The 540,691-nt window shown below is 44.6% G+C and overlaps 68 protein-coding genes, 2 long non-coding RNA genes and 19 other non-coding genes across 155 annotated transcripts; 46 read left to right on the top strand and 43 right to left on the bottom strand.

Annotated features, from left to right (window-relative positions):
• Window positions 1-3,408: 3,408 nt before the first annotated feature.
• On the top strand, window positions 3,409-10,976 carry LOC6547814 (trehalase). Of its 4 annotated transcripts, none has more exons than XM_026981376.1 (8): window positions 3,409-3,525; window positions 7,129-7,322; window positions 7,810-7,999; window positions 8,064-8,942; window positions 9,024-9,422; window positions 9,503-9,680; window positions 10,485-10,562; window positions 10,637-10,925. In XM_026981376.1, the coding sequence occupies exons 2-7, from the start codon at window positions 7,168-7,170 to the stop codon at window positions 10,559-10,561; spliced, it is 1,878 nt and encodes a 625-aa protein (XP_026837177.1). In that variant the 5' UTR covers window positions 3,409-3,525; window positions 7,129-7,167; the 3' UTR covers window position 10,562; window positions 10,637-10,925. The 4 variants fall into 4 exon arrangements, 3 of the variants coding, with proteins under 3 accessions (XP_026837177.1, XP_001975001.3, XP_026837176.1); XM_001974965.3 differs by having other exon boundaries at window positions 3,409-3,594; XM_026981375.1 differs by having other exon boundaries at window positions 3,409-3,660.
• Window positions 10,977-11,048: 72 nt separating this feature from the next.
• Window positions 11,049-13,758, bottom strand: LOC6547815 (rab GTPase-binding effector protein 1). The gene is made up of 6 exons (XM_001974966.3): window positions 13,583-13,758; window positions 12,987-13,522; window positions 12,148-12,932; window positions 11,949-12,084; window positions 11,774-11,890; window positions 11,049-11,710 (listed from the first exon to the last, which is right to left on the bottom strand). The coding sequence occupies exons 1-6, from the start codon at window positions 13,635-13,637 to the stop codon at window positions 11,405-11,407; spliced, it is 1,935 nt and encodes a 644-aa protein (XP_001975002.1). The 5' UTR covers window positions 13,638-13,758; the 3' UTR covers window positions 11,049-11,404.
• Window positions 13,759-14,821: 1,063 nt separating this feature from the next.
• On the top strand, window positions 14,822-24,576 carry LOC6547818 (TWiK family of potassium channels protein 7). Of its 2 annotated transcripts, XM_015156731.2 has the most exons (4): window positions 14,822-15,643; window positions 16,399-16,490; window positions 16,552-16,708; window positions 23,324-24,570. In XM_015156731.2, exons 1-4 carry the CDS (start codon window positions 15,235-15,237, stop codon window positions 24,358-24,360), a joined length of 1,695 nt encoding a protein of 564 aa, XP_015012217.1. In that variant the 5' UTR covers window positions 14,822-15,234; the 3' UTR covers window positions 24,361-24,570. The 2 variants fall into 2 exon arrangements, with proteins under 2 accessions (XP_015012217.1, XP_001975005.1); XM_001974969.3 differs by lacking the exons at window positions 14,822-15,643; window positions 16,399-16,490; window positions 16,552-16,708 and adding exons at window positions 20,475-22,817; window positions 22,881-23,038 and having other exon boundaries at window positions 23,324-24,576.
• On the bottom strand, window positions 16,117-16,637 carry LOC113564285. The gene is made up of 2 exons (XR_003407874.1): window positions 16,562-16,637; window positions 16,117-16,497 (listed from the first exon to the last, which is right to left on the bottom strand). It is a non-coding gene; the product is annotated as an uncharacterized LOC113564285 (long non-coding RNA).
• Window positions 18,911-20,269, bottom strand: LOC6547817 (probable H/ACA ribonucleoprotein complex subunit 1). The gene is made up of 3 exons (XM_001974968.3): window positions 19,985-20,269; window positions 19,277-19,651; window positions 18,911-19,219 (listed from the first exon to the last, which is right to left on the bottom strand). Exons 1-3 carry the CDS (start codon window positions 20,166-20,168, stop codon window positions 19,077-19,079), a joined length of 702 nt encoding a protein of 233 aa, XP_001975004.1. The 5' UTR covers window positions 20,169-20,269; the 3' UTR covers window positions 18,911-19,076.
• Window positions 24,577-24,969: 393 nt separating the features above from the next.
• Window positions 24,970-47,286, top strand: LOC6547821 (protein king tubby). Of its 2 annotated transcripts, XM_026980840.1 has the most exons (7): window positions 24,970-25,489; window positions 25,549-25,722; window positions 45,164-45,437; window positions 45,598-46,065; window positions 46,123-46,313; window positions 46,371-46,508; window positions 46,566-47,272. In XM_026980840.1, the coding sequence occupies exons 2-7, from the start codon at window positions 25,681-25,683 to the stop codon at window positions 46,833-46,835; spliced, it is 1,383 nt and encodes a 460-aa protein (XP_026836641.1). In that variant the 5' UTR covers window positions 24,970-25,489; window positions 25,549-25,680; the 3' UTR covers window positions 46,836-47,272. The 2 variants fall into 2 exon arrangements, with proteins under 2 accessions (XP_026836641.1, XP_001975008.2); XM_001974972.3 differs by having other exon boundaries at window positions 24,970-25,722; window positions 46,566-47,286.
• LOC6547820 (glycerophosphocholine phosphodiesterase GPCPD1) lies at window positions 42,044-44,344 on the top strand. Its single transcript, XM_001974971.3, has one exon. It carries the CDS (start codon window positions 42,244-42,246, stop codon window positions 44,281-44,283), a length of 2,040 nt encoding a protein of 679 aa, XP_001975007.1. The 5' UTR covers window positions 42,044-42,243; the 3' UTR covers window positions 44,284-44,344.
• Window positions 47,287-47,348: 62 nt separating the features above from the next.
• Window positions 47,349-52,048, bottom strand: LOC6547720 (transmembrane and TPR repeat-containing protein CG4050). 2 transcript variants are annotated; one of them, XM_026980998.1, is made up of 4 exons: window positions 51,918-52,048; window positions 49,491-50,730; window positions 48,649-49,430; window positions 47,349-48,593 (listed from the first exon to the last, which is right to left on the bottom strand). In XM_026980998.1, exons 2-4 carry the CDS (start codon window positions 50,608-50,610, stop codon window positions 47,709-47,711), a joined length of 2,787 nt encoding a protein of 928 aa, XP_026836799.1. In that variant the 5' UTR covers window positions 50,611-50,730; window positions 51,918-52,048; the 3' UTR covers window positions 47,349-47,708. The 2 variants fall into 2 exon arrangements, with proteins under 2 accessions (XP_026836799.1, XP_026836798.1); XM_026980997.1 differs by lacking the exon at window positions 51,918-52,048 and adding an exon at window positions 50,978-51,418.
• A 78-nt stretch (window positions 52,049-52,126) lies between these two features.
• Window positions 52,127-52,921, top strand: LOC6547721 (protein mago nashi). Its single transcript, XM_001974974.3, has 2 exons — window positions 52,127-52,536; window positions 52,595-52,921. The coding sequence occupies exons 1-2, from the start codon at window positions 52,276-52,278 to the stop codon at window positions 52,775-52,777; spliced, it is 444 nt and encodes a 147-aa protein (XP_001975010.1). The 5' UTR covers window positions 52,127-52,275; the 3' UTR covers window positions 52,778-52,921.
• Window positions 52,922-53,060: 139 nt separating this feature from the next.
• On the bottom strand, window positions 53,061-66,233 carry LOC6547722 (membrane-associated guanylate kinase, WW and PDZ domain-containing protein 1). 3 transcript variants are annotated; one of them, XM_015156326.2, is made up of 6 exons: window positions 65,475-66,233; window positions 62,027-63,054; window positions 56,368-56,554; window positions 54,290-56,306; window positions 54,004-54,229; window positions 53,061-53,947 (listed from the first exon to the last, which is right to left on the bottom strand). In XM_015156326.2, the coding sequence occupies exons 2-6, from the start codon at window positions 62,796-62,798 to the stop codon at window positions 53,508-53,510; spliced, it is 3,642 nt and encodes a 1,213-aa protein (XP_015011812.1). In that variant the 5' UTR covers window positions 62,799-63,054; window positions 65,475-66,233; the 3' UTR covers window positions 53,061-53,507. The 3 variants fall into 3 exon arrangements, with proteins under 3 accessions (XP_015011812.1, XP_001975011.1, XP_026836797.1); XM_001974975.3 differs by having other exon boundaries at window positions 65,789-65,929; XM_026980996.1 differs by lacking the exon at window positions 65,475-66,233 and adding an exon at window positions 63,517-63,697.
• Window positions 66,234-66,302: 69 nt separating this feature from the next.
• Window positions 66,303-67,210, top strand: LOC6547723 (dynein regulatory complex protein 8). The gene is made up of 4 exons (XM_001974976.3): window positions 66,303-66,432; window positions 66,491-66,728; window positions 66,787-66,997; window positions 67,050-67,210. The coding sequence occupies exons 1-4, from the start codon at window positions 66,420-66,422 to the stop codon at window positions 67,146-67,148; spliced, it is 561 nt and encodes a 186-aa protein (XP_001975012.1). The 5' UTR covers window positions 66,303-66,419; the 3' UTR covers window positions 67,149-67,210.
• A 285-nt stretch (window positions 67,211-67,495) lies between these two features.
• LOC6547724 lies at window positions 67,496-69,497 on the top strand. The gene is given in 3 exon segments (XM_001974977.3): window positions 67,496-68,117; window positions 68,178-68,499; window positions 68,502-69,497. Coding segments are annotated over 3 exon segments (1,518 nt in total). The 5' UTR covers window positions 67,496-67,857; the 3' UTR covers window positions 69,438-69,497.
• A 680-nt stretch (window positions 69,498-70,177) lies between these two features.
• On the top strand, window positions 70,178-71,635 carry LOC6547726 (high mobility group protein 20A). The gene is made up of 2 exons (XM_001974979.3): window positions 70,178-70,710; window positions 70,777-71,635. Exons 1-2 carry the CDS (start codon window positions 70,307-70,309, stop codon window positions 71,492-71,494), a joined length of 1,122 nt encoding a protein of 373 aa, XP_001975015.1. The 5' UTR covers window positions 70,178-70,306; the 3' UTR covers window positions 71,495-71,635.
• Window positions 71,636-71,717: 82 nt separating this feature from the next.
• On the bottom strand, window positions 71,718-72,282 carry LOC6547727. The gene is made up of 2 exons (XM_001974980.3): window positions 72,049-72,282; window positions 71,718-71,994 (listed from the first exon to the last, which is right to left on the bottom strand). The coding sequence occupies exons 1-2, from the start codon at window positions 72,131-72,133 to the stop codon at window positions 71,741-71,743; spliced, it is 339 nt and encodes a 112-aa protein (XP_001975016.1). The 5' UTR covers window positions 72,134-72,282; the 3' UTR covers window positions 71,718-71,740.
• A 28-nt stretch (window positions 72,283-72,310) lies between these two features.
• Window positions 72,311-82,114, bottom strand: LOC6547728 (macoilin). 2 transcript variants are annotated; one of them, XM_026980041.1, is made up of 11 exons: window positions 81,604-81,928; window positions 78,321-78,760; window positions 77,238-77,382; window positions 77,030-77,156; window positions 76,833-76,959; window positions 76,165-76,772; window positions 75,327-75,614; window positions 74,996-75,097; window positions 74,278-74,936; window positions 74,027-74,219; window positions 72,311-73,962 (listed from the first exon to the last, which is right to left on the bottom strand). In XM_026980041.1, exons 2-11 carry the CDS (start codon window positions 78,398-78,400, stop codon window positions 73,367-73,369), a joined length of 2,925 nt encoding a protein of 974 aa, XP_026835842.1. In that variant the 5' UTR covers window positions 78,401-78,760; window positions 81,604-81,928; the 3' UTR covers window positions 72,311-73,366. The 2 variants fall into 2 exon arrangements, with proteins under 2 accessions (XP_026835842.1, XP_001975017.3); XM_001974981.3 differs by lacking the exon at window positions 81,604-81,928 and adding an exon at window positions 81,935-82,114 and having other exon boundaries at window positions 72,313-73,962.
• Window positions 82,115-82,549: 435 nt separating this feature from the next.
• Trnaw-cca lies at window positions 82,550-82,621 on the bottom strand. The gene has a single exon. It is a non-coding gene; the product is annotated as a tRNA-Trp (tRNA).
• Window positions 82,622-82,763: 142 nt separating this feature from the next.
• Window positions 82,764-82,834, top strand: Trnag-gcc. Its single transcript has one exon. It is a non-coding gene; the product is annotated as a tRNA-Gly (tRNA).
• A 235-nt stretch (window positions 82,835-83,069) lies between these two features.
• Window positions 83,070-83,140, bottom strand: Trnag-gcc. The gene has a single exon. It is a non-coding gene; the product is annotated as a tRNA-Gly (tRNA).
• Window positions 83,141-83,240: 100 nt separating this feature from the next.
• Trnaw-cca lies at window positions 83,241-83,312 on the top strand. Its single transcript has one exon. It is a non-coding gene; the product is annotated as a tRNA-Trp (tRNA).
• Window positions 83,313-83,411: 99 nt separating this feature from the next.
• On the bottom strand, window positions 83,412-90,449 carry LOC6547697 (splicing factor, arginine/serine-rich 15). 3 transcript variants are annotated; one of them, XM_001974982.3, is made up of 10 exons: window positions 90,168-90,449; window positions 89,321-89,908; window positions 88,898-89,170; window positions 88,617-88,769; window positions 88,445-88,561; window positions 87,284-87,599; window positions 85,955-86,698; window positions 85,418-85,900; window positions 85,068-85,358; window positions 83,412-84,839 (listed from the first exon to the last, which is right to left on the bottom strand). In XM_001974982.3, the coding sequence occupies exons 1-10, from the start codon at window positions 90,195-90,197 to the stop codon at window positions 83,947-83,949; spliced, it is 3,888 nt and encodes a 1,295-aa protein (XP_001975018.1). In that variant the 5' UTR covers window positions 90,198-90,449; the 3' UTR covers window positions 83,412-83,946. The 3 variants fall into 3 exon arrangements, with proteins under 3 accessions (XP_001975018.1, XP_015011810.1, XP_015011811.1); XM_015156324.2 differs by lacking the exon at window positions 88,898-89,170 and having other exon boundaries at window positions 83,947-84,839; window positions 90,168-90,448; XM_015156325.2 differs by lacking the exons at window positions 83,412-84,839; window positions 85,068-85,358; window positions 85,418-85,900; window positions 87,284-87,599 and having other exon boundaries at window positions 86,532-86,698; window positions 90,168-90,436.
• A 283-nt stretch (window positions 90,450-90,732) lies between these two features.
• On the top strand, window positions 90,733-91,827 carry LOC6547698. The gene has a single exon (XM_001974983.3). The coding sequence runs from the start codon at window positions 90,819-90,821 to the stop codon at window positions 91,764-91,766; it is 948 nt and encodes a 315-aa protein (XP_001975019.1). The 5' UTR covers window positions 90,733-90,818; the 3' UTR covers window positions 91,767-91,827.
• LOC6547699 (U6 snRNA-associated Sm-like protein LSm1) lies at window positions 91,790-92,530 on the bottom strand. Its single transcript, XM_001974984.3, has 3 exons — window positions 92,360-92,530; window positions 92,120-92,304; window positions 91,790-92,060 (listed from the first exon to the last, which is right to left on the bottom strand). The coding sequence occupies exons 1-3, from the start codon at window positions 92,412-92,414 to the stop codon at window positions 91,887-91,889; spliced, it is 414 nt and encodes a 137-aa protein (XP_001975020.1). The 5' UTR covers window positions 92,415-92,530; the 3' UTR covers window positions 91,790-91,886.
• Window positions 92,531-92,717: 187 nt separating this feature from the next.
• LOC6547700 (general transcription and DNA repair factor IIH helicase subunit XPD) lies at window positions 92,718-96,319 on the top strand. The gene is made up of 8 exons (XM_001974985.3): window positions 92,718-92,835; window positions 92,890-93,347; window positions 93,401-93,531; window positions 93,607-93,827; window positions 93,884-94,265; window positions 94,324-94,605; window positions 94,667-94,945; window positions 95,346-96,319. Exons 1-8 carry the CDS (start codon window positions 92,831-92,833, stop codon window positions 95,895-95,897), a joined length of 2,310 nt encoding a protein of 769 aa, XP_001975021.1. The 5' UTR covers window positions 92,718-92,830; the 3' UTR covers window positions 95,898-96,319.
• An 812-nt stretch (window positions 96,320-97,131) lies between these two features.
• On the top strand, window positions 97,132-104,038 carry LOC6547701 (GTP cyclohydrolase 1). Of its 4 annotated transcripts, none has more exons than XM_001974986.3 (5): window positions 97,132-97,546; window positions 101,988-102,197; window positions 103,423-103,588; window positions 103,648-103,764; window positions 103,840-104,038. In XM_001974986.3, exons 1-5 carry the CDS (start codon window positions 97,354-97,356, stop codon window positions 103,967-103,969), a joined length of 816 nt encoding a protein of 271 aa, XP_001975022.1. In that variant the 5' UTR covers window positions 97,132-97,353; the 3' UTR covers window positions 103,970-104,038. The 4 variants fall into 4 exon arrangements, with proteins under 4 accessions (XP_001975022.1, XP_015012220.1, XP_015012218.1 ...); XM_015156734.2 differs by lacking the exon at window positions 97,132-97,546 and adding an exon at window positions 101,121-101,654; XM_015156732.2 differs by lacking the exon at window positions 97,132-97,546 and adding an exon at window positions 101,121-101,702.
• LOC6547665 lies at window positions 99,717-100,632 on the bottom strand. The gene is made up of 2 exons (XM_001974987.3): window positions 100,158-100,632; window positions 99,717-100,092 (listed from the first exon to the last, which is right to left on the bottom strand). The coding sequence occupies exons 1-2, from the start codon at window positions 100,497-100,499 to the stop codon at window positions 99,775-99,777; spliced, it is 660 nt and encodes a 219-aa protein (XP_001975023.1). The 5' UTR covers window positions 100,500-100,632; the 3' UTR covers window positions 99,717-99,774.
• Trnaw-cca lies at window positions 103,308-103,379 on the top strand. The gene has a single exon. It is a non-coding gene; the product is annotated as a tRNA-Trp (tRNA).
• A 635-nt stretch (window positions 104,039-104,673) lies between the features above and the next one.
• On the bottom strand, window positions 104,674-104,745 carry Trnaw-cca. Its single transcript has one exon. It is a non-coding gene; the product is annotated as a tRNA-Trp (tRNA).
• Window positions 104,746-104,850: 105 nt separating this feature from the next.
• Trnag-gcc lies at window positions 104,851-104,921 on the top strand. Its single transcript has one exon. It is a non-coding gene; the product is annotated as a tRNA-Gly (tRNA).
• Window positions 104,922-105,384: 463 nt separating this feature from the next.
• On the top strand, window positions 105,385-109,827 carry LOC113564316 (maternal protein tudor-like). Its single transcript, XM_026980868.1, has 6 exons — window positions 105,385-105,890; window positions 106,135-106,522; window positions 106,587-107,090; window positions 107,145-107,990; window positions 108,091-109,169; window positions 109,236-109,827. The coding sequence occupies exons 2-6, from the start codon at window positions 106,154-106,156 to the stop codon at window positions 109,636-109,638; spliced, it is 3,201 nt and encodes a 1,066-aa protein (XP_026836669.1). The 5' UTR covers window positions 105,385-105,890; window positions 106,135-106,153; the 3' UTR covers window positions 109,639-109,827.
• LOC113564317 lies at window positions 109,580-110,009 on the bottom strand. The gene is made up of 2 exons (XR_003407917.1): window positions 109,941-110,009; window positions 109,580-109,710 (listed from the first exon to the last, which is right to left on the bottom strand). It is a non-coding gene; the product is annotated as an uncharacterized LOC113564317 (long non-coding RNA).
• Window positions 110,010-110,041: 32 nt separating this feature from the next.
• LOC6547669 (maternal protein tudor) lies at window positions 110,042-119,666 on the top strand. Its single transcript, XM_001974988.3, has 9 exons — window positions 110,042-110,550; window positions 110,795-111,182; window positions 111,247-111,750; window positions 111,805-112,650; window positions 112,751-113,829; window positions 113,896-114,725; window positions 114,830-115,058; window positions 115,128-115,327; window positions 115,381-119,666. The coding sequence occupies exons 2-9, from the start codon at window positions 110,814-110,816 to the stop codon at window positions 118,878-118,880; spliced, it is 7,557 nt and encodes a 2,518-aa protein (XP_001975024.2). The 5' UTR covers window positions 110,042-110,550; window positions 110,795-110,813; the 3' UTR covers window positions 118,881-119,666.
• A 626-nt stretch (window positions 119,667-120,292) lies between these two features.
• On the top strand, window positions 120,293-126,163 carry LOC6547670 (leucine-rich repeat-containing protein 4B). Of its 2 annotated transcripts, XM_026980869.1 has the most exons (8): window positions 120,293-120,640; window positions 123,011-123,148; window positions 124,325-124,510; window positions 124,740-124,883; window positions 124,949-125,153; window positions 125,210-125,395; window positions 125,484-125,639; window positions 125,706-126,163. In XM_026980869.1, exons 2-8 carry the CDS (start codon window positions 123,020-123,022, stop codon window positions 125,861-125,863), a joined length of 1,164 nt encoding a protein of 387 aa, XP_026836670.1. In that variant the 5' UTR covers window positions 120,293-120,640; window positions 123,011-123,019; the 3' UTR covers window positions 125,864-126,163. The 2 variants fall into 2 exon arrangements, with proteins under 2 accessions (XP_026836670.1, XP_001975025.1); XM_001974989.3 differs by lacking the exon at window positions 123,011-123,148 and having other exon boundaries at window positions 120,344-120,640; window positions 125,706-125,908.
• A 952-nt stretch (window positions 126,164-127,115) lies between these two features.
• On the top strand, window positions 127,116-137,172 carry LOC6547671 (glycogenin-1). Of its 6 annotated transcripts, XM_015156739.2 has the most exons (8): window positions 129,244-130,157; window positions 131,177-131,487; window positions 131,606-131,895; window positions 131,955-132,135; window positions 132,334-132,399; window positions 133,447-134,121; window positions 135,062-135,263; window positions 136,738-137,172. In XM_015156739.2, the coding sequence occupies exons 1-8, from the start codon at window positions 130,148-130,150 to the stop codon at window positions 137,157-137,159; spliced, it is 2,157 nt and encodes a 718-aa protein (XP_015012225.1). In that variant the 5' UTR covers window positions 129,244-130,147; the 3' UTR covers window positions 137,160-137,172. The 6 variants fall into 6 exon arrangements, with proteins under 6 accessions (XP_026837171.1, XP_026837173.1, XP_015012222.1 ...); XM_026981370.1 differs by lacking the exons at window positions 129,244-130,157; window positions 132,334-132,399; window positions 136,738-137,172 and adding an exon at window positions 127,116-127,290 and having other exon boundaries at window positions 135,062-136,415; XM_026981372.1 differs by lacking the exons at window positions 129,244-130,157; window positions 133,447-134,121; window positions 136,738-137,172 and adding an exon at window positions 127,116-127,290 and having other exon boundaries at window positions 135,062-136,415.
• Window positions 127,116-139,563, top strand: LOC6547672 (FK506-binding protein 5). Of its 2 annotated transcripts, XM_015156741.2 has the most exons (3): window positions 127,116-127,290; window positions 137,849-139,084; window positions 139,151-139,563. In XM_015156741.2, exons 1-3 carry the CDS (start codon window positions 127,284-127,286, stop codon window positions 139,216-139,218), a joined length of 1,311 nt encoding a protein of 436 aa, XP_015012227.1. In that variant the 5' UTR covers window positions 127,116-127,283; the 3' UTR covers window positions 139,219-139,563. The 2 variants fall into 2 exon arrangements, with proteins under 2 accessions (XP_015012227.1, XP_001975027.2); XM_001974991.3 differs by lacking the exon at window positions 127,116-127,290 and having other exon boundaries at window positions 137,516-139,084.
• LOC6547673 (UDP-glucuronosyltransferase 2C1) lies at window positions 139,468-141,766 on the bottom strand. Its single transcript, XM_026981373.1, has 4 exons — window positions 141,539-141,766; window positions 141,013-141,271; window positions 140,292-140,957; window positions 139,468-140,224 (listed from the first exon to the last, which is right to left on the bottom strand). The coding sequence occupies exons 1-4, from the start codon at window positions 141,539-141,541 to the stop codon at window positions 139,557-139,559; spliced, it is 1,596 nt and encodes a 531-aa protein (XP_026837174.1). The 5' UTR covers window positions 141,542-141,766; the 3' UTR covers window positions 139,468-139,556.
• Window positions 141,767-142,785: 1,019 nt separating this feature from the next.
• LOC6547674 (UDP-glucuronosyltransferase 2B13) lies at window positions 142,786-145,201 on the bottom strand. Of its 2 annotated transcripts, XM_026981055.1 has the most exons (7): window positions 145,123-145,201; window positions 144,817-144,932; window positions 144,648-144,759; window positions 144,417-144,575; window positions 143,891-144,352; window positions 143,357-143,835; window positions 142,786-143,288 (listed from the first exon to the last, which is right to left on the bottom strand). In XM_026981055.1, exons 3-7 carry the CDS (start codon window positions 144,748-144,750, stop codon window positions 142,899-142,901), a joined length of 1,593 nt encoding a protein of 530 aa, XP_026836856.1. In that variant the 5' UTR covers window positions 144,751-144,759; window positions 144,817-144,932; window positions 145,123-145,201; the 3' UTR covers window positions 142,786-142,898. The 2 variants fall into 2 exon arrangements, with proteins under 2 accessions (XP_026836856.1, XP_001975029.2); XM_001974993.3 differs by having other exon boundaries at window positions 144,648-144,911.
• A 54-nt stretch (window positions 145,202-145,255) lies between these two features.
• Window positions 145,256-179,014, bottom strand: LOC6547923 (apoptosis-stimulating of p53 protein 1). 3 transcript variants are annotated; one of them, XM_001974994.3, is made up of 8 exons: window positions 162,385-162,644; window positions 151,207-151,606; window positions 150,606-150,873; window positions 149,176-149,393; window positions 147,030-149,104; window positions 146,740-146,957; window positions 146,429-146,631; window positions 145,256-146,335 (listed from the first exon to the last, which is right to left on the bottom strand). In XM_001974994.3, exons 2-8 carry the CDS (start codon window positions 151,381-151,383, stop codon window positions 146,291-146,293), a joined length of 3,204 nt encoding a protein of 1,067 aa, XP_001975030.2. In that variant the 5' UTR covers window positions 151,384-151,606; window positions 162,385-162,644; the 3' UTR covers window positions 145,256-146,290. The 3 variants fall into 3 exon arrangements, with proteins under 3 accessions (XP_001975030.2, XP_026835700.1, XP_026835701.1); XM_026979899.1 differs by having other exon boundaries at window positions 162,421-162,644; XM_026979900.1 differs by lacking the exons at window positions 151,207-151,606; window positions 162,385-162,644 and adding exons at window positions 166,461-166,519; window positions 178,549-179,014 and having other exon boundaries at window positions 145,257-146,335.
• Window positions 179,015-183,681: 4,667 nt separating this feature from the next.
• Window positions 183,682-208,756, top strand: LOC6547928 (GTP-binding protein RAD). 2 transcript variants are annotated; one of them, XM_015156742.2, is made up of 10 exons: window positions 183,682-184,234; window positions 191,952-192,427; window positions 198,991-199,144; window positions 200,441-200,557; window positions 204,247-204,573; window positions 204,653-204,741; window positions 206,418-206,598; window positions 206,714-206,847; window positions 207,026-207,130; window positions 207,882-208,756. In XM_015156742.2, the coding sequence occupies exons 2-10, from the start codon at window positions 192,215-192,217 to the stop codon at window positions 208,026-208,028; spliced, it is 1,467 nt and encodes a 488-aa protein (XP_015012228.1). In that variant the 5' UTR covers window positions 183,682-184,234; window positions 191,952-192,214; the 3' UTR covers window positions 208,029-208,756. The 2 variants fall into 2 exon arrangements, with proteins under 2 accessions (XP_015012228.1, XP_001975035.2); XM_001974999.3 differs by lacking the exon at window positions 207,026-207,130.
• LOC6547926 lies at window positions 192,835-194,162 on the bottom strand. The gene has a single exon (XM_001974997.3). The coding sequence runs from the start codon at window positions 194,107-194,109 to the stop codon at window positions 193,138-193,140; it is 972 nt and encodes a 323-aa protein (XP_001975033.1). The 5' UTR covers window positions 194,110-194,162; the 3' UTR covers window positions 192,835-193,137.
• Window positions 194,260-195,565, bottom strand: LOC6547927. The gene has a single exon (XM_001974998.3). It carries the CDS (start codon window positions 195,459-195,461, stop codon window positions 194,364-194,366), a length of 1,098 nt encoding a protein of 365 aa, XP_001975034.1. The 5' UTR covers window positions 195,462-195,565; the 3' UTR covers window positions 194,260-194,363.
• On the bottom strand, window positions 208,750-209,817 carry LOC6547929. The gene is made up of 2 exons (XM_001975000.3): window positions 209,608-209,817; window positions 208,750-209,548 (listed from the first exon to the last, which is right to left on the bottom strand). The coding sequence occupies exons 1-2, from the start codon at window positions 209,620-209,622 to the stop codon at window positions 209,222-209,224; spliced, it is 342 nt and encodes a 113-aa protein (XP_001975036.1). The 5' UTR covers window positions 209,623-209,817; the 3' UTR covers window positions 208,750-209,221.
• Window positions 209,818-210,286: 469 nt separating this feature from the next.
• On the top strand, window positions 210,287-213,672 carry LOC6547930 (glucose-6-phosphate exchanger SLC37A2). Of its 4 annotated transcripts, none has more exons than XM_026980044.1 (7): window positions 210,287-210,384; window positions 210,994-211,219; window positions 211,371-211,522; window positions 211,583-212,151; window positions 212,419-212,629; window positions 212,687-212,835; window positions 212,893-213,672. In XM_026980044.1, the coding sequence occupies exons 2-7, from the start codon at window positions 211,086-211,088 to the stop codon at window positions 213,262-213,264; spliced, it is 1,587 nt and encodes a 528-aa protein (XP_026835845.1). In that variant the 5' UTR covers window positions 210,287-210,384; window positions 210,994-211,085; the 3' UTR covers window positions 213,265-213,672. The 4 variants fall into 4 exon arrangements, with proteins under 4 accessions (XP_026835845.1, XP_015012229.1, XP_026835844.1 ...); XM_015156743.2 differs by having other exon boundaries at window positions 210,306-210,396; XM_026980043.1 differs by having other exon boundaries at window positions 210,308-210,384; window positions 210,998-211,219.
• On the bottom strand, window positions 213,286-218,820 carry LOC6547855 (probable multidrug resistance-associated protein lethal(2)03659). The gene is made up of 6 exons (XM_001975002.3): window positions 218,251-218,820; window positions 217,620-217,850; window positions 215,313-217,545; window positions 215,098-215,248; window positions 214,089-215,037; window positions 213,286-214,032 (listed from the first exon to the last, which is right to left on the bottom strand). Exons 1-6 carry the CDS (start codon window positions 218,331-218,333, stop codon window positions 213,741-213,743), a joined length of 3,939 nt encoding a protein of 1,312 aa, XP_001975038.1. The 5' UTR covers window positions 218,334-218,820; the 3' UTR covers window positions 213,286-213,740.
• Window positions 218,821-218,909: 89 nt separating this feature from the next.
• LOC6547856 (ceramide-1-phosphate transfer protein) lies at window positions 218,910-220,177 on the bottom strand. Its single transcript, XM_001975003.3, has 3 exons — window positions 219,890-220,177; window positions 219,610-219,827; window positions 218,910-219,551 (listed from the first exon to the last, which is right to left on the bottom strand). Exons 1-3 carry the CDS (start codon window positions 220,045-220,047, stop codon window positions 219,256-219,258), a joined length of 672 nt encoding a protein of 223 aa, XP_001975039.1. The 5' UTR covers window positions 220,048-220,177; the 3' UTR covers window positions 218,910-219,255.
• A 39-nt stretch (window positions 220,178-220,216) lies between these two features.
• On the bottom strand, window positions 220,217-221,436 carry LOC6547857 (SAGA-associated factor 29). The gene is made up of 4 exons (XM_001975004.3): window positions 221,307-221,436; window positions 221,024-221,252; window positions 220,810-220,967; window positions 220,217-220,747 (listed from the first exon to the last, which is right to left on the bottom strand). Exons 1-4 carry the CDS (start codon window positions 221,343-221,345, stop codon window positions 220,304-220,306), a joined length of 870 nt encoding a protein of 289 aa, XP_001975040.1. The 5' UTR covers window positions 221,346-221,436; the 3' UTR covers window positions 220,217-220,303.
• Window positions 221,437-221,691: 255 nt separating this feature from the next.
• On the top strand, window positions 221,692-222,364 carry LOC6547858 (60S ribosomal protein L29). The gene is made up of 4 exons (XM_026980723.1): window positions 221,692-221,771; window positions 221,833-221,857; window positions 222,009-222,116; window positions 222,184-222,364. The coding sequence occupies exons 3-4, from the start codon at window positions 222,015-222,017 to the stop codon at window positions 222,310-222,312; spliced, it is 231 nt and encodes a 76-aa protein (XP_026836524.1). The 5' UTR covers window positions 221,692-221,771; window positions 221,833-221,857; window positions 222,009-222,014; the 3' UTR covers window positions 222,313-222,364.
• Window positions 222,358-223,630, bottom strand: LOC6547859 (queuosine salvage protein). Its single transcript, XM_001975006.3, has 2 exons — window positions 223,220-223,630; window positions 222,358-223,163 (listed from the first exon to the last, which is right to left on the bottom strand). Exons 1-2 carry the CDS (start codon window positions 223,479-223,481, stop codon window positions 222,388-222,390), a joined length of 1,038 nt encoding a protein of 345 aa, XP_001975042.3. The 5' UTR covers window positions 223,482-223,630; the 3' UTR covers window positions 222,358-222,387.
• On the top strand, window positions 223,580-238,235 carry LOC6547860 (kinase D-interacting substrate of 220 kDa). 7 transcript variants are annotated; one of them, XM_026980722.1, is made up of 13 exons: window positions 223,580-224,171; window positions 227,740-228,274; window positions 231,710-231,844; window positions 231,904-232,101; window positions 232,168-234,932; window positions 235,000-235,178; window positions 235,238-235,473; window positions 235,541-235,711; window positions 235,771-235,995; window positions 236,128-236,157; window positions 236,295-236,391; window positions 237,479-237,739; window positions 237,799-238,233. In XM_026980722.1, the coding sequence occupies exons 2-13, from the start codon at window positions 227,807-227,809 to the stop codon at window positions 237,984-237,986; spliced, it is 4,953 nt and encodes a 1,650-aa protein (XP_026836523.1). In that variant the 5' UTR covers window positions 223,580-224,171; window positions 227,740-227,806; the 3' UTR covers window positions 237,987-238,233. The 7 variants fall into 7 exon arrangements, with proteins under 7 accessions (XP_026836523.1, XP_026836520.1, XP_026836521.1 ...); XM_026980719.1 differs by lacking the exon at window positions 236,128-236,157 and having other exon boundaries at window positions 237,799-238,235; XM_026980720.1 differs by lacking the exon at window positions 236,128-236,157 and having other exon boundaries at window positions 227,787-228,274.
• Window positions 238,207-240,133, bottom strand: LOC6547861 (protein panoramix). Its single transcript, XM_001975008.3, has one exon. The coding sequence runs from the start codon at window positions 239,874-239,876 to the stop codon at window positions 238,284-238,286; it is 1,593 nt and encodes a 530-aa protein (XP_001975044.1). The 5' UTR covers window positions 239,877-240,133; the 3' UTR covers window positions 238,207-238,283.
• Window positions 240,134-240,213: 80 nt separating this feature from the next.
• On the top strand, window positions 240,214-247,325 carry LOC6547862 (glycogen debranching enzyme). 3 transcript variants are annotated; one of them, XM_015156754.2, is made up of 8 exons: window positions 240,214-240,452; window positions 242,155-242,495; window positions 242,560-242,917; window positions 242,973-244,376; window positions 244,434-245,289; window positions 245,347-245,524; window positions 245,583-245,752; window positions 245,842-247,325. In XM_015156754.2, the coding sequence occupies exons 2-8, from the start codon at window positions 242,155-242,157 to the stop codon at window positions 247,161-247,163; spliced, it is 4,629 nt and encodes a 1,542-aa protein (XP_015012240.2). In that variant the 5' UTR covers window positions 240,214-240,452; the 3' UTR covers window positions 247,164-247,325. The 3 variants fall into 3 exon arrangements, with proteins under 3 accessions (XP_015012240.2, XP_015012239.2, XP_001975045.2); XM_015156753.2 differs by having other exon boundaries at window positions 240,214-240,495; XM_001975009.3 differs by lacking the exon at window positions 240,214-240,452 and adding an exon at window positions 240,503-241,458.
• Window positions 247,193-247,755, bottom strand: LOC26526246. The gene is made up of 2 exons (XM_015157278.2): window positions 247,615-247,755; window positions 247,193-247,564 (listed from the first exon to the last, which is right to left on the bottom strand). Exons 1-2 carry the CDS (start codon window positions 247,711-247,713, stop codon window positions 247,340-247,342), a joined length of 324 nt encoding a protein of 107 aa, XP_015012764.1. The 5' UTR covers window positions 247,714-247,755; the 3' UTR covers window positions 247,193-247,339.
• Window positions 247,756-247,795: 40 nt separating this feature from the next.
• On the bottom strand, window positions 247,796-251,153 carry LOC6547843 (putative sodium-coupled neutral amino acid transporter 10). The gene is made up of 5 exons (XM_001975010.3): window positions 250,276-251,153; window positions 249,981-250,219; window positions 249,772-249,920; window positions 249,574-249,710; window positions 247,796-249,518 (listed from the first exon to the last, which is right to left on the bottom strand). The coding sequence occupies exons 1-5, from the start codon at window positions 250,648-250,650 to the stop codon at window positions 247,917-247,919; spliced, it is 2,502 nt and encodes an 833-aa protein (XP_001975046.1). The 5' UTR covers window positions 250,651-251,153; the 3' UTR covers window positions 247,796-247,916.
• A 13-nt stretch (window positions 251,154-251,166) lies between these two features.
• On the top strand, window positions 251,167-269,941 carry LOC6547844 (helicase domino). 5 transcript variants are annotated; one of them, XM_026980718.1, is made up of 15 exons: window positions 251,167-251,426; window positions 251,989-252,616; window positions 252,682-252,991; window positions 253,205-253,460; window positions 255,230-256,006; window positions 256,227-257,460; window positions 257,715-257,901; window positions 258,935-259,071; window positions 259,135-259,321; window positions 259,553-261,646; window positions 262,189-262,407; window positions 265,527-265,562; window positions 265,630-268,716; window positions 268,780-269,169; window positions 269,521-269,941. In XM_026980718.1, exons 2-15 carry the CDS (start codon window positions 252,000-252,002, stop codon window positions 269,524-269,526), a joined length of 9,537 nt encoding a protein of 3,178 aa, XP_026836519.1. In that variant the 5' UTR covers window positions 251,167-251,426; window positions 251,989-251,999; the 3' UTR covers window positions 269,527-269,941. The 5 variants fall into 5 exon arrangements, with proteins under 5 accessions (XP_026836519.1, XP_001975047.1, XP_026836518.1 ...); XM_001975011.3 differs by having other exon boundaries at window positions 268,780-269,941; XM_026980717.1 differs by lacking the exon at window positions 251,167-251,426 and adding an exon at window positions 251,434-251,546 and having other exon boundaries at window positions 268,780-269,941.
• LOC6547845 lies at window positions 253,030-253,138 on the top strand. The gene has a single exon (XR_046694.2). It is a non-coding gene; the product is annotated as a small nucleolar RNA Me28S-Am2589 (small nucleolar RNA).
• On the top strand, window positions 254,557-254,687 carry LOC6547846. The gene has a single exon (XR_046695.2). It is a non-coding gene; the product is annotated as a small nucleolar RNA psi28S-3316 (small nucleolar RNA).
• LOC6547847 lies at window positions 254,700-254,833 on the top strand. Its single transcript, XR_046696.2, has one exon. It is a non-coding gene; the product is annotated as a small nucleolar RNA psi28S-3316 (small nucleolar RNA).
• LOC6547848 lies at window positions 254,871-255,013 on the top strand. The gene has a single exon (XR_046697.2). It is a non-coding gene; the product is annotated as a small nucleolar RNA psi18S-841/snoR66 (small nucleolar RNA).
• LOC6547849 lies at window positions 256,051-256,159 on the top strand. The gene has a single exon (XR_046698.2). It is a non-coding gene; the product is annotated as a small nucleolar RNA Me28S-Am2589 (small nucleolar RNA).
• On the top strand, window positions 257,947-258,078 carry LOC6547851. Its single transcript, XR_046700.2, has one exon. It is a non-coding gene; the product is annotated as a small nucleolar RNA psi28S-3316 (small nucleolar RNA).
• LOC6547852 lies at window positions 258,095-258,233 on the top strand. The gene has a single exon (XR_046701.2). It is a non-coding gene; the product is annotated as a small nucleolar RNA psi18S-841/snoR66 (small nucleolar RNA).
• LOC6547853 lies at window positions 258,254-258,384 on the top strand. The gene has a single exon (XR_046702.2). It is a non-coding gene; the product is annotated as a small nucleolar RNA psi28S-3316 (small nucleolar RNA).
• Window positions 258,398-258,536, top strand: LOC6547854. Its single transcript, XR_046703.2, has one exon. It is a non-coding gene; the product is annotated as a small nucleolar RNA psi18S-841/snoR66 (small nucleolar RNA).
• LOC6547831 lies at window positions 258,557-258,685 on the top strand. The gene has a single exon (XR_046704.2). It is a non-coding gene; the product is annotated as a small nucleolar RNA psi28S-3316 (small nucleolar RNA).
• LOC6547832 lies at window positions 258,722-258,858 on the top strand. Its single transcript, XR_046705.2, has one exon. It is a non-coding gene; the product is annotated as a small nucleolar RNA psi18S-841/snoR66 (small nucleolar RNA).
• On the top strand, window positions 259,372-259,481 carry LOC6547833. The gene has a single exon (XR_046706.2). It is a non-coding gene; the product is annotated as a small nucleolar RNA Me28S-Am2589 (small nucleolar RNA).
• A 140-nt stretch (window positions 269,942-270,081) lies between the features above and the next one.
• LOC6547837 (protein PTHB1) lies at window positions 270,082-273,864 on the top strand. The gene is made up of 8 exons (XM_001975012.3): window positions 270,082-270,346; window positions 270,405-270,878; window positions 270,939-271,072; window positions 271,132-271,805; window positions 271,865-272,365; window positions 272,423-272,589; window positions 273,075-273,204; window positions 273,265-273,864. The coding sequence occupies exons 1-8, from the start codon at window positions 270,093-270,095 to the stop codon at window positions 273,802-273,804; spliced, it is 2,874 nt and encodes a 957-aa protein (XP_001975048.2). The 5' UTR covers window positions 270,082-270,092; the 3' UTR covers window positions 273,805-273,864.
• A 1,295-nt stretch (window positions 273,865-275,159) lies between these two features.
• On the bottom strand, window positions 275,160-276,172 carry LOC6547838 (venom allergen 5). The gene is made up of 3 exons (XM_001975013.3): window positions 276,001-276,172; window positions 275,547-275,941; window positions 275,160-275,475 (listed from the first exon to the last, which is right to left on the bottom strand). Exons 1-3 carry the CDS (start codon window positions 276,133-276,135, stop codon window positions 275,214-275,216), a joined length of 792 nt encoding a protein of 263 aa, XP_001975049.1. The 5' UTR covers window positions 276,136-276,172; the 3' UTR covers window positions 275,160-275,213.
• A 1,056-nt stretch (window positions 276,173-277,228) lies between these two features.
• Window positions 277,229-278,858, bottom strand: LOC6547839 (venom allergen 5). The gene is made up of 4 exons (XM_001975014.3): window positions 278,580-278,858; window positions 277,953-278,102; window positions 277,650-277,894; window positions 277,229-277,591 (listed from the first exon to the last, which is right to left on the bottom strand). Exons 1-4 carry the CDS (start codon window positions 278,715-278,717, stop codon window positions 277,339-277,341), a joined length of 786 nt encoding a protein of 261 aa, XP_001975050.1. The 5' UTR covers window positions 278,718-278,858; the 3' UTR covers window positions 277,229-277,338.
• Window positions 278,859-283,307: 4,449 nt separating this feature from the next.
• On the bottom strand, window positions 283,308-307,932 carry LOC6547840 (BMP-binding endothelial regulator protein). The gene is made up of 7 exons (XM_001975015.3): window positions 306,961-307,932; window positions 295,122-295,424; window positions 292,136-292,224; window positions 287,401-287,494; window positions 287,127-287,309; window positions 286,217-286,429; window positions 283,308-285,840 (listed from the first exon to the last, which is right to left on the bottom strand). The coding sequence occupies exons 2-7, from the start codon at window positions 295,300-295,302 to the stop codon at window positions 284,345-284,347; spliced, it is 2,256 nt and encodes a 751-aa protein (XP_001975051.1). The 5' UTR covers window positions 295,303-295,424; window positions 306,961-307,932; the 3' UTR covers window positions 283,308-284,344.
• Window positions 307,933-311,583: 3,651 nt separating this feature from the next.
• On the bottom strand, window positions 311,584-312,733 carry LOC6547841 (TM2 domain-containing protein CG10795). The gene is made up of 2 exons (XM_001975016.3): window positions 312,243-312,733; window positions 311,584-312,189 (listed from the first exon to the last, which is right to left on the bottom strand). The coding sequence occupies exons 1-2, from the start codon at window positions 312,500-312,502 to the stop codon at window positions 311,913-311,915; spliced, it is 537 nt and encodes a 178-aa protein (XP_001975052.1). The 5' UTR covers window positions 312,503-312,733; the 3' UTR covers window positions 311,584-311,912.
• Window positions 312,734-312,890: 157 nt separating this feature from the next.
• Window positions 312,891-314,574, bottom strand: LOC6547842 (selenocysteine-specific elongation factor). Its single transcript, XM_001975017.3, has 2 exons — window positions 314,242-314,574; window positions 312,891-314,188 (listed from the first exon to the last, which is right to left on the bottom strand). Exons 1-2 carry the CDS (start codon window positions 314,498-314,500, stop codon window positions 312,909-312,911), a joined length of 1,539 nt encoding a protein of 512 aa, XP_001975053.1. The 5' UTR covers window positions 314,501-314,574; the 3' UTR covers window positions 312,891-312,908.
• An 89-nt stretch (window positions 314,575-314,663) lies between these two features.
• Window positions 314,664-317,707, top strand: LOC6547971 (probable peroxisomal acyl-coenzyme A oxidase 1). Its single transcript, XM_001975018.3, has 7 exons — window positions 314,664-315,208; window positions 315,297-315,459; window positions 315,524-315,816; window positions 315,883-316,288; window positions 316,346-316,958; window positions 317,032-317,187; window positions 317,252-317,707. Exons 1-7 carry the CDS (start codon window positions 315,052-315,054, stop codon window positions 317,510-317,512), a joined length of 2,049 nt encoding a protein of 682 aa, XP_001975054.1. The 5' UTR covers window positions 314,664-315,051; the 3' UTR covers window positions 317,513-317,707.
• Window positions 317,708-317,718: 11 nt separating this feature from the next.
• On the top strand, window positions 317,719-320,843 carry LOC6547972 (probable peroxisomal acyl-coenzyme A oxidase 1). Its single transcript, XM_001975019.3, has 8 exons — window positions 317,719-318,047; window positions 318,461-318,623; window positions 318,685-318,977; window positions 319,033-319,438; window positions 319,509-320,015; window positions 320,072-320,177; window positions 320,251-320,406; window positions 320,466-320,843. Exons 1-8 carry the CDS (start codon window positions 317,906-317,908, stop codon window positions 320,724-320,726), a joined length of 2,034 nt encoding a protein of 677 aa, XP_001975055.1. The 5' UTR covers window positions 317,719-317,905; the 3' UTR covers window positions 320,727-320,843.
• Window positions 320,844-321,535: 692 nt separating this feature from the next.
• Window positions 321,536-410,011, bottom strand: LOC6547973 (syndecan). Of its 7 annotated transcripts, none has more exons than XM_015156322.2 (7): window positions 409,794-410,011; window positions 408,867-409,135; window positions 340,851-340,958; window positions 327,691-327,829; window positions 326,569-327,108; window positions 323,362-323,529; window positions 321,536-323,116 (listed from the first exon to the last, which is right to left on the bottom strand). In XM_015156322.2, exons 2-7 carry the CDS (start codon window positions 408,957-408,959, stop codon window positions 322,944-322,946), a joined length of 1,221 nt encoding a protein of 406 aa, XP_015011808.1. In that variant the 5' UTR covers window positions 408,960-409,135; window positions 409,794-410,011; the 3' UTR covers window positions 321,536-322,943. The 7 variants fall into 7 exon arrangements, with proteins under 7 accessions (XP_015011808.1, XP_026836886.1, XP_015011803.1 ...); XM_026981084.1 differs by having other exon boundaries at window positions 322,624-323,116; window positions 323,362-323,520; XM_015156319.2 differs by having other exon boundaries at window positions 322,624-323,116; window positions 326,569-327,105.
• Window positions 410,012-410,681: 670 nt separating this feature from the next.
• LOC6547974 (zinc finger FYVE domain-containing protein 9) lies at window positions 410,682-415,945 on the top strand. Its single transcript, XM_015156757.2, has 8 exons — window positions 410,682-410,866; window positions 410,978-411,826; window positions 412,027-413,503; window positions 413,568-413,843; window positions 413,908-414,931; window positions 414,988-415,114; window positions 415,180-415,344; window positions 415,402-415,945. The coding sequence occupies exons 2-8, from the start codon at window positions 410,999-411,001 to the stop codon at window positions 415,552-415,554; spliced, it is 4,050 nt and encodes a 1,349-aa protein (XP_015012243.1). The 5' UTR covers window positions 410,682-410,866; window positions 410,978-410,998; the 3' UTR covers window positions 415,555-415,945.
• Window positions 415,946-415,992: 47 nt separating this feature from the next.
• Window positions 415,993-426,834, bottom strand: LOC6547975 (FK506-binding protein 2). 3 transcript variants are annotated; one of them, XM_026979887.1, is made up of 5 exons: window positions 426,692-426,834; window positions 424,104-424,299; window positions 417,080-417,168; window positions 416,826-417,013; window positions 415,993-416,641 (listed from the first exon to the last, which is right to left on the bottom strand). In XM_026979887.1, exons 1-5 carry the CDS (start codon window positions 426,732-426,734, stop codon window positions 416,462-416,464), a joined length of 696 nt encoding a protein of 231 aa, XP_026835688.1. In that variant the 5' UTR covers window positions 426,735-426,834; the 3' UTR covers window positions 415,993-416,461. The 3 variants fall into 3 exon arrangements, with proteins under 3 accessions (XP_026835688.1, XP_026835689.1, XP_001975058.2); XM_026979888.1 differs by lacking the exon at window positions 426,692-426,834 and adding an exon at window positions 425,998-426,164 and having other exon boundaries at window positions 416,814-417,013; XM_001975022.3 differs by lacking the exon at window positions 426,692-426,834 and adding an exon at window positions 425,998-426,164.
• Window positions 426,835-427,878: 1,044 nt separating this feature from the next.
• Window positions 427,879-430,774, bottom strand: LOC6547976. Of its 2 annotated transcripts, none has more exons than XM_001975023.3 (2): window positions 430,583-430,774; window positions 427,879-430,521 (listed from the first exon to the last, which is right to left on the bottom strand). In XM_001975023.3, the coding sequence occupies exon 2, from the start codon at window positions 430,517-430,519 to the stop codon at window positions 427,997-427,999; it is 2,523 nt and encodes an 840-aa protein (XP_001975059.1). In that variant the 5' UTR covers window positions 430,520-430,521; window positions 430,583-430,774; the 3' UTR covers window positions 427,879-427,996. The 2 variants fall into 2 exon arrangements, with proteins under 2 accessions (XP_001975059.1, XP_026836647.1); XM_026980846.1 differs by having other exon boundaries at window positions 430,587-430,774.
• A 243-nt stretch (window positions 430,775-431,017) lies between these two features.
• On the top strand, window positions 431,018-446,325 carry LOC6547977 (protein NDRG3). 14 transcript variants are annotated; one of them, XM_001975024.3, is made up of 8 exons: window positions 431,018-431,424; window positions 436,372-436,739; window positions 439,181-439,264; window positions 439,966-440,159; window positions 440,226-440,346; window positions 440,522-441,086; window positions 441,184-441,268; window positions 445,007-446,325. In XM_001975024.3, exons 2-8 carry the CDS (start codon window positions 436,525-436,527, stop codon window positions 445,453-445,455), a joined length of 1,713 nt encoding a protein of 570 aa, XP_001975060.1. In that variant the 5' UTR covers window positions 431,018-431,424; window positions 436,372-436,524; the 3' UTR covers window positions 445,456-446,325. The 14 variants fall into 14 exon arrangements, with proteins under 14 accessions (XP_001975060.1, XP_026837091.1, XP_026837092.1 ...); XM_026981290.1 differs by having other exon boundaries at window positions 439,169-439,264; XM_026981291.1 differs by having other exon boundaries at window positions 436,313-436,739.
• On the bottom strand, window positions 445,879-448,255 carry LOC6548059. Of its 2 annotated transcripts, none has more exons than XM_015156316.2 (4): window positions 448,023-448,255; window positions 447,557-447,970; window positions 447,081-447,497; window positions 445,879-447,004 (listed from the first exon to the last, which is right to left on the bottom strand). In XM_015156316.2, exons 2-4 carry the CDS (start codon window positions 447,807-447,809, stop codon window positions 446,340-446,342), a joined length of 1,335 nt encoding a protein of 444 aa, XP_015011802.1. In that variant the 5' UTR covers window positions 447,810-447,970; window positions 448,023-448,255; the 3' UTR covers window positions 445,879-446,339. The 2 variants fall into 2 exon arrangements, with proteins under 2 accessions (XP_015011802.1, XP_001975061.1); XM_001975025.3 differs by having other exon boundaries at window positions 446,238-447,004; window positions 448,027-448,253.
• A 283-nt stretch (window positions 448,256-448,538) lies between these two features.
• Window positions 448,539-449,743, bottom strand: LOC6548060 (serine protease easter). Its single transcript, XM_026981295.1, has 3 exons — window positions 449,518-449,743; window positions 449,159-449,398; window positions 448,539-449,103 (listed from the first exon to the last, which is right to left on the bottom strand). The coding sequence occupies exons 1-3, from the start codon at window positions 449,732-449,734 to the stop codon at window positions 448,559-448,561; spliced, it is 1,002 nt and encodes a 333-aa protein (XP_026837096.1). The 5' UTR covers window positions 449,735-449,743; the 3' UTR covers window positions 448,539-448,558.
• Window positions 449,744-463,827: 14,084 nt separating this feature from the next.
• Window positions 463,828-464,884, bottom strand: LOC6548062 (melanization protease 1). Its single transcript, XM_001975028.2, has 4 exons — window positions 464,671-464,884; window positions 464,570-464,615; window positions 464,338-464,516; window positions 463,828-464,286 (listed from the first exon to the last, which is right to left on the bottom strand). Exons 1-4 carry the CDS (start codon window positions 464,870-464,872, stop codon window positions 463,886-463,888), a joined length of 828 nt encoding a protein of 275 aa, XP_001975064.1. The 5' UTR covers window positions 464,873-464,884; the 3' UTR covers window positions 463,828-463,885.
• A 215-nt stretch (window positions 464,885-465,099) lies between these two features.
• LOC6548063 (chymotrypsin-like protease CTRL-1) lies at window positions 465,100-466,160 on the bottom strand. Its single transcript, XM_001975029.2, has 4 exons — window positions 465,910-466,160; window positions 465,809-465,857; window positions 465,579-465,754; window positions 465,100-465,526 (listed from the first exon to the last, which is right to left on the bottom strand). The coding sequence occupies exons 1-4, from the start codon at window positions 466,139-466,141 to the stop codon at window positions 465,117-465,119; spliced, it is 867 nt and encodes a 288-aa protein (XP_001975065.2). The 5' UTR covers window positions 466,142-466,160; the 3' UTR covers window positions 465,100-465,116.
• A 46-nt stretch (window positions 466,161-466,206) lies between these two features.
• LOC6548064 (chymotrypsin-like protease CTRL-1) lies at window positions 466,207-467,627 on the bottom strand. Its single transcript, XM_026981296.1, has 4 exons — window positions 467,218-467,627; window positions 467,122-467,164; window positions 466,888-467,066; window positions 466,207-466,815 (listed from the first exon to the last, which is right to left on the bottom strand). Exons 1-4 carry the CDS (start codon window positions 467,450-467,452, stop codon window positions 466,319-466,321), a joined length of 954 nt encoding a protein of 317 aa, XP_026837097.1. The 5' UTR covers window positions 467,453-467,627; the 3' UTR covers window positions 466,207-466,318.
• A 26-nt stretch (window positions 467,628-467,653) lies between these two features.
• LOC6548065 (serine protease easter) lies at window positions 467,654-468,773 on the bottom strand. The gene is made up of 4 exons (XM_001975031.3): window positions 468,465-468,773; window positions 468,370-468,412; window positions 468,177-468,316; window positions 467,654-468,123 (listed from the first exon to the last, which is right to left on the bottom strand). Exons 1-4 carry the CDS (start codon window positions 468,688-468,690, stop codon window positions 467,711-467,713), a joined length of 822 nt encoding a protein of 273 aa, XP_001975067.2. The 5' UTR covers window positions 468,691-468,773; the 3' UTR covers window positions 467,654-467,710.
• A 115-nt stretch (window positions 468,774-468,888) lies between these two features.
• Window positions 468,889-474,740, bottom strand: LOC6548066 (serine protease grass). The gene is made up of 5 exons (XM_001975032.3): window positions 474,681-474,740; window positions 469,725-469,963; window positions 469,609-469,651; window positions 469,374-469,549; window positions 468,889-469,319 (listed from the first exon to the last, which is right to left on the bottom strand). Exons 2-5 carry the CDS (start codon window positions 469,948-469,950, stop codon window positions 468,889-468,891), a joined length of 876 nt encoding a protein of 291 aa, XP_001975068.3. The 5' UTR covers window positions 469,951-469,963; window positions 474,681-474,740.
• Window positions 474,741-475,685: 945 nt separating this feature from the next.
• On the top strand, window positions 475,686-489,083 carry LOC6548211 (epidermal growth factor receptor). The gene is made up of 5 exons (XM_001975033.3): window positions 475,686-476,928; window positions 483,922-484,144; window positions 484,268-485,442; window positions 485,510-485,642; window positions 485,710-489,083. Exons 1-5 carry the CDS (start codon window positions 476,616-476,618, stop codon window positions 488,156-488,158), a joined length of 4,293 nt encoding a protein of 1,430 aa, XP_001975069.1. The 5' UTR covers window positions 475,686-476,615; the 3' UTR covers window positions 488,159-489,083.
• A 269-nt stretch (window positions 489,084-489,352) lies between these two features.
• On the bottom strand, window positions 489,353-505,375 carry LOC6548212 (BTB/POZ domain-containing protein kctd15-like). 3 transcript variants are annotated; one of them, XM_001975034.3, is made up of 6 exons: window positions 505,300-505,375; window positions 500,534-501,227; window positions 500,148-500,210; window positions 491,866-491,973; window positions 490,980-491,467; window positions 489,353-490,721 (listed from the first exon to the last, which is right to left on the bottom strand). In XM_001975034.3, the coding sequence occupies exons 4-6, from the start codon at window positions 491,958-491,960 to the stop codon at window positions 490,288-490,290; spliced, it is 1,017 nt and encodes a 338-aa protein (XP_001975070.1). In that variant the 5' UTR covers window positions 491,961-491,973; window positions 500,148-500,210; window positions 500,534-501,227; window positions 505,300-505,375; the 3' UTR covers window positions 489,353-490,287. The 3 variants fall into 3 exon arrangements, with proteins under 3 accessions (XP_001975070.1, XP_015011801.1, XP_026836608.1); XM_015156315.2 differs by having other exon boundaries at window positions 500,841-501,227; XM_026980807.1 differs by lacking the exon at window positions 505,300-505,375 and adding an exon at window positions 501,477-501,932 and having other exon boundaries at window positions 500,841-501,227.
• A 7,544-nt stretch (window positions 505,376-512,919) lies between these two features.
• On the top strand, window positions 512,920-514,707 carry LOC113564288. Of its 2 annotated transcripts, none has more exons than XM_026980512.1 (6): window positions 512,920-513,036; window positions 513,093-513,152; window positions 513,236-513,614; window positions 513,668-513,736; window positions 513,794-514,115; window positions 514,169-514,707. In XM_026980512.1, the coding sequence occupies exons 1-6, from the start codon at window positions 512,966-512,968 to the stop codon at window positions 514,354-514,356; spliced, it is 1,089 nt and encodes a 362-aa protein (XP_026836313.1). In that variant the 5' UTR covers window positions 512,920-512,965; the 3' UTR covers window positions 514,357-514,707. The 2 variants fall into 2 exon arrangements, with proteins under 2 accessions (XP_026836313.1, XP_026836312.1); XM_026980511.1 differs by having other exon boundaries at window positions 513,215-513,614.
• A 5,076-nt stretch (window positions 514,708-519,783) lies between these two features.
• LOC113564262 (coagulation factor XI) lies at window positions 519,784-520,552 on the top strand. The gene is given in 6 exon segments (XM_026980220.1): window positions 519,784-519,847; window positions 519,850-519,913; window positions 519,915-520,171; window positions 520,228-520,336; window positions 520,338-520,463; window positions 520,465-520,552. Coding segments are annotated over 6 exon segments (708 nt in total).
• Window positions 520,553-540,691: the final 20,139 nt, after the last annotated feature.

Here is a 540,691-nt window from a genome sequence, read left to right as displayed (position 1 = left end):
GCAAACAACGCATATTGACGTGATAAACAAGTGGCAAGAATAAACAAAACATTTTAGTTAAACTGAAATCTCCGCTGTCCGCGCGCAACCTTCCAAGAATCTCAAGATATTTTGCGACATCAGGAAACAACATTCTTTGTCGCAACATGGCCGCTCCAGCGAATCCATCAAGCAATCACAAAATGAACGGAAATGGGTGAGTTTGCCTGAACAAATTGTTCTGATCGATTGTGTGTTGCATAACTGTGCAGATTGTGCACCGTGCACTTGCCAACTTCAGACATCTGTTGTCTAGCTACCCGCTTTCACTTTTCTGCCCGCCGCATATTTGGCAAATGTCTCGCCAAAGTGCCAAACGCTCGTATATATAGCCGCATATAGTGAATAGTTTTATTTTAGACCAACGCTATTTTGCCTTTCGGTGCCAATGCCACTCGGTTTTGTTTGCTGTTTTCTTCTCACGCACGCTTACGTTTGCAAATCTGCCGGCGAGCCAAAATATCATGTGCTTCTGCAATTAGCAATAGCACTTTTATTTTTGAGTTTTTCTCCAACATAGAACAATGTATCGTCATTTATCATATTTCGCTAGGAAACATCAATATTTAGATAAGATTAAATTAATCCAAAATTATCGAAGTCACTACATTGATTGCCAATATTAAAGCCATACTTTTGAAGAGTCGTTTGTGTATTGCATTCATAATATTGTCAGCAATAAAATATCTTTCTTGGGAATTTAGGTTCCGAAAACTACGCCTATCACAGATGAACAATATCACTTACTGTTGATAAAATTTTTGCTTTATTGATATCATTGTATGTTTGAAATTCAAGAATTCTAATTAAAAGTACTTTACCTAATATGTAGGTGGAAATGAAATAGAAGTGTTAAACAATACTCAATGTGAGCTCCTTATCTAATATATACAATTTGTGAAAACTTCACAGGTACATATGTATCACATAAGGGTATACGAACTCCGTCATTAGCACCTTCGATTTTGCTTTTGTTTTGTTTTTCTTGTGTTCACAAGTGTCGCTGTTCGATGAGATCGTAAATATTCTCGGATCGTTACTATTAAAATTCCACAAGCCAAACTATTCATAAACTGAGAACTATGCAGAAATAACCTTAAACAAGGGTAATATTAAATATGTTTCGTGTCACAATTGAAATATCCATAGGCATTTCCAGTGACATTAAAAGCTAAATACATCCACAAGTAGCCCAAGCAGTTAAGCACGTGTCGTCACATAGTCACATACGACCTTGTTCCGGACCACCTTTGGAATTTCAGTGGCAGAGAACTGCAACTGGTGCATACACTTTGAAAAACGCGACTAAAGTACACGTTGTGCGATCTCAAGGACACACACACCTGGCGCTAAAAGAAGTCCGACCGTTATAATGTGTTATCAGTTCTCCACTCAGGCTTATCAATCAGAACAACGAGCCCCTCCTTTTGAGAGTGCTTATCTACTAGCCGCCTCTTTCGTTTCGTAGCATACTTTTGGGGGAGCACAAAAGTGCAGCCTACTTCGTTACTCAATAAATAACTTTTCGTGTAAGTATCGTATGAGTGATTTTCAATGTAGAACGAATGTATACAAATACAAATATTTGTAGCGGCAGGTCAAATATACAGAAATGGAATTCAATGAACGTTTCTAAATGTAATACTTAGTTGACATAGCCTAGCTCTACTTAAAATGGTCATGCTTAGTATCGATTAAGAAAAATAGAAACCAATGTGCCTCAATATCTTAAAAGGCTGTGCAATTTCATGTACAATAACATGGAAATTTATTATCTATAAAATGTGATTCCCCATCGATCTAAGTTATTTTAAATTTAGTTAAATGGGAGAAAACTAAGCCCTGATTTATTTGCACTCATTCGCAATTAGTTCAGCCACAATGTGAAGGCTTATCTATTACAAAGACTTCCATAAATATTAGAATCTAGAAGTAGTTCTAGAAATTCAACGAAACCGCAACGATTCAAATTATTCAAAGAGCAAATTTAGGAGCTATTAATATTAACAGATTGCCTTCCAAAGCAAACGTAACTGGCATTTGTTACCATTTGTTGTCACGAACTCAGTTAGATTCACCTTACTGTGTAGAGCTGATTTGCGATTGGTCGTTGTTTGGCGGTGTGTCCACGTCGTATACGTAATGTGAAACGGATTAACCCGTTAAGTTCCGATTGTAGCCAGCTGTTGAGCAATAACGACAGTCACGTTTATAGCTGCCACAGGGAGCTCTGTAGCCCAGCTAAATCGCAAATTAATCCATAATCAGCCGCTTTTCTTATCAGCCCAGACAACAACAGACAGACTGACAAGCCATCAAATGAGACAGATACCCCTCTGGAACCGTTTGGTTTCTGATCTTAGTACACACTCAGCTTGTCATGCATATCATCAAGTGTCTGTCCCGATTTCCCCACTTCCAGGGACTCCATTGTGCTTCTAAGAAACTAAGTCAGTATGTGACACACAGGCTCAGGTGAGGCAAGATTGTCTGAAAGATAGTCGTTCGTTGTAGCCAGATAGAGCGAAAATGGGGGGCCTCTCATCCTTACTGAAAATATTCAATGCACAAAAGTCAGCCTTGCTCAAAAATTCTCAATTTTACATTTGAACCTTATATAGGCAAGTAAAAAATAGGAAGTTCACACATTCCTGTGCACAGATTTAAAATTAGCAAGCAGTTAATCTGTAGTATTTTGAAATTCTCGAATGCACTCACTCCTATGAGTAAAATGCGTATTAAAAGATAAGTAGCTCAAAATTGCAAATAATAACCAAAAAACGGTGAATAATTAGTAATGACAGTGTTTTGCAATTTACTAAATTATGTGCTTAGTAAAAAAATTCAAAAGTGAAACCACTTTTAGATAACAGTACTTATTTGTTCTAAAGCCAACTTCCGGCCAATCTCAATAATGAGATAATAATCTCTTTTCCAAATCAAAAATGATTTATAATCGTTTTTGGCAACGATCATAAGTTAGTGATAAATAAGAGGGTGTTAAATACCACGTCAATTCATTTCATGGCGATTCTATCTTATCGCCTCATTTTTGAGATTTTAGAAAATCAGGGCAAAGTATTTACGATGTCCGTGTCACGCCAAATTATAACAAATTTTCCACATTAAAACAAATACGTCCTAGTGCTTCGCCAATTGCATAATTTTCTTTCCGCGCCATCAATCAATCAATGAAAATGTGACAGTTTACGCATCAATAAATCTTTTTAACTATCATTCACAAGTAAGAAGACGAACAGAAAACGCAGTTTAAATTGCCTGTTTTTACCAAAGGGAACACTGGGTAACTCTGTTTCGGTCAGATTTTTGCAAAAATCTTATTTAAATCTTAATCTCCATCACTTGGATCGAGGCAGTCGGATCGTTGCCTTCAAACGCTCAACATCGCAGGGGCTTTATAGCGATAAAGCACCGCTTTTGATTAGGAACGAAAGTGTATATAAAGCGCGCATATATAGTAATCAGGTGCAGAACGCAGATAGTGAGCGAGTTATAAAAACTCGTAGGCAGCTCATCAAATTGCCAATAATAAAAGTGTGTGAAATGCGAAAACAAGCTGAAAATTAATCTCAAACTGAAAAAATACCTCTAAAAACAATTGTAATTTGGTGAATTTAAATTGGCCTGAAACTCTCGGCAGCAGAGAGAAGAAAACAAAAAACAAAACCCGCAAACTGAACATACAAAAGCAATTAAATTATAATTTTCAATACAAATTGTTGTGGTCGCTGACATTTTCCCTGATATCTGCTGATATTTTCCCTGAGCTTTATAGCGTTGAAAACGTGGTTTCGCGTATTTTTTACTCACTGACTTGCGGTGTCAGTGATCTGTGGTCACCGGGTACTTAGCATTTAAATGGACTTGCGGACTGAAATCTTACACTGAATAGAATATAAACGGGTGTCTAGTATCACCGCTTCAGGTCTCGTTTTTTCACTGCCAAAACCACTTTTTTCTTTAAAAATGAATTGCACCTAATTTAAGCTGCGAATTTCATTAGGAAAAGATTGAATACCTAAAATAAGCTGATCCTGCCAAACTGGAAGATGTACTTTCTGTTGTTAAACCTGTTTAATCTTATCAATATCAATATTAATTTCTTTATGGTTTTTCTAAGTTGAAAAATACATACAAGTATAAGCACTTGAATCTGGTTACTCCTGGAAAGTAATCAGTTATTTATCAGTACCACTGAACTTGTCCAAGATCAAGTTTACTGTGGCAAAGTATATATGGTGAAAATGATTTAAGTTGAAGAGCTTGAAGGCGATAAAGAGCCCCGAATGTCGCAGTATTTCAAGTGAAATTCCATCAGAAGATTACTTCAAGATCTATTTTCAATATCAATGCAATAAACAATGCCCATGATAACGAATATTTATGTAATCTTTGAGATTAAGTTCAATGCCTTCAAGCTTATGAGCAATCGATAAACCTTTATTGCCCACTTAAGATTGAAGATTAAGGCTCCAGTGGCTTATTAAGTTACTAGGTCAAATTTGGCTTTATTTGATTAAGATTAAAACGCAGTACTTGAGCCACCTAATATCAATCTTTTATTGATAACTTATTTATTTAATTTGCTAGGTAAAATAACTATGTTATTATAACTATTTTTTGCAGCCAACTGCAAACCTTTTCACGATTCAATAACCTTTCGAAGGTCTTTGGATCGGTAGTTGAAAGTTTAGTCAAACCGAATCGCACAAAATCCAAAACAAATTAATTCAACCTGATGCAGGCTTCCTAATGACATTTCCAGTTTTTGTATGTGTTTCTACGTTTTCATCGCGGTTTTAAACATGTCATCTGAACCTATCAGGCATTTGTTAGAATTTCGGCTAAGCCAACAAACGGACCGTGCTTAATAATAGCTAGTTGAGCGATTAAATTAAACGGCAATTATACGAACACGTTGAATGCCCCACATAACGATTAACTTCGTCCTTGAATGAATTTGGCAAAGTTTTGTGTTTGAGCCCAGTTCAAAATTCGGAAGCCCAGTTCAACTGTGGGCATTGTATTTACACAAAGACGTCACTCGAAGCACTTATCGCTTCCATCGATGACGACAATGAAGATTTGTACAAGTCTATATACAAATTATACCATTCATAAAAGTTAGTTATTCAGTTCACGCATCTTTTTTGGGGTCTTGCGTTGCATCTTTATGATTTATATGAAATTGAGTCGGAATTATGTGATATCGAGTAATGCGGAATCGGAAGTCGGGGGAAATCCAAAGCCCGCTTAGATGTTGGTACAATAATGTTTTCGAATGCCTGACACATAGGGCCAACTGTATAGCCTGCTATTTGTCACCCATGGTTATCTAAAATATTATCCAAATAACCATACATCAAATATTTGTTACGTACGCAGAGCGGAACTAGAAAGTTAAAAATAAAACTCAATGGACTGTGTCTTGAAGAAGTGTAATTAGTAAGACAACTCATAAATGCTGAATAACTTCGCTAATGGAATCATAAATGTTAACAACTTGTGACGTATTAGATCCATGATTTAGTCGCACCTGCTAGTTGCTGTCGTCACAGAAAGATCTAAACAATGGAATTCTCGGGGTATCGTTCTCTTTCTGGTTCTCATTCCCGTAAGGCTCAATTTAAATTACACAATTGTTTCGCGTATTTGAGCTCCCTTTGTTTTCCGAGTCATAGAGGGGTTATATCATCGGACTGGGATAATTCATCATACACTTGATGTTCCATAAAATACGTACATACGAGTACATCGTATGTTGTGCACTATGGTGGCCTTAGCCGTTTGAGTTCAACTGACTTCCGATAATAGATCTCTAAGCACCGCTCAAGTTTTCCAATCCCATCACATAACCCTCTTTCTGCGCCTCAAATTTCCACATATGTATATCCATTCGTTAATCTCTCGAAAGCAATCCTTATTCAGCAAATCAGTTCAATTAAGACTCGTTATGTCCACACTACGCAGAGTGAAATTCGTGCAAAACGTCGCAATTCCGGTCCATTATTTGGGGCCAGACACACGTGTCACTAACACACAACCCACTCTAATTATAGTCTTGAAAATGTATCAGCTTGATGGATATAAATAAAACGCAGCCGAATGTCACTATTCTTCAGTGACCTCAAATCAGGTTCAGCACGATTAAACCGCACTGCAATGCAAATCGCAGAGATATCGGGCTCTACTCATTAAATTTCTGGATAACTGGCTAGTTGAGTTCAAAGAAAATGTTCCACCTTCTTATCGTAAGTGGAGCATTACGTATTAGCATTTAAACTAGGCCTAACTTCCCCAAACTTCGTATTATCAGTAACCATTTGGCATTACATTGGGGACTTCCTCAAGCAAATGAAGCCTGAAATGAAATAATGTTCATTTATATGGGATATATAACTACAAATTGTAAAGGGATGCGGGTGCCACTTTATATGGGTGTTATAGTTATGAATATAGATATTCGAAGGCTCAGCGCCATGAATATTCATCCATCAGTTAACGATATGCAAATTATGGGTGTGCCAAAAACCCAGTCGAATGCCCCTTGCCACCGGGAAACTCTATGTGTGTAATTACCAAGGCACTTAGTACCGATACCACTATGCCGACCAATGAATGGCTGACTATACATATGTGCATGTATATGGTATGTTCACGAGACTTGGAGCAGGTGAACCCGACAATTACGTTTGGGCCACTTTGACGCTTTTAAAAATAGACCAAACGCGCCCCCAAAGCGCAACCCGACCGTCGATCGAACGACCCGACCAGCCGCCCCACGCCGTCCCATCGGATCCGATGACTTGGATCCAAGAAATCACCTTGCCCCCGCCCGAAGATCGTTCGGTTGCCGATCGCACTCTCCGTCCCATTCGTATGTAGATTAAATTAGTTGTATAAAAATGGAATCGAGCGGAACAGTTAGAAGTATTCTTGCGCTGACTGGCGTTGGTTGTGCTTGTGTTCAGTTTGCGTTCAGGGATCGCGAGCATATCCTGTGCGCCAAAGGATAACAGCTACGTCCATCAGCAGCCTCAGCAAGAATTCGTATTTTCATTCACGCAGATTGAAAGATCGTTTCATTAGCGTCGGTCCAGTGAAAGGATGTTCAAGTTACCGACTGTCAGCCTGCTCCTCGTGAGCTGGAGTTGCCTGGTGGCCTTGTCCCAGGCCAAGTCCTACAGCCTACTCGATCTGACCACAGACTTTGACAATTCCATTCCCGCCGAGGAGGAGGCACAGGATCCATTCGCCAGCTGGTAAGTTACCCGAATGACTTCCGCACTCTGGTCGCCAATCGTCGCATCGTCGCATCGTCGAGGTTTTCAGCTTGAGTGCTTTCCTTTCACGGCGGCACAAACGTGACGTGTTGGCTATTCGTGCATTAGCTTTAGCCGTATCTGATCAGCAGATACGATTCATCGATGCTTTGGACAGGTGTTCGCCTAACCAGCACCACCTGGATACTCGCGCTGGAGCGGTTTAATATCCATTTAACTCGAGAATTATTTGCACTAATTAGTGCCGTCAGCGTGTGTATTGTATGGGTATGGGAATAAGTCGCTTTTATGCTCTGACTTACGTAAGCCTTATCCGGGATTTTTTCGGCTCAGGCTGGGCAAATAAATTTTACTTTACAAAGAAATTATTTCTCAAATTGTTTCATATTCAATGTGATAAAGATATTTCCTGTTGACTGACTTGTAACTTGCATATATATTTACAAATAATTGTTGTATTTTCCAGTAAAATCTACTGCGAGGGCAATCTGTTGCACACCATCCAAACAGCCGTTCCTAAACTGTTTGCGGACTCGAAAACCTTTGTGGACATGAAGCTGAACAATTCGCCCGACAAGACACTAGCAGACTTTAATGCTATGATGGAGGCCAAGAATCAGACGCCCAGCAGTGAGGATCTCAAGAAGTTTGTCGATGTAAGTCCAAGAGGATGGGAAGCCAATCTGTTGCAGAAACTGAACAGTGCCAATCCATTTACAGGAATACTTCAGTGCACCGGGCACGGAGCTTGAGAAATGGACACCAACCGACTGGAAGGAGAATCCCAGCTTCCTGGATTTGATCTCCGACCCAGATCTTAAGCAATGGGGCGTGGAGCTGAATAGCATTTGGAAGGACTTGGGACGCAAAATGAAGGACGAAGTGTCAAAGAATCCCGAGTACTACTCGATCATTCCCGTGCCCAATCCAGTGATCGTGCCCGGCGGTCGTTTCATTGAGTTCTACTACTGGGACTCCTACTGGATCATCCGTGGACTCCTCTACAGCCAGATGTTTGACACCGCGCGCGGAATGATTGAGAACTTCTTGTCCATTGTGAATCGTTTCGGTTTTATTCCCAACGGCGGTCGGGTCTACTACCATGGTCGCTCCCAGCCTCCACTTCTAACTGGAATGGTCAAGTCGTACGTGGACTTCACCAACAATGACAAGTTCGCCATTGATGCCTTGGACACATTGGAGCACGAGTTCGAGTTCTTTGTGAACAATCACAATGTCACAGTGAAGAATCACATATTGTGTGTGTACCGCGATTCATCTTCCGGCCCGCGACCAGAATCCTATCGAGAGGATGTGGAGACCGGCGAGGAGTTCCCCACTGATGAGGCCAAGGAACTGCATTACAGTGAACTTAAGGCAGGCGCCGAATCGGGAATGGACTTTAGCTCGCGCTGGTTCATCTCGCCGAATGGAACCAATGACGGAAACCTTACCGCCCTGAGTACCACCTCAATTGTGCCCGTCGATCTCAATGCCTATCTCTACTGGAACGCCAAGTTGATTGCCGAGTTCCACTCCAAAGCTGGCAACACCAAGAAGGTCACCGAGTACGAGACCAAGGCCGAGAAACTCCTGCAGGTAAGAGGCATTATACACACCACCACAAGTGGTGGAAATAGTGATAGATGAAGATGCTTATTGGTCCTCATCACACTACAGGGTATCCAAGAAGTTTTGTGGAATGAGGAGGCCGGTGTCTGGTTGGACTACGATATGATAAACCAGAAGCCGCGCGATTACTATACGCCCACCAATCTATCTCCACTGTGGGTGAAGGCCTTCAACATTTCGGAAACCGAAAAAATCTCAGCTTCTGTTTTGGCCTATATTGAGAAGAACGAGCTGGACAAATACCCAGGTGGAGTTCCCAACACGTTAAGCTACACCGGAGAACAGTGGGATGCCCCCAATGCGTGGGCTCCGATGCAGTACATCCTGGTCGAGGGCCTGAACAACCTGAACACCGCCGAGGCCAAGAATATGTCACTGAAGTGGGCCACCAGGTGGGTGAAGACAAACTTCGCGGCGTTTACCAAGGACAGGCACATGTACGAGAAGGTAAGTTTGGAGTTTAGAGTTCTACTTATTTCTTACTCAATTATTATTATAATGATGATTGACTGGATCTGTATTTGTAGTACAACGCCAATGAGTTCGGAGTTGGAGGCGGCGGTGGGGAGTACGAAGTACAGACTGGATTCGGTTGGTCCAACGGTGTGATCATCGAGTGGCTGAGCAAGCACGGGCGCGACATTTCAACCGGTGGATCCGGTGGAGGCGGTGGAAGCGCCGGAGGCAGCGGAGGCGGCGCAGCAGGTGAAGAGCCGCAGTAGAAAGAATCTGTAGCCAGGCCAAAACGCAATCCATCAGACATCATCGTCAGCATCATCACAGGCTCGAAGCCAAAGCTTTTTCGAAACTTGTATTTAGATATTTGTACATTATAAGCCTCCATCCAGAAGCGCTCATCAATTGCTCATCCTTAGTCTAAGAAAATGCTCTCTCTCGCTCAGCGCAAAGTCTATACCTATAAAAGCGCTGTCTATAACCTATATCTGTATCTGTACAACCATCGACATCACGAGCCAAACACCATGAACCACAGCACCACAGTTACAGCACCGCCAGGAATCAAGATCTGACGTCCGCCATTCGTCGAGCATCTGTGTACTGTCTGTTGTCCATGTAAGCCGCGTCCAGTCCACGTTTGCACACTCGTGTGACTTGTCCAAATTTAAGCAAAAATCGCAAAGAACGCTCTCAATTGAGGATTCACGAGTAAGTGTCCAATTGGGTCATTGTATGTGGTTGATTTGTGTTTGTGAATGTCAAGGCAATGTTTAGAGTAACCACCAAGCACCATATCCAGAGCACACTACCTATAACAGACTGACCCATGGTGTTTGTTCCACAAATATTCACCATTAAAAACTAAACCCATATTCAATCCTGGCTTAACTAGCATGCATAAATACGACGCTTACAGGAAACTGCTCAAATGCCCTACTAAACTTCCTGAAAATGCATGATTTCAAATTCCGGCCAGCAGTTTCCTACGCTTTTGATTTACCCACTGCCATCTATACGTACTAATCTGTGCACTCTGCTCTTCCAATTCAGCTACTCGTGTGATGGGCATCATAGGCGTGGCAGCTGTGACTATAGTTGCTGTGATAGCAGGTCGTGTTCTATGGTGAGGTAAGGGTAATCGGATGGAAATCTATCATCGGCGACAGGCTAATTGGCAAATAACTTTTCTATCTCTTCCGCAGACACTCTGTGCCAAAACAACTCGTAATTGCTTCCCAAGTGATGTGATTCCCCCTCCGTGTGTGTGCGTGTGTTGAGTCTGTAGTTGTTAACGTTTTTCGTTGAGTGTGGAGATTGCAGTATTAGTTTATCATTATTTGGTAGTTGAAGTGAGAGTTGTATATACTGAATTTAAATGGGCATGCCCGACATTGTTATTACGTTTTAATATCTAGAAATTACCTATACATAAATTACCTATCCTAGCTCCTCGCAACCAAATGAAGACACAAATACAATTGTTAACAATAATTTACAAACTCTTTTCTTAGCATTTTTAAATAAACAAGAACACAAATTTAATGTTGCATGGCTTGCCTTTCAATTAAACCACTCAATTCATTAGATTGATAACTCTATTGCAGGCAAAGTTGGTTCAAATAGAGGTGCGCGGCGACAAACAACAAACATTATTTGTTTTTTATTTGTATATTTGCTTTGAGTTAAATTCAGTTATGAAAACTTACCTACGAAAAAAGCTAACATAGACAACTCATCGCTTACGTTATATAGAGCCAAAATAAGGTACTGCAAAATCGGAAATAGACATTGGCAAATGGAAAGTGGAAATGACACGCGCGACGCAGAGCGGCATTGGAAAGGTTGGACCTCGGATCGTAATCGCAGTATCGGAGCACAGAAAAAGAGCAATAGAGTTCAAGGAGATACCAACTAATCGTAATCGTACTTCACACAAAATACACAATCACTTGGGCTTGGAGCCCAAACACCTAGTTGGACTGCTGCTGCTGCTGGCCTTGCTGCTGCTGTGGCGGCTGTCCCTGACTAAAGTAGGGTGCGGTGTTTGGCGTGAGCAGCGTGTGACAGATATCACAGACTCGGGCCACTCGCTTCCGTGGTCCAGATGGCACCGTTTTCGTTAGACACTTATCGCAGTAGATGTGGCCGCAGTGCCGGCAATGGATTTTGCGCACCATGACCGTGAAATAGGCATTGCACGTGGGACAGTTGTTCACATCATCGTCGTCCTGCCAGCGCACCTCCGTATCGGCATGCCGCAGCTCCTCCAACGACATCTGCGGCACAACACAATGTAATTAATTAAGTGAATAAACCATACATTTTTATATCGCACTCACCTGAAGAGTTTGAGATAGTTTGACAAAGTCCTTTTGAACTGTCTCCATAGTGGACAGTTCCTCCTGCAGTGTTTTTATCTTCGTCTTGTAGTCCGCATTTGTCTTGGCATACTTTTCCTATAATGTAATCTGGTTAAGAAGGATGCTATTGTGACAACTAAATATGACAACTTACATTGGCCTCCTGCAGCTCAATAATTTCCACGCGACTCTCGGAGAGCTGTTTATTTAGCTCAGCCTCTTTGCGCTCCAGTTGGGTTTTGCTAGTCTCGTGCGCTTGTACCGTGACCAAGTGCTCCGTCACCCGATCCCTGGGAAGTCATTTAAAACGTGAGCCAAAGTGTAAACCACCCTCGACAGAGGCTGTAACTTACTGCAGTGACTTAATATCTAGTTGCATTTTGCGCTTGTAGGCCCGCCTTTCGTTGTTGCTCTCCTCCAGCTGGGCCCGCAAGATCTGAATCTCATCTTCAGTGCTAGTGCACTTCTGTCGCTCGTACTCGCTGCTGACACGTGCTTGGATCAGTTCGCTTTGTTGTCGCAATATTAGCACGTGAAGCTCGTCGACCGTGTTGGGCAGATTGATATATTGGTTGTCGATCTCCTCGGACGTAGCCAAATAGCGCCCGGACAAAAAGTCGTTGTCCGCTTGCAACGTCTCCAGTTGCTTGTTGACCCGCTCTCGGTCGTCGGAGACGCGTTGGATCTGCTTAATGACCTCGTCCTTGGTCTCGAGAAACTTTTGCTGCATGTCCAGCAGTCGCTGCTCGTTAGTTTTGGCCTGGTCACGCAGGCTTTGTACTTCGCTTTTGTGGGCTTCCCGCTTTTCTTGCCACTGGTCCTCCAGATCCTTGCGCAGCGCCGCCTCCTTGACCAAAGTCTCCCGTGATTCCACCAGCTGCTTTTGCAGCAGATCCACCTGTTTCTGTTGTTTGTTTATATGCGCACTCAGCTCTTCGGTCTTCTTTTCTGCCGAGCTGCACGACTCGCATGCGCTCTCGGCGACGTCCATGGACGTGGACTTGTGCAGTGCGGATTCATCGGACGCCGACTTGGCCTGCAGTTGCTCGTCCTGTTCGCGCAGTTTCACTTTCAGGGCCTTCATTTCTTCCTGAAGCTGCTCGACGATTGAGTGCATCATCTCCGCCTCCTCAGGAGCCTGTCAAAAGGCTCAATTAATTTGATAATAGAAAAATCAGTCACAGATACATACGTATTGCTTGCCATTGCCCTTGCTGGATGCGCGGATGTCCTCGTCCTGCTGAAAACTGCTGTTCAGGGAGTCGGTGCCCAGTTTGCGCACAGAACCTAGTGTCTTCTTGACCTGATTCAACACCTGCGGCGCTATTCCGCCAGATGACTCGGCCTGTGGTTGTTGAGCCAGCATCTGCGTCTGCTGGTACTTCGCCAACTCAAGCCTGAGCCTTTCCTGCTCGCCTTTGTAGTGGGCGGACTCCTCAATGGTGTCCTGCACCAGCTGCTGCAACGACGAGATCTCTTCCTGTGCCTTGAGGTCCCTCAGCTGCAGTTCGTTCTGCGACTTCAGGTCCGCCACCATTAGGTGCGTCTTCAGCTCGTCCAGCTCCGCCTGCAGCTGCCGCCGCTCCTGCTGGCTTTGGCTGACCTCCGCCTCCTTCTGGATGTACAGCTCCCGCATCTTCGCTCGCTGCGTATTGAACTCGTTCTGCATTTTGCGCATTTCGTTCTGCAGGTGACTGAGTTTGTGCTGGCTGGTCGCGTCATCCTCACCTGCCGTTGGAGTTTTGGGTTAATTCTCGGCTGTGCGGGCACCCAGTGCTGCTGCCTTACCATTGGCCAGGTCCGTGGGGTCTCTGGCCTCCGATCGGGTCTCGTTTTCTTCCATTTTCTATATTGTGTGATGGCTAATTTAATAGTTTATATATACATATGTGAGGGCACCAATTAGAACATATACATTTTGGCGCTCTCCAACACTACTTGCTGTGTTACCATATTTGAGTTATACCGATAGTTAATACTTCAGTATTATTTGGCAGTGCGGTTAAAAAAGATTTTTCGAAATCGATCTTTTCTAAGCTTAAATTAAATATTTTTGGGCATATGTTATTCTTTATTATATTATTATTTATAGAAAATGATGTTCGATTGCCAATGACATCTAATTTTACTACACTTAATATTATAAGCACTACAAATAACACTTTATAAAAACCGGTTTTTAAGATAGAACTAAGAATCATTAATATGCATATACTTTGAATATATATACGCCCTGAGTCCTTTTAAATCACTTACTGGAGATGTTCCTAGAATGTTTTCTTATCATTCCCTTTATCTTATAAACTAAAAATAGAAACAAAACAAATGAGTAAAGAAAATAAATAGAAAGAAAAACATAATACAAACATTTTTAAAATTTGTATAACTTTATTAAATGCATTTTATTCGTTCAATTTTCTTTATTATTCAATATCTTTAGTATTTCCAAGAAAGTGCTTCACCATTTGCGTGTAAGCAAAGTGACAACGACAGAAAATATTAGACACAATTCTATGAAAAGGTAAATGACTGCCGGACATGAATGACTAATACCATCCGATCTTTAATTTTATGCTAATTATTAAGCGCCAGAAATCGAAAACGCTGATTAATTATGAGAGGAAAATGTCTATTTCATTAATGCCGGCCAAGCTAATGAGAAATCATATTTAAATATAACAATAAAAGAAACTACATATTTGAGATAAGAGAACTACGCGTTAACCAGAACAAAACTCGATTTCAGAATTTCGGCATCGGCAAGCGACCCAAACACACATGTATGTCTGTAATTATAAAATTACCATGGTTGTACACTGATAAAGAATTGTGATATTTAATAGAAAACATTTTATTTAAATGGTATAAAGTGCTTGATACGCTGTAAGTCATGTTAATTTGAAACGATCGTTAACTTTCTTATAGTCAATAACATTATTATAATCATATTCAAGCTTTCCATAAATTATTTTTTTTTTGCCAGTGTACGCTGAGATCGGTTGGCTCTTCTTGGTTCTGTTGGGAGGCTTGTGAGCTCATGACTTTCGATGTCGTCATAGTCGGCAGCCGGAGATACAAATACCACAGCATTATGCCCAGCGACAACAGTAGCGATGTTGGCCAAAATATTTGGCGTCTGTTCAGTTCGCATTGGATTCAGGAACGAGGCGGTCGGAAGCGGGAAAAAAGAACAGCCAGCATCGGGAAAAGTACGCGAAGAAATAAATACGCGGCGCCTTGGAATCGCGACGGCATTTCTACTTATAAACTTAAAAATAATACAAATATATACATAAGTACTACCGCCACGAAATATATGTGAACGGAACTTGAATAATGACTATAAAGTGCCCAATGTTTTGAGTTCTAGTGAATATCAGTTAGAGATAAAATTTGAAAGAGAATCCATACAGATTCCCAGTTAGACCAAGTCCACGACCATGTCGCAAACCCAGAGCATAACACCCATTCCCAGCACTCCGCCGCCCTCCCGAAGGGCCAACCGCCCGCCCAGGATCAATATCCACAACCTGACCAGTGGGTCGGCAATGAGCCAGGCATCGATGCCACCTAGCGCCCAGCCACCCTATACGGCGCAAACGAACTTCACGGGCAATGGAACACAGGGCCCCTACTGGCCACCAATGGCCAATCCCTTCGGATACGGGAACTTCATGACCAAGGGCTACGAGGGCTTCCTCGATATCACAAAGTCGGGCTTGAGCTTCGGCGAGAAGATGACCTTCGGCATGTATAAGTGGTCGCGCCGGTGGTTCACCCACATCTTCCTAATCGTCATCCTGGCCCTATACAACGTCGGTGGTGCCGTTCTATTCCGCACAATCGAAGGTGAGAACATCCAGCTTCTATGGATCAATTCGCTTATCAACTACGTGTAGATAAGGGGCTTCCATTAGCTTTACTCTAGAAACAAATTCATTAAGATGCAGCCAAAAATGTAAAGATTTTCAAGATAGACGCATGATGAAGTGCTCTGAATGGGATTGTTTGCTTATCAAGCTCTTCGGCAATTGTTTGGAAAATAGTAAACAGTTCAGTTTCCAGACATTCAAATAAATACACCTGCGCTGTATTGTAATCGTAAAAACATCCCCATCAATTTGGCAGACGACTGATTTCAGTATCCGAGTCCATGGCACACTTAAAAAAACAATCAATAATTATAGTATTCAATTCAAATTTCATTATGTTGAAGAAATTGAAAATTGAATCTTTGAAAAATTTGCTTGAATTCGATTTGGAGTAAAAATGATTTATATTCTATGGCTTAAATGCTTTCGATATCAATTTAAATATCTAAATTACAATTTTGTTATCAGTGTAGGTACATAGATACACCAATTTTATTATTCTGGATGAATCACATCTGCGAGGGGAGCAATATGTCGGGTAAACAACCAAGACGTCCAGTTGCAGATGATTAACGGGCGGATGGAGGAGTCCCGCATCGGGGGCTTCTCCACGGACTGGTCGCTCCAATGAAAAGCTTCTCAGTTCGATGCAGCAAAGGCCTTTGATTCATTGTGTTCTACGTGAAGTGTTAAATGCATAGCCAAATAAACAAAACTCATTTTCCCTTTCAGTTCGTCACGCAAATCAGGAAAAGCTGGTGGTGCAGGATCAGCAAAAGAATTTCTTTAACGAAATGCATCGGGTTTCCAATGATCTCAGCGCGGTGAGACCTAATAGGGATATATATTGCTGTCAGATAATCAATAATTTTGTGGTTTTTTCAGTTGAGCAAACTTGAATTCGAGGGCCAGGTGCTGCGCATAATGAACTCCTATCCAACGGTGGTACAATCACTGTTGCGAACTGGAATGGTCGATAATACGGATCCCTGGTCCTTCTGGGATGCCATGGTCTACTCCGCAACCATTTACACGACCATAGGTGAGTTAAGCTAGAAGATTCCTCCTCCATCTTGCCGAGTTTCGGTGGCATCCAAGTGTATTGCCAGTGCAAAGACTCCCACGCAGATAAGATATACATATACACATATCACTTCTTAGGACGCAAGACGGTCTATTTATGTTGTGTTTTCTTCATTGTTAAGCCAACGAAATTTGTGACACAAAAGATGGAAATAGTTTCAAATATTTTTGAGATCGTCGGCATTTGTGGGATAACAAATTTTTGTCTCTTCTCGTGCAGACAATTATAATATTTCTCAAGAGTATTCGAAATTCTTTGGAATACTGTCACTTTTCTCAATTGAGACTTGTAAATAGCTCACGAAACGCAATTTCACCTTAAGAAAGAATTTTCCCGAATTATCGCTCTACACATTCTTGATGAAATTGTTTCATTTCACTTTTAATTGCAAAAGACTCTTCACGACCATAAACATGCCATGAAAATGGAAATGAATTCGACCGATTTGTTCGGTGCGCATTTAATCATAATTTAAGCGATTGTTATTTTTTAAGAATTTATGTTTCACATTCATGATGCGGTTAGTTAATGGCTTGATAGCCCCCCTTATGCGATTATATCGCTTTTTGGATTTGTTCTAAATTTAATGTTTCGCCCGCCGACTTGTTAAACTTTCAGTAAGATAAATGGAAATATGGCGAGAGTATTTCTGGTAAATAAATTCTGGCCGTTTGTCGCCACTTTTGACAAGGTTCCAACAGCCAAAAAGTGGAAAATTCTAATAAATCCGCAAGTGTGGAAAACTTTGCACCCACATCAACGCAAAAGCAATTAACACAAATTGCCAAATTACTGCCACAATGCGACGACACAATTTGCTGCCTTGTAAACAGGATGGCAAATTGTGCTGAGTGCATTCAATATAATCAACTTGTCAAAATTGGCACAGATATAAACAAAACAAGCGCCTGAAGAGCACTTCTCTATGGGATTTTATGATCTAGCACTTAATTTGAAATCGAGAGTCTGCTTGGAGGTCTGCGGTGACTCACCTGAATATTTAAGCCACTATATTTAGTGCGCGGCTAATTTTAAGCACAAAATGTCACAAAAATATTACACAATTCACCCATGAGACCATAAAATATTTACCGATTAATCACTTGAGTGAGTAGTTGTAAGATATACAAAAAATGTATCTTTCTAATGACTGGTTTTTATTGATTTATGTGCGAAGCAAACAGTATTTCGATCTGATCGATAAACCGGCAAACACTTCATAATCCCCATGAGTATCATAAAACTGTTGCTGCCGCGATTAAAATAACGCTTACTAAAACCATTCAATGGACGATTGGAGGCAAAGGCCGACAATTTTATAAAATGGTGCATGCCCAAATGGAAAACAAATCTCGAAGGCAATTCGGAAATGTTGAATGAAATTGCCGGGAATAAACAAATACAAAATCGCAGCGAAATTCCATAAAAGCGAATACGATCCGTCATCAACGATTCAGGGGAGAGGATCTAAAGGGGTTCCGGAAAGTATCTGATGAAAATTATACAAAACATTTATTTATTCGTATTTGGGAAGTGGAGAAATGCTCTATGCCAATAATGACGTCACTGGGTATAAAGATAAAATATGAGAAGCCAAAAAGAAATTATTTTCGATTTTTGGCACATGTAATTACACAAAAATTTTCTTGCTCTCGAGAACAGCTGCAAATTTAACAAATTATATGCATGAATCGAACGGAAGGAAACCCCCATACCAAACACTATTGGCATTTTAAACAAACCTCGAAGAATTCATAAAATTTCAAGGGAATTCGGATGAGTGCGGTTCTCCCATAAAGTCGGTACATTATTATTCGCTGAATCCTAGACGATGATAGTGATCCAATTATTTACTCTACTCATATATTATCCATAAATTTTAAAAGTTTCATCTCACTTGAAATTTATGTATGAATGATCTCACCTTTTTGCCATTTGTGATAAACTGTAATTAGTGTGAGAACTACAATCTTATAAAATGAGCAAATGGTTAACATTGTTAATTAACTCTGCCTCCACAATTGATAACATATCTGACAATTTCTCGGCTAAATGTATCCACTTCAGTTACAGTTCAAGAAACTTTTCTTTTCTAAGAATAAATGCTATGGTACAAATTATTACCGGATGTAATACTTAAAGTTTTCAGTTAAACATGATGTAAATTTTTAGGAAATTTATTTTAGTATCATTTATGGTACAATATTCGATTGGTTGGTCAGCGAACAATACCCAAATGATGAGGTTTTGCTTAAAAACTATTTGGACATGTACAACAATGTCATTGTACACTTTAAATGTTTTGATAAGGATCTGATACTGAAAACTACCACCGACCCCGACCACCACCGCCGCCTCCTCTTCCTCTGTTAAAACCGCCTCCGCCGCCGCCACCTCCTCCTCCACCATTGCGACCAGCTCCTCCTCGGAAACCGCCTCCACCTCGTCCGCCGCCACCACCGCGACCACCTGTTGAGATACATAAGTTAGACCTTTGTGTTGCAAACAGTTATTTCATTAGCTTACCTCCTCCGCGGCCGCCACCTCGACCTCCAAATCCACCGCCGCCTCCACCACGGTTATTTGTGAAGGCCTTCTTCGCGCCTTTTGGTTGTGGGGGTTTCGGCAGGAACCTGGCGATCGGTAACAGCTTTCCAGGGTCGATAAAAAGTTTCTGATTTGGCTTGAAGCTGTTGGCGTAGACGTTCTCCGACAGCTTGATGGACACGCTGTAGTCCCGAACTGTACCAAAGATTTCGTCGATTTTGCCTACTTGCTCCTTGTTTTCGAGGAAAATGGGCGCGTTGAAATACGGAACATCCTGAATATCAACTTTGCACACAAGGTCATTTTGGCAGGAGTATACATAGTTGCCCAAGGGGATTACTCTCTCCGGTGGTCCTAGAATGAAAGAAATAAGAAATAACTATTAAAGTAACAACGGAAATTAACATTTGGCAATGTGCCTGAAAGTAGCAAGCAATTAAGACACCATATACCTAATAGACACTTCCAGATGTGTTTTTTTTGGCAGTGTTTGTATATATATGTATAAAGCCCATGATTATAGGCTATAACGGCTTGGCTATTTCAAATATACATAAGTGAACAACGTGGTTTTTGTAGTTCTATTCATACAATCTGTATTAACTGAGTGATTTCTGTTGTGAAGCTATGTTCAGTTCTGTTCAGGTGAGCAGTTATAGAGATAGTTGACGTATTCCATTCACTTACCAGTATCGAAGGCTCCACGGCCGCCACCACGTCCACCTCCTCCTCGGTTGAATCCGCCGCCACCTCCGCGTCCGCCGCCGCCACCGCGTCCACCACCACCTCCTCCAAATCCTCGTCCGCCACCGCCTCCTCCAAATCCTCTACCGCCGCCGCCACCGCCGCCACGAGGTTTACCAAATCCCATTTTCAAATATTATTAATATTGAACGCAAGAACACGTGCGCGTTTCGATTAACCAAAATATTTAGAGACGGACGAAATTCAAATTTCTTTATCGATAGCTGTGGCCATGTGTTTTAGTATATACATTTGCTTACTATATGGTCACACTTGACGAAAGAGGCCCACTTTTTGAAAGTATTTGGCAATAAGGGTATTAAAACTATTTAAATTCAACGACTCAGTAAATTAGAAATAAACCTTCACTCTCAAATTATAAAAACGTTAATTACTTAGGAAATCTCTTTAAAACGTCTTAATGCTTTTAAGCCATATGTTAAAAAATAGTTTAATTAAATATATTTTACTCAGCCAAATGGGTATATCGTACAAAATCCTGGCACTACATATTCACTAAGAGAACACGAAGCACAATGCAAGAGAGAATCCCACACATCATCTGATGCATTTTATATAGGTGACATAGCCACACATATCCGAACAGCTGTTGAGACATCTACCAGAAATATAGACAACCAAACTGAAAATGAAAATTTGAATTTTCTCCAACTACTGAGAGCAGTTGGATGCCAGCTGTGGTCGAGGTAGCGAGAAATACAAGCTAAATCCATTAGACCGTGTCGCGACATCAAAAGAAGCGTATACATACATTTCTATATGCAAATAAATAATATAGCAAAATATTTTAGAAAATTCTCTGAAATTCTAGGGTATACTTTTAAAGTTTGAGAAAGTTCAAAATACTTGCAATACGAAACTGCAATCGAAAGTGATATAATTACCCGAGGCATATTTTCATAAACGGAATATGAACGCCTCGTCGGGTAGTTAAAAATAGATTAATAGATGGCTAGATGACGAGCACGAGCACAAAGATAGATCGCGAAAGTAGCACACGACTTCGGCTGGACAAGATGGAGCAGCCAGTGGACGCCAGGCAGCAGCAGCGCCATCGGAGGCGCCTGGGTCGCAGCCACCGGGAGCAGACGCCCGTCACTGGGGAGCTTCTGCCCCAGGATGATGCCAGTCCAGATGCTCTGCCGGATCCCTCTCCCCAGATGGTGCGCATGCAGATTAGACCACCCGGCTCCCTCTCCGCCCACGAGAGCAAGATCCTACGAAAGCGGGACAAGTCATTTGCCAGCTCCTCGGCGCGCAGTCAATCGCAGCCAAGGGAGGCGGAGAAGCTGAGTAGCCCGGATGCCAATCATCTGATCAAGCATCGCAGCCTTTCCTCGCCGCGGCACAAAGAGGAGTCCAGCGAGAGTGAGCTGACCACCGGCAGCAGCAGTCAGCAGCAGAGGGCCATTCCTAATCTCGGCCAGACACAGGATACGCTTAGCAGACTAGAGCAGAATCTGCAGCGCTTTGAGGACGAACGACGACGTTTCGACGCCGAGAAGCGGCTCTTCGAACGCGAGAAGCGGGAGCACAAGATGCGTCATCGCCAGCAGCTGGACAACGAGGAGCGAAAGCGTCTCCTGCAGAGCTACCGGAAGCTCAGCGATCGCATCCAGCTGCCGCAGGACGAGGAGGAACGTCGCCGCCTTATACACAGCCTACGACTGCAGCGGCACGAGGCGCCCAAGACTCGGGGTCGCAATCGAAGTAGCGGCTACGAGGAGTCCTCCACCCAGTTCAGCTCCTCTGATGCCGATGCGGTGGAGGAAACTCAACCGCGGTCCCGAGCACCTAAGATTCCTCAGGGCTTTGTGGCTGCCCCAATCCGCGGAGCACCTCCACCGCCTCCATCAGTATCGCCAGCTCCAAAACCAAAACCACCGGAAAGGCTCTCTGTTAGTCGCAACAACTCCCTGTCGCCCGTGAGACCCCAGCGTCGATCCAAGACTCCGGAGCAACGGGAGGAGATCATCCGGAAGCACGAGTACTTGGAGGTGGGCGAGTCCAGAGGCGAGGTGATAAAGCCCCGCATCTCGGAGGCAGAACAGCAGTCGGAGTTGATGCAAAAGTACATGGAGGCAGCTGAGCGGGCGGCAAAAGCGGAGGCTGCCCTGGCGGAGCAAATTCTGACGGCCGAGGGAGTGCGACGCAGTCACAGCTTGAGATTAGCTGATAAGGAGGAGAAGCCTCAGAAGCGCAGCTCCAGTTTGGAGCGTCCGCTTAGACCGAAGCGATCGGGCAGCCTGGAAAGGAAAGAACAGGCACCTCAAGACCTTCCTGAAGAAACTACTCTAAATGAGCCGGTTACAGCATCAAAGTCCCTTGGGGAACCATCCTTGTTGCCAAAGGAACTCATCTCAGAAGCGAAACCCAAAGTTACTCTCTGGCAGCGGCTGAAAAATCTGTTTAGGCGAAAGAAGAAGATTCAGGCAAAGGGCGATGACGTCACAGATCTGTCCAAAGAATTGCAGCCGGAGAAGTTGGCTTCTAGGAGTCTTCTGTACAACCTAAGCCTAGAAGCCCGTCATGAATGGAAACGCCTCAAGCTGGACTATCCTCAGAAGGTGGAGGAACTGCGTCAGCTACGCAACAGGTGCATTGCCTATATCATCTGCATGGCCATGCTCTTGGGATTCGGAGGACTCCTGTTCCGGTACACGGAAGGAGCCTCGGAGAATATATACAAGTGCGAGGTGCGCAAAGTGAAGCGGGATTTCATAGACAGGCTGTGGGACGTCAGCCACAACATGAGGTAGTACCAGCGACCCAGAGTGGTGGCCCAGTTCAGTGAGTGATTCATTTGTATCTTTGCCAGAGAGGAGGACTGGAAGTCTCTTGCCCGCCAGAAGCTGCGCAGCTTCGAGGATGAACTGAATAACTTAGCCGAGTTGGGGCTACGCCGTTATCCAGGCCAAAAGTCTTGGAACTTTGTCAATTGCTTCATCTTCTGTTGGACCGTAATTACAACCATAGGTATTGGGATATAATAATCATCCACAAGTGCTTAATCAGACATCTAAAAATCTGCATTCAAATTTAGAAAATTTTTTTTTTTGTATGATGTTGAGAAATTCAAAAATATTAAAACGGGTATCTGATAGCCGGGGAACTCGACTGTAGCATTTTATCTTGTGTTTTTATTTTTAAGATGTACATATATTAGATAATTTCCATTTTAGGTAAATATTTTAAAGAATAGATTTAATCACTCCACCTTCTTTACCTCCTTTACTTATTTAACTTACTTTTCCTTTCCAGGTTACGGCCACATTACTCCAAAGACGGGCATGGGGCGATCCCTGACCATCGTCTACGCCATCATCGGCATCCCCATGTTCCTGATCGTGCTGGCCGATCTGGGCAAGCTATTTACGCGCTGCGTCAAGTTCCTGTGGGTGTATGTGCGACGGATGTACTATACCCGCTCCTGCCGCAGGATACGGAAGCAACAGCAGATCCGGAGCGCCATGACAGGCATCAACACGATGTACGACATGGCCATCCGCAGGCCGAGCATGTTCTTTGGCAACTCCGGCGCAGATAACGACGAGGAGTCGCAGGCGGACGCCGAGGCTGCAAGATCGGTGGGCACCTCGCACCCGGAGACACCCACATCGCCCTATCCAGAGACCTTCGAGGTGGACGACGAGTTCAATTTGCCAGTGTCGGTGGCCTCGCTGCTACTCATTACGTACATCCTCCTGGGATCCTTCGGCTTTCTAATTATGGAGCCCGAATGGACCTCCTTGGATGCCTTCTACTACGTGTTCATCTCGATGTCCACAATTGGCTTCGGCGACCTGGTGCCCGGTAATCCCTTTTACGTGATGGTCAGCATGATCTATCTGATGTTCGGCCTGGCCCTGACCTCCATGTTCATCAACGTGGTGCAGATCAAGCTGAGCGACCACTTCAAAATGGCCAGTGCTAAGGTGGGCGCCACCATTGGCATGAACATGGCCAGCGAGCTTGGGGATGATGGTGGCTCCCAGGTGAAGACTCCCTCCGAGCTGGCCTCGGTGCATGGTTCGCGACTGGACAGGATCGAGGAAGATGGTCAGGAGGCGAATGGCAATGGCCACTCCTCGGTGCCACCGTTGACCTCGATCCTGCGGGCACCACGTCCTCTATCGCCCGCGTCCAATGGAGTGGATGCTATTGGAGTTGGAGGAGATGCAGGTGGAGATGGGAATGTCACTCCGCCACCTCTGCTGCCCAGGCGTCAGGTTTCCGTGGATCCCCAGCCGCCGGCGGAGGGGGAGAACAAGAAGAAGAAAAAGCATAGGTTTTTCTAGAATTCTTGGGATCTTTCACCTACCTAAGATGCCCCAAAAATCCGACATAGTTAACGTGTAAGAAACCCCAAAAATGACAAGGCAATTTCAATCGAATTTACCGGAACGCTGTTCTGCGAAAAACTCTATATTCATTTATTTGTTATTTAATTTTACTCAACATCATCGTAGCATAAGTCTAATGTTAATGAAATAAAGCGCGCGAGTTGACAACGCAAGTGACTGTTTTTAATTTCCCTTTAACAAAAGTGGCTATTAGTATTTTGAATAATACAAATCATAAATTGACATAATATCGCAACATTCCATTATCCTGTTATCCGCGCGGAATTGTGCCCAATCCGGAATGCAATTATCAGAAGCATATGCTTTCTACGGGAATGCGTCCCAAAATCCCAGTGACAAGGAACCCCCACTCCAAACCAAATGCAGTCGGCAGCTGCACATCTGTCGCTCGTAGGATATGGAAGAGGAAGCAGGCACTGGAGGAGAGAGCCATAGAGAGCGAGTGGTGGAGAGAGCGGTGGCTCTCTGCCTCTCTTGCGCTGACACACGACAGGACGGCATGCTTCGTGCTCCAGCTTCGGCTGGCATTCGTGTGTCTGTGCCGTTCCCATGCCGTTCCGCCGCGAGGAGTTCGCCTGAGTTGACGGCTTCTAGTGGTCGCCAGTTGTTGTTTTGGCAGCGTGCGGTTCGGTCGACGGGTTACATCGCCTTCTCTCCTCTACCAAAATAAAGAGGCGCCAAATTCACTCAGTTGGCCAATATCACACGCAACTCAACGAGCACGAAAGTGTTTGCCAAACAATATATGTAGATTGCATATTATACTGTAAATATATGTATGTATAGGCGGAACTCGCTCAGTGGCTAAAGCAAACATTCAGTGCCCCCGATCCGGAGAATTTCAATCGATCGCGTCGGTAGAAAAAGAGAGCGAGAACAGAAAGAGCCGGCTGTTGGCTTCAGTCCTCACATCCTCACCCCCGAACACCCCTTGATTTTTGGTGCCGCGTGTGCTGCAGTACTACACTACCACAAACTACAAAATATACCATACAAACGGACGCCAGGTGTGCTAATACATAGTTTCAGTGCCTTGGACTTGGCCGATTCTTCAGATATTTTGGTAACCCATCGGTTTTTGTTTTGCTGCATTCATTCGCATTTAAGGAGTCCCTTTTCAAGGCAAATCCCAAACAGCTGTCACTCCGAATATTGCCAAATGCCTCCTCATCGGATCATCAGAGCCGCGTAGTTTAGTGTAAATCGGCATACAGTGTACATTACTTTGTGAAATCTACTGCTACAGTTGCGAAAATGTCGGCAATCAACAGTCGTAATCAGAAAATGGAACAACAGGTAAGCCCAACACTCCTTTTTGGGAAAATAATAAGATCGATCCTGATTCGTCGAACTTCTATATTATGTTCAGTCTTGGTTAGGCAGTTGGATATTTACACGGTTTGCCAATATTATTTTATTGAAATAAAGTTATTAGGAATGTGGAAAATGTGGATATACCCTTTTAAAAACATCAAACACTTGGGAGGAATCATTTGAGCAATCGTTTAAACGACGTGTTAAATAAATATGAACTAATGTATCAAGCTTTGTCATCTGCAACATCATCCACTTTTCGCGATTCTCCAAACCGATAGAAAGATCAAGATTATATTCAATAGGAATTGGCCTTATCAATAGGAATAGGCTGTAGTCTTTATTTTCTAGCTGAAATAGAAAGCTAAGGTGTATATTTGTTAGCATAGGGTGACTAACTCAGTAACTCTTACCTTTTGGCATTCCCTATTTTAAAACCTTTAAAAAATGTTCCCTCATATCCATTGTCATTGTTTCCCCGTGATAACATCACAAAATAGCTTTCCTTCTACCCACAAAGTGGCTAAACGAAACCAATAAATCCTATACTATAACAAAACCAATTTGTAGATACGAGTGCTATTAAAGTTTGGCTTTGCCTGAAATCTTTAAGAACAATTTTCATTTGACCATGAATCACGGCAAGTTAGCACTGCCATTTTAACTCTTCCAAGCCGACGACTCGTGAATGTGGTCTAGAATCAGGAAAATCCTCTCCTTTCTTGGCAAGTTTGGGCAGCCCAGAGCAATCAGCACCAGCCCAAAGGCAACCATCAGCCGGCATTGTCCGGAATTGTTCAGTTTTTACCCTCGAAGCTGACCGCTCTAAATGAGCCACATTTTAAGGCAAAAAAAAAAGAGAATGAAACACCCAAGTGGCCCAACGCCTTTTCCAAATGGTTTTGTTGTGCCCGATTTCTCGTGGCCAGGTGTTCGTCTGTTGTCCTGGCAACGGCGTCCAAATAAATCGAAGCGAAGCTCCGGTGGTGCAGTTGCTGCAGTCCGATTCGATTGTCATTGGCCCTAATTATGTTGGGTGGCACGGAACGCCCAAGCAAACCGCCCCACCAAAAAGCACCCTCCCTCACCCACCGCATCATAAATCGAATCCCTTCGATGTGGTTGAGTTTGGCTGCCAAGTGTTCGAGGTTCTGGGTCCTTCGAGTTGGTTCGATTTCGTGCCGCGTTGGCTTATAAAACATTGAGCAGCTATTGACAGCTTCTGTGCATGGAAGGACATTATGAAAACATTATGGCAAGTAATTTCAGCTACAAATGAAATAGCTTGAAACAAATTGTGCTTGCTCAAAAATAAAAAGCATCTAAGGAGCGGATTACATTTTGATTGAATTTCTAAATTTAATCATCTCACAAATTCCTATGAAATAACACATTTGCGATTACCATTTCAAAGGAGTTTCTTTGAAAAGCGTTTGCTTTATCACTGTCATTTTCAAATACGAGAATAAATATGATAAATATTCACTTGCTGCGACAAGCTCATTTTCCTTGCACGATAATCTTTCTGAACAGTTGTGTTGGGTCATTTTCTCGAGCTTAAGCCAACACAAATTTATTTCCGCCATAAAAAAGAGAATGTAGCACAAAAAAGGAGAGCTGTGGAGCCAATTTACACTTGGCATAAATCAACTGCAAGATATATGGCAGTCAACTCATAAAGTGCTCGCTAAATGTACACAAAGGATTAATAAAGTCTTCGGCCTGGACGACCACTAACCCACAATGTAGTAGCCTTTCTTTGGTTGGTGTCCTGCGTCACTATGGGCAACTGCACAGACACACATATACAAGCCCAAGCAGACAGGACACCATAGTATCTAGTATCCCTATAGGGACACAGACAGACAGCCAACTAGAAATATACACAATACCATTGTTTGGCATTGTTTTCGTGTTGCCATCACCCGTGGAACACCATTAACCGAGGGCACAAAATCGATTCCCGGCTGGTGACGAGTACTTCAGCTCTGCGAGGAACTGAGCCACAGGATAATGCCCAGTAATAAGTCACTACTGCCACATATGAATATAATATTTGCTTTCCGCAAGTCGCCTTAGCTTTTCCTCACGCATACCGTAAAAAGAAACATTTCGTCCAAAAAAGGATATGACGCACCGCCTTTTCCTAATAAGTTATATGCGTACATTAGGGTGAACCTCACGCTTTAAACGTGATTATTACATTATAATTCAAACAGAAAAGGGATATTTTCTCTAAATTATCAACTTTCATTTCATCAAATGAACTAGTTTTATTCGATGTAGTTAAAAGATACATTTTAATGGTCATATTTCTAGCATTGAGGATATGGTCCACCCTCGTATATTAGCCTTGCTTCATTTAGCTTTACGGCTTTTGCTTCTTGTTTCGGCCCTGTAATTTGCTTTCTGTTGCTTCAAAACCGAGGTTCTTGACCCAACGAGATTAAAATACCGGCTAAAACCAAATCGAATTTACCAAATTTTCGCCTGGCAGCCAAACACGGTGGTTTAATATTTAATAAGGATACGACAAGGTATTAAATGTGCATTTGGAGCTGCCACTATGAACTGATTGATTGTTTCGGTAAGAGCTGTATTATTTGACTTCTGTCTCAAATGACCTGACAAAATAAAAATAATAACAGAAACTTTTTGATGAACAATTTTCTGGTAATTTTCCATGGTTGACAACAGATAATTTAGAAAAAGGAAACTCACTTCCATTAAGGCCAAAATTATATGGAATCGAAAGACATCCTGCTATGTTTTTGATTTATGAGACGTTAGGCACCTAAAATCCCCAACGATGTTCAATGAAAAGCCCAAGCTGCATTGGACATGCATCCAAATGAGTTTAAGCCAAGGGGAAAGCAGAACCACTCAGGTTACCTAAAGAGCGATTCATTTTCAATTAAAGCCAACAGATTTTGACACATATACTAATAGCTGGCAATAAATTGCAGGACGAAAGCGTTCATAGCTGTGCTGAAATTTCTTTTCAACAGCTCGTTTTTCAGTTTATGTCCCTGCCATTTTCATTTGGCTAAAACTGCAGTTGCCAGTTGCCAGCTTAGTGGACAAGCTGCAAACTCCAATTTCGTTTCCCATTGGGGACTTTAAACTTTTCCCGGCCGAAGGAAGGACATCACTCAAATGCTGAAAAGTATTACGCAGAGAAATTGTGGAACATTTTCGGGTTTACCCACAGGAACATTAAATTTAAACAAAAATGAGGCTACTAATAAAGAACAATCCTTAGGTATACACAACTGTGTATTGCGCCAGTGAAAATATTATGATGCGCCATGAACAAGGCATTAAATTCCATTTTTCTGTAAAAGTGACACCATTTCAAATGCAAAATAAAGCGAGCCAGCTACTGTGACATAAATTAGAAGCTTGGGAATGTTTCGTCGTCCTTGCAGGACCTCATTTCATTTGCAGATTTCATTAACTGCAATTTGCTGGTGCGTCTGCATCCGTAGGCGGCAAACTTGATTCAATTTATCAGACACAAAGTTTCGGCGTCACCATCAGCCACTCTGGCCACAGTTCCCTATACACAGGATTCGAGGAGCAGCAGCATCCTGCATGTGGCAAATTAATTACATCCCCGCGAGAACTGAAAACTTTCGGCACACGGGTTTTGCCACCTAAGTGCAGCGGTTTTTCCGATTTCCCAGGAAAAACCAGTTTATTTCATTCCGTAAATAAATACATCTGCTTTAATTGGCAAACTTGTGGCGGCTCCCTTTTCGACTTGCATGTACATATGTTATAAGGAAATATTTTGCAAATATATAGCCACAATCAGTAAACTGACAATGGCCAATATTGAACAAAGAATTGCAATAAATTAAAATCACACTTCTGAATGTTCACTGATAAACGTTTTAGCACACTGAAGTTAGCCGTGTCAGGTTTTATTTTACAAAATTACTAGCGTTAATAGGTACACACATTCACAACACTTTCATTTAAGCAACTGCATGGCTATTTTTGCAGTGTATGGAAAAATGACCAATTAAATTGAAATGTCTTTAATCGCCTTTTGCCCAGTGGTTGTGTATTGCGGTCCGCTGTCACACGTGTGGTTTGATGTAGTTTGCTGTGGTTTGCTGCGGCTTGCTGCGGCTGCTGCAGCTGAAGCTGCAGCTGACAGTTTGCAGAGCTCACGTCACTGATTAAGTGGTCGGGTGGTCTGTGGCTTATTCTTTCCCAGGTAAAATCCATGTTGTATATAGCCCAAACCTGCAACTCCCATCAAGAAGTCCTTATCCCGGGATTAACTTTCAGTCCAAAAAGGATGTGCTCCTAATTCTGCGCTTAACACTCAACAAATTGATTACTTTGCAGCCTTATTTAATATTAATGCAAATTCTGTTTGCCAACAACAGGGGCGATTATTTGCACTTGTCTTTTTCAATTGCAAACTAATTAGGCCATTTATCTGGTCGGTAATTAAAATGCATAAAGGTGTGGATTGGTAAAATCCAGTAATGGCATTTGGCGAAATGAAAACGGCACTCGAAAGGGCAGTACGAAATTAAAAGCAACTGAAGGATACGTTAATACAAATGGCTTATTTAATAACGTTCACTCGGGCAGAGAGAGGAAATCGTTGACTTTACTTTGCTTTATTACGAAATCTTGTCTTTTCAGCTTGCAATGTCCTTGCTGGAGTGCCCTTCATATTCAGTACATTCAGGTGGGTGAGGGAAGTAAAATGGTGGAACAGCATTTAGTGGCCTTTCGCCATTCACTCAACTGAGATTTTTCCTTGCCGCTTTTCTTCTTGACAAAACGCACAAAACGAAAATGTCGCAATGGACCTTAATAGTCAGATTATTCCTTGTTGCCATCTTGCACAAGTCGCCAGATTTATGACACTTGCTTTTTGCCACTTTTTTCCACTTTTTGCGACTTTTACCCGGAGATCTCAGCATTTTCAACTGCTGCATGAGAAACTGCTGCAAGCCCAATTGAGTCAGCCACTTCAATTTGAATTTAAATCAGACATTTAAAGTCGCAGAACGAGACCAGAAAAGGCAAATCCAATTACCCTGGCACTTTTGCTGTTTGGCCATGTTGCGATGACTTTTGTAATATTTATAGCAATTTCGGATCTCAACATTGGCAGTCAGGGACAGCCCTCTGGGCAAATATTGTTTGCAGCTGTCATCAGCAAATACCAGTGTTTATTCAATTCGATTTGCGTTTATTTTGCAAATTAATTTGCCAGCTTGAGGGGAACTGCTTGAGCAGCCCTCGCTGTGTTGAGTGTCCTTAGCCTTAGCATTTCGCCAAACAAGTGGACAGCCAACGGAGTTGTAAGCTAATTAAATGTTCATCATACGCCCCGTTGGCCGTCGGCAATGTTAAACACCGGCACTCAGAGCTCCACTGCTGTCCCTCATTAGAAATTTAATTAAAAGCAGCGTGGAAAAATCATATAAAAATTCTGTTTTCATTTGGGTAATGAATTTCTACTTTGAGTGTCCACTTCAGTTTCCGGTTTAGGTGGCTAAATGAAATAAATTAATTCCGTTTATAAAACTGTTTATTGATTTAAAAATAAACAGCGTTTATTTAGATTGCTTTCACTCGAGCAAAAAAGTTACCAACAATTTGCATACCACCAATAATTTAATTGTATATATTTCACTGTTATTTAAATGATTTCGCACTTGCATGCAATTAAGCAAAAGTGGTTCGCTAAATTGTTTACAATTCGAAAAGAAATAAATTGATGTGATATTTTTCCAATGACAGCTTGCATATCGATCTGGTTAATACAAGGTAAACAGAGACATAAAAGTACTATTTTCATCGAACTAAACACAATGTAAATTTAAATTAAGTGTTCTTATTCTGCGACAACTGAATCCACAATAATAGTCTACTTCTTAAATGAAGACATTTTCCGCCAGCATCGTGGATGAACCTATAAAGTCAAGGCACCCATGAAACATTTATTGCTGTCGACTTTTCGTCGCTAGTAGCGAGTATTTGAAATAAAATGCCGGACGCCCGGCATTTTCCCTTCAGGCAAATTCAAGCCTTGTAAATGGCAGTAAACCCCACATAAAAGCGAAAAATCATCGAACGACTGCGGAACCGGGCTTTCCCGTCCGTTTTGAATCTCTTGTGGCTTTCCGGCTTTTCCCCCTGGCTGGCCATGATTGCTTATCCGCTGTATTTGGCTTTAAGCTTCTCTTAATTACAATTTCAGCGCATTTTTTAGCGCCGGCTCTCCGGAGATTTGTGCGTTCCGATTCCAAGGCAAAAAAGCTGCCGACATCCGAAATGGCACTCCCCTGAGTTGCTGCCGAAAAGGCTGTAAAACACTGTATTTATTTTATAATTTCAAAGAGAAATAAGCAATCATATAGTTGTGAAATGTTGCCTTTCCGGTCAGTAACTTTTGATGGCCCCGCGAAGTGTGCCACAAAGTGCTTTATCGTTGCCCCGCTGGGCAGATTGTGTGGCATCTCATTTTCCAGGCCTCCCCGCTTGTTTTGCGGCTTGCCTCTTTCATTTTGATTTTGATTGTTTGCCGGGCCCAACCGGGTGGGCCCCACCACATCACCACCACCAACACCCCCTCTGCTGGCGGCTAATTGAGGTTAACCTTAAAACGCCCGAAAGCGAGAACTTAGTGTCGCCTTGACCAACTCTATGCCAAATCACCACAAACCTTCCACAGTTGAGGCACAATTCCCTGGAATAATTAGTGGTAATGCGGTTAAATGAATTGGTGTACTCAATTAGGTTCCATTTGTTCATTGCTAAGCCTAATCATAGCCCAAAGTATCTTGTTAAGTTAGAAGGCACAGCAATCTATTCTCAGAATTTCAGACTCATTTAGGAGACATTGAAAGCCATTGATTATAAGTTCCAGACTTTCATATTCATTTGCATAAAGTAATTCAAATGAGTTTCCGATTCCGATGAGGAATCAATTCCCTACAAGCTATTAAACAAGCCGGTGGTAAGGGGTCTATCCAATGACTCAAGTCTGTCATAAAATAAGAATGAATGGCTGAAGGTTTTCCAGGAAAAGCGGAGAACAGTGGTCAAGGCGAGTCCTCAACTTTCACCTTAATTACACGAGCCGCAAGTGGAAGGCCAAAACTCAAACAAAGGCGCTATCATTGAAATTGGAACGCAGTCGGTCTGTCAGGTCGGAAAAATCGAACCACTGCATGTGTGTGGGCTTGGAAGTTACTTAGTTAGTCCCACGGAAGGAACCCAACGCAATGGGCACTCGTCCTGCCTTTTGCTGCCCTTTCCAGTTGGCCTTTTCCAGCGACAAGGCAACGTCCTCGTCACTCATTCGCCCATTCATTCATCCATACGCTCACTGGGCCATTGAGGCATGTTAGCGTTCAGGTTGGATTAGCTCGATTATCGTTGCGTTCCTCATGGGGCACCACTTCGCCACCCACCTCCATTACTCCCGTTGGCTTAGTTTTTTGACTAGCTTTGGCGCTTTGATTGCATGGGTGTGCCATTTAGCTTTCACTAGGGAAGCCATCGCTTGGGTTTTTGCTTCAAAGATACTTTATTTATCCAACACTGCAAAGTGATTAAATTCGTTTTTCAATTGTTTAAGGCTTCGGGGGCTCGAAGTAGAGGTATTTTTATTTTAAATCAATGTCACGTATTGGTGATTTCTCTTCACTTTTTTGCGAGGCTACAACTCCTGTCACTCTTCCCTGAATTGATTTCCGCGTAATCCACTTCAGCCCCTTTCAACTGCGACTCTGACTGGGTGTGTTTTTATCGATTGAGTGGGGCATTTGCACCCTTTTGCGCCGCTTTTTATTTGTTTGTTTTGACACTGAACCACAAACGCAATGAGAGCCGTTGGCAACAGAACGCCCCTTGTCATGTTGCAACAGAACTCAACGATCCACGTGTCGCATGCGCGATTGCATTTCAATCAATTCCTTTGCACATTGTTTTTGCCTCAGAGAAGAGGTCTAATCTCTTTTTTATGCACCTGCCGCTGACAACAACTTATGTATTTCTGTGTATGGCAGGTGCACAAAACAGAGTACAGATTTCCCATGAACATTAATGATTTGCCAGTGACATATGACAACTCTATTGTTCGATTGACCCAGCTATTAATTCAGCTTCAAGGTGAGCAGATTGGCTCTGATAAGACATAATAAATGGATAAAGCAATTTGTTACACAGAAATGCTGGGGAATTAATTGAGGTGTATAATGAAATATGTATATAGAAAGCTTGACGTCCCAGTCGTCACTGAATCCCTTAATGACATTTGCATATTTTAATCGAATTGCGACATTCCTCAGAAGATGGAATTACACTGAACGTGAAGGTCTGCAGCTCACTAATCCATCAAGGACGATGGAAAACTATTCAAAAATGAGATATTGATTGCACACACAAAAAGCGGATTGTGGCGCATTGTTATCGCCTCCTCGTCACTCATATCATCGTCCTATAAGGTGGAAAAAATGCTCAAATGAAATTGCATATCCAATTCCTCTTTGAATGCAAACGGAAGGCATTCGGTTGCACAGAAAGTCGAGGAAAAGTCGTGCAACGTGGCATTGCAGCTGCCACAGCAGCAATAGTTGCATGTTGCAGCAGCAACTTTTTCGAGGAGTTTTTATTGATAAAACTTTGCCGGAGTGACGTTCAGTGTGCCAAGGCAACGCCATCCTGGTGTGAGTTTGTTATCCTGCGTCCATGTTGACATACCAAGTTAGGGTAAGCTAAACAGTTCGTGCGTGCGGACAACTAATTCTGAGGGACCGCCCATCCTTGAGCCCATCAATCAAATTGAAGTAAAATCGTTGTTTATGTATGGCCTTTGCTGCATGATTTATGTGTCACTGCAGTGGCTTGGAATGTGTGAAAACAGCCTACTATCTCAACTGCAGCATGTCGTGGAGATAACTTAAGTCATTCACTTTAAATGGCAGCCTAATAAGTTGCAATGCACCTAATTAGCAGTAGCATGTTGTCTGTCTGTCCCTTGATGCAATTAAAATAATTACTGTCTGCTTAATAGTGTCGTCACTTGATGAATGCCATAGCCACTTTCAAGGATGCGCAATCAGGACTCCGTCCTGCAGATGAAAGGGAAACTTTTCATACTCAAGGCAGCGGGCGCCGCTAAGTAGGCTACAATTTTGCGCTCGTGTTTCGCACGCCCAAAAGAAAAAGCGGAAATGCTGCAGCTGAATGTGCTCTTTCCTCCATCGCTGGCTTGATTATGGCATGTTTACTTAAACACCGACTGTCGCCCTAATCAAATAACAATTAGGTAAAGCCCGCCAAATCTCTGGCCAGTTGCTGTCAGAAGGCACAATGACTTATCATAATTGCAAGCGAATTAGCAAATCCCTCCTGCGAGGCATGTGGCTGAGCCCATTCTCACTCCCTTCCCATGCATATTCAAACCCACGACAGACCTTATTCATTGGCATTGAATGTATTCAATATGTGCTGAAAGCGGTGCACAATGTTCCGCCTCTTCTCCTTCCGCCGGCAGGATCTTCCACATTGCCTTGTGGCTCGTTGATGGCCCCATCCGTCCGGTGCCGCCGGACTTGGCAAGTTTCCCCGTATTCGCATTCGGATTGCCATTTCCCAGTTACCGCAATCAGGGGCGCACACAGACCATTTATATTGAAAGTTTCCAATTGGCTGGAAAATGCCACAGAAGATTTTCACAATCCCTCCCTCGCTTACGTTTCGGTTTACTGTCGAAAAAAGGCGAATTTCTTCGGCTAAATTACAAAAGGAAGCAATATATATAAACTCAGACCAAAGCCGATTAAGTTGAGAAGGTTGGTCAACATTCATTTCACGTGGATTATTCCCTTATGTTCAGGAATGGACGCTTACGACTGTTATGAAATAAATACGAGTAACAGAAAGGGTTTAAAAATTGGATTAAGTGACTTTATTATTAGTCGAGATATTAGTTGAGATGTATATGTTAATAATATTCCCTCCCTTTTGAGCCACACTTATTAGCACCACATGTGAAGAATGTTTATTCCCCACATCGTATTTATCTTAAGCTCCTCCGCCGCAAAGTCTGCTGCCATTTGTCACATCCTTTTCGCAGCAACTTTGTTTATATTTCGCACAGTTTTGTCACCTTAAGGAACTCAGCTCTTATATCCAAGGGATTTCTGCCAGGACTTCACCGCACACAAAAACTTTAGCCCCAAAAAAAGTGGCAAAAAAGAAATATTTCGTATGCAACAGGAATATCTTAAGTCCAGATTTCGCAGTCATTTTTGGGAAAGCAAATTTATCTAGCCAAGAGGCCACACAGAAGAAAGTTATATCTCATAAGTAGCAAATAAATATGTGCGAGGGATGTCAGGAGCAGAAAAAGGGAGAGATTCATGAGCGGCCAGAGGATTACCATATTGAACCAGGGAAATACAAGCGTAAACCGAAGAACGACTGCCAATATACCACGAACTTAACTGGGGAATCGAACAGGATGTGCTCGTCCTGCGTATGTATGTATATTGCCCAGGACATGTACAGATGCAAGGCACGTCTAGAGTCTATGTGTGCATGTAGGGCATTCATTTAATACGCACACATTACGAGAGTCCTTAAAATAGCTCACTTTTTGGCGTACTTTAAACTTTAAGCGGCTGCAGATGCGCGTTCGCCATTCAACCATTTGAAATACGTGGAAGGCCGTTGGCTGAGTGATGAAACAAAAGACCTGGCAAAAATTTCGGCTGAATGCCTTCGAGATTCTCTGCACTTTTAAAAGGTCTTTCAGCTGCTTCGTGGTCAACAGTTTTTGCCAGACAATGGCTTACGACACACTTTCATTAATTAAAATTTCTTGTTAACGGCTCCTTTTTGCCACTTAAGCTCATTTCAATTTAGCTTCAAACTTGGCGCACTGCGTCGAATAAAGCGGGAAAAACTATTGAATCGCTGAAAAGTTGCGTTGCATTTTTTGCAATAAAAAAACATTTTTGTAACTAGTTGCAGCTGTGTGCAATGGATGAACCAAAACTTTTGCAATTTATGCACTTTTATTCCCATATTTATTCGCATTTTTGTACGCACAAGCATCACTTGAGCACACACACACGCAGTAGAAATATGATTTTAGATATTTTATTTCTATCCCTGCACAGAATTGGAATTTATTATTTATCCCTGCTCGTTACCTGTATGTTCACCGCCGTAACTTTAAATTATTGGAAAAATGAAGGGAGGGGATTGGGAGTTCGTCCGGAGTTAACGACGCGTGTCGTAATTGGAAAATGCGGTTTTTAGTATATTGGTAATTTCCAGGAAAATTTTTCCTCCTTCCTTAGTGTTTCTTACTTGCTTATAAGTACGCTCCTCTCTGTCTTTAAATGGTTATGGAATGTTGTATTATGAAAGATTTGTGGCCTCGTTTAAGTGAATTATTCGCAGTATTCATTACGAACGCCATGTGGGTGAGTAAAGGCAAAGACCAGATTCATTAATATTTGGCTTGCCAGCACCTTTGGCTTTCTACACCCGCCTTATTCCATCTTCAAACGTTGTGGGAACAGCCATCGGCCAGATAAGGGGGAATCTATAAATGCACTGGGAATAATTACGGCATGTTCTTAAAATTTAATAATAATAATGAATCGTGAGTATAGTGCTCACATTACTTTGCACAAGCATATCAATATTGAAAAGTATTTCCTAACATCTTAATTGGATAAATAGGTACTTCTAGTGTACGCCTGAAGTACTTTCATAAGGTATTCGTATTCGTATTCGCATTCGCATTCATACTCCCGTGGCAACAATAGCCATGCAACCAATTCACTCTTCGCCACCTGCCAACTCTTTGTGTGCCCCGTGCAAACAATTCTCGCCGGGGACTCGCCGGGAAATGCGGTACATGTGTGCACATGTAGATCCTGGGAATCGGGAGCCAGTGGGGGTAGGGCTACTGGCGGGCGAGCACATGCCACAGTGGCATCTGATTTGACCCTTCTACGGGGAGCGGGCTCCCGGCTGTTTGCTCAATCTCCCGATGCAGGTGCAGGAGCGTGAACAGGAGCTGCCGGTGGGGACAGGAGAGGACGAAGGCTGAGGCATCTGGCATGGTGCCTTGGCACTAACGAGTGAAGTCATGGACTTTCCGCCTGTCAGCCCGCTCTTCTCCATGGACACATACATATGTATGTACATGCCGACGTTCCGACACCCACAAATATGTAGAACAAAGGATGAGAGGCGCCGCGGGATGTGTTACTTTGACTTCACGGCACAGTAACTTGGACCACGTTTACCCTGGTCGGAAAACGTAACAAATGTTTAGTTAGTTCGTTATTAAATGAATTTACGGACTGACAGGAACAATGACCAAGAATATATGCTTTGCGTTCTTACCGCTTACAAGTACATCAAGTTAAAAGTAGACACTGATCGTCCTTTCTAATGATATCTTTATAGGACTAGCTATCTCATCCCTATATTACTTGCCATTGTGTAATTGTAAATTATAATATTAATATTATTTGTGGCAAATAAACTCTTTATAGAAATGGTATTCAGTACGTTGTGGCAGCGTTGGCTTCGCGATTGTTTTCTAATCCTTTTCTCTTGTTCAGTCACTTGCCCCGCGTCACATTTCATTGCATACTTCCAGGCGCCCACACACACACTCACGCATACAGGACACACACACATGCGGCAGTCAATGTCGTTTGTTGTTTGTTTTTGGCTTTTGTTGATGTTCTTGTTATTGTTCGGAATTCCACAACAAAGGGGCAGGCAAAGGGGGAATTACAGTAGAAATGTAACTAATTTGCGCCCGAGGATCTCATGCGTCTCGAATGGTCCTTGGGAGGATTTGTCGAGAGTTAACAACTTTGTAGCCAAGGAATTTACACTTGCCAGGTCCCCAAAGACGGAAATCAAAGTGCTTGCCAACAACATCGAGCAAAAGAGGAGCTGAAATATGCGCCAGGAGGCCAAAAGGACGAAGGCAAGCCAGGCCGCAGCAATTTTCTTGTTTCCATTTGTTGCTTTTCCTGTGGTTACCCAACATGCAGATGCGGAGGATACAGCTCGTAAGCCTCCGATGCCAATTGGCTACGTGTAAACATGCAAGATAGGAGCCTAAAGACAGATATACATTCCATCTAACCTAAATAGTATGTTATTTACATGAGTTTCTTAAAAAAAAAATGATTCTAGAGCCCTGGTTATTAAAAGTCCTGAACCCTTATTAGCGATAAATATTTTCCATGGATTTTCTCTAGGTGTATAGGAATCCTCAAAAATAAATTGAACCTAGAAAATTTCTCTGCTTTCGTTCCAAATCCCAATGACTCAATGGAATTAATTTGCCTTCTATCCAAGCCGGAAATCGAGTTCACCTGACCTTAAACGCAAAGCTAAATTGCAAAAAAGAGCAGAGGAAAAAGGACCCATTAAATTTGTATTACAACCTTATATTGAGGAGCATGTTCAGTCATGTGTTAATCTATTTGCGAAACCACACACATAGTGAAACATTCATGAGTGTGCCAAATGAATGTCGAATACCAATCTAAAGTTGAACAGTTTGCCGAACTTTTACCGGCGGAAGTTGGCCATCGTATAATTTTAGATGCAATTTTATTTGCAGCCACAACTTTGTTTCAATTTCATCGCATGTTGCCATAGATATGCTAGTCAAATTTATGTTTTATATTTCACACGCTGCATTTATAAGTTTCTTTGGGAAATGAGAAACAACTAACCGCAATGTCCGACACTTAGTTTGACTTTTCTCAACAAACTGCTGTTTAAAAACTTTTCTAGCAAAGCGTTTTGTTGCACATAGCCAAATCCATAAACCAATGTCCGCAAGAGCTCTTTATCCCAGTTTGGTAACACATTTAAGTAAAGACACCCCAAGCCACATCCTCAAGTCCAAGTCCTCCACATTCGGATGGTGTCTCCATTGTGAGGGAACAATGCGAACATGGTGCGCCCGACATGGTCATGGCTTATGGCTTAATGAAGCGAGCACGTAAATGAATGTCAATATGGCCAAAACCAACAAGGGCAGCTGGAGCAACAAATAACCGGATGGAGATGACCGACATTGTGGGCGGTCAAAGGAGCAGGCGAACTGATGTTGATGCCCCTCGTAATAGTTGCCACGCAGCTTTGACACCACGCCTTACACTTCGGGGGTTAATGGCCGGATCGTGGAGATAGCCAGGCTATATCTATTCCCTGTGGGCCAGCCTGAAAATTGATGAACATTTTTCCAGCCCATCGGTAATTCGATTTGGTGTGCGTGCGTGAATTTAGTTGGGCGATACTCCTCTAGTCCTCTAGTGGAGCAACCCATGCGAGAATCTATTAGATTCTATTGAAGGTTTGAAAAATTAGCCTGCGAGAACTCTACACTTGGACAGAAAACTTTCGGAAAAATATTTAAAACGTATAAATAAAGTACATTTTCAAAATGCGGCAATACTAATGGATCGAAGGATAAAGTGTACTGCAGATTAAGTTTCAGTGAACTGAACTGTCAATGAAGTGAACATGCTATTTACAAATCAATACTTATTTAAGGTTTTTATATACATAGGCTGGACTGTACGTCAAGTTACCATGTAATTTGGACATTTTTGCGCATGTGTTTGTTGGCTGTCGGCTTTTTGGCATGCGGAAGCTGACTTAAGCCGCTGTAATACGTGCATATAATCCTTTATGCCAAAACACATCAGCAGCAAGTCCTTGCCAACTTAAGAGCTGGATGATGCCGATGAAGGGGTGGGGAGGGGGATTAAGGGGTTGATTTGCTTGTCCTGGCTGTTGTGGTATTTGCAAGCAACAAACAAACAAACAAGGGGCGGCGACAGCAAAAAAAAAACACCACAATGTTCGTACGGCTTGCTGACGCTCTCAATTTCCTTTCGCTGTGCACGGGGCGTATGAGTAATCATTTTATTACGCGACCCCCAAAATTATGCCACACACCGAATATCAGTTGCCAGCACAGATGTCGACCTTCCGTAATGAAGGTGTGTGTGTGAGTGTGTGTGTGGGTGTGTGTGTGTGGGTGCTCTTTGTGCTCGTGTCTTTTATTGCGACCGAGACCCCTACATAACGTATACGCAAATTTGCCTGGCCCCAAATTAAAATAAATGCGCTAAGCACGCCCAAAAGTTGCTGAGAAACATTTGCACATTTTCTCGTTTACCCAAAGTCGTTAATTTAACTTACCGCCTAAAATGCCATTGTGTGCGAAATTGAAAAATAATAAAACCATGTATTAAGAGAAGGATTACGGCTCAAGTATATGAGCTTTAAGGCAATGCAGTTTCACGCCGAATGCCTTTGAGTTTATAAGCTGCAAAGACTTATGGCGATGAAATAATTATATACAAGTAGTTAATACTGAATTTGGTTAGCTTGGAACGATCTCAAAGTCTATATAGACAAGTTGGGTCTAATGCAGCAGCCAGAAGCGAAACTTTATGCATTCGCTGTTTTATAGTTGTTATTTATGTCAAACCGTTAACGAACCCCTGCAAAGAGCTCGTGTTCTACGCTGCTCCACTTTGCGTTTCCAAGTTTTTTGCCCCACCAGCCCACCGGATCTGCCCAAGGCGACGTCACTCGTTTTTTACCAGCTTCGCATTTCCCCCATCGATTCCCGCGTTCTGTTTAGTACGTGCTCACGGCTTTGGTTGTTTTTCCTGGCAGCCAACTGATTTCAAATTTTCAGACAATCCGGCTGTTTGCCACAAAATGAAAAAGGGGGACACCTAGTAAACGTGTCACGGAGGACGGTCAGCTTTGAGGCTGGAGCTTGCTGCAATCATTGGCCATTCCGATTATTGTTCTTATTTCAGAAGCACCTCTGATTTTCCAGCTCGAAATCCAGCTAGAAATCCAAGCAATGCGATATTCCTAATTGAGCGCAGCGGATGAATTACACGGACGTTGACAAACTTTCACCATGTAAATTGCTCGACTGGGGGTCAGCCACCACATAAGGGGAGATCTGTGGTTTAGTTTCTGGTTTGTGGTCTCCGTATGTAGCCATTCCAATCCATGCCACGCCACCCCATCCAAAAGCCAGTTCCAGTTCCACCCGCCGAAGGTGAAGCTTTTGCGCAACACTCGAAATCAAATTCATTTAAACTGCCACCGTTGATGACGATGACGTGGACGCCACCCCAAAGCTTTCGCATCTAAATCCGTATCTGTATCTGTGAATGAATCCGTATCTGTATCGGTAAGTGCACGAGTTTAGGCACACGTGCATGAACAGAACGGGTTTGACCGCCGGCCCGACGAGACGGACCTTGCTAGCACGCCGTTACTTCGATATCGCGGAACCTTATCATCTCGGGTACTCGAAGATGTGCCCAGTGCCATAAATCTCGCCCAGTGCTAGGAGGTGGTGGTCAGACGCCTAAGCGCCAGAACACCCAGAACACAGTACCACTTCGTTCGCCGTCGAGGGCAGACATGTCGGTGTCCTGGTCGAAGACTTTCGTGGCTTTCACCGTCGCCTGGCTCAGTGCCCTGTGCCTGCTGCCCGTGGAGACGTTCTGCGACACCTCCTACTACGAGAAGTACTACGCGGCGCGGCGCTACGTGCCCCTCAAGCGGAATGCCCCGCTGCTCTTCAACTTTACCCTAACGCTGTCGTATGAGGTCCACCTGGCTTCCTTCGAGCGACTCGCCCTGGTGGGCAACCTGCCAGTTCTGGGCGCCTGGCAAGCGGGACGCGCCGTGCTGCTCAACCGGACAGCAATCCTCAATGTTTGGAGCGCCTCCGTGGAGATACCGCAGAACAGCAGCGTGGAGTATCGCTACTTTGCCGCCGCCGTTGGCCAGAGTGGAGCCGTACAGATTCGCTGGTGGGAGTCGCATGTCCAGGCCAGGGCCTTTAACACCACCAAGTTCAGTGGCAATCGCAGCGATGACTTTGGACTTATAGGCGATAAGTGCCAGTTGTCGCGTGGCTGGCTTCAGGACTCTGGCAACATCCTGCAGCTGAAGTTGTTCCGCGAGGCGCTGCGTTTGGAGGAGCAACCAGAGGTGGGAAAGCAAAAGCTCCGCCTGCGATTGCAGCCCGTGGATCCGAAGAGCCTAGCGCCCATCCTCAGATCGGCTCGCGCCAATGTGGAGTTCGTGCGAATGGCGAACGGGAACAGTAACCTCCGGGGGCAGCCAGAGTACGGTGTGCCCTACGCCGCCGGTGACATCCTTATGTTCCATGTGAACGTGGAACAGCTGGATCGAGTGGCTTACCTGGTGGAGGTGTATGCCGAACAGCCGGAGGAGGAACTGGTCCGACTTCTCGGATACTCGCACCTGCTGCACACCTCGTTCCCCGGTACCGAAGGCAAAGTTTCCATCGACCTCATTTCGCCGCTTTGGCAGCGCGTGGTGGGTCAGCTGCACATGGAGTACCTGAACATCCGGCCCATGGAGAAGGATGGCTTCGATCTGCGCACCAGCTTCGCCAACTACTGGCGCTCCAACTGGACAGCCCTGGAGATTGGCCATCGGGGATTGGGAAAATCTCTCACGGTCACCACGAATGCGGCTCCGCTTATCGAGAACACGGTGGCCACCATGCTGGCCTCCGCCGAAATGGGTGCTGATCTCGTCGAGTTCGATGTTCAGCTGACCAGCGACCTGGTGCCCATCATCCACCATGATTTTTCTATTCGCGTTTGCATTGACTCCAAGACGCCGACGAGCAAGGATGACCTAACAGAGGTGCTGCTAAAGGACATATCCTATGAGCAGCTCAAGGATCTGAAGACGTACCAAATCGTAGGCAACAAGATCGTCGAGTATCCCGCGCACAACAATGTGGAGCCGCCGGAGCAGCGACTTTTCCCCACCTTGCAAGACTTCTTTGAGCGGGTGAACCTGTCCACCGGATTCGACATCGAGATCAAGTGGCCGCAGCAGAAGGCCGATGGGCAGTTTCAGAGTGAACAGACGCTGGACAAGAACCTGTTCGTGGACCGCATCCTGGCGGTGGTTCGGCGACATGGCTGCGGCCGACTCAATGTGATCAAGAGCTTCGACGCGGACTTGTGCTCCCTACTGCGCTTCAAGCAGCACATGTACCCTGTGCTCTTCCTCTCCAGCAGCAAGGAGAACGTCTTTAGCGATCCCCGGACCAGCACCGTGGAGCAGAGCGTCAACTTTGCCCAGGCCTTCGATCTGGGTGGAGTTTCACCCAACGCAGTGTTCGTGAAGGCGGATCCGGGAGTGGTTAAACGGGCGATGGCTCAGGTGCCCATCGTCCTGCTCTGGGGCTCGGACCTGAAGGACCGGGAGTCCATCGACTGGTTCCTGCAGCAGGGACCCACTGGAGTCATCTACGACCGCCTCGACCTCTGGCTGGGCGCCAACAGGACGAGTGCGTTCGAGGCGGAGCAGGATCTGCCCGGCTTCTTCCAGCACCAGTGCGATCCGGCGCCCAAGGAGCGCGAGGTCAACGCCACCATCGAAAGCATCCTGAGTAACGTTAACTTCCTGTAGTCCCGATTTCTGTAGATCCCCAAACGATATATACCCCTTGCAATAAAAGGTCTAAAAAGGATGTCTATCGAACATTTTCTGCAAAGGGAAAGGCGAATTGCTCTATATTATATTATATATGGATTTGCTTAGCAAGGGCACATTTCCTTATTAAATATAAATAATATGATGCAGCGTTTCTTTCGTCCTAAGAAGCAGATGGAAAAGAAAAGCCATTAAGCTCGGTGTATTTCACTTGATTTATATGCGCAATTTCAGCGCAACTTTTGACAGATACGGCTTTTGTTTTCCCTGCTGATAAACATGAACGTGAACTTGAAATTTAAATCTTTAATGAAATCATTGCCATCAACATCAGCATCAACCGCTGTCCCACATGTCGTTCCACATCCACTTCCATTTGCATTCGAATTCCCACACTCCCCACACCCATCCAGAATCCACTGAGTGGGATGGATAGTACACTATGGTGGTGCTGATGGATCAGCTTGGTTCTCTCTGCTTTTGTTACCCCCTCGGGATGCTGGGCCAATTACCTGCTGAGCGATTTGCATTTTTTCCGGAGGGGATTAGGGGTATCCATGCATATGCAAATATTGTGGCATTTATTGCGGTTATTTATCCGCTCCGTGGGTGTAAATTCTGTTCCAGCAATTTGTTGCAACTTGAAACTGGGCCGCCTAATTGGGTTTTCAGAAAATCTAAAATAATTGCCACCGTGCCTGCCAACATTTTACTGCGTCTTATCAGCAAATTCACTTGAAATCGCAATAAATCTTTGATTTACTATCTTGTTACCATAGCTGGTTCGTAATCTTACTACTGTTTGTAATCTGTACGATTGTTGAGTAAACCATATTTTCGGTTTATCTGCTTGCAGCGCCAGCTGATGGAGGCCTACATACGGCAGAAGAGGGCCTCGCCGGGAATGGTCCAGGCTAGCGATCTGCAGATCAACCGGCCGATGTCCGGGATGCGCAGCAACAGCCGGGAACTGCACGCCTACGACGGACCCATGCAGTTCATCAGCTCGCCGCAAAATCCGGACCAGATACTCTCCAATGGCAGTCCCGGGGGCATCACTCCGGTTGCCATGAACACGAGTCGCAACCACTCGAACAACATGCGCAGCCTGAGCACCATCAACCAGGAGGGTAAGTGGCCGTACACTCGAAGAAAAGGTATTTACTTTGCTTACAGTCAGCTTAGGATTCAGAAACCTAGCACTAGCAACCTAAAACTGTTGCTTAGTTTTTCTGTACTCAAACATCTTAATCAGTTTTGATTAATTTAATCTTGCACTTTTCTATTCAGCTGATCTTATAGAGGAGATCTCATCGCACGAGTTGGAGGACGAGGAGAGCAGTCCGGTGACGGTGATTGAGCAGCACCAGCAGTCCGCATCCCACAGCGCCAACTCGACGCAATCCCAGAAACCACGTGCCCGCCAGCATTCCTTCAGTGACAATCTGGACGAGGATGACTACACCAACCGCAATGTGGCGGGCGCCGCTCCAGTGCGTCCCGCGGGCATGGCCTCGTCGCCGTACAAGGACGCGACGCTGGAGGGCAGCAGCAACGGAACGGGGAACGGAACTGGTGGAGAGTCCGAGGGAGATGTCATCGGCAACATCGACCAGTTCGTGATGCAACCAGCGCCACAGGGAGTGCTCTACAAGTGCCGCATCACGCGGGACCGCAAGGGCATGGATCGCGGTCTCTTTCCCATCTACTATTTGCATCTGGAACGCGACTACGGCAAGAAGATATTTCTGCTGGGAGGTGGGCTATTGTTACTGATCCTCTAAAGAGGTGTCTAAAATTTGATGCACTTATCAGGTCGCAAGCGCAAGAAGAGCAAGACATCCAACTACATTGTCAGCTGCGATCCCACGGATTTGTCCCGCAACGCCGATGGCTTCTGCGGCAAACTCCGCTCCAACGTCTTTGGCACATCCTTCACGGTCTTTGACAACGGCAACAAGGAGAGCACAGAGAGTCCTAGACTGGACTTGGCCGTTATTATTTATGTAAGTCCACAAAGGCACCCCAATAGATAGCCAGCTCAATGTAAAACTTATCCACAGGACACCAACATCTTGGGATTCAAGGGGCCACGCAACATGACTGTTATACTGCCGGGCATGACTGAGGATGATCAGCGTGTCAAGATCAGTTCGGCGGATCCCAAACAGCAGGGCATCCTCGACCTGTGGAAAATGAAGGTGAGATGGTTGTGCTAAGATTTCAGAAAACCCCTAATAATTTCTTGCAATTTATAGAACATGGATAATATTGTGGAGCTGCACAATAAGACGCCAGTGTGGAACGACGAAACCCAATCGTATGTGCTCAACTTTCATGGACGCGTCACCCAGGCGTCGGTGAAGAACTTTCAGTTGGTCCATGACTCCGATCCGGAGTATATAGTGATGCAGTTCGGCCGCACCTCGGAGGACGTCTTCACCATGGACTATCGCTATCCCCTGTGCGCCATGCAAGCCTTCGCCATAGCCCTCAGCAGTTTCGATGGCAAAATAGCCTGCGAGTGAGCTGGCTTGGATCCTCGGGTTGGCCCGTTGCCTTATGTACAGCTGATTATCTGGAGTGCGGATCAAGTCACTCCGGGCGGATTATTGTTGAAAATATTATCGCAAATCTAGTCACTCGAAGTCGGGTTTGGTAGAACATCGTTGAAATGAGTAATGTAGTAGCTATCAGTATACAGTAACGTATATTCAGAATGTGCTCACCGATTTTATAAGTAAATATTTAGGACAGGTCCTACAACTTTGTAAATCTTAATGTGCCCCTCTAATGATAAGTTAGTTCACTTGTAAGCGAATCAGAGTAAATGTCATTTAAAGTAATATCAGTTTTATAATCAGCATATAGCAACAAATCAAGGACTAATGTAAACTATTTAAAATGCCACTACTATTAGTCAGTAAGAGAGCACTACTAACTTGTACTAAGCTCTAAATAAATATAAAGCTATTGATCAAAACATGGGTTTAATGCTTTTATCAAACACCACACTTTTAGTAAAATCATCATTTTCAAAATTCGTATTTAGTTTAATACGTATCATTTATTTTAGCACACGTCCTCGCGTTATTTAAATAAATGCCAGACCGCTAGGCCCTCATATATAAATTACGTAATCTATTTACAAAAAGAATATCAGGTTTCACAATCCATACACAAAATTGTATAAATATCTTCAAAATGAGTACATGGTTAAAGAATAACGTTAATAACTAATAAGTACAACGGAATTGCGTGGAATACTCCACATCTTCACTTTGTGTTATTTTTATCAGACTCCGTATGTCTCACAGAATGTGGGAACCTTTAGTTCCACTAACTCAACTTTTGTCTTTTTACATGCTCCATAACTGATATTTGATTTACGCCAGCTTCTGCTACGATCGTTTGCGCGGCTTATGCGTCGGTCGATCCTGGGGCAATTTAAACTCAAGGGGATCATAGTCCTCATACGCGAGCTTTCGCTCTGGCGCCGACTCAGGTAACTTGTTGATTTTCTGCAATCGTGCAAGAACAATCTGCAAATGCCGACCAATATAGTCCTCGGCGGGTGCCAACCGTTGGGCGTACTGCAAGCAAGCAGCTGCCTTTGCCAGCCTCTTACGTTCCACGAACACCACACAGAGGTTGTGCAACCCCTGAGTGTTGTGAGGATCGTAGTGAAGTATGCTGCGGTAGCACTTCTCGGCCTCGTCCAGATCCTTCATGTGATTTATGTAGATGTCGCCCAGAAGGATCAAGCCTTTAACATGCGAGGGGTGATGTCGAATCAGTTGATTTAAAAATGGCACTGCATCCAGAGGCCGTTTCGTATCGGCCAGAAGCAGAGCCAGATTAAAAAGTGCACTACGAAAATCTGCCTTTAGATGTATAGCCCTCTTGAAAAATTGCTCAGCCTCATCAAAACTTGACTCGTCCATGGCCAGCATACCCAGGTTGAAGTACACCTTCTCGTTCTGATCATCATTCTCCAAAACTTTGTACAGCCGAGACCGGGACACCCGGCGGGCCTCCTCGCCGCCCAGTTCCTGCAGCAGAATAGCCGAGTTCAGCAATGCCTGTTCGTGCTCCGGATACAGTTCGATTGCCTTGTTAAAGTACACCTGCGCCTGCTGGCTCTTGCCCTGCTCTAAGAAAACCACTCCCAGATTATAGTAGATGTCTGCATTTTCATTATCATACAGCAAAGCCTGCTCGTACACCTCCTGTGCTTGAGCTGTGCGATTCAGCTTCATTAAAATGTCGCCACGGTTGATGTAAGCCTGTAAAAAATAGTTTTGTAAGGGTATGGTAAAAGATGAAATATTTATGTCTTACTTGAACATAGTCACTCCTCATGCTGATAGCCTGGCGATAGAGATGGTCAGCCTCCTCCAGACGCGTTTGATTTTTGGCTATGAGGTTCGCCAGGTTGATGAACACATTTAAGTGATTAGGAGCTATACGCGCATGATAGCTGACACCCGGCTTAGCTTGTGGAAACAGTGCCTTAGCCTGAATATAGGCTTGTTCTGCCTCCGCATACCGCTTGAGATTATTGAACGTGCGACCCACATTGATGTGGGCTCCGATGTCATCGGTCTGAATACGCACGGCCTGCTGGAAATAGAGTAATGCCTCTTCGAACTTTCCTTCGTTCTCCAAAGCGTGTCCCACGTTGTTGTACAGCTTGGCGTTGCGCTGATTAACATGCACGCCAGACATGAAGAGGGAATACTCTGTCCGCCAATCTGAATTGCGTTGATGCGTTTTCAGTGCGTGCGTGAGGAGCAAGATAGCGAGAGCCGCTTGTGAAAAGCGTTGCAGGCTTAGGCTTCCACGACGCTGGAGCTGCCCAAAGCCATAGGCCACCAATAAGCAGTACCCCATGGATGGCATGTACAAAATGCGTTCTGCCACCACAAATCCCACGGGGAAGAACAGATTAGAGGCGGGGAGAAAGGGCAGCACCATCCAGCCCAGACACATTATAAGAGTCCGCGACAGGGCCAGATTGCGGGTGAAGCAGGCCTTGGCTACCATAGCCCCCAACGCCAGGAAGGTTAGCAAGGTGGTTAGGTTGCGACAATCCGTGAATCCCTGCAGCAACGGAACAGTGCCTGAAAAATAGGTTACCTTATTTTATTGAACTTCTTGTACACTTTAAGGATATTACTCACCCATTGTCCAGTCGCAGCAGAGCAGCGATGGGCAGAGTAGAAGCCAGCAGTTCAGGTAAATGAGGTAGCCGTAAGTAAGTTGTCTCTCAGGAGTATCCGCCGCAGAGGCTGGGTTATCAAACCGCGTAAAGATGGGCAACTGTGAACCCATCACGTATACACGGCCCACCAGGAGGGCCAACGTGATGCCAACCAGGAAGATCAATCGTTTCCACAGCGTCGACGAGGACCAGCGTCGAATACCCGACGGATTCGACAGCTTTGGCGATTGCTGCTCGGTCCGCTCCTCAAACAGGCGCAGCACAAAATGGCATAGGTGCAGTGGCCGTAGCTTATGCACCACGAACAACTCATAGACCACGCAAATGCCGGCAATGGTGATGCCTTGCTCTTTGCACAGCATGGAGGCCAGTAGGCAACTACCAAAGCAGCCAAAAAGCGCCAGCCAATTGGTGCGCCGAGGACAACCCGAGTCGCCGACGGACTTCGCGTAGCTTAAAAAGGCGGCCAGGAAGCAAATGGAAGAGAGCAATTCAGCACGCCCGACGACGCCAGTAACGGCCTCCGTGTGAACCGGATGCACGGCGAAGAGCAGCGAGGCCACGAAAGCGCATGTGTTGAGTTGAGAGACTGACGATGAGGATGAGGGCGAAATGGCATTACTGCCCGAAGCGGCACATTGACGCAGCAACAACCGGCAGACCCGACGCCACAAGAGGCAGACCGATAAGTGTAGCAGCAGGTTGACGAGATGGTATCCAAACGGCTCAAGTGCATGCAGCAAGTAGTTGAAGCGGAACGTCAGTACGGTGAGCGGACGATATGACTTGTGAGACTGCTCCTTGCGCATCGGCGTTCCCCAGAAATCGTTCAGGAACACATTGATCAGCGGTGTGTGCGGCCTCAGGTCCTTGTTGTCCCTAATTGCGCTGATGTCATCGAACACCAGCCCGCACTGAGTACTGTTGTAATAGCAGACGATGCAGGCAACGCATATGCAAAGGAACTCAAGCAGGTTGCGCTGCGGGGAGCTTGAGACCCGTTCCCGTTCCTGCTCGCGTTCCCCCGACAAAATGGAGGGTGCATACTGATGGGTTCCGGGGTTGGGGTTCGTTGACATTTTGTGTTGCGTTTCGCGTTACTTCGTGAAAGGCTACATGTATCCACAATTGTTCGTTCAGGCGGCGAAATGTTGCATTTAGGGCTTTCCCCAGCCACGGTCGGCAGGCCCCTAGATGGCCTGCAAAAAATTAAGAATGGGAAGAATGAGAGCTAGTTAACATAAAAGCAAGTTAAGTTTACAAGCCCACAACTTTAAGTATAGACACTTCCTGTTAATGACAAAGCCCTTAAATATAGGCTACATTTTTTTAAGAGGAATCCCCGGGCAACAAACTTGTGCAGTAATGCATATGTAAACTCGTTGCATCTTTTCTGGATACACACCCAAATCCTCTTACTTTCCGTACTCCCCCTCCGAAACTCACCGATTTTCCTTCAATACAAAGTGCTTTTAATGACAAACTTTCTACCGCTTTTTATGAGAACTTGAAGTTATACAAAGAAGCAAAAAATGTTTGCGGAAAAAATCAATTAATACGCAACAAAGTAACTCCTTCCCGGTTACTGTCCTGGTTACCGACTGCACAGACAAAAGCCCGAAGTTAACAAAGTTGTAACCCGGGCGGACCGACAGAGCTCCGGATCCGGACTTTGGGTACGCAAAAGTATACGGACGGAGAGCGTTTCAGAGAGGCGAAGAGCGCGTGAGAGATTTGTTTGCATAAACTGTTGTAAACGTTGCGGGACCTGGAGCATTACTAGGCGGGGCACATCGGTGGGCAAATGGGCAGATGGGCAGATGGGCGGATGCCACAATGTTGCACTCAATGCCATCGATTTTCCGGGCGGCAGTCAAAACAAACCACCACAAACGAAGTAAGCGCTCGTTAAGAGCGAAAAAGGGGACCAGCAGCTGGAGCTGGAGAGGATTAGATCTCAGCTGAGCGCAACTTTGTTGCACGACCGACTTTTCCCGAAGGACGACCGGGTGGGCACGTGCTCCGTTTACCCTTATTCCATTTTCCCGCCAAGAGCGGCACATGCGCGCTTCCGCATCCTTGCACTTTCACTTGCCAGGACGTGAGCTCTCCGTGCTCATGGCTCTCCCGCTCGACGAGCGCAAAATTAATGGCCGTGTGTGTTTTTGTAAAATTACTTTGACCGAGATACGGGGCACTGGAGAAGGATAAGGAAATGGGGATGGCTATGGGCGCTGGAGCCGGAGAGCCAGCCGCGTGTCCTCTCCCATTTTAGTGACATGGACATGGACGCCATTACAACGGCGATGGCCTCGCACACGCACACAATCACACGGCCGCAAACAAACCCGATTTGCCAACTTTGTTTCAATTTGCCAATAATTACAATGTTGCTGGGCGAGCCTCAGCCACTGTTTGGCAGAAGAGTTCTCACAGCATCCAGGCGTTCACATACTTGTTGAGGTAGTTCCATGGCCTCGAAACTGAATTACATTTTAATAAAAATCAGAGCCAAATGCGCGACTTGTACGTGGATTATTGTTGTGTTATCGATACGCCGATGGGCTGCTTGCTCTTCCACTTCCCTGCCAGCCATTCGCAGCGACACTTATCGATATGCGGCGAAAGTTTCATCGCGTGTCTTCCACCACTAACGCGTTGCCGTAAAAGAAAAAACCTGGGAAAGCTGAAACTGGCATTTTCCAGCAACATTTTTAAAGTTTCGCAATAAACTAGAAGCAATCATGTCCACGGAGGACTTTTACTTACGTTACTACGTCGGACACAAGGGCAAGTTCGGGCACGAGTTCTTGGAGTTCGAGTTCCGGCCGGATGGCAAGCTGCGGTACGCCAACAACTCAAACTACAAGAACGACACCATGATCCGCAAGGAGGCCTTCGTCCACCAGTCCGTGATGGAGGAGCTAAAGCGGATCATCATCGATTCGGAGATCATGCAGGAGGACGATCTTCCTTGGCCGCCACCAGATCGCGTGGGTCGGCAGGTGGGTTGTAGCCACTCAGGAGCTAGGGCTCAGCTAACCATCCATGTGTCTGTTTCAGGAACTGGAGATTGTCATCGGGGACGAGCACATCTCGTTCACCACCTCGAAAACAGGATCATTGGTGGACGTGAACCGTTCAAAAGATCCCGAGGGCCTGCGATGCTTCTACTACCTGGTGCAGGATCTGAAGTGCCTGGTCTTCTCACTCATCGGTCTGCATTTCAAGATCAAGCCCATATAAGCCGTATCCTCCACCTCAAATATAGCTTATTTATCAGACACATCGTATTTTGTAATGGAACCTCTACAATACTTGTAATTGTATTAGCTATAACGTAGTACTTTTTGGTACAGTTTGCAGTGAATAAAGAATAATTGGAGAATACTTTATTTTTAATACATTGTATACAGTCCTAGTATGACGTTGACTGACTATGACAGCGTTATAGAAGCAAATAGCAAATGTACGATGTAGGAGCAGACAACTTCAATAAGCCCACAGCTAGGCAGATTAAATCGGGAGCTCCAATATTGAACCATACAACTTTAGAGAATGAATATGAAGCAGATGTTATCATGTGTAGGTATATTTGAAAAATATAATTTAATATCTATGGTGTTTGAATAATATACATACTAGAGATAAAATTTTAAAGTCCTTTACATTTGTACAATTCGTATATGTCTAAAACAGCGTAATCTAAGTGATTAATATCTCACAAACTGGCAAATTTTCTTAACGTTTAAGTACAGGCAGTAACTAAGCCTAAGATAATAATCGACATCTTAAAAACTGGAATAATATACGCACTCACAAAAGGTTTTGAGACTTGCAAGGAGTTTGACTTACATATGCTACTAAATTCAGTCTTTGGGGTTAGTACTTTGCTAACGAAAGTACAAACTAAGGGCCTGCAAGCGATCAAACACTATAGAAAGCTCTTATAGAGCCGAATGCGTAGGTCTCAGAGTCATAATTGTGGCTGCTGGTGTAGAGCTAAAGTGGCTGATATATTGTTACTGGGTCGCTCCAAATAGCTGCCATGTCCTGGCATGGGCATTGACATTGGCATCTCTAGATGTTGGTGGTGGTGGTTCAACTGCGCCTGCTGTAGATGCTGCAACTGCTGTGGCAGCTGCTGTTGGTGGGGGAGTTGTGCCTTTAGGAGACTGGGAGATGCCTGCAGGGGAGTGTTGCTGGACACCCCGACGCTACTGCCACCAGGACTGGGACCACCCTCCTTTAGGGGAACGCCAATAGTCAGGCGCACATGAAGACCAGACTCCTTGATGAGATTCACTACATCGCCGTGCGACATGCCAGCAATCTCGATGCGGTTTACTGCCACTATGCGATCGCCCACCTTGAGCTCCCCACAACGATCTGCCGGACTGCCGGGTATTAGTTTCCCTAAAAACGTTGATATGTTAGACAAATAGAAACAAAGTCTAAAGTAAGTGGCATACCAATTGTCGAGCCGTAATAGTGGTTCGATGATGATATGATAACAAATCCGAAGCCCTCGTTTTCATGCCGGCTAACAATCACGTCATAAGGATAACGGCGCAGTTGTGTGCTGACTGGAGCCTGCTGCAAAAGCGGAGTGCGACGCCGGCGAAGGATCATGGTAACCTGCCCGCGAAGCGCTGATTCTCCCACCAAAGAGACGACTTTGTGGTGCGAGGAATTAAGCTGATAGAATCAAACACGACAATTAGCCATAATTAAATTGTTGGGCATGGGCTAACATACCACGTTGATGCCATCGATGCTCAGGATTTCGTCACCCGTATTAATACGCTGATCCTGATCTGCGGCGCCACCAGGCACTATGTGGCCTACAGTAACCTGAGAGCCCTCCTCTGTACCGCCGACTATGCGAAAGCCAAAACCCAAAGCCTGGCGCTCCAGCGTTACCTCAGTCAATTCGCACTGGTCCGCGTCTTCAGAGACGTCGAGCAAGGCTCCGTTTCGCCAGCTGGGCGAATGCTGCATCTGCTGCTGCTGGGGAGGATCCAGATTGGCAAAGCCCACACGCCTTCGGTCGCTGAGCAGCTCGTTGACGCGTCGTTGGATCCGCTCGTTTTGGAGATGCGCTGTCTGTAGCGGGGAGTACTGACCAGTCGTTCCCGACATGGCAGCCTGCTGGGCCTGGACAAAGTATCCAGGACGGTAGCGCTGCGCCTGGCAGTCGTAGCAGTAGCAAGACTCGTGATGAGCCAGCGGTAACGGGAGGGGCTGCATACTGGGCGGCATTCCGTAAATGCCGCCATTAGCGTCTCCCTGAAGCGTCACCTCCGCCAGACGCTCGCTGAGACGGCTAATCTTGGGATACGGATTCATATAGGGAATATCGTCTAGCTCCTGCAAACTGTTGTTCGACTTTCCCTGGGTCTGCAGCTGAAGCGGTTTCCTCTCCGCATCTGCAGCTCCGTCACCCTCGTCGTCCACCTCATTGTTCGGCGTTTGAATTTGAACCCGTGACCGTCGCGTGTCTACCAATGGTGTCTTTGGGCGCATGGGTAGCACCTCCTTCACCTGGGTGCTGTAGAGGTCAGCTGTGGGCGTCTTGCTGCGGAACAGACCGCTGCCCACAAAGTTCTTTCGCAGCTTGGCTACATTACCCACCTGGTTAAGTTGGGCGAGCGTGTTGTTGACCGGCGGATCTGGCGGTGTTCGCTGAATCTTCACGGCTGTGGGCGTCGTCTGGCTGCACTCTTTAAGAAGCTCCACCACGTAGAAGTGCGGCTTGTTGCGCACGTTCAAGCCGTTGATTTCCAAAAGAACGTCACCCTCCATCAGCTGGGTGCAGCAGTTGCGATCGAGGATCTTCTTTACGATCTGACCACAGGCGGAATCGGCAATGGTGAATCCGAATCCCATCGAGCCCTTCATGATCGAAAAGGTATAGATCTCGGGTTTCTTCATTAGAATGAAACCACTGCCAGAACCACCGGCTTTCTTTTCTCCCTCACCGGACAAATCCAAGAAGTTGTAATTGCCGTCCATGTTGAGGCGTCGCTGCTTGTCCGACTCCCTTCCATCCACCGCCATGGTGGTCACTACCTCGGTGTTCGGGTCATTCGGGTCAAAGGGCAGCGGATAACCACGACACACTTCAAGGGCTGCCCTCTCGCCAGGCAGAATCGATTGAAATATATTGACCATGTCGTGGTGCGTGTAGCCCAGCACACAGGTGTCATTGACATAGACCAGGACATCTCCCGTTTGCAGCTGGCCATCCAGCCAGGCAGGCCCGTTTGGCACAACTGTCTTGATCTGCAGGAACTCCTCCACGTCCCCACCAGCGCTCCCATCACTTCCCACAATCGTAAACCCCAAGCCTCTTGATGACTTTAGGAGCGTGGTGTTGATACGCTGGCCCTGCAGCTCAGCGGGATTGCGGGTGAACTTGTACGGCAGCTTCATTGGGACATCATCTTCCTCCTGATCGTGCGGTTCTGCCGCCTCTGGGGGCATTGTTTCCGACAGCGCAGTGGGTGTCTTGGAGCGCTGTTCCTGATGCTGTTGCTGCTGTTGCATCTGCTGTTGTTGTTGACTCTGCTCGGCTGCCCGTCGCTTGGCCTCCAGCACTGGGTTCTCGTACTGCGTCCGCCGGTTTACATGGTCAATAAAGTACATTCCATACATGGAGTCCTCGATCTTCTCCCATCCGTAGGGCAGCTCGTCCTCGCAGCAATCTTCCAATGACTTTTTCTGGTACTTGGAGAGCCGCGGATCCAACCAGTGAGAAGTGCCCGTGTTGTGACTGTAGGATAGTATGAGGTCAATATATATGGATCTAGGTTCCGGTGATGTATTATACTCACTCGATAAAGTAGAGTTCGCCGCGTTCAGTGTATGCAGTTTCCCATTTGGGCGGAAGTGGTCCCAGTCCGTCGCCCGGATCATCGCGACTCTCGTGGTTTTGGTGCTGGACATCGCCAACACCGCACTCGCTTCCAAGGCTGCTGTCCCCAGTCTCGCCGTTGTAGTAGGTGTTCTGCAACAGGTTCTCTGTGGAATATATGTAACATATTACTTGATTATTTACTGTACCAACAGTGCAGTTTATGCCAATTAATCAGTACAAAACCAATCACCAAACCCAAATCGTTCAATGAACCCCTTTGCAGGTGGCATTTTGACGAAACGAGTCGCCGAGCTGGTGGAGTTGATGCTCAGCCAGCCGAAAATAGTTGGTGTGGTCTTTTGAAATTGAAGCACATACACAACGAACCCCAATCCCTAGTCCGCATCTCCTGCCATCACCCAATCCCCGCCAGCTCTATTGGGAGTCCGGTGAAGCGTAAAGCGTTTTCGATTGGGGCAAGCCAGAATAATAATTATTATTAGCAGTTGCCAGTTGGCAGACAGGCTCTGGTTAGACTGTGACCTACTTTTCAGACCCACGAGATGGCCACTAAGCACTCACAGTCCCAATCAAGTCGGATGAGTAATGGGGAAATGATAATTATGGCCAAGCGAAAGAAGTAAATGAGTGGCCTATGCTTTTGGCCAATGCCAACTTGAATTCGCTTGGCAAGCCGCTAAGAGGTGATCAGAAGATAAGCCCTAACCATGAGTCAGGATTCCCCGAAATCGCTTTAGAACTACCCATTTGAGAAGTGAATATTTCCAGAGTTTCGCTTTAAGTAATTAACATTTTACCTTACCAAAGCTGGATTAACATATGCTGAAATATGCATCGTTTCTCATTAAAAAATGGATGTAACGTTGACGTTAGACTTTTTTTTAGACCATGCGTCGTTAACCCCTTTGGAGGTGCATGCTCCAGCCCAGATATATATAAACATCCAGAGATAAAGCCGTGCGAATAGGGCTAATCGAATGGCGGGACCGGAGAGCCACAAGCCCGGCCGAGCATCATTCAAAACGTATTGCGAATCATTTGCATAGGAAGATGAATATTTATGCCAGACACTTCCAACTGGAACATGGAAATGGAGAATGGAGTGTGGAGTATGGAGATGGAGCAAGGCAGGTGACACATCTTTAAACGGTAAAAGCGCCATCGCCCCCTGTTTGCATTGAGTCTAAAAGAGTGGGACACGGACAGAGAGAAGCTCGTTTTGATAACCACACTGAACAAAATATATTCGATCTTAAAGTGATATGTACTTTATTAATTCTCAGTCACATTATTAATACAGCAAATCATAAAGCTGTATGAGATCACTAATCATTACATTTTTGCTTAAATTCTTTGAGATTTTCGTGATAAAAGTTTAATTAATTATTCAATGAATCATTTTTCCGTGTGCATTTCATAGATTAGTGTTGGTTTAGTCTGCAGAATTCATAGAGTGTTAAAGAGCAGATTTCTGATGGAGAAAATGCGGGCTGAACGAATGCAAGGCAGTTTTTCCAGCACGGAAGTTGTTGGCGGCACAGTTTGCCTTGGCCTCCCACCACCACCCATTATCCACCACCCACTTCGCTTTCCTTCGCCGCTTCGTTCGCAACTTCACTCGCCTGCATTGTGTAAATATTTGTAGAATGCGAGGCGAGAACGAGAGGGTATTTGATCAGCAGATGTGGGACAAAAATAATGCTCCAGCTGTAGATGGAATGTACCAGGGCTTCTCTAGAATCTGAACTAAATGCTGTTTACCTTTCTCCCATTCCATTTCGGCCAACCAGTCCGGCTCTACTTGTCGTTTATCTCCTGCTCTTGGACAAATATGAAAGCGTATATGTGCCACACGCTGCTCCAAATTTGCTCAACATGTTTTTTATCTGCACCTCGGCGATAAGCTATGCAAATATGTTTTTTCTAACGAATCGGAACAGAGGATCGCCAAATGCTAGGATGGCAAAGTTTTTCAAGAAGTAATAATAATACACAAAATCCGTTGATTTTCCTCTGTGAGTTGCATGTCGAAACAATAAAAGATCTTCCTTTGTAGAAAAGCCGCTACCTAATCTATAAGAATTGCTCGCTCGCCCAAGAAGATCGCATATCTTGCAAGCCAGCACTCCGAGTGACTCATCTGCTGGGAATGTTGGCCCGAATGGGTCTTGAAATTGAAAAGAATGAGTCGAGAAAGAGAAGCAAGGCTTTTCGCTACACAAAGAGTATACATTACTCATAAGAACAGGGATTGCCGTAGTCCGTGTCGATGATGATACTGATTGACATACGATTATTTCCCGAGATTGTGGCTAATTGCACACGAGCTTCAAAGAGAGATTCGAGGAACGTTTAGCCCAGATCATATCGAGACAGCTCAATCTGAACTCCGAACGCGATGCATTAATGCTTCGGTAAATGTCTAAAAATAATTAAAACAAAACATAAGCAAGAGCCGCTGAATAGGGAACTCTTGGCCAACATGTGGCACAACAATTGTAGCAGACACAAACACAAAATCACCGAGTTACGTGGAGTCGTACAGAAATACACGCCGCCAGTTCATTGACTTTGACCCAAATGGAAAACAAAAGTCAAACGGAAAGCTACGCACGCGTCTTGCGAGGGCTACCAGGGTCACGGGGGCGTGGCAGGTCATGGGCGGAGCACAAGGGGGCGTCACGGCAACGGCGCGAGCTGCCTAAGTACCAGCAGTTATTATTTAGCCGGTTTGAAAAGCGTTCGTAGGTGCTTCCATTGCTACCATTACAATTAGCTAACTGCCAATTTTACCCATTTTCTACTACATCTATTTAAAGGTTTTCTGTGTATTAGGAACCATTAGCATTCACTTTTTTCTACTCATTCGTAACTGTTGTAAGTAATCCATCACCGATCTAATAAAATTCAAATGGCGAGTGCGGGCACTAAAAGTTAATTTATGTGCATTTGGAATACCCCATTGTAAGTTGTCTCTTCAGATCGTGTCACTTGGCACGATCTTTTGACAAGTTGGATGAGAAAAACAGTTCTGAATTCAAGGAAATCGTTTTGTTAACTGAAACAACAGAGAAAGTCGGGGCCTTCTACTTTAGCTGTCCGTATTTTTGTACCTACTCAGTTAAGTACTAGTTATACAAGCAATAAAATCAGTTTTAGGTGCTATATTTTCCTTGCACAGTTTACGAACGGGGTTTCCTCAATTTCTGTGCGATACAAAGAACTTTTAATTGGCAAGGTAAGAGCCCCATGTCGTTGCAACTTTAATTTGTATGATTCCGATGTAACGTCAACATAAATTAGCCAGTAATGAGATGCTTGTTCCGCCACTTTCAGACCCGCTAGATGCTGCTGTCCAGTGCAATTTCCCGAGTTACGCAATGAGCCAGCCATGGGATGCCTCCAAGTCGAGCTTCAATTAGCAATTTACTCGTTGTCCGACTTCTCTTGTAGTACATTGAATGCTCCATGGCAATTACTTCGCCCGCATCGGAATGCAATGACTCCTGGCAGAAGCACTGCGGTCAAAGACCAGGCCACTCAATTGATGTCATCGAGTCAACCCGACCCACTTGGGATGGGGAGGCTAAGTCAACGTCTTTGTTCTGGCGGCGAAGAACGGGGTTCCCCCTGTGTCATCAGTGACGACTCCTTCACGGACTCCCTGCTTCGCCTGATGATAGCATCTAATTGGCATTGCTGCTTCGTTAACTTGGCTTACATGGCACGCCATAAACTAGGGTTACCCTTCCGCTGTCGCAATCAAGAAATTAATAATCGCAACACATCATGTGCAGGGGACAGTGGGACAGTGGAGCAACTTTAGCTTCTCCCCACGTCTGCTAATTGCCACTGACGTGAGGCGTAAATGATAAGCAAGATACAATGTGCGGCTGCTCCAGGTGGGTGAGTCTGCAGTCTACGACGAGTTCGTTGCCACCACTTGAGGCCATTGAAACTCCTGGGATACCTGGCTTAAAATAACACCCCTTTGCATTCATCTAATAAAATCACACCCGCCTCACTAATTGAGTTGCTCAACGCAGTAGGCCGCCCCCCCAAAAAAGCGGAGCTTACCTCTTAACAATGGGACAGAATGGCAGCGGCATCAAGCCAAGCGGCAAACGCTTAACAGATGATTCAGTTTGAGATACATACTAACCAGCTAGCTTGCCCAACTTCCGAAAGCGATTTCCCATCTACACCTAGATGGTGTTGTCCAAAATATACGCATACTTGAGTGGGTTGTGTGTTTTGAATGGCTGTGAATGTGATGATGTGAAACTTGCCGAGTGCTTAGAAACACTAACAAGTTAATATTGGATGGGACTTTTGCTCTTATAAGGTTGTGAAATTCTTAAAATTCGTTTATACTCGAGCGTTTTAGGCGGGAGCTAGTCGAATTTAAATATGGATACCCCTTGCTTTAAACGTTCAACTAATGGTTTGGTCGAACATTTAAACTTAATAGACCCAATCACACCTACAAGCTTAATGCCGATAGCATATACTATTAAATTCCCACATCATCTAGACCGGCAATTATGAACCGCCCCCCGCACACACATAAGCCAAGTCAATCGGCGACAAAATCGAGGTCGCCTTAAAAAAAACCAGCTTTCTGCGTTTCATTCATGAATGTCGTCTTACGATAATTCATTCGCGAGACAATGCAGCCAGCAGCTAGCCTGGGTTAGATGGCCTGGCCAAGTGGATCGACCAGGTTCATGGGGCTTCAATGGATTGGCAACTGTGAGAAAGTGATGACAGGTGTGGATTAAATGAAACGAGAGTAGATAGCCGGTCGTCTAGAAGGTGAAACCGAGTGTATTATTGAAAGTGTAGCACTTAGTCCTCTAAGAGAGGCTAAGAACGAAGACCCACAACCATCTGGAGCTGAGGTAGCATGTTAACAAGAAAGTGGGTTTTGGTTTACATGGTATGTGCTACCAATTGTGGCAGTTCTTCCCAGGCACGTGGCTATCCAAACAATGGGCCAAAACTTCCACCCGCTGTTTGGGTACTTTTTGTTTATTTTCCCTCGGCTGCCCGCTGCGAGTAGACCAATTTTGTGGCACTACAAGTGCATTTAAAGTTGAATCCGAAACCGAAACCGAACTGTGTAATTGAAACTGAAACGAAACGAAAGTGGGAGTGTGTGTTGGGACGAATCATAGCCACTGGCCATGTGGGGGCGGAAATGAGTCACTTGAGACGAACGCCCTAAATTAGGTTCAAGAGTTGCTCCGCTGCAAATTAATTTTAATATTTTATTGGGCGAAACGAAAATGGAAATTCGATTTGGAGCACCGGCTCGGCAAGCCACACAAACAGCTATCTACATAATTGATAACATGATATCATGCGACGGCAAATTTGTATTAACATGCTAGAGATTGAGTGAAAAAACACACATTTCGTGGGTTTTACTTATTTAGACAGTGTTAATTAAGTAGAAACACTTTATTCCCCTCATTTTTAATGAGCACAACAATGGTCAATTTACTTTCCATTATTTATTAAAATGGAACTTAATCAGAAATTCTTTTTCAAAATGGAGTGTAGGATTTAAATAGGATTTCTCGAGGAATTACATAGAAATTTTGTTTCCTTACCCTTGCTCCCCTTCAGAATGCTGTTGGGTGGACCGCCTCGTCCAGTGGCTGCTCCTCCGTTGACTCCATTGCTGCCAATGCCATTGCTTGGCAATCCGGAGATGAACTGATTGTGCACCGACATCTGGCTGTTCAGCGAGGAGGTGCCACTCAACGAGGCGACATCCTCGCGTGAGGCTGAATTCCCGACCGCTGATGCGGATACGGCGGATTTCTTGAGTGCCGGCGGCGGTGGCGGTCGAAGATGGTGGCCACCTGGTGGCGCTACAGTGCCAGACTTGTCCCCGTTCCCAGTTCCATTTCCATGGCCATGTCCGTGCCCGCTCCCGCTCCCGTTCCCGTTACCAACCACATCTGAGCCAACCGAGGACAGTGTCTGGGAAACGGCTGCTATTTCATTGGCATCGCCGGCATCGTCCACGTTGTCGCGGCTGCAATTGAATTTTCTGCTGCTTCCGTTGGCAAGGCTAGAATTTAGATTCGAGTTTCCGTTAAATGTTGCAAAACTGGTCGGAGCGGCAACAGGATGTGGATGTGGATGTGGATGGGAGTGCTGGTGTTGGTGGGAAGCATTCAGAGGCGCCAACTGTTGCGGCTGTTGCTGTTGATAGAAGTGATTGCTGCTGAAATGCTGCTGCTGCTGTTGCTGCTGCTGGTGCTGCTGCTGCAGCATTAGGTAATCGGTGGGAGACTTAGCGGTGGCCACGCCTCTGGCCGCCACACCTGCTCCTCCGCCGGCTGTCGACGTTGTCGTGGCCGTGATTATTGGCATTTTAAGCCGGCTGGCTGGTGCTGGTTTTGTCTTTAGCTGCGATCACGCTCTCTCACACAGTTGAATTGTTTTCAAGCACTAGCGTTATTTGCCTCCATTGCATTTGAGTTTCGTTATTTAATACTTTGCTGTTGATTGTCTCGGATTCGCTTTGTTTCGCTTGTCTGCGGGAATGTTTAGATAAACTTTGAACGCTTCTTCATTTTGCCTTTTAGATAATTGGTATGTCATTGAGCTTCCATTCCGGTTCGGGAAGCTGCAAAACAGAACAATCAAAAGAGAAACCATTAATTAGCAGTATGCAAAGTAATATAAACAATTACCATGTGTATGCATGATAGTAAACACCACAGTAATCGTAAAGCAACAAAGAACGCTTCAGTTGTATTTGCAGTGTGCTCATTTTTATATTTAGATACAAATTTTGCGATTTATTTCATGAGTTATATGTTTTCCTTGATTACTTCAGAGCGCCGAAGTATTATAAATACTTACTAAATAAATGCTAAGTAAGAACAATTATTGCATAAATATATTGAAAATGAGAGTTTTGGAGCAATCCATTTAACAAAGCCATAGTAACAGCTCAGTGCCTTAAAGAGTTGAATCTTGAGACTGGGAATTGAAATCGGTAGCAGTTCTATGACACTATTTTTCTTTTGGAATTTGTATATCCTCGCAATTCAAACTGCATCGCATGAAAAGCATCGCCACATACTTTGAATATCTAACATTGTTGGGACGACCACCTCGCTCTCCACCTCCAAACCAAGTCCCAAAGCCAACTATCCAGTTAGACAGCTCCGGGCCAGACAAGCGCATTGTTCGGTGGCTTGGTCCAGACTGCAGTTCCAAGTGGGGCCAATCAGCAGATTGTTCAGTTAGGCTAGTCAGTATCCGTCCATAGCCCCACGAGCTCCACAAGCCCCTCCATTGTTGACATTGCAATTTAACGGGGAGCTACTTCGACTTTCCCATGCCAGACGCGTAGTTATAATTATTTTTGTGTGCATTTCATGGCGAGGTTTTTCTTAAATTGTCGCCACTCAAAACCATTTTTTGCTGTCTTCAAGTGCGTTTAAGAAAACCAGCTCGTTTTATTTGGATCCATATAAAAAAGTAAACTTTCTTTGCTTAATTTGGTGCAGTTAAACTCTTGAGTTTACCACCAACTAGTTTAAATACAATTTACAATTTCAGAGCAGATTGTAGACATTTCACAACTCTCGCTAGATTTGAATATGCATTTGTAAGAGTATTTTAAACAAATGCTGGTTTCCCCGAGCGAAATATGAATACGTTGACTCACGCCACACAATTATGAGCGCGGGGAAAAGAATAAGGAAATTAACTGTGCGAAAAAAGGGGCATCAAACACGGCAGCAACATAAAGTTCCTCAAGCGAAAAATTTACTCCAATGAGAAAAAAAAAAAAAAAACAGAAGACGATCGTTGAGTGGATGAGGACGGAGGTGGAATGGAGGTGGCTACAGGGCAGAGGGTGTACTATGTGAGGCACACAGCGAGCTGCGGGCACCGCCAACCAAGAATTCCAGAAACAACAAACAAAACAACAGCGGAGGGAAACAAGTTTTTCAGAGCATGCCATCAGATCGCCAGAAAACGGAAAACTAAGAACTGAAAACTGAAAACTGAAAACCGAAAGGCAACCCCCACATTTACACAAAGGAAAAAGTATAGTATCGCTTCTATGGGTTACGATTTGATAAGGATTTAGAGAGCATGGAAAAAGAATTGCTCATGTTTTGTGCTATAAGTAATGCGTAATAAGTAATTCTACGAATATTGTCTGTTTTCTGTATCCCATAAAAAATTTTTGTTTCTCTAAAATTGCCAATTCTGTTGCTCGTTTTTTTCTCTGTAGGGACACGTAACAGGAACGATCTGCGGGTAGCGATGGTGGTTGCTCCACTTGCCACAGAGAAACCCTTCGCAGACCGCAAATGTGCCCAACCACCTGTCGTTTGGTGGACAGCAAAAAAAAATCATTTCCCATTAGAGAAAAGCCGCGGAAGGAGCGGAAAGTAAAGTTAAGTGAAGGAAAGGTAGGAAAATGAAAGAAGAGGGAAAAAGATCGGGCCACTTTCGACAAACAGGCGGCGCACGACCAGAAAATACCTAGTACCAAATGGCATTCACAGGGGGAAATCACTATGGAAGAGCAAGTAAAAAGCGTATAGTTAGGACCACAATTTCACTGCATGGGGAAAACTCATCATCGGCATTTATGGGCGCCTGAGGTTTTCTGCAAAAGTGATTTAGTCCGAGTTGTATGCATATCCAAATGTGGTTAGACCAGCACGTTGTAAAAAGAGACATCATAGTTGCCATTTTTCACAGTTAAGTAGGGTCTTGGTTGTTGATAAAAGCCTGTGCAGTGCTCCAGAAACTAGCAAATTATAGTAATGCGCAATGTAAACAGTCATCTTTTTTCGTGCAAATTAATCAGCAATCAGGGAAACTAGCTTTCAACAGTCAAGTGTCAGATACATAAGCAAATATTTATCTTTTCACGCACGCCTCGCTAATTGCCATCGATCACAGATAAACTTTCTATCGGGTAATCAAGTAAAGTGGTCAATGCCATGGGCAGAAATTGGAAAAATGTCAATGAGGGAGATAAATAACATTTTCAGTCACTTTCAAAATTCGCACCTTGTTGGTTTCTGCTGCCGCTTTGGTTTGCTTTGTTTATTTATTTGGCTCGAAAACGAGTCTAAGACGAGGGATCGATGATCAGTTTTGAGCAGACAAGTAGTATCGAGCACTTTCCATTTTTATGGCGATTTTCGTTGTTTTTCTTTTTTAAAAACGCGTATTCCCAAATACACATACACATACACTTGTCAACACAACAGAGAGATGCGGTGGCACTTGTTAACTGTAGTATTATGGCCAAGTTTTTGAACTTGTTGTGGGCCAAAAACCTCCTGGAAAACCCGTTGGAATCGCCGAACGACGTTACACACCTGCGACGATATGAGAAACGAGTTGCTCGTTTTCCATTTAACGCTGCATTCAATTGCAATTCGATTTTCCCGCAACGCGAACCGAACTCCACGGAATATCGAAAACAAATGAAAACTGTGGTGGCGCGATGAGTTGAGTTGGAAAACCTGTTGCTGCCAAACGACGCACACAGATGCAAATTCTCACCGACAACAAACGAATGCAGTCTACTACGTCCTTTAAAGAGCGCTGGTGAGTCTCAAACTTCACTGGTTTGATAGCACGAAATCTTTAGTTAATTAATAGTCTCAACTTTAATTGCAAATTAATGGGAAACAAATTAAAAACACGAAACAAAAAACAAAACAGAAAACAAACGCGACGCTCAACACGGCTGCTTCGCAGGCAGTTATCGACTAATGCTTATCGGTGCTTATTCACCACACCTAGTATGACCACACGAGCGATATCATTTACTTGGCGCCATTATCGGTTTCCGATCGATATTTACAAATTCAAAATAAAAACAGCAATCCCTTAGTAATGTTTCAACCGAAAAATACATAAATCAGGAAAAAATAAATGGTTCTTTAAAATTATCAGTGAACATATTTAAAAAATTATTATTAAATTCTAAAGTATATACTCGCGATGGAAGTTGGTGGTATGCATTATATAAAATGAGCATCCCCGCTCCGTTAAAAAATACTAACCATTTATAGTTACCCTAAACAACGAACTTGAGGAAAAGATTTCGGAAGCATTTTGCATTTTTGATACACATGGCGATAAGTATATTGATTCCCGCAATGTCGGCAACGTTCTCCGATTTTTAGGTTGCGTGCCCACCGAAAAAGAGGTCGAAGATGTCATAAAGGCCACCGATTCCGTGGACTATCCAGGGGAAATCCATTTGGTCAGGTTCATGGAACATGTTTCCAAACTGCTGATGGATCGACAGTTATTCAATCTACTCCCATTAGGTTCGGTTAGCAACTCTAACGATTTTTGTCCACAGAATGGAACCAGCATCGTCAGAAAAGCTTCTCGAGGCCTTTGAGACCCTAGATCCAGAAAACAAGAAGTATCTGACCAAGGAGTATTTTGGCAAATTGATGGCGGAGAATGGAGAGCCCTTCACCGCTGAAGAACTGAATGCTATGTGGCCTGTGGCCATTGATCCCATTACTGGACACATTCCCTACACCTTCTACATAAATCAACTCAAGGTGAGATCGTACTTTCCACCTACTTTGGATTGATTCCATTAAAAAATTTCAGCACAAGCCTAAGATCTATGACATTGCGGAGGTTATTAAAGAGGAATTGGCCCAAGCCGAAAAGGAAAAGGGCAAGAAACCACAACAAACAATGTTATAGATGGCCCCTAAATAATAACACTGAAAATAAATTTATATACATTTATATAATCTTAAAAAGAAGAATAACAAAATTGCGACTTTTTTAAATTAAAGAACTTTTTATCTCAATTACACTGTTTCAGTTTACGTTATAGTTGGTCACTCTGGAGTGCGCAGCTTGAGATGGACTAATCGTTCTTAGTTTAAAGTACAATCGTATAAATAATTTACCCACACAAATATTATTTTTCTGTAACATTTTGTCTGAAATGGAACAAAGCATAAATGAAAGCCATGTTAAAAAAATTGTACAATATATTGACGCATTTGTACGACAAATAGTTGCTAAAAAATTAACTTGGATGTGCAATCGATAGCCCGATATGTGTGTCGCCATCCCTGGCACCCCAACTCTTCTAGAAAAACCACGTCAACTTTTCACAGCCATTCGGAAAAGAACACGTCAGCAGAAGGGAAAACCAGTCGGTCGATATTGCAAAGGTGGATGAGAAAATTGCGTGAGACGGAGTCAGAAAAGCCCGAGTCGGAGGCGATGAAGAGATACAAACCAGCAAAGCGTCCGAGAAGCGCAGTCGATGTTCATGAGACGACCTAAAACAAGCAAAAGTTAAACACGCTTTTAAAATGCAAATTTAAGTGGAAAAACGCTTTCCACAATTGCCCACAGCACACATCAGTTTATCATTTAGCCCCCAAACCAGTTAGACATGGCACCTACAGGAAATACAGTGCTAATTACCGTGCCGCGGACAGCAATCACATCGAATAATCTGCCCAAACTGCGCCCCGCCCCCCTTACGGCGGCCCTGCTTAAGGCGTCGGCCACGCCCTCCGCCTCGCCCACGCCCTCTAGTTCGGGATACGCATCCTCGTCGAACATGGATGACGATAACATGGCTGCATCCCAGCCCAAGGCTAAGAAGCGTCGTCTGGACCATCTAACCTGGGAGGAGAAAGTGCAAAGAAAGTAAGTCCACATACATTTTAACGAAATTTGAGTTTGTTACTCACTGATATTATCAAACAGAAAGCTAAAGAACCGAGTGGCCGCCCAGACATCGCGTGACCGCAAGAAGGCACGCATGGAGGAGATGGACTACGAGATCAAGGAGCTCACAGACAAAACGGAAATACTACAGAACAAGTGCGATAGCCTGCAGGCCATCAACGAGTCACTGCTGGCCAAGAACCACAAGCTGGACTCGGAGCTGGAGCTCCTGCGCCAAGAACTCGTCGAACTTAAGCAGCAACAACAGCACAACACCAGATGCATCAGCCAATCCAACGCCAGCAAAGGCGCTGAGGGCTGTGCGTCCACCAACCTTGGATCCGCAGCATCCAAAGCTGACCCTCTGCCGCAGGGTATACAACAGGTGGACACACAGTCGTCAGCGCGTCTGCTGGCGGAGCAGCTGAAGAGCAGCAAGAGCTTGGCCTCACTCTGGAAAGTTGTGGCCCTCTGCCTACTCTACAAGACATGCTTGGGGACGACGAAGAATTCGACGCCAAGCGCCTCGAAGAACTGGCCGAAAGTCTGCTCGCAGATATCACAGCAGACCTGGAAACATGCGCTGGAGCGAGCAGCCCAGCTGCTTCCCAAGATGCAGGCAACGCAGAGCGATTGCTTGGATCAATGGTGGGGCCCGCAGCAGAGCGCCTGGAATCCGACGGGCATAGAGCTAATAGCCTGAAGGTTGAACAGGAACAGGAACCGGAGCACAAGGTCAGCCTAAATGTGAAGGTGTTGGAGATAAATGGAAACCCACAGCATCCTACAGCAGCGCCAGCCTCCAGAACAGCCACAATCACAGCGACAGCGGCCGCCTCTCTACTACAGGCCACACCGGACACGGTGTACGGCACCTACGATGCGAAGACGAACTCGATCACCATCGTGATGGAAGGGGATGCGGTGCCGGTGAACGAGGCCGTGGAGGAGATCTACTGTGACGGCGTCAGCGCTAGCGACGACTCGACGGACGTGATCATGAAGTGTCCGCCGCCAGCGACGTCTCCGTCACAGGTGTACCTCAACGTGATGAACGCCACCGATGATTCGGACGACGACGAAAGCTTCGATCCCATCGACCGATTCCTTCGTCCGCGCGTCAAGGCGATCTCCCCGTTGGCTAAATCCCCCGCATTGTCCCTCCACTCGGCCACCTCGGACCACGGATACGAGTCCATATTGGGCTCACCCATATCCGCGGCTCTCACTCTGCCCGCAGATGAGGAGGATTTCCCCTGGGAGAGCAATTTCGACGAGCTTTTTCCCAGTTTGATCTGAGTTTTCCAAGCTGAAAACTTCGTTCTGTCTCTCTTGTATTGTTAAGTTTGGCCGGCCGCCGTTTGTTTAAATGTTTTAGTTGATAGGCTGTACATAAATTCTTAATCGAAGGCTTTATATATTATACTGTAGTTAAAGCGCTAAGTTTAGCTGTAGGTTTCCATTTATATTTAACAATCTCTAAACATAGGCTTATGATTACTTATATTGTGCTCAAAAAATTTGCGAAAACATTAAAAAACAAAAATATAATCAAAATACAAACCAAACCAAACAACAACCTCTATGTTTTTGTTTATTCTAGGCGAAACAGAACTTTGAACTCCGTATGATAAAAAGTTAATCACGCCATTCCTCTAGCATCACGCCACTTTTTATGACGCAATTTCTGCGTAGATGATGGACTGTTTTATATGTACATTTATGTATAAGCAAAAGAGTCATTTAATTCTCATTAAATATGTACCGACAATGTATATATGTATTCATGTACATGTCATGTAAAAGTGCGTCGTAAGCGTTGAAGTGACTGCATATAACGCAAATAGATGAAATAAAACCACAATTATTCTCTGAAATTTACTATATACCCTATTGGGTATTTGTTCTTATTCAAATTCATGGATAAATATCCTTAAGTAAGGGCTTAAAGAAGTACAAATCTGTTCCTCTCTAAATAAACTAAAAACTTTTTCTAAGAAAATAAATGGAGCCACCCTAATGCGCCAGCCAAAGCAAAGTCGTTTTGGAACTAGTTCCGAAAAGTTGTTTATACACATGAACCAGTTTTTGCACGGGAACTATATACATGCGATTTGGCAACAAAATAAAGTATTTTTAAATGCAGTAGAGCGTACGGACAAACCGAAATGACGGAGCCAACGAATAAGACACCGGATGCGGTTACGGAATCACCCGTATCACTGCCAATCGCCTCCCAATCCATGGATTCGGCGACCCTAGAAGAGTTCGACGAGGACAAACCAGCCAAGGGAAAGAAGAAAACCAAGAATCCAAAGGGTCGCCACTCGGATTCCGACATGGGCTCCGAACTTAAGAAGCTGGCCCAGCGTCGGATCAACGTGGCCGGTGCTCCGAAGATGCCGCTTAATGGCTACGTCCGCTTCATGAACGATCGACGCGAGGAGCTGCGGCGGGAGCAACCACAACGTACAGCACTGGAGCACACAAGGATCATCGGCGAGGAGTGGCATCAGCTGCCCGAGGAGCGCAAGGCGCCCTACATGGAGGCAGCTGCCAAGGACAAGGCCATGTATGCTTATACCCAATTCACCAAAAACCCAACTCGTAAAATCCAACAATCTTAAATTTTTCATAGATATCAGGAGCAGTTGCAACTGTTTCTCAAGGAACACCCCGAAATTTTAGCCAACGAGTTGGCCAAGGCCAAAAAGGTCACGAAGCTGGATAGTTCGCCCAAGGAAAAGACGCCGAAGGGTGAATCAGCCTTGGGTAAAGCGAAGAAGACCAAGGCAAAGCAGGTAAAACGGCAGAGCGAGGATCCGGATGACGTGCCCTTGGCAAAGGTGAAGCGTGCCCAGACACCACCGCCACCCACACCACCAGCGGCTCCAGTGCAGCCCCCTCCCAGCAGCATGCCACCTGCGCCACGACCGCTCCAGACCGGCGAGATACCCATCTACACCAACGAGTTTATCGAACACAACCGCAGCACGGAGAATGAGCTGAGGACACTGCGCAAGGCCAAGACCGATCTGGAGCAGCAGAATGCTGTGCTGGAACAGCACGTAGACAATACGAAAGCCGGATATGCCAAGGTGATGGGCGAGGTAACTGAACTAATGGAGGAGAACCAACGCCTGGAGACCTATGTGCGCGGCTTGCGCCAGAAACTGGTCGCAGCCCTCGGTGGAATCTCGCTGCCTTCTCTGGAGCCAAGTGGTCCCAGCGTTGGCAACATTGACAAGTACATCCGGCACTTAGCCGGGCTCGTCAGTCAGCCAAACAATGTCACATTGATCAAGGCACGAGAAGCGCTGCGTAAAGTGGACACCAGCAGCTTGCTAAAACCGTGATTCATAATACAGTATTCATAGAGCTATTAGATTCATACTAAACAATAGTCATGTAATTTAAGAAAATATACCTAAGCACAACAGTTATTCCATGCTAAGGATCCACACAACCAAATTCCAATAAAAGATCCGCAGCATTTATATGTAGCCAAGTTTTGGAAGCGCCCACATATGTATTTGCCAACATGTGTAATTGAAGATTATATACCAGTCAAACTCCATGCCTGCCGCGCGGTGTTCTCCTTGCTAGTCGTCTTTGGGAGTGTCAATGCCAACATTGAAGCTGCGATAGGAGGGAATACGTGGCACTTGACGTACTCCTGCCATCAGTGTGACATCACCATCCATGGAACTGTCTAGCCTCGGGTTCTTGGCCCGACGGTACCAACAGTTGCGTAAAATATAGTAGCCTCCAAGCAACATGGGAATCACCATTATCGGGTGACAGGCTATGCCAAGCACAAACAGAAATGTGGACATCATCAGGTTGATTAGGGCCTCTGTGGATCGGATTGTTTGGTTGAAGGATGATGGATCACGAGGGGTCCACTTACGTTCAATGCTCCAAATGGTGATCACTGATGTGTAGATCGCATTCGAAATGGCTTCTAGTACACTATAAATCAAGTAAGGCAGCATTTTGGATTTGTCGAATTTCTGGTGAAGTATAGCTTTTTGATAGTGAACTGCTGAAGCAATTCAGGGAACTGGGAAAAGTCAAAATGTACAACTTAAGCAAAGGTTCCTGAGAATATGAAACAATAAAGCAAATCAAGCCAATCAAAACTCAACTAAACTAAACAAAATATTTATACTTGCTTCTCGCAGCGAAAGGTTACTTTATTATTGAACAAAATAGTCGACGTTTCACTTCTCGTAAATAAACTAAAGCGTTTTCCTTAGTTGTTTTCGATTTTTTGTTTCTTAGGAACAGCAGAACTAAACAAAAATAAATTAAAACTTAAAAGAAAATAGTTTTTCGTTTGATGTTTGTTTTCAAAAATTATAAGTTCTAAATTATAGCATACATTTAAGGTTTTATAACAAAAATAATTTAATGAGATAATAAATCAAGGGCGCAGACTTCAAAAATATTCCATTGAATCAGGGGACATGAGGCAGAGGTCGTGCAGAACACCTGCCGTCTCCCCAAGATCAAGGCCATCACTTCGGTTGGTCCAACTCTGTCACAGCGTTTGGTAAAAAAATAAAACATTTTACAAAGGATTTTAGGGATACTTCCTTGGCATTCATCATGAATTAAAAAATACGAATCGCCATTTTCATTTTGTTATTATTTTTAGAAATTTGTGTTCTGTTCTTATCGTTTTCAAATGTGTTCCGAGTTCTCGAATCATCTTGTTAAAGTAATCATGTACTTTTCGTGTTAGAGGGAGGTTACTGAATGTGTATGTGGTGTGGTGACGGCGGGCAGCCGATTTGAAACAGTTGTTTAAATGATCTGAGAATATTCAAAGGGTCAGTAAAAAGTGGGCCTTCAAGGTAATTTCTGTTTGGAATGCCGAATTCATTGAGGAAACTGATTGGATTGAACAATTTGAATTTGTAAAACGGAAAATGTTCAGCAATTTTAAGCTGAATTCATCAGTGCTGCCTGCGCTTCTGTAGCGGTGATTTAATTTTAAAGGAAACTGCTTATTTATATTACGGACATTCAGATATTGTATGCAAACATCTTCTTGGAACCGGCACCGGGTTACGGGCTGCTCATCGTTTGCTGTGGCGACGGTTGTTGTTTGCGTTTCTTTTCCCTAATTCATATAAAGTATAATAATCTCAAACTTGTCGTCGCAGATGCATGTGCGAGGACGACGACGACGATGTCAAGGACTGCTGCTGCTGCTGTTGGCGTCAGGCATCCGCCCCATTGGGATTCATGCCCACCGGCGACACCACCATCATGTTGCCATTCTTCGGCGTGTACACGCTAGCATTGGGATCTAGCGTTGATCCCCCGTTTCCGTTGGCAGCAGCGGCATTGGCTGCAGCAGCGGCATTGGCTGCAGCAACTTGGAAGGCAGCTGCGACACTGACCGGCACCATTTGCTGCTGGGAGACAGGCCCACCGCCTCCCTGCTGCTGATGCTGCTGATGTTGTTGGTGCTGTTGATGTTGCTGGTGCTGCTGATGCTGCTGATGTTGCTGATGCTGTTGATGCTGCTGTTGCTGATGCTGCTGATGTTGCTGATGTTGTTGATGCTGTTGGTGCTGCTGGTGTTGCTGGTGCTGCTGATGCTGTTGGTACTCCTGCGCAGCGCTCAGGCTGAGCATGGGCGAGGACGGTCCGGGACCCGACTGCAGCGGCGGCGTGTCGTTCATACGCAGAATGCTGCTCGCCGGCCCATGTGGGCCAGTGTTCATGCACAAGTTGTCTGGCATCACGGCCAGAAGTTGGGCAATCTTTGCCTTGAGATCAATGACCTCATCCTCCTTGGAGCGACGATGGTCTGAGGAAGTGAATAATGAATTAGAAATCAACCAGCTTTTACATTAAACAAAACCTATACTCACTGTCAGATATTTCAATCTGGCGCTTGGCAGCGCCCAGAGCCGAGAACAAGTCCAGCTTGACTCTCGTCTCTGCGGATAGATTCTTCTCCAGCGTTGCGTTCTTGTCCTGCATGGCAGCCAGGGCGTTCAATAGCATCTCGGGATCAGGCTGGGACGATTCCCGATTGCGAAGTTTCGCTTCCAGCATGCGGTACTAATGGCACAATGTTTCATTGAAACATCGAAAAAGGAAACAGACTCTAACCGCTTACCTCTTGTTCCACTTTTCGTCCATGTTCGACAGCAAGTTGCTTCGCCTCCTCCGCCTGCTTAAGATCGCCTCGCAGTCGCTTTTGCTCCTCATCCATCTGCTGGCGGCGCTGTTTGCACTGGGAACTGCACTCCGGACGAGCCGCCTTCTCCTCGGCCACCTTTCGAGCCTTCTTCTCGTTGGACAGCTGCGAGTCCAGGGATTGCTTCTGGCGGCGCTCTTCGTTTAGTCTTCGTTCCACTGTCTGCAAATTGAGCATATCAGCATGTCGGGCGTTGTTCAGCTCTTGAATGCGCTTTTCCAGGTCGTCGCACTCCTTCTGCTTGGCCTGCAGAGATGACTTGCTGGTGAGATTGGCGTCCAACTTTTGCCGCAATTCGTTTTCGATTTGCTTCATATGGCTGATTTCAGCTCGATACTTTTTCACATCGGCCTCTAGTTTGAGGCACGTTTCACAGATCTTGGAGACCACCTTGCTGGCCAAGTTCGCGATGGCATTGCTGGAGGTGGAGCTCGCCGAAGATGATACTGAGCTTGCGTCGTTATTATTGTTGTTGGCTGTGTTCTCCTTGTCCTTTTCCTTTTGTTGCTGAGCCAGCTGCTGCTGATGGCTGTGATTGTCCTTTGCTGCATTATCCTTCTTGCCGCGATTACGTCGACCTACAAAATGGCATTAAGATTAAGCGTTTATTACCTTTCTATTGACTCTCTGCTCTTACCCTTAGGCGCCTTTTCAACAGGTGGTGTTGCCTCCACACTAGCCGTTTCATCTTCCAGGTGATTGGCATTGCCGTTGGGAACAGCGTTACCAGCCTTTTTCTCTGCAAATATAAAATGATAAGTGGTTCATCCTCAAGTCTTTTTTAACGCGTACTAAGGAATACGCTATAAACGTTAGTTAACTAGTTCTATATCACTAATTAAGGGCACAGCATGGGCAATGCATTTCTTAAAGGAAATGCATTAAATAAAAACCACTTAATAACGTTAATTAAAAAACTCACTCGATAAGATTAGAAGCTAATCATATCAGAGGATCCAGCCACTCACCGTGCTTCTCCTTTCCCCCCTGCTGCTGTTGTTGTGGATAGTTTGTGGTACTATCCCAGTCTGACTTCTCCTTATCCTTATCCTTACTATTACTTGATGTAGCTGTTACTGTTGCGGTTGCTGTGGCAGCGCTATCGACTTGGTGATAGTTGTTGCTGCTATTTTTACCACCTTGCCGCGTTCCATTGTTTTGCTCATTATCAGCAGCGTCACCCTTGTTGCGATGCTTATCCTTGTCCATGCTGCGCCGATGGTTCCTTGAACCACCAGCGTGTCCATTGGAGGTTGCTAAATGAGTATAATAATAGATGGTTAAATGCATGCTATTTATACACATCGGTCCACAACATAATTGTGTTTTATTGATTCGTGAGGGAATCGGTTCTGAGGGCGTAATTATTCGTTCGGGCCTGCTATTAGCAATCGAAATTAGATTGGCATTGCAACGGGAACGTAATGATATGAAGGTTTCAATTTGTAAGGGCTAACAACTGCCGACTGTGGTTGCTGTGGGTTAGATACCGCGAGGAAGCCTCGGTGGAGGTTACTATATGGATGGGTTCATGGGTTACATGCGCATACACAAACAAACAAATGTGTCTGGTACAAATTAGTGGGTTCTGATCTGCTGTTGTGAGGGACAGCAGGAAGCAGTTGAATTCATTATTACCACCACAACAACCGTCAGCATCGACACCTTCGGAAGTAGAGGAGGCAGAACGGGCAGAAGAAGTAGCCGGGTATGCTGTCGCTTCCGACTGATGTTGCTGCTCTGTCGCCAAACTTGTAGCCAAAGCAGAGAAATCTGAGACGGGAGTGGAAGAAGTGGTTGCTGCACCTGTTGTGGCCGTGGATGCGACAGACGCCGACTGCTTGCCCGTCGACGCCGACGACGACGACGAGGCGGATGTCGCGGACGCTGATGACGCAGCTGCTGCTGCTCCTGTTGCTGAAGACGCTGCAATGGACGACGAGCCGGCGCCTGATGCACTCTCGCTCGTACTGCTGTCCTTGGCGCCGCCACTGCTACTGTTGCTGTTATGGTTGCTGCCGCTGTTGCCACTGCTGTTACTATGATGGTGGTGATGGTGATGATTACTATTGCTCGAGCTGCTGCTGCTGGCGCCGGCGCCGCCGCTGTGATGATGCTCATGATGGTTTTGTGCTTGCGTGGCAGTGGCCAAAATCCCGTTCGCCGCAGTTGCTCCTGATGAAGCGACCAGAGCCGGCGTAGTTGCAGACCCGTTGGCCACGACGACGGTGCTGGATGTGGCTGTCGCCCCCGCAGACGCCTCCTCAGCTGCCTCCTCCGCGGGCAGAGCCTGCTGTAGGAGCTGCATGTAGAACTCGTTGTCCTTGGCCACCTCGCGCTGCTTGCGCTGGCGCATGCGGTAGCCCACGTAGCTTTTGAAGCCAAATCCAAGCGTGACAACCGGATAGCCAATGCTGAAAGCGAATATGGTGGTTACAACAGGGTTCATCTTTAGTCCTGACTTCTATTCTTACCAGTGCGCTGCGAACGGCCGGCAGAGATCCAAGTGCGGCATGTGGCGACTGTCCTTCCATCTTATGCCTACCTCCAGGTAGACAAATAACATCCAGAGTATTATCGTCGGCAAACAGATACCCTTATCTGTAAGAAAACGGGCAATAAAGTTAGGAGAGGATGTCCACTGAATCTCCACTGCCAGTGGATGACGCACCTGTGTGCCAGACGTACTGCACCCACACATAAGTGCTTGCTGCAAAGAGCAGCCAGTGAACGGGTATGAAGAATAAACAGACCAGATCCGACGTTATCGCTATGCACACGAACAGTACGGAGAATGCCTGCAAATGAAATTGGACCGTATAGAGTTTCAATCGCTTTGGCTCGGCACCCATCCTCATGCCAATCGCCTTTCCACTTACCAGTCCCTTGTACTTAAAGGAATCGTGCACGGAGCGAAGGAGCAGCCAGAATGGCCACAAGAACTCAAAGCGGAACATGAACATGAAATCGGCAACCATAACTATGGCCCAAAGGATCAGAAACTTCATGTACAGAACTGTTGTGCTGCAAGAAAGGAAAAACGAAATTATTATAGCAAAAATTCACAGCAATATGATTTTTACTAATATTAATTAAGTATTGCAGTGCATATTATAAGTCTGTTAACTTAATTAGTTGTGTGCGAAAACACCAATCTCCATTAATAATTGACATTCTCAAATTGTCACGCGTACTGGTTTCCCTCTTGTGTTCTGTCCCATTAACAAATGTAAACAATTAAGGGTCAGCTTTAATAACAAGTTTTCACAACTCAAATGGAAGCCAGCATCCATCAATCAGACAGCAAAAATGTTTAATTAGAATGGGAATGGGCATAATGAAGAAATCTGGCGAAACAGAAGCGCAAAGAGGCGGGTAGAATGCCAAAAACAAGTAGCGTCCAAATAATACATGCTTAACATTATAAAACAACATTCGGGCGCAATCAAATCAAAAAGTAAACAAACGTATAAATAATAAAAAGCGAGACAAGAGGAGAACACAGTTCCCACCACATGGGCACTCTCTCGGAATTTCGGTGGTGCTTCTCTTGCGCCTCAAAAATCTGTTTATCATCAAGTTGACTTGGGGGCAGTTCCCATGCCAATAAATCGGAAAGTATCTTTACTGCTTCAATTGAGAAATTTGAACAATTTAATTGTCATAAATGGTATCGTTTTTGGACATTACAATCGAGTACCATTTTTAGGACCTCAATCTCGCATATGAACAATTGTAGATATTTTATGTGTAATTTTAATAGCACAGTCATAATAATATACTAAGTAATTGTTATTCAAGACAAGATAAGCGCATTGTTTTTTGTATTATAAAAATTCTATCGTGCTGCTTTTAGAAATGCATTTTTTAAAATGTAAGCAAGTCTTAGTTTGTTTTGGTATGTAGGTCAGGGCTATATTGGATAACCGTAAATAATTGGTTATATAGCTTAAGGCACTCACCTGCCGTACATTCCCTCTGTGATTTTGTTGCGCTTAATCGGCCGCCGAAGTTTTCCACAATCCGCGTTGCGTCGCTTCATCTTGAGTGCGCGCCGTGTATCCTCTTCCCGAAATGCTCGATGATGTCCCTGCCTGCTGCCCAAGATCAGTTGTCCCGCTGCTCCCTGTGACTATAATGTATGCTATAGGTATCCTATATGCTATGTATCCAACGTATCAATCGTTTCGAACGGAGTGAGTCCTCGCCCCACTGCACTTCACTTGATAATCAGATGCTGCTGCGGCTCCTGGTATTTCCGGAGGCGATGTCGGCGTGGTTTTGCTTGCTGGTGCTGGTGGTGCCTCTGCTGCCGGCGCGACGGCATCTCATTTACATCTGATGCGTTTGGAAAACGTTTTTCGCCTCCTGCTGAGCCGGCTTTTCTTCACTGCTTTTCACACTGCAAACAGATGACACAAGTGGAATAAGGGGAAATTGGGGATGAGTGAGGGCAAACCATCGAGAGCAAAGAGCAGAGAAAACGTGAGAAATCGCGAACGACCAACCCGATCGTCTGTCTTGGCATTGAATTGTGTGCCGAAATTGAAAAAATGTCACTACTCCCATTTAAAATCATCGAGCATCTTATAATAAGTAAAAGCAAAAATGTTATTTTTAGGCCTGCTATTCCGTCGATTGCACTTTCGCTTTGTTACGAAAAACAACAGGCACAGAGTATTTACACTTTAGTATTTAAAAGATATCTGAATTTAAACACCCAAACTATCTATTGGCTAAAGATCGGGGATAATGGCGAAGTAGCTGAAAATTCAGCAAAGTGAACGATAAGCTAATTGACTCATCGGTTTATCAAACTACCCACATTAAAATAAAGCATTTATACTAATTAAAGTAACGTTAAATGAGCTGGCATTTCGCATTGGAATTTGCATTCTGAATTGTGAAAAGACTAAACTATCTTTCGAACTAGCTTCTCAATAAAAAACTGTTTATATGAACATATATGGTGATATGCATGAGCTTCTGACAGATTCGAAAAGCGTTAAAAGCACACCTGTGGGACAGAAGAATGATTATGTAGCACTGTGTGCATCAGATACGTGCCAATAAGGCGTTCTGGCAATTGTCGGAATCCAAGCAGTTTAGAGAACCTTACGCTATAGTAAGATATATCAACCTAACCACTAACTAAACTTAAGCATTGCATTTGAGTTAAAATAGATTGTTTACTTATGAATCATTGCTAAAAGCTTCGCTTCAGGTAATTCAAGTGAAAACAGACTTGGCTGATGAAAACACCAAAATAATTTCGGAAAAGGACTCGAAAATCAGAAATGCAGACGGAAAACACGCACACTCACTGGCCAACACAAACAAATCAATGCAACGTCGAGTTTTCCGAGTGCGGGAGCAGTGTTTTTGGGGTTAACAGGGAGTCCGGGAAGTGATGACGATGTGGCCACTACATCTCAACATGTGGATGTGGATGCTGCCCGGTAAATTCGTTGGAACGTGATACACACTCTCTGTTGCGCCAATAAAGGATGGATTTGATGGATGTGGTTGGCGCTGGGTATGGGGCGATATGGATTTGGAACGGACATGGCAGTGCGACTGCGCCAACTCAATCGGAAGCGGAACTATGCAGATTTCAAGGAAGCAGAGCAGAATCAGTGGCCTGGCATCCTTGTGTGTATGTATACGGGCGAAAAGGTTTATAAATAGCATCCAAAAGTGGAGCGCATCCATCGCGATGGCCACATGGCAGCATTAGCAAAAGCAACAGAAACAGCAGCAGGAGCAGCTCGAGAGGCACAGGATGAGGAAGCTTCCTCTGCCGATGACGTATGTGTGGTGCTGTTGCTCAATTGTCCTGTTCCTGTTTCCGTTCGTGTTTCGGTTTCGGTGTTGGTTTCTATTGCCCGTCCTGTGATGGACCACAAATGACCACCTGAATCCTCAGCCTGCTAACTTTCCTGGCCGGACTATGCTCGTATCCGCCATTTTGTAACGACTGTCTGCAAACTACCAATTGGGCCTAATTTGTATGCCGATTGAGCATGAAGTATGATTACTTCCATGGAAGCAAGTTTTGCTTAAAAACTCGGTTTATTAAAAACCTTTTCTTCGGGCATTTTGTGCGAGTGTTTACCAATAGATTAAGAAATATCGAAAGTATACATAACTTCGCATTTACTCACAAGCAAAGCTAATTTTACATTGAATCAGACCAGACTAAACAGAATTAGCAAGAGAAAGGCTTTAAGAAACCAAAAGGGCAAAAGGGAAGATGAGATGGTAGCACTCTACGGTCACCAGATGATTTTGGCCTTTATCGATGTGATCGTGAATATACATACACACATATGTAACATTTAAATGACCCACAGTTTTCAACGGCTCATAAAGTGCACTGAATTTGCTCTCGCCTGTTTTGTATCCCTCCTCCCGCTCTCACTCTTCTTCTCTCTTTTGTTTAACACTTTCCCAATTGCATTTTGTTGGTCAAAACGAGATCGCACACTGACACACTCCCACGCACGGTGCACACATACACACCAATAAACACATACATATACGCTCGTCGCATTTAGAAAAGCCACAAAAACAAAACGACAAGCGAAAAACGAATAGGGAAGCATGAAAACAACAACGTCAGGGCGACAAGATTCGACGCGCAACAAAAGGCTAAAGAACTTTGATAAAATGCGGTAATTTGGTGTCTGCTTTTTGCATAACTTGAAGAAATTTTGCGATAATGGGCGCTCCAGTTTTATCGTGGTTTGTTTTCATTGTGCCAGATGGTCTTATCAGATGGGAGTAGCGACTGGATGATAAATAAGGCAAATAAATAACGAAACCCATTGATGCCGGTTGGCTTGATCACCTTCGTTTTTTTTTTTCCGAAAATAGCTAGAATAAAACAAAACATCTGTGTGTGTGTGGGTGCGGGGGGGAGGTAAGGTATGCATGTTTGTGCAGGGAGAGAGCAGCAAAAACAAAAACAACTAAATGGGGGAAAAGTGAAAAGTTGCCTCCTTTTGAGCTTTCGAACAGCATCCACATTTTAGCCCAGGAAGCATCCTTTCTGCATCTCTCTCTGTCTCTCTCCCCGAACTTATTTCTTTGCCAGGAAGCATCCTTTTTGGCCTCTCTCTCGCTGCTCTGCCAGCGTCGACTGCGGTTACGTATGCGTATGTGTGTGTGTAGTTTGTTGGCGGCTGGCACACGTACAGGGACACCTATGTATACACCTATGTATTTCTTTTTCACACTCCTCACCTACACGAACACACCGATGTACACAGCCAAAAAGCACTGCAAAATTGCACACGTTTCTTTCAGTACTTTGGGCATGCTTTTGGCATTTTCATTCGCACACAATTTGCCACTGATTATTTCACTCGATTTTTCACTGGCTCTCCTGCTCAACTTATTTACTTTCGAGAGGATTTTTGATACAATTTGCACATTTCCAACAACTGCGCTGTGTCTGTGAGAATGTGTATGTTCCTCGGCCTGCGTGTTGCTCTAGTGTGTGCGTGTGCATGGATGGATTCTTGAGCACCCGAAAATTTTCCCTTTTCACTTAGACAACTTCGGTGATGCTTACATTCAATTACCACTGCATTTTCTTTCCGCGTTACCGTAACCGTTGTGCACACAATTCCCGGTGATCAGTATCGATTAACTTGCGTTTTGTATATTTTAACACGAAATCGAAACTCGAACGCTTCGAACTTAGAGGTGGAACAAAGTCGATGTTCATGAAATACTATCGATGCCAGTCGATATTCGATGATATCGATATTATCCCGCAATCACCAAATGGTTCACATCTTTCGATAAGCTACTGTCATCGATAATGTTATCGAACTACGCGCGAGAGCTTGGATATATGAATAATCACTTATCATTCTAACAACGCTCAACAAGCGTTTTTAATTGTTGCGAGAGTAAATCTTATTGGATACCGACCGAGGCACATCACTTCTTTAAAAAATGTACTAAAATAAACCAGTCACCCCATGGTGTCGAAATTCGCTATAGCAGGTTCAGTTTTAGAATTCTTAATCTCTTCGAACCATATCGAATTCAAATATTATACTGTCTCTCTATATTATATATAACAAAAAGGTAAAGTTTGAACAATAATTTTGCAAGCACTGGAATTTTATCTAAAAATTCATTTATACAAAAATCGAGAGTTCCAAAAATTGATCTTTATTGACCCCGACGTGATTTGAACACGCAACCTTCCGATCTGGAGTCGGACGCGCTACCGTTGCGCCACGGAGTCAGATGAGGGGAGGGATGTGAGATACCGTTAGTGCAAAGACACTAGACTAATTATTATTATTTATTATTTTAATGTTTTTGGTTAGTGCCCGAAAAGTAATAGGGTAAAGAATATTCAAGAGAATGTTCCGGAAGAATCACAAGCATCGGTGGTTCAGTGGTAGAATGCTCGCCTGCCACGCGGGCGGCCCGGGTTCGATTCCCGGCCGATGCAAAACTGATTTTTTTAGTATCTGTACCAATTTGAAATGTTATAAAATTTTTAAAGTGTATTTTTTTTTTGAAGCATAAAAATATTTATTCCATTCGTTAATTTCATTTAAGTGCCCGTAGCTATTACTTATTTTCTTTACCATTGACTGATTTCGTCGTCAAGATTTACATTTTGTTCTGACCATAGTATATGGATCTTGTTCAAAAAATGTAATAAATGCGATAAAAAATGTAATTGCATCGGCCGGGAATCGAACCCGGGCCGCCCGCGTGGCAGGCGAGCATTCTACCACTGAACCACCGATGCTTGTGCACAGTGAAGATCCATTCTAATTGGAATTCTACAAAAGTCGAAATACGGTGATCTTTTTTCTCATTAGAAGGATCTAAAAGACCTCCCCTCATCTGACTCCGTGGCGCAACGGTAGCGCGTCCGACTCCAGATCGGAAGGTTGCGTGTTCAAATCACGTCGGGGTCATTGGATTTATTTTGTCTAAATTTCCGTTATCAACGCTTAAGAGATTGACCTTGGCCTACTCCAAAAACATAAAATGTAGTTAAGATACGCAGGCGACAGATGTTTTTCATTTTTTATTTTATAGTATCCGATAATATAGGTGTATTTGAATTGTACATTAATATGCGTGTACCTAGAATCTGCGCATTAGAAACAATTTGAGTGTTAAATATACTCTTATAACTAAATACATAACAAAATAATAAACATTTCAAGTTTTGCGATTGCTGATTTGTTTATGATTGGGCTTCTACTTCCCCACAAGCTCCCCTGTCAGTTTCCTGTCCATACAATCCGTTTCCTTTGCTAATTATTTGCTATAACTGTGTGTATCTGTTGCTCCACATAATCATTGGTAGTTGTGGTTCCTATTGTACGATAAATTAAATTACGCGAATTAACTGAATCTGGTTTTAAAAGCGTCCGGTCCGACCCCCTTTCGTCAACAAATGCTGCGTAATCTCAGGTTAAAAATGGTAAAATTTTCGCATGTATGGAGTTACACTTAAGTTACTTGATAAGGAAAATCATAAATTACAATTTATCTTGAATTTGCTCAATAATGAGTTTGTTTCTCATTTGATCTGTCTGTCGCCTATGGATCAGCATCGGTTTCGACATCGGCGGAAGCAGCTACAGCTTTTGAGTCCTCCGCCGATGGAGCCACCGTTTGGAGTTCAGCAGCCGGCGCTGGAACCGTTTCCTCATGGAGCACAGCCGCGGCGGTTTCAATGACTTGCGGCTCCGGGTGGTGCAGAGAACCTTCAGGTTCTTTCGAGGGCTGAGTTGGTGTCTGTGGGACTGCTGGCGGTGGCAGCTCGTCATAAAGGGGCGTGCAGGCGGCTGAAGTTTCTGTTTGCGATTTCGTCGCCAAAGGATCGCCGCCGGCCACGTCGGCTGGCTTGGCAAAGTTTTGATTCTCCGCCGGCACCTTTTCCTGTGGCGGACTGCTAGCAGATTGAGATGCTGGCTTCTGGGCCTCCATTCTCGCCTCATAGTCTTGAAGCTCCTGATCCCAATCCTCCTCGGTGTCCACTCTAGAGGACGCAGCTGGCGCACCAGTGTTGGTGCTCCCTAATTCGGTTTCAACGTTTTTGGGCTTGGGTTCCGTCTCTGAAGCCGATTTGTTGCCCTCGTCCGTGGAACTTATAGAATGGCGGTTGCTGTCGTCTCGTGAGCCTCGTCTGTTTCCGAAGCCCGGACGCTCACGATCTTCTCGCGGACCTCCGCGTCCTCCACGTGAATTGTTGCCTCGACGGTCGTCCATCATTTCGCCTCCACGCTCGCCACGGAATCTATTACCGCCTGGCCCCCCTGGACCACCACGCCGCTTGAAGTTGTTTCCGCCCTCGTCCTCATCGTCGCTCCAACGTCCGCGACCTCCAGGACCGCCACCCCCACCTCCGCCCACGCCACGACCTCCGCCTCCACCTTGACCTCCACGTCCTCGTTGGTTGTCGTTAAAGGGATTCCGAGGATTAAAGAAACCTGCAAGTAAGGTAAGCATAAATTGCACGAATTGGCTTAAATCAAGTTTTTTTTATATACTTTCTTGCAATAACAAGTTTAACTTGAAAAAAATATAAATTTAAATTGAATTCATTATATTCGTTTACAATTGATAAACAAAATATTGAAATGGTTACAAATTATAAAGTAAAATTCATTTTTCGTTTTGTCTTGCTTCCAACTTCCAACTCAATTGACGATTCTCACCTGGACCCTGCTGACGTCCACCCGGTCCACCGCCGGGCCCACCACCACCTGGCCCACCTACTTGGTTTCGCATGAACATGGGCCCGACGCCGTTGCCCCCGTTACCAGCTGGACCACCCATGCGCTGGTTAAAGGAGGCCGGGGGCGGAATGCGCATCTGCATCAAGCTGGTGGGCTGATTGAACCGATTGTTCATGTTGGGCTGGAAAAAGTCGCCTCCGGGGCCACCGTTATGGTTTCCACGCGGTCCCATTCCTCGAGGTCCACCCGGTCCACCGCGATTATCAAAATCTGTAAAGCGATTTAAGTTTAATAAGCTGCAAAGCTTCATGCATCATATTTCTACACACCCATGAAGTCCGGCCTTGGCATCCCGTGGTCAATAGGATTAAGGTTCAGTCGCGCTCGTGCCTCGTTAAAGGCAGCGTTCGGTCCAGGTCCAGATCCCGGACCACCACCTCCACCTCCATTTTCGGCGCGCCAGCGTTCTGCCGCTTCAACAACATCATCTCGTCCGCCCCAACGAGAGTTGCCCGGTCCCCTCGAGCGATCCCTATCTCGATCGCGCTCCCTGTCCCGCTGCTGGAACATCTCGTTGGCCATGGCCGCCGGTGATAGCTCCGCATTGTTGGGCGACGGATTAAAGTTGGCTTGCTGTTGCGGGGGCAGAGGTGGTGCGTCCTCCAGGTCCATTTCAATGTCCATTTGATCATCGCTCACATTGCCACTGTTGCTAATCTGCCCTCCGCTAGAAATGGGTGGCGGCACAGCTCCGGGCGGAGGAAACGGAGCTCCTGGTGGCAAGCCCATAGGATGTGGTGGTCCACCAATGCCTGTGGGAAATTTAAAATCAGCTGGAAGTTCAGTTTTACAAGAGTATTAGCTACCTGGAAAGCCAGGAGGCATCATTGCCGGTGGCATCATCATTGGAGGAGGCATGTTGGTCGTTGGCATCATCATCGGTGGCGGCATGTTTGTTGGCGGCATCATTATGGGTGGAGGCATATTAATGGCCATGGGTGGGGCCATCGGGAACTGTCCCCTAACCATACCCATGAGCCCCGGAGGTGGGGCTCCCGGACCAGGTGGAGGGCCCACTGGGCCGACTGGACCAACCGGTGGAGGTTGAGTTGTGTCGATGCCAAATATCAGACTTGGTGGTGGAACCCCAACACTAGGCGCACCAGCTGCCTCAGCAATGGATGGACCTTTATGGTCCTTGCTAGCATTCTTGGCCTGGTTGATCTTCTGCTTCATTTGGATGGGCATGGTGTCCTCGTCAAACATACCACCCTCCTCCAGGGCGTCAAAGTCCGTATCCGAACTGAGTTTGGACCAAGGAATGTAAGTAACACCCAGTTCGAGGTCCCAAAAGTCCTTCCACTCCTTGCTTTTCACACCCTTGCCGGCGGCCCACGAAATGGTAATGGCGCGTCCCTGCAGTTTGTGGTTCTTCAGAGCTTGCATCGCCTTGTGGGCATCCTGCCGCCGGTTCATTACAATAAAGGCGCATCCACGCGGCACAATCTGGTCGATGCTCACTATATCGCCATACTCGCCAAAGGTGTCGGACAGCTCCTCCTGGTAAACAAGCTTAGACAGGTGGCCCACCCACAGCGTAGTGCTGCATACTGAAAGCGTAAGTGATTGAAGTTCCGCATTAAGCTTTAGTATCAAAACGTATTAAATGCCCATTTGCCTTGTTGAGGTGTGAGTGCCAATGGTAAGATATAGTTTGGTATTCAATTTCCTTATACTTTAGCATATTCACCAAGAATTAAACTAAATCCATATTATAGATCTGTGTACTAACTTAATTAAGAAGCCAGTTCTTGGTGAACATGATGATCTGAGCTGATTAGTTGTTATCAATGAGTAGACTATATAACAGGGTAGAAAAACGTTTGTTTGATTAACTGGATATCCTTATGTAAATGTATGTAAATCGGATCTCAAAAACATTGCTCGAAAACGCATATTATATAGGGGGGAGATTTAAAAATAATCCAGATATTCTAAGATCAAGAACCACTAAAGCTAAACACACACACATCAACCGAGCCAAAGGAGCTGCAGAGAAAAGGAAGAAAATCTTTAGGATTATCAAAAACAAAAAAAAAAAAGGAAGAACAGAAAAGCAAGCATTACAAATGGATCTTAAGTAGCCCACTCTTGTAGCCGTTAAGATCCATTTAACAAATTTCCTTCATAGTTACCACTGAGATGCTCCTTTTTGATGTCCGGCAATCCCTTCTTTCGTCGCTCACGCTCGTGCTCGCGATCCCGCTCCTTGTCCCGGTTGCTCCGATCCATGCGATCCCGGTCCCTTGATCCGCGTCGCCGGCTGGACCGTGGAGATCGGCTACGCGATCGGGAACGAGATCCACGCCGCCGTCGGTCATTGCCGGTGCCTCCTCCTGCGCCTCGTCCTCGCGGAGTTCTCGAGCGGCTTCTACTGCTCCGGCGACTGCGCTTGTAGCGATCACGGTCGGGCGTCGGGCTGCGCGAATCGCCACCATCCAGATTGATCACCTATCGGAGATGGGAGTGTTTGCAAGAAATTTGAGAGTGATACGTGATAAAAATGTTAACATTTTGGTAAAAATACAAATTCAGTGGGATAGAGCGGATTTGGGATTGGGAATAGATTAGTGGCTGGCCACAGGGGGAATACGTTATTATCGACTGAACAAACTGCATTCTTTGGCGTGTGTTGACGTGTGGTTCTGTTTCGCTTTCGGCTTTGATTCATATAGTTATTTCGGACTAATTGGCTATTTGCGTTTTCGAGCAACATTTTTATTTACATATTAGGAACTTACCAAACGTTGTTCTAGCATCGGGTAACAGGTTGTTCCGCCGGATTTTACGTGGATTTTAAAACCTTACCTTTGGCTTCATTTTAATACATAGTTTTTAATATTTTACTATTGGATTGACTTATTCAAATATTGGCAATTGTTTTATAGTTCAAATATAAGTATGTCCCATTCAGTTCGACGTATGAAACTTATTTATGGATTGCCTAAAGGCCTCACAAAATAATAAATTTAATTTTTTATGGATTGAATATCAAATTGATTGCATATTTTAGGTATATCGTAGTAAAGTTATTGATTAAATAGTGCAAGACCACCCCGTTACAACTAGTGGAATCTATTCAATCGATTCGAACACGCTTATACCCCATCAGCTATAACAACATTTTGAGCACATTTTCAGGTTCAACTGCACGTCAGCACAAGGCAAATAGCATCACCCGATTTACATCTAATATGTTTATGCTTTATACCAACATTGAGAGCCGAGTCTTGGCAAAAAGCATACACAAGCCGACCCCAGGAACTAAGATAGATTGGAAAAGTTGAAGGGTATACCTCTATGGTCTGTTGCTCCGATATGAACTCGACATCCTTGTTGAGGTCCATGCTATCGTTCATACTCATGCCCATGCCCATGCCCATTCCCATGCCCGGCGGCATACCAGCATTTCCCTGAAAGCAAATCATTATGAAAATATGGATGCCGACGTGAACTTATGGGATGTACCTTCATCACGTTCTGGAAATGCTGTTGAAGTGCCTCGTCCTGATAGCGATGCTTCTGGTTCTCCTCCTGCGGCTTCAAATTTTGGAAGTTCTGCAGCGTATGTAGTTGCCGCAGCACATTGGGATTGTTCAGCAGCTGCTTGATCTTCTTCTCCTGCAAGAATAGGTCAAGGTCATTTAAAATGGGATCGATCTAAAGTGAGCGACAAAAGCAACAAATGAAAACTGACGATAAACGAAACTATATAAATGAAAGGGTTGTGTTAATGGGATTCGCCATACGTCTAACAGGTTTGATGAAGTGGGCGGTGAGTCGTCGCCCATACAGTGGTGATCATCGGCCATCAGCATTTGCAGACCGTCATCTTCGTCCTCGATAATCTCCCGCACCTGGTAGTCGAGGTCGTGCGAACTCTTGCCATATTCCCGTTTGTGATGATGTGACTTGCTGGTCTTGGACGAGCACGAGGCTCCCGACTGGCGTTTGGAGTAGTGTTGCTCCGAGTAGTGACGCTTGGAGCTGCTGCTGCCACCGCCGAACTTCTCATGGCCCAGCTAGCGATTGGGCGAAGGGCATAATGTGCGGTTAGTGGGCAAGACATGAGAGACAGAAAAATGTAAATGCAGCAGAATTGTAGACGATGTTAGTTAGCCATATTCCATTACTAGACACTTGTAGAAGCCTCAACCAAAAGCATCACTTACCGACAGGTCGGGCATAGCACCGCCCATCTTATCGTCGCCTACGGAGCTGTTCATGCTAAGCTCCATTCCGGAGCTGTTTAGTCCGTTCGGACCACTAGATATGTCCGCCAGGCTAAGAGCTCCGCTGCTGCTGGGTCCCGGACCCACGCCGCCGCCCTGTCCTCCGCCGCCACCCACCGGAGGCATCTGGTGGTAGATGGGATGGTTCGGGTCGGCCAGGTCGAAGATCGGCTGGATGACCTCGGACTTGAAGACGTTGTTTTTCTGCCACAGGTTCAACACCCTGATGATGCGGCTCTTGTCCTCCGGAGCGCACCGGAACAGGTTGGCAAAGGTCTCCGTGAGATTACGCTGAAATCGGGGTGCGAACAGATCCTTGTCCATGCCGTACTGGTGACGCGACTGGCGCACTATCGAGTCGATTACATACAGCCCGGGTACTTTGTACTCCGGCTTGCACTTCAAGATGAACTTCTCCACACTCTGGACGACGTGCTTGTACAGCTTGATGGCCCGCATCGCCGACTTGGTGATGGCGGCCATCTTCGCCTTGGAAATGGGCGGTCGGCTGTCATAGAGTCCGGAGAGCTAAGAGAAAAGATGATTTAGTACGGCTATAGTTTACGGATATCTCGGACGAGGAGTTATCGTTATCGGTTGCTGGCCACAACGCAACCCTGGGCGGCGCTGGTCGGTGAAAATTCGGTGCTCTGCCTGCGCCACCAACCAGGCGGATCTGTATACCTTCTGCACATAGGACAATCCGAATCCCGACTTCAACCGGACATTGTGTAACCACGCCGGCTGCTCCACAACGCACCTCGTTGCAAAAGAATCTATAGCTTACCTCATTGTTGAAGGCAACCACGGTTTCCATGTTCAATTGTTTGGTTCACTCACGGCGCGCACACACAATGTTTAGTTTTGCATACTTTGGTTGGTCCACACAATCGTTTAAAACTGACGAAAAGCAATTTTCTCGACCTTTCTGCGCTTTCCACGGCTTTTAAAAATTCTTTTTGCTAAGAGTGAAAAAAATGGCTGCCCTATAGCCTGAAGCGTTGCCACACCTGTAAAGTTGACAATTTCCATGGCATTTTTAGAAATGATGCTGTTAAGCGCATGTTAAGAGCAGTGTGACCGCTTGTCTATCTTTTCAGTATTAAGCTCGATTTTGTAATTTTTAATATGGAATTTAATTTTCTTTTGGAATCCAACAATCCTATACTATATAATTCCAGCTTCACTTTCTAATTATTAAAACTTTAATCTTCAATTTTAAATAAATCACAAATGGTATAACTATTAAACAAACATTCGTTAGTTTGAGCCAATAAAATTATGATTACTTGAAATTAACCAAATACATATTTCAAAACTAACTACCATTAATAAATAATCGATATCGGCTGTGTCGATCTTTTTCACATTGCGTCGATAACCAGCCATCTGGCAACACTGGTGCAATAATAAAAATATATATATTAAACAAAATAAAATGAGCTCAAACCACCGTCCTCTGGACGATTCGGATATCCTCCTAATACAAACCATCCGCGATACGCCGTCGCTGTACGATCCCCAGCTGCCCTCCTTCCGGCTGTCGCAGCGCAAGGAGGAGGACTGGGCTAAAGTAGCGGATTTCCTAAACATCACTATTTCAGACGCTCGGCGACGGTGGACGTGTCTGCGGGATCGCTATTCGCGGGAGCTCAAGCAGAAGCGCCTGCATCCGTCCGGCGAGTTTGGCCACAATGACTTCTTCCGGAAGATGGATTTCTTGCGAGACTTTGTGCGCAAGAGGCGCGAGCGCCGTGGACGCGAACGGGATCGCGATCAAAAGCCAACCGGGTGGATGAAGGTTGAGTTACAGCGTCGGAGTCGCATCCGACTGCCCCTGGACCCAGACACATTGATTGAGGAGCATGGCTCGAACGCTTACGAAGAGGGCGATGAGCAACACGAGTATGACGCCAAGCTGGAGTCTCATACCACGCAGTCCGAGACGTATTCGGTGCTCGTGGAGGCGGATGATGGCCAGGAGCCCGAACAGGAGAGCTTTGCTGAATTCCTGGGCGATACGGAGTGCGAGCAGAAGGTCAAGGTGGTCACAATTCATCCGGAATCCGCTGCTCCAAAGATGACGGACGCACCCGAACCTGTGGAGTCTAACCAGTCGGATCTAAACTACTTGGTCTGTATGCCGCCCAGTGTGAGTCAGGAGCGAGAGCATTCCGCCCCAGAATTAACCAATCCTCCGGCCGTCATCCCTCAAAAGACCTCCGAAACGGAGGACGACTTCTTTTGCAAATCGATCGCCGCCTATTTACGTCAATTGTCGCGCGTGCACAAGATCAAGGCCAAGGTGGAGATGTACCAGATTCTAGAGAAGTACATACTGCTCGAGGAGAGCGGAGCGGGGTCGGGTACGGGCGGATCGAGCTAAGCAGGTTACATACAATATGTACATAGGTTTTAACATAGTTTTTTAATGCAGTACAAATATACAAAGTGACGAAAACCTTTTGAGCTTAATCTAACTATGTGCTTAGGAAGAGATGGAGTCTTAGCAGAAGTCCTCGTTGATTATGTTGGCATCTACGGCCAAGCCTCGTTCCTTCAGTGCCTTGGATACCAGTCGGTGTTTCTCCTGTCGCTGCTCCTGTTCCCTACGCTGGGCGTCCAGGATTTCGTCGACGGATACCTCTTTGAGTGGCAGTTTCTGCTCCTTCTCGCGGTCCTTTTAAGACAATTTAGAAGGTCTTAATCAGTCATGTTAAAGAATCGAGATTAGCATACAATTTCACCCAGTAGCACCACATTCTCGCCGCGAATGATAAAGACTCCGCGGGGAATGTCGCCGTACTCGTTGCCCACATGTATCCGCTCGATGGTGCGTTGCAGCACCAGGTTGGCGAACTGGTCCACAGATCGCAGGTATCCAATCAGAGTCCGCCCGTCTCTCAAAAGGACCATAAGTTTCTCTGTAAGAGCCGAGTTTCAGCGACTGTGCCTTTGCGCTTATACGGATTCACTTACTGTCAACCTCTTCCAGGAGGTGAGCCGTGCCCGCCAGCGGATTCAAGTCGTCCATGGTTGTAAAGGATGTAGTTCTTAGATAAATAAATAAATTGAAGTAACTAAACTTTGGTCCAAACTAAAGTGTGACCCTCCCTTGACCGTTTAAAAATACTATAGGGCTGCAGAGAAAACACTGAAACCACGCTGAACGAAAACTCAAAAATGTTGCTTACTGTAGTTGATTTTTCCGTTTTTAAATGCATTAAATTAAGAATGAATTTATAAATTATAAATAAATGAAATAGAACTGCTAAAAACAGGGCCTGGACTGTTAGCATACAATTAATTATATGGTTTGTGGACCAGTGTATTTTCAGTGGTATATTCCGGTATATATTTGGGAGACCGGTAAATTTTAGCGGTCTGGTCGACCGGTCACGCTTGTTTTGAAACAATAAGGATTGCAGATTATCCCGAAATAGGCGAAAAATGAAGTAAGTGGCAGGACGGGATGAATGAAAGTACCCCACTAACAACCCAATCCACAGGCTCAGCGTGGACGGCCTGCTGGTGTACTTTCCGTACGAGTACATCTACCCGGAACAGTATGCCTACATGCTGGAACTTAAGCGGAGCCTGGACGCCAAGGGCCACTGCCTGTTGGAGATGCCCTCGGGAACGGGTAAGACGGCCACCCTGCTCTCGCTGATCGTGGCGTACATGGTGGAGCATCCGGAGACGGTGCGGAAGTTGATCTACTGCTCGCGTACTGTTCCGGAGATCGAAAAGGTCATCGCCGAGCTGCAGAACCTGATGGTTTACTACGAGCGGCAATGCCCCAATCCACCACCCCTTACCGGTCTGGTGCTCAGTTCAAGGAAGAACATGTGCATCCATCCGGAGGTCAGCAAGGAGCGCGAGGGCAAAGCTGTGGACGGCAAATGCTATGGACTCACGGCCAGCTACATTCGTGAACGGCACGAGATGGACGCCGAGACACCTATTTGTAAGGATACTTGATACCCGCGCTTAACTATCATTTAAACTGCTGACTTGTAGGCCAGTACTTCGAGGGGTTTAGCATGGAGGGTAAGGAGTCCACATTGCCGGTCGGCGTCTACAGCATCGATGATCTCAAGGAATACGGGCGGTCACGCAACTGGTGTCCCTACTTTTTGGCTCGTTATGCTGTGAGTTTTGGGATATTGAAACATCGTAGCTAACTTAAAATCTTACAAAATTCACTAAATCCTATACTCTACCAGATTGCCCATGCTCACATTGTGGTATACAGTTACCACTATCTATTAGATCCGAAGATTGCCCAGGTGGTATCGAAGGAAATGAGCCGCGAGTCCTGTGTAGTTTTTGATGAGGCGCACAACATCGACAATGTTTGCATCGATTCGATGAGTGTGAAGATCAACAGACGCACCGTGGAGCGAAGCACGAATGCCTTGAACCAGCTAACCAAACTGGTACAGGAGTAAGTTGTCCTGGACAATGGACTAGTCTGGTTTTATTAATGTTCTCAATGTATAGCATTCGCGAAGAGGACACAAATCGCCTGAACGAGGAGTATCAGCGCATGGTTCAGGGCCTGAAGGATGCCAGTGTTCAACGCGACACTGACATGATCCTGGCCAATCCGGTCCTGCCAAACGATGTCCTAACCGAGGTGGTGCCCGGAAACATTAGGAACGCCGACCATTTCCTTAGCTTTTTGCGTCGATTCATTGAGTATATAAAGACGAGACTGCGCGTTCATCATGTCGTCCAGGAGTCGCCTGCGGGCTTCCTTAAGGATATTTCCTCAAAGATTTGTATAGAGCGAAAGCCTCTGCGCTTCTGCGCTGAGCGCTTGTCCAGTCTGCTGCGTACGCTTGAGATCAGTGATTTGACCGAGTATGGAGCCCTTACATTGGTGGGTATTCAATTTCGATGAACCTCCATAACGATATTAATGTTTTACTCATTTTTAGATTACACACTTCGCTACCCTGGTGTCCACCTACACAAAGGGCTTCACAATTATTATAGAACCCTTCGACGATAAAACGCCAACCGTTTCAAATCCCATTTTGCACTTCAGTTGCCTAGACTCTTCCATTGCCATGGCTCCGGTATTTTCGAGATTTCAAACTGTGGTAATCACCTCTGGCACATTGTCACCCATGGACATGTACCCGAAGATACTCGATTTCGATCCAGTGGTCATGAGCAGCTTTACCATGACACTGGCACGTCCATGTCTCCTTCCTATGGTAGTTATTATTTATTCCACCAATCAGACAAAGCAATTATTTGAGTCTTCTTCCTAAACAGATTGTATCGAAGGGCAACGACCAGGTGACCATTTCTTCCAAGTTTGAGACGCGTGAAGACACCGCAGTCATCCGAAACTATGGCCAGCTGTTGGTGGAGGTGGCAAAGACAGTACCCGACGGTATTGTATGCTTCTTCACCTCCTACTTGTACTTGGAGTCTGTGGTGGCCTCCTGGTATGATCAGGGAATCGTCGACACTCTGCTTCGGTACAAGCTTCTATTCATTGAGACTCAGGACAATGCCGAGACGAGCTACGCCCTGATGAACTATGTTAAGGTGAGATATATGCTTTCAATTCTTAAAAAACCACGATAGGATTGCTATGGCTTCTTACCAAGTGTGCTTGACACAGCAGCCTCGCTCTAATTATGATCCGCGCCCTTGGTGGTTGGATCATGTTGATTCCACCAGTACGCAGGGCTCTCCACTATTTCTTACAGCACTTGACAAGTCGAATGAGCATTTGAATATAAACTATAGAACTATTTAATGAACTAGAGTATAATTATAAAGCATATGCAAAAGTCTTACCGCAATGATGTTCCCATTTTGTGGTTATTAAATGTTATGTTTGCTCACAATACGATATATATTTCACCCGCTTAAAGAATAGGGTATACACAGATTGCTTGCAAAGTTGACTAACCCCTATCAACCCTCTCATTTCGACTTGTAGGCTTGCGATTGTGGTCGTGGAGCAGTGCTGTTGGCTGTGGCTCGTGGCAAGGTCTCCGAGGGTGTGGATTTCGACCATCATTATGGTCGCGCGGTGCTCATGTTCGGCATCCCCTATGTGTATACGCAGTCGCGGATTCTGAAGGCCCGGTTGGACTACCTGCGGGATCAGTTTCAGATACGTGAGAACGACTTCTTGACCTTCGACGCCATGCGTCATGCGGCACAGTGCGTGGGCCGTGCACTGCGCGGCAAGACGGACTACGGCATCATGATCTTCGCGGACAAGCGCTTCTCGCGCCACGACAAGAGGTCGCGTCTGCCCAAGTGGATCCAAGAGCACTTGGTGGACAGCTTCTGCAACCTGAGCACGGAGGAGGCCGTGCAGCTGGCCCGCCGTTGGCTTAGGCGTATGGCGCAACCGTTCACCCGGGAGGACCAGCTGGGCATCTCGCTGCTGACCCTGGCCCAGCTCGAGAACATGGAACAGGAGAAGCTGGAGCGGCAGGCTCAGGGTAAACAGGGCGTTGGCGGCGAGGTGCAGGAGCTGTGAGATGTGGAAGGTGCTCCGCCAACCGGCTCTTTGTCGACTGCCTTCCGGGAATAACTCAAACGCTGAGACGTCAGCTAATGACATTGAATGCCATTAAATGCGGATCACATCGGCAATGCTGGAAAATTTAAAAGTAAAATTTGTTTTTTGGCTGCCATGCAAATCGGACGTAAATGTTCAATTAATGGCTAATTAATATTATTTATAATTTCGCGGGCATGACTAACTGGCCGCTCAAGGCGGCGAAAGGGCGCAAGCGCGGCGCGAGTTTTGCTCTTGCAGCTGTATTCGTATCTATACCTGTGATTGTATCCGGATTAGTTAAGCTGCAAATTTAGAACTAAGTGGTCTGCACTTGTTGCTGTTGTGATCGTGAAGTACACTAGCGAACACGACCAGCTGACAAAATGTAAAATAAAGTATGAATTGTATAATACTATAAAAATTACCAAGTCTTTTAGTTAACATCCATTATATTGCAGTCGAAAGAATCGATATCTAACGCGTACAAGATTGGGATAAGGATTATAAAAATATATAAAATATGATTTAATGACATTACTGATACAAATAGAGTAACTTTGTTAATTGGTATTTATTATAGTGACCCATGGTTGCATGCAATCGAAAAGCATGTTATTCATAATAGATCATGATGCGTCTTCCTGGCTGAATTCCCGCAGTAATTCAATTTCAGAGGCTCGCAATCGGGCTCCAAATGAACCGCGATGACCGAACAAATTTCTGGCATGCATGATTTAGCCTGAAAATGGAATTGTTGTTGCAAATCGAACGCTATCATCGCCTCATAATTGCCAACGACCCGTTTACGATGCAGTCGCAGCGGGGTTATCAAAGCGAAATTATTGCACCGGGGTCCAATGCCAGGCGCCAACGTTTTCTTTATGACCGTGTTTTCTTGTTATCATTTTTTTTTTGTGTTCCTAATTGTTATATTTTGGAAATGTTTACTCTGCCACAGGTTATACCAAAAGCATATATACCAAATATATATCCAAATGCTTTGACCGCCAAACATGTAACCAAATTCCGTTTCGATTTCCTGGAGTCCTCGGACCACCCAGCAGTTGAGCTTAAACGGGAGCGGAGAGCCAAAAGCTCCAAAGCCCCCACAGCCGCAGCCACCGCAGCCGCCGGAGAGCAATTACAGTTAACGAAAAAATGATAAAACTGCCGAGCGGTATGGGGCTCTCGCGCGCTCTCCCTCTCGCGGCAGAACTTTCGATTTTTCATAATAAAAAGGTTACAACTAAATCTCAGGCGGTTTAGTCGGCAGATAAATTCGGAGCGAGCGCGCCAAATACAAAAATCCGCAACGCGATTCAAGCCCCAAACTAAAGACCATAGTTGCAACAGTTCCGAGCCCGTGTCCTCGCAGAGTCCACCAACTAATTATCCAACTAATCTCCCAACTAATCACCAACACCAATCGAACATGAAGCCCCAGACCAGCGAGCAAAATGGCAGCGGCCAGAATGGCGAGGGTGCCGCGGATGCCGTGGCCGTAGCCACGATTCCCACGGGCGAAGCTTCCGCCGCCACCTCCGGCACCGATCTTACGGTCTCCAAAAACAGCCAGCAGCTGAAACTGGAAATGCTCAACATGGAGCTGGCCAGCAATGGAAGCGGTGAGTTCTCCGGAAGAAGGCAGCAATCGGGTGGATCGGAAACTCTTCCTGATCTCAGAAACATGCGTACTTGTATGTGCATAGTGGGTTTGTGTTGATAAAGTTAAAATAGACCTTAAATAGACCTATGTATGTGTAGAAGTTTGATTCCTGGTTATAGTATTATCATAACGCTATGGTCGTGCCTTTCATATGAGCATATGAGTTCTGTCATTTAAGTGACTTTTTGATATAGCAGTGTGATTTATATTCTAAACATTCTCTCTCTACGAGAAAGTCCCATTATATGATTAATATTCCTCAAGTGCAGTGGCTAGCATCTATCTATTTCGAAGTTCTTGGACTTTGGGTGATTCACTTAATTATTATTAATAGGAAAATAGTTAGTAACCTTTGCTGATGGAGATCAGAAAGGGATTTATACGAAAGCCTACTAGAATAGAAAGTGGTAGAATAGAATTTCTGTTATCCTCCTATTTCTTCGGAATTGCTGCACTTACTGTTGAAGAATTCAAAGCTAACCCTTGGTAGCCAGTAAACTCGATCTAGTTTCCGGGTAATACAACCCCTTGAACTGGCTAACAGCGCCGCAATGCATCAATGCAATCTTGCTGCGATATTGCATCACACATTGGCTAGTTGGGTAGCGATTGAAATGCAATCAGATGCGCATAATGCGAAGATTCCGATTTCCGGCGATGCTGGGCCGCATAAATCCGAGTACATAAACCGCAGAGATCCGAGAGATACGATTTCTGCCCCATATGCAAACCACACGCAGTGCCGGATATCGAGAGTGACTCTTGTTGTGTTCACACCAACAAAATGAGAGCTACTAGCTCTGGCACTGACTGGGCTTATTGACATTGACATTGAAAGATTTGCTCGGTACTTGGCACTTGGCTGAACGGATTGGATTGGATCGGCAGATTCAACGAGAGCTACCTATGTATGTGGAGCTCTGGAACTCTGGGCCATGAGCAAAAGACAAAGGCAGAGCCAGAGGCAGAGGCAAAGACATAAACCCCTTTGGCTTGTGATCCGGTATTTGATTTGGTTTGATTTGATTTGGCCAAAACGTAGGGTGGTTGGATGAGGGGAGGGTACACAGACCTGAACTACTTTTGTGAAGGTTAAAAAAGTGTTTAATTGCGAGTACGGCGCTCCAAACGGTTTCGATTCGTGGGCCTTAGCCGCTTGCCTTTTGCCGTTTCAGTTCAGTTCAGTTCAGTTCAGTTCAGTTCAGTTCAGCTTTAGTTTCAGTTTCAGTTTCAGTTTCTTCGATTGCCCCTCAGTTTTGAGCTGGTGTCTGTCGGCGATGGTGACTAATAGGCCTGGCCGCAGTACTTCACATTTGAGCGATTGCGGTCAATAAAAAGACTGAATCAAGCTGGCTAACTGAGAGCCGAGGCGATCCAAGCTAATTGAGGCACTTAAAAAATTCTCCGTGAAAATTCTGTGAGGCGGTGGCAACCCTGCCAGCTCGGAATCCCCAATCCCCATGCCACTGAATGGGGAATGCATTCCTGATTCAGATCTGTTGCCGTAATGGGTAATTGCGGCCGGAGACAACACCTGCCCTGTGGAAAATGTTAATGATGGTTTAATTGCAATGCATGGGAATACGGGTCGACCACTCCGGAAGAAACCCATTTGCATTACACTTTTCAATATGATTTCAATTCAGCCATCCCTTAGTCACCATTTTTGAAGACTGCAAATTAGCACTAGCTAGGTATCACTGTAACCAAGTCACATAATCTATAACGATCATCTGCAGCTGTCTTTTATTTATGTAAACTAAGCCAGCCTGTGCTATTCCCAACTGATTTATTCGACCCTATCAGCGGTGGGAGGTTTTAATGTGCTTCAATCAGTGAGCTAACTGAAAACTAACTTGTGGTTTTAGAACACACCAAAATCCACTCTTCAGGACATATACATGCGAGTCTATATAAACTGTATAACCTTCAACTCCAAGCCATAAACAAGAAAGATGCTCGGTCTGCTCGCGATAAGTCCCGAAAAATTTGCATGCCATCGGTACAAATGAGATTCCGAATATATGCAGAGAATAACCAAATCTGGCCAGCTGGGGGCCAGATACTTTCAATGGAAGCCCAACAAGTTGGATGTAGGGTTTCTTCCAGAAAATAAGGACACTTCCCCATGGGGTTAATGCTTTATTGACCTGTATGTATGCCAGAAAGCTGCACCCATCCATTCCCTCACATGATGGTCTCCTCCTCCAGCATGTACTCCGTGAGATCGCCTTCGCCCGTCAGCATGGTCACCGGCACCCGGTTCATCTGGGCCACCCGCTGACTGGGCCAGACCATCACGTCGCAGCAGTTGGTCAGCACAACCACATTGGTGCTCGGTGTGCTGGTGCACATCAGGTTGCCGGCCTTCTCCTGGTCGCATTTGTTGAACTTGCGCCGGAAGCGAAACTTCACGGGCAACGAGTTGCCCATCACGGTCTCTGCATCAAAGTACGGCGGCAGGGATTTGTTGAACACCGGATTTGTGATGGCTGGCTTTGTAAGCTGATGGAAAATGGGTGGAGCAATGTATGAATCATAGAAATAGTGAGCCATAATAGGGCTGGTACCTCTTCGAGCACCACGGAGGTCTTGAGTCGTCGACAGGGATCACAGTAGTCGGACGCCAACGTGTTCTCCGGTGTTTTACTAGCACAGGGATCCGGTTTGGGTTCGGGTACATTTGATCCCTGACCGCTACCACGTGACCCAATCTCGCTGCCACTTTTACCCTTCGGCTTCATGGGATCCTGGCCACGCAATACGCACTCCTGCAGGAACTCCTCCTCGATGTCAATCAGTTTCTTGATGGCACAGTCTCGCTTTAGGAAGTTCTTAATCACCGACAGATCGCGGGGCACGGCGCCAACGACGTCGAAGTCATCGCTACGGAGTTGGAGGCGGTGCGCCATGACTTTGGTACTCCAACGTGGATGGCGGGGCGGATGGGTGGGCGGCGGTTAAAATTTGGGAGATTAGCTCGTTTCGAGTCCGACTGTTTTCCTGGAAAGTTGAAATAAACTACAACTTGACGTCTGGCCCCAAGTTGAGTGGTTCCGACGACAAAACTGAAGGATATGCAAACAATAGTTGGGAAATAAGCTGGCGCCAAGGATAAAGTGCACGTTTGGGGATAGAAGAATAATACATCCTTCTTAGTATTGCTCTATATATCAAGTTTAAACGCTGCGCCTCTCCAAAAAAGAAGCATAAGCTTGCTGATTCCTTTTAAAGTCTATTAACATCTTAGCTGTAAAAATAACCACCGTTTTAGTTAGTGAGTTCTTACATTTTGGCGCTATTTTCGTGGCTAGTGCTGTAGCTCGGGAGACTCCTGGCGGAGCAACAAGTTCGTGCGCAGTTTTGGAGTCACTGGATGCCAAACCATGGGCCTGCGCTCAGCTCGGCTTTGTTCCGCTCACCTAATCTCCGGTAAGCGCCACTCGGAGCAGAGCTTGCCCGGCGGTGGGCGGTGTTTGGGTGGTCTGTCGGCTGGAGCTTTCCGCCGCTCAAAGCTCCGCTCGAGAGGTTCTTATTGCCACCGCTGGCCACAGCAGCCACCAGAAGAGCAGAGCCACCCGAAGCGCCAGCACGCGAAGACAAAGTCCAGCTACGAAAGCGCAAAGAGACACCAGGCTAGGAAAATATAGAGGAAAAAAGTGCGACCAAAATCGAATATTGTGTGCAAGCGAGCCAGCCAGCCAGCCAGCAGTCAAATTGAGTTCCGTTCGAGTGGCAAACAAACCTGAGTAGCCGCACCGCAATGAGCTTCACCCGCCAACTGTCCGAGATGAGTGCCAGCGAGCTGAACGATGCCATCGACGACACCAACTTCCCGCAGGCCCACATCCTCTCGCGCGGTCGCAACAACAGCGTCTGCTCAACAAGTAGCACTTCGGGCACCTCTTCGCTGGCGGACAAGCCGCAGCCCCAGACGGAGGAGTCCACTGCCATTGCGGGCACGCCCGTCGAGGAGGTGGATCCTGCTCCTGCACTAGTCCCGGTGGCCGGCAATCAGAGACCCCGCCTCATCCTGAAGACCAACGGCAGCAGTCCGGATAGCGATGGTACACAACCGAAAACACCAATGACACCGCGTACATCGACAACGCCAGGTAGTGGTGGGTAGTGGTCCAGGGCCAGGTCAGGCGATCTGGAGCGATGCTGCGACCGATTCAGTTAATCAATGAACAACTAGGAAGAGCGCTAGACGAACTCTTTGTGAGCATAAACCGTACGCCTATCAGTGGGTTAGTGTTTCGGTTCAGAGGTCAGAGATGAGCCTCGGAATGGGGGATAGTACTTAGACAGCCACACACAATCGCCGAAGGGGGGCAATGCCTCCCTATCTCGAATGATAACGATACTCATCATGTTCCTATTCGTATTTCCATTTACAGGCCACGAGAAGTGCACGTTCCACCACGACCTGGAGCTGGACCATAAGCCACCGACACGAGAGGCCCTCCTCCCGGACATGGCCCGCTCGTACCGCCTGCTATTGGGCGGCCTGGGCGAGAATCCCGATCGCCAGGGACTGATCAAGACCCCGGAGCGGGCGGCCAAGGCCATGCTGTACTTCACCAAGGGCTACGACCAGAGTCTCGAGGGTAAGCACGTCTCATTTGGGGCAATTAGCACCAGGTCAGTGATCTGATTGCTCATCCTGGTTTTACCAGTGAATGGGAACTAGTTTCATGTCGATGAATCACTCGGGTACTCCACCATTTACGGGGGTTCCTCGGTCCGCTATGGTGCATTAGTCTAATTACCACTCGAGAGATAAAGCCCATGAACATAGGAGCACCCATTAGCGATTTCGGGTTTGTACAATCAAGTGGTGCCATCCAAATCCAAATATCCAAAAATGTGAAAATTAACTGGTGGAGTTTTGAGTTTTAAGTTTAACCTGCATTTCCACTTGCAGTCGCTTTTGAACTTGTCATGTAATCAATGCGAGTCGTTTGAAAAACAAAAACAAATACAAAAAAGAATTGCGAATTATATAGCTAGCAGCATACCTAACCGGTTGCCCGAGAAATCAGGTTCTACAGTTTGTCAAATAAAATCGCATGTAAATTTAAGATCAACAGCAACAGCAACGCACCATTTAAAAGCTAAATTCGTTGAACGAAAGTGAATAGCCTTCGGCATCGGCAATAGAATGGGTTGGCTTGTGTTTAACCCGAATTCAAAGAACCCAAGAAGCACGAGTCAACGTGACTTGCCAATCTGACGTTGGGGGAGCTCCCCCCACATGATGCTTGCTGGATTGTTTGTTGGATGGCTCACTGGCTGGTTGCCTCGTTGGTCAGGAAACGCACTGAAGCTTTCCGGTCTGTATATTAAGAGCGGGAAAGTGGGTGTGCGGTGCGCCTTCCATTCAGGGAATGAGGGAATCTCAAGAGCACACCGTTTAAAACGAGTGTGGCGAAAGCTCACACTCCACCAGAACCATAAGCCACCAAGTCAAGTCAAGTCAACCTCTCCCCAACCTCTCCGCCAACCGACATCACCACACACCACCCCACACCACCACACACTCACTAAGCAACCACTTCAGCACTCACAATCACAGGCGCTTGAACTTAACATTCAGTATTCAGTTATGCAGCAAATAAATCTAACACGAATTACGCGCGCCATAAATCACGAGTAGCAAAGAAAAGGCATTTGAGTAGCTTCGTGGTTGTGGGACATTGGGCGGGCATTTCAATAACGACTCCGTGGCGCAACGGTAGCGCGTCCGACTCCAGATCGGAAGGTTGCGTGTTCAAATCACGTCGGGGTCAGACAAAGATAAATCTTTTTTTGTTTACTTCCATTATTTTAAAGATGTTCTCAATGGCGCCGTGTTTGACGAGGATCATGACGAAATGGTCGTGGTCAAGGACATTGAAATGTTCTCCATGTGCGAGCATCATCTGGTGCCCTTCTACGGCAAGGTGTCCATTGGTTACTTGCCGTGCAACAAGATTCTCGGACTCAGCAAATTGGCACGGTAAGATACAATTTGTAAGAATATTTGTAAGATCATTCATATAATTTGCGATCCCATAGCATTGTGGAAATATTTTCGCGTCGCCTGCAAGTACAGGAGCGTTTGACTAAGCAGATCGCAGTGGCCGTGACTCAGGCTGTGCAACCTGCTGGAGTGGCAGTTGTCGTAGAGGGAGTGTAAGTTTTAAAATATATATATATTTTACAGAATATTATAATTGACTGAACGACTTCCCTTTTTATTCCCTTCAGCCACATGTGCATGGTGATGCGGGGCGTGCAGAAAATCAACAGCAAAACTGTTACCTCAACTATGCTGGGCGTATTCCGAGACGATCCCAAGACCCGTGAGGAATTCCTGAACTTAGTCAATAGCAAATAGAGTGGAGACTAGAGGACGATACTGAAATCCGAGACCAACTAAAACCCCTACAATATTTTTGGAGGCGCTTATATACAAACAAACAAAAATGAAACGAAACGCAACACAGGGTCCATTAGTTTATGTTTTTAGGATTGATTTCATTTAGTTAGTGCAAAGATTGCAGCCATTTTCCTTGTTGATTTGTGTAAAAATTGTTGAAAAATTTTGTTAGCAAAATACGTTTTTAGATAGACGAATGTAATGAGAAGCGAGATTCGAAGAGATCGAGATTTGAATTCCGGTGTTGGGTAGTTTTATGTTCAATTTTATATGCAGTTTTATGGCACTTGAACGATAATTTTTACAACGTATACATACGAGTAATGCATTGTGCAATAAGGGAACAACTGATAATAAATCATGGCAAATTGTTTAGGGAATTTACAATTTAAAAACAGTTCACATAAAATTAATCAACTATAGTTACGTACGTTAAACTATATAAAGATGTTCTTCGAAAGGGACCAAAGTATATTGGATGATTTTAAATGTTAAAATTCTATGCTCATTATGTATATGACGTTGCTTGTAGTGAGTCAAAGCTGCTTATTAATTATACAATAAATTATGTATTTAAACACCGTTAAAAAGGAGTTTCTAAATATATATATACATATAAAAAAAAGGTGACAAAAAATTAAGGGACCTGGATTTCCACCACATGACCCCGACGTGATTTGAACACGCAACCTTCCGATCTGGAGTCGGACGCGCTACCGTTGCGCCACGGAGTCAACTTGGAGGGAGGCTTCTATGTGACAGGAATGCCCCAACGCCAACAGGTTGTTGAGTCAAGTCTTCAGTATACATGTTAATGCTTTGTTTGATGCTTGACAAGAGCATCGGTGGTTCAGTGGTAGAATGCTCGCCTGCCACGCGGGCGGCCCGGGTTCGATTCCCGGCCGATGCATAATTTTTTATTTTAATTAGTTTAAGAGGTTTACTGCCAAACTTTAGCTTAAACTATAACCATGGGATAACAATTCCAGAATACTTTACAGCGTGAAGACACCAGAAAATATATCACGGCGATGTGTACCTTCAAAACGGGACATAATAAGAAATACAAATAAATGATTTTTTTTTAGTTTTAAGAAAATATATATCCTATACATAGCCTTGCAATCCCAGGCGTAACTTGCTTGGAGCCAAAGAATATTAGTGGATAATAATGGAATGGATAATAGTTGCAGAATAATTTATAGCAAGAACAAATATATCACGCCGATGATAGTACAAGATAGTACAAGAGTACTCGCAATCACATACCTTGTATTAATTTAATTTGTTACACGAATCGATAACACACAGACTTGACAATTGTTTGGACAGGCCGATGTTTTGATGCATCAATGAACATCGATAACAAAAACATTCAGAAATATCCCCAAAACTCCCACCACTAGTCGTCGTTTCGTTGTCTTGTGGAAAAGTTGGGTTGGCAGTGATACTTTTTGATTTAATTCTTTTCGCGCTGATTAATTGCTTTTCTTGATCTAACCCAACCTCTACGTATCACCGTTAGCACGGGTGGCACTTGCTGAGCAGGCCCCCGAGAAATTTAAAAGACTGAAAGCCCCCAAATAGAAATAAAATTGCTGCACCTGCACAGACGTGTCTGTGTGCATCGCGATTTCTAATCACTCTCAAGACTTTCTTCCACAAAAAGTGACCAGAAAAGAGCCCACAAGAGCCCAGCCATTAAGAAGTGTGCCACTATTTCGCCCCAAAAACACGCCGTCCACTTAAATTCCGTAAGCCAGGCAGCAAAATAGAATTAAATAACAGGGGCAAGCGGGAAAGAGACAGAGCACCTGGCGAGTGGCAGGGCGTTTTTTCAGAGTTTCGCTTTTAGTCTGGACAACGACGACGACAAGACGTGAGTGGTTTCTCATATTGTTTAATTTCTCTAGATAAAAAAAAAAAGAAAACAAGAAAAGCATTCGCATCGCCACACACATACACACAGTGCATTCTAAGCGAGTTCAGTTAGTAATCTGGGTTGCCACCTTTTCGCCGGCCCAAACTAACGGTCCTTACTGCTGCATTTGTGTGTGTGGCATCGTGTGCCTGCGTTTCCAATTGGGATAACACATTCTCAACAGAATTCGTATTGCTTTCAGCGAATAACAATACCCAACAATGAATGGACAGCCGCCCAATGGGGGACCCTCAAAAGTGGACCTGTACATCACTCATGTGGATCATGTGGGTCCGTATCTGAAGGTCTACGGCCAGGTAAACCGAGACGCCGCCTTCCTGGTCAGCAAGCGAATCGAGCAGCTTTTGCCCACATGCTTTGCCATAGAGCCCAGTTGGTCAGTGGAGCGCCAGCAGGCTCTTCTCATGCCCGGCACGTTTTGTGTTTTCAAGAAGACCAATGGCCCGGCTCCTGGTGATGTAGAGTACAGGCGGATACGTGTGGTCAGTGCCGACCTGGAGGGTCAGGTAATGAGGACTGAGATCGAGTTCCTGGACTTTGGCTATAAGCGCACTGTGGATAGTCATGATGTGAGTAAATGGAGCTCCGTAAAGTTTTAGGCAATTTTTTATATTTTAAATTTATCCGTTTTAGCTTATGTTCCCCAAGCAACCCAAGCTGCTGCAGAACATTCCCCTGCTTTGCTCCCAGTACATTGTGCTGGGCATCTGCTCCGAGTGGGATCAGACCGATCTGGCTGTGGTTCAGGATCTGATTGTCAACCAGACCGTTCAAATCACCGTTGATCCCACACATATCTGTGACCAAAAGTTCGCCAGTCTTCGCTGGAAGGACTTTGAGCTTAACGAGTTCTTAGTGCAACAAAAACAAATCGGTGCTCCAGTTGGCAAGCAACTCATGATGGACCACTGTAAGAAGCTGTGGAAGGATACTCCACAGTCGCCGGTTACCGAGTATAACAACAATAGTATACACAACTCAAAGACGCCCACGGAGATTGCCCGTGAGCAACTCGCGGTGCGAAGATCCTTGGCTGCTCGCTTGGATGCACAGCGCTCGGTCCAGGTGACACCACCAAGGCCGCTAAACGCTAATGCCCCTGACTATACGCCTAAACAGCTGCCGCTGGTCAATGTGGTATGAATGGACTAAATTTCTATAAAAGTAATTTATTAATAAATCAATTTACAGACCAATGTACAGGTGCCAATGCAAGGCCTGAACAATACTCCGAAATCGGGATTTGTAGCGGCACCGTTTGTTCCTTATAATCGTGCCAACTATCAGCCCGCTGTGCCGGCTGCTCAACCATATGTGCCCAAGGCGACTCCCCGATCGCAATACACCTACTACAATGTTCGCATGAACAAACCGATTACAGCCATGCCGCCGCCGGCCGGTCCACATGTGCCCATTCAGCACTATAATCAACAGGCTAACTACGTATCCCTGAACTATGTTCCCGCACGGTTCACCCCGCCTCCGACGCCATCAATTGCGCAACGGGCGCAGCAAAGCACAATTCCTGCCTTTAGAACCACAAGCTTAACGGTGGGCCTCACCTACGACGTAGATATAAGCTATGTGGAAAACGGTCCGTACCTATTCTGGGTGCACCTGAAAAGCAGCGGCGATAATCTGAGCGCCATGATGGGTCAGATTGAACGGACGAAGCTCAAGGCGCTCGCTCAGACTCCTGAACTTGGAACTGCCTGCGTAGCCCGCTTCTCAGAAGATGGACATCTGTATCGCGCGATGGTAAGCGCTGTTTACGCCCAACGTTACCGCGTTGTCTACGTGGACTATGGAAACTCGGAGCTGTTGTCAACAAGTGATCTGTTTCAAATACCCCCCGAACTGTTGGAAATCAAGCCATTTGCTTTCCGATTTGCTTTGGCCGGAACGAAGGAAATTGAGCCCATTGACGAAAGCATGAAGCGAATTTTCAAGAAGTCCGCCATTTATAGGAACTTTGAACTGACTGTACAGGCGCCGGAGAGTGTGGGCTCCATGCAAACCTGCCATCTCAACCAGAATGTAAGTGTAAAGATAATTCTGTTTTTTACGCAAATAAGACAACAGCAGCTACCAATGCAAGAAATATAAGTAATCTAATATTAAGATAATTTTATTGTAGGGCACCAATATGCTGGAGCTGCTTAGACAGCTAAAAAATTCACGGCAGTCCTACAAAAAGGCGGAGCAACTTGAAAACGACGACGCCGTGGAGATCCGTTTTATTGATTCGCCCAGCAACTTTTATGTGCAGAAAGTGTCGAACATAGGAAAGTTCGAGCAGCTCATGGACGAGATGTTCTCCTACTACAATACAAACCAAAAAGTTCCCGATCAGTTAATTTTGGGCGCACCCTGCATTGTCAAATGCGATCAGGAATGGTATCGTGCGGAGATTCTGCGTGTTGATGACTCTGTGATTGTACGGCACGTAGATTTTGGTTATGAACAGAATGTGAAGCGGCACCTGATCGGCCATATTGCTGAGAAGCATTTGGAAATGCCCCGCCAGGCAATTAAGTGCTGCCTAAAAGGCTTCGAGAACAGCGAACTTAGCGAAGACAAGATAACCGACCAGTTTGAAATGTTAGCTGAGGAGTCCAATATCCGAAGGCGCACATTCAGTGTGCGTATCTTTCGTATAGAACCCGATGGTCTGAACGTAGTGAACCTTTTGGCAAAGAACCTGAACGTAATGAAGAAGCTTTACAAGCTTTCTATGCCTTTTGAACAGTACCTGTCCCTGGAAAAGGGTCAGTTTAATGCAAACACTACCCGCGCTGAGTCTGTGATTTCTTCTGAGTTGGATAAGAGCTTAATTTTGAACTCTACAAGCATTGTTGAGAGCGAGAATCGTTTGCAAGTACAGGAAAAACAGCAGCAACACAAAAAGGAAGAGGTTAAGCAGCAGCATCTAGCAGTTGAAATTCCGCAACCAGTAAAGACCGTAGGCGGAAACAAGAGCTCCGCAGACTGGGACAAACGAAGCTCCACCTCGGCTGGCTCAAAGGATAGTAAGCGCCACCAGCAGCAACAAAATCAGCGATCCGATCGCCATTTAGACTCCAGCTTTGAGACGCAGAGTATCGGTAGTTACAACAGTGGCATGAGTTCGCCGCGCAAGGGTAACCGACAACAGAACGTTCGTACACCGATTCAATCACCACGGCATAATGGAAAGCAGGAAGCGAAAAAAAATGCGTAAGTATTATAGCTATAAATATTGCGTATAATATTAATATTTTTAATTGATCCTTATTATATCAGGCGCTTTAACAACAACGAGTCACCCCGCAGGACTCAAGATGGCCAGCAGGGGAACCAACGCTCCCAGAACGCACCACAGGGCTATGCTCAAAAACCACAGCGTCAAAAATCCACGTTGGACGGAACTATCAGCTCAAAGCGTTCCAGCGGAGTGGAGAGTGATATTGCCTCTTCCTCCTCCGAACCAGTAACGGCCAGTAAGCCGGAGAAGTATGTCTCCTTAGAGAAACCGTATGTGCTGCAGGAGATGAAAACACCAAGTAAGGAGGCAGCCAGTCTGTCTTGGTGGGTCTCGCCATTCCAGTTCTACGTCGTGCCAAGTCTGTCTCCGCAAAGTATGATAATGTCCTGCGTGATATGCGACAGTTCTACCGCCAGAAGCAACACCAGCCACTTCAATTAAAGGTTGGATCCACCGTAGTTGTGCGTCAGCGAAAGGACAACGCACCAGAAAATATATCACGGCGATGTGTACCTTCAAAACGGGACATAATAAGAAATACAAATAAATGATTTTTTTTTAGTTTTAAGAAAATATATATCCTATACATAGCCTTGCAATCCCAGGCGTAACTTGCTTGGAGCCAAAGAATATTAGTGGATAATAATGGAATGGATAATAGTTGCAGAATAATTTATAGCAAGAACAAATATATCACGCCGATGATAGTACAAGATAGTACAAGAGTACTCGCAATCACATACCTTGTATTAATTTAATTTGTTACACGAATCGATAACACACAGACTTGACAATTGTTTGGACAGGCCGATGTTTTGATGCATCAATGAACATCGATAACAAAAACATTCAGAAATATCCCCAAAACTCCCACCACTAGTCGTCGTTTCGTTGTCTTGTGGAAAAGTTGGGTTGGCAGTGATACTTTTTGATTTAATTCTTTTCGCGCTGATTAATTGCTTTTCTTGATCTAACCCAACCTCTACGTATCACCGTTAGCACGGGTGGCACTTGCTGAGCAGGCCCCCGAGAAATTTAAAAGACTGAAAGCCCCCAAATAGAAATAAAATTGCTGCACCTGCACAGACGTGTCTGTGTGCATCGCGATTTCTAATCACTCTCAAGACTTTCTTCCACAAAAAGTGACCAGAAAAGAGCCCACAAGAGCCCAGCCATTAAGAAGTGTGCCACTATTTCGCCCCAAAAACACGCCGTCCACTTAAATTCCGTAAGCCAGGCAGCAAAATAGAATTAAATAACAGGGGCAAGCGGGAAAGAGACAGAGCACCTGGCGAGGGGCAGGGCGTTTTTTCAGAGTTTCGCTTTTAGTCTGGACAACGACGACGACAAGACGTGAGTGGTTTCTCATATTGTTTAATTTCTCTAGATAAAAAAAAAAAGAAAACAAGAAAAGCATTCGCATCGCCACACACATACACACAGTGCATTCTAAGCGAGTTCAGTTAGTAATCTGGGTTGCCACCTTTTCGCCGGCCCAAACTAACGGTCCTTACTGCTGCATTTGTGTGTGTGGCATCGTGTGCCTGCGTTTCCAATTGGGATAACACATTCTCAACAGAATTCGTATTGCTTTCAGCGAATAACAATACCCAACAATGAATGGACAGCCGCCCAATGGGGGACCCTCAAAAGTGGACCTGTACATCACTCATGTGGATCATGTGGGTCCGTATCTGAAGGTCTACGGCCAGGTAAACCGAGACGCCGCCTTCCTGGTCAGCAAGCGAATCGAGCAGCTTTTGCCCACATGCTTTGCCATAGAGCCCAGTTGGTCAGTGGAGCGCCAGCAGGCTCTTCTCATGCCCGGCACGTTTTGTGTTTTCAAGAAGACCAATGGCCCGGCTCCTGGTGATGTAGAGTACAGGCGGATACGTGTGGTCAGTGCCGACCTGGAGGGTCAGGTAATGAGGACTGAGATCGAGTTCCTGGACTTTGGCTATAAGCGCACTGTGGATAGTCATGATGTGAGTAAATGGAGCTCCGTAAAGTTTTAGGCAATTTTTTATATTTTAAATTTATCCGTTTTAGCTTATGTTCCCCAAGCAACCCAAGCTGCTGCAGAACATTCCCCTGCTTTGCTCCCAGTACATTGTGCTGGGCATCTGCTCCGAGTGGGATCAGACCGATCTGGCTGTGGTTCAGGATCTGATTGTCAACCAGACCGTTCAAATCACCGTTGATCCCACACATATCTGTGACCAAAAGTTCGCCAGTCTTCGCTGGAAGGACTTTGAGCTTAACGAGTTCTTAGTGCAACAAAAACAAATCGGTGCTCCAGTTGGCAAGCAACTCATGATGGACCACTGTAAGAAGCTGTGGAAGGATACTCCACAGTCGCCGGTTACCGAGTATAACAACAATAGTATACACAACTCAAAGACGCCCACGGAGATTGCCCGTGAGCAACTCGCGGTGCGAAGATCCTTGGCTGCTCGCTTGGATGCACAGCGCTCGGTCCAGGTGACACCACCAAGGCCGCTAAACGCTAATGCCCCTGACTATACGCCTAAACAGCTGCCGCTGGTCAATGTGGTATGAATGGACTAAATTTCTATAAAAGTAATTTATTAATAAATCAATTTACAGACCAATGTACAGGTGCCAATGCAAGGCCTGAACAATACTCCGAAATCGGGATTTGTAGCGGCACCGTTTGTTCCTTATAATCGTGCCAACTATCAGCCCGCTGTGCCGGCTGCTCAACCATATGTGCCCAAGGCGACTCCCCGATCGCAATACACCTACTACAATGTTCGCATGAACAAACCGATTACAGCCATGCCGCCGCCGGCCGGTCCACATGTGCCCATTCAGCACTATAATCAACAGGCTAACTACGTATCCCTGAACTATGTTCCCGCACGGTTCACCCCGCCTCCGACGCCATCAATTGCGCAACGGGCGCAGCAAAGCACAATTCCTGCCTTTAGAACCACAAGCTTAACGGTGGGCCTCACCTACGACGTAGATATAAGCTATGTGGAAAACGGTCCGTACCTATTCTGGGTGCACCTGAAAAGCAGCGGCGATAATCTGAGCGCCATGATGGGTCAGATTGAACGGACGAAGCTCAAGGCGCTCGCTCAGACTCCTGAACTTGGAACTGCCTGCGTAGCCCGCTTCTCAGAAGATGGACATCTGTATCGCGCGATGGTAAGCGCTGTTTACGCCCAACGTTACCGCGTTGTCTACGTGGACTATGGAAACTCGGAGCTGTTGTCAACAAGTGATCTGTTTCAAATACCCCCCGAACTGTTGGAAATCAAGCCATTTGCTTTCCGATTTGCTTTGGCCGGAACGAAGGAAATTGAGCCCATTGACGAAAGCATGAAGCGAATTTTCAAGAAGTCCGCCATTTATAGGAACTTTGAACTGACTGTACAGGCGCCGGAGAGTGTGGGCTCCATGCAAACCTGCCATCTCAACCAGAATGTAAGTGTAAAGATAATTCTGTTTTTTACGCAAATAAGACAACAGCAGCTACCAATGCAAGAAATATAAGTAATCTAATATTAAGATAATTTTATTGTAGGGCACCAATATGCTGGAGCTGCTTAGACAGCTAAAAAATTCACGGCAGTCCTACAAAAAGGCGGAGCAACTTGAAAACGACGACGCCGTGGAGATCCGTTTTATTGATTCGCCCAGCAACTTTTATGTGCAGAAAGTGTCGAACATAGGAAAGTTCGAGCAGCTCATGGACGAGATGTTCTCCTACTACAATACAAACCAAAAAGTTCCCGATCAGTTAATTTTGGGCGCACCCTGCATTGTCAAATGCGATCAGGAATGGTATCGTGCGGAGATTCTGCGTGTTGATGACTCTGTGATTGTACGGCACGTAGATTTTGGTTATGAACAGAATGTGAAGCGGCACCTGATCGGCCATATTGCTGAGAAGCATTTGGAAATGCCCCGCCAGGCAATTAAGTGCTGCCTAAAAGGCTTCGAGAACAGCGAACTTAGCGAAGACAAGATAACCGACCAGTTTGAAATGTTAGCTGAGGAGTCCAATATCCGAAGGCGCACATTCAGTGTGCGTATCTTTCGTATAGAACCCGATGGTCTGAACGTAGTGAACCTTTTGGCAAAGAACCTGAACGTAATGAAGAAGCTTTACAAGCTTTCTATGCCTTTTGAACAGTACCTGTCCCTGGAAAAGGGTCAGTTTAATGCAAACACTACCCGCGCTGAGTCTGTGATTTCTTCTGAGTTGGATAAGAGCTTAATTTTGAACTCTACAAGCATTGTTGAGAGCGAGAATCGTTTGCAAGTACAGGAAAAACAGCAGCAACACAAAAAGGAAGAGGTTAAGCAGCAGCATCTAGCAGTTGAAATTCCGCAACCAGTAAAGACCGTAGGCGGAAACAAGAGCTCCGCAGACTGGGACAAACGAAGCTCCACCTCGGCTGGCTCAAAGGATAGTAAGCGCCACCAGCAGCAACAAAATCAGCGATCCGATCGCCATTTAGACTCCAGCTTTGAGACGCAGAGTATCGGTAGTTACAACAGTGGCATGAGTTCGCCGCGCAAGGGTAACCGACAACAGAACGTTCGTACACCGATTCAATCACCACGGCATAATGGAAAGCAGGAAGCGAAAAAAAATGCGTAAGTATTATAGCTATAAATATTGCGTATAATATTAATATTTTTAATTGATCCTTATTATATCAGGCGCTTTAACAACAACGAGTCACCCCGCAGGACTCAAGATGGCCAGCAGGGGAACCAACGCTCCCAGAACGCACCACAGGGCTATGCTCAAAAACCACAGCGTCAAAAATCCACGTTGGACGGAACTATCAGCTCAAAGCGTTCCAGCGGAGTGGAGAGTGATATTGCCTCTTCCTCCTCCGAACCAGTAACGGCCAGTAAGCCGGAGAAGTATGTCTCCTTAGAGAAACCGTATGTGCTGCAGGAGATGAAAACACCAAGTAAGGAGGCAGCCAGTCTGTCTTGGTGGGTCTCGCCATTCCAGTTCTACGTCGTGCCAAAGTCTGTCTCCGCAAAGTATGATAATGTCCTGCGTGATATGCGACAGTTCTACCGCCAGAAGCAACACCAGCCACTTCAATTAAAGGTTGGATCCACCGTAGTTGTGCGTCAGCGAAAGGACAACGCCATTCTGCGGGCAACAGTGACCGCATGCAATCACATGATGCGCAAGTATCGTGTGTTTTGCGTGGATACTGGCAGCTTGATAACAGTCACCTCAGAGGATGTTTGGCAGTTGGAGCAGCGCTTCGCAGATCCGCCGTGCATGGCACATCGCTGCAGCTTTCACAGCGTGGTTACCAACTATGATCCTTTGTACATTGTAGATCGCATGGAAAAGTTCGTGCCAGTTAATGCCAAAGTCGATTGCGAGTTCGTATCCAAAGAGAAGAGCAACCAAGGCTCAAATAACAGCAGCACTTGCTCCTACACAGTTAACATGTTTGTAAACGGAGCCCCGCTACGAGACATGCTGGTTAAAGCGGAGTTCCTCAGTGAAGTGGCGCCTGGTAAGAGAAGCGTCTCCTTTTTTGAAAATTTACTTGTACTGTTTTGTACCCAACCAAATGTTTTTGTTGATTATAATGACACAATTCGTCTTATTTTTCAACAGAGATTCGCGTAAACCTTTTAGCTGGTCAGCAGATTAGAGGAAAATTCAGTTCTATTCGAGACATGACGAGCTTCAAGGTTCAGTTTGATTACTGCAATGTAAACTTTCTGTGCACCTATGACGATGCCAAATTTGTCAAGTCCAATCCGGATTTGGCCAGGCGATTCAAGGAGTTTTACGAGGGTAAATCGTTTGCCTTTAATGTCAAGAATGTCTGCGAAAACAATATGTAAGTTTAGCTGCACCAGTCGCACTCGACTTTTGTAAACCAAATCTGATAAATGTATTTATTTCAAAGCGTTCATCTGAGACCTGTAATGCCGTTGTTCAAAGAGGATCGCAAAACATTCGTCTGTCCTTATCCCGTAGCGCTGAGCTCATTCCAAGCACTTGTTGTGTACACCGCTAAACCGTATCGCCTGTATGTCCAATCGCAGGCAATAGTGCCAGCTATGCAGACCCTATTGGATAATATGTATAAACACTATCAGGCCAAGGGTAAATACTTCAGTTGATATTTAGATCCTCAAAATAATCTATTTGTTTTTAAGGTGAGCCTTTAAAAAAATTCGAAGTGGGACAGATCTGTGCAGTACGGAGTTCCGATGGCAATTGGTACAGAGCCAGAATCACAGGAAAGGATTCAAATGCAGCATGCTCCGAGGTATTTTACATCGATTACGGAAACACGGAGGAAATAAGGCGTGACGATATCAAGGCTTTGGATGCAAAGTTTTATGAGTACGCAAGCGGCTTTGCAGTCGAGATAAATTTGCCGATTGGCCGACCCAGCAACGAAGCAAAGCTAAAGACGCGTATAGCTGAGATTCTTGAGGAGAAGGTTGTCACTATCAAATCGATTGAGGTGCGCCGTAGTCACCTAATTGCCGATGTTATTATGGAAAACAATCAGAGTGTGATAGACCTGCTAAAGGCAGAGAAGCTTGTTCCCGGCAAAGATTTGGACTACATGCGCAAGCAAATGGAGAAAGGAAAGTCTCGCACATACGAGTACATTGAAACTGTAGACTTAACCTTGGACGAAGAGGAGGATAAGGGTCGCAAGGAAACTGGCAGCAAGTCGAGTTCGGCAAATGCCTCGCCAAAGAAGAAGCAAAATAATGACAAGGATAGTGAGTCTAAAAAGAGTAAACCAGTAGAGCCTGCTCCGACTTCTGCTCCAGCACCAGTGACATTGAAAGCTCCATCGCCAGTTCCTGCAGAGCCGGCACCAGTGCCAAAACCAGCCACTCCAGTTCCAGAGGCCGTTGAAGTACCCGAAATAAGGCCAACTGTCGAAGAAGCTGCTCCTGAGCCAAAGCCAGCTCCTGCAAAAGAGGATCCTTACAAAGACTTGGACTGTGTTGTGCTGAGCCATTGCGACAATCCTGCACAATTCTTTGTCCACCCGATTGATCAGCTATCGAAACTTAATCAACTGCATGAGAACCTTCAGATTGTGTCTCCCTCTTTGCCCCAGTTGATGAACGTGGTAAACGGTGCGGACTGCGTTTCGATGTATTCGGTAGACAAGTGCTGGTATCGCGCTAAAATCATCGATGCCGAGCTTATGGTACTTCTTTTCATAGACTATGGTAACACAGATTGCGTATCAGATGCAACTGACATCAAAGAAAGCATGTGGTCGCACATCGAACCATTCTGCTTGCCATGCGCACTCCCGATTTGCCCGAAGGGTACAGCGGATTGGGTGGACGCAGCGAATGGCATCTTTAACGAATCGTATTCGAAGGTCCCGCGTCTTGAATACCTTACCCAAGGAGATCACTACACAACCAGTTATGTTAACATGTATATTGAAGGCGAGGATGTGGCTAAGAAATTAATTGCTGATGGTTTTGCTAAACCGCTAGAGTATTTGGCCAGTGGATGCAGCTGCTACATTTCGCACGTGAATGGAATTTGCGACTTCTTTATTCAGCTTGAACGTGATTCAAAAGCGCTAGAACTAATTGAGATGTATTTGCGCGAGGAGGACAAACTGAAGCCCCTCGAACGATTTGAAAAGGGTTTGATTGTGGCTGCTCTATTTGAGGACGATGAGCTGTGGTACCGAGCCCAGTTGCAAAAGGAGTTGCCCGATTCTCGATACGAAGTTCTCTTTGTCGACTACGGTAACACCTCCACCACATCGAAGTGTCTAATGCTGTCCGAGGAGATTGCTAGTCTGCCCAGCTTATCCAAGAAATGTTCGCTGCAGTTGCCAGAGGCCTACATCTCGTGGACACCAGAGGCGGAGGCTAAATTCGCCGAACTGACAGGAGAGGGTGAGCTGGTGTTTACCACACAGCTTCTCAAGCCTGGGCAGAATCATGTCACCGTTGATCTCCTGTTGGATGGAGAGAACATCATCGACCGCCTGTTGCCGTTGTGCCATCGTAAGGAACCAAAGGAAACTAGCAAGGAGTCTTTAACTGTTACCACTAAAGCCATCATTACACACGTGGAGAATACATCTCGGATGTATCTACAGTTTAGCGAGAAGGATTCCTTAATGGACATTATATGCGAGAAGCTTAACGGAAGCAAGCTGCAGCTGAAGTCGGAAAAGGCTTCAGTAGATGATATGTGCGTAGTTCAATTCACCGACGACATGGAGTTCTATCGCGCACGTATTCTGGAAGTGCTCGCAGATGACCAATACAAGGTCATTTTGATCGATTACGGCAATACAACGGTGGTGGATAAGCTTTACGAGTTACCTCAAGAGTTTACGCTCATTAAACCTGTGGCCGAAGTCTGCAGCTTGGAACCCTGCGCCGTGTTTGAGAAAAATAAGGCTCTTACCCTAACAACACTTGACGCACTGCTGGACAGCTGCAACGGTGTGGTGGCGGTGGAATTTGTAAACAAGTCTGCCAGTCCACCTGTGGTCAGATTGACGACTAAAGATAAGAAGAGCCTGAAGATCTGTGAACACCTTCAAAAGTTGATTGAAGCTGAACTAAAATTAATCCAAAAGCGAAACGAGAACTCTGAATGCGTTATCTCATATGGCAGCTCACCAAAGAGTTTTTATGTGCAAATGAAGCACAATTCCGCGGACTTGGACTTGATTGTAAGGACACTGCAGTCTTTAAAGAAGGAGCAACTGAAGATATTAATCGATCCTACCGTAAATTCAAATGGTGTTTGCTACTCTCAAGAGGATGCCTGTTACTATCGCTGTAGTATCAAGTCTGTATTGGAGGCTAACCAGGGCTTTGAAGTGTTTTTGCTAGATTATGGAAACACCCTGGTCGTTCCAGAGGTCTGGAAGTTACCTCAAGAGATAGAACCGATTCCATCGCTGGCCCTACACTGCCAGCTGAGTGAGTTTCCAAAAGATGTGTCTGATGAAAAACTAGGAGAAGCCTTTGCCGCTTTGCTAGAGCAGCACTTTGGAGAATTATACGAAATAACTACTCAGCCGAACGAGGATGAGACAAAGCCGCTTATTGCTCAACTCCGTATCAACTATAAGGATTTCGTCCAGGAGCTGGCCAGTACGGTGACCGGAGTACAGAAACCACTCGAAGTGGAGCTGCACAACTGCGTTGTGGTGCAGTACGATGACCCTATGTCATTCTACGTGCAGATGGAAAGCGATGTGCCAGCACTAGAGCAAATGACTGATAAGCTCCTCGATGCAGAACAGGAGTTGCCCGCCTTTAGCGACCTCAAAGAGGGAGCTTTGTGTGTTGCTCAGTTCCCGGAGGACGAGGTCTTCTATCGCGCCCAGATTGTCAAGGTTTTGGACGAGGGAAAGTGCGAGGTGCATTTTATTGACTTTGGCAACAATGCCGTGACCCAGCAGTTCCGCCAGCTGCCTGAGGAGTTGGCCAAGCCTGAGCGATACAGCAAGCATTGCGAGCTGGAGGCGTCTACAATATCCAAGTGTGATGCAGCCCTTCTCCAGACGTTCATAGACTCTCGCTTCTCTGAAACATTCCAGGTAGAGATTCTGGCCACCAAGGGAGCTGGCACCCATGTCGTGCGACTCTTCTACCAGAGCAAGAACATCAGCGAGAAGCTGCAGGAAAAGCAGTGATCACCTCGTTATACTGATAGATTGGATTCATATGTGCTCCATGCAGGAGATTGTGATTAGGTTGGCTAAAACATGCGTTGTATTATCTATTTAGTTGAACGAGTTAAACTTATTCAAAGGGAAGAGGACACCTCACGATTAGCCAAGATGCTTCATTGATTTTTCATGGAAAACCAATATGAAAGCAATTTTATATATTAATTAAAGAATCAATACGGAATGCAAAACATTATAACCAAAAACACAACAAAACGAAAAAAAATCGAACAAAAAAAACGAAAAATCATTAAAAAAATCTATAAAAACAAACGAAAAATATTGAAAAAAAGAACATAAAAAAAGTGTAATCTAGATAAAATTGGCACTAACCAATATATGTTAGTAGCTATTAAGGCGGATGACGATTTATTTAATTGCTCAACCTTGTGTAAAACAATTTTACATCATCAACGAATGTTGGCGAATTGAAGAGAAGTGGAGTGAAGCTTGAACCTCCTCCAGAAGAATTATTTATTTTCCCTTTATAACTGTATTTGTACTTTCTTTTCTCGATTAACCAACTGAAGAATCACATATGTTTTCATACTTTTCATATTTTACTTTTCATTACCTAAACAAACAAAAAACATTGCAAATCGAAGACTAAAGAAACGTAAGGAAACTAATGGAAAATGGGTTTATGTATTAAAACCTTTAATCACAATGTCATATTTTTCTACTATTTCTTTTTCATGTTGTGAACAAAATATTAAAACCAACCAATAAATACGATGAAAAGTAATGTCATATAGAGTGTATATTATTACCTGGTGTTCATACCTGGAGTTCCAGACCTGGTGCCAGGTAGCAATTAGCGGTCGTCACCCGGGGATTTATTGGATTACGGTTGCTTTAAAACTTCAACTCGATGTGGAAAGGTGCCGAACGGACAGGGCTCATGTCCGCACATGCGAAGATCTCTGGGTTTCTGGAAGTCGGACCTGCTGATAAGAAGGGAATTAAGACGTCTGCCCACATTTACGATGCGGATCAAGCTCTCATTTCTGAGTATCGCCTTATCATTCATCTATTGGTTAGTCGAGATATCATTCATACGCGTTTACAACTGTATATTCAGCTGGCGTGGATGCTTCATTAGATACCGCCGGATCGATTTCGATTATCAGTTACTTGCTAATTGAATGAGTGGACGGCAAAATCACAAATATCCCCATTCGAGCTGTCAAAATCTCGAAAACAATTTAATTTCCAGTTTCCGCGCAGTGTATCAGTTTCCATTGCTGTTATCATCGCGCCTTGGCGAAGAGAGTGCTACTTTCTCTCTCTCGCTCTCCACTCCGAATTTTCCTTTCGAATTTCCCTAGTGCAGCGGTGTCAACGCTTAACAGCGTTTTTCGGTGTGAGTGCTCGTGCGGGCGGTCGGATCGTCGGAGTCCGAAAGGCCCAAAACTGAACCGATCGTTTCAATTCTGTGTCTGCGGTTGAATTGAACGGTTCCGGCCAACGTGCGCGCCTCGTAACGCTTCCCATATCATTCTACGGCGTAATCATAACTGCTTAATAATTAATAAATATTAATAATTAATAAATATTAAAGTGCTTAGGAATACATATATGTAAAGAGCACACAAATCCAAGAATCGTCTAAGAATATACAGTGATGTGTGTGTAGTGAACCAACAAGAGTCCTGCCAGCTTACAAGGATTATCGTTTTCGACTTTAAATGGGATTATACCTGAACACTTGAATTTCCCCAGCGGTAAGCGGACAGAAACATTTCTTTCGGCACTATTGGGTTTTTTTTTTACTTATTTAGGGTCTGGCGGGTTATCGTGAATGGTAGAACTACGACTAGATTGCACAACAGCTGTGTGAGCTAGATTGAATTTTCTAATCAGGAAACTTAGCATTGAAATGTGTCTCAGTCTCTGGATTTTGTCCAGTGCTGTATACCATGGTGTCCACACTCAAAAGATTCTCCACGACAGCATAATGCGATAGAATCCAAGTTAAATTGATTTCAATTAGGGGAGGCAGCACAACGGCAATTGAAGGCATTCTGTGTGTGCTATACATATCTTGCAGATAAAATAAAAGTTTTACTATATACTCGCAATGTATATACGAAGAGAAACGGTTGGGGATGGAAAAGCATGGGTGTTTATTCAGTAATAAACTCTGGTAAAAACACGTAGGGAACACCTGCTTATCAAGGCAGAGACTAGTCTTTACAGCAAGTGTTCTAGAAAAGTAACTAAAGCCGCAAGAAAGGAAACGTTCTCAACAATGTAAAGCTATACAAAATGTCGTATTCATAAATAATACTTTCACTGCAACTTGGAGTCGTAGTTATTCAAAGTTTACGTGCAAATAAACATTCAGCTTGATCGAAATATGATATTTTCGACTTGCATTCCTCTAAAGAAGAGTAGTTGATTCTTTTGTTTATCGTTTTTTTTCAGTCGCTGGGGAAATGTTTTCTTGATTGTGTTTAATTGAAATAAATGAACAACGTTTTTTTATGCTACCCCAATCTTCACGGGGCCACTTCCATTAGTTTTTTTTGTTCTTCGCATCGCAAGTTATAAAGAAGTTATCAGCAGAACGGGGACTTACCAGATAAGAGCACTTGACGTACTCTGATAAGCTTCGGTTTTTTAGGAAAATATGATTCTTACCCAATGGCATTTCTGAGGGGACGAGAAGGTAGCCAAGATAGGAAGGTTGTCTCAAGCGAAGTTTCATCACTGCATCTGAGAAGAGTCCAAACAAATAAATCTTTATCGTACGTACGAGAAAAGTGAATAAATCTAAGGGGCCCTCCAGCGCACACACCTGTTGGGGGTCGGCAAGGGAGGGGGTGGAACTGAAAGATATATATGCTGATTGGACGGGGTATACCCGATAATATATGCCTACTTCTGCGACGCCCACAATGTGTGACAGGAACTATCACAAGAGCACATAAATCCATTCACAAATGTTTAGAATGTTATTAAAATATTTGATACTAATTTCGTGTTTTTTTTCCCTTTTTTTTGTTTTTGGTACGCCACCCATTTTTTAGGGGGATTTTCGATTTCATGTTGCGTTTTGTTAGCCCAATAATCGCTTGGCCCGGCGAACAGATAAATAATCCCTCCTCGTCATATTTATCATATTGGGCAGGCTGCAATCCGTTGGTCGAACGTCGGATCCGGAGAGCTGGGTGAATCGCTAGCGCCTTGGACCATTCCGATCCGTAACCCATTTCTGCCACCCCATTCGCGTTTCCCATTGTTTGTCTGGTCCGCCGCCTGATTGGGCCTAATATATAAATAAATATTGAAGCTGAACAAATGCGGCGAAAGTGGAAAACATAAATTCTGACCCCAACCAATCCACCTCCAAAATGAACAATGTCTAAGGCTAATTCGGATTCTCCATTTGATTTGCGGGTCGGGATCACTTTTACGGCCATAGCCGAGTGGATATGCCATTTGGTGCCTGGCATTAGCCCTTTTTATGGCCAGTTTCCTTGAATACTCAGCCCCCCAACGAAAATTGTATAATAAATTCAGCCGGGGATGGGATGCAATCTCTTCAGATCCAAAAGTTTGCATTTGGTCGCCACTGTTTATGCTGCCATCTCGTTCTGGCCGCCGTTTTTGGTTTTTATGGTTAATTTCAATTTAAATATATGAAATATATTTATAGCCATTGTTGCGGTTGCTGTCAGTCCGAAAAAGTGTGGAAATAGCTTCAATATTTCTTTTGATATTTTCTGCTTCGTTTTTTCGCTGATTCGACAGGCGGCTCTAATGACAGAGGTAGGCGCACACTGGGTGGCAAAAGTGTGCGCCAGGTTGTGCGCCTCTAGTGGTGCAATCTTATGGGCAGAACTGTTTCCCATCTTTTATGTTTTCTTTTTTGAGAGCACATGCCTCTCAAGTGGAGCGAAACATTTGTTGGTCAAAGGCCAAGACACTTCAGCTAGCTGGAAAATAACAAAAATTAATAAATGGCCGAATCATAATGGCTAAATGGGAACCATGAATCATTTTTATTTTACCAAGCCATCGCTGCTAGTATGACCAACGAATGCTTACTAACTTTATAATTGATTAGCACTCTTTTGTTGTCTTTGTAGGAGGCGTAGATGTTATCGGCCAACTGGGGGCTCCATACGTCTTCATTCCGCCACTTGGACGGGCTCAAAGTGATTTGCCAATATGAATGGATATCTACGCTGTCGTTCATCATTCATTGGCAAGCATTTGAGTTTCGTGTAAATAGAACTACCCATTTTTGCTGACCCACAATTGATTTCTAGAGAATTTCAGCATGGTTGAGCGAAATGATGAAAACTTCAGCTGCGACAGCAATTAGCCCGAATGTCACAAATGCAAAATTACAATACTCAAGACATTACTCATGAGGTTCGGTTTTCATTTTCACATTTTTCACAATGCGAAATCACGCAAAGGCAGCTGATACAAAGTTGGGAAACGTGCAATTTTCTAATTGCCCTTCAATGGGGCGTGACAGAGACATTAACAATGGATTCTGGCCATTTCCAATTCCCAAATGTGCATTTCGAGTGGGCTTACATGCCCAGATCATGTCAAGATATATGTACTTATCCTGGGGTATACATCACGTTGAAGCATTCCTATTTCTGGCCCATAATTGATTATTGGCTTTCAGTTTACCGCATACTTTTTTTTTTGGCAAATTTCGGAAAATGCTTTTGTGAATCTGACATATTGAAAAGAGCCATAAAAGCATTTTAATGGAATATTTGTATGATTTATAGCCACCCCTTTCGCTGTTTGATGTAGAATCAAAAGATATACATGCAGAAAGATAAGATATTGTACAAGGCAAGACTCTCCCAAAATGGATCTATATCTATTAGACAGTGAGTCAGGTATTTTCGGGCTAGTTGCTTTTATTATTATTATAGGGCCGCAACTGTTTCCGCCGCCGCAATGCGGAATCATCTTTTGTTGATGTGCATGAATGCAGCGGGAATGACACTGATTGTGTGTTACGTATACGTAATATGAACATCGCTCATACGCAGACCAACAGCTGACCTAGGCTTCGAATTCGAGCTTTGTTTGATCTGCAGCAGTGTTCAGTGTTTGTATCTGTATCTGTGCTGCCATGGGTAAATTCTATCTGCCAGGTGCGGGAGATTCGCTTGATTGAACGCTTTCAGCTTCGGATGCGGATCCGCATTCACCCCCAAAATACCAACCCAGACCCAGACCCCCAGCGATCGGCAATGATCTTGTAAATTGTTAATTCGAAAATAAACGCTTTGACGCGCCCATGGGCGATTGTTTGCTTAAATTTATTGTTATAGCTTTAATCAAGAAAATAAACAAGTTGGCGCCAAAATGAACTCCCTTAGTTTAGGTCTACATTTTTATCGATATGTGTCCATTGATTTTGGCAGAGCATGGACCTACATTGGCAGCTGCTGACGTTCATCGTGTGCCTCCAGTTGTGGCGTTCCGCCGGATTCATCCTTCAGCCGGAAGTGCGCAAGTGCAGCTACGGCCACATCGATAAGCTGCTGCGCATTCGATGCTACGACTTGGACCTCAAGGAGGTGCCCCAGAACCTGAAGACCTCGGTGGAGGTGAGTAACGATCGCGGGGTCAGGCGATCAGACGTGGTTGTTACTGGACCCCTCGTCACAGTTAGCCTCAATTGAGCTTAATTAAAGAATAAAGAAGTTGCCCACAAACATAAATTTATCCATTACATGCATACATATACGTCGTGTATGGGAACCCCACCCTACCCATCCCATTGATAACTCTCTACTCGAACTAAATGATCTCACAATTTGGTGGCCATGTTTGCAGGTTCTGGATCTATCGCACAATCGCATCAGGAAACTGAAAACTAGCTCGTTTCAGAGGTACACGGACATTAAGTTTCTGATGCTCTATGATAACATGATCTTATCGGTGGAGGTGGGAACCTTCGAGTCACTCACCTCGCTCCAGGTAACAACGACATCCAATTAATCAGCGAGTGTGTCTTTAATTAAGTTCTTAATCGAAATTCCCAGGAAATTGATCTTTCGAATAATGGACTGACTACAATTCCACTGGAGCTGTTTCAGCTGCCTCGCCTGAGAAACCTCTACATGGACAGCAACGAGCTGACATCTCTTAATCTGCAGGCACTGGAGAAGCCCATCCGAGCTCCACTGGAGTACCTGAACGTGGCAGGTTGCGAGCTGCAGGAGTTACCCGACTTGGGAATACTTCCAAGTGAGTAAGCCTCTCTAAAGATATGAATTCATCTCAAGTCGATCAATCCCCTTCAGAGCTCTGGCAACTAAACGCCTCGATGAATCCGCTGCATAACTTCAGCATCGACAGCCTGGCGAATATGTGCCATCTGCAGGTCATCGATCTGACCAAGTCGGAGCTGAGCAAGTGTGGCTGCCAGCAGGTCACCAACCATCTCATGATGCTCGGCGCCAGTCCGAAGTTCGTACCAGTTTGCTTGGGTAAGTGCGATGGATGGGCAATGGAGACGATGCAGTCGGAGCAGCTGCTTATTTTTGGCACATGACCAACTTGCAATTCCATTTTCAGAGGCGCTCGACATTCGCAAATGTCCACTGCCCTACAATCGGACGATCCATTCGCCAACATTCGCCAGTTGCCAGACGACACTGCAGTTTGCCGAAACGCGCAGCTTTTGGCTTTTTGGAGCTGGCTGTTTCGGCGGAGTTTGTTTGGTCCTTTTAAGTGAGTTAGCTATACTAAAAATGAGTTCTATTCGACATAAGTAAATACATGTTCCACCCCCCACAGTTGTCATCTTCTGCGTGATACACTGTAGGAGAAAACGAGCCCAGCGACGAATGAGGAATGCCCAGAAGCGAAAGCCGTTTGTGATCTCGCCCAGAAACGCCATCAACAACCGTCAGCCGGAGGACGAGCCTCTGCACTGTGATACTTCCCGAAAATAGCACTTTAGTTAGTTAATTAGTTGCTTAGTTAGACTTAGGGGCCAGTTATTTATTACCTACCATTTACGCCTTAGTTTAGGCTTAGGACAACCGTCTACCTAGCAAACTGCCTTGAATCCTTTACCAAAAATCACACAAAATCACCAAAAACTAAAAACAGCGCCATCAAAGAAAATTGCCTTGCTCAAAAGCCATCGCTTATTTATTTGGTTTTATACGTAACATAGATTTAGTATCTCTGCAAAGGGTTCGATTTTTTATAACGAATGACAATAAAAAATTGATTTAAACAAGAAAAAACTGTATCGAGTTTGAACTAGAAGATTTTATATCAATAAGAAAATAAATTCCGAGAAATACATTGAATAAATACATTGAATATATTTAAAGCTATTTATTTATTTAAATTTTAAATTTGTTTAATATGGTATTATTTTAAAGTACATCAGCCTGAAAGTAGATAGTCTATTTTGTAACCAACTCGAAGGAAGCCTTTCCATCACAGCCAACAAGTATGCAATGGTTTTACCGGCTTAGTGCCGGTTGTCACTCGACAACTTCGTCTTAATCGAATTAGCAAATTGCTAAAATCCACTTAATTAACTTGATTTTAATATATGATATATAAATGTTACGTTTTTAAATAATTTTTTCTTGACATTTTGTTCGGTTTGCGTTCTCTTAAAATGCTTTCGTTAATTGTCGTCGCTCTTCGGCGCTTTTACCACTACTACTCAATTTTCGCTTTTGATGACTTTCCTTTCGCACCTTTTTTATCGTGCTCTCTCTCTGCGCCTCTCTCTTTTACGTTCATAGCCGGCGAGTAAAGAAGAAGCATAAATAGAAGTGAAATATAAGTAAGCGGAATGCAAAATACTTTTTCTTTGGCGCCTTCCTGCTCACACACACATTCACATTAGTATATGAAACCAGAAAGAATGATATAGTATTTACACTGCACCAGTATGTCGACTATAAAATACCCCGTACCTATATTTTTGTATTATGGTGTTTATGTTGCCTACTTAAAAGGCGAGAGCAAGGAAGTCGCAAATTATTTATTTGTTATTTTTTTCCAATTATAAATTTGTGCAGCTAGAACACGCGCCCTATATACCCTTGATATTTCACGAGTAGGGGGTACAATAAATCTCCCACCGGCTTTTCTTGTGGTGGCCAACGACGTCGACTGCGCTGCCGGTGCCTCTGCATTGGCATTTAGGCATTTATGCCAACGGCAGTCGAACAGCCGCTTCAGATTCTCGTCATCGCTCGTGGAAGGCACATCGCAAACGCCGCTCTCGTTCTCGAATTTAGTGTGAAAGCTGAGCCACCCACCGCCCGCCGGAAAATTCTCGCGAGTGTCCCGAAAAATCGAGTTTACCCCCCCAAAAAATATATCAAATAAAATCCTAACAAAATGAGCAGTAAGTTGGGTCACAACCAAATCCAGAGCAAACAAAATGAAAAGCAAGAAAAGAAAAAAGAGAGTGTGTGTGTGTATGCATGGCTAAAGCTGGAAACTGAGAACTGAAAAGTCGGTAGAACAGACTGCCCTAAGTTAAAGCTCCTTTGGCGTTTCCTGCTAATCAATCAACCAACAAATCGCCATTCCTTCCATTTCGTAACACTCGCTTCAGGTTGGAGTTATGCAAAATTCGAATCGGAATCCGAATCGGATGCAAAATCAGAAGCTGAATCGAAATCATAGCGATAATCGCACTACTATAATATATATAATTATAAATCGAGCATAGAGCGCGCGCGATGGTGTGCGGCTACGACCTTTACTGACCTTCACTAGCGTACTGCTCTGCCCACGGCCCCCCGCCTCATCACCATCACCATCACCATCACCATCACCACCCCCCGTTTCGCCGCTCTCTCCCGCTCAGTTTCTCTCTATTTTGAAACACTAACGTGCAGGAAAACATTTCAAAAATGCGTACATTGCACTGGAAACCAAAACGTTGGTTGCCGTCTGGCATATTTGTTTGTTTATGAAAAGTTTGCGCACAAAATCGCTGATAACGCGAAGCTCACATAACCTTCAAGAAGAGAGTGATAGAGGGACAGAGAGAGAGAGAGAGGGAGAGGGAGAGCTTAAAGTTATGGTGATTCCGTTTTGTTGTGATTCCATTACATTGATTGCTGCGCTTTGTACCTGTCGCAATGCTGGCTGGGTGACCCGGTAATCCCACTTAGCGCCATTAGCCGCCTTATCATCCATCCGCCTTATCAGCGATGCGATTATTTCCGCATCTGCAGCCCATTGAGATTAGCGGCCCATTAAGGGATGCACTTCGCCTTGGCATTTTTCACACGCATTCGCTGACGTCCGGCGATCTTGTTTGACCATATATACCTATACCTACATACTAATAATAATTTTCACAATAATAATTTTCACAATCTATATGGGGATGTGATTCTATTTATAAGTTCGATATGTATGTATGGGTCGGAATTATGGCTGGCGACAGGCACTAACAAGTTTGCTCCGTTTCGAAAATAATATTATATTTGCTTTTCGAAAAGTTTTCCACGCCCGAGAACATTCTTTTGTGTCGCCTCGCCCACTAGTAAAGTGTGTGTGATCTCTCACATTTTTCTCTTTCCTTGGAAACGCCATTAAATCTGCACGGATTTATGCCCGCATTAATCATCAGCCTACGGCCACAGCAGCTGCCTTCAATTTTCTAGCCCGCAGGGATCTCCAGCATCTCGCGTTTCGGTCACCCATCCACACGTACACATCCAAAAACATCCATGAGTCCCATGGTGATTCAATTTTCTAAAATTGCTGCGTCGCCTGTACCGAACAGATCCAATGCATCGCCTACCAACCAGCAGACACAATCCTCATTTCATTTTACTTCGCCTCGCCGGCGCTATTTTTAGTGAACTGCTCTTTCGGATACAGCATCGGCATCCACAAGATACACACGTCGCCTGCTGAGGTTTCCCGCAGAACTCGTTCCGCGCCTTGCACTCGCCAATTTGTGCGTTGGTGTCGCCGGCGGAGGAACCACTCCCTTCCTCACATCCCATTATGCACTTTCAGCGTACAGGCCAGCATGGATAAAACGAACTCCTGCTAGTCAATAGCATATAACATATAGGATGATATTTGCTTTAAGTTACTTAAACTATCGGGGTGACCTACAATTTGTAGAGCTACCTATACATAATTTGCAAAAGAGTTATGATGAGCCAGGTTGGACTGTACTTCACTTCTTGTGCGCCGGCTGCAAATTATTGCGATGCTTTAATGGGGACCCTGACAAACGGGTTTCTGTAAGGGAAGGGATGGCTCCCTCAAGGTCTGGGCTCCCCATTCATCTAATTGGTGACCCCATTCATTGTGGTGTCTGGCGTTAATCTGATCCGGGCCTCATCACGCCTGAACGGGAATTTGTTCAGTCACTTGACCCAGACCCAAAAGCTCAACCCCCGACCTTTTCTCCCAATCACTTTGGCAGGGCGCTTTATCAGCTTTATTGTGCTACGGCCATACGCAATTGATGAAAGCGGGTAGAAGAAACCAGAGCGCAAACTCTGCTCAGCGAAGCGAGAGCTAAAGAGAGAGTGAAAGAGAGAGCATTTCTCAGAAGAGAGTTCTCTCTTCCTACACTGTCAAAAAGTTAAGGAATTTTCGCACAGTTAGCTGTCACATAAATTGCTAATTTACCTATTTTTAAGTTTTCGTGCTAAGCATATGTTTAAGTAAAATGTCGCGACGCATTCATTTTGACAATTTCAACAGTTGTTGAAATGGTATATTTAGACCGAGTGTTGTTTATTTAATTTTGTTTAAATCGCCAAATTTATGACGATTGCTGAAAATTCCTTTTCACCGTTCTGCCACATAAGTTTTATTGTTTTGTGAAATATTTTGTCATTTTTCGCACACACATCCGGTAAGTCAGAAGTTATTAAGATCCATTCTAGTTTTTGCCGAAAGTAAATGATTTCATTTTTATTTTAGGCCCAACGAATCATTTCACAAGCACACACACGCAAATAGAAAAGAACGCATCTGTGTATCTTTCACCCGCACACACACCAATGCAAATACAAGACACAGTCACACTCACACACACACACACATTAAAGAATCCGGCGGAGGATAAAGATAGTCCTGATCTCAGTCCAAATCAAGATCAAGACCGAGATCAAGTTCAGCCTAGCGAATGCATTTGATTGCCGCTGATTAGCTCGCTGTGCAGCAGTTACCATCAGAATGCGCATCCGCATCCGTAATGTGTCCACATCCGTATCTGAATGCGAGAAGGTAGTTGTTGTTATCCACCTACTTGTTGTATCCTACGCTTCACAGTTCCTTTTCAGTTCGCTTCTCTAAAACCAAACAACCAACAAAAACCAAGCCCATGTAAACAGAACTCTAATCTGACACTTAACCCGACTAAAGTTAGCACAACGAAATGTATCAAGAATATAACATATATATACACACTTGTATATATATCCATCTATCTATCTATACCGATTTGTAGCATTAATACCCGAATAATAGTGTTCTAAATTCCATTTACTTGTCAATAATCGAAATTGGAAATAAAAAATAATCGTACGTCTTATCTATCTTAACTCTAATGAATTTTTAATTACCTAAACAGCAAGTCTGCATGGTTTAATACTTTATAAAAGCAAGAATTTCTTTGAAATTCACTTGAAAATTGTGTACCATACGGATTCTGGCCTAATCTAGAAAGAACTAATTCCCCATCGAGTGAGAAATCTGCACCCAAACAAACAAACAAAAAAAATCAAACTCATAATCGCCCCATGAACGTGTATATAGATACATCTATCCTAGCCACCGCCATGAATAATTATCTACAGCTTTTGCCCAACTAAATGCCAACTACGCAAAATTCTAATTGCCCGTTTGGGCGCGCCTGAAATATGCTCTGCTCGATTTTGGCAATTCTTTATGGATTTCTTTTTTGCAATTTTATCCGCGCTAACAAAGCAAATGAATTTCGGTTGCATGTGGGCGATGCTGACGCAGTTGGAGATCTGCACACACCACTTGAACACATGTACATAGATATCTGTTCTATTTTGAATGGGGAACCCAGAGAATCGCTTGTTTATTTATAATCCATAACGTTTTTTTGCTGAATCCGAAACTAATAAATACAGCCAAATGCTGCAGTGAAACGTGCAGTGCAACAGTATCTTTTTGTGTTGTAACCCAATTTGTATGTCTGACTTTAGCCGTATCTCTGAGCCACACATCTATAGCGTTTAATTTGCAATCGTATCTCTGTATCTCGTTCCGAATAGAGTTCGCTTGGGTGACGCTGACGACAAATGACACGTACTCACTGGGTGCCTTGGTCTTGGCCCACTCCCTGAAAAGGGCCAAGACCGCCCACCAGCTGGCCGTTCTGGTCTCGCCCAACGTCTCGCAGGCGATGCGCGACCGACTGAAGGAGGTCTACAACGTGGTGCAGGAGGTCAATGTGCTCGACTCACAGGATGCCGCCAATCTGGCGCTCCTCTCCCGCCCCGAACTGGGCGTGACCTTCACAAAGCTCCACTGCTGGCGCCTCGTCCAGTTCGAGAAGTGCGTCTTCCTGGATGCGGATACTCTGGTAAGATATGCACAACTTGTACTGGAGGCTTACCTAATTACTTCTCCTTACATGCACCTGAAGCAAAACTCATTTATATTGTAACACGTATATTGAATGAATATTTTGAATTCCGTAGGTCCTGCAAAACTGCGACGAGCTGTTCGAGCGCGAGGAACTGTCGGCTGCTCCGGATGTCAGCTGGCCGGACTGCTTCAACTCCGGCGTGTTTGTCTTCAAGCCGAGCGTGGACACCTTTGCCCAGATCACAGAGTTCGCCGTGAAGAATGGGAGCTTCGATGGCGGTGACCAGGGTCTGCTGAATCAGTTCTTTGCCGACTGGTCGACGGCGGACATCAAGAAGCATTTGCCATTTGTGTACAATGTGACGGCCTATGCCTCGTACTGTTATCTGCCCGCCTTCAAACAGTAAGTTCGCCATCTCTGTGGAATTGACCAAGCAGCTTGTAATGGCATTTGGCTTGCAGGTTCAGAGATAAGATTAAGATTTTGCATTTCGCCGGCAAATTGAAGCCATGGCTGATTCAGTTCAACTCGGAGACAAAGGTGGCCAGCGTTTCGTCGGAGTATGCCCATGCCCAGGATCTGATCCAGCTGTGGTGGAACATCTTCTGCGAAAATGTCATTCAGTCCCTGTCCACCGAAATGGTAAGTGCTATCTATAAAATGGATGACGCACATCTTGGAGATTTCCAGCGTTACTTGGCCCCAACAATCTTATGTCTTCCCTTGTTTTTGAACGCCATACTGAAGCTAACCCAAGATTTTTACTGTTTAACCCAATGTATTTGCTCCAATCCTCAAAAACAAAACCCCTGCTTCGTTTTCTAACCCGCTAATCGCAAGCAAACGCCAGGATATGTTGCTAGTGATCGACCCGAGGGAGAAATGGCCCAAGGGTCCACTTCAGAGGTAAGCAGATCTTCAATTGCCGAACCATATCGCACCAGATCTGTAGATACCTTGAGCACACCCCTGTGTAAATATCTTAATTATAACTCAAATATTTATTTATTTATCTATCAATTCATCCATCTTTCTGTGCGCCAAGTAAATAACCCAAGCAAACAAACTCAGTTTCGATCTATTTGCCATTTATTTCTTGCCGATAGCTGGCCTCGATATCGTTTCATTTCCCGCCTCTTTTCTATCTACTCGGTTTGAATACTTTGTTTTCGTTTTTTTTTGTATTGGTTTGCAATTTTCTGTTGATTTTTCCTCGATTAGCAGCCACGCCCCAGAGTAACCCATTTTTCTTTTCTCTTTTTTCTACATTTGCTTTTACTTTTTTGGCCCCAACTTATTTATTCTGTATTTTTTTTGTAATATTTGTCCAACTGTGTGTGTCTCGTGTGTGTGTGTGTGTACTCGTCTTAGTGTTCACTTTCTTTATGTTTTTTTCCCTTTCTAATTTGCATCGATTTGGCCAAGAGCCAGGAAAATGTTTCGGCTTACGCCATCGATAGATGGAAATGATTCAAATCAAGATGGTCGGTTGCGGGTGATGCCAAAAAATTCAACTGAATCATTAGATATATCCCATAACACAAACACACACACACACACACACGCTAGCACGCATTCGTGGGGGATCTCCTTTTGGTACACACAAAGAAATTTGTATATATTATTGATCAATAATGTTGAAGCAAGATTATTGATTATTATCTTGTTCTAAATTCAGCAAAGAAAAACTAAAAAGAAAATAATTTGTTGAATATTATTATTAAATTATTACATTTTTTCTGTGTGTACTTTTCACTTCTGCCCTTGTTATGTTCGTGCCGTTGGGTTTTTTATTTTTGCAAATTTATTTACTTTTCATTTACTCTTTATTTTCCAACTCTTGCTCTCCTATGTTGCGCATTCTGTAAATTATACTTTGCCATAAATAATACGTGGACTGCCGTATCGCATATAACTCGCGCATATAACTCTGTATATCTAACATTGTCTCAGTGCCTTTGCCTAAATATAATACGCACGCAAAGCGAATTCGCGGCGGATGAGCTGCATCAGCGGCAGCAGCATGAGTTCTACCAGCAGCAGCAGCTGCACCACAATCTGTTGCATGTGCGCCAGTTCCGCGATCCTTGGGCAGATTACTATGAGAATCTGGAGAAGGAGCTGCAGGAGCAGGAGCAACAGCGGCATCAGCAGCATCAGCAGCAGCAGCAGCACCACAATCCCAGCCAGAATCACAGCCAGGACAATGGGAATGCGGATGCAGCTGCGATTGCGAATGAGATTGAAAATGAGAATGATAGCACGATTGCAAATGCAAATGCAAGCGCGAATGCCACTAAATGGCATCATGACGATGCATGCCACCCACCTCCGCCGACGAGTCCTTCGCCCCAAACCCAAAATCAAGCCCACAATGCCAATGCCACTGCCAATGCCGAAGACTTTTCATCCGTAGATGTGAATAGCAATGAGCTAAACGTTTCACAGCCACCTGAACACGCCTTCTCCTCCTCCGACACAGCCACGCCCACGCCCACTGCCACTGCCACGCCCTCGCAAACGCCCACGCCCACGCCCTCGCCTCATCATTCCGTGCATAGTCAGACAGTAGAAAAAGCGACAAACCACCAACAAGAACATGAAGTTGCAGCCACAACGCCGCCTGAGGTAAAGGCAATCAATCAAAACCTGGCCTGAGAACTACACAGAAAAAAGTCCTGCTACTGTTAGATGGGTTTTCAATCCAACACAGCCTGAAGCAAAACAAAAAAAAATAGCAATTTGTATTATTATATGGCTTTCATCGCAACTCATGCAAAATGAAATATCTGAATATTTCACGAGCAGAGTGACATTTTTTCTGTGTAGGAATCCCGATTCCCAACCAAACAAACCAACAGCATTGGATAACGGTGTGCAAGTGTAAAAGTGCTAGTGCAAGTGATAGTGATAATGTAATGTCCTGGTTTTCGTCTAGTCACTGTTTTGCATACGAATTGTCATTGTCGTCTTCATTGTCCTGCGGTCATCGTTCATTGTTCATGGTCCCTGGTCCTTGGTACTTGGTTCATGGTTCATGGTTCACGGTTCAGCGTTGTGTTTGTGGCCTGGATAAGGGCATTTGTTGATTTATTATTAGTTGGCCTGGCACCTGGTCAAGCAGTAATGTAGATGGAACATGGGGAGCTCGCTCCCCATTCGGCCCACAGCATAATCATCATCTTGGAAACCAAGCGCAGCAAAAGCAGGCACTCCATCCTCGTGTTGCATGCCCATTGTATAGCCACCTGCATCTCCATTCAGCCCACTTTCACATAGTAATCTGCCAGAGAGTTGCAGGGACACGCATTGCAAACGCAAGCAGCCGGAGCTCAACGCGTCGTATACTTGATTTATGCCTCGAGTTGCACTCTGTTGTCACATTAATCATACGCCCTGTGCACCGTAACTAACATCTCAATGTTGTCAACCGCTCGTCTGCGTTCTAGTACTAGTTTAGTCCGTAGTGCATGAAATGTCCTAAAACACCCAACTACATATGTATATTCTCCCCTTCGCCGCCCCAACGCAACCAAGCACCGAATCAATTTAATTAACATACTTTCAGGCGGGTCTGGCTGGTGCCCTGTCACAGCTCCGCATCGGTCAGCAGCGCACTCCCGAACAGGAGGCCTACGAGAACCAGATGCGCCGCCAGTGCTGGGAGTCCGGACAGATCGACTACTCCGGCGCCGATTCGTTCGAGAACATATGGAAGAAGATATCGCAGACGCTGGAGCGGAAGACCGAGAAGGAGTCGGAAGAAACTGGTAGCTCATAGACACAAGACCGAAACTTAACAGAACAAACAAATGCAAATCGTTCGTTATTCGTCGTTTTGTTGCCATTTTTTCTTGTACACGCACACATGTACACACTCCACCACTGCGGCCCCACTGCTCCCCTTCTCCTAAAACGAAAGCCCCACACACAGACCAGAGCCAAACACGCACACAATCGTATTTCCAACCCAACTCCCCTTGGGAGGCAGGCGCATTGTTGCCAATGTCAAGGCGCACCCGGTCTAATTGAATTTTAAGGTTTGGCCAAAAAAATGTTGTCGAAACGAATTCTTCAGAGTGTCATAAATGCAATTTTTATTTGCCTCCCCTTACACCCACGCACACACACACACACGCATCTTGCTGAAAAGAATGAGCGGGAAAGCAGAGAATTTTAATTAAGTTTTCAAATTAAACTTTTTGCACTTCTGCTACTGCTGCTGCTCTCGACATACGTGCTGTGATGCGATGTGTATGTGGGCGACACACTTGGCACAGTTGCCCCAATCGCCTGCCCCAAAGCCCCCTGCCCTCCCCTCCGCGTCCCTAGAACAAAATCGAGAAAAAATGAGCACACTTGGCCCGGCCACAAAGTTTTACACTTCATTGTATTTTAATTGAAATTTTTGTACTTTCACCCTCCCGTGTGCTTACCGATTTATGCGATGACTTTCCAGCTCATCTGCATCAAAACTCATTGTGGCATAAAGGCCGTTTCCTGTCCTTGCCTCCCCTTTCCCTGCCTTTTCCCCCCCTCTCCCAACACATATGTACATATGTTTTTCCAATGAATAAAATGCTAACAATGAGTGTATACAATAACTCTAGAAAAGATAAACGAAAACCATTTAAAATAAAGTAAAAATCAAAACTGAAATTGTAGCCCACATTTTGTGGCTATTGTGTATCTGTATGTGTGTGTGTGTGTGTGAGAGTGTGTGCGAAGTGCCCAGCCCCCCTTTTGCCCACATTTCGGATCGAATTCGAGCTGAGCGTCAAATGTTTGTTTCAAGTGTTTTGGCAGCCTAACTTTTCTATCTAAATACGTATATATACCATTTATGTTATAATTTACATTTTGCAAATATTGTCGTAATATTTATTCGAGAACAACAACAAAGAAACCCCAAACAACACAAACAACAATTTTCAATTTACGAAACTCTGTTTTCCAATATGCATTTTTATTTTAGCAGTTAAGTTACGTTACGTTCTTTTATCACTTTTTGTCGCCCTTTCAGTTGTGTACTTTTAAGCCATCCTAGCCATGGAAAGCATGGGTCTAAGTTCGAGGTCTTAGAACCATCACATAGCCATAAGAGCCAGCACCATTCACCCATTGCATCTTAGCCATCAGTCAGTCATCACCAGCATCAATAGCATCACAGCATCACAGCATCGTAGACGATGTAGCTGAATCGAATTAAAACTGCTGTCTCGTTACCCCTAACCACATTTGCAGATAATGATAACGATAGTGACCCCGCTAACCCACTAAGCTCAGCTCAGTTGCTAAACGAAGCCGCCAGCATGCTGCTGAATCCGCCCAAGAAATCCCCATCTTCAAAGGCGATGAAAGCGAATGGGGCGGATGGGGCGAATGGGAGTGGATCCAATCTCGACCAGTCTCATCTCACCTCCCCAGCAACTAACAAACAGCCTGCGAATGCATCACCTTCCTCCACCGCCTCCTTGAAACAGAATCCACAGAAGAGACAGGAGCGACCGCATCTCCAACCGGAACCGGAAACGGAACTGGAAGCGAGACCACAACCACAGCCGCAGCCGCAGCCAACACAGCAGCACATCAGGATGCAGCCAGGCGGAGGAAATGACGGCGTATCCAAGGGCGGCAAACAGCGGTCCGCCCGCAAGTTCAAATAGCAATTACTGAAGCTGCTGATGCACTACAGCTGCCTGCCACACCTGGCGTGCCGCTGCAAGTCGCAGTACCGGCGGCTGGAACCCAATCTGGATACCGAACCCCAACCCGTCCACGTCTAACCCGACGATTGATAGACAGATCCGAGAAAGTACAAAGCGTAGGCCACGATAAATGCTGTACAAATTGCTTGCTAAGTGGCTCTTAGACGAAGTCTCCCAAGTAAACAAAATCGCACTAAATGTAAAGTCAAATTTAACTTTTCAGGACACCAAAGATTAATATAGGCGTTTTTTTTATTAAGTTTTGTATTTAAAGCAGAATGCTTCAAATTAGGCTGGCATTTGAATTGCCATTGAATTTTAAATCGCTTTGAATGCTTGAAATTTGGTGCTTAAAAAGAAACCTAATGTAAAGTGCATAGTAAGTGAAATTTCTGGAAGCGATACTGATGACGACTTTATGGAGAACGTCTAAGGGTCCCTTGGTTTACCCAAATACCACGCTGCCTTACAAAGGAAACCATGCAATATCCTAGACTTAGTGTATAGTGTAAGACAAGAGCTAATACTAGATGTAAGTCGCAAGTGCTTTGGATAACCCTAGATGCAAACACACACTCAGGAGCTTGGGATGATACCGCCCTTATACCATACCATATACTATACACACATGCGTCCACACACCACAGAGCTACTGACCTCCGCGGACATCGAAGATGGTAAGGTGGAGTTCGACAAGGCCACGGGAGCCAGCACCACGTACAAGTTGATCGAGGGTGGCTACGAGGTGATCACCACCTCCCCCCAGCCCAATGGAACCGTCAAGACCCAGGTGCGAACCTTCTGGGACCCCAAGCCCGTTAGCGAGGAGGATCTGAAGAAGGAGCAGCAGAACAAGAAGTTGGTCCAGAAGCGCCTGGGCAAGGAGATCCGCATCGATGAGCGCACCACCATGCTGACCCGCGCCATCGAGGGTGGCTACGAGGAGGTGTACACCACCATCAACGAGGATGGAACTCGCAGCACTCGCACCAAGACCTTCTACGACTCCGTTCCTACGGAGGTGGATGAGAACACGGCCGCCAAGCTGAACAAGAACAAGCAAAAAGTGACCAGGAAGTCGTCGGTGGACTCCACCGATTCCACGGAATCCTCCCGTCGCATCGTCCAGAAGCAGCAGAAGAACGTCGTGCAGAACTATGGTGAGCAGACCAACTCCACCACCACATCGGAGCGCAGGGTGTCGGTGACACAGAACATCGAGATCACCGAGAACAATCGCACCGTGCGCAAGAACTCGCTGCAGGAGCAGAACGTCAAGGCCATCACTTCCACCTCGAACACCTCGACCAGCGACAAGAAGCAGAAGAAGAAGCCGAAGTCTTCGGCCCCACCACCACCCGCCGACTTCTTCCAGAACGATACCACCTCTGTGGCCTCCAAGCGTGTGCCCGGCGGAGTGGAGTACACCTATTCCACGCAGCTGGATTCCGGCAAGACCATCACCACCTCGAAGACTGTCTACGAGGAGGAGGAGGTGGAGCTGACCGAGGAGGAGATCCGCCAGTACAAGAAGACCCTGAAGGATGCCGAGAAGCACAAGAACGTGTCCACCACCAAGAAGCTGAAGTCCGAGTCGGGCACCAAGAAGATTGTTCCGTCCGAAAATCCCGGAGATGTGACCACCGTGGAGACCATCAAGATCGAAGGTGGCACCGAGTACCACTACACCACCGTGACATCCGAGGGCATCGTGAAGAAGGCCGTGAAAACTGTCTACGATCCAGTGCCCAGCCAGAAGTCCAATCCCGATGACACCGACGAGGAGGAGATCATCGAGGAGTACGAGGAGGAGATCATCGAGCCCGGCGAGAAGAATGTGAAGACTATCGAGACCATCAAGCAGTTGCCCAGCAAGTTCGAGGGTGAGGATAAGGCAACCAACCTCATCCGTAACTAAGTTATATTAACCATTGTTATTTCCTTCGCAGAGGAAGTGACCATCACCCATGAGAGGAAGGAGAAGAAGGTAAAGAAGTCCATGGTCATAAGCCAGTAGAGATCGCCGCTTGCCCACACCGAAACACACTCAAACACACACGACACTCACACAACACAAGGCACAACAAATCACACACAAAAACAAGCTTATGAAATGGCCAGAAGACAGAAGAAAGGCCCTGCGAAGATCCCAAGCTAATTCTCCTGACCTATTTCAGCATCCAGTTCAGTTAGTTGCGGGCGGTCTTTGCACGCTACTCGTTAGCTTTGTTATCAATTACCAGCTGTCTAGTGCCCTAGAAATGTATTACGAAATTATCCAAAATTTATTACAAGAAACTATCTAACATAATTGTAGCCTCTTTTGTTAACAAAAATAAAACTCAAGTTTTGGTTCTAATTCTTCTTGGCCTTCTTCGTCGGTGTGCTCTTTGGCTTGGAGCTCCTGCGGCAGATCAGGATTAGAGCCACGATTGGCAGGAGAACCACAGCGATAGCTAGACCCACAATGTCCAGAAGGTAGAACTGGTACCAGGGCAGCTGCACGCCAGCGGCCACCAGATGTGGAGCACCTCGGTGCTCGATCACATAGTTGATCCAGTACATGGCCGTATCCATAGCTCCAAGTGGGCGATCGCGGAATATCCGGGAGGCCTTCCTAATGTTATTCCTGTACTTTGGGTTCTCAATCAGTTGCAGCAGCAGACCTCGCAACTCTTCCACCGTGACTTTCCGGTAATCCAGTCCCAGCGCATATTCTGCCTTCTTACCGTGGTTAATGTTCTGGTGCTGATCGCAGTAGACGGGCATTCCCAATATGGGTACACTATTGTACACTGCCTCCTGGGTGCCGAAGAGGCCTCCATGGGCAATGAAAACCTTGACATTGGGATGCGCCAGGATGTCGCCCTGAGGCAACCAACTTTGCACCTTCACGTTTTCAGGTAGATTGGGCAGGGTCTCATCCTCGAACTTCCAGAGAACGCGCTGCTTCAGACTGCCAAAGACTTCCAGGAATATCTTTAGCTTTTCAGGCGGCAAATCGGCACTTCTCACCTGCGAGCCTATGCGGCAATAGATAGAGTCATTAGTTTTTAGATTCAACTTTCAATTTAGGGATGAGGCACTAACCCAAGCTGAAGTAAATGGCTCCATGTGTGGCTCCGTCCAGGAATTTTTGCAGATGCTCCGGCAGCGCCTTCGGGGGTTGAATGTGCAAGCCGCCCACTGGGATCATATTATATGCCATTGGTCTCGAAGAAGCCAGTGGCACGTAGGTGTTCAACAGAATGGCAGAGATATTGCGCTCAAGTTCCTTGACTGTGGGCACTCTGTCGAGGAGTTTGGAGAAGTGCTTCTTCAAGACGGCATCTTGCCCGGGGTAGTAGGAGAACTCTCTGATGAGATCCTCGGCTGCACTGATGGCCACATTTCCGATGCGTTCCCACAACGACATGCGGTCCGTGTAGGGCATAAAGGCATGTGGTACATATGACCAAGGGGACACTATTCCAAACATCTGACTGAAGTAGTTAGCATTGCCAAAAGTCGAAACAGTTATGATGGGGATCTGGTACAAGTGTCCCAGGATGAGGGCACCCTCGTTGAAGAACTGCTCCGCCAGCAGCAGATCGTATTTGCCAACCTTGTTCTGTTCATTGATTACGGCCTGAACCTCCGGTTGCTCGAATGCAAACTCCGTGCTGTGGATACCCATCACATTGACCAATCGGAGGAATGCAAAACTTGGCAGATCAGTCATTTCCAAAACGGTGTTTTTATTGGACAACTCCTTAACTATAAGACAGTGATGATGATGATATATAGGAATTTATATGGTAACAATACTTACGTTCGGGCCAAAAATCGTATTGAGGAATCAGTATTTCCCTATAGTTTGGTCCGAGGTTTTCCTTGGACAAGGAAAACGGAGTGATGAAGGTAACTTCATGTTCTTGCTTCACCAGTTCGCGTATGATGGCATTGGTCATCATGAAGTGACTCTTCCCAGGAAAAAAGAAGGCTGCCAGGATGCGGGAGCCAGTACCCAACTCCAGTTGCTGAAGAGCAACCAGACTCAGGAGAAAAATACGCAGAGCACTTCTTGAACACTGTAAAATACAAGAGTTTTCATATAAGTTTTTCACATAAATTGAAGCTAGAAGGTTATATGAAATCATACAGTCCTTCATTTGACTCTGAAATCTGAAATAGTATAAGCTGATAACAAGTTAATTTAGTTCCATACTCGGAATTCTTGTCTTTTAACCTTTCAAAGCATTTTGGCCGACTTAACTATTTAATTTAATTTATACAGAAACGAGAGCTTCACAAGCTTTCTGTTGTTCGCCTAATTTATTCACAAAATATCAACAAACCATTTTGATTTCGCCTGCTTTCCTACGGCGGAAGCAATCAGCAACCGACTCAGTGGACCGCTTTCAAACGACTGCGAATGGGTTCAAATAGATAGTTTCGTTCGAGTCTCTCAATAGTCTCGGCCTTATATGTAACATAGGTGTGTTTATATAGAACCTAGAGTACGGCAAAAGTATTATTCTGCGTGAGATTCGTGCGGAAGAACGGGAAAGCTATATATGTGAAGAAGAGGCATTTCGTCAGCGTGTTCTACAAAATATGCTTCATCATCGTGAAATCGTTAGATTGCCTACTGATAATAGAATGCTATTCTTTTAAAAGATGATAAACGTTATAAGCTTTAGATAATCAGTATCCTGTTTATCTAGTTATGGTTTGCAATCTTTATCCATATCATACGCTTTAGTGAGTGTCTCGACTATCAGTTACCCATTACTCAGCTGGCTGCATCTTTTATATACGGGTATAATTATGCCCGTTAGTCAACTTATCTTTATCGGATTTTGAAGTGGCATACCTATAAATTCTTCTGGCGCAATTCTCTAAAAATCTGCATTCAAATTTAGAAATTTATTTTTTTTTAATTTTTTTGGAATTTTTCTGATCTTTTATGTTGTTGAAATTCAAACAATGTCCCAAGGCTGAAGTTATATACTCCATAACTCAACTTATCTATATCGGATTTTGAAGTGGCATACCTCTAAATGTTTCTCGCGCAATTCTCTAAAAATTTGCATTCAAATTTAGAACATTTTCTGAATTAAATTTTTTTTGTAATTATACCCGTTGCTCGAGAAAAAAAAATTTTCACATCCACACTTTTGAAAAATTTAATATTTTTTAATTTTTATTTTTTAATTGAATATATCATGTAAATTTCTATAAATTTGCCAACAACTTTTTGTCACGCCCATTCCAACGCCCAGAAACCGGCCAAAACTGTTACGCCAACAGGTTGACAAAACTGTTACGCCCCAAATGTTGTGGTATTTTTTACTTGCTTATATAAATTGTAATTTTCTATAGACTTACAAAAACCTTTTGCCATGCCCACACTTTTAAAAAATTGTTCAGTTTTGTTCATTTTATTATTTATTCCCCCATTTCTACCGATATTCGAAAAAATGTTGAAATTTCTCGTTTGCACTTCCAATGGCTGAGTAACGGGTATCTGATAGTCGGGGAACTCGACTATAGCATTATATGTTGTTATAATTGCGAAATGTAAAACGGAGACACATACATATAATAATTGATTAATACTTTAATGAAGATAAAATGTTAGATCACTGACATATTTTAAGTCACTTTTTCCACCCTGTTTGACACTTTACATTTTAATTAAACCCTTGAAATATTTTAATTTTGTTTAGCTTTCTTGTGCTTCTTGTTACTGCCCATCAGTAATCTAATGGCCAATGAGAGGGCCATGAATCCAGCTAAAGAAATGATAGCCACAAATGCTATGACATCCAGCAAGTAGAATTGGAACCAGTTGAGATCCAGGCCCGCGGATCTCATATGGGGTGCACCTCGATGCCGGATGACATATTCGATCCAATAGACGGCACTTTTCCGTGGCTCCTGCGGCCGGTCCCGAAAAATATCCGATACCCTCTGAACGTTCTCTTTGTAGGTCGTATTATGTATTAGTTGCTCCAAGGAGTGCCGGAGGATTTGCTCGGTAATCGACTGGAAGTGTAGACTAATGGCATATCCACCCAAAACAGCTTTGTTCATATTGAGGTGCTGCAACATAATATACATGTATATACCTTGAAACAGAGATTTATATAATAATTGAAATATACGAGTACCTGATCACAGTAGAAGGGTATACCCAGCATGGGCACAGCGTAGTGCACTCCCTCCTGGGTGCCAAACAAACCACCGTGGGTAATGAATACCTTCACATTGCGATGGGCCAGAATGTCCGCCTGTGGCAGCCACTTCCTGACCATCACGTTTTCTGGCAATTGGCTAATGCTCTCGTCCTCGAATTTCCACAATACCCTCTGCTTGAGGGAACCAAATACCTGCAGGAACAGTCGCAGCATTTCCGCGGGCATGTCCTTGCTCTGGACATTGCTGCCCAGGCTGAAGAAGATGGCGCCCTCGGTGGCGCCATCCAAAAAGGCTTGCATGTCAGTCGGGAGCGGTTTGGGTGGATAGATATGCATGCCACCCACTGCCACCATGGCATCCACTGTGGGACGTGCCGTGGTGAGTGGTGCGTGACTGTTCAGTAGCATCACTGAGATTTCCCGCTCCATGTGCTTTACCTTGGGCACCTCGGCTGGAAAACACTGCACTCAGGTGGGCTTTCAGAGAAAACGATCCCTCCAACTCACCCAACACGGGTCCAAAGAACTCCCTGGTCACCGCATCCATTTTGGGAAAATAGTTCAGCAGCCTGTCCATGTCTTCGTAGAAGGAAGCGTAGGAGTTCCTCACCCTTTCCAGGAAACTCATGCGATCGGTGAAGGGCATAAAGCCGTGTGGGACAAAAGACCATGGTGTAATCAAGCCCATCATCTGACTCATGTGGTTCTCATAGCCCAAGGTGCTCGTGGTCACCACGGGTATTTTATATAGGTGTGCCAGAGCCAAGAAGGCCTCCTGATAGAACTGTTCGGCCAGGAGGAGATCAAAAACCCCATCCTTCTGCTCGGCATTGATGAGTGCCTGAACCTTGGGCTGCCGTAGGGCATGTTCGGTGGTTTTGAGGCCGATAATCTCCAGCATCTTTAGGAAATCATGGTTGGTCATGCGGGTCAGCTCGAATAAGTGCTGGGCTCCAAAGTTCAGCTTAACTGGTTCCAACCGAAAATATTATGCGATGATTTGGCAGATTTACCATTTACGAGCTCCACTCACCATCGTGCCAGAAATCGTAGACCGGTTCTATCAAGATCTCCGTGTAGTTGCTGCCAAGCTGCTCTTTCGCCAGAGTAAAGGCTGTTACCATGGTGACCTGATGACCACTTTCCACAAGTTCCCTTATTAAAGCAGTGTGCATCATAAAATGTGATTTTCCTAAAACATTTTCCAAAACATGAGCCATGAGTCGGCTTAAAAGATAGTTTCTGTGGTCTTCAAATACTTTACCCGGAAAGGCATAAACAGCCAGAATTTTGGATCCCTCAGTTGATTCTAACTGGGAATACAGGATTCCAACCAGGAGGAGGCCAAATACTGATGGAAACTGCATTCTGAGAACCTATACAATAATTCGTATGTTTGGCCAGTATTGGTTTTGTCTTTGTTTAATACTGACTCGACTTATTTTGTTGTTCGTAATAGCCTACAAATGTTGTATGCTCGAGGTTACAAGATTCTGAAGACTTCCGCTGTGTAGCTTAATTTCGAAAGCTAGATTGAAGGTGAAATCGACTATATTAGGGAAACAAAATGTTCAAATAATAAATATGAATAAAAAGGCTGGTCATGATCAGCTAATCGCTCGACGTTCCACTAATAATTACAAATTGTTTACTTCTAATGGGGTTGCGTAATCAGTTGCTGATATCAAGAGCCAAATTAATTGATGATCGCGTGCTTGAAAAGCTTTTCACTCGCTTACCGGTGAAAAGCCGAAGTAGAAGGCAACTATTGAACCTCCGAATGAATACTGAACTTGAGCTGCTGTTCGATCAGAGAATAGAGCAATGAATTTCCGAGTAATAATAAAAGCCCACAGCAATAAGCTTTCTTATTCGTTTTATTTCTTTCTTTCATTCAAACGTATTTGCATTTCAATGTGTTTTGGTCATTAAACACTAAGTATTAAGCAATCGGTATATTAGGTGTAATTAGATTAAGTTAAATTATAACGTTTAGCCTATAATGCGATTACTTGTCAACGAATCTGCGCCTAATGTAATTTACATTTCCATATTCGATACAAATTGTTTAAATTATTCTCGTCTTTATACAAAAATCACATTCGATTCGTTATGTATTCTGCTTGTGTGTGTGCGAGTTTTGTTATGCATACGTGTTAAAATGTTTCCTTTCGATTAGCGTGAACTTTGTTCGAGTTCAATTAAAGTTTAAGTACTAACTTGATATATGCAATTAACAAACTCCTGCTCCTTCGGCTATCCGTAGATAAAACATCCTGTGTGCGTGTGCAGCCTTTGAGGAATTTTAAATTTCTAATTTTCCGTATTCCACTTTCAATCAGAACTTTTTCTGCAGAGACTTGAAGGTGAAGTTTTTGTGGCGAGCAGGCGGCTGATATGAGTTATTAGTCTAGGCCTTAAAGCTAAGGAGCTTAAGTGAAATTCAATTTGCGGTTGTACGTATGCAGGGGGTGGTGGGCGGTATGCTCGTGGGTGGTATGTGGTGTTGTGTGGCTGATATGTGGCTGATATGTGTGTTGGTGTGCTGAACTTTGTGCGAAAGCCTGGCTAATTGAGGGCAGTCGTCGGGATAAATGACTCAGGCGGAAGCTGCTGCTGCTGCTGCTGTTCCTGCTGCTGCAGTCGGTTCCATTCCATATGGATGAGCATATGGTGAGCCTCGTTCTGCTCCGCCCTCCTCGTCCTTTTGTGTTGCTTTTCCCAAACAAAAAGTAAACATAAAGAAACATGGGGCCGTGATAAATAATTCCCCGATGACTCCTGCGGTGGTGGTGGCACGTGCCCAGAATCGGCTAGATGGCTGGGTCCCTAGATGTACTTGGATATATAGCGCTTCTGGATGAGTCGGCCGGCCTTGCGCTTCAGTATGGTGAAGCGTATTAACTGCTAATCGCTGAAGTGCGGCGAATGCGGCGGCACACGGGGGTACAGCTGTGAAAGAAAGGAGTTGTCGCTTATTTCGCATCCGGCGTACGTGGAGATATTTCATTAGCTCCATCATCAGCAGCAGCAGCATCTACTCACCCCCAGGAGATTGCGGGGCACGTAGCCCTCCTCGCCGGCGGCATTCCGGGCCCACCACCACTCGTTCTCGGCATCGTCGCCCTTGCGCAGCACGATCAGTGGCTCATTGACGTGGAAGGAGAGCTCGTCTCCATTCTGGGCCTCGTAGGAGAACACCGCGTAGACGTCGCCATTGTGCAGGATGCCCAGCTTCTCCTGGATGCCTGCAAGAGTATTGAAGTGTTAAGCGTTTACTTAGGCAATGTCCCGTTTGTAGCCCATCTATCATCTGACCTTTCCCAATATGCCCCGAAAACCTTGGCCCTACTTACTGTATAAATACTCGGAGCAGCCATCGAATCCTTCCTCATCCTCCTCGCACTTTTCCGCCGGCGTCTCGTGATCCGACAATGTGGAGGCAAACAGGCAGGCGCCGCTCTCCACCAGGAACTTGACCATGGATAGATTATTGCAACTGGCGGCGCAATGCAATGGCGTCCAGCCATCCGAGTCCTGGGCATTCACATCGCAGCCAAACTCGACGAGGAATCTAAGGAAAAAGAAAAAAAATCAAGAGCTTAATTAGATTGAATACGGAGAGCAGAAGGCCCACATCACTTACTTGACAATGTCAAAGTGGCCGGCACAGATGGCATTGTGGAGCGCTGTAATCCCCTCATCGTTGGCAGCACTGGGATTGGCCACTTGCATGGCCGTCTTCTTGACCAGTTCCAGTTCTCCCTCCAGACTGGCGTCCAGCAGAAGGGCCAGGGGATCAAAGCTCACCCTTCTCCCCAGCTTGGGCTTTCCGTTGCCCGTTCGCTCCTTGATGTTGCTGGTCGTCGCGGTTGTCGTGGTGGCTGATGCGGATGTTGATGTCTCCTGTTGACTGCTCAGGATACTGGGGGCCACCATTCGGTCCGTTTCGTCCGCGCTGGACTCGCTGCTTGGGGAATGCTGGGGCGATGTGTCCGCCAAGTTTTCCGTTGGCTGTCTAAGTGAAGGCTCGGATTTCCGCTGGTTTTGCAACTGCAGCAGAGGTGGCTTTTGTTGGCCATTGGAACTGGCTTGGCTGGACTTGAGGCGAGGTTGCTCGAACAGCGGTTGCTTGCGGATGGTCAGTGGCTTCGCCTTGATGGGCAAATTGTCGTTGATGTTCAGGGATTGCAGCCCGAAGGTGGCCGTTTGTGTCTTGTTTGCAGTCGATGCCGACGCTCCACCACTTCCCGCTCCGCCCGTGGATCCTGTCGTATTGGCCTCCACTGGCGATGGCTGCTCTGTGGGCGACATCTTGCTGGGCTTGGGCGGCAGAGCTGGTCGGGGATCCGCCGTCATCACCACATTGGGCGCCACGCGATTCACCTTGGGACTGTAGGTGATCATTTTGGGTATGGAGCTGCCGCTGGACACCGAAGTGGGCGCCACACTGCTGATGGGCTTGCGTGGCGGCACGGCCAGGTTGCTCACCTGCACCTGGAGCGGCTTGGAGGCATTGGAAACGGCGAGGGCTACTGATTTGCTTATGGCCCCCAAGGGCATGCTGTGCACGGTAAGTTGCTGCTGGGTGTTGCGCTCGGAAAGGGTTTCGCTGGTCACCGAAATCTCGTTCTTCTTGGCTTGGGATTGCTGCTGATCCTGGCTCTCCTTCGCCGTCGCTTGCTGGTTGAGTTTGCTTATCAGTGCCGAGGCCGAACTGCTGCTGTTGCTCGAGGAGGTGCTTTTGGGTATTTTGCTGGTATTTGCAGAGGCGGGTGGAGATGTTGTGGATGCTGCTGCAGTTGCGGCCTGATTTGCTGCCTCTGCTGCTGCCTGGGCTGCTGCTGCTGCAGCTGCTGCTGCTGCTGCCGCCGCCGCTTCTCGATCTCGTTTCTTGGGTCCCACCTCCGCGTAGATATGTGTGGTGCTATCCATGGCCTCCGTTTGCGCCTGCTTGCGCATTTCAGCCTCCGTTTTGGCAGGAGCCGCCAGCAGCTTCTTGGCCAACTTGGATTCATCGCTTTCGCAGCTGGAACTGGCCACGGGCACGGGCACGGAGCCGGCAAAGAAACCACTGTTTTGTCCCAGCTTCACGTGCGTCAAGTCCTGAATGAGCTGATTCTGCTGGTTGGTATTGGCCGTGGCCGCTGCATGCTTCATCCCGCCACTCAGGTAGCTGGCCGTGCTCGTGATGGTGGACTTTTGGGGCGTGTGGATGAAGGGCTCCACGGCCGCCACGTTGCCCCGGGCTCGTCCTGCGGCGGCGGCGGCAGCAGCAGCTGCCAGTTGATTGACCTGCTTCTGCAGCAGTTGCTGCTTCAGGGCGGCTACCCCACCATGTTTACCCAGATTGCTGGCACTTTGCTGCTGCTGCTGTTGCTGCTGCTGCTGCTGATGCTGATGTTGGTGTTGGTGCTGCTGTTGCTGCTGGGCAGTTGCTGCTGCTGCTGCCGCCAGCAATTGTGCAGACTGCACATGGAGTTGCTGCTGCTGCTGCTGTTGTTGCACTGTTGACTGTTGTTGCTGCTGCTGATGTTGTTGGTGCTGCTGCTGCTGCTGTTGCTGCTGGTGATGGGTGTTGGCCTGCTTTTTGCGCTGCAGGCGCGTCTGCAGCTCGTAGATGCGCTGGTCCACCGACCGCAGCTCCGCCTGCCTTTGCTGCAGTGCCTCACGTTGCATATGCAAGCGTGCATCCTGCTGAAGCGACAACTGATTGCGGTACTGCAATAATAAACAACAAATACTTAAGCAAACAATGTTCGCAATTAGTTGCTGATGTGCTGTCCACTCACCATCAGTTCACGACGCAGCTTCTCCAGTTCGCGGGATGCCTGAGGAGGCAGCGGCTGACCCACTCCGTTGCCAGCTGCTGCCAGGATATTCACAGGACATCGTCGGTCACGTCGCAGCTCCTCCAGTTGCCGAGTCAATGCCTCCACCTTGGCCACGGCCAGGCTGAGCTCCTTCTCCTTCTCGCTAAACAGTGCTCGAATCGAGTCCAAGTCATTGCCTGCAAATGGGCGATGGTACTTTGTGCTAGAAATGGCTTTGTATAATAATGTCCGGAGTACGGACCCTATCCTAAATATCTTATATTATCTACCCTTAGAGCAAACAAACGAACGGGCTTGCGGTTATTATCCTGGTGATAATGTTTAATCTCATACGATTATTACGGCACACCAGCAGATCTTAATTATACTTCACAACGAAACAGGCTGAAGCAATCTGTAGCTGGGCACTTGATTTTTGATTAAGGGAGGTGCTTCTTTCTTGAGTGCTCAGCTTAATCAGGAACGCCATCCCGATCCATTCCCAAGCCCACTAACTATTTTATAATCGCTGGCCGCCTGCTGGTCGCCGGTGTTTCCCTTTCGAGGATTTCGGATTTGGGTTGCCTGTTCAAACTAATTACGGCCACAACGCAGGGCGCCAGCTCATTAACATAATACCCCTGTATGGAAATGTGTGCGCCAGTGTGCGGTGTGGGCCAACATCATCTTAGCCATGTTCAGAGGGCGTTGTTCCCGCCCACAGGCAATCATAAAGGACAACAAAGTGGCACACATACATAAATTAAATTCACACACGCGAGGGTCTTGGGCGTGTGGTTGAGGATGCGGATGCGAATGGGATAGGGTCCTCCGGAATGAAGGCAGGCCAGCACTCAACACGGTTTTAACACATGTTAATTCACCCAAAGAACCCCTCTTCTCCACTTAACTCGATTGGAGAGGGGAGCTTAGGACCGGATGGGATATCCCAAGCAGATGCACTTGGTGGCACTTCGCCACCGGCCTCCAACCGCCATTTTCCAACATTTTTTGCACTGCACAAACGTTGCATAAAACATCTTGGGATTTTCTTGTGAAACTATACATTTAATAAGGAAGAGCCAGCTAGTATTTAATCAATAATGGATGAGCTGGTATTGCTTGAACTAAGTAAGGGATTGGCAATGTACTAATTGCATGTAGCAGTTTAATTAAGGTTCGTTTTGAATTACCAACAGCAGTGGAATAAATGTAATACTATATAGAGACCAAGCAAAAAATATGCAGACTTATTTTGCATATGTATTAAATGTACCATTGAAACTTAATTATTAATGTCGAAAATATTTATACTAATAATAAAATGGTTGGCGCAGCACAAGGCTCAGAGTAAGCGCTTTGTGTCACGCTTCAGCCAAGAGAATGCAGTTTTCTGCCAGTGTACTCACTCAGTGTGACATTGTAGGTCTTCTGCAGATCCACTTGACCCCGCAGCGCTCGCAGGCGGCGCAGCTTGGACTCCTGTGCCTCCACCCGCTCCCGCAGCCGCCGGAGCCGCTCGCCCTCCGCGCTGGCCACTGCGCTGCGCACCTCCTGCGACTTGAGGAAGCGCAGGCGCTGCTCCTTGGTGGCCAGCAGCTGGTGCTGGCTGTCGATTTGCTGCTGCTGTCTCAATGCCATCGCCCTCAGTTCGGCTGACGTCAGCCTGCTGGGCACCTGCAACGCAACATGGCAAACAGATTGGGATTGAGATTGGGATGTCGGATCGTTAGCGAGATAAGCGGCTGAGTTGGATGTGAGCCAAGCAAAGCCCACCCACAAAACCCACCCACAAGTGAGAAATGAAATTTCACAATTTATAATCCGAGGCGTTACCGTAATACCAACCCACCAGGGGCAGCAGAAAAGTCAAACTCAAAAGTCAAACTGAAAGTTGTCAACGTTCGTGGTCAGCCATAAATCAAGTTATGCTTAAGCTAATTTCGGCCTTTTGTTGTTTCGCAGATTGGATTTGCTCCATGGATGCGGCTGAGATACCGGGATACTTACGTTCAGCTTGGGCTCGGAGGTCACGACCACTCCTCGCGTGGGGCTGACAAAGGCCAGGGAGGCTGTCGATGATGAGGACGATGTGGAGGATGAGGATGCCCGGTGGGCGGGCATCAGCGAGGCGGGCGGCATCTTGGGCAGATTGCCGGAGACGGGTCGACACACGCAGGTCAACATTTTCGACGCGCTCTTTTGATTTTTCGCTTCGATTTATCTTTGATTTATTTGAATTTATGATTCGTTTCGGTTCTTATTTAATGCACTTGGAGAAACCAACAAGTAATGGCTTTCAGTTCGTAGCGTTGCAGTCGCTGTGCTAAATAAATACTCTATTCTTTAAGTCCCAGTGGTTCCCAGTGCCTTTTTACATGGGTTTATTATGAGGCGTTAGAGCAAATACCTATTATAAAAAATAGTAACAAAATTGCACTAAGATATAGTTTGAGTTTGGGGTTTGCTTTATGATATGCATTATTTCCACCGAATGCCTTGCTTTAAGCCAAAGTTTTTGCCAAGTGCAGCCTTTTGTGAGTTGCAATTCCATTCACTGGCCTGCGATGGCATCCTTGACTGCAGCACCAAAGCAGGAACAGAGGCACCAAATTTGTGTGTTATTTTTTTATTGTTCAAGAAAATATATAGTGCACGAGAGTTTGGCGGACCATGGCCATGCCCCATCCCCATCCCGCCAACCAGCCAACCATTTCCCCCTACCGACTTCCCGGTGCCCATCGCGGAAACAGTGGGTGCCAGTGGCAGTGCCAGCTGGCGCCAGTGCCTCCGCCTTGTACTCGTTAATGGATTTTCAATTCAGTGCCTGATTGAAAGCACACTTTGTGTGGATGTGGAGGCGGAGGTGGCGGTGGAGGTGGGCGCCTCTGTTCGCTGGTGTTGGGGGAGTGCACAAGTATATGCAGCCATGTGGTTCTTGGGGCGGAGTGGGGTGCGTGGGCGGATTTGCTTATGGGGTGTTTACCGAACGCCTACGGGGTTGTCAATGGCAACGGGCAGCGCCCCAAACAGCCGTGACAATAACTGCGCTCGCCGGACTCCAAGTACCAACTGCTGAAACAACAAGCGGCAGTTAAAGTCAAAGTTGCGTGTACATAATCGCCGGCACTTACAATTACATAAAGGATATGGCATAGCCGAGGACAGGAAAAAATATGGAAAACCGGATAGCAGCAGATCTAGTCCAAACGCATATACAAGTTTAACCCCTACTATATATCCACTCGACGGTCTAAAGACCGACAGCAAACAATAAAATGCCGTCATGAGGATTGGCCAGGGACACGTCCCAGTCTGTTATCGAGTATCGTGTCTACTTCACGCCCACACTGAGGTTAAATACGCCGGACACAATCAAGGATCTAGTTGCTGGCTCAAATGTATCGCAACAGCTCTGAGGGGACCTTTAAAACTGGTTTATATATCACTTCAATTTAACCCACATCGAGTCTCTTTAACTGATTCCTTATTTTATTGAAAGTGCATGCAGAAAAGTATCTTTATTTGATTCCTTAATTTATTAAAAGTGCCTGCTGAAAAGTTGTTCTACAACTTGAACAAATTGCTGCAAGAGACCAGCGTTGATATAAAATACCCGGCAAATAATTAGATTAATTGTAAGCGTTGTTGATTGATTTTCAAATATAGTTAGCTAAATGGAAATATTGAAAACCATGAGTAAAAGTTTGAATTTTCTACTGGTGCACATTTTTCCTCACTGCAGGCAACTCAACCAACTCATCGACTAGCACTCGTTCCCATGGAGCTTTTTGCTTTTGGCCTCGCCGAGTACAATTGGCTTCGGTCGCCATCATCAAGTCCAGGGACGAATTGATGACGGCGATGAGGATGATGATGGTGCTGGATGTGCAATGGATTGCGCTGGCGAGTGCTGCTTCAATTTGGAGCCCCACAAGATGATCGGGCAGAGCAGAAGACTGCAATGGATACTTCAACCGCTGCCCCAACCCCCCCACCCCACTCAATTTATTGCCCCTTTTCTGGGTCACATTATACTCGAGAATGTTGCAAATAAAAAGGAGACACATTACGGCGAAATTGTACAAAAAAAAAAAAGAAGAGATGCGTACATATGTCCCCATAGACAGCGCGTTTCGCAGCTATAAATCACATGTAAAACACCAGCCATAAAGAGAGAGTCATCAAACATGTCCGGCAGTCAACTTTCCCCGTCCCTGGCTGACTTCAGTGAACCGATCCTTAAGGAAAACCATTTGCAGCTGTCATAAAGTTAGCCATAAGCATTTTGTCAAAACTCCCCCAACTTTGCAACTATTTAAAGCCGAAGTTGCTTTATCTTTGGGCCATAGTTTTAACGAACTTGCTGGCAGCGTAATGAATTAATCTACTTTCCACCGATGCCATCTGCGCAAATATTTGCCCAAAAAAGCAAACTTTGAGGCAGCAACGGGAGAGTAAAAGCGACGCTTCAAAACTTGTCGAATGCATTGAGACCGCAGAAACCAAAACCAAACCCAAAAGCACGGGACAAGCGATGAATGTATCCTGTAAATTCAATGTGGCAGCTTCCAACCAGCCAGCCAGCCAGCCAGTCAGCCAGCATTTTCGAGGAATATTTTCCAATTAACAAAGTTTGTCATAATAACTCGCTCCCAGCCAGGAATCTCCAGCATGTAACGAGCAATGTGCTCGGCGTTATACCCCCGAAAACCCCTATTCTTCTCCTCTCTATTTACATTTTTGCAGCCATTTATGGAGCTGACGAGGCTAAGCACGAGGGGCAGGAAAAGCAGGAAAAGCAGCAAAAGCTGGAGTAGTTGTGGCAGAACCGGGAACTGTCGAGGAATCGGCTGCCAAGGACTCTCTACACGGACCCAGTCCCAGGAATTTCCGGCATTTTCGCTGACGCGGCGCAAAACGCGTACCACTGAGCGTAATATTAAGCCATATCAGTTTCAAACTACCTGCCATACCATCGTTAATCCACGAAATATATTAGTTAACACCTTGTTCTGGTTTGCAAGGGAAGCGACGCTTTTAAGGGCAGAAATATTAAGTTTAAATCAAATGGGTTTCTTGTACATACTATAACACAGACGTATTTCTTTCAGTGCACCTGGAGGGGAGGCGAAAACGCAACTATTTATGTTGCACAGCGACGAAGTAACCCTTTCCATTTCAGATGGGGTTTGGGGGGGCGGAGGACGTCTCGGGTGGGCGTGGCAAAAGCCAACCAATATAATTGTACATTGAAAGATGTCGGGGAAAAAGTCGCGACGTCGTTTGCCATTGTACAAATGTTGTTGCCTCTGGGTGTTGCTGCTTCTTGTGTTGCTGCCACTGCTGCTTTTGGTGTCGGAGCAACAAGCATTTTATTGATTTTAGCCCCTTTTTTCGAAAGGAGTGTGAGCTTGCGTTTGGTTTCCTGGGGGCAGGACATCGCGTGCGCTAACGTTTATTGCTAATTTTTTCCTCTTTGTTCTACTTTACTTTCGCCGTAGCTCGCTTTCCTTCCTCCGCTGCCTCCGGTGCCTTTCGCCGGACACTTGGCCGGCCAGTGTCCTTGCTGCACATTTCCAAATCGATTACAAACAGGATATGCACTGCGGAAGCGTGTTTGATGGAAGTGCCAGGCGCCGCAAAGCGATTAGAGGGGCGGCGACTGCCCTTAGAGACGCATGGACACACAGAACCTCCACTCTGCCACAGAGCACACACATCCGGCTGTGATCCCGTCACGGATTCGAATTGGATTGGCCGCCGTCGCCTTTGTGGCCATTTTGTATTTTAATTAATTCCAGCAACTGGCGAAGGGCGAAAGTTTTGCCTATGCGGCCAAATGTCCGCAACTTTGGCAATTTGTGTGCACCGATGGAAGAGGAATGAGCTGCGCTGACAAGGACACCTGCAATCCACTTTCTTTTATAGGTAAATGTGTTCGCTTACAAGCGTACATGTAAAGCGCCAGGGCTACAAGCTAGCAAAAGAAGCCCTCAGATCATATAAATATTAATTCCCGAAATTTCAATACATTTAAAAACTATACGCTATACACTTCATTTTGTAAACCACGGAAACCGAGTCAATTGCAATTTGGCCGGATACCAAACCCCATAAATGCATATTTCACAAAAATAATCATTTCAACCGCCGAACCAAAGCAAACCCGCAATTTGATTGTCAAGCAAATTGTCGGCGGCAATTGTGACATTTGTGCAGCCCTGATAAAAACATATTCCTCGTAGTTGAACCACATACATATGGTGAATGCGGCAAGGCTCCTTTGCCTTTGGTTGCCCAAAATCAAGCTTCACTTTCGTGTTAGTTACTGGAGCAGACATTAGTGGCACTCTCGAGCTCCTCCAGTTCCTTCAGCTCCTCCTGCTCCGCCGCATCCTTCGGCCATGGCAAACGGTTTGTTCCAAGTGGTTTCAGTTGCGAGTGGCTTTTGCCTCGGCAAAAAGTTTTCCACACTCATGTCAAGGAATGGTGACGGAGCAGGGTAAGCAGGGTAAGTGGTCAGGAGGAGGAACCGGTGGGCACAAGGGTCTTCTCCGGACCAACAAAAACTCTGCTAAGGGGCTTAAGTCGTCGCTCACGCGAATCTCTCTTCGCACTTTCCCACTCCGGAGGAAGTATTTTGACGTACTGCTGATGTCCGGCGGACTGCTGCGGTTGCGGTACAGTACGGTAGGGTTGGGTTCGGTTGCGTTTGGTTTCGGCCTTTTTTCCTTGGACGGCCCTTCACTTGGTAAACGACCATCATACACCGTTTGCAGAAATCGCCCGTCCACTGACCACACGCGTTGTAATTCCACTGACCCTCGTTGGGCGAATAGGGGAATAGGGGAGTTCGAGTTCGAGTCCAAGTCCGTGTCGGCTTTTTCACGTTGTATTTTTTTGGTTTCGTGCCAAATGCTTAACACTCAACAAAGTTGAGAGTTGAAGCAATTTTCCGCAAGAGTAATTAAAGCAACGGACTGCCGGCCGGGGGGTTGTTTTTCCGGGGGGCACAAAGTGGGGTAGGTGGCGGTGGCGGGAGCCATTGGGTCAAATTTCACGTGAGCAGCCTCTGACCTGAACGGAAAATTCTCAAAATGAAATGTGAATGAGTTCAAGGTCACAGAAATGTGCACGAAATGTGAGTGAATCGAATGTAAATTATCTGAACAGATCTGAAAAATTACATGCTGAAAGAACTGCAGCAGCATATGCAATTAATGTTTTGGAAGTGATTTCACTTGCATGAATTCGGAATTCAAGTCATTAAACAAAAGTAAAACATTTTAAAATTAATGTTTTGTTCAGTTGAAGGTATGGCAATTTAAAGTATAAGAAGACGAGTTCTCTAAATGCCTTTAAGCTGTAGTTTATTTAGCAAACAGTGGAGCTAAATTGTTTGGCCAACAATCACATAACTTACAAGTTCAAAATATGCAAAAATGTCAGCTGTGATCAAATGGTAGCTGCACAACATATATTGTCAAAAGTAGTTAAGTCATTGGTAAATTGAATAATTGCAGCCTTGCTGCTCTTCTCTAAAACCACTAAAGTAACTTCTCCCAAGGGAATCTTTTTTCGAGAGCTCCTGCCCGGAAATCCAATAAAGTGTTTTGCAATGAACCAATTCCTGCACGATTCCCTTCGCTTGCCTGCGCTCATCGAAAAGTGTTGCATACTTTTGAGGGCCCACAAATTGAGAACTTCCATATTGGGTGCGATGCGAAGAGGAAGGAATTACTTTTCACTCTTTGCTGTCAATCGATAGAGTTTGGCCCATTGAACGCAATAAAATATGCAATCCCATTCAATCGGCATCAGCACTTAAACTAGCTGGAAAAAGGGGCTGGCAATGAAACCTCAAAACCTAATATATACTGACGGCTTATTGGCATTGCAAATAATTTGCGTTAATTAAGTGACTGTCAGGATGGCGCAGGGAAATAAAAATGAAAGGAATTAAGGACGAGGGCGGCTCAATGTCGATGCACTCGTTATCGACTGTTTGGCAACTTAATTGCGTTTGCTTTTGTAAATTTAATTTTAATTTAATGCTTTATTGAATTGCGCGGCTTCTGCCATTCACTCACTCGCCGCTCAGCCCATTCACCATTATTGATGACAGCGAAAAAATCATAAAAACAATAATAAAGCAAAATAAATAAAAGGAAAATTGAAGCATAAAATTTACACGCCTCTGCCGCGCAGCAATTGATTTAACACAATCATAAAATATAAACAAACAGTGTTAAATAAAGGAATAAATAAATAATAACTGAGATGGTGCGAGTGCCACTTGGGCGAAAGGGCATAAAACATTTACGCCCATTTGCAGGCGCAGATTATGCAAGCCAACTGGTCAGCTGAGTTGGCATGGGAATGGGCCCATGCTAAATTGTGGCCATAATTCAGGGAATTAAATTTAAATTTGCCAGGCAACAAAGTGTGGCATCGCTCCTCTCCGACTCTCGGCCCTTATTGCCCAGGCGAATAATAGTTCAATTTCTCACGGAATTCATTATTCAGGACTGGACATAGTTGGACCTCCTTCTTCGTCCTTATTTACCATTCTGCAGACCTATTAGGCCGCATACTTGAGCCGGAGACCCTGGCACCGGCTGCCATTGAAATGACTTTTAAAACTTTTTACAGTTGTAATTATTATAAATAAATGAAGCGCAATTTGGTGGGTTCCCAGGAACCCCTGCCACTTCTTGCCTCTGCTTTGTTTATTTCTGTTCAGTTCAGTTCCGTTCCGTTCCGTTCTCTTCAAATGTCCTTGACGTGCACGTGTGTGTTTCTGTGTGTGTGGTTCTGCTTGTGTCTGTTTATTATTAACTCGAATGACGACCCAAAAATTTGCTCATTTCCAGAGCTGTCAGACGGAGACCAGCAACAGAGGGACCGAGAGACAGACAGGCAAGGAGAAAGGAGTGGCCAAATCCTGGCCGACACTCAACTACAAATTGGCCAGCAGGGCAGACATGTGCAGATGTCCTGCGACAGATTCACAGGCAATTATTCAGATGGGCCTCGAAACCAATTTGCTTGCGGCTCGATGATGGCATTAATTTCCAGCCCGTAATTGTATGTTATAATATTTTTTATGCTCCATATTTATGGGCAAACGGGCGCCCGTGAAGCGTTATGAGCAAAACAGATTTTCCACTTTGCATAAATTAAGCAGAATTTAATGGCTGACTTATTTAAATGGCTTCCTGCGACCCGACGCACTGTTTGTTTAATGAAATCGAAAAGTTTGAAATCGCAATCTCTCTGGTGCATTGCTTTGATGACTTTTCATTAAATTATGCTTTCCGCATTCCATTTCCCAGGCTTAGAGAGTGAGTGGCCCACTGCGCGCTAACAGAGTTATAAAAGCAGAATTTTCCATTTTCCATTTCCCGTTTCCTCTGTTTCACTGCTCCTCTATCTTTCGGGTTCACTGCAGTTTCAGTGACAACAAGACTGTGAAGCAGCCCATCGAGGGAATCCGCCAGCCAGAACGAACCCAATACCGAAAATGGCCCAAATTGCATTCCCTGACCTTGACTTGTCTTTGATTTGGCTTTCACTTAGCGCCATGGGAATGTTAATTACTTGACCATAAAACAAGGTGGCAATCTCGATCCCTGTCGCAATCAAACTATTTATGCAATGTGCGTGCCGCATGAGGAATCCATAGCAAAAATGTTGTTCTAACAGATTCCATTCGAACAACAATCGAGCCACATTCTATCGGAAGAGCAAGCAGCTGGCGGGCAAAATCGTGGGGCTGTGGATTGCAGATTGAGGATTGTTGGTTTGGAAGAGTAATGAATAGCTATCTATCCTGTTTTGGGTTAGCTAAGATAAAAGTTCGATTGCTTAGATGGATCCCAATGCACTTGCATAAGTAACAGCATCCACTCCAAGGCGAAATTGCAACTTTTTTGCTCCTCAGTAATGGTAATGGTAATAAGTAACCAAGGTACTATACACACTGAATAACACGCTTTGAACTCGTTTATGCCCGGAGCATAACAACTGGTAGCAGTGGGAGCAAAACATTTATTGTAATTCGAAATCAATCAATAGAGCCCATAAAAAAGTGAGTGGGAAGTCGTGGAGATGAGCCCAAATACCCGCATACCCGCATCTGGGAGCAAACAGCTTGCTCCTCCCTTGACTGTTTAATACTTATTTAATCTAGTTAATGTAGTTAAATCAGCTTAAGCAAATATTCCCAGCAGTATCGGCTGTCGAACACAATGGTCCCGGCCAAGATAAACCGTTCATTTTGGCCTTGGCCAAACGAGAGGAAGGCGGATTCCCATTCTGCCACACAGAAACTAATACAGATAAAAGGGCATTCATTACAAAAGACCAAAGCGGCAAAGTTTTTCATCGGCGACGATGTCAGATTTGCGACATCAGCGCAAGGATCTCAGTACTCAAGATTCTACACCGTGAGAAGGAATCGGGTCCTTCGTGATAATTTGAAAAGTTGTATCGGGAAAGAATATTATGATACCTAGTTTTTTAAATCATAAATGGTAATAGCAAATCGTTTGGCTTTGACACTCCTCTTACTTTTTGATATTCAGCAATTGATTTGAAATGCAATACCCTATTACAGGCAATACTTGATATTATTTGCTGTGCAAAAGCCAGCGACAAAGTGAAGGTTGTGTAGACCTGGGACCACGACCAATGGCCACCGAGTGACCACACAGCCTGGCGTCATTAATATTAAGTAATCGTGAAGGATGCTCTCTGGTGTATAATACGTCCTTGCCCTTACTCTCCGCCCCCGGACCTCAACCTGTCCCTTGGCTTTTCGCCGCCCTCTCAAACAACCTGTGCTCGGAAGTTCGTGAACCCGCTCATTGACCATGAGTTAACCATGAGTGTTGACTGTGGTCGTAAATTCACCGCCTTCCTGCCCTGCTGCCTCCCACGCAGACTTCCACCATCCAAGCAGTTATGAAGAACCGTGGGGACAAAGGGGTGTGGCTAGGCCTCCCAGGCCGCCCACTTTCAATGTCTCACAATGGACAGATTAGTGAAGTGCCAAGAGCAAATGGTCTAGGCCATCGGGAGCAGGAGCTGGAATCGCCCTACAACTGCACAAGGGGGAAATGGTCTGAACGGAAGCCAAATGGGAGCTAAATCGAAATCTGGTGGTCAGCAAAGTGATTTTGTGAGTGGTTAGGCAAGAAATACATTCAACAATTGACAAAGTGATTTAATTATAGCACTGAAATTATTAACATGAGAGGAATATTAATCTCGACATATATATTTATTAAGCGCAAAGCCAAAATTAGAAAGGAAAACAGTATTAGGTTCGTCTGTGTCATTAAATTTATATCATCCAGATGCTTAATTGCTGCAGAAAGGAAGCAACCAAATGACTCCAGCTTTGCACCTTTGATTAGGTCCATTTAAGCTTCAGCTTTCCTCTTTTCTTTTGGTGCGCCAGACAGGTAATCTAAAAGTTTTCCATCTTTTAGCCTTACGACCCTTCTGGGAAATTTAGCCCAACCTGATGGGCTTTTCTTATAAGTGTATGTACGTACGGGGGCCAAACAAAAAATGGGTTAAATTTATGAGCTTAAGATAATGCGGTGCCCGAAAAGAGCATTCACAGTGAATGCTCCGTCGCATGTGGAGGACATTCAACGCAATTTGTGCCGCCTAACCCCGAATCCTGACTTAACCGAAATTCAAATTAAATCAGCTTGGACCTGACCCAAGTTGGGTTCGCATTCCTTGAAGCTTTAATTGCACATTAAGCTTAATTAACAAATTCATGGAGGAGACGTGGCCTCCAGTGGCCCAGGCCATCCAATGGCCCTCATGATGATGTGATGTCTGCCATTTGCAGATGGAAACGCAAGTGGAATGCTAGTGCTGGAAATAGTTTTTACACATTTGATTAAAATGTTGCAAGCCCAAGTTGTGCTACTCGTTTCTCACTTCCAACGCCCGGCAATTGCGGCTATGCAAATTGAGTTTGTGGCAGCTTTGTGTAAATTTAACCGGACACTTGGACACTCTTGGTAAATTAAAGTAACACAAAATCATCCAGAGAGCAGGGAACTGGGGAGGTTTTGGGTTGCAGCGGCATTATCATCTTCATTAAAATTTGGCCCAGAGCGTCTTTTCAATGCCCCCATTAAATAAGATTAAGCAAAAAACAGCATAAGTCCCGGGCTGCAGCGTGCGATCCTTGCCAACAAAAGCCGCCTGCCCTTGGCCCCTTGGCGAGTCAAAGCCGAAAAAGAGGGTGGCCAACGGGGCGTATGAGCGTTAAATAAGTGTGTGCAAAGTATCTGCGGCCAAGCTGCGCTCATTAAGCGAATTCAGGCCAGTTGGTGTGGGTGTAAATGGGGGTAATTCGTTGGCTCATATTTCCGAGTCACCTTTTTCTAATACCGTGCCACGTAGGCGGGTGCACTTCAGCAAGACGGAGGCAACAAATCCGCACAAATTGCACTCGCAGCGGGAGTGGAAAATGGGAAAGCGGCAGAAAGGAGTGAGGAGTGTGGAGTGAGCCGCTGTCATGCGACATTATTGATTTAAATGCCATAAACACCCAAAAGTAGAACACAGACACACACAGCCACACACACGCACACACATCGAAGCACAGCAAGTGGCACATCCGAAAGATACTTTGAATGTTTTTCAAGATAGCCGCCAGCGGAAGCTAAAAAGCCAAGCAAAAACAAACACGCCGTAAAGGTGTATGTTCGCTCGTATGTGTTGCATGGCCGGGTGTGCTAACATATTAATGTCTGTGTGTGGGTAATATGCCGCACACGTAGACAACTATTAACTAAAAGAGACACAGGCAGACGGACGCACTAAAGCATACATTTAGGCGCTGATGGCCGGATGTGTCGTGTGATGTGGCACGGTGACATTTGTTTGCAGTTGGAGCTGGGGGCCATCCCGACCCAAATGACTACCCGGCCTGCTAAGAAATTTGTAACAGATGCGGGCCAGCTCACAATTGACTTCACAGGGACCGCAAGTAATTGGAAAAAAAAATAACAACTGCCGGCTGCTGCTGATATTTTCTTTCGAATTTTTGCTTTTGTCGCCAGCACTGAAAGCGAAAAAGCGCGCGATCCGCCCGCCCTTTTTTTTTTGGGGGGGAGGGCTCGTAATTGCGGGCCCAGATAAGCGCTTTATTACCGATTCACTGGCTTTTATCGCATTTTAATAACTCACGGAAAATGCGCCAAACGAGCCGCCCCCACCAAAACAAAGTGTTTACGTTACGTTACGTTATTTGGCGAATCAAACCGAACCGAACCGAACCGACGTTACTCGATGTTTTAAAGCGGCCAAAAGGCAATATCGCGTTAGCTTCCAACTTTCGCGACCGCCAGCCAAAGCACAACTGACTGTAATGCCGCTGGAAAAGCAGAACTGAACGCTACGACGACTGCCGCTGCTTTGAATTCGAAAACGAAGTTCGTCGGGCGGCGGCAAAAGAAAAGCCGACAGCTGGAAAAGCCCGAGGAAAAGCCGAACAAAGCGTCAGACGAGCCACTGCAACTACTGTGGGTGGTGGGCGGTGGGTGGATGAGTGGGTCGAATGGGGTGGGTTGGGGTGGTTTTTGGCCCAAAATGTGGGTGGCCTTGCTCACTTGCATTGCCAAATTGCCGAAGACGCCGCACGGAAGTGCGTGCGTTGCTGCAGTTCAGCTCGGGTATTTTCCCAATGAAAGACTGAGGACTAAATTCGCATATGAGCATTAGGCATGCATGGATGCGAGTGGAGGGGCACTGCATGTCCCTGGCTCATTATTATGCTAATAGAATGGATTAATAATGCCGAAACGCTATGCGAATATGTTATAATTCAAAGGAAGAGGCATTCATTAAATTGCAGTATTTTGAATCAAAAAATTCAATTAGAATGCGTTACTTGGCAAGCTTAAGGGATATTCTGCACATTATTAAAGCGTAGATAAAAGGCAAAAGGCTATAAGTATGTTTTTCACCTCTAGCAGCGGATACTTTAAACTGGAGAAACTTAGAAACCATTTGGAAAACACATTTAATGCAACAAAATTATGGGTCACGAATAAATTATTTCTTATAGCGACAGAAATATATTAACACATGATGTGTCATTTTACAGGAAATCCAACCATCTGGTAATCCATGATTTGTGGTATTTCTTCCGTGCCTTTTGGCTCCTTGATATCTCCTTGATATGCTGTAGGCGTTCTAAGTCCCACTGTGTCCGACCCAGCCTGTCATTCTGTCGCGCAAATTAGCCGCCACCCACTCCTCCCACTCCACCCACCGGCGGGTTAAGCTGTCTGTTTTTTTGTTTGTGTTTTTTTGCGAAATGAAACTGTGTGGGCTGCTTAGCTAGTTTCAGCTTAGCCGGCTGCCTGTGTGCGTGTGCATCAAATCATTGCCGACTTTTGTGCGCAAATATTTACGACAAACTGGCATCTGCTCATCCCCCAGCGCCTGCTTATGCACAGAGAAAATTAAGCTAAAGGTAATGTTCATTATACATCTTCCATGCCTACTCCTACATCATATTGTGTACTGCTAAAACACGCATTATGTTTAAACAGCTGTCAAAACGTGAATCATGCACTGCAGTTACGATCAACTAGAGTTAAAAACGCCATTCGAAAGTTTTGAATATGCCTGGAGTATTACGTCATATTAAGTACAAACATATTCATTTGTTCATATTTATTTAAGTTGACAATAGTAAGTCTGTACATAGTATTTGGCGTACGTGTCGTATGAGTGATTTGGCAGATAAGTAACTGAGTTACGTGTGGAATGATGTAGTTGAAGTATTTCCATACATCGTTGGAGATTAAATGCATTTATCAATGATAGTACAATTTCTTTCAGTATGGTGACCCATTCCCGGGGTAAAATGACACCGAAAAGAAACAAAAGCATGCGTCTAACATCTAACGACGACAACAACCTGTCACGCCAGCTGAGGTACGACTGGGGGATTCGTTGGGTTCACGGTTCGGTTTGGCAATGGGTACGGAAACGGGCATGGGCACCGAAGGCATAGCAATGGATCCCCTAACAAGGCATCCTGCAGAGAATGAAGGATGGAGGGTGGGGAAGTGCGACAACAATGCGTCGGGGGGTCAGCAACAGAAGCCAGTAACCTGTGGAGATTCAAAAGCCGGAGCAGGAGCAGCAGTAGCAGCAGCAGCAGCAGAAGCAGCTGCGGATATGGGAGCCGGAGCAGGAGCTGCTCCACATGAGCTGACACTGGCAGTCAAACAGAGGCCCAGGGAACCCCGCTCGTAATGGCCTCTAAACAATGGGCGTGCTTGTTTGGCAACAGCCAAACAGCCCGTTCGCCATTGCCTGTGCTCCAATGCCATGTGTACATTTGTCTTTTTGCAAATTAATTTATAAACACAATTGACATTGAGCCGGAATGTAAATATGCCGCTGAGAATGGTTGTTGCCTTGCATTAAAAATTCAAGTCCCACTCTGTCACATCTGCATGCTCACCACATGTGTGCGTGAGCCTTTGCCTGTGTGGGTGTGTGCGGGTGTGTGTGTGTGCGTGACTCTGCCCCGTATGCGAGTGTCTAGCTAGAGGGTGTGTGTGTGTGTCTGCCTCGTTGTTTGTCTTTTGCCATGGCCTGGCATTTATATTTCCCTTCAGGAAGCAGCAACAAAAGTTGCGAAATGCCAAGCTGACGTTGCACTTAAGGAAATGGGCTAACACAAATATTGCTGAAATAGAGGACATGCGGTGGGTGGCGTCGCCTAGGGAAATTCCAATATTAGTTATGACCTTCAAGTGGGGCGCTCTTCAAATAAATAATTTAATCAATTACTAATTGAGCCCTGGCACCCATCATGATGCATATTTTCTAGATAAAATTCCTCGTCAAAGTTGGGACTACTCCTCTGAGTAGGGACCGTTTGATGCTGAAGTACACAACGCCAAAAGCTCCCAACTCTTTTGCAAGGGCACTATGGAGGAATGTGAATAAGTGATTTTTCTCTGTGCACTTGGGAAAGAAAAAGGACAAAATTGAAATTCCATTCTCCATAACTTTGCTAAACGGCTATTAACTTTCCAACGTATCTGCTGGACCATAATTCCTCTATAAATCGAGTCCTAGTCATTCGTATGTTTGCAGCACCCAAAACAAAAAAATGGTTGAAAACGGTTGAGGTGGAGACAAGCCAAGCCCTTTCAGCTGAAGACCAACAACAACAAGTTGTCGTTGACTTAAAAACTGATTTGCAATTTTATAAAGAGCTTGGCTTTCACACAAAGGTGGGGTATTTCGTTGCTACCGAGGTACAATGTATATATGCAACGAGAGGCGAAAGCAGCAGCAGAAACAAAAGCTAAACAAAACTTTTGTTCGTCCTCATCGGCCGGCAGAAAACTGCTGACTGACTTGGCTGAAATTTGTCGACCAGGCCTAAGCCACAGTGTCTCCCTTCATCTGGTGACCTTTTTTGGCTGGCAAAAATTGTAAAACTCATTTACATAACAATTACCGCTTGACACGGCGATGTTCCCCCACTTTTTCTGCCCCTTCCCACCATTTGGGCCAAACCAAACTTCACATTGGGTAATACTTTGAAGTCTGGCCCGAACTATACATACACATATCTATTGTTTGTTGTTGCTCTAATGTTGTGGCTCACATGTTGTCCCTTTCCGTTTGTCTTTCCATCGCACTCCCCCGCTGGTGGCGCCACCTGCCGGCACTTGCGGGACTGACATTTTATTTAGATTGCTTTGCATTTTCAACTTTTCTCTGTTTTCCAACCGCCAACTGCGTGCAATTGTCGTTACAGAGAAAGAAAATATGACATTTCCCAATTTTCCCATTTAAATACCCCACATATTTTATTTACGATTTTTTTTAGCTGAACCATGCTGAAACCTAAGCCTACATACCAAATTAAGATACAAGTATTAATGACATTTTATTGAATGTCGTAAATGTTCGTATTTCTTGAGGTTATTACGTAAATTAATCGTTTTACTTTCATTTTTTTCCTGTACTGCACTGTGAACTTCCACCAACTGGAAAACTCGCTGGCTTTAAGTCACCCCTCACTTCACTTTCATTATGTGTCAGTTGCATTGTCTTGACTTTTCGCATATATTTCCCCGAGTTTTGCAGCCCCAGTGGATTTTTATGTTCGTGTTGCGGTTCCGCCCCGGTTATGTGACACAGGGAGCTGAACTGTTTGGCTTTAGACACTGATTAGCCGAAGCACTTACAATTTCATCCAAAGTGTTCGTCGGCTCCTTCATACCATGACGTTAGAGATTCATCCAATCTGCCGGCGAGAGAAAGCAAACAAAGGAAAAGTCAGAATCGGCAAACAGACAAACAAATAATCATTAAATATCAGATGTACAAAGGGGGCGGCAAACGTTTTCAGGTGCGTCAATATACAAATGTCTGCCCCCAAGAGGGAGGCACAACTTCTGTGCGAGTGTGTGACTTTGGCAAATATATTTAAGCAAAGCCAGATAAGCACAAAATGTGAACTCGTGTTATTTAAAATTAAGCCAAACGTTATGAAGCACCACAGTACGCATCTGCACCTATGGAAATACTTTGGTCATTTTTGGTCCAATACGAAATTGTTCGATTTGGTCTTGACTTCAAATTACTTAAAAAACTTAATGCTAGTTTCATTTTCGAATACTTCTTATTTCACACCACCCAAATTCTAGGTAAACAATCATATGCCATTGTTGGAAAGGGTACTAAATGATTCGACACTATAAATATTTGTCTTTGAGAGGAGGCAAAATCGGGAGGTTTGCAGGTTTGTGTTTGCCAACAATGGAAACTCACAGTGACTGCCTCACACACTTCTAAAAGTACGTATGTGTATACAAAAGGCAGCCTTATCAAGTTCGAGCATTTTGCCGTAGAAATATTAAAAAAAAACAAGAGGAAACACTATAGTTGAATTTCTCGACTATCAGATACCGGTTACTCAGCTTTAGAAGTGCTTAGAAGATATTTTAAAATTCAGATAGAAAAAGGCAAGAAAACAGTAAAATCTGGTATTCCGGACACACGATCGCTCCTACCTGTTACATACTTTTCAACGAATCTAGAATACCCTTCAACTGTACAATTAACGGGAGTACAAATTTGCCTGTTCTTCACGCAACATATATGGATGGAGTGATTCAGATAGGGCAGGACAAGATGAATCTTGGCATTGGGTTCGTCCTTTCAACGCACCCATCTCTCAGCCAAGGCAAATTCACTCTTTTTATGCGACTTATTTAGTTCAACAATGGAGTAAAAGGCGAAGGGCACGAGCTCAGAAAAGAAAAAGTTCATTCTTATTAAAATCATGATATACACAGCGGGAACTCGCAGTCATTTGCATTTTCCAACCACTCTCATGGTTCGGAATAGACTTTTTCGGTGCTTCTGTTTTGTAAGTTGATTGCCACATAAATTTCATGTAATCTAATAAAATTTGAATTGTCGTCGACTCCTGTTCTCGGCACAATGTGAAAAGTGAACTGCCAGCCGCAAAATATTTAGTACCCACGGTCTATAGTGAAATAGAAGTGGGTCAAATTTAAAACCTAAAAGCAGACCTTGTAAAAACAAAAAACAATTTTAACCCATTGAAATATCTTTAACAGTGACTCAATGGTGACTCAATTCAGCATTGTAATTTATGCAATTTAAGGCAAAAGATACAACTAAATCTTTACACGCACTCATCTCTAGCTAGAAATTCCAATCCTGTTTGAAATGCTGATGGAGTTTCAACTTTGAACGGGCGATAAGCTAATCAAATTAATTCAACTTAAAAAACTTGGCAAGCGAATTTGCAACAAATTAATGTTATTTCATGGCTTCTTAAACTTGACACTGCGGTAACTACCCCCACCAGCCTCCCCTTTGTCAGCTCACTTCAAAGTAATTCATTTCTGATTGGAAGTTTCCTGTCAGCAATTTTACTTTTTCCTCAGCCACTCGCTCGCTTTTCACTTTTCACTTTTTGTGTGAGCGAAAACTTTTCTGCATGGCTTAAAGTGGGAGCGTTTATGGACGGATGTGTACGTTGAATTCAGCAAGTTCGAGTTTCCACACATCTTACCCCTCGAACAATAAACTTGGAAAACATACTCCATTGCCGTCGGAGAGAACATTTTCCAGTTTGTTGATCGAAATCTCTGGGGGGTCCCCAGATCGAAGGTTTCTGAAATCGCATATCCTGGGTATTTGTAGGCAAATTGCCCGCATTTTGTTGGCCCCTTGAGTGCGAGTATCTGCTGGGTTATTTGTAAACTTTTTCGGTTGATACTTTGCAACTGCTGGGAAGGGGGCGCCAAAGTTAATCTCGCTTAGACAAAGTTCTCCGTTTCCGTTAAAGGCATTTGATTGATTTTCCCTCCCGCAGCTTCGATTGAGTGCGAGGGGCAAATACTTCAGTCACTTGCCAATTCGCTCGAATGCAGTTTGCATGTTTGATGACAGCCCCAAACGCTTCTGGATTCCCCCTTCGCAGTGCGATAGCTCAAAGTTTTTTGCATACGCTTGCACACCTTTTCCAGAACCACAAACAAAACGTGTCAAATGCACAAAAATCTAAATTCTCACATAGCCAGCCAAATGAAATTGTGAGGGCGATGCATGCAGCTGCTATATGGAAATCTATACAACAGCATTCATATATTTTTGCATATAAGCCAGCAAAAAATAAATAGGAAAAGCCAGGCGAAACCAACCACAGCAAATTGGCTTTAAACAACAAATTTCTTAAAGAATTCGAGACCATTTGTGAGGAAGTCAATCAAATAAATTGGCTTGAGAACACATCAAAAAAATCATTCATTGGAAAACTAGCATAGAGAATATTAATTCTTGCATTGGAATGTCTATAGAGTTGGTTATTAAATTCTGTACCAATTTATTTATTTGAGCAAACGTATGAATCAAATCCCAAGGTATTTAAACAATCCCTGCCATCGAAAAAAATTATTATTAGTAGCTTGGCAAATGACTTTCCCAAATTAAGTCGGTCATCAGCCGTATGATTTGGAAACGCAAAATGCTTTTAATTGGATCAATCCCCCACAGCATTTAATGCAATTATCAATTTGACAGTGAATACATTTGGACCAAAAGTAAACACACATTTGAATGCAAATCCCTGGAGAATATTTACCCTGAAACAACAGGACCGATCGCAACCGCAGTCAAAAGGCTGGCTGAAATATCAACGGCAAAATAATTTTAATAAATGTGTAAATTATAAATGTTTTAATTATTCGCCAATGCTGTGGGAATTGGCGGCACTAAACAATAAACAATTGCTTATCCTGACTGAAAAAGCGTGAACCCATTCACAATTTGGACAAGGCCATGTTGTGTTGTTTGCGGGTTTAGAGTTTCATTTGGATTCCGTTCGGGTTTCGAATTCATTTGCGACCTTTTCATTTAGTTGGTTTCTGGTCTCTGTGGTATCATATCAAGTTCTACTTCCGCTCATCAGGGTTTTACATAAATTAGGCCAAAACTGGACAATGCAATTTTAATGAGAATTAATTTTTCAGCCATAAGTGGGGCAAATTGAATTTGCAAATGTGCGCAGGGGTGCTGGGGAAATTCGAAATTTGAAATTTGTTATGTGGAAAGTGGAAAGCGGTAGATTGCGTCCCGCCAATAAACATGTCCTAGTTGTTGTTCTCCTGTGGCCGTTGCACATTTGCCAAGCGCCACAGGGGCAAATGCTCTATCCACACACAATATGGCAAACAAATGCACATGTGTGGGAATTTGGCAAATGTACGGCAAAAGCGCGAAAATAACACCTGCAGGCTGCAAACTAATTAAAATCATTGCGCCCATTTCGATGGGCTCGTCCATTAAATCATTCAGTGCGAATAAAATAAACACATTGCCTTTTACATTACATTTTAACTCAGTAAGCAACTCTTCTTACACTTGCCACTTTATATTAAAGTTGGAAAAATTAATCACAGTATACGAAAGACATTCTAGTCGGGCACGTTTTAATTAAAATGCAAAATATCTGTGATAAATGGTGTTTTACAGTTGGAGCGAAGAGTCGATTGTACTTAGCGAATTTTAATTGAATGCAGCAGCAAATTAGTCAAATTGCCAAGAATGCAACTTGCAACTTGCAACTTCGGCTTTGCCCGAAATAATTACTTAACCAGCTAAACAGTATAATTGCGACATAAGAGACTTTGCCAACTAATTATCTATAGTGCAGGCAATATAATCAGTTTATTTGTGAGCACGACAGCACGTTTTGTTTGATAAGGCCTGATGTCGTGTATCTGCTCCTATATCTGTATCCGTATCTTCTCTATATCTGTATCTGTATCTTCTCTATATCTGTTTCTGCTCCTATATCTGTATCTGCTCCCATATCTGAATCAGTATCTGCTCCTATATCTTAATCTTTATCTGCTCCCATATCTGTATCTGTATCTTCGTTTGCTACTGCATCTGTATCTGTAGCGGCATTTGTATCTGGCCATGATATCTGCATTTTAAGCGGCTTTATATTGGCCACAAAGAGACTTACGCTTGGCCAAACAAGAATTGGATTCATTCAGTGTGGTATAAATACGAGGAATATCTCAATTATTTGCGTGTTAAGCGTGCGGTTAAAGCAACAAAATGGCACAAACGGCATAGGCAAAGGTAATTAGCAGGCACCTCAATGTGGCAACCATTTGTGCTAAGCACTACGTTGCGATGTCATTAAGACAGCACTCAAGCCTGGTCAAAAGGACCACAAATTATGGCAGTCTGTGGCGTTCTGAAAGAGTCGCTTCAGCGAGGGGGGGAGGAGCGGTAGGAGCTTGAACGGGAATCATAAATCAATAGCCAATGACAGCTTTGTCAATGAATCGGCGGATGATTGAATGAGCATACGCCACGTCCATCACGGCGTATACGCAACGCTTCGCTTACCTCGAAGGTCATCAGCAGTAAGTGGCTGACGACCGGAAAGAACTGGGTTCACAACGCTTTTCTGTTTCAACGCGCCGCGCATTCAAAAGCATTTTCCTTTTATAAAATCATTTTCGCTGCCGAAATTTAAGCCCCTCCCACATTTTGTGGCAATTTGTTCAATTACTCGAGCTCAAACATCGATTTGGTTTATTAAAAGGAAGCCCAGAGTCCAGCCGAAAACTACAGACTTTCAGTGCTAGGCATTTTCGCTTGGCCAGCAAATTCAGCGGAAAACATTTTCAATTTAATTAAACAAAAACAAAGCAGAAAAATTTTGTGTCGAGCTAACTTTTTGTGTTCTTTTTGTGTGGACTCGAGGCATTGAAAAGGGATGATGGCACGATGATGACAGCCCAAAATTGTACGCTGGCCATCTTTAAATAATTATGCAGAAGTTGTTGGCAAACAAAAATGAAATTTGTTTTACTCGAAACTTTTGTGAAATAAAGAGCAGAAAATAGTTGAATATGGAAAAAGCTACTTTTTAAGGATAAACAATAGTCAGCATGCACACAATTTTGTGTTATTTAATTGCCCAGCTTATTCGGATTGGTAAGGGCAAACAGATAAAATTCAAATTTAATTTCAGGAAAGTTTCGTGAAGCGATGAAAACTATTACAATGGCAATTTAATTGCAATATAATGGCATAATGGTGGCTTAATTGTTTAGGTTCATTATTAATGAGCGTTTTGTATAGCCAAATGGTGCACGGTAAACAATACACGTTGTGAACATTGTAAAGCACATTTTTTGCTGATAACTTTTGAAGCAACATTTCACATGTTCTTCCCAAATCATTAGGCAGTAAATTGCTCTCAAATTACGAGACTTCCACTTCTAATCCGATAGTAAATTATCCTGAAATGTGCTTGTGTAAATGGCACACTAGAAATAGACAGCGCACCGCACATTTGTCCCTCGCACCTACGCTCCCATACTCACACCGACATTAGCTGACAATAAAATATGTAAATGGCTGCCGAATAAATCGCAGCCAACTTCTGGCACGCCAGAAAGGTGGAAAGTGGAAAAGGGGCATTTTCCGGGGAGTGGCGAGTGGAGATCAGGGCGGCAGACAAGAGTCAAACAAGCAGAAAGCGAGCGACATTTTCGTAATGCGAAAAGGTAACAGACGAAATCCATCAGTCCATAACGAAAGCCCCGTTGTGTGTGTGTAGAATCCCGCCTTCCCGCCCCCAACAACTACCGCCCCAAATGATGAGTTGCGATTACACACATAAATACGCAATTCGCTTAAGTACGTCGGCGAGGGAAGTGAGGGGGTGGGAAGTGGCCTGGGGATTGGGTGTGGATCTGGTGGGGATCAGGAGGTGGAGCGGAAGAGTTGCGGTACCTTTCCGCCATGTGCGTCATGCCTCTGCCGGCTTCTGTTACCACTTACCCACATGGAGACTCGCACAGTTGCGGTTAAATCGAAAGTCATATTGTAATTTTACAAGCCTTGTCAGAGAGCTATAGCCCGAAACGAAATTGAAAACATACACGTACAATAGTTTCTAAAAAATCTGTAGAACTGAATATATTATGTTACCCAGGATTAGGCTTTTAAAAGTTTATTAAATTTCAATTGAATATGTATGAATATGAGGTTAAGCAAGTAGAGTTTCAACCAGAAACGGTGTAATTGAAAATTCAATGCTGGCAAAACGATTTTCCATGTTCATGAGCTTCTCGGGCCTTGCAACACTATTCTTTCGCCGGCAGCTGTATTTATTAGCAATTCAATGTGGAAAAGCACACGCACACACACTGGGACAGCCAGACAAACACGCCACACCCACACAGACACACACAGGAACACACAATCACACACTCAAACAAGAATGGCAACAATAATGCGAATTGATGAAGCGTGAAGGATTTCGGAGGCAATTTTCAGGAGAGGATTGCGCCTGCATATCATCACTGTGCACACGCACAGATTAGGTTGGGTCCATGGAAAAGCTGCGGTCCAAAAAGTATGGATTGCAGACATATCACATGTGAACATCACTGAACGCAGCCAGAGGGGATTAAGTACCCGCCCCGTTGCCACCTCGTTTGTCCTTTGTCTTTTGCCCTTCACTGGACGCCATTCGTCCTGCAGGGCTATTTTAATTTTAAATTACAATTACGTTGTAATTATATTTAAATGGGCTTCGAAGTAAATCACGCCCCAATGGGCAAGAAAATTAATAATGCGATAATAAACGAAGCGAAGTGAACAATCTATCAGCAGGAAGCGGAGAATTTTATTGCGGCATTACGTGCCAATTAATTTGCGGAATGTTTTCCTTTGCGAAAGATATTTTAATGGAATTAATCGCGAATAGTGTGCCATAGATTTGCATGCGTCAAAACAACCACTAAATTGCATTTAAATGAGGCTTTGCAACCAACATGCTATCTAGTATTTATTTATTTTGTTGTCAGGCCAGCAAACGCATGTAACAAATGAAAATGTTAAACCGAAGTACCTAAAATAATAAAAAGAGTAAAGGGACCGCATCGAGCAAAACTCGATTGCGGCAAAATAACTAAAATTGCTTTGTCAGGTTAAAAGAGAAATTCCCATCATGAGGGGTGGTAAACATTTAGCCTCCGCCTCCAAATACAAAAGGGGGCGTGACATAAAGCCAAATCGCACATGCATGTGTGTGTGTGTGTAAGTGTGTCGCTGGATAATTCAGACACAAAAAACTTGGATTCTATATGCAAACAATAGGGGAAGCCGGCAAAGGGAAAGATTTGCATGCGGAGCGAAGCTGGCTGAATGGGATGTGTGTCAAATAAACATATTTAGCCCCACCTCCGCCCACTGAAAGGGGCTGAATTTCCACCTCCTCCGAAGGCAGTTGGCAGGCATAAAATATCTGCAAAGCGCATTTAAGCCGTGCCACACAATAAAAATAAATAAAGAAAGCCGGCGAACAAAAAAGCGCACCGCCACCCAGCAATTTCTGCGGAATGAGGGCCACCCCACTGGAAGGGTGGACCGTAAGCTGTGTGCGGGTGGGCCAGGTAGCACATGCAAGCCAAAAACATAATAATAATAAATATTCAGTTCCGTTCAGTGTTCAGTTTCCGTTTTATTCAACCTCAAAGATAGGGCAAGTGAGGGTATGAGCTGGAGTTGCAAAACATTTTAACAATTCTACATATGTTTGCGCAATAAAGTGCAAATTTTTAAACTCAATTCCTAACATATCAAAAATGAAAATTTCCATTAAATTTTTAGTTGATAGTAATCGGCGTATTTAAAAGCCCAGCTAATCTTTTATAGAAAAATGTGGGTAAATTTATTTACGCTTGAGGTAAGGAATATCAAATAAAACATATAATAATGTGCTGGGTATTTCTGTAGGAGTCCTCTCGCTTCATTTCGTAAATTTTGTGCACCGAATTCGCATGAATGAAAATGCGATATGAATGAATAAAAAACCAAACTACGGCGAATGAAAAAAGTGATGCGCCCACATGTGTACATGAAAATGCAGCATGAACGTATATGCATGTGTGTGTGTGTGGGGGATATATGGGGGCGGAGGCAAAAGTGAAAGAGAAAGTAAAGATGGAGGGAGAAACGGTGAAGGGGAAAGGGGGAAAGGGAAGCGGAAACCGCCCGCAAGTAAGTAAACCAAATCCGAATGAACAGGGATTTGCATTCATAAAATATATCGCATGTGAGCAGAGCGGAGACATCCTTGCTTATCCTCCCGTTTTGGTGTCTTCTCTCCGTCTCTTTCTTGCCCCCTATACCCGTCCCTTTCGGCATCAGACCCTGCAGGTATTGCTAGTCACAAATGGAGGTCATGACTGTGTGTGTGTGCGACTTTGTGTGTGTTTTTGCACAAATTATGCAAATCGCAAGCATGAAAAACAAATATTAAACTTTGCACGAGAAAAAAGATTCAAAAATTAAATAAAATTTTACAAAAGACATAAAAACCAAACGGTATCCCCAACACGCACACAGTGACACATAAGTGGGTTGCCAGCATGAGAAACGTGGCAAGGGGAAGTGCCCCTTTACCCCCTCCGCCTTCCACAAAGGAAGGGCCAGGAAAGACATGCCAGCCATATAGTCAAGCTACCCTAAGGTGGTTTCTGCTGGAAATGGAATCAAATTGACTGGAAATGGCCTTTAAAAACTAAAGATGGCACCGTATCTGATAATGTCTCAGGACTTGAACTTTCTAACTTTTTGATGGCACAATAAATTAAAAGGTTCGGAAAAGCTTAGGGTTCTATTGAAATTACCAAGCATATATTTTACTTTTCAATTTGTCAGTCAGATTAGATTACCATTAGAAGAAGTCCTTTTTTGAGGACACTTATCATTGCGCAAAGCGTTCATAATTTGGCTAGCAGTTGGAAGTTGGACTGTAGATTTGAAAGGGACCCGCGTAATGATTGTACTTACACATGTATATATGCATGACCTACCATGCCATCTGTGAATCCCCTTTTAGCCCGCTTGACGAAAGTTGGTAGCTCACTCGAACAAAAAACTAAGGCAAACAAACAAACGCAAATTTTGTTCTCTCTCATTTTTGTTTGTTTTTTTTTTTTTTAAAGCGCGCGTGGACAATGGCAAACATATATGGGTGGGGGATGTGGTGAAAGGGGGGTGGAGGTTTTGGGCCCGGGTGGAAGGGGTGCGGCTTTGGGCATTTGGGCGCGGCTGTCTACACGTGTGTGTTCGAGCTGCGGAGCAACTAGTTGTGGGCCAGGCCCATTTCATTTCGGGCCGGCCAAAAGCGTCGCAAAAATATCTGTAAACATGCAGCTGGCTTTGAGCACAGCACCCCCAACGAACAACGTGAAAAACCCCCACTCGACAGCCAGAAACGTTAAATAAAATCTCGCACGCTTCGTTTGGACGTGAAAAAAAACACGTTTGCTGGCCCCCCGACGACACCACCACCCACTCTCTCTTTGCTGCCTCAGTGAAATGCAAAACAAATTAGAAAATAGGTTTGTCAACATCAGGCAGCAGCCGGTTTCAAAACTCAACATGTGGGCGTACTTGCCACGCCTGGTTAAAAATTGGATTTCACTCGTAGTTGCCAGGAGCCAAGTGCTTCATATGCAGGAATGTACCTAAGTGGCCAGCGTAAAAATGGTTGAGAGAATTGCTTTGAATTTTCGGTTTCAAAACCATGTTACTGAACTTAAAAGGTCACACAAAAAAGATGTAGAACATTGGCTGTTTAACATAATAAAGTGCCTGTAGAGCGTTGTCATCGACTCTTAAAATCCATTGACTAAAACGTTGACCTCAAAATTAGGCACTAAAAAAATACCAGACTAAATAATCAGTTTATTTTCCCAAAAAAAATCTTAAATGGCTTGTCAATCAAGCCGAGTTCATTAAACGGTTGGCAACGTTTTTGACGTCACAAGCGTTACACGCACTCGGCCAAAACGGAGCGTGATAAATGTTTGAAACAAAAGTGTTACTGACCTCACATTACACGTAAAAAACGTGCAGGTTCAAAAACGCAAACTCTTTTTTTTCGGGGGTGCTAAGCGCGAGAGAGAGCGCCATATGTCAAAGGCGGGGAGAGAGAAAGGAATAGCGAATCGCGTTGGAGAAAGAGACGGGCAGCAAAGGGAAAGGAGACAGAGATAGCAAGTTTGGAGCCTCGAAGTTCGACGTTTGCCTGCCTCGCTTCACTTTTCACACTTTTCGTTTTCGTTGCGTTGGAATTTCTAAAAACCCAAACTACCAGATAGAACGAGCGACAGAGAGGGCTGCACCCAGAGCAAGAGAGACGGGGATAGAGGCTGGCATTCCTGGTTTCCAAGGCAACAAAAAAAAAAAACCAACCCGACAGCGATCGCTGGAATGCAGCAGCTACAACAACCACAAAAACAGGGCTTGAAACTAAAAAAAAACTGGCTTTGTTGCTTTTTACAACGTTTTGTTGTTGCTCCACAGAGAAAAATGTGAGAAATACAAATGTAACCATCAAATATGTAGCTCAAAAATGTTCTTAAGTTGATACCAAAACCTAACTTAACTTGAAATAATATCGAAAATATTTCACTAAAATAAATTAAATCTATATCAGAGTATCAAGCCTAAATTGTTATAAGCCAAAATAGTACTACGTTAAGATTGATCGAATGAAGTTCTTCAAATACAACTGTGCTGATTCCTTCTTGTTACTTTAATCCCTGAACAACAGACATGTATTATATAAAACTCTATAACCTTACTCAGAGGTAAATGATAATGAGTACTTCATCTATAAGAAAGCTAACGACAGATAGTAGATAGACAGATAGGCCTTATAAGTACGGAAGACTTTGCTTTTTCGCTGTGTGTTTTTAGCCGTGGGGAACACGTTTAAAAGCGATCGAAAGAGGTGAATGGCGAGGGGGTGCGATGGTTGGAGTAGAAGGGGAACCCTGTTGACTTGGCTTTTCAATTGGAAATGGACTTGGGGCCTGAGAATGTGAGAATGGGCCTGGCTTCGAATCGGTGGTGTGCACATTTGTGTGGGTTTTCGGGGATGCTTTTGTGGACTGTGGATTGTGCGGATTGGCTTCGCTGTGTTTGGCTGGGCTGAAAAATGCTAAACTAAACCGGAATGTGGCTCATTCAGTGAAAAGAGCATAATAATAGCCGCAACATGATCATGATCGTGATGACGATGGCGATGACGACGACGACGACGCTGGCGATCGAAAGCCAAGCGCTGTTGGGCTGGAATATCGTCGTAACTTGAGGCCGGCAATCTAAGCGCTCGACTTGCTTGTTTTACTGGTTTTGCCAATTGCGCCAGATTTGCGTTTTTTTTTTTTTCTTTTTTTTACTTTTCTTGGAGTTTGTTATTCGTTCTTCTCGGTTTTATTTTTGTAGTTTCAGAAGAGGAAAAAATGTCGCCAATGGATCAGAGGAAAACAGAGCGTGTACAGTTGCAGCATCATTGGATCGACCGAAATTGGAGGCCAACTGGCAGGCAGGCAGGCAGGCAGCAAGAAAGGCGGCCTGCCCCTCCCCCTTTCGGGAAATTTCCCACTAGCCAATGTTGGCTGGAAAAAAGAATCACGTTTATACCGTTTTGTACTGATTTTTCAGTTCCCTCTTCTCATTGTCATTATCTGGTCTTTCTCTTTCCACCTCGCCGTTTTCAAGTGCAATTTTGAAATGCCACACACACACTTGTGCGCCCGTCCATACATACACACATACAAACGCGCGTACACACAGACACCACGCTCATTAAACATTTTTGCTGTTGAATAATTTTTCTTTTTTCCCAGAGAGAGCGAGGGGGTCGAAGTGAAAAGAAAAGAAGAAACTTCAAGTTCACCTCACCTTGTCTGCACCTTGCGCTGCTTTTGCTGCTGTTGTTGCTGCTTCGTCCGATGTTGTTGCTGCTGTATTGTTGTTGCTTATTTTGCTGCCGTTTAATTGCACCTTAAAGTGAATTAATCACCATTTACACTGCCGCTGATGCTTCTACTTCTTTCACCCTGCCTTTTGTATCAGGCAACTTTTTTGCATACTTTTTAACTGGCTTTCTTTCATTCAATTCACATAGCTGCTTCTTCCCTGACTTTGTAATTAATTGAATATACACTCACACTCACTTACATGCTCGTAAACAGCAGACATTCACAGTAACACACACACACGCGCAGAATGAGCGAGCGAGACGAGGCACGCGGCTTTTCCTTTTTCGGGAAAAACACGTCTATCGACAGGTAAGCGCGTTGAGCAACTGATCGCTTTGCGTTTGGGCCGCGCTCAGCGCAATAAACCAAAAGTCGCCAACAAAACCTTTTCTCACTCTCTCGGATCTACGATACCCGCTAGCCGTCTCTTTCTGGCCGCTCCAACTGACGTCCCGCTTGCACCTGCGCACTTGTTGCGGTGGTGGCGATCCAAGCGAAATACGTTACGAAGCACCGTTTGAATTTTACCTGTGACGCGCAGAAAAAGAGGGAGAGAGCGCCCTCTCGGCGAGCAACAAACTCTACAAAATAGGAGAGCATCAAAGAGAGCGGTTTACCTGTGTTCGCCTGCACCTAAACAAAATGTGTGCATCATCGCTGAAGTAACATTCAATAGTCTTAATCCTAATTTTAGTTTTTTTTTCCCAGTGTGTCGTTATCTCCCCAGCCGTCTCGACGTTTTGGTGAGTTTACCTAATTTTCCAACTAATAGTGGTGCAAATAATATGGCGAAAACAATTGGTCTAGACATAAATTTTGTATAAGTAACTTCTATTTTACAACAATTGATGACTTTCAGCAATTTTTTTTATATCTATATATGTGTGAGGTTCGTTTATCTTGCAAATTATCCTTCCATTTGTTTTATAACAATAGGCGGCCTAATTTGTATTAAAATTTGATGGTGTGAGTCCTCGCTTTAGTTCCAATTTGTGTCTTCGCTATGATGGGCTTCCCTGTTTAGACATCGGTAAATAACAGAGTTAGGCATCGCTGTTGTTAACATAACAAATTTGAATTTAACAACTAGAGGGCGCTACTCTACATTCACGTGTAAATATTTACATTAAACTGACAGCATTTTAATTTATTAAAATATAATAATTAAAGGAAAAAAATTTAAGTTTTAAGTAAATGGTAACCTAGTTTTGTTAGCAATATTCTAAGTCATATTTTACACATTAAACTGCGCCTTCTAAAAACTATCACTAAAGAGAAAATAACAACAACAAGCTGAATCCAGCTCTGCATTTTGGAATACGAGAATTACTACATAAATATTTCGGCAGATAATTGGCATCCATACCCATCCACCTTGCTTCCCTTTCCACGATTTTCTCGAATTTGAATAAATCTGCGAAATTACCTAAACACTCGAAAGCTATATACAGAAGATTCACACGGAGTGAGGCGAACAGGAAAATGGTAAATGAGGGCGGGAAATGCCAAGGGGAAAGTTAACCGCAGAGCGTAAATTTTCGGCAGCGGAGAATACGTCATAAAAGCGATTTAACAACCGAATAAGCAACCGCAAAAGCGGAATGACAACGACTCCTTGACATTTTCGAACGCCCCCCACGTTCCATAACTCCCACTTTTCCCAAACGGAAATGAAGCCGGCGAGGCGCCTAAAACAAAAGCAGCGAAAGGGAAAACCCATCTGTAGCTGAGAAATACCTGTTTTGTTACATGCATACAATAATTCATGAGGTTTCTGGGCATCAAACCTCCAAGACAGTATCTATTGGCGTGCAAATAATTCTCCAGAGTCGAATCTTTCATTTTGTCTTTGACTGCCAACCGTCGAGCCAACTGCCTTTTTATGGCCCATCAACGAGCGCCTAATGCCGGCAATTAAAATAAACGACAGACAAGCCAGGCTGCGACAACTCATCTGTAGTCCTCGCAAAGGATTTTCAGATGGATTGCAGGGTAAACGCCTTCCGGCTGCTAGAAAATGTGCGTTTAATGAAATTTTTATTCAATCAGCGCAACAACTTTTATGACAAGGCGACACACACACCCTTACACGCACATGGCGGCGGAGGGCGGAGGGAGTGGAACCTGTTGAGTTTATGATAAAGTGGCTGCCCTTCCTTTTACCCCGTTCCCGTTCCCGATCCCGATCCGGATCCCAATCCCGCCGAGCTGCCGAGCGAGGCGCTCTGCTTTTACAGCCTCCATTTATCTTACACTTTGCGGCACGCAACGCGTCGAGTGGCAGATGGAAGGGATTTCCCCGACAGCGATGATGTTTGCTTAGTGCGTGGTATGGAAATGGGTAGATGGAAACCGCAGGGTCTGGCAGCTATTGGCTTAGCTCTGCTGACCAAATAACATACTATAAAATGAAATACATTTATGCATCCTCAATCAAACTACATTTCTTCCATGGAAGTGAACTGAAAGCCCTCCGAATTCCCCGTCTATGTTCTATTTGCAATGGAAATGGCCTCACCAAAGACAAACTCATGAATATCATTAGCAACAGCTTCATTTTGTGACACCAGACCACGTGATTTTTCCCCTCTTCCGGCTGAGCTCCTTATTATACATTTACCCGCAGCCCTCGAGCTGCAATTAAGCGTTTGCGGCGTGGCAAGTTTGGGCAAATTGTAGCCAAAAAACAGGCTCAAAGCGACCGACAAAGCCACAGCAGACAGCTGGGAAAGGTTACTTGCCATTGGTTTGGGCCCACCTTTTTGGCCGACAGGTGTGCGCATTTCATTTGCATAGATTAGCCAGCTTTAAGCGGAAGGCGAGAGATACAGATCCGGAGTGCTGTGTTTGGTGGCAAGTCGCCACTTGGCAACGGGACCAAAAGTTGGGATGCGCGGTCTCAATTCACCGTTTGTGGGTTAATTAAAAAGTTTTTCGAAATAAATTAACATAAATTCCCGTTTGCCGGCAAATCCGCGAAATGAATTTCCTTCTAATTGACCAGCACCTGAGGTCTGCCGGCTTTTACCCTCCATCAGCAGCAACAATTGGCCTTTAAGCGCGAGCTTTAAACCTCCATTTATCCTGCGGCCTGAAGGGGGCCAACTTAGCTTGCCCGCTTTTTATCTGCCAAATATTGATCGCATTAGTGAAAAGGCGGTGGGCTGGTGGACTGGTGGGTGTGGTTCGAGTCGAGCTTTTGCCCATGTGGGTCAAGTAAATCAATTGACAGCTCTTTCCGAACTTGAGCGAGGACAAAGGCAATCCATACGAGTACGAATTCGTGTATGGGTGTGCGTTTCGCAGTATGGGTGTGTGCCACCTGGTGGCCTCTATAAATAAATCATGGCTTATGATAATATGCCACAGAGGCACACACCCTGAGTTGATAAGATATAGGCCATCGTATTCAACCACGTGGCAGGAGCAGCCACAACACCACAAACAACAATACAGTAAACACTCCATAAGATTGTTTATAAATATTTCAGGGATACTTGTTTTCAGTTTTATATCACTTAGAGATTATAAGTACCTGAATCACTAACGGAATCATTAACTAAGTTCGGGTACTCGTATACAGTTTCTTATATTCACAGGTAATAATTAAGGTAATGGTATTTTCCCCTTTTCACCTGTACTCATAACACACACCTTCCACAAAATAACAAAAACAAACACCATTTGACTTCAGTCAAGCGTTCCATTTGGGTGAGTTTTCCTTAAGCCTCGAGGACTTTTCCTATCCACCCGTATCACTCTGTTTGCGATTCCTTAGTTCACTCAATCATCACGAAACTTGACATATTGTGACGTTCCGAAAAAAGCTACCAAATTTGGCCCATATGCGATTTGTGACGCTGATGGGATTTGTTTGCGGTCTGTGCGACAGGTTTTCGCTGAAGATTAATTGCATTTCGCGTTGCAGCAGGTGCGTTTATTGTTGGTATTTTTGGCACTTGCATTTTGGCATTTGCTGCATTTGGCAAATGTGTTTGGTCATTTGGGTAATTGCAAATCGCGGGGAGCAGCACTAAAGTGTTCCATGTCACAAGTATTCCCAATAAAACTAATCGAATGAGGAATGGATTTATCGGCAGGAGTATAGAATGCACAACAAGAAAAGCTTGCATATCTTATTTACCTAGGCAAAAAAATTTATTACAATTTTTAAATTTTTTGCGAGAATATAACATGAGTCATATAATTTGTTCACTGGTTTAATTAGTTTTTATTTAGTATTTAACGAATGGAATTGTTTTTTATCTTCTTTCCTTTTTATTTCACAGTCCATATAATTATATACATCTACATATACCGTTTATAGCATCGCGCTAATTACTTTTTTAATTTTTTCTGAGCCAAAATGTGAATATATTGGCAAATAAGCCATGAGCATGAGCAGTGGGTAAAACCCCACGTACTCAACCAAAATCGAAACATTAATAAAACGCCGAATAATGCTCGTCACAAATTCGAAATATTGCTTGGCTGTCAGCGATTCGGATCATAAAAGAACCTAGGAAAAACACGAGCTATAAACAAGGCTAAAACAAAACCGATACACAAGCAGAAGCAGAAGCAGAATCGGAATCAGAATCAGAACCACAACCAAAACAAAGGAAGCAGCAGAGAGGGGGTCAGAAAAAATAGATTTAAACGTTGCAATCCCCAAAGCGTCTTTGCTGCCCCATATTGCCACCCAATTTCCACCAGCGAGCCACCCACTTTTCACTACCTTTTGCCACCCATTTTCCACCATCCTTGCGCTCCATTGATGGAACATTCAAAACAAAGTCAGCAGAGACAGCCGAAGATAAACAAAGGAAAGTCGTAAAGAAAAAATACAAACAATCGAAATGGTGGGGAAATCGGAAGGGTCGCAACGGAGTGAGTGAGTGGACGGACAAGCAGAGCAATGCGCTCGGAAAAGCCAACGGTGACGTGGCAGAGCTTTTCCGTGACGTCACTGTTGAAAGCACCGAACCCAACTGCCACAGCGAACCGAAACGGACCGAACCGAACCGAACCGAACTGAACCGAACCAAAATCGCTTCAAACACTCGACGGCGCTCGCACGGATCGGATGTGAAAAGCGGTTGGAAAATCGCCTTGCGCCTCACGTATCGTTTCGTTTTGAGTTGGAAAACCCGCGTTTGGAAATACCACAGCCACAACAACAAAAATAATCAAAACAATATAATAAACTCAATATATATTTATGCAATGTGTGCCGGCGATTGGTACACAAGTTGTGTGGTGGAAAATATATCTGAAATCTGAAATATCTGAAAATGAAAAATTGTATGTGCTTGTTTTCGGTTTCGGATTCACTTCACATTATCTAAAAATAACGGAAAACAAGGAAAAGGAGAAGTGAACAAGTGCAAAAATTATCTCGCTATATATACATATGTACATAAAGTGAGCCGCCATCACAATATTCTTTTCATAGCAATTATCGATCAAATACATAAGTAGCGCCGCCAACCTGGATGGCATACTTTTCCTGGATGGATTCTCGAGTTTGGTGACCGCCCACAGCCGAGGACGCTGGAACTCGATTCCGGCAGGGATAGTCAGAGGTGCCAACCGTCGAAATACAGGTTTGTTTTGATTAATTAAATTGCCTAATTGCAATGTCGTGACCCACATAGATATTTTACCACAAGAAAGTAGAGAAGCCATCAGCGAAAGTGTCGTGTGGCCTGGCACTTTTTGCGTTTCCGGCAGCGGTTCGATTTGTTTACTTAATTCCCACCCATTCCCAGTTCCCTTTCTTTTCGCCACAGGATAATCGGAAAAGCCTTAAAGAAGTAAAAAAAGAAAAAAAACAGCAGAAAAGCGAATCACTCATACGCCGCGTTGCCCTTTGCATTAAGTATTCAACGGCAAAAAGTCAGCAGCCTCCTCAGTTTATGGTCTTCCCTTTCGAAATGGTTTATTTGAGAGCGAATTCTTTGGGGTGCCATAAAGCACTTGCTCGGTGGCGAGGGGGCCTGCGGGAAATTGCTAAATAACAATCAATTCGGGCAGTGTAACACCAGATAAATGGATTTCCTATAAAATAAAATAAAATACAATTTAATCAGAAGTCATGGAGTACAGGATCTGCAGAGGCTGGCGGAATATTTCCGATAAGCGAGCAGTAAAAACTGCGTCGGGACAGGAAAAGCCTGAAAATGGTGAAATAAATTTACAGAAAAGCCCTGCGAACGTGGAGAAAATACAAACAATTTGCGGCTAAGTCAGCGTAACTATGAATGCAAAGGGAAACTTGATGGAAATGTCGTTTTCCTAATGTTTTCGCAACTAAAGTCCCATGTAATTAATTTTCATGCTTTTCGCCCGCTTTTCAGAACTTTGCTCATAGCAATTACATTTTCCAGGAATTATGTTGCATGTTTCTTTTCATACATACCCGTATAGTATGCAGTTTCATGTTTGGGAAACTCATCATTCCGTTTTTGTACTTCAAGCGCAATGTCAATGCACTGCTTAAACATTTGTCCTAATGGGCAAAAAATGGACCACATTTTAGTTATAGCCATATGACCGACTGGTTCAGATAGTATCAAATTGCTGGTCACTCGCAGTCAGCGAAAACAAGCGAAACTGAATGGAGCAAACAAAGAGCAGTTATTGCGGGCAATCATTAGTGATACAAATCGCCGCAGCAATTCCCCGGAGATCTGGAACCTAATCAGGACAGTCCATGACCACAATCCCCATCGGAGGAGGGCGGGTCATCGGCGGAGCCAGGGCGAAAAACAAATGTAACTGCAGTGCGGCATTTTGATTTCAATTCACTGTTTTTCCAATGTGTGCGGGTCGATGCGATTGCTGCTGCTCCTGCAGCTGCTCCTCCTGCACCGGATCCACTGGATCCACTGGATCCACTGGCCCCAGGCCAATTAAAACAAAGTGTCTGGCTCCGTTGGCACGCGACTTCCTGGCCACGCCCTGCTGCAAGGAGCCGCATGGAACGGTGCCTTGTGGCACCCACCCAGCTGAGGCACGGACTGCTTTTATGGCAAATCAAATTAACAACTAATTCCATTAGAGTTTGAGCAAGAGAACAGCCACCACTAATTGCAGAGGTAGGTGGCAGAGGACGCCTATGACTATCTGGTCATAGCCAAATTCGTGGCTCTTGGCCGAAGTGGATTGGCCAGATTGCCCGGCCACTGGGCCAAAAATATTCCAAATTCAATTAAAACCTGCACTGACTACAACGTGGAGCAACGTTCAGCCCATGGAGAGTCTGGGAACAAAGGTGAGTTCCTGAAAGCGTTTTGGCCTGCACCTGACATCGGGCACATCAGAGGCAAAGGACCGAGCTGCTGCGGCTGGAGGCTGGAGGCTGGAGGCTGAACCCGGCTTTCGACCAGGTCGCGGCATTGTCCACCTCCTCCTGGCCATCCCATTATCCAGCCAGCACTTGGCCCCAAAAATGTCGTCGCCCCTGTCATTGCTCTTTGGACTTTTTACGCCCGGAAAAGCTATGAACATGACAGCTTCGTGTTCCTATTGCTGCACTGGGGGAAAAGGGTTGTCGTAAGTGGGAAATATAATCATTTATGCAACTGCCTACATGGCCCAAATTATCCAGCAATAAGTGAGATAGCCTTGCCCAATTGAATGAAATGGCATTGGTGACTGGCACTCTTACCTCAAACACAAACTGGCATCTATAAACGATGGCTTTCCAGGGAAGAATGTCTGAAGAGCAACTCTTTAAAGCTCACCCCTTTTTTCTACCGTGCACAACTCCCGTTTTACTGCGGCAGAAAAACCTGACTGGGCTCAGTGCCAGTGACAATTGGGCAGCAAATTGGAGTAGGAGCCAAGCGGCTGGGCTGTCAGTGAAGTGGGGCACACTTCCGCTGAATAACCCCTCCTCAGCCAGACACAACTAACAAAAATATTTATGCACACACTTAAAATGCTTCCAGCTACCAAAAGCAACCAACAGTTAGCCAACCCAACCAAGCCAAACCAAACCGAACGGAGCAAACAAACAGCAGTTCAAATGTGAATAAATTCCTGGCTGGCTTATCTTTTTATCCATTTTTCCATGTATTTCCCTGGCGGCAGCCACTTCCACCATTCCAGCCAGCTGACTTTGATGGACATTGAGAACACTTCCTCCAGGATATGCCCCTTCCCCTCCCCGGGCAACATAATTGCAAGTGTCTGGGTCAGCAGTGTCCATGCAAACAGAATGGCATAAAGAGTTTGAAAATCAGATAGATGCTCGAGGAAGAAGGAGCCGCCAGTGATTCCAGTCAAACAGCTTTGAAGGGAACCACTGGAGTAGAAGGAAAATGGTGTCAGTCCAGAGATTGGTCGATTCTGACACGATCTGCGAAATTAGGAGAGATTATCTGAATTCCATTCGGCTAAATGTTTTTATAACCTTTTTGTTACAGTTGGATTTATTGAACTTAGTGAGCGTGGCATAAAATATACCCTGCTCCCAAATACTTTTGGCTTTCCTTCTCAATTATTCACTTTCAAAGGCATTTTTCAGTTGGCTTGGCAGATTCAACAAAAGAAATTCCTCAAATGTTCGAGCTGGAAAAATCCAATTCCCGTAATAAAATCGAACAAAGACCATGTGAAATCAAATGCTAACCAATTAGGGCCTCGGGTAAGGGGACGCACACATACTCGTAAAAAATAAGGAAGAAAAAAGGAAAATCGTATGCTTCCTCGATTTATTTCCGGGCCAAATTGCCGCCGAACAAATGCCTAAGGACATTTCCCGATAGTTAATTATGACACACACTTCAAAGTGCCGTATTTATCCTGTCGCAAACTAAATGAAGTGAGTTCTTGTGTAAACATCTGTGCCGGCGGCCAGACTCTTGGCTTGATTTGAATCTAAATTGGGAACAACAAGCCGTGGTAAGACCCCAATGAATGCCACTTGAAGTAAACAGCGGGCGGCGGCCAAAGGTGGAATAAACACGTTCTGGCACAGTCAAGTATTTACACACACTCACACACACCCACTCACACACACAACATGTGTCATAATCACCGTGAAAGACGTCGAGTTTAAACTAAACAGACAGGGATTCGAGGGAGCCGCGGAAAACGGCGGTGGAAATCTGGCGAAGAAGACGGCACATTAGGCGGCATAATCTGCCCTTGAGCTCCATTTTGCCCAACGATTTGGAAAATCTTTGTAGCAAAGTAAATTCCCGAGCAGATTTCGCTCATTCCAGCCGCCGTTGCCTTTCTCCTGCCAGCAATCCCTGTTTATATTCGGGGTCCTCATCGATTTATCGAGCATTAAACACGAAATCAAAGGGAATAGAATGAGTGACTGTGGGGCCACTTGCGTAGAGAAAACTAAATAAACATAAACTAATGTCAGGCTGTTGGAAAATCTTTGATTGGCGGGCAATGATTTCCTCGGCGGTCAACTGAAAAGAAATAAAATTGGACGGGCTGAAGGAATTTCATCATGACTTCTGAATGCTTCGCTGCCTTTGCTCTTTTTTAAATCATAAAAATTCTTAGCACGCTTAGTCCCGCTGTCACATCCAAATGCTGGATAATTTATTTAATCATTCAAATTTGTTTTCATCCGAGCAGAGAGAGAAATTGAAATAGCTCGCTGCTAATAACATGCTGTCCCATTAGAGTAAAACCAACGACAACGTGGCGTATGCGCAATAAAAACTTTTTGTTTTTATTTAGCTCATTTGCGTTGACAAGCTGCCAGCGAATATGATAATAATGAGCTCTATACCAAAGCTGGTCCCAAGATCTCAGCCAGAAAGTGCTCCCACTAGCTTTGGATTAATGTCACCAATCAGCGGCAAGAAATTAATAAGGGGACGTCAAGGAGTCGAGTTCTACCACTCCTGACCCACCCGACCTTTGGGATAAGCAACCGGCACCCAGTGACCCATTGAAATTAATTTTGCAGCAACAGGTGTTGGCCATGAGCATAAGCAAATACCCCTGCTGCGAGATGGGGCTCAAAGGGAAACATTAAACAAACGCTGCGAACATCCACTGACAACGACACGAGCTGCCCTGCCACACGGATAACAACATGGACACCGACTCGGACAAGGACGTGGATGTGGACGTGGACGTGGACATGTTGAAGGAAGCCGCTGGCACGCCAAACCAACTCGCACACAAAGGAGGCGTGGCCCAAGGTCATCGCTGGACAAGATGGAAACAAGCGTTTCCTGGGGGAGAAAAATGTACGCATTAGTTGGCTAATATAGAGCTGCATTTGATGGCAAAGTTAAATGTGCTTTAATAGGGAATATTTGCAGTACAGCACAGATTTTCTCATGGCTCAGCACAAATAGTTCTATGCATTCTATGATTTGGACATTTTAAATCAATCCATTCCCGACCGCAATCAGCTTCCATTTAAACCAATTTAGTTTGCAGTTCCAGCTAACTGCGCTTGATGATTTCACCATTGTTTTATTTTATTTTAGGAGGCAAACCAAGCAACTAAAAATGAACCACCGAAACAGTCAAATTTCATTCAGGACCCACCGCACCATATACGCGTTATCTGTTGACACTTTATCGGGGATTTTCTTTTTTATTCATTTTTTTTTTAGCGTTTATATGGGTAGGCCGAAGCAACCATTTTTGGGCTTATTTCTGTGATAGCTTAGGTGGCCTGGAATCAGGCGCAGCTGTCATCGTTCGGGCCACACCGTTGGGTGGCCTGATTAGCCGGGCCAGAAAAGAGTGAAGCAAAATATTCATGTTAATAACTAGCAACAGGCCACCCGATAAGAGTGGGAGCGAGAATTTGGCCTCCTCATATCGGGCCATAAAGGCAAATGACCACCAACCGCAGCACTAATATGGCCGGAAAATGCTCGCCAAAGTCTATGGGCATAAAAATGAAAATGAATAGCAAAAACCCGGCGATGCTTTAAAGACGAGTCCACCTACTCCTCCTGCGGCCAATTAGAAGGACTCACACGCACACACGCGCAAAGCTGTTGTTGGCCAGAAATGCCAGCGGCATCAATTGAATGCAAACAAGGCGAGGAGCCAGTTCCATTTGCTGACAAAGGATTCCTCGAAGACGACGAGGAGGACGAGGACGACAAGGACGACGACTTCATCGCCATGTGGCCTGGAGTTTCATGCACGACTGAATGGGTCAGCAGCTGAAATCATCATCAGCGTACCCATTTCGCTTTCCCTTTTCGTGTGTCCTGGTAATGCATCGCTGGATTCTCGGTTTATGTGGCAAATCAAGCGTAAAGTCGCACAGAAACTGTTCGCAACCCTTTAAAGCTGCTTTTGTCAAAAGCTGGGGTGGTTTTAGCCGCTCTTTAGCTGCTTTTGGCCAAGGTATACATAAAAAACGCTTTAATATGATGTAAAATACACTTGCACTCACACGGTCTCCTTGATCCTTCAGCAAACATGGAAGCTTGGTTTTCTTTTCGGAATTCCCACGAAACTACATTCACATCGAGGCATTTTAAGGCACCCATTTCGACCACCTTTTTCTCTCAGTGCCGCGTTGTGCTTATCTCAAGCTGTTCTCGCATATGCTGTCGCGTTAAAGTCGTCTTCAAGTTTTTGTATTTATCCGCTCCCTTTTCCCCTCGAGTCCTTTGCATTATTTACTTGCAAGGGACTTGGCCCGAATCTTTTCTTTTCTTCCAAGCGCGAAAAAAGGGTGGCTCGTATTTTAATTATTTACGTTTTAATCACTCGCACAAGTTGATTAGCGAGCAGCAGGACCTTAAAGCCCACAGATGAACGTGGCCAAAACTGCAAGTTCATCAAGTTTGCTCGTCGGCGGCGACAGAGTGCGGAAAGTGTCCTGGATGCACTTAAGTGCAAGTGCGGATGAAAAGATAGCGAAAGCGTAACTCGATTACTGGAACGGAGGAGAATGGAGGCGGACAGCGGGCCAAATGGAATAGGATGCCCCGGGTCGAGTGGCTAATGATGCATGTCTAAGGAGCGAACAGGATGCCTAAATGGATTACAAATATGTTTTGATTGGCCCGCCGGCTGCCTCCGCATCCGGCACCTCAGCCCATCTCCTCGGTCGGGGAAAACTCAATTTCAGTTTGCTTGCCTTTGGGCTAGCTGAGAAATGGAATGGATTTAATTTCGCCTCGGGAAATCTCCACTGGCAAATGGAAATTAGTGTCTATTAGAACTCGCAGTCTGCAGTTTACGCTTCTCATTTAACTTATGCGAACTCTTTAAAGCGCATTTTCCATGCCGTGCCACTCGAAACTTTCCACACTTTCCACACTTTGCAGCTTTTATTTACATTTCAATTGAGAAATGCCTTTCTCATGGGAAACCATACGAAAGAGTTCGACATGTGGATGATGTGATGCAAGGGTTAGCAACTGTGGCCAATATGAAGAGTTTATTTTTGGACCATGAGGATTACGTGGTAAACGGACAAGATCAAGTGAAACCCATTAGCGATGTGTTATGAAACGAATGAAAAGAAGTCTCTGCGATATTCCGGGAACCATTCATCAAGAGCTTTGGCAATAAATGTGTTTTGTACAAAATGGGAAGTGAACTATGGCTGAGACACAAGAATAATGAGGGAAAGTGGTTACAAAAAGTAAAATTTAAACTATATGATAAAATATAATTGTTTCCTAATGAATGGAGACTGCCGGCAAAGATTAAACTAAGTAAAATGAAACTTTGCTATATAAGAACGAACAACAATCCAACTCAACCGGTATGAATCAACCAATCAGAATGAAAAACCCCAATCGCCTGCGTAACCAGTCATCTAAGCCTTATATAACTCCGATAGAAACCACAATTCCGAAAGGCTTTGCCCTCCGTATAAATTTCAAATTTGTTTGTAGCAATTTGTCGTTTTTGGGTTGTCCACTGAAAATGCGAATGGGCTTTGGCCAACTACCGAAACTGACCCACTTTTCAAGAGACGCGTGAGGCACGTTTAAAAATAAATCGAATGGGGAACGGGGGATTGGGGAGATTGGGGGGATTGGGGGGATTGGGGCGGTTGGAAAAACAACCAGAGGAATTTTATGTTTAATGGCTGCGGGCGAAGTGAAAAATCACACAGCAAATTATGTTGCATGTTGTTACACACAGCATCTTGTAGAACGCAGATGAAATTCGCTTTTCGTAGCTCACTTTTGCTTTTCAAAAAATATATACTATTTCTTTGGGTTATTTCTGTAGAACTTGGTCACGTCACGACCAAAGCAAAAATTCGAGAAAAAGTGTAATTTTATTTTGAGAAATTCATTTAAATGTTTTCTGCATTCGTTTCATTTGCTTGTCACGGTTTATTTGCAGAGTGCACCACAAAACAAACAAAAGTCACACACCATCCCAAACTCAGATTATGAATTATGCAACAAAGCATCCACAGCAGCAAAATAGAGCAACTAGAGCCACAGCACGAACTGCTTAATGCACACAAGTAGCAACCCCTAGACTTGACCAAACTCGTTACGGAAAACTGCCGGAAGACACCAAAGACCCGGAGCTCAAATTTCCCAGGAGGTGGCCAAACGGAGACACTACCGACACCACCGACACAACCGACACAACTCGACATGGTGGACGACATATCGCCGATGCATCATCGGATGCAAAAGAAGACGCGCAGCGCCTCCATTTGTGCCACCGGCGCCAGCATCGAGACGGTCATCCATGGAATGCCCGGCGCCTCCGGCAGCGCCACGCCCGAGGGCGGTACTCCCGGCTACCGGCGACGCCGGCCGGCCACGCGCTCCCAGAGCGCCCGCATCACCTCCGGCGCCAGATCGGTGAGTACGCGGCGTATACGTAACGCGCTTGAACGCACCCAAGCGGTACAAATTTAGCATTAGCATTTTTTAGCTCTTACTTATTTTTAGCTCTTTAGCTTTCAATAAATGCACGCTTATACTATAAATACGCGGCCAACGTCGCCTTTCCGGCCATTTGGTAGTCACGCACATGCAGATTACCATTTCCACCATACAATGTCTTTTTTAATTTTTAGGGGAATAGAAAAGTGGAGCACATCATCTATAAAACTGCACCTGTACATTAAAAAGCAACTCTGTTGAATTAATTATAATATTATATTTGTGGGCAATGCAAACCAATAGCTTTGCAGCTTAGAGATATAATGTTCAACAAACCTAATTAATACACTTTTTAATTTCAAAGGCAACTTGAAATTCTCGGTTTTCCAGACAACAAATTTGGAAATGCCCCACCTAATTTAAGTGCAAACTGTAGCTTACTGCCAATTAATGTGTTCTCAGCTGAAAGCACCTCCGAATTGAGCTGCATAACCATCGCCAAATCACTTTGAAGTTTACTTGGTAAACAACTCCTACTTGCGTGCCACAAATATACAAGGGGCATGCGGATAACTACATTTCCGCAGACATTTCCGAGAAACGGAGAACGCAATCACGTGCACTTGGCCCGTTTAATTGACTGATTTCAATTCGAGTTGGCCAACTTGGAGCTGGGCGGGTCCATATCAGGGTGCAACGCAGAGGACGCTTATCAGCTGATCCGTGAGGTTCCGCTCACGCTGCTGGCTGCTTACGGGCTCTTCCACGACAGAAGTCTGCCGACTAGGACTCGTGTTCACCTTGGCGCTGCCAATGGACAACTTCCGCTCCGCCGAACGGCTGCCCCGCTTGGAAGTCTGTGCCATTTTCTCAAACCGCCTGGCACACCGCTTCTGCTTGGCATGGTTGAGATATGCGTCGGACTGATCCTTGACCTTCTTGTGGTGCTCGTTCGGAGGACACAGGAGCTGCTGCCGCATGCACTTGCAGAAGCTTATGTTGTGCAGAAAGTACTCGTCGAAGTCCTCGTTGGGCTCCAATAGCTTCATGTAGTCCTCCATCCTGGTCAGATCCAAGGGATCCAACAGACGGGCGGCGCAATCCAGCTGAAGGTGTCCGCTGTAGAAGTGCGCGAACAGCTCCTCCACCAGATCGATGAAGAACTGGATGGGCTTGTGGAAAGCGTCGCCCATGGAGAAGGGGCTCTCCTCGCTCATATGCAGCTTGGCACATTCTCGTCGAAAGAGCAGCACATACGGACGCAGGGCCTGGATGGCCCAGCATTGGTTCTTGTTGGAACTGGCTATCACCTGGTAGTGGATGTAGAACTTGTTGATGATCGCATCGTCCGACTCGATGTCATAGATCTGCGGACACGTGCAGTTCACGTCCAGCTGCATGGCGATCTTGTAGCGCTGAATCAGTTGGTGCAGGGTTTCTGCCGCGATCCTCTGGAGCTCCACCTCCTTCTTGTAGCTGTCGAAGTAACTCCGGTACTTCTCCTCGATCACCAGCAGCAGCTTGATCACCGCCTTTTCTGTGGCATCCGAGATGCTCAGATTCCCCATCGCATAATTGGACATGCTCGCGGTCTCCGTGGCCCTGGACATGTAGCTCTGGTTCACCATCAGTTGGTACAGCCGATCGCGCATTTCCATTTTCGGCTTGGTGTTTTAGTGTGTTTTCTAGCAAAACAAGGAAATCGTCTGAATGACGTTTAGTTCGACGAGGAATGGGAAATCATATAAGCCACTTTCAAAATGGGGAAAATACCTAGTAGGATCGTTGCCGAAGGAAACAAGTTGATGTGTGGGAACTCAGTAGACAATTTACTAAAATAGATACTCCTCATGCTGTATTAGATAAATGTAACAACTGATTGCAAAATTTGAAAAGTTATGATACACCGGAATCAGTTCACTTGCATATTGAGAATTTGAGGGTTCACCGACCATCTGATTACTGAATCCTTAAGAGTGAGCTCATGGGGGCTGGTAGAAAAGGGATCGTGGTAAACTTCCTTGGTAATACTTATGATAGACCGCTGACTGCGACGTTGGTGAGTAGAGATGGACCTCTTCAGTTCCCTCACGTTGCTCTCCCGCCTATCCACTAATGAGTCCTGACCGGGGCCAATGCCCGACATCTCGCTTGGACGTTGCAGTCTAACCATGGACTTCTTGCGGTCCAATAAATTCGTTTCGGTGGCCTCGGCCATCTTCTCGCACCGCCTGGCACAACGCCTCTTCTTGGCCTGGATAACAAAGGGCATGTTGTGATCCTCTGTGACCTGCGGATACTCGTAGGCAGGACACCTGTGCGGCGTACGCAGGCACTTGCAGAAGCTCATGTTGTACTTAAAGTAATGCAGAAAGTCCTCGTTGGGTGCCAATAGCTTCTGGTAGTACTCGATGCCGTTCAGGTCCAAGGGATCCAACATTTGGGCAGCGCAGTCAAACTGCACGTGACCACTGTAGAAGTAGGAGAACAGCTCCTCCACCAGCTCCATAAAGAATTTAATTGGCTTGTGGAAGGCGTCACCCATGATGAAGGGAGTATCCGCGCTCAGATTCAACTTGGCGCACTCGCGGCGGAAGAGCAGCACGTACGGACGCAGGCCTTGGATGGCCCAAAACTGGTTCTTGTTGGAACTGGCTATCACCTGGTAGTGGATGTAGAACTTGTTGATGATCGCATCGTCCGATTCGATCTCATAGATCTGCGGGCACGTGCAGCTCAAGTCCACCTGCGTGTTGATCCTGTAACGCTGGCTCAGCTGGTTCAAAGTCTTGGCCGCCATCCTCTGCAGTTCCAGCTCCTTCTGGAGCTCCTCGAAGTAATTGCAGAACATCTCCTCGATCGCCACTAGGATCCTGGTCACAGTGCTCTCTAAGCCTTCGTTTCTATTCAGATTCAGGATCGCAATCTCGGTTGCACTCTCGCTTACAGTGGCGTGCGACATGACGCTCGAGTTGGGTATTAACTTCTGGAGTCGATCGCGCATTTCCATGATTATACAGTGTGTTTCCTTGAATTCCTTCTGAAAATATAAAGCCCGTCCGACTTAAGCGACGACCTATGTTGACTGAAATTTGAAAGCCTATTTTAGGCCGCTGGATTTATTTGTATTTTTCATGCCCGAAAGTAAAATCAAGATAGAATCCTATAGTCGAGTTGCCCGACTATCAGATACCCAGAAACATTTAGAGGTATGCCACTTCAAAATCCGATTAAGATGAGTTGAGTTTTGGAGTTTAGAACTTCAGATTTGGCCTATTTTTTAATTTTTTTGAATTAATCATCAGGAAAAGTTTAAAAAAATTAAAAAAAAATGATAGAAGAAAATATATTTGCACTGCGTCTATGTCTCTGGAAGCTGAACAGAATCTCAACATTCTAGCTTTTGTAGTTCCTGAGATCAAGGCGTTCATACGGACATGGCCAGTTCGACTCGGATCCTGATCAAGAATATATATGCTTTATATGGTCGGAAGCGCTTCATTCTGCCTGTTACATACTTTTAAACGAATATAGTATACCCTTTTACTCTACAAGAAACTGGTGTATAAATCTGAATTCAATTGATTCGTCACCAAGCCGTCCGAGGAGCCTTGAATTCGAAACACTTGCAGGGCGGCGTGTGAATTGAGTTATATCGCGGCGAAATTCAATTTCATCGGACTGATGGTTGTCTCGTACAAAAGACTTTCGCCACGTGGCGGCATACGTTGCGTATGAGTTTCCCTGGCTGAGGGGGACGCTTCCAGCTTCCAGCTCGCAGCTCGCAGCTTCTGGTGCTGAAAATCCCTCGCTGGTGAATCCCCCTTTTTCGCTTCTGCTGGCGACATTATTAGTAAGCAAACGAGGCAACAAAAAGCAGCCATACTCCCATGCATCGTGCTAAAAATGTCGTTCTCATCGCCTGAGATGCGCCCCGAGCTGGTAATTTATATAGAAAAAGTTTCCAAGACACACACACGTGGTTTCCGCCTTTCGGGGGCGTGGTCGTAATGAGTTCGCAGCTAAGCAAGTGAGAAGTTAATGCTTGGCGCTCCCGACTATTGAATACCTGGTTTCTAAAAAAACGTTGCCTACATTTCAGCGTATGATTGCACATACTTGTGCGAGATCTTCATAAGAGATAGATAGGAGACTTGGTTAAAAATCTATATACTTGGAAGTGTGAGTATCTAACAAAAAAAAGGGTATTAAAAGCGAGGTAGAAGCGCTGAAACGACTCTTGCAATAAGAAAGAGATGAGTACGGATATATTCGGCAGAAGCGAGGAAGAAAACTTTGAGTTTCAGTGCCATGATGTCCCAATGTCGATAAGTCGCTGGCACTTTTCATCTGCAGACGCAAAAGTTTAATGAGCAGATGCCACAACAACAGCGAACCCGATGAAGTCGCATCTGAAGCTATTTTCGTATTGCACGGCATTCTGGGAGCCAAAGTCAGACATATGCCATGCAAATAGTAGACAAAAACCAACAAATAGCCACAGCAGACATAGGGCTGCCACGAATAGGAAAATATTTTGAGACTTTCGGCACAAAAGTTCAACGGAGGGAGGGAAATTGCAGTCTTGTGTGCAATCAAAACTTTAAGCAGTAGCAAAATAAATTTGTGAGAAAAATAGAAGATGCATTGTGCCAAACTAAATATATGGTATAACTAAAGCAAGCTTTGTGGTATAGAATTGAAGATGGTATAAATCTGTCGTATCAATTTAAAAGTCAAATAGTATCTGCCTGGGAAATGTGAAATTAATTCAAATTTTAATTTAATCCCCTTCCACGACTATGGCGAGCCCCGTAAAACGGAGCGCATTAAGAAAATAAATTATCTGCGCTGCCACAGAGGACTAATTGGGGATTAAGCGGGTACAAATTGAAGACTCCGCCGGAGGACATGCCGCGGAGCACCGCATGGTCAATGAACTAGCGCCAGGAAGCAATTAATTTCTGAAGCGAGAAGCCGAAGTTCCATCGACCACTGCATCCGGACGGATCAGATGTGTGGGTCCGTCCGTATGGTCGTAATATTTGATTAAGCCGGCAAGTAGACCAGGCAAACATTTGGCCAAGAAAGAAGAGCAATTACTGGTCACGAGAGCCCATGAAATGCCAGGATAAATGCACACATACGTACGTACAGTCCGGTTCGTGGTTATACGAGTATATCAATGTGTGTGCGCCGTAAAAAGCGCAAAAGAGCGGCCACTAAATAAACAAGGAACGTTTACACTGACAGCTCGCCTAATGGCCGCCCGCCCCCTGAGCCACACTTCCTGCCTTCCTGCGGATTTGGCGGCTTTGCCGAGCCCTCCGACTGACCAGAAACTCAACGTGGCCCAAATCCCTGGCCACTTGACAGCCGACGCCACGTAGCAAGCGCTTCCGGCGTGCCGTCCTCCAGCGATGAGGAAACCTTGTGCAGGAACAGAGGCGGAATCAGCTGGGCTTTCAGGGGATTAAGATTCCTGATCAGCAGCGAATTCAGGCCACAAAACCTTTTCGGTCATAACTCAATCAGACAAAAAATGGTTTTTATTGGACACGGAATCATTTTGAAGCTCAAAGAAACATCTGAACAAACGCTAGTTTCCATTTGATATTCCAACACTGCACTTAAAGCAGAAGCAAATCAGTGAAAGTTTCGTAATTTAAATGAATTTAAAAGTCCACGAAACATTTCTATAGTCTTAAGCAATTAATCCAGCACCTACGAGTATAACTTCTCATTAATTAGAATCAAGGCATAAGCGGCACAGCTTAATAATTTCGAACTGCCAACTAATTGGTCCCTAACACCCAAATCATATTGTTCGCCCTCGCCCCTGTTTTTGGGCCAAGGCAAACGGAAGTGGCTAACAAAGTTGGCCGCTTTGCATGGGCTATGGCAACAGCTATAAATATATCGCCCCTACACTTGCACACTGGACCAAAGAAACTGAACAAGAAGCTTACATGGCCGGAACAGGTGGTGAAATTAGTTTTCGCCCCGTCGCCGGCAGGCTTCCAATGGAGCGCCGCAGAGCTGAGGCCGCTTGACAGGCACTTGGATGTGGCATGAAGGACTTGGAACAGGGACGCCACCACGCCACCACGCCACCATGATTCACCCCATCGCCAATGCCAGAGCAGGAAACTTTTGCGGCGGGCGAAACAAGCGCTGGCGCTGATTGCATTTGGAGTGGCCAAGGCGTTTAACCTTGACATTTAGGGGGACTTCCCCTAGCTCTCCACAGATCGCGGAGGAGCCCTTCCAGCGAGGACGAGACAAGCCGATAAATTATGCCATTGGCGGGGGCCAAGTGCTGGTGGGCGTATGTTTCTCAAAGGACAAACAAATGCAATTTGATTTGTGTGTCCGTCTGCGACCGAGAAATGCAATTTAATTTCGCAGTCAATCGGCAAGGGCAGTACATAAATCACAGCGATTGCCTTGGGCCGCGTTTGATAGATGGCTGTATGCACGCGCACAGTTCCGTATAGCCTGCCTTAAAGACACTCCCCCTCCCCCCTCCCCTCTTGCAGGTCCGCCAGAAGACCAAGGCGCAGCAGCAGCAGCAGCAGCAGCAGCACACGCTCCAGGAGACCCGCAGCTACTGCACCAGTGAGCCCCGGCTGAGCGAGACGGAGACGCCTCCGCAGCGCCGCAAGCTATCGCAGCGGAGGCCACAGACGCACGGTGAGTAAATTACGCCGGAGATAAGCAGCCACAGTGGCGGTGAATAGCATAGAACATAAGAACCCAGTGGATGCCAAAGGCGCTGGATGGTAAGCTGGCAAAGTTCAATTCGAGTGCTCGAGCTTATTTGCTACCTCGGAACTTTGTAGATAACAAGATTAGGCGCTGCACTGAGAAGAGGTACAAAACAAACCTCAAGAAGATCTACCAAGTTTGACAGTTATATAGCTTTAGCTCTTTTTCGTCGTCTTAAGTTATGCTTAAGAGCAATCAAAGAACAAGTGACTCCGGCTGTTTCCTACTTAGCACAAGTATTCAAGCTACCAAAACCTCTTAAAACCAAATATGGCAAAGTGCAAAGAAAATTAGAGACTAAAATCTATCGCTTTATTTGTCCAAGCTTTTATACCACTTTCCATTAGTATCCGCAAGATGCTTGCGCACAGCTCACTAGAATTTCGACCGCACTTGTACATAAGTTAGTTAGAGTTGTGGCTTTTAATGGCCGGATGGAGCCATCAAAGCGGCGAAACAACGGCAACAAATTAGCCAAGTGCCGAGCCTGATCTTTTATGTGGCATAAACTAAGCTCTCAGCCAAATTGCTCGCAGCACGAGAGCGGCGGCAATGTAAAATTGACCATTAAGTCCTGGTGGCATAAGGAGCATGTGGCATCCTGCAGGAGTGCAGGACTTTAAGGCGAGGCGTTGAAGCTGAAGCAGTTCGATTCGGCACACTACGAGTAGGTGGTAGCTTCATCTGGCCTTTGTTAAGTACCTTTCCATAATGTTGATTCAATTAACGTGGCCGTTCGATGAACTTAACCATTGACCCAGTTTACCCGACCAGCAAGTGAGCTACAGCTACGTGTGTGGCACTTCTCCCTGTCAACTCGACATGGGGAAACGGAAACCATTAAAGCTGTCCAAATGTCAGCCAGCTGGAGCAGGGAATACTGAATCAATAATGCAGCACGTTTAACCGAACGGTTACGCGCATATTTATCTACGGTCGGGTTTTGCGTGCCAATGTTTATTCATGTATTCAAATTGTTTTTTTTTTCACTCAGCACTCTTGACAGGAATCATAGAGGAAATTTATAAATGTACTGAAAAAATAGCATAGATATATCAGAGATAATTGAAATAATACGTTTTCATAAACTCAACTTAAATGCATTTATCATCATCATAAGCTAGGCTGTCTTAATGCATTTGTAAATTATTCAAACTGGATTACAGAATGGCCTAATGGCTGAACCCAAGCCCTAATGCAATCCACATTAATCTCTTTCAGCACACAGAAAATCGAACGCCTTCCTGGACGTGCCCACCATGAACATGCATCACCTGCGCGTCAACGACGACGACGAGGATGTGGACAGATTGCGCACTTTCAGCGCCTCCAAGGGAGGTGAGTTGGCTCGAGGGGCGTAGCAAAGACCACTGAGGAGCATTTATTAATTTCGAAATTGAAAGTCAACAAAGCTCGAGGGCCAGATGACTGGGATTACACATCCTAACAATGCGGCCATGGGTTTGGGGGGCAACATGGAACTGGGCGCTGGGATCACGCACATCATCTTGGGGACACACGATACACCACCAGACGGCATAAAATTATAGTTTCGTTCCGGGACACGCAGCGCAGCAATCCTTATTGAAATCTTAAAAGGCTGTTACCCGAAGATGTTAAGGAGCTATCAGTGGCACTAAATGCCACTCCGGATAGAATATGAATACCCAGTCAAAAACACACATGCACGCATGCACACACACACTCAACGAACCACATAGTCCTGCGAAGTTTTGTCATTACATATGTACATGTGTGTGTTTTTTCCTTCCTTTATATTCTACATTTGTGTCACGTTATTGTTACACATACGCACTGTGGGCCATCCCAACCACTTACAGTGCGACGCGGAACTGTAAGGCACTTGGTTAAAAGTTTGAAGATGATATCTCGTTGAAAAGTTGGCAACAATTTCAAGTGTCTCAAATTCAATTAAGATCGATTAGCCAGCTTAGCTGCATGCCTTAGGTAAATTTGGGATTAAAGCGCCTGTTTTGTCAGTGGAATGCAGATAAACTGATTGATTACACCTGACGAAGCAGGTAAGGTTTTACTTTTTGTAGAAAACATTCTTTATTTCCCTGTGGTTCCTTAGATAGCTGATGAGCTTTATAGTTGCTATCTTATCCCGCCCCCAAAAGGGTTTAGCATCCATGAGTGCATGTCAGACTTAAAGTACGTGTTTAAGCTGAATACGGAATACGAAGACAGGGTACGGACTACGGAGTACGGAACACTTGAGCAGACATGACAGGAAACAGACGACAAGCCCGCGTACTAACAGCACGAGGTGTCATAACTTAGTCATGAAGGAGGAGCCGGAACCATTTGACAGACGCAGCATAGTTAGGAGCTTGGGATGGGGATAGTGGCGAATAAATGTGCATAAACAGATGTTTTAAAGTAAACTCCACGTGGCTAGTTTTATTCTCACACTCAACCAGCTTTCGAAGAATCAAAAAGAGTCTGTTATTTAAGTGTATAAACAATCAAGGCCAATACTAAATGGCATCTGTTTTAAATATGATGGTTAAATTCTATGAAGAGTATCCCTTTTATCATCACAGCCCTCTTAGAAGTTCAAGGGACATTAAAGGGTATTGAAAGTTCACCCCAAGTTCGCTTGCTAACTTCTTACAGCGGCTGAGCAGCGTTCCAAATGCAGTGCATATTAAAATTCAATGAAGTGTCTGTGTTTGCTCAACTAAATTGCTTTCAAATACAAGTGGAATGCCAAGAGGTGGCAGATTTGCTTTGCGGTTGTTTCTCGCCAGGAGTCATGTGCGTTCTTTAATTAATTTTAATTCGCTCAAGATGTTTGTCAGATCGTGTGGGAATGAGTCCCGACAAAAAGGGAGCTGTGCCCATCCATCAACTACTATACAAGTGCGCTTATGGTCGGCACGAGTGGCAAATTTAAAATGAGCTGGCGAAAAACTGACAGCCCGACATTGAATCGAATATGTTTGGGGCGGGCTGGGTGGCTTGGGTGATTTGGGTGGTGTTTGATTAATTGAAATGCCCGGGCGAGTGTCAGTCATCGATGGCAGCCACTAAAGAGGCCCGAATGAATTTTCCATATAAATACATTTCCACACAAGAGCCGGCCATTGTCCTGTAATTGAATGAAATGCGAGTGGCGGCATACTCGCATGGTGGTACAGGCATTTCCCCTGATATTTTGCAGCGTTTTTAGCCAATTGCGAAACATTCGATTGTTGTGTACAGCGGTGGATTTATATTCGCATAAACAAAATGCGTCTGACCTTGGAGTCGGTAAATCATATCTCAAAAGTGGCAGCATATGCGAAATCTCCTGCCACACTCGTCCCACTGTAAATCAATCAACAAATAAAATGTTCGATTTATTTTCTCAAACAGTTATGCCCCGAGCAAACAAACACTTGAGTATGCTCACGGGAAAATGAAAAGTGCTGAACCAACATCAAAGCGAAGTGAAACGAAAACGTTTGTTTGAGGAATGGCCAGCGGAAAATCAGGAAAATGCGCTGCAATTACTCCAGAGATTAGTCAGTTTCAATTATAGCAAATGGCTAAGAATAGATATGAACATTGCCCACATATGTAGCTATATGATGTGAGAAATTTCGCGAAACTAAATCGCTATTTTTATGGCCGCCCGTTTGCACCTATTCCAAGTGAATTGTTACCCACACGCGCAGTTTCGTAATCCCCGATGCCCCAGAAAGGGGAAATTGGGATATTCCCAATGGCCACCCAAAATGGTTTTATGGCTTTCCAATGATGACGGCCCATGCCCGTACACAAAAAAGAGGGGGTAGCCTACCACCATGTGTGTTCAAATATAAATGTTTAGAACGGTCTTGGCAATTAAATCAATTTGCAAAATTAATGACCGCAGATGAGGAGCCAGCAAATGCCAACGAATACTGAAAAATCTAGACTCGTAGATTTCGCGCGACGGCTAAATGCAATAAGGCTGGCAATAAATCTATTTATGACATTTCAAACGTACACAGCACTCACTTGCATCGACCGAACAAATCGTACAGTGTCGGCCATGTGTATATGTGTGTGTAGTACATCAACCGGCCTGAGGGATTACAAATGACAATGGCCGCATGTGGCTCAAAGGCTCTTGACTCGGCATCTTCGTTGGGTAATACCTTTTCGGGCGGGCATTATCCCTATGTGGGGCAGCTGGGTAGGTGGAAGGGTAATGACAGATGTGCGGATTATATCTAGATTTATTCGGCCTTTGCTCGGTCAATCTACTTGCTATGCCCTCGGCTTTGTTATTAAATTATGTGTGCGGTATTGCCACAGCTGAGCAGCAGGAATATCGAGCTGCATTCAATTAATGTATCTGGATAATTTGATTTCGCAACTCCGAGATGTACTAAAAATTTAAAATCGAACATAATCCGTAAGCAATTGACTATGACTATGCAAAAAATCTACCTAAAGTCATAGAAACATTTTGCGAATTCCGGAACAACGCCATGGGTTAAAATAACCATTACTTGTCCCACATCACATTCGATGTATTTTTAATTGTTTTATTTTTGCTTAAGAGCACATTAAGTGGCTCAGAAGTCGCCCATTAATATTCATTGTATGTGGCAATTATAATGTAAATACTTGGCATTATTTGGTGCAAAAATGTAGGAAGCACCGCTTAAATTTTCCACCGAATAATGAGTTCCTCTAACCGCTGGCAGGAAAACCCAGACAGCCAGGTCAGCGGGAGGGGGAGGCGGTGGCGGTGGCCTGCTTGGGCACAGATGAAACACAAAAGGCAGATTAACTATTGTTGACGTTGGCCTTGCGGCAGGAAGCTGTAATTTCTGCCGCGGCTACGTGGCGTATGCGCAACGAGTCGTAAAGCCAGCGCACGTTGCACATACGCCGCGTATGACAGGTAGACTAACAAAAGTTTCCCGCATGCAGTTGGAATACGAAATAGTCGTAGGTGACGCTTTTCTTTTTTAAGCCGACGACTCACCGAGCTTTGACAACCCTCTACTGTTTTCTGTTCGCCACAGGTATCATCAATCGAGGGGACTCCTTCCGTCGCCGGCGCTCGAGGAGCAACAGCCTGGCTCCATCCAGTCCCATGCACACACGCAATGGCGTCGGTGGCCTGGGGGGCGTGGCCGGGGGCGGAAGCAGCCTGGGACTGGGTTGTGGCTACAACGGCGGCGGCGGCAGCAGCAGCAACGGATTCGGAAATGCCAATGCCCAGGAGAACCAGCACCAGCAGCCGGTGGAATTCTATCGCGTCGAAATGCTGGGATCAGCAGGTGTGGGCAAGCAGGCTCTGGTTTTGCAGTTCCGCACCTCGGACTGCATCAATGCCTACGATGGACCTGGTTAGTAGGCATGATGAATTTGCCATAATTCAGCTGAAACTGTAACCAGTGCCACCATTCAACATTCAACTTTTTGCAGAATGCGACGATGCCGAGCAGAACGTCTCAATCATCTTGAATGGCACCGAATCGGAACTGAAATTCCTCACTGGAAATCCAGAGAGCAAGGTAAATAATTTGTCAGGGGACAGCAGCTTTCCTATTTGTGTTTGTAATTGCCGTTGAATAATTCACCATTAACTGGCCAGACAAATGAGCTTGTGTCCCGGCTGCCTGCCTGCCTGGCTACCAGGATTTTCCCGGGGGAACGGGTAGTGATTTGTGCCAACTGTGCGGGCATGTATTGCACAAAGTGAATTAATTACAGATGCAAAATGAGTTGCTGAAATGCGAGAGGTAACCGCCCACAATGACAGGGGGAAAAGCTCGGGAACTCGAGAAAAACCATGAAAACTATTGCAGAAAGCTGCGAAATGCGGTTAATTACGGCCAAAGGCACGGCATGCTGGAGGTGCCTTGAAATTTAAGGAATTCATCTAAAATCCTGCCAGACGGCGCCGCCGCCTGCAAGCAAAGCAATTTGCAACCGTTGGCACAGCAAAATGGGTGGCAAAAGAGGAGCGCCCAGCGAGGAAAGTCAAATATAAGTACAGCGATTTGAGCCACTGTGCAATCGAAATGCCAAATTGCTGGACGATTGCCAAATGGCCAACGGGGCCGTTTGCCGCCGCCTTTGAGGGTGGCAAACAATACAAATGAACACGATAATGATAATTATAATCGCCGATGACGATTCCGTTGATGGAGATGGCGCTGGCGATGGCGATGACGACTCGGACGACGGGGACAAATAAAAGGAAATGGCAACAATTTATCCATTCGGGAGGCGACACCAAAATCACCGAATTAAAGCCAAGGCGTTCGTGCATGGCGCCCAAAATGTGTGGAAAAGCAAATAATAAATTGCTTAAGGTTTGACCTCAAGCCTCCGCCAATCCCGAGCACCTTGACGCCGAATGCCAAGTGCCAAATTTACAAATGGCGGATGCGGATGCGGATGCGGATGTGCCTGGCGTGGCTTTATGAGCCACGGAACCGGAAGTGAGCACCCTGGGCTGGATTAAGCCTGCCGACGTCACCGCAGACCAAGTGTATGTAAGGCCGAAAGAGCTCAGGAATGCGAAGGAAAGACTCACCAAGTGGCGAGTTTCCAATGCAAGCGAATGTATAATTTTGAATCCTGACATGTCAGGTTTATATCGCTGATAGTAGCAATAAGAAGAAGTGACTTCCTTGTTAAATGTCCTTGTTAAAGAAAGAGTATTAAGCAGGTCGCTATAGCGCAACGCCGTGAAATGTTAATGAGTAAACGCATTCGCACCTTTAAGAAAAGGTGAATTCGAAGGACCTGGACGATAGAGCCGTCTCGCTGACCCGGTAATGTATGGGCCAGATAAATGAACATCATTAAAAGTCTGGGGGAGGCGGAAACTTTTTGCCCTCGCCCGCCACGTTATTGCGATGCCAAGTGGCCATAATTTTAATTTTTACGAGCATAAAATGCAAAAGTGCCGGCAACAAAAGGAAGCCCGGCGCAAGGCGGTGGGTGCGGAAAATGTGGGCTGGCCTGAGTCGAGCTGTATGGATGCTCGACTTTTCGCTCAACGCCTGCACTTGACGGTGCACAGTTAAGAACTTTTCATTTCGCCTCCACTGGGCTGCAATAAAACATGGCATTTAATACTTTCGGCAGTCACGAAAGCCTGATGCCCAGAATGTTGTAAACTTGTTGAGTTCCGTGTTTCAATTGGCCCGTTTGTGTTTCCCGTTTTGTGTGCTTCCAGGACGAACTGGAGCAGGCGGACGCCTTTCTGGTGGTCTACTCCTGCATCGACAAGGAGTCCTTCACGCGGGCCAAGCAGATACTATCGCGGCTGCAGGACATGGACCTCCTGCGCCACCGACCCACCATCCTGGTGGCCAACAAAATTGATTTGGCCCGCTCACGCGCCGTTTCCGCCCAGGGTGAGTATTGCAATTAGCCGCCACCAGCACCGACAAGTCGTTGCATTCATTTGCATCGTCAATTAAGTGGCGTGACCTGACCGCTCCACTCTGCTCCACTCTGCTCCTCCCGTAGATGGCAAATGTCTGGCCTGCACGTTCGGAGCCAAGTTTATCGAGGTTTCCGTGGGCATCAATCACAACTGCGACGAGCTGCTGGCCGGCACGCTCACCCAGATTCGCCTCAAGAAGGACCAAGTCCAGCTGCAGGTATGTCCTAGATCCCCAATGAAACCCAAGAAAAGAACAGAAAACCCATAGGTCTAGCTCTAGCTCTCTATAGCTCTAGTTGCCGTAACAGTTAGCTGGTTAGCTAGTTGTATCCCATCTATCTCTGTTATCTCTGTTTTGGTGTCTTGTAATCAATGTACATCGATCGCTTTCGCAGCTTAATCCGAAAAAATCAAAAGATAAAAACAAATTTAAAGAAAACACAAACATAGAGACTGTAGAAACTGATAACTGTCTGACTGATCTTAAAGCCGACGAAGGGGTAAGTAAAACTAAATGTACCCCGACTCAAAATCCACTTAAAACTTTCCGCTATCCGGACTGAATTTAATCGATGTCTAGTGTGTTCTTCAAACCCCAACCCGTAATCGAGACGAGCATGATGTTATGTATAAAAATTATGCCCCGTATAACCTACTTGGTGTCTAAAAGAATAAGGGACATATTGTTCAATTTACTTTTGCAAGTTTCTAGATTCTAAATTCATGCTATTTAAATGGAATCAATGTGTCCTGAAAGCAAATTACTGTTTTCAATAGCAATATTTTATGCATAAACTAAAAAACCGCAATGTCCTTTTAGATACTTTTTCTGCGAAATCCAATAATATCTAAGCCATTACGCCCTGTTTATGCGTTGTTGATTATATTCATACTATATAAGCCCCCGGAACTTCCGACAAAAGAACTTTTGCCTGTTTGCCAACAAGAAGAAAATGTGTCAAGTGTCCAAGAGTAGAGAAACTATTCCAAGCCCACTGCCAAAAGTGTTTTGTTTGCTTGTTGTTTATTATCCTGTACCCACTCCCAGAATCCGCACAAAGTACATGAAAAATGCAACTTCAATTGGCGCCCGAAATGGAATGACCACAAATGCAGTTGAATAGAGAGCCAAATGTAAATAAACCGAAACATAAAGCCCAGACCGTAACCCCTCCCACCCAAGTCGTACAATTCTACATTTGCGAATGTGCAGAGTACATTTGAGTTATCTAATATTTTAACCCATTCCAGGGACCGAGGGACGCCAACTCGCCGGCGCACTGGTACAAAAGCCGCAGCGTGATGCTGGCCAGCATGAAGGCCCGCCAGATGCTCACCTGGATCCTGGGCAAGGAGGACTCCAAGTTCAAGCACTGCGAGAACCTGCAGGTGCTCTAAAGGGGAATCGATCCCATCTATAGGTCTATATGCTTAGCGGCTAAGTGTGTTGATATGTGAATATGTGTATAACCGGCGGGAGCAGGCAGAAAGCTTTATCTATAAGTGCTACCAGATGGGCTCATCTAATATGTAAACAGGTTTCGAGATTTCGAAGCTCTCCAGTTCGCCTGTAAACAGCCATTTGCATACCCAGGAGTGTGTGTGGTGCAGCCAGCTATTAGTAGTGTCTAACCTAAGCCTGATAATCAAAAATTAAATCAAATTTAATGTAAAACATAGGGACGTATGTGTAACGCTTGCAGCGACTATGTGTATGAGCAACTTAATGGAACCAAGCGAAAGGAGCAAACCAAAAATTCTAACTAAACTTAACTAAACTAAACAGAGAACAACACTACTTATGTACTTAACTAGCAACTTTAGTAACTTTTCTAAGCCATGAGCAAGTAGGGGAATATTTTTCATAAGCTGGCTAGCGGCTTAGCTGTTTACAAGCAGAGTAGAGGTGTGCAAAATGTTCCCAGCAAGCAGATTTATATATATACATATATATGTGTGTAACCAAAGAGTAACGATTTTCATATAAGATTTACATATGTAGAGTATGTGTTAAAATCGGGTGCAGCACTTTGTTATTTTCGTTTTTTGCAGCTTAGGGAAGTCTTACAGGGAGTTAGCTAGCTGCGTAGACAGATTTCAAATAAAAAATAAAAATAAATAAAGTCATAGCCCTCGATGAGTGTCCATCGTATATATATTTATATTGTAGAGTTAGAAGTCAATATTCTTTGTGTCTTCCTTAGTCAAATATGTATGTGTGTGTCTGTGTGTTTATATTAGGAATCCTTCCAAGAAATAGTGCAATGCAAGGAATTCGCGTGTCCTCCACAAGGCCTTCAAGTAAATGTGCTCAAAGTGGAAACATGAAAAGTAACTACAATAATATTCTTACTCTAATGGGAAATACATAGTTTGATGTGTACATATGCTTAATCACGTGTGTATATTTGCAAAGCGCATAGGCTCAACCAAAATGAAACAATAAAATATTTAAATGTTTAACAATATAAATTAGTTCTACTTTACATCTTAACAGGCTAGGTTTGTATAAAAGCTATCAATGGCATATGATTGGTTTTCGATAGATGAGGCAATGCCTTATCAATGTGTCGCCAAACTAAAGCGCTTAGTTAGCCAAACTGCTGCTGGGGATTCTTTACCTTCACCACCTGAGATCGGTAACGGAAGAGCGGCCGGAATACATTGATCTCTGCCAGCTCCATGTCGTCAGCCGCCTCCTCGTAGGCCAACTCCTCCAGAGCTCTCCGTAATCTACTCAGAGTTCTCTCATATCTGTATAGATTCGTAAGAGTATCACTGGTCGAAGGTATCTCCGGGGAAGTATACCCTTCACTGGCATTACTTATTCTTCGAATCTGTTCCGCTGTGGTACGCTCTTGCGGATAACCGAGCACGAGCTCAAGAGTCGCGAAACAGGCAAGGAGGTGGAAGATAATCTATTGTATAGATAGATATATTAGCAATATGTACTTTAGACGGTATCAACTGTACGTACCCTGTTGCACCGCATTTTAATGGTACGTTTATGAGTTTTAAGTTATATAAAATCTACTTGTTCTTAGCTGAACTGCAGGCTGTTAAGTGTGGCTCAACTTGGCTAACTCCCGCAATTTATACAATTGGCGCAGTGTTTTTGCTAGCCGTTATTAGCACCTGCAATTGTTCTTGTTACTCGCCTTGATTTTCGCGCTGGAAGCGGACAAAATTAACGTATAGGTGTGGAAAAATCCAGAGCATTTTCCGCTCTCAGTCGAGTCTGATTAAAAAGTCAGGTCATGTGCACGCTGCTGGTCGTTGTTGTCAACAAACGGATAGTGAGTAATTCGTATTTGTTCATTGTGTCGCGTGTCAAAAGAAATAATTAGCCAGTGATCTCAGGAAATGGAATTCCGAGATCAAGTGTCAACCTCTAATTTGTAAAGCAAATCTATAGGCAACTGTATGTGGATCCCAAATGTTACCTAAACGTAAATGCTAAAAAGTAATACAAATAAAAGCCTCGTACAAAAAATGAATAATCGTATCAAGTTCCCTATCAGAAGATATAATTAAAAATGATCTCTTGTAATCGTAATTTTTCAAATACAAGTTTAAAATATAACTGTAATTTAAACAAAATCATAATATTGCAAATGTACTAAAATATACCCAAGGTGACAGCCATGTTCACACTGCCAGCAAATATCGATAGTCGCGAGTAGCAATCGATGTTTCTCCACCTCTATTTTGTTATTTTTCCGACGGAGTAATGTTGTTTACTGCAGCTGTTTAGGTGTGTTTAACGGTAATATTAAATGCCCAGTGCTGTTTTTCATTGTGGCATTGATAAATCCCTAGCAATCTGTTAGATTCCGCAATAAATTCCTTTTGGGGGCGTTCACAAACAAAAGACATAGGTATCCGGCACGCGCCGACTGTGAAATACTCTGTAAATTGATAAGGACAAGTGACAAAAAAGTAAATAAACACCTTATGAACTGAAGGCATCTGTGATATCGGTATAAGAAATAAACATTCGGCGTCCCTTGAGATAAAAAACGCGTGGTTCCTTATCTCGAACCAAAGCACACTATATAAGTTGGGCATTTTTCGCCAACGCAGCAGAATAGAAAAGCTAGCGGAAACGCATTTTGCTTTACGACTGCGATACGAAGCTCCATTGTTTGCGCGAAACGACGACGTAAACAAGAAAACTAGAGGGCAGTAACATATGGTGATAGGTTCGGATATTTTATCCGCATTCGATTCCGCGACCTCAGCTGTAACCGCGACCCACTCCCGCTATGCCTGCACCTCCCACCCCTGGGAAAGGGAAAATGTATCTCGAACTGAGTCACCAGCACATCACTCACCACCTACCTGTTGATCATTGTTCTTTCAGGTAGCTGGCCTCATACGCAACCGAAACGGATTAGGGAACCCAGCCACCTGGACGAGCAGCACTTGCACCTCGCCCATCGTCTGTGCCGGTCGATGAGAGCTCCACTGGGATTGACCAGAACGCGAAAGATGAGCAATAACTACAACGACGTGCCATTCGGCATCCGGGCGGTCCAGCGGCTCTCCCGGCAATGCTGCACCCGGTTCCATGCCCGCAGAGATCTGCTGTGAGTTTGTGATAGCTTGTAAATAGATTGGAGAAGTTTTAATATTCTTGAGAAGATTAGATTGTATATGAGTGTTGTAGCGTTTGTTAAGTTTATCTTACCCGTATTTATCGTATTACTAATAGCTATATTGATATGATATGTATTTCAGCTACAAGATGTCTGTGTTCGTGCTAACTTTCCTGGCGTACGCCTGCTATCACATGTGCCGCAAACCCATCTCCGTGGTTAAGTCGGTGCTCCAAGGAAACTGTTCCACAGCGCTGGCTGCATCGGGTCAGGAATGTGGATACGCACCGTTTGGTGAGTTTGCCCCCAAGCTGTTCTAAGTTGTAAGCCTATAAATTAGTTGCCATTTTACAGATGTTCCGGATGCCACCACACTCTTTGGAATGCTGGACTCGGCCTTCCTCTTCTCCTATGCCATCGCCATGTTCGTTTCTGGCTTCGTGGCGGAGCGCGTTTCCTTGCGATACTTCTTGTCCATGGGCATGATACTCACCGGAGTGTTCACCTATATGTTTGGCATTGCTCGCACCTCCAATATCCATAGTTTGTGGTATTTTATAATCGTGCAGATATTCGCTGGCATCTTCCAGACGACTGGATGGCCAGGTGTAGTGGCGCTAGTCGGTCGTTGGTTTGGAAAGTCGAAACGAGGACTGATCTTTGGTATATGGAACAGCCACACATCCATTGGAAACATTCTGGGCACGCTTATAGCGGCGCATTATGTGGAAACCGATTGGGCGCTGTCATTTGTGGTACCCGGCATCATCATTGCAGCCGTTGGATTTTTACTCTTCCTTTTCCTGGTGGATCAGCCGGAGATTGTGGGCTGTTACCCACAAGCCGGGCAGCAGGAGCGTCGCGTGGCCAACGAGTCAGATGAGGAACAGGATGACGAGGAGCAGGGGCGACACAACGATGCCGTAAGTATCAGATTCAGGTTTTTATTGATGTTCCGCATGCGAAGTACATTACACCCGGTCTCCCCATTATGTTGCAAATTTGATTTCTAAAACGTACTTTGCACGGCGTTAGTATGTGGTCAATTTTGGGTACGGCACTTCGAAAACTGTAAGTGCAATACTATATGTTTGGCTTCCTGTTCTGTCTGCCAGTTTGCTTGTGTAAATTTCGCGCTTTGCCCGCTTCTCGCTTTTAAATGGTTTACTAATTCGTCGTATTTATTTTAGGAAATTAACTATAGATCGGCGCCCACCGAGCGCACTCCAATCCTTTCACGTTCTCAACCAGAGGCTGTGCCAAGGGGTCGCGGACGTCCCATCAGCCTGATCGATGCTTTATTCATACCCGGAGTGGTAGAGTTTTCACTATGTTTGTTCTTTACCAAGCTGGTGAGCTACACCTTCATGTACTGGCTGCCACTATACATACAAAAATCCAGTAAGTACCTTGAAAACTGTATAAAAAATGGTCGATAACACATTTCCTCTAATGCAGGCACATTGGGTCCAGAATTGTCCGCTGATTTGTCCACGCTTTTTGATGTGGGTGGTATTTTGGGAGCTATAGCTGCGGGCTATCTATCAGATGTGAGCGGAATGTCGGCCACTGTGTGCACAGGCATGTTGTTCGTTGCCTCCCCTATTGTAAGTACCCAAGATGCTACAGAAACCATTTCTACTATGGACATGTATTCGTTTCAGCTGCTGATGTATCAACAATACGGTGCATTGTCGATGACAATCAGCATAGTGCTTTTGATTGTGGTCGGCATCTTTGTGAACGGACCCTATGCCCTGATTACAACCTCTGTAAGTGCAGAGCTGGGCCAGCACAGCTCTTTGGAGGGGAATGCCAATGCTCTGGCCACGGTGACGGCCATTATCGATGGTACTGGCTCAATCGGAGCGGCAGTTGGACCACTGCTTGCCGGTCTAATCTCCACCGCCGGATGGCAGTATGTCTTCCACATGCTTATCGCTGCCGACATCATTGCCATGGTGCTGCTGGGGCGACTGGTCTTCAAGGAGTTCGCTGCACTGCGTCGCGCATCGCATCGTATTCGAATTGAATAGCAGGAAGAAGCCGAAGCGGATGTGGTTTGATCGTATATATATTTGTGTTTCTACAGTTCTCTGTACATAAGCATAGCATTTGTATAGCTTACATATTGAACATTTTCTTTCCATTCGAGAGCATATCAGAGTGTTTCTGATCCTAGTTTTACCCATACATGTCAATACCTAATGTTATTTTAAATGGAATGTTTACCATCATCCTAGGCTATCCATCAAGTTAACAGTTTTGATATATTACCTACATACATATATATACATCTGTGTTGTAATCTTGTGAGTGCGCGCGTGTGTCAGAGTCTCCTCGTTTTAAGTGCCGAACTATCATTAGTACTAGCGTAATTCTACCGCAATGTAAATACACTTTATCGTACACTTTTCGTACCAATAAAACCGAATTTGACTGTTCTCCGTGGCAGTAAAATTTCTGAAAGCCGATGCTAAAGCAAAATCCCGCTTCCGGTGGCGATCCCTGCTCATTCTTCTGTTATGGTCAAGGAGTCCCTTTTGTTGCGGCGCTTGTAACTGTCTGATGCAATCTTTTTGAGGAACTTTATGGTGGCCGCATCGTTCTGATTGACTAGCTTAAGAAGGGCTCCATCCTTGCGCTGCAGGAGCTTATGTGGTGCTCCGAACTCGACAATCTGGCCAGCATCCATTACCAGGACACTGTCATTGTCCATCACAGTATGCAATCTGTGTGCGATCGTTAGAACTGTGCACTCAGCGAACTTGGTTTGTATGGTTTCTTGGATCAGGATATCAGTTCTATAGGATAACGAGGTAATTACGAAACTGTTGAAAGTAGAGTCTTAAGTACTTACTCTGTATCGACATTTGCAGTTGCCTCATCCATGACCAGAACTCGATTCTGTCGGAGAATAGCTCTCGCCAAGCAGACCAGTTGCCTCTGACCCATGCTGAAGTTGGAGCCACCTTCCTGCATGCGACAGGAGAGGCCTCCTTCCAATGAGGCAACGTGCTTCTTTAGTTTAACGTCCTCCAATGCACTCCACAGGGACTCATCGCTTTTTTCATCAAAGGGATCCAGATTGAAGCGCAGGGTTCCAGAGAACAGAACTGGATCTTGTGGGATAATCGATATTCTGCTTCGCAGATCGTGGAGACCCAGTTTACCAATATCCAATCCATCGATCTCGATGGTTCCCTCATTTAGAGCCAATCGGAATAGCGCCTGAATTATAGAGGATTTTCCCGCTCCAGTACGTCCCACAATGCCAATTTTTTCCATGGGCTGGGACTCAAAGTTCAGTCCTCTGAGGATATCCTTGTCTCCTGGAGAATATTTCATGTGGAGATCCTGGAACCGAAGATGACCAGCCTGCGGCCATTCATCTGCCAGCTTCACACTCTTCGGACTCTCAAGTGGTGGCTCCGATGGCGTCTGGGCGTACTCCAGCACTCGTTCCACGCTCGTCATGTTGTTCTCCATCTCGGCAGTCTGCCGCATGCCCCACTGACACATAATCACCAATGTCATGGACTGGGTGATAGCCAAACCCACATCACCGCTGTAGAAGCTCTGATTGATAACCAGAAAGCTGAAGGTCACCGCCAGGATATAGACCACGCAGATCAGATCGGTCCAGAAGGAAAACGCCCTGTTGGCGCTTACATAGAGGAAAAGAGCAGAGGAGTTGGTGTTTTGGTGGCCATGGAAAGTCTGCTCCAGCTGTGGCATGGCGTCCATGGACCTAATGGTCGCGTGGCCATGGAAAGTTTGGTTTGTGTGCGAGTAGATGGGACTACGTGCTGTAAAGATTAAAAAATAAAGTTACTAAACTTACATTACTTAGATAGATTTAAACCTACTCAAGCTCTCAATCCTCTTTAGACTTCGGCTGGCGCCTATATAGAGGGCACGGCAGAAATACAATAGTAGTACCATTATGGCTGCTGGAATGAGTAGCCAATAGTTGGCAATGGCCACGATCACCAATACAGCCACCACATCTACCAGGAACTAGGAGCAAGATAAACAAAATGCTGTAGACAGAAGAAGAATTAGTTGAGTTAGGTCTACATACTTGAAGAGAATCCATCATAGCCTGTGGCAGGTTGACATCAACACTCTGAATGTCGCTGGAAAATCGGTTGAGCACTCGCCCAGATGGATTGGCATTGAAGAAGTACATCCAGGCGCGGATTATCCCATGGTAGAGCTGGTCGTGCAATGTCAGTGAGATTCGCAGACACATAAAGAAGAACCCAAAGGTACGGAGCAGGAACAAGGCCAAAGTGAGTAATAGGAGCACGGTATACCAGATAACCATTTTGGTCCGCGTGGCTTCATAGTCATCCAGCGAATCATACCCTCGATCCTCCTCCCAAGTGGCCCATCGGGAGATGAAGATGTCCATGAGGGCCTGGCATCCTCGGGCGAGGACAAACATCGAAAGCACCAAACAGACCAGGAACGGAGCCCCAAGAGCCCAAAAGTAAGCCTTATAGGTATCGTAGCTCACGGCACCCTGAAGTTGCTGCTCGGCATTGCCATTCTCATCCTGGATGGTGTCGGGATCCTCCTCTTCTCCCTTGCTTAGCTGCTTTGACGACCTGTCCACCTGGCTGAGCACACGCTTCACTTGCTGCTTATCCGCCTCGATGGCCTCCAGATCCAGAGCAGCATGATGGGTGATCACGTCCTTCAGCTCCTCATAAGTGCCCTGCTGGGTGAGTTCTCCTCCCTCCAACAGCAGCAGGTGATCCACACTCTTGAGCAACTGGACATGATGAGTGACCAGAATGCGCATCTTACCATCCAGCAGTCTGTGGAAGCACTTGTCCATCAGCAGTTTACCCACCTGGGCATCAACGGCGGCCAGAGGATCGTCAAATAAGTAGATATCCGCCTGGCGATACACAGCTCTAGCTAGCGCAATCCTGGCCTTTTGGCCACCACTCAGGCTGATTCCTCGCTCACCCACAACAGTAGCATCCCCGCGGGGCAGCAGTTCCAGATCTCTGTCCAACTGGCAGGCATGAACCACTGCTCGGTATCGCTTCTCCTCGTACTGCTCCACAAACAGGATGTTCTCCCTGATGCTGCCCTGGAATACCCAGGGCTGCTGGGCGGCATAGCTAATCCTGCCATGAACCTCCACTCGTCCCTGCATGAGCTCAATCTCACCGAGAATGGCATGGAGAAGGGTGCTCTTTCCGGAGCCCACATTACCTACAATGCCCACAAACTGGCCGGCGTTGATGTGAAAGGAGATACCCTTAATATGTGGCTTCCTGGGTTGCTTTATGCTCGGCTTGTCCCAACTCGCGCTGACTTTTCGGAAACTTAAGCACTTGGTCTCACTTTGTACACAGTGGAGGCGGCCACTCTGCGCCGATTTCGGTTTGCCTCCATCCAATTCCAATCCAGGATTGTCTCGGCAGCAGGACTCCTCCGCAGGCTTCTCCACTTCCAGCAGGAACTCCACAACTCGCCGCGCACTAACCAGAGTCTGAGCCCAAGTGGTAATGGCCATCGGCCAGTAATGCAGCAGGGAATCATTGAGTAAGCCGTAGTAGGAAGACAGAATGAACACCTTCTTGGCCGTCACAAGATCACCCACATACACATAGGCGACCAGACTCAGGAAAAGCGATATCTTGGAGATCATATTGGTGCATTGCAGGGCAGCGTAGATACTCATGGATCCTCGAATGGCCTTAACCTCCGACTGCCTTACTGCGGCAATCAGCCGTCCAAAGGACTTCTCCCACGCATACATCTTTATCACCTGGATGGCACTGATAATCTCGTTCATGAGCTTTACACGAGCGTCCCGATGCTTGGCGGATTGGGTGCCGAAACTTGCAGAAGCCTTGGCGGCCCACGCTTGCAGGGGTATCAATATCACGATGAAGGCGATCCCAATCAGGGATGTCCAGCCCACCTGGCGGGTCATGAAGTAGCCAAAGAGGCAGGCCTCCACGGGACCCTTCCACAGGTCGTGAAAGAAGTAGAAAGTCAAGTCAAACTGGGAGAGATCGATGGACATCACCGAAATGGCCTGCGCTCCGAGTCCTTCGCCGCTACTCGCCGAGGCGCGCAGATATTTCCGGTAGACCAGGCCGGCACAGGCCAATCTGACCCTCGTTCCTACCGCGAACACATAGAACATAAAGGGATGAAACACCAGGGAGGTGACCAGCGAGCACAGGACAATGCCCATGGCGTACAGATAGGCACTCTCCTTGGTTACAGTCGTCTGGCCGTATGCAAAGTAAGAGATTAATCCTCCAAGCAGCAAAGGCTGGAAGGAGCTGAAATTAAAGCCGAAGTAAAAAGTCAGATACGATAATGATCGCTACGATTTCCGAAAGATTGCAGTACTTACTGAATAGCCATTTCCAGCAAAGAATATAGAACGCAAACGGGAACAAACTGCCAGCCGTAGACCTTAAATATCAGCCGCATAAGACTGGGATTTTTCCTCTTGGACTCCTTCTCCCAGTGAGGCTGGAGATTTCTGGTCAAGGACTCACTATCGAAACTGGGCAGGTGTTCGTACAGCTTACTCGCGTCCAACTCCTCCCGCCTGCCCTTCCGGAAAACACTGTGCATCCATCTGAAGGGGGGAAACGATAAGTTGTTCAATATCTTATCAATGTATCTCCACCAAATGACATGTCTGATCCAGGGCATTACTACGTGACTGCCCAACAGTCAATGGTCAATCAATACTGCGAAATTCCGAACAAGATATGGATGCATTTGAGATTTATGTCGGAACTCTCACACAGAAACTAGTAGAAAAACCACTTTTAGATAATATCCTTCATTAATTAATGAGTTTTGAAATAGCAATTTGGCTTAACATCCTGAGATATGGCTTATTAGCACTACCGGCAACGATTACCACTAGGACCTTATCGCGAGTTGTAAACTATTCATTGACTGACCATGACCTTGGACTCGTTTCCGCAGGGATTTTCACTTTTCATCAATAAGAATGATTAATGACTCACAGAAACAGCCACTTGGAGATTATATTAGCCTTGATAAACGGATTACTCTCTCGTTTTGGACTCGACTGCTTAGAAGCATCCATGGCTTCAGCTGCTCGTTGCGCCTGACGGATTCAATATGCGCCAAAACAGACGGGCGAAGGCGCTTTTAACGATTTCAGCACTGCCAGACGGAGCGGTGACGTCTGTTGATTATTTGTCCGGAGAACCACCATCTTCTACGGTTTTGCACTTGGCACAACGCCTGTCCGAACGGCGATAAAGTGGCCAACTCAACACGTTTCTTGCGAGTTCCAAGCTGTTTGATAGTGATCCGTAGTGATAGTGACTAAGGCGTAATCGATAGCCCAATTAGCCTGCAATTGAAACGGCGGCCATTGCTGCAATTTGCGCTCCAAAAGCAAGCTGGTTAAGCCCAAATGAGGCCATATATCTTGACTGGATTCTGGGGATATAAGGGAGTTTTAGCGGCCTTTGTCTTGGACCATAATAACATCCAGATAGCCCAAGCCGCTGGTATCCGAAGTAGGCAGAGTTCCCCCAACAGCTTATCTAATCTGGATCGCTTATTATGCTGTTATTTTTGGGCGGACACGGGAAACTATGTTTGTCCAGGTTGGCCAAGTTCAACACACCCAGATAAGACAAGTTTCATTCATAACTAAAGCTTTTATGGCGTTAAATACAGGGGATTTCGGAAATATTGCACAGCCTGTGGACAAGGCGATACATGAGCGATTGAAGGCAATATGAAATGCAAAATTAAAACTTACGTCTTAGGAAACGAATACTTGCAGTTACACATTCAACACAGGAAATTTTAGCTACGTAAACTAGGCCGGGGTAGCCACAAGATCCCTTAGAGAGATGCAGTACAAAACCGTATTATAAAAGAATAATATCATGTTATAGGCACCTTTTCCGGCTTGAAAAAGTAGTATGTCCCTTTGGGTATTTATCACTCTATCAGATCTTTTGAATACCCCAGATTATAACATGTAGACTCTAAGGCAGGCTGTGTAAATCGTATAGAGTGTAGAGTTCTTCCGTGCGATCGTAGTTGATTCTCATGCGCTTCAGCATGAGAGGCAGGTTCTCCTTGGCAGCCTCGACATCGGTGCACACTTTTTTCAGAAGATCTCCTCTAGTTGGCATCGCGTACATAGCCAGGCGAGCTCCTTTGCGGATGAGGAATGAGTGATGTTTGCCCAGGGTGTCATCGTAGGCCGCCTTGCACACGTCCACAGTCTTCTGGTCGTCGGGTATCGCCTGGGTCCGATTGAGAAACTCGTAGACAAAGTCTAGATAAAGAACCCATTCAATTAGCCACTGTGGCAGTTAGATGTGCGTAATGCTCACCGAGACCGCGATGAAGACGTAGCAGCGTGCGACTGCCGGACACGTAACCCTTCTGATTCAGCAACTGGGCCTCCTTTTCGTACTCCAGCATGGTCTTGAAGGTATTAAAGTGTTCCTGCTCTTCCGCGTCCTTGGCTCTCAGTGCGTATAGGATATCAATTTTGCTGCGCACATCGCTGCTGACAAAACTGAAGACACTGCCCATCAGCTGGAAGAACCTAAGGAGCAGCCAAAGACATATAGAGCAGCACTAAAAACTCATCAGATTCACTCAGTTTACTTCATTATTTCTTCGTAGGCCGCCAAGTAGGCGTCCAACTGTACGTCATCCTCCTCCAGAAGGCTCGCTTCGAATAGAGTAGACACTTTCAGGATATCAAAGCAGTTTCCATTCTCCGTAGTGCCATTGGCCTGCGTCGCTAAACTCGTTTCACTCATCTTATTTGCTTGTTTTCCTCTTTGTCTTGCTACAAACTTTACAAAGTTTATTTAATCGGGGAATCAATGTAGCCGTGTTCCGCAAATAGACTAAAAATATTAACGGTATTAATATACCAGTCGGAAAATACTTTCTTTTTACCCTAGACAGAAACCACTCTATTGTGAACAAAATAAAATTTAAATTTGAGGCGCAAAGCTATGATTAAGATTCCTTTTTTTTTATGATTCTTCTACAATATTATTATATATAATTTTAAGCTGATGATAGATTCCCGCTCCCACTGCCAGCACCCTTTTTCGTGGGACGATATGCAATCACATAGCGCTGGGCCACCGGCAAGGGTTCGGCATACCCGTTCATGTACGAGGAATCCTCAAAGAGCACTTCGTAATCCTCGGTGGCGGTCTGCGGCAGGCGATGAACAATGGCCTTGTAGAAGCAGGTGGTCTGTGGATATAGCGCCATTACCACTGTGTCCTTGGGGAACAGGGCGTGACCATCGGTCTCTGGATTTGCACGCATCAGAGGCAGCGGGATGACCTTTCGCTTGCTTAGCACATGGCGATCTTTTTGCTCCTCGTCAATGTCAATCACGTCGTATTTGTTTTGACGGTGCAGGAACTGCACGACTTCCGCCAGGATCCAGTTCTCCTCCTCATCAATTCCCTTGGCTAAGGCGGCAACATTGTCGCCAACCTATTAAGTGGAATTTAATTGGGTTGATCATTATTCCAGCATTTTGAAAATGTTAAGCTTACCTTGGCCACATAGTTCCCCTCGGCAGGAATGGCTCCACATAGAGCTGGTGCACGTTCTCCTAGTTTGCCAACGAATAGAGGCAATGTTTGAGCTGAGAGTTGCACCATTTTCATGAGGGCTCCACGTCGAATGGCCTCCTTATTTCCAGCGTTGCGAGCTGTGGAATAAGTGAGAGTAAGTCCTGTTTATAGATCCCACTACACACCTATGTACCTTGGATGCGTCTCTCGTTGCGAATGCTTCGAATCTCGTGGATTTTTGCCAGTGCGGCGCGGATTGTCGCCTCCTCCTGCGCCGCCTCTATTAAACTGGCCTTGAGCAGGGGCTTCACCTTCTGATTGGTGGCATGCAGAGATCGCACCAGACTGGCAATGGAGTTCTCCGCCCGCCGACGCTCCTCGTCCACAATGTGGATATGTTGTTGAATGTCCTTCAGGCGATCCTGTAAATGCCATGGACTTGGAGAATAAATCATAAGTATCGTTCACATTTTCACCTGAATCTGTTGGGCGGCACTCTCCGCAGTCAGTGGCATGTTGTTTTTTGATCAATTTATATAGCTTTGCAAGGCAAGCAAAAAAAACGAAGAGCAAGCAACGCGTTAGTGTCAATAGTGCGATAGTTTTATGTTTACATTTGGTATTTTTAACATTCTTAACATTTATTCTTAACATTTTCAACATAATAAATTTAATCAGAATTAATGTTTTGTTTATTGTAACAAACTTGTTCATATTATATTCTTATTTTGCTTTAGGTGGGATCGACCATTGGTTCCTTTTCTGAAACAAAGAATTACCTTTTAAATGTGTTTACTTTTCATACATTAGTGATGGAAGCAAGTGCGCTTAACAGCACCCAGTTAACAGCACGATGTCTTCACGTGGTTGGCGTTATTTAGTCCCTTCTCTGCGCTATATAGCTGCCTCTCTAGCTCTCCCTTCTTTTCCATCGCGTTTCCGTAAGTGTGCTCCTCGTTTTTCCCAATTGGCTAATTTTAATTGTAAAATCTTTATTTGCAGCTAGGAATTCCAGTGTGCGAAAAACGTAGGTGTCTCATACACGATCATTGCAACAATTGTTGAATTGGCGATGACTAAAAGTGAACTCCAACTGCTAACACCAAGCAAAAATTGTAATGGCGAATCTTTTCTGTTTTCATGTGCCTTATCAATGGAACTTTGGATATCCGGAATAGTTTAAGATGGCCAAGTCCAAGAACCACACAAATCACAACCAGAACAAGAAGGCCCATCGCAATGGCATCAAGCGCCCCCTGCGCAAACGCCACGAGTCCACTCTGGGTGTAAGTATTCGAAAAGAAGCAAATCTAGTTAACATCCAGCTCATTATTAATAACCTTTTATCTTCAGATGGATGTGAAATTCCTGATCAACCAGCGCTACGCCCGCAAGGGAAACCTTTCCCGCGAGGAATCCGTCAAGCGGTTCAACGAACGCGTCGCTTCCCAGGAAGGCAAGCCCAAGCCTGTAACTCTGTAGATGATTGCCCCGATTGTGGATAATTAAAGGACAATTCAGTTTTACAAACAAACGTCTTTATTTGAGTTGCCGTCGCTAGTAGTAGATGCTCAGTACCTTGTGGAAGGGAATGTGCTCCAAGTCTGCATTGTGCCGACGCCGGTAGTCCCACAGATACTGGTCAATAACAATGGAGTTGACGTTGTCCAGTGATATCTCAGGGTGCTGCTCTTTGAGTACCTTTACCACAGCATCCCTAACTTGTTCGATGATGTATATGGATGCGCCGCGTATCTCCACCTCTCGGGGATCGCCATTCTCCAGAATAGTATCCGTCTTTAGGAACTCCAATAGCTCGCTGGTGTACTCCAAACTGCCAAAGTGCACTAGCACCTGGGGAATTCGGTAGTCGGCGAACATAGTTATCTGATCGATGTCACTAAAGTACCCAAGTCCCTGACCTCTGTAGCAGGACCACACATCGCCCACCAGGATTTGGGCTCGTTTCAGGATGGAAACTCGCTTTCCAGCGAACTCTGCCTCATCTCTAAAACAGGGAAACTCATCCACAACGAGTTCCAGCAAATGGACTGCCGATTTCTCAGCCTTCTTGATAACATTCTCAAAGCTGCCGCCGTACCTGTCGATTAGAACTTTACCCACTTCATGGAGCGATTCCAGACGTTTTTGGAGCAGCGGAATTACGGTCTCCCCATCGTCAGAGCGGAAAATGTTCTCCAGGGTTTTCAAATCAATCTCGGAATAGAACTTAGGATTGATCACATCCACGCCTTCCTTGATGGCTCTTTTAACCGCAGCACACAGAGCAAAGTAGCCGGTATAGCCATCGACCTTGTATTTGGTGTAGTTATCTGCGGAAGATTACCATTGAAGATAGGGGATGCTGCTATAAATATAAATTACTCACCAGGGGTCCAGAAGCAAAAGTTTAGAGTGTCCAGCACAAAGACCCAGTCGGCTGCTTTGGAATACTCCTCCGGCTGCTTTGGGGTTGGATTTGGATGTAATTCGTGCTGCGAAAAGTTTTCCACAGCAATGCGTTTTTCTATTAGCCCTTTTACGATTTCCTGGGTTAGCTTTTCAATGCCTGCGGGCAGAATACGAATATGCTTGGCATGTTCTACGATATAGGTTCCCGATTCTCGGGGACTTAATTTGCTGCTGGACATTTCAACAATTTTATTCAAGTTTTTAATAGAGATATCGCGACTTTTGGCGCTGTAACAGGCGTTTGGCTTTTTTGGGAGATTTGCGAAGCTACGTAGTCTGGCAACGCTATCAGGGCTGCAGACACGCCAGAACAGTGTCGGCTGGGTGGCAACTCTGAAATAACACATGAAGGAGCTGTGAATTTCGCTCGTTGCTCGCGGAATAAAATAAGCAAATAATAGTTAAATGGCAATAGTGGGTCACCGAATTGCCGCCAGTTTTGTGTAACTGATTGTGTAACGTTCGACGAGTGAAGTGCGCGCAAAAAAAGATAACTCCCACACTGCCGTCGAATGATTAAACAAAAAGTCATCAATTTGTTTTTGTGTGGCTTTGTTTTTTTGTTAATGCACTGGAAATATTTAATGAACTCAACAATTGCTCAAGTGCCGAAAGTTCTTTGTGCTGTTAAGAAAAATATTTTATCGACGTTTCAGTTGGCACCCACACACTGAGCCACCCGCACCCACACAGATACGACTACGCGGATACAGATACATATACAGATACACGTGCGCTCAGCTGTTGACGAGAGCTGCTCAGCTGTCGTTTGTTGTCATTCCGTTTGGAGATCCATATCCCAGAAAATCCCAAGGATATACCCCAAAACCCGGATACGCAGATATATATGCCCTTGATCCAGTCAGCAGGTGAGCTATCCGGTTCTAACCCGTTGCGCTGAACATGCCGCATCCCACAGGCTTTATTTTAATTTGTAGACACGACTGAATCCGATAATTATATAGTATACTACTATACCAGTGGCCCATAAGTAGCCTCAAAATGTGCTAACACGTTGTACACTTAAATAGTTGACAATTCTCCATTGTATTATTCACTCTTGAGTTTCCCACACACACCAAAGTATATGTAGTTTACATAAATAAACTAAGAGACCTAGAACTTGCAATATACACACTTACAGTATAGACGCATTTATTTTTATAATTATAATATTCTATTCCGAGCCCCGCGCGAATTTCGCTTTCATTTAGCAATCGTCACTTGTCTAATTTAGTTATTTGTTTACTTCTGAAGGGAGTGCTATCGGCTGTAGGTTTTTTTTAAACTGTTCCGCATGTAATCTGTCATAATAGCTTGAGTGCTCGAAAGTAAGGCATTCTTTATCTTTCCCCTTATCGTGTACTTCACATTTTGTATCCTCAAAGTAAGGCGGTAGCTTAACTGTAATCAAGATACGCAATTTCAATACATCATCATCGTCAATTATTGACCGCTCGTCAAAATGAATGTGCTAATTTGAACTGATCGTGCATTGATTTCTATATTTTTCCACAACGATCTTGTCAAGCGATGGAGCCTAGATCCACAAAGGTACTTGAGATCTTCCTTAAATCAACCGCCTCACAATCATGTGCTAATTCGCGAGATAAATCAGACATTTGGCAATCATTGATCGCACCTGATTTCATCGATTGAAGCGTCTCAGTTTGTTTTCGTATCGTTCCGACATCTGACGGTAAGCTGCATAAATATAGTGAAAAATTGTGAAGATGGTCGATAGTGGTCCGGTGTATTCCATTTCGCGTTTCGTGCAATCGCATTTAGCCATATCACCAAATGGCGACAGACGCGTCTCAAATTCCCGAGTGAGTGATTCCTCCAGTAAACAAAGATACAGTGGACATACGACCCCAAAGTGGATATAAAAGCTGTATTTTTTCAGCAATGTTCTTAGCAAATTTCCAATCCATAGCGTTAATCACTACTATTGTGATTAGTAAACTATGGCCTTGTTTATGATTTGAACAAATTGAGTGATTAACATGCTAACAATGTTTTACGCCGATTGAAAATTGTTTGAAATTGGCCATCCGTTGTGTGATAAGATAACAGCGTTGAGTGAGCTGAAGAAGTACGGACTCTAATGCTTATTCTGTGATATAAAACACACATGTTTATGGGCTTACAAATCAATTCTTTTATCTCAATTTTAAGCTTGTAGCTCTATTAAACTTGCTTCAAATTTAAAGATCTTTCTTTTGTATATAAGCTGTGATCAAGCTCAGTATTCTCAGTACTGTGCTCCTCATTTTCCATGAACAATGAGTAGCAATGAATGGTTTCCTTGCCATGCAAGCACGAACCATGAATACGTTCTAGCCCAGTAAAACCTCGACGGACTTACTAGTGAGTAATCAAGGGTATCGATTGCTTCGGTAGTGGCTTTTCGCTTCTGTTTTCATTGCGACATCGCCCACATTCGCGCATCACGTGTGTGTCTGGGCACACACGCCTAGTTTGATAAACACCGCTATTTTTTGGGTTACTGTTTCTCGTTTTATCAAAAAAGAAAATAAAGTAAAATAAAACAAAGGAGAGCCAGGAGAGCGATTGACGACTATTCTCTTTCTGCGCCAGCGGTTTCGCTGCCAATTCCAATTCCATTTAGTTTTCCAGCAGAGCGCGCCGCGTGCGCTTCTCTAATCGTAATCGGTGTGCTTTCCATAATATTTAAAATAGATTGCAATCTCGGATTTAGCTAATTTGCCTGTATATTATATATGCCAATCGTTTAAGTCACCAGATTCCTCACGAAGATGCCCAGTTTTGTGTGAGCCTCAAGGGACAAAGCAAATGTTTGTGCTGTAAAACTGATAATAAGATAAAGGTGTTCCGGGATTACCTCACCAGTGAACGTTTCTAATAGCTACATATAACCATGCGGCGCACGCCTAAGCTTCAGCTGATGGGCCGCGCCTACTCGGAGATGTCGCCCCTAAATCCGGATCCGCTCATGGACTCGCCGACCACGAGCAGTGCTGGACAGGATCGACGGGGCGATCAGAGCGGCTACGGCAGCATCTTTCCCTTCGGACTCCTACGCGGATCCTTCGGCCGAGGTGGTAATGCCAGTCAGGTGGGTTCAGCCGGCATATGTTGCGTTCGCTTGATGGCGACCCCTTATCGGATACTGCTCCATACGTTTGCCGAAGCAGAATGTTTTACCGATAGCGTCAACGGCACTCCATCTGTGTGTTTTATCGTCACAATTAGTCCAGGCGTCGCGAATCGCCCACACCCTTCAATATGAAGATATACCTTCGTATGCACGTAGAATTCCAATTACCCTTAACTGTCGAAGCTATAGAAATGAATTCTACATCACTTGATGGCCCAATCCCGAAAGTATGCTGTCTTTCGATGAAACAATTGCCACAAACTGCGCCAAAAGGCGGTTAAAGGGGGTTTGGAAGCTAACCAATTCGATTCCTCAAAGTAGACATTATAAATTTGAACTTTAATCCTTCATCGTATAAAAAAGGATTTTAAGTTTCATTTAAGTGCCATTATACTATAAACATAGCAAATACCTTTGAAGATAACCGAATCTGTTGATCCCTTTCCGGTGTGAATCTCACTTCTATTTGACTTTGGGGGAAATATAAAGGCAATTAACACGGTAATCTGTGTGTGTAGTACGTTGTTTATAAGGAAGCGGTTATATACAGGCTGGTATCCATTGCTTATCCAAGTTATCAGGCTATCGGGGCTGTTTGCCCAATTAATGAAAACTAAATAGAGAGCGGATCGTTTGGTGCCCGTCGCCATGGCATTTATACGATGCTTCCACGCAAAGTGCCGGCAGTTTACTGGCGGCACTCGATGTCCGACGTTCGTTTGAGTCCAAATTGAATTTCGGCATACTTACAAATAGCATATCTCTTTCATCGATTGCAAGGCGGCCTTCAAGACGGAACTGAGCGGCGAGAGTTTGGCGAAAATGTTCAAGTCCCGCCTAAAGACGAATCCGGGTGGGAGTGAGGTGTGTTCCGGGAATGAATCCGCGATAAGTGCAGTGCAAGTCAGAACTTTATAGCCGAGTTGCGCTCCCTTCCTATCAGCGAATCTAGCCGCAGATATCATGTGATAGCAGGAACAGTTGTCAGTTGCTGAGTATTAGGTTCGTCTTATCGGCCTGCCCACCCTTCTTCCTTTCAAGGCAAGCCCGGAGAAAAGCCAGCTTGCTCGACAGGTCCACCCCAAACCCCAATGAAATTGCATCAATCAGTCAATTATGATTCATTTAGGGAATGGCATTCATTGCTCTTCCGTTCAGTCAGCCTTAATTAGACCAAGACATGTCAGTCATAGTACCATTAACAATTCCGTAAAGCTAAACTGCCGTAGAGCGCAGAGCTTTCGTAGCGATTTAAGTCACGTAAATAATTATATACTAACTAAGCCACGTCCTAGATAAACGAGAGCACTAAGGCATCTCGCGATTGTCACCTTAAACGCAGAATAACCCAAATCAGCAGTCATGCCGAAAGATGGTCACTCCCGTAAGCCACAAAAGACGGCGTCCATTGCAGAGGAAACTCCACTCGCAGATTCCACAACTCCAGCCACAACAGCATCACCCAGCTCACCCAACAGAACCGCTGGCCACTCCACCATCGGTGCTCTGGTGAGCAACCTGCACCACCATGACATTCAGTCCCTGCACCAACCACTGCTGGAGAGCGAGGAGCGGGTGATAGTCGCGGTTAACCACAGGAATCCCCGCCAGCCACATCGCAGTTATGGGACCGAGCGGAAACCGCACAGTTCCCTGCCCCGTTTCGTGATCGACATCGAGGAGGAGACGGATGCGGCGGTGGCTGCGGCGGAGGGAAAGGACAGTCCCACTCTCAACCAGGAGCACGAGGAGCACTCCAACCAGAGTCCTTCCCGCCGTTTCAGTCACTTCAATCTGGCCCTGCGCCGCTTCTCCCACATCCATGCCCACGTAAATGCCGATTATCCTGGCTAAGTTGGTGTTGTAACCTTGTTGCTCTGCCGCTTGTTGGATCCTAACCCCCGAGATTGGCCTAACCCCATGTGTACATAGATACTCGATATTCACACACACACACTCCCATCGACTAAAAACCAGTATGGGTCGCGTGCACCGCATCTAAAAATAAACATTCTAGTTGCAGTCGCTTCTTCGTTCCCGACTTTGGTTAACTGCTTCGCTCTGTGCCACTAATGTCCCAAGAATGGTTGTTCTTTCACTCTTCCACTCTGCTCGCACGCCCAAGACTGGTGCTTTGGTCCACAGTTGCGGGTAGCAAAATATGAACAACTCCCAGCACTCTGCAACAAGAGCACCTAACTGTGCACTGGCATTGCACCATTTTCAGTTGAAAGCTAGTTGTAATAGCGAGGATACTTGTCCACCTAAATCCGCGTGGAAACAATGCAGGAGTTGTAGTTTCAGGATAGTACCGTTAAAGAACGCTTTACATTTAAAATTGCGTAAGTTGATAATAGTAATTAAATGCGCTAATTAAATGTATATCGTTTAAAACCTAAAAATGCAGCAAAATTACATTGAGCAACAGTAATTAAAACGATTCGTGAACCACAGTTGGGTGTTTGACAAATGTTTCGCCTATCAGCTCGAACTACTTTTACATGTAAATTCCTTTTCTTACATAACTCTTGAACTATTGGTGTACCGGATGCTGTGATAGCACATTGCTGATGTTCCTCTGGCCTGTGATTCCACTGACGCAGCGAAACTAAACCCATTACTATGAGACTATACAAACACTCGGTGCGGAGAATCCATTAGGCAAACTCAAGTGACGTGCGACTCAATTGAAGCCACTCGAGTCGAGTCGGAAACCAAACATCCGAATTGGCCATCGTTCAATGAACGTCTTCATCTTATCGATCGCCCTCAGTCACTGTCGCCAGTACTTCTGGTTTCTGGTACTTCCTATCTCCCCAAGTGTCGCGTAATTATCGAGATACAGGCACTGCACATTCCACCCCCCGGCCATCGCTTGAAACTAATTAGCTGATGGGCAAATGATTAAAGGCCAAAGGATACGCTCTTCTTTGAGCCAATGGAGTCGGCAGAGGTAGCGCCCCAAGCACAAATTCAAGTGGAACTCTTTGCGCAAGGCAGTGCGAACATAACCAGACCCGATGTGGTGACCACAAAACCTGGTCGGTCAATCAGTCTTGGTGCAACGCTCGTGGCGGCAGGAGCGGCCAAAAGCTACAGCTCCAAAAGCGGCAAACACGTTTCGAGTGGCCAATTACCAATTACATTTACCACATTTGCGGCACGAAGCGCAGGCCGCCAAAAACAAACCAGCTTATTAGTGGCCAACGTATCTCGGCCAAAAGCACCCACATCGACTGTAATCGGCCAGAAAACAGCGATGCTTGCGTCGGGTCGCGTGTAAACTTAATATCGCACAGTCCGGCAGCAAAACGCTTGATAACTCACTTGTCTCAGACGTCAACGGGCCACCAAGGCGACAGGTTGCATCGGAAAGCAGCAGGAAAAGTGCGCAGTGTACGCCACAGGCACAGCCATAGACAGAAAGCAAATACCCGGTGGTATTAATTTGTCAATTAATTGGCCGCGCGGAATAAAGTGGCATACAGCTAACAAAAAAAGAGGAAAACAAAGCTACAAGGAAAAATGCAGAAATAATATGCACATACTGGCACTTGATTAAAGTGCCATTCAGTGAGAGTGTGTGACTGGCGAAACTAGTGATCTTTGGCAAACCACTGCGGAGAATGCCGAGTTTTATCAGCTTGACGCACGTACAACAGCCCGCAAAAAAGGCCAAATAATATACAATTTATCAAATTAAAATCGAAATCAAAACTGCAGACCGAGAGTGTGGAACGAGTATCGGCTGACAAGATGAAACTATCCAAGAGCTTCGATGAATTGATACTGAATGCCTCGCGGTTGAGCTTGAACAACTTGCGATCACCGGCGAAGAAAAAGGGGAAAAATGTAAAGTATTTGCGAGTAAATTGCACCCCCTGATTAAATTAGTCAGGGGTATTAGAATCACACTTCATTTCAGTTAATTAGGCTTAAGGAATAAGTTGAAACCCCCTTCATCTACCATCTCTCCCTCGATCTCAGCACAAAACTCTGGCTGTTTAGAAGGGAAATACCACTGCATAGGCGAAAACTCAGAGATAAAAAACATAAATAAACATATTCGAGACTTATAAAATTTACTCACGCGCCACTCACACTTGCAGTCGTAAATTGGAGCTATCTGAATAATCTCGTTTCTATCTATTTCTTTCGGCCAGACAACTCTCCCCACTGATACGCCATTATTTTACTCGTTCTAGGGTGCTTAAAAGTCAGCCATTAGATCTAACATTAGACTATTCGGCGGTAACTTTGTTTACCAATATACACCTATTGATATTTACTTCCCTTCGTTACGCCCGAGTGCATTTTAACACCTCGAATGAAACCCAAGCCCATGGCGATGGCGAAGTAATCCAAATCTGAATACAGCCAGAGCGAACTTGCCCCGCCAATAAGGCAGCCATATTATTTATGGTTGATGGGTGATGGTTTATTGATTCAATTGAATGTTTCGTTTCTCGAACGACCGAAGGTCCTACGAAATTAATTAGAATAGACAAATAAATTAAAGCCAAGCCACTGCAGTGCGTGTGAGACACTGCTTGGCAATTGTTCAAATAACAAATATGGCAATCTGTGACGTTATCGTTAAGATGAGCGATTACCTGGCCATACGAATGTCTATTTGCCCAGGGACTACGAGATCAAATTCGTCTGGGGAGTCGCTTAGATAGCATGGACTTTCGCGTGTCTTGGTACCGAGGCATGTGTCCCAGGAATTACCCCTTTATATTTATTGAAAACTCCCATAAAACGGCCCTACTTTGTATTTGATTTCTTGGATAACTGATTATTTCACAATTACCCATCTATGATTGGCGGTGGTGGCTTTTTATAACCCGCATAATTTCTTTATTGCCCCGGAAGCTCGGTGACTCAATCATGGATCTGTGGATAATTTTGGCAGTACACCAATTTTTAGCACTAAGTTAAACTATTTCTGTATGTGTAAGAATAATTGCTTCCTAATGTTGTGGTTTCTTTGGCTTAAACTAAGCATGCAAAATGTTGGACTTTGATCCCTGGAGACAACTGAAGTCTCTAATTGATGTTCTATATTTACCCCCCGCCAAATGTTACAACATTTTTATATGAGTTACGGTTTCTGTCTCTTAATTGCTTTTTAACACGAATAACTGGTACAAGTTTTGCTAAAACGGTTTTTATTTGCATGAAGTTTGTTTCGGTTTTTGAGTGAGAACATGAATTATGAAAATCTATTTAGAAACCCACTAATACCCAGAACTCTTTGTGCAGAACATAAATCGCTTCGGAGACTCCATGGGTTCGCTGGGACATCGTGCCTTGTTGCAGTACATCGATAATAATGATATATCCGGTCTGCGCGCTATTTTGGACAGCCGACATCTTACCATCGACGATAGGGATGAGGTGAGTCCCCTCGAGCGGAATATTAGCTATGACTTGGTACTATTTCGGATCTCTTATAGAATGCCACCACAGTGTTGATGGTAGTAGCTGGACGAGGTTTGACTGCCTTTGTCCGCGAATTCCTGGCCCGTGGTGCCGATGTCCAGGCGGAGGATTTGGACAACTGGACGGCACTGCTATGCGCCTCCCGAAACGGGCACTTAGATGTTGTCCAACTGCTGCTGGACCATGGCGCTGAAGTGGAGCATCGTGATATGGTAAGTCTTATGCTCTACGCTACATTTCTGAATCAGTCTTAATTGAATTGGCAAACGCTTTTCCAGGGCGGCTGGACCAGTTTGATGTGGGCAGCTTACCGCGGACACACGGAGCTGGTGCGCCTACTGCTGGACAAAGGAGCAGATGGCAATGCCCATGGTAACTACCACCTGGGCGCCCTTTTGTGGGCGGCGGGCCGTGGCTATAAGGACATCGTTGAGCTTCTGGTGCAACGCGGCGCAAAAGTGAATGTGGGTGATAAGTATGGAACCACAGCCCTCGTGTGGGCATGCAGGCGAGGAAATGTAGAGATTGTGGATACTTTACTCAAGGCTGGAGCAAATGTGGACACCGCTGGCATGTATTCATGGACGCCTCTGCTCGTTGCGGCCGCCGGCGGCCATACAGATTGCGTTAGTTCCATTCTCGAAAAGAAGCCAAATGTAAATGCCTTGGACAAAGATGGAATGACTGCCCTTTGCATAGCGAGTCGTGAGGGTTTCCAGGATATTGCCGCCTCCCTTATTGCGGCTGGTGCCTACATAAATATCCAGGACCGCGGAGCAGATACACCGCTCATCCATGCCGTTAAAGCGGGTCATCGAACTGTGGTGGAGGCCTTGCTCAAGAAACATGCCGATGTGGATATACAGGGAAAAGATCGCAAGACGGCCATTTACACCGCGGTGGAGAAAGGACATACGCCCATTGTTAGGCTACTATTGGCCACCAATCCCGATCTGGAATCCGCCACCAAGGATGGCGACACTCCCCTGCTGAGAGCTGTACGAAATCGCAACTTGGAGATTGTTCACTTGTTGCTAGATCGAAAGGCCAAGGTGACGGCTAGCGACAAAAGGGGCGACACCTGCCTGCACATTGCAATGCGCGCGAGGAGCAAGGCGATTGTGGAGGCTCTCCTGCGAAATCCCAAGCACAGTCAGCTTTTGTATAGAGCCAACAAAGCTGGGGAAACGCCCTACAACATTGACTCTCTGCACCAGAAGACCATATTGGGTCAGGTTTTCGGCGCCAGACGTCTGAACACCAACGAGGACTCTGAGGGAATGTTGGGCTACGAACTGTACTCCTCTGCCTTGGCGGATGTGCTCAGTGAGCCAACATTAACCACTCCCATTACCGTTGGACTCTACGCCAAATGGGGCAGTGGAAAGAGTTTCCTGCTAAATAAGCTGCGCGACGAGATGAACAACTTTGCGCGCCAATGGGCTGAGCCACCGATTCGAACCAGTGGCCTGCTCTTCATCGTCTGCTTTCATGTGGCATTGCTCATTGGAACTATTGTGGGACTGAGCACCTGGTCAGCGGTTGTGGGCGTGTCGGCGGCTGTCGGATTCTTGCTGCTCGCCTATCTGCTTCTGGCAGCTGTTAGGTACTGCAATTACCAGATGGACATGCAGTGGGCCTACTCTGTGCAGCACGGTCTGGAGAAGAGAATGACGAGACTGCGTCTGATACTTCAGGTGGCCTTTTGCCATCCCCCAGGACCCCAATCGGACTCACAGGCAAAACCCGTGCGGTTTCACTTTGCGGAGGCCAACAGCGCTTCACCCACAGGTGATGGAGCTGTAGCTCATATGTTGGCCGCTCTCTTAGATGCTATAGAATCTCACTACGGATGGCTGGCCACGAGATTGTACCGAGCCTTCCGTCCAAAGTGCTTGAAGGTGGATGTTGGCTGGCGTTGGCGTCGCATGTGCTGTATCCCAATCGTTTTGGTCTTCGAACTAGCTCTAATCACCCTGGTTACTGGCATCTCCCTCATCGTGGCCTACTTCACGTTTGCCGATGAGAAGGAAAAGGAACGGATATTGGTGGCTCTTTATGTAATTGCAGCCGTGATGGGCACGCTGATCTGTACGCATCTCCATGTCCTGGCCAAGGTGTTTGTATCCCTGTTCACCTCCCACATCCGACTGCTGAAAAGGGCTGTTCGGTCCAGTGAATCGGCTCCGTTGACTATGCTAGGTGCCGAGGTGGCCGTCATGACGGACATGGTCAAGTGCCTGGATGCGTTCACCAATCAGCAGAGTCGCTTAGTTGGCGTGATCGATGCCTTGGATTCCTGTGACACCGAGAGAATTCTCACTCTTCTGAATGCTGTGCAAACACTTCTTTCTTCACCTAACCGACCATTTGTTTTGCTCATTTCTGTGGATCCACACGTCATAGCCAAAGCAGCAGAGGCTAATAGCCGACGACTCTTTACGGAGGGCGGAATCGGAGGACATGACTTCCTGAGAAACTTGGTGCATTTGCCGGTTTATCTGCAAAACTCCGGACTGAGAAAGGTGCAACGAGCCCAGATGACAGCACTACTGTTTAAGCGAAGTGGCGGAGGAGATTACCAGACAGACGATGGACCCACATTGGGTCACTCTGTGTCTGCTCGTCGACTGTCCAATGCCTCTGAGATTATTTCCAGTCAGGAGAAGCTGCGCGGACCCGCCCGAGGAGGTGGTGGAAAGAAGCTGCGTCTCTCCGAATCCGTGGCCAGCTCTACTGGCTCTAATCTTCACCGCCTGGGTCAGAATCCCCAGACCGTCCTAGATCTATCTCGCATTGTACTCACGGATGATTACTTCAGCGATGTGAATCCACGAAGTATGCGCCGCCTGATGAACGTCATCTACATCACGGTGCGTTTGCTCAAGGCCTTCCAGATCGACTTCAGCTGGTATCGCCTTAGTTCCTGGATCAATCTGACTGAGCAGTGGCCTTTGAGAGCTAGTATGATAGTGCTGCATCACGATCAGTTCATGGATGGCAATGCGGATGAGAGTGTCTCGCTGCAAAGCGTTTACGAGAAGTGAGTTTAACACCCTAATCCTCATATAATCTTGAAAGAATCTATTATATCTGCTTCATTCGTTTAGATTGCGACCGAAACTCGCTTACTTGCGAGAAGCTGCTCCACTCCTAGAGTTGGATCGAGATGAACGAAAGCTCGATGCCTTCCTGCAGCTGCACAAATCAGATTTACTCGTGGCGGATCTGCGAATCTTCTTGCCCTTCACAATTAATCTGGATCCTTACTTAAGAAAGGTCTTGAAGGGTGCGTTTAAAAAAACAAAATAAAACTCGGGCGCAATCTAAAAAGTATTCATTTCACAGAGGATCAACAAACCATCGAGGACGAGGGTTCCCTAGTGATACAAGCCAGACCCAGCGTTTCCAATACCATGCGTCAATTCCCAGCGCCCACCACCTACGTGCCTTCGCCACAGGCCTATCCACCCTACCAAATGTTCCAGAACGAGTATCCTGCCAATGAGCTGCGCTCCAGGAATCTCAGCTCGAGCACAGAGCCTGTCACCCCACTTATTAACTCACCTAGTGATTCGTTTGGTGTAAGTTATATTATCTTAAATTTAGGAAATCTTAAATTAGGAAATGCTTGCTTTTCATTTGCTACAGGATGATATCCTGCAAACCAAACTGACCGATTTGACCGTCGAGGGAGTAATCAGCCTGCTGGACCGGATTGAGGACATGAAACCAGCGTTGCCCAAACTAGCCCCTGTGCTCCGCGAGAATGCCATCAATGGACGTGTGCTGAAGCATTGCGATATGCCGGATCTGAAATCGGTAAAGTGTTTTACTATCATTTTCAAGTTTTTCCGTATTAAACGACGAGTTCCGAACAGGTTCTGGGCCTGAGCTTTGGCCACTGGGAGCTGTTCCGCTTGCTGATCACCACGTTGCGGGAATGCGAGCGATTGCCACGGAAGCAGCCGCGCCAGCAACAGCAACCGCCTGCGTTAGAGGCGCCATCGAATGTCCCCATGATTAAGGATGTGACGGATGCCCTGATGCAGCCACCCAGGGAGTCCCTCTCACGGAAGAACTCCGTCAGTCATATGGAGAAGCAGGTAAAGCGAGCCATCAAAAGTCTATGAATTGTAGAATCGGATAGCTGTATATTGAAAAAAGGATTCGCTCTAACTCATGTGCTTTGATCTATTCTTATTCCGACCATTTTAACAATCCGAAACGAAATGCAGTCAAAAGTGCATGACTACGAGTATCTGCAGGTAAAGCTCAGACACTAAGAGACACAGACTGAAACCCGAAATTCCAAGCCCACATACCATATTTGTGCAACCCCATTACAGATCAATATCAAATACCCCAGTAAGCCCTTCAACTTATCTGTCGTATCTATTGCTAGGTCACGCTGGAGGAGCAGATGATCTGCGGCACCCTTCAGACTCTGAATGAGGAGGCGTACGAGGATGTGGCCAGTAGCGAGAGACCGAGTCCCACAGGTGAGATGTTGGCGGCAGCCGCACAACTGCAATTAGCACCCATCCGCGAGTCCTCTGAGTTCGGATCGCCATCCGACGATCAGAAGCAGTACGGGGTCAAGATAAGCAACAACAACAACAACCAATACTTGCATGCGGAGTACAACCGGAGCGTTAGCTCACATTCCCTGCAGAGTCTAAGCACTCTGGTGGGTTCACCTGGTCATGGTGGTTCAGGTGGTGGTCACCTGCATCTGGGCAACGGTAACGATCTGAGCGATAGCACGCTCGACCTAATGCATGTTGATTCGGTGTTTGGTGGTGGTGGTGGTTATCATCGGGCATCACGCCAGATCTCCATAAGCAGCGAGCTGCTGCACGAGTCCAGTTCCTTGCCCATGGTGGTGGTCATTCCCAATGCCTCCGGCGAACAGGCCTATGACGACACCAAGCTCTAATTGGCCAGGGGCTCACATATGCACTTGGACAACAATGTATTTAAGCTGCATGGGGTTGAGTCGTACTTAAATTTTAAAGTCTGACAAACTGAACCATTTGGATGGCTGGACCAATGTCTGAGCCAAATGAAACCGGACCAAAAACCAATATCATATCATCCGAAACACGATTTTTCGTATTACTTGTTTTATTCTTGCTTTGGCTTGGCTTTGATCCGGGCAGTATTATCGGCAATTACTAACACTTGAGTTGTGCGATTACTAAATCATTCCAATGTTTATATGCCGAAGATTAGTTATTAATTATTTGCCACACATCCCACACACACACAATATATATTTAAAATTGTTAATCGCCCACGACACATGTACAACTAACCGAATGGTGGTATTTAAACCAGATTCCATTAAATCCTATGTCTATCCCTAGCGTTAGATAAAGCATCAAATAAATGATAAATCTTATGAACAACTCGTTACCTCTTGCATTTTATTGAGCTTTCTATCTGTGTTTATGTTACGCCTTTAACCTTTGTTCTGAGTTAATTGGTTGCTTTAATTCACCTGGTTAATATTAGTGTTGCGGAATAGCACCAACCCTTGCAATGGGTAATCCCTAACTTAATCTTCCTCATCCCTATGATTTTTAGAACTCGACACGCCGAGTGCCGGAGCAGCAATGACGACCCCATTGCTCGGTGCCTCCGGCTCTGTGCCACCTCCATCAGGTCGGGATTCTATTTTAAAACAGCAGGGAAGCGTCAAAGCCGACAAGAGAGTATCGATTCAACAAACGGCGACCAACAATAACAACAACAGTACCAAGCTAACGCCAAATGTGGAGTATGTTTCCGAACGCCAGCCGGAAGTCCAAGGGGCCAGCAAGCGCTTGACAAGCAAGCCGCCTCCAGGTAATGTTCACAATGTTTAAAGCCAAAACCATACTCAATAGTAAGTTTATTCTTCATAGGACCTCGTCCCGCCTCGCTGATCATTACCAGAAACGATTCCAACTCACAGTTCCAACTGCTGCGCTCCTCCTCAGTGGATTACGACGATGTGGAGGCCCAGGAGCACCGGACCACGATAAGGACCACTTTGCTGGAACAGCAGGAGGAAGAGGAATCAGCCCCGTTCGTGTTTACAGTGCGAAAATGACACAATCTTCTCTACTAGGTGAAAACAGCCAATGAGATGGCCATTTAGTGCCAGCTACGCTTAGTTACAAATTAGTTATAACGCAATTAGCTAATAACTGGAGGACTTTGTGGAAACTCTGACTTTTGGGTTACACAATTATATAGTTGTATAGTCGGTACGCTAAGAAAAGACACTTTGTTTGCAAGTCTTGGTTCTAAGCCACAGAAAACACTACTACTTGTTATAAATGTATAATGCGTGTGCATATATGTATTTCTTGAATGTATAAAGCAAATATTAGTGAGTATGGAATACTCAGGGCTGACTGCCCTTTATTATTGCCAGAGCAGGTCTCAATGCATTGTAGAGCTTGGCGGCCAAGGTGGCATTAGGCAGGGTTTTATAGATTTCCTGTATGGCTAACATAACGTTCGACTGTTGCTGAGTCAAATCCAATGGATTGAAGTTGGGGTTCTGCCAAAAGGCCCCATTAGGCTGGCTCTCTAAACGAACTTGAGTGCCAGCATCGTGGGTATCAGTCCTGCCCTTTGTTTGCGTAGCTGCATTCTTGAACAGCGTGGCCGTTTCATTTTCATTTGTCGGCGCCAAGCCCTGCTCAAGTTGCTCCTTTTTCAGCTTCAGGATGCGCTGCGAAGGCTTAACTTTGCTCTGGAGCTCCTTAAGGCGCGCCACATCGATGCCCAGTAGACGCAAAAGCCTCTTAGTCGCCTGAGGCACTGCTTCCAAGCCCCATTTAGCCAAATCGATTCTGGTTCCGGGCGTGGAATTGAACTTGTAAACCACATTCATGTTATTGCAAATTGGCGAAGGATTCTCGAAGCAATCCTGGTTCCTAAACGACTCATTAACAGGAAGCTTGCAGATGGTGTCCACCATGTGGAATTCGGGCGGCTCCTCTTTGTTGGCCATCTGCTGGATCTGTTCCAGCACCAACTCCGCCCGTGCGACGGCCAGACCACGCTTGTCCGCTTTGGACAGATTCACAGTGTTAGGTTCAACCTGCGGTGGCTGGTGCTCTATGAGGTTGGAGAAGTTAACTAGTCGGATGTACTGCTCATCAGCCCGCACTGGAACGTAATCTAATTCTGCATCCCGAATTTTTTTTTCCGGCGGGCCATCGGTCTGCGAACTGCCACTGCTATTTCGTTTCTTATATGTCTTATGGCTCCGATGATCACCATCATTCCGGTTCCTCTCATCTGTGTTCTCGTCCTGCGAAGTGGCACTGCGATTTCGCTTTCTGGACTCCTCACGATCTCGGTTTGAGCGATGGGACCGATCCTTCTTGTGTTTCTTTTTCTTATTTTTTACCTTTCTGTTTTCATCTGCCATCTCCAATTTCCTTAGAATCTCTCGTTTCTGAGCAATGAGATCGGCTGCCTCCAGATCTTCTACGAGCGTACCATTTGCCTGGAAGCCATGTTGTTCGTCTGGTACAAGCGTTTTGGCGTCCTCAAGACTGAACAAATTCATGTCTTCAAAGTTATTGCGATTCGAAAATTGGCTGGGAAGTAAATCGCAATTTCGACTTTCGACCTTTACTTCGGCAGATGTCTCCAAGGTTGCCCGGGGACCAATATCAAATGGGTCATCCACCAAGCTGTCCAAAATCGCATTATCAGCATCTATTTTGAACTTCAGCTCGGTCCTCGGGTCGATGGCGTCTAGGGCCGACTGTAGATGTGCGCCTGGAGTCGCCGAGTGGTGGACAAGGCCACCATCCTCTGGATCACTGTTCCAGCCTGATCCGGACATAGGAATTCCAACAGCAAATGCATGCGGCGGAGTCCCGCCTGTAGTCTCCCGCAGCGGAGTGGCCTCATCCTCGTTAATGCCACAACCCACATCGTTCTCCAGTTTGACCTCTAGCTTGATTGGAACGTCCATGACATCGAAATTTGTTTGCCAGTAATCACTTCCACAAATGAAATAAGACACCTTTGAATTTTTCCACCAAAAGTTATCTGATATTGCAGTTCTAGAGATGGTAAATGAAAATATTTTTAGTAAGTGTATTTCCGTAGGTCCTATTCCATTCTTGGTTTTCCATGGCAATTTTTATTTTACAGAAATTGAAAATTAAATAATTAGTCCTTGTTTTTGTAAGTGCTATCCCTATTTTCACGACCCTGGAGTTGCCATCCCACTTTTTACAACGGCTCATTCGATACAGTCGATGCACCTGTTGATTTATCGATAGCACCGTAAAGAAAACTCACCACGCTGTTATCGACTCGCTAATTTGAGCAAAGTTTTGTCAATTAAATGTTCTATTGCAAGATGTGCGGTGGATGTGTTGATTAAGTCATGTGAAAGCAATTTTTTTTTTTTGTTTACAAGCTTTATAGCCTAGTTGTTGTTGGTGGCTGTTTTTCAGCGCCTAACCAGCTGATGACCACAAAAACTTCAAAGGTCACCTTGAGCTTAATAGAATCAAAAGCAATTGCTTAAGAATTTTGGCTGGTAAAGTAAAGTTCAATATCGCAGCCGCATCATAGCCCAAAAAGTACGAAAAACCATTTAAAAATCCAGTGATAAAATAAAAATAATCAAATAATTTGCATACCCATGAAAATAAACAATTTTCGCCGAGCGTGAATGTGAATGAAAGTGGGCAGATAAGTTCTAGAGCAGATAAAAAAACACCACAGATTACTCACTCACATGAAGCACTTTTGTTGTGTTCTAAAATCGGGACTCCTAAAAAACGATCTATAAATAAACACTCATAGGCCATCTACCGGCAGCCAAGTGCAATTCATTGACCCACATATTCGAGGGTGTGTATGTGTGTGCGTGCGTGTGTGTTTGTCTGTGAACTTGGTGTGTGCAAAATTATTTTTATTCCCGACCTGCCAGTGAAATTTCAATGTTGATAAGGTTCGCTAATCGTGAGGATCCATATTCTCACGTAGGCGCCACATGTCAATAGTAATGCATCTGAGCATAAGAGGACTTAGTGCCTTATTACCCCCTTCCCAACGCGATAAAGAAGTAAATAACCCCCGCTAGCCGACGCCCCTGTGTGCAAATGTGAGAGCGATTATCGCGATTGAAAAGTACATACAAAAGTATTCGTTTAATGCTCCATTTGAGATTGCGGCGTCTGAAAATTCCTGGCATTTCGTAGACCGTAGATTTTGCAGCAGTTGCAGTCATGCTGAGCGAGGGAATCCACTGGCTCTGGAGAAGCCTGCTCCAGATCCTGATGCGCTATCAGCTCTTCCAATGGCTCTACGGCCTAACAGCGGCTGTTGATAACGAACCGCTACCGATACAAATCAAAAGCGACGAGGAAGCGTTAGGGGAAAAGAAGAAGAAGCTGGCGAATCTGGAGAATGCCATCTCGCCCGGAAAATCGGAATCAGTCGCGATTAGAACCGTTCCAAGTGCAAATGCAAATGCTAATGCAATGGGCAATGCAGGCAGTGCTGAGATCGTATCAAATCAAATCATCCGCCGCCGTGAGGTATTATCATCGCCCAGTGATCGGAGTCCCAGTGTTGTGTCCATATTCCATAACTATATGTTCCAGTGTTCCGTATGCGTGTGTGTGTATGTGTGAGTGTGCCGGCAATGAATATAAAACATGCCCTCCATCCGGCAATGCTTCAGTCAATTCCGATCCGGGTTACTAGGAGCTGACACCCAGCGGACAATCCTCGAAAATTCTACTCGGACTGTGGTGGTGTTTTAACAAGATGCCTTTGGCTGTGCGTTTCCCGATCGCAAAATACCTGAAAAGAAACTTCTGTAGCTCGAACCACAGGAAAGAACAAAATTCAAGTGGATATCCCCTTGGTGAACAAATTACTACAAATTATACTTCAAAGCCAATCCAATCTACCGATGTCTTTGGCTCACAATTGCAAAACGAAAGCTCTATATAAGATCTTGCTCGATTAGTTAATGCATAGCCGATCCTTACTTAACAATATTTCTTTGTCGTGCAATCCTAAAAATAGAACTGATTGCACATACATATATACATACGTATGTGTAATTTTAATCCTAATCTCTATTGGCGCTAGTGGTTCGACCTTAAGAGACATAAAGTTATAGACATTCGACTATACATTCCATGCAAAAAACCCATGTTCATGTGTAACAACTAGTAGTGACGATTGTGTAATGCTCTCATGGCTATCCTCTCGGATTTTCTTAGATGAGCACCATGGGCAAGGAGACGGAGTCGCACAGCATACCCATCAGCGAGGGTCAGGATGCGGAGCATATTCTGTACCGTCTCAAGCGGGGTTCCAAGCTGAGTGTTCACCCGGATGCCTCGCTGCTGGGCAGGAAGATCGTTTTGTACACCAACTATCCCGCTGAGGGACAGAAGTTTGTGCGAACGGAGTATCGGGTTCTGGGATGGCAGCTCAGCAATGGCAAGCAGATTACTTCTGTAATGCATCCGGAGGCCCATGTGGTGGATACTGACATTCGTAGTCAGGTGGAGTTGAACATGTCCGGCACCTACCACTTTTACTTCCGGTATCTGGAAAGGTTTGATAAAACTATACTTTTCCGTATTGATTTTGCTTTTGCATTAATATCTCAACATTTTCAGACCCGACACTGGCTGCTCCGGAGCAGATGGAGCCCTGTACGTGCAAGTGGAGCCGACGCTGCATGTTGGTCCGCCAGGCGCACAGAAGACCATTCCCCTGGACTCGGTGCGCTGCCAAACGGTGCTGGCCAAGCTCCTGGGGCCACTGGACACTTGGGAGCCTAAGCTGCGCGTGGCGAAGGAGGCCGGCTACAATGTGATCCACTTCACTCCTATCCAGGAGCTGGGTGTCTCCCGATCCTGCTATTCGCTGCGCGACCAACTCAAGGTCAACTCCCATTTTGCACCCCAAAAGGGAGGTAAGATCAGTTTTGAGGATGTGGAAAAGGTCATCAAGAAGTGCCGCCAGGAGTGGGGAGTAAGACAGTAAATTCTAGCATAAACAGAACTATTTTACAACTCTTCCCTATCAGGTGGCCTCCATCTGTGACATAGTGCTCAATCACACCGCCAACGAGTCCGATTGGCTACTACAGCACCCGGATGCCACCTACTCATGCGCCACTTGTCCCTACCTTCGCCCCGCCTTTCTGCTGGACGCCACATTCGCCCAGTGCGGAGCGGACATAGCCGAGGGCAGTCTGGAGCACGTAGGCGTACCTGCGGTCATCGAGCAGGAGTGCCATTTGGAAGCGTTAAAGTACCAGTTGCACACCTCCTACATGTCCAAGGTCAATATACACGAGCTGTATCAGTGCGATGTGATGAAGTACGTGAACGAGTTCATGACCCAAGTGCGAACTCGCGAGCCACCAAAGAATGTGGCTAACGAGTATCGATTCCAGGAAATCAAACTGATACAGGACCCGCAATATCGACGCTTGGCCAGCACCATTAATTTTGAGCTGGCGCTGGAAATCTTTAATGCTTTCCATGGCGACTGCTTCGATGAGGAGTCACGCTTCCGCAAGTGCGCCGAAACCCTCCGCCGACATCTCGATGCCCTCAATGATCGCGTGCGCTGCGAGGTTCAGGGATACATCAACTATGCCATAGACAATGTCTTAGCCGGAGTTCGCTACGAAAGAGTACAGGGCGATGGACCCAGAGTAAAAGAGATCTCCGAGAAGCACGCGGTCTTTATGGTCTACTTTACGCATACAGGCACACAGGGAAAATCGCTCACTGAGATCGAGGCAGACATGTACACCAAGGCTGGAGAGTTCTTCATGGCCCACAATGGTTGGGTTATGGGCTACAGCGATCCTCTGAGGGACTTCGCTGAGGAGCAACCGGGACGCGCCAATGTCTACCTCAAGCGCGAGCTCATCTCGTGGGGCGACAGTGTGAAGTTGCGCTTCGGCAGGCGACCGGAGGACAGTCCTTACCTGTGGAAACACATGACCGAGTACGTTCAGACCACAGCGCGCATCTTCGACGGTGTGCGTTTGGACAACTGCCACTCTACGCCATTGCACGTAGCCGAGTACCTTCTGGATGCAGCACGGAAGATTAACCCAGAGCTGTATGTGGTGGCGGAACTGTTCACCAATTCCGATTACACCGACAATGTGTTTGTGAACCGATTGGGTATCACCTCTTTGATCCGAGAAGCTCTTTCCGCTTGGGACTCCCACGAGCAAGGCCGCTTAGTCTATCGGTATGGAGGAGTGCCGGTGGGTGGTTTCCATGCGAACTCATCGCGCCACGAGGCCACCAGTGTGGCACATGCCCTCTTCCTGGATCTCACCCACGATAACCCGTCTCCGGTGGAGAAGCGTTCCGTATACGATCTGCTACCATCGGCAGGACTAGTCTCCATGGCCTGCTGTGCCACAGGAAGTAACCGTGGGTACGACGAACTGGTTCCCCATCATGTAAGATTTTATTTGTTTATGATTGATTATTGAATGTAACTGAGTCTTTTCCCCCAGATCCATGTCGTAGACGAAGAACGCACCTACCAAGAATGGGGCAAGGGAGTTGACTCGAAATCGGGAATTATGGGCGCAAAAAGAGCACTGAATTTGCTGCATGGACAGCTAGCAGAGGAGGGATTTAGCCAAGTGTACGTAGACCAGATGGATCCCAATGTAGTTGCAGTTACTCGTCATTCGCCGACCACTCATCAGTCAGTTATTCTGGTGGCCCACACTGCCTTTGGCTATCCCTCTCCTAATGCCGGGCCCACCGGTATCCGGCCGTTGCGTTTTGAGGGCGTCCTGGACGAGATCATCCTGGAGGCCAGTTTGACCATGCAGAGTGACAAGCCATTCGATCGACCTGCTCCGTTCGATAAGGATCCGAATGTAATCAACGGCTTTACTCAGTTCCAGTTGAGTCTGCAGGAGCACATTCCTCTGGCTAAGTCGACGGTTTTCCAGACCCAGGCTTATTTGGATGGCAACAACACGGAGCTACACTTTGTCAACTTACGGCCCGGCACTGTGGTGGCTATCAGGGTATCCATGCATCCTGGTCCTCGCACCAGTTTCGATAAGCTCCAGAAGATCTCGAATGCCCTGCGTATTGGTTCAGGCGAGGAGTATTCACAGCTGCAGGCAATCGTCTCCAAGTTCGATCTGGTGGCACTTAGTGGTGCCCTCTTCAGCTGCGATGATGAGGAGAGGGATCTGGGCAAAGGTGGCACTGCCTACGACATTCCCAACTTTGGAAAGATCGTTTACTGCGGACTGCAAGGTTTTATTTCCCTGCTGACGGAGATTTCACCCAAAAATGACTTGGGTCATCCGTTTTGTAACAATCTGCGCGATGGAAACTGGATGATGGGTAAGTTTTTTAATATGAAGATTTGAATAAATAACTATTCAATATAATTCCTTCCAGATTACATAGCTGATCGTCTCACTAGTTACGAAGACTTGAAGCCACTCTCCGCCTGGTTTAAAGCAACCTTTGAGCCACTAAAGAATATTCCACGCTACCTCATACCCTGCTACTTTGATGCCATCGTCAGTGGGGTTTACAATGTGCTCATCAACCAGGTCAACGAACTAATGCCAGAGTATGTCCATTACCAGATTGCATTCGTGGACTCCTCATTTAGTCTTTACTTCCCATAGCTTCATTAAGAATGGCCACAGTTTCCCGCAGTCCCTGGCCTTGTCCACGTTGCAGTTCCTTTCCGTTTGCAGGTCGGCCAATTTGCCGGGATTCAGTCCTGCTCTAAATCCACCTAAGCCGCCAATGCAATGTGTGACTCTTTCTGCTGGTCTGCCGCATTTCTCAACGGGTGAGCTTATATATTTCATTGAAAAATGGAAAAGGAAGGGTTGAGCTACTCGAATATATGTACTTGCATTTATGTATTTTTATTCATAGGTTACATGCGGTGCTGGGGCCGTGATACCTTCATCGCTCTACGTGGCTCCATGTTCCTAACCGGCCGTTACAACGAAGCCCGTTTCATTATTCTTGGATTTGGACAGACCCTTCGACACGGACTCATTCCGAATCTTTTGGACAGCGGCAGCAAGCCGAGATTTAACTGCCGCGATGCCATCTGGTGGTGGATGTACTGCATCAAGCAATATGTGGAGGATGCGCCCAAGGGTGCCGAAATTCTGAAGGACAAGGTGTCCCGCATCTTCCCGTACGACGATGCGGATGCCCATGCCCCAGGAGCCTTCGACCAGCTACTCTTCGACGTGATGCAGGAAGCACTGCAGGTGCATTTTCAGGGGTTGCAGTATAGGGAGCGCAATGCAGGCTATGAGATCGATGCGCACATGGTGGACCAGGGCTTTAACAATCAGATCGGAGTTCACCCGGAGACAGGCTTTGTGTTTGGAGGCAATAACTTCAACTGCGGTACTTGGATGGACAAAATGGGATCTTCGCAAAAGGCCGGAAACAAGGGACGACCAAGTACGCCGCGTGATGGATCCGCCGTGGAGCTCGTTGGCCTGCAGTATGCCGTACTCCGGTTTATGCAAAGCCTAGCCGAAAAGGAGGTTATCCCGTACACCGGCGTGGAACGAAAGGGACCATCGGGCGAGGTGACCAAGTGGAGCTACAAGGAGTGGGCGGATCGCATCCAGAACAACTTTGACAAGTATTTCTTTGTGTCCGAGTCAGAAACTTGCTCGGTGGCCAACAAGAAGCTTATCTACAAGGACAGCTACGGAGCCACCCAGAGTTGGACGGACTACCAGCTGCGATGCAACTTCCCCATCACCTTGACCGTGGCCCCCGACCTGTGCAATCCTCAGAATGCCTGGCGTGCACTGGAGCGCGCCAAAAAGTTTCTTCTAGGACCGCTGGGCATGAAAACGCTGGATCCCGAGGACTGGAACTATAGGGCAAACTATGACAACTCTAATGACTCCACGGATTGCACTGTGGCCCATGGAGCTAACTACCACCAGGGACCGGAGTGGGTATGGCCCATCGGTTTTTACCTGCGGGCTCGCCTGATCTTCGCCAAAAAGTGTGGCCATCTGGACGAGACCATTGCCGAAACTTGGGCCATACTGCGAGCCCATCTCCGAGAGCTGCAGACATCCCATTGGCGCGGGTTGCCCGAGTTGACCAACGATAATGGCTCCTACTGCGGTGACTCCTGTCGCACGCAGGCTTGGAGTGTTGCTGCCATTTTGGAGGTCCTATACGATCTGCACTCCTTGGGAGCAGATGTGGCCTAAACCACCGTAAATACTCATATTCAAACCTGTTAGTTGCTACCAAAATCTGTTATTAGTGTTACATTTGATAATTGTACGGATACAAAATGGAATGAGATTTGATGCCTGAGGTCCCTTGAAATTTTGCTATTTCTATTCTATTAAAGTTGCAATTGTTTTTAAGCGTTGTTTTTAGTCTAAGAGAAGTAGCTATCACGGCACACACGCATGCAGGAGCACTGGGGAGGATCGATGGAGCCAAAGTTTTTTCGAGGCATATCCCGTCCCGTATATTTGGGAATGGTTGCAGCCTCGGGAAGCCGGGCTGTTTTCAATGGTAAGACCACTTCCGGGGAAATAGGCTTTAGAGGAGGCATAGGCTTTCCATGCTTTGGTTTCGATTTATCATCCTCTATTTTCAGCTAAAAAATAAATTAACCTATGCGATATAAACATTCGTACAACTACTCACTTTGCCACACTTTCTCAAGGCTAAAATGGCTGCTTCGCATGTTAGATCGTAAGCTTTCTGCAACACAACTTGTTGGATAACATCAAGGACCAGAGACATTTTGATGGGATTACAAAAAACCAGGGCTATTGCTTAACATATAATTTTGCCAGCGACTACACGAGAAATTTGACACAATACTCCCAAGTCATATGAACTGTATATAATTTGTATATATTTCTAGTCTCCGCTTTCTTATAAACTAAATAAATACGTGTAAAGATTATATACATAAAGCTTTGCATAGTTGTAGACAATCCACATTACGTCTGCAGCGGAGTTTTGGTTCCATTTGGACTCGCTTGGTAGGATTCGTTTTCAGTAACTATCTCGACGTCATCATCTTTGATGGATTTGAGATCGCGGCCAATACTTTCCATGTTCAAGCTCAAGGCAGCTGCAGCCACATTATTATTTACTTCATCCAGCTTGGGCTGGCGTAGGCAGTTCTCGTCATTAGAGGCTTCACGTTTAACCCTTGCCGGTGGCTGCTCTGTCGCATCCCCCGGACTTCGCAGGTTGAGCAGCTCCCGCCGGATGGCTTCTACATTGTCTTCAAGGTTGGGTTTCTTAATCTCCGAGTCATTTAAAGCTTTTGGCTGAGTAGCATTCACCATTAGGGCCAGTGGAATGGGCAATCGTTTGATCAGCACTTCTTTATCTATACTCGAATTCCTAAGTAACTCTCCGGTTTTATAGGAGAGTGGTTCAAAAACGCCGGCATGGGCCTCTTTCTCATCGCGCAAATGAGTATTTTCCGTGAGTATGTCCATTAATGATGCCTGCCGCTTTCTCTCCTGGTTTTCCTCAGCATCTGGCTGCGACTCCTTGAGCACAATTTCAGCCTTCTTCGGTTCCTCGGCAGATTTAGCAACTGCATCCAAAGGCTCATCTTTCTGTAACTCCAAAGGTTGCTGGTTAAGTGAATTTTTTTTTGCCAACTCTTCATTTAGCTCGCCAACGGTTTTTGCCAATAATTGTTTGGTCTCTTTTAATTCCTTTTGGGTTTTCAGTAGTTCATCTGCATTAGCATTAGCCTTACTTTCCTTTTGCTCCTCGGCAGCCACTTCCTCCTCCTTCTTGATGGCCGCTCCATCAATTGTATTGCTTGCTGATAACAGACTTGATCCTATTTTTGAATCATCAGGTAACGATGCAACAACAGCATGTGGATTCTCCTTGGGCTTTTCCACGGTAAGGTTGACATCGAGTGGTTTGTCCTCTGGTGGGTTTACTTCTACTGCTTCTACTGGTAGTTTTTTAGGATCCGTTTCAGAGTTTTTACTATCTATGGGCACTACGTGGACTTCATCGATGGGCAGTGGTGGCAACGGTGGGTTGTCGGAGGAAGCGGTTTGCACTACCTTTGGCATATCAACAATTTTATCCTCTAGGGTTTCCTTTATTTTTTCTGGAAATTTGACATCCAGTTTCTTTAACAATAGGTTTTTCTCGCTTTCTATAGAATCTTTGGCCAAATGTTTTGGTAGCTCGCCGACGGCAGCGGGCACTTGAACATCGGGATATGGGGGGGTGCCCATGGCAACCATATCAAACTCCGGGCCCGAGTTCTTTTCATCAATTGCACTTAGGTTTGCATATGTTCCTAGGATCATCAAGAGAAATCCACTTACAAATACAAACTGGGCAAGTCGGCGTTCCATTGATTCCTTTTTTATGATCTTTCGAAAACTGGATGCAGGAAACATTATGCAAATGGCTACGCCAATAGTGGAGCCTACCAATCCAATTATCAGCTCCACGGAGGGAATAACCAAAGCCACACATAACGAAAAGATAACGATGAAGATAGTGATGAATCGAAAACGTTGTTCAGGTATGTAACTACTGCTTTCCGTGTGACCCTATACAAAATAGATTTTTAGTGTCTACTCCTCCTGATAAAACATACAAAAATACCTTTCTGTACAGCAGCGAATAGAGACTGGCTCTGCAGGGAAAGATTACCAATGGGAAACTAAATGCAATCGACAGCACAAACCCAATTTTAATGATATCGCTACCAAAGGAGGTCGATAAATTCACCAGAATGTTGCCTATAAATACAAAGTCAAATATGTATGTAAATCAGAAAACTCCTCAAGGTTGTTGGCTTACCCGAAAAGGTGTGCGTACAAAACGCCACATATCCGAAAAAACCAACAGATATGTAAACAAAAGTACAGATCCAAGTGGCGTTTCGGACGATGCCGTTCAGCTTGTCGAGACTCTGGTTGTTTATACTCTCAAAGACTTCAAACAGTTGCCTATATATGGATCAGACATTTTAACAAATTTTCGGAACACAGAAAGCTGGGTGTACAAACATTTGGCAGGAGAGAGCCATGCTGAAGATGGGAAGGCATTGGAGCACGCCCGCAGGTTCCCAGTAGAGCACCTTTTCCGTCCAGTCGTTAGCCGTAATGTGGGGCTGGGCCTCCAGCACGATCTTGAGAATTAAGCAGACATAGAAACCTATGGATGCCGTGCAAACGGCGGACAGACTGTCTACATTACGGAGCATGCCAAGGGGCACTATGCACACCACAGTGACCACGACCATGACCTGGTAGATTGAATTAGTTAGTTTCTGTTCTTTTGGTTAGAATGCCAGTTACTCACCAAACTCCGCAGATGCAAGTGATCCGCCACGTCTAGGGCAAAAATCTTGGCTATTATCTGTGGACCCAGATCGCCCACGACCACAAAATACGTGATGCACGTTCCAATCAGGTACCCAATGATGCACAGCTCCGCCAGCAGCTTGCCAGAGGTACCGAAAGCATGGAGACCGAGCATCTCGAAGCTCCTCCTACGTGTCAGTAGCGAGGTTTTAATAAGATAGTGACAGCAAACCCGTGTGATTCCATTGCTTAGCACAAGAAGAACGATGGATAGCAGGATGCCGCACTTTTGGAAGCAGAACGGCATGGCCAGGATGCCGACTCCTATGATGCTGTTGGCCAGCGTCATAACATGAGCGGAGTGGGCCAACATCTTGCCGGGAATTCACCGAACTTTCTCTTGTACTTGGAGTCTCGAAAATTGCGATTTGTATTCACGTGGGTGTTTTGCCGCGTGTGCAAAATCTTGGAAAGATGTGTCGTACTGATATCAAACTTTCTTCCTCAGCTTGATACGCCGTACACAGCAGCAGTACGGCGCAAAATACTTCTTACTCCAAATTGTAGCGCTATCGACGATCGCACTTGTGTAAGCAAAATTGTAAACAAAATAATCCGGCGGCGACGACGACGGCGGCGGCGGTGGAAAAGACGTTGGCGCTTACATTGAGTGGGCGGTTGTGGTTCAGCAAACATTTGTTCCAATTACGTGTACGTACACTGCGCTGACAGAGTGCTTGCGCATTTTTACGGCCGCAAGAAAGTTTTAAAGCGAATTGTTTGTGTCGTCACCATTCCGTCACCAATGTTTTACAGTGTGGCCGGCTTGCGGTAGTTGGATTAGGTCAACTACAGGAGCGGCTTCAAAGGGGATCTGTAGGCTGAAACGGATTTCCTTGGAACTTCAAAATGGTCACACTGATTTTTGGCTCTCCAATGCAATCCAACGGTCGCACTAATTTTGTCCTCGAAATCGAACACGAGCAAACGTGCTCGCGGACTGCTGTAAAATTGAATAAATCTAATAAATGTGCAAGATCGCAGAACAACGAGTACGGCACATCCTCCACGTCGCATTGGCATCATTTTCAAGCACGGATGCCCTGCAAAGATGGTGAAATCTTGTGATTAAAATTCTCCCCGTCTGAGGTACGAAAAAGTGAAAAAAAATGTCTGCCGCGCCGAGAATTGACAAAGCGACGCCGCCATGTCGCTGCCTATAGTCATCTCCCTCTGGCAGCCGGGCGCTAGCACCCCCAGTGTTCATATGTGTGTAGTGCTTATTTTAAGCGTTAAAATGTGGTGAAAATTTAAGAAACCATGCATATAGTGCATAAAATTGTACCCAGACTATCGGTTTTCCACATTTCCCTTGCGGAAGTTGAAAGAGCAAGTGTATGTGTGAGGAACGGAAAAAACCAAGACGCAGGGTTGCATTTTTCATGTTTTCAAGGGGTGCATTCTGTGTGATAAGCGTTTTTCTTTTATTTTGTCTGTAAGGCTGTGGATTTTTGTCCCGTCATGTTTGATAATGGATATTACGCATCGAAAAATTTCATGTGTTAAATTAATGTGGTTTTGCGGTTTGACCAGGGCTGCAGCATCGGCACGTGTGCAAGGCGGGCCACGTTTTTTTTCCCGCCAATCGGTGTCATTTCAAAATAATACTGGGAACTCACGCCCCCTGCTTTCTTGTTGTTGTTTTTTGCAGATGTCTCAAACATGAATGAAGGTAATTCAGCAGGAGGGGGGCATGAAGGGCTCAGCCCGGCCCCTCCTGCTGTGCCAGACCGCGTAACTCCACATTTAACGGAAACTTCAGTTGCCCCAGCCAAATCCAATAGCACAACAGTACCAGCAGGAGCAGGATCAGCAGGAGCAGCCTTGCCGGCCACCCGCCATCACCAACATATAGCGACCCAAGTCAAGGGAATCGCCAGCAGTAGCAAGCAACAGAAGCAACTGGCCAGTGCGCAGCTGCCTGTGCCGCTGTCGCCCTTGCCGCAACAACAACAGCAAACGGCAGAGGCAACGGCAGCAGCAGCAGCACCCGCCCACTCCAACGTATCCACCTCCGGTTCCCTTAGCACAATAGAAGGCTCTGCTTCGCCGCCGCAGGCCAAGCGTCAGCGTTTGGACAACAACGAGGATAGGACGAGCGCCTCTAGCATTGTTGGAACAGCCGAGAGCAGCAACATTGTAAGCTCCCTGCTACCAGCGTCGGTGGCCTCCAGCAGCGAGGTCGGGGGGCTTTCTTCCACGGCCCTGCAGGACTTGAATGCCCTCAAGAAGCGCATACTCCAGCAGAAATTGCAGATCTTGCGTAATCTTAAGGAAAGGTGAGTTAAAATGCATACTCTTTTGTCAGTAAATAACGCTAAATAACAAATTTTCTTATAAAAAGGCATCTTGAAAATGTGTCCGAATACTTTTACCTACAAAACGGCGGCAGTATGATGGACTACCCCGCGTGGCGCAAGAAGACACCAACCCCGCAGTTCATCAGCTACAGCAATGCGAATCGTATAGATCAGCTGATACACGAAGATAAGCCGAGCACATCAGCAGCAGCAGCAGCTGCGGCCCAGAATCAGAAATATACCACCCAACAGACAGACTCTGTGGAGTCGTCCTCACTGGTCAGTGGCATTAGTACTGGAGCGACTAAAGCAGCGCCATTGGATGGCAATATCAGCAATAGTACTGTTAAAACGGTAGGAACATTGTTTCGGAAGTAATACAAAATAACGCAACATTTATGATGTTCACATCATACTGAGTGCCTGAATCGATCTATTCTTGATTGATTTTGGCTATTATAAGGGATGTTCGCAGCTGCGAGGCATTTGTCTGAAAACACCAATATATTAATTTACTGTAAAGGTTCTTTGGTATTATACTAATTAAAATTTCGATGTTCCTTTTAGAATACGCAATCTCAAGTTCCAAGCAAGATTGGCAGCTTCACAGACTCGACTTCCGCAACAACAGACAACAACTCAAGTAGCACAGTTACAGCAGCAGCTACTAGTGGCGCCGCATCCAGCACATCTGCCACATCTGTCGAGGCTAGTGGTAATGTCCTGGCGGTGGAAGCGGAAATCAAAATCCCAGCAGTTGGAGCCACACCAGTGGCCATTTCCACAAAGCTACCTGCTGCTGTTGTCCAGCTAACGCAACAAGGTAAACTCATCTTGTTCCCAGTCGACCTCTTCGACCTCTCATTGTTATGAAGACTTTTGTGTTTCTGTTGTGTTCGTTTCGATCAAACAAAATTGTATTTTTTGTTGTTTAAAATTGTTATGTTCGTCCCCCCATATTTACGCCAAATTCAAATTGTAAAATCGATGCAAAATCTAGACCACTGCATACCAACTCCTGTAATTCCGAAACTGATACTAAAACAGCGCCAACTGCCAACGCACGTCCTGCACTAAAAACTTATAATGTTATACTGATATTATATTGTGGCCGCCAACTATTGTGCATTACTAATACATTATACAACAACAGCAAACTAAACTCGCAAAATGCAAAGATTATTTTGTTAGTTTACCATACACATACACTTACTAAAACACAAGCATAACTACATAACCAACTATCACGTACTGCTCTTTATTATTTACAAGTTAATTTTTCCGATTTCTGTTCCCACATTAATGCTGCCTACATTCTCCTATAACGCACACACTCAACTCACCATAATTGTATCGTTATAATATAGGTCACATACCCGGTAGACCTTTAGGAGGTCGTCACGGTATGGTCTTCGGTCAAATACCCGCTCCTCCTGCTGCCGTAGGAAATCCTTCTGTACCTTTGGTGCCAGGTGCTTATCGTTCGCAAACAACAAAAAAAAATATCAAAAATCTTTCACAGCTTAAATTCGTTTTGTTTTCATTTAAATTCTTACTTAAACCAGATTGTGTCTTTACCATTAAAGCATTTTATAATTTCTCAAGCAAAGTAGTGCATTGATTGATGTGCATAAAGATTATATTTTCAATTTGTAAATTGTTTTCTAGAATTGGTGTTTTTGCCCTTAGTTTGGATTGGTAAATCTGCTTATTAATTTGAGTTTGAATTGATAAATAATTGATGAATGTATCGTTTAATTGATTGCGTTGATTTGTAAGCAATTAGCAAACTTAAGCATACTTAGTAAACTAGAGATCGCGTCGAACTAAAGGACTTAGCACACCGGTTGGGTTCTCTTTTTCATCCCCTCTATTTGAAATCTATTTGAAATATCATTAGCTCTAGACTAGTTTTATGTCGCACCTAAAAGCGTTTTCTCGTCGGCTTGTTAAATGCTCTTGAAAATCGTAGATGTGTGCTAGAGGGATGCTCAGTTGCAAGTGATTCGGCCTTTCTTCGTGGCAGATATACATAACGCTGACTACAAGTGATCTCCCCGAACGCACCTAAAAGCGTTTTCTTGACAGCCTGTTAAGTGCTCTTGAAAATCGTAGATGTGTGCCAGAGCAATCGTCGCAGTTGCAAGTGATCTGGATCCATGACAGAATCAGGTCCATTTTAAGCTGGGCTCATTTATGTAATAATCATCTAATGTTATAATCGGCCGGAATAGGCAAGCGCACTCTGTGTCACATCGACATCCAGCCCCATGTGATGACAATTTGTAAGCTTGCTAGAATAAGGGGGTGCTTCGCTTATCCATGTGGCAACTATCTTCAGCCCAGGTGCCGCATTGAATTCGGGCCTCACATTAGGACTAAGTTTGCATGCAGTTCCCACCTGTTTCGTTTAGCAACCGATTCGCAAATGATTCTTATTCTATCTCTTCTATTTCATTCATTCACTATTGCTTTCCTAGTAGCTCTTTTGTACTTGATGCACTTTCCAGCATGCCAAGAGTTGACCTTTTACTGCCGTCTCTTAAGTAAATTATATCTTTCCTAATCTATCTTTTTGACTTCTTTTCCAAGGTGGCACCCCGTTGTTGCCCTGCAATACATCCTCCGGATCCACGGCGCTGCGCCGCCCTCAAGGTCAGAACAATGCCACAAGTGGAGGCGGCCTCACACCCACGCAGCTCTATTCGGGCAATGGTCCGGCAGCGCTGGGCGGCAGCGGAGGACTCACGCCTGGCACTCCAACTTCTGGTAGTCTGCTCAGCCCTGCTTTGGCCGGTGGCTCAGGAACGCCCAACAGTGCCGCGCAGGAGTTTTCTTTTAAGGCCAAGCAGGAGGTATACGTGATGCAGCGTATATCGGAACTACAGAGAGAGGGATTATGGACTGAGCGGCGCCTGCCCAAGCTGCAGGAGCCCAGCCGCCCAAAGGCGCATTGGGACTACCTCCTCGAGGAGATGGTTTGGCTGGCGGCTGATTTTGCACAGGAACGCAAGTGGAAGAAAAACGCGGCCAAGAAGTGTGCCAAGATGGTGCAGAAGTATTTCCAGGATAAGGCCACTGCTGCCCAGCGGGCGGAAAAGGCCCAAGAGCTGCAGCTAAAGCGTGTAGCTTCCTTCATTGCGCGCGAGGTGAAGAGCTTTTGGTCGAATGTTGAGAAGCTGGTCGAGTACAAGCACCAAACTAAGATCGAGGAAAAACGCAAGCAGGCTTTAGACCAACACCTTAGCTTTATTGTAGACCAGACAGAGAAGTTCTCACAGCAATTGGCCGAAGGAATGAACAAGAGTGTGGCGGATACGCCCAGTCTTAATTCTAGCCGTCTAACATCGCCGAAACGGGAGTCCGATGGTGAGTTATACCCTAACATATTATACCAGTCGACTTCCAGAACTGAGCACTTGATGATAAACTACAACCTGAAACGTTGTTGTGGTCTATTCTTGAACACGTCGATGTTACCATGGGATGGTCGCACTTGCGAGGCATTTGCCTGATGCTAATGCGCTCATGTTCAAATTTTACTCCCAGTTTCAAGCAATTGCTAATCGAAACACCTTCCACTTTACAGATGACTTCCGGCCTGAGTCTGGCTCCGAAGATGATGAGGAGACTATAGCCAAGGCCGAAGAAGATGCAGCCGATGTGAAAGAGGAGGTGACGGCACTAGCTAAAGAATCTGAGATGGACTTTGATGACTTTCTTAATGATCTACCACCTGGCTATCTGGAAAATCGTGATAAGCTTATGAAAGAGGAACAGAGCTCGGCGATAAAGACCGAAACGCCTGATGACAGCGATGATAGTGAGTTCGAGGCGAAGGAAGCCAGCGATGATGACGAAAATACAATCAGCAAGCAGGAGGAAGCCGAGCAGGAGATAGACCACAAAAAGGAGATCGACGAACTGGAAGCGGACAATGATCTTTCAGTGGAACAGTTGTTGGCGAAATACAAGTCGGAAAGACTCGGTGACCAGCCGCCTAGTCCTAAGCGACGAAAGCTAGCGCCTCGTGATCCTGAGCTGGACTCTGATGATGATTCGACTGCTGTCGATTCCACTGAGGAAAGTGAAGATGGGGCCACTGAGGATGAAGAAGATCTATCTACTGTTAAAACCGATACGGATATGGAGGAACAAGATGAACCAGAAGACGGTCTTAAGAGTCTTCTGGCGGACGCTGACACAACAGGTGGAGCTGCTGGCAGCGGAAGCACCGCTGGAGCAAGCGGGAACAAGGATGATATGCTGAACGACGCTGCCGCCTTGGCCGAGAGCCTCCAGCCCAAGGGTAATACCTTGTCCTCAACCAATGTGGTAACTCCAGTGCCCTTCCTGCTAAAGCACTCGTTGCGTGAGTACCAGCATATCGGACTCGATTGGCTGGTCACAATGAACGAGCGCAAGTTAAACGGCATCCTGGCCGACGAGATGGGTCTAGGCAAGACCATCCAAACCATTGCGCTATTGGCCCACCTTGCCTGCGCAAAGGGCAACTGGGGACCTCATCTTATTGTGGTGCCTTCGTCTGTGATGCTTAATTGGGAAATGGAGTTCAAGAAGTGGTGTCCCGGCTTTAAAATACTCACATACTACGGATCCCAGAAAGAGCGCAAGCTTAAACGCGTAGGCTGGACCAAGCCAAATGCGTTCCATGTGTGTATCACGTCCTATAAGCTGGTAGTGCAAGACCAACAGAGCTTCCGTCGCAAAAAGTGGAAGTACCTTATCCTGGATGAAGCGCAGAACATTAAGAACTTCAAATCCCAGCGCTGGCAGCTACTACTTAACTTTTCCACAGAGAGGTGAGTAGTATGGAATTATGATTGCATTTGCTAAGCCTGCCATCAATCAGCACCAAAAATCAGTAATCATGCGATTGCTAAACTAGCATGGCGACTACGCTTGGGTGCTAAAAGTAAATTCGCTATAATGCCGCATACTAAACCAGAGCATGCTAATCTAGCCCTAGAATGCTTGTGGCCTTGTTTCGAGACAAATAACAAAAATGCCGTAAATTCGAATGGATTTATAATGTACTCTTCCTAATTTTTTACAGACGACTGCTATTAACTGGAACCCCACTGCAGAACGATCTGATGGAGCTGTGGTCCCTTATGCACTTTCTTATGCCATATGTGTTCTCATCGCACCGCGAGTTTAAGGAATGGTTTTCGAACCCAATGACTGGCATGATTGAGGGCAATATGGAGTACAACGAGACTTTGATTACGCGTTTGCACAAGGTAAGAATAGCTTTAAGATCAACATGGTTTTGTTTTTAGATTGTCAGCACCTCAAAGCGTTTTCTTGCCAGCCTAATAAATGCTCTTGAAAATCGTAGTTGTGTGCAATAGCAATCTTTACAATAGCAAGTGATTCAGTTTCGTTATAACTTCGATCCGTTTACGTTGTGAACATTCTTTATAAGACTTACTATGCAAATGCACTCTGTGTCACATTGAAATTAACTACATGTGAAGACAATTTGTTAGTTTGCTATATTAAAGAGATGCGTCTTATCCACGCAATTACTTCCGTATCAGGATGATTGCGTTGAAATCGCATTTTACACTATTGAATGTCAAATATTTCCGTTGCACCTAAAAGCGTTTTCTTGCAAGCCCTTTAAATGCTCCTGAAAATCGTAGATGTGTGCGATAACAATCCACACAATAGCAAGTGATTTTTGTTCCTCTAACTCAAATCCATTTACATTGTGAACATATTTAAGAATTCTTAGGCAAATGCACTCTGTGTCACATTGAATTTGACTACATGTGAAAACAATTTGTTAGTTTGCAATATTAAAGAGATGCGTCTTATCCATGTATTTAATGCCGTGTCAGGATGATTACATTGAAATCGCATTTAACACTATTATAAATCAATTATTTTCATTGCACCTAAAAGCGTTTTCTTGCCAGCTCATTATGCTCTTGAAAATCGTAGATGTGTGCAAAATCAATCCTCACAATAGCAAGTGATTTTAGTTCCTTCAACTCTAATCCGTTTACATTGTGAATAGTCGATATATAAAAAAATGCTCATGTTTTGTTCATACATGGCAAATGCACTCTGTGTCACATTAAAACTAGCTTCGTGTGATGACAATTTGTTAGTTTGCCAGATCAAGGAGATGCGTCTTATCCATGTGGTCATGTTCTTCCAATTTGTTCACATTGAATACGCCCCTAACATGACCCTCCTATTTTAAGTTATCCGTTATTTCAAACTATATGCGCAGTAATTAGAATTTGCGTTTGTTTCTCCGTACAGGTGATTCGTCCGTTCTTACTTCGACGCCTCAAGAAGGAGGTTGAAAAACAGATGCCAAAGAAGTACGAACATGTGATAATGTGTCGCCTGTCAAATCGCCAGCGCTATCTATATGAGGACTTCATGAGCCGCGCCAAGTAAGTTTGAATTCAATGACTGTTGATGAATATAATACTGATAAAATTATGTTTTTAATACAGAACTCGTGAGACCCTGCAAACTGGCAACTTGTTGAGTGTAATTAATGTTCTGATGCAGTTGCGAAAGGTGTGCAATCATCCGAACATGTTTGAAGCGCGTCCTACGATCTCGCCATTTCAAATGGACGGAATTACATTCCACACTCCGCGACTCGTCTGCGATATAATGGAATATGATCCGTTCACGGTGAGTTTTATTTCTTCCTTATTTCCCCATTTAATTTTCCTGATTGTTGTTTGAAATTGATGATAAATTGTCACTGATAGTTGGACTTAATCTATTTTTGAGAGAGTCGTAAACTTTTCCAAGGATGTTCGCACTTGCGAGGCATTTGTCTGATTCGCTCAACCAATAAAATACCTTTTAGCCAATAATAGCCAATTCAAATTTTAGACTAATTTATATATATTCTTACAGCAAATAAATCTAGAGACGGTAAACCTCTTATTGTTGCATTTGGAGCAAACTATGACCGCCTACGTCTCGCACAAGTCCCGCCTGCTCGCCCCGCCTCGCAAGCTTATCGAGGATATCGATACGGCTCCATTACCAGCTCCCCGTTGTCCTAATGGCAAATACCGCTTTCATATCCGAGTACGTAGCGCGGAACTGGCGCAGCGCATCAAATTGAATGCAGTAAGGGTAGGAGCCAGTCCAGCCATGCGGTTGGAAGGCTCAAAGATCGTGCCTATGCGCAATTTGCTACCAAGTGGAAGAGTCCTGAAAAGGGTCAGTGCTTCGATTAACCCTGTGAATATGGCTTTGAAACCAGTGGTGATCAATACCGTGGTGACAACAACATCATCGACCGCAGCATCTTCTCCTACTGGGGCCCTAAGCGTACTGAGCAACTCCAAGTTGCTGGGGGCACGTTCACAGATAAATTCACCAACGCCCGCTAAAGTAGCAAAAACGATGCAAGACGGAAAGCCATTTTTCTACCTCACACCGGCGACGAATTCTGGAGCAGCAGGAGCCCGTCTTACTCTGACGAGTAAAACCACAGCGTCGGCGTCCACGACGACTTCCAGAACAACAGTTACTGCATCAACTACTTCTGCCCAGCAATTAATAAGGGAACCCATTGTCAAAGATTTGGCTACACATGTAAAAAGCACAGCACAAAAGCAAAGCATTGCCAATGGAAAGACAGATCCCGAGGAAGAAGCTGAAGCAGAGGATCCATACAAAGTGCAGGAGCTAATTCAGATGCGCAAGGAGCAGCGATTGGCAGCGCTTAAACGTATGGCAATGATAAATCGTCGCCGCACGGATGCCACACCCATATACGGCGAAGATTGCCGCGGTGCTATACAGCGCTGCATGCAGGCGACCCGGTCTCTCAAGAGGTCAACCTGGCAGACGCGTGGATACGCCAACTGCTGCACTGCCATGTCGAATAGGAATGGTTGGTCCCTAAACCATTTGCTGAAGAGCTTCGAGGAAAGATGCGCTGATCTAAAGCCATTGTTTGCAAACTTTGTGATCTACGTTCCTTCTGTATGTGCGCCCCGGATCCGTCGTTATGTACAGAATCTCTCATCGACGCACTGGCAGTACGAACGTGAGATAGAAAACACTGTGGATCAGGCCCTACGGCCTAAGCTGGGGTTGCTGCATCCAATCACATCGGCAATGACCACTCAGTTCCCAGATCCGCGTCTCATTCAATACGACTGTGGCAAGTTGCAGACCATGGATCGTTTGCTGCGTCAGCTAAAGGTCAACGGGCATCGTGTACTGATATTCACTCAAATGACCAAGATGTTGGATGTTTTGGAAGCTTTCCTTAACTACCATGGTCATATATATCTGCGTTTGGATGGCTCTACGCGCGTGGAACAGCGGCAGATCTTGATGGAGCGGTTCAATGGAGATAAACGAATTTTCTGCTTCATCCTCTCCACGCGGTCTGGTGGAGTGGGCATCAATTTGACGGGTGCCGATACTGTGATCTTTTACGACTCAGACTGGAACCCCACAATGGATGCGCAGGCCCAAGATCGATGCCATCGAATTGGACAAACCCGAGATGTGCACATCTACCGACTTGTCTCCGAAAGAACCATTGAGGTTAACATTCTCAAGAAGGCAAACCAAAAGCGAATGCTCAGCGACATGGCCATCGAGGGTGGCAACTTCACAACTACATACTTCAAGAGTTCCACCATCAAGGATCTCTTTACAATGGAGCAGAGCGAGCAGGACGAGTCAAGCCAGGAGAAGTCAGAGGACAAGGATAAAATTGTCGCTACGACAACGCTTTCGGATACGCCGTCGACGGTTGTGGAGACGGAGAAGCAGTCACTGCGTGCCTTTGAACATGCGTTGGCTGCCGCCGAGGACGAGCAGGATGTGCAGGCCACGAAAACAGCTAAAGCCGAGGTGGCAGCTGATCTGGCCGAGTTCGACGAGAACATTCCTATTGCAACAGAAGATCCAAATGCGGAAGGAGGCGCACAAGTGGAACTAAGCAAGGCCGATCTGGAAATGCAGAACTTGGTTAAACAGGTGAGTTAGGAATCAGCAAGGGATTCAGATATAACTATGTGATTTAGGCTAAAATATTCGTTTAAGTATAACATTTTTTACCAACAATTTAAATGTCAGTTCAGAAATAGTTGCCGTCCTTGCATTTTATACTGAAACCTTGCAGTTTAAAGCTATTCCGGTCAAGCTAGTTCGGCACAGAAAAATATCTTCCTTTGGAAAGTAGACCTTCAGACATAGTCGAGGTGACCTAATCCACGCCACGATTGTATCACTCAAAGTCTAATATCTGAATATATTATACTATTTTTTTTGACAACGTAGAAATAGTTTTAATTGCGGCATCACTTGCAACTTAATGAATTCGTATTTCTAATCGAATACAACAAAGTAAGTGTTGCCAAGAGTAATACACCTCTACGGATTAGACCTTCAGACATAGTTGAGGCGACATAACCCACGCCACGATTGTATCACTCAAAGTCTTACAATTTCTAAGTTAGAGTATTACTTTAGAATTTACTTGTATCGAACATGTACATATTTTTTTTATTTCTATTTAGCTCTCACCTATAGAGCGCTATGCCATGCGCTTTGTGGAAGAAACTGGAGCGGCATGGACGGCGGAACAATTGCGAGCCGCGGAAGCGGAACTGGAGGCCCAGAAACGCGAGTGGGAGGCCAATCGGTTGGCGGCTATGCACAAGGAGGAGGAGCTGTTAAAGCAGGAAACGGAAGCGGAGGAGATGCTTACCTACAGTCGCAAGGATTCGAGTAATCAGGTTAATACCAAAAAAGATTCCACTTCCAATAAGCGACCACTGGTGAGGGTAAATCGGAGAAACTCAGCTCAGAAGCTGAGCAGGAGTGTTAGCAGCCATAGCAACGGTAGCAACAACAAAACCAGTAAATCGGCAACGACTCGAGGAAGTAGCCAGAACAGCCTCAATCAGAGTGTACCAATGGGGTCAGGAATAAGCACAGGAAGAAGAACGGGGATGGGGGTCAGTAGCAGTAGCCGGGGCAAAAGTAACAGCACTAGGTCAACAACGATCGGCAAGGGAACAGTCGCCGCTACGCAAGTTCGGCGGCACACCCGTCTCCACTCGCTGGGCGCCGTCAATATGGCCAGTGTCCCAACACCGCCCACTAGAAAGACAACACGCACAGCTTTGGCTGCATCTGCAGCCGCATCTACGTTAGAGGATTCCTCTTTGATCGTCGAGGAGCGTCCAAAAAGACAGTCAGCCAACATTGCTATGAGCAAGATGTTAAAAACGCCCCTCAAACACAATGTTGCATCCAACAACAGTATAAAGACAACTGCTCCGAAACGGGGGCGAAGAGACAGTGTTGCAGGGGCCGCCACGCGCAGGAAACTGCTGGAAAGGAGAGCTACAATTGCAGCTCCTTTAAAACATATGGATGATGACGATGGCAGTGATCAAGATGAAGAGGAGGAGGAAGAGCAGGAGTCTGAAGAAGATACCGAGGGCGAGGACGCGAATGCCACAGTAGACGACGACGAGGAGGAGGTGGACACAGCTGGCTCGGCACTTGACGAAGAGACCATACAAACTGGATCGCAATCAAATGACGAAGACGATAACGAGGAAGAAGTTGGTGAAGAGGAGATGGTTGATGTCGATACTGAAGATTCAGATGCAGATGTCAAGTCCAGCTCCACCTATGGTACAGCGGCAGATGGCACGGCAGAAGGAGAAGCCGAAAGCTTGGATGGCTGGGATGCACACGATCAGGTGCAGGACACCACAATGACTAGCTCCACATATTATAATGTCAGTGAGGAATCTGACACGGATGAGCATCACGATGTCAAGGCAGAGCCTCCGCAGAATTCCGATAAAAGTGACGAAAGCGAGGCTGTCGGTCACACGCCACGTACAAGGTCGCGCGGCTCAGTAAAGATCAATCTGTGGACCCTGGACATGAGTCCTGTAGCAAACGCATTGAACAAGAGCAGCGCCAATAGAAGTCTCAAAAAGACACCCAGGACTGAGTCCACGCCAAAGGAGTCTCAAAGCGAGCCCAGGCGAAAGCTTACACAGCCAAAGCTGCCGAAGAAAGAAGAAACTAATAACAAATCTAACAGCAATATTGGTACCTTACACCGCTGGATTTCGAAGACCCCCAGAGTGATGCTTCGATCCACTCCTGGTACGGCAGCGAGCACTAGCTCATCAACAGCAGTCAGTGGTGTTTCAGGAGGAAATGTCTCCTCGAGCGGAACATCCAGGTGATGATGTTCACTATCATACCTCAGTCAGTATTATCAGCTGTGTGTGCTGTGTGCGTTTTAGTGGGTGACTAATTATCTGTGGGGAGACGGGTCCTTCCTCGGCTGTTACTGCTGCCAGGCGACTGCCGCCGACTGATGCAAACGAGTATTTATAGACTGTAACAAGTTTCCTTCTATCATCGTATGAGATAAGTTAGTTAGGCAGCGAAACCCACGCAAGAATCTAGGATAACAAATTGAACTTCATTTGGATAAACATCTTGACCTCTAACATCTTGACTAAATGTGTTATTTGCCATTCGTCCGTGCAACCAATGGCTTCCTTTTGTACCCTCTTATATTTTGAAACGGAAGGAATCTGACGTCTTTATTATCTATAGAGGTAAAATAAGCCAGCAAAGTGGTAGTAAAGAATTTCATTCCTGCTAATTCGTAACATTAATAACTTAATTTGACCCCGAGACAAGTCGAGTGTGTCCCTAGTCCTACCTCAAAAGTCTTTGATGTTATTACTATTCCCGGTAATTTTGCTGGTCTTGTTTTGAGCCCCGGTTTTCGTGAATGTGTCAAGCGGGGTTCGAAAAAGAAGAGGAGAATTACGAGAATAACGAAAGTAAAGATAGCATCATCGCTTTGGAAAAGATGAGGATGAACATTTTTCATTATGGCGTCTTATAACCATAGTAAACTGGGTCTCAACATTCTTAATTACTTCTCAATCACGTTGGGTACCAGGGATCAAAAATGGGCAACTTGTGACACGCTGCACAAGTGGTGGAGCCATTATAAATCAAAGTTGAAAAGTGAAATGAAGCGGGAAAGTAAACAGGAAGTCAAATAGAATGGCACGATTGTATAATGCGTTTAGCAAATTGTACTCAAAACTACCACATCCTCGATTGTTGTTGTTAAATAATGTTTGTCAAAAAACCAATCGAGACCACAGAACAAACACTTCTCCAAAAAAACTGAATTAGATCGTAACACTAGGTATACTATGATAATTGTTAAACATTTTTGCATTCTATAATTTATTTTGTACTTTAATTTAAACGAATCATTAACAATCTAAAGACTATGAGCATAGATTGACTAACCAATAAGACACAGAACTCATTTCGTATGCTTTAAAAAGTATCAAAATCCATTGATTGTGTAACAAGATAAAACGAAATCTATAAAAACAGAAAGAAAGCTAAAAATTAAACAAAACTCAAAGACGTTGTGGTTTTTATTTACGGACTAATTTCGTGCGTTGCCCCAAAGAAAAAAATGTTCCATCCTCATAAAAACAAGTTGGAAAAGAATATTTGGAGATCATCCAAAGATTGTTAAATATTATTTTCTGTAAACAAATGTAGAATTCTGTTTTGGTGTCGCAATTAGTATCCAATTAATCCTTTATGACTACAAAATTATTTTTTAACCCCCTAAGCGCCGTACGAAAGTTTAAAAATGGTTCGGAATGAAAGCTACAACGCCATCAGTATGATAATATTAAAGTCAGTTCATATCGAAAGCTATACGTTAAATCGAAAAAATAGTTTCTAAGCCAACACCAAAACAGAGTTGCTATATCATGAAAATAATGTGGAACCGTCTATTCTTTTCTTTAACTTTCTTGGATACCATCTGGTCCAGGTCTGGATATCGCGAAACACCATGGAGCAGATGCCGGTAAGTTCAAGTGTTAGTGCGGTATAACCTGCTTCATAGTGCTAATTATTTGTGATCCCTTGATTAGATGTGGTGTCCTCCCACTCCGCCGCAAGACAACGATAACGATATCTATATCGACTATTCGCTGTCGTTCATGTATGAGCTGGAACCCATTGCGGAGATGGATCTGCCGCCAGTTTACGTACGCAAGGAGCACAAGCGCTCGCGCACGGATGCTGGATACGATGGTAGCAGACGGCCTAATAAAATGCGCCGGGAGGATAACTACGTGCCTCCCAGATCGCTTTTCGATCGCCCAACGCCGCAGCTGGCGAGACTACGTCGGGAGCTGAAGAGCCAGCGATTCCGAGGAAGTTTTAAGCCAAATATGCCGATTCCAGGCCTGAAACCACAACTTCCAACAAAACCTCTTACCGAACCGGAGGCCATGGCTGAGTGGTGTGTCTTCGAGGATATGGCCATTCTGCACGTCCTGGTAAATCTACAAGGATTACCTTGCAGCCTGATGCTGCTCTCACCCGGCCAAACGCCCAACTGGGACCTCGTTTCAGAAATGGTCAACTTCTGCTCGAAGACCTACCGTTCGGCGAGGCAGTGCCGATGGAGGTACGAAACGCACATTCAGCCGCGTGAGGAAGGCAAGGTAGTGGAGAGTCCCAAGAAGCAGAAGAAGCTTAAGCCCACTCTGCGCACTGAGTACCTGAAGAGTCCGCTGCGATATTTGCGAACTACCCAGCTGTATGTAAGCGATAACAACGCCTCGTTTTACAAGACGATGCGATCCCGCTTCGACAGCATTAAGACTGCTTATCTAAAGAAGGCACCGCCGCCGAAACGCCAGTTTAGTGCGCCGAGTCTGATGAATCCCAAGCATATGGAAGTGCTGCAGGAGTTTGGCATCCAAAATTACGATCAACCGGTGCCGCCGCAGAACATTGCGGCTATGAAGGCAAATAAGATTCGGGAGAAGCAGCGGGGGCAGCAAATGTCCCAGCCTCCTGTTGGCGTGGGAGTGGTTCAGCAAGTGCAGCAGCAGTCTCAGCAGCAGCAGCCTGCACCACCTCCGCCGCCACAGCAACAGCAGCCGCAACAAGTGGTCCAGCAGGTCCAACAGCAGCAACAGCAGCAGCAGCAACAGCAACAGCAGGTTGTGCAGCAACAACTTCCCACTGTTTCAACCGTTCAGCAGACTCTCCCCGTCCAGCAAACTGTGGAACTCGTGCAGCAGCAACCCAGTACCACGACAACAGTGGCGGTGCCCGCTACTGGTGGTCAGTTGCAGCAGCTGCAGATCCAGCACTTGACCAGTTCCAATGTCTCGCCCGGTCAACAGACTGCCATCCTGCTCCACCAACCGCAACAGCAATTGCGTACGCACCCTGGCCAGGGTGGACAATCTAATACTCAACAGTTGGTCAAAACTATTGTTGGCGCCTCTTCCAGCTTAACTGCGGGCCAATTGCAACAATTGGCCCAACAGTCTGCAGCCGCGTCTGGGGGCCAGTCCAGTGTGAGTGTGGTCCTTACCACTCCAGTACAGACACTTCCGGCAGTGGTGCAACCCCAGATAGGCTCTGGTGCCCAGATCGTGTCCATCTCGTCACAGACATTACCCGTTAACAGCTCTCCCCAATTGGGCAGCATTGTGCAGACCCAATCGCTGCCGCAGGTGGTTTCGGTAAGCACTTTACCCACCGTGGGCACCGTACTGACCACCACTGCCAATCAGCAACAACAGCAGCATCAGACCACGGCTGTAACCACTCTAAACACAGCCATGTTGCGTGGTCAGCGGATTGTGTCAACAGCTGCAGGAAACACCCTTCAACAGCGAACGACTGCCGGTGGTCAGTCTATTGTATCTATGCCGAACTTGGGCCAAGGAGTAAGTCCCGCGCAATTCCAGACGCAGCTTCGTTTGGCAGCTGTTCCTACATCTCCAGCGACTCAGACCACACAGCTGGTGACCACAAAGGGAATTCCGGTAAGCGCATTACAGCAGGGAGGGAAAACGACAGTGATTCCTGGAACTCAGCAATCTGGAGGAGCACACATACAGCTCTACCGCCAGCGCAGCTTGAAGGTGCTGCAAACAACAACACAAGCGGTGCCCAGCGGATCAGCTGGCGGTACTGGACCTACTGCTAATCTGGTGCAAGCTGGCGGCACCATAATCCAAGCTAGCAGCATGGGCACGCATGTGACAAGCCAAAAAGTGGCCGTTTCGGGAATGCCGGGTACCTCCACTACTGTGCAGGCGGGCAACGTGGTAAGCAGCGTGCAAATGCACGGACAGGCCCGGACGCAGTTCATCAAGCAGATGGCGGCCGGCAAGCAGCAGCTGCAGCGCCAAGTGGTGTCCGCTGACGGAACAACCACCACTACCGGAGCTGGGGATATGTTACTGGTTAAGCGTCATAATATTCTTGCCGCTCAAAAGGCGCAGCAGGCTTCTGGAGCACTCTTTACCACTACCACAGGGCAGCAGCAACAACAGCAGCAGCAAGGTCAACTCCCAGTGGCCGGGCAACCGCAGCAGGTTACTCAGCACCAGATCGCGTCTTTGGTAAAAGCTTCCTCGGCAGCGGCGGCAAGCGGAAGTAGTGTTAGTGCAGGCGGAGTCACCGTATCGGCTACTAATCCCACTGTTCAGGCGGGAAGCGTTAATATGACACTTCCCCAGCTCAAGCCTGGCAGCCAGATCAAGGTTACCATGCCAAATCAGATGCGCCATTTGCAAATGCAACAGCAGCTGACGATGCCGCGTAAGATTAGCCGGATGACACAGCTGGTCAGCGCCAGTGGTCAGCCGACGGCCACTAATATAGTAACGACAACTGGTCCCCAGCAACAGCAGCAGGGAGTCACAGTGTCTGGCGGCGGTACTTTGCCCACAGTTGCATCGCAGCAGCAACAGCAGCAGCATCAGCAGAAGGTTGGAGGTGGAAACAGTGTCCAGGCACAATTGCTGCACATTCAAAACACAAAGGCACTGCCGAATTCGGTCACCGTGCAGCAGATTCAACAAGTGATGCGAAGTGGCCAGCAGGGTACGTTAGCCACCACCAATCTGGTGTTGGGTAAAACGAGCGTGGGACGGGTGATTCCCGTGTCGGTGGCTTCACAGGCCAACCAGCGTCAAACCATTCAGGTGGGTTAAATGTATTAGTGATCCATAGGCTAAATCAACTAATACGAACTTCTTTATCTTTAGGTTGTTTCAGCTGCCTCAGCTCAAGCTTTGGCTGCGGGAAATCTGCGCACTCATGTGGCTGGGCCGAGCATTGCCAGTGCTTTAAAGGTGGCCGCATCTGGGGGAGCAGGTGGCCAGACTACGCAGCAGACGCTGATAGCTGCACTGCAGCATAATCAGCGACAAAACGCCAGTCCTGTTCGGCTGCAGACGACGGTAGGAGGCAATCTTCTTGCCGTTGTGCAGCAGCAACAGCAGCAGCAGCACACAAGTATTTCAGGACCAACTGCTGGACCGGCGGAGGTGATGACCATCACTCAGACTACCACCACGTTGCCCACGGTAGGCAGTTTGCAGCAGCAACAGCAGCAGCAACAACAGGGCGGCATATCGCAGCCCACAACGCAACAGGTACGCAAGCTGGTGCAGAAAAAGATACTGATACGCAGCGAGAAAGAATAACGCTCGAGTAAAGCTGCCAGATCACGTCAGCGGCGGAGCATTACGAGCATCACCTCAACCTCCACCGCCACCGCAACCGCCACTTACAACACACCAACTCAGAATCAAACCCCACAACCACCTCAAAATCAAACACCTTCAACTCAGTCAAAAGCCAATCAATCTGATCCTTTCGAATATCAAGATCGAACGAAACTCAAAAGCTCATCCCACGCCGATCCTCATGCATTCAATCAGTCAGTCAGTCAATCAGCCAGTCATTGCTAAATTGATCTCAATTTCTGTCGATTGGTTTTGCAGCCATGAGCGATCTAACTGCTCTGGAGGATGGTGAGCTCAAGGTGAAACGCTGAAGGTTACCACGATGATCGCTTCAATCAGTTCAAGGCGTGGAAAAGCCGTATTACTAATCTTACTGAACCGTAGATGTAGCCCCTTAGCTTAAGTGAAAATTAATTGTAATCTATTCATATTACGATAAAAGTTTTATGGAAATGAAGAGTGCCTAGTGTGTAGGCTTTAGTGTGCTTTAAATTAAACGTGTAAATCGAAGTTAACTAAGATATCAGCCCCCCTATTTCCATAGAGCAGTATGTACATTAGTAAACCTAATTCAGATATATCAGATACTACATAAATATCCATAAATATGTAGCTATAACTATATGTCCTTCCTAGTTGTATGATCGAAAGCAAATAAAGAAAATAATTTTAAAAATAGGTTAAACGTGTGGATAAGTGAATACCCTCACTGCATATACATACATATGTAGATATTAAAGTGATCACCAAGGCAACGTCTTTCGTTTTGACCACAACAACGTGAACCAACTCAGAAATGGAGTCGAGTGGTTCCGGCAATCAGTTGCACTATGTCGCTGTTCAATGTCTGCAGCTGGTGGTCTGCCCAGTGTTCCGATCCTGGGGAGGAATACGATGTGGCTAGCTTGCTGTGCGCTCGCTTTGGCCTGGAGTCTCAAGAAAAGGACTACATTATTGTGGGTTCCCAGACGGGTCAGCTGAGTATATACTATCCACACGGCAGAGGTTACGATGCTACCGACCTACTTTTGGAAACCCAAATGGATGCTCCCATCATTGGTCTATATGCTGGCAAGTTTAGTGGGTAAGTTTATCAGAATTTGATGCCTAGTGCTTCCACGACAACTGCACCTCATCCGCAGAAATGCTCGCAATGAGAACGCCAATCAATTGGGAGTGCTCCTGCCGAACGCCATTGTTATTTACAATGTTGTGGCCATCGGAGGATTGGCGGAACATGGAGCTCAGTTGCGTCTGCAGGTGCAGGTGGAGCACAAGTTCCAGCGCGTCTCGTTTGGACTGTGCCAAGGTCATTTTGGGCAGGTGAAGGGACGGGAGTTTTTCTGCGTGGTGCATCTGGATGGCACGCTTACCTTCTTTGAGCAGGATGGCATATCCTACGAGTGCCGATTCCCAGGTCACCGGGCTCTTCCCGCTCCGGTGGCCTATTGCGAGAGAACCGATAGCTTCTTTCGGTTTAGTGCCACGTGGGACCTACAATGCTTTAGCTATCAGGATCTGTCCCACTCGCTGGTCACCAAGAGCAGCTATCAGCCCACCTGGTCGCAGGGCGTCGGCGAGGGCATTGTCGATATGCGGGTGGTGCAAGTGAAGGAGTAAGTATCGGATTTTGAATAGCTCTCCTTCACTTCCATTCAATGTTTTGTTCAACCTAGAAACTGTTCGTACATCATGATTTTGGGCGAACGAAACTTCATCTCATTGGACGACAATGGCAAGTTCAACTTCATGCTCAAGCTGGACTACGCTCCAAAATGTTTTACCAGTTTTGTGGTTGGCTACTACTGGGGTGAGAATCTTGTCCTATTCTATCCATAATATTATCTTCAACTGGGAGTACATTATTAGAGCCTGGGGCCCGTCTAATCAGCGCCATCATTTCGGACTCCTCGAAGTTGCATCTGTACGAAGAGGCCAATATCATTTGGGCAGCACAGTGGCCAAAACAATCAACCGCTCCGGTGGCCATACAGCGCTCGAATATTCAAAATCTTGCTGGTGGAATCGTTACATTAGGCGCGAGGGGTCAGCTCGAGGTGGGCTACCTTGGCGCTGATCCCGTTCAGTTCCAGGTGCAGCCCCTAAATGTGGAGGAACTGAGTTTCGCACAGGCCCACAAGGAGCTTCAAAAGCTGGAGGACGAGATCAAGGAAGCAGTGGATGTGCGGGACATGGATGCGCTTAACCAACAGGCAGCGGATCAAGTGCGACTAAGTTTCACCATCGAGCATGAAGCTAACGATGACCTGGACACTCTCCTCATGGACGTGCCAGCTGATGTGGCTGTCAAGGAATTGCCTTCGGCCAAGGGCTTGCTGCGCTGCAAGATCAAGGCAGAGCTGGCTGAGTTGCAGCTGGTGTTTCAGACTCCAAATGGAGTCCGTTGCAGTCAGGATACAATGAGCTTTGTTAATGTACCTGCAGGCACAAGTAAGGAATTTAAACTGGACTTTTACACTGCGGAGTTGCTACACATTCATAGCACCAAGGTGGAAGTGGTGGCATCATTCATAAGTACCAGGGTGAGGGAAAGGAATTGGTATAAATGTAGAGTACATAACAGATGTTGAATTCATTTTAGGGCATTCCGCGGGTCATTCAGCAAAGCGCCAACCTTCCTCTGTCCATGTTCTATCGCACTTGTCAGCCGCAAAAGGCGGCTGGAATCAAGCTGACCTACAGCATCACCAGTCGACATGTGAGCCCCAAGCTGGCCACCTTTTTCGGGGAGTTCCTGGAGGAGCAGAGCGATACCCATGCTCTGGGACTCCAACTACTCTGTCCAGGACTGGAGAAGCAGAGTGAAGTGATCACCGTAGTGGCAGCCAAAAACTCGAATCGCTTTCGCATACAGTCCGACTATGTGGAGGCCTTTGCCATGATCCTGGAGCGGATTGTGGAGAGAACTCTCCAGCTGGACAACTCAGCGGGACTGATCAAAATGGACAAGAAGAAGCCGAAGCGCGGAATTCTCAACCGCTGCGTCGAACGCCTTATGGCGGCTCCTTTTCTACCCGCCCAGCCAATCCTCCATCGAATCGACGTCCACCATGACACCCAGCTGAGTATTAGGAAGCAAACGGTGGGTTCGTCCTTTAATTTGTACTTTGCCTGCAATTTCCCTTTGCTTCATTCACAGGACCAGCTGGAGGACCTATGGCAGCAATTTAAGACTCTTCAGCGTCAATTGCAGGAGCAATCGGAGAGTGAGCCCAAGGAGGCTCTCACCATGCAAATCGAGTCCAACTACGACCAGCTTATCCTGGAGGGCGATAAACTAGTGGAGATTCGGAGGGATGAACGCAAGTAGGGGTCGCAGGGCGCTAGACAATTTCACCTATGTGGATATTTGTATACCCGTTACTCGTAGAGTAAGAGGGCATACTAGATTACTTGAAAAGTATGTAACAGGCAGAAGTAAACGTTTTGGTTTACTCATTCTTGATCGGGTATCTAATAGTCGGGGAACTCGGCTATAGCATTCTATCTAGTTATTTTTACCATGCCACCTCCACGGTAACACACTTAAATAATTGTAATGCCAATACCTAGTATTTGCTAATGGATGGAAGAGTATATCCATTTTATGGTTAAATTAAATATTAGTTAACTAGTAAATTAAATTAATTAAAAAAAAGTGTGGCCATGGATAATTGCAATTTTTAGGTTGGAATGTGGGTAGATGAAAAAACTTATATTTTAATTTGCATATTCCCCGTCATTAGTTGTACACGGTATCCTAGGGACCCAGCACTGATGTAAATCTGTCTAATCATTTTTATCGATTTCAGACAGCGCTGCGACCTGAACTGCGCCGTGGCTTTAGCCAAATGGATTATTCATGCTTTGAATTTGGAGGAACGTGTGGTCAATGTGGTAAGCTCAGTGCTGAGTGTGCCCATCGAGGACTGGACAGAACTGGCAAGTGGTTCAGAAGTTAAATGTGCAAATTTATAATTATATTGAAGATAAATTTAATAGAGTTGGGAGGAGTCGATGGCGCCCGGCATTGATATGCTGCATCATTTTGGGCCGCTCACCCGCTCAAAATCTTCATCCACACATGGATTACTGGATGCCAACGCTGGAACCAAGGATAGTTTTGATTACAGCCGTTTTAGACGACACTTTTCCACACTTTTCGAAAGGATTGTGAGATTAGCCTCCTCCCCCATGGCACTTAACCCCGAAACAGGCAAGGAGGAACCTTCCACGGAGGAGAAACAACCGCCCACACAGCAGGTGGATGAAATCGGCAATATGCAGCGTATGCTGGGCGAGAAGGGCTTGCCACTGGTTCCACCGAAGCGGAAGAGCAACATGAGCAGCTCCCTGGAGGCCGTGGAAGACGATGAGGAGTACGACGAGGAGGATCTTCGCGAGGATGTGGGCTACCGCAAGGAGTATGGGGCAACCGATCCGAAGAACCCAAGCAACAAGAAGCGATCCGAGTGGGTGAACGAGGACTTTGAGCTGCCCACCACCGAGGAGCTATTCAGCGACCTGGGCATCTGGTGGTAGGCTTAGAGGCACTGGGATTGGGGGATTCTTGTCGCAATAAACGTGCAAACTGTCAAAACAGAGATCTTTATTGGCTCGCTCTCAACTTGACAGGATGACAGCGCGACAGCTGCTGGACCCGAGATCTGAGATTCTGGCGGCGATAAAGCTTCGTAATCGGAATTTGCATAACCAGCAACGACAGCCAGCCATCCAGATCCATATCCACATCCAGGGTCTGTGGGAGTGCGGAGATTTGTGTGGACAGGACGGACAGGACGGACTTGCGTATGATGCATTGTCGCAGATAAAGCAAGACGAAAGTCAGCGCAGAGGCTTCACTGTACAAAAGTCGACAGTGGGCTGAGCACGAATGAAGCTGTGCACTGAAACAAATAGAGCAGTAATATTTCCTAGCTCAATCTTGAATTCCTAATGCCAAAGTGCTACTACACCATAATCCTTACCTTTTTGTAATTTGTTCTTATTCTTTGCGAACATTTGGTTATTGAAGTGAGCATTAGGTGACTTGATTGTGAGCTTTCTACTCTAACTCCATTTTTCCGTGTGCAACTCCAGCTGGGACAACTGCGGTGATCCCTTGCTTGCTCCACGTGAAATCCCACACATGGCGCGCTGAGTTATAGGAGTCACTGTCTGATCTAGGCTACAGCTCCAGTTGCTGGACCGTAAATTGGCCACAATAGACGGCTGGAATGTCAGGTCCCTCCTTTAGGACTGGTCGCGTGTTTGTTGCCAAGATTGGAACTGAAGCTGACTCCGTCGTCGGGTGCATTGAGCACATTGTTTGTGCGATTCGTTCGTTTTTTGGGGGAAGAGGGGGATGCAGCTGGCTCATTGATGAATTAACTGATTTTTAATGTGATCTCGAGCGATTAACAATTAATTTGCGATTCGATGATGGGACTTCATCGCTTCGGAAATAATGAGTGCAGGATAGGTCAGTCACATGTGGTAAGGCGTGAAAAAACCCGATTGCACCTTGGGATGAAAGCGATCGTTTTCAAAGCGATTCCAGTGCATTCTCATAACTCATAAAATACATGCAATAAATATCTTATGAATATCTTACAGAATGTGACCTCGATCCTTTTAAGCCGAATTTTAAATTGCGTATACGCGTGGCTGTCAAGTTTTTGAAGGAGTATAATTTGTTCCGAAATATTTAGTGTCCAAGTCCAGTGTCCGCGAACCGCTTTCGATTGCTTCCGTTAATATTAAGATTTGACTGTCCGCTGAATTGGTAATTAGCGACAAGCCAAATTTAGCAGCCGGAACGACGATAAACAAAACATGACGTATCAATCAGTTAGCGCAATTGTTAAAAAAGCAATTACAATCAGGCTGTTTTGATTAGGTTCATAAGCTATACTGTATTTTGGTTGCGTATTTATCATTTGGTTGATTAGCTAAAAGAAATTGTGATTGGGATTGTATTGCTCGTTAATGGAGCACAGGGCGGGATACTCCGGATTACTGCCCGTCCGGCATTCAGAGGCGGGCTTTCCGGCATTGTAAACAGGAACTCCGATGGCATAGACACTGGCGTAGTTGCAGGCGGTGTTGTAGATGTAGAGGAAGGGGTACTGCGGATTGGTGAAGCGCATCATGGCACAGCCCACATGGGTGTTCCTGTCCAGCACGGTTTCCACAAAGTGTCCATACTTTTCGCTAATGAAAGAAATGAAAGAAGTATGTTAGTGGGCTAGGTCAGTGGATGATTGGGAGCACCGATGACTTACAGATTTTTGGTGAGTTTAAAATCCGTAATGTAACTGCTGTCGATGAGTTTGTGCTCTCCAAACCACAAGCCCATCGACTGCTCCACCAGATTGGTCACGTTCATGTCCCAGTTCCTCCGACGATCGACCCCACAGAGATTCTGACCCAGATTCCGGAAGCGGTAGCTGTTGTGGCATTCATCGTGCTCCAGGTAACAGGTTTTCAGGTTCAGCGTGGCCAGGTACTCCAGCTCCTCATCCCACACCATGGTGGCCATGCGTGTGGCCGGATAGTATCCGGGCAAAGATCCGGACGCAATGTAGTTCCTTCGCTTGTTGTGCTCATCTACGATAAGTCTGCGATAAGGTTTCAGGTCCACCATAGTGGCATCCGGGGAGCAGCTTTCATGAAAATTCTATGGGATGAAAACAGTTTTTAGCTGATGTTATGTGCTGAGGTATGAAAGTAACTTACCCCATCGTTGTTACACGCTATGTGCACCGTGTTTTCCGGACATAAATCCGGATCACACCAGGACAGAGGTTGGGAACCGGCCATCCCCAGGATGATCAACAGGCAACTGATCGCTTGGATTGTATCGTACTTCATGTTCACTGGATCTCACTTAGGGCTCAAATGATAATGTAAGTCCTGACCACCAGCAAGGCGATATTTATATCGAAATTTTGATTTGCAGCTGCTTAATTTCGGCGGGTGATTGCCAATCCCGATACCAATCCCGATTTCGTTTCCAATCCCGATCCCGAAAACGAAACCGCAGCTTGAGACAGGTCAAGCGACGTTTTATGAATCATTTCCATTTTCGGGGGCCGTTGTCTTTGTCGTTGTCTCTGTTTCGGATTTCACATCCAAAGAGCGTTCACACCGAAAACTTCAAAGTGCACGACTTCTAGAAAAGCTCGAGCAATAAACCCCTGCGATGCCGGCTGGGAAGACTCCCCACTTTCTTGGCTCCCCAGCTCCCCACCTTAAATATAGAATATTTAAGTAGATCGTTAATCCCCGAGTCAAGTTCAAGCCAGAGAAAGCTAAGTCGAGGCATTTAGTTAAGGTTTGAGCATCCATTAGACTGGTTAGCGGTGCTATATTCAGCCTGATGAACAGTCTGCTGAACATTTAAACAAAACGTTCTATTATTTAAATCCAATACAAAAAGTATCTCAAATTCGAGCACTCGGCTCAGGATTGAATGCGTGGGTGTCTCTGGCAGTTCAGTGACTTTTCACTCTGCAGTTTCCAGTATTTGACATTGACATTGACCCAATTGGTGAGTTTAGGTAATCGGGTATTATTAAATAGCAACATTCTTGTTTGCCGATCGCTGCACGAGCTAACCTACGTTTTCAAAAGATCACCGGACAGGTTCTCCATCACAATGGAGAAATCAATAACTTCTGCGCACAAATCAAATAAAAATCTTGTCATTTGCATATGCTAAGACACATCGTTATGGGTTGGCCAATAGCAAACGAAAGTTCTGTGTGCCAAACCAGTCTGAAAAGAGTAGGACTGGCTTTCTCAGTGATTCGCATTGTTTATTTTGGTCGAGCTCCGTGGGCTTACAGCACAACCTGTGCCTTTATAACTTAACTGGGATTATGCAATGCCAGCCGGGTCAGAAGTCAGCGGCGGCGGACCCCCGATGATGACGGCGCATTTGAATAAATTATGCAAACTGGCTGGAATCGATGCGATCATTTATTGGCTTGTATTCGATCTTAAGCTACGGGCTACTAAATACTCTTGGCAGTTGTACCTGAGTGGAGGGAGTCCCCCTGGAGTGGGCAACTCTTACCAATTGGGATCGTACACCTCGCGGGTGGAACATAATCCCGGATAGAAGGGGCTCCTGCCCGTGGTGCAATGAGAGGCAGCACGTCCAGTCTCATAAACCGGTGCTCCCAGGGCGTAGAGTGAAGCATAGTTGCAGATAAAGTTGTAGATATACACGGAAGGATAGTCGGGCCGTGTGAATCTCATGATGGAGCAGCCGACCGCGAAGTTCTTGTCCACACTCATCTCGGCAAAGTGGCCATAGTCCTCACTGATGCAAAGAATATCGTTAGTTCAGAGAAGATTAGGACATCACCCTCTTCACTCACAATATCGGGGTGACTTTGAAGGAGTCGATAAAGCTGCTGTCTATCAGATCGAATTCGTTGAACCAGAGACCCAAGCACTCATCCACCAAACTGCTCACATTCACATAGGGACTTCTTGGGCGCCACACGGCACACAGATTCTGGCCCGAGTTGGCGTACCGAAAGGTGTTGTGGCAATCGTCGTGGTCCAGCTTACAGGTGCGGGTATTCAGCATGGACAGGTACTGTAGCTCGTCGTCCCACACCTAAGGATATGGGATGTAAGGTTAGTGCCGCAACATCTTTTCCAGCTTGAGCGCCTACCATTGTGGCCATTCGGGCAGCAGGATAATAGCCTGGTACTCTGCCGAGAGCCAGGAAGTTCCTCCTCTTGTTGTGGCCATGCAGGAAATCCGCCTTGTGGCGACTTATATCCACTTGGACTGCATCTGGCTGGCAGCGTCTGTGGAAATTCTAGGGGAGGAGGCAACCGTATCTTGTAGTTAATAAAAACTCTGCCAATAAATCTCTTTCAGTATATAAAGTTTGAAATTTTAATCATTTATTTAAATTAAGTTATCATCGAAAAATCCCCGAATCTTTTGCTGAAATACACAAACTATTTCTTGATTAGTGAAAAAAAAAAAATAAAAACTTTAGACAGTATCAAAAAAATGTGCGATCTCTAATTATGATATCCCCTCAAAACAAGATTACGACATTTGTTTAAATTTCATGGGCGATTATATTTAAATATAAATAAATTAAACCCTCCAGATACGTTCAACTCTATAATATATTTAATTTCGCTGATTTTTACAGCATTTTTATCTCTTACTCCCCAAATGCATGTGATTATTATTCAAGGTATAACTTTTTGGCTGTTAATTTGTATAACGTTTCCTTTATCGTTCGAACGAGCTTACTAATAATTTATTTGCCCACACTTACTCCAGTATTTCGGCACGCGATATGTTTCACTCCGTTGCCGCATAATTGTGGATTACACCAGGAATAATCGTTTGCCAGGACCAACTGGAAAATCAGCTGGAATACGGCCAGGCAGACACCTCCACGGATCAAAGGCATTATATTTACTAGCTCACTTTCAGGAATAAAATAAAATTAGATACTAAATGGGTATGCTCCTCCTAGCACTTGGGATTCGGCACTTTCAATCAGATTGTGGCCAAAACCGTGGCCGTCTTTATTGGATGTTTCCGTTTGAATGATCACAGAACCGCGATCGGGGACTAAGTCTTAAACTAAGCAAGAGTGCTCGGGTGCTAGCCGACTTTTAATATATCTCTCTCCGGCCGATTCTAATGCCATTTCGCAAAGCCCGACTTGGATAGACCAAGCCTTTCTAACACGTTTCGAAACGAAACGAAACGAAACGACACGGCCAAGAACAAGTTTGCGCAAAATAATGATAATAAATATAAATATTAATTTGAGGGCCAGTCGAGCGGAGGATGAGTGAATATTCCCGGTCTCAGTCTTTCGGTTCCATTTCATCCCGCCTCGGGTTGAGTTTCTACAATCGTGATTCTAAAATTGTCCAAAATTAGCCAAATGAAAAAATAGGAGAGAGTCTAGGGGTTCATTGTTGCCACGAGCCAGGAACTATCGACCGATCTAGTGAATAGCGTTCGGTTGACAGGCCATAAAATGTGCGCGTTTGATGTTAATTCGATCGTTAAGCGCTCTATATATGTACATATGTAGATTTTGCTCCAACTATATTTATATTGATCCAACGATCCAGCTACAAAAGCTTGGGAATAGCTGTGCAATTAATTGCCCGGCTTTTATTGACACATATATCCGAGCAGTACCGGAGCTGCCTGCGTCCATCAGTCCATCCGTCCAACACTCCAGAACCCATTAGACTAAATTTAGTGGCCTCAGTTTGCAAATTTCAACGGCGATTATGCCCGATAAGGCGGCACTTAAGACTGACGCTTGATTTAAGCTGCTTTCCACAGATTTATTGCGGAGAAATTCGAGAAGAAAGGCGAGCATGTGTGCTGCTAATTGATGGCTTGTAGCATGTGTTCAGTCCCCCTAAAATCAGGGTAAAAGATACAGATACGAGAGCCTCTAGTGTGCCAGAGTACTTCAACATTTGTTAATGCTATCTGTTCAATATTCAACATGCATATTTGACTCAATAGATGTAACTACCAGGTTATTGGGATGCGGCAATCTTGGTTCCCACAGCAGAAATCCGGCATCAAAGATCGCTGCGCCATTATAATCCCTGATTCCCCCGATCGGGGCAGATAACAAGATTAGATAATGGCAATTAATACTCAATACCGATGGCACTGCATCAACTTCCGTCATGAGCAAACACCAGAGTCGAGTGGATTTTGCATAATTACAACTGATTGCGATGGGGCTTGGGCACAAATAAATTGCTACAAGTAACTTGGAGAACAAGCGAAATCATTCAATAAAATTAATAATCCGTATTGTCCCGGCCCGGCATGTGCCAAAAAGTTAACCAAGTCTGATGGATGCCAACCAGTTTGGGCTGGCCAAAGCCGATGCAAAAAATACAAATAACAAAAACCAAAAACCAAAAGTTGCTCGCGACGCCTTTCTGTCTGTGGAAGTGCGAAAGCAAAGCCCTCCGTGAATCAAATGGAGTGGGGAAGAAAGTCTGAACTTGTTCTAGAAAGTCCTGAGTCCGTACTGCCCGAGCATAATTATTCAAATGGCCCATAACTAGGCAATCAATTGTGCTTCGATTCTTGTGGGTTTGCTTTTCCATTCTGACACACGCCATTGCCATTTAAGCCAACGCTGAATACTTGATTGCCAATTAAAACAGTCAAAGCCCATTGGAACCGGGGAGAGGGAGACAGAGCGCGCTGGATGGACCATTAACTCACAATTCATTCAGACATTCATCTCGTGTAAGCCCAACTAATCTTCGCAGGCATTTGTTTTTTAATGACCCACTCGACGCTGATTGACAGCTGAGTGGGTGAGGATTTGGGTGGGGGAGGTGTCAGCACTTGATAACTAATTTGCACAGCTTATTAACTGCAATTAGGTGTTACCAAGACGTCTTAATCAGCGTTCCAGCAGCGGGCTGGGTATAATTGTAGGCATAAAACAAGTCGTTTGCGCGTTAAGTCACTGTATTCATCTGGAGCGTGTCGAAATAAAAGACTAATCCACACTTTAAATTACTTGCTAATAAACTCGATTCGAAGAAATCATTTGGAGCGTGTCGAATGGACAACTGAATTTCATTTCATTAAAGAAGAAAACCGCAGAATAAAAGCATCGTGGGACAAAACTTTGCGATATGCCAAACGTTTATTTAGTATACAATTTATTATTATTATTTAATTTTCTTAAATTCATTTTATTTGATTTGATATGAAGGAAGCTTGCAGTTCTTTCCAGTTCTCTAGTAATAGTTTCCGTTTTTCTGGCATCCACACCCCATGGGAATATTATATTTCTCTACACATTTTGCTGGTGAATCGTTTTGAATGGCCAGTGGCCACCCCGTTTGCGGGTCATTTAGGTCAACGCCAAAGAGTATGCCACAAATTCTTGGCCGCTTCGTTCCTCCCCAGATAATATATCTCACTCTCTCCGCCGCCGTATCAATAACATAAATAATGCTTCATTTGTCCGGCTCTGTCAACAGCTTTGGTTTCCCGCATCCGGAATGGCTTCTGCTTGGCCAGTGAGCAAGGACCCACCCGATCAATCCCCAGAGGCGGCCTTGGGTCAGTTGTGCGTGGGTGGCTCTCCGCTGGAAGCCGCTGACATATGGATGTATGCGCTAATGGCCAAAACCGATGACAATGGATACGCCCACGCGTCCGTCGGGTGATTCATGCGTTTCCACTCGCTTATGCACACTTAGGAACTGCATCCTTGGATGCTGACTTTACACAGAGAAAAACTAACTGAGCATCAATACCCAATTATGTTATTTTAAACTTAATAATATACCCCTGAGAAAGCTAGGCATTTATTAGGAACTATAGTTTTCTGTAACTAGCCTAGATGGTTATTTTTCCCTGTGTAAGAATAGCTTCCATTGTCCTTGCGCGCAGTGGCTTATCGGCGGACATCTCATCGTGCCATCGCAACGAGTGCTGCCAGGGAAATTGATAAATTGTGGATTTTAAGTGGCCAAGAGCGCGAAGGGATGGGGTTTCAAATTATGACTTATGAACACGGGTCCGTCGTCTAATGCCGCCGCTTGGGGAATGCAGCAAACGCCGCTCGTCCGACAGAAGACATTTCACCGAATGCCAAATTTGGCTCATGCCATGGCGCCACACCATCGGCAGATCGGCAGATCGGCGGATGCCCAGTGGAATAGGTGCCTATGTGGCAGCTGGTCCGATATGGACAGGCTAGCGCCCGATAAGGAGCGAGCACGTGTCGCCGGCGTCTCCAGAGGAGCGACACGCGGAAATGCTCAAAGGCGATCCGTGCAGGCAGATGTCACCGTGGTCCAAGATCGAGTTTAAGTGCACAGAGATTTCTGCAGAAGCAGCCAATGGACGGACATCAATCAGGCAGCAGGCACTTGCAATTGGAAGCGGCATCAACCTGATCGATGGACTTGTTTCGGGATTCAGTGCACGTGCCTGCTGCGTGGTAATATACACTTGCGAAAATATTCCCTCCCATTAAGTGCAGTATCTATAAGTCAAGTTCGAATGCAGCACCTTATATATAGTTCTTTTATACAGCTTACAGATATTTAATAGCAGTCTGCCAGGTTCCCTCTTTGAATCGTTAAAAAAAATCGGATCGAGGTAATATTTTTTTGATGTGCAGACCGCTTTCCTCAATGAGCCGCAAGCCATGATCCATGGGGCCATGCCAGATTGTGTTTTCCGTCTAAATCGCCTGCGATCGGATCGCTTGAATTTACGAGCGCCCGCCTCGTTCTCAGAATTCCGCAGGCTGCCCAGTAAGTTCGATTCGAATTACAGACAATCTTGCCCTGGGAATTGGACCCGGAATGGGAATGCCAGTCCGACCCTAGACATCGCTGACAATTATTGCAAAGCAAACATGCATAAATTGGCATTGCCATTGCCCCCACTGGCAGCAAATGGATAATGGCTAATGGCCATGCCCCGTAACTCGACGCCAGCCAGACTGAGTTGTGCCCCTCCGAATCCGAGTCCCAATCAGACTCTGGAGTGCCCCTTGGCCGCTGGCACTCGCTCTGCACTCCACTTCCTTCCGCGGCCATGGCATCGGAATAAGAACCAGCCTGCCACTCGGATTGGGATTCGGACACATCAGAGTGCTGGATGCCACCCCAGACGCAGTGTCGTCGCGGAGAGTTGCAGTTCGTGCCTCTGAAACTGATGCCACACACGAGCAAAGAACAATAAACACAAGTTGGAGCTGTGGATCCTCTGCTCGAGCGGTGGAGGAGGGGTCAGGATGAGGAAGCTGAGAATCAGCAGCTGAAGTTCCCACAGGCTATTCGATTCCCACTTTCTGAGCTGGTCGAAAGCGATGTCTTTTTCATGGTTTTGGTTGGCTTTTCCAAACAGGTCATTATAGTTCAACTCAGTTCTCACAGATTTAATTTAATCTTAACGCCCCTAGGGTCCTCATATATTACCACATACTCTGAAATAGCCCGCCGATATAAAACATGAGGTATAGTTTGTTTTCATATATTTTAATTTGATTTCATCCACTTGCATTTGTTGCATTGGTTTTCGTTTTCGTTTTGTTTTGTTTTTTTTCTTCATCTCTTGGGTATTCAAATATATCGTAAACTTACAGTTCCAGCCATACAAGTAGTATATAAAGAGTTATTATAGTACTTTACATTAACATTAAACTTTAAACTTGATTATTTTGTAGAATCGAAAAATGGCAAAGAGCTGTCTCCCCTTTCCGCCGGTTAGGTGCATAAATAGCTGGCGATATTTGTATAGATATTAACACAGTTTGGATAAAAGTTGGTTAATTTTGCGATTTGAGATAAGCGGGATTTCGAGTTGGTTAAGTAGGTTTGAGTTCTAGGGAGCTGGGGATCTGGGGCTCGTCAAGTTTCAACTAAGCAAAAATACTGTTGTGCAGTTCTCATAGTAGTTGGGTAGGTCCTCATCCTCGTCCTTTCTTGAGCTTATACTTTAAGCGAACATTATCAAGTACTTTCGCTAGGAGTGCGTTAAGTTCTAAGTACACTTAGCTAAAGCTTAGCTTAGGTTTAGTTTAAGTTATAGTTATAGTTTGTTTTTAGATCAGTTTAGTTTAGTTCAGCGCAGCGACGAAACACACATACAGCAGTACAAATACAAATACAAAACAGGCACACAAACAACAGGCTCTCCAGATAAAACTCCATTACTAAAGCTAAAATAAATAAAACTTAGGCTACACAAAAATGGCGACAGGATGGGTTTCGATGCTATGTGTGTGTGTCTGAATACCATACACGTGTATCATGTGTATCCGGACTATCTATATCTGCCTACTCCAGAGGACGTTCAGCTTAATACTGTGGCCGGGCTGTCATGGGAGCGAATTCAACTAGGGTTTCCCCACGTTCTCTGGCACTTTTGGGGGCCTCTAAAAGTATGCTATGGATTGCGGCCCCCACCGCGAGAGTGTCTGTGTGGATGGGCGTGCTCATGAATGTGTGTGTGTGTGTGTGTGTAGTAACTAAATGGGTAACTAAAGTTAAACGGACAACTAGCTTAGTGGAGGGGCGGCGGCGTGCGATCCGGCGCACGCGGATAGAGCAAACTGCTGGGCACATGCTTCAGGATGAACTCCTTCTGCAGCTGATCCTTGTCCAGTCCGTTGTGGCCCTGCCTGTCCAGCTGGTTGTGGCCTCCCGGCTTGTGCCGCCCCTTCTGGCCCTGTTTGCTCCGCTGCTGGCGCTCCTGTTGCAGCTGCAGCCTCAGCTGGTTGTTCTTCCGCCGCCGACCCTTCAACCGTCTGAAGTTGGGATCGCCGTAGAACTGGTTGCCCTTGAAGCTTGACAACGTCGCATTGCGACGCCAGCCTGCGGGGCAATTGGTGGCGCTCCTCCAGTCCGGCAGCTGGACGCCCAGTCGCCGGCACTCGTGGGCGTACGCCGCAAAGCTGTCGCAGTGACAGTCGCCCGATGGACAGTCACACACGTCCATCCGGCAGGCGGCCTTGTAGTTCTCCGGATTCAGCCGCTCGTGGCACTCGCCGAAGAGCGCCGGAACACTCAGTGGGTGGCAGTAGAAGTTCGACTTGCGCTTGTCGCAGGTGGGCGTGGCAGCCAGGAATTCACGCTTGCGGGAACAGGACTTGGGGCCACCCACCTTCCAGGAATTGGCAAAGTGCCAGACCTCGTTGTTCCCATGGTTTCGTCCATCCTTCCCCGTGAGATCATCACGCGAGCTGCCGTTGAAGTTGCCACACAGACCACACAGTCTTTTCTTGAATTTCGCCGGCACCGAGACCTGCAGGAAGCCGGCTCCATTCCACTCCAGGGTCAAACCCATTTCTGATCTCAGCATCACCGCTTCTCCGTCAGCCAAGCGCTCAATCGAGACGTTCTGGCCACCAGCTACGACGAAGTAGGGCAACGTTACCCTAGTCCCATTCACCTTGACCCGCATTCGCTGGCCGAGATTGACCTTCAAGTTTCGCAGATTTAGGGTCACCGTCTTGGCCCAGCTGGCACGCCGCGTGCCGCGTCCCTCGTTCGTCAGCCGGATGTGGAACGTTTTGCCCAGACAGTCGGACGCCAGGAGGTACTTGCAGCTGCCCTGGAAACTGAAGAACTTGCCGTCGAAGGTGCGGAAGTGGGGATCCCCGAAAACGGTGCACGTGCCGGCCGTCTCCACGCACCGCTGGCAACATTCCCCCGGCGGCTGCTTCAGCTCCTCGTTCGCCCGGCACTTGACCGCCGGACAGCGCATCTGGGCACACCGGATGGTTCCGCCGTTGCAACGGCAGCTGCGACACGGCCCCATGTCCCACGTCTCGTTGTTCTGGTACACGACCCCATCCAAGCTGCACTCGCTCCGCACTTCGGCCACGGCGCAGCGTGGGCAGCAGCCATCCGGCTCCTGGAATTCGGCGGCGCACTCCAGGATCGGGCAGGTGGGTCGCTGGCACACGGAGGTGCCGTTCAGGCAGGTGCAGTTCGTACACCGGTCCGGCATAAACTGCGTCTTCTCCGGATAAACACTTTTGTTGAAGAGGCATTTACCTGGAAAATGAAGGTAAATATGATGTATATGATTTCATAGTGTCATATATTAAGGCTTAGTAACTTAGATTTCATACTTCTAAAATACTTCGACTTCGACGGAATTAGAAAAAGTAAAAATACTTATTTCTGGTTTTCCATATACCTGTGCGTATATATAGTGTTTATAAATAACCTGCTAATATATCACATTTTTTAAAAAATTATTTTTGGAATTTATGGCTTTGTTAATTGTATTTTTTGAAGTGCCTCAGTTTTCCATTTGCATAAAATTCGCAACGAACTTGTGTATGATTCAAGTTAATTTCAGTTTATACACGTTATGAAACATATCCACAAAAATGTGAACTATTACCTATTTCCCATGACAACTCACCTGGAACAGGTAGAAAGCTGTGGTTCTGCGGGCAGCGCGGACAGCACTCGTCCGGACGCTTGATCTGCTTGGACATGGGACATGGTAGCACCGGGCAGGTCTTCTTGGAGCAGGTCAGCTGGTTCCCGCGGCACTGGCAGACCAGACAGCGGTCGTCGATGGAGGCGTCCACCTCCTGGCCCTCGGCCACCGTTTGCCCGTTGATCTTGCAACCTGAAAACGACAAGGCAATCCCATCAGATATTAGCAGTAGACACTAGACATTACACATTAGACATCAGACATCAGACATTAGCCATCGGACACTTATGATTTAGTTGGGTTTGATTTGCTTGGCCACGGGCCAAGAAATTTTCCACAAGGCGAAACGGGTTTCCAAGCGGCATCTACCGCATTTGCATAGGCAGCGTCATAGGAGGGCCCCCAGATTCGATGTGTTGCTTTTGTTTGCTCAGCCGCGATCGCAATGCGAATATGCGGGGCGACATTGTCGCCTTAATAGACAATTTAAAGCCCATAAATAAGCGGAGCCAACAATAACAGCCACGTCGTGGAGAACAGATCAAAACAGATCAACGGATCGCAGCATATCACGGGAGATTTGATCGCGGCAGATGGGGCCCATGAATAAATCATTTTGGTAATAGAGACATAAATATGCTGGCACTATCTGCGATGATCTACTTCGCGTTGGGCAATGCCTGGGCTTGTTTTCCCTCTAGTACATAATTAGGAATTTCGAAACGTTTTAGCATATTTTATGCTGCATTGGACCGCCTGTCCAGCTGGTCGGGCGCTCTATTGTCTAACGATTATGAGGCATTAGCGGGATCTTTGGCTAATTTTAGTGAGTGATGCTACTGGGCACGGGAACTGGTCTGGATGTAATCGAGTTGGCCCCAAGACTCACCCTGACAGGTGGGACAGCATTCGCCCGGTCGTGGTGGCTGTAACTGGTTGTTGTCGCACTGCGAATAGCACTTCTGGATCGTCTCGGTGACCACGGTGGCCACGCACTTGTACGTCTTGCAGGGATCCTCCGGATCGCTCCACTCCGAGCCACTCTCATACGACTTGCCACGAAAAGAGCAGCCTGTGGAATGAAAGCAACTCACATAAATAAATGCTTTCCAATACCGTGCATAGTTGAATTTGTTACTGAAAAAGAGGATATATTAACTTACCCTTGCACCTGCGGCAACAAGTTCCGTTCGACTTATCCAGAATGTAACAGTCATTGACTGGGGGACAAGTATCTCGGCAGTTCACGAATCCGTTCTGTAAGTATCGGGTGAAATGAACGACATTGCATTAGTATTAAGACTGACTCGTTTGATCCGTTCCACGGGGCGTATGAGCAATTTTCGCAAATGCGCTTAGCCAAGTGAAGAATGCACATCTGTCTATCTAAAACACAGCTCCACCTGATTAAGTGGCCAGCAATTGCTTTTGAAATTGCCATTGCTCAATGAAGCTGTGAACTCTGACCTTCACTGCAATTTGCTGTGGGCGTGGCAATTGGTTTGTTAGTTATAGAAGAGATTTCCCTTTGGCTTGTATATGAATATATATGAACAGCATTGCTTTGAGTTTGTTCGCTGAAAGTCAAGGTGGAAAATGAGCTGGGATTATGCAAAGTCGACTAATTTATGCTGCAGTAATTTATCCTTAAGACCAAAAGCCCCGCGCTCTCTTTGCAGCTCGTTAGTTGATCCCTCGGCTGATTGCCTGCCCACAGGTAAAGGTAAGCAGCACCAAATCGGCTCAGATATACATATATTTATATGCGCGTATCTATGCATCTGGATTTTCTAGCCATTTGGCTGTGTTAACGACATGCTGACAGCTGCAGCGGGGCGCCTTGCAATTGATGTCGATCATAAGTCAAACTGTTGCAACTTGGCCGGCTTGTGCAATTGCTATTGCAGTCGCAGTCGCAGTTGCAGTCGCAGTTGCAGTTGCCGCTGCCGTTGCCGTTGGTGTTGCCTTTAACTTTAACCCTTGAGTGGAGGCAGTGGAACAGCTGCTGGCTGTGACAGGTTAAAGCCAGATTGAGATTCAGATTGAGATTCAGATCCAGCCGGGGCCGTAATAATAGAGCTCGAGTCGAAGCCGGAGCCGCCACTAATTGTAAATGTATCTATAAATCTAGATAGATGTCGACCAAAAACAGGCAAAATATTTCACTAATTTGTATGCAGTTGCTCTGAACAATGTTGGTTAGTTTCCGAGTCTCCGCTCCGAGTCGCCGCGTATTCGTGTATCTGTGTGTGTCTATAATTTAGTGCAAGCAAACCAGATTGGATCTCAATTTGGATGGGGCCGCAACGTGCAAAATTTGCAATTGTTATGAAAATGAAAATCTCGAGAGTCGCGGTCTCAGTCGCGGTCCCTGGCTGCGAGATGTTTATCATCGTATTAGTTTTAATGGCAGTTGTTAGTTGGAATTTTAATGGCACTTTAGTGCGGCATTGTCGTAACTCCCCCAGCCCCTTTCCCCATTTCCACGCGAAAAACAAAATTATCTTAAGTAAAGGTCGAGCTCATTTTCAAATTAACTAGTTTGTATTGATGTTTTTCATGCCTTCACTGACCTATTCAAAATGTATTGCAATTATTGTGATACGTCTTAGTAGTAAACAAACGCCTTCTGAGTTTCCATAATCCAACCGAATCAGGCCTCAGCGACAATTGTTCTCAGTGCATTTCTTGAAATGCAGTAAGCTGACAGATTGAGTATCACTGTAATCGCTCAGCGTATCTCGCGGATCAAAGTTCACATGCTCTTAAAATCCGGCCAGAGTGGCGACCTGGTCTCGGCCAACTCGCATCCAGCTGTTTATGCTTTGGAATTCTTTCTTTCTAATCGGGAACCGGTATAGAAATATGCCCAGCCAACATGAAAGTTGAGGCATTTTTCTGCGAAAGATTGCCAAAGCCAAAGGCGCCACGATGGCAACCCGAGCTGCTAAGTAGCAGTGGATGATGGAGAGTGGGCATGGATGTGCTTGTTGTTGCTGTTGCTGTTGTTTTCGATCTTGCCCAGCGGCAGTCAACGGCAGCAACAACAAGCTCTGACTTTGTGTGTCCGAGTGTGCGAGTGTGCGAGTGTGTTTGCCACAGTGGCAGAACCACATTTGCAAACGGCCTCTAACGACCTTGCGTTTGACAAAACATGATCGGTTTTAACACCGTCTCCGTCTCCGTCTCTGTCTCCATCTCCATCTCCACATCCATCCGAGCCTCTCTTTCTGTTGGCCATCTCGGAGTTTAGTTGGCCAGGTTGGAGTCGAGTCTGCCGCTCTAGACGCGATGTGAATATGGTAATGGCAGTCTTGTGGTTTTATGGTCATGTGTATTTTGTCACTTGTGGGCTACGGCTCAAATTGGTATCGGAATTGGACTTGGAATCGGAATTGAAATTCGATTCGATTTGGGTTTAGAACGGTCTGCCCAAGAATTTGCAGGAAAGGAGTCGGCAGACCTGTATGAAAATATTTGGCCAAATCTGGTTTGCCCGTGCTCTAGAATTCCATATTGGTAAAAGTGAATTTATTTAGTTAAAGTTATGCACACTAAAACAGCTCTAATGATTTCAATTTGCTGATTTGCCCCTGGCGATCGTAAATCCCTTATTAATATTAATACAGAAGTAAAGTAAAAATGCTAATCCCAGTTCCACTATTCCACTATAGCATTGTACATTTCTGCATTAATATTAATTCCCAGCGTCTAGTTAATATTTATCAATCACTGACTGTATCCTCTAATCACATGTTTACCCATTTCCAGAGTACAAAAATTTAATTTGCAAAATCCCCATAAAAGTCCTGCTCAATCGTGGATGAGAGCATCCCCCCGAAAACCGTTTAAATCATAAGCCATTAAGTGCGAATTCAGCGGATTCAGCATAATATTCGCATAAAGCGAAAATTTGTGGTCCTCCTCAGGGGGTGGAGTACCATTTTCTCAGAATGTCCCTGGCGATTTCCAAGTCCTTTCTATGCATGAACGTATATTCATATATATTTAGACAACAAACGCGCGTCGTAAAGTTTCGACTTAAATGGCTGGTTATTCCCAGACAGACTTACATTACGGGAGCCCAATAAGCGAGCATTATTTATCGGCTTTATGCGTTCAAGCCCCGATTACAGCTTAACGCCTTGCACGCTCCATTGGCGAGCGCTTTGATTTGGGGTCTTAAGAGCGCGTCTAAGAGAAATCGCCTCCAACACGGGTCGAATTCGATTTCGTGAACTTTTAATGAGTCCGCGCGACGAATCCCCAGCGCGTGCGACAGAGATGCAGCGTGCGGTCGCTACGGAAAGAGACGGATATACACCGATGGCGCCTTCCCCAGTAAGGTGGCGCCAGTATCGTATCTTTTTTTGCGGCTTTTGCTGCTTTTGCGTCTTTTTTCGCTCCCCCCGCTGATTTTGCTGCTGCTTTTTAATTTCGGTTACGCCCACTTGACGACGACGACAGCAGCAACAATGGAAATAATAATAACATCGCAGCGAAGCTCAGCCGCAGGCGAAAAAAGATTCAGCGCCGATCGATCGATCGGTTGGATCGCTTGGATCGTTTCGATCTTGGATCGCTGCGATTGATCGGTCGGCGCCAGCCTGAACGCTTGCCGCTCAAATTGGAGCAGCGGCGTTTAGCAGCGCTTAGCGCTAAATTAGCAGCAGGTTCACGACAGCATTACAGTGACAGAAATTCTGTTCAAACCATATTCCAGTCAAGTTCTAACTAACTTCTGCTAACTAGGTAACTAAGAACTTCTTAGCCACAAGTTGTCGATTATAGTAACCCAGGGATAAGCTAATGATCAAAATCAATTGAACTCACATTGATCCTGCAACCTGTAACTCTTTTTTCGCTGCGTGCTGACAACCCTGCCGCTGGCCCCTTTCCCCTCCACCTGTGCCCCCTTCGACCACTCGCTTCTCATCGATCAGACAGATGAGCACGCGCTCGCTTAATGACGACACGAAGCCGCCGTTTGAGCCGCGACAGAAAGGGAAAGAGATGGCGGGATGCTGCGTGAAAGAGAGCGGCGGTTGCTGGCGACGAAAAATCACGGCGGCGGCGCCAAGTGTTTGTCAAACGATCGAGTGCCGAGATCGAATACCCTTGCCAATGCCGATACCGCGGTGCCCGTGCCCGTGCCCGTGTCCATGATGCCTGTAGTACCCGTGATACCCGTCCCACACGGCGGATGACGGCGCGAAACCCGTTTGACGACCTTGGATCATAAAAAATTCAGCAGAGGGAGAGAGAGAGACGGAGAGACAGAGACAGAGACGCAGGCTGGCGAGAGGAAGTGGCGAAGCCAAACAAATGCAAACATGTTCAAACATTCCGACAGATTCCGGCCATTTCTTCAGCTGCTTCACACTCTTTTCCTGTTACACAGAGCACTTTACCAGGCATAGATTTACATTTGAATAATATGATATTTCTACCATTTCTGTCTAGCTTAAAGGCGTGTACTATTTGCTTGAATTTCTTCGCCACATAGCTCGAAATATTCAAAGCATTTTCGGTATTTTTCATTTTGGCAGGCCGCTAAGGATGTAGCTGCAATGACAAGAGTCTGAATGTCCTGCTGGCTGGACACTGGCGACGTCCCATGCTGAGAGGGAGATAGATGGTGGCGGGAAAAGGACGGAGGGCGGGTCGGTTACACGAGATTTATTTTAGCAAGCGTGTTCATGCTATTTCATTTCGTTTCATTTTGTTTCATTTCGCTTTAAGTGACTTTTATCGAGGCCAAAAAGCAGTTCCACTCGCCAACTTGGCAAGGATCCGTGGAGCCTTAAGGAGCAAACCGAGGGGGCAAGCAGAGTCGGCGCGGTGAATGGCGGTATAAATGCGAAATTAAAGTGGCAAGCACTTCTGGAGTCGACTCACCTGGCATTCGCACTTGAAGCAGGTGAAAATCTGCGGCTGGTTCTTCAGTTGGACTTCTTCTCCCTCATTCGAGCAGGATTGCCGCACGCCTGCAAAAAAGAGTATTGGAGCTCGGATTAGTGATGTGCCTGCAGTTGGAGTTGGATTAGGTGGTGAGTGAGTAGTGCCCTCTCGGACCCCGACCTCGACCCCACCCACTGCATTTCCTGCCTCTGACGTTGACTCTTGATGCAATAATACCAAACAAACACAAACAAGACGATTCATTGCGTGTACGAACGCCGGAAATTGCCCACCGACCGAGATCTTATCCGACCACGTGACCCAAAATGGACTCATCCACCCTCTCCACCTCGTCCACTTGCGCATCTCAATCTGATCTCCCTCTGCAGGTCAATGAGATTAGGCCTCTGGATTTATGTACATATGTACGTGCGTGCTTACTGTACACTGTAAGAAATTGTTTCAAGGATATGTGCCCTTTGAGGTAACACACACTTACTCTATTAACTCCTATGACAAATAAAATAAAGACATCTTTTTGGTTCCATTGGTTCCTTGGTGGTTGTAATGTAGCTAGTCGCACAGACGTAATCTTGTATCGTAAACTTATTTAAAAAACATATAATTAACACAAAAATTATCAGTTATTTTCTCAGTGTAAGTACCCTCTGCCGCAATCTGTTGTAGTTGCCACTTTGTTTGGTTTTTACCTTCTCCCTTTTGGTGGCGCTTAAGTCCAAAGTAGCCAAGCGTTGCATGTTAAACATGTTGCCCCAACAACAATAGCAACAACAACAACAACAACAGCAGCAGCAGCAATCATAACAATGGGGCAAGAAAAGGTAAACGGAAACGTCGAGGCAGAGCGAGACGGAAAGGCAGGTAACTTATTGCGGGAGTGAGGGAGTGGGGGAGACACGATCCCAGCAGGCTGAGCCCGCTCTTCTTCTTCCTAAAATGCGAGGACCACCTGCAATGCGCTGATAAACACACACAGACACACACTTCCTCCCTCTCGCTCCCACCCGCTGTTGAGGGCAATAAATGAAGACGCCGGCGCTACACATAAAACAAATGTGTGTTATAACTTTAAATTGTGTAATTTTGTATGTCGTGTCAAGTGTATCTGATTACCTGAATTTGGTTAAATTATAAAATGTATATGTTGTAACAAGTGACATATATTATAGTAAGATCTTTAGAAGGAACAAAACTCTAATAATTGCTTTTAAACACTTGAAAATATTATATTTGACCCCAATGATATTCGTTGTGTACGCGAGCTACCTTTTGGTTCTCCACTTCTCGATTTTCCTGGGTCTTGGGATCTGTGGGCGGCTTTAGGACTTTGTTTTATTCTGTGTTATTATCGAGGTTCCTCCTACTTGATCAATTCCCTTCCCCTCCAGCAACAATCTGTGTAATTTGGTCGCTTGTTTGTTTTTGGTTCGCTTTGTTCTTTGACTGTGGGCCTCGGATGATTATTGTTTTTGGTCCACCCTTTCCTGTTATTTGATTGTGTCCTGCTGATTTCCCCCGCCTTGCCCCATGTTCCCCACATTTTCAAAATCAATTGGAAATTTCCTGAGACGAAATAAAAAACAAATATCATGTTCGCCGGCGGGAGACTTTCTACATTCCTTTCTCTTTTCGACTAGAACAGTTAATGAACTTGGTTCAAGTAACCCGATATCGGCATTGCAATATATCTAATTTATTCGATTTTTATTTACATTTAACACACTCGAAAACCCATAAAAAAGCCCACTCAATTTGTGTGTTTTTTTTTAGAGGAGCCCCGACGAAAACAGCGAAAATAAAATCGCGCCAGTGTTGGCGACACAGACGGCGCTTGAATATGCTCAGTCAGTAGCTAAAGCCGCTGACCACCCCCTCGATTAGGGGCCCCCTCCCCTCCATTAACAAACGCTCGCCGATTAATCAAAGTCGCCGATTAAGCGCCAGTGAATTGAAGGTGAAGGGCAGCAGGGGGGGTTAAAGGAGAGTGGTCGGGGTGACGGGGTTAAGGGGAGCGGCAGACGGAGCCACGTGTTCGAAGTAAATCAAAAAGAGTCCATATAAATTAACCGTGTATATAAGTTATATTGCATTTTGTACTGTTAAAGCAACCCAGTTTAAATTGAAAATCGTGATAAATGGAACTTCTAAAAGTTCCCCCTAAATCTTCAATCTGAATTTTCTATGCCTAGTCATAACCACCAAACACTTTCGGTTATTTGAAGTTACATGCCATGAGTTTTGAAATTTAGACATGTGTGCTTAGTCTTTGATTTCTTTGTGATAGATTCGCAATTAATGGAAACAACGGCCAGTGAAAGGCTGAAACAAGGCTGACTCAGCTAAAAATCGTAAAATAGTTCCGTAGAAAAACGCTCGAAATAACTCTATAACCGATCATATTGCTTGGCAGTTAAAGCTGTTATAAGCTCGTAAAAATCAGTTAAAATCCATGATTCATAGTCATAAGCTGAAGTAAGTCTGGCAAGCCGCTTAGATGTACACATCTGGGGGCATTTTTGAATATGGTTTTCAAGCGGACTGGAATGTGGATCTTCATCAAGGTTAGATGAAAGTTTTACGATCGGATTGGAATCAAAATTTATGACCAAAAAAAAGTGATAACACAATTATCTGATTAGAAATGGGCTTCAAATCATCGTTGAAATACTTTTAAACGAGGTAATTAGTCTGCTCCAGAAAATAGTCAAGGATTGTATTTTATAGAAATCGAAAACCATCGCTCAGGTCTCCTCATATTTCTTTAAAACTTGAAACTGACAGATCCGATTTTTAATCCCAGAAATATCTCAGTAATATGCAAATTACCCAAGGAATTAATTAAACTAGGGGAAAACCATGTAAGTCCAACAGCAATTATAACCATTTCGAACCCAGTAAAACCGTAATGGAACCCAGTAAAACCGTAATGTACATACATATATAGTTCTGTAAGTGAACTCACCTGATAGACTGTTTCCCGCCCCGGCGTCGACAGTTTGTCCTTGCAGCAGGGCCATCAGGACTACGATGAGGATCAGGACCTGGGTGCGTAGACGAAATCCAGGGAGGCGCCGCCTTGACGCCGAAGATTTTCTAGGCTGCTGCGCAGGAAATTTCCACTGGCTACTTGATTGGCAACACATTTTCACAATCGATCGATGTTCGCGGAAATCTTTATTAGTTTTTCCTCTGCCCACTTCTCGTTAACACACTTCTCTCCGAATTATTATTTCTTTGTTGTGGATGCGGCTCGCGTGAATTATGACTGGAAAGAAATTGTGTTTGGGTGGAGAAAGATCACGATCAAGCCGGTTAGTTTAAAAATAACAGCGCAGCGGGCGAAAATAGAATTGTTTGGATATTCTGCAGGTGTCTTGTACCAATTTGTACCTACAACTTTGTTGTTCAAATTAAATTTAGAACCGATTTGTATTTGTCAGTGTGTCAGTTTGGGTGTGTGTCTCTGTGTGTCTCTGTGTCTGTGTCCGTGCAACAACTGGTGTTTTCAATTTTTGGAGAGTGCAAAACACTTGCCGCCCAGGGTGAAAGATTTCGGCCAGTATAGTAAATCATCCCGTTTTGGGTTTTACGACTCCTGCCCGGAACCCAAGATGCGGCCATAACATATACATACATATACATATGCATGCATAGATAGAGATAGCGGCGCCGTTCGAATTCTGCGAATCATCAGAGCAGCCCTCGCCACGCCTCTTTTTGGGAGGTGTTAAACAAGCTGGACATTATTAGTTTTGCGCTTTATGGGTGCGCATATCCGTGTAGATACACGTATCTGTATCTATGTATCCCAAGGTGTGCGCGTGGTGGTGGCTCAGGTAACAACAGATACGAGCCTTATGTGAGGTGGCTCTTTGTTCGAATCTGGCGGATCATAAAAATGTTAATGATCTTTGACGGGCTGGCGCCAGCCAGGGAATATTGTAATGCTTGTTTGAGTTATAATTAATTTCGATGGCGCATAATATTTTATTATTTGTCTTGAACCAGCACAGCACCGCGATTTTCGCCAACGATTTGCTGTTGCTCAGCCTCTCTGTCGGCTATTTATTATTTGTTTTCTGTTTGATGTTTTATTGATTTGTGGCCGCTTCAAAGTGGCGCCAACCAAACGCCGAACGCACCAAATGCGGATACGAATCTCTGTGAATCACCAAGCGCTAATCCCAATCCCCGGCTTAATCCCAAGACCCGGCTCGATTCCCAATCGGAGATCGGGTGACACACCCAGCGGCGATCGGGAGCGCTTGCAAAGAGAGATTGGATTGGCCGGCCCAAATCGGTGCTTGACCTAACAAATGTCAGCGGCATTCGAACAAGTGGATGGCATGGTGGGGTATGCCTATGGACCTGTGGATACCCTGCTCTATATGCCAACGAATCCCCTTTGTAGAAATCCACAAATGTACAAAAATGCAGTAGAACTTTTATTCACGCGATTCCAATTGTACCTATTTCAAGTTGTGGCGATGTACCCCCATTCATTGATATTTGTCACACTCGCCGACCTGATAAGACCTAAGCTCACACTGGACTATACACATGTACATATGTACATATATGTACGTATTAACCCCTGAATAATATGTTAATTTCTGCACTTGATAACGCAGCACACACAGGCGAGGATTGGCGAGTGCAGCGGTTGACTACGTGACGATCGCTCCAAGTGGTGTACAAGTACTTGTGCCCGCTCCCTGCGATTAGGTGCAATTTGTCAGGCGTCAGTTGACAAGGACAATGCAAATCAAAAGTGGGAACTACTCTGTGTACTGTAATTATGTTGTTTATTATTTCAGCTGGCTGTTTCTAGGAAATGGCTCTTTGTTCGAGCACAAGAATTAGATGACTTTGACAAAGTGAAGGTCTCGAAATTAATCGCCATTGAGAATTTCTGCGCTGCCAAAGAAACGAGTCGCAGTTTTCAGTTTTTCTCGCCGATTATGTAACTGTGAGCTTCAATGTCGCGGTGGCTGCCCCATCGCTTCCATTGAAGAGCACTCTTCATCTGCCATTCCAAATACGATTCTTGATTTTGGTCAAGGGCCCGCGAGCTCGAGAGTTGATTTCAATTGGATCGCCTGGGTTCGCGGCTTATCGTGTGGGTTCATTGTTCATACTTTAATGCCCATGGCAATGGTGATCGTGCCACATGTGTGCAGTGTACGCAATTTCAAAATCGCCAAATCAGTTGGTCTTTCAAGCTCGGGGTTAATGTGCGATTGAGTGAATGAGTTGAGAAATCTGAGAAGTCTGATGCCGCGACTGGAACGGGGGCCCAAAGTTGATCCCAAAATAGCCGATCGATCGCAGCAATAGTGGGAATTAGCAGGGCACCTAATTTGAGGTCCACTTCCTAAGACCTATGTAATGTGTGTAATTGTGGCCCAGTCGGGCGGCATTATATGGCTCAGACTTAGACGGCGACGACGGCGACGACGACGACGACGACGATGTCGTGCCAATTAAAGTGCTCGCCAGCCAAGGGCCAGTGATTATGGGCCGGCATTGGGGTTTCTAATGGTTCCCGACATGGCGTCAACCCAACCGACAAGGCCAGGGCAATTAACCGAGCTCGGGGTTGCACTTGAGCTGCAGAAAATTGGTTAGGGTTCTGTTCTGTTCTGCTCTGTTCTTTTCTGGGCCCCAAGTTCTGGCTTTTCGACTCCCCAAAAGGGTTACGCATGGCACGCAGACGGCGTCTAGACGGAGCTCTAATGATCGGTGGTATATATACACTCCTCGCACCAAGTCCATCCTCCGTCTCCGGCCTTATCACACTCTCGCCATCGCGAATTCCACTTAAAAGCCCTGCCCGGCCGGCCGGCCTGCCTCCTGCCAATTACCTTCGGAGTGGACCATGTCGCTGGCTTAATTCAATTAACAGCGGAATGCCAGCGACTTACAACCTACAGCCACATGGCCATTAAGCCCCCAGATCAGTCGTAATCCCCCGCAAGCGGCGCCAAAAAAAAGAGCCCGAGAGCCAGAGACTTTGGCAAATCATGCAAATTCCACGGCCCAACTACAAGACACGACTCCAGCCTCCCCGCTGATTCCGATCGCCGCCTGGCAACTAATTTCAATGTATTTGCATATTGAAGTCTGTTTGCCACAACAATGAGATGGCTAAAAACGCACATTTGTCAAATGCCAGGCCCTTCGGGGCAAGACGCAGCTTTATTTGGTACAATTCCATCTGACAGAAACTGAAACCAAGCCGAAAACCCAAACCCAAACCCAAACCCAAGCCCAAACCGATTACAGCTGCAGCCCAGCAGATGAAGACAAGGCCCATGACGTTGACGATTGCCGATTGCCCAAGACAATGGGCCAACAACAAGAAAACAGTTAACCAATTTCGAATGCCGGGGAGTTTGGGAGGGGAAACGCAAAAGAAACGAATGCACCGAACGACATAATAAAGTCACAAGCCAGACAAACGTATAAAAGCTAACAAAGCTATTAGCCATCATCATCATCATCATCGATGGGGCCCAGCCCAACTGCGGAGTGCCAGGACCACAGTGAAGACCAACCTCAAACTGGTCCTGTCCTCCGTCCTCCGTCGATTTCCTCACTCACAATGGGGTAATGCGATTTTAATAGCGTTCGAATCATTGCCAAGCGAATGAAACAGAACAGAACTGAATCGAGCCGAGCCCAAATGTGCCGGAAGAAGTGCTCCATAAAAGTCACACATCATATGGTTTAATTAAATACGATTTCTTTCGAGGGTTTTTAACTCGATTTTCTGTGTTAGGAAAGGTATAAACTGAAATTCTCCTTTAAATTTAAATGTATTTCAAACCAAATAATAGTTCCATGAAAGTTTTCTACTTATAATGTATCGGCCAAAGTATAAGTCATTAAGCTTAATGCCTAAAGGATTACTAGTGAACCCATACAAATATTAGTAAACCCAGTAAGTGAACATTTTGATCAATAAAAGTTTTCTTTAACTAGCATTTTAATTAAGTAAAAATATCCCATACGCTGAAGTTACATGAAAATGTTTATATCTCCAATAATGCCTTAAGTTTAATGCTCCTTAAAGTATAATAAATCAAGTGCATATGGCTGAAATAAAAACAGATATTGGTTGAAGTTAAATGAATATTAATTGCTTGCTTAAAACAAGTTTTAATTAATAGTAGCTTAGATCGAGTTGGAAGAGAGTTTTTGCAGTGGGAATATAAAAGCTACATTTTCAATTGCCCAAACTGGAACTGTTTGAAGCCCAATAAAAAATGTATATTCATAATTTTGAAATCTACAAAATCTCTATTTATGGTTTTGTGGACATATTGTGATCATCTGTTTATCAGCATTAGCCAATAAACTCAATGCCGTTTTTGGGTCCGCCACCAGATTACTCCAATCCGATCCGATGATATTTCCCTAGCCGATTAGTCACCCCAGAATCTTGGCCATATAAGCACCAGCGAAGTCTCTGCACGGAGTTGTCGTGGCCATGAATCATGGATCATATAAAGCGATTTTTATTATTCTTAACTGCTCATTGGGTTCGGTTCGGCTTGCAAATTATTAATAAACTCGGGGCAAATATGGTGGGGGAATTGATGGGCGAGGGGCATGGGCGTTAGAGTGCGGGTGCTGGCCTCTTGAAATTTGAGTATTATTAGCGAATTTACCGCAAAATCTATAAATAGCCGAACCGTACAATTAATTGATGGACAGACACAGTTTTGGTATTGCGTGTGTGAGTATCTATGTTTTGGGATCAATCCAAAGTCGAACTTACATATGTATGTATGTGCAGAGCTAAAAATGCGATCAAAACAACCAATTCAACCGAAATTCCATACAATTTTTTATTGTGCAATTATTTAGGCGAAAGTTAATCAAAACACTACGTATACAAAATATTCGTTGCCTTCTTTTTGTTTTGTACGAAAGAAAACCGGATTTATTGGTCGAATATGAGGCTGTATAGCTGTAAACAATTTTTTAGAAACAACCAGCCAACGGACCAAACAAAAAACAGAAGAAAAAAACAACAAGCAACAAATTTGAGCAGACGATTTACGGGAATTCCAGCGAGTGACGTGCGGAACCCGATTTTATGATATTTTGGTTGTTGTTGTGAATTGGTAGCCGCTTCTGGCACATTTGTTTAACGACAATCTCCGAGTAGCCAGAAAAAATATACGAATCCTCGGGAACTGTTATCAAACATAACGATTTTGTCATATGAACCGGGTAAACAGAAATCTCACTTTTATTTATTCTCAGTTATAGATGTTATACTAACGACTTGATGGACTTTCCTTCATTTAAGGCATTGTTAGCTCAAAGCTTTAAGTGAATTGCAAGAATTGTGTATCATCGTATAAACATTACTTTTGTTTTCAATAATACATGATATCAAATTGATTCATCGTAAATGCATCAATAAATTTGGAATTATATCCAATGGAAGACAAGTTTTATTAATACCCATAAAGTTGTCATTAGAAATATGTCTGTGAAGGGTATTTTACCGTCGACTAGCGGTCTGCACTATATTGCTTACAAGTTTCGCTTGATACAAGCAATCGAAATGGTTTTCACAGGCAAATTTATTGATTAGCACGCAAATGCGAATTGTTTGAATATTTTCAGCTCTGCTTTGTGGCCAAGACAAGGTGATGGCCGGGGGGTGTTGGCCGAAAGGGAGTTGAATGGGACAGGTGCCGGGGGTAACACTTGGGCGCCACAGCCAGTTCTGTTCTGCTCAGTTCTGTTGCGATCCGTTCCGTTTTGCTCGACTCCAAATGATTCTCCTGACGATATTTCGCTCTGTCGCTCCGTTCTGCTGCTGCTGCTTGAAATTTGATATGGCTATAAAAAATATTACCTCTATATGCGGGCTGTGATGCGATCGGGTCGGCCGTGCATATGGCATATGGCACACTACATTCCGCAGTCGTGATTCAGTTCGCCGCTGGAGTCTAGACTTCCGTTTCTTCCTCTTCTTCGTTTGGCAGTTCGTTTCTAGAGTCTTTCGTTCTGAGTTCGTTGCCAGAGTCTTTCGTTCTGTTCGTCCGTGTTTCGTGTTTGAAGATCGGTTATCGGTTAATGTGTCTGTTAATTCACGTTGATGTGCCCATATATCTTGGCTCTACGATTTCAGTGTTCGACTGTGACATGCAATCACCGGGGAAAAGGGGTCCCGTGTGACAACTCGCAGTCCGGTGCAGTTGCACTTGATCAGCTTCGACCGCTCTGATTGTCTGCTTGTTTATTTGTCGATTAGTTCGGTGTCGTGACGTTGAACCTGCCACAAATACGGGCAGCACTTGCCCGGTAGGTGTTAATTCAATTACGGCAACAATGTGAGTTCAAATCTTAGCTGTTCCAAAAACTAGTGACAAGTCGAAGCTAATAAACAGATCGCTCTTTGGCAGCGGTAAAGGACTATTTGCGGTGTTTACCTTTCGCTGTGTTTAGAAAATCGTTAATAGTTGTTCCGTGACTTGGAGAAAAGTTTCCCTCAGTTTTCATAGAAATATTCGTCTCCTATCTCATAAGCATTCAGTTTGTTTTTTGGTTTTATTATTATTGACGTTCAGAAGTTAAGGCCTGCTAAACTCATATAAATTAGTCTGTTTATGATTGGAGTGCCGCAGCAGAAACATGAAATTAACATATGATTATCACAAATTTTTGCTTCCATTTTTATGGGCATCTCAGTGTTTTATTTTCCTCCGATTTTTTTTTACAAGTTTTCGTGGATTTTGCATAGGAAATACATAAATGCACATTAATACATTTACATACAAATGAGCAGAGCAGCGAGAAACTAAAAGCCTGAGGATTCTCTGTGCCATCTGCATAATTTGTGTGAAATTGCGACTACAAATTGCTCATCTAAACCCTCGTCGCACTCGGACAAAAGATGGATATTGCCGCCCAGACTTCGGCCTGCGACTGGCGGCTGGCGATTTGTGGGATTTATGAACGGTGGAGCCAAGCGCCACACGAGCGCTGTTATCAAGGTGCTTTACTACTCCCATTACCAGCTCCCCCTGGTCGCGAACACATATGGATACAGATAGCTTCATGCTGCTACGAGCCCGCATGTACGATTATAGCACCGACAATTGAAATTGTTTGTTCTCGGGGCGAATTGCTGATTCCGCTGCCAAAACGCGGCCGACATTGTCGAATCGGTCCGGACTCCGGACTGCCTGCCAGGCCAATAGGAATGAATGTTAGTAAATAAATAAATATTGTAAACAAATGTTCGTTTTTTGCTGGCTTGGCATATGTACAGCTGGCTGTTGCTGTGTTTGCTGTTGCAACAAATGAGCTTGTCAAGTTAAATGGCACGCACCAAATGCTGTCAGCGAGGTCGCACACACACACAGACGGCGATATGGACACCAGCACACATGCACGGCCACTGCCGCCATTTTGTCTGGCTGCACTGAGTAAATTGTTGCAATTGCTGACTGTAAATAACCCGAGCACAATGTGGCACAACACGGCGTATTAGTAATCTAGTTTATTTCTGCATGAGGCAGTGCAGCCGGAAGGGAAGTTGGGTGGTGCATGGAGGGCAGGCCATGGAACGTCTGAAAACTTTGATTCCCCTCCACATAAGTTTAAGTTTAGCACTGCGAGCTCTATTTATAAGTAAAATACGAATAACTTTGTGCCAAGCTTGGTGGAAGTAGTGCGTTTCTTAGGGGCTTAGAAAATCAATAAATATTAAAGCGAGCTTTTTATCTTTACAATATATGTAATAACAAACTATGATAGGATATCCTGAATTTTTACTAAGATATTTAGATATCTTATGTATATTATTATTTACCCAAAACTTACCCCATGTACTCAACAGCCCGCCCTCCAAAGAGTGTTTTATTAACCCTCGAAAGACTCCACTAATCGCCAAAGTACACGCCGTTTAGTCTGGCACAACCAGAATGGCAAGATACGGGGCAATTGTCTATTTTTAATATCTTATCGGAGGAATTTTTATTAGCCGTGTATTGTTCTGCAAATATTAATTAGTTTCTGTGATTGTACAACAAAAAGGGAAATTGCTCTGTGGTTCTTTGAGTGTGTGCAAGTGTTTGCGTTGCGTGTCATGGCGAAATTATCTTTTTTTTTGTTTGTGTGACGCAGAGAGAGGGACCCCATCCATTCCTTGCCTGGATTCCCACAGAATCGTTAGTGGGGGCTGGTGAAATTGCAATCGACAGACTCTGCGATGACGCATGCTTTTTCCCACCAGCTTACGTGTGTGCGTGTGTGTGTGTGTGCGTGTGTGTGCGAGTGTGTGGGGTGCGTACGTGTGAGCCTAGACATATGGCGACAAAAAGGCTGACGTCATAAGCTATCCATCTAATGGGGAAATGGAAATGAAAATGGAAAACAGAGTCTGGCGGTCGTAGAAACTACCCCCGAATGCGTGTCAAGACTTTGGACTTGGACCCACCAGTGCCTTTCACTGCCCACCAAAGCCCACCAGTAGCGGGCACTTGGGCACTTGGCCTGGCCCACTTTGCACAGCTGCAACATCTTGCTGCGGCAGACACAGCAGCAGCAAGCTCTCCGTGTGGCAGCTACATGTCCCACAGCCCCACATCCCACGCAGGCAATTAAGAACGCGACTTGGCTATTGGGTTACACTTAAACTTCACTTCACTTCGCTCCGCCCGTTCGGTTTCGTTTTGTAGTCAGCATTTAAAATTATTTATTAGAAGCAACAGTCGGACAGGCGGTGTCACAAGGGGGGACGTTTGGGGGGCATTTGGCGCTAGGGGGGGGGGGGGCGTATCAAATGTTTTGCTTTTTGCTTCTCAGTCTTCTTTTTTCGTTCGCTCTTTGGTCTTCTGTTTTGGGTTTTGCCAAAACGAAACGAGCCAAGCCGGCTTGTTTAAAAAAAGGGGGTTTTTGAATCGGGGGCTTTGAAGCGAGCGGGGGGCAGGGGTGCTGTGGGCAAACATTGGGTGGCGAGGGGTGTCTCCTATATCGTTTGGCGCTTGGCGACAGCAATTTACCTTTAAGCGAATGCAAAAGTATGCGGAGAGCCGAAGAACAAGCGGCGGAAAAAGTAGTCGCAGCCACACAATTACCCCACTAAAAGAATTCTTCGGAGAACGGGAATCGGGATTGGGGGATGGGGTGTGGGGAATGGGGGCTCTATAGCTGGACCATCTCTATAAATAAGTTAACAGTCGCTGGCCGAACCAGCTGAACCATAAATCATAAGCAGACGCGCGAGTGTCGAGTTATTATGCGATCATATTTTAATTGCTGGATTATTATTATGCAGGCAGTGTTGCAGACCGCATTCCCCCCGCGTTCAGCACCACCCCCTCGACAGCATAATCAAGTGCAGCAAACAAACAAACAAAACACCTGCCAGGCCACCAGTTGCACTTGCTGCTCGCCTCTCCAGGTGAGCGTGCGGATTGCAGATCGCTCCTCTCCAGAGTCCAGTGTGCGGAGCAGAACTGAATCCCCCCAAACCCAAAGATTGCAGACCGCAGATCGCGGATCGCAGACCGCCTGGCTCTGCTGTGCCTGGACAGGTGCGTGAACGTGGCCAGCGGGAGCGGGAGGGAGGCGCAACCCGAATCGTATCCTATCGTATCCATGCAATACCGAACAGGCAATACCCTGGAAAGCACGCAGGATGGGGTTTGTAGCTCCTTGAAGTCCATAGGACATTATTAGAAAAGCATATTCTTACTAACGCAAAAAAGATCAAATTTAAGAGAAAATATCCTTCGGCCTTTCACAGCGCACAGTATATTTCCAAATATCTGACCACATTTTTATGTCCACCGAAATTATATACAACTGCCTTCAGCATCCCGTTCTCAATCGCTAAATATGAACTCCTTTCAACGGACTTTCCAACTGTCGACAAGAGCTTCTTTCTGGCCATCTTCATTCAAGAGTTGCCCAACTTGTGAGCATTGCCCATTCCCGGAGCTAAGCAAACAACATCATCCACTTCAATTACCCTTGATCCAAGGGTATAAACACATAGTTTTTTTGAAACCGAATTCACATGCAGCTCGTAGTTGTAGCTGCAGTTGTTATTGTTGATGTTGATGTTGATGTTGGTCGGTGGACAGAAGGGGCAAACGAGTTGGCCCCGCCGCCTGTGTATGTGAGTTGTCAGTTGGCAAAACTGGTATGGTTGCATTTTTATTATAAAGCGAACAGAAACAACAACAAAAAGCGACACCTAGGCAGTACGGGAAAGTCCGTCCGTTCGTCTCTGCCACTGCAACTGGGGATCCGAGGATCGGGGATTGGCTTGGGGAGCTGAAGGATGGGGATGGGAATAGGAATGAGAATGGGAATGGCAATGGGGGACTGTCATCCATGGGCTGGTGTGTCGCCAGTTTAGCCCAGTGCTCGAACTGCTAGTCTGTTCAGACGTCTGTTCTATGGACGTTTCATGGACATGCCGGCGCACATTCATATGAACCCATGTAGCTTTGGCTTATTCCCTGCCCCGCCCCCAACGTAGCCCAATCCCAATTCCAGTCCCCCCTGCAAAGAGCAGTTATTACCAGTGTTATTTACACAGAGATAAATGAAGAATGTAGCAAAAGAATACGTTGTAAACTAATGACACATTAACTATCAAAGAAACATTGTTTAATGCATGAATCCATACAAACAATTTAATAAAACAAATTGGAATTGGAAGAGAAATCTCTGAAAAGTGTATTACTTAAATATGAATTTCCTATCTGTACAGAAGAATCCTTCCGTGTTTTTCTTGCCGTGCATACTTTATTGGATCTTATGTTTGCGTTTCGACTTGTATCTTCGCCTTGTGTCTTCATTGCCCCAGGAGTCGTAATTTGTTTTGGTGTCCTTCTGGCAGACTGTCCTCCTAATGAGCCAGTTTATTGTATTCCCTATTTGTGGCCCCGTCCACCCAAGGATGGTACTTTTTACGGCTCGGTGTGGGTAATACAGGAAATTGCCAGCGATTAGCTTAGTGACAATTCCCGCTGCAATTGGAGTTTAAGTTGCAGTTGCAGCTGCAGCTGCTGCAGTGATTTATCAGCCGGGCCTGACACTTGGCCAGCTTATATATCCATATATCACCTGGAGATATTTGACACACCGTTACTAATTGGTTAAACAATATGTATCACCACTGACTCATGCCCGGCAACAGATAAGGTGTTTTGTGCTCATGCACCCAATCTGAGGCACTTTGTTTAATCGCTCACTTAGTTGGTGGCTGTTAAGCGGCTTAAAGTCGGTACACATTCGAAAAGCTTACTTAGAACGCCTCAATGGATTTTGAATTGGGTTTGTTAAATGATTGCCCAAATGGCTGCTGGGCAATTAAATCCAAATGTGATTTGCGCCATGCCAAATGCTATGCAAATGCTCACAATTAATTGCTTGCCAGACACTCAAACATATGTTTGCTTATTCGCAATTTGATCGGCATTTGATTCCGATTTTACAACTCCTAATGCTAGGCAGTAATCACTTCGAAAGAAATCACGCGAGAGACAAGAGCGAGTGCCAAATGTGATAATAGAATCCAAACAATTAAACAATTTTCGCAAAATGTTGAAACAACAAAGGCAGATAGCACACACGTTCGCAGATACACACAGATAAGTGAAATGTTTATATGTTTCGCATTATAATAAAACAAAATCGCACTTGGTATTATAGCAACAAAGAATCGGGGAATCGGGGAATCTCGGAATCAGGGAATCGGGGAATCGGGGAGAGGCAAAGATTAATTACAAAGGAACAAGTAAAGACGCAAAGTTTACCCGTAATTACACTTCCAGATTTCCAGATGAGGTGCTTCTGCTGCTGCTGCTGCGGCTGGTGGCAAGAAATCGGCGGAATCGAAAATTAATTATGCTTGACATGTTGCCAGCGATCATCAGTTCGCTCCTTCTTGTTGTTGCTGCTGTTGTTGTCGTCGTCGTCTAGTTGTTGCTGTTGTTGCTGCCACTCGAACCGATATGAATCGCATTTTCAATTGCCTGGGCTTGGGTCTATTTTTTATTTGTACTATTTTATACGTATTACTGCGCGAAAAAGAGAGGCCACACCGCGATTGGAAAGAGACGAAGCACTTAGAACTCACTGGCGCATAATTTATTTGAGCCGGCGCGCGCCTTTCATTTCAATTCCCATTTCCATTTCCATTTCGATTTACATTTGCATTTGCATTTCAATTTCAATTTGATTGCGAGTACTTCGATTCGCTTGCCACAGATTACGCATACGCCACGTTGTGCGCGCTGTCCGTCGACGCCGTCAAAGGTTCAATTGCAATTTGCGTTCAATTCAATGCAATTCAATGAAATTGCGCGCCAATTCGCCAGACCCGCTGGAAAACACTGCTAGCCAGTGCCAGTGGAAAACGACGCATTAGCGCACGCAGAAAAACAGAAAATCGGAAAATCACACAAGTGAGAATATCAGAAAATCAAGCTAAGCCCCGCCGCATTAAGCTTCAGTCGCGTTGATAACAAACTTAAAATTCGCCTATGTTGTTTTGCATTTCAATTGCGTTCAGACTACGTTTTGTATTGTAATTACGCTCCACAAAACGATCGTCGCCGTCGTGTGTGAATCGGCGAACGTGAAAATCGCGCGCGAGTTTTCCGATGGATTTTCAGAGGTATTTTCCTGGCCAGCAAATCACAATTACGAGCCACACTCGAGCGCTTCTGAAAAACCGCACCGCTCGCGTGCGCAGCTAAAGTTGAACTGAGCACTGAAAGCGGAAAAAACGCTGAGAAAACTGAGAAAACGCTCGCCTTCGTCTTCGCTCGGGATGGCCTTCGTGCCGCCGAGCCGAAGGCGAAGCAGCGCAGCGGCAGAGGATTGGGGCCTCGCTGGGGCTTCGATTTTTGGGGGCTCGCACTTTGCTGCGATTTTTCTGCGATTGGGAGACTTTTCTGGGGTGGAGGCACAAACGCCAGTCGCGATAGAAACTATATTTAAAGATGACTTCTAGAGTTATGAACTAAATGTTCTGTTTATAATAATTTACACAAAATATATTTGCTATACTTTATTTTACTAGATTTTTACAGCGCCTATAACACACACATTCTATATTCATTGTAGTTGCATGCTTTATACGTAGAGCATATGGAGATAGCATAGTTCAGATAGTTGCTATCTGAATAATAGCAACCAAGTTTCGGGCAGCCGACTTCAAAGGCGCACTTTTCAAGAATTGCAATTGAAATCGAATTTCAATCTACATCCACACATTCCTAAGCGAAATGAACACCTCGGCGATGGCAAAGTGTTAGCAGGGCGAACATGAGAAGCACCCCCCCCCCCCCCCCCCCCCCCCCCCCCCCCCCCCCACCGGGGAATCGGAATCAACACACCTTTGTACCTCTGTAGTCGTAGTAGGCAAATCAATTCAAAACGATTCGATTACGGGAACTTTTGCCAATTAGAATTTGTCAACTGGCATTCCGCGCAGTCTGCCTGGACTTCTTTGTTTTGATAATTCCGAGTGGCTGGGTGTCACGGAGGTATTTTCCCGGCTGATAAAAACATTCCCCGGCTGTAGTATTGATTAGATTGTTTTCCAATCGAACCATGAATGAATTGCAGCTCAAAAGTGTGCAAAGAATGCTGATTAGATCAGTGGGTGTCAGGTGGTCTTGAAGTATTTGCAGTCAGGTGAAATTAGCACTATTAAATTACATGCGAAAGTGTAAACTTTAAAGTGCAAGGTTATAAACGACCAGGAATTTCACAATTTCACAATCCTTACCAATAGCAATGAATCATTGCAGGTAATACATCTTTAAGCAAACTTAACTGGCCAATGGCTTAGTTCTAGCAAACTTAACTGAGCAAAGACTAAGTATCTGGGAGCTCTTAAGTGTTCTTCTTAGTTTTACTACAAACCGTAAGCAATTTCTTTCCCACCATGAATGAATCCATTCATTATAATCCCCAAAGCTGCCGTGACTGCAAGCCGCATTCGCAATCTGAATTGTGTCTTATGGTATTTGTCTCGAATGCGATAATAGCACTTAAAGCTATTAAATGCATTTGGCAGATGAGGCGGTATACAAATGGTGGTGAGTTTTCGAGGCCCTGGGATAATTCACACTTAACCCGCAGCCAAATCAGACTGCCAGCCATTTGACATTTATGCGATGGCCTTTTTCTTCATGTCTTTTTTTGTTTTTTGGAAAAGCTGCCGCGGCACGCTAGGAAAATGCCACGAAGCTGCAGCTGAGCCGGAGATGATTTATGCACTCATTGTATCTGTAGTTGTGGCTGGAAAATTGCAGTTATCACGAACGAAACTCGGTTTGGATTATGCCTCGGTTTCAGCTTTGGCTTTGCTTTTGGTTTCGGCTTTGGATTTAGAGTTACAGCTGAAGATGGAGATGGAGTTGGAGTTTCCCAGGCCATGGATTTTGTCACTGGAGGTTGCCCAGCCATTATTTATGAGGCGAACGCTGCAATATGCAGCCAGGTGGGAACCGTGACGCAGTCTGTAAAATTAAATAATTGCGTTTCATTAAATGCCGTTTGCTATTTGCATAGGTTCTCCCCTCTCGCAAACGAAGTGCAAAGCAATTTGGCATAAACGTCATCGGGTCGAATTGGCGATGGGCGGTGTTTGGAAATCTGAGAATCCCGCCCCACAATTTTCCACGCCACTTGAGCGTAATTAAGCGTTCAGCTTCTAAGCCCTGAGCAAATAAGAAACCCGTCGAGCGTCTCCACTCCAGACCCTACCCCACTCGCATTTGGCGCGATTATCCACTACCTGTATGCTTTATATACGATGCGAAGCAGTTTGCGCATCGAATCGATGCTATTTTGATACTGGTAAATATTTGCAATTGGCCAACATGTGACTCGGTCGCTATGGTGCTGGCTATTTCTGGATGAGCGTCAGGTGAGAATAATCCCAATCCCAATAACCCCAGCTCGGTCGCAGTTGTGAAATAGTTTGCGCCCAGTCAAAGAGTCAACAATCTGTGGGGGATCTGGTCGATCTGGGCATTTTCCATAAGGTTATCACGCGCATATCCAAAAGCAACAGCCTGCTCACAAACAAGCTGCTCAAATTTCCCTAATGGCTCAGAGTTCGTTTGCCCCATGAAAAGCGATACCTATATCGGATCCACCGCACTAGAAAAGTGGCTGCAAGGAGCAAACAGCAGGGGATAACTGTGGACAAAGATCAAGTGATCCACTTAAAAAATACTTGGAATACTCCGAGAATAATTGGGTAAATTAAACATATATGCATTATACATTACGCATTATATACATATATAAATGGTCGCGATAAAAAGGATTTCATATTGGTAGATCTAAATTCATTCAAAGTGAATTTATTTTTTTGCTGTGTACTGCCCCTCCTTATCCCCATCCAGACCCCCCTCCCCCCTGCATGTTTACACAGGCGGCACGACATTAACACTGTAATTAGGTGTATCCAGTGGATCCATTGCGACATACGAGTATCAACAACACATTGTCAACTTCTGGCTTCTGGCCGGGCTAATTGAAAAGCTCTTTTGCACATGTCCATTTATCTATATAACAATAAAGTGGGCGGTGGGCGTGGCCGGGGTCAGTGCATTGCCAATTGAAAGGGGGCGAAAGGGGCGTGGCCGTTTCGTAGTATTACTAACCGTTGCCTGGGACAACGTGCAACAATACCCAATATGTCTACAGTTTGATGGGCGTTGCTCTAAAACTGTTTTTACACAGTTTGAGAAGAACTGAAAAGGAGCGTAGAATGTGAATTTTAATGCCTTTAGGTCAATGTAAGGTATTTATAAAATATTTTGTATTTAAAACGATTTAATTACTATATATATATATATTGATTTCCAAAGAAAATCAGTAAATCGGAGAGCCATTCTGTAAGCAGTGCTGGCCGGCCAATCATCGCATTTGCATGCTATTCGCAACACTCACCCATTTCAAGATAAAACCAAACTTGATCTTAATTGAGAGCCTAATTAAAACGCATCGAATTACAGGCGACCCCGGCCATGCAATTAAAATCGAACAACACGCCGGCTGATGCGTCGCCGCTGATAAATTCGGAAATGCCAATCGGATGAAAGGGCCACAAGAGCAAATGTTTTCCGAACGGCAAAGATCCACCGCCACCGTCGCCTCTGTGATAGCCCAGCTTGTGCGTTTTCATTCTCCGTCGATTTGCTTTGGTGTCTGGGCGTTTCGCCGGTGAGTCAACAACGCGGGATGTCGCCGGCACTGAGGTTTCTCCGTTTTGTTCTCTTGTTGACCAATCTCTGTCACGCCGAAAATGTTCGCGAGTTCAAAGTACAAGTGGTCCAATTATATTGCCAAGAAGTGCGATTGCTCGTCCGCCAACTGACAGAGGGAATTCCACGGAAGATATACACGGCATACACGACAGACTAATTAAAATCGGTAGTTATATTGGCAAACAATTTGTCTATGCGGCCTATACAATTACACAGATGTAGAGTTGTATGAGGGACCATGTACATTGGTAACTAAGACTAAACAATGCAACTTAGGCTACGCAAAGGAGGGGTGGCAACAATCTATACACTTATCAACTAGGGTACGTAATGCACTAATCAGAGTCTCGATCCGAACCGGGTCGGAACGGATCCGCAGTCGTTGCTTATCGTTAGTGTCATAAGCCGTACTTAAGGTATAACAAGGACTTAAAGTGATCTACTGTACACCAGGCGCTGTGCTGCCTTAACCATCACCAGTCGTCCCTGGGCAGCCGGTACGTGGTGTTGTCGCTGCGCACGATGTGGATGCCGGCTCCGTAGTAGGGTATCACATAGGCGGAGCCATCCGCCGGACCCACAACCTGAAGGGCTATCAGCACAATGTCGATCAGCTGTCCCAAGAACATGCCGCCGAGGGTGCAGAACTTGAGGAGTCCGATGCCCGGATAGCCCAAATAGAACCTATCCACGCCGAACATTCCCAGAAAAACAGAGAGCAACAGTGTGGTGTCCAGGTGATAGCCATTCCTAAAGATACAGTTCTATAGATAAAGTTTATGAAATAGTTTAGCTGCACTCACGTCCACTTGCAGGGCACTTCCCTGGTGAAAGTGGCATTGCCCGTCTCCGTGCAGTTGATCTCGTTGGCGGCGATGCACCAGACGCGGGCGCGACCCTCCTTGGTGCATCCGGCCAGCTGCTGTGTCTTCGGATCGATTTGACCCCTCGCCGGGTCCGGGCACATGAACTGGCCCATCATCTGGAGCTCGTTGCAGTCAACATTGATCTGGTGGGTTACCTTGGCGAAGAAGAAGAGGAGAAGCAGCAGCACTGGGAACATGGATGGTCTGGTTTCGGCCTCTTCGGTTGGCTATGTGGTGGTGTACTGATGGCGGGGGCTCGTGGACACGGGCACTATCTGTTGTCGTGTTCGTTTTCGATTCCGAATTCGATGTTTTGTTTATTGCAGTTCGCGGGGGCAGGCTCCAAAATTGTTGTTGTTTCTTAACATTGGCATTTTGGGATTGGGGCAATGTGACCGCATTCAGAGCGGTCGGAAATACCACTGTGCAGAGTTCTAAAAATATACCGTGCTGTAAAGTATTCTGTAATGTAATGTCAGAAAATAACAGCTCTTTTACAGAAGACACAATTAAAAAAAAGGTCGATGCACGATAGCTTCGGCACTTTGGCGGAATATTTAAATTAGAAATAATAAACCAGTTAAGTTTCCTTCATTAATTTTGTCATTGAAACAGGCCTCCCTGTTTATTAAACACATACTTCTTACAGTTAAGCAAAACCTTGACATTCCTAACATTGTTTACTGTTTCAGGAGATAGAGCGTCCTGAAATGTTATGGCCACTTTGGATGTCTGGCCAAAGGTACGTTCTATGCGACCTTTTTCTCCCGTGGAAAGTTCCACGTTCTTGCCGACGTACAAATCGCGTTTAGACTCTTTCTTAAAAAGGTTTCCAACTATTACTTCGTTGGTATTGACGACACGCTGAATGCTTCCCACTTTCTGTTTTCGCTTGAAAATCCGCAGTTTTGGCAGTTCTTCCTGGATGTAATTAGAACTGTGCGTCTGCCAGGAAATGCTTCCCCAAAATGCCAATCTACAACTAGTACTATGGACATCCATGTCCAGTTTAGATGCAATCAGCGTTGAATGTGGCGGAGCTAGGACAGGGTTTTCGAATTGCAACAGAGCGTAGATCAGGTCAGACCGTTGAACCTCCGCAGGCTGGACGTCCTCCATATACTCGTACTCTTTCTCCAGTTGAAACGTGGAAGATGAGCTGTCCGTATCCCGAAACAAAGTTACATTGGCCATCACTGTGTTGTGTCCTACTGAGATATGCAGCTTGCTCGTAGATTTTATGACTTCTTTGTAGTAGCGGATTGGTTCGAACTGTAGGCACACGGCGTAGATGGGTTTCAGGTAACCCGGTTGAGCAATGATTCCGCGTTCCAACAACTTTGCATTGAATTGTGTAACACAAAGACCAATTCTGTCGCCCATGGAGGCGCTTTTCACGTTTTTGCGGAACATCTGCATGGATTTCACTTTCCTTTGCTCCCCAAGAGCAGGCAGCTCAATCACATCGTTTACCTGGACCTTGCCCTGGAGCAGAGTGCCTGTGCAGACGGTACCCTGGCCTTTTATTCCGAAACAATGATCAACGTACATGAACAGCGGATCGGTTAGGTTTCTTTGCGGCTGGAAGTAGGCTTCTCTTAGTGCTTCTTGCAACTCCGAGATATGTGTTCCTTGCAAAGCAGACACAGCATAGATGGGCACTTGACCTCCGAATGTGGTGGCTTCCAAAGTCTTTGCAAGGCGCAAGCGTAGCTTCTCCAGCTTGGACGTCCTCTGGTCCGCTGAATAGACATCTATTTTGTTGATAACCACTATTAGCTTTTTCTGCAGCAACTCGCCGATAATCAGGCACTCTGCTGTTTGGGTTTGGATGCCTTTCTGGGCGTCCACCACAAGGATCATAAGATCAATGATCTGGGCACCTGCAATTGCTTAGGATAGATAAAGGTTCTTAGAATGAAATCAATATAAATACCTCCTATAATAGTGCGTATGAGACTTGCATGGCCTGGGCAATCGACAAAGGTAAACTGGAGTTGCTCTCCTTGAGGAAAGTGCGCGGGAGCTTCCACCAAAAGTCCACTGAAGCCCAAATCCAATGTTATTCCTCGCTCCACAGACTGCGGATTCTTGTCGAAGGCGGCCGTGCTGGACATTGAACTCAAGGCCTTGGCCAAGGTGGTCTTGCCGCTGTCAACATGTCCCAGCAATCCAATATTAAAGTTGATCGTCATTGTATGTCGATAAAAGTAAGGTAAATAAACTGCACATAACCAAAAACTACAAGAAAGCCAATTGAGATGGTAGTTTTTCGATTTTCTGAAACCCAATAACAGCGATGTTAATTAACAGAGAAATGCTTTAAATATGTAACAGCTGTTATCGACCGATAGCTGTGTTATGTGCGATCACAAGTGATCTAAAACGGGCTATCAGTTTACTAATTTCAGTTCTAACATCTGTAGAGATCAGTCTAAATTTGTTTTGGCATTGAAATCTTATCTTATTAATTGTTTTTACCGCCTTTATGTCAGCATTATAAGGCAGAAAAGTGGGGCATGCATACGATTAAATTTGGACCTAGGATCCAGCAAATACCCAGATAACGGTTGCGCCATAGCAAACTGTTCCCAAATAAAGAGCACTCGCACCGAAAGAGCAAAGATTACAAGTTTATTGACCGGTTGGTTTCACTTTTATTTATTGAAAGCCGTCGGCGGTTCGAAACTCAGTAAGCGATCGGTGCTCTTGGCGCGCAGTTCGCAGGTTTTTTAATCTAGTCGCTATGGCCACTTCCACTTCCGTAATTCCCAATTCCGTTATCCCCACCACCGTAAATCCCGATCTGCAAAAGGAACGCGATGCAGCCAGCTTTAACAGCGAAGAATTCGCCGCTTGGTGGGCGGGAGGAGAGGAGGTACTAAAGTTCAACCGCGGCGTTCGTAAGTCAATAAAACTAATCACCGCTCTAATCAGCGAGAACAGACAACTTGGGGCTCATGCTGACTTGGCTGTTTTCGCTTCGACTAGGTAAATATATGGAAAAGGATATAGATTTCTCGGAGATGCTGCAGCTGCAAAACAAAACGCACGAAGAGATCATCGAGTCCTCCACGCGGGGAGCGATTGATGGCGCCAAGAAGCTGCGTCGCCTTCAGGAGGAGCGCAATCCTGGCGGTGACGACTACTGGCCGTAGGTGTTTCTTGCTTACTGCCGCCAAGTGCTCGAATCAGGGCTGATTATCTTACTCTTCCAGGAACATGTATGAGAGTCAAGTTATGTGGGGTCTCGTTCCCGGTGGCAATCCTTTTGGTGTGATGTACGTGATGCTGGTGAAAGCTCTGCAGGCTCAGTGTACACCGGAGCAGTACGCAGAGTTCGGCAAGCGCCTGGAACGCTTCGAGATTTGCGGCACCTATGCCCAAACCGAGCTGGGTCATGGAACCTACCTGCGCGGGCTGGAAACTCGGGCTGACTTCGATCGGGAGACTGATGAATTCGTACTCAACACCCCCAAGATTTCCTCCTACAAGTGGTGGCCAGGAGGCTGTAAGTTCTGGCATAAATATCCAACTAGTTCCTAGGTATAATTGTAACTGTACCATAATCTTTCAGTGGGTCACAGTTCCAACCACTGCCTGGTTATGGCCCAGCTGTACATCGACAACAAGTGCAAGGGTCCGCACATGTTCTTCATTCAGGTGCGTGATGAGGAGACCCATGAGCCATTGCCTGGCGTTCACATCGGTGATATTGGCAAGAAAATGGGTTTCATTGGAGTGAACAATGGTTTCCTGGGCTTAAAGAACGTGCGGATTCCTCGTACGAGAATGCTGATGCGACATGCCCAGGTCAAGGCTGATGGCTCCTATGTCAGTAGTCCTATCAATGTGCTTACCTACTTCGCCATGGTGCGCACGCGTTGTGTAATTTCCAAAAGTAATGCCGTGATGTTGGCGGCGGCTGCCACCATTGCAACCAGATACTCGGCTGTGCGCCGTCAGAGCCCCATTAATCCCAAGTATGTTGTAAGCAACGTAGATACATTTATTAGAATTCAATTCTTGGTTACTTTCAGCGAACGTGAGCCTCAAATCATTGATCATGTTACACAGCAAATGAAGCTCTTCCCAGAGATTGCCACAAGCGTGGCCTACAGGCAGGCCAGTAATTACTTGTGGAATTTGTACGATGTGACCATTAAGGATATAGAAAACGGAAAATACGAGCGTCTGCCGGAGCTGCATTCGCTGTCCTGTGCTTTGAAAGTTACCTGCTCCACGGATTCCACTACTGGTGTAGAGAAATTGCGACTGGCCTGTGGTGGTCACGGATACCTTACCTCATCCAACATGAGCAACATATACGTTGCTGCCACCGCGGCCTGCACCTACGAAGGCGAGAACACCGTTTTGCTTCTGCAGATCGGTCGCTTTTTAATGAAGACTTGGCGAGCTGCGTTGACTGGAGCTCCGTTGCCGCCAACCGTTCGCTATTTGGCCGAGGTACAAAAGAATCCGGAATTTGGCAGCTGGACAGGTAGTTGGGAGAACATGGTTAAAGCCATGCAGTATGCAGCTGCCAATAGAACACGGTTGGCATTCAAAAGCTTTTCCAACCGCCTGTCAAGGGGCGAAACTGAAGCTAACGCAGCTAATCACACGGGCATTGAGTTCACCCAGGCGGCGGAGGTTGGTTTGTTGAAGTTATTTGGACTTTGCACTACTGATTTCTAAAAAACTCCTAATATTTTCTTGCCTCTAGCTCCACGGACGTGCCTTTGTTTTCAGTGCTTTCACCGAAGTGGTAACCGGTCCTAAATCTAAGACGCGCTCAGCTAACTTCAATAGGGTCCTCGAGAACCTGTTGGAGCTGTACCTGGTCAAGGAGACACTCAATCAGATGGGTCACCTGCTGAGAGTGGGTTTCAGTTATATAGCCTAGGATGTGTTGAGTTTTAACTTAATATTTCTTTTTATCACAGTTCATTAACCTGACCGATACGGATCTGACCCGGCTGCAGGATCGTTTGGAAACTGTGCTCACCAAACTGCGACCTGATGCTGTGGCCATTGTGGATGGCTTCGACTTCAGTGATCTCCAACTGAACTCTACTCTGGGCTCTTACGATGGCAATGCCTACGAGCGTATCTTTGATGCGGCCCTCAAGAATCCGATGAACCAAAAATCGGTGCCTAAATCCTTCCACGAGGTCTTGAAGCCTTTCATGAAGTCAAACATCTAGTGCCTTGGCAGCTTTATATTAAATCCCCTATCTAGAGCTAAGCTCAATCTAATGTTTTGTAAATACCCCAAATGTGTTGGTGCTTTGAGTGATCATAACCTGTTTTTTCTTATATTTGTAAATAATACTCTTAAATAATTTATATCCAACATAAACCGCTCTTAAAATGAATTCTTTGCCAAGCATAAACACCTACTCTTGGCTAAGTTTTGTCGATCAGCTTTCTCTCTTGAAAAGCTGACTTGTGCACTTTGCCCCCCGAGAGCTTTTCCTTCTCGCCGATCCATCCACTTTCGCTCAGTAGTCGCGTGGAGCTCACAGCTGTTGGTTGGATCAAGTGGTGGACCCCAGTTTAGTTGTTAACCATTTCGTATTTACTTTTTACACACAACAATGTCGCACATTAAAAACCTAATACCGAGCACAGTGAATCCAGATCTTCAGAAGGAACGCACTGGAGCGGAGTTCAATGTGGAGGAGTTTTCCGCCTGGTGGCACGGTGGTCAAGACAAACTGAAGAAGAAACGCGAGATTGGTAATGGCCCAAGATAAAAATCAATAAAGTCACGCCGGTGTTCGTGATATGGCACAGGTTTTGGTCTATAAAAGCTTCTTTGCCAAAAAAGTCGGGGTCCAAAAAGATAATCAAATGGCCCGAAGTCCAAAAATAATTAAACATTGTTGAGCAGCTGAATTAAAACTGCTGCGCTATCAATAATAAAAGACAGTGATAGCAGTTGTGGTATCTTCGATGGCCTGCAACTGCAAATACGCTAGTTTCTTATCAGTTTAAGGGGCTGATCCACGCCCCCCGGTGATAACGACAGGCACAGTCATACACTTATAAACCGAACCATTATGTTTATGATTGATTCAATCTTTTATTGCCACCACTTATGTTGCTTATAATAGAAAGTAGTAAAAAAAAGTGTGATTTCGAATCAACAGAAAAAGCCCTCTTCAGCGATCTTGAGGATGGGTATGGTCTCAACCATGAGTACATGTCCCACGAGGAGGTCTACAATTCCAGTGTGAAGAAGGTGGCCGAGGCAGCAGTTAAGCTCAAGGCTCTGCAGAACAAGCTTAATCCTGGAGGAACCGACATCTGGCCGTAAGTTCAAAAGGCAAGTTTGTAAGAGGTTTCTTTAATCTTATCTGTGCCTGCCTTGCAGTGGAGGACTATTCAATGCACAGAGCTTTGGACTTTTTCCGGCTAATCATCCGGTTGCCACCCACATCACCATGTTCGTGGATGTGATCAAAGGTCAGGGCACTCCCGAACAGGTGGAGAAGTGGGGCAAGGCGGCGGAGAACTGCAACATTATTGGCACCTACGCCCAAACGGAGCTGGCGCATGGAACCAATGTCCGTGGCTTGGCCACTCGGGCTGACTTTGATCCGAAAACGGATGAGTTTGTGCTGAATACACCGAATTTGGAGGCCTATAAGTGGTGGCCAGGGGGCTGTAAGTAGTAATATAATATATAAATATACATTTAACCCATCTTGATGTTCTTTAGTGGGACACACTGCCAATCATGCCATGGTGGTGGCTCAACTTTATATCGCTGATGTGCATCATGGCGTGCAAATGTTTATTGTGCCGTTGAGGGATTCAGAAACTCACATGCCACTGCCGGGAGTTGATATCGGGGAGATTGGCAAGAAGCTCGGCATGGCATCCGTGAATCAGGGCTTCCTGGGACTGAACCAAGTCCGAATTCCGCGCACCAACATGCTGATGAAGTTCGCTAAGGTGGAGCGGGACGGCACCTTCAAGGCCAGTCCGGCATCCAGGATTAACTACCTGACCATGGTGTACACGCGCTGCTTGATCGTTAGCCAGAACTCCACGCTGCTCCTGGCGGCGGCTACCATTGCCACAAGATACTCGGCGGTGCGGCGTCAGAGTCCCATTGAGCCCAAGTAAGTTGCGATGATGCTCGCAGGAATTGCTGACAATACATTTAAATCCTTCATGTGTACGCGTCTACAGCCAACCGGAGCCCCAGATCATAGATCATGTGACCCAACGCCTTAAGCTCTTCCCAGAGATTGCTACGGGAATCGCCTACCACTTGGCCACCGAGTACGTGTGGGAGATGTATGACCAGACGGTACAGGAAGCCAACAATGGCAAGTTCGAGCGACTGCCCGACATGCACATCCTGTCCTGCGCTCTTAAGGTCCTCTGCACCACTGACGGATGTGCTGGCATTGAAAGACTCCGCCTGTCCACTGGAGGACATGGTTACCTCACTGCTGCTAACTTGAGCAACATCTACGGCAATGCTGTGGCTGCCTACACCTACGAAGGCGAGAACACGGTGCTCCTTTTGCAAATCGGACGGGCTTTAGTGAAGGCATGGGCATCGTTTGTGGAAAAGAAACCCCTGTCCGCCTCCTACAGCTACTTTGCGACCTCCATGCAGCTGAAGGAGTTCCCCAAGTGGGACGACTCCTGGCAGTGCATCATCAAGGCTTTGCAATACACGGCTGCACAGTGAGTTTGTCTTAAAGGCATCTTTCCAACCATTCGCTAACATGATTCATCTATAGGAAACCCCGCATTGCTTTCGAGAATCTAGCGAATCGCATGGCCAGCGGTCAGTCTCAAGGTGTGGCGGCCAATAACACGGGAATCGAACTGACACGTGCAGCGGAGGTAAATACACTGAACGAATTCAGAGATGTCCACGGAGGAGCCTTTATCTGACACACATTTAAACATATTTCAGCTGCATGGTCGGCAGTTCGTGTGCCAGACATTCCTGGAGCAGATCACTGGTGCCAAGGCCCAAAAGCGATCCCCCGCTCTCAACAAGATTTTGGAGAACGTGCTGGAACTATTTCTGGTCCAAACTGTGCTTAACAACCTCAATGACATTTTAAGAGTGAGTTTGCCTCTCAGTGCCACTTAAATCATAGTAAATTATGCCAATTTGTTTGCCAGTTCATTAGCCTCAGCGATGCGGATCTGCGATCGCTGCAAAAACGCCTGGAGGATTCACTGGAGCAGTTCCGACCCAATGCGGTGGCCATATGCGATGGGTTTGAGTTCCACGACCGTGTGCTCAACTCTGTGCTGGGCAGCTACGATGGCAATGTGTATCCCAGGCTCTTCGACTCGGCCAAGCGCAGCACCATGAACCAGAAGCCTGTCCAAACATCCTTTGAGACCTACCTGAAGCCCCTAATGAAGGCTAAACTGTAAAGCAAACACGGCCAAGTGATGTGTATAGAGTGTAATATTGAAAGAGAAACTACGTGTTTTGTTTAAATTAGTTTTATACCAGTTTTATTTAGCAAATCAAAACCAATTTCTCAGTACATTCAGCGCATTTTAAAAAACTAACAAACTAAACGCTTACAAAGTAGCAAAAAAACTTGATGTAAAATTTGACAAAACGTACTATGGGTCGAGAGTTGAACAAACATAGTACTTGTACATATCAAAAAAGTTGCGGTTGCGTTTTTTACAGTGTAGAAAAAGTTGTGTTCAGAAAAGTGTTTTAGTTCCTGTTGCTGCTGTTGCTCATGTTTTCGTGTTTGTTTGGGTTTGGGTTTGTGTGTGTGTGAGTGTGCATGTTTTTTGTGTGAGAGTTTCAGTTTGGATTCCGGAAAGGGGAAAATAGTTTTCACTTCTGATGATGTTCGAAAGTACCCTTTGTTATATGCTCTGCTGTCGAAGTAGTAGTAGGTTTAATTCATTATTTATGCATTATACACAGTTACACACACAATTGATTTATGTTGCTAATTATATACTTATATGTTATATATTAGTTTTCGTTTTTCGTAACTTCTTTTCGCAATGAAAATATGGCATGAGAGTTGGAGAGAGAATATTGGTTGACTAACAATTAAACAAGTATTGCAGCTAATTGATTGGTTGTATGGGTGTATGGGCATGTGTGAGTATAACATTTGTTGCTGGACTGCTTTGTTTTAGTTTAATTTGAGTTCGCCTTGTAAACTTAACAATTAATTTTTACTATTGCATGTGATTATGATCTGTTGCTGTGGTTCTTGTTGTTGTTGTTGTCGCTCGTATTCGCTCTTGTATTTTGCTTGCAAAACTAAACAATTGTCAGTGACAGCGAACGTAAAAACTAAATAAATGCACAATAATTAATGCGTTAATCCGATTTTGATTCTTAGCCATGGAAGAAGCAGTTGAGTCAAGCGAAGGAAATCTCGAATAACTCTAAAACCCAAGTGGAAACCTAAATTAATGTACAATTGCTTTCTCGTTGACGACTTATCAATTCATTTCCAATTCAATTTTAATTTCAGTTTCATTTCAATAAATATTCGTGGTTTTGTGTTTTCTAGAAAAAAGTAGAAATAGTCCTTTTCATTTCATTTCAATTCTGTTTGTTTTTAGTTGCCAGGAAGGTTCACAGTGTTTTTAGAAATCTGTTTTTGCTTGATTTAATATTTTTCGTTTTTTCTTTTTGTTTTGTTTGTTTTAGGAATTACACTAATAATTACATATCTCCGCTTATGTATAACTTAAAAACATTTATGCATCGATTTCCGCTTGCTATGTGCCGCACAATTCATAATTATAATATTTTCATTGGACTTCGTTTGACAATTGATTGTTAAAATAAAAGTGTTAAGTGTGTGGAGGTTCGACGAGGGGGTCTATAGAGAGTTGAGAGATAATCGTGATGTATCCAATTCGCTTTCGTTATTCAGCTAACATATATAATCCATACATTTATATTCAATATGCACGAAAGTTGCCTTTTACATCTATGTAGTTGGATGCGCGCGTGTGTGTGTATTATTATAGTTATTATTCAATTTTCTCCTGCTCTTTCTGCTTTTGCTCTACTCGTAATTCATAATTAATTCGCTTAATTTTGCCCGCCCTTATATTGGTTTCACTATTTATATATAATATATTATTTATATATATTAAATTTCGCATGATTTATTTGCAATTATATTTGATATTTTTGTTGGTTTTTGTCGCTTAAAACTTACTTAAATAGAAAAGTCGCATACACACCCACACACGCAGAGAGTCGGTTGTCTGTCTGTGTGTGTGTATTTTGCATTAACTTACAGGTAAGTTTTCATTTTTTTGTTTTCTTTTCGTTTTTCCTCGTTATTATATTGCCGATTTCGTGTTTTTTTTTATAGTTTTAATTTAATTTACCCCTCACGAAAAATTGTGTCTGTTTGAAAACGTTTGAAATTTTCAATTGTTTTTGTGTTAGTTTTGTAGCTGCTGCTGCGGATGATTAATCCTTGTTTCAGTGGATTGCTGATGATGTTGCACCCCCACTCCGCACAGTGTATTCAGTTGAGCCAAACCAAACCCAGTCGCTCCGCCTTCGTCCAGTCATACGCACTCCCGTCCTCACACCTTGTTCCTGTACTTGTGGTCAACTTAATACCTGCGCGACGTGCCATTATCTCAGGCGTAGAACTCGCGATTATTCGCATTTTTCGCATACGAATTGTTGGCCGGCGATCTCTTTGGCTCGTCCAGCGCATAGGAGCCCTCGTCCTTTTTCCTCATGCGGTACACAATGAACATGACCACGAGTATGGCGCAGAGCAGGCCAACGACGGCGCCGCCAATAACAGCTGCAGAAAAGGGTACATTTTTGTAGTAAACTGTGTATTTAATGTATTCCGTATCTAACACACGGCGTATGAGTGATATTTGTCAAAGCTTTGCTTTTTATCTGTCATACGTGGCGTATGCGTGATATTTGTTGTAGCACTACATTATATCTGTCATACGTGGCGTATGGGTGTCATACGTGGCGTATGGGTGATATTGGCTAGTATATCAGCCGTTAGGGATACGCCCTGTGGAATACACTCACCAGCCAGGATTCCGGGCTGCGAGAAGAAGCTCGACGTGCGATCGTCCTCGCTCATGATGACCACTTCGTTGCCGTTGGGCCTGTGGTCGATGCCCTTTGTGTCGGAGGGCTGGCTATTCACGTTCGTGTTGGGGTCCAATTCGTGCACGTTGCTGCCACCTGCACCCGCTGTGCCGGAGAAAGAGAAGGCATTATGGCGATGAGAAAGGGATGCAACTATATAAAAAGGTCCATTTATGCCCATGACGTGCAAGCAAAATCAAACAAAACAGAGAGTAAGACAGAGAGTTGCTGTTTGGTTTTGTTGTTTCGTGTGTTGGGTTTTCAATTAAACTGAGTCGAGTGTAAATATTTGTTTTAGTGAGTGTATACGATTGGGTAAACATGTGTGTACGGTGTGCGTGTGTTAATGAGTTGTTATGCAGTATTTACAAGGCTTTATGTTAGTCGAGCAGCGTTGACTACAAAGGGGAGCTTATTTCAAATTATAGTTATTATGTGGTATTTCCCAGAAGTGTACACAAACTAACAAGGTTCCAAAATAATCTCTTAAAAGATACTAGTTTACTTAAAGAAATTAAATATATCTAGGCGTTTCCAGCACCATTGCAGAAGCAGCCTGCTGGCTTAGAAGTATTTATCTAGAACCTACAGGATATTCCGGATGTTAAATTACAGCACGGCACGTCCTGGCAAAGTAAGTAAACTCTTGACAGCTAATTTTACGGTAATGAACAGGGTTTTCCAGCAAAGTTTGCTACAATATGAAAAAAGTTTTCAGCTGCGAGTGCCAAATTCTGCTCGAAAATCTCGACTTTTCACTTAAGCTCCAGGAGGACAAGTGCAATTATTTCGCTTCCCTAATATTGACAGGCGTGCAGAAATCGAATGCCAATTGGTTGTCAAAGACTGCGAGTTTACATTTTATTTAATTGGCGTGGCCCCCATTCGCCAAACTCATTCCCCAATCCCTGCATATGTGTGCGTAAGCTGCTTATTTTTGGAGAGCCATTGTTTGATACCCACACACCCCCCATTAAGCTCCCCAAACAGCTCAAGATAAACAAATTGCTTGTTTAGCCCTTGTACGCGCACTTCTTTGCATATCCAACAAACACATGGCTGCTCCTTAAGGGGCGGCATATTAATTAGGAAATGCCCACAAGGGCCCCTTGAATTGGCCCTCGCGCATTAGGGGCCCTGAAATTGATTTTATATGCGCATTGCAAACTCGGGCAAATCAAGGCGATGTGTAGCAGGAAGCGAGAGTTCTTTGAATCGCTCTGGAACTATAAATATTTGCCATTTCCAAGCGCAAATGGATTTCTCAGCTCCAGTCTTCGAGATTGCTTCGCTGTCTTGCCATCACATTGATTGTCGGGTTGTCTGCTTCTCGGCAAGACCTTCTGTTTGCTCTGAACCAATAAAGGTGCCTGCATCATGTGTGTCTGCGTTTGATGAGAAAATGCACTTCGTTGCCGACGATTTGGGGGCGGTGGCACGTTGGGTTTGATTTTCTGCTTCCATGTTTCCTGTGGTCAGCTGCGCGCAATTATGGCAAAATTATTGCCAGTCCTGTTTGTCACCCGCGCCATCCAACCATATGGATGGTGTTTGTGCTCGGGTCGAGGCGTGGCAATTGCAAGGCAAACATCAAAGCCACAAGCCCACAGAAACCCATACACCGGGTCGCTATTAGGCCATGTTTCCCTGCTGGCTTCTGTTAGGTCCATAAACAGTGATTGTGAGATGGACGTACACGGAAATGAAGCCAAAGTTCACTAATGAAATTTATGGAGGCTCAAAAAGAAAGCTTACACATAACTTGTGATCACTATGTGTCGCTTACGTGTCCGTAAAGATTTCAGCATCGTACAAAAATCAATAAAGATGTATTAGACACCTTGTCTGCGTTGAGCTCAATAGCATAAATGGCAATCAGGCTGGATTTTCTATTTCCTTAATCCTACATTTTCCATTGAAGCTGCACTGTTTTCTCTAAGTGAGCTCCCCCACAAATCCATATCAGGAGCAACAATGCCTCAAGTAAGCGGCTACAGTTACTCGAAAAAGGCAATAGGGAGTGTGGGCGGCAGACACAGGAGCCTTGCCATTCCATTGCCATTGCCAGGACTCGGTGATTTTTCATTTGAAGTGCCTGCGAAGCACGCCAAGTGTTTTTGCCCAGCAACAAAGCACAAAATCACTGCGCGGCTTAGTGCGATTTTCCAGGCGATTTTCATTCACGAAAACTGCAGGAGGCGGAGCAATCGGGACAGTGTTAATGGAACTTTATGCCTAGGGCTAGAATTGCACAATGTCTACCGCCCCTTTCTAATCCGTGATGGAGTGCTTTCCCTGCTGCAGCTTAATCGATTGTTTGACTTTGGTTGGTGGCTGCCCTTTGTTTGCTTACCATTTGTCGCGATAAAAGCTTTTAAACTATCCTTAAAATATTCGCCTTAATCTAGCTTAAGGTTAAGTCTAAACACTAAAACGGATGAGAGGTTCAAGTGCGATTGTGTTGGCTCTGCGGGAGTTTTTCCAATTGGATGAGCGACAAAAGCAGAGTTGAACGGAAATGATTCAATGAATTGGTTATGAATTGCAATGAATGTGTTCGAATCATGTGCTAAATTGGTCAGTCCTCGGACGCAAACATGGATGTGGGAAAGACTGGTACTGAGTGGAATTGTGGAACACCCGCAGCGTTGACCGTAGACGTTCAGAGCGCGACAAAAAAACCAAATCATATGTATTAACACACACCGAATGTAAAACTTAATTTGACTAACAAATACGTGAAATTGAAAGTACTTAAAGTGCATACAGATGGATAGACTACGAAAGAAAGCAAAGCAAGTATACGTACGTAAATGCAAAAGACAACTACTTTAAATAAACAAAACCCGTACACAGAAATAAGGATATATCTCTTATCGTCAAAATGAAGCACTTGTAGTCATCGAAATTTAAGTTCAAAATGTTAATAGCAATCAGCAGTACTGTTCACTTAATAATAAAACGAAAACCCAAAGCATTGTGTTCCAAACGAAGCCTGGAATTGCGTACATAGCTTTACAAATAAACAACACAGTGAACTAAATATATATGGTGTACAATAACACAAGACAACATAAATAAATATAAACGAATTAAAATGTTGAAAAGTAAATAAGTAAAATGATGAAAATAAAAACCACTGACGTCCGCGCTCTGTAATATCTCCATCGTTGCCACCGATCACCGGACCATCGATATCGCTATCCACACGGTCATCCTCATCGCCGCCATCCACATCGATTTCATCCGTAATGGGATGGTGACCGGATTCAACCATATCATGACGGACAACTGGCGTCAGAAGTCCCGACTCTGGACCATCGATGTCGATTTCTTTGTCCAGCTCCTTGTTATAGTCATAGTCCTTATCGTCGCCGTCGTCGCCATCGTCCTCATCGTCATCGTCATTGTCAGCACCGATGCCATCGCCGCTGGACTCCGTATCCAGATCCTTGTCGAATGGCGGGAACAGCGGTTGCTGCGGCTGCTGCGGCTCTGCGGGAATCGTGGGAGCCGTCGTGGTTGTGGAGGTACTGCTATTGGCAAAGGTCGTTGGTTGGGTTGCTGCCGCCGTTGGGGTGGACGCGGGGGTGGTCGTAATGGTGGTGGGGGTTGTTGGCGGCATTGGTGTCGAACTCGATGTTGTTGGGATTGTGGATGAGGTTTGTGTTGGTGTATGAGCTGCTGGATATAGAGATGCGATTGTTGGTGTTCTTGTTGTGTATGATTTGGGGAGGGGCTTCTCGTTAATGCTATGGCTACTGCTAACTAAACTCGATCGATCCTTAGCCGATACTCTATCCTCTATGGCTGTTGCTCTAACTGGTACTGTATCTGTAGTATCTGTATCTGTTTCTGTTGTTGATAGTGGTAGTGGTGTGTTGGTTGAAGTTAAAGGAGGAGGAGAAGAAATAGTGGTGGCGGGTGTGGAAGTTACACCAACGAGTGTTGCATTTACATGACTAGCTTGATCTTTACCGATTGAGTTAATGCCAGTGCTATGGCCACCGATATCACTACCACTGCCACTGATGATGCCGTTCTGGCTGTTGATGTTGATATTGTGGTTATTATTATTGTTCGCTGTGGTGCTACTACCAATGATTGTGCCACTATTCGTTTGATGGTTATTATTGGGATTGAGATTGATATTCTGGCTGTTGTCGATCTGATTGTGATTATTATTGTTGTTGAATCTACTCGAGATGAGGTCGCTGTTGCTGTTCTTGCTGTTCTTGCCGTAGTTCTCGTTCGAGTTATGCTTACTGTTTATGCCGGAGTTGCTGCTCTGCGAGATGCGCGTGTTGTGCGAACTGTGCGAGTGCTGGTCGGGTTCGGCGTCCTCGTCATCGGGTCCAAAGCCGGAGCCAGAATAGTCCGGATCTTTCTCTAGATCTTCGTGTATCTGCAATGGGAATAAGCGCGAGAATCCGATTAGGGGCTGTCCTATACCATCACTTCACTTAATAGTCATCTTTCTGAAGACGGCTCGTTTCTTGAATACATTAAACAATGTTTTCCCTTCCACCTTTATACATTTTACATTATACATTTCTCCATAACAAAGCCCACTTGCGGGCGCAACAAATGGCTGCTATTCCCATTGAAAATTATGCACGGTCTCCGTGTCCTTGAGTTGTTTTAGATTCGCGTTTGAGATGCTAAAAGGAATCCAGACCCTTGGGTCATGTCCTCTGGCCTTCGGGTAACACATTTCATGTGGCCTATTGTCTGTCGGAGCCTCGACTGTGACGGGTTTTTGCGGTTTTCTCGCAACAAAACAAGTACAAAACCTCACACACAAGTGGCAGAAGGAGGGAGGGCGGAGGAGGGAGGAGGACACAGAGTACCACAACAACAGTGACCAAAACCAATTGGCCAGAGACAGCCGTGGGCCAACTGAATGGCAGAGAGAATTCCCGGCCGCAGACGCCAGCTCTTGTTTATTGACTTTAATTTCGTTTGTCGCTTATTTGGGCCATAAAAACAGTGGCCGAAATGGAAGCAGAAGCGCAGTGGCAGACAGAGGCATCAGCAAACTTAATTGAATTTCTTCACGCGTTATGAAATGTCCTATAAAGAAATTGGCAGTTGGCCAGGCAACACTTGTTGACCCCCGACCCCATAATTTCAACCCCACATGCATTATACGAGTATATAGACAAGGCCGACAACGAGCGTGAGTAATGGGAATGAGCTCAAATTGAGTGATTGTGGCCGGGGGTGTAGCAATTAATTTTCCAATGACAGAGAATTGAAATTTGTTCTTATTTCGGAACAAATTTAATTTCCCAGCAGAGCTTCGAGCATTTGTTTTCATTTGTTCCATTGAGTCGGGGATTTACAAATAAATTCTGTCCCAACTCCACGCCATTCATAAACGAAAAATTGAAAGCATACAACCCGGGGGCCGACTTTTCAACAAATATGGGAATTTAAAAACAAACCTGAAAGCAGGTTGTTTTAAGGCTTAGGACTGGGCGGATACCTCTTAGATCCGCTTTTAATTGATTTTTAAAATTATTTTAGAGTTCCTAACAAACGTTTGAGGAAAACATCATACTCACACTCTTGTTTCTGATGCTTTAATATATTTTCTATGCGTTCGATTTCTTGTTTGCTCCAATTGAAAGAGAAATATATTCATTTAAAAATCGTTGCCAAATAATGTTGAACATTTACCTATGCAATGCAAATCGGAGAGTAAAATAGAATCCGGGCAAATCCCATATTATCCACAAATATCCTCAAGCAGATTCCCAAAAAAGAAAAACGCACAAACATTCTCGCTGCAGAATACATTTTCATTTTCGCTACCGTTTTGTTGTTTGCTTTCGTTTCATATCCTCTCGTTTCATTTGAAATTTAATTAAAATATTTGTGCATTGCGTATACGCAGCGTTGCGCATCCAAACCCACACCGCAGCATATATCATCCTGTGCAGGACAGTTGGCAAGCAAACGCTTGACCATAAGCACTCATAAATATCCCTCCATACAGCGGGTGCACGATGCTCCAGTGGGTGGTGGCTGGTGGCTGGATGATGGAGGATGTGGGATAGGAGCAGTCCAAGTGGCCATAAAGCATGCGGAATAAAAAGGGGTAAAGGAGCGGCTGTGCCGCCGCTTGCAACACTTTCGTTCTGGCCGAGTTTATTTAAAGCGTTTTCTGCGCTGCTCCCTCCACTTTTCTGCTGGCCCGCGCTGTTTTGCCGCTTGATTTATGCAGCAATTAGCAGTCAGCAAAAAGGGGCAAGACTATAAGTAGAAAGTGGCGAGTGGCAGCCTCCGCATGACTGAGCAAACCGTGCTCGTGCCTTAAATGAAGTCCTGCAAAAGTTGCACTTTCATGAGGAACGAACTTCGCCACCGCATTTAAGCGATTATGGACAAAAACTTCTTGCCCCAAAATGCACGGGATCGATAGGACCTGGGGCCACAACTGTGGCCAACCTAACGACCAAGTGCAATGTGAATTTATGCAATAAATTGCTTTGTTAATAAAACACGAGGCGAATACCAAGGAACGACTGCCGGGCAGATGGGGCAAAAGCCAGAAAGCAGAAGCAGCTGCAGCTGCATCGTCCTCTGAGGTGCAATGTGGGTCATGCATGAATTTAAATGATGTCATTTCATCGGGACCACCTGCTGCCAGGCTCCGAAAATGGAATGGGATATGCTTTTCCACTCTGCATGCCGCATTAAATTTGCATTTGCTGCCAGCTGATGCCTTTTGCCGCTGCAGCTTCTTTGGCCGGCCAACATGGCGTATGCTTGACACCATTTTGATATATGACAGCGAAAATGAAATATTCCCGCTAGCCGGGCGAGCATTTCCATAAAACGGAAATTGTTTCAATAAAGCATTTAAAAACTTCTCGGGTGTCGTTGGGTGGCAAAAACTTGGCAAGCGAAATGAGAAAATAAGACAACGAACTGGGAAACCTTTGCAGTTGCCGTAATGAGCGAAAATTGTGTCAGTCAACTATGGGAAAAGTGGAGGAAAAACTATAAAGGAATTTGCGGAAAAGCGTAAAAGTGGAGTTCAGAATGGCTGCCAGTCACGTTTCATGCAAAAGCTACAACACAAGTGCAATGTTTTGACATTTCAGCAACACAACACCAGTTGTCATGCCCCTCAAGAACTTTCAACTCACATTCTTGGCCATTCAACATAATTAAGACTTGAAATTGCTCTTCGAGTATATGGCCAACATAAAACAGACTCAAGAATAATCCGCCCACATGCCATGCGTTTTTCCCTAACAAATCCGGGCCAAATCCTGTACGATTTTATTTCGTAGATAAATTGCAAAACTAAATACATGGAGCTTTCAATTTGGGCCGAGTCACATCAGTTGCTGTTTTGGCCAAGTTTCTGTTCTGCGCAAAAGTTCTGCTAACGAGTAAATTGTCGATTTGACAATGTTCGCAAAGTGCGTGACTTGAGTTGACCGAGTTGCTGCAAAACATTTGGAAAAATCCTTGGCCAGGGCAAGTTTGGTTTTCAGCGTCGGTGGGGATTTTCCGCTTGACACCACTCACTCCCCCACCCTAACCATTTTACGTAACCGCATTGACCCTGTGTTCTCATAAAATTTCACATTGTGAATGCTACATTTCGAGGGCCAAGTGGCCTGCTAAGCATTTGCATGGGTATTTCTGCAGGAAATGGCCAAAGTTTGTCTGGGCCAAAAGGGAAAGCGGATGGGAGGTGTGGTAAGAGAACAGGAAAAGAAACCACAATCCCAGGAAAATTGATAGCCCTAGCAAATCCCAGAGTTCTCGGCTTTGTTTTTTCGAGCATTGGCATTGCTCAATAATTGCCAGGAGAGGAATCTCTGGGGGAGTCCTAATTTATTTACATGCACTTGCAACTTTGGCCTACGGGATAAAAGTGGAAAAGCGAGGAGGGGGGTGGGTGGAGCAAAGCCGACTCAGCTCAACTGGGGAAAACTCAATTTTCCAGCTGGAAGATAACTTACGGCTTTATTTAGACAACGAAATTGAAAATTCGTTCGTTACTCCTTTGTTTTCCTTCTGAGTTTTCTCCTGGCCCCTTTCTGAACCGAGTAGAACTTTTCCAGATACATAGATAGACAAGTTTTGAGCTGGTTAGAATTTTTTTTCCTATTTTCCCCTTCCGAGCTTATTATTTTGCAATTGCCCATTTACATTCAGATGGGGTGGAAAAGCACATCATTTATAGGATGGAAAGGGTTACGTGAACTACACAATTACTCGTCAGCACACACACTTACATTTTTGCATACTCAGTGCTCATTAGCATTTTGGGTCGGTCATTTAAGGATTACCAAGGACATTCACCTTAAATATACATATTTAAAAGTGGTTTAAATAGATAAGGCGGATTGTGAAACATTTTTATTCCTTCACTTTAATAATGAAGCCACATGAAACATTAAAGTTAGCTTTCTGCATATTTATTTATTCGTACTCGTATTTTTTTGCTGTTTTCCCTCGAGGAGCTGTTCATTGCAAATAATTGCTTTTTAAATGCAACAAATGAGCAACACTGGATTTTGCTCATCTCTTTCCCTCCTTCGCAGCAGCAAATTGAAAAAGTTTTTGCAAAATAGAGTGATGTTGCTGCCTTTGAATGCCTCTCGAGAGTTTTTCAGAACTTTGGCTCACAAACAAACGCACATACTCATACAAATGTATTACAAAGAAAATTGTGTCGTGGCCTTGCTGGGGCTAACAATTGTTGTTATTGTTGTTATGGCTGTCCGGGTTTTCCTCTTGTATCTGCTCAACTCTTCAGCGAAGGAGAAAAGCCTTTTGTTGCATCGCATTGTGCAAGGCCACGCCCACCCCATGCCGCTGGCATAATTTGACACTTAATTGGCAGCAGCATTGCGGCGTGAAAATCGGGAAATGCGGGAAAATCCAGCGAGCATTGCACATTTATCAAGATCAAGTCTGTCAGCGTTAAAAGCGTGGCTTTTGCTTAATTTTCGACTCTTTTTTGGCGGTCTTTATCGAGTGAGTTACCTTTCCCGGATGCGGATGCGGATACGGATACGGATCCGGCGGACACAAGCCAATTTGTTTTTCCCTCTGGTGTTTTTGCCATTTTATCAGCCGTCGGAGATTTATTTACGAGGCATTTTTTTTCCCAGCACGGCTTTAATGATTTTTCCGTGTTCAAGTGACACAAATTTTCGACTCTCGTTTCGGCCGCCGTTTGGGAGTAACCAAAATTTTGCCAACGCGACAAAACGCAGTGAGGCGTTTGCCTTGGACACCGCAACCACCACCATCATCATCATCATCATCGTCGTTATTAAGATGGCAAGGCAAAAGTTCCAGCTCATCAACAGAAGGAAAAATCAATAGCCGCACCCAGGCTTTCCTCAGTATTTTTTTCTACTCGCTCTTTTCCTCTCCTATCTTCACATTTTTTATAACATTTTTTTCTGCGCAGTTCTCGCACAAATAAATTAAAAGCCGCATCATCAGCATTAGCCGACGGAAAAGTAAATCTGTGTTAGCTGCGGAACAGCCCGGCCATGTGCCTCCATAAATAATAATTTTTATATTTAAAGCGGCGGCTAGCATCCTTTCTTTCCCCTTTTTTTTTTTGATTATTTTTTGTTAAACCTACTTTTGCGGCTTGCAATTAATAAATGAGCTTTGGGCTCACAACGCGAAGCCCACAATTCATTTGGGAGGAGGTTGGAAAAGAGCTTGCAACATTTAGTCCAGGTTCCGGATTACTTGTTACTTATGCTAATTGCAAAGAGGCTGCTCCGCCTGCGGCTTATGACATAATTAATCCTTTTTCGAGTCCTTTTGGCCTAATCGAAATTGATCAGCACGGCAAAGAGGGAAATGTGACTTTAAATTACTCAGATATGCTGGCATTACAGGGTCCCTGAAGTAATTTGCATATGAAGTCGCTGTTCCGTTGAAACATTTTGCGGCTAATAAGGCAACATTTTCATTACAGCCACTTGGCAGGACTCACGAGAGCTGAGCCCTATCCTAGCCATAAACTGCTGCTAAAAGGTGCACTTGCACTGGGAGAAAAGAAACCCAATTATTTATTCAAATTGGCTCGATTTGCGAAGAGCCACCAAGTCGCCGAGCGCATAAATATTTAACTTTCAATTTGGTCACAAGCCGAAAGCAAGGTAGTTGTATATTCCGCTTCTTGGACTTTTGCGAGTTTCCAACTGTATAAAATTAATAACATTTGCCAAGCGACTAATATAGTCCGAAAGTTCTCAAACGTAAGAGTCAAACTGGATAGTTTTAACATATTTTCTCACTGCAGGACATGCCAGGATCTTGCGTAAAGTTTCTGCATTTTAATTGCACGAGCAGGGGGGCTGCTTCGCAAGAGGAGCTGCTGCAACCATATCAGGCTTAATGTGCTGATGCCAGAAAAGGACTTAGAGCCGCCGAAGGAAGTAAACGAAGTGAGGCTCAAGCACACGCACACATGCACATGCACATGCATATACTGGTATGTATGTGTGTGTGTGTGTGGCAGGGTGGCACGGAACTTTGGCAACTTGACTGACTGCATCTGCTCTAACATACTTAGCCACGCCCCCGCCCCCGCCCGCGCCCTCGCCCCAGCCACCGTTGCACATCATTAAAATTTTAATGCAACTCATGGGTTTTTAGCCCCTTAGCCGCGCGACAATGCTTGTGGGCGTGGCCCAAACAGTTCTTGCTCAGTCAATTGCAAAAGCTTAGAAAACGGCAAGAAAAGCGTCGCAAAATGTGGAACGGAAACCAAAAGAGGTTTTCTGAAAACGGTTGCTAAAGTGTACGGAGGGATTCCAAACTGTGATCGCCTGTGCGATGAGCTGCACATAATTGTTGCCTAAGCTGATTGCTATGGAATTTATTTAGTGAACGCTAGAATAACTTTTTGCAGATGCAAGCAGAAAGAGAAACGAACGAAACGAAACTAAGAAATACATACATATTTTATCTTTAAGGCAAGGACTTGGAACTTTTATAATTTTATTTACTTAGTTTTAAATTCGCTTCTGCGATTTCGAAAATTTCGACAATCACCTTGACCTGCAGCTGAACAAGTGCTGCTCATTAGTGGCTGAAATGCAGAATCAATGTGCGTGGTCATGCATGTGAAACACCTGAAATACGTGCCACAGAATCCATCGGGAACATTTTGCTGCCAACTTTGTTCTTCGCTTGGTGGGGGTGCAATTAAAATGAAAATTGTAAGGACTGACGAGCGTCTCAATTGACATAATGTTTTCCATTTAATCAAGCTCATATGGTGACACTGATTGATTCAGAGACCGCAACCCCATGCAACGACCTCTTAACCTTGCCACATGCTATGTAAACATGGCAATCGAAATAAATATTCATAGGGATGGATGTAAATGCACCCACCGCCCCACCGCCCCAACGGCCCACATTGCAACCACATTCGAATCGAGGCGAGGCAACAAAGAGGATGCAGCTGCTCGGAAATGCAATCATCGCCAGCAGCACGTAGCAGCAAATGTAATTAACTTGCCAGCTGTGCCACGCCCTAAAAAATGTAAGTAAGGAAGCAGCTGGGAAAGAATTTCAATGCTGAATTATTCATGGCAGTGCCAGTTGCTTGACCCAGGCCAAGGAGAGCAATGCGAAAGGAACATGAAGAACTCCTGTCAGGTTCAACAAACTCGCCTCACGTTGCGCCTAAAAGCATGCAACACTCAAGAGTGCGGTTACAAGTCAAATTGCCGGCAGGAAGAGAGCCGCATCCTCATCCCCATCCTCATCCGTTTCCCCTCCGCTCAAAAGGCCTGACAAACGACAAATGGCAGTTAAAGGAGACTCCAAGATGGCAGGCCTTCACGAGCAGTGTACGGCAAGAAAATGTCCCAGAAATCTTCAGGGATTTGCGGATAACAATTTATGTGAACAGTGCTAGCTGCGCGACATTTCAACCAGAAGGAAATAATAAAAGATGTAGTTTGCACATCGTTATGAATGTACACGTAGTCAAAAAGTAAAACGTACCGCGTTTCTGTGTAGTTTACTATTCTGTTACGTTATATAAAGTACGATAATATCATATTTAATTTTAACTTTCTTCTTTTTTTTTTGTGTACACAATACTTGATACTTTTAATTTATATCCCAGGCAGAGAAACGCAGACATTTTAACGTCCTTCCATCCGCCAGGCAACAGTTTCTTGAACAGGACCTGCCCAAGACGCATCCATCCTTCCGTCCATCTATCCATCCATGCATCCCCTTCCCCTGTCAGTTCTAGCCGCTTCTTTCTTCGTCTGTCAGCCAGCCAGCCAGCCAAACAGTCAGTTAGCCAGTCAGTCAGTCAGCCTGGCAGTTTTGGGTTCCAGGTCCGGCGAGAGCAACATAATTGAGGCGACCCCACCTCCACCTGGTCTGTGTACTCAGAAAGCAGAGGGGCGGCTCCCGTTCGCCATTCTTCGACCAGGATTTGCAATTCAAAATGCCGGCGGCCTTTTGATGGGAGATGCCGACCAACCCAACCCGGCATTCATGCTGCTGGTTTGCAATTTGAGTTTTGAGGTGCTTCGAGTGCAGTTGTGGTGCACGAACCGGTGCTCTAATTGAAGCACATCCCGCAACAATAACAATCGAAGAGAAAACTGGAGGGCTAGAGATGAGGAGGTCTAATCAAATTCGGGGATAATCGCTGAAATGTATGCAGCCACATCAAAGATACTTAAGGGCAAAACCAATTTGTGCTCATCCCTGGCCGGGAACGAAATCAAATTATGGCTTAAAGGGGAGGTCCATATCCCATGCGCACATTTTCCCAGTCCCAGTCCTTTTCCATGCCTCTTATAAGCGAGTGAGTTTTATGGCAGGGTTTGCAGCTACAAATTGTCGCAGAGTTAAGCGAATTTATTGGCATACATAATGCATGAAGGCAGTTAGTCCTTCCAACATTCTCGCCTCTCCAAATACAATGCGCATAGCGTTTGAGACAAACAGAGAAACAAAATGGCGACAACGCCCCCATCATCATCGTCGCCATTTTCCGCCCTAAAACACCATAGTATTTTCCTCACATTTCGCGTGCGCGTCTTCAACTTTGACAATGACTTTTCGCCTGCCAGCCAAATGTTATGCCACCCAGTCTCACTTTTCCCACCCACCCATTTGCCCTCCATATTGCCTGTTTCTGTCTGAACTCCGCATTTGTATGCGCCAAGCAACCTTCTTTTCTGATATTCTCGATTCGGCTATTGTGGCTGCATATGGCTGGCTTCCTTTGTTGTGCTAGGTGATATGGCAACTTTGGTCTGAAGTTTGCATTGCTAGGTAAATAGAGGCAAAGTAAACTCCCCAGGATGGCACAACTAACTCATATGGGGTATTAAATATTTGCTCCGAATAATGAATTATTAAATTAAATCTTACACAACTGAAGCATAGCAGAACAAACTAAACGAAGGTTGCATATAATACCGCTTTCATAAATACAATAGTGCGGAATAACAAAAGAACTGCATACTAGAAACTCCAACTCCGCAGCAGAGAACTTCTTTAAAATGGTTAGAGCCGCAATTATGATCTTCAGGAAATGAGCTTTTCATTAAAACGACTCCTTTGCCATTTCAGCCATTGCGTTACAGAGTATCCCATTACAGGCTAAATGCTGGCCAAATAGGCCACCTCCAGTGGCTCGTGCTTTGAGCGTTTAATTCAATAGACATTCCGGGTGGCCTGCGACAACGCGGCGTATGCGCAATAACCAACAAAACAGACAGCAGCAGATGTCTCATAAAAAGGAGCCATCCTGACCCTTGGAAAAGCGTTTGGCCCCATGTCCTCGGATTACTGATGTTGTGTTTTGGGTGGTATTTTGGTTGCCGTCGACCCCGGCATTCCCTTCATCCCCGTCATCCCTAGGACTCATTTGGTTTACTTGGGGAATTATGTTATGTGAAATAATGCACCATCATTTGTATACTCGCATGCTGGCCGAAAGCAGCACGACATTGAGTAATGAATGCAAGACACAAGAGCATGTCGGTCCCTCTGTGCTGCTGCTACCCCTTTCACATATCCTGTCTGGGCATTAAAAAGTCAGATTTTTCTGCATTTGCCAGATAGGAGAAAGCCATAGCCAGGGCATAAACTCATTTGCGGATGCTTGTTTGGCGTTAGAGAGCACACACAGTCTCAATAAATTTCAATGTCTATCGGTTAAGAACACCCATTTTCTAGCAGTTGACAGCTGCGGGTGGCATGCATTATGTATTATGTGAGCTGTCACCAATAAATTCCCATGTAAGCAACTGATATTGACAGCTTGAGTACGACAACGTAGCGCTGGAAATTATATGCACGTACTTAAGCACAGGCATCTGGGTGGCGGTGAACGGAGTCCTGAGCACAGGATACAGGATAATGGGCAGCATATTTCGCACCACCCAACCACATCATCGAAGTGGGTAGTGGGTAGTGGGTGTGCCAAGTTTAGCTGTTTACACAACACATTCTGTGGCACACTTTTTTGGGGCAGCTTACCCCTCTTGCATTATTCCATTCTAGCCATGTCAATCGATGTTAATTTATTGTCAATGCGCATTTCTCTGTCTGTCTCGCTCGCTCTGTAACTCTATGCGACACGAATACCGATGCAGGGGATTACCCACTAGTGTGTGTGTGTGTATGTGTGTGTTATGCAAAAAGGCTTTTCCTCTTGGCCATCCACAAAAACACGTGCGCCATGTGCACGTTATTAATCAACAAGGACCTACGACAAGCTCGTTTTCCTCCCTCTCGCTCAGGCTTTGTCCATTTCGGAAAATGCATCGAGAATGCTCGGTATGTGTGTGACTTTGCCTTGCTACACCGCGAACAATTTTTGGAAAATGCATAATAATATAATAAGCCTTGCAAACAAAATAACTTCCTTTTGATCCCACATGTTAATATAAGACTAGAATGTGGCTGAGAGTAAAGGGAATTTCATAAGAGCCCCTCATTTCTTTCAGTGCTTTTGTGTTTGCTCAGTGGTGCTAAGCTGCTGGCTGCGTGCATTGCATGCAGCTTATTACATACGACCGAACACCACAAACTGAAAACATTACATATGCATGCATAGGTTTTCACATGTATGCCTCCCGAAAGTGCACAACAAAAGTTCATTATCTTGTTGACACGTCCTGCAAAAATTGGTTTAAACTGGCGCTTAGCCAGGATGTCTTTAAATATTAAAGATTCGCCCACTCCCAATTGTCGAGCGATGGGTATCATTTATCTCGTGCCGCGTTGATTAACTCGCTGCCAAGCAGAATGACATATTAGTACTGTGACTGAATAATCTGCGAATCTATCATAATTCAGAGGCAGCAGAAACAAACCATTAATAACCGAATAATGAATCCCCAAGGAGGGATGACTCAACAGCGGAAAGAGCCAACCATGCGTATCCATCAACTTACGGCACTGCCTAATCACTTTAAAGAGCCAGCTGTAGCAGTAGTTGGCCCAAAAGATCAACAGAGCGCATAATAAATTGCATTTGGTTTCCTTTTATCTCTCGTTTTTTTCCCCTATTTTTTTTTTTTTTTTTTGTTTGCGAGCAGAGATAGAATTAAGAGGCATGAACCAAAAAAAAAGGAACAGCCAGCACATGGGAGACGTTTTTACGTTTGTCAGTTGCATAAAACATAAAAATGCCAACACATTCGGACGGACATGAGCCATGATGGCACATGCCAAGAGCAGGCAGCATCCTACAGGCTACAGGCTGCAGCATCCAGCATCTAACATCCAGGATCCAGAATCCAGGATCCAGGACCACCGCAGCGGAAATGGTGCAAAAAGCGGAACGGGAACGCTTGTCGGAGGACGGGGCTTGGGGGAAATTAGAAAAAGCCAGGGTGCGAAGAAGATGGAAAAGCTAAAAAACGGGCGAGAGTATGCGTCTACTCAAAGGACGAAGTCTGGAATACCCTTACATATACATATCGAACAGTATTGGATACAAAAGTCAATATATTTAGAAATTATAATACTACAAATAAGAAAAACCAATTAACTCTTGCTTATTTAAGCATATAAATAAGAAAATAAGTTATTTGTAATATGCTTATTTTGTTTATGTCACAAAAAATGTATTCTGAGTGCCGTAACTAGGAAACAAGTTCGTAAAAAACAAGTCAAACAACGCCTTTGCAAGGATAGGAAACCGGAATCCGTTTGCGAGGATTTTATTTACATATTTTTGGACAAAGCTGGCTGAAATCCCGGCTAAATGTCCAGCACCATTTTTCTGCTTTTTTTTTTGTTCTACTTCGTTGCCATGCAACATTAATGCCAAAGTCAATAGCTTTCGAGGGATTGTTGATCTAGTCACAGTTACTCGAAAAAGTATGCAACGTGGCCTGAATGTTGGAGTGCGCTGATTGAATTCCGCGAAAAAGTTTCTCTCAATTTTCTATTTATGTTGGTCCTCAGTTCGCCCCTTTTTCAGCCTTCAAAAGAGCACAAAATGTTTAATTAAATTCATGCGGCAATAGGAAGGAAATCGGAAACCAGCACGGGCCAAGGAAAATAAACGAAAAAGCCAAAGTATTTAATTAAACTTTTTCTATTTTTACTCGCTTGACTTGCCTCTTTTTTTTTTTTTTTTTTTTTTGCCGCAGCAATGTCAGCCACGCATTTTAATTAGGTTTTTTTGTGTTTCCACCGAAGTACGAGTATGAGTGAGCGGAAGTCGGCGCATGTGTTCCAAAAGGGATCGCAAGTGTGGGCCAGCAATTGACGCTTCTGGGCGGAACAAGCGCAGTGCTGTCGTAAAACTTTTTCACAAATGTCGCTCACATGCCAAATGCACACACACACTCATTCAAGCTTTTCACACACACACACACATACTATTAGCACAAAAAGGTGTTGAACATTAACATTTCAGGCGCATAAACAAATGAGTTTTTCCAACATCTAGTTTTGATTATGTAACATGCTATTCAACCCAGTTTTTGCATGCTGATGTTCTGCAAACAAATAAAGGCTATTTAAATGCATCCTTTTACAATGCAGGTATTTCAGTAGAATTTCTGATAACACTTTTGTGGTAAAACCGGTTTATTAAATTGAATAGGTTTTACGAGAGCCAAAGAGTGATATGAAATATTCTACATTGGTTTTAAATGAAACAAGGAATCAGCGAAAATTAAAGTTTAAAAAAAAATGAAGGCAAAGTTGTTGCAATCGTTGAGGTGGAAATAAAGTACCAATATTTACGTTAACTCTGCAAAGTGAAAGAGTGCAGACGCTTCTGATATGCAAATGGGTAAAAGAAAAGCAGCTGCAGCACCCTCTGCCGCCCCTCGATCAGTTTACTGAATAAACAGGGCAAACTTTTGGGGCATGACGAAAATTTAATTAACTAATTTATGTGTGGCAGCGCAACTTACCCCGCCGCGTCCGCCGGATCCCTCGATGCTATCATCATCGATATAGATTTCATCCCGGGGCCGAGAAGCTGCTGCTGATGGCGCTGCCGCCGATGGTTTCACGGATTTCTGCAAATAGAGAACATTTATGAGTCAGATGGGAATTTTTCAAACCATATTAAGTGGGACAATCGGAAACTTTCTTCATTTTGCCGGGGCATCATGAACTTTTTCCTTGACTTTCGTTGAAATGGAAATATTTTCATTTTATTAATTAGAGAGAAAGAGACAAGCAGAGCGATGAGACAGCCGAAACTTTTGAGAAGTTGGAGTCAAAGGCACCAAATTTATGAGAAGGGAAGTGCGCAAAACCAAAGAGAAGGCGCTGAATTGCATTTATATTGCCATCAGTGAACCCCACGACCGCAACAATTCGCGATCCTTCCACACGGCTCATACCGCATAAAACAATTAATTAAGAACAATGCTTAAAGTATTTTTCGGTCCGCGTTAAATGCATTTTTAATGATGCACTGGAAAATCAATGAGAAATGCAAATTGTGTGTGGTGAGCTCCACGCTCCTCGGTTTCCGTTTTCCCGCCCCCAATGAGCTAAAAAGTGCGGGGGAAAATCAGGCAAGTCGCCGAGCTTCTGAGGCTTTTTCGGTCCAGTCGGACATTGCATAATTAATGGAGCACCACGTCCACATCAACATCCACTTGCCCATCCGGTCCTAGGAGCTGTCCGCATTTTATGACCAAACATAAAAAGCAGATTCAGAGGAACGGAGGGATTGGATGGAAGGTCGCCTGACCATGTCCTGTGTTGCCTCATTAAGCCAGGGGAAAATCGGTCGCCTCTCCTCATTTTTATGCCCCCTTAAATGCGAATTGATGAAGACTTTACGAGCAACTGAAAAACACCAATGGGTATCCTTCGCCATAGGTCTTAACTCAATTCAACAGTATATGTACATAAAATGAGTTTTACTCAAGTTTTCTTTGCGTTGAAATTTCTCACCGTATAATTAATGATTTATTTGGGACTTATTTACTTCATACAAGTGCTTCCGTTTGTGTAATATATTTCGAAAATCGTACAATCTCTTTTATTGTGAATTTGTAACTTATTTTGCCAAAGTCAGAAATTTGCTGTGTTCGGATATTCATAAAATCTAGTATAATTGGAGCATTCGATTATGTTCAGCAGAAACAAGAAAATTGTATAAATCTGTGCCAACTTTCTGATCCACAAAATCCAAATGCTTTTTCCCATCTATTTTTCATCGCGACAAAATCTTTTCCCCCCACAAGCCAAGCGAGTCGAGTCATAAAGTTTGGCATAACATTTTCATTTTGCTGCACTTTTTCGCTAGCCAAACTGCGAAGCGAATTAAGTTATCTTTGTTGAGGCGCTTGCTGTTTTTTGCAGATTAGCAGCAGACCTGAATGTGCCAACTTGCCAAGTCAAAGTTGTCAGGACGAGAGTTCAGTTCGCCGAGCGTTTAGGAAGCTGCTGGCATTCAGTTTTTGGCGGGTTGTCAAGCCAGCCAGAGGCTGTCATTCATTCGGGTTGAAGTTTTCTTGCGGTGAGGCTGCTCTTCTTTTAACAATTTGGCTGGCAAGCCATAGGTGTGAATAACCGCTGCAGATAAACTCGAAAGTTTTCGTACAGCCAGCTGGGAAATGGGAAATAAGAAGTAGCGTTTCTCATTCAGCTTTTCCGTCTTACGGGCTATTTATAGCATCTTCTGAGGCTTGTGGGTTTCGGCTTTCTGTGAATGGAATACATCTTACTCCTCCTTCACTTTTCGACGGAAGTCAGTATCCACTATTGATAGATGTGCTTGTATTGCTCTGTGCCTTTTTGCTTATCTTTCTCAGTGTTGTCATAATTGAAAATTCCACTCTTGGCAGTCGACGGAAAGTTTTGCTGCTTCTCGTACATAAAACGATTTTCCGGCTGAAAAACGTGCAAAATATTCCATGGGGAAATGTTTTGCCAGTTACAGTTTTTACAGCATTTTATCTCTGTAGTTTTTGGACAAACGTTTTATAGTATATTTTCCCTTGCCATGCTTGCCATGCTTGGCTTGTTTCATATTTTAAAATGGCAACAATTTGCCAAAAACGTTAAATTGAATTGCAGCGGGCCAAAACCTCTCACCTATTTTTTCTGTGACAAATTGTGGCATTCAAAATAGTTGTGCGCCTTTTCGGGATGATGACAAAAACAGGCCAAACCCCGGCCATAAATCAATATACATATACGAGTATATACAAATTTATGTATATGTATATATTGACAGTTTGTTCGCCTGAATGCGCGTTGTTATCGGGTGAATAAAAAACGAAACCATTTTATTTTTATGACAAAGAAAAATATATTTTTTGGGTTTTGCATCTGTCAATATTTATCGCTTGCAAATATTTTCCATGCGGGGAAATCTATAAAATACGCACATAAATATTTTAATGTTATTGAATTGCGCAACTTTCCTGGCACATTAATGCCCTTTGGTCCGCTCCGACAGATTCAAATAACTATTCACAGTCGACCGATCTGCAGGCAAAAAAAAAGTACACTTTTCAAATTGCTCAAACGAGGGAATATTTAATGCGGAACAGTGGACAGATGAAAAGCGATAAAGAGCGGATCTACCGCTGATTCAATTGTGGCAGGCTCATTTAATGTGTCAATTGCATTACGAAAAAACGCTTCGCTTCAGCAGTTGCAACTCGCAAAAAAGTAAAAATGGCTGGCTGTTAATGCGAGGAATGAAAAGGTCTTCAACTGGCAGCCAATGACAGATGCTAAAGTGCGCAACGAAGCGTTTGCAAGGCAAGCTGACAGGCCCAGAACTTCATCACTGGGTTTTATCTCGGACGGCCCCAAAAAGTAGGCAATACGATTCGATCAATGGCAAAACAAGTATACGCAGCGTGGTACCCGCACAGTAAGTCAGCAAAGGGCAGGTCAGCAACACAAACAGCCACCCACACGAAACATATTCAAGTTGTCTGCGCTGTCATTATGTTGATGACACGGCAGCCATTTCTTCGGTTCCTTGCTGAGTTCACCATCCTTTTCAGTTACATTTGCTCCTGCCGAGTTGCGTATTTTCGTTTGGCACCCCGGAAAACCAATGCGAACACCCAACCAATGCCAAGCCAATGACTGCCAAGGCATTTACGCAATTCCGGTAAATACCCTTGTGGCGATATGGCATAGAAACTTTTTCCAGAATGTTTGTCATGTCTCTTAGCAATCATTGAATTTTTGACAATATCATTGCTTATATTTCATATATCATATATCATATTCTGTATATGCGTGAGATCTTAATGAAATTAAATTTCCAGTTTGCGATCTATTAAAGGGTATTCAAAATGTCATTATCCCTTACTACATTTTCATTTGTTTTCCTGTCTTTTGGCTCCGAAAATAAATAAACCAAATGCGTTCAGGCTTAGGTGAATTGAACATTTTCATTTCGTTTTCCGGCATTTCTCTCGCCTTTCCCGTGCGTGCCCTTTGTCCATTGAGGTGTCAAGAAGGTAAATATGAAGGCCCTCGTCCAAAAGAGCGAATAAAAGCAAATCAAAACTTATTATGCGAAACACACACACATTTAGAAGCGGGGTGATGCTGTGAGATTGTATTTTATTGCAGGACATATGAGTGTGTGTATCTTAGGGGAAAACTTTTATGTTTATAGTAGTCGTAAAAAAGGAAACTTGACTTTCCCCATTTCTTGCTGCCTAAAACCTAATGGAACAGCAAAATTATTGCCCTTCCTTGGGGGCAAATAACAAAAATTCAACTGGGCCTAAAATAGCCAAAACAAAAATGGCAATTTCCTGCCCTACACAACCCTGCGCATTAAATTTTCATTTGGCCTGGCCAAATATTTAAATTATGCACCACAAACAGTTGTTTTACATGCAAAATAACAAAAAGCTCGACAATGCAATTAGTCTAAAACCTGACAGTTGGGGAATTTGCAAATTTTTTGTGGCCTCGACGAGTTCTGGAATAACCAAGAACGCACTCAAATGTAAATAAGGCTAAAAGCTCTTCAGAGAAAAATGTTTACAATCATGAATTGATATTAAATTTCTTACAACAAAATTTATTGTGTGAATATAAGACATTGCAAGCAAACTTGTCGCACTTAAATATTGAGAACATTACAAATCAGTATATGAAAAACTAGTTCTTGACAAGAATTTCTCTCCCTGTTCTGCGTGCTTGTAGTTGTATTTGCCGAGTGACTTGACATAAAGCCAATGGCGGAAATTGCAAACCCCCTTACTCACAAACTGACACAATTCTGCGATTCTGGCTCTGAGTCTGAATCCTGAATGCTGACAGACAGTCATGCAAAATCGTGGCGCTCAAAAGTGTGCCACAAGCAGTGAAAAGCGTTCAGACTGCGAATTGTTATAACACTGACCTACAGAGGGCACGAACAGGTAAATCCAACGTTTTCCCACCACCCATTCGCATCGATGGTGTCAGCGTTAGTGAGAAAGCGGATTTTCGCATGGTTCTTTAAAACAACAAGTATACGCACCCTTGCCGCCCAGGGGATGTCCTTAGCGTTGGCAAATAGCAACGGTAACGCAAGCGTTTTAGCACAGCACAATTGTCACCATGGGAGGGAGATGGCCAGAGACGTAGATTATGAAGGAGCGAGCCAATGTGCTCGCTCGTGCCAAAATAACCAACCGAACACTTCACCAGAAAGTTTCAAACTGACACCAAAACAAGCTGGAAACCTCAAATTAAATGTTGTGATGAAACTCTCACTCACACAAGCGCAAAAAGGACCTTTGGTCCATCGTTTTGAGATTGAGTTTGGGAGGCTGGCAGAGCTCACAGCGCATGTGGAGCTTTCCCGCTCTGGAAAGCTCTGGCCGGAAATGAAAACTGTAAGCTTTCACTGAGCGTTAGAGACCATTATTTTTGTGTAAGAAATATAATTCGCATTTCTGAATAGGCATTTCGAATAGAAATCTTTTAAAAGTAAATCTTTATATGGAAACCTTCAAATTATGTGTTCAAAAACTGTATTTGACCAAAAAATGTAACTTTATAAGCCAAAACTGTAATGCCTAACATTTTTATTCAGCTTTTGAAGTTCTTAAGGAGACTAGCTTCAAAACTTGGTACAGACGCATTCTGTTAACTTGTACAACGTGTACAAAGCTTAATATGTCACAGGATTAAAAGTTCGCTTAAGCACATAAAAGCTTTAGAGAGGATTCAAAACCGAGCTGCTGTAAACTTTAAAGTTTGACAAAAATGTTCACCACCTAGAAAGCTAAAATCGGACATATACTCACCATTAAACTGTAAAATGTCCTTCGAAAGCTTTCCCCAAAACTCCGCCAGATGTCGCTGTTGAATGCCGTTCAAATTGGTGAACAGAAATGATGGCAAGCAATTACCGAGGCATTCTACCAAAACTAACTAACGAGTCTGCAACTTGACAAGTAACAAGGGCCCAAGAGAAGAGAAGCGAGACTTTAAAAATGAAGAAAAATTAACATGGCTCAAACGGTAGCAGCGGGGCTCAGGACACAAAAACGGCAAAAGCAAGAGCAACAGCAACAGCTACAGCAAAGTTGTCCTGAACTCATTTCCGTTGATTCAGGCGCTGTGGCACCGAGCGCATAATGAATTACAAGTGTCCATCTTCATAAAACCAGCCAGCAGCGGAAGGTGCTGTCAAAAAGGACATGCCCAGGACGATCTAGCCGCACTTTTTGCTATTAGTTTCGTTTAATTTGGCCATAAATTATGCTTTTTGTTGGCTGTTCTTTTACGATGTGCTCTCCTTGGCCACCTTCTTAATACTTTTTAATGATTGCGTGAACGATTTTTATATCTTGTGACTTTGTGGGCCTTGAATTTCGCAAACTTTCCTAGCTACCCGCCAGGCAATATATCATTTATGATTGTCCAAGGCGTCAGAGCGTGAACTTCTTGCGTAGTACATTAATGAAAAATAGCAGAGAAAGGGAAGGAGCCATGGAGTACAGACCAGGCTTAAATTCAAGCCAATTAAATGGGATGCATAAAATCGGACAAACCACAAAAGGTACCAAGGAAAGGAGCTAAGACAACCTTTTCAGGTGCCCTCAAAAATTCCTGGACCCAAGTTTAAAGCATTTATAATTAAACTCGCTACGCGGCTTTCCTTAGCTAATTTGGAATACAAGCGACCAGCATAATTTGCAGCCTGACAAATTTGTTGCCTCTTATTCTAAGTGGTCAGCGAAGTAGAGCCGGCTGAAAATGAATAGTAATAAAAATAAATTACTCCGCCTAATTACACAAAGTGAAACCAGAGACAGAACTCGCACGCGTGTGCCAAAAACTTGTCCAGTAGAAAATAAGGTCTAAGAGAAACAGAGGCGGTTCATACTGCTCCACCGACAAAAAAAAATACGGAATATATATGGCCCACAGTGCATTTGACTGTAGCTGCGAGCTGTCTCGACACCATAAATCAATTTTAATTGCTCTGAAAATGTGCAAAGTGGGAAAAATTTAACAAACAAAAAAATCGTGGCGAAAATCATCGGTATGGCAGGCGGCTGGATTTCGCAGGAAACCGCAGACGGACAGTTTATCAATAGCCAAATGAAGGCCACTGACACACAGGAGCCACTCAACCAGTTAACTCATATTCACAGCCCATGATGAGTCAATGACAAACAAGGCAAAATTAATGAGCTTCCAAAATTCAATTGGCGTATTTCAAATGACAACCCAACCTTTCCCCAATTGCCATCGTGCAAAACCAGAATCAGCTTAAATTCAATCAACGCGAGTTTTCATAAATTATGCAATTAACAATGATTTAGAAAGAGCCAGCACAGCGTCAGCAAAACTAATTTGTAAATGGCAGTGGGAATGCGGTTCAGACAGAAACTCATACATTTTTCAGTCACCTGATAAATGGACTATGCAAGGAATATATTTTGCAGAACTTTGGAAATGACTGTGGTTTAAAAACCATTGAACTACTGCAAACATGTTTCTTTGGGTATACAAAAAACTGTACTTAAAATCTATTTGCTTTCAATTTCAGCAAAAAACTAGTAAACAACTTATCCTTTGAAAGCAATCTGTCCGATTTTTCAATTATCATTCTTGACAACCTTTCAAATAATTACAGTTATCATTTGTTGTTCTTTTTTATCATTCATCATATTTTCCGTAATCCGCCTGACTTTTTTCCCATTCGGTTTTCCAATCGAAGGACGTTAATTTGACGCAAATTAAAATCAATTAAAGTGTCGCATTACAGCAAATTGCTGGTTCAGTACACAGGTCAAAGGTCATCTGACTGTTATTCCACCTTTCATTATAGCCAGGACATTTAATTGGACTCATGTTATCATAGCATGAACAAAGCAAAAAAAAGAAATTAAAATATATTGATGAGAAGTGTATATAAATATATGAAAGACAAACAATTTACATAACAAAAATCCAATTAAACTATAATAACTTGTTTAATTAAGTTTATGCGGTGTATCAAAGTTGAATGCCGAAAGGGTCACCGACTTCGCTCGTATCGGAATGCGTTTTAATTGATTTTATTATAGGCCCCCAGCACATTTGCAGCCAGCTCGGGAGTAATCATAAATTAGATGGAGATAGAACGCGTGGCAAAATGAGAATTTTCGCTGAATTTCGACCGCAGTGCGTTGCAAAATATATATTTTCACGGCAAAATATGGGAATATGCCACGCCCACCATCCACCATCCACCATCCGCCGCCCAACGCCCACTTTGCGAGTTCTTGGTTACATTTTGGTGCCCGTTTCGGCCGTTTAACGCTTCCGCTAAAATAAAGCGAACCAGCGCGGTGCGCCGACTAGCATAGAATGCACTTTTTAATTAAGTTAAGCGCTTGCGTTGAGCTCAGCTCGAGTTCATTATGCGTGAGGGTGTGCGAATGCCGGCCCGCCTTCTTTCGAGTGCCATGGTGACACGCCCACCGCGGATAACATGCGTCCTGCTTATTAGTGGGTGCATGGCGTCCAATTCGCGTCCGCGTGCTGCTTCTAATGCGAATTTATGACCCACAAGGCCCAGCGGATCCTGTTGCGGCGCCGACCGAACGGCATGCGCGGTCCTGTGGCCAGCGAGATCCTCCCGTTTCACACGTAGACACTAATCAGCGATTATGCACGCCCCGCTCTTGGCCGCAAAGCCGCCGCTGGCCAAAAGCCAAACAAGCCAAAATTATATGTGCAACTTTTATTCCACGCTCCTCTCACAGAACGAGGATACATTTTAACACCCTGAGCTTTCACGGCGAAACGTTTTAGTTGCTCCAACACTTTATGTATTAATCTCGTTGCCTTATAATGATTTTAATTTCAAATCTGCTCCGTTTTTATTAAGCAAAACCACAAAACAATATTCATGCGAAGAACAGCTTTAAAGTGTCTACTGTTGTTTGAATCTGGAATCGATGGGACAAGTTCAAAGGACGTGCTTAGATAATCATAATTTACTTTTTATTGGGGGCCTAATATCCACATCACAGGGACACGGCCTAATGCTTTTCAAGGATTCTTGAACTTGAAGCCAAACAAAGAAAAAGAAAGTAGGTAGGCATCTAAGGAGCAACACAAAACATGTGCTCAACCCATTTTGCTGTGGCCCTTGACGCATAAATTTCCAAAACGATTATGGAAGTCTCGAGTAAGAGGAGGGGCAACCAGTGCGTATACGTATTTTAGATGAGACTCTGGAATACGTAATGCGACTGTTAAGTCCTTTGGGTATTTACGCTTTTGTTGGTGGCAAACTTTCAGGGATTACCTCAATATTGTGGGGTCAGGTACGAAAAAGAGGCTATTCAGGGTTAGTTAGCCAGTTTGTCGAGTCTTTAGTAAAAATAATATTTGCCTCACAACAAAGTGCATTTAATTACGAATGAAATGCAGTTGGATCAAAATTCTACAGAATCCCGAGTAAATAGAGATGCTTTTCTTATTATTTAGCATAGTAATTTAATTAGGAAGTACTTGTACGTAAATAGAGAGAAAGTGAAGAGTGGACGGAGCTACTAGAAATATTTAAATGGAAATTCTGCAGTACAACGCAAGGACATCGACAACATTTGGTTGGTTTTCAGCTTGGAGACGAAACTGTTTTAATGAGTATGCAATTAGCATACCCCACACACACCCACTAACACTCAAACTCACACACATAATACTTCTCTTTGCTGCACACATTTATGGCGTTTTAGCATGATTGTGTCTTTTTATGTATTTTTATTAAAGTAATACACTTGGCAATAGTACATATTTAACTTTGATTGCATAACAATATGTGACCAACTAAAGTCTATGAAGTGATACAAACCAAATGAAGTAACTTTTTAATCTGTGCAAACGGGAGATTTTTAAGTTTAGGTGTTTAAGCGCCAAATAGAAAGTATTATTATCCACAAGTTTTTCCTTGGTGTAGCAAAAGTTAAAATCCAAAGAGACAAATGCAGCCGAGCAGCAACTTTTGCTGTTCTCAAGTGTGTGCGTGCGTGTGAGTGAGTTCTGTGCAAGTGTGCGTGCGTGTGCAGTTATATTTTCAAGCGTCTTAACCTCAAAACTTTTGCACTTGTAAGCAGCACCGCCACAGCCCCCGAAAAACCCGTAACACAACCCAGCCCAAACTTAACTGAAAACCAAAGACCACACAGCAACCATGTCGACATAAACGTTTTATGCAAAAATTTGTTATTGTTTACACACTCGGCTGGGAAGCTTAAGAACAAAAAGAAAAAGAAGAAGATGGAGAGGGTACTCGACATGGTTAAAAACTATACCTAAAATACAGTAAACAAATGCAAAATTACAACTAGCCTCGGCCCGAAGTCGCATTTTTATTACAAAACTTTACAGCTCACAGCTTGTTGTCTTCTGTCACTTCTGGCTTCTTGAGTATTTTCAGCTTAGGTCGAATATAAACGAAAAACGAGTAAGGTCAGCAAATGTTTGTCTAGTCCTCTGACTTAAATAGCTTACACAAGTCAAGGGGATTCCAAGAATTAGCACAAAATGTGGCCAAACCGAAAGAAATGCGCCTGATTAATATGCCTTGAATTTCATTTTCCGCACAGGTTCACATGTGCATACGTATTCACTGTATTTATTCGCTTAGCTCCTTAAACCGAATGTTTCTATTTTGATTATCTCCAGTGTCAATTTGAGTTTAACTAATTAATAGCCTGGCAATGTCAAAGTCAGGTGTGTTTGTCTGCGTGTGTGTGTGTGTGTGTAGCCGCAAGGAGGTTGATTTGACTGTGTGAGTGTGTCGCCACATATCACATGCCCAACGTGTGTGGCTGTGTGGGTGTGTGTGTGTCTGAGTGGATGGGGAACGGGAATGGATAACATTTTAATTAGAGCGTGGCAAGTCGACAATGAACACCTCGAGCAAAGGCGAACGCAGCTTTCCGGAAGGCGGGAAGCAAGTAGAAGGACGCAGTTCATGCGTGACAATTACATGAATTGGGGATGAACAATTGCCGTGGATATCACAATGGAAATGCTAAATGTGCAGACTTGAATTTAGTTCTATAGTAATTTTTGGTATTTATAAACTAAACATAAAACTTAACAAAACTTAGCCACCGAAATCTCAATAAAGTTCAACATAAAAGCAAAACTCTCTGTGCGCCGCATAAACGCCCGAGTGTATTTATCTCACGTTCATGTGCGGACGAATTAAACAAGTTGGAATTTAATTAAAAACTTTAAAGTAAACAATTTGTGACTACGTCGGGAGCAATAAATTGTTTGTAAATTATGACACAAACACCAAAATGAACTCAAACTTAAAGAAACTATAAGAGCGAGAAAGAGAGCCGACAGACAAAGTAAATATTTGGCAAATCTATTCGAAGAATTCCTTTAGGGGATTTCTCGACGATTTCTTTCGCGTATTTACCTTGGTCCCAACGAATTCAGCAGTTTCCCTTTCTCGTTTGGACACTTCCACTTGCGATTTTTCACGGCTTTTCTGTTATTCTCCCTTCTCGCTATTTATCGCATCATCAAACATTTTGATGTTGATTTATGGAAAATATATTTTTCAGCGCTCTGCCAACAATAACAGCCAAAACAGTAAAGAGAAAGCTGGGAGCTGTGACTGCGATAACAGCCAAGTGTCCTTCAGCGGGCCGAGATGGGTGGAGATGGGAAATATGGGCGGAAAGTGAGGTAACGCTGAACACAAACAGACCCGAATAAACAGACTAGGCCAGCGCAGATGAAGTGGGCTGGGAACAATGGATGGACTACGATTGCTGGTCTACGTCTGTCATTTTCCATGAAGTTTTGGGAATTGTGCCGAAGATTTGCCTTAAAAACGAAATCATCATCATGCGGTTCAATACTCTAGCTTATATTGCAAAAGTTCATTCTTTCTCTTTCACTGCCTTGGTTTTCATTCTTTCTTTGATAATTTATTTTCATTGCGTTCGCTTGAGTTTCCTTTGGGGATCTGGGTGCCAGCAGATAGATATATATCCATTGGAAATTTGATTTTTATTTGACATGTTGACAGCTGCGTTTGCTTTCTGCTTTTGGCTTTCGGTTTTTGGGACGCGTCATTACGCCAATTGGGAAAATCGGACAACATTCCCAATTGACAGTTTGGCCATTTTTTCTGCCACTTTTTTGTAGGCCAAACTTTCCTCATTAAGCGCTAAAACTTTGCGGAGTCCCGCTGGCGGGTGAGTTCATCATATGAAAACTAATTAATATGTCGAGCAGTAAGCCGTGCCAACAGGAGCAGGAAACGGAAGTGGGTTTTTGGGTGGCAGGTGTTTGTGGGCCGGGATTGGAGCTTAACGCCTGCTTGCATTACAAAATATTTCTGCATTAATTATGCGAAAACTTTATGCTTCCCATTTTTATGCTTTATTTGTGTGGGTGCGTGCGTCCTTTTGCCCGCCTGCTAGCTTAGCGATTATAATCCCTGCGTGCATATGTGTGTGTGTGTATGTGTTTGTTTGTGTTCCTTATTGGATTTCATTAATTAAAATGTGTTTTTGTTTATCGACGCGTCGATGCGTTCATCTGTACGTGTGTGGGCACACACATGTACCATAAATACAGAGCATATGACAAAATACAGCCAAGTAGGTATATAACAATTAATTAAATATCAAGTGTAAATTTACGCCCCAGCGATAAACAACAAACTTAATACTTAATGAGTTGCCCTCTTCAGTTGAGGCCCCCAGACAAAATGTCCATTTATCACAATCAATGCGGATTCTGTGGCCCTCAGCTGGGTTTCGCCAAGTCCCTTCTACAGCTGCACATACATCACTCGCTCCTTCTCTCGGTTTTCCGTTCGGGTTTGAGTTTTCCGTGCTTACACGGATCATTGAGCAACGCGGATGCGGAAAACGCGCACAAGAGTTCCAGTTCTGCTCCATCCCAACTCGTACACCCCCGTTAAAGGTCTGGAGGAGCTCGTTTCACTGGTGGTCATAATCAAGTTACCACTGCTATATGCCAGAGAATATCGAGGCACTAAGTGCAGCCATCGAACTGCGAGAATATAGTATACAGAAAACATGGCAATCATTGGCTTTGTTTTTAAACCGAAACCGGAAAGGATGAACAAGAACGGAGAAGACACTGCCAGAAAAACATATGAAGCACAGCTTTAAATCTAATGAACTCTTCAATATTAGTGAAGTGAAAAATATTTAAATTTAATTATCTGGCAGACAGCCATTTAATGTTATAATCAATTTTGTAACTAATTATAAGTGCCATAAGTTTCAATACCATGAGAACGGCAAGAATAGTTTGTATATTATTATTAAATAAATATATTATCATTTATGACATTTGTGGTTTAGGGTGCTAAAGCGTAAATTGAACCATCTGTCAGTAGCATCAACTATTTAAATCGGTTGCCAGCCGTAGAGACCTACGTTCTCCAGTGGCTTCCTGCCTAATTTCCCAATTTAATTCCCCCTTGTCAGAGGTCAATCTTTATGCCAGCCCACTCCTCGGATAAACTTTAAAATATTCCATCTCCTAGGTACTTTCGGTCCCTGCCCCTCACACTCCAGCCGTCCGTCTCCCTGGCTACTTATGCAAAAGTTTTCCCTGTCGGTTCTCATAAGCCTTCTCGCCTGTCTGGGCAGACCAACAAAGCTGAAAATTTCATTAAAAATGGCTTTCTTCGCAGAATGGCAAAAACAAAGGGCCTTTTGGCCTTTGAGGGGTTGTTAAAATTGCCCAACGATTTCGCCGCAAAAACATGACAGAGACATAAATTACCCACTAACCATGTGGCAGGCTGCTGAAATTCAATTAAAACTGCTTACAAAAGCCACATAGAAGATGAAAAAAAAACCTATGAAATGCCTCGGAGTTAGTGCACTGAGTTACACGTGCAATCAAATGGCAATGACCCAAAGTCACAGCCAGAGCAGGGGCAGCTTAAATAAACAGTTTTGGCTTTGGATTTAGCTTTGACATATGCTGACCCTCCAGTCACATTGCGCATACGCCATGTTGCGCCTAGAAGCCATTTGCAATTGCAATTGTCCATGTGTAGCCGCTGGCTTTGTTTGCTTAACTAGGATATTGATGTTGCCGAGTAGCGCTGATGTTTCTAATGCGAGGATCGACTAGAAAGGGCAAGATTTTTTTTTTTGTTTTTTTTTTTTTCGTAATACTTGTGAGAGTAGAAAAATTCTATGTGAGCTGCTGACTGGCAAATATTTTTCATTTACCAGACGTCACAGCAGGAGTTTTTCCAGCTGTTGACCTGCAGGCGGTCGGCATACGTGGCGTATGAGCGATGCAATGAATGAAATTGATTGCAAGCCTGCAAGCCGGCACCCTGGCAACTGGAGTGCCAAGGCTGGTTATGACAAGCTGCTGGCTGCCAACCTGGCTACCTGGCTACCTGGTTACCTTTCTACCTGAAATATTTCCCAACACACAAGGCAATTGGACGCGGCCCTGAACCCTAGAGATGTGTGCTTAAAACTCGCGCGGGTTGAAGTTGCACTGGGAAAGTGTACGCCAGGCAGCTATTTGTTTGCCAACAGCGAGATGAGTGCTGCTGGTAGCTACCAAGAGCTGGAGCGTTGAAAAGAGCCCAGCTGTCAGCTGACACCTGCCTCAAGTTGTTTCGCAACTTGTCAATAAAGTTCTTATCAGGCAGCAGTTGGAAATTGCAACTAATTGACATGGTAATGCAGGCATGATGATAATATTCCACTCGCTGTCGCTCAGCAAATTGTGCAGCTTGAATTAAGGTTGGCTAAAAATGATATGACAATATGATATGCAGAGTGCATGTTGTCAACGGATGCTGGATGGGAAACTCTTTTTTATATATACACATACACACAAAAGATGTGCACACACGAATTTATTTTGCATTTCCTGCAGCATCCATCGCATCGCACTAATGTAAGCGCTCATCTGTGCGGCAGAAAACGATTCTGCTGCTCCTGTATCTGTATATATATATGGGGATGTATATGGGAAATAAGCGACACATATCGGAGTGGAGGGAAAAAGTGTTACAATATATGCAAATAAAATACAAACTGTCGTTCCCTCTTTCGCAATAGACGGAGCAACAGGATCGAGAGGGAAATGCCTGACTGCCTGCCTGCCATTAGAAGCCTTTGTTGTTCCTCGGTGCTCCTTGTGTCTGTTTACTTTTGATTTGCTCGATTTATACATCTGCTCGGGTCTGGCTCCTATATATGTTCCTATATGTTTGTGTGACAACATGTGAGCTGCTTATTTGCCTGCGATTTTGCCAATGTTTGCATATTGAAATAAGGCAAGGGGCACAAGTTTTCATTTCGTTGCCGCCCTTTGTGTTTTGCCATCGGATAATTTAAAAGTTACTTGTCTGCGGGCATGCAAATGTTGTCCTAGGCTTCTTTTCCATTGTCTGAGAGCATCTAAAGTATCTATATTCTAAAAGCCAGGCCAAACGGAAAAGCATCCCAACTCATCAGAGTTGATTAGTTTAATGCCTCAAAATAGAAAAGGACGTGATCATATGTGAATGAAAAGCATATTTAACAGCAAAGTGTTTGAATCCTTTAAAGAGTATACACATTTTCACAGAACCCATATAAACTAGCATTGCGCATTAATTAATACCTCTGGTATCCACAAATCTTGATATTAAATTTCCATTTACGTTGCGCCCAAGTTAGTTGGGAGTTTCTAAGCAACACACCTGCTGCCCGTGTTTAAGTCGGCTTATTGCAGTTTGCCTACAAATTTCCATCTAAGCCACCAGTGGACTTAGCTGCTTTACTCTCGGAAAATCCTGCCCACTTACACTCGCATGCATTTTATAATTTCCCATTAATTTGCGCCGACTTTTGCACTTTTCGTGAGCACATATTTAAATGTACAAGAAAATACAGCGCTCCTTTGCATGCAAGCAAAGCCAGGTCAGCGTTTTTTTACACCGGAATATTTAACCAAAATTGTGGTACATACGTGAGAGGGCAACTTTTCTGCCGGAAGCGAAATGTATTATTAGATTGTGTATGTCATCTCCATAAATATTATTATTTTGGGCAAGTCGGAAAAGTATGCAACATTAAATGGTGAGCAATTTGCGTGTGCCTGTGCTCTCACTTGCAACTAAAACGATTTTCTTTTAACGCTTTGCTGCTCACCTTTTGACTTGGTTTAGTTGTACGTAATACTTATGCGTGTTTTTTCCATTTTCCGAGTATGTGTGCTAGAGAAAAACAAGGCAATTTTTCGCTGCACTGAACACTGAGCGACAAAAAAATAGTGTGTATATAATTCAGCTGCCGGTGGGTGACCCAAATTTCGTGGCTGCCTACTTGACTCCAGCTGAACCACCTCTATTATACAGAAGAAAAAGCTTTAAGAAATAAATCCATGTTTAAGAATTTACGCAAACCCAATATGGCTTTTGGTTATGGTTAGTGGTAGCAAGTAAAACTTAAGTCCGTAGTCATCAAGAATAAGTAAACTGTAGCTTATATTATTTTTGTAGCTAGCTATGTTCGTTTTCGTTTTATGAAATCATCGATAAGCGGATGGCAGTGCAAGTTGAACGAACTAGCATATTCAGCAATTATGTATTCAATTCAGACAGATATCTAGCCTTTCTGCCAGTGCAGTCAATTTTTTGTGCAACTCCCTCATCGCTCAGAGCTCAGTCATGATGAAAAATTCATAAAGTACCTGGCCTGGTCTGACCTGATGTGCATAACTAACCTGGCGGCGGCGGCTAATGAGTTTAAGTTCTCAACTGACACAAAACCAGGCACCCAGGCAGTCTGGCTGTGCGGCATGGAGGCAGTGAGGCAGGCAGAGTGGAGGAGCTGCAGCAACAAGCTGCGTCCGCACAATTGACAGTTTTCCCCTTTGGGCCAACACACACACACACACACGTACACATAGACGTGCAGAAGCACATATGACAAGTGTCTTGCATTTTACACCTGCGAGCGGAGTCTAACACAATTGCACCTGTGGGATTTGGACGGTTCTTGGCTGGGACATGCATAATGCACTGGCGAATCTGGGCAACAGGTGGTTGCAGAGTTTTTGCTAGGCAAGCGATATTCCCTAATTAAGTGGACAGGACGATGGTGGCAAGGATTCCAACATCTATTTCGGGGTTTCCTTTTCTGCTATGCTTAATGAAATTACAGTGGCAGAAGCGAAACAAAGGAGGGCTGACAGAAACAGCAAGGCGGCGGGGGGTAGAGAAGCTCGCGACAGGATGTTAATAGAGTTGCCCGTTTCCGTTTCCGCCCACTTCGCGCACATTCAAATTGAATTAAAATTCCATTTGCAGTTGTCGTTTGCTTAACGCTTTATTTGTCTCCGCCGCCTTTACTGGATTGAAAACGAAGACGGAAAAATAATCAAAAGCAAACTGCTATCGAATCGTTTATCATTCCGCCCAGAGCTATAAACCTGTAAAACGTCCAGTAATTAAAGTTGGCCACCATAGCGCTTTGAAGAGAAACAAAAGTTGCTGTTGCCATTATTTTGAGAAACTTTAAGTTTATTTACCGTCCGCCAACTGGCAGGCAAAACAACAACAGTAATCCGCGCAAAAATCATAAATTTATGACAAAAGTTGGACAGTGTGCCTGTTGGCATATTTGTTTATTGTTAAACTTGCTGAAAACAGCAGCAAAATGTAGCAAAAACGAGTTGGTCAAGGCAATGGCTAATGGAAAATTTGGCAAACTTCTTGCTCAGTTCTATCAGTCAAACAAAAGGAGCATAAAACTCATTAGAAGGCGAGCGGAAAGCAGAAAGGAAAACATTAGGCCAGTAATTTATAATTAAAAGGGAGCAACAGCAGCAGCAGCAGCCGTCGCGAAAACAATTAAAAAGACAAATAGAAATTGCCGGGAAAACGCGTCAAAATAGACAGCTAGCTTCAGTTGGACAGTCAGCCACGCCCCCTTCTCGAACCGCCTTTTCTAACACACCCCAAGCATTTATCATTTGACATCGCTCGATGAGTTATTCATTTTCATTTACATTTTCTTGGGTCGTTTTAATTTAATTAGTGTAAAATGTTGCCTATCTTTTGGGGCATTCGTTTAATTTTGGTAATTTGCGTTGCTCAGTTAGTTTAACAATTTAAATTGTACCATAAAAGTCAGAACGAAGCTCATTATAATATTAATACATAATTAGAATTTAGCTAAGCTACTTTTAGATATCAAATCGTGGTAATCGAATTTTGTTGAGTCAAACCGTATTAAATTGGTAAACTTACGTAAGGCGATTACTTTACGCTGGCGTCGATACGATGCACACGAAACCGAGTGAAAATCCCATTAAATGCTTTTCAATTCCCGCCAAATCGCTCAACTGAGCGTCGTTGTATTCGCTCGCTGGCAGGATAATGAAAGTAATGAGCGTCTTTGGCCCGATGTGAGCATTTAGATAAAGTTTTATGGCACACCCACGGTATGGCAGTGTGGCAAGTAGCATGGCGAGTGCCTTTTCTCTACTTGGCTTCGATTGACAAACTTTCCAGCGGTGCCAGGGAAAGTGGGCGCAGCATATTGAAGGCGACTGCCGACCCTCACCTGGTGATAGGTAATCGATAAGGAGGGCGACAAACAGCACATCCATATAATGTAATATTATAAAGTTGCCGGAGCAGAAGCATCCTGCGGCGATGAGAGTGAAAACTTTTCACTGAAAAATAATAAAGGATAATTTTCCACAACCGCCCCTCCATCCTTTGGGTTTTAGATAGCTGACACTGAGCCTGGGAGCGGCGGGCAGTGGGCGGGCGAGCGGTAGAGCCAACATCCGGTCGGTGGGCGTGACTGGAAAATGTCGCCGCCCCCTTGCGGCATTGCATTTACCTCAACATTGTCTGGCTTTCCGCGTAGGCGACTGGTGGGTGGATAAATCGGTCTCAGAGGGGGCTGGAGTTTTCATTAAGTTTATTTTTGGGTTTGGGGAAAACTTTAAGCCTAACAAGTTTGGTTGAATTTCCGCTCTTAATTCAAGCCAAATACACGAAATGCTCCAAGTCAATACACGACAGACTTAACATTGTTATCGCTACTCAGAAGTTTTGGATTTCGCTAAAACGATCATAAATATTTTGCCTAAAAGTTGGGAAAGCCCCAATGCACGTGTATACTCGTATACATACTTGTGTGCGGCAGTAGTTCTGTGCTAAAAGTTTACAACATTTTTTGTGCTCTCTGCTGGTTGGGCAGATTTACACATTTGTTGATAGCAAACTTTTAAGCCCCGCAAATAGCTGGCCAACTCAGCCGCATACCTGTAACCAAAATACAGGCAAAACTACCACTGCAAAAAGGGAGAGTGAGCATGGTGTTTTACTGGTCGAGGACCTGGGGCAAAAGCAACTTGCAAAACGCTGTCCAAAACTTTTAACGCGACTCAGCCAACTAATCATGAAGTTTCTAATTGCGAACGCCAAAAGCAATCAGCCAGCGAAATTGCAACTTTCAAGTAAAAACCCCAAAGAAACAGCCGATTTTCCGGCTTCATGTTGCTGCGTTCTGAATACAGAAGTCCAATATTTTTCTGACTGTCTGGTGTTTATAGGTCCTTTCGGGTGGCGCCACTGAATTCGTAATTTATGTCCACACAACAACACGTTAAATTGACTCCACGTGCCAAGCGGATACTTTTATCTTGTCACCAGCAAGGCAACCCGAAAAAACACACGGAAGCTGAAGCGGATAATTTATAACAAACGATTTGAGTGGACAGGTCAGGTAGGATCGAAAAACAAAAAAATGCCAAAGTGAGGTGGAAATATGTTACTGAAATTGTAATTTCAGAATACTTTTATATCACTTAAATTGTTCTCAAGAAAGCTTTAATCGTAAATATTTAATCACAACTAAACCTATTAAACCGCAATTCAGGCGCACATTAATCCTGCATATTACATCAGCGTAAGCACTTTCCCCGAGTTTAATAAAAATCTAATGAGATTTAGGGGCTTTCTCCGACCAATTCTCCTCATTTCCTTCCTGCCAAACGCACAAGCAACACAGCTTTCAATATATTCCGCAGTTATTTCTTTAGTTATTTGCATTTTTCAATCTTCCGCCATTCATCAAAATGTCAGCTTTCCATGGAGCAAGAGGAGCAGAAGGAGCAAGGAGCCAGGAGCAGCTCGCGACTGGGATGACAAAATATTTGACGTTTAGGAGCATCACGTAAATTTCATGTGTTCCGCGCCCCGAGGAGCAGATTTCAGATGCCGGCAGTCATTGGCAATGCCGTCGCGGCATCATTGTATAGTTGTACCCAGTCCGGAGATCCTTCGGTTCCAAGATAAACGAGCTAAAAATCACCGCAAAATGGTTGGAAACGAGAAAAGTGTCGTTGTAGTTGCTGATGCCAGATGCCTGAACATTTCCTGCAGCTGAATGCTGAGAAAAGCGAGGCACTGGCAGTGGATTCAGTTTGACTTTTAGCGATACACTTTCTCCGTGACTGGCATCAATCACACGTGCGCCACTAGCAGCAGTTGAAAGCCAGTCCGCCACAGATGAAAACCAGACCGTCGAAACCACATTAGTCTGATTATCGATCAATGCAATTGGATCGGCCTCCGGTACTCAGCTGTTCTGGCTGACCATCATCCGCAATTCGGCCGCTTTTCCGTCTGAAGAGCCAATTATAAAATGCACAGCGATGCTTGCCTCTACCGGAATTGATGTAATTATTGATTCGAATCTGTTAGTTTTTCCTGCAAATTAACATCGAAAAAGTCTCGCTCATTAATGACACTTGGCCACGCCATGGTCATTTCTGTTTCCAACTGGCCACAGACCGCAGTGCCAAAGAGTTGTAACATGAAATGTCGATTCGCGTTCGTTAATGGGCAAATGGGAAAGTGTGCAAAAGTAAGAGCTTAAAAATAATTCTCTTGTTTAAATGGGGGCAAAAAACAAATGAACACAAATCACAATATTTAAATCTATATTATAAAGCTAACACACTACAGCTATATTCGATTTTCTATTTATATTTTACGTAAGCAAACAAAAAGTCGACGTACTTTTTAAGAAAATATTCGACATCAAAGTAAATAGCCGCAATAAAATCGCAATATTTGTTCACATTTTGAATGTGAAAATATGTAACAGGTAGAAGGAAGCGTTTCCGACCATATAAATAATATATTATATATATTTTTTTTCGTTTTATTATTTGTTCCCCAATTTCTACCGATATTCCAGAAAATGTTGAAATTTCTCGTTTGCACTTCCACTAGCTAAGTAACGAGTATCTGATAGTCGGGGAACTCGACTATAGAATGTTATCTTTTTTTTTCTGGACAAGTTTGGCAGAATGTAAGGACCCTGCCTTATGGGCTGTCATTTATTTTCTCCCGACCCACACACTCGCAGATACATGTATACACGCATTTGCGTAAGTCAAATAAATGGCCGTCGTTCTTTTATACCGTTCAGCATTTTATGGGTTTTCCTGCCGCGTGTGAATGGTGTCAGAAATCGCATATTAAATATTGTATGTGCTGTATGGCCATTTCTGCCCTCCCTCCAGCCTTTCTGGCTAATAATGTTCACCCATGTATGTATGTGTGTGTGTGCAAGTGTGTATCTGTGTGTTTACTGCTTGTAAGTTGCTTAATTACATTGGACAGAGGACGACTAGGACCCACCAGACCGAACCCCACCATGTCCTATTCGAGCATTGTTGTAATGCATTACCCGTGGTCAACTGAAGCCGCGACAGCGTGGCCAAAAGAAGAAGAAGAACTGGTGAAAGTGGGCAGATGGAGGGTGCAAGTGGAAGAGTTGGTAACTTTTTCGCTTTAACTCAATTTTAGTTGGCATAGTTTTTCAATTTTTTTGCTACCCCAAGTTTGGCTGAGCTCTAATGCATTTTGCTTGTCGCTACGTGGTTTCATCAGCTTCAGTTCTCCAGTTTCAGTCGAAGCTTGTTTAGTGCTTGGCCAAGAAACTTAGTGCAGAATATGTCCATAGTAATGTGCATTTTGGTCAAGTTGTGTGAAACAACAGTGACTGAGAAGATTAAGCCTAAATGCATACACAAACAAATTGATATTGAATTAAACAAAATGTACAGGTAGGATAAATCTATCGATATTGTCATCTTCAATAAAAAGTACGACAAGAATGGCGCTTTTGACAAGATTTGTGTTGGGCTAAATAGAACTGAGTATGCCAGTTGAACTACGTTGCAGAAGTGATGTTTGACATTGGGAATGGCAGTTTATCACCTTTGAAGTGTCTCCAACCTTTAATAGCTGGGCAGGAGTTTCCATCTCCGACGAACCTCTTCGACTAAAAAGCTTATAAAATGACAAAATCAGCTAGCCACAAAAATAAACAGCAGCACCATCAACAGGGCCAACAGAGTCGTGTAAACTTTTGTAATAAAATGCCAGAACACACTCACAAAAGCTATTGGACCTTGCCTGGCCTTCACTCTCTCCATTTCCCCTTTCCCAACCATTTCCCATTTTCCACAATTCCACTTTTCCGACCTCTACCCTCGCTGCATCGAAAGTTTAGTTTTTCAGCTGTCTGCAGCACACAAATTTTCTCGTCAGTTTTTACTGTTTTTCTCTATGTGGTCCAACAGCACAAATTATGCAAGTTTTTGTTATTTTATTTCTACTGCTCCGCAAAATGTCATTCAGTGTATATTGGGTTACATGATCGCATGTGTTGTGTGTTGTGTGTGTATGTGTATATTGCTTTTTGCTGGAAAACATTTACCAATTTGTTTCACCTTGTTGTTTTGCAGACTTTTAGTAATTTTAAATAGGTTTTTGTTCATATGCAAAAATTAAGGTTTTTAGTCCTTTGTGAAAGGATTTTCTAACACAAAGCATAGGGTGTTAGAGTTATTAAACTAAAAATAATTGAAAGACATTCTCTGCCAGGAAAAGGTTTCAGCTTCCTTTTAATAAACGCAAGATACGCCCGTTGAACATGCTTGTCCTTCTGCCACCCATTAAAGGTAAGCCCTGAGCAAGAAAGCCCCATTTAATAGATTAATAAATTATACACATCTTAAAAAACATTTCCCACTCGCTATTTATTGGCCAATTTATTGGCATTAATTTAACACGCTCCCATTTGCAACCCGCAGCACACTCTACATTAATTCCACTTACATACATAATTGTAACGCCGACTGCCTGGAACATGACCATTAAAAAGGCCCATGGAAAATGGCTTTCAATGAGGAATAAGCAGCAGTCGATACACTTGCCATCGAATATTTTCGCTGGAATATTGAATCGATCGTATTCGCCATATTTGTATGTCAAATGGAGGGATACATTGTGAAAGCCAGTTAAACGATGCCACCGCTTATTGTTGTTCGGCGAAAGTTATAAATGCAGCTCATAATTATAAATATTAAATTACATTATAAGTTAAGTGGAATGCGTTATTTGACATCAGTTTCTTAAAATAAGAAAGTATCCGAAGGAGCACGATAAGATCTGTTGTACATTGTCCATAGAATCGCAAATTCTTCAGATAAATAAGTTCTGCATTTTATCAGTAAAATTAATAAATTAATCAAGACTTAAAGACGTGGAGTCCCCGCAAGAACAGTTCTGTCACTCCTTTCTCCCATTTATTTTTGTACTTTCCCCGATTGAAATTCCCGCAGCAAACAACGAATGACAATACGAAAATAATCAAAATACCCGACCCGCCCCCTTCGCTGTTGTATATACAGCCCGGCGTGTGTTTGTATTCTTAATTAAAAAACAACTCCATAGACAGGTGTACAAAACACGATACAGAGAATAAATGTTTTCCTTATGGTTTAAGTGGATAGTCGGCAAAGTAAACTGTTGAAGAAGAATGTTAAATTTATAGCGCGCATTTGGGCGCCGCTCAAATTTGGGCAATTAAAACTTTTCACTTGAACTTGCTGCAATGCATGCAGTGAAATGTTGACGTATAAGAAATCTATTTATGGGAAAATCTTTTCGCTTGGCAGCAATTCAACGAAATGTGGGCCAAATGCCAGGAAACAACACTCTAAATGGTTTGCATGGCTACCGCTTCTGTAGAGCCCTCATTTAGACGCTCTATCACAACAATGCCAAGCCAGAAATATGCTTGGAATGTTGCCCAGTACTTTTGATTCGTTTGCAAATGCAGGTTCAAGGGATTCGCTGAAGTGCGAACATCAAACACAACTGAAGATGGCAACAGTTTATTCAGAGTTAAATTCAAAATGCAGAATCTGCAATATAGTTCGCCACACTTTTAGGTGCCTTTCTTCCTTTAGGTGGGATCAATTTCGTGCACGTAATGTGATTTGAAAACCAAATGAATCCCTGCCACATCTGAAATCAAATTAATTGTGGCCGGGATGCACTTTCGAATTGTTTCGGTCTTGGCGTGGCTCTCTCTGCATTTTCCGCTCGAGCTGAAATCCCGAGATACTTGTCATTTGTGTGGCGTGCAATTAATTATGCCCCAGTGTTAATTATTTTCCCATTTTGCTTTTCCCCTAATTACATCTTCCGTTTGCCATCCGCTTCTATCTCTTTCTCCCCCTTTTTTCCCTTCGTTGCTGCAGGAGAACAAACTTCCTTTTCAGCTGGTTGGCGTTGGTTCCCATGATAATTTCGCCTGCCAAGTAAAAATTTCCATTTCCGTTTCCTTTCGGGGTTTCCCTTCAGCCGGAGATGGAGTGAGGGAAAGAGAGGAGCGAGAGGGGAGAGGGAGATAGCCAGCCGAAAAGAACATGCTAATTTGATGCAGAAATTCCTCATTCCGTCCTGAATGAATGGTCAAATGCATATACATTCGCCGATAAACGCAACTGACCCGTGGATGCCACTTAAAAAAAGCAGGAGTTACACGATTACTAATGATCCAAAACATTTAAGATCAAATTGTAGATCAAGGGTACCACACGAGTCCCCAGATTTTACAATTTTGAGACTTAGCTTATAAAAAAGTTGTTATTGCATAACTCAATGTACGATTTGAGTGGCTTCAAAACGTCAATGTTAACGAATTAATCCCTATTTTTGCGACTGCACAAGTTCCAAATTCCCATCATTCGAGCGCATCGCAAATTTCGCTTTCATGATTGCCCAAGTTTTGATTATTGCTGCCAAGAGCAACTGGTTCTGCTACTGGCAACAGCCAGTCAACCCATTCATCCTGCCAGTCAGTCTGTCCGAAGATTTGTGGCTCTGCCATAACCTGCAGCCCATGGCAAATTGCATTGTGCTTGCTATTTGTTAGCTGCAGTTCAGTTGGCTCGAACCTGAGAGCCCGGTTGGAACACACTTGACACTTGACAGCCAACTGAATGATGAAAAACTTTTGGAGACGACGACGACGATGACGACGACGACCGTGATGGGGATGATGACAAGTTTTGCCAGTAATTAAAAATTTACGTCATTTACCTGCAAGTAGAGAAGAGAGAAAGTTTTTTAATACAAAACTTGGGTGGAGTATTTCAGCTAGGTAACTAACTTAAGTTCACTCGAAACCTTTTGCCACCGCCACCGCACCACAAAAAGCTATCAGCATTGGCTGTATCCAGTTACCATACTGCACAGTGCACTACTCAGTTTATTTTCAGTCTTCTGTTCAAAAGTTTCCCTTTTCACTTTTACACAATTTCGAGTGTTATCCTACCGACAGCCGCCCTTTTATTTGCAACGCTCTGAAGTGCCGCGTATAATTTCTCATTAATTTCTGCTACGTTTGCGCTTTTCACGTGCTCGTAGGCGCGCACATTTCCAGCAGCAAGTGCAAACATTTTGATTGCATAACAAGGCATAAAATAAATAGCATTTTCAAACAGTTAAACATTCAGAGACAATTGAATATTTAAGCGCCAGGTGAGCGAACCATTTCATGAACAAAAACTTTTCGCCAAGCAATCAAATCTGGATGGCCAAGGAATAAGTTTCCCAGCCACAAGAGGCAAATATTTTCAGCTGGAGGAAAGCTTTATGCACCAACAAAATATTTTATATTTGTTGACTTACTCATTTATGTTTCAACGTTATATTGAAACGTAATGAGTTATTTTTGTTCTCATTGAAATGTGTTCTATTAAACGCGTTTCTTCAATATTTATTGGGAGTATACATTGAATTGAATTGAATTGTAATTGAAGACTTTCACTTTACAATTTTAGTCAATTTAGGTTATTTTATTATTAATAATATTGAATTTTAGCTTTCAAGTATTTAAAAGTTGCATTTGGTTAACCAAACACTTTCGAAGCAGCAAAAAAAAAACCTGAATACAAAGCAAACTGAAAACACCAATAACGAGAAAAGGAAATAAAGTGGAAAATACTTTTTGAGCAGTCACTAGCATGGACTTTTCCTCAAACAATTGCCTTTATCTCACACTGTTTAAGTTGCAAATTAAGTGAGCCGAAGGTAACTGACGATGACAACAACGATTCTCCATCTAATCTCGATTGAAAGAGGAATCTACTGCATACTTGATTACCAGAGTGCCTAAAACGGAAGCACTTGCGATGCCAGGGGCAAAAGAAATTCTAAGCCACGATGAGTTTCTCATTTTTGCTTCCCTTCTAGTTTTTGCCCATACAGATCTTTTCTATTTCCGCTTGAAGTAGCAGTACTGTGTAGAAGAAAACAATAAATAGTCGAGATGAAAAACAGAGAAATAGAAACTCTGCTACATTTTTTCAAATCGATTTAATTCATTTCCTTTCATTTTTTTCCTGCTTACTATTTCGATTTGAGTTCGATTCCTGTTTTGTTTTTCACTGCTTTTGTGTTTTCCCCTTCGCACAAATTGAATTGTTCGCTCACAAAATGCAAGACAATTGAAACACATTTCAGGTCTGATTTACCTAAAAGCTTTTTATAATTGAAAACATTTTACGACTCTCGAGAAGTAGGAGCGGAAAAAGGACTTTACCAGGCAATTGAGTACATAATCAAGTTAGCAGGACAAAGCTGCTGCACATGCTGTTCGGTATGTCCTGGACTTACAACTTCTTTTCGGTTTAATAGCATTTTCATAATTGAAATTGCCTGTAAGACAGACCGGCAGCACATCACGCATACGCCCTGCAGCACCATGAATATTTCCCGACTGACCCTTTTGCATATTTCAAGAGTTCACTTACTTTTTACCATAATCCCCTGCAATTTTCTTTGTAGAAGCACCCCAATAAGCCCCACAGTGTTTGGTTAAATATTGAAATAAACAATTGGCTGCAAAGCGTCCAGCACTTGTCAGACTTCCTATTTAGCATTTGTCAATTATACGGAAGTTTCTAACCCTTTTTACCAGCTGCCAGGGAAAACTTTGCAATGCAAAGCTAAGTTTCAAGCGACCAACATCAAAAGGTGAAACACAAACAGCTGCAAAGCGGCTTAGTGCTGAGAAAAGAGAGCCAAAACCGACACGGCCAAAGGGTTTTAACATTGTCCGCACGACGTGGCTAATAAACAGGCACCCCGAAAAGTAAAGAAAAGGACAACACACACCTTCAAGAAAAACCCTTGAAATGAGAACGAGAAGCTTGAAAACATGCAAATAAAAGGAGAGAACGCGCGAACGCAAGGCAAGCCAAACGCTGCCAGGCATTTATAATTAAAAATGCAAAAACAAAAGGAAACAACTTAAACAAAATTCAGCCCGGGGCCGCTGGTAGGCGTGGCATGTCTGGGGCGGCAGACAGAAGTCAAACAATAAAAGCAGACAACAATAATTTCCACAATAACATGACAAATGTTGATGCAGCGGAATAAAAGTTGAGATACCAGAAGGCAACGAAGGGAGGCTAGAAACGTTGCATACTTTCAGGCGTCGCAGTAGCTTGTGGGCTTGGAAAATAAAAAGATGGTGCGGTAAGTGAGTGGACCTATGGAAGACAACTAAGAGTTAAGTGAGTAACATAAAGCCAACTAATAGTTAACTTTTAATGAAGCATATTAAATAATTGAATAATTGAATATTTGGTTTTGGGTTTTTGGCAGCAAGCAACAATTTTCTGGGCTTTAAGAACTCTGGCTAAATTGACACATAAAATGGTTCGATTTTTTGTTTTCACTTCGCAGTTTTTCGCAACGCTCGACTCTCCTGCTTTCCACTTGTGATATATTTGATTGCAGCATGAGCATCTATGGCCGAGCATTTTGTAACATTTTAGTAGTCACCCGCACTCAAACATAACTCAGCATGAAAAGCCCTGCTCTCGGTCGCTTTCATAATTTTAGTTTTTCGACGCTTGCCGGCGACATAAATCAATTTTAATGCGCGCAGAAGGAGAAATGCACGTAAAAAGCCAAAACACATGAAAGTAATGCTCGAATAGAGGGAGAGCCCAATAGAGCGCCAGAAAGAGAGGGAACGAAGGCATAACTGTATGAATATTTCTGATTTATGGCAACGATTCGACTTCAATTTTCAGCAAAAAGTTTGTACGGTGGAGTCCTACGAATTGCAAGCAAATGACTTGAAAGAAAAAAGAAAAGTAGAATAACAGTTTGGCTCGCAAAAAAAATAGGTGTTCAGAGACAGAATTTAAAGCCCCTCGGGGAAGCCATACACTCAGCCCGAAAACCATTCAAATAACATCCTTTGCCCCGCTCTGAAATCACTTTTCATGTATTTTTGCACAAAATGCTTTTAAGGCTTTGATTTCCGCACACACACACATACACACTTTGCAGGGCTGCCAGCTTACTTGTTTACCCCCTGCTCAATTTGGTTTGCTTCTGGCTTCTAAGGACATTGAATGCCATGCCTGGCCCTAAGTATTATATTTAAGCCTTTTCAAATGACCAGCAATAACAACAGCAGCAGCTGCTGATGCTGCTACTGCTGCTGCCTTCCCCGCAAATCTGTATCTGTATAAGTGGCTTTCATGCAGCCATTTGCTGAGTATGTATGTGCGAGAGCAGTGCCTTAAAAAAGCAAACAATAAAACATAATGAAAGTGTAAAGCTTTTCAGGGAGCCATGGCCACAGCTAAAGCAAAGCCAAAGCCAAAGCCAAAGCCGGAGCCAGAGAGATGACCACTGCTGCTAACCGAAAACCAGAAGCGGGTCAATTGCCAACTCGAGTGCCACAAAAATGCACATAAATGTGATAGATGTGGAGTTGTCGCGAATGCTCAGCACTTCTCTGCTCCTTAGTTTTCTGTACTTTGGTGTCCGTTTGCGGAGCGTGACAATCCTGACAAGCTTCCAAAACACACATTTTGTGGTCGAACCTGGCTTAGGGGCATGGAAAGGGGTTTGAAAGGAATCTTATTTTTAATATTATATATATTTATAATATATATATATTTTTTTTTTAAGTCCTAATCCGAGAGTTAAATTTAAGAGAGAGTTAAAGTTAAGTTAATTCTATCTACCTCCGTTTGATTTTTCACAACCAACCTCTAAGCCAAAATATTTGTACCCTACGCCACTGCGTTTCTATTGTTTTTCCCATTCTTTATACTTGTTTGTCATTTGCCAAGCTACCACATAAAAAATAGTCGCATTTTTGCACATCCCCTCGTTTGTTAAACGCTTCTTATGACCAGGCACTTGAAGCCATGTTTCCTTTCCTCCCACGCTGCCTTTAAGCACCGAACATGTGGAGTAAATTTTAACATTTAATTATGAACATGTCATTGCGGTAAGAGGTTTATGAAATGAGCCACAAATAAACACACATATATACACGAGCTCAGTCGGGGAAAAGCTCATGAAAAGCGCATAAAAAGCCGTGGAGTGGGTGAAACGAGCGACGGAGACAGCCACAGTTGCCATTAAAAGGTTTTTGGGGTCAGCAATTTTAAAACCAAAATATATAAATAAAATGTCAACTTTTATGACAGCCGCAGACATACACACATACACACATTCACACACACACAAGCAGCAACAGAGAGTCCTTTTAATACTACCGCATATATCAAAGTAAGTATCCAACCACAGCATTGCTCATACGCCTCATTGTACCGCAAAAGGTAGCCGACAAAACCAGGGTAAAAAGGCAATAAGCAACGGATAAAGGAAGAATTGGAGGAGGGATAGCCAATCGCAGGTAATTTTTCATGCCACCGTCGCAATCGATAATTCTTTTGTTCATTAAGGAGTTTATAAATCACGGAAACTACTACTTCAAGGAGTGGGCGGGAACGCCAGGAATTTTCATAGTTTCCGCTGTTTTGGCTCGCCAAAAGGCAGTAAGTTCAGGTGCCAGACATTGGAATGTTGTGTAACTTTATAGACTTCCCCGAAAGAGTTAACCAAACGCCTCAAGCCACTGAAAATTCCATTGTAAACTGTGTTTCAAAGTAAATATTTCAATACATTAGGCTTAAATGTTGGCAAAACCAACTCAATGAAAATTAGCCAGAAGATTTTGCTGCGGTAAATGAGGTTCTGCCATTGCATTCAGACGAAAATGACTTTCGAGTGCCGCTTAAAGTTGCTTAATTGCATCCGCTGAAAGAGGGAAAGAGCCAAGTTTCTGCGAATGTTTACATATGGGCGGAGGCTGCACCTCAAAACCACAAATTCCCAGCGAATTTATTTCAACATTTTATTTATATTTATCCATCACTTCAACCCATTTAAATGGCATCGCTGTGGGTCCTCTTTTCAGGCCAGTTCAGCTCAGTGGCGGTTGCAATTAAAGTTTTGGCCTCGAAGCGCAACGGCCCAAATGCATATCCACATACTCCATATGCATTTGCATAATCAGTTCTCGTTTTTCTGATGCCAAAACGCTAAAATGTAAATCGATTTAAGGCAATCAAGTGATCGCATTAAGCACTGACAGCAATTAACGCAACAAATCGTTTCTAAATGACTGTCGATTTGGTGCACAAATGACCATCTCCCAATTCCGTTCCAAATCGGCTTCTCTGGTCATTTGCACTTTTCTCGAAAGTAGCTGGGCGGCAGGTGAGAGGCTAATTCAGAACTTAGACACGGCCAATGGCAAAGTTAAAATTTGAAGTCCACTTAATTCGCAGGAAGCAATTTATAATTGTCATCTCTGCAAATGCAATTAGCACTGGCTAATGGGCAATTAGTAAGACTAAGTGCATCAGATCTAGTGGAAAATCAAGGTCGGCCTTCTTGTTTCCACATTGCCATTTATGTTTCGATTTGGCCTCTACGTAAATCTAAGTTTGCATTTCCTGAGAAAATATGAAGTTTTTAATTTGAATGGGACTTAAAACGTGATTTTTATTTCCTGCAGCAAGCGTGTCTGGAATAAAATAAGTTCACACATAGAAATACCTATTTAAAACTTCATTCTGAAATTCGATTTGTTCTTTTGTTGTTTATTTTCCCAACAACTTTCTAGTTGCTTATTTCCGATTTTATTTTCGGAAAATTGCTTTTCATGCTGAAGAACTAAGAAAAAAAAATGTTCTTTTCAGCTGGCAAAATTGGCTCATTAAATGAAAACTAAAATTTTGCTCATTTTGGGGTAGCCGTTGATAATTGTGTGTCAGAAGTTGCACAGCATGAATTCAATTTGCATCACAAAGGAGAAATGCGGCATTGTGGCAAGTCAGCATTTAATTAGCAGCTCAAACGGAGAATGGCCGACGAAATGAAATGGAATGAGAATGTGGAATGCGGAATGGCGATTGGAATGGAATTCAAAATGGATAAGCACAAATATTTGCATATTTCACTGAGCACATCAAAAACATTTTCTATGCTGGTGGGGGCCAAAGGAAAAGGCGGGAAAATCCAAGGGGTGAGTGTGAGCGGAAACAATGGCTGACGATAAACTGCTACACATGTTAACAAAGTTAGGCAGTTACAGTTACTCCACTGCTGCCCCCATTCAAAAAAAATGGGAAACTGAAATTGGCTCAAACCAAGCTAAACCATGGCAAACAAAGCGGAAATGGGCGAGCGGCCATTTTTGTTATCGCGCTCGCCGCCATTTTCAATGGGCATTCACCAATATACGTGTGTGCGTGCTTGTGTAAACGATACATTTTAATTTTTGTTGTTGTTATTCATTTGGAACAGAGTAAAGAAAAGAGTTCCGAACTAAAAACAACAAGTGGGTTAGTAAGAGAGGCAGAGAGTTGACAGCGGAAGCGGAAACAACAGCAGCACATCAATTCAACAAGAGCAAATTAAAAATGCCGCCACTATTGCTAGGGTTTTGTGTATATTTTATGGATATATATGGCCCAACTCCCAGCTGCCAGAAACTTTGACTTTTTGACAGAGGAACGCAGCTGTTGAAATTGTTTTATTTTTTTCGTTCATAGCCCGTCTAAAAATGGCGTCATTTTGCAAGACATTTGGCCGAAATATCACGTACACTGCGCAAGATGAGGCATCTATTAGGGAGCCAAAACTTCAGACACACTCACACACAAGCCACTTGCATGTGAGTGCCAATATCAAAAGTTTTTGGTGGTAGCAGCGACGGAGTTCTAATGTCAAATATTCCGGTTTACCCTCCTGTTGCCACATTTCGGATTTTGGCTGACAATGGCTGGCATTTATCCCTGTATCAGAGTGAAGGAAACACTTTCAGCAAGCCAAGCTGTTGAGCAGGGGGATTCTTTCGCAGATTAGATTCATCTCTGGTTAAATGTGGCAGACACTTGAATTGCATTCGAAAATTATTCATTGATGTGTGCTTATCCTATAATTGATCTGAAATTTTTACGCTGTTTTCAATAATATTTATACTTTACACAAAATAAAGTAGTGGGCCCACAATTACAATTACAGTGCCATTATAGATTTTGAACTTACTTTTTTACTACCACTTAAATTTCAAGTTCGGCGTGCGCATAAAATATGAAATTACTTCGATCTTGTAAATGTAATAATTACCATTGTTGAAAAATTATGCAATGCTGACATAAACAGAACAACAAAGAACATTAAATGAAAACAATAAAAGTTTCTGGTGCACTTGAGCTAAGTACCGCTATTGAGTGGTCACCATAAATGGCATTTTAAAGAGGCCATAATTAAATCGCAAACAATTCGCATGCAAAATTGTTTGGAGCATTCATTATCGGTGGCAGCAGCTGTTGGCCAACCAGGCAGGAGGCATTAGGCCATGCAGGATTTGCATTTTTAACACCCCATATGTGAAATGTGTGATAAGGACACAGAGGAGAAGCCAGAGAATTCTGCTCTTCATTAGCTGGATGCCACTTCCGGCGAGCAATGGAAACTGATGCTGAAATTATGGCAGCTGCTAGAGGAAAGCAAAACGGAGACGGCCAGTCAAGAAGGCCAAGACCAAATTGGCCAAAAGCATGTATCTCGTTCAGTCATTGGGCGACCGCATTTTAGCCATGAGTAGTCGTCCACCCACTTAATGCAATTCACATGCTCAATGGCCCATTCCGGTTGGCTTGTGGTCTGTGTTTTCATTGTGCAACATACACATATTCACGACATCCATAGCTGCCTGCTAGGCATCTAATTGTGAAATATTTTCATTATTTTCGGCAAACGAACATTGTGCGAGGCACTTTTTGCAAGTTAGCAAACTTTATATATTTAATTAAAAAGTTGAAAACATACAAACAAACAGAGGAAGCGTCGAGAGTGCGGTGAACAAATTTGATACATTTGGTGGTTTAGAATGTTGATTAAAAAGTTGTGCTCAAATATGATGATGAAGCCGCAACAGTAAGCCAAGTACAACGATTTTTAAATAATATTCAACTGCAGATTGGCTGGGTATTCTCAATTGAAACTAAATTTAAACTCAATATCAGATCCAGTTGGACCCCCCAATTATGAGCATTGAAAATGGCATTCAGCTAAATTTTCCTAAGAGTTCATGCATGCTTCAGTGATCTATTCAGTGCATTACCCGCAGCAACGTAAAACTTAATTACGTACTGCTATATTTGCAATATTTTGAAAATATTTATATTTTGATTTTATCTTTCTTTGATTTACTTAGTTTTAGAAATGGCGCATAACAAGATTCCTTAATCAGCATTTGTCTTCCGTCTATGTAAGCCATCAGTTTATGAAAAATCAATTGAAATTATTCGGAATAAATACGATTTATTGCTACTTATTTATTTCAATTGCTCTGGGGTTCCTGTCGTTTGCTCATTTCGCGGTTGCCACGCCCCCTTGTGGGTCTTATCCGCCTCTCTATCCGGCCGCAAATTTCCCGCGCGGTGTGTGACAGCGCAAAGCCCTTCGTTGATAGCTGCTGCGCAAAGAAAGCCCGGTTTATATATATTTTTTATAAGATTTCCGTACTGATGCGGCCCTTTGCACTTTACATTTTATGCGCCGTCTGCTGCTGTTTTTCTTCTTCAGCCATTGCTGCTGTTTTTTTTTTTCTTATTCATTTTTTTTTTTTGTTGACGGTTCTGGCTGAGCCATATAAAAAATGCAAATAATTTGCTAGCGTTGTACAGCGCGACAAGGCAGCAAGTAAAGCAAGGATCCCCGAGTCCTCATCCTCATCTTCATCTTCGTCTTCATCCTCATCCTTATCCTTATCCTAGCTCTGTGTCCTGTTCCCATCTTATAAAACTGTTTCCATAGCCACCCATGTGGCCCGCGGCTAAAAAGACGCAAGCGCGTAAAGTCAAAAACGTTTTAATATTTATGGCACATTATATGGCTTGTGGGCTTACTTTAGCTTCGGCTACAGCTACAGCTACAGCTTCAGTTTCAGTATCAGCTTTGGCTTTCGCTTTGGATGCGATATCCAAAGAATCCATGTTTATGTAATGTATATATTGTATGCCTAAATATGTGCGCCATGCATGTTTTATGGCGACGGGGCAATTTGGCCATAGCAAATCCTGATAAATGGAATGCTTTGCCCTCATATGCTAAACGCACGGAATCTTTAAGAAATCGAATAAAAGTGTCGTAAACATAATTGTACTCGGCAAAAAGAAACAATAAAAAAACCATAAAATATATACATAAGTGGGCAAAAATCATTATATCAAATCTAAAGATACCGTATAGATGTTTTTCTAATGTATTACGGTGCAAAAGTTTGATTTTCGAGTCTTTTTGCAATACAAAATGATTTTATATTTGCGTATTATAAGCCAAGAAAGCAATTTCTAACTAATGAAACCCCAGTGCAGTTGAAAACTTTTCTATAGCATACATTTTTGGGTTAGAAAGGGCGCTCAAGTGGGTGGTAAAATCCTCATTTATCGTTCGCTCTCTTCTTGAGAAAGTGTCATTAGCCCAAGCGTTTGGGCTACCTCTCCTAATTGAACTTTTTCCATCTCTCTCTAGTCGCGGATCTCCTTCTCTTTCTCGCATAGAAGTTGCAAAAAACGCTTACTGTGCCGGCTAAGTACCGTAATCAAAGTTTAATTACACGGCCATTGAAAGAGGAGCGAAAGAGGAGGCAATAGAGATGGTAGGAGAGAGGAAGGGAGCATTTTTTGCGTGCTTTATCTCGGCTGCTTTGAGTAATCACGGGTTGACTCAAATATTTCGAGGCGTTCAACCGCTTAATTAGCAGCAAACGTGGTGCAGGCGAAAAATTAATTTTTTAGCACACAATAATTGACTTGGGTTAAGATGAATCTTAAAATAGAAATATTATGTTCAGAACATAACACTTTTAGGGTAAGATTAAATTAATTAAATAAGATTAGGGTAAAAATATCAATAAAATATATTTCATTTTCATTTGAATTCCCCAACAATGACGAATAAGTGATACATAACATGGATTGATAGACATGTACTAAGTACTTATCGTATGTAGGCAGGGTAATCAACTGAAATTCCAGTTTTCCGAAAATTCATTAAAACTCACCTTAAACCGACCGAGCATGAGAAATTCGCAATATGCAAACCATAAACAAGTGATAAAATGAAATTGTAAAGTAATCCCGAATTAGGATCAACGGCAAATGTTCGTGTCATGGTCTGGCAAGGAATTATGTTTAATATGTGCGTGAGTTGCGTTTGTGTGCGTGTGTGTAGGTGTGTGTGTGTGTGTGTGTGTGTGTGTGTGTGTGTGTGTGTGTGTGGGTGCGTGGGAATGCAAATACATATATAGAACACATCCCTGAATGTGTCAGCTATTGTGTGGAACGTAATTTGTGGCCTGGCCGCATGTTACACATTTGCAAGCTGACAATTTCATTTAAATTTCATGCAAGACATGCGGAGACGTGGCAACAACAAGGTCCTGCTGCCTGGGCCGAAACCATATGTCTTTAGTGTCTGTCCGAGGTTATATCTGTCCCTGGCCAACTAAACATGACAGCATTTTGAAACTTTACGTGATTTATTATCACCCACGCAAACACACCACACGCAGCACCCACACACACACAAATACTTGTCGAACCACAAAACATTGGCCAGAGATTAGAGGCACTTGCATTCGATTGGATTGGCTGACAAATGCAATTTAATGAACAGCAAATATAGACGATAATTCAGTTCACATAAATTAATGAAACTATTGATATGGGTTTGGTCGAATAAACAAAATGATTGCTGACGCCTTTATTGGTTCTATTGGGTTAGTCATTGGTTACGGCTAATAATGAAATTAGATTAAACGTAATGAGCAAAGATGCAACTTGTTAAAAATTACTAAATGGCCCAATCGATGCGCTTTATTTGCTTCTCAATAACTTGTTGTTTTGCCAGGCTGCAGCGATTGTTCTTAGTTTCTTAGTGCATCTGTGAAAGGTAGAAAAGACCTCAAGGAAGTTCACAGCACTCATACGCCGTGTGCCAGCAGTCAGTTAGCAGTGACTGAGTTAGCACTCATACGCAGTGTGGGACAACAGAGAGCTACGATGACTGACTGTGGCCAATAAACTGCTCGTTATTTGACTTTTCCGCAAATCTCCAAGGGAGAAGGAGAGAGTTAAACTGGCACGGGATGTTGGGATACTGGGAAAAGTGGAGAGATTGTAATTGCCTGCTGGGAAGCGGATCAGGGAAGTTAAATCGGCAAGGCGAAAAGTGCAAGGCTAATGGAAGAAATGGGCAAACTGCTGGCGAATGTGAGGTATTCAATGTATGTGTGGTAAACATGATTCAATTGCCAATCTGTAGATACATATGTTTGTTACAAGCCCATACACTTGCCGACCATTCAGCCCTGCAATCTGGATGCATTGGGCCCAAAACCCAAGGCCGGACCATCTTTGAGGTGGGCACAAAGCGGTGTAATCGAATATTGATTAAGTGCAGTTAGAACCTGTTCGGAATTCAGAATTCAGGGGCTATGTGGGGCTCCACCATTATACGTTGCAGTTAAACGTTGATAATGCACCCTGTGGCTGCTGGCTGCTGGATGCTTCACTCTGTTCTGAGTTGGCAGGCCGGAAAATTGAAGCACTTGCCTGGAACCGGGAGCGGGTCTGGGTCTGGGTCCGGGTTCGGGTCCGGGTTTTGGATCCCGATCCTTTGTCCTGCCCATCCGCCTGCTACTACTTTTGCTTGTGCTGCTGCCGCTGCTGTTGCACGAAAAACAACATTGAAAATGTAAGCGAGACGAGGCAGCTGCCGGCCCTTTTCTCCGCCGTTTTTTGTACAGCTTTTCCTTTTTGTCCGTTTTGGCAATGAGTTTTGATTGCTTTTGGCCGGGACCCGTTTCGGGTGCAGTGACCCCGTTTCCGCTTGTTATCGATTTGACAAGGAGCAAGGTGTGCGGAGCGATGCGATGTGGCGTAGAGTGGACGCCACCACCTCGAGGCAATTGCTGGTTACCTCCTTTGGCACTTGACTGCCAGTCAGCCAGGAGTTCGTCCCTCCCCCAATTTGTTTTTGCTTTTTTTTTTGTGTTGGCCGTTTCATTTCTCTCGTTTCTTGTTTGCTCTGCTAGGATTTACTCAGATGCCATGCACTTACATATATACGAATGTATGTAATACCTCGTGGCGATTTTAATTGAAATTGTCTGACATTTTTTGAGCTGCGAAATCAAAGTTTAATTTATTTTAATTAAACACATTTGTCAAAAAAAAGCAAACAAAACAAACACTCAAAAGGGAAATACACATTCTGGTTTTTCGGTTTCATAAAATATGACGATGACAGCATTCAGAACACAAGCTCCAATTAAATAGTTATGTGTGTGCGACACCAGGGTATGTATGCTATGATACAAATTTGCGCACAATATTCTGTGACTTTCCATTTGACGAAGCTAAACTAATAAAAACTAATAAGCTCGCCATCAACTTGCCTGGTTGAAAAGTTGTAATGTTTTCTAATCAAATGCTTGTTGTAACGGGCGTTTTCTACTACTCAGTTGGATATTATTTCGTTAAATTCCTTTAGTGAGCTTTAACCCCATGAAGTATCAAATGACGTGAACTCACGTCATTGTCACCGCACAAACCTGACAAAGTCCCACATAGAACGCGAATAGAAATATGAATCGCAGAGTTCGTGCCCAAGTGCCGTCGGCATTCATTTCAATTTAGTGGCGTTGATTGCTGGCGACACTGTCAGATGTTTCACTAATTCAATTGATTAGTTTGCTGCCGATTCAAGTTGTGCCATATATTCACCGCAAGCTTGAATTCAAATTGAAAAATATTTCTCAGCACTTGAGCAAATGTTTCCAGTTGCAATGCAATTTATTTGGCAAAATCTTTTTGCAGCATATTGTGTGGTATGCAACTCGAGTGCCAGACCAAAAGTTAAGGGAATTTTCGGCCATCCCTCAAACACACTTAGTGGCGAAAATTTAGCCACTTGTGCACGAAGAAAATCTGAAAAGAAATTTCTTAAGTACGATTTTATGCAAAATTAATGAAATATGCATCTCTCGGGCATTCTGCAGATGGCGTTGACATCATGAGTGGTCCGCTTCATCTTGTTCACCCTTTCTAAGCCACTCGAGCCATCTGAGTTTTGTGGCTTTAACATTCAAAGCCACTCTGGCCTAATATTCTTGTTGTTTGGTTCCAGAAACTTTTATTTGTTGTTCGTTGTTGTTGTGCAGCCGCTTGTTATCATTGCATTTTAATGTGTGAAACTGACAGCATCAGCAAGGCTAAAGAGAGAGAGAGTAAGAGAGACAGCGAGATGTGGCGTGAAAGAGAAAGAGTGCTATTGCTAGTGCGAGTGCCGAGTGGCAAGATGCAATTGCCACCATATGGTGTCAAGTGGCATTTTGAAATGCTCTCAATCCGTTTGTTTGTCGATTTGTTTATCTACGCTACAAAGCCCGGGAAGCATCAATAAGCTGCAATGCCTTACAGATGCACAAAGCGCATCTATCGGATTGTTACGCCTAATTGAAGTGCAAAATCAAAAATGGCTAACATCTGTTCTGGGTCAGCCAGAAATAACGCATGACGTAAGCTCAATGTAGAAAAATAATAGATATTAAATGGCAAATGTAAACAGCAAATATAGGTCATACTTCTAAGCAAGTGATTCTAGTTTCCAAATTCAATAAATTGCTTTGAATATTAATTTTTTGTTCTATGTTATTGATTAACCAATTAAATCGACTAAGCCGACAACTTGCTATTGCAACTCTAGTTCCGTGACAAAAAGCAATGCGAAACCACTGCCAAAAATGCATACAAAGGGAATAAGCTATTAATTAATTGTGTCTGCCATTTTCGTGTCAGTTACATGTAGCATGTTGCATGTGGCACGATGCAGTGCAGTTAAGCATAATGCATAATGCAAACGGATGCAAAAACAAAGTAAACAGGAGGCAGAACACAAGCGCAGCCAAGAAAACCAAAACGTGAACATGCCAAGAGCGAAACAACCATTTTCCACTGCTTTGGTACAATTAAAATGAAATTTTCATAATAATGTTAAAGCTAAAGGGCAGCAAAAATGCACTGAGAGTGGGGCGAAATATTTTGTTTTTGACTGTTCGGCGTGCTTACAGTGCCAGCCACAATTGTGTGCACACTAAACATTTTAAATGTAATTTTAATTTGTTTTATAACTTCCTTAGGAAAGTTGCGCAACCAAACTTTTGATATCGCCAGCCTCCAAGGGAACAAATTTACGAAATCAAATGGAATGGCAAACCAATTTCAAGTACAACAAAATATCAAAATCAAAACAGAATGTGAGACCAAGAGGGGAGTGGGGCTCAGTTTATATGGGAGTTCAAACTTTTTGCTAGAGCGAAATGTAACACAAATCCTCAAAAGTGGGAAATAGAATGAAAACTTTGGAAATTTTTCCCTATCCAACTGTCTGCGTTTTAAGGTTTGTTAGGGGGTTGTTAAACTCATCATCAAATGAGATTATTTGATCAAGTAGCTTCATCTCCAAGTATTTTGGGCTGTAAAAAAAAACTTTTTCCACGACTGGCATTTCCTCTCAGGCACCCAAAACCGCAGCGGGTAAAACTTAATACAAATGAGTCGGGATTCAAGTTAAATCAACCAGAGCTGGGGTGTGGGATGTCTGGGCCTAGATTGTAAAAAGTTTAGAGGGAAAAAGTGGGAGAGAGCTTCTATAGAGATCTCGACGATAGGAAGAAGTGTATTAGGACTTGATTTTTTATGACCTGTTTTGGAGCCTCCTCCTAATTTCCCAAAGATACGCGCGCCCCAATACCCAAAGCTTATAATAATAATAAGGAGCGAAGCAGCCGGAAAGTTCCCAAAAAGGTGCAACAAAAAATTAATCTGAAATATTTTAGTCGACCATATAATACCCAGTCGCAGTAGCAAAAGCATGTTCTTTATTTTTAGTAATACAAAATATTTTACAATGTAATGTTCTAACGGAAGTCAAGATTTTAAATCCCATTTTTTGTGGTTAATGCTATATGCTACATACAGCATACCATAGAGTCTAGAATTCCGGTGGTACCTTGTTTAATTTTTAATTCCTTTCCGTGTAATTTATTCATCAAGATAGATGGTAATAAGTGGAACAAAGAGCAAGATATACACACACAGCACGACAGCCACCACATTCTCTTCACATCCTCGTTGAAGCCTCAAGGTTGAATCACTTTACGGTTCGTTACATTTTTGGCCCAAAAACTTTTCCCTGGGTTTCGCAACTGCAGCCTTCCCAACTAATTTCGACTTTCACTCTCTGTTCAGTTCGCTCCTGGGGCTTCTCCAGTGTTCCTGGCAATTTACGGGGATCTCGTCAGCATTAATTTTCATTACGCGTCTTCCTAACGATTCGGTTAGTTGACCTGACCATTGGCAATTTTGTAGCGCCAACTGCGCTTGAACTTGTATCCAGCGAAATTGCTAGCGACTAGCCGCTCGTTTGTTCTTGTTCTACTGCGTCTACTGCTAGCTAACACAAAAAAAGGACCCTTTTCAAAGCGACCCAGCCCTAATGGGTTTGCCATCCTTTTCCTTTATGCTTGAAGCTTTAAGCTGCCATGAAAGGACCTCAGATTGTCATAAACGGTTGCCGTTGTTCGCAAAAGAGTTAATTTAACCGCAAGGTCCGTTGTTTTCTACTGCCTAAATTTATTGCACACTAGAAATATAAGGGCAGTATTTTTGGAGTATTTTATTAATTAATCTTGAAATTAAAGAGCTAGTTCTCACTTTATTTTAAAAAAGTTAAATCTAAATAAATTAGTTTAAGAATTATGTAAAATTGACGCTGATTTTTTGCCCTGTGACTCTTGTCTCTTTGAAAACCATCTATATAGCAATCAATAGTATTTTATTTTATGGAATATATTGTCCTCCTTTGTGGCTTCTAAATCGAAGAAAAAAGAAGCGTAAGTGAATTTGAATCGCTTTGCGTGCAATTTGCTTCGTCATAAATCATATTGAAATACATAAATACAGGGATCCAGAGAACAGAACAACAAAAGATGGAATAAAGGGGAAGTTTGCTGAAGAAAAAAAATGGCAAACTGAGGTGGTAACTTTATTTCAGCGCGTTTTCGATTCACGTGCTATGTGCAGCACCTGCAACACACACACACCGTTAGGTGTGTATGTATGTGCAACTAACCCAATTTATTTGAGTGTGAAAATTGGCTTTCGCCCATTTTGAAATTCTAAGCTGTTGATGGCGTCGTTCAACCACACAGACACCGGCACACATATACACACACGGGCACACACACATTCTACAAACGTACTGTATGCGTGGCCATTTTGTTAGAAAAAACCGGAAAGTGGGAGAATACATCGTTATGTACTCACCCACACAGACATCGAATGAATCGCAGAGGTTGAGACTTGGGCAGGGAAAATGTGTAAAACGCACGGATTAGATGAAAAATCAAACAGAAAAGAAAGAGGATGAACGAAAAAGCTTGTAGCATGCAAATGAATTCCGTTTGGATTGGCTGCCTATGGCAACTACTAAGTCTCATGTGCCTTTGACTTTTGCAGCTGTAAATGGTCTCCAGCCGTTAACAATTACTTAAGCTTCGGAAAAAGGCCAAAAGCCAAGCACTTATTGCATGAACATAGAATCTTTTTCTTGAAAAAGCATTTATTTAATACAGTGCAAAAAGATTTAAGATTGATAAACAAGGCAATACCGGAATGGGTTAAAGTTCAACTGATTTCGGGCAATGAACCGCTACGATGATTTCAGGAGGCCAAATGAGGATGATTGGCGGTTGGAAATCTTTAATTGATTTGGTGCTCCACTTACACACATCACGTCACGAAGAAAGCAAATAGGATGATGCTGCCGCATGAAAACCAATTAAGTTTATTATTCATCAACTGCACACATATACACGTATGTATGTGAAAGATGTATCTGCATCTGTGCGGCGGACTCGACTTCTTGGCCGGCAGCGAAATTAAATGAAACGCAATAAATATGAATAATAATCGAGCGAATCAGGCAGAGAAATATGAGGAGTGAAAGCAGATATGTATGTATGTCCATACATACGTGTACACATGACAACAGGAGCCGTAATTCAGATTGCTGGAAAAAGTCAATTCAACGCTTGCGCTTCGAGGAATCGAAATTGCAAATTTAATCACCTGTAAGTCTGGCAGAATGTGACCATGGCAACACTGTGACGAATTCACTGGAAAAAATCCACTTATGTTGCTACATATGTTGATTTTAATTTATTTTCCCTATATGGACACTTCTCGCTACAGATATCCTTTTTCAAAACGAGTCAACAGCTACTGTCCCTTTATGAAACCAAAAAACTCAAATGTTATAATTTGTTGCCTACTTATTTTCTTCTAGTGTGTGAGCCATATTTGCCATCGGCAGACATTTGATGATGTGTAATATATTGTATCCTATTAACTGGAAATACCAGCCCAACAATTTTTCCCTTCGTCAGTGCACTAATTTTTCCCAGTGCGTTGGCCCTGTTTGCCTTCGGCAGACATTTGATCATTTGTAGCGCATTTTCTTATCAATTATTCCAATGCAAGAGACTTCTGCCCCCAGCTGGCCTGCCATCTTGCCTCCTTTGCTCCGATCTGCCGCTGGGTTCACTTCCGTTTTTCATCTGGTGGTAACATTCCACAGCCGCAGGCATGAGACTCGACCGCAAGTCGGGCTCGAAAGGCGAATGCCATAGCATCTAGATGGCAAACTAACGAGTCCGTAGCAGTAGTAACAGCAGGAGGCAATGGAACCACCCCACCACCACCTACAGTTGGCACTTCACACCGCCCGCTGCCGAGTTTCAAGTGTCATAAATGAGAATTTATTCAGCCAGACATTGTCATTGTCGCCATGGAGCAGCACCGAAGAATACGGAAGAGCATGGTGGAGCATGGAGGAGCATGGTGGAGCATAGCGGAGCATGGAGGAGCACATGGAAAGTGGAGACCCTGTGGCTGTGTTGACGCGCTCAGGTGGCAAATTTGCCATCCAGGTAGCCCGGATTCTGGTATTGTCAACTGCAACTGCCTCCCAACGGGGGTCATGAACTCTGAACCATAAATTTCATTAACAGCTGGTCGGCCGGCGACTGGCACTTCTGTTGCCGTCTGCACTGCGGATCACAGAGATTAGCTTATAGATTATATAAATTATAATTAAGCGACCATACAATGTAGTCCATTTGTTTGCCGCCTTTGTTGGGCCGCTTTTCATGTGCTTTGACCTGTGCCGAAGCAGAGTTACAGGGTTGTACACAGAGAAAAATCAGGAAAAACATAGGTGTCCACCTAGACTGGAGGAAGTCTAAAAATCAATGTATATGACTCAAAAAAATATAATTTACAAGGATATCGATTTACATTTACATTTACATTTACATTGATGGAATATTATTTTTTAGGATAGTGTAAAAAAACTAAATTTGTCTAGCACAAACATATAACAGCCATGTATTTTAAGTGCACCGAGTTAGAAAGTGCGCTAGCTACAAAAATATACTTATTGTTTTGCCACACATTTTGTGGTACATTTTACGTTGACAACAGCCATGCAATAACAATACCAAATACTTGAACTGTGTTCCCCCAATCCCCCCGGCCTCTTTTTCTGGCCCACTTTGTCGCATGTTGTCTGAGGTCGAGGGTCAGGCAGACGGGGGTCCAAAGGTCGAGGGGTGAGCGAACGAGATGGCCGTAACTGACTGTTGTCAGGAGTTGCAACAATGCAAATGCCAAACGGTCACTGGACCAACAACAGCAAAGCCATCTAACGATTTTCTAATGGACAAAAGAGTAGGACAGTCAACACAATATGTGTTGACAGTGCAGGAAAAAAGCAGAGCACAAATTGTAGAACAAATGGCGAGCATATTTTTATTCGAGTTTAATATTCTGTATTTGGATACAAAAATGTACTTTGTACTTCAAAAAAAATTAATAGCCTGCTTTAATACGTACAAACTTCAAAATTAAATGAATAAGTAATTTAAGCCTTTACAGGCTGCTAGAAATTCTCTTTAAAATTGTGATATTTGACTGCATTCATTTGAAGGATCAAATACTTGTGACCCCTTAAAATTTCTCGACTTCCTTCAGCATTAAGCCAAATCTGCTGGTTTCTGTGTGCACTTTCAATATAAAATAAGCTTCAAGAGCTAAGGGGCTAAAGCAAAACGAGAGCACAATCAAATCAAATATTTATATGCGGGCAAAAGACACAGAATCCCGAGTTTGGCTAAAACCTGGAATAAACTGCAAAATTCGTGGAGGCCGAGAGCAAACTTGGAATGAGCTGCTTGCTGCCTTTGTGTGAGCCGTGTATTCTTCTTGTTCGACCATCTTGTTCTACAGTTTGATCTAGATTTTCCACTGCTGCTAAAGTTGGGAAAGTTTTCCTCGGACAATTCAGCTTTACAGCGCCATAATAATGCGGAGAAACAAAAGTTTTTTACGAGCCCATCGCTTGTTCGAGCATTGGTCTGAAATTAAAAAAGATTGTTTCCTATGCCGAACGCGTTTCCCCAAACAATCAGAATACAAGAATCATTCGAACACGTATTGCGAGTCTGTGTTTTAGTCGGAAAATCAATTTAGGCAACTTGAAAGGCCCTAAAATGCTGGTAGTAGCCTCCGCTTCGCTTAGCTTTTCCCCCAAGACACGTGATGAAATTGATGTGTATGTAAATGTATGGGCGGCAAAGCGGAAAAGACCTGCACTCAATACAATCAGGGCCGCCAAAAACAGAATCAAATGAAATTGATTTGTTTCCTTTTTCCTCTTTTAGCTCAATTTGGTTTCAAGTGAATAAGGAAGGCGGAAAAGGAAAGGCATCCATCGCGCACACACACAAAAAAACACACACACACTCATACTCATATCGCAAGTGCGTACTTCTCGCCCCTTTTATTCTTTAGCACACTTTTTTGGGGTTTTCCGATTCGCTCGCATTTTTCGCTCATCTCAAACTGTTGGCAAAAGATTTTCACTCTGCTTTTCCCCCGCTTTCCATTTCTTCATGTCACTCCGCTTTTGTAAGTTTCGTAAGCGGGATAAGCGCACTGAGCCTGGCCAAAGCATAATGTAAGCTCCTTCCAAAGCTGCACTTAAACTTTTGATATCAATAAGCACAAAAAAAAACCAAAAAAAAAAAAGGAAAGAAAATTTCTCGCTCTTGAAAAAGTGAAGAAATAACACTGTGTAAAAAACCGAAATGCCATTCTCCACAAACAAAAACAACAACAAACTTAAAAAGGAATTGAGATAGTGAGAGGAGTAAATCAGTGACAACGCGCCTGAATGCAAAACTGCCAGACAAAAATTTTGGATGCAAAGTTTTCCCGAAAGAGCAAACGTATAGCGAAAAAACTGGCCAAGAAAAAATACCTAAAAAGAAAGAAAAAAAAACGACTTGGAAGCAAATCTAATGCAAAAACTGTCATTTAGAGTTGCTCCTCTTATTTATTTTCATGTCAGTTGCACGTGCGTCAGATTCTCATTCCTTTTCACTTGCTCAAACTATTCATCTCTCTTTCCTCGGCCATTTTACCACGCAGCAAAAAAGAAAGAAAGCTAAAATGACACGCTCACGTTTTACTTCATATTCCGGCTGCAAAGAAAATGATGGTGATGATGATGATGGTGAAGGTGATGACGATGATGCTGATGCTGATGCTGATTCTGATGAGCACAAGGAGAGACAGCAGGCCAAACGCTCTCAGACAGCTGCTAACTAAGGGAATAAAGGTGGAGTGGGTGACATCGCAGGAAGGTCAGGTGAAGTGATCACCTGCTGCCCACCACCCACCAGCCAGCGCCAGCAGGCCTCATCATCATTCCGTCCGCGTTCGTCAACTTAAACTTTGCACATTACTTCAAACAGCTGAGGCTTTAAGACTTTTTGGGCATCTGCCGCCTCACTATGGAAAATTGATGATCCACTCTGGGGACATACGGTACATTTATTTATTAAAATACATAGATAACGAAAGAAAAATACAAGGCTCTTTGAAAATAGAAATTTTTAAATGTTAAGAGCACACTAATTCTAGGAATTTATTTTAGAAACACTAATTTCTTGGAACTGGACTTGGACTATCTTTATCAATTACCATGTCTTGGGAAATACAAAGTTCCGCGAAATGCTAATGGATCACTCTTATCAGTTGCCAAGCCCTGGTATTTAATGCTTTTAGAATAATAAATACATTATACTCTTTCGCCCATCGATTAAATTGGGTAACAACTTATTCTGGCTTAACCAGTTTTACCTTAATTTAATGCAAAATGTCGATTGTGTGTACGACACAACACGGCAAAAGTGCAAAATGTCCTGTAATGCAATGACAGCCTGAAAAGAGATGGCTGATTGAAATTGACGGCAAACAGCGAAAGAGATGGCAAGTGACAAAGAGACAGAGACAACTGCAAGGACATCCTCAGAACGATAATCAAGTACATGCCACTGGAGACATTTTGGCAAACTGTTTTCGCTTGATTGAATTGAATTTGGAAACAAGGCCTAAGCTAAAACAACACAATATACCAGAATAGAGCAGCAGTCAGCCCAACTCGACTGTCACAAAATCAATAAAACTTTTGCGACCCCCAAAAGGAGCCAGTGAGCCAGCAGGACATCGACGACGAGGACGAGGGCGATACCGAGAACGAGAACGACGACGACCTCTGTAATTCCGATCCAACTCTCGACGGGCACATTAGCAACATGTGTTGCCCTCCAGTTGGAGCAGAAAGTAACTCAAGCCGTAGAGAAATTTGTTGCGATGCGAAATCATAGCAGAATGTTTGTGGCCAACATAAAATAGATATAGCAAATGGATGGCTAAATGTGTGTTTTGGCCCAAGGGCCAAGAAACCATGAATGGGGGGCGAGGTGGTGTGGTGTGGAAAATTACTTGGGTGTGCTTGAGTTTGCCAAGAAGAGAGCCCAGCTATAAATGACAGACACTCGTTGAGATTTATTATGTTTGGGGGCCAGAATAATTGGGTGTTGGCGCTGCTTAAAGGATTGCGTATTGCGGATTGCGGATTCGGGACAACGAAATTCAGATTTTGCGGCCTCCGAAGAGAGCAAGGCAAATTTGCATTGCCAACCGAAACTCGCTGGCTGGCAACCAACTTTCTGCGATTAGAGCAACTGCTGTGGGATTGGGACTCAGGATTCAGGATTCGCAAGCGGCAAGCGCGGATGGCTAACTAAATATTTGATGGCGAAAATGGCATCAACGCAACTCGAGTTTCCACGCTTTTCCGCGATTGCAATCGAAACGCAATGCGAGGGAGGTGTTTATGGGGCCAAAATACTCGACAGCGAAATAAAGAACATGGCAAGCAATTGCCAACAAAAGGGATTCATTAACAAAGTAAAAGATGGCAGAAGTGTGCACCGCCAGCGAATGGAAAATTGCGGAGGAAAATGCGAAGGAAAGGGGAGAACCAAGGCATCCGGTTGGAAGTTTATAGCTGCACAAAAAGAAGAAAGCAATTCAAGACAACAGAAAGAACAAGTATAGAATTTCATCTCACATCTCACACTTGTAAGCGCAAGTGGGTTTTCTCAAAGGAAAAAATTGAAATCAAACAGGAAAATCTATGCTTAAAAAAGTTTTTCGATTTTAAGAAACAAAGCAAGGGAAAACGAGTTCCTCGACTATCAGATACCCGTTATCAGCTAGTCTGTTACATTCTTGGTAACAAATCCGCTGCACGAGTAACGGATTTCAGTAGCACACCAGTATGTGTAATTCACTTCAATAATTTCCAAGAATGTATTAAAACCCTGATAAATATATTTAATTTACTATGTGTATTTATACAAATATGTAGTAATTAAAGGGTAAGAGTGTTCGCTAAATGTTCGGTATATACAACACCTTCAGCAAGGACGTTTTGTATGCAAGTGCTGAGACACCTGATGCCATCATTACAAACTCAAACACACACAGTGTCAGCCAAGCCGAAAAAAATACGAAAATATAAGAGTAATAATAAACAAATGATAAAACGGCAAGTTTCGCATTACAAAATTAGATTTATGCCAGAGCTCGGTTCCCTCGCATAAATACGCCCACTCAGATGCAGATGCAGATGATGATGATGATTATCTTATGTTTGCACAGTAAAAACGAAATTTAATTTCTACAGTATGTTTGTGGAGGCTATAAAAATATATATATGTGCCATATTCCACTCAACAATTTTTGGGGTAGATGTAAGTGAGATAGAAAAAACACAAGCGTTTCCGACCGACTGTCTCTCCATCTCTTTCGGCTGCTCGTATCGCATCTCTTTCGCACATTTTTCATAAATATACCGCCATTCGGATTTACATTTCATGGAGTGACACAATGGCACAGTGGTTTCGGGTTGATTTCTGTATATACATGCTCCTAATCCTATATAATCCCTGAAATATTTACTTTTAATTAACAATTAAATTCTAGAATATCTGCATAACATTTTTGTACCTTTATCACATTGTTTCAACTATTAATCCCAGACATAACTGGCCAATCTCCACAGTAAACTTTTGCATGGGTATGGGTTTTGGCCAACTTTTATTTTTATACCCGTAGCATATTTATTCAGCATGCGTTCATATGGTTGCTATCTTAAATTACGGCTCGTTGAAAACTTTTCACTTGGCGAATGCATAGTGAAAAAACGCAAAACATCATCTGGCAAATGTTTGCAATTTTTTTAAAACGCCCCCTGAAACCGCCGAATTGTGTGGGGTCTTGACAAAATGTTACCCTTGACTGCGAAATTCCCCCGGAGCATTCATAAATATTGACATTGGCGTCGTGGGATTTTCGTGAATTTATAACCAGCCAGTAGGATGATTTCCATTTGATAACTGAGGGAATAACTTACGCAGTGGTAGAGTGGCAAAGGTTTTCTGTCAATCAATCATTTTAGAACGGCAAACGTACCTGAAAAACAAACAGCAAGGATATATAGAGTGAGAATTGGAGTGTAAATAATCATTTATGCATTGCGAGTGTAAACAAGTTTTTGTCTGGGCAACTAATCAACAGCAAGTTCGAACAACTTTTTCAATATGTTTGTATTCCGAAGTGCAGTGAAAAGGGAAATTCAAGTCGCAGACAAGTGTTGTTGTTAGACCTAATTCAAATTTTATCCAACAAAGGACATCGGTAAATACAGACAATGTTGATCCCTCTTCGACTGGCAATTGTAAAACAAAGGCCTAACAATTTGTACCTTTTGGTCGTCTTGAATGAAGTTTTCCTAAAAGTTTCGGACAAATATTGAATTCAAATGGAAACAAACTAAGAACTCTGAACACTTTATTCATTCACATTCAATTTCACTTTTCTGCGGGAAATGAGAAAAAAGGCACCCTGGGGAAATAAAATTGTTTGCAGTATTTATGATGCATTTGGCATTTTAATTAAATTCTTTGCCCATGGCTTGATGCGGTACAGTGGGAATCATTTATTACGTTTCCAACCCACACAATACACTCTTCCTTCTCTGCAGTCGTATATAATGCGCTATTTATTGCATAATTAACGTCAATTTTTTCTGTCTGTTTATTTTGTTTTCCCCATCTGCATGATGTTTGCGAAATGCTAATTTTTGTAAACAGAATGTATTTAAAAGTAATAATTTTGGCTTGGCATCTGGGTTTGGCAAGAGAAAGGCCTAAAGAAATTCCAAAAATAAATAGTATGGTTATAGGCTCGGGAACTTTATCAATGTTTTTTTATTGACTCACTGTAGCAAATCAATGCATTGATTGCAATGGTTCATAATAATAAATGGAATAAAAATATACAACCATGTTACATAAGGTGTGTTTCCTTATGTAACAGGTGAAAGACGTAGAGTGGTTCTAATGCCTATTTAGTTAATAATTAAATCAGATTGCCACCTCTAGTCCCCAATTTTAATGGGTTAAGTGTAAAAACAATACCCTCGTTAAGCTTCAATCCCATTTAATCGAGCTCTCAGCCTGATAACATACGAGGAAGCCGCTACTGAGCTTGCACATGGCTTATTAATTAGCCATAAATTGAGCCAACCGAGGACATAAGGTCCAGGCCCACAGCCCCTTAATATCGCAATGGATGGACAATGGATGGTCATTGTTTGGCTCACATCAGTTCAGCTCAGCTCAGCTCAGTTCAGTTCGGTTAGGATTGCTTCGGTTCGGTTTGGTTTCCTGTAACCAGAGCACAACCCTTTCAAACTAATTGCAAGACAAAACAAAACATTTACAAAATGCTTAAGCGACACAACCGCAAACACGAGAATATGAGACGAAGACGTCCCATCCGTTTCCCTTTTGCGATTCGAGTCCCAGAGCTGGGCATTATGTGAGCCACATTATCTAAGCCTATTTCCTCATTAACTCTTGGCTGTGGGGTGGGCGTGGAGTACTTCGTACCCAGTTTCGCCCCATTCCCCCGGTGATGTCCCTTTTGTAATTTTACTCTCGGCTTCTTGTTCCTCGTACTTCCTATTTACTTTCCAACTTGGGCCGACTTGACTGAGTGTCCCGTCTCTTGTGCTTAAAGTTGTACTTTTTCATGGCCAAGAGGAGCCATAAAGCAACAAATATAGCGAAAAAGTGGGGGCAAGCCAGAGGTGGACCAGATATTATGACACATGGAATAGTTAAACAGTATTTAAACTAGGGGTGGCGCTTACACGCAGCTTAAATTGTCACATACTCCCATTACTTCTTCTATACATATATACACTGAGAACAATTTGCACACAAGGTTTGTGTAGTATGTATGCTCTCCTTTTACCAAAGTGTTAGGATAGTCCGACTTTCATGTTGATTTTCTTGCAGTGTCCTGCGCAATGCATTTTTTTATTCCCCACTCACACAATTGCATTAGTGGGCGGGCGCAGGCCAACAGTGTGGCACATAGCTCTCATTAGCATATGCCACAAGTCAGTCTGGGATTGTGTTTTTTATTACAGGACAGAGAGGCAGAAACAGAGAGGGATGAGTAGAAAGACAGAGGCAGAGAATGCTGGGGCTTTGTACTTCCCTTTGGCATCTGGAAAAGAATTTTTTCTTGTCTGTCTGTCAAACTTGTTGCCCGCCCCCACTTAATTTATCCAGACAATTAAAATGTTTAAATTTGTTTACTGCGCAAAAAAACATAAAATACACAAGCATATTTCAAGGCACGAATTGGATGAAATGAATACAAACACTGAAATCAGACAAAAGCAAATAAATATCTACCGAACAGCTGCTGTAAATTATTGGCGATTAATTGGGCGTGCAATTAAAATGCGAAATAAATGCTCAACAAAAAAGACAAACGGAGAATTTAATCAAATAGATATGGCTGTGCATAGAGCAAAAATCAAATACGTAAAATTCAGCAAATATTTATTTCGACTTTCAGCAATACTTCGCTCTTCATTTGCTGCAACCTGAAAAGTATGCAACATATACAGATACAGATACAACCAAATGTGGCATGAAATGCAATCCCCCCATGGTATTAACATTGCCATAAGAGCAAAAACACCAATTGGAAAACATACATATTTGCATTGATTTTGTCCATTGTTGGTAGTATGGCACCGATTTGCAAAATGCACAAAAACCAAAGTAAATATTAAACAAAAAATGCAGCATGAAATGCAATAAAATGAAACACTCCTTTGTTTTAAAAACAATTGCCCGGGGGAAATATGCAACAACATACAAAACTTATGTATATGTGTTCGTAAAATCTCACGTTTAAATTTTATTAAAGATCAAAGGCTGAGCAAACACGAAATTCAGAAGGTGGTTCCTAATTTTGTAATGCAAACAAATCTTAAACTGGAACAAACATCTTCAAAGAGCTAATGAATACATCTCAAATGATTTTCAATTGGTTTGCAAAACGTATTGTAGTACTGGGGAGCGGGAGCCAAATTTCGAACTAATCAAAAACAAATTCAAACAATTCACAATGAACAGAAACAGCCGCAATCTAGGTCACTTCTGGCATTTGTATTTTGTTTTATTATTTCGCATTTTAATATCGCAGGTATTTGGACCATGAAATACCTGCGAAATACCGGCATTGATTTTTCTTTTATTTGCATGTACTGCCTGTTTATTCGTGGGAATTTCCACGGTTTTTCCGATGCGCAAGACACCGTAATTGAATCATTGGGTATATAACAAAAGTTAAACGCAATCGCACCGCTTGCTTGACAATCGATTGGCGTGGAAAAACCCTCGGAAAAGCCTCAATTCGACATGCAAAGCTCACATTTCCCCACGAGGTCACACCTTATCCATTAACCATTTTTTTTGTATATTCTGCTCCTCCTTCCATGCAGTAATTAAAAAACGGCGAATGCATAAGCCGTTTAATATTTCAACAAAAATGTGGCTATCCATTGGTGCTTTAGCACTATTGGTAATATTCAAACTTGGCACATTTTAATTCTGGGAAAATGCAAACATAAACAAAAGCAATTTGCTTTATCAATATTCATGAACTTATTGCCTGCTATCGAATGACCATGAATATGCAATAAATGGTTAGCAACCAAATGTAATTTGCAAACGCGAGGCACCAGCAACAATGTCGTATAAGGTAATAAATTGTTGGAAAATGCACTTGGCCCAATGCGCATTAGTGGAGAAGTTTTCGAATGGGAAAAACCAAAGGTATCTGTCGCCATTTGCACCTGATATGTCGCCCTTCTTCAGTTTTCCCGCGCCCTTTGAACGTGCCGAATTGTAAATGGATTCTTGTCATTTTCCTCCCATCTGCATATTCCTTTTCCTCGCCCTTTTCCCAGCCCGTGGAAATTGAAATGTGCACTGGGTATCCACTGCTCCAAAAGACAAATGGCGAAAGAAGTTCGCAAAACGTGTGTATATTTGAAAATGAGACAGCATTAACATGTAATTTGACTTGCAGTGGATCATTTCTTCAATTGAATCATCGCAGCAATAAATGCAATTATCGCAGCAATATAATATTAATTCAATCAATTATTTTTGCTGCTCAATAGAGAAGTTGGCTAAACTAATGACTCAAGTCATAGATAAATTTATAATTACGATCAGAAAATAGCTTGACTTTTGATATCGATAAAGTGTCACATGTTGTTTTAATCAAAATTTCAAAAGTTAACTTTCAACTATTATACATATTTAATGTGCGAAACTTTTTCCATTTACCCGTCAAACTTTTTAGCCCAATCACATGCGCAATTTTGCCCGTTCAAGGAAGCTCTTAAAGTTTTGGTTATTCCCATTTTCAGGGGACATTTTAACTGCATCTCCAACAGCAGCAGGAGCAGCAGCAGCAGCAACGTAATAAAGTTGAAACAAAGCCTCGGCTGTCGATAGTGAAATGGGTCGTCATAAGGCAGATTCCTGGATGCAGGGTTGCCAGGCTGCCCGCAGTCAGTCAGTCAGTCGGCGCTGTGCTATCGCTGCCATTTGTGTGCAAAAGTTCTACGAACTCTTCGTCCTACATCTTCTGGTGCCCCTCTGCTCTCTGATATCCACAAACCAACTCCAGCACCTCCGTCGCCTTTTTTTATTTTTTGTGGTCCTCTCGTACTCATGACTTTCTATGCCAACGACGTTTGCTGTCAAAAAATCTTCAATTAAACGCAAGCACAAAAGCTGTTGCAACAAAAAGTAAAAAAAATATGCCCATACAAAAGGAAAAAAAAGGTGGGGAAAGAATCAGGAGAAAGAATGCAGAAATGAGGACGTTCTGAGGGAAAGCACATGGCATGAAGGTGCACTGCAAGAAATATTTCGAGTTTTCAGACGAATGTTAGGTTTTATATGTTAAAGGATATCTTGGATATATACGAAACTTGTTTATGAAGAATTTACAAAATGACTTAAACTGTCTAATCTTTTTGCGTACATTTATATGGTTATAGTAAAAGAGCTATCTTATAATTATGTAGAATGTATGTTCTCGCTTCGCTTTCCTCAGTGTACCTCTGTCAAAGAGAGCAGATGGGAGGTGTTTGTGGTTGCGGATTGCGGATTGCCAGCTGAAGTTGGAGAACGCAATGGAGACGGCCTGCATTCAACAGCAGCGAACGGTGCACCGCTCCAAATGAGACCGAGCGCCACTCGCATAGCAAGACAATGATGTCAGCGGCAGTGCGCCGGGACCAGAAAGAGCAGGAGCCATTCCAGGGAACACCCGGCGAGGGCGGATCAGGCTGGCCACGAGCAGACGTGGCCAGAATCAACGTCCACATGCTGCTGGCAAATGGCTAAGGCCAGGGATTTTTCAAGCAGGGCCGAGAACGCGAAACCCATTGGTGGGTTTTCCCACTGCTGTCGACCACGTTTCCTAGACATAAATATACTCAACCAACTCAACAGGTTTGTTTCTACTTAATAAAGTGAGTTAGGAATAATATTAGGAGCTTAATATTAATTCTCTTTTTTTCAATTAATTATATTTTGCAAGTGTTTAACAATTTTTTTAAAAAATGGTTATCTACGCTGCTATTTCAGATTGAAATTGTTTTTATAGAGTATCGTCAAAACTGTAATGCCCGAAGAACTTATCTGGCAGAGATTTTGACTTCGCTTTCTGTTTGCGACACTCTCTCAATGCAAAAAGTTGGCCCAACAGGACTCCCAACTGATAAGGAACAGAATTAACTATCGCCCTCCGCACTTTACCCTCTTTTCCGGATCCTTTCGGACTTTTCATTTCGTTCCGACTTGTGGCATGTGGGCCAGCAGTCTGCTGTCAATTTCCCCCTCGGTACGTTTCCATCCTTATCTTTTCGCACTCGTTTTGCTACCATAATTTGATCTATCTGAGGGCTGCAGCTCAACGCTTTTCCGTTTCAGGAAACTGCATCTCAAAAGGCACGCGAAAGTCCTTTTGAACTTTTCTCTCAAAGGAAAACTTGCGATTTACTTTGTGGGCAAAGGAGGTATCCCATCAAAGGGAATGGGTATGGGAACTTTAAGAGTACTGGTAGAACCATGGCTGAAACATTTCGATCAGTTTATCAAACAAAAGTGGTGGTTTATTTTGAACAGATGAATGCTGTTCACCATTCCGGGTTAGAGGAGATGTACCCCACGCCTGAAACTATGCAGTGACATTTTAGAAAATTGGAATTCCCCGCCACGGACAAACTCAATGTAAATATGTAACTCGGCCAAACGGCAAAAATGGCACAAAACGTGCTAAAAGTGAAATACATTCATTCCAACGAACAAACAAATAAATATAAGGGGGTGAGATGAACGAGGACAACATGCAGGACATGCAAACATTTTGGATTTATAGAATCGGTATGTACACTCAGTTTCAGAATTGAAACTGTTCTTTCCCAGAAATCTTGTACAATTTCCCCGTAAATGATATTACTTTGGTAGATAACACATTTGTCTTTTTCATATTTTTTGGTACCTCCGAAAATGGTAAGAGCCTTACAACCATAACACGTAACGTGCGAATGTAAAATGAATATGCAAAATGGTTGTTCGTTTATTGGACGTACCTTCTTTTACATGCATTCCGCTAACATTCGCCACCCGTATGAATTGCACTTGATTGAATCGATCCCAACGCCAATCGATTTATGGCCTATCAAACGATTGACATTGAAATGCCAAAATAGACAATTTTTTAGCAATCCAACGAGCCTTTACTGTACTTCCTGTGTGTGCTACTGTGCATGCCAATCGAGATGGAAAAAAACAAGAAGAAATGTTCGTGCATATAAGGAATTAGCCAGCCAAGTACGTGGCACATGGCTCCATTTCCCAATTGGGACTGCCCCACAACATTGTCGCCGCTTTTGTTGCCGGTGGGTTATTGCTGTTGGCAAATAAAGCTAAGTAGGCAAGCACATGATTAAAAATATACACACACACTCAAGTGTCCAGAATACAGGAAAAAAAAAAGAAAAGAGGGGAAAAACATGGAACGCGGTCTCTCTGGTCATTAAACCCTTCTCAATGCCCACAAGAACCCCAACGCCAAGCGAAATAGAACCTTCGGGAAGCCAGAGGAATGGAGCCCCACACCCCAAAAACTGGGGCTTTATCGAAATTCGCAGTTTACTTAGTCTAGAAAAATGTAATTCATCCCCGGCTTTGCCACTCAATGCCTTCAATCGAAAATCCGATTTCCTCGCCCACGGAATTAGAATAATTGAAATCATCACATTACTTTGGAGTGCTTGATAAGCCCCCAATAAATTTGACATAGGGCACTCGATTTTATGTAATTATTGAGAACTTAAAGGAAAAATGATCATATATCGATAAAGTATCTTTAACAGAACACCCAATTAAAAAATGAAAAAAAAAACTAATTCAAACTCAAAGCAAAACTTGCCCCTCCTTAGCTGTAAACAAAGTGAATATTAAGCAAATCCCGATTTCCAATCAGCCCTTCAATTGTTATTTCAGCCACCAAATTCAGATATCTGGGCCACTTGGGCAGCGTGATTGATTGCAGGTAGCCCATTTCACATTTCAAATTCCACATTTCCCCCACATTTTCAGGGCCCCTGCTCATTGTTTTCGTAGCTCATTCCGGCAGATTTGGATCACACCGGGATGTAAGTATACAAAATGCAGATTTATTACATGTTTAGTTAGCTTGGTCGAAAAAAAGGAACCACACGGAGAAAAACCTTAAATCCCATTTACTCCCCCAACTAATTACGAATTTAAATTTATTCAGACACAAGAACAAAAACAACACGGCATGTTCCTTCCATTCAAAGTGCATAACAAATGTGAGTTCATCTGTCTCTCTTTATGTATGTATGTCTTTCCCACTCCCACCCGCACACACACACTCTTTTGGTTTATGTTTGCATACTTTGCGGTTCTGGGACTTCCGTAAGCCCGAGATAAAAACCGAAAAAAAATTTTAAAACTATAGAGAGGGCTGATGAAAAATTTACATAAATTACAGCAGACTTGACCGAAGCTGAAATAAAATACTCTTGCAAAACTTAATTATATCCAATCCAATTTGTAGCAAACATCTTGGAAATAAAAGAAGTCTTAAATTAGTCTGTACGTTAAATTACAATAAAGTTAGTATTAAAAATAAAGGTGACAACATGCCTTACTTTATTTATGAATATTTGAAATATGCTCTCAAGTATGGAAACTTTCACCGCAGACATAAATCAAGGAATTTAGATGGAAGATATTTTGCTACAGAAGTTTCCATGGATTTTGCAAGTGCAACGATAATTGTGTTTTAAACCACAGATAAAAACAAGCCGACTGAGTGATTTATTAACTGGCGCTGAGTTAGCTGATTAATTTTGAGAAATCTCAAATCAATTTAGGTTCAAGTGCATTACACAGCCATCTGCTGACGGTTCTGTCCCTCTTTTGCCACTCATTTTTATTTTTTTTTTTTTGTAGCCCCAACGGAAGTCAAGTAGCAACAAATAAAGGTAGAAAAAATCAGTCAACAGTCATTGGCCCATGGGTAATTTGAAATGCAAACATTTTGCTCCTCTCTTGGCCAGCATTGGACAACTTCCTTTTGGTTTGGCCTGCCGCACAGCTGCTGCCAAGTGAGAATTGTTGGTTGTTGGGGAAAAAAGAGCGTAAAAAAAAGAAGTAATGAAAATGTAAGCAACACTGCAAATACACGCTATATAGGGCTATATACACACACCGACTATCAGCAGCGACAACAAAGCGAACGTGGAAAATTGAAAAATGTGAAAAGGCAGCCCCAGCAGCGCGACCAGCGCAAAAAAAAAAAGGAAAAAGAATGAGGAAAATTGTGTGAGCCAGGGCAAAAGCAAACAACATTTGAAAAATATTACGAGTATTTGCATATGAAACAGCAAGCAGGTTGAGGGGTAAAAAACGCCGCAGGCTTTCAAAGGGAGCAATACACGGAAAACAAAACCTATACGTATAAGCTTTAAGTCAAACCGGTAATTATTTATTAAGAGCTTATTTTTCCAGTCAATAGGTTACGCCTTAATTAGCTTAGATATCTTAATTTGTATAACTTTTTCTCTAAGCTTCTACAAGCGTACTTTTAAGCATCCTCTTCAAACCAAAACCTAACAGCTTTCAAAATAAAATCTATATGTATTAAATAGAATACATATGGTAGCGTAAGCTAGAATGCAACATATTTTTTTTACTAACATTCAATTGTTTCTTTCGGTGCAGTTGGGTTGAGGAGCATAGTAAGGATTGGGAGCTAGCGCCATCCACGCAGCTCATCGTCTGGCAAAGCCAAAGCAAAATACCAAACGCCGGGTATACACCCCATGCCCCACCAGCCACCCAACCATTCGCCACCCACTTACTACCAACAACTCCTCTTGTCCACGCAACCAGCGTAAAATTCAAAGCAAGGCGGCAACTCTGGCAAGAAAAGGAACAAAATCTTGCTCCCATTTGAGGCGTAAATGAAAATGCAAATTCACTTTAGCCTGGTGTTGCCAGCGGGATATCTATTTACATTATATAATAAACTTTTTTGCAGGCCACCAAAAGTTGATTAACCAGGGCCAATGTCAAATATACATCGATTTCCAGGCATAGAAGCAAGTAAATAATTTAACTATTCTTATAATATAATAAACAAATTTTAGAAAATGGAATTCAATTACAAATAATATTTCTAGAAAGTCATAGGAAAATACAAGCCAACAGCTTTTCGTAGGTTTTCAATTGATAATCAGATCAGAATTCAAAGTAATTTTAGCAATAAATATAGCTTTTAGCTCTTATGATCTTACTTATCTATTTTTCAATCTTGATCGTTAATATTTTTGCAAGATATCTAAAAAAAAAAGATTGCCGCAGTATCTGTGCAAAGTCAGCATTTCCGAGTTCCAAGTAGCGATTCTTACTAATCAGCAATTGATTTGCAGCGCTTTTATAGCATTAGTCATTATACCATATACACAACTGAGATCTATGGATGGTTCTCAATCTGCGATCAGTTTATGTGAGTCAGCAGCAATCGGAAAAACGAGACCCAAATGCCAACACTTGCCATTTGCATACGTGATCCAATCGATGAAAACCGCGGAGGGAAAAGAAGCCAAACGGAAGGGACAAAGAAACCAGCCAGCAAATGCGATTAAACTTATATTAAAATATGACAAATAAGCGTAAGTTAATGGCTCGCACACTGATATAATTTTTGTTGCGCGTTCGTTGATGACAATTAAAGCGTCAATTTCGAGGGCAAAAACAACAAACCAACAAACCAAAAATGGACAGCAAACAGTAGTGGCCAAAAGTCAAAGGCATGAATAATGCATGCAGTTTTTCAACGGATTTGCTTTAATTTTAATGGGCAAAATTTAGCCGCAAAACCGTGAAATAATAGAACGTTTTTAGAATACTTGCGCTACGTTCATGTGTCTGACCTAATATTAAAATACATTCATGGGTCAACAAATACTTTATGCCATTTTATTAAATTATTTAGCGAAGGTAGGAACAAATATTTACAATTGATCAAAACGCATTCCATTAATGTATTCCATAAACTTCAGCTAGCGAAATAAATGCATAATTAAGTTTGAAAATGGTATTATTATTCAAGAATTTGTAGCTCACAATCTAATTAGCTAGCGATGGAAATTGTATTGATTAATTTGCCTAGAATTAAATTCGAAATATTTTTTAACAATACGTATTTCACAGGCTAGCTTTATTAGACTTTCGATTTAGTAGTCATAAACTCGTAATCTTTACAGAAATATGTATTTGATTAGAAAATGTCTGTTCTTGGGCCAATAATTTTTATTGCTGCTTTATTTCATATTGTTCAATGACCCGAAATGTGAAACATTTGCCGGCTATCAGTTGCTATATTGCTGTGCTCCCCAACATCTGAGCACTTGAAACTTGAGTCGTGTCAATAAACCGAAAAAGCCAAAAATCAAAGTGCAGCCAGACGGAGCGAAACACAGCAGCTGTCAAAAGTGAAAAGGGGAGCTACGGGGGGTTTTCGCAAACTTTTTGGGGAGCTGCAATCTGTTGCCGCAACTTCAGCTGCAACTTCCCCGCTTTTCGAAGTGTAACGAGTTTTAGGTTTCCCCCAACGCTTCTGGTCCGTCGGTCGAAACAATGACAATGCCCCTTTGGGGGACTGTATTTGCCGGGAATCCCCCAAAAATTGAATAGAAACACAAGGAAAACCGCAACGGCCAGAGGATCTTATCAGCATGAGACAAAGAAACAGCAGGAAAAGTTATAACATACTATATAATCCCTATCAATTATATGATTAAATATATATTATTATATATATAATATTTATTTTGATTACAGAATTGCAGTATATACAAATTCTGCAGAATTAAATGCACATCGTTTTTTCTGTCAACTTAAGTTCAGATTCGTAGAATGTGTCGCATAAATAGCAATGAGATCATTGTTGAACTAAATAAACACCATTACCTATAATTTGGTATTTAATCTCCAGGCGAGTTCAGCTGACCTCAGTCCGGGGATTATCGTAGATCACTCACATCGGAACGCGATTCGTTCTTTGTTCGAGCGATTATTTACGACTCCGTTTAATAGTATTTTCCTTATCAAATCGGAAACTGGCAGAAAAACAGATTTACTGCGAAATGAGATGACGCCCACTCTGGTCAAGGTAAAAATGATCTGCGCGAGAAAATAGCTCAAGACATTTGCTTGATATTCAGATTTTTCCAAAACACTTAATTACCCAAATTTTTCCCAAAAATAAGCCAATAATAAACATTTTAGGGGTGAAGCTAAAGCTTAATCTGTATAATTGCGTTTGAAATTCGCTTGGAAAAAGGTGTATAAATTTTCGTGAAATATTTCCGTGACCAGGCGCATAAACAAATCTGCATTTGTGTTTGTTTCGGCCGCTTTTCACCCAACCCCAACCCCGCCCCCCTTTTTCCACCCCTCGATTATCGTGCTGTGTGTGCGCTAGAATTTGCGTCGGTTTTTGTGGCATCGCGTGGGCGTTCCAAAACACACAATAGGGTTGTAAAATTGTTCCAAAAGCGTCCGAACTACAGGGAAAAACTATTCGAAGCTTTAATACCCCTAAAATAAATGCACAATTAATTAATTCGAGTGAAGAATATTCTACTTTATTTTTAGTTGTAACTTTATTTTAGTTGTAATAGTTCATAGTAATCTATTTGCAAAAGTATCTGAGTATCTAGAGTATTTCAAAGATAGATAGCGAGGCAGCAATTTGGAAAAGGTGAGAGTTTTCGTTTTGGAAAGGGAACTGGAAACAGAAATCGAATAGTCGGCTGGAATGTGTGCAACTCCATTGAAAACTCATCGACAACACCAAACAAACAACAATAAAAGCGGAAAAGCCCAACGAAAAACGCATAATTATGAAAGTATGCGAGGCGCGTGGGCGAACGGGTTGATAAAGATGGGGCAAGGCGGAGGTGAAGATGTGAAGAGGCGGAAGAAAAGGGGGCGGGGCGCCGACTAACTGGGCTCAGTTGTCATTTGACTTTTGCGCGGGGGCGGTTAACTCTTTTTCAAGCGCTTTTCTGTCGGCTTTTCCGTGTTAATGATATGCAAACAAACACACATAAAAAAGGAAACTCAAAACGCACAGCGAAAAGTCAAAAGCTACAACAAGAGCAAGAAAAAACTAGACAGGAAGTACGCGCAATATACAAAAACACAGTTGCGAATAAGGGGAAAACGTAGAATCCGAGAGGAAGCTACAGAAATCAACAGAATATTTTGCGCGCGATTTGCGTCAATGAAAATTGAAATGGCAAACAAAAAAAAAAGGGGAAGACGACGTGGGGATAAAGTACGGGAGTAGGCGCAATCGGGATTGGCACGTCCTCCATGTTATGTTTCGCAATTAAAATCTGGAAAAATATTCCGCACGGGTGTGGGGCACCAAATAAACAAAACTCAACTGCGAATTATCAAAACGTTGAGTGCGCCACATGACCCAATTGAAAAATAAAAAATTTATCTTTACTAATCTGATATTACCATAGCAAAAAAAAATTGGATCTAAATGAAACCCTTCGATCCTAAAGTTTTAATGGTATAACTTTAATGATATGTACATTATATTAACAACAATAAATACATTAACTATTTAAACATCCTGAAGGAACAGTACCCAACACAGTTACTCATGCCCTTTAATAAACAACACGAACATGAGGATAAATGGGAAGGCAACTAAATCAGCAACAGTGGGACACACGAAGAGGCCAATAAAAATGAAAACAAAATTGTAAAATCCAATAAAACAGCACACGCACATTGCAGCGCGGAAGAACAGTGCGTGTGTGTGCGTGTGCGTAAGAGGAGGTGGGTGGAGGAGAAGACACAGAGGAAGAGTTGAGCTAAGAGTGGGAGTAGATGGCAAGAAGCAGAATACACGCATATGCATGTACATATGTATGTATGTTCAAGTTGTCCGTCAGTAAACCGCAAAACGAAACAAGACGAAGTCGAACATATGAAACAACTAAAGCAACAGCACAAAAACAACAATGAAAAGCGGCAACAACGCATGTTTATTGACATTGCCTTACTCTACCCATCTCTTTCTGTCTCTCAGTCGTCCCTCACGTTCGCTCTCTTGCACTCTCTCTTTCTTTCCCACAGACCATGGGGGCTGTTGTTGTTGTTGTTGTCGCCTACCGGCCAATATGTATGTATGTATTCATTAATGAGACGGTGTTTGTGTGTTGGCGCTGTTTACCTCAGCAGACATGCAACATACAATCAAGCATACATACATACAGACAGACATACCAACAAACGCCGCCTCAGCAGAAACTGAAATCTCGAAATCATACGGGCCAAGAAACCCAAAGAGACGGAAACTCAGACCCAAAGACCCAGCCCAAAAGACTCGAGACGAGGTCGCAAGAGTCCCCTTCCGAAACCGAAACACTAGCCTACAAAAGGTCCGTTTCGTGCCAAGAATCCCCTATAATTAGGGGGATCCATCAGTCATACTCGGAAAACCTGGCCAAGACGCTCTCTCATGTTTGTTCTTCAATCTCAAGATCGCACTAAATTGGTAATTGCTTAAAGCCTCTAATTTAAAGATTTTTTAATACTTATTATTTTTACAGTTTCACCTTAATTTCTTTAAAAATCTAAATTTTATCATTTTTATATGTAACTTGGGGTCTACGATCTAATGTTTTTTCAACATTTTTGAGTAAATCAATTTGGCCGTCAAAACCTGATAAGATAACCTCCGTTCTCTTTTTGTTGCACAGTGTAGACAAACTTCTCTGGCGGAGTTTTCGAACTCCGTACGTTTTTGTATTCTGCCTCTTCTTCTTCAAAGTTGTCTGCTGCCCACACACACAGGCACGTACTCAAACATACACTTACATGCCGCCAGCACACAAACATTTTTATGCAGGTTTCTGCTTCTTTGCCTTTTCGCTTCATTTACAATTTACAACGAACTCTCTTTCTCTCTCTTTGCACTTTGCTCTTATTTAGTGGCTCTCTTTTATTTTGGTTTATGTAGCAAATGTTTATGGATGTGATTTATTTGCGGTAAGCCTGTTGTTATTTTAATTAAATTGTATTTATGGTCAGTTGACAACGAAAAAATTGAACAAATTTATAAAAATGTTTTTGTTACATCAAAATTTCAAGTCCTCCCCTGTCTTTCGCTTTGATTTTTACCTCTCTTTTTATCTCTCTCTTATACACATGATCTTGTTTGCTCTGACTTAATTAGCAACTGACGCAGATTACTTGTGGGTATTTTCAATTGAACTTAGATTACTGCAATTAATCTGCGGCTTTTGTGCTCGTGTGACGTTTTATAAAAAATATTGAAAATGACAAACGAGTCTGAGATAACTTATTGACATTGTCACCAAGTCGCCATTTTTATACCCGTTACTTGTAAAATAGTAAATAACCTGTGGAAGAAGGCGTTTCTAACGCCCACAAATCGCCCAAAAACTGTCACGCCTTAAAATAGCAATTTATCTAGCGCTCCTTCAGTGTTCCATCTTGATTGTTATTGAAAAACTAAATTTTTAATGAGAAATATTATCAGTCGGTCTGGGCCGATGTATTTTCCAGTTGAAATATGTACATTTTACAGAAGAAATGATTTAAAATATGTATATGGTATTCGGATAAATGATTACAATTGTAAGGGTATCTAGACATCGCCCTTCCTCGTTTCGTGTAAAAAAAATGTACAGAAAGGTGAGACAAGACAAAAAGCGAAAAGATGGGGGGAGAGATAGAAAGAGACGCAATGAGCAATTGCAAGTGCATAACAACAACAGCAACAGCAACAACAACAACAACGACATGAATGCTGGTGCAAAGGCAAATGAAAAGAGACACACGTGAATAATAATTGAAAAAAATGTAAACCGCATATGGTGGAATCAAGAGGAGCGAGAGGGGTTGATAATGAACATATGGGCAAGGTAATGAACAAAGATTGAATGAAATGTATGAGTGGAGAAGAAGCAAACTGGAATGCGTACGGCAAATGAATTGTAATTTGAATCAAATTTAGTGGGATGGATTCTTAGCACGAATATAAGCATAAAATTATACAAATTATAAAAAATTATACATTATAAAAATTAAACTACTATATTTAAGTATGATCTTAGGTGAATGAATGATTCAAAGAAACTACTTGATTAAATTTAGATTCAGAGCAGCGATCAAATATGCAACTCAAATAAAACCTAAAAAATAACGAAAAAAAAAAACATTTTATTCAAATTTCCTTTTCCATCAACAGTAGACAAAAATCTGAATTTGATTACCCAGTTCAAGGAAGTGTTTGTTGTTTAGGTAGCCAGATCCATAGAATCGATCGAATGGAAAACCCAATATCGGCACAACCTTATCGCTGTCTGTCGCCGTCTGGCAATGAATCGATATTCCAAGAAAGGAAAATAAACACAAACAGCAGGCAGTTTGTAGGGATGCGGAAAACGGGAGGGAGCAATGTTAAAGGAGGCGTGGCATATTGGGTTTCCACACCTTAGAGGTGAGAGGATGCAATCGAGTGTTATCCCTTACTAACTTCCACAGTTAATTATTGTTACATTGGAAAAAATTCTGCTACTTTTATATATTTAAATTTTTGAAAAAGTTTGTCTCATTTTTTTGTTTGTTTGTGATACTGTTTATAATGTTGTGATAATGTTTTAAAATAAAAAACTTTGTATGAAGCTCTTAGATATTGGGATAACTTTGTAAATGAGTTAACAGCGAGGAACGGAAAATAGATAGTGTAGTGTGGCACTTGCAGCAGTCACAACCATCAAACTTGCACCCTCTTTTCGGTGAATTCGTAGCCATCTCTCGCTGTGCTACTAATCAATTTTCCGGGCACGTTCTCAAAATGTTTTCGACGACAGGGAAAGGAGCTGCAAAGGAGCCGAGGAGGGCTTAACCACGAATGCCAATTTTGGCAAAAACAAGTGACAAACACCAAAAACAGGACACAAGATGGACGGAACGGCAAAAACAAGATTACAAACTACTTTAGAAGGGAGAGAGGGGCAATTGCGAAGGGGTAAAAGGCCATCGCACTATTTATGTGGAAGTGTGTGTAGAAATTTTTCGGGCCAATAAGTCACACACCAATAAAAGCAAACAAACCAACAGGCAAGCAAGCAAACAAACGAACAAACAAACACGCAGTGAAAGAGGCAAACACAGCCATCGAAATTGGCAATAGCCGGATGCTTTTGCTGGCAACATTCGATGCCAAAGATCATCGTGACCAGTAGCTGAAGTTGTATCACAAACTGGCCCAGAACCCAGGCCCAAAACAAGAAGTGCTTTCAGTGATGAGCTCTTGAAAATGCAACTGTAAACTCTTTGAGGAAAATGCAGAAAATGTGTCCCAGAAACACGCTGCTTAACTGGAGGTTACATTTTAACCCTATCTACATAGTACTTCCTATATCCAGTAATTCGCTGACAGATAACTAACTGTAATTGTAGTCAGCGAAACAAAAAATGTAAATAACCGTAATGAGTAACATACTTGATATTTCAGTTTAAAGTAAGCTTGATAATGGTTTCTTAATTGATATAGATAAGAAAGGGTCATTAATAATGCCCCTTGCGCTTGTGGGCTGATTCATTATTGAGTTTTATTATCCTCTAACTTGAGTAATTGCTCTAGATAACAAGAAAAAGCTGATAAATAATGCAATTCATTTGATTCAATTTGATTTATTTGTAATATTTACGTAAAGAGTGGATAAATCGAGTGGCATTGTGCAGTTTAAATCAAAATCATTAGTACAAGAATGTCTATTTGGCAATTGTTTTAAGCGATGTACACAATTTGCCCATTAATTGAACCTGTTTCGCTAAGTCAATACCCTTTAAAAGTTGACTTTCCAATCGGTAAATTAAAATTAAACTGCTCAATAAATGCCAAAAAGTACTTAAAGTGGAAAACAACAAAGAGGCAAGGTTTGAATCTGTAAACAATTTTCAAACACAACATTCAGGGAACAAATGAACTCATTGGGCAGGTGATTAAAGAAAGCACGAGAAGAAAAGAAAGGAATTCGTCGGAAATTGAATCATCTCTATATCTGAGTCGCATTCTCCATACGAACGTGGTATATCTGTTTCTCTGGCGGCACTCATCTCTCATCGCTAATGGGTAGCGACGGGCAACATCGATGGATGGATAGATGCGAGCTGGACCCGATGACCATTTCAGATTTGCAGCCTTATTTGACCAGCAGCAGCCTCGTCGTCGTCTATATCTATATCTATGTATATCTATCTATATTGTACATATATTGCAGAGTGCTGAGCTGATGTCTGTGCGTATAGTTCACTGCCATATTTATGCGTTCGCAATGCAGACGTTTTTAATGTCTTTTCTACAAGGACCAATGGAGCACTGGAGCCAGAAGCTTACAGCAGACAACTAACAGCTTACATTCATCGGTACATGGAGGCCTTTCCTCTTCATTATCCGCAGCCACAAATTGCATTCAGTGCAATGCCTTGGAGATTGCCCTTCTAGCCCCTTGCACATGCACATGCACATGCCCATGTATCCACATTGGGGCTGCCGAATTTTGCATGATAAGTGCAACAAAAGCATGGAGAACCGCAAACCGCAGAAACAACTGAAGTGGACAAGAAATCGAACCGAGTTGGAGCCCTCAAGGTGGCGAAATTGGGAGTTCGGATTGCTGATTGAATCTGCCTCGATTTAATTGGGAAGCAGTTACAAGCAGAATGGGCTTACTTACAACTATGCTTTTGAAAGCTAAACTAAGTTCAATTGAATGCTCCACTTTGTCCCCAAATGCTGAACACGTTTATACAGCTACAAAGTGATGGTAATGTCTTATATTGACCTATAGACTCTGTGTTATTAATCAAGCTGTGTGTTGCAATAGTATGAGTATTAATATCATTGGATAGCCATTAAAGCCACATTAATATTATTTGGTTTGCCAGGTATACTTGAAGCTGGCCATTGATTTTGGGTTATCCAAACGTAAACTAATAACATTTAGCAATTTATTTGTAATTTGACAGACGCTTGTCATTGCAAAGGCCTAAAACAGTTATGTAACACTATTAGATACACTTTTTGTTTAAGTTTAACCAACATTAGGCTCTCATCTAGTGGTGTACATATTTCGGACTTACCTGATCTTGAGCGTGGGTGGCGGCTACCAAAACTCCGATGAGAATTGCGACTAGCAACAGCGGCTCCACGGAAATCTTCTGCTTTGGCTTCATTTTCCCCGTTGGTTTCTTCTGCGGTTGCTGTTGTGATTTCAGCTAATGGCTTCCAGTTTTGTTTATTGATTTAAAGATTAGAACTGGCGGCGTCACACATATACATATATATATATATATATTAAGCTATATATATTTCTTGCCGCTTTTCAAACTGGTTTCGCACTAGAAGAACGCTGTTGAAATGCACACATGAAACTATTTGGATTATTTATTTTCCAGACACACTATTTCCGATGTGTTATCAATCGAATGGCAAAACAAAAGAGATAGCGATGGGTGGAGAGACAGGGTATTAATTAAGCATTACACACTGTAAAATTAACAACAATTTATCGTATGCGCGCGCGGCTAAAATCAAAGAAAGGAAGTAGAAGAGGGGGGTAATAAACAAAACGTTTACGCAGAGAGAAAAACACAAAATAAAAGAGGAGACAACAGCGCAACTACTGTGTGCATTGGTGTATGTGTATGTGTGTGTGTGGGTGGATTTATACTTCTCAAATTCGATTTTTGTAATTTATAATTTTAGCAACATAGAATTCATCAAACTTTTCGTAAAATACAGAGTTTTTTTTTTTGCTTTTCTGTTTTTCCCCCTTTATCCAGAGATTTTTCAACGAAAAAAAACACGACCGCCCACCACTACAACTACACCATACGCATTCGTATTCGCTCTCCGTCTCCTCTCGCCCTCTCTTTCCCACTACCGCCGCTATGGCGGCTTCTTTATGTGTCTCTTTTCTCCTCTGCTTCGCTGCCTCTTTTCGTATCTTTCCGCCGTTGTTTTGCTGCGTTTATTTTCGTTGCATTTATTTTTGCTATTTTGCGCACCTTTTTCTCTCCGTATTTACAAAATTACACTCGCGATTCTTTTCGGGGGTGTACAAATTTCTTTACACTCGAGTGCCGACCAAACAACAGACACGAAATCGCGCTAAAATCCGGACGTACCCGTGCCTTCTTCGTTCCGTAAATTTTTTTCGAATGACTTGGCCAGTGCTACCAGATAGAGAACCGCCTTAAATATCCAGGCAGTGAATTTCCTAAAAAATCCCAAGTATTTTCTATGGCAGGCTAAAATCATGCATGGGCACACTAAAACGCGTAACGATTTAAAATTGATTTATATACTACATTAAAATTTTTGTAATGATAAATTACTATTATTTTGTTCGTCTTGTTCTAATATTAATATCATTATGGGACTATATTGACTAATATTATCGTAAGTTTTGGGTAAGTTTGTAATTAACTTTGGGCAATATAAATGACGATTTCTGGTATATTTATGAAATCTACACGATTTTAAATTGGTATATATTAATTGTTATGGTATTTTGCTTGAGCTTACCTACGGTCATACTAATTCACACTCTTTCATTACTCTAACTGTTATTTAAAGCTACTGTTAGTTCCAGTTGTGGAACCCAACATTTTTTCTTGAGCACATTCAATTGCGCCTTTCATTTCCAAATTCTAATGATAACATAGATTTATTTAAGATCATAGGCGTTCAGTATAACATTCTTATACATTAAAAAAGGTCGCATACAACTTCCACCATTTTACTTATTTTCTATTCAAATTTAAAAAGCTGTTAAGCTCTTTTTACAGTTTCTATTGTACTTTTACTAACATAACAGAAGTCAAGAGAGAGCGTTGGAACGAGAGAGCAACATAAAATATTAATTTTTCTCAATTTGTATGTTTTGCAACACTGTTTCCGTGTCTATTTTTAGGCAGTTTCTTACAATGTTTTTCATCTCGCAGTTTTTGTTAATAAATTAGCGAGAAAAAACAAAGTAAATAAGGTAATTGCAGGTGCTGAAATCTGCTCAATAAAGCTGAATACGTCCTTGTTTTCCGTATCGCCTTGGTATGACTATATTCGAGGTGTGAAAAAGGTATGAATCACAAGACTCTTTTTTCTTCCAAAATTTTTTTGTGTTGTTTTTTCTCTTGCGTTTTTGTGAAAATGCAAAAAGGTAAACCAGGTTCTTCCGATAATATTTTAGGTTTCTGCGGAATTGGTGGCCATGGACTTGGTGGACATTGATCAGGTTTTGGACAATCTGGAACTGCGCATTGCCGCCGACGAGCAGCTGAGTAGAAATGCAGCAGCAGCAGCGGCCGCTGCAAATCCTGGCCGTTTTCTGGGCGACGGAGCAAGTGCATCCAATAGTGGAGTGGCAGTAGGCCCAGGAGTATCGGGAGCTGTTGGAGCAACACCATCGTCTCTGGGAGCACCGGCGGCTGGGAAATCCTTTGTGGGCGTCTCCCAGGTGTTCAACAGCCTGGATGACTATAGGGAAAATGTGAAGTCCTTGCAGGTGGATGCCCAATTACCCAACTACGACTGGCAAACGGAGGCGGAACACGAAGACGACATCCACAAGTTCAGCGAACAGGCGTCCAAAAATAACGGCCAGGCGATAGTATCGTCCTCTGAATCCCTGACCACCTCATCCTGTTCCACCTTCTCGTCGGGTCCGTCGCCCGTGAGCAACGGCAGTCACTCGGAGGAGCTAGCAACGTCCCCCGAAAACGAGAAACCAAGTGAAGTACAGGTGGTGCCAAGGGAACAGGATCACCGGCCGGAACAGGTCAAGGATGAGGATCAGAATCAAGATCCGGCGATTCCAGAGCCAACGAAATCCAAGCAAACTGTCGAGGAGTTAGCCGTGGGATTGTCATCTATCTCCATTACTGCATCCGTCACAGAATCGCAATCCCTATTGCCGGAGGAGGTCACCGCATCTTCCGTGCTTGGACAGGTCCTCGAAGGGCTCTCGGAGGAATCGTCGCCCAGTAGAGAACCCGAAACCGAAATGACCAATGGCATTGATGTCCCATTACCCATTTTAGTAAGTACTATTATCTTACTTTGTGTGTGTAAATAACTAATAACTCAGTTCAGTAAATCAACTATATCGGCTTGTAGTATAGCATACTATTAATGGTGTACGTCTAAAATTACAAACAATTCGTTGTATAATAAGCTTAAGATTTATTATATGTAAACACCTTGAAATACCATTTTCTTAATCTGTTACTTGTTTTCCAGAAAGAAGCTGTTGTGGAAGTACCGGCTGCAAAAGAGAAAGAACAGCCAGTACAAACGGAGGAAGAGTATGTGGAGCAGCCAGAGGAGCAGCATCCCAGGCGGAGTCAACCGTTGACCTTCTGCTCCACCATGGACGAGATCTCCGACACAGAACTGGACAGCATGCTGCAAGAGATGGACGCAGATGACAACCAGGAGAGGGATCAGCAGATGCCAGAGGATGAGAAATCCGTCTCCGCCTCACCAGTGACCGAGGAGGAGTCGGTGCGGATTCTATCCGACGAACAGGAGACAACCTCAAACGACCAGATGAACGTGGACAACTTCTCGCAGGCCTCCACTGTGGAGTTCGCTGAACTAAAGCAGCAGGAGTCCACACCAGCTACCGGTATGGGGGAAGACGTAGCTTCCAGTTTCAGCAGCACGGAATCGGACTCCCTTTCGGGCAGGAAACTAGACGGCGAACAGGAGCTGGAGGCGGAGCTGGATCGAGAGCAAGAAGATGCCAGCCTGGCCACGGATGCCCTGGAAACCCAAGAGCAGCGCCCCCAACGACCACAAACCCTGAATTTGAATGGTTGCCAGGCTGAAAGTTCTACCCCATCCCAAGATGAAAACCCCGAAATTCAACAGGCAGACTCGCAGCCTACCGAAGTCACTGAAGGAGCAGCAGGCGTAGGTGTAATACCCGGCGAGGATGACGAGGATAGTCCTATCTACGAAGCTGTGGGCTACAGCGATCCGCACGCTAATCTGGGCAAGGTGCCACCCATATGGGTGCCGGATAACATGGCCGGGCAGTGCATGCAATGTCAACAAAAGTTCACCATGATCAAAAGGCGTCACCACTGTCGCGCCTGCGGAAAGGTCTTGTGCTCTGTTTGCTGTTCGCAGCGTTTCCGGTTGGAATTCGCCACCGAACCCGAGTCGAGGGTCTGTGTGCAATGCTATATGATTCTCTCTGAGCGGCAGGCCAATGGATCGAATTCTGTGTCAGCACCGGGTTCGGTTTTGCCGCCCACTCCCATGCGTTCGCCAAACCCAAACAATCCAATGGAATACTGTTCTACCATACCGCCACACCGTCAGGTGGCCTCCTCGCCTGGAGCTCCGCCACCCAGCGTGATTGTGCCCGTGGGTGTGTTGAAGAAAACCGATGGCAGCTCCCCCAACTCCTCCAGTTCGGATGGCCAAAAGGGCGTAAGAAAGCGGAAAAGTGTTATGTTCAGTGATGGCATTGCGCCCGGCAGCGAACTGGCCAGTACCATGGAGCAGCAGTGGGGCGAGGCCAAGCAGGCGCGAAGGGGACTATCCAGGAGCGGCTCGGGAGCTGGCCAAAAGCCACCAACGCCTGCCACGGAGGAGCCACCTCGCAGTATTGACACTAGCTCTACATTGGGCCTAGTGGCGCAGCTATTCCGCGGTTCCATTCCTCCAAGTGCAGCGGCTGCCACATTGTCGGCTACAGAATCAAGCGGTAAGGGAAAGCTTCATTGTAATCGATGTCGTCTATATATAATCCATTTATTTGTATTCCCCAGCTGGTCGCTCCTCATCCCAATCCCAGGCTCAGTCCTCGCCGCGTCGCAAAGCGGAAGCGACGCGGAATCGCAAACTACCGCCCAACGGAGACGCCCAAGGCTGCTATCTGCCCGCCGAGGAGAACGGCCTCCCCCCAATTTGTATAAGCAAAGAGGGCGGCGAGGTGGACTACAAAGTGGTGCGCAACGACGGCTCCCTTCTTGATCGATTGCAAAACGAAACGCTCAAGTTCATTATAAAGAACAACTTCTATGTGCTGGTCAAGATTGTTAACAGTCAGTATTTGCAACTCTAAACAAATTTTAATTTCACTAAAGTAATACTTTTTGTAACCCCCAGTGAGCTGCTGTATGAATCGATGGGTGCTGAACTTCACAACATCCGGACTACATCATATGGGCAGCGATGAGTTGATCATTCTGCTGGAGATAAAGCAACCCAAGCAGGATGAATATGTGAAGGGGGAAGTCGCGATTCCAAAAGATTTGTTTCAGCACCTGTACGAGATCTACGTGGAGGTGGAGCACGCCCGGTCCGGCACCCATGAGTTGGCTTTCACCAGTCCGCGAAACGCCAATTTTCTGGGTTCCCGGGAGCATGGTGGATTCATCTTCATCCGGCCAACGTACCAGTGCTTGCAGGGCGTTATTGTTCCAGACAATCCCTATCTGGTTGGCGTACTCATCCATAGACACGAGGTACCTTGGGCTAAGGTCCTACCTCTGCGGTTGATCCTCCGCTTGGGCGCCCAATATCGGTACTACCCCTGTCCTTTAATCTCGGTGCGCGGCAGGGAGTCGGTGTATGGAGAGATAGCTCAAACTATCATTAACTTTCTGGTGGATTTCCGCAACTACTCGTTCTCTCTACCGGATATCCGAGGGTTATATATCCACATGGAGGACAGGCAGACGACGGTGATTATTCCAAAGTACCGCCAGGAGGAAGTAATTAAGGCAATCAATAATGCCAGTGATCATATACTGGCCTTTGCCGGCAACTTCTCAAAAGTCGCCGATGGTCACTTGGTTTGCATGCAGAATATCAACGACGATCGATCCGAGATGTACTCCTACTCCACGCAGGCCATTAACATTCAGGGCCAACCCAGGAAAATCACTGGAGCTAGCTTCTTCGTCCTAAATGAAGCGCTCAAGAGCAGCAGTGGCTTATCGGGCAAGTGCAGCATCGTGGAGGATGGTCTAATGGTACAGATTATGCCAGCCAAAATGGAGGAAGTGCGTCAGGCTCTGCGCAACCAAAACGACATCGACATCGTCTGCGGGCCCATTGACGCCACCGACGACCAGAGTGAGATTGTGAGCATAAAGTGGGTGGACAATAATCGGGACATCAATGTGGGGTAAGCTTACGAGCACCGCTTAAAACGAATAAGTTTAATTTGAATTTGATTTACAGGGTTAAGTCGCCCATTGATGACCAACCCATGGATGGCATCTCAAACATGCGTGTGCTGAAATGGGCCAGCTGTAACTATTCCAATGTCAACTATGCCATCCGCCTAAGTGATATCTTCATCATAAAGGTATTGTTAAATACTTAACACTTTGGTCGGCATGTTTTCACTATTTCGCATAAATTCATTGACAGTGCGAGGAGTGGTATGCAACAAATGGCGGAAACTATGAGGACATAACTCGGATTGCGGAGCAACTGGCTCGCAGTGCCTCGATGGGCCTGCTACCGCTTCTTGATCTTTTGGCAGCGGCTGGCATAAATAAACTTGGCCTAAGAGTCACTCTCGACCAGGATAACGTATGTGTGAAAGCAGCGGAAGCACATAGAAACCCTAATAATATTCTCCACTCCTAGGTGGGCTATGAAGCCGGAGCCCGGGGCTCCAAACTACCACCGCTGTACATGAACGCGCTGGATAACCATCTGATAGCCACGCTTCATGGCGAATCCTCTGGCATTCAGGATCCAATCATTCTCGAGTTGATCTTCTACATACTGAACGCTTGACTTTAGTCCCTCGTAGTGCAATTCTCCTGCTGGATGTGAAGGCCAAACGGAAACTTTCTTAACTCTAAGCTCGACGCGATCAAAGTTCACAACAACTGCAAGAGCCCATGGGGCAAGTAATGAGGATAGTGGCGTTGTTTGATGGCTTAGTTAACTGTGTATATATTTAAGTAGCTCATCGATTGGTTTTTGTCTATACATTTCTACCCTTCGCTAACCTTTCACTTCAACTGTTATATTATTTCTGATTTTTATTAGTTCTGAGTTTTCATTGAAAGTAAAACGTATCTAAGAATCCTAAATATATAGATTTGTATGTGATGTTCTTTAATATGCTTTACACATTTACCATTCGAGTATATATGAATAACAACTATATTAATACTGTTAATGAAGTGGCTGTTTAAATTTGTGGAAATTAGAAAAACAATTGTGGCGTGTTGTTAAATTATTGATAGCAATTCTTTATTCATTTTAAAGTGTTTCAATTGACTTCGTCTTGAGCGTGTGTCTGATTTACAATATACGATATGAATATTTTCTTTACGATGGGTATAAAAATCGTCACCACCCGCAGACGACACAAAATATATAACAACCTATAAATGTATATAAAAATGATGTTCATTCTCTCGCAGATTGTACATAATTTAAACTACGTCTAGTACCGGGGGACAGACACACAAACTAATAATGCACTCCTCTAATGTGTGGTGTATAGATGCTGATATGTATGCTATATACAAAATGACATCGGGAAGCATTAGTTGCACTCGATTTATTGCTCGGCTTGTGCCTCATCTGTTGTATATGGTTTAGTTTTGTGTATATATTTGGGTTTTATATAACTTAAGCACTCGTGTCCCTTCGATGTTGGCGGCAAACCAAGAACCCCCATTATTGAGCACTACAGCTCGTCGTGTTTGGGTCCGGAGAACTCGTCGTGCGAGATGAAGCCGTTCTTGTCCTTATCCTCGTGCTGGAAGATCTCCTCCACCAGCTTGTCGTTTTCGGCCAGCATGTTCTTCAGCTCATCGGAATCCTGTCCCTCGACGGCGGTCATCTGCTTCTTCAGATACTCGCTGACCTGTAGCGCATAAATGACATTCAAAATGAGTTTGCTTGTAAAAATAGTTTAAATATTGCTCTAATCTACGGGAAGTGTACGCATATTTCGACCTAGGGTTAGTAACTTGTCCCACGTCCAACGGATATTTCAGTGTAGAGAGTCATATATAAAACAAAAGTGCGATCCATACATAGACGATTACCTCTTCGCGACTCAGCTGCTTGTCGGCGTTATCGTCGATCTCCTTGAACACGTTGGTGGTGGGCGGGGCGTTGCCGATGTTGATCAGCTCCACGTCGAAGAGGAGGGTGGCCTTGGGCGGGATCACGTTGCCGGCACCCTGGTCACCGTAGCCCAGCTGGGGAGGAATGGTCAGCTTGCGCTTCTCACCTGCATTTCAAAGCGAACGCCCATTTAATTTACACTTTTTCGCAGAGCACTCTCGCCAGCACTTACCCACGCACATGTTGAGCAGACCCTGATCCCAGCCCTTAATCACCTGGCCGGCGCCCAATTGGAATGTGAAGGGCTGGTCGCGGTCGAAGCTGCAAAAAAGAAAAATAAAACGAGTGAGAAAACAAGCAGATACAAATTGTTAGACGCTTGTTGGCCACAAAGTTTCAAGTGCTTACAGGTGTCGTGGGCTGGTGGCCACCTTAAACCGAAACAATTCATCATTTCTTTATGACTCCTCTCTTTTTCATTTTTTTTTTTATTTTTGTTCCGTTCGCAGTCTATAAAAATAATTTATTTGATGGTGCCGCTAAGCGAATTTACTTTAATTTGCTAAGCGTAAAAGGGGGATAAAGGCAATGGAGCTGCTCAGGTATGCATGAGAATGTCGCGCGCCCTGAGCTTGATGTATGATGCGGCACAGTTGCAGCCCATTTCCATCTCGCGATGATTATGATATATAGAAATGGATTCGCAGTAGCTCAGGGTTGCTAGAGGTTGGGGCACATCGCAAATAGAGCCATAAACACGCTGTAAAATGGCGTTTATAGGCCAACATGCTTATGAGCTTTAATTCAGTTTTGGATGCTGCCCTTTTGAGGGGCATTGATATGTATAAAACACAAGGTGTGTAGTTATTTTTTATGATGATTAGGGATAATAAAAATTCAAGTACATCTTATTTTCATAAAATTAAAATTTTTTAAATAATTAAACTAATAATTATAATTATATAAGGCTGCAAAACACCAGTTCTAAAAACCTATTGTTATGTAGATTTTGAAAGATTTTTTTAAATTTGCTAACATTTAGAGGTAGAAGAATGCTGTTAACTTTGTGAACCCTCCAGAGATCTGAACTTGGCAATTGAAATGTGTCGCCTGGGCCTGCTGACTGCAGGAAAAGTTTCCTTGCTTTTTCTTTCGGAAACTCTCCTGTTGTTCATCATTATATTATTATTGCTGTTTGTTAAGAAAGTTGTTTGGCGGCTGTTGGGTTTTCAAGAAGCGCGGGCAAATGGAAATTGTTGCCCCAACTTGTTGGGGATGCCCGTTTAAATGGAACCGAGACAGATTATTGCACTTGAGGCTGGGGAAAAGGAAACAAATGATTAACCAGGAGGAGTCACCCACATGGGTGGGAAAAGTTCTAGGGCTTGTCTGTTAAATATTTTATGTGCATCTCCTGGGCATTTTGCAAAACATTTTTACATGCTCCGGCTGTTGTTTCAAATTCCAGTTCAAGTCACAACGATGATGGGGCAAGTGGCAAGTGGTACGTGGATGTGCGGCAAGTGGCATGCGGATTGTGGATTGTGGATTGCCGCTGAATAATCCACCCAGCCGAGCCGAAAAAAAGGCCAGAAAAGCGAACATTCACATTCAGAGCGGTTAAGTGTTACTCTGGAGCGTAACCAAAGTGTCGTCGTCGCTGTTTTTGTCGCCGGCTTTCGCTCAAGTGCAAATCTCCAGATGAAATAAAAAAGCGTAAAAAATTTGTACACCACCCACACTTGAGGTGCCGCATGTCCTATGTGTGTTTCGGTTGCTTTTCCAGGGATTACGCGGCATCTAAGACACCTTGGTGGCTTGTCTTTATTTCGTTGTCGCCGTCTGTGGCTGTGAATTTTTATTGCATTATTTTCCATGAATATCTAGTACAATATGTGAAACATTTTATGGAGTCCCCTTTCCTTTTTGTATCCTTGGAGTTCTTACTCCTGAATCCCCGCTAATTTATGCGATTTGCGAGGCTTACTCCAAGCTTTGCATGTTTATTTTTTGCACAATATTGAACGTTTATGGGTTATTTACGTTTGAGGCGTATAAGTTCAGCTTTAACTGATTCAAATTAAAAACAGATAATCACCTTTGGTAAATGATAATTAGCTCTAATGATATTTTCCGTAAAATATCAACATTAAACCCTTTAAATCGGCATATACAACCCCACACAACTTTAAATGGGAAACCGTTTATAAAAACAGGTCTGTCGACTCGTAAATAAATTAATGAAAACGTTTAAACGTGTTGATTGTTTCAGTCAGCACAATTGACCACCCTCCCCTCTGCTCGCCGGACTTCCGTGTCCTTCGTCCTGTTTGTCCCCCTGAAGCAATCAAATATTTATGAATTACCGGGCAAGACAAACAAAAGGTCAGCTGAGATCAGACCTGAATTCACTCGCAGGTGGGCAAACAAGTTGCAGTTGCATTTGCAGTTGTGCAATTGGCAAATATCAGAAGTAAATTCATGGATATTTTGCAAGCGATTCGCAGGTTTTTCCAGCTCTTCTCCGTTGGGGCTTAGATTGTGGTCTAAGGAGGGAAGTGCTGGGGGTCTGCTGGCAGGGGGCACATGTGTGGGGGTACTTCGTTTTACATTTTGGCTTTATGGCCAGCGCATTATCATAAAGTCAAGCAAAAAATGTAAGCTCATTCATCCACTTGCTAAATATTTAATAAGTTTCGATTTCATTCTTTCACTGCTGCTGCCGTGTGTTTTTTTTTTGTGTGCCTTTTTTAACCCAATCCCAATCCCAATTCGAATCCGTGTTGGTATTTGTATCTGTATCTGTATCTGCGAATTGCGAACCAAGTCCCAACGCATCGCATCATTTAAAATGCAGCTGAATGGGCGCCCAAACATCCGTTTGCCGTTCTACGTGATTCCGCACCACGGGTGGCTTTTGGTGGATGGGGGATTTTTGGGTGGCATATGGCCACCCGAAATCATACCACGTCACTCCGCCGACTTCAGACACATTCAATCCAATCAAATTGAATCCTTTTGGGTGGATCCCTTGATGACCTCGTTTTATGTGTCCGGCCAAGAAAAGTTATAAAATCAAATATGCAACCGCAATTCCGTTACCTTCCGCCTTCGGATACCTCCCCATTGGGGCGACAAGTTGCGATTAACGTGCACCAGAGAGCAAGGACTCCGGCAGGACCTCCAACCCGGGATTCCTCTCGGCGGGAATGGTCAACGTGCGAACAATTCACACAAAAAGTCTAAAGTTTGAACAAGTTTGCACCCCAGCACTGGGAGAAAACCGCTGCTGTTATGGTCTCAAGAAAATAATATAAATCCTGGATTAAAATTGAAATTTTTAAAACCTTGCAAAGCAACTTAAATATTTTCACAAGAAATTTGCGATAATCATAATATGCTGTAAGTTCTGTAAGGGTACAAACAGTTTTTCCAGTGTCGGGACAAGTACCTCAAAGGACACCCAAATTTATGCCCCAGCTGGCGGCATCACGTTCCAACGCCCTTCACACACAACCCCGGAAAAAAGCTGCTGTAAATTGTGGAAAATAGGAATTGCAACCGTTGAAGCTCATTAATTATTTAAACTATCTACAAATGTGTCTGACGCGCGAGCCGAGTAAAATATACATTCGAGGCAAGAGTTGCCATAAAAGTCAGACGGCTGTTGCAGTTGCAGAAACAGCCGCACTTGATTGCATCCACATGGTAATGAGCTTTAGATTTACTGGAGTCTGAGTCCGCAACTTCACCACTTTGTTGTTGCACTTTCCAAGTGTTTTTTTGCCACCAATGGTGTCAAGGTTTCTGTGGCCACTCGAGCAGAGCTTAAGGTCTCCTCCAACTCCAAGTCCCATTCCCACTCCCATTTTCCCCCCCATGGCCAGCACCACCCCATTCAAGGTTGTCCAGAGTGTAAGCTAAAACTTTCACTTTGATGCATTTCTGGTTGCTGTTGCTATTTTTTTTTTTACGCACTCTGCTTTTGGACATTAAACTGCACTTGCTGCAGCAGAGTTGACACAAAGGGGGAAAATGGGGATGTGGATGGGTAAGAAAGGCCAAGAAATGGGGACTTTGCACCTGGAACATACAAATCATGGCAGCCAGAAAGCGACAACATCGCAAGTTATGGCCCGATGCTTCAGGTAACTGACTTGTGCTCCTCTTTATTTCCTCCTCATGGCTACTCCAACGTAACGTTGTCAAAAATTTGTGAAACATGTTTTTGAGGATGCCAACAAAAGAGCAACTCCCCTTTTCATATTCAAACTACAGATTGCACTGAGAGAAAATCTCGCCAAGCATATACCATTTTGACAGAAAAGGTATTAATAAATCAATTAAAACATTTCCATTGTTGCCTCGAACATTGCCTTTTATGGATTTATCACTGGGCTGCCTCAACTTTCACCCATACAAAATATGGCTCATTAACATGTTCATCAAAAGTGTCGCATGAAGGTGTGAATTGACCCGAAACACCATAAATGGGTACTTTCGAATGCCCCGACTTTATTAGAAACCACCAAATTTGATTATAAAGACCTCTAACTTAAGCACTACGCAAATGTGATTCGAAAAAAGTCACTAAATTTCTTTCAACAGTCTTCCCTTTGTTTCAGCGAAACTTCAAGCGAAAACATCACCAACTTTGTTGCTGCAACTCAAGTAACAAATTAATTTCCCCGGAAAAGTGACACAGCACATGAAAATCTTCAGGTGGGGGGCATACATACGAGTATATCATAAAAGGTGAAAGGGAGTAGTGTAGTCATGTTACGCGTCAGGCTGATTAGAATATAGCGACGAGAGGCTACATAATTTATGCGGCCAAAAGAAGGTCTGCGGGTCAAAAGTAGAGCTCAACTTGTTGCCAGGAAAACAGGAGGCGTCGCGAAAGTCTAATGAAGATGTGGAGTGGAGTGGAGTGGAGTGGAAAGGGGTGTGGGCCAAAGTCATTGACAAACTGTGGTTGCACGTGACTCGGGAATGGCTATGACAGGTAGACATGATGGACTCCTCCATCATGTGGCTCCTTTTCCAGGGACAAAGGAGTTAATAGGCGGCAGGCACGTGACAGGACTCCAGCTCTGGTCCAGCTCATTATTGAATTAGCTATAAAATGGAAAGGGTAGGGAGGGGAGATACTTGCAATTGTCCGAAATGTAAAGTTTCTTTTATGGCCACCCAAGTAAGTTGTAATCCATTTTAATATCAATTAAGCACGTATACACGGGTATATACGTTTTCTGTTTCCCTATGCTTGTGTGCTTAGGACAGTTTCCATTTTGATTGGCATTTCAATAAGAAATTCCATCGACAAACCCGTCAAATGCAGAAAAAATCTCCCTACTTATCTTTCTCTGAGGGAGCATCTTCGTTTTAAAACCCATTTTTTCAGGTGCTCAGCAGGCAAAAGCTTAATTATAGCCGAGTGTAGATGGCTTTCAGCCAGCTAATTTCCGCTGCAAGGAGACTGTTTGGCCTAAAGCCGAAAATGGCAGAAGGAGCTGTTCGCAGCTTGAGGCCAGAAGTGGCTGAAAAGGATTTTTAGAACAGAAGAAGGTGAATGAGGAGGACGCCTGTCGGCATCCTTGACTGCACTTGACTGGCACAAAGTGCCTTGTTTGTTAGCCAAGTTCGAGGGCATTTAAGCCGCAGCGCAACAGGTGGCAAGCCAGAGAGAAAACAGCAAAAGGGGACGCACTCTGATTGAGTTAGTTAGTTGGCCAGCTCCCACTGCTGCGTCGCAGAGACTTTGCCACGCTAAATTTAACAGCAATTGCGAAACTTTTAAGCCCAGAAAGCGACGAGTGACGAGGGGCTTGCAACTTCCACATAATTTGCAACCAAATTTTGTCTACCGAAACTCAAGGTAAGGCTGGCCCGCCCAGAGAAAGGACACAGAATGTCCAATGAGATGGATGGGGAAATGAAATGTTTTTCATTTTAGCATATGACAAAACGGGTTAAGCGGGGGCAATTCAAAAGACTGGGGGTCAGTCAGACGTTTACAAAATCGTTTTCCCTACGAGAAACACAATTTTCTGGTCGTAAAATTAAATCAAAATTTGATAACTGAGAGATGAAGTAGTGGAGTAATGCCCTCACCCAACGTATATTTCATTTATATGCAATCAACGGGCAATATATCAGTTTAGTTAATCTAGTTTAGGTCGCTTATCGACAAGTTTTTGCCCCAGCTGATATTTATAAAACACTGATAATGAGTTTTACCGCTTGCCAAATGGTTACACGCATCGAAAAGATTTTTTGTTTTTTGCGTCAGTAGACAACCCACTTTGGGGTGCTAATTTGCCACACATGTGAAATAATTTTGTTATCCTTTGAATTTAATTGGTTTTCGTTTGGATCCCTGGGCTGGCAACTCAAGTTTCGCTGTGGCTTTAATTTACAGGATTTATTACAAGAAAACCAAAGGTTGAATATGAGAAAGCGTTTTTGAGATAAGAAAATGAGTACGATAATGAGTAGCTCCAGTGGGTCTCGCATGCTTAAAAGCCTTATCATTTCGTTTAATTTTAACTTTCGGGTAACAGCTTACAATGGTAATCTTATGGTTAAAAGGACTTGTTTATGGGTAATATTTTTAAATGTTTTCTTTTCAGAACCCTATTCTACACTTACTGATTGCTGTAGTCTTGTTTTGTGCCGGAAATCGGTTTCTTTGCTTAATGAAGCCAAAAATTGAGGGCCACGTCACAATAAACGCCCATAACCCACAGAAAAATGAAACAAAAAGCGGGGAAATGAGTTTGAGATGGGTTGAAGGAAGAAGGGGGGCAGTCAGGCGTGCAAAATGCACCAGCAGCAGAAGCAAAAAACAAAAACAACAGCAACAGCAGCAACAGCAGCAGCAGCAGCGACAATGCAACAATGAGATCGCTTATCAGTTGGCGTCTAATTTACGGCAATGAGCCGCCGTGACGACAGACTGACTATGCAGCACCAGCAGCTTTAATCCCATACGGAAAACACATGTATCTGCGAGTATGTTAATCTGCATCTCCAATGGAGGCGAGTGTGTGGTTGTGTGTGTGTGTGGAGATTACGGACAACATGGGCTTTAAAAATATTTCATCCTGAACTCTGACATTCTGCCGAAATTTTTGAGGCAATGTGAAATACTCAATGCTGTTTGACGCCTGATTACACTTTAGGATGTGACTTAGCTTTGTTCATTGATAAGAAGGTGGGGCTATTTTGATTTTGTACACTCTAAAATCACTCACCTCGAGTCGAACTTCTTGCCATCGGCCTGCAGGGTTCCAGTGTAGTGCATGGTAAGGGAATCGCCATTCTTGGACTTCTGTTCGCAGACCTCCGGCGTGCTGATCACATCCACTTTGAGATCCTCAGCCTGGACCAGGCTGTTGCTGATGGCCACCAGCAGAAGGCACGACAAAACGAGAATGGATTTCGACATGGCTGCAAGATAAATGGACAAACTTGATTACCAGAAACATCGGAGACTTTCGAAAATCAGGAACGTGTTTAGGCACTCGACTACAAGGTGGTAATAAAGATGTGATCCTTGGATTGAACAAAGTTCGAACTACAGACTATAAAATGCACTAACTCGAAACTAAGCCAAAGCACCAATGTCTTCCCTGGATTGATGTTCATCACTTTTATACATCCAGATCCATCTTCACTATCACCTGCTCTCCATCATCTTCGTTTTAATCGTCGTATAAGGGTTGCACAAGCGTTAAATGATGAATTTAAACCAATTACCCGGAAAGGTGTAACAGTTGTTTGCTTAACAGTGTAAAGTCGAAATTGAAAATTCGCAGCGATTGCGAATGGGATGCGCGGACAGCAAAAATTAGTCATTATGCAAATGTGCAATTCATTTTCGAGTGGGGAACCGCATTCAGCCAACCAGCTTTGACCATCTCAACCAGCTGGAGGCGATTATGCAAGCCAAAAGCCAAAGCCAACCGAAATTATTGCGCGTACACGGTGGCGTATGCGTAATGTCCATCGTGGTCATTTCCAATGGGATATTGGTGGGTGTTTCTGGTTAAATGAAAGTTTTGAAAGCGCCTAGGTCACCCAAATATAAAAGAGACGCAAAAAAAATTCAAATAGCCGCAAAAAAAACTAATAAGGCATACAAAAAATAAAATATGGTTGGACTTTATATAGTTGGAAAACTTTCACTAATGGAAAGGCAATGGTCAATTACGTGAAATCGACATTAACATCTCTTGATCTTCCTCAGCAACTGCTCTCTTTCGCTTCTGCTTCTTTTTCTTTACACAGTGAAATCTCAGAGACATGAACACACATTTATTTTACTTTCTTGATTAAGCTTGAAAGTGATTAATTACTCGAATGAGTAAAAGGCATATCATATACAGTGAGGCACAAAACTGTTATAGTTAAGACCAAGCTCAAGCGAGTAAATCCACTGATACTTCATGTACTTCAAATAATATAAATAGATAAGACTGGAATGCCTACTATGAAATGTGTCTCAAAATTGTACTTATTCAGAAAACATCCTATAGTGTCTTTGGCAGCTTCACTGTACCACTTTTGTCCACTTTTTGGCCTTAAAACCTGTTGGGCGATTCAGCTTCTTCGCTTCCACACGTATCTTTTTGTTTCAGCTTTTTTGTGTGTCTTTTATGAAAGGTTCAGTGAACTGGCGGTACGAAGTTTACCGTAAGCGATCCAATTTACAGGCCGGCGCTAAATGTTTCGGAAAATCTTGTCCTAAGCGACACGTCAGGAGTTTTCCTCTTTTCCGAATAGGAAATGCTAATAGTTGACCTGAGCCGATCGTGAGCAACAAAAACAGAGGCTAGCACCCAACCGGCGATATTTTGTATATTTATTTTTATAGACTTAGAGCGATAAGCTCTATTTCTCCCCCTCCATTGTTCACTTTTCTTGGGGCGTATGTATGTACATATATTTGTGTATACGATACATACATGTGTGTATGTATGTATGCGATGGCGTGGACTGAATATGAATGGAAGAGACACGACAGCAATGGCAAAGTACACGCTTTCTTTCGATTTCTCGATTTTCCTTTCTTAATGAGCGAGCACACTTCCAAGATTTTTACGCTAAGCCAAGCACACGATTTTCGATCTAATATCTGTAATATACCTTTGGTCTTCCACAAAACGGATATCACTCGATTTCGGCGATGGGGCGGCGGGAGCGGAAGCAGAAAACACGCGAGCAAACGGCGGAGAAGTGCAAACACGTCCGTTTCGATCGAAGTGCGGCCGAGAAATGCTGGAGGCGAAGCCGCCGACGTTGTTTTACTACCCGCTACTTCTACACTCAGCAAATATTTTGTGGCACTTCGCAAGTGAAGCAATATAACTTATTAGTACAGTATAAAACAAATATAACATATGGTATTTGTTCTTAGTTTTCGTTACTTTTTCTGTTAAATTGCAGTTTTTTATTTATATATATTTTAGTATATATATACTGAATATCAGTAGTATTTCTTTGGGTGCACCCGTATATGAAAAGAGTGTAAATCTTCAGAGAGAGACCCGGTAAGTGATAGCAAGAGGGGGGCTACAACCCCCTCCCCCCACCATCATCCCAACGTGAAAGAGTACGAAAGAGACAGTGCAAGATCGTGTCTTTTTGGAGCTGTGAGAGCGGAATCCATAGCACGGGGGGTAACAGTGTTACAGAGAGCACTTGTCCACGTAATCAAGTCGAAAACTTGTTCAGGGGCGGATCAGGCGTATTTAGATTAAGACAGAATTTTTGTTTTTTTGTTGCAAATTAAAAATATTTTCCAAAGTAAACTTTAAATTGACGATTAAACACAACTTACGGGAATAACGGTACACCGAAATATGTTCCAAAAAGTTATTCATTATTATTCAGCTAACAATCCTTTGAAAAATGTAACAAAAACGGAAAATATATGGAACACGAAGAGCACACAACCTACTCGAGCAGTATTTCAAGTTGAACTAAAAGGAGTTTGTGGCCAAAGGACTTGCAGTAGTCTACATGTTGCTGACGATGTTTTGGCCTCAAAGTTGTCGAAACATTATGCCTCGCCTACTTTTTGCAGTGCGCAAGCGCTTATTTTATATTTATTTGTGGGTGGAGCCTGATTAAAAGAGTTAATTTAATGATTGGCGAGTTAAATCTGGCAATTTGTTTTCATATTTTATTTTAATTGATTGTACACATCTAATCTGTGCTTGATCATTTTGTAAACTGATAGAAAGTAGAGTTCCCAACAAGTTGTGTATTGTAAATGTGTCATACCTCACGGATTGATCAAAACGATACGATACAATGCTAACAATCAATGTTATGTATGTTGTGATCTGCAGACTGCAAATCAATGGATCAATTTTTATGTTTTAAATTAAACTATGAACTAATCCCAAACATTCGACTAGTGCTTTAGCATAGTATCTGTGAATATGCCAATGTCGCTGCATTTGGTTAAAGATAATCTTCCCCCACTAAAAGCTCACCGAGCTTAGTTTAAACTATACTATGCATATATTGTATATATGGCCGCTCCTATGAAATTGTCACCCTTGGCTCGTTTACGCCCCACTGAGCGTCGACGAGCGATAGATAGATCGAATCAATTGAATGCAAACTGCCCAAATTAATTGAAAATCAGTCGAAATCTGCGGCACTCTCTAAACGGTCGTGTAGTGTGGTGAAAAAATAAGGGCTAAAAATAATGCTGCACGGCAATCAAGATAAAACCAATATGGCAAAACGATCTGTGGGATACGCCCTCAAACGCAGGAACGATCGTTTTGTGGTCGAGCCCATCGTGGGAATCGTGAATCCAGCCTACGAACCCGATATTGGTGGAGATATATCCTCAAACAGTGACATCAATGGAAGATGGCAAGTATAACGTGCAGCACAGTTTAGGGGATGGGCAAATGTGAAGTGTATGTGTTAATTACTTCGAATGCAAAAGACTGAAAACTATTTAAAGTTTACTTTTAGAACGGTTTAATTTAATAAAAAAAAGGGTTTATTTAGTTTATACATTTCCTAAATTCTATATGTAATACCTATTACTTAGTCAACATATTTTATAATCTATTATTTTTTAATGTTAAACAAGAACTAAGCTCAATAACATTAACTTAAGCTAGAAACCCATGATGTGCTTCACCTTGGGCCTCTTAGCTGGCGGGGGAGTAGCATAGTCCTCGATAATAGTATTCTGTCCAGGCAGCAAGATTGAAAACTCGCGACTAAATGCATTAGGGGATTCTCTTTTGGGACTAATATGGGGCTGTTCAATGTCCTTATCAGGGTCGGGGGCTGCAATCACAGTGTAGTTCGCTGTGGTGGCGCCATATAGTTTTGGAAGACTTGTTCCGGGCACCATGTCGGGATTGGCCTCTGTCACCTCGTCCTCTGTGGGCTGCCCTGCTTGACTGGGCAATTGGTCCAACCAGTTTGCCATGCGTTGTTCCGGTTCCAGCTGCTTATCCTTAAATCGCTCTTCGAACATTTCTTTGGTCACATCCCGAGTGGTATCGTACTCCTCCATATCCCACACGTCCAGCAAACGAATCGACATCATGTCCGTATAGTGGGACAGTTGGTAGGCGGATTTCTGCCAAGAACCGCGATTGATGCTTTTCTTCTTTCTTACGTTTCTGTCACAGGGAGCTTTCTTTTTGGGTTGCCGTTTTGGTTTCTCTTTTGTTTTCTTCTTAGTTGTTTTCTTATCTTTTTTCTTGGATTTCGAAGTTTCTGCCTGTGCCTTTTCGGAGCCTAGGCTTTCATCTTCTGAAACATCCGTATCCTTTATCGCATAGTCAATTTCGATCTCTTCTACGATAAGGGGTTTTTCATCAGGTTTTGATCTCTTGGTTGCATCCCGAAAAATGTCTCTTATTTCTGGTATCGACTGTACTTCTGTGCAGCGCAGGCTCTCGCGTTGGACGCGTTCATTAACGGCATTGGCAAGGTAGCGAATGGCTTCCGTGGTGTGAAGTCCGGTTCTGATGTCATGGACGTGCTCTTCATCATCCCTTAGCGTTAATCTTTGGCAGTAAACATCTCCTAAGCTGTTTGAGGTTAGTAGCTGGGCAAAAGCATGATCACTTGCCTCCTCCAAGCGATGAAAGCGCATTCCTGTCATGCAGCTCGTTACCCGCTCTGCAAGATCAGCATAGACATTGGTAAATCCTCCCAAGCGAGCATCTATTAAAGCTTCTTCCAAGGTTAGCGGCGCAAAAGGTATTGCAGGCGAAAACATTTCATCCACCGTTTTTGCCTGGGCTTTTTGCAGTTCACAAATACGAAGATCTTTGGGTAATAGTCCAGCTAATGCAATATATTCACTGTTCTCGTGGGCGCATGTGTCAATAAAACTGGGAGGAAAAGTCATCTGATGCGTCCAGGTGACCACAGCACGATCGGTCAGCTTTTTACCCAAACATCTGATATCCAAACAGTGGAGCTTGTGATTACTAGCCACATACAGAAGATTGGGATTCACACTTCTGGCCAAACTAGAGAACCTCTCGCAAGCTTTGGAGTGAACGCTGCTGGCAAAGCAAGGATTCAGTGGTTGATTGCATCGTACATCTACGGTAAGCAAGACAGGCTGTGTTAGGTAGTGAAAGGTGCTTCCATCTGCTGGCATTAATTGTGCCCAGGTACTCGTGGTTTGCTTTAGCCCTTTTAGCAAGCAAACATCAAGCTTGGCTATATCCTTTTGTGTCGGAATATCCACGAAGCGTAAGGAACGATCTTGGCTAGCTAAGGCCAAGTTATTGGCATTGGCCATTGATTGTGCTACGCTTGTTAATGGAGCTTCCTGACTGCTAAACATGCATTGGCGAATGAGTTCGTAATCTTCAGGATCCTGCTCCTCTTTGCGTTTAAGTTGGTATAGGGAAACCTCGTTCAGAAACCGCGCTAGGAACATATGACTCCGATTTAAATTGTCCAGTGGCTGAAGTTCAAAAACTTCGCTGGAGGCTTCCTCTAGATGAGTCGAATGCAATTGCTGCCAAAACTCCGCCTCACCATAATCTCTGGAAAAGTGCAGATCTCTAAGCTTGTTACCACTGACATGCATGGCCAGATGGCCTCCTTCAAATGGCATCGTGTTTAGGTTTCCGCCTGTGTAGTAGTAATCGTAGCTATCCCTGAAGAAGGAATTTTCCTGCCGGGCTATATGCTCAGCCATCTCAAAGAGACTCGCACTGTGAACACCTTGCTCCTGCTTTTTTTCACGCTGTCGCATATTTTTGAACCGCCTATCAAATATTGCCTTGTGCAATTGCAAATTACGTGTCCATTCGTCGTAGGCGCCTGGTCTTTGGATGCATGCTTCCTCCCGAGGCGTCTGTCCATCCCTGGCCAGAAAAAGAGGGAGCGGCACCGTCACCGAGCAGTTTGGCAAGTCCTGCTTCTGATTCTCGTCCTGGTCGTACAGGATTTGACCCAACATTCCAGTGTTCATGCCCGGATTGGAGAAGTGCGGTGCATTCTCCAAAATGCTACGTAGATAATCGGGCTCATTGTTATCCTCAGCTTCTTGATCCGGCGGAAAATCGTCTTCGGTATCGGATTCATTATCACTAGTTTTTATCTTGACCTGGGCACTGAATTTGGCCAAATTGAGAGCTTTCTGATAGCGTCGCGGCATGTCTGCAATTGGTAAATAAGTTAGTTGTAAGTAGGCGGGTTTTGGTAAAGAGTTTTCATGAACTTTCTAGCTGGCCGATGGGTTCTGATGCATGTGAATCTGGATTCCGGGTTTCTTTATTCAGTTAGCCATGAATAATCTCAAATATTAAATCAAATTTCGCTCTTCAAACGCATGTGCTCTCTGCTTTTTTCTGGCCGCTCGAAACAGCTGTTTAGTGATGGACACTTATGTCTACAAAAAAATATCGGCTGAAGGTTATGTTAAAATTATGTTAAGAGTCGTGTTAAAATGCAAGTTATTACAAAATGTTATGTAATAATTTAATAATAATATCATAATCTAATATATTGTTATTGATTATTCAAAAATATGTGTACAGATTTAATCAAATCCGATTTAATCATCAACCGATGTTTTGAAAATCAACGATGTATCGCTGGTCGGCGATATTACAGAAATATCGGCTAACATCGATAACATCTTTGAAAACATCGATTCTCGATGCATCGATGTTTTTTCACATCACTATCAAATTTGCTTTACGCTGCATCGAGACCGAGAATTAAAGACTTGAAAGCAGCTGAAGAAATTACAAGAAATTGATCCCCGACAATTACTGGCAATCGCGAACAGCGGGCGTGTGTGTGTGTGTGCGTGCGCGCGAGAGCGAGAGAATAAGTGAACGAAACAGAACGAGCACTGAAATTACACAAGTTGTAAAAGAAAAGGTGAAGAAAAAAGTTGGTCGAGACCGAATATTGATTTTTTCATAGACAGTGCAGTTAAAACAACCGTCTCTTTTTGTTAACCGAAAAGAAGGCGTTGAGGAAAAGCGGTAGCAGTTTTTATCTCAGTTTTGAGGCCTACTGAAGAAGCGAAGAAAAACCAACGGAAAGCGTCAGGTGAGTTTTTCAAATCCAACCACGCACACACTCACACCTACTCACACACACACAGCGGGCACAATTAACACACATACAAGTGCAAAACAGACAACAAAACAAATGCCAGTTGGAAAGGTGCGAAAGAGAGGGGCGGGTATGGAAGATAACATTAACCAGTTCTAATTCTCTTCCCCTCCCTCTCGCTACGCTTGCATTTGTTTTGTTGCAGTTATCTATTACTCTTCCCCCCTCTCTCTCTTTCTCTCTCTGTCTTATCCTGTCTCTCTCTCTCTGCGCTCGCCCCCATTAAAAAGAAAAGAAAACACACTGCCTCATCTAAAACTTTTCATTTGCATCCCAGTATCTGTTTTCCAATTAGCACTATTGTATATTTTGCGCACTCTTCTTTTTACTTAGTTAACAGTTAGTTGTTGTATGCATGGTGTTGTCGTTGTTGTTCTTGTTGCTCGCCATATCTGTACTAATTCATCCATTTATGATGTTCGCCTTTATTCGTTATTCTTTTTTGTGTGTGCTTGGCTTTGGTTTCGCTGAGTTCTCCTCGCATTTCTTAACTGCTAATTTTTGACAAAACTCAAATGGCTTCTGGCTCTGACGTAATGGACCCCTGCTGCCTCCCCTTCGCTCCACTCCTTCCCTCCTTCTCTTTCCCTCTCTCTGTCTCTCTCGGAGCTGGCGCTTTTCCACTCTAAACGACCTCCAGAAAACTTCGCCGCAATCATTTCAGCAGCTGCCACAGTGAAGCCTGTCTGCAGAAAACCCAGTTATGTCAGTAAAAAAGGAGTGTGGTTGGAAGTTTTCTAAAACTTCCAACTTAAATTAAAGTTTAATAAAACTTAAAATTCTTTTATTAGGATCAAATTCTAACTGCCCTTTTGTGAATACTCCTTTGATAGTAAGATTATATTCTGAATCGAAATTAAGCTAAATATGAAATCCAACGAGTTGGCCAATTTGGGAAAAGAGTAACTTCCAGTTAATTTTCCTGGCAATGGTATACCAATTTTCCAAACTAAACAAAGGAAAAGCAAAATGGATTAATGGGCTGTTCATCAGAAGCGACTTGACTGTTATCTTTAACAGCTGCCCTAATTGGTTTACCTATAGGCAGTGTTTACTGTTCCTGCAGACATTTGTTATTCGCTGTTTTGTGAAATTTTATTGCTTCTAGCGGCTTTTGGGTGTGGAAATGAATGGGTGGGGACTCAACTTTAACGGCTTTACTGTAACCTGTCGGCGCCATCGCCATGGCCAGTAGTATTTCGTCTAGTTCGCCAGAGTATCTATCTGAGTCTAGAATATATATGTATCTATATCTGATGTTTAACTTTCCTGCATGTTTAATGCGTAGGTCAGTTTACTCAGAAAGCAAACACAGCGAAAAGTTCGTCGCACAAATTGCTTTTGTCGCCTTGTTGCTGCTCCTGTTGTTTGTGCTGTTGTTGTTGTTGTTGCTGTTGTTGGCCACTCAGGTGTTTACCAACTTCCTCGCCTTTTCCCTTTTCTGCCCTTGGTCTGCGGCTCTGTTTTATGTAACTTTCAAATCGATTGCAAACACGTAACAGTAGGGCAACCTGCGCCGCCCAAAAGCCCCATCGCGCCATTGCCCCACCACCCATTACCTTGCCACGCCCCCACACCCAACTGATATTCTCCCATATCCTGCAACAACATTCTGACGTTGAGCGTGTGATTTTGTTCGTTTCGGCTGTACGATTTTTTTTTTTGTTCTACTGGCCTGCGGCCTGACATAGCGTGACACTTCCTTTATGTGATTTGCTGCCGTTGTCGGTGCCTCATAACCTCTGCCCCCTGCCACGCCCCATTGGAAATATCTTGTCTCTCCGCCCCCAAAGAACATTTGAATAATTTCTGTTTTGCAAATTTGTCCCCACCGGAGGCGATATCCTTGAAAGACTCGGACAAATTGCAGTCAATACCAATAGTTGAGAAAGTATTTTTAGAGGCAGAAACGAACTTGTTCGTAGCCAACTTCCAAGAAAATCGAAGACGGGAAGTTCTTAAAAAAAAAACAATAGGATCTGCTAAGAGTGCAAAGAGTCAGCCTTAAGACGAATCAAATGGTAATAAAACAAAACAATACAAACCAGTTAACTAGAAAACCCCTTTCTGATTACTGCACACAATCATAAAACTTTTCTTTCTTAAAATAGTAAAAATATATGTAACTTTGTAATTTTTTCATTATACTTTTCATTACATTTCCCAGCAAATCAAAAGATCAAATTATGTAAATCATTTTGGTGCTCTGGAAAATCGTAATTGTTTAGGCTTTTGAGTCGGTAAATCCAAAGTAGCTTTGAATCCCAATCAAGTACACAGCTCAGCAGTAGATTGAGTTCAGATTGTTGTCTCGAGCTCGGTTTGTTGTTGCCCGTTGACCTGCCAACGGTTGCCGTGGGCGACCTGCCAAATTGTCGATATTCCGTGCGCTCCTTTCGCTCCGGCCGGAAAAGCCAGTGGGGAAAAGTCAGGAGGCACGTCGTTCGTCTGTCGCCGTCCCACTCTAGCCAGTTGCTAATTGCAATGGCTCCACCCTGCTCGCACCTCAAGCTCCTCCACACTCTCTTCTTCACGTGCAATCGCAATTATGAATAATTCGCCATAAATGGCACACGCTGGGCTGCAATTATTGGAATTGAAGTGGCCCAGTTGCCGCTGATAAATCGCTTGCCACCAATACCCTGTAGTAATTCCAGCTACATTATACATATATCGGAATATGGCTCTAGGCCCATTATATCATACACCATTTCGTGTGGTCGAGGTGAAAAGTGCAAGCGCAACTTTATCAGCGCCCATAAATCGAGCAGCAAAAGGTCAAAGTTGAGCTAGACTAACAGCATTTTCCGTGCGGAGGATGGCAATGGAATTTCCGAGTGCCAATGGACTTGGTTACTTTAAATGCGGTGTCATTTGTGTTTTGGCTTTTAGACTAGGGCTATAAATCATGGTGGCTTTGTGTGATTTTTCATACGACCAAGCTGTAAATATGGTTAATAAAAAAGTTAATAATTCCACACAAAGTTTCTAATTTTAATTGATTAGCTGAAAAGAAGCTTGGACTTCCGTATACCAGTTAAAGAACGGCTTTGTTCGATTTTACTGTACGAACTATTTAACTCACTTATCTTTATAAACCAAAGATAACGTTTGAGGACTGAGATGTTTCTGAAGATATTGGAGAGTCAAGAACCTTGATTGAATCACAGATACGAGATAAGATAGCAGGAAACCAACAGCAATGCATCGTTCCATTTTTAAATCATGTCTTTTAATTCTCAGTTCATTACCCATCGTGATTTTATGACTGAAGTTTCAATTCGAATGGCTAAATTATGCAGATATTATTGCAGCTAAATGAGCAATAAAATACTTAAGGCGTTGGCTTTTGAATAATAATGCTCTAGAGCGACTCCGGCTCCGCATCAAAGTCCTCCGCCTTCTACACATTTTTCTGTATGTTTTCCCTGGAGCCTCATTCATCATACGCACTGAGGTCCCAGCTTGGAAATGAATTCAAATTGCTTGGCTTGACTGGGTTCTAAAACCTAAGACGCAAAAAAAATGGTAGTCATAACGAGTTTTGTTTTGTTTGCTGTTTGAACTTATACACTTACCCAATGACCAGCACATAACATGTATATAATTATCTGTATCTGGGGCTGCGTCATAGCATTTGGAGTGGGTGAAGCGTTTGCATTTGCTTTGTTGCTGTCCGGTGATTATTAGTTGATAAATTCGAGCCGCATGACGCACTTAATCAGTGGCAAAAAAAAAAAAAAAAAGAAAAGAGCTACTTGACAAACGAAAATAGGAAGAAAACACAATTTGGCCTCCTGGGGATGTGTGAAATTTTCATGCCTCCGTTCCACTTTGGCTTCAAGCCAGGGCATGTGGAGAGCAGGCCTCAACCCTTGGCCCAAACTGGGTTAATGTAATGCATATGTGCTACATTGGCGACTACGGAGATGGGAATGGTCCGGGGGTTGCTGCAGTCTCTGTGTGCCCCAATCCCCCAATCCCCCACCACCACCCACATCCCCATCCCAAACCCACAACCCCACATCGCCTTCCTCTCGCGGCTTGGCCTGCATATTTTGTTTCAAGTACGAGCATTGACGCCCCAGCCCCAGTTCAGTGCTACCCCTTGCAGTGGAGCTTGGATAATGATGGCAGATGGAGGTTGGAGGTCTTGAGTTTCGGTAGATCTTTAAGGTGCACCAATTATGCTTATTTTATGTGCACTCACTGCTTACTGACAATTTTCTCGACTCGATGTGGACTTAAAAATGTTTAGAATGTATGTAACGCCCATTATTCTTGTTTTGATTTAAGGTATGAATAAGGCATCACAATTTCTCTTAAAGAAATCGAAGAGGGATTTAGAAATAACAAAAGGGCTTGGATTTTTCAATATATTTTTATTTGGCCTGGCTTTGTATTAATCAGTCCCCGTCTATTTATCAGTTTTGAAGTTGATGGCTTTACCGTCTGACTTTAAGCGTAACTAACTGAGTTTTGGTGCTGGCTTCGTCAAAGCGATGCCCCACTGTAGTGGCTTGCTGCTTCTTAACCAATGTCAATCATTTGATACTGTGGACCCCCGTAAATCCGGTCCTCGTGTGACTCAATCTCATCATCATTCTATTTGCTTTTGTTATTATAATTTTATTTTCTTTGTTTTTTTATGTGATTTATGTTTTGTGACGTTGTGATGCCGCTGCTGCGCTGCTGCTGCCCAAAAAACAAAACAAAAATAACTATGTATATGAATATTCGAATATCGACGAAACGCCCATTGTATTTGTCTGTCTGTCTGCCGGCTATAACATTACACACCTGAACGCTGATGAATCAAAAGCCTTGTTTATACAATATTCGAACCGATACGCACCCACACACCGACACTTGCATGCACAGTGGAACACTCAGTTCTAACTATCAGAAAAGAAACAAAAAACCAAAGCACACCAGGCTAAGTACTTAAACTCGAAATTTAAGTAAAGCCAAAAGATAACTAGCCGGTTACCAAATAAATCAGAAATCAGAAATCAAACGAAAGACCAAAAAAGCATGCCACAATCAGAGGGCGGCTATGTATCGCTGCCGGCCGTCAATGGCAATGGCAATGGCGGTGCCATCTATCAGTCGACCACAGAGCCCACGGCCCCGCCCTCCGTCTTTGCGAGCGTGAAGCGGGCCATTGGCCAGGCCATCAAGTCCTCGCCCACCGACAGCGAGGAGCTGCTCCGCTCGGAGCGCCAGCCGGTCATCGTCGGCGGCTCCAGGTAAGTCCATCCATCCGGGGTTCAGCCACCCGGCCGCCTCCTTTCCTCGGGCGACGCGACGGTGAGCTCTCCGCCAATCACTCTTAATCACCCACCACTTTGCCCGACATCCATTGCCCCCTCTTAAGCACGGACACACCACACCACACACCACATCCACACCCACTGAACCACGCACCACACCACTGAATCATTAACCAACTGAGTGACCCACTCGCAGCTGCACAGAGCACAAAACGCACAGGGTTCCAGAGAAATGTTTGCTTACTTGGAATAAATATGAAAAGTTACCTATAATTATATATTCAATCATAATCATAATCCTCCTTAAAAAACACACACACACAGCAGTGAGAGCTTATCTGAAAACAAATTCCCACAGCAAATAGCACATCCGTTGCAATTTAATTGAAATTAATTACTCAACATTCTTCCAAATTACTTTATCACTAATTTTCCACAAATGTGATTGTATCTATAAGCCGTGTTCTCTGTGTAGCTCAGTTAAACACCGAACATCAAAGCTCGATTTTGCCTTTGCCACCTGACTTCCCATAACCCCTGAAGCTTAATTGCGATTGCATGTCGGCCCAAAATGTTTGGTTTTTGCTTTTCTTGCTTTTGATTGTTTGTGGTTGTTGCCAATGTTGTTGTTATATTTCTCTTCATTTTCCAAGGCACCATGCATTATTTTATTGCAATTATTTGGCCAGCAGAAGGAAGAACTAATTGTATATGTTTGATGTAAATCAAAAGCCTTTCGCATAGCTCACATTCAGCATTACATCATCACCATCATCAGCAACTAGCGAAAAATGTACACAGCTTACTGCTTAAAGAAATTTTCAAATTGTACCTTTATTAGATAAACAAGATCCATAAAAGTAGAGCATTTTAAAAGGGTCTAGGCCCCAAGAGTAGACTGTCGGAAATTTAACTTCGTTTCTGGTTAGCCATGGCCCAAGGTCAGACTGCAGTTTGCAGTTGCAGCAGTTTTGTCAATACAACAATCCCGAGAGCACAGCAAACAGAGCTCAGAAAATAAACTGAACTCTTGAGTCGTTTAGTTTGGGTTTAGTTGGCCGCCGGTTGCGACCCACATTCGTTTTATTTATTCATACTCGCTGTAGAGTCCACGATTATTCACGACTGCTGGCGATCTCAAGTGGCCTTAATTAGTATTTCCGCAGCCACTGGCATCGCTCGTAAGTGATTTGGTCCACTTAATGTGTGACTTCAGACCTCAGATCGCACTGTCTGTTTGCATTCCTTAAGTCAAGTGCATTGCTCTTGGTCCCTGTCCTGCAGTTAACCGATATCGAGCAGTTCTAACCGGTTGGTTGGTCGGTACCGGTTTAAGCTGGAGATTCAAAGAATATTTAAAAAGAATGTACAGCAAGCGTATGCACACAGCTGATTAACACAAGTAATAGCCCTGTGCCTCATCATTTCAATTATTTACTCGCACATGGAGTCTTTTGCGTGCTGTCCCACAAATTGAATGTTCAGATTAATAATGGATGTACAGGGAAATGAAAGGCTTACGCCTGTAGTTAGTAATAATAGTGATACTTTAAACTCTACTTTAAGCTGCTCAGGAAGTTGCATATTTCAATTGCTATAGCGTCCCGTTCGTAAGCTTTATCTTATGAATTTATGATAATAATAGTTTTCCTTTAGTACATCCATTTTTCCCTGCCATAAGCTAAGCTCTGCTTATGCAATTACCCTTTGGCTCAATCACGTAACCAATTAAAGGTGATAATAAGGACGGCCATGACCCCAACCATATATGTATATACTACTAGTGGGTATATAATGTATGAGGATAATGAACTCTCATCCCTCACCTGAGTTTTCCCCACACCTCCGGCATTAACTAATTGAGTTCGGTCCCTGCAGTAAAAGTTTTTGTTATCCCAAGAAGAGGGTGTAGGTAAACAAAAGTTTCCAAGCTTTTCCTCTTTTACAGGGAACTTAGGGGACGTGTAAAGGAGAGGAAAGTCAAATTAGTATGCCAGATGGTCGCATTTTCCTGGCGCCACTTGTTTGTCGCTAGCCATTTTCATACATCGCTAACATCCATCGACATTTACCCCGAATGACATTGCGTGACTCATTCGCTTACGTTTTACGTAAGGAACCCGAGACCTTGACGAGTATTCCCCCGCTTCATTCATCCAGTCAAACAAACCGAAAGTTTGCTCCTCCGCTCTTTCTACTGCTCTATGTCTGCTTTACTCCCTATGTCTGCTTCACACCCTGTCCTGTGAATATATATACTCTTAAGATCTCCAATTCCTCCAAGTCCACAAGAAAATATGAAAACATATACGGTGAAAGTTTTTAGCCGATTTGGAACAGAGTCTGCCAGAAACTTGCCTCGATTTTTGCGTTCCTTTGGTTATTCTTTGCTTGCATGCTCATAGAATCTCTTTCAGAGACCGCGACAAATCCGGTAAGACACTGACCACCAAGATGCCGTCGGCTCCAACACACACTGCCGAGGAGGCACACCTGCTGGGGTAAGCAAAATCCAAAAAAAAAAAAAACAAACAAAAAAGCAGAACGAAAACGAAACCAATTCTCTAGAATACTCCCAGGGTATTGTGTAATTAGGCCCCACATTTCCGAACCATCCGAATGTATGTAAGATAAATATGCAAGACACTGAAACACCCAAAACACTATCACAACACACAAGTTTAGAGTTATTCGTTTGAATTTATTTCCTGTTATTTTTGTTCATTAACCCTTCACATAGTTCTTGATTTACGAGTAAAAGTATTGTTAAGACACAAAAATTAGTTTGTAAGTACTTGCCTAGACTTGAGTTTGACAAATAAACCCTGTAAAAGCATCCCAAATTGTTCTATCTCTCCGAATGTTTATTAACCGATAACCTTACGTATTGATTTATTTGAGTTTTGCATACATATAAAACCATACCTAGAGTAGAGGAGAGCAGCGAGATCAACTCATGCCTGCCATATGTATGCCCCCAGATCAGTAGCCTGTTAGACTCTAGATGAGAACCGAAACAAGGATGCATATCCTTCGACACAAAGACACAAAAACTCACAGGATGCCAATCTACGAACAGCAACCCAGCTGCTGCTGCCGCTGCCGCTGCTGCTGCCCAAAAATCCCACCAGAAAACATATTGTATCAGGGATTAAGGAACAACATGTTACTAACTTACTATTTCTTTTATCCATCCCAACAGCACAATGCCCGTTGATCCCATGGATGACATCGAATTGCGCTCCGTGCAGCTGCAATTCCCCAATGCCCGCGGCTCCATCCTGGAGGCCTGTGAACAGCGACGCGTGCCCACAGACAAGGGCGATGTCCACGTGGCCATACAGGGCGATACCGCCAAGCCGGCCATCATCACCTACCACGATTTAGGCCTAAACTGTGAGTGTTCAACTACTTGTGCAGGTACCCGCCCTCTTACTAATCCGTATATTTATCCAATTACAGACGCCACCAGCTTTGCTGGCTTCTTCAACTTTCCAGTGATGCGAGGTCTGCTGGAGAACTTCTGTGTTTACCATGTGACTGCTCCTGGCCAGGAGGAGGGTGCACCCACTTTGCCAGAGGAGTAAGAATTGATTGCTTGCCGCGTTATACTTTTCTTGTCAGTTATCCGAATATTGTAAATCAATAGTAAAGAAAAGAAAATGTATAAATATTTAAATTTGAATGAAATAGTTGCGGCCTATATTAAGTTTATAATAGCAAAAAACATTTCTTATAATTATATTTTTCGCTTACAGTTACGTGTATCCGACCATGGATGATCTGGCCGCCCAGCTGCTTTTTGTGCTATCCCACTTTGGCCTGAAGTCGGTGATTGGTTTCGGCGTTGGTGCCGGGGCAAATATTCTGGCCCGTTTCGCTCACGCGCATCCGGACAAGGTGGGCGCCCTGTGCCTCATCAACTGCGTGTCCACGCAGTCGGGCTGGATCGAGTGGGGCTACCAGAGCTTCAATGCGCGCTTCTTGCGCACCAAGGGCATGACACAGGGCGTGATCGATTATCTGATGTGGCACCACTTCGGACGCAATCCGGAGGAGCGCAATCACGACCTGGTGCAGATGTACAAGCAGCACTTCGAGCGTGGCGTAAATCCGACCAATCTGGCTATGCTGATCAATGCGTACATTCATCGCAACGACCTGCACTTGGCGCGCACTCCGCCAGGAACTCCGGGCAGCGAAACGGCGGCCACCACGCTGAAGATGCCGGTGATCAATATCACGGGTTCGCTCTCACCGCACGTGGACGACACGGTGACCTTCAATGGCCGTCTAGACCCCACAAACTCATCCTGGATGAAGGTTCTTAGAAATTTTAACATACATACATATGCAGCCGTATATATATGTATTCCAATTAAGTTCTGATGGACTCTAATGAGCTTGTTTTCGCCCACAGATTTCCGATTGCGCTTTGGTGCTGGAGGAGCAGCCGGCCAAGCTGGCCGAGGCCTTCCGGCTCTTCTTGCAGGGCGAGGGCTACGGTAAGTGTTAGAACACCGCACACACCACCACCAAGAACCACCACAGCAACAAAAACAACTAGAACTACAGCAACATCAAATGCTACAACAACTGAACAACCTCAGCAATCTCTGATACAATCTCAACAATCTACTACTGTACCCACTCTATCTAATCCTTCTATTAACCCGCAACTACCTTAACTACTTAACTACCTACCACCTAACTGTCTTAGTCAAGTACTTCAGGCCCGGCGACTGGGACGGCACTCAGTTGAGCAGCTTCATCTAGAAGTCCCTTCCGTTTGGAGCAAGATATCCCCTCCATAGATTCAGCTCAGTTCAGTTCGGTTCAGTTCAGTTCAGTTCAGCTCAGCTCAGTTTCCACTAAGGATGCCCCTAGCTTAGCCCCCGATTTCTCTGTGGAGACACACGCACACACAAAGTACACAAACGACCCTGACCCAACCTGATTTTAGTCTAAACCAAAATCTTTGAGAATCAAAAGCTTTTTGAGAGATGCATTGAAACGAAACCAAAAAAACTATTGTGCAAAATTTTATATTTACAAATTGGTTAGATATACAAAACAAATAAAAAAAAAAACAAAATTGACATTGATCGTTCATATATATGTTGATAATAAACCAAAGTATTTGTACGCAAACAAAGTATTTCCAAATAAATCGAAAAGTTGTTGAAAATCAAGCGTTTACTTTTTACACACATGTACATATTTAACCACTTTCAAACCCAACCCTATTTCCCTAAATAGTTAGGACCCCAAAGAATACACACAATTTCGCATCCACGACAAGAAAAGATATTCAAGATGTTCATTACTTTGTTTTTCATTTCTTTTTCCTTTCTCCAAAACTGCTTGTTTTTGCTAAACCAACATACAAAACAAAATATATAAAAAAAAAAACGAAATAAAAAAAAATTATATGAAAAACAAACGAACAACACGCAACATGAATCCAAATGAAAAAATATACAAACAAAATCTATCACACGAAATTTCAACTTCAAACGATCAAAAACCCCAAAATCCGCACCCCATAATTCCATAACCTTCATACGATTTCATGGTCTATGCAATCCAATCCATCGACTTGGTCTCTGCTGCATTCACCAACGACTTCCCCGTTCTGTTCAATTCAATTCAATTTAATTTAATTCTAACTCTGATTTTCTGTTCGTTTCGAAATTGTTTTTTCCAATCTACCTCAACTCGAAATGATCAACCAATAACTATTTAACTAATGCAACTGCGCGTTCTCTATAATTCCAATAACAAACAAAATATAATAATCGTGTATATGGTATGTATATTTGTACACAATCATATTTTCGCACCTGTGATCGTAGTGTCCGAGAAACCTCAGTAGGATGATCTGCCGGATCTGCACCCAAGCAGTAATATACCCAACAAAATTGCAAAAAAACAAACCCGAAATCTAGTTGGAATGCATTTAGCTAATTAATTAATACAATAATTCAAATTAACATTATATACAAATATATAGGCAAAGTAGAGCTTAAAAACACTTACACACATACACTGCTAGTCAAAGTTCTTTCGATATTTTAAGGTGTTTTTAGCGGGTAAATTAAAACAATGTCATAATAATAGAAGCGTTTTGTTTTATTTATTATTTATTTAATTTTTCTATAAAAATAACTTGACATACTAATTTTCTGACTTAACCCTCGACACCTTAAGATTTAGAGAGCTGAATAGTGAAAATGACTTACACTAACCTGCATATACGTAGATTTGCTTCTGAGTACAGTGCAACCTCGATAGCTGGGCAATTGATGCGCTTTCGCTTTTCCAACGCTCTTTGATTTTCTCCTCCACAACAAGACCCCACACTCGCACACGCCTTTTGTTTCGAAAGACTCTTTCATTTATTTGACCTTTCATTTTGTTTTATTTATTTACACGCAAATTGAAAACAAATTATACTACAATGTCAACAACATCGAAAACTATTACCACAACAACCACAAACAATTGAACATTGAATTTCGAAAACCCCAAAAGCTGTTGGCACACTGCAAAAGTTGGCGCGCAAAATCTCATCGGTCAGCCGGAGCAGTTCCACGCAAATTGAGCTCACTGTACAGTGAACGGCGGCGGCAGAGCAAAATCTAAGAGAGCGAATGGAGAGAGCAACAGCAGTGGCAGTAGCAGCGGTAGCGGTAGCGGCAGCGGTATCGGCAGAAGCAGCAGCATCAGCGGCACAGCCCCCCAATTCGGTGGGGCAGAGTGAGAAAGAGAGAGAGATATAGCAATTGGATAATCACCCCCCACAAGCCAAGCAAAAACCCACTTAGAACAAAACCCACTTTAAAAAAATGGTTTACAGCTTTGCTTTTAAGGGCAACATAATCTTGCTTCGGTTTCTCCACTTCTGTGATTTGCGTTGAAATTTATTGTTGCTCTTTTGTTTATGTTTAATACGCTTTTTTTTGTAATTAATGCGATTTTTAGTTGGTAAGCTTATAAGTGGAAAGCGGCAAGTGATTAGTTTCCATTTCGTTTGTTGTCTACATAAATAAATGCATTACATATATGTATGTATGTACTTTACATATAGCCTTTCGTTGTGTCACCCTTTTCTCCCACTTGCCTTAAAAGTCGGGCTGCTTTCACCATCCACAACACAGCTTAAATGTACGAGAGCAATAAGCAATACACACTATACAAATATACATACATGACAACGCTATTATATACAAATTACATACACTAACCATTACTCAAGTCGAGAAAAAACGATAAACGAAACGAAAATTGAAAGTGTAAGCTTTTGTTGTATATTTGAGAATTCTAAATAAACGAACAACGTGAATTTCGAACTGTAACGGTGCGGCCAGAGTGATATACTCCTCCGATATATAAACTATATACTATTTGACTATATCTGGTAATAGGCCACTGGTCTTCTGGCCTCTGGGAGCCGCGTCTCTTTCCCACAGCAGCAGCATCGTCGTCACAGCAGCCACATCCAATCCTCCAGCAAGGGGGCCATCGCATCGCATCGCATCGATCCGCTCATCGACCATCGCGAAATTTCAGCCCAGCTTTCTCCCCTCCCCCTCCATCTCGTCCATCATCTAGAACAACAACAAACAACAATAATAATTATAATTATAATAATAATAGAACAACAGCAGCAGCAGATTGTCGCCGCTTTCATCTCGAATCATGCAAAATGCACCAGACACATTACATGAAGATACAGATACATTACAGATACACTTGCAGCTGCGGTTAAAATAATGGCAGGACTAATCATGATAAGCGTTAAATTTATGTGCTTTAAGTGGTTTTTATAGTTACAGCATATCTGCTGTATGAACTTACTGAACAATATTTATAATGAATTAAACGATGTAAATTGTAATTATAATGAATGGTGACATATTTGAATATTAACATATCTGCAGTAATTTTAACGAGTGGCCGTAGGGCCGTAACTTCTATTCAAAATTTAAGAGCATATTAAGGATCTAATCTATTTTGATCGCAGCCATGCAAACGTACAGACATCACCACATGTACATACATTTCAAAAACAGCAGGCAAGCCTTTTAGAAAGTGTATAAAAATAAACACTCATCAAGAACAAGAACCAACAACTTACATGTTATCAAGTGACATAACGTAAATAACAATAGCCAAACTACTACTACCTTCCCCCCCAACAACATCAACAACAACAACAACCACTTAAAAAACTGCAACAGCAACGCCGCTGTCCACGCCAGCGAGTTCGCCCTGTGGAACTAAATACCACACCTACTCCTCCATCTTCTTTGCGAACTTCCGGGAGCAGCAGCAGCAGGCGATGGAGGAGCGCGAGCGTGAGCGGGAAAGGGAGCGGGATCGCCAGCGGCAGCTGAGCCTCCGTGTGGGCAATCGCCTCCGGGAGACGGCCATCAATTGCACCAACACGAGCACCAACCGCACCACCGCCGGCCAGGGGGACAATAATAACGCGGATGGTCGCAGCGTCGACGGGGACGATCTGGATGTGGAGAATGGAAATGGATGTGCCAGCGGCAGCGGAACAGGAACCGGAAATGGCAACCGAGCTTACGTGACCACGGACACATCGGGCACCCTTTACTACGGCACCCAGAGCAACAAGATACGCATCACAGAGAACCCACTGCCCGAGCCGGTTAGCTCTTAGATTGTTACTGCAGAGCCACATAATCTCCAAAAGACACATTGTTATTGTTGTTACCACACACTGAGAAAAATAATGCAGCAGCAGCAGCCAAGTCAAGCCAAGCTTTCAGCCGTGCTCCAAGAGACACAAAGCCACAGAAACTCAAAGAATAATAATATTATATAATACAAGCAACTCACACACCGCTAGGAAATGAATGCGAATGCAATAATTAACCACCAAATGAGAACCCATTGATTGATTGATTGATTGATGATTGTGTTTCCCTATGGTTTTCGATATGCGGAGAGATATTTGTAATTTACACTTTGTGCCTGAGCGTAACGTAACGAACATACACGTATATATATCAAGCCAGATCGGTTGAGATCAGCAACAGCAGTTTAGTTTTCTATGCCCAATTGGTTATATGTTTTTTTTTCTGGAGTGCAACACATATTTTATGACGAGCTTGCTTAGTTGTTGTAAATCGAACAATATACAAAATATGTGTATACAGATGACACAAGAACAAAAACTAAAAACTAACGAGCATTTTCGCTTAATGTTAAAACCTAAAACAAATCCAACTGTTATCTTAATCCCATAAATAACAATGTAGCATATCAAATAACAAACGAAAAATCTCTCAAAATTACGTATATACTTATACAAAACCCTAGATAAATCGTAGACAATTGCGAATTGCGAGTAACTTCAAGCAAAATTCTGTTCACAATGAATGAAGAGAAAACCCTAGACACAGGACACTGTCACAAAAAGAACACATACACGATATGAATATAGAATACATACATATAATATATATAAATAATGACAACTTTTTGCAATAACTTCGAATTCAATTCAATAAAAGTTTTAGAAGCTTGAGTTCGCTTTTTCTATTACTTCGGTTGGAGCATTTCGCTAATCCTGCGTAGAGTCTCCTCGCGATCGCGACGCATCAGTTCGGATACTTGTTCCAGAAAATGATGCTGCTGCTCGCGTTGCTGCCGCAGGAAGCTCTCGTTGGTAGTTTTGATCTGTGCAAGCAGTTGCTTTTGACCTTCCATGATGGCAGTGAGTGCTTCAATAGGCGTTGGTTCAGCCTCCATCTCTATGGCGTCCTCATAGTCATCGCTATCGGCAGCCGCTCTTAGGAGATCGCAGGTGGAGCTGGAGTTATCGCTGTCACTCTCCAGGGGAACGCTTGGTTTGCCTGGCGGCTTGGGAAAGGACAGTTGGCTGCTGCGAATGGGCCTTGGAATAGCACTTTTTTTGTTTTCTGGCGGTGCCTGAATCAGTTCGTCGAAAAGCTCAAAGTGGCGAGGCAGAATGCGTACATTATCTAGCCCGTGCTCCTTGGCCTCGCGATGACGCTTGCAGAGTAGTCTCAGTTTATTGCGCAGTTGGTGGGGAGTGCGTTTAATGGCCTGCTTAGCCAAGATGTTGGAAATGTGCACCAGGGTCTGGAAGTTGCGCTTTCGGGAACCATCCAAGGCGCGGAAGAAACCATTGTCCCGAATGATGAGTAGAAACGAATCGACCTCTTCGTCTGTCCAAAAGTGCGCTAAGTGGCGATTGTGGTGATTTCATTAAATATGGAATAGGTAATAGGATATAATAATAGCAAGTGTAATAACTACCTCCGCTTCTCTGTGATGCATCACCCTCGTCCTCGTCACTGTCATTAAAATCACTATCGCTTGCGCTGCTACGATTGGCTTCCGCTTCAGCCTCTGCGGCTGCCTCCTCTTCGGTGGGATCCAGGACCAGTCGCATCGCCTCAAAGTGCTCGAACGAATCGCCTGTACCGTTCTTGACCTTGTTGTACAATCGTCGCAGCTGCTGGAACTTGATGCGCAGCTTCGTCGCACCCTTATGACAGTTGCGTTTTGCCATCTCTTTGGCCAGCAGCTTAAAGACCTTGGCGTTGCGCTTTTGTAGCAAAGCTGCCCGCAGACCAAGAGTGTGAATCAGTTCTAGGAGGAGATCCACTTCGCCCTCTGCCCACTTGCAGCGGGCAACGATGTTAATTGAAGAGCCAGAGGCATCCAAAGCATCTGCGAAGGAGAGTCCCTTAATTTCATGTTCAAATGCATTCTTCCCTGGTGGCACCTACCGTCCCCTTCTATTTCCGAGATCATGCCGGACTGGTCCTCGTCGGCCTCCACATCGGTGTCACTCTCTAGCACCTCTTCATCCTGATCAGATAGATCCTCTCCCTGCATCAGCTCGTGGACCGCCTCAAAGTGCTCGAACGGCTCGCCTCCATTCCGGGCCCTTGCATACTGACGGCGCATCTGATGGAACTTCACTCGCAGATGCTTTGGACTCTTGGGGCAGTTGCGTCTGGCCATTTCCCTGGATACCATCCGAAACACCTTTGCATTGCTCCTCGCCCTCCGCAGTGCAGCTTGCAGTTTCAGTTGGTGGATGATACCCAGAAAGGTCTCCACCTCGGCGCCTGTCCACTTGCAGCGGCTGGCTTTTCCAGAACTGTTCTCCGACACCGAGTGATTCGCATTTTCCAGATCTGATATGAAAAATAAGGATTTGATAACATCGAATCGGAGGCCGCAGCTTACCCACTCATAAGGTGTGCATATTTCTGCTCTGTTTCGTGGTCGTCCTCATCGTTGCCATTGAATAGCGAGAACTTGCTCATTTTTAAATATTACTGCTTAACTTCGCGATAAAACCAATAAATATATTTATGTTTAATCAGATCATAACAATAACAAGACTGTCATCGATATTAGGACGCGCTGAGCCATCTATTGTTATCGACTAACCGTGTGGCCGTACCATAATGCAACTTGATGTAAGTTACATGTAAGGAAAAATGTATGCATTATGTAGAATAGCGAACAATCTGATATGAAACCGAAATCAACGCCCACTCCAACGCCCACAAACCGCCCAAAAAAAATCTTTTAAAAAATGTTGTGATATTTTTTTACTTTTTTATATATCTTATAAATTTCTATAGATTTGCCAAAATACTTGCACATAATTTTTGCCAAATAAATAATAAAACCAAATATAAAACTCTCACGCCCACACCTTACAAATTTTTAATTTGTTTTTCATGTTTATATTTTTTCCACAATTTTCATTTCCTCTACTTCATTTCCACTTCTACTTCTACTTCTCGATAATGGTTTTGTTGTAAATATGTCGTAGACATTTTCCCAATTTCATGTGAAATCTTCTGAATTGGAGGAAATTTGTTGCATTTTGAAATTAATAATAACAATTTGTTAATATTATTATCGATATCTTTCATCTTATTTATAATCCATTCCATGTGATGGTGTACATTGGTGTAAACACCTGGCGTATTAATCTGGCACTTTTCGGATCCAAAGCTGGCCAACCCGTACTGGAAAGTCAGGAGCTTATTGTCATAGTGAAATTTGTAGCTCAAGGGGCCTCCAGAATCCCCCTGACAAGTGTTACTGGTATGACTGGCAGCACATATCTGCGATCGATCAGCCTGTTTTTTGAACATACGGTTACAAAATGAAATATCCACGTTATGTAGAGTGGTGTTCCGCAGGATCCGGCTAAATCTAGCATATTCTGTCCCACCCCAGCCGGTAAACGTGAATTTTGAAGCGCTTGGTAGTTGCTCATCGACAAGGAGACAGATCGGCCTCACATAATCTGTAGAAAATACTTAAAGCTTTAGTGCACCACGTAAGATTAGCCCTCCAATTACCTGAGTACTCCACAGCTTTGGACATTTTAAGCAGCGCAATGTCATTCTGGTAAGTGAATTCCTTATAATCATGGTGAACAGCTGTCAAAAGCACACTAATGTTGTAGAACCTTGGTATACAGTGATTATTGACGCAGTGCGGGTTGGGATCTATCGTTTCGTATTCACCCAGGCGCACATAGATTCCGCTATTAGGGATTCCTTTAACGGATATGCAGTGCGCTGCTGTCAGGACGAATTCTTAAATAATCGCATATAAAACACACATCGATGTAATTGAAATCAAGAAGGAACGCTAGGGTCGACTGTAGATCTATATCTTTGATAGAGATGATATTTTGTTTAGGTAAAATACTTACGCGGTGTAATGAGAGAGCCGCCACATATCGCTCTTGACTGAACCAGCACCATCCAAGGATTCTGGCGAATACTTGTTTTTTTTCCTCCAATAACCTTCGCATCGTATTGATCGTCCAATGATGTTCCACATTTCTTATCCAACAACCACGACATTACGTTGTTTCTGCCACAAAATAGGCAAAAGAGTACCGCGATCACCGTACTGACTACTTTCATGATTTTGCGAAGACTACTTGGTGAGCACCCAGGCTATTTCCGATTTATAGAGGCTTGTTCCAGTTCGGATTTGGAGTTAAAAAGTTCAAGCTGAGGGAATTTCACATAAGCGTAAATTAGGTTTCTGCTGAAATTTGAATACTTGCTTTTCCCAAAATTTTACGGCAGCAGTGATGGCTATTTATATTATATTTTTAAATACTTTATATTTGCAATGTTCTAAGTATACAATTTTAGAATGAATAATGATTATACATATTTGTGTTAAAAAAATATTGTTTTAATGAGGAGTTCAATTAAGTTTATTTTATTCTAGCCTAAACCAAATGGTTCGAATCAAACATCGAGCAAAGCGGGCAAATCGGTTAAAATGGTTCAAGCAAACGCAATTCGGTTCGATTCGAACATCGAACGAAGCGGGCAAATCGGTTAAAACGGTTCAACCGAAGCTATATAAGCAACCCGCAACAGCAACCCGTAAATTTGAAGATAGATTTCAAGCCGCGCTGTCCGTGTTTCTGTGTGTCAGTTTCCAATCGAAAACATCAACAATAACATAGAAAACTGCGCTTGCGTATTCGGTGAAATCGCCGGGCATATTACGAAATAGTTTAAATATTATGTTATTTTAATATCATTATCAAGTGCAATTCTGCGGCAATCGCAATTGTTTATATTGTACACAATACAACAGGCGGAGCTTTTCGGCCAACAGTGTTTGTGTGTGTGTGTGTGCTAGTGCGTGTGTGCGATCGCCAAGTTAGTTTCACATTGGCTTCAGCTTTTTTGTAATCGCCTCCGCGCGATCGTTCGCGTTATCTGTGTGCTTTTTGCCGCATTTAAATTGGCACGGTCGTTTCGCGAATATAGGAAAATCAAAACAGAGATCGGTCCCAAAGTTGTAGTGGAAAATTCGTTGCCAATCGCCGGTCAAAGTCTGGCTTTTTGAGATGGGGCAAGGAGGAGCGTCGGCCACGCTTCACTAGGCACCGCCCACAATCCCCCCTCCAAAAGCGACTCGAAGTAAACAAGCAAATCCGCGGAGATTCGCGTGTTTGTACAGTTGGTGAATATAAGCAAATCGACCCCGCATCGGGATTGGGATTATCAGCATGTGGATGAGCATATCGCGAGGATCGTGGGGCAGCAGCTCCCTCTTGTCGTTGGTGCTGATCCTCGCCTGCTTGGCATCCATCGCCACAAGTGCATCGGTCAGCAATGCCGGCTATGTGGATAATGGCAATATGAAAGGTAAGCTCTTTTCCACCACACAGTCGAGCTTCTGTAACTCGAACCGCCAACTGGCAGCCGTCAATTAAATATGCCACCAATATGGTTAGGAATTTTAATGAAACTGAAATGTGGCACAATTTTAAATATTCAGCGGTGCAAATGCAATGCATATCAAATAAAATAGAGCCCAAAGTGATATAGCCTAAATACCATGTAGGCCAGATGGACTGTGTGTTCCTTAGCCAAAGAAAAACTGCGCCGATTTCTACGTATCAGCATGAGACACTCGTATTTGTTTCTGTGATAGCAATGCGGCAGATACCGATGGAAAAAAGCAAGGTGCTGTGCTCTGAGACCAATCTGAGATCATTCATGGGTGCGGGACAAAGGGGGCCCTTTGGACAAAGATTGATAAAAGGGATTGGATTCATTCAGCAGGGGCACAACGAAGAGTAGAAGTTACCCGGGGAGGAAGTGAGTGCTATCTGTATCTTTCGATCCCTTCGCTTATCGTGCATCTGTTCAGACTGAGAGCCAGCCTCGGATTCTGTTCGGCTTCTTTCTCTGGTTATATGGTTATATGGGCATAGGGAAGAACAACAGGTTTCCCGTGAGCAGTGATTTCCCATGAGCAGTGCAAACACACATAGGCACACACAATTATGGACCTTTTCTACCTGTTGGTTACCTGTGTGGGTACTACCAGGTAGAGCCCATTAAGCATCTCGAAATATGAATGAAGTACAGATACAGATACAGATACAGACACATGGGGCAGACACAGATACAGATACAGATGGAAACGCAGATTCGGATTGCCTCGTTAAAAAGGACAACAACTTTTGGCGATGCAGCGGCGTTTATTCAAATTTCCAGCTCGGTTCTATTGCTTGCAAAAACCAGTTTTGGCTCTTTACGTCTTTCTTGCAAAAAAGCGAGTGAAGTGAGTAAAACAAAAAGAAGAAACAACAACAAATACAAGCCCACATGCATGTCTCTCCCCTCTGCGACCGACTTACGGCTGGTTTTGCTGGGTTTTTGTTTGGTTTTTGCCCAGACTTCCTACCACCTGCGCCCCCCTCTCGCTCCCCGCTGCTTTTCGCCAACTCTGTACGCATCTGAACCGTGAGATTTTATTTCATGCAAAAAAGCCAGTGAAAAACACCAGAGCCACCGAGCAGAGGCACAGCCAGAAAAAGTAGAAGTACTCGGTTGCGCATGCGCAACACAGAGCGGGATGGCGAACGCGAAGGGAGGCAGTGAGAAAGGGAGGGGGATAGTCGACCTGTGCAGGTGTTTTGCGCTTGCAACAAGGAAACCAGCTTGTAAATTATAAGTTCGGCTCGCTGCAGTTGCAGCCTGGTTTTCGGTGGTTTATGGCCGAGTCGGTGGCCGTTAATGGCTTACTAAAAGGGTCAGAGGTTGAGGTTCAAGTTTGAAGTCCAGTTTCAACTGGGCGTAATGAGATAGAGCAGATAGTAGTTCATTTATTAGCTAATTAAGCCTAAAGTTGGTGAATATTAAAATGACATTTTTAGGGAATTCATACAGACGTGCGTGATACATTTTAAAGTTATTCTCAACAGTGCTTGTTGTAGTTTGCAAACTGGTTCGCTCCTTTGGCAATCATGTAACGCAAAATGTTGCTGAACTGCCGATGCATTCGTACATGTAATGAGACATTCGGCCTGTAAACTTGAAGATATTATGCCCACGATACTATAATGGGACGTGACCGTGAACGCGGTTTGCTTTAAATTTGATGATTACCTTTTTCGAATAGGTGAAGTGGAGATTATTTTTGTATCAGCAGAAACCACCTTTTGCATGTGTATGATTCACTGCTGCTTATCGGCGGATAAGGCCGTAAAAGCGGAAAATAATTATAAGCAACTCCATACAGCTGGGTCTATAATGAATTGGGATTTTCCAGCTTGCGACAAAATCAGAAGATACTGAGAGCATTTGTATCCTGTTTCGGGACTTCGGTTCCAGCGAAACAGGAACCGGCTAAGTGGCCAGTCGAGGATCGCGACATTTCCCATTGTCAAGCCGAGCAAAGTCGAGTCGAGTGTCTGGCCCTTAAAAAAAACATATTTTCGTCATATTTTTGAGAGACCATAAGAGCCGGCTGGCAGGTAAGGAGAAGGAGCTCGCCCACGTCTCAGGTTCGTACTTTGCTTTCTCCTTGCGGAGCAACGTATCCGATTTCATAAAGGACATGCCACATTTCGTTGAGCTCCGTTCTCGGCGGATGCACAGCCCAGAAAGTTCCCATGTCCTTTTAGCTGGAAAATGGAAAACCACTTGAGCTGTCTGTGATTATGAAGAGCCCACTTGAGAGCCACCAGCATTTCTCGATTCTCGCTTCGCCCACTCAATTGCATTCTATCTCATGAGCATGCTACTGATACTGCATCTCCAAGATACATTTCTGCCCTTTGTTTTTTTGTTTTTTTTTTTTGGGGCACGACGATTCTCCTCCGATTCTCACGTATGTGCATGGCCAGATGGGAAGTTGGTGGGGGCAAAGAGGCGTGTAATCATAAATAATAATCAATTTCCTGTGCCCAAAATGTTTCCCATCGCTCCGCAAGTTTTCCACTTCCATTTCCATTTCCATTTTCCAGCTGGCGAGCGTATGCAACTGCAAGTTTTTCCTTTCTGCCGAGAAAATGAAAATAAAATCTGACAGCGCAATGCGAGGTGAGGGGCCAATCAGCCGATTGTTTAAAACGTATTTATTGTTTGCCGTTTTTCCCCTGCACCCATGCGGCTCTCCTGCGGTCCGTTTGTTTGATTTGTCGAACATTTGTGCACATTTGTTTCCCCCATTTGCATGTGAGCCCTCCCCACCCGAAATGGAGGCTGCCAATGGGGGCGTCCATCGCCTCGATTCTTAGTGAATCCGCCTCGGATTCCGTGCTGCTTCGGCTCGCTGCCTCGTTTTGTGGCCGCCGCTCGGCTGCTGGGGTTAAGTGTTGGCCCAATCAACGGCTGCCCCATTTGTTGCCCATGACGCATGCGTCCTCCACGCGGTGCCCTAAACTCCCCACTGCCAAGGGGTGTAGCGAACTGGTGCAAAGCCCTAGATATATATGATATTACCTATGCTTACATATATACTGTACTCAAAAGATCGTTTGCCGGACTTTCCAGGTCTTCTTGCATCTTCTAAAAATGTGCTGAATTTAACAAGATATTTTAAATGTGATAAACAAAGCAATCAGCAGATTGCTGATTTTTCTTCACCAAATATAATTCAAATGAATTCATAAATCGCATTCAAAAGCCTTGTTGCCATGAAAAATATCTTAATACAGGGTATTCCACGCCTCTCTACCACAATTCCGCTTTCCATTTATTGTTATCACAGGGCATGCGGCAGTGCAGCCTTCGTCTCCCCCAAAATGTATCTTTTCGTGGCAACATCGCTGTTTTGTTTATGACTTGGCCAAAAATACGAAGGAAGCAGATTGCGCCAGCTGTTGCGGGCTTGGATGCGATGGCTTGAGATGCGGATGAGTCGGGAGGAGGGGCACAGATGCGGCGCTGGGGCGATCGCCTTACCCTTTTGCCACATTGTGCGGATCAAGAGATACTGCAATTAGTGAAGGGGGCACTTGCAACATCGGCGAGTGTGGGTGGTGCCGCGGGGCGGGAGGGGGCCTGCGCCATATGTCACTTCGGTAAGCTGAGCCTTCGCATCGGATTACCACTTAGCCATAGCTGCTCCACCGCTCCCCCCGCCCTAGGCTTGCTATATACTCGTATGTACTCGCTTATGTTTTTTCTTGGGCTGTGCTGCTTCCATAAACATAAATCCAAGCCGGACGAGCTGTTGGTTTCTTCTTGGCTTGTTTGTTGTTCTCTGCCTTTATGCTGGCGAAGGTTCTGGGCCGGAAAACGCCAAAGAGCATAATAAGTTCAGATCCAGAATCGGAATCGGACTCTTAATCGGACTCTGTGGCACAGTACGCGGCACGAATGTAAGGTCAACGGCGTTGACAGTGATCTTGCATAATTGCAGGGCCACAGCAAAGGTATGGCCCCACCCCGGCTTAAGGTTACGTTTGCTACGCCCCTCATTTTGTTTTTTGTTGCTGTGTGCTGGCTCGTCTGCCCGAGAGCGAGAGTTAACCCCTTGATGGCCGCGGGGTCAGCAACGGACGCATGTGAATCATTGACAGTTTTTATGAAGCGCCGCATGCATCACTCAACGACATCTCAAGAAGCGCCCGCTGTCGCCTCATGTCTCTCAGTATCCCGCAATGGGTGTGATGAATTCCATGTTGCTATTTGAGCACTGGGAGAAATCGGAACACGGTTTGCGGCCTTAGGAAAGATACGCACTTCAGGCTACTTCAGCTGCACTTCAAATGAAACTGAGTGCACTGAGTTCATAAAACTAGCTACCCCACTTAGGGAACTACCTTTACATATGTGCTCTATTTTTTGATGGCTTACCAGAAGTCATACGAATTATTTCCTGTGCAAGTGTATAGATCTTCGTGCGGAGCCGCACCCCACTTGCAGCTCTCAAAATCATTTCAAATTCAATAGAGGCAACAGCCTGCCAGCCGGGAAATATTAAAGTCAAACGATGACGAAAGTTTTTGTATCGGAGAGTCGAGATCTCTCGGAAAAAGCATTGGAAAAATTGGAATGTTTATGCCGCGCCGAAGTCGAAAGCGTTTGCGTTAATTAAAAACAATTAAAGTGGCAACGTTTGTGGGGTGCCGGGGGTTGGCCAGCATCGGGGTCGCCAGTAATGCTGGAATGGTAACCATGTACATATGCGAGCATGTACATATGCACTATACATCACGCACACCACCGCTCCGCAGATCGAGCCGAATTATAAAGGTTTGAGCGGCAAATGTGGGTCGGGTTGGGGGAAAGTTGGCTGGTGGAAGGGCCACCCCCTTCGCGATCGGCCTGACTTTCCATACAAATTGTATAATATTAATTGCGGTTAATTGGGATTAACAGCTGCGCCAAAATGTTTGCCGCTCTTGATGCACTCGGCTCAGTTCGCATTGGGGATCAGTTTCCCGGAACGGCGAAAGGGGAAGTCAGCAGCTAGGGGAGTGGCCCAAAGGGTCGCCACTTTCCGCTTGCACTTCAAAAAATAGCCTGTGTATTTCAAATAAAATATAGCAATATATAGCTCAAGCTGAAGATTCAATTAGTATGCATTTCTAACTGCCTATTTGAATTGCTCATAAAACAAATATGCCAATTAGTCACAGTATATTTCAGAAACAGCGTGCTGATTATTAAACTTAAACTTCTTATTACCCTAATGCGTAATAATTACTATTTTTGGTAATTGCCAAATTGCATTGGCCTGACACAATAACTATTAAAGCATTTCGGAAGTAAACTAGACTTTTATGACGGGCGTTCGCTAACGGAAACGACGGCAAGCCTGGCTCAAAAATGATATGTTTCCGAACGGGTTTCACAACTCCAGTTCTAGCCACGCTTCATCACTGTATGGAGCCGGTTCCCATTTCCTGGCAACGTGATGACAAGTCTTTCAGAATGTCCCATCCGCGGATGGCCACTTTGCCATTCGCCATGCCATCGTAGATACCCCCAGCTCTCAGATCGCAATGCTCCCCGTTTTGAATCCGCCCAATAAACCGCCCCATCCGGCGCTGGCCATCCGGTGTGGATCGACTGGTTTCTGCTGCCCATTTACCATTTGCCCATTTGGTGGCCTCCGCACAGGCACAGGACTGCCCAGCCATAAGTGTGATGTGGAAAATCAGTAAAGAAAATCGTTATGCTCCGCATCCGAAGCGATTTTCCTGCCTGGAATTTCCGCTCTTGTTGGCGGCGCGCTAATTACGCCGATGAATGAATGGCGATGGTATGGCTATGGGATGGCGACGCACCATTTGGGCCCTCTCAGTACCTGTTTGGGCCAACGCCATCGGATTGGCCGCGTGCACTGCACACACATGTGGCAAGTAATTGTTTTGGCCGCGCCAGAATGTTGCAGCGGAAGTAATTTGAGGCTGATGATGATGCTGCACACTGGCCGCCGTCTTCTGTCGCCAGGGGTTAATAGGGGCACTCAGGGGTTAATGGCTATCCTATGCACTTGCACTCTGGCTTCTTGGCCAGCGGAAAGTGGGGAAACATCGCTAGTGTTCCCCGAAATCATTTGGAACTCGCCGAACCCAAAAAGGGCCACACTGAAAAGAAAGACTATCTACACGCTGATGTAATCAGATTGGGCGAGCCAGTGAAATGTACATCACATTTGTAGTTTTTAATGGGATTTTTTAATTTCATTACTGCCATCTAGTTAAGCTGGTATTTTTTTCAGTGCTGAGATTTTTACATGTCCAAAGCCAAGCCCCTTCTGCATACAAAAAAAAAGAAGCAGTGAAGAAATGCTCGGAGGAAGGGAGACCGATAGTCAATAGCAGAGTGAGACAGAAGAGATCGGGCCAAGCCACTCAAATTTAAAACTGCATTTTCAATTTTCCAAAATGCCCCACCTCTCCACGCCTCTCGTCTTTTTCTGTCTCACAAGCATGTGAGAAACGATGGGATCTGGGGTCATGTCAATGGCCAAGTGGCATTTCAAAAGATATTCAAATGGGTCCGCGGCTCTTGGGAAAGCGATTAGTGTGTCAGATTATGAAGAACACTCCGCCAGCCGGAATATTCATTTTCATATTCATATTCGTTTTCCGAATCGAAAGCCACTCTTTGCCTTTGCATGTCACATTGAACGCAGAAACATGAACCAAATAACAAATAACAAGCGTTGGCAAATGCACAAAGTCCGATTGCGAAGGGAGTGGCTACAGACAACATATGAATTGTACCTCGGATCGGATCGGATCGGCACGGATCGGATCGGTATTGAACGTATATATAGATACATACTTATATAGTAGTTTATGCGCCAGCCAGCCAATGCTTTGCTCAATAAAAACACAATTGACAAATTGTCATGGCGATCACGTAGCAACAACAGCAAGACAACGTGTTCTCCGAAGATTTGGGACCCAGTGCAGCAGATTTACCATTGGGGATTTAACATTGGGATCCCTGTACCAGAAGCATACAATATCATACCACGCCGTATCTCTTCCCTGCTCACCTCTGGCGACCTTTAGATTCTAGTTGTTGACTTGCGCTGATTGCAGCACTAAAATCACCTCGACAACTACATCGTGTACACATGTAGGCAGTTCATCATAACCCAGAAAAAACCCAGCACAGCAGCAGTGTCTTCGGAAAAATACGAAATACGAAATACGAAACACACAATACAAAACATTTCCAATTCGATTCCAGATCTTTTTGTGAGGCTCAGCACGTTTGGAATATTTTTTGAAAAGTCAGCAGTCGCCGTATCAGTACAGAACCCGACGCCATTATGGTTATAATACTCATTTGTATATATGCTCGTAATGGTTGCTGTTTTTCAGTTGAACTATGGGGCATTCATTTTCACATTATGTGGCGAAAAAATAAGGCAACCAAATACCACAAAAAATGAAGAAAAAAAACTGATTAACAAACTGTGTTAAGCACCGCAGATCGGGCCGAATTCGGTGCTGAATTGAATTTTGATGAACACCCGCTGACAGGGAGACCTTTTTTCAGGGCTTGGTCCGACTTCGTCGTATGGGGCTCTTCTGGGTCGAAAAACCCCAGCGAGCCCAGCAAACCCAGCAAACCCAGAAGGCCCAGAAGACCCAGAAAACCGGCTCTGCGATGGATCACAGCTTCGCCGTCTTGGGCTCCGGAAGTAATTAATGCTTTAGTTTATTTCATTTTTTTCACCTCATCCCGGTGCGGCTTTTGTTTGCCACATAAAAAAAAAAAAACAGAATCTATGCCCCAACTGAACGCGTCGATGGCGAGTGGAGTTTGGAGTGCCAGTTGGAAACTTTCACCACTGCTGGCTGTATGCTGGATGTAGTTGGCTTTTTGCACTCTTTGACCGAATTGCCAGCTGGAAATGATGTGAATTTTCCAAGATGCCCAATAAGGCGGGGGCCACTCAAGGCCCCAATATGGCGCTGCTGCAGCGACATAATTGTGATCAATTGCCAAGTGGCATCCTACTGACCAAACCGAGCCAGTTGATCACTCCATTCCTGGCCGCAGCCTGGCTGCCTAACTGCTTGGCTGCTTGGCTGCTTGGCTGCCACTCAGTGTTTACCCTTTGTCTTCGCTTTAATTAAAGCGACCAGGAGCCGGGATCCGAGCATCGCAGTAATGCCTTGTTTGCCAACTTGAGTTGCCATGCCGCAATCGGGCATCTGCATCGCGTCCAGTTGCTCCTCCTCCTCCTCCTCCTCCTCCTCCTCCTCCGCGGCCAACTATTCCTCCTCCGCCAGCTGCCACGGGCTGAGTCTGCGGAGCTAACGATCCGCACATGGTTTGATTGAAATCCCCAGCTCTCTACGCCTAGAACAAAAGTCTATTTCACAGCGCAAAAATTCACGAAATAAGCGCTTTATACCAAATACTTGTTTGAACAAAATGCAGATCGAACTAAAGATCTTCTAATGGTATGAATAAACCCAACATCAAGCTAGCTTCATACTGCAGAAGTTAACTTCACATACTACTTGGAGTACTGAGCTCCGGATGTGCGTGGTTCTAGGCCAGCAATTTCCCTCAGTGCACATGTGCAGAGCAGAAGACTCCGGCAGAAGTCACTGGGCCGTGGCCAAGCCCAGTGGTCACCCAGTTGGAGTCAGAGGCGTCTGGTATCGGTAGTCGGATCGGTCATGGCGCAAGCTCACTTTTTCATTTTTTCATTATTTTCCACAGCTCCCTTGCTTTTCTGTTCATTCTGTTCATTCCGTTCATTAATTGCCAACATTTCATATTTTATTTCAGCTTTAGTGCTCGTGTGTGTCTCTCGCTCGTTTTCCATTTGTTTTTCAATTATTATTTTTTCTGCTGCCGCCGCAGTGTGTGTTTAATATATATTCTTTGGCTTTTTATTTATTTTCATTCGCTGGAATCGAGCAGGCTTGTTGTCGCCAGCGTTGTTCGTTCGGTTGTCGTCCTCGATTCCGCTGTACTTTTTGTTATTACACCACTGAAATTCCGCTGGCACAGCGAAGCTCGGTGTCCGACTTGCTGCCCCAAAACCGTGCAGCTCAGCGATGTGGACCTTTATTGAATTCCCGTGCAGCTGCGATAGCTTTTGACATGACCCATGCTCTACGGACAGATAGCTGCCGGCCAGAGCCACCAGTGCCAACCAGAGCAGCCAGAGGCGTGATAAGCCAGATTACGGACTTTGTTCACCAATGCGGAGCGTGGTAGTTGAGGTGATCCAAGGCGATCCCACCCATCCAGTCGCTCCGCCCGACAAACATTCAATTGCGCAAGCCAACTGATACGGTCACTTACATATGTATGTGTGATGTACATAGCTCCCTCTAGTGGAGCATAGCCATGCATTGGTGACAACAGTGCAAAGTGCAAATAAACATTTGCTAGCCTGCCATTTCATCTGTGCCTCAATATGCCCAGCATCCGCCTACGAACTCGCCATAGATTTACACATTTTTATTGCCCATCAAATCATGATGTGAAGGCACGATTTTGAGAATCTGCAGTTAGCACTTAATTAACATTCGGCCCCTTTGACTCCGCCGGATTCGAATTCGAATTCGGGCTCGTATGATTTATAATGTGAGAAGATGGCCCCTCACTCTGAAGTTTCAACGAAGTTCACTGTGGGTCAACCCTTTGTTTCCCTCGCCGTCAGGTGGGCATTTGCATATGAGAGCGATTGCCGCTGCGAAGCGGATGCCGAAATTGTGGGAATTCGGAAAGCGTTTAGAGCACAATCGAATTGCCGAGATGGAGATACGGTTCTCGAAAGGTTGGGATTATAACTTGGAAACAAGCCAAGCAACTGGATCCCAATAGTATTGGGAAAGAAGTTAGCTCAATGGCGAAGAGGTTTGGCGAAACATAGGGAAAACCTTTAGCTTGTTGCTCTAAACAAATAACATTTAAATGAGTTTTGCTATAACTATCATCTTAAGATCTTTGTACGCGCTTCTCCCACTTTTCCAGGCAGTAATGTTCCCTTTGCTCCAGTTTCTTACGTAGGAATAGTGTTTTTATTGCCTCCACAATTGGATTCCAAGAAATTATGAAATTTCAATTGGCTTACTCACTGCGGTGGCAGCGATCTCGTTTCGCTTTGAAATTCATTTGTCAAACTGTGGCATTGACCTTTGCATCAGTATTTCAGTATTTCTCGTTGTGGTAAACAAGACCAAAACAAATTGGCACAAATCGCAAAAACCGAAGTGCTGCTAACCCACAATTAGCATCTGGAACTGGGTTCTCGACCGCATATGTCAAGATGTGCCACAACTTATTCTTGACATTGCCACCGAGCTGTGCAACTGTGCAACTGTGCAACTTGTGCTTTGGGGCAAATGCAGCGATGATTCTGGCACAAAAAGTGAGTGTGAGTGTGAGTGCGAGTGCGAGTGCGAAAAGGGAGTGGGGATCAGCTCATCTGGCTGCATCTTTTTTCTGGCTTTTTTCAGTGTCGTGAGAACTTTTTCGCGTTTGGGCGCACAGCGTGTGAATTGAAAGTCGGATGGAAAGAGGGGGAGGGTGGGCGGAGTTGGGTTGCGGAAACTCTCTGGGAAGCGAAAGTGTTGCAAGTGCTGGGAAAGCCAGCAATCGGCCAACAAGCAAACTTGTCAGCGTTTTGCAATTGCCGTGGGTATCAATCGAACACTCGCTTCTGCAATCTTCAGTAACTCGGAATGGTGAGCAAGTTGCTTGGCAGAAAAATGTTAGAATCATGAATTATTTTATACGAAAAGTATTTAAGACTTGATGAGCCTCGGCGGCTAAAGACAGAGACCTAAAAACTATCAGCTAATCACTATCATCTATCTTTTCATCATTGCAGGTGAGTTCGCTGCAGATGTCCAATCTGGGTCTCTATGCATTCGTGAGCTGACAATTAAAGGTTTGTAAGGCAATTAGGCAGCTGGGCTCGTGACGAAGCTTAGTTCGAATGCATTGAATGAGCGTCCGAAAAAAAGATAGAAAACAATCGGTACAAAAAAGAATCCCAAACGAGAATAAAATGCCAAACAATTGGAAATTCATTAAGGCCGCTGTGGCAATCGCCGCAGTATCGTAATCAAATGCAGCATTCAACTTTAAGCTGCAACGCCGGTTGAGGCAGCGCAGGCAGCGGAACGCCGTGGCACAATTGTTTTGGCCGGGCCAAAACGCTGCTCTCCGTTGTCGTGGCGACGAATCGGGGGATACCAAAGTTATGCATGAGGTGTTTTATGGCAAGAACGGCTCGCGGTAATTGCACAGGAAAAAATTATTAATTAGGCTTGAACGGCATCGTATTGTCCAGCCTTCTGTCTCAGTGGACTTTCACTCGCTTGAAATCTCTGGAGCAGGAGTTTACTTTACATTTGTTCGATGATTCTATAGATCATAACCTCAGAACATAGAAGTTGGTAGTTCGTTTATCTCAGTGCCCATTTGTGAGTGCAACAGATACCCAGCTGGCAGCCAATTGTTGCACTCGGCGATATTGGACAAAAGGCCAACATCCCACTTTACGTACACCCCCGCTACCCCTTTTAGTTCGTTGGCTCGGTGGTGGCGACACCGACACGCATGCGCATTGCCCGACAAAAGGGAGTTCGAGTTACCCCGCCCTTTGACCCGCGGGACGGCAGAAAACAGCAAGCAAAACAAAGCACAGACCAAAATACCAGGTTGGAAAAACTTAACGCCTGGTTGCCCACCAGGCTGCCGGCGGTTCTTTCCCCCACCAGTCCCTCGATCCAAGTGAGTGCGCTTGCGCCAACGCCAACGCAGCTCCGAAGTTAGGGAGTCACTGCAGAACAGTGTGACCTGTGGACGTGCAGCAGTGGCACACGGGGGTTAATGGTGTTCCGTACTAGTTTATTTGCTGCGACGACCATTGTGCGACCGCCGCATAACTGGCACATCGAACGCCGACAAGCCAGAGCCAGCACAGTGGGCACTGGACTTGCACGGCCAGCACACGCGCACAAGCATTCAATTTCGGCTCGTGATTGTGATTTCACAATGCGGCGCGAATCGACGGCCACAAGGGCTCACCTTTGTACGCCGAACATGAATAATGCTCATGAATCGATCGCTAATCGCAGTTTGCCCTCTGTTTCAAAGGTGTTCCACAACGTGTTAGCCTAGCAGGGGAATCATACAAATACATCATATGTTATATACTTTATATCTCAGCCTATAGCTCTTACTTCTATATACCCAAAATACCCATCAAATTATCAGCTTTTATGCGAATATTTTTTGCTTAGGTATTAAAAACATGGCTTAGCGGGGGAATCATACAAACACATGTTATATGTATACTGGAAGTAAGAAAAAAACTAGTTTACAGATTACATATTTCTTAAATATTATTTTCCCTTTTTATCTTTTAGTTACAGATTTTTTACACCATTTATTTGACACCACTAATGTAAAAATTATCTGTTAAAATTTAAAGTATACTTTTGGGATACATGAACATTTTTCTTTGTAAGAAATAACGAAATTCACCAAAGGCAGTAGTTGGTTCGAGCCTTGGCTAAATCTGTGGTGTGTACGTTATATACACTAGGTGTCGCTACAAATGAATGTGTAAGAAAAGTGTAAAATGTAAGAATTGAGCGCCAACAAACGGAACAAAGAGAAGGCAGCAGAACGATGTTCCTTAAGCAGCCGTCAGAGGTCGCACTACATTTTTTTAAGGGCACAGCTTAAAATGAAATGAAAGTTGTTCGCATGAGTTTAAAATTGACTTATTTAATGTTCGTTCTTTGCTGAAAAATATGTTGATATTTGAGCTTGGGTATAGAGTACATTCCTCAAAAGTTAGTAGTGCTCAACGGCCCACACGATCCAATTGATATATGGCATCACATGTGTGAATACACTGGGGCTGAGGCACTTTGAGTTGCCATAGCTGACAATTCCGACCTGCACGAAGACCACTCGGCCGTTGTGGCGAACCGCGTGGCCCATGGGTCCTCCGGAGTCGCCACTGCACGCCTCTCCGGATTGGTGGCTCACGCAGATCTGAGTCCAGGGGCGGGTCTTCAAGTATGTTTTGCTGCACACACTCCAAGGCTCTCTGGTTACCCGAATGGACTTGACGATGTGGTTCGTATATTGAGCTGCGCTGCGGCCCCAGCCAGTGACGACCAGCCTGTGGAGCCTTCCAATCTGCGCCTGAAGCGTAGTATTTGTAATCAGGCATATCGGCTTGATGTGAACTATGGAAGTAAGATGTTGAACTGCACTCTATACATATGTGTATCTGAAACCTTTATAGCGCACCGACTTGGCCAGTCGGAGAAGGCCAATGTCGTGGATCCTATTGATTTTGGAGTAGCCCCGATGCCTGAAGGACAGCTCTACTTGAAAATCTTCCGAAGGTGGATTGCAATCGGAGCCGTCGCAGTCAACACTAGTTAGGCTGTTGTACTCGCCCAGTCGCACAGTCCTGTGAACAGACTGCGTTTCAGTTGATTTTGAATGGATTCATAGAATACCTACAAGCTGTCCACCTCGCTTATGCAGTGTGCGGCTGTCAGGATGAACCCTTTGGGAAATGTGGCTCGTAAGCTAAGGACTACGTTCGTGTGGTGCATGCTTACGATGGTTTATGAGAGTTCCGCCACATACTAATTCGCCAGAGCGGTGCAAGTAAGCCATCCAAGGACTCTCCGATATGTGCGCCTGATGCTTCTCGTTTTGGAGTGCCTTCGGCGACAGAAATCCGCAGTTGGGCTCCAGAAATTGTGCAGTCGCATGGTGGTGCCACGAACAGAGGCACCCCAACAGCAAAATCCAGCACATGGCGTACGAAGCGAGCTGATCAACTGAATTATGTTAGTGGGCTCTGACTTTATGCCAGAGAAAACGACTTATGCCTTATCATTCCTGCACATACGACTATATACATACATGCCTTTATGTACTAGTGTATGTGCTTTTCATTCCATATTTAAGATGACGGTTTATTAAGAGCATTCGTAAGGTTCAATACATCACTGTGGACCTGCTTACATGTGCAGAAAAGTATATAATCGCTTATTTCAAGTTAATTTCTTTTGGTTGTAGTCTCGATCCAATTCGCAAAGGGAATCACGTTCGTGAAGACAGTGGGTCCACTGCAGTCAATTAGCCCGTAACTGACCACTCCGAAGAGTACCACCCTCTTTTCCGACCCAAAATGCATCCTCGCAGTTAGGGGTCCTCCCGAATCGCCCATGCAAGTGGAGCCCGTGCTGCTGGCCGTGCAAATGTGGGTGCTGCTGTCTAATTGCTTGCCAAAAAACTGGGCGCAGTAGCTGTGGCTGTGGTGCGTCATGGTTATTTGCTGCAGGACAGCACTGCTTGTGTGGGATTCCGTGCGACCCCATCCGGTGGTGTTGAACTTTTTTACATTTTTCAGTATGCCCGACGCCCAGTTGTAGGTTCCCATAAGCAAGCAGATCGATCTAATGTGGTCTGAGTGGGCAGATTGTTCGATTAAATGCGTATGTAGCGTGCGCCAGCTTACCTCCATACTGAACTACCGTCTCCAGCCTGAGCAAAGCTATGTCATTTTTGCGGAAGCTTAAATATTGATGGGGGACATATATTTTGGTCACATTGATCTCCTTGGGCCGGGAAATGCAGCCATAGCTCGTGCAATCGATGGGCTGATTAACGTCGTACTCACCCAAGCGCACTGTTCTAAATCGGAAGATGTAAACAATTAACCAATCAGCTTACTCCGAGGACACTTACAATTGACTTTTGGGTTCGCTATTGCAATGCGCAGCGGTCAGAACGTATCCTGAAAAATCACAAGTTATTCATAATTCATAATTCCTGAAAATCATACATACGTGGCGTGATGAGCGACCCGCCGCACGTCATCATCCCGCCCTTGATGATGATCACCATCCAGGGATTGGAAAACAAGTCTGCGGACTTGCCGTAGATCACCCGATATTGTCCCTGATCAGATCTGGCCATAGCGCACTGAGGGTCCAGTAAATGGGGCTGGCTATGTACCTTTAGGAAAGCCAGGATTATTAAAAGAAGAAGCTGCACAGCTCCAGCTCCCATGATATGCATCTGTAGTAAATCACAAACTGACTGAAAATTCAAATGCCAACGCCATTTATTAATGCATATCGCAGAAAAGCTTATCGTTACTTCCAAGTCATTCGTTGTATGTACATACATATGTACTAGTTCCAGGAATTATATGATTGACTTCTCGGGACCTGATTGTATTGCATTGGAGCACTTCTAAATAAATGTATATTTAAAATTACAAAAATTATTTTTGCCTTGAATTTGGAAGTGGTCAGAGAAAACTGTAGACTTTTGAGCGGATGTGTGTGTGCGGACTATTTGGCTAATCCACGTAGAGTAATGCAAAACATTCGTGAAAACGCTAGCTTCACGACAATCATGAGCCCCATAACTGACTATTCCGAACAAAATAGGGCGTTTCCATTCCGAAAAGGTCATCTCCGCACTCAACGGACCGCCCGAATCTCCGGTGCACGCGGAGGATTGCGAATGGCCAGCACAGATGTGTGGCCAACCTATTTGCCAGTTAAAGTTGAGCAAACAGTATCTGCGGTCGAGATGGTATAAGCTGGCAGACAGGAGTGTTGTGCTCGGGAGACCCGATTCTGTTTTTCCCCAGCCGGTCACATTGAACATGGGGACGTAGTTCAGGAATCGCTGTTGCTTGTTCTTGTTCGAAGTTTGCAGCACACAGATCGGCCTAATGTGAGCTGGGGAAGAGGATTCCGTAAGTGATCTTAACTCATAATAAGCTGTGCATGAGTTATAAGTTGTATGCTTACCATTATAAATTACCGACTCTGCCAGCTGCAGCAGGGCAATGTCAAATTCGTGGTAGCTCGTGTAGGAATCGGGCACATATATCCTCTTCACATCAAATTCTCCACTTAATGGTGAACAGTAGTTGCTTGAACAAGTGCAACTGGACGGGGTCCCATCATATCCACCCAAACGCACTTTCCTTTATAGTGGAAGTGAAAGTAAATGCGAACTGAAAGGTGTTTGTGGCTACTTACATACGATGTAGGCTTTTGCAGTGCGCTGCTGTCAGAACAAATTCTGGAAATCACCTCGGTTACTCCAGATTCACACTGGTTACTTGAAATACCTACGAGAACTTATCAGCGAGCCTCCACAGCGATGATTTCCCTGAGTGAGTATCTGTGCCATCCATGGATGAGACTTTATGTCAGCAGTTTGACCATTAAAAATTCGCTCCTTGATGCCCACTGGTATTTTAACACAGTTCATATCCAGCAATTCCTCGGCCAGCGATCCGTAAGAACACAGCGCGAGAATGAAGCAAACCTGCAGCCAATTCATTTTGAACTCAATGATGTTTAGCATGGTCTGCACATTGTTTTAATACATTTGTCGCCAGAGCAATCCTTATCTGGTTCTTGCATTACTAAATAAGAAAGTAAGCTTACTCATTGTTATATGCGAGGGTATCAACGCGATTCAAAGTATTTATAAAATGATTTGTACATAAAGGGTTTGTTTTATAAATATATCGTAAAATAAGTAAGTAATAACAAAGCGCTGATTTTCTCCGGATTTATTAGCTCAACTTTAGTTCGCTTTCGATTCTTCAAAGGTTTGACATTAGAAATTCCCTGATACGCGAACGGTATTAACGATCCACTCCAAATGGGCCATTACGTTGGTGAAGACAGTGGCTTTGGAGCAGTTTTCAGCACCGTAGCTTGTGACTCCAAACTGGAACACCGTTGGGACATGACCATAGGTGACGATGGCGGTCAGAGGACCACCGGAATCGCCACTACAAGTGCTGGCACCAGCCCGTTCCGCGCAGATATGACTCCGATCGATTTCCTGGTACGGAAACTGCTTCGTGCACTCAGTTCGGCGGAGGTTGAAGAGCGAGGTTTTCTGGAGCATGCGACTGGAGTCCTTAGATTGGGTTTGGCCCCAGCCGTAGGTTCTGAACTTGACAATGTGCTCATCCAAGTCCTTAAACAGCGGGTCCAGAAGCAAGCAAATCGGACTGATATTATCTGGCAGACAATGCGTTATTAAGCAAATATTTCTAGGTCGCCTCGCTCATTACCATCATATTGCACTGGCTTGGCCAGTCTTAACAGAGCTATATCGTGTTTGCCAAGCTCACTACCAGTATGGAGAAACATGCCATCAACATCGAACTCCTGTGCTTCTGCTTCTTGGTCGAGTACGCCAAGGCGGACCTTTCTGTTAAGTTGGCAAAGTGGTAGATTGCATCTAAGGATTTTCTGTATACTCACAGTTTTTTGTTACCCACACAATGTGCAGCCGTCAGTATGAAGCCTGAAAATCAATAGCTAGTTTTGCTCCACTTACGATTTGCTTAGGAACTTACGACTTGCGATCAGTGAGCCCCCGCAAAGGAAACCCGCTTGCCCCGTGACCATGGCCATCCAAGGAGTGCTGGCTACGTGGGCGTCGTGACCTCCGACAATTTTGAATTTGCGAATCGGCACAGTGCCACACGGTTGCTCCAGCAGGCTGTCCCCTACCGCACCCATCACAACTACTGAGCAGGCAGCCAAAGGCACGGCCAGTACCAAGATTTCAGTGTTTCTCATATTCCAGCAGTGCAAGCATACTGATGCTGAGCTGTTCGAAGCTCGCAACTGGGAGCTGTTCGATGTTTGTGGATTTGTGATAAGGCCGAAGGGAAGAGCGCGTATCACTAGGTACGAGTATAGGAAACAAGCTCTTGGGAGAGCACAAGAATTTTATTTTTGCCTTTAAGAATTTTATTTGAAATCAACAAATACTCGCTATTTCCAAGCTGCAGCACTATTATTTATGGTGTTGGGAGTTCCAACTCGTATGGCATCCTTGATCCAGTTCATATAGTAGAAAACGTTGGTATAGACCCCCATTCCGCGACATTGCTCGCTCCCATAACTGACTATGCCGAGCTGAACGACTCGATCTAAACCACTAATTCGAACTTTAGCAAATAAAGGGCCCCCCGAATCTCCTGGGCACGCGCTTGAGGTGTAGTCCCAGGCACAAATGTGAGACTCATCCACTTGGTAGCCATACGCGTGCGAGCAGTAGGAGCGATCCATTTTGGTAAGGGTGGTTGTCATTAGGACTTGGCTAGCCACTCTGTTTTCTGTAATGCCCCATCCAGTGACATTCATATATGTGATGTAGTTTAAGACGTCATTGTCGGTCACCAGGCAGATTGGCTTTATGTAGGCTGCGGAGGATTCATTTTTGGCTGATATCCCTTAGAGAATGGCGACTAGCTTACCAGTGAATTGCACCGGGGTGATCAGTCGGAACAGAGTTATGTCGTTTTGGTTGTAGTGCACATACTTGGGGTGTTTTAGATACGCGTCGACCGCGATTTTAATGGCATTCGGCATACAGGCTTTATCGGAACAATCCGTGATGGTTGACCTGTCGAACTCACCTAAGTATACGTCTCTTTAACGAGAGGACAGGACACTGATTAAGGATTCCATGATAGATGGGGTATTACTCACGTGGGGCTATTATATGTGCAGTGCCCAGCACTAAGAACAAACCCTGTAAATGGTAATATATATATTTTTAAGAGTTTACATTTACTTATGCTTTTCCAATCACCTTAAGTACTTACGGTTTGTGATGAGGGATCCACCACACATTCTTAATACATTGGGTTCTGTGGTTACTATCAATGCCATCCATGGGTTACCAAACATATCAGCCGGGCGACCATTGAATATCAGAGGCATCACATTACCATTGCTCGAAACCGAAACTCCGCAGTTCGGCTCCAAAAATTCCCCATTTCCAAATACAATTGAACTAAGCAGAATAATCAGAGCTGCGGCGATCTTCATGTCGATTTCCGTACTAAGAGATTGTCAATCCAGACCTCACACTTTATTCTTTTGCATACGAGGCGATAAGGCGCTCAAAATGGGCATTTCCATGATTTTTATTAATTTCTACTGAACACTATATACATTCCATTTATACACTTTTGTTAGATTAGTCTGTTTATTATAGCATGGCTAAGTTTTATTCCCAATATTATAATAAAGGCCCCATACTCGCTACATTAAGCTTGCAGGAATTTCGCTGGCGATCGAAGGAGGGGAAATGTAGCCCCGCAATCTCCAAGAATTGCCCCTATTTCCCCTCCGATGTGTGGATGCTGAGCAGCCGACTCTTCGGATATTCGTGTGCCCACATGGAGAGGTATGATGGGTAGGTGTGTGGGTTTGGCTTGGCTTGCCAGCATCTCGTACTCCGATCGCTCTCCCGATTTCTCGCTGGCCAAGTCGAAGCTTTGGTAACTGGTGCCACAACCGGTTCCAGTTCGAAAATCTGACTGCACACACTCAGAAAAACACACAGAAATATGAGCAACAAAAACAACGCTGAACTAATCATTTTCATTTGAAATAAGCAAATGAGCCGCAATAAATGAATAGCACAGGAATTTGAATATTCGTCTTGGAATGTTCGCACTTTGAACTCAAGCGATAGGCACGAAATTAATTTTCATCTAATTATGAGTGCTTTGTTTGGATTCAGTTAGTGACAGGCAGGCAAAATTCAGCGTTGGTTTTATAAATTGCGATTTTATGGCTTTGTTCTAACGCTACGCACAACACAAATGCTGCTGCGATGTCGTCTGAATGGCTTCTAATTGTTTCCTTGGCTTTGCTTTCGAAAAATAATATTCTTTTGCCAAAAGTTAGAATCAAACATTCTGGTATTTTGTGAGGAAAGGGTGAAGACCCTTCCTACCGTATATGCCAATAGTTATGGGCTTTCATCCGCGTAGCTGGGCATGGGTAGTAATACCCTAGCCATCACTAATCGGGAGTGGATCTGGATTTCTGGATTTCTGGATTTATTGACCTTGCCGCTGCTGCTGCCAGTGGGGCGGCCTCTGGAGCTGCAGGAATCCTTACATTTCGGAATGCGGCTGTGGTCGACTGAGGCTTTGGCTTTGGCTGAGGACCGAGGACTGATGTTGCTGCTGTTGTTGCTGGTGTCAACATCGAGCAGCAACAGCAAAAGCAACAGCAACAGCAACAGCACGTTCGTGGTCTTGACTTTGGGCTGAAGCTGCGACTGTGTCGCCGCACGTACAACAACCATCTTACATAGCCGCCGATTAGCCAAGGTAACAAACGAAGAACTGGCCCAGGCCCGGCTCAGATCCAAAATGAGCTATCTCACTGCGCAAATCTTTCACTTCTTCGTCGCTGTTGTCGCTGGCTTTTAAGGGCCTTCCATGCCTGCAAGCCTGCAAGCCTGCCATTTATCGCAAATGCATTGTGGCAGCCCTCCACTCCACACCACTCCACTCCACTCCACTCCACTCCACTTCACTTCACTCCATTCCACTCCGATCCGATTCCTCCTGAGTGCTCCATCTTGGCTGGCTCGGCTTTTGTTTCATGCTCCATGGCTAATGGCACGCAGGCTCCACAGGTTGCCGCTGTCGAGTGTTGTTGCAACATGCTGTTGTCGACGGGCGCCCTGCACTCCAAGGTCCAAAGGCAAAGGGCCTTCTCTCACACTGAGCGAAATACTGGGCTTCATTGGCTGGATGGTTTCCCACTGACTCTTATCTGTACATTCGTTATTATATGGAATTCTGAGCGCGCCTTCGATGTCTATGTTTTCTTACCAATGAAACATGAAGTACTGAAATTGAAATATAAGTATGGATGTTATATGCAGTTTTTCTGTGTGGAGCACACGTGTGCGTGGCTAAAACGTCCGTTTCCCAGATTCTCGGCTTATTGCCGCCCGATTCTCTCTTTCCCCGATTCTCCGATTCTCGATTCTCCGGAGGTGGTGACTCTGCTTATCTGGCCGGAGTGGCAGTGGCATTGGCATTCACTTCGTGCTTTATGCCCGGATTAAATTTTAGCAAATCGAACCGATGCGCTAATTGAACTTGTTGCCGTCCGCTGCCAAAATGGCCGCCCCACAATGTAGCCGGCCACCATAATTTACATTTAGCGGCACAAGCCAACATTGCAAATATTATGGGCGGCGGGACAGACTCGACAAAATATTTTTGTGGGTATTTATAGGTCGGGCGGCAGTACTGGGAGTACTGGGAGTACTGGGGACCGCGAAGTGCCGCAGATCGCGACGTAGATGGAGATCCGCCGAAAGCTCCCCAGCGACTTGGACGCTCATATTTCACACTTCACGACAAAGCGATTAAAGTCGCGCAAACAATCTGTTATTGGAGTTGTTGCAATTATGTTTACAAAGACATTAAAAGGAACGAAAAGCGAACGGCGAAATAAAAATACGCGGAATACAGCGCTAAGCTCAAAAAACTCGAAATCGGCCCAAGAGACGGCGAGGCACTCTTTGTATTTTGTATTTCTTATTTTACCCAGCTTGTTTTTGTGTTTTTTTTTGAAACGTGAGTCGTGCACCAACACACAGCAGACGACTGCGACAATCAATAAAAAAATCAGTTAAAAAAAGCCAGAAACAAAAAACAAAAACCTCTTTATGCTAAAACGATGAGATGAAGTCAAAGTTTCTGCGTATCTGCACGCCTGCCTTTTGCCATTTGGCTGGGGGTTAAAGTTGAGTTAAGACCGCGCTCGATCTTATGACCAATTAGCCGGGCTGAATAGTAGGAATCCATGCTCCATGCTCCATGCCATCCCAGCCAAGTCAAATGTGCCGCATCACGTTGGGGCCCCGGCAATTAGCTTTAATTCTAAGCAGCTTTTCACAGCCGTGTGACAAGTTGAATGCTGATGAAGCACAGCCCCAGACGGAGTCTGAATCTGAATCTGATCGATCTATCATCTGTATCGACGGACTTCCTGGCCATGCCAAAGGGCCGAAAAAACTGGTAATCCAATTACGCGCTTTCAGGTGTTAGGGCTGGCACGCGCTAAAGTTGGCCAAGTGGTTAAGCTAATAGTTAAGGGCATGAATTGGCATAGTTCCGTTTTCATTGTGCTTAAATAACTTGTTTTGCAAACATTTCACCGCTTTTAGGGCTCTCTTTCAAACATGCTAATGGTTATTTAATCACATTGTATTCTAGAAATAGCTGTAAGTTGTTGTATTTTTAGACTAACGATGAAGCTAGTGTCCAATCGTTGGCTCTTAAATATTTGTATGGCCCATAAATATAGCCTGGCACAAAATATTTCAAATGAACTCTTTATTTTTTATTCAACATGCACTTTTATAATAACTTCGCAAGTACAAAAATTCCAAGTCGAGATAATGCGCTGTAGGTACATATGTACTTGTGTGTTCCATGTGCCAATGTGCAACACTCCATAATGCAGCAAATTCGTTGCGCCCTATGGGCTGGAGCATCCCTCTCATCCCGAGACACTTGAGCGCCTCCTGAGCCGATCTTTTGTTGCTCTTAATCTGCGTGGCACTTGAAAGTAACGCCTCGACGTCGACTCGCCAGACATCGATGGTGATGATCACGATGATTCCAATGATTCCGACGATTCCGACAACCTGTAGAGCGGCCAGGAATCGCTTCAAGGGCCTGGTTCTCGAGGCTTTCTTTTGAAATTGGGAAAACCAGAGGAGAGATCATAGACAGATGGAGTGCTGGAGTGCACTGGAGTGGGGGAGTTAAAAAACATTTCTCTTCGCATGGCATTTTGTACGCTCGATCAAATGTTTATGAGTGTGGGTCGGGGCATCTTGGAATCTCGGCATCTTACACCTTTTGAGCGGCGTTTACCTGAGGTTCGCTGTGGCAGAGTGGCGGAGTGGCGGAGTGGCGGAGTGCCCTGAAGTGGTTTCAGAGTTCTGAGTTTCTGTGTTCTGAGATCGTTCTCAACTCGATGTTCGGCTGTCAGTTGCATGCTCTTCGATTTTGACAGATGATTCTGTACGGGTTGGGCAGTGGATCTTTGATTGAGGTCTTCTGGCATGGGACAGACTGCTATTAATATGTTTGATTATGGCTGAGTATCGAAGCGCGGCGCTTTTCCCCTTTCTAAAACGCTTGGAAACGCTTGGAAACGCTTTTCAATTTAAATGTATTTTCATGGTCTGAAACAAAGCGCCGAGCAAGACAATGCAACGCATCTCGAGAGTCACAGCGTGGGATTCGAGATTCAAATGCGGCTCATGGAGTTGGTTGCGCTTTTCCAAGTGCACCTTTTGTATTACTGTTATGGCAAAGTGGAAAGGTCAAAACGTTTCGGATTTACCTGCCGAAACAGTGTCCTTTTGGCCCGATTCCATCCCGATCCCGCAGAGCACATGGCGCAGGCGTAAAAACCCCGATTTCTTGTGGGCTGGGAACAGGTGAAGAAGAGGCCACCGAGATCTCGGTCTCGGATCTGCCCTAACAATGTTGACAACGCTCGAACAGAAATCTTTTTGCCAAAAGACAATCCATGGCCCACGCAGGCTCGTCTCGGCTCGGCTCACAGACACAGATACAGCTACAGATGCGGGCACGGTTACACACACACACACACACACGGATACAGATACAGATACAAATGCCGAGATCTTGTGTGCTTATATGGCAGCATTGCCCACACACACCCAAGTATATATAGCCAGGTGAGAGAGCGGCGATCGTTACCTGAGCGTTTCCGAATTCGCCGCAACAGCAGAACCTCCAACAACAACAGTGCCAAGAAATTGGGATATACACAAGATCTTACCTGGGAACGACCTGCAATCGATGCGAATCTTAAATGCCCTGCACAGCTGTCGGAGTTAAGATGCTGTCGGATAATCCCCGCATTGGTTTTTTTTTGCCTCGCCTTTGCTATTGGGCATCCTGGGGGGAGGGGAAAATCAGGACATTGTTGCTCAAGTACTTTCCTTTGTTGGAAAACTCTTATCTGCAGTCGAAAAGGTTATTTCGAGCATTGTACACTATAAGTTGCGATCTTAGACTATGCTTGTTTCAAATTAAAGCTTTTCAGGGAATTCAATGTTTCTTATCAATTTCTTCCTATTTTTTTTATTAGAATATGTTAAAGTGCGTCGTTATCTCTCCATAAATTCCACGAGTATAACATTGAACAACACATTTTGCGCAAATAGATCCGTGGAACTTGGGTAGCCACTCTTCAAGCTCTATACTCTATGTTGAGCTACAAGTTGTAGCTAGGTTATGCGAACTAGGGATCTACAGTTGGTGTTTCCGTTCACTTGAGATGGCGCTAAATTCGATGCTGTGCATTTTGGTAGTAGTTTGGCGTTTTCCCATGACATGTAGAGCATTTGCTGGTCTGGCGAGATTGCCGAATGTATCTGGCCGTATCGTTTCGTATTACGCTGACTTTTTAAAACGCTGCTACGTTTACGATTACCTGTGGATTGTGGATGTAGATGGTTGGCTGCTGGTGCGAGTGGGAGCGCTGCGCTGTGCGAGCGAGAGGTGGCGCAGCTGTGCTGTATTTGTGGCCGTACCGCGCTGGCTTTGCTTTTATTTTGACCTGATCTGGGCTCGAGATTTCGCCGCTCACCTTTATTTTACCTGTGTGCGCTCTCCTCGCCGCGAAAGAGAGTGGGCAACGCGGCGAGAGAGTGGGAGAGAGCAGCGACTGTGGCAGCGACTTTGGCAGCGAATTTGGCCTCAGTCTCGAATACAACTTGTTGCTGCGCAGACGCGAATCGCTCAGTACGAACGTCTTGAGCTCGAATCCTCGGCCATATCTGTGCTCTCGATCGCGGCGTTTGCTAATTCGACGATCGTGCTAATCGAAGTACCGAAAAATCGCAGTCCGCGAAAGGCCCGAAAACCGAACGGGGTGCAAAACAAGTGCCTTTGGCACTAATACTAAGCGTATTTTTGTGAATTCCCTGCTAATTGGCAGCCGCGGCTGTGGCTCAGTTCGAATGATGGCCAAGTGTGTGTGTTTTGTGCAAGTTAACGGCTGCGGGGGCAACACAACAATTGCTTAGGGCAATTAAAGCAGAAAGCTGCGCCTGCGCCTGCGCACGCCTCTCTAACCTCAAAATAAGAGAAAAAATAAAGAAATATCGTTGGCGAACTCAAAAGAAGCTGAAAAATACATCTGAAAAATAACAACAATTTCATACACATATATTTCGTATATACACATGTATAAGGAAAGCCTTCGGACGACTCTTGTGGCTCGTAATGTGAAACTGGTTCCTACACTCACACACACTCACTTGCGCGTTCAAAAGACCCACTCGAAAACACACACTCTCGCACACACACACAGTGAAATGTAAACACCCATACAGTGGCAAATTGCAACGACAACAGCTTAAATTCAAAACAACAACAGCAACAACAACAGCGGCAGCAGCAGCGAACGCAGTGAAAGAGTCGAAATTAAATTTATGAAAAGCTGTATTTTTAGCACGCAAAGCTGAGCGAGCGAAAAAGCCGAAAGTAAACCGCAAGTTCAAGAAAAGGAAATACATCAAAAATAACCCCTATGACGTCAGGGGCTATAGCTTGGAAGAGGGCCTGATTCATCCCACAGTACCGCCCACAAAGCCCAACCAACCACCCACCCAGCGCCCAACAACAATGCTGCTGCGACGGCGCAACGGCCCTTGCCCCTACCCCCTGCTGCTCCTGCTCCTGGCCCACTGCATCTGCATTTGGCCCGCCTCGGCGGCCCGCGATCGCTACGCCCGCCAGAATAATCGCCAGCGTCACCAGGATATAGATCGAGATCGGGATCGCGACCGGGATCGGGATCGATTCCTATACCGCAGCAGTTCGACCGCGAATCGGCAGAGGGGCGGGGCCAACTTCGCCCTGGGACTGGGAGCCAACGGAGTCACCATTCCCACCAGTCTGGAGGATAAGAACAAGCACGAGTTCGTGAAGGGGAAAAGTAAGTCCGCCGCAAGGATCTATCCATCTTCCTCAAGCCGCCCATCTATCACAATGTGTTTATGTAGATCATCTGCCTGACTGCCTGGCTGCCCATATATCAAAAGAGCCAAGTCGGCCCGAATTTGGCCACCGTATCAGTTGGTCTCTAGAGTTTCCATCGCACTTAGGGTTTTTCAGTTTCGTTGCAGCGATATGATGTCGTTTATCTTATCGCTATGCTGTTTTTTATGTGTCCCCCTGTGCTGCACTTTATATATAGCTTCGTTTTCGGCTGCATTTTGTATTATTCGGTCTTATCGTTACCCTGGGAATATTAGTTATCGAGGGGTAGCTGCAAAGTGTGCAGTATTTCAAATAGTTTACTAGGCTCATAGACGGAAGAACACCTCAAAAATGGTGGTGTCTCTAGTACAACAATTTCTTAACTTTTCCAGACTATAAATACCAAGCATAAGCTTTAAGTGATGTAAGGCTACTTAATAATTCTGTTTTATCTGGACTTTGAATGAGGTTTTTCAATATCACGCATACGCCAGGGTATCCCCTAGTCTAGAGTCATTTATACCTGCCCTTCGCACCGGCCTCACCTGCCCTGTGGCCCACCTCTTGACTTGGCGCTGGCTTAGTCAAAGAGTCTTGTGTGCACTATCGCCCCTGTTCCGAGTTACCCCCACACCTCGCCATCAGATATCACGGCAAACATACCAGAATATCAGAATTCCAGAACGCACTGATTAGCCAAGGAGAGCACTGCGCTGCGCTGCGTGCATTTCGTAATGTCAAATGTACAAGGTAAGGCGGAGTTAGTCAGTGTTAAAGCCGCCCGACTTCTCCGCCCTGCCACTTTTGCCGCCGTCTGCGTGCCCTTTTCTGTGCATCAGCAGCAATTGCAACAGCAACAGCAACAGCAACTAGCGACACAATTTCCAGCTAAAATTGCGACTCAATTTGTTGACTTTGCAGTTCTCGAGGTTTTTTTGTGGGCTTCGTTTGTACACCCGTTGGGAAATAAGTGAATAAAAAATTGTATGCGCGTATTGGAACTTTCGGCTGCTTGGCGGGGCTATCTGTTTCGGTGTTTGGGTAACCATTTGGCCACAATTTAATGAACACCGCGGCGTATCTGGCGGTGTCTGTTTGCACAGTACTTTGAGGCAAATGTTTGTATTTGGCGGACAAACACAAGCAAAAAAGTAAAAATTAAATGGGAGGCGAATAAAAGCGGGCCGTCGATACCAAGTATTCAGTGATCTTGTAGCTGCAAATTAATAACTGAATGTGCGCATTGTGCGCCAGCATCTGTGCAAATATTGGTAGTAAAACGGAAACTTTGGCTACGTGGAGATAAGCGAGCTATGAGACCGATAAAGAAGCCAGCCCTTGCACCGATAATCGCCATGATATTACCCTTTTTGCGCATAGACGATCGCTGTCACAATGCCCTTTTCGCAGAAATTGTTCGAGTGGCTTGCTCTGCCCTACTCTATCGCTTTTTTCTTTATGACCATAAATAAGCACAGCTGCGGCATGTATGCAAATAAATGCTAGGGAAAAGCCTGCACGTGCACTCGATTCGAAGCCGTTAAAAATCGTAGGGGGTTGGGTAACTGAAACAAAAATGGCCATTGTTATAGTTCGACGTCCTTATAGTTCGAAACGCTACACTCGCTTGCAAAAAAACACCTTTTAATTGTTCAATCAGACATTATTGTAGTTGTCAATATCGACTTCCGTAGATTTTTTCATTGACGCATTTTATTTGCAGTTAATTCTACTATCTGCTAAGTGGATTACCTAAAAATATTATTAGTTCTTAGTTCCTAGTTTGAAAGCACTTCTGCTTTTTAGATTTCCTGTAAATAGCTTACCATTTAGGTTCAGAACTATAGCCACCCACCTCCCCCCACATAGATACACACACACACACACACTCAGCCCAACTCACCAAGGTATGAGTGTGCGTGCTAGCGCTTGAAAAACCGCATTCCATAGTGCGCTTTGCTGCGACGGCTTCGTGAGCCCAAGTCCGAGTCCGAGTTCGAGTCCGAGTCCGAGTCCGAGTCCAATTCCAACCAGCATCCCAGTCCGAGCCCCCTGAAAAATCCCCCATTTTGGAGCTAATTACGGCGACAGGCACGCGCTGACTTTTGCCTACATATGTGTGTGTGTGTATGTGTGTGGTGTGTATCTGTGTGGGCTTTGCATTTATCCACTACGATGCTGATGAAGCCATCATATCAAATAAATAATGGCCAAATTGAACTGCGAAATGGTCAGAGCTTGGCTTTCAGCCGATGCTGAACTTTGAGGCCCAGTCTGCTGCAGTTGCTGATGCATTAGCGTTGCATTTACTTTTAGCCGTTCAACTACTTCCAGTAATTTTGAGCCCGAGTCGAAATACTGGTTTTCTAAAACCCACACAGATACGCAAACACACACACACACATGCACATACACACACCAGCGAGAGTGGAGAGCGACTGAGCAGTGAAGAAAGAGCATCTTGGACTGCTGCGATTGCGCAGTCTGTCGCTCACTTGTTGATTGTTTCCAAAGAGCCATGCTCTCTGCGCATATTTGTTTGATTTTCCTGGACCCGAAGGCACTTCTCCTAGGATACACGGAAAATAAAACAATAATGCCTACAATCAGATTGCTTGAAAGCGTTACCTCATGTTTCTGAAGCCATATTTAATAATTATTTGCAATTTACATAAGATAGGAAATCTATCTACGTAAGTGCAACATGCCACATTTTTTTCCTGTGCTGACTGTTGTGAACTTTTGACTGCAGTTCGCTTGACTTTCTGCCTCCGCCTTTTTCTTTGCCTCTTTTTTCAGCGTGTGGGCGTTCGATTTCGAAAACCAGAGTTAAAGAGTTAAAGCCGAGGTTGTCGGTCCTCTGCCCACGAATTGCTGCTGTGGAGATCGCCGCGCAGACCTCTCCCCGATTTTCTTATCCGTCTCGCTCTTAAGGCGTTCTATGCCTAAAAATAGTGGCGAATGCGAAAATTCAAAGCCGGGCAGCAGACCAAAAATGGCGCCAGGGCGTGCTCATTAAGCCGCGTCCAAAGCTAGAGCTAAAGCTGAAGCAACAGCAACAGCAAAAAGCAAAAGCTGCAGCTCAGCCCAGTTGGGGGTTTTCGATGATTGGGAGGAGGCTCAGATGATGCAGCGGGGATGGGGGCTCCAGAACAAAGAGTACTGGCAACAGCGAAAACAATAAGCTTATCTAATCCAGGCATTGCTGTTTTGCTGTTGCTGTTGCTGTTGCTGTTGCTCTTACTGTCGTGCCTCACGACCTGCGCCCAATTGTTGTTCGAAACAAAATGAACGCGCTTCGAACACGAAAACCCGAAAGCAGAAGATGCTGATCATGGCGATGAGGATCGGGGATCAGGGGAGGGTCGCCGCTGAGGAAAACCAGCCAGATGAGCCGCCACAAGGCATCACCATCACCATCATCTCCAGCCAAGAGGCTGCCTTTTTGTGCCCCTTGTTGCTGCATCTTCGTTTCGTGGCCGTTGCCTGATTTGCCTTTGCTCAGGCACTGCGAGAAATGCACGGGCTCCTAATAATTTTGTTCAAATATAGCGTTTTTTATGAGATTTCAAGTATAAGTATGAATCTCACAAAACAATCATTTTTAACTGCTAGAAAGATACGTTGGTAACTAGCTTACAGTTCTTAGAAGGTATACAAAGTTTAAAACATTATCAGTTTATAAATTTTAGAATGTATAGATTGTAGTTCTCTGTATTAAATTTTAATGATTAATAACTGTAAATTTGGAAAATAGGATCTGTTGTAAGGGGGTAATTTTTGGCAGTGCCCTTCTTTTTTAGCGAGGACAGTCGATTGTCGGAGCTTTGTTGTTGCCACGACGAGTGCTGCCTGCAAATTTGTTATTCCCAGCCAAGTTGAAGATGCGTCTGCGCTTGAAGCGTTTTCTGGCGAAGATTTCCTGGTCCCTGCTGTCCCTGCCCCTCTGAAACCAACCCACCACCCGCTGCAGTTGCGCTTATTTGCCTTCGCCTTCGTGACGCCACGATGCGAGCATAGAACAGCGCGGCAATAGCAGCCAACACGAAAGAAAGTTGCCGCAGCAGCATTCTGCAAAGCGAAATAAAAATCTGGAAAAAAGAAACTGAAAAACTCGGAGAGAGGAAAATTGCAAAATCCGCGCACGTAAGCGTCGCACTGGAGACTCTGGCTCCGACTCCGATTCCGATTCCGATCCAGTGGGGTAATCCCCTTCCCCTAATGAGCTGCGTGTTTTTAATGGCCGCACAAATGAATTTATTAAGCACTTTTACACAATTTCATTGTAAAATAGGCGCGTGCCGAGCCGCAGTGGACTGAAATTGTCGCAAAACAGTTATGAATTATTTATGACGGGCTGTGGGGCGGAAAAAAACATGACGGGAGGCGGAAGGCGGGAGGCGGGAGAGGAGGTAACGATCGCATTGCAATTGCCAACGGACGTTAATCTATGACACCTTGCGATCCGGCCAGCTGCATCTGCATATGGCGCCGGATCGAGACTTTCACCAGCGCTGCGGATCAGATCAATGTACTTGTTCATCAAATATCTCCAAACTCACAGATCGCCAGCGGCATTTAACGGACAGCAATGCTCGATAATTTGATCGAATGGGGTAACCATTCCAGCTCATACACACACGGCTCCAAATCTAAAACGCTGAGAAAACAAAGCCTCTCCTAATGCCCTTTTAAATCTTTTGTTATATTACAACAAAATCTAGACAATTCTTGTTCTTCGTGTTCTTGCGTTGCCCCGGGCGAGGGTACACAAAAATGTTGCCAGCCATCTGGGGTCTGGGTTTTGCTTTTGTTTTTGGCTTTGGTTTTGGTTTCGGTTTCGGGCCATGAGTTAAAAATCTTTTCCACGAAATGAAAACACAGATACAGATACAGGGAAGGGAAGGTAAAGAGCGCCGAGAGCGGTACGAACGTGAGCAGCAAAAACTGTTAAGTGCGCAGAACCGGCTGAGCGAGTCGGGTCTGCTGCAGCGATGGAATCGCTGGATAGGGGGATCGCGGGGCATCGTGGAGCGGAGAGCGGGGCGTGGGGCACGTCAAGAACGCTTTGCGTCTAGGCCAGAATCGGTGGAAAACTTGGGGTCCAAAAGTCAAATTGCCGATGGAAAACCGAAAGAATCGATTATGCAGTCTCTTGGCTTTCTTCGACCATTTCCATCGTGGTGAAAAGGCAAACAGCAAACACAGCAGCTGGAAACAAAAACAATATTTAGAAAGTCAGCGTGTTGGAGTCTGGAATGCGGTTGCCTATTAATCAGTACGTCAGATGATGATCACCGTCATGATGATGGCCAGAGGGGCGGCAAAGGGCAAATGGAGTCGTGTGTGTTGATGGCCTGGCATACGAATCGATAAACAAATATAGCAAATACAGCGATTTTCCAGTGTCTGTGTTAGCGCGTCTGTGTTGGTTGATTAATCTGAGCTCTGAAGTTCGTTGCCTAAGTCTTTTGTTTTAATGAGCACATCATGAATTATGACTTTGATTTGTGCTGCGCTGCGAACTCTGGACCGCCGAGCTGGAGTCGCAGAGTCGCAGAGTCGCCGGCGACTCATTAATGTTGCCACACTTAGCCTTAGCCTAAGGATTACAAATTAGCCTTTTTGTGGCCCGGCTGCTGAGGCGGCGGCGGGCGTGTCGCTGGTCGAGAAGAAAAATCACAAATGCCCCGCCACGCTCGGTTCGCAAGAAACCCGAGATGATGCTGAAGCGTTTGCCTGGCAGGGAATCCACTGCCGTCGCGTCGTGGCTTAAGTTTCAGGCCTCGAACATGAAAAACCTGGCTGATAAATTGTGCGCGATAAAGCCCAGCCGAGGAGTCTTGAGTCTTGAAAAGGGTTTCGTGATGTCGACTTCGTTCGGCATGAGAAATGAAGGCGACTGATGCTGCGGCTGCTGCCCAGCGGCAACCTCGCGAACCTCACAAAAAAGTCAAATAAAACAAACAAAAAATATAAAACGAGCAGAAACAAAGCTTAAGAATTTGTACGAAAATTTTTGCGCTTCGATTGCTGGAGCCGCTTTTGATCAGTGTCCAGCGACAAAGTCGAGGTCCCAGTCGTGGCCTCACCTTCGTATCCCTCCACCTCCTCCTCCTCTTCCTCCTTCTCCTTCATTGGCGGAATGCATGGGACGCATATCTGGGGGCATTTAACTTTTTCTTCCCATCGCCACTGGCATTTCTCCGTTTCTGGCGACAGAAATATTTCTGTCTTTGGTTCGATCCTCTTCATAATTATGGGATATTTGTTCGAAGGAAATCGATAAATTGGGGATGGAGGAGCGGCCATTTTTAGTTGGGATAATTAGTTGGGTGCTCTACTCCGTGGGCTGGGCCGGGGCATCCACCTCCACAATCTGGTGGTTGTCTAACTCCAACTCACCGCTGACACATGGCACACTTTCGCGGCCCACACGGAGCGACGACTGGCCCACGTAGCCCTTTTCATAAGAATCCACATCATCTGTGCATATGAAATCGTATCTATCGGATGCAAATCAATGAAGTTGTCGCCGAAGATGCTTGACTACGCGAGCGGCTAAAACAGGTCGCTGACTAATGATAAGAGGCCGTCTGGGATGAGGAGCGAGACTGCGTGGGCTGCTAATTATTAACAACGCCAACTGGCACTGAGAGTCTCGCGCCCACTGGTTTTGTCTCTGAGGTTTCTGCCTCATTTTATTGCTTCCGAGCAAACAAACAACTGGCAAAGCTATTTCCGTTTACGATCCAGAGCTCGAACCTAAATTAATTTCTCGAACTGCCCGAGCATAAGTCAATATCAACACCTACCCGACCTGGTGGGCTGTGCGCATACGTATAATTGGACAGTTTAGGGTCAGGCGAAACAAAACCCATTAGCCCGCATCGACACCCACGGCATTCAAGTATTACAACGATTTCCCTTTTGTCAACTCTCTTTGCAGTCTGCATTGGCACCAAATCCCGGCTGTCAGTGCCCTCCAACAAGGAGCATCATTACCGGAACCTCAGGGATCGGTACACGAACTGCACGTATGTGGACGGCAACCTGGAGCTGACTTGGCTGCCCAACGAGAATTTGGACCTGAGCTTCCTGGACAACATTCGGGAGGTCACCGGCTATATACTGATCAGCCATGTGGACGTCAAGCAAGTGGTGTTTCCAAAGTGAGTTTGTCCCCAATTAAGGAACTATATAACAAGCGAAAAGAAAATTATTTTTAAAAACTGTCTAGATTTTTACTTTGATGTTTTTGTACTAGAACTAATATTTTGTACACCCTCTTGCAGACTGCAAATCATTCGCGGACGCACATTGTTCAGTTTGTCCGTGGAGGAGGAGAAGTACGCCTTGTTCGTCACTTACTCAAAAATGTACACGCTGGAGATTCCCGATCTACGCGACGTCTTGAATGGCCAGGTGGGCTTCCACAACAACTACAACCTCTGCCACATGCGGACGATCCAGTGGTCGGAGATTGTATCCAACGGCACGGATGCGTACTACAACTACGACTTTACGGCTCCGGAGCGCGAGTGTCCCAAGTGCCACGAGACCTGCACCCACGGATGTTGGGGCGAGGGTCCCAAGAACTGCCAGAAGTTCAGCAAACTGACCTGCTCGCCCCAGTGTGCCGGAGGTCGCTGCTACGGACCCAAGCCACGGGAGTGCTGCCACCTCTTCTGCGCCGGAGGATGCACTGGGCCGACGCAGAAGGATTGCATCGCCTGCAAGAACTTCTTCGACGAGGGCGTCTGCAAGGAGGAGTGCCCGCCCATGCGCAAGTACAACCCCACCACCTATGTCCTAGAGGCGAATCCCGAGGGAAAGTATGCCTATGGCGCCACCTGCGTCAAGGAGTGCCCCGGTCACCTGCTGCGGGATAATGGCGCCTGTGTGCGCAGCTGTCCCCAGGACAAGATGGACAAGGGCGGCGAGTGTGTGCCCTGCAATGGACCGTGCCCCAAAACGTGCCCGGGCGTTACTGTCCTACATGCGGGCAACATTGACTCGTTCCGAAATTGTACGGTGATCGATGGCAACATACGCATTCTGGATCAGACCTTCTCGGGCTTCCAGGACGTCTATGCTAACTACACGATGGGACCGCGCTACATACCGCTGGATCCCGAGCGACTGGAGGTCTTCTCCACCGTGAAGGAGATCACCGGGTATCTGAACATCGAGGGAACCCATCCGCAGTTCCGAAATCTGTCGTACTTCCGCAATCTGGAAACCATTCACGGCCGCCAGCTGATGGAGAGCATGTTTGCCGCTTTGGCCATCGTAAAGTCCTCCCTTTACAGCCTGGAGATGCGCAATCTGAGGCAGATAAGTTCCGGCAGTGTGGTCATCCAGCACAACAGGGACCTCTGCTATGTGAGCAATATCCGGTGGCCGGCCATTCAAAAGGAGGCCGAACAGAAGGTGTGGGTCAACGAGAATCTCAGGGCGGATCTATGTGGTAAGTGCCCACCTATCTTCATCTCATTACCGCGTAATATCATTGTGCATATTTTGGCAATTCGCAGAGAAAAACGGCACCATTTGCTCGGATCAGTGCAACGAGGACGGCTGCTGGGGAGCTGGCACGGATCAGTGCCTTACCTGCAAGAACTTCAATTTCAATGGCACCTGCATTGCCGACTGTAGTAATATCTCCAAGTAAGTCAAAAGCCCACTAGAAAAACATTGGATCAATATCTGACCCACGCACGTTTCTCCCCTCCAGCGTCTACAAGTTTGATAATAGAACGTGCAAGATATGCCATCCGGAGTGCCGGACTTGCAACGGAGCTGGAGCAGATCACTGCCAGGAGTGCGTCCACGTGAGGGACGGCCAGCACTGTGTGTCCGAGTGCCCGATGAACAAGTACAACGACCGTGGTGTCTGCCGTCAGTGCCACCCCACCTGCGATGGATGCACTGGACCCAACGACACCATCGGCGCTGGAGCCTGTACGACCTGCAACTTGGCCATTATCAATAATGACGCCACAGTGAAACGCTGCCTGCTGAAGGACGACAAGTGCCCCGATGGCTACTTCTGGGAGTATGTGCATCCGCAAGAGCCGGGTTCCCTGAAGCCACTGGCCGGCAGAGCAGTCTGCCGCAAGTGCCATCCCCTTTGCGAGTTGTGCACCAACTACGGTTACCACGAGCAGGTGTGCTCCAAGTGCACCCACTATAAGCGGCGGGAGCAGTGCGAGACCGAGTGTCCGACGGATCACTACACGGATGAGGAGCAGCGCGAGTGCTTCCAGTGCCACCCGGAGTGCAATGGTTGCACCGGTCCGGGTGCCGACGATTGCAAGGCGTGTCGCAACTTCAAGTTGTTTGACGCGAGTGAGACGGGTCCCTATGTGAACTCCACGATGTTTAATTGCACCTCGAAGTGTCCGTTGGAGAAGCGGCATGTGAACTATCAGTACACGGCCATTGGACCCTACTGCGCAGCTAGTCCGCCGAGGAGCAGCAAGATAACTGCCAATCTGGACGTGAACATGATCTTCATCATCACTGGCGCTGTGCTGGTGCCAACCATCTGCATCCTCTGCGTGGTCACCTACATCTGTCGGCAAAAGCAAAAGGCCAAGAAGGAAACCGTCAAGATGACCATGGCTCTGTCCGGCTGCGAGGACTCCGAGCCGCTGCGTCCCTCGAACATTGGAGCCAATCTGTGCAAGCTGCGCATTGTCAAGGATGCCGAGCTGCGCAAGGGTGGAGTGCTCGGAATGGGAGCCTTTGGACGAGTGTACAAGGGCGTTTGGGTGCCGGAGGGTGAGAACGTCAAGATTCCAGTGGCCATTAAGGAGCTGCTGAAGTCCACGGGCGCCGAGTCCAGCGAAGAGTTCCTGCGCGAAGCCTACATCATGGCCTCCGTGGAGCACGTGAATCTGCTGAAGCTCCTGGCCGTCTGCATGTCCTCGCAAATGATGCTTATCACGCAACTAATGCCGCTGGGCTGCCTGCTGGACTATGTGCGGAATAACCGGGACAAAATCGGCTCCAAGGCTCTGCTCAACTGGAGCACCCAAATCGCCAAGGGCATGTCGTATCTGGAGGAGAAGCGACTGGTCCACAGGGACTTGGCTGCCCGCAATGTCCTGGTGCAGACTCCCTCGCTGGTGAAGATCACCGACTTTGGGCTGGCCAAGTTGCTGAGCAGCGATTCCAATGAGTACAAGGCGGCTGGCGGCAAGATGCCCATCAAATGGTTGGCACTGGAGTGCATCCGTAACCGCGTGTTCACCAGCAAGTCCGATGTCTGGGCCTTTGGTGTGACCATTTGGGAACTGCTGACCTTTGGCCAGCGACCCCACGAGAACATTCCCGCTAAGGATATACCCGATCTGATTGAAGTCGGTCTAAAGCTGGAGCAGCCGGAGATTTGTTCGCTGGACATTTACTGCACACTGCTCTCGTGCTGGCACTTGGATGCCGCCATGCGCCCAACCTTCAAGCAACTTACCACCGTCTTTGCCGAGTTCGCCAGAGATCCGGGTCGCTATCTGGCCATTCCCGGGGATAAGTTTACCCGGCTGCCGGCCTACACGAGTCAGGATGAGAAGGATCTCATCCGAAAGCTGGCACCCACCACCGATGGGTCCGAGGCCATTGTGGAACCCGATGACTATCTGCAACCCAAGGCGGCACCTGGTCCTAGTCACAGAACCGACTGCACGGATGAGATACCCAAGCTGAACCGCTACTGCAAGGATCCCAGCAACAAGAATTCGAGTGGCGGAGACGATGAGACGGATTCGAGTGCCCGGGAAGTGGGCGTGGGTAACCTGCGCCTGGATCTACCAGTCGATGAGGATGATTATCTGATGCCCACTTGCCAACCGGGGCCTAACAACAACAATAACACGAATAATCCCAACCAAAACAACATGGCAGCTGTGGGCGTGGCTGCCGGCTACATGGATCTCATCGGAGTGCCCGTTAGCGTGGACAATCCGGAGTATCTGCTGAATGCGCAGACACTGGGTGTTGGGGAGTCACCGATACCCACCCAGACCATCGGGATCCCGGTGTTGGGAGTCCCGGGCACCATGGAGGTCAAGGTGCCAATGCCAGGCAGTGAGCCAACAAGCTCCGACCACGAGTACTACAATGATACCCAAAGGGAGCTGCAGCCACTGCATCGAAACCGCAACACGGAGACGAGGGTGTAGGTGTTGCTCCATTGAAGTAGGAGCAATTGCCAAGGGAGAAGCAGAATCTTGCCAAGTGCCTTTGGAAGCCATGCGGATATGCCTTTGCTGGCTGTTATCTTAGATAGGAGCCCGTGCGCCTGTACAGAGCCTAGACCGACCCATAGATTTGTATATTAGTACCGCTATTACTCTCTAGTGTACTTAGCCAGTCCCCCCGCATCTTTGTGTATACTTCTCTATCCTAGCCCGTAAGCCAGTAGTCAGCAGGGATCGTCGTCGCGGTCCTGCGCTTGTAGAATCCATGTAATTACGAGAACAAAACACCGATAGTGCATTTCTTAGACGCCTCCGCCATGCCAAACTCGAAGAGATCCCAACCGGATCGGCTCCGCCGGAGGGCGCCCACTAAGCTAAGCCGATGTCCAGTTCCCTCGGGCGTCAATTACTTCTTGTACTTGTAGGTAGTAGTAGTCGTCTCTTTTAGCGCCTAGTTTCCAACTGTGATATAGTTTGTAGGACTCGACCTAAGGACTTCTAACACGATGAACAAATCGAACGACTCGACACAGTTAAGCGAATGAAAATAGTAGCAAAGTACCGATCTTATGCAGTTTTAGGCCAAGTTTCAAATCCCATTCGATATATCAAGTTTGACAATCAAATCCCGAGCGTGCCATGCATCGATCGATGCAAATCTCCTAAAGATTTCAAATACCTTGTTGGCACACTAGAGTGTAAGGGAATGCCTAGCCGATATGTTACTGATCAAAGATACATAAGTAATCCACACAAACATATACTTCTAATATACAATATATGTACTACATGTACACGTGTAGATTTGCCAAGTTATGCCTACTGAATAAGTTAATTTAATTTAAAATAGACTATTTACATGTATGTGGAAAGTATATATACACAAATAAAATTATTTTCAATAAAACTCGAAATCTTTTCATTGGAATGTGCTGCTCTCTTCCGGTTTCCCAGAGAGTAAGCAAACTACATAAATGTTACAAAATGTAAGGAATAATTTCGTATTTTACGTACCGAAAATGTATGACATGTAAACATGGCATGTAAAATGGTCGTACTTACGTTACATTCTACTTGTAGAAGTCATGTGCATACTTTACCGGTTCGGCCGGTATTTCTTAACCGGTTGGTGCCCGCCAAATATACAAATTTGAAATTAAGCAGCGAAAAAGGAAATTGAACAGTTTACACGTATGTTTTTTCTTTATTTAAATATTCAATTGAGTGGTTGTTCTATAGAGGGCGTGGTCGCAAACTGTATTTTGTTGAATATATCTATATTTGCATGTAATTGTATTTGAATTGGTGTAGACTATTTAGACGTCGGATCGTATATATTGAAAAAGTTATCCCATAGTTTACATTCATAAAGGTTCAATTACATCAATTAAGTACTACAAAACTATTTCGCTGTGAGTTGATACTACCATAGTTTTCCGTGTGTGTTACAATAATTTAAGCCAGCTAATATCCCTGGCCAACTCGATTCAATGAAACAACTTAGGGTCATTAGCAGTAGGTGGTACACTTATAGAAAACAATATCGACTTAAACTCAAGGCTAAAAAACAAAATCAGTGCTGGGCTCTTGGCTCTGTAAATGCTTAATAATACGCACGAGCGTGTTTGCGTTCAGTGTCCGTGCCAGCAAACTTAATTGATAAACATTAAATAACATTTGGATTCAGATTCAGAACTTGCATCCTCACCGAACGGTGCCCAAGTATTTCTAAAATATGTATTTCACTGCTCAGAGCAGCAATGCGCAGTCCCCAAACGGTGGTGAATAGAGTGTTAATGTGTTAAAAATATAAACAATTCGGCGTGACACTTGATTTTCCATTTGCCCTTCTCAGTACTTTGTATCACCTGGAATTGTTCATAGACTACTCTCCCCACCTGTGATTCTGGGTCCCAAACCCAGATCAATTAGCGCCTGCAACGCACATGGATCAGACGTCCGCGTCGCAAAGAGCCGGATGCCGAACCCGAACCCGAGCCCGAATCCGAACCGGAACCGGAAACAGAAGCCACAGAAGCCGCAGAAGCCGAGGGAATCATCGATACATCTGCAGCTTCTTGGGGAGCTGGGGAATCCCGAGCCAGAGCCTATCACATTGGAACGCGTCGCGCCAGCAGATACTCGGAGAACTGCTGGCCCCCAACGCTTGCCTCGATGGTGAAGCCAGCGTTGAGGAGTCGGGTGAGCACCTGCACCGAGTTCAGCTTGCAGTAGCCATTGAGGGGGAAGCGGATGATTTGCCCCCAGTCGCCCTGGTTCCAGGACACTCCGCTGCGACTCGACTGTGTCGCCTGGCTGGCCTCAGGGAAGAGCTCGTCGAGCAGAGCCCGTTCCGCCGATAGCATTATGCGCTCGCCAAGGTCCGGCGAGATGTGCAGCGCCACTACCTCGTAATTGCACTCCGGCGATGCGCTGGTCCTCGGGCTCGTCTTGATGTGGCGAGCCGGTGGAGTGGGTGGCGCCACCAAATAGTTGCCGTTGCGAACGCGATCCTTGCGCATGCTCTCCAGCTGCTTAATCATCGCTGTGGGCACACCGGTCGGTCATGTGGAGAGGGAATGGAGACAGGGAGAAGAGCAAATTAGCTATAATTGCTGGTGGCCATAACGAGGTTCGATGCACAGAGAAAAAATATCAAGTGAGTAGTCAAATCATATGAATAACTGAATAAATTCAACAGAAATACCGAGAATAGTATGTATTCATCGGATGGATATTTATTTATATGGATCAAGTTCTTGAGCTACTTGTTTCACTAGTGACTCTCAGGTAGAATACTTACGCTCCACTTCGTAGTAGCGTGCCTCCTCCAGCAGCAGCTCCAGGTCCGGAAAGTCCTCGGCAATCAGAAGTCTTGAGTTTCTCATAAAGTTAAGAATGTGGCGGAACATGCCCCCGTCGCGATCGATGAAATAGTGCTGCTTCAGCGAGTCCAGCACGATGGGTATCTGGCCATTGAAGAGCTTGGCCAGCTTCGACTCCGGGTACTTGGTGAGCGTCTCCAGCGAGCTGGTGTAGATGGTCCCGCCCACGTCGATGTGAACGGGTGCCGTGTAGCGGGAGGCGGCGGCCACACACGGTATCCCGGTGATGGGCTTGTGGTTGCCGTGCAAATAGGAACTGGCCCCCGCCGAGGAGGCTCCTCCGACGGCGGCGGCAGCAGCTGCCACCGCTCCGGGCAATCCCAGCGGCGTCACTGAGGAACTGGCGGGTGGCGTCGGAGTGGGCGAAGAGGAGTTTGAGATCGTTGGCGAGACGGTTGGCGAGGAGCTGCGGGCGAAAGCCGTTCACGAATTCACAATGAGATTGTTTGCGGCAGGAGGGAATGCGGCAATGGAAATGTGGCGTGGATGCTCGCATCCATCATGCTGCCGATGGAGTACTCTGCATTCCACAGCGCTTTGCAGCTGTCAGAAACTTTTCAAAACCTTTGAAACTCCCACATTTGCGGTATAAAACCAATACATTCTTCAACATTTTAATATCTGCTAAAATTTACGAAGAAAAAACTCGTACTCATTTTGCACCGGCATTAAACCAAAAAGTACATTAATTTAATATTCAGGAGAGGAGCTTTCAAAGTATTTTCTTTCCAAGCAAGCGTACAATATGGTAATTCTATACTTTACTACGCTAATTAATATCTTGGCTCGCAAAACCCAGCTTACCTGATTTTAATATCGCTTCTGGCGTAAATGCGGCCCGTGGAGGACAAGTCGCGTGGCTCCAGGGCCTTGACATCTCTTTCGCGCTCTCGGTCCATATCGCATTTTTTCCTAAAACAAAGAAATGAAATCCCGGCTTTTATCACATAATTTACAAGTAATGAGAGCAGCTTATATAAGTCAGGGGCTCCGAAAACGCTAATCATGAGAACCAATTTGTCCCCCGCGCCAAACTGAAATTGACTTGACTCTGATTACGGACAGCCACATTGGCGGAGGACAGCAAACGTGACAACGAAAATGCCGCGACGGACCAAACATGGCTAGCAGCTCTCCACAGGGCCCATAAAAGTTCACACACACACATAGGCGTACAGACCGATTTGTAGGGAGGCAGAGCCAAGTCGTACGTACATATAGATATATATACATATATATTTCATATGGCCATGGTCTTGGGCTGATTGTGTGGGAATATCTGGATTTTCACTGCGTTTCCATCTCGGTTACGGGGCGTCGAGCCCCAAGCGATCGGCTCTCTGCAGCTTCGGTCGTGGACAAGACCAAATCGCCATTCCCGCATGGCTTATACCATGTACCATATACCAGCCCGAACTGGGCGGCCTGTGGATGCAGTTAATGTTAACGGCCATCGAGTGCATCGTTTTAGCACTCGTCGTTGTGGTTGTATTGGCCGGAAGGGTTGCCAGTCGAATTTCACACGAAAATCACATTGTTTCGCGGTGGAAAGCGGCAATGTGCGGTGTGGGCTCGCCAATTATGACGTGTCAGTCGGATGCGTGCCACATGGCGTATGCGCAACGCGCCCGCTGAGCCGTCTTAACAAAGTCAACACCAATTACGTGGCTACATCTAAATCTGCAAAGTGAGAGCCAAAGCCCTGGTCATCATCATCATCATCATCATGAGTACCATCATTAGTATCAGTTTCAGTTCCTCGAGTCCAGGACCGCAAATTAATAAAACTCAATCAACCAGCCAGCGAACCACTCAAAACGAGTTGGCCCCATATGACAAATGTTCACATGCTTTATGCACATTAACTTGGCTTACAGACAGTTCTCTTCAGTTATGAATGTACGTACGATGGAACTACCCTTGAAAGGTAGCTTAGCTGGGACATGAGCTATACAGCTATTAGGAAATTAACACTTTTCTATTTTTCTCTTAGTAAAATATATTCCCCCTTAAAAAATAATAAATCAAACGGAAATCTGTTAAATCTACTTTCTCAGCAATGTGATGATGGAAACACCATATCTGAAATGTATATCACCGATCGCTTTTGCCCGTGGAAGAGCATTTGTACCTCGCTTCGCCACAAATCACCGCTGTCCATCTAGCTAAACAAGTTTGCTTTTTTTAAATGTTTGAGGCCCTGCGGCCACGACGACTCGGGCTGGGTAATTACGATTTGATTAACTTTAACTACATGAACATTCAAATGCGAATGGGAACCGGAGAGGCAGTGGATGTACGGGTGTACCACTGTGCGATTGTACGATTGTGCGAGGGCTAAAAAGCGAATAGAAACGTAAGGAGCGAGCGTCGAACAGGGTTACGGTTTCAAATGGAAACCAAGTGAGTTGCACGATGAAAAAATGCACAAAATAAATGGCTGCAAGGCATTCTCATGGTAGCAATGGCGAGTGAGGAGCTTCACAACTGTGCCACCCAGTTGGAGTGCTGCATATACAGCTGGTTTTTATTAATTTACGCCAATTATAAAGCGTGAGTAATGCGTTCAATCAAACATTGGATATTCGTTTATGGGATCTGGCTTAATGGTTTCTTAGTCAATATCCTTTACCATACCCCCCTATCTCCTACCCATCCCCCACCCGGCAAACTCCTACTCCTTCCTGGCCACATTCCTCCTAGGGCCAACTGCTGCAGTTGCAGCCACAAAATATGCAATGCCTGAGCTCTGGCTTGCCACACAAACAATTCAATTTCAATTGCTTTGCGGCCCACTTGAGCAGGTGCAACAACAACAACAAGCTCCACACACACACACACGCAGAGGCAGAGTTTGGGACACATATGGGAATGTGTGTGTGTGTGTGTGGGGCTGTGGACACCCTGAGCTAACGGTATTGTATATAAGACAAGCACTGCAGTTTGCATCCTATTCTAGTCCATTACCGCCACAGGCGGTATCTTTTCTATGCCGTCTAGTAGCAGGATGAGCCGAGCAGTGGGCGCGGGGGGTAATGTGGCAAGGGGCTGGGGGCTGAGGGGCAAGGCTGCCGGCTGGGCGGGCTGGGCCGAGTTGCTGGAGTTGTTCGCAGCGCCTTTGGTTACACTTGAGATGAGACCAAGTGCTGAGCACGTGACGTGGAGCAAATATGTCGCATTTTCAAAATATATCATTTCCACATATGTCCGGTTTAATCCGATTTTTAGAGATTTGCAAAAAATCGAATCTTTTTTAAATGCAAATGATTTTTACACGCAATGATGGAATATAAGTGTGATATTTGTATTTACAAACGAAATCGCATTTGATGTTTTATATGCAAAGAAGCATGTTTATGGGATCAGGCTTAAGCTGATTCCAAAATTTCTCAGTGAACTTGCTCATGCTGCACAGCTCTGACCAATATGAATATTGAAGAGTTGCCTTTGCCGTAGTCATATTTGTCAACCGACTTCCTTCCCCGCATCATTTGGGCATCCTGGCAATCCGGCCTGCTCCACAGATGCTCTGCATCCTCGTCCTTTCTGTGGTCATTATTTGACATCTTTGCCTGGCGCAGGTCTGGTTTTAATGGCAATGCCATTAACTCTTAACTCTTGGCATTGCACATTTGCTGGGACGGAGACTTCCTCTTATACTTCTCACTGAGTTTCATGTTTCATTCGGCTCCGGGAGAAAGAGATGACTGCTGTGAGCTTATTAGTTTTCCATTGTTCAGATTGTGAGTGCGGAGCTGGATATCAGGTTGCTGACCAGTCCGGGATGAACTGGCCCCGGGGCCAAACCATTTTCCAAGATGGAATTATGGACAAAACTGGCCGTTGGCACATGCTCAATGCTCGAATCCTGGGAGGATAACCGGAGTGGCTACCCGCCCATTTCAGTGCCACCCAGGCAATTCCCCACGACTCGGGCTGCTCGGTTTTCGGATCGTATGGCACTGCTGGCGTTCGCCCACCCAAAACAGGACAAAAGCGAAAACAAAAGCCAAGAAATGAGCTAAAGTGCACACCACATCACACACACCCTCGTTCTCATCCTCATCCTCGTCCTCGGCCACACGGAGATAGCGACACACACCTAGGCAGAGCATCAGACGTTGACGACTGCGACGCTGACTATGTAACCCTAGAAAATGTCCTGCGGCCAGCCAACCTTCCGCACACAAAGGCCAGACAGCCCGAGTGTACTGGTTGGTAGCTGCACTCACAAAAATGGGCCACACTTCCTATGGCAGCGCATAATTACTAACAATAAAACTAATTATACGCTGCAAAACTTGCGCAAAGTATTGGTAATACTCGTATATATCGGCAGAAAGTAATGCATGCGTGATTGATATTTTCTGGGTGGCAATACGTTTTTTCCAGTGTCGAAGGAGAAGGCTAGCTGTGCAAGAGCGAGAGAGCTAGCGAAAAAGGGCAAAAGCTGACTAGCCCCGCGGCGATCGTTTGGAATTAGTGCGGAAATCATGGATGGATACGAAACGAAACCAAGCAAGGAAAGCGAGCCAAGCCAAGCCGAGCCGAGCCAAGGAGTACGGAACACGGGCGGAACTGGGGGCCAAAGGACCCTCGGAAGGTGGAGAGCTTATTCATCAACACAGCTCTATGGAAGGCGTAGGAAGAGTCGGAGCAGGGGTGTGGCCCTGTAATCCACTGGGGCTCTGCACGAGCGAGTGCCCACTGTAGTCGGGCAAGGTGCCCGTGCCCGTGCCCGTGCCCGGTCCCGTGCCCGGTGTTTCGGATTGAAACTTGGGGTTATCCTGCCCGCACTCACCCCCTTTGCCACCACTGGGTTCTGGGGTGCTTCCTTCAGGGCTTCTCCGGCTCATACATGTGACTCCGCTTGAGTGTGTGGGTGGCCGTGTATGGATGCCGGGTGCCTCCTCATTCATTTATCCTTGCAGTGCTAACGGCAACGAGAGCAGCAGCAGCAGCAACAACAACAAAGGAGCAGGAACATAGCCAGTAACCACAACGGCAAGGATACACCTCCCAATCCATTCCATGCCGTTCCGGACCCAAAACCGAACCCTTCTCCGACTGCTCCAACGATTCCGATAAGGCTGGGGTCGGAGGTGGATGGCTAGATGGCTGGCTGGCTGGCTGGCTGGCTGGATGGATGCTGCAGGCGGAAACTTTTGCGATTGGTAGGTAAGTCTAGTCGTGTCCGTTCTGGCTTTGGCTTATACCCCATGTGTGTTGCCTGCATTTAAAGATATCATACCTAAGTTGGTCTGCGTCTCATGGCCTCAATGCTCCCCAGGCAGCTCGCACAACAACTGGGGAGGGGTGTATAAGAGCAGAATAAAAACAGAAGCATAAAAATGGGGAAAATAAAAAGCAAAACGAAAGTTTTCGAGGCAAAATCTTATCTCAATTTTAAAACGCTCGCGGCGAAAGCGACGTCGGCTGCACTGAATCCACCTCGAAAGTTAATACGAAAACATTGGGAACCCGAAGATTTATCAAATTGCAACACTGCTGCAGCAGCGGCACCAGCAGCAGCAGCAGATTATGTTTGACGGGCGACGAGGGCGGTGGATTCCAATTAGGCAGGACCTATGTATATTCGGGGTTGGAAAAAGAAAGCAAACTTACGACTCCCGGGAGCTGCAGATAAGGGAATGCGGAACGGCACGAAACGCTTGTGTATCTAGCCAAGACAAACATAAAGTAAACACACAAACGCACACACACGAAGCAGCAGAGGAAAAATCTGCAAAATGTCCCGGGGACATGTTGAGAAGAATCCAAAGGCTCCGGGCGAATCTTGGGAAGGTCGAGAGGCAGTGGCAAGGAGTGGCATGTGGAGCAACTGCCTCTGCCTCTGCCGCTGCCTTGGCTTGTTTTCGTTTCGCAGTTGGCCAAAACCAAAATCAAAACGCTGATGAGCAGGCAAATGAAAAACTTTTGCCGGCCAGTCGGAGGTCCCAAGTAAAACACGAAAAGCCAAAGCCAGGAGACCCTGGCCCAAACTCGCCGCCCATCCATGCATGGCTCCCATTCCCTGTTAGATCTAGGATCTCTGGCTGCAGTGCCCGAACTCAACTTCTGCGTCGACGTCGTCTTTCGCCAAAGGGTCCAAATCCAAGCGGCGGAGCTGGAGCTGGAGCTGCGGCATATGGGAAATCAGACCACTCGCCCCCACCCGTCTCCCTTTTCCCACTGCGATGCTACGAAAATTGTTGGCCAAAGTTGCAGAATGTGTGCGCCATGGCAAATTGTACAAATATATGCGATATATATGTGAATATATAGAGTATGGGCTTCGGTGTGAGTGTGAGTCTGAGTATGAGTGTGAGTATGAGTGTGAGTGCGAGTGTGAGTGTGAGTGTGTGGGCAGGGAAGTCTGCCAGAAGTTGAGTGAGTGAGCGAGTAACTGGAGTCCCGGCATATACTGAAGCAGCAGATATTAAAACGCTGCAAGGCTTTCAAAAATAAACTTTGAAAAATTTATTAGAAAATATTAAATAAAAACGACGATTGCGCTGCATATGGCTCACTCGGCTAAAGGCAGGCCAAGGGTTGTAGCAGCTGGGGGTGGGGCAGGGGGTGTTCGAGGGGCTGGGAGCCACGTATGCAGAGCAAACATTACTTAGCCAACTCACAACTCGCCGACATACGACCTCCATGCTGGAAAAAAGCGAAACAACAGCATCCACGTCGATGACGACGGCGACTAGCAAAACATAAATATATTCTGGATAAATCCACAGATGAGATGTTTTTATTCTGCTAAATTCGAAAATTGAATTGAAAGTCAAAAGCGCAATGGATGAGCATGCAATGCGTCGGCATATTGCCGTAAAGGAAAACATTGCGCATACGCAGCGTTGCTCGCTGGGTGTGAGCACACTGATAGCTCCACTGCAGCTTCAGCCGGGCATTGTATGATTGTATGATTGTACGATTGTATGATTGCCGGCGCTACTTAATCAAGTGTACATAATAATTAACAGCCATGTTTCCACTCGAACGACGCTCAAACAATGGAACACGATTCGGAATCCGGCCGGAAAACAGAAGGCATAGCAGCAGGACCACCGCAAAACCAAAACCCATTCAGATGCACTTCTGCCAGTGCAACTGGATTCGCAAGTGCAACTAGCAGCGGCAGACAATACGGCCTGCCTAATTGGTGCAATTTGCGTGTGCATATCGCAGCCAAAAACAGCATCAACAGCAGATGCAACACAAAGGCAACTGAAGTAAAATGCACTCCCCAATGCCACAACAACAACGGTGGCAGGTGCAGTCGGCCAAAGAATCGGGTTTCGGAATGGGAGGTCCTGGGTATCACCAGGGTGTAAGCCAGGCGTATTAGGCATCCGATTAAGGGTGCTGGCGGAACATATTTAACTGCCAGATGCTATCTAATATAAGCCATATTCTGAACATTGTTTCAAGCACACATACAAGCTGCTAAACATGGCAGGCAAATTTTAAAATCTGGAAGCCCAAATACACGCGATAACCAGAAGTCGAATCCATCGCTGTTGCAGTGGCACAGCCACTCCGTTGGTGGCAAATTGGCAGCGCAATGTTGATGCTGGTAATGATGCCGAATTGCAGCTTAATTAACACACAGCGCGTTAAGAGCTTTTGTGCCACTGCCTCAGCCATTCAAATGCAGCAGCAGCAAGTAAGGCTTTGACTATTGGCACGTAATGGAAATCACTTTGCCGTCGGTTTCCGTTTCCAAACAGCAGCAGGTATAGGCCGTTAATGCAAATGTGAATGCAAGTAGCTGCAGCCAGAATCCGCAGAATGAAAACAAATTAGCTGGGTATATGGGAACTGCCAGGTCCAAAGTATTGCGAACTGCGGCTCCAGCCAAACAAACAGGCAAACAAACAAGACTTTGACTTCGACTCCACCTTCTGTGGGGAAATTCTTGTGTCTGGCATGCGAAAACAAAGAAAAAACACACAAAAAACACCAGAAACAGCAAGAGATAACACCAAAACCAGTTGCTTCCATGTGAAAGAGCGGGCTGTGTGGAATAAGAGGGCAACAGGCGAAGGTCGTCAACGCCTTGCTACTCCCTTTACACTGGAAAAAATATTACAGTCGTGGGAGCATGGAGATTAGAAATGCTTCTGGGCGTGTGTTCTTTAAAAATGTGAGTAAATGTGTAGATAAAAGATATCATTAGCAAAGTGGTACATAAACAACAATTTAGAGGTGCGATAGTATTAAAATGTAGCCTAATAAGGAATCATTTTCGCAGAGTGATATCTCTATTTGCATGCAATTCCGCACACTGCAGCTCTTGCTTTGAACTTTGCCTCATGACTTGGCTCCAACTCAACGGACAAACTGGCGGACAAACGGACAGATGGACGGACGGACGGACGACGACTCTCACGGAACGTCGATTCGCTGGCTAAACAAAAATTTGTGGTACGAGTGTGCTGTATGTATTTGGCCCGGGGGTCATCTTTTGGCCGCTTAGTTTTCGACCAGCCACAATACAACCGGTCATGCCCCCTCCTTCGCTTCGACCCACGACCCCCGCCCCAGCACCATCGTATTTTATAGCCTTTAAGGTAGAAAAAATAATGCGACTCGTTCTCGTCTGCACACATAACTCAGCCGGGGGCTAAGGTTGCCCAAAAATGCCCATGGCGTATTTTGTATGATTTTTTCTCCCCGTCGCCGTAGCCCGCTTCCTTTGCCGCTCCCTTTTCCCTGGGTTACTCTTCTTACTTTTGTTTATTTCTCCTTTGGTGCGGGTACAGAGCACTTGAGGCGTATAATTTTTTTTTTCTTTTTTTTTTTTAAACAGTCTTCGTTTATGGCGCACAATTTCTGACTTGGCATGTGGGAGAGACGAAAATCAGTGGCCAGCGGCGCTTTTGGCCAAAACCAAAGGGAGAGAGATCGGGTGGCCTGCAACTTGGACTGTCGATGCTGTTGTGTGTCAAAAATTCGTTTATTACAGAATCTTTTTTTTAAACTAATTTATTGGCCAGCTCGGAGGCTGGATGGGATTTTCGGGGCATTTTGCAAATGAAAAGTTTTCTGTTTTCAGTTTTCAGTTTTCAGTTTACGCTTACCGTTTGGGGCAGGAGGAATCCACCGTCAACGGTGATCGTTGATCCAATGCAACAAATGGAGTTCTGTTTTGTGGGAGAGAAACGCAAAGAACATGTTAGATAACTATATTTCGATTGAGTTTTCAATTTTGAGCTAATGGGGAACTCCCTTGAATATCAATTTCTTAGAGTTTATTTCTTAAAATCTTTTTTTATTTAAGAATAAAGCCCAAGATTTGTAAATGATTATAATAGTAAAATAATAATAAAGACTGATGTAATGTTGTTATGATTTCCGTTGAAATTCAAATAAATAATCTGATAATGACGAGTTGAACTTTATAATTAGAAAACAAAACAAATTCTATTTGCGACCTAAATGTGTCGTCAACGCTCAAGAAACTCACAAAAAGGTTGGTATATTTAGGAAATGCACTTTAACTCTTTTTTAATACAACGCGCGCGTAGATAAACGATACTCGTCTTGTCAGATCTTCAGTGCTCTTCGATATCCTCAGATTGCTTCGCTTCGATCTGCTGATCGCTAGTTGCTCTCGGTTCAACCGCTTCAAATTCAATCAAGTGGGCGCGCCAACGAGTGTTTACTTCCGTTTCCGTTTCCGCTTGCCGTACACCACGCACACCGTTACCGTTCGCAGTTCACCGTTCACCGTTAGACTAAGTGTTGCCTACTTTTGAGCGCTGGCAATTTACCTCACTTGCATTCGCGTCGAGAGTTGCTCGAATACTGATTCAGCTCGCTGCCTGATGGATGGCGAATGGCGAATGGTGAATGGCTCGGCTCCCCAATGTTGCGTGTTGCGGCTCGAGTTGCGTCTTGTTGCGTTTGGGGGCGGAGTGATGTTCGTCGACGTTGGCGTCTGAGCCGACGACCTTGAGAGAGCAGCAGCAGCAGCAGCAGCAGCAGCCGTTTGTTGTTTAGCGGCTTGGCTTTTCCACCATATGATGCCTTTGTCCGTGCGTGTGCATGTGTGTGTGAGAACGTTTAATGGTCTATTTCCGGTTTAAGTGGTCCGATCTGGGTTTGTTGTTCTTGTTTTCTTGTGGCCTGCCACTAATCTGCCGCAATTAACGAGGTAGCTGCAAATAGAAGAATTGGACTGGGTGAAATTAGTTCGTTGCCTCGTAAATCCATGCAATAATTGTTGTTAACTTGTAGTCATCTATAATTCTACATAACGAATATAATGTCATGATGGAGTTGATTTAGTTTAGTTTGAAGAAGTGTGCGCACAGAAATTTGGGAAAGTACTTTATAAATGTAGTTTGTACGGTATATAAAATCAAAAATTTGAGTATATTTTTTGTGAAGTGTACACACTAATTTACCCAAAAAGTTGCATTCGTCGTGGGGGACATCTCTATATGGTCGATTTTCTATAATTGTAAATATCAAAGCCTGTTTGTTTTTGTTGCCCTTGGCCATGTGTATGCCTCTGTGTGGGTGCATGTACAGCTGACGCCAGTGTGTTGGTGCGCCTGCCTCTGTGTGCGTGAGCGGCTGCCAGTGTGCGTGTTTGTGTTAATGACAAAGCATAGAACGCTGTGCCCCGCGGCCAAACGAAATGAAACTTTGTGCGGCATCAGCTCCAGAGACTTTGAAGAAGCAGAACCAGTACCGCCGGCATCGACTTCGGCATCGGCAACGGCAACGGCATCGGCGGTACGAAGCACTACGAACTGGGCACTGGGGCGCTGAGCTGAGCTGAGCTGAGCCCGGCTGGAGTGCCCCAAGGGGCGTTCGAGGAGCGACTGCGACTGCGACTGCGACGGAGGCAGCTGAAATATTTTGCTGCCCGGCGGCAATGCAAAGAAAAACTTGTGATAAATACGCCCGGGGTCGTGTTTCAAAACACGGGCTGCAGGGGCGGGTGGAAGGTTGAGACAGAGACAGAGGCAGAAACAGAGACGGAGACAGAGCGAGTACAGTGAGGCCTGCAGTTAGGCAGCTGTAATTAAAATGAGTGCGAACTTTCCACCCACCCGCTGGAGAAGGTACCGCCCGCGGGGGTGGGGGTTGGTGGCCAAAATGCCGCCCCTGCCGCGAGTTCTGTCGCATCATTTTTCATTGGCAATTGTTTCGGAATGCTCGCTTATTTGTCCCCCGGCCAAATTCATTTTCAAGTACATGCGCCACAATAATATTTCGCTATATTTTCCCGCTGCAGAATCGCCGATCTGGCTTAGAGATGGTGTCGTGTATCTGACTCGCAACTGGGAGCAGGTACTCAAAAAAATAAATACACAAAACGGATAACTTGAACGTTTTGACTTTTTCATATATTTCAAACATATTTACATTTCTCGCAATTAGGGGCAAACCAACTGCAAGGACCCAAATGCAAATAACACCAGCATTAAAGTGTTCAATAAAACATGTCAAATTTTAATTGTTTCGTGTGAGCGAGCAGTGGCATTTCCATTTTTCATCCTTTATCGAAGCAAATGCGTACGACGAGTGGAAACCGTTGCAATTTTATCGCTCATTTCACTCACTCAATTGGAATGGGAAATGCTGTGGGTGGTGGGCGGGTGGCGCTTTTATTGTTTCAAGCGGGCTCCTTTATTTTGACGTCGCTTTGCGTTTTTGCCATTTTAAATATTTTTTTAATCACAAGCTCACGCACACACACACACACACCCATACACACACCCATACACAGACAGAGGCAGAGTCGTACGTATTCAGTCACTCATACACAAGCTCATACATATGGCAATACCAATATTTCAAGCCAATTTGCTGCAGCTAGCCGCCAGCGGACTGCCAACAAAATAATTCGACAAAATGTGTGCGGCGCGCTTTATGCTTTATTGTTTGGAACGCTTGGGGGCAGTGCAGTGGGTGGCTGGAGTGGGGGAGGTGTGTATGGGTGCAAGGACTCACATACATCATGTACCTATATATGTATGTGTACAGATATATACACATGTGCATAGATATATAGTAAAAGCGAATCCGCGGATCAGCTCAGAAATCAGCGTCGACATTTATACACTTCCTCCGCGCTCGTTTGTAATTATTTGTTGATGGCTTTTTAAAGTAGCCCGCTCGCCACGCCCTCCAGCGGACCCGCCGCCCACTTGCCTGCATATTTATTCAAGGCTTGTGCATTTGCTTGTCAATCAATATCATGCTGTATGCTGCATGCTGAATGGGAAAATACAAACATTTAAATGGCATCGCATATGCTGAGAATTTCCGCAGATTTTTTGCGGCTCCCGCGACCGCCAACACCATCAGCATCAGCATCATCATTATTGTGATTTTTTATTATTACTATTATTTATGTGTGCTCGGCTCATCACAAGGCTGGGCAAATGTGTATGAGCTTTAAAATATATGTGAATGGGTGCACACACAAATGTACATTTATTTTTTATTATTAACGATACCCAGCGAGCAAGCAACAAAAACATATATACCCATATACACAGCCATATATATGAAAAGGCTCATAAAATTCACAATGTCTGGCCGCGGGGCTTTTACTTAATGATGCCATTTTTGCCGCCGCAGCCTGAAATTCGCGTTAAATTTTTAACGCACGACCGAACTGCAGCGGCAGTGGCAGCAAACGCGACCACATATCAACCATCGCATCAATTCGGGCATCCATCCATCCATCCATCCACCCATCCACCAATCCAGCCATTCATCCATATGTGGCACAACATTTACATTAACATTTGAATGGTAATCATTTTACGGCCAATGCGTGCCAAAACGAGGTGTTTGTATAGCTTTTAAAGGGCACCGCGCGATGTCCCTTAAATTGATGAAATTATCAATATAAAATAACTGCGAAATATCCACGTCCTTTTGGTCCTTCGAACGGCTGAACGACATTATAGCAATTAGGCTAAGCTTTCGTTTTGGTAATTTGTAATATTCAAGAGGATTTGGCTTGGATTTGTAAATTATTGTCCAATCGAAATGCCGTAATACAGCTGACATTATTTAAATGATATCAGTTTGGCCCCAAATACATTTAATACTCCATTTAATTATAGTTGAAGCCTTAAGTGCCTTAAAAACAAACTATAATCTGCCCAACAGGAATACATAGATTTGAAAAATAAATAAATATGACAGAGTGCATAATAAAATAGATTTGTATGACAGGATTAATTTTTTATGTGCATCCTACTTCGGTAAATTGTGCAGAATTGTTTTCGATGGTTTATGTTAATTAGGTTGTTTACCAATTTCTTGAGCCCGGTGAAAGCTGGACTCTTGCAAATGAGAGTGGCAACCATTTGATATGTGCCTTTTAATTGCGGGGGGAAAGTGGGGCAGGGGCTGGGAGTCGATTGCCGACATCCTTTTGTCATTAGCAATGCGTGACATTTGTCATTAACTGCATAATGATTCCTATGCAGTTTGGCCAACTTCTCCGAGCCAACACGTGTGTGTGTGTGTGAGTTGGCTCGAGCATAGTGTACATAATAAGTGTGTGTGTGTGTGTGTGTGCATAATTTTAATGATTTACAAACTAAGCCGGCGGCGTTTTTAGCTCGAAAACTGACAGTTGATACCCAGAGACAAGCAGAATGAGGGAAATATAACGCAAAAGAAGATATAGCCGCGAGTTATGAATGGGAGAGGACCAGTTCTTTATTTCCAGCTTTTTGGGGTGGAACGAGCGAACGGAACGGAACGGAAAGGATTGCTCGAACATGCAACTAAGATGGCCTAAGGACATGCGGAGGCAGCGGCAGCGGCAGCGGCTGAGGCTGAGGCAATGCCAGAGAATGGGCAAAAATATGCAAGTTAAAAATAAGTTAAGTTTGAGTGGCTGGCGGCCCTGACGCAGCGTTTTGCATATAATGAGGGTACCAGCGCCCAGGTTTTCACACTGCTTGTCACCTGCTGCCGGACTTCTGTGCATTGGTATGAATTTTGGGGGACAAAAACTGTGATTCTTTGGCCAGTTGGTAATGGGTAGTGGGTAATTATAGGCAGACGGTGTTGTTCTTAAATTATATGCCACTCTTCTCTGTTTTCTGTTATCGTGCGCTGCAGCTGCAGCTGCCCCGCCCACTAATGTGGACACCCGGCCAGTTGTCCAAACACGTGCCGTGCAACAAGTTACCAGGGCAAACAAGCGTAAAAAAGCATGTGGCAATAGCCACAGCCACTGTTATTCACCTGCTGCCGTTGTCGAAGGCAAAAGCAAACACCATCGGCACAAACACACTGAACCACCGTTGAGAAAAGACTGTTTTGGGGGGCTCGTTGGGGTCTAAGTGCCGAGTGCCGTCGAGCGTGTTGCATGCAACATGGGGCACGACGCCAACCGCAGCAGCAGCACCAACATCTGGCGCAGCAGCAGCAGCAGCGGCAGCAGCAAAACGGGATGTTATCAGCCGCAACGTAAACACAACCACCACAACTAAGTATCCATATCCGCAGCAGGCGACTTCGATCGCCCGTCCAACTGGCCCGTTCCCTCCAACCCGCCGCGTGCACTGAAAAAAACCAGCTGCTCTTCAAGTGCGCCTGTTTGTTACTTAGGTGTGCTTGCAAAGCATTTGGTCTTAACTCTTCCAAATTAACTGCTCAGCTAAATGTTTTGATACCATATTTATGCAGCGGACTTTTGTTTCAGTGTGGTTGTTAGCCAAGCTAAGCTCGCGATGCGATGCCAATGTTCGACGCCGGAGCTCCAGCTTGGGTTCACCTTCCTCCTCGCCTTGCCCGCGGGCGTTCGCTTGTAATTATAATATTTCAACCCAAATGTGACCCGGGGCCATGCGCCAATGATGGATTTCAGCTCTCTGGTCCGCTCCCCTTCCCAGCCCCCCGGTCTGCTGCCCCTGCCCCCTGCCCCCTGCATATAATGTGGCATATATATATATATATTTATATACTCACCGAAGAAAGACCGACACCCGAGATGAGGAGAGGTGCGCCGTGGTTCCGGGGTTGCTGATGTTGCTGATGTTGCTGCTGTTGCTGCTGTTGCTGTGCAATTTGGTGCCGGCGGGCAAAGCGGATTGGCCTGCGGCCAGACATGTGAATAAAATTACATTCACTATTTTATATGCCACATGGCTCGTATGTATGGCATTTATCGGTGTTTATATGTTTATATGTTTTGCCGGTGCCATGTGGAAAAATCCTATGTAGGTAGAAATAATTGAATTGGCACATCAGCTAAATCACTCCCATGTGCATGTGTATGTCTTTATGGGTATGCCTGCCCGAATCCGGAGACGGCGGCCAGGGCAATAACAAGATTAGATCACTGGAAGAAGAGATTGCCGCCGGCAAGAGAAGGCCGGCAATGGAAAAGGGTTGAGCGAAAACTAAGCTGCCACTGACAATCCACAAAGCGAGGTCCGAATGGTCCCGAATGGTCAATCCCTCCAAGTCCCCCGTTCGGTTTAAGTTTTCCTCGGAACACGGCCAGGTGAACATTAATCAAGCCAAACAACCAAATAACTTATGGCCTGGCTAATAGAGACATTCGGCCAACTGCGAGGCCAGAAACAAGTCGGCTGAAGCTCTGGCCGAAACTATTAGCCAGTGCTCACTTAGATAAACAAGATATGTGGGAGCAATTAGTGTTTATTAATGGCGATTTTAGAGATATCCGATATCTTGTTTTTTGGAAAATTGCATTTCAAATGATAGCCGGAATGCAATTAAGATCAATAAGCAGCCTTGTAAAGTTGGAAAATACTAATTGGTTGAAATAAGAATTTTTATACTCTTGAACTATGCGAATGATTAAGATTTACTCGTACAATCCAGCAAACCATTTAATTCACCTACGAAGTGTGAGAAAATTCTTTGCGGCAGGTGCGGCACCTGAGTGCCACACAACGGTAAACTGTAAGTAGTAGCCCATAAATGTGTCCACTTGAATGTGTGCGTATGTGTGTGTGTGAGTGTTTGTGTGTGTGGCGTGGTAATTAAATTGGCATTAATTAAACTTACGTCGCTTCTGTCGACGGCGCTGCTCAAGTGCCGCTCATTAAGCAATTAAGGGATAATTATCAACGCCGCGCCGTTGCCTTTTTGCAATTTTCATGCGCAAAGTGTTAAAATCACTTAATAGGCGGCCACATCCTGGCCGGCCTGTTGTTGTTGTCCTTACTTCCGCCGCCCGTCGGTTGAGTGTGTGTGCGTGTGCGTGAGCGGTTGCATGTGTGCGATGTTTGTGTACGCACGCGGCTGTTTGTTTAAGTGTAGCGTTAAACGCGGCCACTGACAAGCTGCGAATGCCGCACACCTGTAAGCAATGCCGTCGTGTGCGGCATGTTGAGCCAACAACAACAGCCGCAGCAGCAATAACTAATGGGTCCTCCGATTCCGTGAGCCATAAGCCCGTATTAATGCAGTTATAAGTGCAACGCCCGCCCACACCATCACACAGTCACACCTGCACCCACACCTGCCAGCCAGCCCCATGCTCGCACATACTGACACTTTGACTGACAACAAAACCAAACAGGAGCAACTGCAGCAGTTAAGCGACCGCCAACAGCCAACTGGCGAGTCAGTGAGTCAGTAAAGCAATTTACAGACATCTGTTACACGTGAGGAGTAGCCACCCACCCACTCGCAAACGCACACACGCGTACGAACCCACACACACACGGAAACGAGCTGCATGCGAGCATTTAGGCGACGGGAGTGGAGGGTGAAAGGTGAGAGGTGAAAGGGTTGAGGATGTTGGCGGGGAAAAAACGCGCAGAGTGCGTGCAAGCCACACAATTGAACGGAAGCCACGACCAGTCCACTGAATCGAATCAGTTGTTCAGCAATTGGAGGCGCCACTGTAGTGCGGCAGATAGTTCGCAATTGCTTTGCTCGCTTTTTGGCACAAAGGGGAGAGAGTAAAGTAATGTTGGCTATTTGGGAAGGGAATTTGTGTGATTGCAATAAGAGTATTAGCAATAAGCAAGAATCGAAATAAACTTAAGTAAGCTTTGTACAGAATAAAGATTAAATACAAATATTTCCAGAGACAAGTGCGTTGTAGTAAACCGCTTTTTTAAATCAGGCTAAAGTCTTTTTGTGCCTTTTGGGTGTTAATTGGAGTCCTCAAATAGTTCTTTGTGCTCTTCACACTGATTAGACGATAAACTATTTAGGCCTCTGGTAGTTGAAACAAAACTAATGCTCCACTTGGCAGGTGACCCTTGTCAACTCCAAAGACCTGGACCAGCCATCTCGAGTCCAAATACCTTTCCCGTTTCCATTTCCGAGCGCAGTACCAGCTCCAGGCCCACTCCCAGTACCAATCCCAATCCCAATCCCCCAGCTCCAGCCAAATTTCGATCCCCCCTGAACACTTTCGCCTTGGAGCAAATACAAAAGGCCCCATAAATTCCTGTTTCTGCTGTGGCCTGCCTTTTGTGGCATTGGCTACCCATGGCGTGAGATGCTGATCCGAGCGTCCGTATCCATATCCATCTCTGCAGCTCGGAGACCCCGACTCCGCTCCATAAACGGATTGGCCCCGAGGTGTAAAACTTGAGGTTGCCGTTGCTGTTGCTGTTGCTGCTGCTGCTGCACACTTTTCAAAAATGCCTGTCAATGCGTGACATTTCATATTTAAGTTATAATCTGCATGCATTACTTTTGGGCCGAGAACGACAAGGGGCATGTAGAAATTTAATGGCATGCTAAATTAACTGCAGGCTAATTTTCAATAAAGCTGACAGGCGTACGTACAGGACACAAATGTGTGTGATTGTGCGTATGTGTGTGTGAGTGCGTGTGTGTGTGAGTGACGCACACTAAATGAATATAAATGAAATGAGTGAAAATGCGATGGGGCAAAACCTCATGAAAATGCCAGTTTCAGAAATTGAACAAAAACTTAATAAATACCTGCCAGCCATTCAGTTGCAATTAATAACGGGTGAGACCAGACCCCCACTTTCGAACTAATCAGCCACGTTGCCACCTTGCCACCCAGCCAACCACCCACTCCTAACTGTTGCCGCATCGAACATGTTGGAAACATTGAAACCAGTTTTCAAGGCTTATCGCAGCCATCTAAATGATCCTTTTGCCGGCAGGATGGACCATATAAACACAACGTTCCAACATGTTGCAACTGAAGAAGAAGCAGAACAGGGGTGCCGCCAGGGGGTGGGGCATGCGAATGCGAATGCCCCCAGGGCAAAAACACCGAACCCCACCGAAGCGCAGACTGGGACAGAAACAGCAACAGCAACAGCAGCAGCAACAGCAGCAACAGCAGCAGCAGCAGCAGAAACAGAACAAGAGAGAGCGAGCGAGAGTTGCGATTTGAACTGCCTGATGCCTGGCTGATGTCGCTCCATCCCATTCCGTCCGGCCCTCCGGGGGAAGCAGTACCCCGCGCGCCCCGCATCTGCTCCTGCTCCTCCGTGGCCGCAGGACATTCGCTTGTAATTATAATATTTCATCCCAAAAGTAGCTCCCAGGCATCAGTCAGTTTCGGTTTGCGGTAAGTGGGGAAGCTGTGCTGCAGGAGCAGCGGGGCAGCGGGAAGGGGGGCAATGCGGGCTGGCTGAGGGGGCGGGCGGGCGTGGCGGCAGCAGCAGCAGCAGCGGGTTTTGGCAACAATGCAGCAGCAGCCAACAATGATGAATTTTTGAACTCAACGTGTAAAAGGTACAGTGATATCTGCCAGCTGAGGGAAGGCAAAATCTTTCTCTTAAAATCTCTTTAAGGAACTGGAGTCCTTCCAGTTCTTACCTAACTAAAAACAGCCTCTAACTAATAAAAGCACTACATATTTAAGTATGCTTATGCTTAATGTATACATATAATAAGTACAGTGCCCACTGTGAACCCCAAGCGCACCCTTGCTGCAAGGCTACTGTGATTGTGACCTCCAACAGTGCCCGATGCCGATCCCAATCCGATTCCCAATCCCAGGTCATCGCAGCCATCGCAACTCATCGCATTACCCAGGGCAGTTGAAGGGCCAAAGGATTTGGCATTTCTTTTCGCATTACTTCCCACATTGTTGGCTTATTAAATAGCTGAGCTGAGCGCAAAATTAGCCGCCAATGGTGGAACGCCAATCGGCCAAACTGGGCCCAAACCGAGCCAGTGCCGCGGGGTGAAAGCGCTTAAAAACGCTGACACATGAAATGCAAAATGCAATTCCGTATTGAGTGCAGTCGAGGCGCTTGACAGCCTCGGCTTCGGCTGGAGCTCATGCTCGGGCTCAGGATCATTTCGGAATCCTGATTTGTGGTCAAGCGGCGCGGCTTGGCCGGCACCACAATGTGGCAGCATTGTGATAAATTGAGCCGAATGGCATGGCCCGCCAGGCAGCAATCATATTGAACGCTAAAATAATGCCCCCATAACGGCGACACCCATGGGTAATGGTGTTCTGGACTACGTTCGACTCGTTGCATATTACCGCATCGTTTGCGGCGACATTTAATTAAAATTTCTTTCAGCTGATAGGATGGCCGGGCAGCCAAAAGTTTTGGGCAGCCCCGCTGACCCCCCAGCCCTCTTGTGGCCATAATGCCGCCTGCTTTGGCCGCGTTTATCGGCTGCAATTTAGTGGCTTGAAGATAACTCTTTCGCCCGCACCCACCGAGTGCACTTAATAGCCAAATATGCATACCAATTGGCCGGGACCGGACCGGACCGGACAGGATGGCAGCCGTCGGAGGAGTTCTGTCCCACACAATGCCCATAAAACGACGCTTAATGACTCTTAACTCTGCAACGGAGCCGGGCATTGTTATTACGTACTATGATTATGGTGACTACGAGCCGCCGTTTATCTGGCATTCGGTTCTGCCATTTGGAGGAGCATTGTCTCCGAGTGTGCACAATATTGGGGCATATAACACATACGCCGCTTGGGCGCAGCATAGCAGCATTTTAATTTCCCGTGCGACAGGAAGTGCATTCAAAAATTGAACGGAACTCATGCCGCACTGCTGATGACGTTTCCTGTCTGCCATTTCGCTCATCCGTATGAATGTAAACCAAGTAGAACGAATTATACTGGTTTTGAGTAATACATACAATAAATGTAATGTAATAACGATACTAGTAGCAGAACAAAAGTTTTCATTGGCTAATGGGGTTTGGTTTTAAAAACGTGAATTTTAATACTGCAGGTGTGCATTAAATTGCCAGTTCATATTAATGCTGATATTCGCCAGTCAAAGGATGTGCATTTCATAAACGAGACTTTTTCTCTGATCAAATTAGTCACTTCACTGGGCAGGCAGCGCAGACGAGGCATATGTCAAAAGTCGATGCAGTTTAAATACAATTTAATTAACATTCGAATGAATAAGCGCAACAAACGAGGCTTTTCCAAAACCCATCCCACACCCACTCCAACCCACCGTAAACCCCCTTTGAATAGCTCTGCGCAAATGCATTCGCTTGGAAATGCGTGCAACTGACAGTTGCATGCAACAAAATCAAAATCAAAGTGCGTATCTAGGCATCTAAATAATCTGCCGCCCCGCCCCACTCAAAGTCCGCCCCTTTCAATTGAATGAATTGCAATTCGATTTCGGATTCCGGGTTTCGGGACTCGGGCTTCTGACTGGCGAATTCTTTATTTTGCACCCACGTACATCATTTTTGCGAACATCAAACGCAATTAAAGCCAGCCAGCGCATAGCAGTCAACTCTTCAAGTCAAAGCCGGAGTCGAGTCGTCGTCTGGCGTCCTGTCAGCTGCTTTGACTGTCCGCCGGAGCCCGCCGGCCAAGTTCTTGCCTCAAATAGCCGCCGGCGGTGGCAAGGAACCGCCAACAATTCCAAAGCAGCAGAAGACAAATACGGCGAAAAGCGAAAGAAGCAGCAACAACTGCATTTTAGTTGCGCCACACCAAATGGCCGCCAGTTAGGTTTACACTGCCACAAAGAGTCTATTGCTAAAATGATGCTGAAAATATATAACTAACTGAACAACCGAAAATCGCACACACTCATTGCCTTTATGTTTTCTCTTTAAAAAGTATTTAGGCATAAGCTTCCAGAAATAAGCTAGTTAGCTTAGCTCTGCTTTGTGATAAGAATTAGTGCAATTAATTGTATAATATTTAAAGTAATTATATACGGAAATATATATGAAATATGAGCCGTGTTTGACAGGAATGATTATTCTGCAAAAGGTAGCCAACACACAAGAACACACTTGACTCCAAATTCCACATTCTGAAGTGCTTAATGTGTTTAAAAACGTTAAAACAATAAATTTGTCACTCTACTTATCAATTTCGAGCAGTGCCTATCTGTTTATGTACAGCGACTTATGTACTAAGTGCGGAACCAAGTTGAAGGAGCTGCGGATGGGAACCGCTTTTGCTGCACGATGACTGTACGAAAAAGCGTCGCTGCGTGAAAAACTGTCCTGCGGCGGGCAGCGACGCTGGCCGAGGCAGCGAGGTCCTTGCGCTTCGCTGTGTTAATGTTGCCGCAGGACTTAGACGCTTTGATGAGCGGCCAGGGCCGGGGGTGCGAGCTGTGCGGGTGGAGGGGTGGAGGGGTGGAGGGGTGCAGGGGGCGGGACGGAAACGGAAACAGCCGGAGATGGAAGCTGAAGGAGCGCTCCGAGCGATCGCCAGGATGGGACGTGGAGAACCGCCGCAGGACATGCGCCTGCGCAACTAACGACGCACGCAGCTGCAACTGCAACTAGTTGCAACTATTCGCTTTAATTGCATATTAATGCGAAAATGTGTGAAATGTGCCCCCCGGGAATCGACAGCACAGCAGCCCTTGACACTCAAATCGAATACATAGAAACGGCAACACATTTTTGGCTCACTCACTGCCCATACAAACTGTGGGCCTGTTCAGAGGCATTTTTTATTTTCATGTCATTACAGTTTTTACAACATCATTGGTTGATGAAAATGCAACGCTTACACGTTATTCCCAGAAAGCAGTAAGTGATTTCCCATGAATATAAAATGTTTTCCACTTATGGTATGAAACTCGCAGCAAAGATTATGACAAATGCTTAGTCGAGCTGTACAAGCCCAAGAAATTCGTGGCCGAATCGTAAGTAGTAGCCAATGTTTGAGGTATATCCTAGGCTTTCTTTACTACTTACTGACTATTAGACTGACTTCGGTTTACTCAAGTCACACAACAGTTGCACCCAATGGACTTATTCGCACCGATTCCGTCAGAGGCATCGAGGATCGCCACTTGACAGCTTCCCCTGAATTGCCCAGCCTCCTGGAGCGCACTTCCCAGTCGCAGAACAGGAACCTCTATGACCTATCCCTCCGACTCATGGATCAGGAGGATGCCGGCACCTCGGAGAGGTGGTCGGATGAAAGCAGGACTCAACGTGTGGACTCAGGCCGGGATACAGTGAATCGGAATGGTCAGGGTGATGAAAGGGCCTTCAATCTAAAGGAGCGTTTAAAAGTTAGGGAACGTCTGAAGGTGAAGGACGCCGGATACTACAGAAAAAGGATGCTCTCTATTTCTAACATGAAGGGCACTAACAAGAAGGTACTTGCTCATTAACTACCAGTTTTTCTTAATATGTGATCAAATTCTCGCAGAATCAAAAAAAAAATAGAGAATATGATGAAAATGTGGTCGGACCCCTGAATTCAAAACCATATCGTAAGGTAGGATAAACACTGAACAACAATTTTGGTTTTTCCATCAATTTTTTACCCCATTAGCTAAGACGCTGGATTCCCGAAAGCTATGAATCCCTTTGTGCCCAACCAGTAATCCTGCCTTCAAAAACTCCTGAGGTCCCAACAAACCAGACAGCGCTCAACATACAGGAAGTCAAAGTCACACCGCAGCCAGTGGAGTCCGATACAGATGTGGAATCCTTTAGATACTCCGACAACCCAATGAAAACCTTCAGAGCAATCGTTGGAAGAGCAGCTCAGAATACTGGAGCCCAGAATCAGGAAACTCTTGAAAATATAAGTTTAGGAAAATTACTAAGGGTCAGGGCTTCGCAGCAGTTTCATCATTTGCTGAACCTGATTGGTAAGAATACTCATGGTAAATCGAATAGATTCACAACTATCGTTCTTCCACAGATGATCACTACAATTATAGCTTGCTCTTGCTGCTGGCCACCTTGGCTTACTTGGTCTATATCCTGTGGTACGATATTAGTGACAATTTGAACGAGGAAGGCCGGTATCTGGGCAAAATGAAAACCTCTGGACTGCCGATGAAGTGTTTCTACTATTTGATGCGTCTGCTCAGAGCACCCATTTTTTGATGGGCCAGAGAATGTGAAGATTTAAACCAAACATTTTCCATTTTCATAGCAACAGCGCACTCTATTATTCAGTTCTATTTCAATGGCGAAATATTTATTGTAAAATATTTATAAATGGATATTTTGGCTGTTTTTTCGCTCCCCAACAAAGTGTTGAATGGGACTCGCGCTCCAACGCCTCTTGCACGCTGCCACGCCCCTCATTTCCCACCTGAATCGCCTGGTGCCAGGCTAACAAATGAAAAACAAATATTAAACTGTGTTGTTTTGCCAAAATAGTACCAAAAGCCCACACGCACAAACACACACACACAAGAGCGCTCACAGAGTCCGCGGAAATTGTAAAGTGTTAAAAATAATAAATTATTTCTGTTATTCTAAGTGGTATTAGAAAATGCTCATGCATAAATTTAAATTGCCAGCGCGTGTTGCATAAACATTCCGTCGCCGGCAAATTGAAATTCCATTGTCCACAAAGGAATGGCAAAGTGGAAAAACAGTAGATAGCCATTCTTTATCCACCTGTCGCCCCATCCCCGACATTCGATAAATGTCATAGCCCAAGGCCGACTAATCCGTGGCATTAAGCCCCGAGGGCCGGAGTCTCCAACTTTGGCCGGCATGGCACAATTTGTGTAATTTGAAAATATTTTTGTGAGCGGCTAAGACGCTCGTAAATCACAGATACTTCTTGGCAGCGAACATCGAACCTGTTCGAGGCACCCAAATCAGGGCAGTTGAAAGTGGTAGTTGCAACAACCATTTACAACGTAAACACAACACAACAATGCGGACTATCTGTATCTGCGCAGCGTAAGGGGCGAAGTGTATCTTGCGGATGCGAATGGCCGGCGGGCGATTTCCTATTCTCAGCCATCCTCTTTCACTATCTGGATATGGAATCTGCCCACTTGCCTGACAGCAACGAAATCCAACTCACTTCTGGGCAAAATAAAACAAAAAGGGTGACTTATCCCAACTTTAATTAAAAGATTCTAAAATTGTATTCATCAAATATATAAAAAGTTGTTTGCCTTAGTGGCATATTTACTATTTACTTTAAGAATTGAATATTCACAAATTTCTCATCAGGCTGAACTCATTTTTATAACTATGCGAACTAAATAAGAAACAAAATGAAGTGAAAACTCAAATAGGGGAAAGTTTAAAATGCAAAGAGATAGTGCTTTTGTCAGAAGTGGAGGCTGGGAATTTTTATTTCTTAACCGCAGAGATAAGGCTATCTCCCTGAATAATGTGAAATTTTTTTCTGTTGAAATATTATTATTAAGATTATTAAGATTTAATGACGTCTATTTGAAAATTTTCTTAGGCTTTTAACGGGCAACCAATTAATTATTATTTTATTGGATGTATTAATAAGATACAATCATTTCCGTCTATTTTTCAAACCGTACTCCATTAGCGGGCTTATTAATATAGTTGGTCCCTCCCAGGGCGCAAATAAGCCAACTTTGCTCGAAGGCTCCCACCAAAATAGATGCCAATTGAACTGAGGGCGATATTCTCACATATAGTGAATGTGGGAACTCTTTTCCTTACCTTGAAACACTCACAGAAACGGATACAGATACAGATACAGACCGAAACCTATCTGCTTTGAAGCAACAATGCGGCAAATGTCCCTGGGGCAATATATCTGGCTCAGTGCGACTACGACGCTCATTTGTTTCTCAGTCGTGGACAAGATAATCGCCAATGTCCGCCGCTTAGAGGAGCGGTAGAAGGGCCCCAGACGGGGGCGAACTGCTGCGGGGGGCTACATCTCGTTTTCGACCGTTTGCCCATCGCTGGGGGAAATGTATCTCAATAATTTTCACACGAACTTCAGCCGAAATGAAGCTGTTGCAGCCGGGCTTAGAGCTCTTCATCAGCGCCATTCCGGACGCATCAGTCAGTCAACAAGCTGTGGCTCTGGCTGTGGCACTGGCAGTGGCAGTGGCAACAGCTGTACGACACAGACGCATGCAACCGGCTTACACTCGCCGCACCACACACCACACCCCCATCCCCATCCCCACTTGCTCCTCCAGACAGAGACAGACGGTAACTGAAACTGTCACAACGTCAGCGCGAACACCTTTGGCGCTGGTTCGACTTCATTTGGCTATCAGGATCTTCGTACCCCTTCACTCCCACTCGCTGTCGCCATGGCTGCAAATGCTTCGGATACAGGTGAGCACGCAAAGAAATAGATGGGCCAATTCGAAATGGTAGATACATTTGCATTTATACCATACAGCGACTTACATACGTGCCCCATTGCAATATCTTCGCCTCATCAAACGAAGCATGTATTTAAGCTGGTGTAAGGATTTTCTTTCAGTGCACTGTGAGGCTGCTACAGATACAGGCAAGCCAAAGCTGTTGCCTGGGCCGAAACAGAGGAGAGCAGAGCTCTGGGGCCTGTTTCGCTTGTAATTATAATATTCCAGCCAACCCAGAACTTTGCCCACGGCCGCAAACAGGAAGATGAAGCGGCGTCATACGGAACTTTCGTTGTTGTTGCCGCTGTGGCACATGCAACACGACAACAGCAACAACAATGAAGACGGCAACGGCGACTCCGACAACGCCCGCAGACTTTGCGGATGACCTCGAGCGCCACAAATGCTGATTACGAGGCCGTCCCACTAGCAGCTACATCCACATCCACATCCACAGCCACAGCATTCAGACCCCCATCAGCAATGCCAAATAAAAAGGAGCACGGATGCCCAGCGCATCCTTAACGAAGCCCAAATACCCTGGCCCTCAAGCAACATCACACATTTTAAGAGGTAGCAACAGACACAGCGATAGCTTCTCCCATTATGAATAGGTTTTTTGACCTTTTCATGTGTTGCTAAGATGTAAGTATAATTATCTATTAAATATAGGTGGAAAATATTTGGTAAGTTTGTGCTTATCATTAGCAAAAAGCAGTTGTACAAATTTAATAATTTCCCATTTGGGCGACAGTGTGATTGATTTAGGGCAAAAGCCCAGCAGGAAGAGCCCGAAAAAACGGCAGGAGTAGGTCGGCGACCTTTTCTCCTTTTAGCCAGCCTGATTTGGGAGTATGTTGAGTTTTGGCTGCTGGGTGGTTGGTGGGTGGTGGGTGGTTGGGGCAGCCGCGTGTATTTGGCATTGGCTCTGGGGCTCACGGTGTGCATGTCCAGGACACCGCTGCTCAGTTGATGGAGCTGCCCCATTTACATAGCTTGAGGTATTTCCATTGATTTCATTCTGCTTTTCATATTATTGTATTTGCAATTTTGATTGCACTTGCCGTCGGGGAGGCGGTGCAGTGGCGGGGCAAATGCAAAAATCCGCACACAGGCAGTTTAAACGCAGATTGACTGGCAACGGAGTGATGACTTGATTATTTTCCATTTAATATGGACAAACGCACACAAGCGCAGTGGGATTGACCTCAAGGCTCTGGGCATTTTTCTTATTATGAGAAATAATATTTTAGTCAAATATTTGAGTTAAATACGATAACTTGGCATTAAGTAAATAAACATAAATAAGACAAAAGACAAGAAAACAACAAATGTCAGATCAAATGTTTGCCCAGAGGCCAGCTTTTGATTTTTATACCCACTGCACTCCATTATCAATTGCAACGACATTGATATATGATGACTGTCGGAGCAACAACAACTAAAAATAAGAAAAACAGTTCGCAATTTATGTGGACAGCGTAGAGAATAAAAGTCGTAAAATCACTGCACAAAACGCACTCAATTGCACTTACAGATACAGATACTGTATCTGCATCAGCATCGCCTCAGCCTCAGCATTAGCATCTGCATCTGCATATGGTTTCTGTCAAATCCAGCAATCGAGTGCAGACTTAAGGCATTCATTAGGATGTCTTATTACTCGACTCTTGTTCGTCCATTAATTTAACTGGCCTGCAGGAATGGAAAAAACGCTGTTGGCCCTCTGCGAAATTGCCATTTAACTTGCGTCCGTCTCACTGGCACTTGGCCGAATCATATCTTCACTCATCCTCAACAAAAACCGAGATTGAAAACCGTCATTAGGCACAGTTGAAGCAGAACAAATGTGTCATGTTCCATTTGGGAAAATATCTCTCAAGTTCCTTGATTTTGATTGCAGATTGTCCATGGCCAAAACAAGAGCCCAACGAACAATGCCAGAAACAATTGCCCAGAAATTCAGCAGACAGCCTGAATATTGAAAATGAAAAATAAATACGTTCGGGGTTCTAAGAGAAATCGCAACCGTTTAAGCAGGGGCGTTCTCGAAAAAAGGGATAATATATACATGTATCTTATTCGACAGGATACATACCTGTATATCGATCTGTATTCCATTCTGTGCATCATTTAAAAGAGTGAAAATGCAAAAAAGAACCCTTAAAATATACAAACGTTACGGCTGTGACCTATTCCCATATGCAACCACTAATTGCAACTCCAGCAGCAATTAAAAGAAATATGCAATTTTCTCGAATTTCCAGCAACATTGCCAAAACTTCTTTCCCAGCTTGTTTGGTTTCGAATATACACACACCACAGTGGGTGTGCGTGTGTGGGCTCATTTCAATATGGACAATACACTCATATAGGGCTCCATATACGCCCACAAGAGCACACACCAATACCAATAAATCAGAATGCAAGAACTGACCAAATACAAGAAACGAAAAATGCATAACGAAAGCATAAATTGCCAACAATAAATAACCGAAAAAATTGTAAATAAAGTTGCAGCACAAATATTTCATAAGGCAACGAAGAACCGAACCAACGAGCGGCCATATCCCAGCTTAGGGCTAAAGAGCAGATGCCAAAAAGCGAGGAACGGTAAGACACCAGAGCCCCCAAACACTCAAACATCCAAGCATCCCAGCAGCCATGTATCCAAGCATCCCAGCATCCCAGCATCCCAGCATCCAAGTATCCAGGCACTTGGGCAGCAGGCAGCAGGCAGCAGACAGCAGACACCAAATGCCAAACACCAGGCGAGGCCAAAAGTATTTACGGCCAAGTTAGCACACGAGCAGAAGTGGCAACGTGACACGAACTTAAGCTCCTTCAAATCGGTCTGATTTAATTTCCAATTAACGCTTTACCCGTTCGCGACATCAGCTATACAGCCAACTTAAGTGCAGTACTACATTCTACAAGGCTAAATACTATTAAGTAAAGAAAATAGTTTTCAGTACGTTTGTAGCCATTGGGAATGACAGTACAGTACTTCAAATACTTTTCACTTATTTCGCACACTTCTCACACTAATGAATATGATATGTGGCACCTCAAGTCTCAATCAGATTAAATTTTCATATAGAGTTCTCAGAATATAGATGAATAGATGGTCGCTTATATGTACATAAGTATACCCATTAAAGCCTCGAGTATTGGCAATTTACTTAGTTGTTATTATAACATGAAGATCTTCATAGCTGAAGTAGCGCTACTAGCGAGCTTAGTCCTTGGGATTGGGAAAGGAGAGAATCCAAGCATCCGTCGAGAATTCGGCGGATAGTTGGAAGTGAAGATACGGACAGGTTCGCCAATCATGGTGGTCGGTGGAAAAAATTACTTCTGTGGCGGTTCGCTGATCAGCCGCCGTATGTAGCCCCATAGACAATTTTCCCTTCAGTTTAGATACAACTCTCAGTGCTTTTGCAGTTTTTGTGCTACTGAGGATTGCAAGTCCAGTTGCCGAGTGATTCACATCGATCAGCGGCTTATTCATAGTCAATTCAGCATGGAAGGCGAAAGCGCATATGATATTGCTCGGCTTCGGTTGGCAAAGAAGGCTTTGATCCCAGGTAACGACATGGTAAGAGCTCCAGTGACCACCAGAACCAAAACCCTCTTTTTATAGACTATGTCAGGCCAATTTCCATTGATCGTCAAGTGGGACGCAGTGCTCAATCCGTTACTGCCACCGGCTGGGGCAGCACCTTTTTCAAGGATACAAGCAGCATTCTACAGCAAGGACATTTGTGCTGGGGATTCTGGAGGCCCGTTGAGCGTAAAGTTGAATTTGTATGGCGGGGGACATTGGAGTGAAAAATCTCGGGCCTTTCTGCTCGGCATCGTTAGCTATGGAACTTCATCTTGGTCTCGACGTTTACACAAATGTCGAGCACTTTACGGATTGGATTGTAAGGACTATAAACGGAAACAATAAGCTTTTATCACAATGAATAACAACTTACCAAGACGTGATACCAACTAATTTTGGTAGATTGGAAATACGCAAAAATGTCGTGTAAAGTACTTGTTTGTGTTAAGTGCTTGCACTTGAGCTCATCAGCTTATAAGGATTATAGTCGCTTCCCAAGCCACTCACGATCGCATTCCTGGCGCCCACACGCTCCCACACGCCCAGGAGGCCAACTGCATTTGGGCAGCAGCTCGTGGTCCTACCAATAAAGACGGGGCGTGGCGCGCGGGAGGCGGTGGAACAGTGGAGCGGCTCTCGTATCGAAAAGCCAAAAAGTAAAAATGGCCCCCAGCGAATGTTGCAAGCAGCAACAGAGATAAGCAGCCGACTGCGGCAACTTAACATTTCGGGTGGGGGCGAGGATACGGGGGTGCCGGAGGACACGGGGGATACGGGGTATACGGGGGAGATGGGCAAACAAATTTCATACTTGGCCCAATGTTTAAACTCTTCAATTGGCTGAAAGCGTTTTTCTCTGTGTGCGCTATCTAAATGTGGCACGATTATTGTTATTATTGCTGTTGTTTCACAGCGCTCGCAGGCGTCCACGGCCAGTTAGTTGGCCTAGCTATTTATTTGCATATGCATTTCGCCATCCAAATCTAGAATTTATTAGCAATCGCAATGCAACAGCAGGGCCAATCTCCAGCAGCCACACAACAGGTAAGTGAACTGCCAAGACCCTGCAGTCATCTATTCGCTTCTTATTACTCACAAATGGCACACGTTGCGAAGGCATCAGGACTTTTGTCAACGCGAATGCAATTGCAGTGCGGCAAAATGTTGCAAAATAAACGAAAATAAGGGAACAAGTGAAGTAATACGAGCCGGCAGGCCATGCGACTAACAGATACCCAGCAAAAGAAGCAGTAAATATCCTTGACTGTTGTAACTTGAATAGGTGCATGTGGTAGTCAGATTCAAAACTATCTATTAGATTAAACATATTGGCTTCTTAAATGTTAATATTATTATTAACGGAAAATATGGTGTATATAGTGGTCAAGCCAGTACTGCGATACAAAGAATCTGTATGCTGAACCAGCATACCCCTGACCCCGGGCCAAAGTGATGGGTATGCAGGGAAACAGAGAGACTTGGCGGTCATATAAGAACACCAAGAGGAGCAACAACAAAGGCGAGTACCGCTGGCGATGGAGAAATAAGAGCGGCGGCAACAACAACAAATTGGAATATAAGACCAGCGGGCACAACGGTGTTCATAATAATGATGGCGTGGTTGGTCTCTGAAAAGAACCATGATGGAGGAGCAGCCGCAGCGGAATCAACAGGAGGAGGAGGAGATGGAGGAGCCAGGAGCCAGGAGCAGACCGGGAGACCAGGCCGAGGCCGAGGCAAGGACAACATGGCCGCAACATAATGAAAACGAAGGGAATTTTCAGTTCGCGAACTCGGCGTCAAGGATGCTGCGCAAGAGGGCAAGGGAATGGCAGCCACGGGGGTGAAACGGGGATCGTAGAACGGGGGCAACGACGCACGAAACCGCACAAAATGCCCGCTGGCCATTGCAAGTTCTCAAGTGCTTCCGGCTGAGAGGTTGCCTACCCAGAACCGCAACGTGAACGAGGACAGCGCCGGGAAAGGGGCGCCACTACTAGCCCCCGTGCCCACCGCCAGTTTCCGATTCAACCACTCACCCAGCTTCTTGCACTGAGCAAAATTATAACCACTGTCAAGGATGTCTGAAAATCAGAGATTGAGAGCTTGTGCCAAGCGAATTGTTTTTCTTGGAGAACAGTTCTTTTGATTGTTAAGATACAAAACTACTTCTATCTTTTGAATCAGCGTATGCTGCCTGCTGTTGGTGAGCAAAGATTGTGGTTTTTCTCTGTGTAGCCCACCTACCAATATTGTCATGTGCTTTTCTTTCGCCAATGCAGCAGGAAAGGCTGGCGGTTGGGGTAAACTCCTGGTTGACTGCCACTAACCATTGAGCTTCATCAGCAGCCACCGACGATGGCGATGGCGATGGCGATGATGAGGACGATGATGACTACGACGTCGACATCATGGGACGGAAATGAGTGAAGCGTGACATTTGCTGCTCCTGCGATGTCACGCTACACTGCTCAACGGCCCTGCTGCACCTGCTCCTTCCTTATCCTTATCCCTTTCTCATCCTCTGAGCCTGTCCTTTTCCGCTGCCGCCTACCGCCCACCGCCCACCGCCCACCGCCTACCACCGCCGCATTTCCACATGTGAGCCGCGGGCGAGGCAAAAGGAAACTCCTCGTATAACGCAAATTAAAAATCGCACTGCGACTGCAAGACATCCCGGTAATGGGAAACTAGCGTGTAAATATGTGAGCTGCTGAAGAAAAGCCCTTGCTCCACCCGCCCAGCATGCGCCTAAGAGTATGCAGCACTCGTTTAATTAGCACTTACTATTGGACTTTAATTTTTTCGACCCACCTCTTTAAACACAGCAAATAATGTGGCAAATGGCCGCCAGCAACGGTTAGATTTCGACATCACAACAAATGCATAACAAAAGGTGTAGCACACATATCATGCATATTTTGAGGAAAATTGCCTCCAACGCGCTGCTTTTTTTTTTTTTTTTTTTTTAAATGTTTATTATTATAAAGCGACGAATCCGTACATGCAGTACTAGTACCATAACATTGCAATTAAACATATAAATAATATAACCAAACTTCTCACTTATCGTGGGAAGACTAACAACAGAGTCTCAAACGTCGAGGGGGTCTTTAAAGCTGTCCAATTGTTTTGGCAAAGCCCTTTCTTTTAAGCCTTCTTAGAGGCCTGGCAGGGAGTAGGCGTCTTGCTAGCATGCTGTGGTGTCTTTTAAGCCTATCACTGTATCTGCTTGTGTGCCTTGAGATCTGTTCTTCCACTGTATGCAGATTAAGGTCCCGATGAAGGGTTGAGCTACGTACATAGTATGGGCAGTTGGTGATGGCACGCATTGCACGATTTTGCAAGACCTCAATGCGTTTATAGTTCGATTTTGCAGCAATACCCCAGATCTGCACTCCATATAGCCAGATCGGGGCTATACAGTGGGCGTATACTGCCCTTTTGGCTCTAAGTGTCATGGTGCTTCTTCTGTTGATCAACCATCGCAGTTGTTGCATTCTCTGACCGCATCTCCGTGCCGCAGCTTTTAAGTGTGGGCCAAAGGTCAACCGTTTGTCAAGGGTGATCCCAAGGTATTTAGCCTGCAGAGGTTGTTCTAGGGTTACGCCATCAAATTGTATGGGTGGTGTGCGCCTAATGAGAGTCTTCAAGGTGAAACAAGGATTGATGGTCTTATGTGGATTTACCTTTAAGTTCCATCTTTTGCACCATGCAGCCAAAGTATTGAGATACTCTTGGAGGCCACGTGCTGCCTCAGTGCAAGAACTGGAGCTGTATAACAGTGCGATATCGTCAGCGTAAGTGGCGAGTAGGGCCTTCCTGGGAGCTTCCATATGGTGCATATTTGGGCAAGGCAAATCCGCGGTAAATATTGAGTAGAGCAGCGGGCCGAGGACGCTGCCCTGCGGAACTCCAGCTCTCATGTAGCAAGGGGTTGAGTAGGTGCTTCTGACCCTGACCATGAACTTCCTATCTTCCAGGTAAGATTTCAGGACTCCATAGTATGGTGCTGGAAGCAGCTTTTTTATTTTGCAGAGTAGGCCGATATGCCAGACTCTGTCAAATGCTTGCTGCATGTCAATAAATACAGCATTGCAGTATTCCAAGTCGTCAAACGCCTGAATAATGTGCTTAACCAGTCTGTGAACCTGCTCCACAGTGCTGTGTCCCTGTCGAAATCCAAACTGGTGATCTGGGAGGATACGGCGCTCCTTAATAAAGTCACCTAGTCTGTTGGCAATCAGCCTTTCCCATATCTTGGATAGCGAAGACAGCAGACTTATGGGCCGATACGATTCCGGATCCTCTTCAGGTTTCCCAGGCTTATGTATCATGAGAATTGCTGCCATTTTCCACTGCTTTGGGAAGGACTGCACCCTAAATATAGCATTAAATATTTTCGCCATGTATAGGATGGCTCGGAGAGGTAGCGCTTTTAACGTGGCATTACAGACATTGTCGATGCCAGGAGTCTTCTTTATTGGCATTGATTTAATGACTTCGGCAATTTCCTCAACCCTGATTGGTTTAATTGGTAGCGACATTTGTAGGGGTATCTCTAGGCTGTCAAGCGTCTCTCGATTCTGCTCCATTGTAGCGAATTGGTAATGGGTGAACCTAGTCTCCAAATGATTTGCAAAGGAATTGGCCTGTTCCTCCTCGTTTTTAGCAAGTTCACCTCCCGGGCATCTAATGGGTACCTGTCTGAACGGTTGTCTTTTGAGGGATTTGGTGGACTTCCAGAGTGAATACCCAGCATCCACCGTATAGTCCATAGAAGCCAGCTTCTGCTCAAAAAAGATACTTCGAAGGTCTCTTACCACATTTCGTAGTTGTTTTGCAGCACGGTTCCATAAGATGCGGTCCCAGGGATCTTGAGATCGGATTGCTCGCCTTCTGAGTCTCCTTTTCTGTGTCAGGAGCTCTCTAGCCTCTCTTGTTAGGGATATTCCATAGGGGGTGCCTGTCCGAGGAACAGAAGGCGTAGATGCAGTCGCAGCCCTGTGAATACTTTGCGTAAGGTGATCAACAGCCATTTCAATTTCTTCACCAGAATTTAGCGTGATGTTCAACGGGATCATGCTCTCCAGTTGTTGACTAAAAGCGAGCGGGTCAGTGTGCTTGTTGACTAATCGTGGACTTGGATTCACATGGGTACTATCTGTCACAATACTGATGATCAAAGGCAAGTGATCGGAGTCCAGATCCCAACTTTGTGTTATACTTGTTAGGGAATCTGGTATACCATGATGCACCGCGAAGTCAATGCAGGAAGGCGTATGACTGGGTACATAAGGATACCTGGTTGGCGAACCAGTTGCAAGTATCTTAGCTCCAGTGATAGAGATGGCTTCCGCTAGCTCACGCCCCCGGGGTGAATTGTAGGTGTCGCCCCAAAGCCAGTGTCGGGCGTTCCAGTCGCCACCAATCATATACCGTTGGCCGCAAGAGCGTATTGTGTCAGTAAATTGTCTTTCGTCGATACTAACACTGGGAGGACAGTAAATGGCGCCGAACTGCACGTCACCCAGTCCTGTAGCTACTTTTACTGTAGACATTTGTATGCTGCGTGTCTCTATGACCCTTTGCGGGAAATGGCGAAGAGTTGTCCTAACGAACACGGCTGCTCCACCAACGCTATTATTATTTTGCGATGGCCTAAATGCTGGATAGAAAGCATAACCATATATCTTAACAGTATCCCCTCTTTTAATTCTAAGTTCCGTCACAAGAAGAATGTCCACGCTATTATTGTGCGCGTAAAGCTCAATATCTTTAGCTTTTCTTGAAATGCCGTTGGCATTCCAAATAAGAATCTTTAGTGGATTCATTGTGGGTGTGGAGCGTTGTTAGAAAGCTGGTAGGTATGTTCATTCCCAGCTCCTTGCTTTAACATGGTGGTTATTTCAAATACCATTCTTTCGAGCTTTTCAAGTCGTTGATTGGTTTGATTTCTGTGATGTTGCTGATCTTGTTGCTGCTGTTGCAACCACATAAGAAACTGATGTTGTTGTTGTTGTTGCATTTGCTGCTGCCATTCTTGGAACTGTTGTTGTTGCTGTTGTAACAATGCTTGGACGTCAAGTGAATTATTTTGCTGAGTGTTCAGTCGTTGTTGCTGCGATAACTGTTGCGTTTGTAAGTTATATAAACGTCGCTGAGCTGGTCCATCCTTGGAGGGAGTTGTATTAGAGTATTCTTTTGCTACTGTGGCATAGGATACTTTTGTATTTACCCCAGGGCCTATAGATGGTTGATGCTGTACCATATTTTGGTGTTGTTGTGTTGGTTGCTGATCTTCAGTTGACTGGTTAGTACTCTTACGGCGATTAATCTGCACGGAAGGAAACTGTTGCTGATCTCTATGGTTGAACCCATGATTCTGCCTATTTAAGTGATTCGCCTTCTTCGCAGGCCCCATAGATCTGCGGAGAAGCTCCTGGTACTTATGGCAACCTTTATAACTAGCCATGTGATCGTGAGAACAGTGATAGCATGTGGGCAGAGCATCTACAGGACGTGTACATTGTGTGGTTTGGTGATTTTCACCACACCTGGCACAATTTGGATGTCTGCGGCAGTATTTAGCTGTATGGCCATACTCCTGGCAACGTCGACATTGTGCAATTTCACTAGACTTTCGCATCCTTTCGATCCGTATTTTCTGTCGGCAAAGGGTCTTCACGTGATAAATTTCATTAATATTAGGGCAGGGCTTAATGTTAATGAAAAAAATATTGAGTTTTTCATCTTTATTAACCCTTGAACTAGGGTTGTGAATGTGAAGTACTTCATAGCCTAAACATTTCAGATCGGCCGTTATATCTTTGTTTTGTGTGCTGTGATGTAAGTCCCTTACTACAATTCTGTGTGCTTTTTCTGTCAGCATTTGGTAAGTGTGAAACTGCATACCAATTTCATCCATATAGCTAACAATTTTTCTGTAAGTGTCACTGTCTTTGGGAAATATTCTGACTGTTTCCCCTTGGTTAGCTTTGACTACGACGTTATCTAGACTTGCCTTTTCTTGTATGAGCTCAAATAGGTCATTTAAGTTGCTAATATTAACAACAATTTGGGGTGGTTTTTTAAAATCTTTGAGTTGATTGTTGGCGTTAGATGTTTCCTGGGATTTATTGGCAGTATTGTTTTCTGCAGATTGAAATTCGTCCATGCGGGCACTAGCATCATCGGCATCCTCAGACATCATGTCTTCCCCGTTTTCTTCATTAGTAATGATGTCCGTGTCGAGAATAGCAAACCTGTTACTAGAGCTTGCCTTCTGGTTAATTGTGGGGACCAAGTGCGGGCCCTGGGTACTGCTCACTCTTTTCGGTTTAAGGATGGGGGACAGTGGCTTTGCATTTTTTCTCTTGCCTGCTTTCCGATTTTGATCATCCAGTAATCTTCTGGCAGCACCGCTTAGATTTTTTGCTGCAATGTCGGGGCTGGTCAATTGGGAACATTCTTGGTTTGCTACACTTGAACCAGAACAGATGCTGCTCATTGTGGGATTTGCCATTGTGTATATGGTGCTGCTACTGGCACTAGAAAATGTCACTGTTGTTGTGGTGGGACTGCTTTGAGACTTATTGCATGTAATGCGTTGAATTTCTGATCGGCACTCGTCTCTAATCTTACTAGGTAATTTTCCAGCTATTGAGAACATTTTTTCATGATCAATCTGCTTCTTTATAAGCTGAGAGTCATCGAAACTGTTTTCATTCATTGTTTTTATATTGTCTTAATATTCAGCAAATAATTTGCGGGCCCAAATGTCCGGAACAGAGCATAAACAGTTCGGTTTTACTGATAAGCAAAGTTTGTTTACCTCTTGTGCAGTTCTGCGCGGGGTGAGGTAGATGACTTGCCCGAAGGGCAGAAAGCACCGTTTGAATGCACTTCACCTGATGCACTTTTTGTTTTTGTCAAACTGCCGACACCGCTCAAAGCAGCGCCCAAATAAATGATTTGTGCTATTTTGAGCACAAAAGGGAATGCACCGATAAGCAAAAAATAAATCACTTTTGCATGCGCGCGACACAACCGATCTCTTTGACTGCCAGAGTAGGAATCCCCAACGCGCTGCTGTCCAACTTTCCCTGGTCAACTTGTGTGCGTGTGTGTGGGTGTGTGTCGGGGGGGTGGGGTTAGGTTACAACCACCCCCTTCTCGGTGCCGCAATCAACCTTTGGCAGCGGCTCGCGTTTTTGACTTGCCAGCGGCCAAATATCGATGTAAAGAATTAAAAACATAGGTACATGCGTACTGAGGCCAGTGGATTGTCCCCCGGGCGAAGTGGGCGTTGGCGGGTGTGGGAGGGGGAGGGGGGAGGGGGGAGGCGTGGCCTAAACTGGGAGAACAGCAGATACAATAAAACATGCAAATATGCGCCCAAGGACATTGCAGCAACAACAACCAGAACGACAGACACAGTCAAAACAGCGAGAGCGCCAAAGAACGCAGCCCAAACATCAAACACACATGGAGAATGGATAATGGAGAAGGTCCTTTGGTGGCGGCATGACCGCAGGTGTATACGTAATACATACACATGCGGATGGATGTGTGGCAGATACCAAAGGGTATAAAGTTTATTTAGCTTTAGACGAAATTAAAGGCCTTTGTATATTAAGTAACCCACGTGGAAGGCATTCGTCCACATACATAAATGCAGTGCGATAACGCACACACCCACCCACCCACACACACACACACACACACACATATATTCACACACATCCTTGGAGTGTTGAACTTGTACATAAAATATGCCGCTGGCCGTTCTAAACATACCAAAAATGAAATTTATACCAATGAAAAGGGCAAAAAAAATAAAGCATAAAAAAGAGGAATGCGAACCGAATTCGTTTCAAATGTTCATGTTCATTGGAGGGCCCAAAAGGCCGCCGCAGGACATCGTTGCGTACCTCAAAAACGAGCTGTAAAGTTCGGTTCCCTGCCGCCACCCCCCGATTTTGGCAGTGTATGCGGTCTGGGCGCTGGTTATGAAAATACTTTTCCCATATTTTGATTTCATCAGCCAGCTTTTGGCGGTAATAACTGGGCACGAGAAATGCGCCGCTCGTAAAACAATATATTTCGATTAGCTGATGGCTCAACATGTGCCTACTTTGCGATGGGCTGCACAGATTGCTGCAATTTGATGCATTTAAGTACCTGGAATACTTCGACTTAATATACCAATTATATTTAACTTCATGGCTCTAACAATTTTGGCAGAAGATTGATTACAATTCAGCATGAAAAAGATTTCAACTGTTGGGTTTCAGCTAATAAGACTCGCTTTACGAGCATTACTTCCATGGAAATATTGAGTGTTTACTTTTGTATATGCAGCCAAATCCAGCAGGTACGAAACATAAAGGGCCAGAATGTAAAATGTCTGAAAACGTGCTGCATTTAAGATGGCCCCCTTCGGCGTGATTATTAACTTTCCGCCTGCATTTACATTTTTGACAATTGCAGGCGCAATCGGGCGGCAGGCAGCAGAATGATGCATGCATCAGGGTTGTGGGTCCTGTTTCCACCTACAATGCAACTGCAACTGAGGCTGCGGCATAAAAACTGATGACTTGTGCCGCTGTCTGATGCGAAACGGCAACCGTAGCCATTACATCCGCGTCCCAATGGTACAATTTCGACTTTGTATATTTCACTGCTCACTTTTGTCACACATAAAAATGCATGAAATGCGGCAACTGGCAAACGACGGGGACCAACATATCGGAATATCCACATATATATTGTATATTTAAATGCCGTTACACTGATTGACAAAAGCCATATCGCAGAGGGCTCAATAAAGCGCAAAACGAGCAAAAAGAGCTGTGCCAACGGGTCGTATGAGTAATGTAACCGAAACAATGCAATTGCCAATAAAGATGAGGCGGCGCCAAAAAAACTGGATTGCGAATTTGTTTTTCATGTCGCCCCTTTCACGGATTCGTGAACCATCGTAAAAAATGACTTTAAGCTGAATCCTCAGTGTACATCAATCCAATCAAATATGCTGCATGCAAATAAAGCTTAGAAAGTGCAAAACTATTTGTATCGCTATGCGAAAAACATCGCTCAACAAACAGCTTCAATATTTAATGCAATTGTTATAGAAATTTATTTTGATTTTATTACAGGGCCCATGAATAATTGCCACACCTGGAGCCCAATGCAACCAGATTCCTGAGTCTGAGCATGCATATGGAAAGACTTTTCCGCTTCACGCTCGCCGCTTGCATTTATAAAACCGCTGGTCCGCGCTTTGCATATTTTTAGGCGGCATTCTATTTTCAAAAGCAATACGATTACCATTAAAGCGGCAGCTTTCGAAGAGCAGCACGCACCTGATCATCGCTCGCGGTTATTAATATTTTCGCCACTAATCACCAGAGACAAGTCCACAATTAGTGGCACAATTAGTGCTTAGTGACATCTTGAGTCACTATCAGTGATAGTAACGTGCCAGTGCAGTGATCTTAAAACTATCAAATTTAATTAAATTGTGCTCCGCTGTCCAACGGCCACGTGCCGGCAAGCTTAACACAACATCCGTTGGAAAGCTTAACAAACATCTGTGAGGAGCTTACCATTTGGTTCCAGCAGCAGATAAGTTCTGGCCTATGTATCAGATAGAAGCTTTTAGTTTCTATTCTGCCCCAAGATCAATTGATATTATTGCATACTCTTAGGCGTGCGATGAAACCCGGACAATTTGACAAGCCGCAGTCAACGACTACTAGTGCTACTAATAAGAACAAGGCAGTTCTAGGAGAGGAACTTAGAAATGCCGTCAACGCGCCCTCAGATAATGATACTCTACAAGTATCCGATTTTGCCGCCACAGCAGCTTCATTGGCATCTGCTTTTTCGAGCGTCAATGGGTCCACATCAGGAACCGCCTCGCGCTACCAAAGCCCTGCTTCAGGTGAAGCCTCGCAGCGCTTTCAAACAATAAAGCGCAAGTCATGCGCCTCCCCAAAGACTGATGGGAAAAAAGCTAACCTCGGCAAGAACGGTGATAACGTTCCCATACCTCAATCGAACTATAGTGGCAGCTCAAACCGTTTCGAATTGCTAGCGCTTCACCCAGATGACATGGAAGTTGAGAACGCCAACGACGTGCTATGTGAGAGGCCTAGTACAAGTCATCAAGCTGCCATTGCTGCGGCGAAGCGGGCCGCTAACTCTCCTGGCACCTCAGGTTCTCCCAACAAGACGCAGCCCAAACCACCGCCCATAGTGATGGAAGGTATTGAAAACGTCTCTCTGCTCATGCAAGAACTCAGGAAAATAATTGACATAAATAAAGTTGAAGCTAGGGCTTCACTTGGCGGTATGATGAGACTCTATGCAAATGACGCTACCACTTTTCGTAGCATTGTCAGTTGGCTTGAGCAGGAAAAATATGAATTCCATTGCTACCAACTGAAGGAAGATAGGCCGTTTAAAGTCTGCATTAAAGGCTTACACCACAGCACGCTTCATAGCCAGATTAAGGAGGATCTGGAAAAATTCGGACACAAGGTGCTTGACGTCCATCTGCCCCAGAGGCGCAGTGAGCCAGGCACCCCTGTAGCCAAGCCGGTAAATATGTTCTTCGTGAATATTGCCGCCGCGGCCAATAATAAGGAGATCCTGCTAGTCAAGGCACTTTGCCATATGCGGGTTATCGTTGAGCCCCTCCGAAAGCGCAATGCTGTTGTGCAATGCCATCGATGCCAACAGTTTGGCCATACGGCTAAATACTGTCGTAAAGCGCATATTTGCGTCAAATGTGCTGGCGAGCACGCTGCCAGCAACTGTACTAGGCCGCGCAGTGAACCGTGCACGTGCTACAATTGCGGACAACAGCACCCTGCAAGCTATTCAGGGTGCCCCAAATACCAGGCGTTCCTGCAACGATCTCGGCCCAAGCGTGGAGTTGGAGCTCGGCCTACTGTGAATAGCCAAACCGAGACAAATGATCAAACTAGGAGCAGACCAAGAGTAGCCACTCGTCAAGGTGTCTCCTATGCAGATGCAGCTAGGGGAGGCGTGCATGTCTCTCAACATGAACAGCAGAACAACCCAAACATAAACCAACGAACCAACAGCCGCAACCGCTCGACATCGAGATCTCGAGTTGCAGCTCAACGAGACAACAACCGCAACCGTTCAGCATCGAGATCCCGAAATACGGCATATCACTCATCTCTTGAAAATAACATTGAAAACATGATGCGAACCCTCAATGGAAATATCGATTCACTCCGCTCGTTACAGGATAAACAGACGGAGATGATGATGATGATGCTCAAACAGCAGCAACAGCAGACACAGCAGCAGGGGCAAATTCTTAATTTGCTTGCTGCCCTCCAAGCGCAACGATCAACAATATGATGCCGCTGCGCATTCTAATGTGGAACGCCGATGGCGTTTCCACGAAGCTGCCAGAGCTTGAGTGCTTTGCGCGACAAAATAAGATCGATGTCATACTAATTAGTGAGACTCACTGCCGAGGAAACTTTGTGCCAAAAATATATGGTTTTGATGCATATCCAGCTAATGATCCAAGTGTTGGCAATGCTAGAGGAGGAGCTGCGATCTTTATAAAATCTAGCTTGGTGCATTATCCTCTGAGCCCTGTTACCAGCGAAAAAGTACAAATAGCGTCTGCAGGAATAAACACAGCGCTTGGTGTGATCGACTTTGGTGCGATTTACTGTCCTCCTCGTTTCACATGGACAACAAATGAATTTGCTGACATACTACCGCTAAATCATCGAAAATTTATAATTGCAGGAGACTGGAATGCATCTCACTGGCTCTGGGGCTCAGGAAGATGCAATCAAAGAGGTCGCGCTCTCGCGGATCTTATTCTTAGTACGGAAGTCAACACGCTGGCTACAGGCAGTCCTACTCGGTATCCGTACGGTAGGAGAGGAACTCCAAGCTGCATTGATTTTGCAGTAACGAAAGGCGTTCTCGATATTCATGCTTCCATAACATCGGCTCCTGATCTCAGCTCTGATCACCTGCCTCTTATCATAACGCTGGATGTCACAGCATTGACATATCCTACAGCAGATCGATTGATAACCAGACACACCAACTTAGAAATGTTCTGCGGTCTTCTAGAGCAATCTCTGTATCTTGATATAGAAATCAACTCAGAAGAAGATATTGAGGACGCAATCAACCTATTTGCTGTAAAGGTGAAATCGGCAGCCATAACAGCTACACGAACGTTGACACAGAGACCCGTAGCAGCAGGTATACCCCTCACACGGGAAATTCTTATTTTAATTGCTGAAAAGAGACGACTTCGGACAAGATGGATGAGGTCCCGCCACCCTCTAGACAAATTAGAGTGGAACAGAGCTCAACATATTCTCCGTAAGAAACTGGTGGACCATAAAGCTGCATGGTTCGACGAGAGGCTTACCAACACTGGTACTGGAAGCGAAGCGAGGCATTCTCTATGGAAAGCGACGCGTAGTATAAAAAGGAGGTGCCCCAGGAAGGCACCACTAGCTAATGAGAACGGAACATGGTGTCGTTCTGACAAGGAACAAGCGGAAGTGTTTGCTAGGCACTTAGCTGAACGGTTCAAGCCCTTTAACCTTGCCAGCCAACAGGAAAAACAAGAAACGCAGGAAGTCCTCGAGCAAGCGCTGCAAATGGATGCACCGATTCTCCCGTTCGACCAATGTGAGATATCAGCGATCATAAACCGCCAATCCTCTAAAAGAGCACCAGGCCACGACATCATCTGCAACGCTACTCTGAAGGCGCTGCCTACTCACGCGATCTCTTACATAACGTTGATCTTCAACGCTATGTTGAGGTTGCATTACTTCCCTGCCCAGTGGAAATTTGGCTTAGTGAGTATGATCCACAAGCCCGGAAAGCCAGAGAGTGACCCAGCATCCTACCGGCCAATCAGTCTCCTCCCATCAATCTCGAAGATCTTTGAGAGACTTATCTCTGCCCGAATTGCTGGGATAATGTCATCCAGAAGAGCCATCCCTGATCACCAATTTGGATTTCGTGCAGGTCACAGTTCAATAGAACAACTGCACCGCATCGTTGACCAAATATTGCAAGCCTACGATGAGAAAGAATACTGCAATGCGCTCTTTTTGGACATTAAGGAAGCATTCGACCGAGTCTGGCATATTGGCCTATTGGCCAAAATAAAAATGACACTACCAGCACCGTATTACTTGCTAATGCGGTCCTACTTGGCGAATAGGCAGTTCGCAGTACGTTTCCACTCCGCAACCTCAGGGATACATGAGGTCAGTGCAGGAGTGCCTCAAGGAAGTGTACTGGGTCCATTATTGTACTGTCTGTATACCAACGATATGCCGCAGCCAAATGCTAGTATGGACGCCAACCCTGACAGGATGACTCTAGCCACTTTCGCCGATGACGTCTGTGTTACTTACAGATCATCCTGCGAATATGAAGCAGCAGACGGCCTACAAGAGTACGCTGACAGGTACGAGAAATGGGCAAGAAGATGGAATATTGGCATAAATGGTCAAAAGTCAGCTAACGTGTGCTTCTCACTAAGGAGGAAAACACCACCTGCTGTTCAACTAGGTGAGGAGATGGTACAGCAGTGTAGTACGGCCAAATATCTTGGCATAACATTAGATCGCCGGCTCACATTTGCTCCCCACATAGCAGCCATCAAAACAAGGGTGAGAGCAGCTGTGACAAAGCACTGGTGGCTCCTAAGAAGCAACAGTAAACTCTCCACCCGAAATAAGCTCACCCTATACAAGCAGGTCATTGCTCCCATCTGGCAATATGGTTGCCAAATCTGGGGGATAGCAAGAGATAGCCAAATCAAAAAAATTCAGGTGGCCCAGAACAAAATAGCGAGACAAATTACAGGCTGTGAGTGGTACATTCGAAATAGCGTGCTACATAGGGACCTAAAACTAGTTACGGTACTACAACAAATCAACTTCCACTCCAGTCGGTACAACTCAAGACTGATGAACCACAGGAATCGTCTCGCTAATGATCTCACCATTACTCGACCGAGGCAGAGGATCAAAAGACGTCAACCAAGAGACTTAGTGCTAAGATAACAATAGCTTAATAGCTAAACATTAATTATAAAACAACATGAGAGTATTAGACCAAACTAGAAAAAGCTATATTAAATATTCCCTATAGCCGGAGCGCCAATTGGCAGAAACAATAGAAAATAAGGTAATAAAAGGGTTCATAGCTATCCTGTATATCTTAATAAACTACAATAAAAAAAAAAAAAAAAAAAAAAAACCATTAAAGCCGTCGCCTAAGCATGAGCACACATATATGTATGTATGTATAGATATTGGTTCGCATGGGGTTTTTGGGGTGGGGGATTGGGGGATTGGGGGGGTGACGGGAAATTCTATATAATTCTGTAGTCTCACATTTTGCGGAGCTAATCTGCATTTAAATGGAATTTTTAATTATTTTCCTGGCCGCATCCTTTGACAATCACAGCGGGACAACGGCGCTCGAGGCGGCAGCGAGGACAGCCGCCTGTCCCGTCGCCACGCCCCCGACCCCTCACCCCTCACTACCCCACCACCTGACCCCACCGCCGTTGCGCCCCAAATTCGCGGTCGGTAAAATGCAGTTCGAATTTAAATAAAACTTAACAAGCTTGCCGCACACACAAAGGTAGGTTAGTGCCCCCTGCCGCATTCTATAAATGTATACATACATATAACTCAATGCCGGTGCATTTTAGATTGCCAATCAAAATGTGGAGCAAAATATATCAGGTGTTGGTTTAGAGGGTGAAACTGGTGGAAACAGGTGGAAACTGGTGGAAAATCGGGGCCGCAGTGCCCAGCAATTTCGCCATCATCGGCTAAGCAAATAAGAATATTAATGGTTTTTTCCAGCCATTGCACAATATTTTGCACCCACCCATGCATAATACACCTGAGCGGGTTTTTCGATTAGAAGTCCGCCCACTTTTCGCCTTCACCGCCCACTTAAATGGCGCTCAGCTATATGTTATCGTATATTCTGTAGTGGTAGTAGTAGTGGTGGTGGTGGTGGTGGTGGTAGTGTTGTGCATAAAATTAAAATTGGCGACATTTTACAAATTGCATTTTTGCATTTATGCCAATGAAAAATTGTAATTAACATGTTAATTAATAGTTAGCCGCGGGCTGCGTATGTTTTATTAAACGTGAAAAATCCGCTGCATAATTTTAGGCTCAAAATGAATATAAATATGTATGGACGTTGTCGTCGTTCAATGAAAACAAAATCACTTTATGAGCCTGCTATTTTAATATTAATTAGTTTTGGCTGCCTGCGAAAAAGAAAACAAGTAAACATTGAAATTATAATGTACATTTTAATGGCAATTATTGCTGGCATGCGATGCCATGCGTTTTTTACGCACACATTAATAAGACGGAAATCGCTTCTTTTTTTTTTTTTTGAATAGCGCTGAAAGTATCGGGGAATCGGATTATTTGCTAAGGGATCGCCGAAATTATTGTCATTCCGGTCGTGGCGAAAACCGGAAACAGGCTGGAATCCTGCGGGCCCAAGCCGCTTGTCTTTCAAATTGCTGCTGGACCGGCGAGCTTGTTTGGTTTCATCAGGATGCGGCCGTGGCCATGGCATTCCCTGAATTCCGGTGAGACGGTGGCGATGGCGATGGCGATGGCGATGGCGATGGTCGGAAGTGGCCATCGGCGCTGTGCTTCTAACCTTCTAAACCGCACTCCTTGACAGCACACCATCGTACACTTTGGCTGGCCTCCTTTGGGCCCATCCTTGTTATTTCTGCAAAGGAAATGCGAACGTGAACTGCATGTCTGGCCTGGATTGGATTGGGCCAGCTACCAGCCAGCAGCTCCAGCTGGTCCAGCAGCGACCGCCCTCCAAAGGAGCCGGCGTTGGCAACACAACGGAGCGGAAATTAAAAGAAGCAAAAAAGGAAGGGGAAGAGAAACCTCTAACCGTAGTCGCACCTGCCCATTACAATGAATCCTGCGGCAGAAATGCAAAACCAGGCCAGCAGACTTACAACCCCATATCATTGCTTCATCTGCATGAGATACTGCATTCCGGGTGCTGAGTGCAGGATAATGACTTGTTGCATTGCAGAGCTGCCCAGATTGGCAGCTGCCAGGGCTCTTATCCTGGCGAACGGCAAATAAGAAGTCTTAGTTACACCCATCGAAGTTCCGAATGCAACTCAAACAAGTAATCAAATTTAGACTATTTGGATGGCTCCTCAGTCACCGGATGATGTGCATCGTCTTTGTCATGTCCTGGTCTAAGTTCGGCTTGCTGTGTGTATAGGGAGCCGGGGCGCAGCGCAGTTTACTTGCAGAGCCACTCAATTTCTGGAAAGTTGTAAAAGCAATTACTTTCCGTTACAATTTTTGTGCTTCGTAAACATTTAATTTCCAATTTTAATTTGCTCCAATGCATTGCCACACACACACACACACACACACAAGGAAGGAGCAGGAGGCAGAGCCAACCGACATTGGGGACTGCTAGCTGAGGTCCTGCTGCAGCAAAGGACCTGCCTGCCCTGCACTCCGCCACCCGGACTCATGTGGCCTGGGCTCCGTTTCTCATTTACATTAAATAAATATTGTACAATTGTATTGAGCATCTGGCAAAGGTGAGTCCCAGTCCGATGAAATGAGCTCTGACTCCGGTTCCGGTGGCAACTTCATCTTACGAACTGCCCCCGCCCCCGCACCCGTCCCCGCCCTCACCATCACGCTCCGCTCGTGTAAATATTCCCAGAAAATAAAAGAATTTCATCTGACAAAGAAAAAATGGGCTTGCAATGAATAAAATGGGGAATTGAAACGTTTTGCTGGTTCGATTTATGGAAAATGCATGTTGCACATGCCTCGCCTGCTTGCAACTGCTTGAAAGCAATACTGCACATTGGCAGCAACGAAAATAGCCGAAATATTCGGATCTATATCCCTTCGACACATACGAAACAAAATATCAATTTCAATTGGACACCTGGCAGTGCGCTAGTTTACTCACAGCCATGTAAGATAGTGCCCAATTATTTTGGCCTTCAAGTTCTTTGTGAGCTTTGGTTAGTTGAATACATCTGCCACCCGGTGCCGAAATAAGCAACGTTTTCAGAAGCTAAAATATTTTTCCTTGTGTGCCTAAGCCGCCGCTTAGTCAGTCCTTATTGGAGCTCACTTTTTCCGCACCACTAGATTTGCCTTTTGGAAATATACAATCTCTCCTGTCATTTTCTTTAAATTCCATTTTTTTGCCATGTTTTTGCAGTTGTCCTCGCACACAAGTAGACACGCACTCACACACACGATATCCTTTTTAATGGCTCAGTGGAGTCCTGATCCAATGACTTGTGATGTGCAAATGTTATCCTGTCTCCCAGGCTGTCTCTATCCGTCTGTCCGTCTGTCTCCGCTCTGCATGTGTGTTTATAATTTACTTTGCTTTCTGACAAAAGGATTTTAAAACAATTATTTTAATGTTTTTCCCACACACTCACACACTCACCCACTCACACACACACACAGGCAAGCAGGTACAGAGAAACAGACATTACGTCGAATTGAGTTGGTTTCATTGGGAAAATGTTAAAATGTCGAAATGACTTTTGCCAATTTTTGGCTTTTAAATGCAATTTTTCTCTTCATTTAACATTGGCTCTGTCACATATAATTCGGGCCAAATCGAAAACTTTATTTAATCAAACACAAACACAAATGCAAATGCAAATCCAACAAAAGTGCAATGTAAATAAATACAAAAAACAGACTGCATGCGTGTTTCCTGTTTTTGCATTCACTTGCGATATTATTTCACAAAATTATCCACAGTTATGTAAATGCCATTTTTCTACAATTATTTATCGAAGCGTTAAACAAAATACACAAATTAGATTATGATCCAAGTCAAAGGGCATGATCCATTCATTGCAAATGGCAAATTCCGCAGCTCAATTGGATTTGCATGGCAACTAAATAAAATCAGTTCGAATTACAGCTTTAACAATGCGCAACAATGATAAATGACTCTGGTGATTATAGAGACGGATCCTTCTCTGCAATCGCCATCGCACAACAAATCCCCAAGTAATTCCGCAGGATGGGCAAACACTTGCAGCGGTTTCCAGTTTCCAGTTTCGAACACTATCAAGATGGCCGCGGATGGCACAAAAGTAAGCAAGTCATTAACATATCGCGCCAATGAAAATGCAAATGCAACACAAATTTCCCAGCCAGCCAGGATAACTGACTCTTGCTCCTGCTCCTGCTCCTGCTACTTCGCAGGACTTGCCCCGCCTGGATGACCGCTCGTCCGGTGGCTCATTAAAATGCGCTGCCATCTTGCGAAAGTGAAAAATTGCCGGCCAAAGAAAAAGTTGAAGGAATTGGTGGGAGAATAGGTGAGTGCAAAAAATGGGAAAGAAAAACATTGTTGAGCTCAGAACGAATACGGAATACCTTAGGGATGCCGATAGCAAAGTTTTATCACGATGAAATACAAATATTTCCAGACATTTCACATTAAGCGAAAGTTCCTAGTAAGTTTACTCATGATAAACTGTTGAGTTATACAAATCTTAGTAAGAAATATTTCGATTAAAATGAGTAATAATGTAGCATATTAATACATTTTAAATTTAGTGGTGAAACCTGCTTCCTTACAGAGTCCAAACCCTTGAAAGGATATTAGGAGAAGCACGAAGGAAACAAGGAAACCAAAAAATCCTTGGCGGCTATTGCAGTCGTCCTGGATGAAGTGGCGGAAAACGGAGCTGGCAAGGTGCTCCACTTAACTGGGAGCTGCTTGTTGTGGCCATTGTAGTGGTACATTTACGCATTGTTAGCACATCGTAAAACAAATCTCATGAATATTACACAGATTTGTCTGCGGCCCGCTGCTTAATGCATTTCCAGCTGAGGAGCGGTGATGTTCTTGGCTTGGCTGCGGGTTATTGCCGGAGCGGAATCCTCATTCAGTTTGGCCGGAAAGGAGGAGGCGAAGCAGAAAGCTCGGCAAGGATACACCCATCCTGTGCTGTCCGACGAGCGGTGCAGTCATGTGCAGGAATTAATTTTGCGATTACGCGTAATTACAGCCCGGAAAAAAGTCAACAAAGAAGGACGCGGCGCTGGCAGGAGCAAAACTTAATTGCGAGTAAGTGTTGCTTAATACTTATTATCTGCACTCGCGCCTCCGCCCCTCGCCCCTCGCCCCTTTTTGGGGGCGTGCTGTGCGGGAAGGGGGCGTGTCAGCGGCATTGCCGAAACTTAATTGTTAGCTTGCCGAAACTTTTCGACGCGATATTTAACCCTTTACTTTTTGTTGCTAATTAAAAAACTTTTGACGGATAAAGAGGCGCACCAAAAAATGGAAAAGGCGATGCCAAAATGAAAAGCGAAACTGCGACATAGATACACATCTATATGTATGTATGTACGTGGGCTACGCGTGGCTT

This window comes from Drosophila erecta, unplaced genomic scaffold, assembly GCF_003286155.1.
Source record: "Drosophila erecta strain 14021-0224.00,06,07 unplaced genomic scaffold, DereRS2 tig00000092-arrow-pilon, whole genome shotgun sequence".
NCBI lineage: Eukaryota > Metazoa > Arthropoda > Insecta > Diptera > Drosophilidae > Drosophila > Drosophila erecta.
Note: the sequence above shows the minus strand (reverse complement) of the source record. Positions and strands in the feature narration are given on the sequence as shown.

What these genes read in the sequence shown, in the direction of transcription:
- LOC6547720 (XM_026980998.1), bottom strand. Translation starts at nt 50,610, where the DNA reads ATGTCAACGAACCCCAACCCCGGAACCCATCAGTATGCACCCTCCATT. An exon ending in CTGCTGCGACTGGACAATGG is followed by an intron (nt 49,431 to 49,490) that starts GTGAGTAATATC and finishes CCTATTTTTCAG; the next exon opens with GCACTGTTCCGTTGCTGCAG. An exon ending in TGAGGAGTGACTATGTTCAA is followed by an intron (nt 48,594 to 48,648) that starts GTAAGACATAAA and finishes TATTTTTTACAG; the next exon opens with GCTTACATCAACCGTGGCGA.
- LOC6547842 (XM_001975017.3), bottom strand. Translation starts at nt 314,500, where the DNA reads ATGACGATCAACTTTAATATTGGATTGCTGGGACATGTTGACAGCGGC. An exon ending in CATACGCACTATTATAGGAG is followed by an intron (nt 314,189 to 314,241) that starts GTATTTATATTG and finishes AAGCAATTGCAG; the next exon opens with GTGCCCAGATCATTGATCTT.
- LOC6548064 (XM_026981296.1), bottom strand. Translation starts at nt 467,452, where the DNA reads ATGCTAAACATCATTGAGTTCAAAATGAATTGGCTGCAGGTTTGCTTC. An exon ending in TGCAAAAGCCTACATCGTAT is followed by an intron (nt 467,067 to 467,121) that starts GTAAGTAGCCAC and finishes TCCACTATAAAG; the next exon opens with GAAAGTGCGTTTGGGTGGAT. An exon ending in AGAGTCGGTAATTTATAATG is followed by an intron (nt 466,816 to 466,887) that starts GTAAGCATACAA and finishes CCTCTTCCCCAG; the next exon opens with CTCACATTAGGCCGATCTGT.
- LOC6548062 (XM_001975028.2), bottom strand. Translation starts at nt 464,872, where the DNA reads ATGTGCTGGATTTTGCTGTTGGGGTGCCTCTGTTCGTGGCACCACCAT. An exon ending in CGGAACTCTCATAAACCATC is followed by an intron (nt 464,616 to 464,670) that starts GTAAGCATGCAC and finishes CATTTCCCAAAG; the next exon opens with GGTTCATCCTGACAGCCGCA. An exon ending in ATAAGCGAGGTGGACAGCTT is followed by an intron (nt 464,517 to 464,569) that starts GTAGGTATTCTA and finishes GTCTGTTCACAG; the next exon opens with GACTGTGCGACTGGGCGAGT.
- LOC6547821 (XM_001974972.3), top strand. Translation starts at nt 25,681, where the DNA reads ATGTCGGCAATCAACAGTCGTAATCAGAAAATGGAACAACAG. An exon ending in ACTTGGCCGTTATTATTTAT is followed by an intron (nt 46,314 to 46,370) that starts GTAAGTCCACAA and finishes ACTTATCCACAG; the next exon opens with GACACCAACATCTTGGGATT. An exon ending in TCGACCTGTGGAAAATGAAG is followed by an intron (nt 46,509 to 46,565) that starts GTGAGATGGTTG and finishes TGCAATTTATAG; the next exon opens with AACATGGATAATATTGTGGA.
- LOC6547972 (XM_001975019.3), top strand. Translation starts at nt 317,906, where the DNA reads ATGTCGCACATTAAAAACCTAATACCGAGCACAGTGAATCCAGATCTT. An exon ending in TAAGTGGTGGCCAGGGGGCT is followed by an intron (nt 318,978 to 319,032) that starts GTAAGTAGTAAT and finishes GATGTTCTTTAG; the next exon opens with TGGGACACACTGCCAATCAT. An exon ending in ACCTCAATGACATTTTAAGA is followed by an intron (nt 320,407 to 320,465) that starts GTGAGTTTGCCT and finishes TTTGTTTGCCAG; the next exon opens with TTCATTAGCCTCAGCGATGC.
- LOC6547818 (XM_001974969.3), top strand. Translation starts at nt 21,019, where the DNA reads ATGACGAGCACGAGCACAAAGATAGATCGCGAAAGTAGCACACGACTT. An exon ending in GACGTCAGCCACAACATGAG is followed by an intron (nt 22,818 to 22,880) that starts GTAGTACCAGCG and finishes TATCTTTGCCAG; the next exon opens with AGAGGAGGACTGGAAGTCTC. An exon ending in GACCGTAATTACAACCATAG is followed by an intron (nt 23,039 to 23,323) that starts GTATTGGGATAT and finishes TTTCCTTTCCAG; the next exon opens with GTTACGGCCACATTACTCCA.
- LOC6548059 (XM_001975025.3), bottom strand. Translation starts at nt 448,102, where the DNA reads ATGAGCAAGTTCTCGCTATTCAATGGCAACGATGAGGACGACCACGAA. An exon ending in GAAATATGCACACCTTATGA is followed by an intron (nt 447,971 to 448,026) that starts GTGGGTAAGCTG and finishes TTTTCATATCAG; the next exon opens with ATCTGGAAAATGCGAATCAC. An exon ending in CTCGGAAATAGAAGGGGACG is followed by an intron (nt 447,498 to 447,556) that starts GTAGGTGCCACC and finishes TCTCCTTCGCAG; the next exon opens with ATGCTTTGGATGCCTCTGGC.
- LOC6547671 (XM_015156739.2), top strand. An exon ending in TCCTGGATGCGGATACTCTG is followed by an intron (nt 131,488 to 131,605) that starts GTAAGATATGCA and finishes TGAATTCCGTAG; the next exon opens with GTCCTGCAAAACTGCGACGA. An exon ending in GAAGGAGTCGGAAGAAACTG is followed by an intron (nt 135,264 to 136,737) that starts GTAGCTCATAGA and finishes CCACATTTGCAG; the next exon opens with ATAATGATAACGATAGTGAC.
- LOC6547930 (XM_026980044.1), top strand. Translation starts at nt 211,086, where the DNA reads ATGAGAGCTCCACTGGGATTGACCAGAACGCGAAAGATGAGCAATAAC. An exon ending in CATGCCCGCAGAGATCTGCT is followed by an intron (nt 211,220 to 211,370) that starts GTGAGTTTGTGA and finishes TATGTATTTCAG; the next exon opens with CTACAAGATGTCTGTGTTCG. An exon ending in TGTTCGTTGCCTCCCCTATT is followed by an intron (nt 212,836 to 212,892) that starts GTAAGTACCCAA and finishes TATTCGTTTCAG; the next exon opens with CTGCTGATGTATCAACAATA.
- LOC6547726 (XM_001974979.3), top strand. Translation starts at nt 70,307, where the DNA reads ATGACGGAGCCAACGAATAAGACACCGGATGCGGTTACGGAATCACCC. An exon ending in GCTGCCAAGGACAAGGCCAT is followed by an intron (nt 70,711 to 70,776) that starts GTATGCTTATAC and finishes AATTTTTCATAG; the next exon opens with ATATCAGGAGCAGTTGCAAC.
- LOC6547674 (XM_026981055.1), bottom strand. Translation starts at nt 144,750, where the DNA reads ATGCAGTTTCCATCAGTATTTGGCCTCCTCCTGGTTGGAATCCTGTAT. An exon ending in CTACGATTTCTGGCACGATG is followed by an intron (nt 144,353 to 144,416) that starts GTGAGTGGAGCT and finishes GGTTGGAACCAG; the next exon opens with TTAAGCTGAACTTTGGAGCC. An exon ending in TACCCTTCTACTGTGATCAG is followed by an intron (nt 143,289 to 143,356) that starts GTACTCGTATAT and finishes ATTATGTTGCAG; the next exon opens with CACCTCAATATGAACAAAGC.
- LOC6547858 (XM_026980723.1), top strand. Translation starts at nt 222,015, where the DNA reads ATGGCCAAGTCCAAGAACCACACAAATCACAACCAGAACAAGAAGGCC. An exon ending in GCCACGAGTCCACTCTGGGT is followed by an intron (nt 222,117 to 222,183) that starts GTAAGTATTCGA and finishes TTTTATCTTCAG; the next exon opens with ATGGATGTGAAATTCCTGAT.
- LOC6547971 (XM_001975018.3), top strand. Translation starts at nt 315,052, where the DNA reads ATGGCCACTTCCACTTCCGTAATTCCCAATTCCGTTATCCCCACCACC. An exon ending in GGCGGTGACGACTACTGGCC is followed by an intron (nt 315,460 to 315,523) that starts GTAGGTGTTTCT and finishes TTACTCTTCCAG; the next exon opens with GAACATGTATGAGAGTCAAG. An exon ending in CAGAGCCCCATTAATCCCAA is followed by an intron (nt 316,289 to 316,345) that starts GTATGTTGTAAG and finishes GGTTACTTTCAG; the next exon opens with CGAACGTGAGCCTCAAATCA.
- LOC6547862 (XM_001975009.3), top strand. Translation starts at nt 241,147, where the DNA reads ATGCTGAGCGAGGGAATCCACTGGCTCTGGAGAAGCCTGCTCCAGATC. An exon ending in AGTGCCGCCAGGAGTGGGGA is followed by an intron (nt 242,918 to 242,972) that starts GTAAGACAGTAA and finishes CTTCCCTATCAG; the next exon opens with GTGGCCTCCATCTGTGACAT. An exon ending in ACGAACTGGTTCCCCATCAT is followed by an intron (nt 244,377 to 244,433) that starts GTAAGATTTTAT and finishes CTTTTCCCCCAG; the next exon opens with ATCCATGTCGTAGACGAAGA.
- LOC6547926 (XM_001974997.3), bottom strand. Translation starts at nt 194,109, where the DNA reads ATGGAAATGCGCGATCGGCTGTACCAACTGATGGTGAACCAGAGCTAC.
- LOC6547839 (XM_001975014.3), bottom strand. Translation starts at nt 278,717, where the DNA reads ATGCCTTTGATCCGTGGAGGTGTCTGCCTGGCCGTATTCCAGCTGATT. An exon ending in TCGCGTGCCGAAATACTGGA is followed by an intron (nt 278,103 to 278,579) that starts GTAAGTGTGGGC and finishes CTCCTCCCCTAG; the next exon opens with AATTTCCACAGACGCTGCCA. An exon ending in CTGCCCGAATGGCCACAATG is followed by an intron (nt 277,895 to 277,952) that starts GTAGGCGCTCAA and finishes CCATATCCTTAG; the next exon opens with GTGTGGGACGACGAGCTACA.
- LOC6547820 (XM_001974971.3), top strand. Translation starts at nt 42,244, where the DNA reads ATGTCGGTGTCCTGGTCGAAGACTTTCGTGGCTTTCACCGTCGCCTGG.
- LOC6547837 (XM_001975012.3), top strand. Translation starts at nt 270,093, where the DNA reads ATGTCGCTGTTCAATGTCTGCAGCTGGTGGTCTGCCCAGTGTTCCGAT. An exon ending in TGTGGTTGGCTACTACTGGG is followed by an intron (nt 271,073 to 271,131) that starts GTGAGAATCTTG and finishes GTACATTATTAG; the next exon opens with AGCCTGGGGCCCGTCTAATC. An exon ending in TGAGTATTAGGAAGCAAACG is followed by an intron (nt 272,366 to 272,422) that starts GTGGGTTCGTCC and finishes CTTCATTCACAG; the next exon opens with GACCAGCTGGAGGACCTATG.
- LOC6547856 (XM_001975003.3), bottom strand. Translation starts at nt 220,047, where the DNA reads ATGAGTGAAACGAGTTTAGCGACGCAGGCCAATGGCACTACGGAGAAT. An exon ending in GCCTACGAAGAAATAATGAA is followed by an intron (nt 219,828 to 219,889) that starts GTAAACTGAGTG and finishes GCTGCTCCTTAG; the next exon opens with GTTCTTCCAGCTGATGGGCA. An exon ending in ACGTCTTCATCGCGGTCTCG is followed by an intron (nt 219,552 to 219,609) that starts GTGAGCATTACG and finishes TTCTTTATCTAG; the next exon opens with ACTTTGTCTACGAGTTTCTC.
- LOC6547860 (XM_026980722.1), top strand. Translation starts at nt 227,807, where the DNA reads ATGCCGAAAGATGGTCACTCCCGTAAGCCACAAAAGACGGCGTCCATT. An exon ending in AAGTGGAGCATCGTGATATG is followed by an intron (nt 232,102 to 232,167) that starts GTAAGTCTTATG and finishes ACGCTTTTCCAG; the next exon opens with GGCGGCTGGACCAGTTTGAT. An exon ending in TCAGTCATATGGAGAAGCAG is followed by an intron (nt 235,996 to 236,127) that starts GTAAAGCGAGCC and finishes AACGAAATGCAG; the next exon opens with TCAAAAGTGCATGACTACGA.
- LOC113564316 (XM_026980868.1), top strand. Translation starts at nt 106,154, where the DNA reads ATGAATGGACAGCCGCCCAATGGGGGACCCTCAAAAGTGGACCTGTAC. An exon ending in CCTGCCATCTCAACCAGAAT is followed by an intron (nt 107,991 to 108,090) that starts GTAAGTGTAAAG and finishes ATTTTATTGTAG; the next exon opens with GGCACCAATATGCTGGAGCT. An exon ending in CAGGAAGCGAAAAAAAATGC is followed by an intron (nt 109,170 to 109,235) that starts GTAAGTATTATA and finishes TTATTATATCAG; the next exon opens with GCGCTTTAACAACAACGAGT.
- LOC6547977 (XM_026981290.1), top strand. Translation starts at nt 436,525, where the DNA reads ATGCCACAATCAGAGGGCGGCTATGTATCGCTGCCGGCCGTCAATGGC. An exon ending in GTCATCGTCGGCGGCTCCAG is followed by an intron (nt 436,740 to 439,168) that starts GTAAGTCCATCC and finishes GCATGCTCATAG; the next exon opens with AATCTCTTTCAGAGACCGCG. An exon ending in CTTGCAGGGCGAGGGCTACG is followed by an intron (nt 441,269 to 445,006) that starts GTAAGTGTTAGA and finishes AAACTGCAACAG; the next exon opens with CAACGCCGCTGTCCACGCCA.
- LOC6547722 (XM_015156326.2), bottom strand. Translation starts at nt 62,798, where the DNA reads ATGCCAATAATCACGGCCACGACAACGTCGACAGCCGGCGGAGGAGCA. An exon ending in GCATCGATGGCATCAACGTG is followed by an intron (nt 54,230 to 54,289) that starts GTATGTTAGCCC and finishes TGATTCTATCAG; the next exon opens with CTTAATTCCTCGCACCACAA. An exon ending in CTATTACGGCTCGACAATTG is followed by an intron (nt 53,948 to 54,003) that starts GTATGCCACTTA and finishes CAACGTTTTTAG; the next exon opens with GGAAACTAATACCCGGCAGT.
- LOC113564288 (XM_026980511.1), top strand. Translation starts at nt 512,966, where the DNA reads ATGTCATTACAGTTTTTACAACATCATTGGTTGATGAAAATGCAACGC. An exon ending in AAGAAATTCGTGGCCGAATC is followed by an intron (nt 513,153 to 513,214) that starts GTAAGTAGTAGC and finishes ACTGACTATTAG; the next exon opens with ACTGACTTCGGTTTACTCAA. An exon ending in TCATTTGCTGAACCTGATTG is followed by an intron (nt 514,116 to 514,168) that starts GTAAGAATACTC and finishes GTTCTTCCACAG; the next exon opens with ATGATCACTACAATTATAGC.
- LOC6547844 (XM_001975011.3), top strand. Translation starts at nt 252,000, where the DNA reads ATGAATGAAGGTAATTCAGCAGGAGGGGGGCATGAAGGGCTCAGCCCG. An exon ending in TGCAGAACTTGGTTAAACAG is followed by an intron (nt 261,647 to 262,188) that starts GTGAGTTAGGAA and finishes ATTTCTATTTAG; the next exon opens with CTCTCACCTATAGAGCGCTA. An exon ending in ACCAGCGTCAAACCATTCAG is followed by an intron (nt 268,717 to 268,779) that starts GTGGGTTAAATG and finishes CTTTATCTTTAG; the next exon opens with GTTGTTTCAGCTGCCTCAGC.
- LOC6547841 (XM_001975016.3), bottom strand. Translation starts at nt 312,502, where the DNA reads ATGTTCCCAGTGCTGCTGCTTCTCCTCTTCTTCTTCGCCAAGGTAACC. An exon ending in GAAGTGCCCTGCAAGTGGAC is followed by an intron (nt 312,190 to 312,242) that starts GTGAGTGCAGCT and finishes CTGTATCTTTAG; the next exon opens with GAATGGCTATCACCTGGACA.
- LOC6547669 (XM_001974988.3), top strand. Translation starts at nt 110,814, where the DNA reads ATGAATGGACAGCCGCCCAATGGGGGACCCTCAAAAGTGGACCTGTAC. An exon ending in CCTCAGTGAAGTGGCGCCTG is followed by an intron (nt 114,726 to 114,829) that starts GTAAGAGAAGCG and finishes ATTTTTCAACAG; the next exon opens with AGATTCGCGTAAACCTTTTA. An exon ending in AATGTCTGCGAAAACAATAT is followed by an intron (nt 115,059 to 115,127) that starts GTAAGTTTAGCT and finishes TTTATTTCAAAG; the next exon opens with CGTTCATCTGAGACCTGTAA.
- LOC6547976 (XM_001975023.3), bottom strand. Translation starts at nt 430,519, where the DNA reads ATGCCGCGACGCTATCAGAAAGCTCTCAATTTGGCCAAATTCAGTGCC.
- LOC6547975 (XM_026979887.1), bottom strand. Translation starts at nt 426,734, where the DNA reads ATGAATAACTTTTTGGAACATATTTCGGTGTACCGTTATTCCC. An exon ending in TTCGGTGTACCGTTATTCCC is followed by an intron (nt 424,300 to 426,691) that starts GTAAGTTGTGTT and finishes TTTATCTTGCAG; the next exon opens with CCATGTCGAAATCCATTCTC. An exon ending in TCTGCTCAACATGTGCGTGG is followed by an intron (nt 417,014 to 417,079) that starts GTAAGTGCTGGC and finishes TTTGAAATGCAG; the next exon opens with GTGAGAAGCGCAAGCTGACC.
- LOC6548063 (XM_001975029.2), bottom strand. Translation starts at nt 466,141, where the DNA reads ATGCATATCATGGGAGCTGGAGCTGTGCAGCTTCTTCTTTTAATAATC. An exon ending in AGCGAACCCAAAAGTCAATT is followed by an intron (nt 465,755 to 465,808) that starts GTAAGTGTCCTC and finishes CTTCCGATTTAG; the next exon opens with AACAGTGCGCTTGGGTGAGT. An exon ending in GACGGTAGTTCAGTATGGAG is followed by an intron (nt 465,527 to 465,578) that starts GTAAGCTGGCGC and finishes CTGCCCACTCAG; the next exon opens with ACCACATTAGATCGATCTGC.
- LOC6547727 (XM_001974980.3), bottom strand. Translation starts at nt 72,133, where the DNA reads ATGCTGCCTTACTTGATTTATAGTGTACTAGAAGCCATTTCGAATGCG. An exon ending in CACCATTTGGAGCATTGAAC is followed by an intron (nt 71,995 to 72,048) that starts GTAAGTGGACCC and finishes TCCGATCCACAG; the next exon opens with AGGCCCTAATCAACCTGATG.
- LOC6548065 (XM_001975031.3), bottom strand. Translation starts at nt 468,690, where the DNA reads ATGAGAAACACTGAAATCTTGGTACTGGCCGTGCCTTTGGCTGCCTGC. An exon ending in GGGCTCACTGATCGCAAGTC is followed by an intron (nt 468,413 to 468,464) that starts GTAAGTTCCTAA and finishes ATTGATTTTCAG; the next exon opens with GCTTCATACTGACGGCTGCA. An exon ending in CAAGCCAGTGCAATATGATG is followed by an intron (nt 468,124 to 468,176) that starts GTAATGAGCGAG and finishes ATTGTCTGCCAG; the next exon opens with ATAATATCAGTCCGATTTGC.
- LOC6548212 (XM_015156315.2), bottom strand. An exon ending in GATTCCTCCTGCCCCAAACG is followed by an intron (nt 491,974 to 500,147) that starts GTAAGCGTAAAC and finishes TCTTTGTTTTAG; the next exon opens with GAAAAAATGCGATATGGACC. An exon ending in AGAAGCGATATTAAAATCAG is followed by an intron (nt 491,468 to 491,865) that starts GTAAGCTGGGTT and finishes TTTCGCCCGCAG; the next exon opens with CTCCTCGCCAACCGTCTCGC.
- LOC6548060 (XM_026981295.1), bottom strand. Translation starts at nt 449,734, where the DNA reads ATGAAAGTAGTCAGTACGGTGATCGCGGTACTCTTTTGCCTATTTTGT. An exon ending in CGGCTCTCTCATTACACCGC is followed by an intron (nt 449,399 to 449,517) that starts GTAAGTATTTTA and finishes CGATTATTTAAG; the next exon opens with AATTCGTCCTGACAGCAGCG. An exon ending in CAAAGCTGTGGAGTACTCAG is followed by an intron (nt 449,104 to 449,158) that starts GTAATTGGAGGG and finishes TATTTTCTACAG; the next exon opens with ATTATGTGAGGCCGATCTGT.
- LOC6547855 (XM_001975002.3), bottom strand. Translation starts at nt 218,333, where the DNA reads ATGGATGCTTCTAAGCAGTCGAGTCCAAAACGAGAGAGTAATCCGTTT. An exon ending in CTATGATGGATTCTCTTCAA is followed by an intron (nt 215,249 to 215,312) that starts GTATGTAGACCT and finishes TCTTGCTCCTAG; the next exon opens with TTCCTGGTAGATGTGGTGGC. An exon ending in AAAGAGGATTGAGAGCTTGA is followed by an intron (nt 215,038 to 215,097) that starts GTAGGTTTAAAT and finishes TAATCTTTACAG; the next exon opens with CACGTAGTCCCATCTACTCG.
- LOC6547700 (XM_001974985.3), top strand. An exon ending in AGTATGGAGCCCTTACATTG is followed by an intron (nt 94,266 to 94,323) that starts GTGGGTATTCAA and finishes ACTCATTTTTAG; the next exon opens with ATTACACACTTCGCTACCCT. An exon ending in CCCTGATGAACTATGTTAAG is followed by an intron (nt 94,946 to 95,345) that starts GTGAGATATATG and finishes TTCGACTTGTAG; the next exon opens with GCTTGCGATTGTGGTCGTGG.
- LOC6547843 (XM_001975010.3), bottom strand. Translation starts at nt 250,650, where the DNA reads ATGTTGGCCCACTCCGCTCATGTTATGACGCTGGCCAACAGCATCATA. An exon ending in ATGGCTCTCTCCTGCCAAAT is followed by an intron (nt 249,921 to 249,980) that starts GTTTGTACACCC and finishes ATCCATATATAG; the next exon opens with GCAACTGTTTGAAGTCTTTG. An exon ending in ATTCGCTGCTGTACAGAAAG is followed by an intron (nt 249,519 to 249,573) that starts GTATTTTTGTAT and finishes TATTTTGTATAG; the next exon opens with GGTCACACGGAAAGCAGTAG.
- LOC6547701 (XM_015156733.2), top strand. Translation starts at nt 101,351, where the DNA reads ATGAGCTTCACCCGCCAACTGTCCGAGATGAGTGCCAGCGAGCTGAAC. An exon ending in CTACGACCAGAGTCTCGAGG is followed by an intron (nt 102,198 to 103,422) that starts GTAAGCACGTCT and finishes ATTATTTTAAAG; the next exon opens with ATGTTCTCAATGGCGCCGTG. An exon ending in GCAGTTGTCGTAGAGGGAGT is followed by an intron (nt 103,765 to 103,839) that starts GTAAGTTTTAAA and finishes TATTCCCTTCAG; the next exon opens with CCACATGTGCATGGTGATGC.
- LOC26526246 (XM_015157278.2), bottom strand. Translation starts at nt 247,713, where the DNA reads ATGTCTCTGGTCCTTGATGTTATCCAACAAGTTGTGTTGCAGAAAGCT. An exon ending in CCTTGAGAAAGTGTGGCAAA is followed by an intron (nt 247,565 to 247,614) that starts GTGAGTAGTTGT and finishes TTTATTTTTTAG; the next exon opens with CTGAAAATAGAGGATGATAA.
- LOC6547927 (XM_001974998.3), bottom strand. Translation starts at nt 195,461, where the DNA reads ATGGAAATGCGCGATCGACTCCAGAAGTTAATACCCAACTCGAGCGTC.
- LOC6547857 (XM_001975004.3), bottom strand. Translation starts at nt 221,345, where the DNA reads ATGCCACTGACTGCGGAGAGTGCCGCCCAACAGATTCAG. An exon ending in CAACGAGAGACGCATCCAAG is followed by an intron (nt 220,968 to 221,023) that starts GTACATAGGTGT and finishes CTTATTCCACAG; the next exon opens with CTCGCAACGCTGGAAATAAG. An exon ending in AGGGGAACTATGTGGCCAAG is followed by an intron (nt 220,748 to 220,809) that starts GTAAGCTTAACA and finishes TCCACTTAATAG; the next exon opens with GTTGGCGACAATGTTGCCGC.
- LOC6547859 (XM_001975006.3), bottom strand. Translation starts at nt 223,481, where the DNA reads ATGTCCAGCAGCAAATTAAGTCCCCGAGAATCGGGAACCTATATCGTA. An exon ending in CTTTTGCTTCTGGACCCCTG is followed by an intron (nt 223,164 to 223,219) that starts GTGAGTAATTTA and finishes AATCTTCCGCAG; the next exon opens with ATAACTACACCAAATACAAG.
- LOC6548211 (XM_001975033.3), top strand. Translation starts at nt 476,616, where the DNA reads ATGCTGCTGCGACGGCGCAACGGCCCTTGCCCCTACCCCCTGCTGCTC. An exon ending in CGAGTTCGTGAAGGGGAAAA is followed by an intron (nt 476,929 to 483,921) that starts GTAAGTCCGCCG and finishes CTCTCTTTGCAG; the next exon opens with TCTGCATTGGCACCAAATCC. An exon ending in TCTCAGGGCGGATCTATGTG is followed by an intron (nt 485,443 to 485,509) that starts GTAAGTGCCCAC and finishes GGCAATTCGCAG; the next exon opens with AGAAAAACGGCACCATTTGC.
- LOC6547672 (XM_001974991.3), top strand. Translation starts at nt 137,764, where the DNA reads ATGCAAACACACACTCAGGAGCTTGGGATGATACCGCCCTTATACCAT. An exon ending in GTTGCCCAGCAAGTTCGAGG is followed by an intron (nt 139,085 to 139,150) that starts GTGAGGATAAGG and finishes TTTCCTTCGCAG; the next exon opens with AGGAAGTGACCATCACCCAT.
- LOC6547670 (XM_026980869.1), top strand. Translation starts at nt 123,020, where the DNA reads ATGTTATCGGCCAACTGGGGGCTCCATACGTCTTCATTCCGCCACTTG. An exon ending in GGCAAGCATTTGAGTTTCGT is followed by an intron (nt 123,149 to 124,324) that starts GTAAATAGAACT and finishes TGATTTTGGCAG; the next exon opens with AGCATGGACCTACATTGGCA. An exon ending in GTTCGTACCAGTTTGCTTGG is followed by an intron (nt 125,396 to 125,483) that starts GTAAGTGCGATG and finishes TTCCATTTTCAG; the next exon opens with AGGCGCTCGACATTCGCAAA.
- LOC6547928 (XM_015156742.2), top strand. Translation starts at nt 192,215, where the DNA reads ATGGTGGACGACATATCGCCGATGCATCATCGGATGCAAAAGAAGACG. An exon ending in CTGGAAATCCAGAGAGCAAG is followed by an intron (nt 204,742 to 206,417) that starts GTAAATAATTTG and finishes GTGTGCTTCCAG; the next exon opens with GACGAACTGGAGCAGGCGGA. An exon ending in ACGCGCCGTTTCCGCCCAGG is followed by an intron (nt 206,599 to 206,713) that starts GTGAGTATTGCA and finishes CTCCTCCCGTAG; the next exon opens with ATGGCAAATGTCTGGCCTGC.
- LOC6547814 (XM_026981376.1), top strand. Translation starts at nt 7,168, where the DNA reads ATGTTCAAGTTACCGACTGTCAGCCTGCTCCTCGTGAGCTGGAGTTGC. An exon ending in CAGGATCCATTCGCCAGCTG is followed by an intron (nt 7,323 to 7,809) that starts GTAAGTTACCCG and finishes TGTATTTTCCAG; the next exon opens with TAAAATCTACTGCGAGGGCA. An exon ending in CAGCGGAGGCGGCGCAGCAG is followed by an intron (nt 9,681 to 10,484) that starts GTGAAGAGCCGC and finishes CTTCCAATTCAG; the next exon opens with CTACTCGTGTGATGGGCATC.
- LOC6547721 (XM_001974974.3), top strand. Translation starts at nt 52,276, where the DNA reads ATGTCCACGGAGGACTTTTACTTACGTTACTACGTCGGACACAAGGGC. An exon ending in CAGATCGCGTGGGTCGGCAG is followed by an intron (nt 52,537 to 52,594) that starts GTGGGTTGTAGC and finishes TGTCTGTTTCAG; the next exon opens with GAACTGGAGATTGTCATCGG.
- LOC6547861 (XM_001975008.3), bottom strand. Translation starts at nt 239,876, where the DNA reads ATGGACGTTCCAATCAAGCTAGAGGTCAAACTGGAGAACGATGTGGGT.
- LOC6547923 (XM_001974994.3), bottom strand. Translation starts at nt 151,383, where the DNA reads ATGTTGACCTGCGTGTGTCGACCCGTCTCCGGCAATCTGCCCAAGATG. An exon ending in CCTCCGAGCCCAAGCTGAAC is followed by an intron (nt 150,874 to 151,206) that starts GTAAGTATCCCG and finishes GTTGCGTTGCAG; the next exon opens with GTGCCCAGCAGGCTGACGTC. An exon ending in CTGCTCCGAGTATTTATACA is followed by an intron (nt 146,632 to 146,739) that starts GTAAGTAGGGCC and finishes ATACTCTTGCAG; the next exon opens with GCATCCAGGAGAAGCTGGGC.
- LOC6547723 (XM_001974976.3), top strand. An exon ending in AAACTGCTGATGGATCGACA is followed by an intron (nt 66,729 to 66,786) that starts GTTATTCAATCT and finishes TTTTGTCCACAG; the next exon opens with AATGGAACCAGCATCGTCAG. An exon ending in TCTACATAAATCAACTCAAG is followed by an intron (nt 66,998 to 67,049) that starts GTGAGATCGTAC and finishes AAAAAATTTCAG; the next exon opens with CACAAGCCTAAGATCTATGA.
- LOC6547665 (XM_001974987.3), bottom strand. Translation starts at nt 100,499, where the DNA reads ATGGCGCACCGCCTCCAACTCCGTAGCGATGACTTCGACGTCGTTGGC. An exon ending in CCTCCGTGGTGCTCGAAGAG is followed by an intron (nt 100,093 to 100,157) that starts GTACCAGCCCTA and finishes ATTTTCCATCAG; the next exon opens with CTTACAAAGCCAGCCATCAC.
- LOC6547728 (XM_001974981.3), bottom strand. Translation starts at nt 78,400, where the DNA reads ATGAAGCGACGCAACGCGGATTGTGGAAAACTTCGGCGGCCGATTAAG. An exon ending in CGCATCCACGGCCACAACAG is followed by an intron (nt 75,615 to 76,164) that starts GTGCAGCAACCA and finishes ATACTCATTTAG; the next exon opens with CAACCTCCAATGGACACGCT. An exon ending in CCAGATTGAAATATCTGACA is followed by an intron (nt 73,963 to 74,026) that starts GTGAGTATAGGT and finishes TCACTTCCTCAG; the next exon opens with ACCATCGTCGCTCCAAGGAG.
- LOC6547840 (XM_001975015.3), bottom strand. Translation starts at nt 295,302, where the DNA reads ATGTGTTGCCAATCAAGTAGCCAGTGGAAATTTCCTGCGCAGCAGCCT. An exon ending in GGCGGGAAACAGTCTATCAG is followed by an intron (nt 292,225 to 295,121) that starts GTGAGTTCACTT and finishes TCTTTTTTGCAG; the next exon opens with GCGTGCGGCAATCCTGCTCG. An exon ending in GCTTCAAGTGCGAATGCCAG is followed by an intron (nt 287,495 to 292,135) that starts GTGAGTCGACTC and finishes CGATACTTACAG; the next exon opens with AACGGATTCGTGAACTGCCG.
- LOC6547817 (XM_001974968.3), bottom strand. Translation starts at nt 20,168, where the DNA reads ATGGGATTTGGTAAACCTCGTGGCGGCGGTGGCGGCGGCGGTAGAGGA. An exon ending in CCGTGGAGCCTTCGATACTG is followed by an intron (nt 19,652 to 19,984) that starts GTAAGTGAATGG and finishes CTTTCATTCTAG; the next exon opens with GACCACCGGAGAGAGTAATC. An exon ending in AGGTGGCGGCCGCGGAGGAG is followed by an intron (nt 19,220 to 19,276) that starts GTAAGCTAATGA and finishes GTATCTCAACAG; the next exon opens with GTGGTCGCGGTGGTGGCGGC.
- LOC6547838 (XM_001975013.3), bottom strand. Translation starts at nt 276,135, where the DNA reads ATGAAGTACGATACAATCCAAGCGATCAGTTGCCTGTTGATCATCCTG. An exon ending in TAGCGTGTAACAACGATGGG is followed by an intron (nt 275,942 to 276,000) that starts GTAAGTTACTTT and finishes TTCATCCCATAG; the next exon opens with AATTTTCATGAAAGCTGCTC. An exon ending in TTTAAACTCACCAAAAATCT is followed by an intron (nt 275,476 to 275,546) that starts GTAAGTCATCGG and finishes TTCTTTCATTAG; the next exon opens with CGAAAAGTATGGACACTTTG.
- LOC6547697 (XM_001974982.3), bottom strand. Translation starts at nt 90,197, where the DNA reads ATGGAAACCGTGGTTGCCTTCAACAATGAG. An exon ending in CGGAGCAACAGACCATAGAG is followed by an intron (nt 87,600 to 88,444) that starts GTATACCCTTCA and finishes CATCTCCGATAG; the next exon opens with GTGATCAATCTGGATGGTGG. An exon ending in TGGACGTCAGCAGGGTCCAG is followed by an intron (nt 84,840 to 85,067) that starts GTGAGAATCGTC and finishes CCTTACTTGCAG; the next exon opens with GTTTCTTTAATCCTCGGAAT.
- LOC6547673 (XM_026981373.1), bottom strand. An exon ending in ATACGATTTTTGGCCCGAAC is followed by an intron (nt 140,958 to 141,012) that starts GTAAGTATTGTT and finishes ACTGTCTTATAG; the next exon opens with TTAAGGAGTTGTCCAATAAA. An exon ending in AGCCATTTACTTCAGCTTGG is followed by an intron (nt 140,225 to 140,291) that starts GTTAGTGCCTCA and finishes ATTGCCGCATAG; the next exon opens with GCTCGCAGGTGAGAAGTGCC.
- LOC6548066 (XM_001975032.3), bottom strand. Translation starts at nt 469,950, where the DNA reads ATGAAGATCGCCGCAGCTCTGATTATTCTGCTTAGTTCAATTGTATTT. An exon ending in TGGATCCCTCATCACAAACC is followed by an intron (nt 469,652 to 469,724) that starts GTAAGTACTTAA and finishes TACCATTTACAG; the next exon opens with GGTTTGTTCTTAGTGCTGGG. An exon ending in TGCACATATAATAGCCCCAC is followed by an intron (nt 469,550 to 469,608) that starts GTGAGTAATACC and finishes CTCTCGTTAAAG; the next exon opens with AGACGTATACTTAGGTGAGT.
- LOC6547973 (XM_015156322.2), bottom strand. Translation starts at nt 408,959, where the DNA reads ATGAAGCCAAAGCAGAAGATTTCCGTGGAGCCGCTGTTGCTAGTCGCA. An exon ending in GATCCGGCGGACGCGGCGGG is followed by an intron (nt 327,830 to 340,850) that starts GTAAGTTGCGCT and finishes TTCCCATTGCAG; the next exon opens with ATACACGAAGATCTAGAGAA. An exon ending in CAGCAACTCCGGCATAAACA is followed by an intron (nt 327,109 to 327,690) that starts GTAAGCATAACT and finishes CTCTATATCCAG; the next exon opens with CAGCTCATACACCAACACAA.
- LOC6547699 (XM_001974984.3), bottom strand. Translation starts at nt 92,414, where the DNA reads ATGGACGACTTGAATCCGCTGGCGGGCACGGCTCACCTCCTGGAAGAG. An exon ending in CCTCCTGGAAGAGGTTGACA is followed by an intron (nt 92,305 to 92,359) that starts GTAAGTGAATCC and finishes CGGCTCTTACAG; the next exon opens with AGAAACTTATGGTCCTTTTG. An exon ending in TGGTGCTACTGGGTGAAATT is followed by an intron (nt 92,061 to 92,119) that starts GTATGCTAATCT and finishes TTGTCTTAAAAG; the next exon opens with GACCGCGAGAAGGAGCAGAA.
- LOC6547974 (XM_015156757.2), top strand. Translation starts at nt 410,999, where the DNA reads ATGGACTTGGTGGACATTGATCAGGTTTTGGACAATCTGGAACTGCGC. An exon ending in GTCGGCTACAGAATCAAGCG is followed by an intron (nt 413,504 to 413,567) that starts GTAAGGGAAAGC and finishes TGTATTCCCCAG; the next exon opens with CTGGTCGCTCCTCATCCCAA. An exon ending in GCTGGTCAAGATTGTTAACA is followed by an intron (nt 413,844 to 413,907) that starts GTCAGTATTTGC and finishes TGTAACCCCCAG; the next exon opens with TGAGCTGCTGTATGAATCGA.
- LOC6547815 (XM_001974966.3), bottom strand. Translation starts at nt 13,637, where the DNA reads ATGGAAGAAAACGAGACCCGATCGGAGGCCAGAGACCCCACGGACCTG. An exon ending in AGGGCAATGGCAAGCAATAC is followed by an intron (nt 12,933 to 12,986) that starts GTATGTATCTGT and finishes GCCTTTTGACAG; the next exon opens with GCTCCTGAGGAGGCGGAGAT. An exon ending in TTGAGCTGCAGGAGGCCAAT is followed by an intron (nt 11,891 to 11,948) that starts GTAAGTTGTCAT and finishes ATTACATTATAG; the next exon opens with GAAAAGTATGCCAAGACAAA.
- LOC6547698 (XM_001974983.3), top strand. Translation starts at nt 90,819, where the DNA reads ATGAGCTCAAACCACCGTCCTCTGGACGATTCGGATATCCTCCTAATA.